At 40.7% G+C, this 496,077-nt stretch overlaps 8 protein-coding genes and 2 long non-coding RNA genes across 24 annotated transcripts; 5 read left to right on the forward strand and 5 right to left on the reverse strand.

Annotated features, from left to right (window-relative positions):
• The first annotated feature begins 19,618 nt into the window (after nucleotides 1–19,618).
• Nucleotides 19,619–37,560, forward strand: CIDEA (cell death inducing DFFA like effector a). Its single transcript, XM_038543907.1, has 5 exons — nucleotides 19,619–19,729; nucleotides 28,153–28,297; nucleotides 29,112–29,258; nucleotides 34,889–35,070; nucleotides 36,959–37,560. The coding sequence occupies exons 1-5, from the start codon at nucleotides 19,692–19,694 to the stop codon at nucleotides 37,104–37,106; spliced, it is 660 nt and encodes a 219-aa protein (XP_038399835.1). The 5' UTR covers nucleotides 19,619–19,691; the 3' UTR covers nucleotides 37,107–37,560.
• Nucleotides 37,561–63,082: 25,522 nt separating this feature from the next.
• TUBB6 (tubulin beta 6 class V) lies at nucleotides 63,083–80,987 on the forward strand. The gene is made up of 4 exons (XM_038543910.1): nucleotides 63,083–63,244; nucleotides 63,604–63,712; nucleotides 65,759–65,869; nucleotides 79,492–80,987. Exons 1-4 carry the CDS (start codon nucleotides 63,188–63,190, stop codon nucleotides 80,553–80,555), a joined length of 1,341 nt encoding a protein of 446 aa, XP_038399838.1. The 5' UTR covers nucleotides 63,083–63,187; the 3' UTR covers nucleotides 80,556–80,987.
• LOC111096834 lies at nucleotides 65,900–68,924 on the reverse strand. Of its 2 annotated transcripts, XR_005362714.1 has the most exons (3): nucleotides 68,468–68,924; nucleotides 67,990–68,090; nucleotides 65,900–65,938 (listed from the first exon to the last, which is right to left on the reverse strand). It is a non-coding gene; the product is annotated as an uncharacterized LOC111096834 (long non-coding RNA). The 2 variants fall into 2 exon arrangements; XR_005362713.1 differs by having other exon boundaries at nucleotides 67,990–68,924.
• Nucleotides 80,988–83,256: 2,269 nt separating the features above from the next.
• Nucleotides 83,257–121,778, reverse strand: AFG3L2 (AFG3 like matrix AAA peptidase subunit 2). 2 transcript variants are annotated; one of them, XM_038543908.1, is made up of 17 exons: nucleotides 121,552–121,778; nucleotides 116,316–116,415; nucleotides 115,857–115,934; nucleotides 113,018–113,124; nucleotides 112,730–112,882; nucleotides 110,381–110,455; nucleotides 106,816–106,940; nucleotides 105,064–105,337; nucleotides 103,691–103,828; nucleotides 101,138–101,291; nucleotides 98,613–98,720; nucleotides 98,387–98,512; nucleotides 96,329–96,439; nucleotides 93,011–93,126; nucleotides 89,691–89,891; nucleotides 87,586–87,780; nucleotides 83,257–84,082 (listed from the first exon to the last, which is right to left on the reverse strand). In XM_038543908.1, exons 1-17 carry the CDS (start codon nucleotides 121,666–121,668, stop codon nucleotides 83,840–83,842), a joined length of 2,421 nt encoding a protein of 806 aa, XP_038399836.1. In that variant the 5' UTR covers nucleotides 121,669–121,778; the 3' UTR covers nucleotides 83,257–83,839. The 2 variants fall into 2 exon arrangements, with proteins under 2 accessions (XP_038399836.1, XP_038399837.1); XM_038543909.1 differs by lacking the exon at nucleotides 121,552–121,778 and having other exon boundaries at nucleotides 113,018–113,126; nucleotides 115,858–115,934; nucleotides 116,316–116,417.
• Nucleotides 121,779–145,978: 24,200 nt separating this feature from the next.
• LOC100686563 (prefoldin subunit 1-like) lies at nucleotides 145,979–149,513 on the reverse strand. Its single transcript, XM_038541821.1, has 2 exons — nucleotides 149,475–149,513; nucleotides 145,979–146,407 (listed from the first exon to the last, which is right to left on the reverse strand). The coding sequence occupies exons 1-2, from the start codon at nucleotides 149,511–149,513 to the stop codon at nucleotides 146,039–146,041; spliced, it is 408 nt and encodes a 135-aa protein (XP_038397749.1). The 3' UTR covers nucleotides 145,979–146,038.
• An 8,757-nt stretch (nucleotides 149,514–158,270) lies between these two features.
• PRELID3A (PRELI domain containing 3A) lies at nucleotides 158,271–208,560 on the forward strand. 6 transcript variants are annotated; one of them, XM_038543921.1, is made up of 7 exons: nucleotides 158,271–158,392; nucleotides 166,855–167,023; nucleotides 168,303–168,392; nucleotides 169,395–169,465; nucleotides 169,563–169,665; nucleotides 171,084–171,171; nucleotides 185,166–185,241. In XM_038543921.1, exons 1-6 carry the CDS (start codon nucleotides 158,361–158,363, stop codon nucleotides 171,135–171,137), a joined length of 519 nt encoding a protein of 172 aa, XP_038399849.1. In that variant the 5' UTR covers nucleotides 158,271–158,360; the 3' UTR covers nucleotides 171,138–171,171; nucleotides 185,166–185,241. The 6 variants fall into 6 exon arrangements, with proteins under 6 accessions (XP_038399849.1, XP_038399848.1, XP_038399846.1 ...); XM_038543920.1 differs by lacking the exon at nucleotides 185,166–185,241 and adding an exon at nucleotides 172,294–176,158; XM_038543923.1 differs by lacking the exons at nucleotides 171,084–171,171; nucleotides 185,166–185,241 and adding exons at nucleotides 161,273–161,314; nucleotides 207,920–208,560 and having other exon boundaries at nucleotides 158,274–158,392.
• Nucleotides 195,050–399,585, reverse strand: SPIRE1 (spire type actin nucleation factor 1). 5 transcript variants are annotated; one of them, XM_038543913.1, is made up of 18 exons: nucleotides 399,469–399,585; nucleotides 367,651–367,685; nucleotides 317,650–317,883; nucleotides 295,051–295,176; nucleotides 267,445–267,522; nucleotides 263,018–263,182; nucleotides 241,678–241,764; nucleotides 240,885–241,014; nucleotides 229,175–229,216; nucleotides 221,610–221,782; nucleotides 218,637–218,727; nucleotides 208,443–208,585; nucleotides 205,985–206,158; nucleotides 201,760–201,897; nucleotides 201,110–201,180; nucleotides 200,505–200,580; nucleotides 200,272–200,408; nucleotides 195,050–198,468 (listed from the first exon to the last, which is right to left on the reverse strand). In XM_038543913.1, exons 1-18 carry the CDS (start codon nucleotides 399,497–399,499, stop codon nucleotides 198,210–198,212), a joined length of 2,190 nt encoding a protein of 729 aa, XP_038399841.1. In that variant the 5' UTR covers nucleotides 399,500–399,585; the 3' UTR covers nucleotides 195,050–198,209. The 5 variants fall into 5 exon arrangements, 4 of the variants coding, with proteins under 4 accessions (XP_038399841.1, XP_038399842.1, XP_038399839.1 ...); XM_038543914.1 differs by lacking the exon at nucleotides 229,175–229,216 and having other exon boundaries at nucleotides 200,505–200,532; XM_038543911.1 differs by lacking the exons at nucleotides 205,985–206,158; nucleotides 399,469–399,585 and adding an exon at nucleotides 396,149–396,443 and having other exon boundaries at nucleotides 200,505–200,532.
• On the forward strand, nucleotides 228,853–239,929 carry LOC119872621. Its single transcript, XR_005362716.1, has 3 exons — nucleotides 228,853–228,877; nucleotides 238,991–239,087; nucleotides 239,512–239,929. It is a non-coding gene; the product is annotated as an uncharacterized LOC119872621 (long non-coding RNA).
• Nucleotides 399,498–428,967, reverse strand: CEP76 (centrosomal protein 76). 3 transcript variants are annotated; one of them, XM_038543917.1, is made up of 13 exons: nucleotides 428,832–428,967; nucleotides 427,651–427,806; nucleotides 426,543–426,624; nucleotides 425,690–425,914; nucleotides 424,343–424,528; nucleotides 422,389–422,486; nucleotides 421,708–421,836; nucleotides 416,597–416,785; nucleotides 412,660–412,826; nucleotides 410,732–411,065; nucleotides 408,634–408,851; nucleotides 407,727–407,842; nucleotides 399,498–399,636 (listed from the first exon to the last, which is right to left on the reverse strand). In XM_038543917.1, the coding sequence occupies exons 1-13, from the start codon at nucleotides 428,892–428,894 to the stop codon at nucleotides 399,620–399,622; spliced, it is 1,980 nt and encodes a 659-aa protein (XP_038399845.1). In that variant the 5' UTR covers nucleotides 428,895–428,967; the 3' UTR covers nucleotides 399,498–399,619. The 3 variants fall into 3 exon arrangements, with proteins under 3 accessions (XP_038399845.1, XP_038399844.1, XP_038399843.1); XM_038543916.1 differs by having other exon boundaries at nucleotides 407,691–407,842; XM_038543915.1 differs by lacking the exon at nucleotides 399,498–399,636 and having other exon boundaries at nucleotides 407,389–407,842.
• Nucleotides 428,968–429,378: 411 nt separating this feature from the next.
• Nucleotides 429,379–448,852, forward strand: PSMG2 (proteasome assembly chaperone 2). 2 transcript variants are annotated; one of them, XM_038543924.1, is made up of 7 exons: nucleotides 429,379–429,541; nucleotides 433,806–433,977; nucleotides 437,581–437,639; nucleotides 440,400–440,518; nucleotides 441,424–441,597; nucleotides 447,564–447,684; nucleotides 448,536–448,852. In XM_038543924.1, the coding sequence occupies exons 1-7, from the start codon at nucleotides 429,485–429,487 to the stop codon at nucleotides 448,626–448,628; spliced, it is 795 nt and encodes a 264-aa protein (XP_038399852.1). In that variant the 5' UTR covers nucleotides 429,379–429,484; the 3' UTR covers nucleotides 448,629–448,852. The 2 variants fall into 2 exon arrangements, with proteins under 2 accessions (XP_038399852.1, XP_038399853.1); XM_038543925.1 differs by lacking the exon at nucleotides 429,379–429,541 and adding an exon at nucleotides 429,690–429,946.
• Nucleotides 448,853–496,077: the final 47,225 nt, after the last annotated feature.

A 496,077-nucleotide genomic window follows, 5' to 3' on the forward strand; every position in this document is an offset into this window, starting at 1 on the left:
GACGGACAGACTCCAGCTTCAACCTTGATGGGAAGCCTGCTGATGACTGATTTTAAACTGGTCATCGACAAAATGCCCTGTGATGTCCAGTGCTCCCAGGAAGAGACGGAATTGGGAAAATGTGAAATCTTTGGTTCCCAAACTGTTTACCTGTACAATACAGGTACCTCTCAATACAGCTTTGCATTGGGAGGAGTTTCAGAAAAAGAGAGAGCACCATTGACGGCAGAAAACTGACCCCCCAGAAAACTGACAGCCCCAGCCTCTCCAACAGATAAAAGGTGAAGGGAAGCCTGCCCAGAAGCCCAACCCAGCAGCCGTCGGGGGGGCCTGGGTTGGCGCTGCTGTCCATCCTGTACTCCTGGGATGTGATGGAACCAGTGACAAACCTCATCATATTTGCAAATCCCATGGTCTTTTTTGCATACCTCATAGTCACTCAACAGGATTATATGTACTCAACCGTTAAGACTAGGCCGTTTCTTCACTTCTTTTGTAGAAACCAAAGCAACGACATGCCGATGTGGTGCCATAAGCCGAGTGAAATGATCCTGCTAAGGCTACAGAATCCCTGAAACAGAGATCCCTGAAAAGGAACTCACTGACAAGAGTGAATCTTACATTTTTAAAAGTCATTGAATTTTTCCAGAATGTGCTGATTCTGTAACTTAGAAACTAGAGCTTTTTGAGTCCCACAGTGCCTTTGAATTTGAGTCTTTCAAATTTTTGTTGGTTAAAAAAAAAAAAATGCCTGGAAAAAAAAGTGTCGCCCATTAAGTATTTCAAGGACAGGGACCATGACTTTTATTTATTTATTTATTTATTTATTTATTTATTTATTTATTTATTTAGCTATTTAGCTATTTAGCTATTTAGCTATTTAGCTATTTATTTAGACATCTTTCCAGAATAAGAAAAACCTTAATTCAACTTCATTCAACATGCTGATAATCATCTATTGAACATATCCCAACAACACTACTGACTTGCTGTATAAGACTATAGGCTTCTCATACTCTCTGTGCCTCAGTTTCATTATCTGTAAAGTAGGTAATAACATCGCCTACTCATAGGGTGAGGAGGAAAGGAGATGTATCTGTATGGCTCTCAGCAGTGTTCCTGGCCAGATGGAGGACTCCTAGGAAATGTTTGTCATTATTTTTACATCTACCACAGTTAAGTTCTGAGCTAAGTGCTAAGTTACTCATAATAATTACTGATGATTACTGTCCTCCTGATTACTGTCCTCAAAACATTTACCATTTGAAGTAAAGATGTATACAAACAGGCATGTAAGATTATAAATGACTGATGCTATAAAAAAAGGTAAGAGAGCAAGGTGCTAGAGGACGGTGGAGAGGAGGAATGTATTATGTCGGAGAGGAAAGACACCAGAAGGTCTTATGGGAGGGATTACATCTCAGCTAGATCCGGAAAGATGAGTTAGAATTTAGATGGACAAAGAGAAGCTGTCTCAGCAGAAGAAATCGCATGAACAATGATGCTGAGACAGTGACAGTGCCCAGTATAACCGGAGGGTAGGAGACAGGAGTGGGGGCAGCAGGCAGGGAGGCCAGAGAAATGATCGCCGTCAGCAGCGAGCATCTGGTAAAGGCTCACTCAATGCCAGGCACCACAGACTGGAAGAAGATCACAGGGCCTGAGGAGCCTTGCTAAAGGCTGTGATTTGTCTTATAGACCATGCGGCACCCTCAAAGCTACCTGAGCAGGTCTCTATTTGCAGAAGGATGGAGCACACAGCAGGCTCTTGGTAGACACCTGTCAGATTAAATTAAACTGGATGGCAGGAGAGTATAAATGGTGACCAGTCCGATACAGGTATGAAGCTACACAATAAATTCTTAGTAATGACGTAGTCCAGATGTCCTTGGTACCTAGAAGGGCTCAGTAGGTACACATTTAAGACACATGCTTGCTTTAGAATCAAGGGAGACTATAAAGCCAAGTAGGGAAGCAGTTTCTACCCCAGGTCACTGCTCTACAAAGCTTAAACATAACAAGTATAGAATGTCTAATGTAGTGTCTTATTCCTGAGGCAGTGGGGAGGAGATTAACCCCTGCACTACGACAGAATGCAGTCGTTTGGGGGCCGTGGCCAGAAGGGATGTGCATTCCCCTTTCTGGTGGTAAGGATATGGGGAAATGGTATTTCCAGTGGAGGCCAAATTCCTAGCTTCCCAGACTGTAAGTGTACCTAGAGCCGGTCTTGCGCTCTCCGGCTGGCCTATAGGTCTTGTTCAGAAACACAAGAAGCTGTGCCTGTGTTGGGCCTGTGTGCAGGGCATGCAAAAATGACATGATTGCTACTCCAGATTCTGAAAAGCCCTAAGCGATCAGATTATGTTGGCCATAATCTTGTTCAAAACATTATAGAATATACAAGCTTGCACACCAACCTCAGGGCTTCCCCAGGGGCATCATCAATTCACCTATTGGCAGCAATGACTAGAGAAACTTTATGCAAAGCCTAGAATGTGAGAAGGAGGACTGGTGTGGGGCAAGAGAAAGGCTAGCAGATGGGCAAAAAAGCTAGTCATGTTGGCAGGACACTCTAGGTCCTGCAGTGCCTGGGAGAGTGGCGTGTCTACTGCCACCTGGTGGCTGGCAATAGCTACACACCTTCTCTGCAGGCTTTCTGGGGCATCTGGGGCAGGGGTGAGGGCCCAGCCAGGAGCCAAATGGGGCCAGGAGTTAGAGTTATTGTGTAAGAAAGTTAGAGCCACTATGCCTACAATCCAGAAGGTCTTGTCCCTGGGCGCATACAAAAGATGACCTTTGCTGTCTTTTGGCTTGAAATAACCTCCAACTGTCTTTCTACATTGCCCCCAGATACATTTTAGGCTTTGAGAAAAGCATGAGCTTTTGCTCACCCAGGGTCACTGTCGAGAGTCAACACGTGGTATGGGTGTCTTACTCTGTTACTGCACCAGCCTCTGATGAATTCCTGATCAGTGGAAAAGTCAGTGCAGAAAAGGGAGCAAAGGGTGACAATAAGATAGTCCATGCTACTCCAGTTTTACATTAAAAAAAAAAAACGCAATGCCACATTTTTATACTCATGTTTTTATAGCAGCATTATTCACAATAGCCAAGAGGTGGATGAAACCCAATTGTCTATTGGTGGATGAATAGATAATACAAAGTGTTATACATTCACACAATAGAATATTATTCAGCCTTAAAAAGGAAGGAAATTCTGCAATATGCTACAGCATGAATGAACCTTGAGGACATAAGCCAGTAAGAAAAAGACAAATACTGTGTGTTTCCACTTATCTGAGGTCCCTGAAGTAGTCAAATTTATAGAGACAAAGTAGAATGGTGGTTGTGGGGGCTGGGGGAGTGGTCGTGGGAGATTACTATTTAATGAATGTGGAGATTCAGTTCTCTGAGACGAAAAAGTTCTAGAGATCCGTTGCACAGCAGCATGGATATACTAAACACTACAGATCTGCACTCTTAGAAAGTGGTTAGGATGGTAAATTTTATATTATGTGGTTTTTTACCACAATTAAAAATATATTATAAAACAAGATAAAATCAGAAAGGGAAACAAACGGTAAGAGACTTTTTTTTTTAGATTTATTTTATTCATTCATGAGAGACTTTTTTTTTTTTTAGATTTATTTTATTCATTCATGAGAGAGGCAGAGACACAGGCAGAGGGAGAAACAGGCTTCCTGTGAGGAGCCTGATGCAGGACTCCAAACCAGGACCCCAGGATCACGACCTGAGCCAAAGGCAGAGACACTCAACCACTGAGCCACCCAGGTGCCCCAGAGGCTCTTAACTATAGGAAACAAACTGAGGGTCGCTGGAGGGGAGGTGGGTGGGAGGATGGGGTACCTGGATGACGGGCATGAAGCAGGGCACATGATGGAATGAGCACTGGGTATTATATGCAACTGATGAATCACTAAACTCTATATCTGAAACCAACGACACACTACATGTTAATTGAATTTAAATTAAAATTTTTAATTTTAAAAAATTTGATGCCTATTAGTCTTACTACTGTTCTCTCTTTTTTGCAGCATTATTATTTTTCTATTTTTGTATTTTGTATTGAAGTATCATTTACATACAATGAATCACACTGTTCTTATGTGTTCAGTTCAATGAGTTTTGATTACTCCAAACAAGATATAAATACTTCCATCACCCAGAAATTTCCTCATACCCCTCATGCTGTCAGCACTTACTGACTTCTTTCACTAGATACATATTTTTTTATTGAGGTTAAAGTTACATACCGAAGCCTGCACAGGGCTTAGGTGTACCATTTGTACTTTGACAGAGGTCTATACCCATGTAACCAATACCCTAATCAAGACCCAGATTTCATCGTGAGTCTACAGCCTTCCCACTGTTCCTTTCTAGTCTGTGACCTCCTCTACCCAAGACAACTGCTGTTCTCATTTCTCTCCCCACAGATCACTTCATCCATTCTGGGACTTCACACAAATGGAATCCTGCAAATACATGCTCTTTCCTGCCTGGCTCCTTTCACTCAACATAATGTTTTTTTTTTTTTTTTTTTTTTTTTCAACATAATGTTTTTAAGAGTCACCCATGTTGCTGAGTAAATCAATACTTGGTTTCTTTTTTCAAAGAGTAGTATTCTATTGCATAAGTGTACCAAAATGTGTTTATCCCATCCTGTTAGACAGTAGAGCTATTTCTAATATGGGGCCATTCTGAATAAGGATCCTGTACAAGTCTTTATGTGAACAAATGTTTTATTTCTCTAGGGCAAAATACCTGGGCCTAGGGGATTCACTGGGTAATAGGACAAATGTACATTTAATTCTATTTTTTTTAAAAACTGCTGAAATTTTTTTTAAAATTCTGGAAGAAAATTCCAGAGTGATGCCATTTTTCACTCTTACCAGTCTTCTTTTTATTGAAGTATGATTTACATACGGTAGAGCTCACCCTTTTTAATGTGCATCTCTGCAAAATTTGACAATGCATTCAGTTGTGTAACTACCACCACAACCAAGAGTTTCAACCAGTCCACCATTCCCCAGCCCCCACCCCTGGCAAATTCCCCGCTATACCTTTTGTAGTCATTTTTCCCTCAACTCCAGTTTCTGGGGTTGCTATATTTTTGCCCTTTCCAAAATGTCATATAAATGGAATTACACAGTCCATATTCTTTTGAATCTGGTTTCTTTCACTTAGCAAAATGAATTCTGGGCTCATGCATATTGTTGCACACAGCGGGGATACATTCTGCTTTACTGCCAAGCAGTAGTCCCTAGGTTTTTTTGTTTGTTCAAGATTTTACTTATTTATTCATGAGACACAGAGAGAGAGAGAGAGAGAGAGGCAGAGACACAAGCAGAGGAAGAAGCAGGTTCCACTCAGGGAGCCCGATGTGGGACTCGATCTGGGGTCTCCAGGAATCACACCCTGGACTGAAGGCAGCGCTAAACCGCTGAGCTACCCGGGCTGCCCTGAGTTATTTATTCTAGATAGAAAACCTTTATCAGATATGTGATTTGCAAATATTTTCTCCAAATCCATGGCTTGACTTTTCATTTTCCTCACAATCCCTTTTGAAGAGCAAACATTCTTAATTTTGATGAAATTCACCTTATCATTTTTTTTCTTTTATGGTTCATGACTTTGACATTGTAGCTAAGAAATCTCTCCCTAACCCAAGCTCAGAATATTTTTTCTATCTTATATTCTAGAAGTGTTATAGTTTTAGGTTGTACATTTAGATTTATGATCCAGGTTGAGTTAATTTTGTATATGGTACAATGTATGGATCAAAGTTAATTATTTTTAAAGACTTTATTTATTTATTCATGAGAGACACAGAGACATAGGCAGAGGGAGAAGCAGGGTCCCTGCAGGGAACCCAATACAGGGTTCGATCCCAGGACCCCGAGATCACGACCTGAGCCGAAGACAGACGCTCAACCACTTAGCCACTCAGGTACCCCTCAAAGTTCATTTTATCATATGGATATCCAACATTCCAGAATCATTTGTTGAAAGACTACCCTTTTTTCATGGACTTATCTTTACATTTGTTGAAATTCAGTTGACCATATATGTGTGGATCTATTTCTGAAGAATATATGTCTGTTCTGTTTTGATCAATGTTCCATTTTGATCAATGTGTATTTCTTTTCACCAGTATCACACTGTCTCAATGACTAGCTTATAGTAAGTCCTTAAGTCCGAGTGATTCTTTCAATTTTATTCTTCTTTTTCAAAATTATTTTGGCTCCTTTGACTTTCCATCTAAAGTTTAGAATCACCTTATTGATTTCTAAAAGAAAAAAATCCTGCTAGAATTTTGGTTAGGATTGCAATAAATCCATAGATCAGTTTGGAGAGAATTGGCATCTTATCAATATTGAACAATATTGTATTCACAAATAAGATATCTGTCTATCTGTCTGTCCCCATATATTTATATCTTCTCTGATTTCTTAGTTTGTGTTTTGTGAATTTCAGAATACAGGTCTTGAACATACTTTGTTAGATTTCTACTCAAGTATTTTACTGTTGTTTCATCTATTTTTTATTGTAGTAAAATATATATAATGTAAAATCTACCATTTTAACCATTTTTAAGTATGTGGTTCAGTGGCATTCATACATTCACCCTGCTGTGCATTCATCACCAGTAGCCATTTTCAGAACCTCATCATCCCAAACTGAAATTCTATATCCATCAAGTGTTAACTTCTCACACTTAATCATGATGGGCACTGAGTACTGTAGAAGATTGTTGAGTCACTATATGTACACTTGGAACTAACACTGTATGTTAACTATATTAGGATTGAAAATTAAAAATTAATTTAAAAATAAAAAGTCCCCCATGGGCACCCCAGTATCTCAATCGGTTAAGTGCCTGACTTGTCCTTGGCTCAGGTCATGATCTCATGGGTCCTGGGATTGAGCCCCATGTCCTGCTCTGCACTCAGGGAGTCTGCTTGAAATTCTCTTTCTCCTTCTCATTCTGCCCCTCCCCTCGCTTGTGTGCTTGCTCTTGCTCAAATAAATAAATCTTAAAAAAATAAAAAGCCCCCCAAAAGAATAACTTTTCATTCCTTCCCATTCCCTGACCCCCAGTTACCTCTATTCTACTTTCTGCCACTAAGAATGTGACTACCCTCAGTATTTCATACAAGCTGAATCACATAGTATTTGTCCATCTATGACTGGCTTATTTCATTTAGTGTAATGTTCTCAAGGTTATCCCATGTTGTAGAATGTGTTAGACTTCTTTCCTTTTGAAGGCTGAGTAATATTCCATGGTATGGGTATACCACATTTTACTTATCCAATCGTCCCTTGACAGATACTTGGGTGGCTTCCACTTTTTGACTATTGTGAATAAGACGGCTAGAAACATAAATGTACAGATAACTGTTTGAGTGTTTGAATTCCCGCTTTGGATTCTTTTGTGTTTATACACAGAAGTAAAGTTGCTGAATCATCCAGTAATTCTGTTTTTAATTTTTTGAGGAACCACCATACTGTTTTCCACAGCGCCTGTACCATTTTACATTCCCATCAACAATGCACACAGCTTCCAATTTCTCCACATACCAACACTTGTTTTCTGTTTTTCTGAAAGTTGCTATCCTACTAGGTATTAAGTGGTATCTTGTGGTTTTGATTTGCATTTCCCTAATGTTTAATCATGTTGAACATCTTTGCATGTGCTTTTTGGTCATTTATATATCTTCCTTGGGAAAATGCCTATTTATATTCTTTGACTATATTCTAAGTGAGTTATTTTTATTGTTGAGTTGTTAAGATTCTTTATATATTCTGGAAGTTAGACCTTTATCAGATATATGATTTATGAATATTTTCTGCTATTCTGTGGGTTGTCTTTTCACTTTTCTGTCAGTGTCCTTTGATGCATGAAAGTTTTAAATTTTCATGAAGTCCAGTGTAATTGTTTTGTTTTGTTTTGTTTTATAGATGCCCTTAATCAGCTTGTGGAAATTGCTTTCTATGTTCATTTTGCTAAGAGTTTTTTTTTTTATCATGAACGGGTATTGAATTTTGTCAAATGCTTTCTCTGCACCTACTGAGACCATTGTATGGTTTTTCTTCTTTAGTCTATTGATATGAATTATCCTGATTGATGTTCACTCACTGAAACCGCCTTGATCATTAATGACTAGTATCATTGAGCACCATTCATGCATTTACTAGCCATTTGTAGATCTTCGTGAAGTGACTGTTCAAGTCTCATGTCCAATTTTATTTGGATTGTTCATCTTTTTATTGTTAATTGGTAGGAGTTCTCTAAACATGCTGGTTAAAAGTCCTTTGTCAGATATATTTTTCCAAATATTTCCTCCAGTTTGTAGTTTGATTATCCAATTTCTGAAGATTATCGTTTGATAAGCAGAACATTTTAAAACTTAATGAAATGCAATTTATCAAATTTTTGTTTTATAGTTAGTGCTTTTTGTCATGTCCAAGAAATCTTTGTCTATCCTAAAGTTGCACGATTGTTTCCTATTGTTTTCTTCTAGAAGCTTTATGGTTCTGGCTCTTTTTTTTTTTTAAGATTTATTTATTTATTTATGACAGACAGAGAGAGAGAAAGAGAGGCAGAGACACAGGAAGAGGGACAAGCAGGCTCCATGCCGGGAGCCCAACACGGGACTCAATCCTGGGACTCCAGGATCGCACCCTGAGCTAAAGGCAGATGCTCAACTGCTGAGCCACCCAGGTGTCCCAAGCCTTATATTTTCTATGTAAATATCAAGCTGCCCTGGCCCCATTTGTTAAAAAAGGATTTTCCTTTTACCTATTAGACTGATTTACCATTCAGTCAGTCTTAGTTTTCTTCTTAGGATTTCTCCATAATTATGTCTTTATATTTACACAGAAACAACTGAAGAGCATTTGGAGCTAAATTTTAAAAAACACTGATCGGGGCAGCCCAGGTGGTTCAGCAGTTTAGCGCCGCCTTCAGCCCAGGGCCTTAGAGTCCTGGAATCAAGTCCCACGCCGGGTTCCCTGCATGGAGCCTGCTTCTCCCTCTGCCTGTGTCTCTGCCTCTCTCTCTGTGTCTCTCATGAATAAATAAATAAAATCTTTAAAAAAAAAATAAAAAAAACACTGATCAGGAAGCCTGGGTGGTTCTTGATTTCAGCTCAGGTCATGATCTCGACTCAGGTCATGACCTCAGGGTTGTGAGATGGAGCCCGTGTTGGGCTCTGCACTGGACATGGAGCCTGCTTGGGATTCTCTCTCTCTCCCTCTCCCTCTGCCCCTCCCCTGCTGTTGTGAGTGTGCTCGCTCGCTCTCTCTCTCTTTCAATTAAAAAAAAAAAAAACACTGATTGGTTAATATTTTGAATTGGTAATACACTTATGTGTTCTATGTTAAAATGTACAAAATTCAAAAGTTACAAAAGGTTATAGAATAAAAATTAAATTTCCTCTTCATCTCTCTCTTATCCCTAGAGCCATCCACTAAGGCAAATGCTATTAGTAGTTTTCTGAGCAACTTATAAAGATAGGCTCATGTAATTCAATACAAATTCTGACTGAGGCCTGTGAGTGTGTGAGTGTGTGTGTGTGTGCATATGTGTGTGTCACAGGTACAAAGTATGATTTGGATATTACAAATCGTTCCCAGCTCATTTTAAGGGAGTCACCTAAGACATTATAGTCCTAAGAATTTTTTACAGGCCTTATTTAATTCTCTTCTTCACACTTAGGTAGATAAAGAGAAACGTGGTATGACTGAGTTTTAAATTCATACAGAAGGAAAGGTGGCAAGCTTTTTCTCTTCTCTTTTCTTTTTTTCCTATTTTTGCCAATATTTCTTAGGACTATTCATCAGCTCCATATACCAAACGACTGTCCCAGATTGGAAATTTAATAGAAAAAAAAATGGAGGGGCTCAAGAAGACAATAATAATTAGGATACATTCATTAAAAAAACAAAGAAAAATTTGCATGTTGTATATAAATTGTGAATGCAACCTATAGACAACTTTTATTAATGGATTCCTGGGTTTTTTCCTCTCCCTTAAGCAATTACCATCTATTGGCATGATCCTTGGGATTCCACAATCACAAATTGGCTTCATTATAAGATGGAAATGTAGGAACTGCCTGTTTCTAGGCCAATCCTAGGCATTATATAACAATGAAATAGAGAAGATACAGAAGATTCTGCTCCAGCACAACTCCTTCTATTATTATTGATTATTATTATTGTTATTATTATTATTATTGAAGTGTAGCTGACATACAAGGTTATATTAGTCACATACAACACAGTGATTTGCCAGCTGTCTAAGCAGTGCTCACTATAAGCGGGGTCACCATCCATCACCACACCATGTTATTAGTCTTATTGACTAAATTCCCTAGGCTGTGCTTTTCACCTCCTTGATTGATTGATTTTAGCATTGGGAGTTCATGCATCTTGGTCCCCTTCACCTGTTTCAGCTCCCCACCCACCCCCAGCCACCTCCCCTTGGCAAACACCAGTTTGTCCTCTATACATAAAAGTCTGCTTGGTATTTTGTTTGTCACAATTTCTTTTGTATGAAAGCTTCCCTCTTTCTGAATACTTGGCTCTGGAATCAGACACCATTCATTTGATGAATGCGCTGACCAATTCATATGGTGATAGAGCTTGAAACACATGCTTTATTTATTGCTCTACTATAAATCCTCCTAAAGTGTCAAAACTGCACCATTTTCAACAAAGTCTTGTTCTGTCCCCAGGGCTGCAGTAAGGACTTGGCTCTCCTCACCTACAAAGGTAGAGTCTGTCCTGAGAACATTAACAATCCCATGAATGTGCTGAAGCCTTGAGTCCTCACAGCCAAGGTGCAACCTTCCTGGCAGGGGGTGCCCCAAGTCCTGGAGCACTTGGACATGCAGGAGCTGAAGCTGCCCCCCTCTCCAGGCCCAGAGATCTGTGTGCCATCCTTCCCCTGAGACACTGAACCACTCAAGGAAGAGGCCAGAGCAGGTATCCAGCCGGGGCCACCTCAATCAGACAAGGTCATAGAGGATCATTCCTGCAGAGCAGAAGTGGAGGTGGTGGGCTGCAAAGGGTGAGGCCTCAGTCCAGGGACCCACTGCAGGGAAGCAACAGGGCAACCCAGGGGTGTGGGTGCATCTCCTGAGCTGCACAGCCGTGACTGCATCCCCCTGGGGCACTGGTCTGCATGGGCTGCAGGGAGCTTATGGACTGATGGAGAAGAGAAAACATGTATAAAGGATGCCAGTGTTTGCCAGAGTAGATTCCCTGAAGTGGAATGAACAGATGAAGGGTAATGATCATTTTTCATGTCCATGATACACGTTCTTTTCTTTAAAGATTTTACTTACTTATTTGACAGGGAGAGAGCACACTCAAGCACAAGCAGGGGGAGCAGGAGAGGAAGAAGCAGGCTCCCCACTGAGCAGGGAGCTTGGACACGGGGCTAGATCCCAACATGGGGTTCGATCCCAGGACCCTGATATTACGACCTGAGCTGAAGGTAGACGCTTAACCCACTGAGCCACTCAGATGCCCATGATACATGTTCTTGAATTATTTTCCAAAGAGGTGGAACAGTTTCTACACTGACCAGCAGGAAGAGTATAAATTCCTATTTTACTGCTCTCTCACCACTCTTGGTTTTTAAAAAATCTTTAATTAAGGACAGGAGGCAGAAGATGACATCCAGTTACTTTTAAAATTTATATTCCTTTGATCATTAGTGAATTTGGACATTTTCTTTTTTTTTTTTTTTTTGGACATTTTCTTAAGCATATTCCTACAAGTCACTCTTTCCATTTTTAGAAACCATTCTTACATGTTTTGAAAAGGTAAGTGTTTTTTTTTTTTAAGATTTTATTTATTTATTCATGAGAGACACACACACAGAGAGGGGCAGAGACACAGGCAGAGGGAGAAGCAGGCTCCAAGCAGGTTGCCCAATGTGGGACCCAATCCCGGGTCTCCAAGATCGTGCCCTGAGCCAAAGGCAGACGCTCAACCGCTGAGCCACCCAGGTGTCCTGAAAAGGTAAGTTTTTTAATAAGTGTTGAAGGAAAGCATAAATGGCAGCTATTGAACTATTATTGTAATAATAACAGTTATAATAGAAGTGGGAAGAAGGACCGTCCAGGGAGGCCTAGCAGCCAGTTTAATGATCGGTGCAAGAAGGACAAGGACAGGGCCTGCAGAGGTGCCAATAACCTGTTAGGAATAAAAAAGTAGTAGCTACTCACATTTTAAAATGTGCATACCCAGGGGCACCTGGGTGGCTCAGTGGTTGAGCATCTGCCTTCAGCTCAGGTCATGACCCCGGGGTCCCAGGATCGAGTCCTACATCAGGCTCCGTGTATGGAGCCTGCTTCTCCCTCTGCTTGTGTCTCTGCCTCTGTGTGTGTGTCTCTCGGGAGTAAATAAATAAAATCTTTTAAAAAAATAAACTGTGCATACCCTGGGGAGTCTAGCTGGCTCAGTTGGTGGAACATGTGACTTTTGATCTCAGGCTCATGAGTTCAAGCCCAAGTTGGCCTCACTATAGCTATGGAATCTACTTTAAAAACATATATATGTGTACCCTAGGAGCCAACAATTCTATTTCTTGGTATTATACTCCCGAGAAACACCCATGCACACAGGATGCATTCATGAGAATGTTTAGCACAGCACTGTTTCTACTCACGAACCATTGACAACAACTCAAAATGGAGCAAGATGGGAAATGTTGAGAATAATATGTTATATCTGTGCTGTGAAATATTATGCAGCAGTTCAAAAGTCTGAGGTAGGTAGATGTATCTGAAGACAGGAAGAACTACATATTGGTGAATGAAAAAGCAAGTTGCAGAGCATTACCTATAATCCAACACCAATTATGTAAACAAATCACAGAGTAATACTTACTTGTATGTAGTTACATAGAAAAAAGGCATAAGGATTCAGGGCCAGGATTAATGACAGTGGTCTGAGATTTTTCCCTATCTATAATGTTTTAATAAAAACATCTCATAATGACAAGGTATTTGGGTATGATTTACAGGGTTAAAAATTTCATGAAAACCTTTTAAAAAGATCAGGACGCTGAAGAGTCCGGTGCTGGTTTCTCTAGACATGTTGTTGTTGATGTTGGCACAATCATTGCAAAAAGCAGAGTTCTGCTTTGCCCTTCTGCACAGTTGGGAAAGGCAAGGACCATTCACCCTGGAATTAGCCCCAAACACAGGCTTGTCTGGGCACTTTCTTTAGAGAGAAAAATTCAAATCAAAGTCAGCAGAAAAGAATATCACCTTTGTTCTGATATTTGGAAAGCAAAGAAACATCCATACCCTGTAATGAGAACAGCCAACACGGGTGTCGGGCAGGGTCTGGGGGCGGATGACCCCAGGTTGTCCCCAGCCCGGCACAGCCTGCTCACGCAGGGCCGGGGGGGCCAGGGGGATAAGCCGTTGCCCCCGGCTGAGCAGGCTTCACAGCCTGTGGTACGTGGGACCCCATAAAGTGGGTTGATCATATGAGACTTTCTGGAGAAAAGGTCTATAGCTTTCCTCAACTGTGTCTGGGATCTCGAGCCCCAAAAGGTTGAGAATCACTGTATTGGGGTGACATGGTGCCACAGGCAGGCAGTAACTCCACACTGAAGTTTCCGTGCAGGCAACACATGAAGCCAGGAGAACCTTAATACCCATTCCAGAATTTAGAGGCACTCTAGCTTTTAATTGCATCGGAGAAAGAGTTGTCTGGCCTGAGGGCTCCTCAGCCCACAGCAGTGGCCCTCCGGCCCAGCCTCACTTCTTGGGGTGCCTTGCTCAGGGCTCAGATCCCTGGCTCCGCCTCACCTCAGCCAGACCTCCGGTGGGCTGGGCAACTCTTCTTGGCCTCCCTTGCACCAAGTGGCCAAGTGGGAACACGTCCCACAGTGTGCCTGACATTCAGCCCTGGTTACGGTTCCTCTGGGATGGCATGGAGGCTGCTAGAATACTGAAGAAAGACCATGGCCTGGCTCTCTGACCCCCTCTTCCATACTGCGGGGCTCGGCAGCCCCTGGGGCTTGACAGTGTGAATTGACCATTGCCCCTCCTCACTACAAACACATCTGTCTGACCCCCCAGTCCCTCTTTCCTAATTGCGATTCCTGGTCTCCTTAGTTAAAGCATGAGAAAAAAAGACAGTGTAGTCGATCACAAGCAATGTTCCCCAATTTTGCAAAAATTCACCTCGAATATTTGTCACCTGATTCAGGGCCAAGGCATTGTTCTCTGCATTCATGACTTGGTTTCAGAGGCACCAGAACCCCAACGTGTGCTGGTGAAATGTAGATGCACCGGCCAGACCAAACAGACAAGCCCCAGGTCACACCTCCAGGCTTGTTCCTGAGACGTGGCTTTCCGTCAGAACCACACAGCTTTTTTCTAGACAACTCCCCCATTCTGTCAAGACTCAGCTCCTCTCTGAAATCTTCCCTGCTTTTCTAGAGGGGAACACGGATGCTTTCCTCCTTCCTCCCATGACACCCTGTGCTGTGATTATCTGTGGACATGTCTGCGCCCTCAGTTAGGGTGAGCTCCCAAAGGGAGGCCTGCCTCTGACTCATTTCTCAAGCCTCATTCCAATGAGAGAAACTGGAATACACCATGGAATTCTACTTGGTTATAATAAAAATGAGCAAACTACTAATTTATGCAACGATGTGAATGAATTTCACAGACAAACATGGAACAAATAAAGCCAAATATAAAAGAGAAGATCCTGCAGGATTCAGTTTATCTGAAGTTCAAGAGCATGCAAAACTGATCTGTGGTGATAGAAGCCAAAATAACGTTATAGCTATGGGCAGGGGGGTGTGGGAGATGGAGGGTAGGGGGTGGGTACTGCCAAGAAGGGGCAAGAGGAAGCCCACTGGGGTGTTGCAAATATTCTATATCTTGATGTGAGTGTCTTATAAACATACAAATTCTGAGTTGTACAACAAAGAACTATGCACTTTATCATATGCATATTTTCTGCAATACAATAGTTTTTAATTTTAAAATAAGGCAACCAGTACCTCCCATTAATGAAATGAATCAGAAGCCAAAGGGCAAGGCACCTCTAGTGCAACCTCAAGGGTCAGCATCCTGGAGCCCAAGGCGGGGTGAAAGGGAGCAGAGAATGGATTGGGGTGGGGGAATAACTAGTGATGCTCAGTAAATGTTTGCTGAGTGGATAGCAACCATTATACCCTAGTGTAAATAAATATATGGGATTTTTTTCTCTAATAGTAAAGCAATATGGAAATAGGAGAATACTGGGCACTTTGGCTACAGGAAATAATGGAGCAAATTGAAAGAAATTCTTTACCTTACCGGCATCTGCAGAAGATGCCCTGGTTATATGGTCAGCATAATTCGAGTTAGCCCATTTCCAGAGCTCAACTTCCTTATCAGTGCCATAATAAGACCTAACACTTCCTGGTGCTTGACAGCTGACAATGTATTTCAAAAGCTTATCTCATTTAACCCTCATTGCAACCCATTGAGAGTTGGTAAGGAATACAAATGGCCAGGGATTACTAGAAATAAAGTGAAGCTCATTTTTAGTATATGTGCTGCCGAAGCGAGCACTAAAGTGAAGCTCATAATAAAAGAAATGCAAAGAAAACTTACCCACTATCACAGAAACTGGAGGTTGCAAGAGCAGACTCAGTGTTCATTGTTTTATCCACTTTGTTATAAAAAACATAAAATTGGGGATCCCGGGTGGCTCAGTGGTTGAGCATCTGCCTTTGGCTCAGGGTGTGATCCTGGAGTCCCGGGATTGAGTCCCACATCGGGCTCCCTGCTTGGAGCCTGCCTCTCCCTCTGCCTGTGTCTCTGCCTCTCTCTGTGTCTCTCATGTATAAATAAATAAAATCTGAAAAAAAAATGGGTTAGATGCTTGCTCAAGGGTCTCTGAGAGCTTTAGGCATCTGTGTTCTCCATATTGTAGTCCCAATAAATGAGAAGCAGCTTCCATATCAGGTACTGACCCTTGGCTGGGAGCTGAGGTCCAGCTGTCCGTCACCTGCAAGGCGATGGCCTTGGTCACCCACACGATGAAGCACTGTGCCAGGCACTGTATCTACGCGGCCCTCCCCTTACAGGACGTGATTCCCCACCCACCTGAGAGAAGGAGCCCTGCACCTTGTTACGGATGAAGGTCTGTGGTCTGAGGGATATTAGGTGACCTGCCCATGGTCACACTGGAATGAGGTAAGGCTAGGAGCCCAGATTCCAGAGAAGACACTCAGTCAGGACTCTGAAAGGAAGAGGTGAAGCCCCACGTGGGAGAAAGTGTGAGACCAGGCTGCGTGGACTCCCAGATGGAGCTGCAGGGAGCCAGGGAGGTCAAGTGCTCACAGATGCTATAGGGACTCTGTCAACAAACTGTGAAGTCTGCACAAAACATCGGATTTCCAATCTCTCAGTTACCCTGGAACATAGTAGTTGCTAAATAAAGATGTATTAAATTATGTTGCATGAGAAAGGAGCTTATCTGCATGACAACCAGAGGTTGGAAATGTGCTAGAAAGGCACCTTCCCCCACAGCTGGCCCCTGCAGTTTCTCACCCGCTTTTGTCTCCACCGTCTCCTGGGCTTGGCTGCCACACGCTTAGGAGCAAAACATGCCTCTGCGCTCCCTTCCTTCTCCACACACCCTCCTGGGATGACCCCCCCACTCGTATGTATGGCACAGGTTCCGTCTTGGGAGCAGACAGGTAGCTGGCCAGCCTTGGCTCCCAGCCGGGACCTCTCCCGGAGGGCCATCGGAGTGTGGGCCATGGGCCCAGGGTCCCGGTGTCCTTCTCTGCCCAGGAGAGCCCATGGGCCAGGGGGTTTCAGCATAATGTCAATCTCAGCTACAACCTTGCTTCTCCACCTGTTTCTCCTCTCAGTGAGGGCCTCGCTGCCTCTCCAGCTATCCAAGCTAAAATCATCAGAGTCTCTCCAAGCTGCTTTTCTCTCTGTCCATCGCCGGGTCCTGCAAAAAGTTCCCTGCCCGCTCCACCTCCCTCCACCACCATCAGTGCCCTTGACATCTGTCAGGTGGATCACCTGCAGGCCATCTGGCCCTGTCTGGCTTCTGAGCCACCCCAGAGTGGCCTTCTCAAATCTACATCTGAATAGGTCACCCTGCTGGTTCCCCTCTGAGAGCAACAGACACTGTACGTTCAGAGCTGTGCAAATTCACTCCAGCTGGCCGCCCTGAGTGATCATTGGGCATTCTCCTCTGGAAGCCCCCACATACCCACCCAGGATGCCAGATACGCCAAGCAATGCAGGGTAGTGTCCCCGTGCTCCACTTGCTCTCTCACGCTCCAAGCCTCAACTCCAAGGAGCCTTCGTGGACACCCTTCGGGCAGAAGTCATCACTTGGTTCCCTTTGCAATTAGCATTTGCATGTTACTCCTAATATAGCACTTCATTCATCGGTGCCTTGGGATCCCAATGCATGTCTAGACCCTAGAAATAGGTAAGTTAATTGCACCTGTTGCCCTGATTGGCCACTGTGGGGTCAGGATCTCCTTCACTGTTCCAGAGCAGATCTAATACATTTGTATCTCAGCACAAGAAAAGTGCCTTACATGTAAGGTGGGAGTGTTTGGAAAGCTTGACTATGGACTGAGTATCAGGTGCTAGTAAGAGATCATTTTTATTTTGTTAGGAGTGCTAACGTCACTGTGGTAAGCGTGAGAAAGTCAGTGTTGCTTCAGAGATGCAAGCTGAAGAATTTTATGTGAAGGGGTCTGATAAAAATACAGATTAATAACAAGCAGTTATATCAAAATGCTAACAGCCCAGGCCCCAGGCGTAAGGGTATTCATATAATGTTCTGCTGTGTGTCTTTACATTTGAAATTTTTCACAATGAAAAGTTTCCTGAAAGGTGAATTGAGTTGACTTGCCTGGACCCCTTTCTCATCTATCAGACTGGGAATATTTCAGTCTGTGTGGGCTGCTATCACAACATACCACAGGAGGGATAGCTCAGAAACAACAGAAGTTTATTGCTTCCAATCCTGGAGGCTGGGGGCTTGAGATCAGGGTGAGAGCTCTCTACCTGGTTCATAGCCGGCACCTTCTTGCTGTGTCCTCCCCGGCAGAAGGGGGAATCTCTCTGGAGCCTCTTTCAAAAGGCACTAATCTCATTCATGAAGGCCTCATCCTCATGGCTGAAGCAGCTTCCTAAAGTCCCACCTTTTAAAATACCATCACATTGGGCATTAGGACTTCAATATATGAATTTGGGGTTGGGACACAAACTCTCAGTCCACAGCAAGGTATCAGTGGGAGGAGCCCTGTTGATCTCTGAAGGTACGACCAGCCCCCCATGGTGTGGAGCAGAAAACAGCTGTGCTCTGGGGCTGGGGAGTTCCCAGCAGGCCCTGTGGAGTCCAGGACTCTGGAAGGACATTGCTTTCAGCTTGAACACCCCTTCAAGCAAGTCAAATGAGGTTTGTTGACCCCAGGGACCCTAAAGGGGAAGAAATGTGTGTTGTTTCTGTGAGCTAAACTGAGGAATGAAGACAGAAGGAGACATGTTTTGGGTGACCAGGTCAATGTGCTAAAACCGAGATGAGTCAGGAGCAGGAAGGCACAGGTCAGGCCACAGCTCTTTGGAAACACCACTCACAATAGGACAGTCGGCAGTTACTAAGAATTTACGGAACCAGTCACCTGACTATGTGCAGGATAGTCTGCACTAGCAACTCTATATCCTAGAAAGTTTCTGCTTTTTAAAGGGCTGGAAGTAAGGGACTGATTCACTACCTAACCTACTCAAGGGACTTCTGCTTTGCTTGTGTAGGTAAGAGCTCCTTGGAACCCCTGGCAAGCCCCCTGCCCCCTTCTGAGGTGGAAAACAAGCCAGAGGTGCACCTTCTGGTATGGTGACGCTTGTAAGCAGGCCGTGAACAAAATCTGCCTCTGCCCTGGCTTGGTTTTTCTCCTGCCTTTCTTACTCTGAGAAAGTCTCTTACCTATAGCCAAAAAGCTAACAAAGTGCAACCGTTCCCTTACCCCTCCGTCCTGAGTCACTTCTCACTGCCCCAAATGCCCATGATACAGCCATGAAGCAACCTAACAGCAAGGCAGCCGAGGCTCCCGAAGCACCTGTAGGGCTATGCGTCCAGGTGTCCGCAGCAACCTTCTCACCTTGCCAACTGGCTTGCAGAGCCTGGGGCCGAATGGGGACGGCGGCGGAGCCCGGAGAGGGGGCTGCAGTCCTGGCGCCAACCCAGCGCGACCAGGGCGGGGGACACACCTCATCCTGCACCTCATCTCCCCCGCCCGGGCCTCTCCCCCCATGGCCTGGCTTTGAAAGCGACACATCTACCTTTTCACTGTCAGCACTGCGGAGGCTGGTGATGTCTCCAGTCACCCCGTCTCGGGGAAGCGCGAGGCAAACCTGGGCTCCCAGTGACCATGGGGGGCGGGGGACCCGCGGAGCTGCTGGGGGCCGAGAGTCGCGGGCACCATCCTCTGCAGCGGTCTGGTCTGCGAGGGCCGCTCCCCCAGGGGCCCCGGGCTGCCGAGTTCCCCGCTGGGTGCTGGGCGCTGGGCGCTGGGCGCTGGGCGGGCCGGCGGGGCGGGGCTGGCGGCGGGGCTTTAAGAGCGCGCGGGCGAGCCGGGCCGAGCCCGCGAGGGGGACCCAGCGATGGAGACCGCCCGGGACTACGCCGGAGCCCTCTTCAGGTGAGTGCGGCGCTGGCCCGGCTCGCGGCCACGCCTGCGCCCCCCGCCCCGCGCCCCGCGCCCCCCGCCCCGCGCCCCGCCAGCGCCGCAGCCTCCGCGCCCCTCGTGCCCCCAGCGCCCCGCGCCTCCTGCACCCGGCATCCCCGAGCGTCCTGCGCCCCGCGTCCCTGTGCCTGGCACCTCCGTGAGCCCCCTCGTCTCCCTCCATCCGGGGTCCGCCGGCACCCCTTGCGCACCCCGACCCGCGGCTCCCCGAGGCCCCGTCCCAGCCCACGCAGCCCCCGGTTACCTCTGGTGCCCACGCCTTGCGCAGCGGGGCCGACCCAGCCGCAGCCCGCCGCGGCCCCTTCCCTCCCCCGCTGGCCGCAGCGCCAGGTGTGGCGCCCCCGAGGCGCACGGGCATCCACGGAGCAGGTGGCAGTGGTGAGAGCGGGAGTGGCTGAATTTCTCGCTGCTGCTCCTGCGGCAGCAGGTGCAGATGAGGGCCTCGTGCTGGGAAAGGCGGGCGGCGCCTCCACGGGGCGCGGGCCAGGGCTTCCAGGGTCCTCGGGATCGACGGGAGCTGGGGCGCCGGGGGACACTCCGCGGCTTTGGCAGAGTCCAGGCTTACCCCTAAAGATGAGGGAGGCCTCTGGGCTCCACCGGGAGGGCGGACTGAGCCAAAAGCACCCCTTGGGCTCTGAACGCGCCCGACCCCTGCTTGATGAGCCCACCGAGGCTTCCCAGGGGGTGTTTTGGGGGAAAAGGCTCCCCGTCCTCACCGCATTCGAGAACGAGAACGCCACCCTGGGCCCGCAGAGGCCTGTGGAGTCCTCCTCCTTCCTGGGCTTTGCCACCCCCTGGGGGCTGAAGTCACCGCAGCACTTCCTGCCACCCCAACCCAGCTTCCACTCATCTTCCTATCCTGACATACCCAGGCCTGTCTTTGTTGATAAAATATCTCTTGGAAGTAACTTTTAAGTATAGATTTATGGAAGGGCCAGTGCTTCTTTGAAGATCTTCAGAATACTTCAAGAAGGATAGAGGAACCCTTGAGTTCTTTAAAATGCAAGTTTTCAGAGGTGACTAATCCCACTTTACCACAAGGCAGAGGGGCAAGGGAGGTGAAGGGAAGGGTGGCAGGGGAGAGTCACTTTACAAAACTACTGTGATCTGTAGGCAGCTGCCCTTGCTGTGTGCAGGACTCAGTACTTAGAAAAATAGCTTCCAATACGTGAAGGTCGTCTGACTGAACAGTACTGGCTTTCTCTTTAAAAACAAACAAAAACAGGGTGTTGGGGTGACTGGGTGAGGGGCACTTGACGGGAGGAGCACTGGGTGATATACTATATGTTGGCAAATTGAACTCCAATTAAAAAAACAAAAACAAAAAAACAAAACAAAACAAAACAAAAAAAACAGAAGTCAAGTGATAGGAACCAGGGAGGATGAGAAACTTGTTTCATGCATCTTCACTAACACATGTGAGCATGAAGGGAAAGCCTTGGGTTTCTTGCTTTTTTGGTTCCTCTCCTCCTCCCCTTATAATCCCGCTCCAGGGGACGACAACTGTTAACAGTCTGGAGTGCAATTCTCAAACATGCAAACACCCCCATTCTGCAACTTTTTGTGAGCCCTGGGGAGGTGGTGGGCTGAGCTTTAAGGACTGGTAAGGAGGCTCTCATCCTCCCTGAGACTGCCTGGAGCACCGAGGAGGGAGCAGAGCTTGCAGAATTAAGGCTGACCCTGCCCTTCCACCTGCCCCCGCCCCCAGGATACCAAAATCCAAAATGCATGCATGTGAGGTTTCCACCAGGTCAAGTGTGTGTGGAAGCGACTTGCTTGAAAAATGGTGGCAAATCAAAACCTAAGGAAATGTCTACTTGAAGCCACATTCCCTCTGAGCTTGGCAAACTGAAAGTGAGTGATCGTTGGTTGGGGACACTGTGCAGTTCTTTGAAAAAAAAAAAAAAAAAGAAGAAGAAAGAAAGGAATCTACCTGCTTCCCCACTGAACTGGAAGAAAAGCAGTCCAAACTACTCCTTGAAGGACAGCCCGTCTCTTCCCTGTCCTTCTTCAGAACCGCGTCCAGACTAACGACCCCTGTGAGCCACAGCGAGGTGACAGGTGACGGCCGTGTTTTCTGTCTCCTCGGTGTTCCTTAATTTAACCCAGATGACCCCAACGCTGTCTTTCATCAGTAGATAACTGCATTTTGCCAAAGAAATAAGTCAATTCACATTCACATCTTTTTTTAAAGTCAGCAGTTCTGAAGTCTTAAACTGGTCCTTGGTTTGTTAATGGCCTGTGATCCCTGCTCATGGTGAGAGCAGCCTGAGGTCTCTCAGCCGAGCTCTGGAGGTCAAGGATGTCCTCGCCAGTGCGTGTGGCCACAGACAAAGCTGCTCAGCCTGTGTCTGTCGGTGAGAGCATGCCCACCGACCTTGAAGTTGCTACAGAGCCGATAGACCTTACGCTGTGTGCAAACATCGCTGCTTTTTTTGCTATTTCGTACATCTTCCCTTTCCCTGACCAAGGAACTCTATGTCCTGTCAGCTGGCATCTCAGAACACATTTTGCCACCTACCACCTTCTTATTAGTGACATAAGCAACGGAGTGCATTTTCTACAAGTGAATCTCCCAGGTTATTGAGGCTTCCTCCTTCCAGGGCCTATTTTAATGATATACCATGGTCTATTTCAAAGTGTCCAAAGACTTCATGGTCCTACACTGAATCCTCTTGCTACATCAAGCATTTCGATAGGGTGGCCAAGGCCTAGATTGGAGCCGGCAGCAGTCCCTGTGGGGTAGTGGTGCCCCATGTGAGTAGCCCATAAGCCCATAACGAGGCTCTGGAGCTGCTGGGGAGCAGGAAACATCACTAAGGCCGACACTCCTCCAGCTGCTGCCATTGAGTTAGACCCTCACACTGTGCCTACCACTCACCCAGATCCAGCCAGGCCTGATGACTGCTTTTCAGTTCTATTTCTCTGCACTGCTGGGTTTGACATTATCACTTCCCTCCCTAATGTCCTTGTCATCACCAGGCTTTGGAGGTAGTGCTCAGTTGACTTGTCCTACCTGCTTCTGCACTTGCTTACTCTTGTGCGGTTCCTCCTTTCCACCTAACAAGAAAATGTGGGGCCACTCAGACACTGAAACATTCATTTCACTCCGGATCTTCCCTGGGCAGGCGCTTAGACGACCTTACAGAGCCACCTCATCATTGCTGACCCCAAAATGTTTCTCTGGGGAAGACTTTGTTCCCAGGCCTATCCGATTCCTCCTTATTCCACTTTTGGAATAAATATCAGTCCCTCAGATGGCATAAAAACTTGTTTGTTTGTTGTTTTTTTGTTTGTTTGTTTTTTAATGCCCTGTGGCAGCTAGCTTCATTTTCCTGGAGCAAAAAGCCATGTATGGCTTTATTTGCCACATGTTTATTAGTTGAGACTCCTCAGTTCCCTCTGGGAAAAATACAAAGATTTCTCTGTTTTCCTCACTTCTGGGAGATATGCCCCTTCCCAGTTTTTAAGAATGTTCTATGAAGCCTGACTTCTCTTTTTGTCTTGATTTCCCTGAAACAATCTGCTTCCTCGAACACCCTGTTTCCTGGTTTTTCTTTTCCTTTTAGTGAGCTGTTTCCTTCCTGCTTCATATGCTTGTCTGCACTTTCCCAGGGATTAGAGGGTGACTCATGTGTGATGGATCTAATCCAAAGCTTTTCAGAGCTCCTCTCTCAACTCTGACATATTAAAATATTGAGGGGAGACTGGCAACAGGTGTTAGGCATCATACTGATGGCCAGTGACATAAATCATCCTATTAAGAGGATCAGGAGTGAATTGGATCGATATTGTTTTGCTCATTAGCTAGCTAGTTAATCCTGCTGTTCCTTTAGTAAATACTCCTATAGTAATTGTTAAGTTGGCTTAGTGTATATAAAATTTCATTTAACCCCTTTTTATGTTATCCATAAAAGCCTCAATTTTATATAAAATAAAATCATCAAATCCCTTATCTTGTTCCTTAAGAGGAGTGGCAGGATTTAATTTTCATGTCTTCAAGGATTTTTTTAGTTGTGCTCCATAAGCCTGTTCTCCAACAATGATCCAGTTCCCAGTTAGGAAACGGAACGGGTACGGAGAACAATGGACTGTATATCCTTTTTTCTTGAGGATGGCTATCTTGAGGGCAGCATGGAGAGGGAGGACCAGAAGTGGCTGCCAGCACTTATCTTGTCCGAAGTTAAAGGACCATAAGGATTTTGTATAATCAACTATACGGGGTGACTGGAGCACTGGTGCTTACTAAGACGTGCTTGTTTGCATCCAATGAGGAGGTGTAAGACCACAACTAACTAGGTCAAAGCTGTTCGTGCCTACAAGGTGTGCCTTTGGCCTCTAGCACCTGGACCTGAGGTTCCAGGACATGAACTTTGTTCTCCCATTTCTCTGATCTTGTCCTAGCCAGTCTTTTACTTGGTGAATAAATTGCATGCCAACAGCAGGCTAGGTGCTATGGGGAAGTCAGAAAATGTACAGAGAGATCCTGGCCCCAGTGAGTACAGATTCTAGAAGGACTCATGGACAATGGCAATGAGTTCCTGCTTTGTGGGAAGAAGAGGGGCCCTTGCTGGTGAGGGTCCAGGGTGGCCTCATGCCATCAGCGGGTTTTCACCTTGTAGGGCAGACGTGGTGGTACAAAAATGGGAGCTGGATTCAGACCCCTATTCTAGCACTTGTTAACTCTGACCTTATTCGTTTCTTAACCTCCTGAGCCTCACTTTTCCTCATCTAGCAAGTCTGCTTTGTCAAGTTGGTAAGTAATGTGCTAATGTGCACAGTTGTCTGGCATTGGGTGGAGCTAGGATCTTTCTCTCCTCCTCAGAGGGACTTCGCCAGGGAGGAGGTTTCAGGTGCCACGAACAGGTTGCCAACAGAGCCTGCTCCTACATGTAAAGCAGAATATGGAAAGTCCTCCCTCCCCCGTCCACCAGATCCCCAGAGGTGGAACAGTGGGTGGGTTTTCTGCAGCGTCAGCTCAGCAGAACGTGGGCATCTTGTTCATTGGTTTGTGTAACCGAGGAACCTGGTGTAACTTCTTGCAATCAAGGCAAAAGTTCAGAGGCTGTCTGCCAGCCCCATACTGTGTTGGTTCAAGGCTTGGATTCCCTCGATGGGTCTCGGCTCAGTCCAATGGGGCGTCTGCATCCGAAGCCAGTGACCTGGTGCAGCCCCCTTGCCGTTGCCTCACCAGGAACACATAATGCGTGCACTCTGCTGGCAGAAGGGGAAGGGGCTGTCTTTTCCTTCCTAACCGACAGACCTTGAGAAACCATTTTGAGCCTCAGTTTTCCCATTCGAGAAATGGAGTGATGCTTTCCCTGTAAAGTTCCAATGATCATGAGTTAATATGTTAGGAGCTAGCACAAGCTGGCCAAGGTGAGTGTTCAGACGTGAGCAGGTGGGAGGCACTAATGTGAAGCTGGCTGAACACACTTTAGACCAGATCCATGCTAACAACCTGGGTCTGATTCCTAGGATGCCAGTTTGTAGCTGGGGCATAGGGACGCTCATTCTTATAGAAACCTTCCTGAAACTGGCCTCTCATGCTATGAGCATGAACTTAATCTGAAAATTTTTTTTAAGATTTTTTATTTATTTATGAGAGAGACACACACACATACATACACAGAGGCAGAGACACAGGCAGAGGGAGAAGCAGGCTCCCTGCAGGGAGCCTGATGTGGGACTTGATCCCGGGTCTCCAGGATCAGGCCCTGGGCTGACGGCGGCACTAAACCACTGAACCACCAGGCTGCCCTAAGCTGACAGTTTTTGAGAGCTGGTTTATTCCTATACTATCAGTTTTTCATATAGAAAACTACTTGGCAAATCATTAAATTTTCACTATGTCCATTTGTAGAGCTTCAAGTTAGACCACATACTATTTAAAACATATATGCCTAGTGCTAGTCTAGGCATTATGGGAGATAGAACAAAGAAGCCTTGTCCACAAGGAAATTCCAATCTGCTTGGGAAAATAAAACATAGACAAATAAATGACAATATATGCGTATGTATGTGTGTGTGTACAGATATGTATAAAATACTAAATCCAAGGTGATAGGCATTCCCAAAAAGTACAGAAGTCCAGCAGCCCAGGTAGCTCAGCTGTTTAGCGCCACCTTCAGTCCAGGGCGTGATCCTGGAGACTACATGGAGCCTGCTTCTTCCTCTGCCTCTGTCTCTCTTTCTGTCATAATAAATAAAAAAATAAATAAATAAATAAATAAATAAATGGAGACTACATGGAGCCTGCTTCTTCCTCTGCCTCTGTCTCTCTTTCTGTCATAATAAATAAAAAAATAAATAAATAAATAAATAAATAAATAAAAATAAATAAAATAAATAAATAAAATCTTTTTTAAAATTATTTTTAAAAAGTACAGAAGTCTCTAGAATGTTAGCCTTCATAGGGCAAATCTAGACAAGCTACTATAAGCATCAGTGATGTCCTCATTCTGTATCTTCGACAAGGTTGCCCTAAAAATAAAGCCCTTTGTTTCATTCTCCTGAATGTCACTGTACAATTATTTGTCCAAATTGTCAACAATTGTTTGAACACCTGAAATTGTTAGGCACCATTCAGGTGAAGGGAGAGTGCAGCTTGCTATTCCCGCAGGGGCTGGGGGATTAAATGAGGTCACATGTCATTTATCACAGCACCTGACACGAAGCAAGAGCCCCCTGAAATGCTGCTAACTTATGTTTATGTTCTTTTAAATAATTTCTATGTGGGTTAATTCCTAAATGTAAAACAGCCCCCAGTCCTAGATGCAAACTATATGTTCCTAGACTGGTCTCCAGAGAGACTGAAGCCCTGCCTAGTGCTACTGACAAGGTGCATCTGTTGCCACTCATGGAGTTATTTTTAAGTAACTTCTTGTATGTTTGTTTAAAAGCATATGGTAGTATGTCAAAGGTGGCTTTGCATTTCTTTAATTGCTATCAAAAGCCTCATATGTTCCCCAATATGTAAACTTGTGTTACTCTTTAGTGTGTGGCATCTAGATAACCTTTATGAAGCCAAGAAGAAAGAGGTACTTGGGTCATAATCCCAGCTCTGGCTCTTACCGTCTGTGGGGCAGCTCTCTGGCCTGATTTCCCTCATCTGTAAATTGAGAAAAACAGGACTATGTTACAGAGTTTCCTAAGGATGAAGTGAATTAATATTTACGAAACAAAATAAATGTTTGTTGGGGCTGCTGGCTGGCTCAGTCAGTGGAGCCTACAACTCTTGATCTTGGGGTTTTAGGTTCGAGTCCCTCAGTGGGCATAGAGGTTACTTAAAATTAAGATCTTTAAAAACAGGGCAGTCCTGGTGGTGCAGCGGTTTAGCGCCGCCTGCAGCCCGGGGTGTGATCCTGGAGACCCGGGATCGAGCCTGCTTCTCCCTCTGCCTGTGTCTCTGCCTCTCTCTCTCTCTCGCTCTCTCTAAATGAATAAATAAATAAATCTTAAAAAAAAAATCTTTAAAAACAAAAGTGTTAAATAACTACTAAAGGTGTAAGCTTCTCATTTATCCCATATATATAAAATGTTACATAAACAGTATTTGTGTGTGTGTGTGTGCGCGCGAGTGCATGTAGTATTTGCAAAGTAACTAAAATTTTATAATCAAGGATTAGAGATCCTTTTCCTCAGGAAAACTGTCTTGATTTAGTTTTGTTATTTAACTCCTCCATGTTTTTTAATACGTAAATTTTTGAATGAATTCTTTGTTAAATGTGGAACTTACTCCAGTGTCACGTGACATATGGCCCAGAGTTCTTTTCCTTCTTGTTGTTCCAACCACAATTATTATACTGTTCTGTTGTTTCTCATTTATTCTAAGTTAATTTTTAAAAATTAGTTTATTTCTCTAGTGACCAATATCTGGTTTTTCAATTCTTGGCTTAGTCTTGCTGTACAGTATGTAACTTTTGTGTGTGTGCATCTAATTCTCTAACTCTGCTTGGCCACTTCCTGGCCTCTGGAAATCTTTTTCTTTCTTTTTTCTTTTTTTCTTTTAAGATCTCAGCTGTAAAAGCCACGTTTGCAGAATAGAATTCTTATTTCTTATTTGAGTGTGATACCTTACCACTTGTTTCTCACGCAGTTACTATGAGGACTTTGAATGTTCTGGTAAAATAGGTGTGATAATGCTTGTGCTTTTTATTTATATATAGTACTTGTTTGTCTTTTGGGTACCAGGAGGTATATGTATATATACATATATATGTATATTTAAAATTTTCAGTAATCCCCAACTATGGATTTTTTCTTTCAGATGCAAATATTAAAATTGTCTTAATTTTGTGTACTTCCAATCTCTCTTCAAAGACTCTTTTTGAAGATAACATCCAAGATATCTTTTTACTTTTCTCCTCCATTTCCAGGCCCCTGACATTTATGGGATCACAGACCAAGAGAGTCCTACTAACTCCCCTCAAGCACTCGGCTCGCCCCTTCCGGGTCTCCAACCATGACAGAAGCAGCCGTCGAGGGGTGATGGCTGACAGTCTGAAGGAGCTTCTCAGCAAGGTGCCAGGAGCCACAGCACCTCCCCTACTGCCCGCGGGAGGGCCCCGAACCACACACAGGGCTTGGGGCTTGGGTACTAGGCCAGTCCAGAGATAAATGTCACTCTTGTGGCCTCAGAGAGTCAGAGGGGAGAAGAGAATGAAAGGGAACTTTATCGCATCTCTCCTTGAACCATGAAAGATTTAGCTGCAGAAGCAAAGGCCTTGAAAACTGTCATCAGCTGACAATGTAGCCTTTCTTCTTTAACAAGGGAGGATATGGGGAAGCAGCAGGCTTTGGAAATCTGTTTTCAGTTATAAAGCTCAGGGAAGAATAGTCTTGAATCTGAAACAGTGTCCTAGATCACCAAATAAGGAAGAATCACAGACTCTCTAGAGTCTGGAGTTGGGTTATGAATGCATAACCCAGACCAAGACACCCATGGAAATAAGAAATGAGCATCCAACATGCAGATCCCAAAGCAAGAGAGATGTTCAAATATGTGGCATGAGACTACGGCTCTTTAAATATCATATTGCTGCGTTATTCATTTTATTTGTCAAAATAAGTAATTTTAGAAACTGTAAATATTACCTGATGTCTTCATTTGTCTCATGCCACTGAAGCCTCTGAAGAAAATAAATCCATTAAAAATCTTAACTTCTCTTTTTCTAAGCAAAGGCTGAGTCATAGACACCTGTTAAGTAGATCTCTACTGTTAAAATTTTAGCAGCTTCAGACAGTACTTCTGAAGCCATAACTTAATCAGTAGCTTTGAGTGGTCAGAGCAGAGTGTCCTGCTTTGTTCTATGTCTCCGATGTGTTGCCCACCTAGACCCTGGAGGCCTTAGTTATCACCAGCGGACTGGTCACTCTGGTGTTGGAGGAAGATGGCACTGTGGTGGATACGGAAGATTTCTTTCAGACCTTAGGAGACAACACACATTTCATGATCTTGGAGGAAGGGCAGAAGTGGACACCGGTAAGCAAAAACACATATCCAAGCAGCTACGGGGTAGACTTTTTACCCACAAAAGAGCGTTTCCCACTTTGGTGTTGACTTGCCCTCTTTCTAGATACGTACTTTGTATTCACCTGATAACCGAATCTGCTACCCTCAACAGGTTGCTTAAAAGTATTTCTAGGTAATTAAGCATCTTAGTGAGCCTGGGCTATATGATTTACAGCAAATAGTTCTTTTCTTAGAACTTAAATTCAATTAATTCACATATAGTGTATTATTAGTTTCAGAGGTAGAGGTCAGTGGTTCATCTGTTGTATAACACCCAGTGCTCATCACATCACGTGCCTTCCTTGATGGCTATCCCCCAGTTACCCCATCCCTCCCCCCACCTCCTCTCCAGTGACCCTCAGTTTGTTTCCTATGATTAATGGTTTGTCTCCTTCACTGATTTGTCTTGTTTTACTTTCCCCTCCCTTCCCCTATGATCCTCTGTTTTGTTTCTTAAATTCTACATATGAATGAGATCACATAATTGTTTTTCCCTGACTTAGTTCGTTTAGCATAATACCATCCAGTTCTATCCATGTCTTTGCAAATGGCAAGAATTCTTTTTTCTTTTTTTTTTTCTTTCTTTTTTTTTTTTTTTATGGCTGAGAAGGATTCCATGGTATATATCCACTAAGATACATCTTCTTTATCATTCATCTGTTCATGGACATCTGGGCTCTTTCCACAGTTTGGCTATTGTGGGCACTGATGCTATAAACATTGAGGTGCAGGTATCCCTTCGGATCATTACATTTGTGTCTTTAGGGTAAGTAGGGTAGTTCTATTTTCAACTTTTTGAGGAACTTCCATACTTTTTTCTAGAATGGCTATACTAGCTTTGGAGAAAATAATTCTGAGGAACAGATTTAGGCCAGTAACTAGCTACAGATCCTGTTAAAGCACGCAGATATGACCTGGTGACCCTTCACTGTCTCTGTCCTGAGGAGGTCAGCAAGCTAACATAGCCAGTGATATTAAGTAGGGGTATCTGTATGACTGAAGAGTGATCTCAAAGGTACAGAGATTGAATAAAGGTTTCTATATCCAGGAAAACTATGGAGTATATATATCTTGGATCCCACCATAAAACACCTAAAAGCGTAAAGCAACACATTAAAACTGATTTTATATGCCTAACTGACCTTCAAGAAAGGAAATTCCTCAGAGGCCAAAACTTTATGGAAGCCAGAATCTGGAGAAGTAGATTACCTGTGAGCATCTCACCTGTGGCCATCCACTCACCTCAGTGACTAAGTGCCACAGTCTTGACAGGTGCTGGCAGGACAGGAGACAAAGTCTTGGGCTGATACAAGGTAAGGGGCCAGATTAGAGATGCCCACACAAAGCAGAGAATCCTAAAGGTGTCTCCTAAGAATCTGTGGCCACAAGCTGCTCTCATGACGTTTTCAGGACTTTTGATTCCAAAAACATCCAAGCTGAGAGTTTAGTTTCCAGAGCCCTGGAGAGGGAAGCATCAATGGAAAGAGTTTATTCACTGAGTTCTCTTTACTCAACTGGTCCCTCTGTGACCCTCCCATTGACCTGGTGTTGATTGTATCCCCATGTAACCAGTAGTTGATTGTATCCCCATGTAACCAGGCTCAGAATGAGCCTTGATCTAGGTGCCAAAGAGTTTCCATTCCTAAAGTTCCAACAAATATGAGTTCACAATCAAATCATAGGATGTAAGGACTTAAGGCACTGTATGTGAGATGAAGCAGAAATAATGAAGTCAGACCTCCAAAGACTTCAGATGTTGGAGTCATCAGATACAAAGTATAAAATAAGTGTATTTAAAATGTCCAAAGAAATCTAAAAGGTAATCAAAAGTAAAAAGGAACAGGAGGTAATCAGAAAGGACAAAGTAGACTTGAAAGAATCAAATAAAATTTCTGGAAATGAAAAATATAACAAAGTAAGTGGAGATAGACAGCACTTAAGATATGTCTCAAGAAGTTTCCATGATGTGTAGCACAAGATGGTAGAGGTAGAAACCATGAAGGAAGTTGGAGACCTGACTGAGAAGGTCTGATACATGTTGGACATCCTTAGGGTGTTGTGTTTTTTTTTTTTAACAGGAAAATGCATAAACCATTTTTACTGATAAATTCCACTCTATTAAGAATTTTGTTTGTCAAAAGATAACAAAAAGTATGTAAAACAATAAACCACAAGTGGGTAGAAGGTGTTTTCAACATAGTCCAACAAAGAATTAGTGTTTGTTAAATTTAGGAGTCTTGCAGAAATCAATTATGGAAACAATGGACAATCTGATTGAAAACTGGACAAAAAAAAAGGGACCGGTATCTGTGGAATGGACAATAAAACACAGGAAAAACTGTTCAACCTCATTGGTGATTAGGAAAACATAAGACCACAAGAAGATAATCTTTTATATCATTAGATTTGGTATTATTAGGCTTTTCCACTTCTTTCCATTTCTTTTTAAGATATGGAGCAGTGAACTCTTTTACACTCCCACCAGCAGCTGTTTAAAACTGTACCTCTATCCCATAGAACTGAAACACCACCATGACCTGGCAAGTCCTCTCCCAGGCATACACCCAGCGCACAGATACCCAGCCATGTGTTTCTTTGTAAATACACATGGATAAAGACACCAGTGTCTCTTTATTGAATGGGATGCTCTTGAGCTGTGAAGATGCATGGAGTATAGCTATCAGCATCTATATGAATAAATCTCATCAACTCTGTTGAGTGAAAATATCATATTAAGCCATATCCATTAAGCATGTGATCTTCAAACTTTTGACCTCGGAACCCTTTTATACTCTAAAAATTAATGATGACCCCAAATGGCTTTTGTTTATGTGGATTTCAATAGAACCTATAGATATCCATCAACCAGAGGTTCTGAACTGGGGAAAATCTTACCCCTTGAGAGGCATTTGGCAATGTCTAAAGACTTTTTGGTTGCCCAAACCAGGGTGGAAGGGGCAACCTAGGGCTGGACTACTTTTGTTTTGAGAAAGATCTTGTGGAAACAATAACAGCCTTGCAAAGATGCCCACATTGAAATCCCTGGATGTTTTGGGAGTGTTGCTTTACTTGGCGAATGGACCTACCAGGTGGTGGTTAAGTTAAGGATCTCGAGCTGGGGAGATGGTCCTGCATAATCCAGGGACCTGTGTCATCAGGGGTCCCTACAGCGAGACAGGAGAGTCAGAGTGAGGGCCAGAAGCAGGGTAAGAGGAGGGGAGTGGTGAGGAGCCAAGCAATGGGAGCGCCTGCAGAAGCTGGAGAGGGCGAGGGGGCCCCTGTCCTTCCTCGCAGCCTCCGGGAGAAAGCATCCCTGCTTGCTCACGGTGGACTGCCAACCTGTTAGGTCTTAGGTTCTGTTGCTTCAAGCCACTAAATTTGTGGTAGTTCGAAGAGCAACAGGAAACCAGCTCAGAAGGGAAGGGTAGTTTGTGTTTGGTTTTTATAACAGACACTGGGTTAGCGAGGGGAGACTGAGCCGGGGGGCAGGGCGCCTAGAGGCCATGGGTGTAATAATCCTTCAGGGTGGTGTGTTCAAGGGGGTGGTGGGCCGCCCAGCCCCTACCAGCCTGCCTGATGAGCGAGTGGGGGTGGGTGTCTTCTCTCGACTTAGGCCTTTCAACCAGCTTCCCTCCAGTGGAAATGGGCACCTCGACGCTGATGATAAGACCCTACCCACCTTGTAGGTGTGTCTATCTTTTGAAATCAGCGAGGCCAGCTGTGTTTACCGCCAGCGGGAAGGCCGCCCAGAAATAGCCGCCAGGGGTCGCCCGTCCTCAGCCTGAGCGCCTGGACGCCTGGGTGGGGGAGCCCAACCCTAGAGCCCCCTCCCACCTGGCAGCTAGGCCTTCATTTCTTCCTCCTTAGCCAGCAAGTCAGAGAAACGCATGTGACCAGCGGGTTAGCTTTGTGAGGGCTCGATTTTGACTTAAGACCAAAACTTCAGGAAGACATTTAGGGGGAATAAGGTACAAACTTCTACAGGTCAGAAAGGAGCATGAGGCAGTGAGAAAGAACAGTGGCTGGATTGATTACAGGTAAAACTCTTCTTTTTTGGCAGCCCAGGTGGCTCAGGGGTTTAGCGCTGCCTGCAGCCCAGGGCCTGATCCTGGAGACCTGGGATTGAGTCCTGTGTCGGGCTCCCTGCGGGGAGCCTGCTTCTCCCTCTGCCTGTGTCTCTGCCTCTCTCTCTCTCTCTCTCTCTCTCTCTCTCCTCTCTGTGTATTCTCATGAATAAATAAATAAAGTCTTGGGAAAAAAAAAAAAAAAAAACCTCTTCTTTTCACTCCAGGATCTTTTTTTTTTAAGATTTTATTTATTCATGAGAGACACAGAGCAAGAAGCAGAGACACAGGCAGAGGGAGAAGCAGGCTCCCTGCAGGGAGCCCAATGGGGGACTCGATCCCAGGACCCTGGGGTCACGCCCTGCATGGAAGGCAGATTCTCAACCACTGAGCCACCTAGGTGCCAAGTGTCCCACTCTTAATCTCAGCTCAGGTCTTGATCTCAGGGTAGTGAGTTCAAGTCTCCATTGGGCTCCACACTGGGTATTGAGCCTATTTTTTAAAAAAAATAATGTTTCCTAAACGGGGGACCGTTAATACCCCGTAAAGAGGCAGCAGGACCTCTTGTGCATTGAACAATGGGCCACCCCCAGAATCTCTTGTTGCGTATGTCAACATGTGTGGGAGGTAAGCAGGGTGGCTCCAGCAAGAAGGGTCTGGGTACTTTTAGGGGAATTTATGGTTTAACTTCACATATAGTCATTATTGTTATTGATGAATTTAACATTTCTAGCCTCAACTACTCTCAACCCCAGAGGTTCCTGAGACCGTAACACTGTTGGTTGTATACATTTGAATTCTGAATCTACAAGATCTGTGTGAGGAGCAAGCCCTAGGGAGACATTCGTACCTGGCACAGCTTCATTCCCTTGCTTTCGACAAAGCTTTCTGTGGGGAAGATGTTCTAGTGCTCCTTATAAACCTAAGGCTCGACAGAGGTCTCTGGCTTTCTCCTCTGACCTGAAGGCTCAGCTGATATTTCAGGAGGACCTACATGAGGACTATCCTGTGTCCCCAGGAGGTCTGCTTTTTGCCAGGGCAGTGACTAGAAAGCACAGGAAGCCCTGGGAGGTTTTCACCCTTGATGGTGAAGCTGTCTGCCTGGCAGCCTCTTGTGAAATGGAAATACTGCTGCCTGTTCCTCATTAAGCAGACTGTGCTACATTCATGAGATCGCCCATGTCAATCAAGTGACCACGGTGGCTCTGAGTGACTGGGCTGCGTGTGCTCCATACCGCGTGTCAGCAGCACAGCCATCCCGTGAATCCTGGATCCTACAACCCAGGCCCCAGAGCCAAACCGCACTCATCTCAAGTCACTAAACTGAAAGTAGCTTAGGGAAGAATACTTTAAGGGTTTGGACATGCACATTGGAGCATATTGATCTGCTAAAAATATCCCTCAGGCAATTAGCAGCTCTGTCACTAACAGATTTTAGGACAGCAAAGTCAAAACTAGCAAAAACCCAGAATGATAGAATTTGCACGTCCAAGCTGAAGATGCTCCTAAAGTCTCTCCCTCCCCTTATGATTCTAGGGTGCCAACTACACCCCAGCTCGCCAGCAACCAAAGAAGGCAGGAATAGCAAGAGTCACCTTCGACTTGTACAAGCTGACCCCCAAGGATGTCATTGGCTGCCTCAACGTGAAGGCCACCATGTATGAGATGTACTCGGTGTCCTACGACATCCGCTGTACTGGAGTCAAAGCCCTGCTGAGGTAACGGACTTCAGGGCTCAGCTGGGGTCTGGGAGCTGCACGTGGCCCTACCCGGGTGGCCCGTGCCCCGCCTGCTGCTCTGCATGGCCCAGCCCTGCCCTGCCGAGGCCCTGACCTGAGCGGCAGCTGCTGACGTTCACTAACTCGTGTTGTTCTGTAGTAGGTGTATGCCACAGACTTAAGTCAGAAAACAACGTCCTGAGCCAAAATATGGCTTTTTTTCTCCAAGGACCATCAAATACTGAATGGAAACAACTAACGCAAAAATATAGAGAAGAACTGAATTTCTTTTAAAAACTTAGGGCTGTACATTTGAAAGCCTTTATTCTAAGCAATGGCAGCTGGAGTCCCTGCGATTTGGGCCTGCCACATACTGTCACCTGCGGTGGGGGGGGGGGGGGGGGGGGGGGCAGGCTGGCAGCATGGCCTCCCAGGGCGCCTGTAGAACACAGACCCTAATCCATACCCCGGATCAATCTGAACACGTTCTGTACATTCCCCAGAAATGTTCTGTAGTTGTGACCAGGCTGGACAGCCCACCCCCAAGCCCTGGACCAAGGGGGCCACCTGCAGGCCCTCCCAGCCTTGCCTCTGAGCAGCCAGCTATGTGACCTTTAATGGGGCCGCTTAACCTCTCTGAGCCTCTTTAAATACCTAATTGCCGTGGAGGGAGGGATGGAGGGGGAGACACAGTGACAGGAGGCCTCTGAAGCTAGTCTGAAACGATTGATTGTGGCCCTGACAAAGCGCTGCTCCCCGCACAGCTCCTGCGGGTGGCCCCCCAACCCCTTGCTTCTCAGAGGGCGCTGGTCCCTTCTCTCCATGGCCCAATGAGCACCACTCTGGGCATCCTTGAGCCTAGTGTGGGGCAGGAAATGCTCTGGAAAAGAGACTGGCCTTTTCTGAGGGGGCTGCGGGCCTGGGGATAGAGTCGGCTCCCAGTGGCCTCTGTTTCCTGCTCAGACCCACCAGTTGCCAACTCATAGACAACTGTCCCTGTCCCCGTTTTGAAATCTGGACTCCTGGGAGAGCTTCCTCTTCTTGCTGAGATGGGAGAAAATAGCTTGATTGCTTGATTTTCTAAAGTGAGATAAGAACATTATGTATAATGAAGACAGTAAATCTCCCCCAAAATCCTGCCTCAGCAAAGTCTTTCTCGAGAGGCAGATTTGGCCCTCTTGTCCCTAATTCTTACCCTTTGAGATCTGATGGCACCACAAGCAGCCACACTGAAAGCATCACACCCAGGTGTCACCCGGGGCCAGGACCCCTTCCCACCCTGACCAGTGCCGCTGACCCCCAGGGCCTTTAAAACTGGAATGAAATCCTTTTGCTGTGGACTCCAGAGAGTAAGAATTCAAGTTAAAGCCACTTTTTTCATCTGAAATAACAGGAATGCCAGGCCTAGCCTGAGGGCTTAGATGCCAGGAACAGGCCACAGTTGGGATGTCCCAGCCACCCTAAGCAAACTGAGTCACAGGGTCACTCCTTCAGCCTGGCTTCTCCTTTCATGCCTGACTTGCCTGACTTTAATAACAAGCCCCACACACCCAAAGTGGCCAAAGTAAGCAAGCAGCCAAAGAGCAGGACACACCATGTGCTCTCAAGAGCATGGTGTGCCTACTTCATGCGTCCTAATTACTGAACAACAGGCCACGTTTGAAAGTGGCTCGAGGAAAGGTGGTCCCAGGCTCCTGGATCAGCATCTACACATCTGCCAGCCCTGGCAGGCTGGGGAGCGGGCCCTTAAAGCATCCAATGGGAGCAGTGCCTGCTGGGAGGGCGCGTTGAGGGGGGGGGGTGCTGCTGAGGAATTCGTGCACTGTCTGCCCCCAGGCTGGCCCAGAACTCCCAGCCCAACACTGCCTTTGTCTCCTCTCTGTTGCAGGAGCCTGCTGCGGCTGCTGTCCCACGCCGCCCAGGTGACTGGACAGTTGCTCATCTACACCAGCTCGTACATGCTCCGAGTGCTTGGTGACACGGAAGAGCAGGCTCCTCCCAAGTCCTGCTCCAGACGGGGGTTCACATGCAGATAGGCAAGCTGCAGGGGACCCCTCAGGCTCCTGACCCAAATGTTCCCTCTCAAATGATGATTTTGGAGATATTGCTGTCCTGAACCACATACACTTGTACACTGTGGGTCACTTGTGCTCAGGAGGGTCACCCAAGGGAAAGAAAAGGAATCAATGCACATGAAAGGGAGAGCTGCACAGCGGGATGCCCTGAAGGGGCCTCTGTGGGGGGAGGACTGAACAGCAGGTGTCTTTGGTGGCTTCTGAGCAACACAAACTCGCATGAGGCCATACAGCTCCTCACCTCCTGCAGTAAACTGACCATGAGAGCTACTTTTCACACAGGTAATGCTTCCTTGTGTCTCTTTCATGTTCCAAACAAACAAAACTTCTATATATAAGCAAAACTCAGGGGTGCTCTGCTGATGGATATAATCACTTTTAAGTCTCTGTTAAACTAATGAGCTGCCAAATGTTACTGTGTGGTTGTTTTTTTTTTTTTTTTTTTTTTTTATGTGAGTCCTGAATGACCCCAAAGGGATCCAAAGGGCTTAAGGACCTGAGGTTCTAGAAGTCTTCAACCAATATTTATAGCCTTTAAAACAAAACACATACCCCTGCCCCAAAACTGCTTGAAATTCAGGCCTGATGCATGGCGCTCGTTGCTAATGTGGCTCCGGTTATCAGCTGGGATCCGTGGTTGCGAGTGGCAGGTCACCCAGGCAGCTGTGACCAAGGAGTGGTGGCTGTAGCTGCAGGCACTGCTGGGTACAGGCGTCCAGTGAGGTAGCCAGGCATCTGTCTAGCTCTTGGTCCTGTTTTCCTCTGAGTTGGCGTCATCTTCCGGCTGGCCCTCCCCCATGAAGGTGAGATGCAGGCCCCCCTCCCCGGGAGCAGGAAGTCCTGGGGCTGCCTCCCGGGGGCCAGGGAGGGCGTGACTCGCAAGGCCACACTCCAGGTCCTGCAGATACAGAAGGATACACCCCAAACACCGAGATGGGATGGGGGCAATGTGGCCTAAAGGAAATGGGGGCGCTGCTGCTAGAATAAAGGTGAACACGGGCAGCCCCGGTTGGCCCAGCGGTTTAGAGCCGCCTTCAGCCCAGGGCATGATCCTGGAGACCCGGGATCGAGTCCCACGTCGGGCTCCCTGCATGGAGCCTGCTTCTCCCTCTGCCTGGGTCTCTGCCTCTCTCTCTCTCTCTCTCTCTCTCTCATGAATAAATGAATAAGATCTTAAAAAAAAAAAAAAAAAAGGTGACCACAATTTGCCTCCTAAGGTGCTGGAGAAGCATGTCCTGCTGCTCAGATCTGTGGTTTTCCTCCCCGGGAACGTTACCCTGCAGGCCCTCATCGTCTCCTGGTCTCTGCCGGGCGCGCCTCGGCCTCCCCGACCTGCAGGCACAGGCAGGCCCGGCGGGAGCGCCCTTTCCGGGCGGGAGCCGCGCAGCGGGCCTCAAAGCACAACCTCTGCTTTTAGCATCGAGACAAAACAGGCGTTTGGTAGCCCCTTCCCCCTTCTGTTTCTGTTTCTAGAATAGGAGCTGCTGCTGCAGAGGTGGTTCTACAGAGAAGGCTCGGCTGCGGTGCCTGGGCTGCCTCAAAGGCCTCCCTGCTAGAAGTTTCCTATATAAGGAGCTCTGCGGAACACGCTGCCTCGGCGGCTGGGGCCGGGCCGGGCCGGGCCGGGGCTGGGTGGGCCCGGCGCTCGGGGAGGAAGGACGGCCCCAGGGGCTGCTCCGTCTCTCCCAGGCCGGCTCCCCGCACCTCCGGGGGAGCGCGGCCGGCCCCTGCCTCTCCCTCCCTGAGCGCTTGCGTCACTTCCCGAGGATTCTGCGGTCCTGGAGACAGACTGCCCGGCTTCCAAAAAAGGAATTTTCCCTGATGTGCTGATCCTGTTGACTCAGCGGGCGCCCTCGCTCGCGCGTCCTCTTCCTCCTGGGGCACCCTGGTCTGTGGGGAGGTGGGGACTGAAGCAGAAGGACGGTGGACGGGCCGCCCCATCATCAGAAAGAGGGTTTGTTCCGCAAGCCTTCGTAGGGCTTGGGGGTTCCCTTGCCTTCATCCCGGCTGCTGCTTCACGGGCGCCCTGGGATGGCGCAGCCCCGCGGAGCTCTCGGGGAAGGCCCACCCGGCCTCCCGGCTCTGGAGCTCCAGGCCCACGGACAGGCCGGCAAAGGCTGATTTTGTGAAGATCAAAGGCTTCAGGCCCCTGCACGAGGCTTTGATAGAAGAGAACTAGCAGAATAAAGACCTGCTCCATGTCTGGGCAGGGTCCCAACAGGTGCAGCTCCCTCATGGCTCTGCTTAGAGTTAGGCGACCCGCATTCCAAATAGGACACTTCCTTGCTCTAATCTTAGTACCTCCACACCCCACATGGAGTCCGCTAGCTGGGAGACAGGTGTGATCCCCCCGGTTGGCAGGAAGGGCCACTGGCTGCTGGGCTGAGGTCCACCCAGGGTGCAGCCTGCAGAGAATCGGCTACAGGGCATGGGATGTCACCAATAACCAAGTCACTAGCTGAATCCGCTCCGGTGGCGTGTGTCCTTTCCCAGGGCTCGAGGTCTCTCCAAGTACTGTTGACTTACTGACTTCTAGAAGTACAATTCAGGAAACAAGAAATCATCCCTATGCACTCAGAGCTCATGACCTCTCATTCCTGGGTGCGTCCCGATGTTTACTAGTGAGCCCCTTTCTCAGTCACACATACACAGCTCCACTTCCCCACACATGCTGGCACCTCCTCCAGGGAAGCAGGTGAGCAGGGGACAGTGTGCAGGCCTGCTGCAGACTGAGATCGTTAGCACGAAATACTTCTGAAGCAGTCACCTCACCGCCCAACAGTCTCCAGTTCACTCCCTGCTGTGAAGAGACTTTGCTGTCACAAGACTCCTCCTTCATCTATCTCTGCAGTTAGGATTAGAGCAGGGTGGTCCAGGAATTCCATTCCACACAGACGTTCTTGGCACAGGTTTAAAAAGTGTTAACAGAGCACCTTCAGTCAGCCTGTCACTTTCCAATTCGCTACATTTCTATTCTTCCACCCAGGCCTCGGCCCCGAGTCAGTGACCCTGCTTGTAGGCTTTGTCACATGGGGATCTTAAAACAGGAATCCAGTTTCTTCCAAGGAAAGTTCTCTTTCTCCTCCTACACAGTGGAGGTGTGCATGGCCCCCCTTCAGAGCGGCTCCTCTCAGAGGGAGCCAGAGCCTGGCCCTGCCCCTGACCCTCCTCGGGAGGGACATGGGTGGCTTTCCCTCAGCACCCAGGCCTGGGAGAAGGTGGCCTTTCTCTGGAAGCTATGCATGGCATCTCATGGCCCAAGGACAAGCCATAGTGACTTGCCCCCAAACCTTGGGTTCCCGACTCCTCTGTGATAAATAAACCATATGTAAATAAAACTCTGGGGAGCATCCCTCTCCTTTCTCTTGTGGGACTCCTGTTCATTGCTCCAATTATCTTAGTTTCTACAAGAGAGTTGGAACCACCCTCACATGAATAATTGCAGACACCAGGCTTGTTCTGGGGGTCCTTATGTTTGTCACACCCCGAGAAAAGCCCAGCTCCCAGATGGCTCCTTCCCTGGCCTTAGAGACAGGACAAGGTAGAAACGTGCCTCAGACAGCCTCCCAGCTACACAGCTGGCCCCAAACTCTTAGAGCAGATTTGTTTTTATTTTTTTAAAGATTTTATGTATTTGAGAGCGAGAGAGAGAGAGAGAGAGCACAAGCAGGAGGGAGGGAGAGTCAGAGGGAGAGGGAGAAGCAGGCTCCCCCCACTGAGCAGGGAACCTGATGCAGGGTTCAATCCCAACACCCCAGGATCATGACCTGAGCTGAAGGCAGGTGCTTTACCCACAGAGCCACCGAGGCGCCCTTTAGAGCAGATTTATTTTATTTTATTTTTATTTTTTTAAGATTTTATTTATTTATTAATGAGAGGCACAGAGAAAGAGAGAGAGAGGCAGAGACACAGGCAGAGGGAGAAGCAGGCTCCATGCAGGGAGCCCGACGTGGGACTCCCGGATCCCGGGACTCCAGGATCACGCCCTGGGCTGAAGGTGGCGCTAAACCACTGAGCCACCCGGCTGCCCCTATTTTATTTTACTTTTAAGATTTTATTTATTTATTTATTCATGAGAGACACAGAGAGAGGCAGAGACACAGGCAGAAGGAGAAGCAGGCTCCCTGCGGGGAGCCCAATGGGGGACTCGATCCCAGAACCCCAGGATCACACCCTGGGCCAAGGGCCGGCATTCAACCACTGAGTCCCCAGGCATCCCTAGAGCAAGTTGAAAGCCCAGGACACAGGCAGCCCCAGTGGCCCAGTGGTTTAGCACTGCCTTCAGCCTGGGGTGTGATCCTGGGGACCCAGGATTGAGTCCTGCATCGGGCTCCCCGCAAGGAGCCTGCCTCTCCCTCTGTCTGTGTCTCTCATGAATAAATAAATAAAATCTTTTAAAAAAATAAAATAAAGCCCAGGACACAGATGAGTAGACAAGAGAGGAGCTCTTCCCCCTCCACTTTGTAGGGGTGGGGACATGAGACATACATAACATTTAGACAAGTGTGGCTTTTAAAATCTGTCAGTTCACTACTTTTTACTTGAAGCCTCTGTTCCACTGAGTGTCCGCGCCACCTCACTCCCCAGCTGTTCGTGCCCCGGCTCTGGGGGCTAATATGTCCGGGCAGCCTGCAGGGCTGGATCCCACCCAGGTGTCCCTCCAAGATGCCCACTGACTTTGGAACTCAGCCTATGAAGGTCATTCTGCACATTTCCTGCCCCACTTGCGCAGAGTCTCTGTGCCTCCACTGCTGGGAAACAAGGGAGCCCTGAGGACCCCCCACCATACAACAGTTGTGTGCCTGGCATGGACTATTGCAAGGTGTGCTGGCTTCCCGGCTCCTCCAGGAGAGGGAATATAGGTCCACGCACGTGTCAACTCCCTGGCCTCTGGCTCCAGGATCCAGGATCTGACCCTTCCTAAAAGCACTCCATCTTTTCTGAGTGAACCTAGCCCTCTATTTCTGTGCCCCACATAGCAAGCACAGGGTCATACTACAAACCTGGCCCCCTTCCTGGAGGGCTGCGGGGGCGGGGGTGTGCAGGAAGACTGCCTACGCGTTGAAATCACCACCCTGGTCATACATGCTGTGCCCCACATCCTCCTTGTCCACCTGGCCATGATTCATGGGAACTCAGTGAGGGGACAGTGGGAATAGGGTGACACTCCAGCCTGCCAACACCTGTCTCATAGGTGTATAGTTAGACCTCAAACATACAAACAACATAAAATCTGAGAGGATGTTGCTTCCACTCCTTCCTGTCCCACAGGAGGACAACCCCAAATAGCATTTTGCTTTAGAAAAGATGGCCTTTCTCCTCAAGGGATGAATCATGCCCAGATGAGGGCACTCGGGTCAGGAGCATGGCCCCTGAGGGCCAAGCTCTTGCCTCCACGTAAGTCATTGATGACACGGTGTCCTGGGTGTGTGCAGAGCCCTACCCACCCCACCCAGGACCTTTGTGCTCTGTCCTCATCCTTGGGTCACATCCCTCACAAAGGCAGTGTCTGGGGCCAGGGCAAGGAGGGGGCGTGCAGGTGGGGGGGACTCTTGGGGGTCTGAGCTACCAGTGCAGGAAGGATATCTCTAGGATCCTTCCCCGGGGGGCTTCTAAACCTCTGGGAGGGTAAGAAGATCTCCTGCCAGGCTCCTGGGTCCTGGGGCCCAGAGTGCCTCTGGCCATGCTGGAAACCTCAGTGAGGCCTTTGGAGTGTGTGCACTCATGCAGGCGTGTGAGTGCATGTGTGTGCTTGTGTATGTATACGTGTGCATGCCCTTTGCACGTGTGTGTGCACATGCTGTGTGCATGTGTGCACCTATGCTGTTAAGGGAGGGAAAGCCCAAAGAAAATCTGTTATTTTCATTAGAACATTATTTAAATATGTACAAACAAAATCAGATATGAACCCTTTATTCTGACTGCTTCTATACAACTTTTTTTTTCAGATTTGCATAACAAATACAAACCGGAAAAATAACACTAAATTCAAGTTAACAGCATTAATTTAATGTAGATGATGCTTGCTGAAGTTAAATGGCCGCTTGCAATGGGACTCTGACTCGCCCTATGAGAACCCTGGGTTTGCTCAGGTCACTGCAAAGCTTCCCTTCATACAGTGCTGTGCCACCATCTGCCAGCACCTGCTGTGGCATCTTCACATAGAAAGTGCTCAATAAATGTTTGTCGATTAATGGGATAAATAAATCAAGGAAGGAAGTCCCCTTCTACTCTTTTCTTAGGAGAATTATATTTTACACTACAACAATAAGCACAAAAATACACGGAAGACTGAAATGCACATATGATGCTTAACATGATCATCTAAATTAAAATACAATTAAAAAAATAAAAAATAAAAAAATAAAATAAAATGTAAAACTTCTCAGAATGAGACTTAGACTCCCACTCAGAAGCTTGGCTTTAGTGGAAACTGCCATGTGAGTTCCTCTCCCCTCCACCTAGCCCACCTCCATTCTGACTCAGGGCACAGCCTCCCTGAGCAATATCTTGATCCTATATAATGAGAAGGAAACATCCACTCACTCTGAGTCAGATCTCAGGCTGATTGCAAGGGTGGAACTTCTCAAAGAATGTGAAGATGTTTTTCTAAAGTAATGGGAGCTATTCAGTTGCAAATGACTCAGGTTTGTAAGTTCCCCTCCTGCTGGAGAGAGAACTTAAAAAGAAAGACAGAAACCAGTATCAAGTGCATTTTTTCCAATTCCCTTAAATTTTATTTTTCGGGTGAAAATAACAATCATTACAACAACAACAAAAAGTGACTTATTATTGATAGACACAAATCTTGATTCATTCAAGATAAAAATACTAAAAACATATATATCTCAGCATGGCAATTGTGTTATGTCAAAGCTCATAATTAAAAGAAAACATATAATTGTTGATAAGGAAAACCATTCACACTCTAAGCCATTTATAATAATGAAAACTTTAAAAATGTAATTAAAGGAAGCTGATAAAGCAAATGGAAGGCATTTAGAGGACACCAAAGTTCTTAGGGTTGTCTATTGTATGGTTAAAATAACAAACAGATTTAAAAATTAATTTAAAAAATTAATAATGATAAAAATGATAATGGTTATATTCCCCAAAAAACTCCCTACCTTCTACAGCTACAAACTGAAATATTTACAGACAAAGTAAATGATATCTGGGATATGCTTCAAGATACTTGGGGGTGGAGCAGAAAATAAATGAGAATATAGCTGAAACAAGGGTACTCAGGAACTGACCATTGTTGATATGTCCATGGGGTTCATTACACCATTTTCTCTTTATGTTTAACTTTTTCCATAAGAGTGTTTAAAAATCATGCATTTTCCGGGCACCTGGGTAGCTCAGTCAGTTAAACATCTGCCTTCCACTCAGGTCATGATCCCAGCCCCGCATCCAGCTCCCTACTTAGCAGGGAGCCTGCTTCTCTCTCTCCCTCTGCTCCATGCCTCGCACTCTTTCAATCTCTCTTTAATAAATAAATAAAATATTTTTGAAAAATCAAGCAGGGATGCCCGGGAGGCTCAGCGGTTGAGTGTTTCAGCCCAGGGCATGACCCCAGGGTCCTCTCTGCAAGGAGCCTGCTTCTCCCTCTGCCTGTGTCTCTGCCTCTCATGAATAAATAAATAAATAAAATCTTTTTAAAAACTAAAAAATTTTTAAAAATCAAGTATTTTCAGACAGAACTTCAAGAAAACATTTATATGGGTTATGTTCTTCCAGTGAAGTGTTTTCTTGACTTGGTTTTTATGAGATGGAGATACAACAATTTTGGTTAATGTTCCTATTTGTTCTAAAAGGTGTAATACACCTGACAAGCTGGGAAATAAAGTAAGAAGACTGGTCAGGCCTCAATGGTCATTCTGTGAAAACCACATCATGCTTTGTATATTCACAGTAATACAAAACTGGAATGAAAGTCCTTAAAATTTTGGAAAAGAAAAACACTAAAAAAAAAAAAAAAACACCTAAAAAAGACATTTGGAAACGATACATTATAGCCTAGGAAAAGCGCCAATATTCTTTTCCTTTCATTGTATCAGAAAGAAAATGTTCAGTTATTAAAAATGGCAGATTAATTCCATAAATTATAAAAGTGATCCTATATTTAAAATAAACTGAGCTTGAAGGAGAAGACACTCTCAAAATGGAGGTACAGGAAAAACCATTTGCAGATACACACAATGAAATGTCAACTCGAGGAGAAAACCATTTTTCCCATTGATGATGTCTAACCAATTACATTACAATGGACTTGTGGTTTGATGACAAAAGTGGAAAATCTAACAACGTTTTTCATTATTTCAAGTTATTGAATTATGTTCCATGGCTTGAAAATGAATAAAAATCAACAAGATGAAGCCACTTACTAAATAATGGCATTCTAATAAAGTGTTTTCACGGCTTGGTTAATGACGGAGACATTGTATAAACCCTTAGGCAGTATTAGCGAAGTCTAGAAGTCCTTTGAATGGAATTATGGTTAGTTTTGTAGAACTCATGAATACCAGGAGCAATACCATTGATGTGAAGAGCAGTTCCCCATACAAGTCACCCAATGTCTACCGACGTCATTCCCTGTGTCAGACCATGGCTCAGACAGTGGCATCATTTAGCTAGCAGCCACCAATTCATACAAGGAGATGAACATTTCCTAAAAATTGAAAGTGATTGAAAATTGCTAAAATGATTTGACAAATTATGCTACAAATTATATCACCTGACTGGGAGTTTTAGAATATATAGTTTTATTTAGCTAGGAATAAAATAAATCATTTTTATTTCTTTTTTGAGGGAGAGTGTGCATACACATGAGGTGAGGAGGGGCCAAGGGAGAGGATCTTAAGCAGACTCCCTGCTAAGCTTGGAGCCGAACTTGGGGCTCAGTCTCAGGACCCTGGGATCACGACCTGAGCAGCAATCAAGAGTCAGATGCTTCACTGATTGAGCCACTGAGGCTTCCCTCATTTTGTATTTTGTTTTTTATTTTATTGTTTGTTGTTTTTTTTTGAAGATCTTATTTATTTATTCATGAAAGACAGAGAGAGAGAGGCAGAGACACAGGCAGACGGACAAGCAGGCTCCCTGCGGGGAGCCCTATGTGGGACTTGATCCCAGGTCCTCAGGATCATGCCCTGAGCCAAGTACAGACGCTCAATGGCTGAGCCACCCAAATGTCCCTCTCATTTTGTATTCTGATTGATTAATTAAAGTTTTATGATTCTAGTTCTTGCCATATTTTAAAATCCCCCTGTGTTTAACAGACATAGATGTTGTCTTGAAGACTTCTACAATATGTAGGTGCTAGCTCCAAGTCCTGCTATTTTGCCAGCTGTAGTGACCTTGGGGGAGTTCAATGATATTGCTAAGATTTAACTTCTTCATCTGTAAAATGGGTATAATGTTATTTTTCCTTCCTAAAGCAATGTTATAAGATTGCATTAAGACAATAGGTGAAAAAAAAAAAAAAAAAAAAGACAACAGGTGTTGGGGCGCCTGGGTGGCTCAGCAGTTGAGTGTCTGCCTTCAGCCCAGGGCGTGATCCTAGAGTCCCGGGATTGAGTCCCACGTCGGGCTCCCCTCAGGGAGCCTGCTTCTCCCTCTGCCTGTGTCTCTGCCTCTCTCTCTCTGTCTGTCATGAATAAATTAATAAAATCTTAAAAAAAAAAAAGACAATGGGTGTTAAAAACAGGCACTCAAGCTCAGCAAGGAGTCTGCTTCTTTCTCTCCCTCTGCACCTAACCCCGCTCTTACTATCTGTCTCTCAAATAAATAAATAAAAAATTTAAAAACAACAGACACTCAGATTAACTCAATTTATCAACCATGAGAAACGATTTCCTCACTGTGGCTATCAAGGTAGACTCGTGTCTTAAGCTCCTGGGGAGACGAGGTATTTTCCTCGTGGGGTGTAAGGTCCTGCGGGGTGCTGGAGCCCCACGATGGCAGGTTTGGCCTTCAGTGTGCATGCCCGGCCTGCCCTGGGCGCTCTCAGGGTGGTCCAGAACCTGGCCAGGTGGCCTTCGGCAGGCCCAACATGAGGCGTGTGGCGCAGGACGGCCTCTGCCCCATAGCCTGGAGCCGCGTGCAAATGACCTGCAGCCCCAAGCAGACCTGCCAGCCAGCCAGTTGGCAGCTGGGCAAGAAAAGAAATGCCCGTTGTTCAAATCACTAGGTTTCAGCACGGTTGGTTGTACCAGGTCTTTCAGCAACAGCAAACGCGTCCCCTAAATGCCAGAGTCCAGGGCCTGCCTCTGCTGTCTTGGCTATGCAAGTCTGTGGTGGGCGCTCCTCCTCTCTGCAGAGCATCCCTCCTCCTCCTCCTCCTCCTCCTCCTCCTCCTCCTCTTCCTCCTCCTCCTCCTCCTTTTTCTTCTTCTTCTTCTTCTTCTTCTTCTTCTTCTTCTTCTTCTTCTTCTTAAGGTTTTATTTACTTATTCATGAGAGACACACAGAGAGAGAGAGAGAGAGAGAGAGGCAGAGACACAGGCAGAGGGAGAAGTAGGCTCCATGCAGGGAGCCTGATGCAGGACTTGATCCCGGGACCCCAAGATCAGGCCCTGGGCCCAAGGCGGCGCTAAACCACTGAGCCACTCAGGCATCTCTCCTTCTTCTTTTTTAATACTTTATTTATTTATTTATTTATTTATTTATTTATTTATTTGAGAGAGGGGGAGAGCATGAGCAGAAGAGGGGGAAGGCAGAGGGAGAAGCAGGCTCCCCTCTGAGCAGGGAGCCTGACCTGGGGGTTGATTCCAAGACGTGAGCCAAAGGCAGATGCTCAACCCACTGAGCCACCCAGGTGCCCCCTTTCCTGTTCCTCAGGTGAGACAAGCAAACCTTTCTTTGAGGAACAGCTGGTACTGGACCTTACAACGTCTGGACAGAACTGCCAAACACAAAACCTCCTTCGTGCCACACGGCCCAGGCTGGTCCAAGCAGCATCCATGGTCCCTGCCCCCCAGAAAGCCCAAGTAGCCTGCACAGAGACCACACCTGGTAGAAACAAGAAGAAGACTTCAGGGGCAGCTGCGTGGGGGCCCCATCTGCTCCCGGGCCATGCCCCTTCCATTCTCTGAGGCACCGCTTTAGACAGGGTTCAGGGCCTGCGGCCTACGAACACTGCCCTCCACACGCCCACGGGGCCCGAGGGGGCCTGCCCGGCCGGGTGGGCAGGAAGAGCAAGACAGGGAGTTCTGCTTCCAAACCAGCCCCCGCCCCGGCTCCTCACTGACCAACAGCCATTTGCTACCAGAGTCCTTGCAGGGAGGGGGCGGGGTGTGTGGCAAAAATCCAGTTCAATTTTCCAACCCCTCCTTCTAGAAGGAGGGCAGTTTTAGGGGCCACCAAGAAGGATTCTGACCCTTCTTGGGTCAGTCACGTTCAAATAACTCTAAATTTTTGAATGTTTTTATCATTATGAAATACTTCCATAGTTCAAAGATAGTTGTATTTGATTTTCATAACAATAAAGATACTTATTATCATGATTACCCTGCAGATGAGGAAGCCTAGGCTCTAGAATTTAGGGGTACCTGGGTGGCTCAGTTGGTTAAGTGGGTGCCATCTGCTCAGGTCGTGATCCCAGCGTCCTGGGATCGAGTCCTGCACTGGGCTGCCTGCTTCTCCATTTCCTGCTCACCCTGCTTGTGCTCTCTCTGTCAGATAAATAAATAAAATCTCAAAAAAAAAAAAAAACAAACAAACAACCTAGAATTTAAGTGCCTTCCTCAAAGTCCCACCAGTGCCCTCCCAGGGTTCCAGATGCCTCTATCCACCTCTTCCCGGCTATAGATGGAGAACAGGGAGCCTGGAATGGGGTTTGGCAGGTAGCAGGCATCGTAAATGCTTGGGAAGGAAACACCCTTCACATTGAGGAGAAAGATGTAACAGAAATCCAATATACTATCTTCAAAATATCAGACCCATTTATTTTCCCATTTCTTCCTGAAAAAGGCAAATTAAGCCTTTACTATAAATCTGACACAAACACACCCTTTTTTCTCTTCTCTTTTATTGGGAAAGAGGTACACTGTCAAGATTTGTTTAAGAAATGCTTCCACATGGAGGATGTGGAGAAAGGGGAACCCTCTTACACTGTTGGTGGGAATGTGAACTGGTGCAGCCACTCTGGAAAACTGTGTGGAGGTTCCTCAAGGACTTAAAAATAGACCTGCCCTATGACCCAGCAATGCACTGCTGGGGATTTACCCCAAAGATACAGATGCAGTGAAACGCCAGGATACCTGCACCCGATGTTTCTAGCAGCAATGTCCACAATAGCCAAACTGTGGAAGGAGCCTCGGTGTCCATCGAAAGATGAGTGGATAAAGAAGATGTGGTCTATGTATACAATGGAATATTCCTCAGCCATTAGAAATGACAAATACCCACCATCTGCTTTGATGTGGATGGAACTGGAGGGTATTATGCTGAGTGAAGTAAGTCAATCAAGTAAGTTAAGTAAGTAAGTTAAGTAAGTTAAGTCACCCACTTAACCAACTGAGCCACCCAGGTACCCCTAAATTCTAGAGCCTAGGCTTCCTCATCTGCAGGGTAATCATGATAATGAGTATCTTTATTGTTATGAAAATCAAATACAACTATCTTTGAACTATGGAAGTATTTCATAATGATAAAAACATTCAAAAATTTAGAGTTATTTGAACGTGACTGACAAACATTATATGTTCTCATTCATTTGGGGAATATAAATAATAGTGAAAGGGAATAGAAAGGAAGGGAGAAGAAATGGGTAGGAAATATCAGAAAAGGAGATAGAACATAAAGACTGCTAACTCTGGGAAATGAACTAGGGGTGGTGGAAGGGGAGGAGGGCGGGGGGTGGGAGTGAATGGGTGATGGGCACTGGGGGTTATTCTGTATGTTGGCAAATTGAACACCAATAAAAAATAAATTTATTATTAAAAAAATAAATTAAATAAATAAACAAACAAATAAATAAACTATAAAAAAGAAAGAAAGAAAAAAGAAATGCTTCCACATGAAGCTGGGTGCAGTATCTTATGTCTAACTTGCATATGTTTAAAATTTTCTGTATTGAAAGGGGGGTTTTATTGATTGCTTTTTTTTTTTTAATAAGATTTTATTTAATTGAAAGAGAGAGACGTAGAAGCAGGCTTCCCATTGAGCAGGGAACCAGATGCGAGGCTCGATCCCAGGACCCTGAGATCGCAGCCTGAGTCAAAGGCAGACACTTAACCGACTAAACCACCCCGGTGCCCCTTGTTGATTGATTCTTGATGCTTCCTCTGTCCCAAGGAGCTGTGAGTGAGACAAGCCCTTCCTCTAACTATAGGTCTGACGTTTGGGAGAAAAGCCCCACCTACCCCCGCGTTGCCGCAGGCTTAGCTCTCAGTCAGGGTGGGCTGCAGAGACACCTCAGGGTCTTATAACAACTGAGGCCCAAGGCTTTTCTTTGACTGCATCCCCTCTGCAGAGTGTTTTTGCTGTGCTCTCTCCTCTGATGGCTCTGAGGTCAGCAGGTGGCCCAAGCTTCTGCCCCACACGCTTGTGCTCCCCACCCGGCCCTGCCACCTGGGCCCTGGCACTGGCAGGAAAGAACTAGCCTTAGCTTGTTCTAGAAACAGAAAAGAAACAAAGGGCACCCTCACCCCAGGCTATGACATGACACGAAAAAGGCACTCTTTTTCCTCTTGATATCCTTGCACCACATTGCCAGCATCCCCAGAACAACAGTCGGGAGCAGGGCTGGGCATCCTCAGCTGTCTGGGCGTCACCCACCTGCTGTGGCATTCCTCGAGCCTGTTGCTGCCTGCCAGGCCTGCTCCAGAAGGCAGATGGCTGCATAAAAATAGTCAGGGAGCCCTTGAGGTGCCACTCCTCCAGCTGCTCTGTTGAGTGGAAGCCAGATGAGAGAGGGGACAAGGCCTGGCCTCTGTCTGGAGCAGAGGTCGGCTGCTCAGGGTGCATGTCTGGTGGGTGAACACAGGCTCTCGGCCAGCGAGGATGAAGAGGAAGAGCATGGCCAGGGGGAGAATTTCACCCCTCAAGGGAAGCCTTGTGTATCCCAGCTCTGCCTAGAATAAACACTGGGCAAAACAGTTGTTTCTGTTATATCAGTTTCCAATCAATTCTACTGAGGCTGAAACAGTTCTGTTGCATTAGCCAGTGTAGATACAGACAGCGGGTTTCTTGTTTAAGAAGCTGGGATCTAAAAAAAAAAAAAAAGAAAGAAAGAAAGAAAAGAGAAAAAAAAAAGAAGCTGGGATCTAGACAATGGGGAGTTACTAATCAGCAGGCTGAAAGTTTCAGTTGAGCAAAATGAGTAAGTTCTAGACATCTGAGGGACAACCTTGTATCTATAGTCAATAATGTTACAGTGTATGCTTTGCTCAGAGGGTAGATGTCACTGTAAGTGCTCCTACTAAAATACAATAAAATATCAAAGAAGAAAAGAAAATGCAGCAGCTAGAGTCCAAGAAGCCAGAGGCCAGGACAGGTTACTTGGCTTTGTCATCTGTAAAGGAGTGACCAAGACCCGCCTTGGGAAGGACAGTCCTTAAATGAGATGTGTTGCATAAAGCACCGTGCTCTCTGTCGGGAGCACTGTGGACACGGCACCAGATGGCTTATCTCTCCTGATCAAGTGAGGGAGCCGGATAGCATATATTTGGCGGTGAGTCACAGATACACTGTAGGACGGACAGACTAAGGAACTGGGAGGTGAGCCCGCAGGGTGGGTGGACAGCGATGCTTCCTGAATCACCAGGCCAGCTGAGAAGCGAGGGAGGGGCTGCCACAAAATTCCTGAGGACAGCTGAGACAGCTGGGAGCGGGAGGGCACCAGTCTGAAGTGAGCTGAACTCTCCAAATAGCTGTTTCTTATGATAGAGAAGGAACGAGAAGAACGTCACATTGCTTTGGTCTGGCACTTTCGGGTTTGCAGGCGTCTTCATGCAGTTACACCAGGTGCTCCTAGCCAGCCGGTAAGGTGGGAATACCCACCCCGCTGCAGAGCCCCGGAGCAGTGGCCGTAGGGCCTGTCCCCCCGGCGTCCCAGATGGCCCACCCCTGCAGGAGCACCCAGGGCCAGCCCATGGCTAGCAGAAAACTCAGTCCCTAACTAGCTCAGTGAGGGAGAACGAGGCGCAGAATTCAGGCATATAACTGGTTGATCATAATCAGCTGTAACCATTCTGACTCTGCTTTTAAATGCCATCTGAAGCTGTGGTCTATGTATACAGTGGAATATTCCTCAGCCATTAGAAACGACGAATACCCACCATCTGCTTCAAGGTGGATGGAACTGGAGGGTATGATGCTGAGTTAATCAAGTCAAATGGAGAAGGACAAACATATGGTCTCATTCATTTGGGGAATATAAAAAATAGTGAAAAGGAATAAAGGGGAAAGGAGAGAAAATGAGTGGGAAATATCAGTGAGGGTGACAAACCATGAGAGACTCCTAACTCTGGGAAACGAACAAGGAGTGGTGGAAAGGGAGGTGGGCGGGGGGATGGGGTGACTGGGTGACGGGCACTGAGGGGGGCACTTGACGGGATGAGCACTGGGTGATATGCTATATGTTGGCAAATTGAACTCCAATAAAAAAATTAAAAAATAAAATAAAAAATAAAAAATAAAATGCCATCTGAATTTATATTTAATTCTTTTTAAAAATTTTTATTTATTTATTCGTGAGAGACACAGGCAGAGGGAGAAGCAGGCTTCCTCCAGGGAGCCCAACGCAGGACTCGATCCCGGGACTCCAGGATCATGCCCCAGGCCGAAGGCAGATGCTAAACCCCTAAGCCACCCAGGGATCCCCTGAATTTATATTTAATTCTGAGAAAATTCTGGTGGACACCTCTTTGTTCAGGGAGGAAATACTAAATTTTTCCTCGTTTCCCATCATAATATTCTGGGTCCTCCCTTCAGAAAAGGAAAGTCCTCTGCGCAGATGACTTTTGCACATTTTCTTCCACTCCACTCTCGTCACTTACAATCACTTCCTGGGTGCAGGTGCATAATCAGCAGTATGCTAAGCACTGTGGACAGCATACAGGAAGTTAGTCTCTAGCCTGGGGAATTTACAATCTAGTCCAGAAGGTAAGACTTCTAAATGTGGGACACCTAGACGGTGTGATCATGGAGACATCCAGAGAGCGCATGACCATGAGGTTGGGGCAGACACACAGGGCGGCCTGGAAGTTCAATCCTGACATACCTGTGTGGCGATGTCATGTCCATCTGGAGTCTGGGACCAGAAAAAGAGCACATCAGAGTATTCTAACCTCGAGGTGGGGGTGATGCACAGTAACTTAATTTGATCCAAGGCACAGGGGTAAATAGCAAAAACTCAAACGGTCCCTTCTGTGGGGCTAGTTGTGAAAATGCAACAGGGCTCTATCTTTCCCAGCACCATTTGATTACGTAACAGCTCAGTTAGTGATAGGAAGGGCTGGAAAGAAGATGAACAGGTCCAAACACCCCGGACGTGTCCCAGGGCAGGGAGAGGCCAGCTGACACACCCCAGGAGGAGGTAAGAGATGCAGCCTGAGGGCCTCTGAAGAGGCACAGGCGAAGTCCCAAGGGTGGATGGAGCATATTGCCAGAGGTTCGAGCAGACGATACAGGTAGAAGCGCCACTGAGGGGAACAGGAAAAAGTAGGGGCTGCACAGGGAGAGGCTCCAGCTCCTCAGGAGGCTCCGGCTGCATAGAGAAACCTCAGAGGCTCAGGCTGGGGAACCCACAGCAGTGTCCAAGTCACAGGAAAATGAAGTTCCATAGCGGGAACAAGGGTCAGCGTTCAGGGCAGGGATAAACTGAATTAAATCTTTTTTCCAGGAATCAATAGACACAAGTTCAGGCCTATAAGATATTTATCACCAATAAGTGTATCCTGTATGCATACAAATGCTCACTGGATTCATCACACAAGAGAGGCTAAATACTCTGGTCAACCTCAGGAAGAGAAGGCACAGATCTCAGGAGGTCCCCAGGAAATCCCACCTCCTGAATTTGGTGCGAAGGTCAGCTCCTTGCCCTGAAGGTGGGAGGCATCATGCGGCCACCCACCCTCACTGTTGGGGCCTCCCAGCCTGTTGGGAGGCCCCGAATCTCATTAGAACGGGCCCTTTGGGGGATCCCTGGGTGGCGCAGCGGTTTGGCACCTGCCTTTGGCCCAGGGCGCGGTCCTGGAGACCCGGGATCGAATCCCACGTCGGGCTCCCGGTGCATGGAGCCTGCTTCTCTCTCTGCCTGTGTCTGCCTCTCTCTCTCTCTCTCTCTCTGTGTGACTATCGTAAATAAATAAAATTTAAAAATTAAAAAAAAAAAAAAAAGAACGGGCCCTTTGGGTCGATTATTATCGTGCTTTCCTGGGGTTAGGCATGGGGGATCTGCTCTGCCGGTGCAAGTCCTGTTGAAATTCTCCTTCCGTGATGTTGCCCCCATACCTGCCCTCTCTCACACACTGCTGGGCAGACTCATTCATTCACTTCCATCAGTTCCTTCCTTAATATTAACAAGGGAAAAAAATCTGCCAAGTCATTTAATAGTAAGAACGATGGCAACTATTTATTCCCAGAGCATTGCATTATTATAATTGTTGCTTCTTTTTTTATCTGCTGCGGAAGTTGCTAAAACTTCATGACAATCGTGGCTCAGTGTCTGAGATGCAGTAAACGCTCAACATTTGTCCATGAAAAGAGTGAATAAATCAATGAATCATCAACACTCAAAATAGTGTCCTACCTCAGAACCAGACAGGACACACATTGTGGCTCTGACCTTGGAGCTTTGGTCGCCCAGGCCCTGGCAGGGAGGGGGCCCAGCACAGGAGGGGAGAGCCCCGGGAGAGACAAGTGTGGCTGCACCCCCAGGGGCAGATCCACGTGTGGAAATACAGAGCCTGTTTGCTTTGTTTCCCCTTTTCCTTTTAAGCATGGAGGTCTGTCTGCCTGTCTGTCTCCTCCTTTTTGTTCTCTTCCTGCCCTCTCCTTTCTCTTCCCTGACCAAGAGAGAGAATTGAGCACTTACTATTATATCAACCAGGTAAATATTTGCTTGATTTTTTAAAAGATTGTTTTTCTTTATTTGACAGTGAGCAAGAGAGAGAGTGAGCAGAGGGGAGGAGCAGAGGGAGAGGAAGAAATAGGCTCCCCGCTGAGCAGGGAGCCCAATGATGATGATAATGATGATGATGATGACATGGGGCTCTATCTGGGACTGAGCCACCCAGGTGCCCCTATTTGTTTGATTTTAAATAAAACGTAAGTAAGTATTCTCTCTCTCTCTCTCTCACACACACACACACACACAACCTTCCCATCCACACAGTCACTTATGTCGATTTCTATTTTACTTAACATCATTTTGTATAGCCCTATGGCTGCAACAGAACGAACTTGTCTCCTGCAGTTCTTGGACTAAGCGATTCATGCATTTATACGGCACCTACTTGAAGACATACGTGCTGAGGGGCTGCTCTATGCCAGGTGCTAACCAAGACCCTTTACCCACCCAATACACAATCTGCCCAACAATCAGGTAAGGCTGGAGTTGTGGCCCCAATTTCCCCATGCGGCAGAGCTGAAATTAAACCTGCTCTGTCCAATCCCGAAGCTCCACGAGGCGCTGATCCCAGCCATCTCACTTTCTTTTTTTGGGGGAGGGGGGCTCATCTCACTTTCCTAGCGGGGGAGTTATACGCTCTACCATTCCAAAGGAGAGGCCTCCGCAGAAGCCACATGGAGACAGAGAACACTTTCACGTGGAACGTCAGGCATGGTCCTGGGAGTGGGGTGCAAGGAAAGCGGGCCTGCGGGGCATACAGAGTTGTAGTGGTGCAGCTTCCATCATCGCACTGGGGCCGACTCTGGGTAGAGCTGGTGGGAGTGTCCTTCCCTTCCTCAGGGACATGCTGGGTCCCCCAGGGGCCACCACCATCACCTCTCCAATCAGGGCAGAGCTCCATACCTTCATTCACACACATCAGACCTCAGGTCTCTTCCAGCTGCGCCCCTAACATCTTCCTTCTTTAAGGGAAAAGCACAGGCTCGTCACTCTCAAAGAATTCCAGGCATCCAGAGACCAGGAGAGGAGGTTTTGGGGGTTGGTGAGGATCTCCCTCTTCACAAATAGATTCTCATCCTTAGGTTGCAATGAGCTTCTTCCTGCACTGCTACTCTCTGCCTTTCTTCTGGAAAGAGGACTGACAACATGGATAAAAATCCTTTTAGTTAGGGGCACCTGGTGGCTCAGTGGTTGAGCATCTGCCTTTGGATCGAGTCCCACGTCGGGCTCCCTGCCTGGAGCCTGCTTCTCCCTCTGCCTGTGTCTCTGCCTCTCCCTCTGTGTGTCTCTCATGAATAAATAAATAAAATATTTTAAAAATATATCCCTTTAATCAGCATTTAATCCAGTAATTCCACTTTTAGGAACCAATCTCCTAAATTCAAAAATATTTCATGCACAAAGATATTTGTTGAAGCATTATTGACAGTAGTGGAAAATAGGAAACAACCCAGATAGCCAAACAGAAGGGATTAGAATACTCTATAAAATGTGTATTAAGGATGTTTTTTATGAAGCACCATAGAAATGCGAAGAAGTTACATTTACAAAGTTCAGTGTTTCAAAGCCCACAGACAACATGAACTTAATTAAGTTTAAGAAAACTAGTTGTAGGGATCCCTGGGTGGCGCAGCGGTTTGGCGCGTGCCTTTGGCCCGGGGCGCGATCCTGGAGACCCGGGATCGAATCCCACATCGGGCTCCCGGTGCATGGAGCCTGCTTCTCCCTCTGCCTGCGTCTCTCTCTCTCTCTCTCTCTCTCTCTCTGACCATCATAAATAAATAAAAATAATAAAAAAAAAAAAGAAAACTAGTTGTAGGATAAAACTGCCACAAAGGGTTGCTGGAGGAGAGGTGGGGCAAAGGATGGGTAGATGGGTGACAGGGATTAAGGAGGGCACTTGTGATGCACACCGGCTATTGTATGGTATGACGCATCACTAAATTCTATACCTGAAACTAATACTACACTATATGCTAACTAAAAAATAAACAAACAAACAAAAAAAAGACTGCCAGGAAATATGTCCAAATGTAAATTAATTCATTAATTGATGGTGTTTGGGGGGTTGGATTTTTGTCTTTTGTTTACTTTTCAGTCTTTTCCAACTTTTGTGAACATGGTCTATTACTACCTCACCCCTTTTTAAAATTGTGGTTTAAAAAAGTGCACAACATAAAATGTAGCATCCTAAATATTTTTAAGCACACAATTCAGTAGCATTCAGCATATTCACAGTGCTATGCAACAGATCTCCAGAATTTTCATCTTGCAAAACGCATCTAAGTTTTTACTGGGAAACTAATATAAAGATTATTTTTAAAATACAAACTGCCCAAGCCTAGCCCTGAACATTGTCCTGCTTCAGCTGGTTTTTAAAACCCGGAATGGAGTGCCTGGGTGGCTCAGTGGGTTAAGCATCTGCCTTGGGCTCAGGTCATGATCTCTGGATCCTGGGATCCAGCCCCCTGTAAGGCTCCTTGCTCAGCAGAGAATCTACTTCTCCCTCTCCTCCTGCTCCTGCTCTCTCTCTTGCTCATGTGCTGTCTCTCCCTCTCAAAGAAATAAATCAAATCTTAAAAAAAATAAAAATCGAAATCCTGGGATGAAGGTGCCTGTCCTTACTCCCCTGGGCCTCCAGCCTGTCACCTCCCCTGGGCAGGTGGGCATCAGGGCCTCTGCTGTCCCAGCACCTCCCTCCCCTCCTCCACAGCACCTGGGCTGATTGCTGTGGGCCTCAGCCCCCAAGCCCACGCACCCTGCAGCGGGTGTGCTCAAGGTAAGGGGCCAGGGTGAGGGAGAATGAGGGGGGAAGGACCTGGTCCTGGGGGTGCTGCTGGGGGAGCCCTGGATGTTTGGGCTCAAGGTCTTTGCATCTGGCCACTGGGCCCTCTCACATGGCTGAGAAGGAAGCGGAGACTTGGAGGCCACATCAGGGATCAGACCCCAGGGATCTGGCACCTCACATACAGCCTTCCTTCCAGAACAGAAGGAAGATGGCTACATTGTGCACAGTAGCAGAGGAAACAGTCAGGCCTGGAGCTGAGTCTGCGACTGGGACAATAGCAACACAGTTAGGTTGGGCTGGGTAAAGCCACTTGACCACAGCAAGTCCTGCTGCCACTGCCGTTCTTGCCTCGTTGCCACACAGCCTGGCAACAATTCCACACCATCTTAGATGGCAGGTCGTATTCGTCACTTCCTACGCTCAGTTCTGCACGTGCATGTTTATTCTTCACTGTGTACTTGATGGACATATGCTCACTACTTCCTAAGAAAGAGGTGAAATGGGACAACGGGGTCACATTTTAGAACAGCTGACTCGTGTTTGACTTATGGAGAGGAGAGGAGTTGATCAGTCACAGGACGTGAGAGCTGCAAGGGAATTTTAAGATCGTCTGGCCTTACTCACTCTGGTTGATGAGGAAACAGATTTCATCGAAACCTAGAACTTTGAGGATGCAGGTTAAGAGTCACAGTTAACTTTCCAACTCGTTCCCCATGTAGAACAGAACAGGCTGCAGGCAGGCCCACACCACCTGGTCTTCCTGTGGCCCTCCAGGGAATTAGCCATTCCATAAAAACAAAGATATTCTCTAAGCACACCTCCCAAACCGGTCTTGTCTAGCAAAGGTATATAAAAAAGGATCTTTATTTTTGTTCCCAACCCAAAACAAAAGGAGCTGGAGGGGCGGCATGGGTAGGTGTGTGCCATCACGTCACCCGACCATCACCACTGTCCATATGAATCCAATCACGGAAACTCTGAGCCGGATGGGATGGGGGCTGCATGTGAGAGCTGGGCCCAGCCTCCTCACTTCTTCGGCACATGTGCCTACCTTTCTTAGGTAGCGTAAGCAGCTTCCTGGCTCCCAAACCAACACGGCACCTGGCACACATAGCTGTTCGGTTGATGTTGGTGGGGTTGGATTACAGCCAGAGGAGCTGTGCCTCCAACTGCCCAGCCAACAGCGTAGGGGCACCCAGAGCTCTAGGTTGAATGGGGATTCACATCTTCCCTCTCTCTTCACACTGGACTCAGAATGGATGAGAGAGACAATGCTCTGTTTTCAAAAACCTCCAACCTTTGGAAGCCCTTCCCAGAGGTTCTCTTCCTCTCTTAGAGGGCCTGTTTCTCAGCCACATGGAACTAACTCTGTACTCAGCCATCCCGTCTCCATGCCCAATGAAGGCAGGACAGCTCAAGACCATACTCTTGGCAGCAGCTTTTTTTTTTTTTTTTTTTTTTTTTTTTATGATAGTCACACAGAGAGAGAGAGAGAGGCAGAGACATAGGCAGAGGGAGAAGCAGGCTCCATGCACCGGGAGCCCGACGTGGGATGCGATCCCGGGTCTCCAGGATCGCGCCCTGGGCCAAAGGCAGGCGCTAAACCGCTGCGCCACCCAGGGATCCCGGCAGCAGCTTTTTATCAACAAAAATTGAGACTGTGGCCAGGCCATTTGTGTCCTCTGTTCACTGGGCTACTTCATTCGTGGGTCCTTCCCTGCCACTGTCACTTCGTTTGAGAAGTTTACAAACCTATAGGAAAGTTGACAGGTAATACAATAATAAAATGAACACCTATCTAGAGGTACCTATTGCTAATGTGTTGCCACACACAGGAGGGTCCCTGCCCTTGGGCTGCACCCCTCCCTGCACCGCTGCTGGGATGTGCCCACTCAGGGCCCTCACCACTACTTCTGCAGCCAGGACGGGAGGATGCCCCCCATAAACATCACAGCCTGCTCCCAGCACACCCCCCGCCCCCTCCATGGTTGACAGTGATATTGACGTGCAGGAAGGGGTGGCCTATCCCGGCTGTAGAGGGGCTGGGGATACTGGGGTGTTCACAGGAGCACAGAAGAGCCTTCCTAGGGTGGGATGGTAGAGAGAAGGGGGAAAAGCCTTCCTAGGGTGGGATGGTGGAGAGAAGGGGGAAAGAGGAGGGCAAGTTGAGAGTTGGGGCTGGAGTCTGGAGCCAGCACTCCCCCGCTGCCACTCTTGATGCAAATCCGCAGGCAGTTTGAGAAGCCTACGTTGGAACCTGGCCTTCCAGACAGGAAAAGGCAGGAGGACAGAATGCTCACTTTAAAACTTTTGTAGGCTTGATTTACAATTTTAACATCTTTAGACACAGATGTCCTCTTCTCCAGCCCCAGCACTGGAAGGGCCTTAGCCAAGGGATCGGATCCTGTCCCCCACTTGTCAGCAAGGTGATGCCCGCTCTGAGCCTCTGTTTTCTCATCTGCAATAACATCTATCACAGACGGTTGTTGTGATGATTCTGTACGTTCTGTGGAAAAGCATGCAGCAATGAGCCTAAGTCACCTTAGTCACCCCCACCCTTGTGATGTGGATGGTAGGCTGGGGTGCTGGTCAACAAGGAGTGTCCATCAGAAACGCCAATAAATCAACTTTCCCCCCTTTGAATCCTGGTTATTGTGGTGTTCCTGAAGCCACTCTGACACCTATTTTCTGGTTCCATCAAATATCTCGGATTCAAATTCCCACCCAAGGACTAGCATTGAAAACGTGGCTATTTCAGCAAACCACCAAAGCTCCTGAAGTAGACACTTTTCTTTCAGCTGCTTAATGGCTTGATTCCACAGGGGCTGAGTGACCAGAGCTGAGCAAGGCTCTTTCAGGAACCTGAGGCCCTCTACTCCCCAGCTCCCTACACTAGGTTCAGTACCAGGAGATGAACATTTACTTGGAGTCAATAATTAAATTGAGCAATGGCCACAAGCAGCTGAAATAAGGGTGCTGGCTACTCAGAAGAGGACAGCCGGGTCATTTCAGGTTGAAAGTCTGACAGAGTGTGGGCAAGGCTGGGGCCCCTCACTTGCTTCCCTGGCATTGCAGAAGATGCGGGAGGGTACCAGGGCCAGGGACCCAGAGGTGAAAGAAACTAATCCTTAAAATCAGAAACATTTGGAAAACTCCAAAAGAAAAAAAAATGTTTCAAGTTCTCTACCTCTTTCCAACCACACGCTGGTGTGGGTTGTTAGGACTTTCCCAAAGTTTTCATACACCTAAAAAGAAACTGCTGGTGCAGATTACAGAGCATTAACGCTTCCATTTGGCCTGGGGGTGGCGGGTGCAGTCCAGGCTCTTCAGAGTCTCCCTACCTAAAGTGCTCACACAGGGAAACTCATGCAAAAGTTTCTGGTGGATGTACATTCCAACGGAAGGTGCCACAGAATCACAGCCCCTGGAATAATCCTTTCATTTTACACATGAATAAACTGAGAATTTGAGTGAACACAAAGCTAATTGGAAACAGAACCGGAATTGAAATCCGAGTCACCCTGACTCACCACCCAGTGGTCATTCCTTTCTACCACACAGCACGGCCTGGAAGAGGGACTGTTGCTCCCTCAGGGCCTAATTCATGCCCAGATGTAACCCTGATTACCCCTGGCACACTTTAAGTGTCTGCCGCATGAGTACATGAGTGAGTGAGCCCCGCCAGCTAGAAGTGTCCAGTAGGCCCAACGGGAGAGGGTGTGTGTTTGTGGGGGCGGGGGGGGGGGGGGGGGGGGAAGATGAGCATGCCCACAGAGAGGGCTGGCAGCAGGGGGGTCAGGCTGGTGGGGCAAGCAGAGGGGTGTGGGGAGAATGAGGGCATCTGAGCAGGGAGGCAGAGGGGCCAGCCCCTACAGTGAGGACCCTGCTACCTGTTGGAGGGTGTGAAGGGAACAGGTGCCCAGGAGGGGCTGGGAAATGGGAGGACTGGAGTTTAGAGAGAGGCCAGGGCTGCGCCGTGTTATAACAGAAACATGGGGCCATGCTTTGCCTAGGCACGGTGGTCTCCAAGTCCCGGAGGGGGCTTAGCTGGTTGTCAGGGAGTCGGCCTGTCTTTCCGCGGCCTGGAGGAGAGGCCTGTAGGTTAAACTCTCCTCCTCCGGCACTGCATTTGCCTAAAGAACCTCCACGCGGCCCGCCCGCTCCGAACAGCCCAGGGCAGCGCTTGGCCCAGCAGGTCCCCGCGCCCCGCACCCGCACCCGGAGCAGGGGAGCTGAGGGAACCGCAGGGGTGCAAATCCAGGCCTCTGCCTCCCCCGGGGCCAAAGAGCTTTTTCCTCGCGGACTCCCAGTGGAGAGGCAGGGGGTACGCGGGCGCGCGGATGTGTGTGTTCAGGGTCACATGCAGCCAGGTATTGCCTTTAACTGAACCCCACGACACGCGACTCAGAGTCGCCGGATGGGGAGGGTCCCCTATTCCCAGGGGAGAGGCGGCAAAGCAAGGACCTAAGAACGCCCAAGTTAAGGGGGGGACGAGTGTCAGAGTCACGCGAGACGCTCCACTTTTCTGCCCTAAAGCCCGTCTCCCCGCAGGGTGTGACCCCAGGGCGCGGGTCGGGAGCCAGCGGGGCCAGCCCGGGCGGGGGAGGCCAGCGGGGGCCCAGGAGGGCCGTGGGGGGCCGCAGCTCGGGGCGCCCCGGAACCCGGCCGACGGCCCGGGGAGAGCCCGCCTGTGCACCAGGGCTCCGCGGGGGAGGCTCAGCGCAGGGCGGCGGCGGCAGAGGGCCCGGGAGCGCCGGAGCGCGCCCTTCCCCGCCGCCGCCCCGCTTTCTGAGCCTCCACCCACTCACCCCGCCTCCGCCCCCAGCCCGCGGCAGGAGGCTCGGTCCCCGGCCTGGCCTCCCCGGCAGGGTCCGCGGGTCCCTCCCGGTCCGCCCTCCGGGGGCAGCGCCGCGTCGAAGACGCCCGGGGAGGATGGCCCAGGGGCCGGAGCCGAGGGGGCGGGGGCGGGGGTGCGGGCGGGGGCGGGAGGCCGGGGCGGGGGCGCGGCGGGCGGAGGGGGCGGTGCGGGGAGGGCGAGGCCCGCGGCCATTGGTCGGGGCCGGCGGGACGGGGGAGGGAGCGGGCGGAGGGTCGAGTCCCGGGGAGCGCGCCGGGGCCCGCAGTCGCCGCCCGGGTCCGAAGAGCCAGAGCCCCGAGCGCAGAGCCGGCGCCCGCCATGAGGGAGATCGTGCACATCCAGGCGGGCCAGTGCGGGAACCAGATCGGCACCAAGGTGGGCGGGCACCGGGCTCCCTGCGGGTGGGCAGCCGGCAGCCCGGGGCGTCGGGGCTCGCCCCTCGGTGCGCGCTCCCTGCGCGCGGGTCCTCCGAGCCCAGGCCGGCCCTGCGCGGCCCCGGAAGGCGCCCGAGGAGAGGCGCGGCCGCGGGGGTCCCCGGGCGCCATCCCCGATCCTCACCCGGGCTGGGAGCGGCCGCGGGGCGGGGGCGGGGGCGGGGGGGCGGGCGCGCCTGGAATTCGGCCGCCGAGCCCCGCGCACCCCGCCCCCCGGGCCAGCCCTGGCGGGAGTCGCGGCGAACGACGCCCCAGGCCCCGCGTTCTGACCTGCTGTCCCCCCGCCTCCCTCTTCCCAAGTTTTGGGAAGTGATCAGCGATGAACACGGTATCGACCCAGCCGGAGGCTACGTGGGCGACTCGGCGCTGCAGCTGGAGAGAATCAACGTCTACTACAATGAGTCATCCTGTGAGTAGCGCGGTCGGGACCCCGCCCTTCCCCGTCGGACCCCGCCGCCCCCCTCCAAAACCGTCGCCCCCCCCCCCGCCCTCAGATCCTGGCCGCCCCCCTCTGGGACCCTGGCCACCCCCGCCCGGACCTCGGCCACCGCCGCCAGGACCCCGGCCTCCCCCTCCGGGACCCCGGCCTCCCCCCTCCGGGACCCCGGCCTCCCCCTCCGGGACCCCGGCCTCCCCCGTCTTGGACCCCGGCCTCCCCCTCCGGAACCCCGGCCTCCCCCCTCCGGGACCCCGGCCTCCCCCCTCCGGGACCCCGGCCTCCCCCCTCCGGGACCCCGGCCTCCACCTCCGGGACCCCGGCCTCCCCCCTCTCGGACCCCGGCCTTCCCCCTCCGGGACCCCGGCCTCCCCCCTCCGGGACCCCGGCCGCCCCTCTCCCGGCCCGGCCTTCCTGCCGCGGGACCACGCCCACCCCCGGCCCGCCCCCGGCCGCCCCCGCCTGGACCTGGCCCTCTTCCTCTGCGACCCCGGCCTCCCCGCTCCGGGACCCGGGATTCCCGGGCCTTCGACCGACCCGAGGCTGGTGCTCAGGATGCCGCCCTCCCGCGAGGGCAGTTTGTCCTTGAAAAATGGTCCCGGGACACGGCAGGATGCCCGACTGACTCCTTCCTCACCTCCCCCGGGGCGGGAAATCCGCCGTCAGTTTGTTTCAAACAGTCGAATTTGGCCTATCACAGGGCCTGAACTCTTGAACTAGACAACCCGTTAGTGTTGTGAAATTACTTACTGGGTCACGCCTGACTTTTTGCTTTGCTTTGTTTCTCGGTTTAAAATGTATCTCTTAATGGGGTTGCTTGGCTAAAAATCTGAAAAGCGCCCCGTTAAATGATTTCTCTGATTTTTTTTTTTTTTTTACCAACCTCCAAAAACATGTTGTGCTCTCAGGAAGCTGAAACTACAGACAACTCTGGATAATTGGTGGAGTTCAGTAAAAATTCCGGGCTGTGGCTTATCCAAGTTTGGGAATAATATCACCACCGCCCTGGACATCTGTCCTGTTATTGTGGCTAGATGTATACATTATTTGTTAGAATTTTTATTATAAATGTGATAAGTGCCCTTCATAAAACAACCAAAAATTAAGACTCTCAAAGAACATCCAGAAAATGACAGATGCTACCTTTCCGCATACACAACACATGTCCCCAGAATTACTCTGGTTTTTGGAGTCACTTGCTGTTTGCTCGAAAGCTGTGAAGAGCAGGATACGGAAAGCACTGGGTTTTATTCGTTCAGCAGCTCTAAGAAAAGGTCTGGATCAGCAGGGCATAGAATATGAAATTTCTACGTAGCACTAAAGAAAATTTTAGTTATACATTTTGCCTCCTGTTAACCCTTAGGTCTTGCTTGTTTATGTCCTTTCTTCAGTCTGGGTGTGTGCGTAGCAGGAGTTGTAGGGGCAAATCCTATGTACAAGCTCATTAGCCATGGCCAGTAGGCATCAAAATGTGCTTGCTAGCAAAAAGGCTACACTACACTCATTTGTAAATGAAAGTGTGTCCCAGAACAGCCCATGGGATCATACCTATAACTAGGTGCTACGACGATAGCTTGGATTCACGTGTGTGCACGAAGGAGGTGCCCCAAAGTGCAAAGAATGTCAGAGCAACACGGCAATTTGCTGCAACAGATAGTTTATTTCCATGGGGCTGAAAAAGTACAGTTTCCAACAGGAAAGAGGTGTCAGGGTGAAGTGGAAAATACAGGAGGCAGGAAGTCAGGAGACCTGATTTCTCATCCTGCTTATCCCTGGAACTTCCCCTGCCCATTCACACTTGGGCTGGTTTCCTCGCTGGGGCAATTTAAGGTGGGGTTGTGTTCCCACAGGCTCCTCCCTGTGCTAAGGCTCTCTGATTCTTAGAAAGCCAGGTCTGTCTCTGAAAAAACTTTGCTTTGTACCATCCGGGAAGCTCCACTGGGGGGACTTGCTGTGCGGCAGTGCATCACTCTGGAAACCAGAAAGTGACCCTTGTGGGTGGGCTTTGTTCTCTTCCAGCTCAGAAATACGTGCCCAGGGCTGCCCTGGTGGACTTGGAGCCTGGGACCATGGACAGTGTGCGGTCTGGGCCTTTTGGGCAGCTTTTCCGGCCTGACAACTTCATCTTCGGTGGGTTCCATCTTTCCTGCTTTCTTTTTATTTTTTTTTTTTAAGCATCAAACTAATTTATGGGTGAGACTGAAAGACAAAGAAAAGCTTAGAATGGAAATCAGCAGCTCCCAGTGTCATTACATTACAATATTTTTAATTCTTAGCTTTTCTTTAGGAAAGCAATCTCTGTGTCTCCAAATGAAATGTTTATATTGATAGTTACTGATTTAACAAATATTTTAGACATGAACTTTTTTCTTCCCCTTATAAATGATCATAACATGATAATCATTTGTTTTGGTTCCTATTTTGCTCATCTTTTTTTTCTATTTATTCATGAGAAACACAGAGAGAGAGAGAGAGAGAGAGAGAGAGGCAGAGAAACAGGCAGAGGGAGAAGCAGGCTCCATGCAAGGAGCCTGATGTGGGACTCGATCCCCGGTCTCCAGGATCACACCTGGTCTGCAGGCGGCGCCAAACCACTATGCCACCGGGGCTGCCCCCTATTTTGCTCATCTTTTAACTGCAGTGTGTTTATACCTATATTTCTCTTTCATGACCTATAGACAGTTACTCTGCTTCCTTCTTAAAGGCTGGCACCATATGAATTTTTGTTAGAATTGGGCAATTCCTTCCCTCCCTTCTACACAAGACATGGTCAAGCACCTGTCCCTCTGCACACTCCCAAAGAAAATTATGTAACATTAAACGAAGTGGCACCATTAGTACTACAAGCTTCTGTCACCCTGTAGCCATGGTTTTTAGAGTCAATGTTACTTGAAAAAATACTTAAAGGAGAAAAATTCAAACTGTGCAAGAAAAGCTGAATCCTGAAAGATTTCATTGGTACACAAACTGATGACTCTGTAGCAGAATCTGGCAGTGACCTGTTATAAAGGTGACTCAGCAAGATGAACATTCACGAATCCTTTGGGTATCATCCCCTTCCCTGTCACTCTGACAACAACACAACCAGCAGGACAGGCAGAGCTTCTGATAAGAACTAGTTCAAAGATTGGGCTGTATTTGGCCCCAAGCAAAGACCCTTCTCTACCCTGCTGCCCACATGTGGCTGTTTAAAGATAATAAAAATTACATAGAATCAATTCACTTCCTCAGTTGCACTAGCTACATTTTGAGTGCTCAATAATTAAATGTGGCCAGCGGTAGGTACCTCATGGAACATGTGGGACAGTTCCTCCAGGCCTCAGTAGAGGTACTGTATGGAATGACAGGGATAAAGAGAGAAAGTGCAAAGGCACTACACAAACACATGGCCGTTCATAACCACTTCTACCCTAAGAGCCAAGATGAAACCTACAGGATGTGTGGCAGACGGGAAAGTGTTCCATCGACAATCATATTTTAATGTTGGAAACCACACATTCACTCATGTTCTTTCTGAAAAATTACCAGTGTAATTGAATAAGAACTGTGCCTAGAGAGAACAATACCACTTGGCAACAGAAGTACCTCAATCAACAACAAACACAGTTTTGGTGCCCATAAAAGGCAAAATGTCTTACAAGGAAATGAGAGACCCTTAAGGCTGATTCATGGCTTAAAGTTAATGGTGGTATAGAAATTACATTTATCAAAGATCTTTTTTTTTTTAAGATTGATTGATTGATTGATGATAGACATAAAGAGAGAGAGAGAGGCAGACACAGGCAGAGGGAGAAGCAGGCTCCATGCCGGGAACCCAACACGGGACTTGATCCCGGGACTCCAGGATCGCGCTCTGGGCCAAACCGCTAAGCCACCCAGGGATCCCCACATTTATCAAAGATCTACTTTCCAATCCCTTCCTCAGAAGGCACCAGATGGGGATGATTTCATGGAGGGTAACAGATAATCCTCTGCTACTTAAACCCTATGTATCTAGGGTATCTCCTACACAGTAAGTGCTTGATAAATATTAGCAACATCATAGGAATGCAAGGATGGTTCAACATTGAGAAGTCAGCTAATAGGTTAAGAGAGACAACATCTTCATAGGTGCCCAAAAATATTTGATAAAATTCAGGATAGGCCCCTGACTTGTAGAGGACAAAAACCTTTACATGCAAGCTGGAAGGAGAAAGATACTCCCTCTATTTAAGAATTATCTACCAAATCCATAGCAATGTCACACTCACCAGTGAAGCATTAGAAGTATTCCCAGCAAAGTCACAAATGAGAAAAAGATGTCTATTGTGTCTTCTTCTATTTTTCTATTGTATTCCATGTTTTGAAGTTTCTAGCCAGTGCACAAAGACCAGAGAAAGAAAAGAGATACAGATCATTTAAAGGAAAAGACAAAATTATTATTTGAAGGTGGAATGATTCTCTTGGATTTTCCAGATAGGCTATCCAATGAATAGTTATTGGCACTTTTTAAGACCTCAGTGAGGCAGCCAGACACAAGATAAAGACTCAGATGTTATTACTGTGGGGTGACCAGCTGTCCTGATCTGCCTGGAATTGGGGTTTTTCTCAGGACACTACCCTCTCAGTGCTGAAATTGGTAAACTCCCAGGCGCCCTGAGACAAACTGATCTCCTTAAAGGCAATAATCAGTTATAAAACATAATGGGAAAATATCCTATTCACAATAGCAGCAAAAGTTATAAATACCTAGGGACAAAATTTTCTAGTAACTGAGAATGAGGAGGAGTCATTAAAACAAGATGCTCATCTCCCAGCAGACTGGGTGGTACTTTAAAAACTAACTGCTAGTATTGGTGTGGTTGTTCGGGAGAGTAAGCTTTAAGCATTGTCAGAGAACAACTTAATGGATTCAGCAAATCAAGAATTTTGATTCAACAGTTTCTGTTCAAGGAATTTGTCCCGAAGAAATGCTGGCACATGCATTAGGGACATTGCGTATTGGTTTCTAGAAGAGCTGAACCTCTTTGCCGGCCTCTGCCCCCTTGCCCTTACCACCAGCTGGATGGGTCTCTGACAGTTCAGGGGACTGCTTTCTCAGCACCTGTGATAGAGACTCAACTGGGAGAACCTTAGTACCCGTATGCCCAAAAGGAAAAAAGGACAACTCCCCCCATCCTCCTTTTTTTTTTTTAAGATTATTTATTTATTTATTTATTTGAGAGAGAGAGAGAGAACATGCCTGTGAGAGCAGAAGCAGGGGAAGAGGCAGAGAAGGGGAGAAGCAGGCTCCCCGCTGAGCAGGCCCCCCCCCCCATATCAGGCTCCATCCCAGGACCCTGGGACCATGACCTGAGCTGAAGGCAGACACTCCACCGTCTGCCAGGTGCCCCCCAGGCACCCCCCTCTGCTTCCTGACACAGATCAGTGCCATCTTGAACTTTCTCTCACTGCGTGGGTATAGATCACTAGCAGCTATGGGGCTCTTGCGCTGGGTCACTGAGTTAGGGTACCCAATAAGAGAGCACTGAACAGGGAGAGGGGGACCTGGCAGCTGTTTTCAGCCTCTGGCGCCTCTGGTGCTACCAGTTTCCTTCTTGGGGCTCCTTCAGCCGCTAGTGTGAGGGATGAAGGGCCCCCACACATCCAGGCTCTGTAAGGATCCAAGTGAAGCGATAGCCTGTCTCGTCCACGTGCACAAAAGTCACTTCCACACAGAAATCTGCTTGGTCTCTTCCCTTGAAAGCTTAAGTGATTTTTGGTAAGAGTCTGAGAGGATTGCTAAGGTTTCTTGAATCTACCTCAGTCTCAGGAAACTCACAAAATTAATAGATTTCATCATTAAGCAAAGTATACAGTTGAGCCCTGAACAACACAGGGCTAAGTGGAGGGGTGCCAACCCCCTGCACAAACGTTTACTTCTAATTTTTGCCTCCCCCAAACCCAGCTACTAATAGCCTACTCTTACTGACAACATAAACAGTAGATCAACACCTAGTGTGAGGGTTACATGTGTGTATCCCATATTCTTACAATAAAGTCAGCTGGAGAAAAGAAGGTATTATTAAGAAAATCATAAGAAAGAGAAAATACATTTACGGAACTGTGATTATTTATCAAACAAATCTGCTTAAGCAGCCCCGTGCAATTTAAGCCCATGTGGTTCAAGGGTCAGCTGTACTTCTTGTTTGATACGCAGTACATGCTAGGAGATTCACAAGGACGAGGACGAGGAGGGGGGCATATACAGTGGAAACCTGGGCTGTCCCCCTCTGTCCATGCAGGGCCCTCCCAGAAAGCCGGCTCCTACGAGGTGGCCTTCTTGGGGCAGGTGCACATTAGAAGTGGATGCATGAGTTGTTGAGTTTGAATATATAAAAATATGGTAAAGCTTTATTTATGTAAAATGCCTGGCTTTCCTGCTCCTAGGTAGGACATAAGACAATGTAAAGACAGCCATAGACGTGGCCGTCTAAAACACCCAGTGAGCTGAGAGAGTTATTTCAGTTGCAGCTGTGAATTCATTTAAGCTCTGGGTTTCTGGCAACTAAATTCAAAAAAGGAAGCCCAGGACACAGTGGTCATCATCATAAAAAGGAGAGCCCACTTTGTTCTACATTATTTGTATTTATTTATCTTAATTTCTACTGTTTTTTTTTCAACAAAAGCTAATATAGAACTGCATTATTAAAAATTAAGAACTAGAGTAAAAAAATTTATTCTATATGACCATCATTGTATAATGGTCATTGGCATTGAGGTATAGTTTTACCTTTTCTTCCTGTTTGCTGATTTTCATTATTTGTAAACACTGTATCCCTTGGATCTTTTCCCCCACTGATATTATATTTAAGCCATGTTTCATGTTTCTAAAAGTTTAAGTTTTTAAAATCTCTGATTTTAATAGTTGCATAATGTGTAATTATTTATTTCATAATGGACAATAATCAGGGAGTGGTTTCTTACCAAGTTTTGCTCTAAGAAAGAAAAATCAGAATATAGGGGTGCCTGGTTGGCTCATTCGGCGGAGCATGAGACTTTTTTTTTTTTTTAAGATTTTATTTATTTATTCATGAGAGACAGAGAGAGAGGCAGAGACACAGGCAGAGGGAGAAGCAGGCTCCTCGCAGGGAGCCTGATGTGGGACTCGATCCCGGGTCTCCAGGGTCATGCCCTGGGCTGAAGGCAGTGCTAAACCGCTGAGCCACCTGGGCTGCCCAGCATGAGACTTGATCTCAGCGTGATGAGTTCAAGCCCTAGGCTGGGTGTAGAGCTTACTTAATTAAAAAAGAAAAAAGAAAGAATATAGTAATATGGAATCTAGATGTTTGCATCTTGGTTCATATAAACTGATCTGTGTTTCTAACTCTGTCAACAGAATAGATCCTCAAGAGTAAAATTACTAAGTTAGAGCCTGTGAACATATTTAAGCCCATTATACATTTTGCTTTAGTCTTTCAACTGGGTTAATGCCACCAGCAGTGTTTGAGAATGCAGCTTTTGCTCTGCTTTTGCCTGAAATTTAACTTTTAAAGAAACGTATCAACTGAGGGACTCTGAGCAATATAACTAACAATGCTTTAAGAAACACTTTACAGGAAATGGAAAAAGAACTTGGCAAGTCCGTATAAACTATATAAGTTGTCAATATAAGAAAAAAGAAACTTGTACTCCCATAAACAGGACTTACACATAGAGAAACCTAAAGACCCAATATTAAATACAAAATACAACTCAGTGAACCGTGTTCCCACAGGAAGGGGCTGTTAGCTGAAACACACACACAACCTTTTTTGCCTTTTTTTAAAAAAGATTTTATTTATTTACTCATGAGAGACAGAGAGAGGCAGAGACACAGGCAGAGGGAGAAGCAGGCTCCCTGCGGGGAGCGGGACTCGATCCCAGGACCCGGTGGTCACAACATGAGCTGGAGGCAGAGGCTCCACTACTGAGCCACCCGGGTGCTCCCCTTCTTAAGAAAAAGTAGAAAAGCATTATCTAATAGTACATTGTTTAAATTTAAGATATTCAAACTCATTCTTGTTACATTGGGCTTCATGGAACTTTGTTATGTTTTATTTCTTAAAATGGGTGGTAGGTGTGTAGATATTAAGCATGTTTCAAAGCCTTTCACATGCGGTTAAGTCAGTCACGAGAAGTGTCGGCATTGATGAGGTGATGGCTCTTGTTGGCGCTTTCTAGAAGAGGTTTCTGATAGGACCTTGGAGGCCATGTGCCTTCCCCGCCTTCCTTGTCTCTCATCCAGCCCATATGTCTGCTCAGGGTCAGGCGTCCCCTCAGCCATCACTCCTGTGAAGCCAAGACCTGTTAAGGTTTTAAAGAGGCTTTCTGAAACAAAAAAATATACATGGAACAAAAAGAGACTTCATGAAACTGGATCAAACTTCTGACGTACTAAGCTAGTTTCTCATGGCAGCAACTTCAGTGATGGTGGAAGTCTTCTTTGGTTGAATTTATTTGAACTAAAAACTGAGAGAGCCTAAGAAAGATCTTTCTCATCTTTCTAGCTGTCTGTAAGTGGGACAAAATAGTTGAAGAACAAATTCACATAGACCATTTAATTATCTAATCCACTCTCCTTGTAAACCTTCAAGAATGTTAGAAATGACATTGGCATTTAAACTGTCTCCAGGATTCTTTCTTGTATCTTTGCTTCTTTGTTAGAACATGCATCATTTTTTGATTCAGAATATTTTAAAATTTTAGCAGATTGTACTGATGTGAAATAGCTTTAAAGTAATTTTTCAAGCCAATAACTGGGGTGCTGGGCTGGCTCAGTAGGTAGAGTATGTGACTTTTGATCTCAGGGTCATGAGTTCAAGCCTGGTGTTGGGTGTGGAGCCTACTTGCAATAAAAAAAAAAAATTTAATGTAAAGCCAACAGGATTTTTATTTTTTATTTGTTTTTATTGAAGCTTGATTTGCCAACATATAGTGCAACACCCATTACTCATCCCATCAAGTGCCCCTTCTGTGCTCATCACCCAGTTACCTCAACCCCCTACCCTTCTCCCCTTCCTCAACCCTTTGTTCGTTTCCCAGAGTTAGGAGTCTCTCGTGGTTTGTCACCATCTCTATTTTTCCCATTCAGGTCCCCTCGTTTCCCTTATAATCCCTTTCACTGTTTCTTATATTCCTCATACAAGTGAAACTATATAATGTTTGTCCTCCAATTGACTTACCTCACTCTCTCCAGTGAAGTAATAATTATATACCCTCCAGTTCCATCCACGTTGAAGCAAATGGTAGGTATGCATCCTTTCTCATGGCTAATATTCCATTGTACATATAGACCACGTCTTCTTTATCCATTCCTCTTTCGATGGACACCGAGGCTCCTTCCACACAGTTTGGCTATTGTGGACATCGCTGCTAGAAACATCGGGGTGCAGGTGTCCCGGCGTTTCATTGCATCTGAATCTTTGGGGTAAATCCCCAACAGTGTAATTGCTGGGTCGTAGGGCAGGTCTATTTTTAACTCTTTGAGGAACCTCCACACAGTTTTCCAGAGTGGCTGCACCAGTTCACATCCCCACCAACAGTGCAGGAGGGTTCCCCTTTCTCCACATCCTCTCCAACAGTTGATGTTTCCTGTCTTGTTAATTTTCCCCATTCTCACTGGTGTGAGGTGATATCTCATTGTGGCTTTGATTTGTATTTCCCTGATGGCAAGTGATGCGGAGCATTTTCTCATGTGCTAGGCCAACATTATTTTTAATTAAGAACTGTAAATTGTTTGAATGGGCTTATTTTGTTAAAATAATAGCATGCTTGTTATAGGGAATGGAGAGGTATCCAGAATATATAAACAGAGTATATTGTTTGAGGAGACAGTTGTTTTTAAGTTATTCTCCATTTAATGAAAGAGGCAGCATTGTCTAGGAGATTGTCCATCCCCCAGTAGCTTCAGAGCTCACTGTTTCAGAGTTGGTCAATTACAGCGAACCAGTGTCATTCTATCACTAGGTGTGGTTTGAAGTGGTTTGGTTTTGTTTTTAGAGATTTTATTTATTCATGAGAGACAGAGAGAGAGAGAGAGAGAGTGGCAGAGACACAGGCTGAGGAAGAAGCAGGCTCCATGCAGGAAGCCCACTGTGGGACTTGATCCTGGGACTCTAGGATCATGCCTTGAGCCGAAGGCAGACGCTCAACCGCTGAGCCACCCAGGCATCCCTTGAAGTAGTTTTTAAAAAAACACTGACTTGAACTAATGTATAATTTTAAAAGTGAAAGTTATCTGTGCTTAAGTTTTGAACATGAATATACCTTAAAAACAACTTTTTTCTTAACAAATTGTTTGTTGTATTGCAGAGACAGTGGGAGTGAGTTTTACAGGAGAAAATGGGGCACCATGGGATCCCTGGGTGGTGCAGCGGTTTGGCACCTGCCTTTGGCCCAGGGCGCGATCCTGGAGACCCGGGATCGAATCCCACATTGGGCTCCCGGTGCATGGAGCCTGCTTCTCCCTCTGCCTGTGTCTCTGCCTCTCTCTCTCTCTGTGACTATCATAAATAAATAAAAATTTAAAAAAAAAAAAGAAAAAAAAAAAGAAAATGGGGCACCAGAAAGCCTCTTTCTGCACATGTAACTTTCCCTTCCAGATTTGGGGCTAGAGGGGGTCAGGGAGTACTTAATGGTCACCCAGTGTGAGCAAGAGGTAAGCCAGAGGGTGGCCTCTGAGAAAGCCCTGGGGACCTGTTGCAACCTGCCTGCCGAAGCTTGAGATTGCAGCCTTGTGTTCTTCGGGCCCGAGCCGCCGATTACTGTCACAACAGCTCATTACAGAACATGTTCAACTTATGACCCCCAAATATTTAACTGGGAACATCTGTTGCTATGAGACAGTGGCAAAATATTTTCAGAAGTCACTAGCTTCTTCCTTTTGTCGAGAGCAGAGGACATCTCATGGCTACTCATGCTGTAAATACTAAGGAAGCTGAGGCAGCCGTGTGAGCTGAAGGAAGAATCGAGCTCCTCGAGCTTCCCTTGCTGTGGCTGCAGGCCCGCCTGAAGCTCCCTACCTGTTGTCACTTGCTGTTTCCTGCTCCGTTTTAATGAAATCATCTCTTGACCTCTTTCTTTTTAAAAAAAAAAAAGATTTTATTTATTCATGGGAAACCCAGAGGCAGAGACACAGGCAGAGGGAGAAGCAGGCTCCGTGCAGGGAGCCCGACATGGGACTCAATCCCGGGACTCCAGGATCATGCCCTGGGCCGAAGGCGGCGCTAAACCACTGAGCCACCCGGGCCACCTCCTTAGCCTTTCTGACAATTGCCCTCGCCTACCTTCCTCTGGGAAGGTGTGCTCGTCCTGTCCCAGCTCCACGAGTGGGCTAGCCCTGCACCTTGTCCTCCTGGTGCACCTGGCCGGGCTGCAGCCTGCTGGATTGGTGGGGAGGTGTGGACAGGAGCCAGCGAGGGATAGGAGGGACAGTGGCCATCTGTGAGTCCTCAGGGCGGGACCAAAGAGACCCTCTGTTGGTCAGGGGGCACAGTCACCTCCTAGACCAGGAGATGGCCTCAGAGAAGGCTAAGGGGCCAGTGCCCTTGGGGTGGCTGCAAGCACGGAGGGGCTTGCTTCCTGCCCAGCCTGGGCCCTCGAGGAGCCCCGGGGCTGCCAGGCCCATCGACTAGGTGCCTCTGAGCAGGTGGGGCAAGGACAACCAGAGTGAGAGGTTGAGCTCCCTTGTGACGTAAGGCTAAGACCAAGGAGCAAGGGGCCAGCTGTGTCTTATTCCCATGAGCAGTCTGCCCTCCTGGACATGTCACTCTTTAATATTTAATATTTAAATGTGTTTAATGTTTTCATCATGAAGTTAAAACTGTTTGCACGTTTTCTTCAAATACACAAGTCTGTAGTATCAAAATGGAACCTCCTCACCCCTTATACAGATGACTGTGAGATTTGATTCCCTGGGGATACCTGGTGCTGTACATGGTGCCTGGCCTTTTCCTATGGACACATGCACTTGTGCGTATGTCCCCCCACCACCCCCCAACTAGCAGTTGACTTGGTTTTTCAGAAAATGGGATCATGCTACACATACCATTTTGCAGCTTCTTGAAAAGTTCATCAACATAACTGGGACACCCCCTGTGACAGTCAGTGCCTTGCTGCTGAGTGAGTGTCCTCATGTAGTAATGCCTCCATTTACTGAGATTTTTAAAACTTCCCTTAAAGGCATGTTTTCATATTTTAATTTTCTCTTGATTATCAAGAGACATGTTAATATGTAATGTTGTAACTTAACTATCCTCTTATCCCATCCTTCAGAGCCAACCACGATTATTAGTTTACTGTGTATTTCTCAAGTTTATTTCTTAAATGCGTTTTATTTTTTTTTTAAGATTTTATTTATTTATTCATGAGAGACACAGAGAGAGGGGCAGAGACACAGGCAGAGGGAGAAGCAGGCTCCACAGAGGGAGCCTGATGTGGGACTCGATCCTGGGACTCCGGGATCATGCCCTGAGCCAAAGGCAGACGCTCAACCACTGAGCCACCCAGGGGTCCCTCTTAAATGCATTTTAAATCTTTTAATAAAAGTTTAAAATATTCAGTTTGCTAGCTAGTAAAACATGTACTTGGCCCAGGACTCAAACGGAGCAAAAGGGTCTACAGTGAAAAGTTGGTCTCATTCCAACCCCAAGTTGGTGGCCGCCAAGACCCCCCCCCAGAGGTGGCATTGTGGGATTCCCGTGCTCATTCTGTGACACACATACGATCACAGCCAACAACATACACCATTTAGTATTTTGGGTCCCTCCCTTAGCAATATACTTTGAAAATCTTGCCATCCCAGTACTAGGGCTGATGGCTGCTCTTGTTCCTTTGATAGAAACAAGCATTGATTTAACCAGTCCTCTGTTGAAAGACATTTAGACTGTTTCCTTTTTTCTTCACTATTATTACAAACTTCTCCTCAGTCTCAGCACATATGGGTCTCAAAGGATACGTCACTTTCCACACGTGCCCATAGACCTGTCTCAGCAAATTTGTACAAGTAAGATTGCTGAGCCTAAGGGAACGGATTTTGATCTGCCAAGTTGTTCTCCACAGAGGCTAGTCCCTGCCGTGCACCCCCGCAGCCCCATGGATGGAGGGGCCTCCCCAGCCCCAGCCAGCGGTGTTCGCCAGCTTTCGGAGCTCTGTCGGTTTCACGGGAGAAATTGAATCTCCTTGTTTTGATGTGCATTTCTCTTGTAAGGAATGCATCAAATATTGAAGTTATTTGAATTTCCTTCCCTGTGGAGTGTTTATATCCTTTGCTCATTCTCCTAAAAGTTACTGTTTTCCTTACTGATTTGTAGGACTTCTTTAGATATTTAAGGAGGTTATCCCTTTGTATGTGATATGAGTTGCTAGGAGTCAATATATTTTATTTATTTATTTTTATTTATTTATTTTTATTTTTTTGTTTATGATAGTCACACACACACACACACACACACAGAGAGAGAGAGAGAGAGAGGCAGAGACACAGGCAGAGGGAGAAGCAGGCTCCATGCACCGGGAGCCCGATCCGGGATCGCGCCCTGGGGCAAAGGCAGGCGCCAAACCGCTGCGCCACCCAGGGATCCCTCAATATATTTTAAACTTACTGAGGAATCACAGGATTTTGGTTATTTTTCCTGTTTTACAGACTTCCACCTAACACCCACAGTGTTTAGCACGGATAAATGCTGTGGAAGACTCAAGCGACTTTGAGATAAGACCCATTCCTCCAAAGTAGGCCCCTGTAAGGCCACACCCACAGTCCATGGCAAAATGTGGGGGCCCAGCACCAGACCTCAGTCAGAGGGCCCCCATCCGCTTGTCTTCCCTGATGTAGCACTGGGCCACTCCCGGAAGGCAGCCTGATGGGGTCACTGCTCTCTGGCTCAGCTTCCCACTGGTGTGCCCGGTGGCAGGTATGGACCTGCCTGCCTAGAGCAGAGAAGCTGGGTTCTGGATGGTGATTGTGGGTTGTTGCCACCAGCTGGGTATAGACAAAAATCGAGTGAACATCTTTGGAATGAGTGGAGAGAGGTCCATACAGTATGATTGCAGCACTGTCCTAGCTCTGAGCAGAAGGACAAACCAGCCTGGCATCTCTGCTTCCTTTCATTTTTTTTTTTTTTTCCTTTCATTTTTTATATCCACTTGACACAGTCAGATCACCTGCTGGCTCCTGTGGTGCATCCTGGTCCTTTTGATTCAATACATAGGGAAAGTGTGTGATAGGGATGCTAACAAATTTATTTTTAAATTATTTGTACATTCTTTTTATTTTTAAAAAAATTTTAAAGGAATTTTTTAAAAAGGTTTTATTTGACAGAAGAAGAGAGTGCAAGCATAAGCAGGAGGAGTGGCAGGCAGAGGCAGAGGCAGAGGGAGAAACAGGCTCCCCACCAAGGAAGGAGCCCAATGTGGGGCTCGATCCATTGATCCTGGGATCATGACCTGAGCTGAAGACAGATGCTTAACCCACTGAGCCTCCCAGGGGCCCCTATACATTCTTTTTAAAACTAGATTTGATATACCCTATTTACTAAATAAACACAATGCCTTTTAATCATCTTCCTTCTTAAATAACTTATAATTTTGGCTATATAGTACATTGCCTTGATACCAGTTTAAAAAATGAGAAACAGCAGTGCCTTGTCTTTATAGTTTATTATTAAATAGAAATATTACCTCTCGCCATCAGAGGGGCAAAGCCAGGCATAGAGGTGGGGGAAGATGAAGGTTCATCATAAGCTTGAGGAGGTCAGCCCTGAGCATTGACCTGACTGCTTTTCATAATTTACCCTACACTGTGCTCTAGAATTTAGTTCTCAGTGTTTTGTTTTTTTTAATAATCCTTGAAATGTGTATTAACCTATTGATTTGGATTGAAAAACTCATGTTTTTCTGACGGAATGTAAGTTCAGTTCAGAGGACTTCTCTGATAATTAGGACTGCCTTTGCCAACTAGAGTATATGGCTTGTATTTTTTATAACCCGGATAAGCTGAGCTTCATCCTAAAAATTCTTTCCAGTAAAAATATATTCAAAACATTTAATTAAAAAATCGTATTGGCAAAAACATTTTTAAAAATCATATTGGCAAAGTTGCATTGGAATTAATATTTCCATTTCCCAACTCTTTCCAAGTATATTGGATTAAGAAAAGTGCCTTAAGGGGTCCCTGGGTGGCGCAGCGGTTTGGCGCCCGCCTTTGGCCCAGGGCGCGATCCTGGAGACCCGGGATCGAATCCCACGTCGGGCTCCCGGTGCATGGAGCCTGCTTCTCCCTCTGCCTGTGTCTCTGCCTCTGTGTGTGTGACTATCATAAATAAATAAAAATTTAAAAAAAAAAAAGTGCCTTAAGTAAAAGGCAACACTTGGGACGTCCGGGTGGCAAAACCTTTTGATTTCTCCCAGACCCAGAAGGGAAGAATGAGCCAACTGAGGTGGTTTCCGGTGCTGCCTTCCACGGAATTGAGTTTGGGGCTGAAAGATGTGTTTTTTTCCATCACCATCGTAAAAGTATAAACAACAGAGGGGCCTGGGTGGCTGGGCCGGTTAAGCGCCCGCCTTAGCTCAGGCCCGGATCCCGCAGGGTCCTGGGGTCGGGCTGCTCAGCGGGTGCTGCCGCGTGGCGAGCCTGCGTCTCCCCCTGCTTGTGGTCTCTCTTCCGCGTCGGATAAATAAGCGAAAGCATGAATAGCGGTGAGCTCCGCCCCCGGGGCCGACCCACCGAGGCCTCACTGTCGTGTGCTTTGTCGCAGGACAAACGGGCGCAGGCAACAACTGGGCCAAGGGCCACTACACGGAGGGCGCCGAGCTGGTGGACGCGGTGCTGGACGTGGTGCGGAAGGAGTGTGAGCACTGCGACTGCCTGCAGGGCTTCCAGCTGACGCACTCGCTGGGCGGCGGCACGGGCTCGGGCATGGGCACGCTGCTCATCAGCAAGATCCGCGAGGAGTACCCCGACCGCATCATGAACACCTTCAGCGTGATGCCGTCGCCCAAGGTGTCGGACACGGTGGTGGAGCCCTACAACGCCACGCTGTCGGTGCACCAGCTGGTGGAGAACACGGACGAGACCTACTGCATCGACAACGAGGCCCTGTACGACATCTGCTTCCGCACCCTGAAGCTGACCACGCCCACCTACGGCGACCTCAACCACCTGGTGTCGGCCACCATGAGCGGCGTCACCACGTCGCTGCGCTTCCCGGGCCAGCTCAACGCCGACCTGCGCAAGCTGGCCGTCAACATGGTGCCCTTCCCGCGCCTGCACTTCTTCATGCCGGGCTTCGCGCCGCTCACGGCCCGCGGCAGCCAGCAGTACCGCGCGCTCACGGTGCCCGAGCTCACGCAGCAGATGTTCGACGCCAAGAACATGATGGCCGCGTGCGACCCGCGCCACGGCCGCTACCTCACGGTGGCCGCCGTCTTCCGCGGCCCCATGTCCATGAAGGAGGTGGACGAGCAGATGCTGGCCATCCAGAACAAGAACAGCAGCTACTTCGTCGAGTGGATCCCCAACAACGTGAAGGTGGCCGTGTGCGACATCCCGCCGCGCGGCCTCAAGATGGCCGCCACCTTCATCGGCAACAGCACGGCCATCCAGGAGCTGTTCAAGCGCATCTCGGAGCAGTTCTCCGCCATGTTCCGGCGCAAGGCCTTCCTGCACTGGTTCACGGGCGAGGGCATGGACGAGATGGAGTTCACCGAGGCCGAGAGCAACATGAACGACCTGGTGTCCGAGTACCAGCAGTACCAGGACGCCACGGCCAACGACGGAGAAGAAGCCTTCGAAGACGACGAAGAGGAGATCAATGAGTAGAGGAGCGTCCCAGCCTCACAGACCACGACCACGGGCTCCACTCCGGAGCCTGTGACCCCGAGGGCCCCTGCAAGGCGCTCTGCTCCACACGCCTGGGTAGAGGCCCCTCACCAGCGCAACGAAACCGCACCGTCGGTCCTCCGGAAGGAAGGAAGTACATGGAAGATCGGCAGCCCTACCCAGTCGAAACCTCAGATGACACACTTCCTGCTGGAGGACCCCAGACGACAATTGGGCCATCAGGGAAGGGCCAAATGGATTGACCTCTCACCCTGTTAAGCGTTCAGCCTTGCTGAGAGTTAGCCAGGAGGTTAGAAACAGTGTTTTTCATCCTTTGTGATGGGATCTGAAGCTGTGCAGTGTTGCCTTACTTTGAAAATGCAATATAGAACTTTAAAACAACCTATTCATAATAAAACACTGAAACTCTTCCTTTGCCTCTTCCAGCTGTTTCCATGATAGATTTGTTTGCGTGCTTACGATGGTTCCTTGGGTACCTGTGTCTTCCTGGGGTGAACTGCCACTGCCACTCAGTGATTGAACTCAGAGGAAAGGCTTTCCTGGAACTGCAGGCCTTCAGGGTGGCACCAGAATTCTCCTGAGTATCAGAGTAGCGCACACACAGATAAAAGCCCCTCGTCCCCATTTTGCAGCCAGCGCGTAGACCTCCCACAGAATCTTTGATCCTGGGCTACTTAGTCCCAGCCTTCCCTAACAGCTGCGCTAAGCTTTGCCAGAGGAGCTACAGAAAAAAGCCTTTGCCAGAGGCTCCAGGCTTCCGGCCAAAGCAAGGGGGATGTGCAAGCTCCTGATGGGTAAGGGAGGACCTGGCAGGGCCAGCTCTGGGAGCTGTGTGCTCCGGCTCAGCACGGAGGTGGAGGGCTGTCTTCTATAAAACAGATCACTTTTCAGATTCTATTAACTTGCCACAACCTCTGTAAGAGGTCTTATAAAGTCAAACTCCACAGGACATGACCAGGCTAGTCCTACTAGTAATTAGCACACACGGCTGTTCACCAGTGTTGCTGGTTTATTTCTCCCTTCTGCTCCTTTGAAGTTAGCTGTGAACATGACTTTGGCCAAAAGAATGTCACTTCCAGGTGCCAAGTCTCTAAAGGCTAGTGCTTGATCTTCAACTCTGCCTCTCTCTGATGGTTTCCCCCATCTGGGTCCCAGTGACTGCACAGCCCCCTCTGACCTTTGTTGGACAAGGATTGAGAAAGAAATGACTGTCATTTGGAACCATTTCCATCTGGGGTCATCACACAGGGTAACCGAGCTCCCCCACCTGACAGAAGGCCTGAGCTCAGTGATTGGCCATGGCTTACACCAAGTAATTATCTATGCTGTGCTGAACCCCAAACTTGGGCAGACAGAAAGGGAATCATTAAACATGGCAGTGTGACTTGAACTGCGGTGAGCACAGGCTTTATTTCCACAGAAATCTTCGAGTGGATCCCCAACAATGGGGAACTACCCTTGGTGCAACTACAGTAAAAGTAAGTATCTTACCATCGTCATCCAACCTGGAAATATGCTAGGTTTGACTGACCTTGGAAGAGAGAAAGGACAAGTGCTGTGAGCACCCAGTGTGAGTCAGGCTCCGTGCAAGAGCCAACATGAACAATGTTCACCACAGTGCTGTGGGCTTCCGGGTGCAGACCAGGAAACCCGTGGATGGCTGTGGTGGCTATTCCAGGCCATTGCCTTCCCAGGACTCCACAAGCTTGAACTAGGAATGCAGGTGAGTTACCATCTGACCATCTCATGTACAGCTTGGTCCCTTTTGTTTTACTGCATCAAACCTGACCCGTGTTTGGCACCATCCACTTCATTCGACTACACAGGCCTCGCAGCCAAGGCCCATCAGAGCTCCGCACATGCTGGCACCTCTCCTTGCAGTGGTACAAGGAAGTAGTCTCTTCATTGTCTGTGTGGAGAACAGAACACTGAACACCCTGATGGCCAGGTGAATCATACAGCCTTCACACAATTCTTCACTGAACCACCTCCCACAGCATCCTGTGAGGAAGGGAGGCAGTAGATCTGTTACAGCTGTAGGTCACTGCACAGAGCAGTGGAGACTGCAGCAGAAACTGAGGAGGGCCCCGTGCCCGTCACACTGAGTTACCGGTGTCCTCACATGGTTCTGTAGTCCAGTGAGCTAGAGCTCAGCACCTCTGGGCCACCTGGAGGAGTGCTCCTGGGCCACAGCAGTCTCCCCATAACACCTCCCTCCCGGTCTATCCAGTACTGTCTGTTCCAGGGATGCCACCTGAATCTGTGTCTGAAGTCTGTGTTGTTCCCACAACATACTTAACTGTATCAACACACAAGGCAAGCTGAAATAACTGAGATCCATGTGATGGATTGAGACAGCCTGCCAGACCTGCCGTGGTCCCACAAGGTCTTCCAGACCCAGATGCTAGGACCACATCTTGTCACCACCAGCCTCGTGAGGATGTAAACTGATGCCATTGTCACAGATTCTTGTACTGACTTCCTATCAACGTTCTTTATATCCAGAGTTCATCATTCCAGAATGTACAATTCTAGAAGTTACCAAGCCTTTTGTGGGTGCTGGTAAGAACCAGCAGGACTGGCTTTTGAAGGATTCTTCTCTCCACAGTTAGAATACTTAATTCCTTTCCATAATGGTTTCTAAAAGAAAAGACCCCAAGCATAAAACTGCGACCCTTTGTTGAATTCAGAAGGAAAAAAGTACAGTACACTTTATTTTTGATGTAAAGAAGCCATATTTACATAATACATTCATATTTTTAGATATGTTATAGCTCTCCGTAGAAAACCATTCCATTAAAACAGCAACATGTGATCTGGATTCAATCTTTAAAGTATTAAGTCAAAATATTCTTATCAGGACTCCAATTTAATTTCACAGCTCATCCACAGAGGGGAAACTCTGAAGGGAAACAGGAATGAAGAGTGGGTGATGGAAAGAGAAAAATACACCTCTCCCACACTGGCAAGCCTCCACACATGGTCGATCCCCGACACACATCAGCTGGCACCACGGATAGTGGAGGGAGCAGTGCTGGGTGCCTTCTCCTTGCTCCCCAGCCACTGTCTGAGAGCCTGATGGGCTCGGGCACATATTCTCCTGGGCCTTCAGAAAGTCACCCTGCACCCAGGCTGTGACTTCAGAGGCTGAGGACTAAGGACTCCTCTTCCCACCATCTCAACCCGGTCAGCAGATGGTTATGATCAACTTTGCAGTGTCCTTATTCCTCTGAGAAAGCCAGAGTTGACCACAAAACCACAAACTAAAACGGTCTCCCATCTGGAATCTGGTTGGCCACTTTTTCATCCTGGGGCTCCTCTTTGTCCTTTTCCCGTTCTTTGTTCCAGTCCTTCAGGCCCTCTGGAAGTGAAGTATCCTCATCCAAGCTACCAGTGCCTTCTACAAATTCTTCATAGGTAGATTTTTCCACAAACGGTCTGGGGCCCAAAAGTTCAACCATATCATTCTTATCTAATACTTCTTTTTCTAATAACAGAAGAGCAACCTGGAACATGAACAATTCCCATTAAATGCAATTACTTAGCAAAAGTCTTTGCAAAGCTAATGATTTTTAAATTTATAGCTAACCCCATTCCAAAACAGGATTTAAGCCTACTGAGAAAGATATAGACAAGTCCCAGGATTTTAGAGTAAAATATACAAACTGTTGGAAAACCAAATGTCTACCAGTAAGGGCGGGGCTAACTACATTTCAATACATTGACACAATGAACAATTATGCACCTGTAGTGAAGAATCTGTTCTATAAACATCTTGGAGAGACATATTCAGTGAGAAAAGCAAGAAGCACATCCTGTATGGTATACTATATTTGCCTTTAAAAGGAGAGAAATATATATCTTTTTATGTGCTTATACAAAAAAGTTCTGGAAGGAAACGTGACAAAGTTATAAAAGTGGCTGCAATGCAAGTTGGGGGAAAGGGTAGAAATAGGGTAAGCAGAACATTTAAAAAGTTAGTTGGATAAAACAGACACACAAGGGCAGAGATACAAAAGGAAGCCAGGAAGGTTTATGTGAAAACATGTATCTTGAAGTTCTAGTCATTTCTATGCTTGAACCACAAATTTGACAGTATACATCTTAAGAGGACACCAGGAAAGGGACACCTGACCACCTATGTGTATGGAGGTGAGGGAGGGTGTCAGGGGAGCAGGAGCGTGGTTATTAGAGCATCAGACCATCACACAAAGACAGCAAAGCAGGGTAAAAGTATCAACTGACTTCACAAAATAAATTTATTAGTTCCTGAGGTAACTCCCTACTTAGAAATTTGACTTATCTGTACTTTAAACCAGATGGCATGTTTTTAAGAGATGCCAAATAATCAAGCAATTTTATTCTGTTTTATCAATTTTTAAAAGCCTTATTATGGAAAACTGCAAATATGCACAAAAGCAGAAAATGACTAACAAATCCCCATGTAGGCACTATTGACAGTCCTCAACTTAGAGTCATCTACTCCCTAGATTACTCTGAAGAAAATCTCAACTGTCATATTTTTATCCATATATATTTTTGTGTATATTTCTAAGAGAGAAGAACTTAAAAACGTAACCAGGTTTTCTTCTTAAACCACTATTACTTCTCAATTTGCCTATTTTACACAGTTGTGGGTAACCACTTACAGTGCAATAATGTATTTTATTTAACCCAATATACCAAATGCAGCATCATTTTTAAAAAAGATTTTATTTCTTTATTTTAGAGAGAGAGTGTGAGAAAGTGAAGGGAGGGGCAGAGGAAGAAGGAGAGAGAATGTGAAGGAGACCTCCCATGGAGCCCGATGTGGGGTTCAATCTCATGACCCTCAGAGATCATGACCTGAGCCAAAATCAAGAGATGGACACTAAACCGACTGAGCCATCCAGGTGTCCCCAAACATAGTATCATGTACTGTATACACGTACATTTTAGCATATAACGATATAAATAATATTGAGATATTCTACATTCTTTTTTTCATACATCTTTAAAACCCAGTGTGCTTAAGGCACCCTTCAATTAGGAGCAGCCACATGCAACAGCACAGGCTTGGTCTGAGGTTAACGGCAAGGACTCTGCAGACACTGGGCCCATACCCTGGTCTTGCTGCTTACCAACTGCATGACCTTAAGTAAAGGGACTTAACCCCTCCGTGTACTGGTTTCTTCTGTAAAATGGGAGGTAACATATCAAACTCCTGAGGCTGCAGGGAGTTGGACAGAAGTTCATGCATCTAGGCAGTGCCTGGTACACAGAAGACAATGGGTGAAGCTAGCCAGTTACCCTTATTCTCCTAAAGCTTAACCCTTACGTATTATCTTGTCCCCAGAGAGTAAACGGAGGCCCAGAATGGAGGACACTAGTCCTAGCAGCGAAGCCTCCAGCCACCTCTCCTCTTGATGGCTCTGTATCTCCTGGCTGACTCAACATTACTCCTCACAGATTTAATTTTCTCGAATGGGCCAGATAGTACTTCAGAAGTCTGCAGTATCTCAAGATCCTCACTCCACTGAACCAATTTCCCTTTCCCAAACATGCTTTTGTTACCACTAGCAGTATGTGCATTGTACATGCATAAGGACAGATAACTGTGTGAGACTCCCTGGACCTGTCTGGCATCTGTGGTGTGCACGTGGCATCCTCCTCTTGAATCTGCACATGCACACTGTGCTCCTGCAGCCAGGGTCCTGAGTGAGCTCCTCCACTGTCTTCCACAACTGGCTATGAGATGGACCACCAACAAATCTGATCTCCAACCTGGACCTCCTGTCCAAATTTCACTGCAAATGTCCAATGCCCATGTTCTCTTGGGTTCAAGAATGATTCCCTCCACCCCCAGCCCCCGCCATGTTTGCCACTAGGAGTCATCTCAAGGGCTTTCTTCTCGTTCAGTCTATGCATTTAACCAATAAATCTTGGTTTCTCAGATCTGCCTTTGCCCTACTTCCACTGCCAGCCCTAGCGCCGTGTCAGGAATGTGAGACCTGCAGCGGCCTCTGAGCAGTCTCTGCCACTCCCCTGGGCTGGCACACTGCTGCCATACTCCCCTTCAAATGAATGTCACCATTTCAACACTCTTGAGAAGGTCAATCTTATTTCTAAAACGATGTTTCTAAACTTTTTAGCTAGCTATTGAGAACCTGGGTACTGAAGGTCCCTCCACGCTGCCATCTGCTCCCCTCCTCTCCACGTTCACTGTAACTTGACTATCCTTCTACATAAAATCTAAGTTCTATCTTCTATACAAAGCCTTCCCCGACCACTCTGATCTTCCTTCCTCAGAGCTTCTGTGCATGCTTTGCAGTGTGCCGGACACCAGCTCACTCCACCTGCACTGGGGCACTTTTGTGAAGAGACAGCATGGATGCTTTTGGATTGCCTTACTGATGGAATGGTGTATCTTGGACTATTCTTTTATCTGTGTCAATCCCTCATAATTAAAGAGTTTACTGGATGCAAAAAATCCACTGAATTCAGAAGGAAACTCTCCCTTTGGAAGGTGCTATCATATGGAGAAAACATAGAGCATGTTTATTCGCAAAAAGCTCATAATTAAGCCAAAGGTAATTTTCACGTGCCAATTCCCAATCTAGTTGGGCTAGCTTTTATTTGCCCTTTCATCACTACCTGCTTATTCCAGAGGTAAAAAAAAAAAAAAAAATGGTAAATTACTGTCAGTCCACTGTGCTCCTTCCTGAGGAGTACAAGTAAAACACAGGGTAGGGAGGAGGGCTGACTCAATTGTGTATTTTGTGGTTATTAGCAGATTCAATTAATCCTGCACTCACATTGCTAAAAGCCACAAGAGCCGGGGCTGTGTCCTACTTTTGTTCACTACTGCACTCCTACCTCCTCACAGAGACAGAGCACACACAGAATCAGAAAGAAGAAAGGAATCCAAGAGTTAGCCAGTTACAGGGAGTGCTAAGGTCTACAAACCAACCCAAATAGTCAATCCGTCACTTTAACCATGTAGAGAATTACTGATACAACTAGCACCTACCTTCTCCACATCAGCTTTCTTCTCTGTGAGGAGAGCCACTGTTCTTTTATAAGCATCATTAATAAGTATTCGTACTTCATCATCTATCAGTCTGGCGGTGGCTTCACTGTAAGGCTTCTCTAAAACCATATCGCCCTGACGTGGGAGATCAAAGGAGATTTGCCCGACCTTTTCATTCATGCCAAACTGAACAATCTGAAAAAGAATATATGATTAGTGGTGGGCATCTGGTTTTGCGGACAGGCCGCCTTATAAAATGGCAGTAAGTCTTTGTAATGGCATTAACTCTGCATGCTTCGCTGTAATACTACTCTTTAACCAGGCAAAACGTACCTGGCAGCCTTGGCTTAGACAAGGTGCTCTGTATAGACAGGGGTGGCAATGGAGATAGTATTTTAAACTGGACTAGGGATACAAGACACGAAGCCCATAGACAACATCTGTGAGACCTGCAAGACACTTCTCCCTGCACGAGGGAAAGTAGAGAAGCAGGAAGGACCTGAGAGACCCAAGAGGATAAAACTCAAGCCTTCCAGGCTCTTCCTGAATAGGTCAGAGTGCCAATCTGAGAACAAGTGATCCTGGAAGGGAGTTTTGCCATTTTCCTGTTCCTGAACCCACAGCCTCTAGCCTGGACCTTATGAGCCCCCAATACTAATAAAGCCCCACATTCAGAAGTTTCTGGAAGTAAAATCCAAACTGACAAGAAAGGGCCCAGATGAAAGCGAGAAGCAGGAACAGAGCCAAGAGAACTCAGAAAGCCATGTTTTTAAAATCTTCCTGGAAACAACAGAAAAGGGAATTCTAAAGCTATAAAACTAAAAAAGCGGTCTTAACCTCCTCCCTCTTAAGAGGTCAGGAAAGCACATTTCGTGTAAAATGGGTAATAGAAAAATGTCTAAGAAGTGATTATAAGAAAAAAGTAAGGAACAGAATAACATCTTCCTAGCTGATGACAGTGCGATGGGAAGACATCTATAAAAAGATGGAGCCTGTAACCTACTACTTCAAAAAAGCTAAAGGAAATCAGGAAAATGACAGAAAAATAAAAGAACAATGTAAGAATAAAAAAACCTTAAGGAAAAAGTTACATATAAAAGAAAATGCTATTTTAAAAATGAACGTTAAGCTACAAAGAACCCAAGAGTATGCAACCACAACAAATAATGCCCTGAGAAACAGAAGGTAATTGTTAAAAAAAAAAAAAGAAAAAAAGTCATTTAAAAATTAAAAATTCAAAGACTTGAAAAAGTGACAGACCAGGAGAAGAGCTGACATAAGGGTAACAGGAGTTCCCAAAGAAAGTCATTTACATGAGGTGCCCAGACAGCAAAACTATACTGTTTGGGGATGTGTGCACCAGAGATACCCAAAATCTGTGCAGGACAGTAACCAGTCAGGAGAGTGGCTGGTCCAGCAGGGAGGGAGGGGATCAAGAAGGGATGCTCTTAGGGACCTGCCAGGGTACAGGCAGTGTTGCATCATGGGATCACACAGGCTTATGATGGAACTTTTAAATTCTGCATACATGCTTTACAGACTCTCAGTATTACAGGTATCCCTTGCCTTTTGAAAGTTTGTGCTACACCACTTTGCTTTTATGAAAGACCTACAGCAGTACCTGCTTTTTCTAAACACAAGACATTGAAAGAGGACCTTCTCTTCTATGAAAAAAAGGTGAAAAGAGCACTCAGCATTTATTCTGAAGTGAGCAGAGGCAGCACACAACCCAAGCAGTGACTGGCACTGCCAGGCTCCATTAGCAAGATGTGATCTAAGGTACAAGTCTACCACAGGTTATTTTTGGGAACTGGGAACATTCAAAAATTTTTCCATGTAAATGAACAGTACTTCTTTGCTTTGAGCCATTTCAACTTCCAAAAGGATTCACAGGAATGCTCTGTTTTCAGATAGTGGGAGAAATCTGTAAACTTTAAATACTATTCTACCAAGAAAAAAAAAAAAAAAAGATTTCTTTTAAGAATTCTTACCTGAAAAGCATAAGCCAGTTAAACACAACAGTACTCTTAGAGCCAACCACAAATATCCATTACTCGTGCAAATTGAGAAAGCAAGGAAGAAAAACACTCCATTTCTATACTTACTTGAGCATATGCACTTTGAGTTACTTTTCTCAAGTCATCTTGAGCGCCAGTTGTAATTCTTCCAAAGAAGATTTCTTCCGACACCCGGCCACCCAGAGTCATGCACATCCTGTCCAAGAGCTGCTCTTTGGTGTACAGGTATTGTTCTTTGGGTAAATACTGAGCATAACCTAGTCCTTTGCCTCGCGGGATGATGGAGACCTGCAAGTAGAAAACATACAAAACATTGAGGATTCCACCACCAAATGGTGAACCTAATGTTTACCTATACATAGATAAGCTCGCCGATGAAAAATAAGCACAACAGCTAGGCAACCCTCCAGCCTTGGCAAGAGGAGATCTAGCAGTAGTTGACTGTTCAGGGGGTATTTTCTCTTAGAATAACTTAGTATTTTCTTTTTTTTAACTTAGTATTTTCTTTTAGAATAACTTTACCTTAGGGTTCTAGAAAGTACTTCTTATCCTTTTATAAAACACAATTGAGATCATTCAGTCTTGATAAAAGGACAGCTGGTGAGTGAGGACTCCTGATCAAACATGGCCTAGATGCCATTCAACTTCACGAGCCCCAGCCACATCCTCCTTCACAGGACGAAGGGAAAGGCACACCTAGATGCTCAGGAGCCTTCATTTTCTTTCCTAGTGCTTTTTGCCACTGAATAAAGTCCTTAAAATTTTAAAAAATCAACTTTATTGAGGCACAGCTTATATTCAGTAAAAATACACCCATTTTTAATTGAACAATCCCGTGAGTTTTGACAAACACAACCTCCTACCACAAAGATAGAAAGAAAGTCTTTTCTTTGTCCTGCAAAGTTCTTTTGTATCCCTTTTCCGGTGAGTCTTATCTCCCCTCCTTTAACCTTCCAGCTCCAGGCAGCTAGACATACACTACCAGTCCCTATGGATTAGTCACAATTTCTGGAACTCCATATAAATGGAATCATATACTATGTACTTTGTGTCTGCTCTCTTAAGTCTTTCTGAGATTCACCCACACTGCTATATGTATTAATAGTTCGTTCATTTTTACTGGTGCATAGCATTCCATTGTATAAACATACCAAACATCCATTTCACTGTTGAGGGACATCAGGGTTGTCTCCAGTTTACTGCTATTATGAATCTAGCAGTGTAGACATGTTTTTATTTCTCTTGGGTGATTATATAGAAGTGAGATTGTTTGGTTGTATGGAAGCATTTGTTTACCTTTATAAGAAACTGCCACACTGTTTTTCAAAATGGTTACACTATTTCTCATTCCCAACAGCAAAGGATGAGAGCTCCACCTAGAGTGACATTTCACCAATACTTAGGACAGACTTTTTAACTTTAACCATTTCAATGGTTATGCTGTGGTATTTTATTGTGGTATAATTTGCACTTTCCTGATGACTAATGAAATTGAGTATCTTCATGTACTTAATATCCATTTGTATACCTTCAGATCTTTTGCCCATGATTTCACCGGGTTGTTTATTTTCGAGTTTTAAGAGTTTTTTATATATTCTAGATACAAGTCCTTTGTCATATATATACTGCAAGTTTTTTCAGACTATGTGGTTTGCCTTTGATTTCCTTGACAGTGTCTTTCAAAGACAAAAACATCTTCAATTTTGATGATATCCCATTTATCAACTTTTTCTTCTGTGGTTCATGTTTTTTGTGTACTAAAATATTTTATAGCCTACCGAAGGTTACAAAGATTTTGACCTATGTTTTCCTCTAAACATTTATTGTTTTAGCTTTTACAATCTATTTCAAATTAATTTTTTACATACAATTTGAGAGCCAGTGTTAGCTTTTCCCCCCAAATGAACACTGAGTTGCCAGATCTATTTGTTGCAAGACAATCCTCCTCACCCTGAATTATTTCGGCACCTCTGTTAAGAATCAATTAATCAATTACGTGTGAACGTCTACTTCTGGGCTCTATTCCATCCTATTGATCTGTTTAGTTCCTTTCACAATATTAGTCTTCATTACTGTAGCTATATACAAAGTCTTAAAATTGGGGGTATAACCCCCTTCAAACTTGTTTTGGCTATTCTAGTTGACCTGTATTTTCATACAAACTTTAGATCTGCTTATCAATTTCTACAAAAAAGTCTGCTATATTTACAACAGAGATTGTGCTGAAACTTCACGGAAATCTCGGTGATCATAACATTTCAGGGACAAGGCATATTTCTGTTTTTATTTAGGTCTTGTTTCATTCAGTATACAGATCCTACAAGTACTTCAAGATATGTATCCCTATATATTTTATGTTTTTGGATGCTGTTGTAAATAAAATTGAGTTTTTAAAATTTAATTTTCCAATTGTTTATTGCTAATTATACAGAAATACAACCGATCTTTGTATACTGATCCTGAATTCTGTAACCTTGCTTATTTCACTTATCGGTTCTAGTGGCTTCTCTGTAGATTATCTAGGGTGTTTGGTTGGGTATGTATATATGTATTATGTATGTATGTATATGTATATTTTTAAGTAAGCTCTACCCTAACATGGAACCTGAATTCATGACCCCAAGGTCAACAAGAGTGGTACACTCTACCAGTTGAGCCAACCAGGCACCCCTGTCTAGGATGTTTTATGTACACTTCAATGTTCTCTTCTCTGTGGTTCCCTTGCTTCAGGGGATTCCCCTCCACTGCCAGTGGTCCCCTGACACTGCAAGTCAGACTGATCCTTCCTGTTGTGTGTGCTGCACCAGTTTGGGGACCGCACCCAGTTGAAAAAGCAAAAATTTAACAATCTCACTTGCTGCACCCATCTTTCAGATTTCCCTTTGGTCTCTGCTTTCTTTCTTGCCAGGCTCTCTGGGGTCTCTCTGTGCAGGCATAGTGTAGTGGTCAGCCGGGAGCTGGGCAGCTTCTACTGGGACTTGGGTCTCACTCCTCTGTAGCCTTCTTACTTCCAGGATTCTGTTAAATTTCCAATGTCCTTCAAAATCCTAAATTCTCTCCTCTGCTGCTTCAATATGAGACCAGCTTTTCCACCACTGTGGCCGTGGAAAAAACCCTCAGGCAAGAAAGCCATGGACTCCCAATTCCAACCCACTTGTAGCAACTGCTTTTCAAAAGAAAATTCTCCTCCAGTATTCATCTGCTTTGGACAGTGGTCAGTCCCCTTAAATAGCAGTTTTCTTTCCAAACTTTGTAACTTCTCTGCATAAGCTCTTCATCTCACCATCATTACCAGACATCTCAGTCAATTTTATATACTTATCCTTCATGGGAATACAATTTTCTCCCTCAAATAATTGTTCATACGATCAGTTGGCCTACTCACTGTTTGACAGAAACTGCTTTACCTTCAAGAGTGGGTCTGCATGTTCCAGATACCACCCGGCAACTGCATGCCCTGCCTCATGGTATGCCACGGTCTTCTTCTCCTCGGGCTGCAGAACCTGGGTTTTTTTCTCTAACCCTGACAAAATAATAACAGAAAACCAAAACCACTGCCTCAGTGGCTCTGACATAAAAAGACAGTTATACAATCTACACACTACCTTATCTAAAATGTGACTTAGAGACTAAGCTGCCTATGATAATCCAGAAATTCCCAACCAAGGTCAGAGTAAAAGCAAAGAACCAACTCCAAAATACCCCAGCTACTTGCAAAATGTATTCACTACCCCTAGACCCACTTTTCCCCTAACTCACCCACTCTTTTAAGCCATATATCTTGTTTTGGGAACCAGAAATGCAAAATAAAATTTGGCACATAGGTCAATTTAAAACATAAAAGTCAGAGAAAGCAAAGAGGTCTGGAATGATCTCCTGTTTGACACAGGTACTTGGAATAATCAAGTGCTGGGTAAACAAAGAGGCAGTCTGGTACATAGACAACAGGCAGTCTATTCCTGATGGAAGGCAAATGAGAGGAAGAATGGAGCTAGCTAAAGATCTGAAAGTACCCAGTCAGCGAGTCAGCTAGGCCAATGCTGCAGCACCCGGCATACTAATCAACTGGCCCTGGGGGTTCCAAGAGCCAGCAGTGAGGCAGACATGAGAAAACTAATCCAACAGACCACCATGTGTGGGGCCTATGTGTTGACTACACAGCTGGGGGACCCCTCATTCAAGTACAAGTTTTCTGTAGCCCGGATCTAGGAGGATACTAAACCTCCTTCACATCTTTGTACCACAGAAACGAACTACAAAGTTTGTACTGATACAGATCATCACACTGTGACAAGTCATTAAGTTTTCAAGGTAAGGCATCTGAATTTCTCAAATGACACCATATTAATGAGCCTGAAAGATTAAAAAAGGAATGCTATGTTCCCAAAGACATAATCCAAGACAGTGATAACAGAGCTGCAAGGGCGGAGATTTAAGAAGGTGAATTATAGGGCAGCCCTGGTGGCTCAGCGGTTTAGCGCTGCCTTTGGCCCAGGGTGTGATCCTGGAGACCCAGGATCGAGTCCCACATCAGGCTCCCTGCATGGAGCCTGCATCTCCCTCTGCCTGTGTCTCTGCCTCTCTCTCTCTGTGTCTCTCATGAATAAATAAAATCTTAAAAAAAAAAAAAAAAAAAAAAAAAGAAGGTGAGTTACAAGCACAAATAAGCAGTTCTTGCTTATGTGAGACAACAAGGACCCTGCCCCCCTCCGCCGGTTTATCCCTGGAATTTTTCATTTTCCCAGTAAGCTTACTACAGAACAAGTGCTCCTGACTGGTTTCCAGTAGCTGAGCTGTGAGCAGGTAATTATGGACCTCAGGAGGGCCCCTACTGGCCCTGCTACTCTGACCTCTTTCACACTGAGAACTGACTCTTCCCCCACCTAAAGGGTACAGACACACAGCTTTCACCTCCCTCTACAGTGAATTGTTTTAACTCCACTTACAACTCTAAACTTAGATTTTTCTCCTTTCAGTAACAAATTTCTAGAATAAGTAGTCTCTTCATTCACTCAGTGGTTATTTATGTAGCCCCTAACCCAGGTTAAATACATCGTCATACTAGCCTCTAGATCCTCACTGAAATCTCCATTAATCTGGCTTTGTATTATCTACTCAACTGCAACTGTCATGTCAGAAGTCACCAAAAACAATCCCGTTGCCAAATCTAAAGTCATCCTCCTCCATCCATGTCCTATATCACTTGATTCTGCTGACAAGGGCTTTATAAACGTAACTTTGCCCTTGTCTCTCATCTCTTGCAACCTCCTGGGTTTCCTTTAGTGGCATCTATTTCTTGTCTTGCTGCTGCACCTTCTGGGCCTGTGGCACTCTGCTGGCTCACTCTTTTCCTCTCTGCTACCAAATGCAGGCAGTGTTTACTGTGTGGGCCCTTCCCTCTGAGCCCTCTCACCCACCTCCACACCATGGGAACCGGAGCCTGTGGCACCTTGCTGCTGCAGAGTTCCATGTGGACAGCCTGCCCCGCCTCAAATTCTGCACATCTTATCAGCCAAACCAGCTGCCTCTGGAAGCACCCCATTCTTCCCATGGTCTATAAGGCTGTCCTATTTTTGCCTATCACCACTGGAACTACTTATGCCAAAACCCAGTATCTCATATTAATGATTACAAGGTTCTCTGCCTTCAGATGCTTCCCTCTTCTTCAAAGTCAGATTCCTTTTATTAAAATATCACTGATTGGGCCACCTGGGTGGCTCAGTCGGTTAAGTGTTTGCCTTCGGCTCAGGTCATGATCCCAAATCCTGGCATCAAGCCTCACATCAGGCTCTCTCTGCTCAGTGGGGAGCCTGCTCCTCCCTCCCACTTGTACTAAGTAAACAAAATCTTTTTAAAAATAATAAAATATCACTGATTATCATGCTACTCAATAGCTCAGGAAAAATCCCACGTTACTTCAATACCAGCCACAGTACAACAGTTTAAAAAGCCCTAGAGCTTAACATTCAAGGCTTTCTAAAATTTAGACTTAAAAAACAATTATTTCTAGCTTTGCCTTACTTTCCAAAGGAAATTCGAGTCTGACTGGTTTACTTTCCCTCCCTAAGACATAGGGTGTAACCAAACCACCTTCTGTTCCTGCCACTCTAATACCAACCTCCTCTTTCAACTGAACCTGGTTTAAATCCTGCCTCTTCTGTAGAGCCCTGCCTGACTACAGAGTCCTTTCTTTCTTTGAATGCACAAGTTCTGAAATTACTTATTATCTTTTTATGGGTATTAAATTATAAAGTGCCTAGAAAGCAAGAAAAACATGTTATGTATATTCCCGACTGTGCTTGTGAGGTGAGCATTTCCGGGCTAAAGAGTTGTTACACCTGTTTATCCATCACCTATACTTAGCAAGACAGCACATTTAACTCAGGCAATACAATTTTTTGGAAACAGGAAGGTTGTGAGCATTTTCAAAACACTAGACTGGTATAATTCAGAGGAAGATATCTTGCAGCTTGCTGCCCATGCAAGTGAGGCATGGTGTGGGGTGCTGTCTCAGACTCACCCAAATCACTAGTATCCATCTCCACAAGACTGTGGGCAAGGGCAACAGGGGACTCGTAGCACTGAGGAAACACAGCAGGGGCATGGTAGCCCCAGGGCTGGGTGAATAGACTTCTCTGCTTCTAGATCTTGCCAAAACAGAGAAACCCATGGCTTAAAACTCATTTTATCAGCCTTCTCACTTCAGTTATGTTCAGTTTGCTTACCACCAATCACTCGCTCAATTGCTTGTTCAAAGTGTTTCTGGTTTATGGAATCTGAAAGGTGTCTTGCAGCAATGAGGGCCGCTTCATTACAGACATTAGCAACGTCAGCTCCTACAAAATGAATGTACAAAACAGCTTACTCACCAAATATACTCGAACTGATTAGTCACACATCATGGATGACACAGTCAGTTTAGTTTCTCAACTAGCAGTAGACTGAACAAGTGTCTAACATAATTTAGTTCAATTCATGATAACCCTAAGCTGTTCTAGCATTCAGTAATAACCTAGTACAATCCTTGCCCTTTGAATTAAGATGAAAGTATTAGTAGTAGGTAATTACGGGCAGCTACCTTTATAGGCAATGTGGCTCATATAACAGTGATCTAAGACAGTCTTTAAAAATGCCCATTAATTAACCTAGTTCTACAAGTTCTGCTGGGAGAGTGACTGATGTGGATATTAAGCAACACGCTGAACTATAATGAAAAACATAAGCATTAAAATAACTCAGGGCATTCAGTAAAATAACAAAAGTTAAATACACGAAGCTTGCCAAATGCTTTCCAGATCCCTAAGTCTCTTTAAATTCACTTTTCAGATAAAGTATATGGTAACTTAAATAAGCTATAAGACATGTATGTACTCAATAAACAAATACTGAAATGTTATGAATTCCAAAATCCAAAGATAACAAACAAGTAAAAAAGTTAGGACCCTGCGACATTTAAGAAGCCTAGCTTCTTCTGGTTAGAACCATACACTTACATATATAATCCTCTCAGACTTTCCAAATGTTGCTTTTTAAGAAAGACTTACATTTTACATTTAAAAACTCTTGGAAAAATAAAAATAAACACTCTTGGAGTAGGCACCTGCAAAGCTACTCAACATCACTAGTCATTAGAAAAATGCAAATCAAAAAGATGAAATACCACTAGGGTGGCCACAATAAAAAAGATAGGCAATAACAAGTGCTGACAAGAATGTGGAAAATTGGAACTCTTTTTGTGACAATGCATAATGGCATAGCCACTTTGGAAAACAGTTTGGTAGTTCCCCAAAAAGTGACTCAGTGGCACTACTCCTAGATATATAACCTGAGAAATAAAATGTACATTTCACACAAAAATCTACACATGGATGTTCATAGCAGCATTATCTCTAACAGCCAAAAGATGGAAACAACCCAAATGACAGGTAAAGAAAATGTGGTCTATCCACATAATAGAACATTATCCAGCCAGAAAAAGGAATGAAGTGTTGATACATTCTGCAACACGCTTGAACTCTGAAAACACTATGCTAAGTGAAAGAGGCCAGGCATAAAAAGATCACATTTTGTGTAATTCTTTCTATACGAAATGTCCAGAATAGGAAAATCTATAGAAACAGAAAGTAGGTGAGGGGTTGCCTACGGCTGTGGGTAGAGGGAGTGGCTACACTAATGGATTCTTCTGGGGTGATGAAAATTATCTAAAATTAGACTACAGCAGTTATAGCATAACCCTGTAAATACACTGAAAACCACTGAATCATATACTTTACAATTCACCAATGAATTTTATGGTATGTAAAATTATCTCATTAGAGTTGTTTAAAAAAAACTTAACAGGACACCTGGGTGATTCAGTTGGTTGAGCATCCATCTCTTGATTTCAGCTCAGGTCATGATCTCAGGGTCCTAGGAGCAAGCCCTGCATAGTGCTCCTTGCTCAGTGGGGAGCCTGCTTCTCTCTCTTTCTCAAATAAATAAATCTTAAAACAAAAACAAAACCCACATACAAGTAATCCAGAGGCAGCAGAAAGAGGCTGGAACATATAAGCTAGGTTCTAGAAGAATTAATAATTATTCTTGAAGCTAAGTGATGGGTGCGCAGAGGGGTTCATTATACTATTTTCTCAACTTCTACATAGGTTTGAAATTTCCCACAATAAAAAGGTAAAAATATACCCTGAAAAGGCCCCAGAGTGAGAGGTAAAAGTAAAATGGTACCTGGCAAATATCGATGACTTACAGGACTTCTTACACAGGAGAGCAGGTTCTGTTCCACTCACCTGAAAACCCTGGAGTTAAGGATGCAAGTTTTCTTGCCAGTTTCTCCTTTTCCAGGGCACTGTCCAGTTTCAATGGTCTGAGGTGAACTTTGAAAATAGAGGCTCTTCCTTTTATGTCCGGTGGTCCTTGAGAAATTATTTTTAAAGGGAAAAAAAAAAAATCATGGTGAAAAAGTTACATCTCTCCTCAAAAGAACTGGACTGAACCCAATGAAGATCATCTCACCAATAAAGATCTGCCTATCAAAGCGCCCTGGACGCATTAGTGCTGGATCTAGGATATCTGGTCGATTGGTGCCTGCCAAAATGACGACGTTTGTTGTTGTGTTAAAACCTAAAGAGATGATAACAAAAATGCAAGACTTAAAGCTTTAAGCATTATTTTTCTAAACAAATACCAAAGATTTTAGTTAAAAAAATTTTCAAAGATTTTATTATTTATCTGAGGAGGGGGTTGAGGGGAAGTGGGAAGGAGGAAGGGAGGGGGAGAGAGAGAGAGAGAAAGTATGTGTGTGAAAGGGAGCAAGAGTAGGGGGCAGAGAGAGAGAGAGGGAGATGCAGACTCTTCAATGTGCAGGGAGCCTGATCCCAGGACCTGAAGATCATGACCTGAGCCAAAGGCAGACAACTGACTACAACACCCAGGCATCCTCATCTTTTAAATGTTTTAAAATCAATGAGATTAGTGGCACCTGGGTGTCTCAGTTGGTTGAACGTCTGACTCCTAATTTCACCTCAGGTCATGATTTCAGGGTCATGGGATCGAGCCCTATGTCGGCCCCGTGTCAGTGGAGTCTGCTTGAAGATTCTCCACCTCTGCCCCTTCTCCAGCTTGAGCTTGTACACTCACTCTCTCAAATAAATAAATAAAATCTGTAAAACACACACACACAAAACCACATAAATAAAATCAATGCTATTAAATTTGCAAATTGTCTAACTAGCCTTCCTAGGTCACAGGACAACCCACTGAATATCTGAAGACAGGTATCAAACTCCACCTCCAACCTCTGCCAGGTTCAACTTGCTCGGTTCTATCGGCCACTTCTCAAATGTCAATGCCTTGACCCTCGCCCCAAAAGAGCTCTGGGATAAAACTTCAATGGATTGAGGAGCTGCTTCTTAGGGATAAATAAACAAAGTGGTTTCTTGAGATGGAATTTATTCCTGGTAAAGTTGCTGTGAAGACTATTGAAATTACCATAAAGTGGGACACCTGGCTGGCTCAGCTGGTGAAGCATGTGACTCCTGATACCGGGGTTAAGAGTTCAAGCCCCACACTGGGTGTAGAGATTAAAAATAAATTCTTTTAAAAAAATGGGAGAGGGGGTTTCTGGGGGCTCAGTTGGTTAAGCATCTGCCTTCAGCTCAGGTCATGACCCCAGGGTCCTGGGATCAAGCCCACATGGGGCTCTCTGCTCTGTAGGAAGTCTGCTTCTCCCGCTGCTCCTCCTCCTGCCCCACTGATGTTCTCTCTCTCAAATAAATGAAATCTTAAAAAACAATTGCAGTATTTAGAATATTATGTAAACTTAGTTGATAAAGCAGTGGCAGGGTTTGAGAGGACTGACTCCAATCTGGACAGAAGTTCTACTATGGGTAAAGTGCCATCACACAGCATTGTATGCTACAGAGAAATTGTGAAAGGGAAAGTCAATGTGGCAAACTTCGCTGTTGTCTTCTTTTAAAAAATTGCTACAGCCATCCAGCTTTCAGCAGCCCCCACCGTGATCAGTCAAGCAGTTGTCAACACTGAGGCCAGACCTTCCACAAGCAAGAAGATTAAAATCACTGAAAGTTCAGATGATGGCCAGTGTTTTCCAGCTATAAAGCATTTTTTGATTAAAGCACGTACATTTTTTTAGACACATACTGCACTTAGTAGACAGTGTAAACCTAACTTTTATATGCACTGGGAAGCCAAAACATCCATTTCATTTGCTTTATTATGATATTCACTTTATAGCAGTGGTCTAGAATCGAACCCATGAATATCTCTGAGGAGTGCCTGTATGATGCCCAGCTCCGTCATTTAAAGCTATTCAATACTCAGCACTGTACCACCCTCTCTGAGCACACAACGGCATCCACGCATCTTACAGCAGGAAGCATTCTTACATCCTACAAACTGGCTTTCCTAACAAAAGAAAAAAGCTGACTAATGTGGAACGATGGCTACTCTCTTAGTAGGAGTATTCAAACTCTGCCAAATTCACACTCAGTTATGCATGGTTTACCTGATGCTTGAGAATCATAAATGGCTTCAAGAATGAGACTATTGGTGCACCTGGGTGGCTCAGTCAGTTAAGCATCCAACTCTTGATTTCAGCTCAGGTCATGATCTCAGGGTTATGAGATGGAGCCCCATGGTGGGCTGTGGGCTCAGCTCAGAGTCTACTTGAGATTCTCTCTGCCCTTCCCCCTGCTCTCTCTCAAATAAACAAAATCTTTAAAAAAATAAAATAAACCAAAAAACGACTATAATTCTTTTGTGGATCATTTCACCAATTTTTCTCTTCTTCAATACAGGTACAAACACTACCTTAACACCAATATTAAGTTATGGCAGGTTGCAAGGTAAGAATATTTTGCTATTATCTGCACTGATACAGAAGAGCCTTTAAAAAAGGGCTGTTTTAGAGAATACTTTTTAAAAATTTGTACTCTTTATTAGCACAAGAATTCTCACTTTAGATATATGGAAAACAATTAGAAAGTATAGTTTAAAATACAAAAGACTTGAATATTCACCATCCATTTCCACAAGCAGCTGATTGAGTGTGTTTTCCTGCTCACTCTGCCCTCCGAAGTTGCCTCTTCCTCTCTTCCTTCCCACGGCATCTATTTCATCAATGAAGAGGATGCACGGGGCATTCTTCCGAGCAAGGGCAAATAAGTCTCGGACCTGGATAAAAATATAACCCCTAAAGTCACTTGATGAGTGATTATTATTTTCGTCCTACTAAAATAAGCATCACGCTTCCATCCAATAGGAAATCTTTTTGTTACATACTATACCATAAGGTACATATTTTAAAAGTTGTAGGAAGCAAAGAGGTGGCAAATGAAGTTGGTGGGAAACTGATTTAAAGTGAGCAAATGTTATTTCTATAATATTATAAGTTACTGTATATATCAAAGGCACTATCTGCTATTTTTATAGCAACTTAATACTATACATTTTTGCCCTACAAAAAGATAACACTGTAGAACTAGAAACTTTATATTCAGTTTAAAAGTTCAAACTATTCCAGGGTTTGCATTTCATGCCCAAGGCAGCTGTTAACAAGCAGAGACTAACAGATCTAGGCAGTACATATACACACAGCAAAGGCAGTGACCCACCATGTCCATATAGTGATCACTACGGAGAATAAGACAGATAGTGCCCTGCCACTACAGGAGCAGGTGTGAGGCCCCTACACTTACATTCTATCCTATTAAACATATCCCCTCAGGCCACTAGTTCAAGTAGATTGAAGGAGTGAACATCCCCACACTTCACTACCAGCCAAGAGTTCAGAGTCTCATCCTATCACCTGCCCCTTCTAAGAGATCCAGAAACAATCTCCTATGCCTCACATCCCTCTTTACTTGCCAAAGTCCAAGTCTCCTTGTCACCCTTTCCTGCCTAGAATTCCAGGTTTTCATTGCTATACTGCCCTGAACATATCCCCTAGGATAAATCACGTCCCTCTAGGGCCTCTCCCTCTGAACTCCAGATCTGTGATCAGCAGACAGTGTGGGCCCTCTCATGCTCTTTCCTAAATACCTACTTCACCCATTCGCCTGAACTCAAATTTGGCTGTCTCTGCAAAGCTCTCACCTGGAAAGAGTTTTTGTCTTTCCTTCCAGGCCAGTGGGAGTTGAAGCCTACTTCACATGCCATGACTATTGCCAAAATAATTCTGCTGGAAAACCTCTGCTCATGGAGGCTCTCATCATGGGGTGGACACATCATCCTCCTTGTTGCAGTACTCCCTGGGCCTAATTTCCCACTCTTCCACTCCACTCTGTACCCCGTAGGCATTATTTTCTTAGTAGTTCCTGGTTGATTAGTCCCTGACCCACCTATTTCAATCACCTTCTGTTCCATTCTGCCATGGCCAGCACTGCCAAGGTTTCCCTAAACAATGAGCTTCCCAGTCTACTCTGACCTCCTCCCATGGGTCTGGCCTGCTCATGTGCTCAAGCCTCTCTGACAGCAAGCTCCTCTTGGGTCTCCACCCCATTAGGCTCACTGCTTTACCATCATCCACAGCTCTTCTCCTGCCTTCAGTCACCCTCCATTGCTCCCACCTGTATTAGATTCCACACTCCAACAACATCAACACTTAACTCCCTCAGACTCTCCTAGCTACCTGACAAGACTCCTATGCATTCACCTACTCTATCATAGCTCATTTAATCTAAGATGCCATCAGTGTTAAGACTCATCATTAATACACTTGCTGTTGACAAAAAAAAAAAAAAAAAAATGCTGCCAATACATGACAACACCTAGTTACTGATTATACGTTGTATCCTAATGTTTGGAAAAGCAACTGTGATAGCAGTTTACACTCCGTGGTGTTTAAAAAAAAAAAAAAAAAAAAAAGAGTCAACATTTAATGAAATACTCAAGAGTTAAAAATTTAAGTGCTGCTTTAAAAATTAATCCATACTCACACTTCCTGATTTCAAAACTTACTACAAAGCAATAGTAATCAAGACTATAGTACTAGTAAAAAAGCAGATAGGATATCTATGGTCAAGAGTGCCAAAACCATTCAATGGAAAAACCATCTTTTTAACAAATGATGTTGGGAAAACTGGATACACACATGTAAAAGAGTGAAGATGGACCCTTACCTCATGCCAAAATGGATCACAAACCTATATGAAGGAGTTAAACTATAAAACTCTTAGAAGAAAACATAGGTGTAAATACTTATAACCTTGGATTTAGTGATATATTCTTAAATAGGATACCAAAGCCCAAGAAACGGCAAAAAAAAAAAAAAAAAAAAAAAAAAAAAAAAGATACATTGGTCTTTATCAAATTTGAATGCTTCTGGGCTTCACTATCCAGAAAGAGGAAAGGGAAGCCAGAGAAGGGGATACATTATTTGTAAATAATGTATCTGACTAGTGTTTAATACATAGAATTTACAAAGAACTCTTACAACTCAATGACAAAAGGACAATCCAATTAATAGACTGCACTGGTCTGGGCCAGGGCCATCTTTACCAACTCCATATTTGGGGGGAACCTCAAGGTGAGAAGGCAGGAGCTGTGCCATTATAACATAACAAAAGACTTACTCTAGCTGGACCCACACCAACAAACATCTCCAAAAACTCAGATCCACTAACGGTGATGAAAGGGACATTGGCTTCTCCAGCTGTGGCCTTAGCTAGCAGTGTCTTCCCGGTGCCTGGAGGACCAGTGAGAATGGCACCCTTCAGATATAAAAGGAAAAGTACCTTTAACTAGAATTTCAGAAAATTAAATTACATATCCATCAATAATTCTGAGATATAAATCTATTTATAAACTCTACTGATATTTACTAAATGTTCCTTAAACATTTGAACTATGGCAAAACACTCTTCTATTAGTAAGAAAAGTATTAGAGACTGTTTTTTATTTATATAATTCAAGGAGACACAAACACTACATTCCCAAATTATATTTTATTTACTGCCCTTTAAAATTTCACAAATGGAAGTAAAAATCTAATGACCAAATGTGACTACAGTTAAAAAGAGAAAATGTGCTTGCTCAAACACTATTAATTGTGGAGATGCTTAGGTATTTAGGTACTAAATAATGGCAAATTATCTAATATGACTTTTTATCCATTATGCAGGATATGGAAATCAAGGAAATGCTGATTTTCTTTATAAGGAATTCCTTTAAAGTAAACTTTATTAGTGGATTTTTTTTTAAAGATTTTATTCATTTATTCATGATAGAGAGAGAGAGAGAGAGAGAAAGAGAGAAAGAGACACAGGCAGAGGGAGAAGCAGGCTCCATGCAGGGAGCCCGACGTGGGAGTCGATCCCGGATCAGGCCCTGGGCTGAAGACAGCGCTAAACCGCTGAGTCACCCGGACTGCCCTATTAGTGGATTTTTAAAATAAGTAAGCATTCTGGATTAATTTACTTCATGATTGAGCCTGGCCCTGGGAGTACAAAGATCGGTAAGTCCAGTCCATTGCCAGCAATGGGCATGGGGCCCTGCGGGGCTGGGGAGGCTAGAATTAGTTTTGTGTCTCTTCTCCACCAAAACCTGTGCCATGAATCTAAGTGCCAGGGAGAGGCAGACAGTCTGCTCAAACTTGCTCAGAAAGGGATAACTGAGTGACAGGAGGAGGCAATATGCTCGTGTGCAAAGTTGCCAAGATGGGTTATCTAAATCAGACTGGAGGGAGAAGACAGGCAAATCAGGAAAGGCTTCTAAGGGAAAAGAACACAAATCTTTTTGGGAATATACACACTATGTGCAAGTAGAAAATTTCCCATAGGATAACTGATCTGAAAAAAAAAACAGTAAAACAGAGACTAATAAGACAGCTAGCTACTTTGTCATAAGTAATCAAACTTCATAAAATTATAACTTTAGAGATCAAGAAGTAATTCAAAAGATTTTGGGGTTAATAATTTGAAAATAATCTTGTGAAAGTTCACTTTACCTTTGGGATTTTTGCTCCTAGGTCTTGATATTGCTTTGGGTTTTTCAAGAAATTCACAAATTCCATTATTTCTAGCTTGGCCTCCTCGCAGCCAGCCACATCTTTGAACTTCACATCTATCTCATCCTTCAAGACCTTGGCAGTGGTTTCTCCAACACTGAAGAGTCCACCCATCCCCCGGCCTGTTCGGCCAATACCAGCAGGCCCTCTCCGTATGGTATACAGTAGGAAAGCGATGATGAGCACCGTGGGCAACATGCTCAGGAGAAATGAGCTAAAGGAAACCACACACAACAATGACATGTTTTTAAGTCTGTTAATCTTTGGCTTTTTAAATGTTTTACAAGATCTACTTTTTGGTAATTGCTTAGGATATAACTGTATAGATTCTTTATTTTTATAAAACCTGAATATTCTAATATTTTATCTGAGGAACAGACAGTATCAGTGTCTCTGAATCACTAATGAATCACTTGTGTAGACTGACTCCCAGGACAGCGATCACACTTAAAAGACTGACTCCCAGGACAGGGATCCTTCAAAACTTGTGCCAGTGCTCGCTTCGGCAGCACATATACAAAACTTGTGCCTGCTCTGAAGGACACTGCTCAGATAGGACTTAAAGCCTGGGGATACATTTTGCCTGACTTAATAATTTCAACACAACTCTGAGTATGGATACGTACTTATAATGCTTAATATAATGCAATTTAGCTGAACTTACCCTAAGTAATTTGGATCAAAACCTGTAGAAGGGTTAGCTCAAAAACAAAAACCAGGATCTACTAAGTTTTCATCTTTGACAGTATTTTAAATGCTCCTATAGCAGGCAGTAAGAACTGTGAAAATTTCACCTTTGGTTTATTTTTGGAGGGGAAAAAATATGTAATGACACTAAAAGTTTAAAGAATGGTGCAACAAAGATTTCCAGAATGTTTTAGCAGCAAAGTTAAATGATTATAGGACAGCCCCAGGGGTTGAGGGACATAGCATATGTGAAACAACCTTGATAGCTATCTGGATCTAAATTCTGAGGTACATTTTAGGTCTATACAAACTGAGATACAAAAAAGTCTAAAACAGAGTAACACTACCAGCTCAATTAGCACACTTAGCAATCTGTTTTTCTGCTATTTCACATATTCAGAAAATTTAAGATTTATTTCTACTTTTGCTCTTGAGCTGGTAATCCCATGGCCAAGGTATACCTCAATGTGCATGGTGTGACTGCAAGGAAATCTAACCCAGTATAGGTATGTGGATGAATACCCAAAGACAATATAATCCCCACAGAACTCAAAGACAAGTGACTCTTGAAATCAATAGGCCCTTCTTGAAAGACTCAGATTTGTAAGTGGTCCTATTAAAGACAAATAGCCCCTAAGAGAAGCAGCAAGTTCTGAAGAGAGGAAAAAGAGTTCCTTAAAATTCCTGGGAAACTCTGAAACACAAATGTAAATGATGGTTAAAAGATGGCAATGCCACTCTTTAACACAAAGGTGCTCTTTATGCTAGAATCCTACTGAACAATGTTCATACCTCAATCTATTGCTTAATCAAAGATAAATATAAACGTGTAGAAAATCAGTAATAAGCAAAAACCAGTAAATTGCCAATGATTTAAAATGTAAAATTTAAATTTAAAATGATTCTTGCTGAAACAAGAAAGACCTGTTTGAGAATGTCATATGTAACCTGCCACCTGGTGACAGAACAGTGAACCAGGCAGGGCACAGTGAACAGTCTTCTTACCCATCACTTTCAGCTATGTAGACAACAGGAACCCGATTCTCCCCTTCTATGCCCAATTCCTGCTGTAAGGTTTCCAGATTCCGCTCAAAGGTGTCCACACTGCCAATATTAAACCAGACGTATTGCTATAAAAACATAAAAACAAAAAGGAATCAAAGTTTAATTTACTGGAAGGTTCAGTTTTTAAAGAATTTCTCAGAAATACTGAAAATTTAGAAATTGGAAAAAAAAACAATAATAAAAGACTGGTTTAATGATGCAGTGATTAAGTTTCACTCAGTGAGAACACTTGAAAATCCTTACAAATAATCATTTAAGCTACATTCCTTAGTGGTTCTACAATTACAAACTCAAGGAAATGAAGAAGCTATTTAAAAAGACAATCCCTTTCCTTCTTCATTTCCCACATATTTCTCGGCTGCCTATTTCCAAACTAAAAACTAATGTGACACAGTAATAACAACTAAAGAATACTGAACATTAAATGTCAGGCATTGATCTTGGTCCTTTATATACACAAACTCAATCTTCAGAACCACCCTAAGAAGTAGGCACTATAGCCAGAAGTCATATTCAAAATCTGAACATTAGGAAGGCGCCCCCACCAACCAATGAGAAGAGAAGCATACTTTGCCGTGCCAGAGGTTACTCTTTAGTAACTCACCAAATCAGGTGAGGGAAGACCAGCTGAAGGGTTTGAGGCAATGGCTACTTACCCACCAGCACAGAAGTATTCCCCACATTGTGCTAGTTGTTTACTGCCTGAAGATCAGCCCTCCTACTGTCCCCATTTTACAAATGAGAAAACTATAGAAGTGACTTCACTTGCCCATGGTTATGCATCTAGTAAGAGGCTGGATCCAAACCCAAGCAGTCTGGCTCCTGAGCCAGTGACCCTAACTGACATGTCACACTGCCTCTCCTCTACAACCACAAACATATCATAACAACTCACATTTATGGAGTTTCTAATATACCAGAACCCATTCCAAGCACTCTGCTAGTTGTATTTTATAGCACAAAAAAACTCTGCTCCTTCTTTAACCTACAATCACTTTAAAAAGGTTTTTTATATCAAAACAATAAATCTATGATATAAAACTCAGACAAGGGATCCCTGGGTGGCGCAGTGGTTTGGCGCCTGCTTTTGGCCCAGGGCGCGATCCTGGAGACCTGGGATCGAATCCCATGTTGGGCTCCCGGTGCATGGAGCCTGCTTCTCCCTCTGCCTGTGTCTCTGCCTCTCTCTCTCTGTGTGACTATCATAAATAAATAAAAATTTAAATAAATAAATAAACAAACAAACAAACAAATAAATAAATAAATAAATAAAACTCAGACAATTCAAAAGTATACACAGAAGAGAGTAACATGCCATCACACATTCTTTTAACCAACCAGTGCTACGGAGTGGGGAATATCACTCTGGTATTTCTCTCCGAGTATCTAAAAACAAAAGTAAATTTTGCAATACATATATATATTTTTAAGTCTTATAAAATTATATAACAGTTCTTGCTAAGTTGTTCACTGTCAAAGCTACAAAATTCCTGTGGTTACAAGCCCCTGAACAAGTCAATAATTGGTTACCTACATGTAACTGAGCATTCCCTTACTTAGCACCTACTGTCAGGTGGACACTGGGCTGAACAGATGACTTACATCAGAGAACTGGAGCAGATAAAGGACCAGCAGCAGGAGATTTGGGGACAAGATCTAGATAAGAACCTCTGACGGTGGGTCCTAGCTCTCCAAATGATCTTACATATACTTTAGTTTGACAACCCCCACTGATGTTCATGCTCTCATATAGCACTAAACCTTAGAGAGTTATTGCTGTTCTGATCTTAGCAATAAACCCAGGATTAGGGGAGTTAGGCCATAGAGCTTAGTAAAGAGTAGAGTGATCTGAAGCAGAGTCTGTCACACTCCAAAGCCTATGCTTATACAGCACAGCAACCAACACTGCTCCTCCAGGAGCAGAACACTGAAAATCTTCTGTTTCTGAAAGCTCAAAATAAAGTTTTATTAAACAGGTAACATATGCCCTGTAGAAAACTAAGGAAATACACACATAAAGAAAATAACAAGCATCAATACCCAGGGACGAAACTATTAGCAATTTTTATGCCATTCCTTCAAGACTTCATAATATTCCCTTTTATCATCTTGAAATACATGCAAAATTATGAAATTGATATAAAACATTAACTGCAATATAAAAGAGAAACAAAAGGAAAGTACATTTTATACACACACACACACACACACACACATATATATACCAATACATAAATGTTTGTGCATGCCAATACTAGTCTAGGGAAGAACTACCGCTCCAGGGGCGAGATTAAAGCAAGAGAATTGAGGTGCCCCTAACATTAACCAGGTGCCTAACATTTATCGATTTCTAATTTTCTGCTCTATACACTATGTTTTGGAGAACATCCTCGTATAAACATCTTTAATTATTTCCCTAGGATACAGTCCTAGAAGCAACATGACTAAGTGTGTGAGTACTTTCAAAACTGCTAAAATGTACACTGTCAAATTGTTCTCTTGAAAGGGAGTGCCAATTTAATTCCCAGCACTAAACCTCTGAGGAATAGTTCTGAGAAGAAAAAAAAAAAAAAAGTAGCTTAGTTATTAATGAACATTTCACCATAAGGTAAGGGAGTGGGGAGGGGGGCAGAAATGAAGGCAGGAAAATAACTTAATCCTACAAGTGACTGAAATATCAGAGCCACACAGCTTTACAGATATTGCTCTATTTACCGATGTGCTTCAGACAGAGGGTGGTCACTATCAGTTTTACCTTTCCTTAAATGGTGCCCCATCCAGGCAGGATGACTAGGAAAACAGTTCAACAAAGCCATCTGGAAGGGAGGATGCAACCTAATAAAGAGGTCTGGCCCTGGGGGAGGACAGTAAGACAGCAGGACACCAAGGGACTCCCTGGGGCTGTGGACAGCCCCACAGACAGGGCCCAGGGAAGGCTGGGAATCCCATGGGAACTTCATTTGTCCCTTTGCTGAACTCCCCTACAATCCCTTCAACCAGTATGAAGTCTGGAATAGACTTCATACTGGTTGAAGAGAATATACAAATTATTTTTCAAATGGGAAAATAAATGTAAAGTAAAATAATCCAATATCATGTAACAGTTGGGAAAGATATGATCAGAATGCTTCTTAAACCAATTTAAAAGCTGTCTCAAAAACATAAGCAATTCAGATATAACAGTTTTTCCCCAACCAATTGTTTTCTCAGTCTTGAAAAATCATAGACAATACTGAAATACTGAAAACTGGGATTTCATGGTTTCCTAAAAGTACAAATGATTACCAAAACCAGACCAAAACAACTGACCCAGTCTTCATAACACAACCACATATACAGCATTCACATTCTCACCTATGTGGGTGAAATCTGCAAGTGCTGTGCGGCCTAATTCTGTACATCCAGTGCACAGAGCTACCGCAATGTGAGGAATGTTTGCTTTTCAACTCTGAATCTGAAAAGTTAATTTATAGCTAATCCACATCAATTAAAAAAAATCATTTACCCCATCAACGGGAGTTTTTCCTGGTGTGAAAGTCACTCGAACAAAACGCTTGTTGACGACTTCTAGTCTGTCTACCTGGAATTTAAAAAAGTTAAATATTCAAACATAAGTTTATAGAAAGGACTTGAGATATTCTTTTAAGTACATTAAAATTGCATATGGTATTTTAGACATACAAAGAAGAATGACAGCATAAGGAGGACCTATGCTCCCCACTCTGGTTGAAAAATACACATTGTTGAAGCCACCAGTCACATCCTCTTCCCAGAGGTAGCCATTCTCGGCATTAGGTGCTGACTGTCCCAAAGCATGTCCTGGTGCTTAACCCTAAACAGACACTCACTGTTGCCTGTTTTTTAGGCTTTAAAAATGGTCCTGCTTGGTATACATTCTCCTACAACTTTTTTACCTTCCTATTTGTGAGGTTTAACCTTGCTGACGTGTCAGTTCTGCATGGTTTTCACTCTATGAGCTCACCCCAAGTTATTGATCCATTCTCCTGTTAGCAGACATGTAGAATGTTTCAAATGTTCACTACCACTAACAATGCTGTTATGAACAGTCCTGCATATAACTTCTTGGGCACATCTTCAAATTTCTCTGGACATGTACCTGTAGATAGATTCAGTAAGGCTGGGTTGCAAGATATACTTAATTTACTAGACACTGAGAAACTACTTTCCAAAGCGGCTCTCCAATTCACATGCACAATATTCCTATTGGTCTATGTCCTCACTTGCTATTAGAAGACTTTAATTTTTGCCATTCTATGCATATAAAGTGACATAAATGTGTTTTTTTTCTATAACATCCTAACTATACAGGGTTCTTAAGAACACTTAAAAACCTCATCGCAAAGTTCTGAGTTGACTTGGAGCATGCAGCCTTTAGAAGAGGCTTGCTCCCTGCTGTCATGAAGTCTGCTCTGGCAGGAAGTCTGATGGAAGGTGAGGGAGCTCTGGGTTGGGGGCTATCTGTTCCTAAGGCCACCTGGAAAGGAGTGACTAAAGTACTCGACTCCCTGTAAAACTGCTCGGACAACAGTAGACTGATTTTAAAGAACCAGTGGGTCAAAAAGGAGATGCCTCTCTAGAGAATCTTCCCCAAAGCTCCTGTCATTACACTCGGAAGGACAAATACAGCCCCTTCCATACAGGGACAGGAGTTACTTCTTATAAAGCTGGCTTCCCACAACATCTGGGATTTATACATAAATATCTTGGCTTCTAAGAGAAACAATTGCCCCAAAAATCTGAGTAAATAATCATTTCCATTTTTTCCATCCTCATCTTACTGTATAACCTTTAAAAATAATTTTTGAGGGGCATCTGGCTGGTTCAGTCAATTAAGCCTCCAACTCTGGGTTTTGGCTCAAGTCATGATCTTGGGGTCCAGTGATTTACCCATGAATTGGGCTCTTGCTCTCGCTCAGTGCAGAGTCTGCTTGTCCCTCTCCCTCTGTTCCTCCCCGACTGCCCCCTCCCCTCTCAAATAAAACTTTAAAAAATAAATTTAAAAAAATTAAAAACAAATAAAATAACTTTTGATTCCTCATGCTATCAGTATTACGATCTTACCTTTATTTTATCTGTATAATTGATGAAAAGCCCAGTACTGAGAGGTTAAATAATTTCCCAATAGCGACACAGCAGCCCTAGCCCTCATTCTTTATCACTTCATTTCATCAACTCTAAGATGGACATTTTTCATATTTTAAGAAATCAGGGTACGTTTGACAACTGGTATTATTTTATAGTTTTGTTGGCAGCTTAGATTTTTCTCATAAATACATAAAATGTCTTACAGTCCACAGCATCTACAAGGTGCTGGAGTAGAGTCTCACTGGGTAAAGACCAGCTAGAAGTCACAAACGCTCCTGAGCAACCCTACCCGGGCCCCACTAAGAGCCCTTCTGCTCTTACTTTCAACACCTGGAGTCACTTATTTACCCAATTCCAAGTCCATGGGAGATTAAGAGCCCTGAAGGCATAAAGGAGCAAGGGAGAGGCTGGCACACTACAACGGGGGAAAGAGGTGACTGAGGAGCACACAGGAAAATGATAAAATGATGAAAGTAGATGGAGGACGACTCCATCTTTAGAGCAAATCAAAAGCTAGATTCTAGATGAAGTGAAAGAAAAGGATTTTGTGGTAAATGTGGGGACTGTTGAGCCAAAACAAACAGGGTGTTTAGTCGCAGTACTTTTTCCAGCACTTAAAAAATCAAGATGAAAATAGTAACTTTACAACGAAGCTGGGTAACTAGTTGACTGTTGTACTTTACCGGTCCAATCCATTGAATTTCACCTTTGGAACCACTATAAACCACCAATCCCCTAAAATACTTACTACTCCTTTGGAAAGATAGTTATTGACAAAGTCCTTCCACGTGATTTCTCTCCCAGAGCTCTTGAACAGGAAGTAAAACATGACTCCACCCCAAAATAGAGCAGTCCAGAGAAAGTACATCCTGAATTCCTTGTCATCCCATGGAAAGTCACCCTGGGCAAAGGAGACAGTCTCTGTCAAGAATGAAATGTCACCATTTGATCTATGGTATATTGGACACAATTTCCTCCCAACCTCTCCTGGGGCCACCCCAAACCCTCCAAATTAATATACAGTTTGGAATCAAACCTTCTGGAATCTGGACCACCAGTGAGAATCATCTTTCTTGCCACCTCGTTTTCCACTGCCACCAGTTCCTCCTCCAGAAGGGCTCGGGGTAGCAGCTGGCTTTGATTCTGTTCATAAACAGAGGGCACATACAGCAGCACAGCAGCATTTTATATCTCTCAACAAAGTTTTCATTAATATGGCTTAATAAAACACTACAAAAGTTCTCAAACTAATTTGTTAATCTTTTTTCATTAAGATATATCTAGAGCCAACTATTAACAGCTGGGACCTCTCTGTTGTATTATATGCTTAGAAATAAACGTAAGCCTTTTATTTCTAGGAATCAGGGATAGGAAACCCTTCAGCGTCCTTTGTCACAGGTACTCATCAACCAGCAATTCTGGAATCAGCCTACGTTATAGTGACTTGACAACACTCAGCATTCAAAATTTAGATGAGTTTGAAGGAAATACTGTTTCACTCTGCTATACCTCATATACATGTCTTTGATGTTATTATAAAATAAGAAGGCAGAGTTTCATCAGGCACAGCAATAAAAGTTAACTTTGTTATTTGATAGTTACATTGGGTCTTGTAATGAAATCCAATCCTGTACCTTATCTAGATTTAAACCAAGTATAAAAGTCATTGAGCACAGAATAGCTATACTCCAAGGAGACAGGAGCATCAATTTTGTTGTTATTGTGGTTTTAGAACGAGTTTTGACCTTGACTAGGGAATCAGAAGTATATTTAGGATTGGAATCCAGGTTTTTTTTCAAATTACTTTGACACCTTGAGATTTAACTTAGTATCTCTTTGTACTCTCATCAAGGAGGAACAATAACATGTGAATGATGCCATCTTCCCTATTTGAGAGAGAAGTTCCATTTAAAAAAAATCAAAACATACAAATCTAAAAAAAAGGGGGGGCTTCTTGTAAAATAGCGTATGGCAACTGATAAGTCTGAAAGGAGAGTAATACAGAGTTAGCATTCAAGGAGGCATGCCAGCACTTTACACACACCATCCTGCGATACTTGCTCAATACACCAATAACGTGGCAAGTATGCTACTTACACCCATTTTATAGGTAAAAAAGTGTAGCTTAAGAAACTTAGTAATAACTGGTTGCAGTGTTAAGTAACACTGAGTGAATGACAGAGCTGTGTTTGAGGTGAAGGTAAATGAATTCCTGAGTTCCCACTTGAAGGTAGAAAGTAGGTGCTCCCCTTTCCCACTCTCATGAAGTGAACACTGTTAACAGTTTCTTCTGTAAGCAAGGCATGATTTTGATAATCAACGACAGAAAAACAAAAACGAAAACAAAACACCTTACCCACATAAATTAGTTTCCAAGAATCTGAAATTAGTCACTGTTATGGGCTGAGTTATGTCCTCCACCAAATTCATGTGTTGGGAGTCCTAGCCCTCTGTGATCTTATTTGGAAATAGAATCTTTAGAGGAAAAATAATCAAGTTTGAAATGAGGTCATATGGGTGGATCCTAATCCAATATAATTGGCATTCTTATTTAAAAAAAAAGTAAATTTGGACACAGGAATGCACAAAGAGAAGGCAGCAAGGGAGAATAGTCACCTGTAAGCCAAGGAGGAATATCTGAAACAGATCCTTCCCTCGTGACCCTCAAAAGAAACCAACCCTGCCAACACACTGATCTGGGACCTCCAGCCTCCAGAACTGTGAGACATAACATTTGTGCTGATCATGACACCCAGTTGTGATGCTTTGTTACAGCAGCCTTGGGAAACTAATATGTCATTAACATCTCTCCCCCACCCTTTTCTATCCTCAAAGAATCACAAATCCTACTCTAACATCTTCAACTACTGTGAAGTGACCCCTCTGCTTTGCAGGATAGGAGGTTCCTGACATGTTTACCCTACCATGATGCACACAAGGAGCTTCTGCACCCGAGTTTGGTGAGGCAGGGTCTGAGAGAGGTAAGTCCTACCTGTCATGAAGCACAGGGCTGAGAAACTGTAAAGCGCATTTCTAACGTTGTTCAATAAGATTCCCTACTACTCTGGGACAAAGTAACACATACGGAAAAGGTACAAAACAGGCTATATTTAAAAATGGACCTTTCCTAATCTGTCCCCAAACCAAGATAAAAAGACAAGCTACCATACCTCTGGGAAACACTGCACAAATTGCCTATGACTCTGGCCAGGTCACTCTAGTGCCTCTCCTTTCTCTTATCCCCTGGCCTTGCTTTCACTCCCTGCATTTTTTGAGCATGTATTTGTCTCTCCAACTAGATTCAAGTGCATCTAAAAACAAAGGCTGTTTTATATTTTTCCCTTCATTTCCCTAAAAACAAAGATGAAATGTGCTAGGCATTGTGCTAAATGCTATCATATGTGTGAAGTGGGGACAGGAGACTCAGGACCTACCCACCACAGCTCCCCCAGCCACCAAGCTCTAAGACACCCTACCTGAAACTCAAGGTAAGACAGACTCTGAGGAACAATGTATTGAAAACAATTTGAAAACAAAAAAATATGTGCCACATAAATTGCATGTATTAGGTTTCTAAGATTTGTCTCAACGATTTAGATTATGTGTAAAACATATTTTCCAGTTAAATATGATGGATATTGACCAGTCAATACTCTAAGGTGAACTCAAATTAATTCAGTTTGAAAAAATTGACAAGAAAATATGAACAGAAAATAAAGGTGAAATGAAACACAGGGTCTGTGGAATTTTGCGTGCACTTGTAACCTTCCACTTCAGAACTGTCTCAAGAGAACACTTCGTTCAGTGAAAACCATCAGTAACAGCATATCCTAGAGGAAAGAAGTTAGTTCAAACATTATCTTTTTAAAAAGTACCTTTTTTTTCTCCTGTAACTTCTTTAGGTTGACTAGCTTTTTTCCCATTTTTTCCACTAGGAAAGTATTTTTCAAATCCTGTTAGAAAAAAAAAAAATACCCTCAAACTAAAATTCATTAGGTTTTATGTATGTATGGTCATTTTTAAAGCTGATACATCATTAAAATGCTTAAGCTAAAAGTACAGCATTTCTTGTGTAGGAATAACTCAACACCTAAATAACCAGAGGAGTTGAAGAAAAAAAGCCTCATTTGCATGCCAATTTCATTTCCTTCAACTGTTATAATTGAAGGGGACACATTTTCATCACTGCAATCAGATAGAAGGAGGTAGGAGGTGATTTACAGAAGACAGAAGAGTCAACCTGAAACAACAGCTATGCATCTATTTAGTAAGCACCTGCGCCTGTCACATCTTTAAGAATATAGAACATTATGATCATGCCTGAGTGTGTTTACCTTTTGGAGGTCGAGAACAGAATCTCTGATAAGCAGCAATTACATCTGTCAAAAGAGAATTTCTGCTGGTCGTTGCTTGAGTTGTAGCGTATCGATAAAGCTGCAACATGACACATACAGGCATAAAAGATTTACAAGGACTTGATACAGGCATATCAAGATAAAAGATTTAAAAGGACTTCTTTTCCTAATATGGCAAAGTGAATGAAATGTTTCTCCCTTCAGCAGGTGGTTACAGATTAGCAGAGGGTATGCCCGCCCCTCCCCCCAACCCTTTAAAAGGGAGAAGTAGGGTTGCCTGGGACTGTGCCACTCTATTTCAGCAACCAAACCAGGAGACATAAATTATGATCCAGAAAACAAGAATACTTCAAAATCATGCTTAAGTTAGAACTGTGGCCCAATTACTATTCTCTACCAACACATTCACATTGGCACTATTTACTCAATTTGTAGCATTCAAAAGACAAACTGACACAGAAAATCTGCTCCTTTTTGCTGTCTTGTGTGCAGGGTCCATGAAACTGCACAAGACTATTCACCTGAAATTGTAACAGTACTGCTTGTAAATATAACACTAAATTCATCTTAGTTCCACAATAAGGAAGACATGGTCTCACATTGCTGATAATCCTTACACTAGTAACATTTGCTAAAGGTATTAATATATTGCCATCCTGGTGAGAACTGGTTATACAAGTCCATTACAGATACATCTCTGCTTTAAATAATATGTTTTGGGGGATCCCTGGGTGGCTCAGCAGTTTGGCCCCCGCCTTTGGCCCAGGGCCCGATCCTGGAGTCCCGAGATCGAGTCCCGCATCAGGCTCCCAACATGGAGCCTGCTTCTCCCTCTCCCTGTGTCTCTGCCTCTCTCTCTTTCTCTCTCTCTCTCACTCTCATAAATAAATAAAAATAAAATCTTAAAAAATAAATAAATAAATAGATAAATAAATAAATAAATAAATAAATAAAATGTTTTGCTATATTTTTAAAATACAGTCTAGGTAAATCGCAATATAACATAAACTGAACAAGCTCCCTACTAAATTTTTAGGTTCACAATTAAAAGCAAGGTGCATTGGGGGAGATACATCCAAATTTGTAGATGAAAAAGGCCAAGTAATCCTATCTTTTGGCAAAGTGAAAATTCATCACCATTTTTGGGGAGAACAAACTTTTAAATACAGATGAGAACTTTTAAAGAGAAGTTCATCTGTATTAGTAACCACCAGCATTGTCTCTATGGTCTGATGAGGAAAATATAACATCACAAAACCACATGTGCTGGGTGACTATAATCAAAAAGACAATAATGGTGAGAATGTGGAATGTGCACAAAGGGGAGCCCTCATGCACTGTTGGTGGGAATGGGAATCAGTTCAGCCACTTTGAAAAAGTTCAGCATTCTCAAAATGTTAAAGGCAGAGTTACTACGTGATCCAGTCAATCTGCTCCCCCCTCCAAAAAAAATGGAAAACTGTCCACACAAAACCTTGTACATGAATGTTCATAGCAGCATTATTCACAAGAGCCAAAAAGTAGAAACAACCCAAATGTCTACCAAGTGACGGTGAAGACATAAATGTGGTATATGCAAACAATGGAATATTACTCAGTCATAAAAAAGAATTTAAGCACTGATAAATACTACCACATGAATAAACTTGAAATTTATGCCGTTAAAGGAACCAGATACAAATGGCCACACATTACATGATTTCACCCATATGAAATGTCCAAAATAGGCAAATCTATAAAGACTGTAGATTGATTAGTAGTTGCCTAGGGCTAAAGGACTGGTTGGGGAGTGACTCTAATTGGTGTTCACAGGGCTTCTTTCTGGGGTGATGAAATGTTCTGGAATTAGACAGTGGTGATGATTTGTAGAACCATGAGAATATTCCAAAAACCAGTACACTTTAAAATGATTAATTTTATGGGATGTGAATTAAAAAATTTCAACAAAAATACAAAGAATGAGCTGATTTAACTACAAGTTAATATATAACTCTACACAGCAAAATAGGACAGAAACACTGACATTGATCTTGTTTGACAGCAATGCTAGTCTGACAGAATTTGGAGCTTCTGTTGCATTAGGCCCTCCTTGACCCCTGGGAACACTTGGCCTATGAAATAACCACTAATAATAAATAAGAATGTATCATAAGGGAATGAAGCTTTCCAATACCAAATCCATTAAGAGTTTAGATTAAAATGACCTGTTAGTTAAGATGGATAAATCAAGTCACATAGGCCCACTGAACCATCTACTCCAGGTCATGCACTGCTAAGTGGTGGAGGTCAGGAGGTCAGCACCAAGCTCTACCTCTGAGAAACTCTGGAGTGTAAGGGAGAGTACGGAGGACATCTATTACAGGATAGTATAACACATCCAACAATACAAAACCTCTACGTATATGTAACAGAGGTAGCATAGAGAAGAGAGTTCAAGAGACCTAAGGGCGTTACAAGTCACATCTAGGCCTGGGATTTGAAGGATCTATAATCACCAGGCAGTGTCAGAACTTTTAATTTTGTTAAAGCTAGAAATCTGAATTTTTAAAACAATGATCTTTAACACATCTCGTATTAGGAACTTCAGTTACACATTTGTAATGGGAGAACCAACTAGTTCCCAGGGATGCCACCTTCAGGACTGAATGGATTAGTGTATGGAAAAGCACTGTTAAAATCCTATGATGATACCTACATTTAAATTATTATTTCCAATTTTTTTAAAGATTTGCAAAAGAGAGAGAGAGAGAGACAGAGAGGGAGAGAGAAAGAGAGAAAGCACGAGCACCAACAGAGGGCAGAGGAAGAGGGAGAAACAGACTCTGTTGAGTAGGGAGCCTGATGCAGGTCTTGATCTCAGGAACCCTGAGATCATGACCTGAGCCCAAGGCAGACGCTTAACTGACTGAGCCACCCAGGTGTCCCCCAGTTATTCTGAAAGCTATTTGAGAGTAAGGGTTGTTTACATCACTATATAAAGTAAGTCTTTATGTCACCATAAAGTACAAAGTCAGGCACAAGCTATGTACTCTATAAATATTTATTGACCAATAAACCTTCTATTTTCATAATTGTATTGACCTGGAATACTTCTAGCAATAATCCTGTAACTGCTTTTAATGCTGAGGTTATTTTCTCTAAGGGCACCATCAATAAAACTTTTCTCTGCTTATCTAATCCAAGCCCAATCAAAGGATAACATAAAAAATATCAACTTATAAAATTTAAGTTTAGAGAACCTCATTTTAGCAAGTTAGCTTTTATGTTTGACAGTATGAACATTTTTTAGATGCTTTTTCATCAGTCTTATTCTTCTGAGCGTAAAACATGAGAATGGACATGTCATATAAAAATCTTTTCCTTGGGATGTCCAGGTGGCTCAGCGGTTGAGCGTCTGCCTTTAGCCAGGGCGTGATCCTGGAGTCCTGGGATCGAGTCCCGCGTTGGGCTCCCTGCATGGAGCCTGCTTCTCCCTCTCTGTGTTTCTCATGAGTAAATAAATATAATCTTAAAAAAAAAAATCTTTTTCCCAGAAAAACCGTGAGAATTATACTCTGTGCCTGACCTTTAACGGCAGCACAGACCTAAAGGCAAATCTGTTCTTTCAGACTCTCTTGCAGGCAGCACAGTAATAATGCCCTAATGTCCCCAGACAGATCTTCAAAGCAACACCATGGAATGTGTCACAGATCCCCAATCAGGGATTCCCATCAGCACAGAGTGCTTCCTTATACCTCAGCATCAAAGCATCACAGTACAATAGTACCACTCAAAAGAGAAAGGGCTTTAAGATAAGATTCCTGACATAAAAACTGCAAACTCACAGGGCAGATAGATCTCTACCAGCTTATTACCTGAATCCAATATTCTCTAGGGTTTAAAGGAGAGGGCAAGAAGGTAAGATGGCAACATGGATTGCAATGCACAAAACGTTAGGCCTAGTGCAAGGCAGTTGAGTAAGAAGGGGATGAAGACATTCCAAGACTGGCAAGAAAGCTTTGAAAAAAATCTTGAATGGCAGGACTATTAATACCCCCTTTTGAGGACGCCTGGGTGGCTCAGTGGTTGAACATCTGCCTCCAGCTAAGGTCGTTATCCCGGGGTCCTGAGATGGAGTCCCACATCCGGCTTCCTGCAGGGAGCCTGCTTCTCCCTCTGCCTGTGTCTCTCATGAATAAGTAAATCTTTAAAAATAATAACAATACCCCTTTTAAGTGGAGAGGCTGAGATAATTTCCTCAGGGGCATCTTGTTAGTAAGTGACAGCTTCCCGTGAGGGACTCCAGGCCTTAACCACTATGCCCTTTTGCCCCATGCCTCTAAGTAAACCACCGCAAGGCTGGTCTCTAAAAAACCGGTAGAATGCAGGAGAGACTGTGTTGCTGAAACAGCTGATACCGACTACCCATTACATGAACCTTTACTTGACAGATTGTGGCCGCGGTTCCGTAAGAGCACACGATCATCACTCCAGGAAAGCGGACTAGCACAGCTCGCACGGTGCAGCCCTGCATATGGTTACCACCAAAAGAGCCTCCTCCTGAGGACAGGCTTTCTTATGCAACAAAACACAACATTCTCTAATCTGAGGAGGTGGTATCATTAATAGTCACAGTTCCTATGTATTACCTACTACATGCCAGACCCAGGATGCCAGCAACAGCCCCATTCAACAGATGAGAAACGGAAGCTCGGAGAACTGGAGTAGCTTACCCCCAAAACCTGTGCTTTTCGTTAAATCATGCTCACGCTGTGACCCTTAAAACACATGCACAACAGCTGCTATCTTCCAACACCGTGAAAGCAGGTGAAAGAAAGCAACTTATGCTGGAGATATGATGGAGTTCCTTAACGTCGTGAGGTCTCGGCTGCTCTATCTGTAAAATGGGTTCGCCCTGAATGAAGTCGGAGGACTGTCCCAGAGGATCTGTTTGAAGCTCCCTTACGCACGAGTATCCGGTTCTGCTTTCAGAAATCCAATCCCACAGCCAGGGTTTGACATGCACCGCGTGCTCACGGGGACCACGGGGTAAACCACCCAAGGCGCGGCGCACGCGGCCCATCACCGCGGGGAGCCGCCCTGGACGCCGGGACTGCCGCGAGCGCGCCCAGGGGCCGGTGACCTTGACGCCCTGCTCTCCCGGGCCGGAAGCAGGCCCAAGGGCCGGGTCGGGCCGGGTCGGGCCGGGCCGGGGGCGGAGGGCGCTGGGACTCACCGTCCGGAGGCAGGACCGCTCGCTGGGGCCCATGCGGACGCCAGCCAGGAGCAGCGGGGGCAGGCCGCGCTGCCAGCAGCCTCCCCGGCCCCACAGCCGCAGGCAGCGGTGCGCCATGGCCGCCGGCGCCACCCGCTCGGGCCCGGGCGCTGCGCAGGCGCGGCTCTGCGGCCGGCGGGCGGGCGGGCAGCGACGGGTAGCCCGGGACGGCGGGAGACAGCTCAGAGCAGACTCAGCAAACGGCGCGGCGGGCCCGCAGATCACAGGTGAGCCCACGTCCCGACGCGCGCGTCTCCTCCCGGCCCCGCCCCCCGGCGTGCTGACGTCAGCCGTAGAGCGGGCGCCCGGGTCGACGGCGGCTCCTCCGGCTCCGGAAGTCCGCGCTCCACGGGGCGGAGGCGGGGTCTGAGGAGGAGGAGCGTGGAAGCCGAGTGAGGGCGGTGGGCGAGGCAGACGGGGCGGGGCGTAGGGTGGGGGCGGGGCCTCGGGGGAGGGGCGCGAGCGTGCTGGGCGTGGCAGAGGTGGAGCGCGGGGCGGGGCGGGGCGGGGCTGAGACGCGGCGGAAAGGAAGGAGGGCGAGCGGGGGGCGGGGCTGGGAGCGGGACCTGCCGGGAGCTGCGGGGAGAGAGCGGCGGAGGCGGCCGGGGCACACGTGGACCTTGCCTGGTGGGCTCGAGGCCGTTTTCGGCGCTTTAGGCGTTCACACTCGGTGTGTCCCTCGCGAACTGTTTTGTGGGGCGCCTAGTCTGTGGCGGCATCGCCCCAGGCTGTGCAGATGCTAAAGCCCCCGCACCCAACGCAGCAATCCCACAGCGGTGCACTACGAGCAGGGGTGAGGGTGTGGAGCCTGTGTCCTCCAGCCTGGGCCCCTCGGGAGCCGCTTCAGAGAGAAATGATGCTCTGGTGAACGCAGTGCATCTGCACGCTGTGGAGCAGAGAGAGGACCTCAGAGCCGAGTTTTACATGTCAGGGTTCTATGAGCTCTGCCAGGAGTATGTATGATGTAAATGGTGGTTGATGTTAGAGATGGGGAGGAAAGGGAAAGGCAGGAGGTGACGCTGGAAGGGTGAAAGCTGAAAGGTGGCATCAGAAATTTATTCTTATATGCACATATGCAAGCGGGGAAAAAAATCTGGAAGAACAGACACTAAAATGGTAAGGAATTTCTCACCTGCCACAGTGGCAAAATCCAAAATATTGACAACTCACTCTGCAGGCAGGCATTCTCAGAAATAACTGGTGGCCACGCAGAGTGCTGAAAACCTATGGAAGGGTTTTGGCAATGTCTGCCTCAATGTCAAATGGATGTATTCTTTAACCCCGATACCGCATTTTTGGAAATGGGCTCTAAAGATGAGCCTGCACACATATAAAGTGCTGTGAGCACAAAATTAATAGTTATAGCAGTGCTTGTAGTCCTAATTATTATTGTCTTTCTCTGCCTTATTTCACTTACATAATACTAAGTCCATGCATGTTGTTGCAAATGGCGAAATTTCACTTTTTTTTAAATTTTTTTAAATTAATTAATTTATGATAGTCACAGAGAGAGAGAGAGAGAGGCAGAGACACAGGCAGAGGGAGAAGCAGGCTACATGCACCAGGAGCCTGACGTGGGATTCGATCCCAGGTCTCCAGGATCGCGCCCTGGGCCAAAGGCAGGCACTAAACTGCTGCACCACCCAGGGATCCCGAAATTTCACTTTTTTATACCTGAATAATATACCAGTGTGTGTATATAGATACACACACATGCATCTTTATCATGTATATATATACGAGATATATATATATATATACACACACACATCTTTATCCATTCATCTATCAATGGACACTTGAGTTGCTAACGTCTTAGCTATTATAAATAATGCTGCAATGAATATAAGTGTGCATATATCTCTTCCAATTGATGTTTTGCTTTCTTTGACTAATGCCTAGAGGTAGAATTGCTGGATCACATGGTATTTCCATTTTTAATCTTTGAGGAACTCCACACCATTTTCCACAGTGGCTGCACCAGTTTACATTCCCACTAACAGTGTGCAAGGATTCCTTTTTCTGCACATCGTCACCAACACATACTATTTTTTGTTTTTTTTGTTTTTGATAATAGCCAATCTGACAGGTATGAGATGATATCTCATTGAGGTTTTGATTTTCATTTCCCTGATAATTAGTGATTTTGAACATCTTTTCATGTACCTGTTGGCCATCTGTATGTCTTCTTTGAAGAAATGCCTATTCGAGTCTTCTGCCCATTTTTTAATCGTGTTATTTGGGTTTTTTTAAAATATTAGATTGGGTAACTTCCTCATATATTTTGGATATTAACTGCTAATCAGATGTATGACTTTCAAATATCTTCTCCCGTTTACTAGTTACCTTTTCATTTTGTTGATGGTTTCCTTCACTGTGCAAAAGCTTTTTAGTTTCATGTAATCCCATTTATTTATTTATTTTAGATTTTGTTGCCCTTTCGCCTAAGGTTACAGGTCCAAACAAATATTGCTAAGGTTGATGTCAAAGAGCTTACTGCCTATAATTTCTTCTAGGAGTTTTATGGTTTTAGGTCTTGTATTCGAGTCTTTAATACATTTTGAGTTTATTTTTGTACGTAGTATATAGTAATCCACTTTCATTCTTTTACATGTAGCTGTCCAGTTTTCCCACCACCATTTATTGAAGAGACTCTTTTCCCTTTCATATATTCTTGCCTCCTTTGTCATAGATTAATTGATGATACGGGTATGTTGTTTTTTTCTGGGCTCTATATTCTATTCCATTGATCTATGTCTGTTTTTGTGCCAGTACCAAGCTGTTTTGATTACCATAGTTTTGTAGTATAATTTGAAATCAGGAGGTGTGATACCTACACCTTTGTTCTTCTTTCTCAAGGTTGTTTTGGCTATTTGGGGTCTTCATGGTTCTATACAATTTTTAGAATTGGTTTTTCTCGGGCACCCCCGGTGGCGCAGCGGTTTAGCGCCGCCTGCAGCCCTGGGTCTGATCCTGGAGACCCAGGATCAAGTCCTGCGTTGGGCTCCCTGCATGGAGCCTGCTTCTCCCTCTCAGTCTCTCTCTCTCTCTCTGAATAAATAAATATTAAAAAATACTTATAAAAACAAAAAAAGAATTGGTTTTTCTCTGTTCAAAATGCTATTGGTATTCTGATGGGATTACATTGAATCTGTAGATTGCTTTGGGTAGTATGAACATTTTTTCTTTTTTTAAAAATGTTAATTTCAAAAATAAATAAATAAATAAATAAATAAATAAATAAATAAATAAATAAAAATGTTAATTTCGGTATAGTTAACATGCAGTGTTACATTAGTTTCAAGGGTACAATATCGTGCTTAAAACAATTCTATACGTCACCCAGTACTCATCATAGCAAGTGCACTCCTTAATCCCCATCACCTAGTTTGCCCATCCCCCCATGTAGTATGGACATTTAAATAACATCAATTCTTCCAACCCATGAGCATGGAATATCTTTCCATTTGTGTCATCTTTAATTTCTTTTTTCAATGTATTATAATTTTCAAAGTACAAGTATTTTGTTTCACTTCCTTGGTTAAATTTATTCCTAGGTATTTTACTATTTTGGTGCAATTTTAAATGAGATTTTTTTCTTAAATTTTCTTTTTTTTTTTAAATTTTTTATTTATTTATGATAGTCACACACACACACACACACACACACACACAGAGGCAGAGACACAGGCAGAGGGAGAAGCAGGCTCCATGCACCGGGAGCCCGACATGGGATTCGATCCTGGGTCTCCAGGATCGCGCCCTGGGCCAAAGGCAGGCGCCAAACCGCTGCGCCACCCAGGGATCCCGTTAAATTTTCTTTTTGATAGCTCATTAATAGTATGTTTAAATGCAACCAATTTCTTCCTGTTGTTTTTGTATCCTGAGCTTTACTGAAATCATTTATTAGTTCCAATAGTTGTGTGTGTGTGTGTGTGTGTGTGGCATCTTTAGGATTTTCTTTTTTTTAAGATTTTATTTATTTATTTGACACACACACACACACACACACACACACACAGAGAGAGAGAGAGAGAGAGAACAAGCAGGAGGAGTGGCAGGCAGAGGGAGAGGGAGAAGCATGCTTGATCCCAGGACCCTGGGATCATGACCTGAGCTGAAGGCAGATGCCTAACCAACTGAGCCACCCAGGAGCCCGTCTTCTCTATGTATACTATTATGTAATCTACAGATAGTGATAGTTTTACTTCTTCCCTTCCAGTTTTGATGCCTTCTATTTCATTTCGTTTCCTAATTCTTGTGGCTAAGACTTCCAATACTGTGTTGAGTAAAAGTGATGAGAGCAGGTATTCCTGTCTTGTTCCTCATCTTAGAGAAGAAGCTTTTTTAGCTTTTCCCCCATTGAATATAATGTTAGCTGTAGGTTTGTCATATATGGCCTTTATTATATTGAGATACATTTCTTCTTTGTTATATTGATATACCCACTTTGCTTCTCCCATACACATTATATTGAGGTACATTCTTTTATACCCCCTTATCACAAATGAATGTTTAATTTTATCAAATGCTGTTTTTCTCCATCTGTTGAGATTTATTTCCTTCATTTTTTTTAATGTAGTTTATCAAATTGATTGATTTGTAGATGTTGAACCATCCTTACATCCCTGGAATAAATCCTATTTGATCATGGTTTATGCTCCTTTTAATGTATTGTTGAATTCAGTGTGCTAGTATTTTGTTGAGGATTTTTGCACCTATGTTCATCAGGACTATCGGCCTGTAGTTCTCTTCTTTTGCATGGTGTCTTAGTATTTGGTATCAGGGTAATGCTGGCTTCATAAAGTGAGTTTGGAGTTCATAAAGTCTTCAATTTTTTGGAGTAATTTGAAAAGAACAACTACTAATGCTTTTCTTAATATTTAGCAGAATTCATCTGTGAAGCTTTCTGGTCCTGGACTTTTGTTTTTCAGGAGTTTTTAAATTACTGCTTTTATGTCATTACTTATAATTGTTATTACTATTCAGATTTTTAATTTCTTCATGATTCAGCCTTGGGAAATTGCATGTTTCTAGGAATTTACCATTTCTTCTTGATTGTCCAACTTGTTGGCATATAATTTTTCATCATAGCTTCTTATAATTCTTTGTGTTTCTGAGATATCCATTATAATTTCACCTCATTCATTTCTGATTTTATTTATTTTGTTCCTCTCTTTTTTTTCTTGATGAGTCTGGCTAGAGTATTATTGATTATATTTATCTTTTCAATGGATCAGGTTTTAGTTTCTTTGATCTTTTCTATTATTTTTTTTAAATCTCTATTTATTTCTGCTCTGATCTTTATTATTTCCTTCCTTCCACTAATTATAGGCTTTGTTTGTCTTTTTATAATTCCTTTAAGATGTAAGCCTAGAGGGACGCCTGGGTGGTTCAGCGGTTTAGCACCTGCCTTTGGCCCAGGGTGTGATCCTGGAGTCCTAGGATCGGGTCCCACATTGGGCTCCCTGCATGACACCTGCTTCTCCCTCTGCCTGTGTGTCTCTGCTTCTCTCTCTGTGTGTGTCTCTCATGAATAAATAAATAAAATCTTTTAAAAAATAAGATGGAAGCTTAGATTGTTTACTTGGGATTTTTTTCTTCTTTCTTGTGGTAGGTGTGTATCACTATAAACTTCTCTCTTAGAACTGTTTTTTGCTGCATCCCATAGATTTTAGAAAGTTGTGTTCCATTTTTATTTTCTCAAGGTATTTTCTGGTTTCCTCTCAACCCATTTGTTGTTTGGTAACATGTTATTTAGTATTCATGTGTTTGTGGTTTTTCCAGTTTTCTTCTCATAACTGACTTCTAGTTTCATACTGCTATAATGGGTAAAAAGATATTTGATATAGCACCAACTTTTTTAAATGAGAGAAACTTCTGCTCCCTTACAACAAGGAGCAATAGGGCCTGAAACAACTGGAAGGGAGGAAAGACAAAATACATGAAATACAATTTTTAAGACATTAGACCTCAGGCAATGAAAGACAGTAATTGCTGAGAGATAGGGGACAAACAAGGTGAGCCCTAGGATTACCCCACCCTATCATAGGAGACAGTCTCCAGGCAATGAAGTACAGAGTGAAAACCAGGCAGAGCCTAGTGGTTTTCCTGAGTTGAAGATATGGATCCAGGAACCTGGGAAGATCCATAATGCAGAGAAAAATGAGCAAAGAAAATTAACCCCAAAATGATACAAGTGATAGAATTAGTAGACAGGGACACATAACAGAGATATTATAACTATCTTCTCTTATAATTTTATGTCTCTTGCTGCATCTGCAAGAAACTAGAGGAAAGATTGAACATATTAAATAGATACTTGAAACTCAAAAATATAAAAATTAAATTGAACATCTAGGGATGAAAATTACAATGTCTGAGATGAAAAATACACTGAATGGGATTAATGGCAGATTATGTTGCAGAAGAAAAGATTAGTGAATTTAAAGACATAACAATAGGGGCACCTGGGTGGCTCAGTAGGTTAAGCATCTGTCTTTGGTTTGGGTCCTGGTCCCGGAGCCTGGGGATTGAGAACTGTGTTGGGCTCCCTGCTGAGCAGGGAGCCTGCTTCTTTCTCTGCTGCTCCCCCTGTTTGTGCTCTTTCTCTCTGTGAAATAAATAAATAAAATCTTTTTGGGGAAAAAAGGCATAACCATAGAAACTCTCCAATATAAAACGGAGAAGAAAAGAGACTGAACAACAAAAATTAACAAAACATCAGTAAATTGTGGAATTACTGATTTAATATGTATGTAATTAGAGTTCCCAAAGGAAAAGACAGAAAAGGAGGGACAGAAAAAAATATTTGAAAAAATAATGACCAGAAACTTTCTAGACCTTATGAAAACTGTAAACCCATAGATCTAAGAAACCCAATGAATCATGAGCACAAGAGACATGGAGAAAGCTACTGCAAGGCACAACATAATTGCTCAATACTAGCAACTTAAAAGATCTTAAAATCATCCATAGAAGGAAAATATAGGTATAGAGGAACAAAGGTAAGGTTGATAGCTTGCAGGGAATAATAAAAGCCAAAAGATATCAAAGAACAATATGTTTGAAGAACAGTATCTTTGAAGTATGTTTTTTTGATTGTCAACTGAAAATTCTTTATCCAGTTAAAATAGCTTTAGAAACAAAGGCAAATTAAGGACTTTTCCAGGCAAACAATAGCTGAAAGAATTCATCACAAGATCTACTGAAACAAATGATAAAAGAAGTCCTTTCCACAGAAGGAAAGGTGTTTCAGATGGAAATCTAGATCTACACAAAAGAATGAAGAGCACAGGAGAGGGTAAGTACATACTTAAATAAAAAGAGGGTTTTTTCTTATTATTTTAATATTTTTAAAAGATATTCTATTGTTAAAGTAAAAATAATAAGAATGTATTCTGGGTTGTATAACATATATAAATGACGGGCAGCCTGGGTGGCTCAGCGGTTTAGCGCCACCTTCAGCCCAGAGCGTGATCCTGGAGACCCGGGATGGAGTCCCACGTCAGGCTCCTTGTAAGGAGCCTGCTTCTCCCTCTGCCTGTGTCTCTGCCTCTCTCTCTCTCTCTCTCTTTCATTCTGTGTGTGTGTGTGTCTGTGTCTATGAATAAATAAATAAAAATCTTTAAAAAAACATACATAGATGTAAAATGTATGGTCACAAAAGCAGAATGGCCCAGAGGTGAAAAATGGGCATATAATGTTGCAATGTCTTTTTTTTGTTTTTAAGATTTTATTTATTTATTCATGAGAGGAAGAGAGAGAGAGAGAGAGGCAGAGACATAGGAAAAAGGAGAAGCAGGCTCCCTGCAATGAGCCCGATATGGGACTCAATCCCAGGACCCTGGGATCATGATCTGAGCTGAAGGAATACACTCAACCACTGAGCCACCCAGGCATCCCAATGTTCTAATACTATGTGCAGAGAGGTATATTATCATGATATTACATTGTGATAAGTTAAAGATGTATATTGTAAAACCTAAAATGACCACAAAAATAACATAACAAAGAGTTATAGCTAAAAAGTCAACAGAAGAGATAGAATAAAAGAATACTCAATCCAAAAGAAGGGGGAAGAAAGGCAAGAAAGAGAACAAAGAAGAGTTAAAACAAAGAGAAAGCAAATTGCAAGATGGGACATTTAAAGTCAATGATATGATGCCTGGGTGGCTCAATACTTGAGCATCTGCCTTCAGCTCAGGTTGTAATCCCAGGGTCCCAGGATCCCCGCAGAGAGCCTGCTTCTAATTCTGCCTATGCCTCTGCCTCTCTGTATCTCTCATGACTAAATAAATAAAATCTTTTTAAAAAATCAATCATATCAATAATCATATTAAGTGTAAATTGTACAGCCTAATTTAAAGGCAGAGATTTTCAGAATAGCTAAAAAAAAAAATTCAATCGTATCTGCATACAGAAAACCACTTTATTTATTTTTTAAGATTTTATTTATTTATTCATGAGAGACACAGAGAGGCAGAGACATAGGCAGAGGGATAAGCAGGCTCCCTGTGGGGAGTCTGATGCAAGACTCAATCCCAGGACTCCGGAATCACACCCTGAGCTGAAGGCAGACGCTCAACCACTGAGCCACCCAGGTGCCCCAAGAAACCCACCTTAAATATAAAGACAAATTGGGACACGTGGGTGGGTCAGCCGTTGAGCATCTGCTTTGGCATAGGGCATGATCCCAGAGTCCCTATATTTGGAGAAAGGAGATGATAAGGGTTAAACTAGTTCATAAGGGTGAAGCCCTAATTTAATAGGGCTGGTCCCCTTACAAGAAGAGGAAGAGACACCAAAATTTTCTTTTTCCATTATGTGAGGACACAGCAGGAAGGTGGGCATTTGCAAACCTAGAGAATTCTCATCAAGAATTTAATCTTACAGATCCTTAATCTTAGACTTTCCAGCCTCCTGAACATTGAGAAAATTAATTTATTTAAGCCACACAGTCTGTGGTATTTTTTTAAAGCAGCCCAATTTGACTAAAATCTGAATGCTGAAAGCTGCTCAAATTTGCTAAGAAACATTAAAGACCTAAATAAATGGAGATATATGGCATGTTCATGGATTGGGAAATTCATTATTGTTAAGATGTCAATTGTCTCCCAAATTAATCTGTATGTTCAATGTATACCCAATCAAAATCCCTGCAGGATTAGAAATTCCCTGGAGGATTAGAAATTGACAAACTGACTCTAAAATTAATTAGAAATGCAAAAAGCCTGAATTAAAACAACTTTGAAAGAGAGCAAAATTGGGAGACCAATACTATTTAACTTCAAGATTTATATTAAAGGTACGTAGTCAAGATGGTGGGTAGTGGTATTGATATAGACAAATAGATCTATAGGATGGAACAGAGTTCAGAAATACACCCACACATGCATGGTAAATTGATTTTCAATAAAGTAATAAAGCTAATTCATTAGAAAAAGAACAGACTTTTCAATAAATGGTCCTGGAAAATTTGGATATCCACATGCAAAATGAATGGCATTTGAATCATAATTCACAGCATAATGAAAACTTGACTCAAAATGAAGCATAAATCTAAAACCCCAAATTATAAAACTTCTAGCAGAAAAAAATACTTTTAAATCTTCATAATACTGGGACGCCTAGGTGGCTCAGCGGTTAGGCGTCTGCCTTCAGCTCAGGGCATGATCCTGCGGTCCCGGGGTTTGAGTTCCGCATTGGGCTCCCTGCATTAAGCCTGCTTCTCCCTCTGCCTCTGTCTCTACCTCTCTCTCTCTGTGTGTGTCTTTCATGAATAAATAAATGAAATCTTTTTAAAAATCTTCATGATGTTGAGTTAGGCAAAGATTTCTTGGATATAACATCAAAAATATGGTCTACAAAAGAAAATTTAATAAATTGATCTTCATCAAAATTGAGAACTTTGGATTTTTGAAAGAATGAACAGATCATTAAAAGAATGAGAAGACAAGGCATGTGCCAGGAGAAAATATTAGCAAATCACTTAATAGAAACCATTCCTTAGGAAGCCCAGACATTGGGGGTGCCATTGGTTCAGTTGTTTGAATGTCTGACTCTTGATATCAGTTCCAGTCTTAATCTCAGGGTTGTGAGTTTGGGCCCCACATTGGACTCCACACTGGGTGTGGAACCTACTTTTAAAAAAAGAAGAAGCAGCCCAGACATTGGACTTATGGCAAAGACTTTATTTATTCTTTCATTTATGTATGTATGTGAGAGAGAGAAAGAGAGAAGTGGGAAAGGAGGGGCACAAGGGAGAGGGAGAGAGAATCTCAAGCAGACTCTCCACTGAATGTGGAGCCTGATGCAGGGCTTGATCTCACAACACTAAGATCATGATCTGAGCTGAAATCAAGTGTAAGGCACCTAACCAACCAAGTCACCAAGCACCTGCTTTTTTTATTTATTTATTTAAATTTTAGTGAATATACAGTGCAATATTGGTTTCTGGAGTAGAATTCAGTGGTTTATCATTTATATACAACTCCCAGTGCTCATCACAAGTGCCCTGTTTAATACCCATCACCCTGCCCACCTCCCACTATCAACCCTCAGTATGTTATATATTGTTAAGAGTGTCTTGTGGGGGGCACTGAGGTGGCTCAGTCAATAAGCATCTGACTGCAGATTTTGGTTCAGGTCATGATCTCAGGGTCCTGGGATGGACCTCTGTGTTAGGCTCTGTGCTCAGCAGGGAGTCTGCTTGAGGATTCTCTCTCCTAGTGCCTCTGCTCTTCCCCTCAGCTTGTGCAAACACATACGTGCATGCGTGTGTGTGTGTGTGTGTGTGCTCTCTCTCTCCAATAAATAAATAAATCTTTTTGAAAAAGAGTCTCTTATGGTTGCTTCCCTCTCTCTTTTTTCCTTTTCCCCCCTTCCCATATGTTCATCTGTTTTGTTTCTTAAGTTTCATATATGAGTGAGATCATGTGGTATTTGCCTTTCTCTGACTGATTTATTCTGCTTAGCACAATATACTGTAACTCCATCCACATCATTGCAAATGTTAAGATTTTTTTTTTTTTTGATGACTGGGTAAAATTCCACTGCAAATACATATACCATATCTTTCTATCCATTCATCAGTTGATAGGCATTCAAGCTCTTTCTATAGTTTTGCTATTGTTTTTTTTTTTTTTTTTTTTTTTTTTAGTTTTGCTATTGTTGATAATGGTGTTGTCAACATTGAAATGCATGTACCCCTTTGAATCTGTTTTTGTATCCTTCAGTTAAATACCCAGTAGTGTAATTTGCTAGGTCATAGGGTATTTCTATAACTTTTTGAGGAAGCGCCATACTTTTCTGCAGAGTGGCTGCACCAGTTTGCATTCCTACCAAGAGTGCAGGAGGGTTTCCCCCTTCTCATCCTTGCCAACACCTTTGTTTCCCTTGTTAATCTTAGCCGTTCTGACAGGTGTGAGGTGTTATCTCATTGTGATTTTGATTTATAATTCCTTGATGATGAGTGGTGTTGAGAATCTTTTCATGTGTCTGTAGCCATCTGGATATCTTGTTTGGAAAAGTGTCTAGTCACATCTTCTGCTCATTTCTTAGCTGGATTATTTGGGGTTTTTTGGGTTTTGACTTTGATAAATTCTTTCTAGATTTTGGATATGTTACTTGCAAATATCTTCTCCCATTCTGTAGGCTGCCTTTTAGTTTTATTGTTTCCTTTGCTGTGCAGAAGTTTTTATCTTGATAAAGTCCCAATAGTTCGTTTTTGCTTTAGTTTCCCTCCAGTGTTATGTCTAGTAAGAAGTTGCTATGGCCTGAAGTCAAAGTGCTTTCTGCCTGATTCTCCTTTAGAATTTTGGTGGTTTCCTGTCTCACATTTAGGCCTTTCATTCATTTTGAATTTATTTTTGTGTATGCTGTAAGAAAGTGGTCCAGTTTCATTCTTCTGAATGTCGCTGTCCTGTTTTCCCAACACCATTTGTTGAGGAGACTGTCTTTTTTCCATTGAATATTCTTTCCTGCTTTGTTAAAAACTTGTTGACCATATAATTGTGGGTCCATTTCTTGGGTCTCTATTTTCTTCCATTGATCTATGTGTCTGTTTTTTTAAAGGTTTTATTTATATATTCATGAGACAGAGAGAGAGAGAGACAGAGACACAGGCAGAGGGAGAAGCAGGCTCCATGCAGGGAGCCCAATGCGGGACTCGATCCCGGGTCTTCAGGATCATGCCCTGGGCTGAAGGTGGCACTAAACTGCTGAGCCACCCAGGTTACCCTATGTGTCTGTTTTTGTGCCAGTACCATACTGTCTTGATGACCGTAGCTTTGTAAAATAGCTTGAAATCTGGAATCATGATGCTTCTAGTTTTGTTCTTCTTCAGAATTACTTTGGCTACTTAGGGTCTTTCAAGGTTCCATACAAATTTTAGGATTGTTTGTTCTAGCTCTGTGAAAAAATGCTGGTGCTGTTCTGATAGGGATTTCATTAAATGTGTAGATAGCTTTGAGTACTATAGACATTTTAACAATATTTGTTCTTCCAATCTGTGAGCATGGAATGCTTTTCCATTTCTTTGTGTAGTCTTCAATAAAATGATCTATGGTTTTCAGAGTATGGATCTTTTACCTCCTTATGTTTATTCCTAGGTATCTTAGTGTTTTTGGTGCCATTATATATGGGATCAATTCCTTGGTTTCCTTTTCTGCTGCTTCATTATTGATGTATAGAAATAGAACAGATTCTGCACATTGCTTTTATATCCTGCAACTTTGCTGAATTCATGTATTAGTTCTAGCATATTTTGGAGGAGTCTTCCAGGTTTTCTACACAGAGTATCATGTCATCTGAAAATAGTGAAGTTTGACTTCTTCCTTGTCAATTTGGATGCCTTTTATTTCTTTTTGCTGTCTGATTGCTAAAGCTAAGACTTCTAGAACTATGTTAAATAGTATGGTGACAGCTGATATCCTTGTTTTATTCCTGGTCATAGGGGAAGGGCTCTAAGTTTTTTCTCATTGAGGATGATATTAACTGTGGGTCTTTCATATATGGCCTTTATGATGTTGAGGTATATCCCATATATCTGTACTTTGTTGAGGGTTTTTTTTATCAAGAAAGAATGCTATATTTTGTCAAATACCTTTTCTGCATCTATTGACAGGATCATATGATTCTTATTCTTTCTTTAATTAATGTGGAGTGTCACATTGGTTGATTTATGAAGTTGAACAACTCCTACAGCCCAGGAATAAGTCTCACTTGATCATGGCAAATAATTATTTTAATGTACTGGTTGAGTTTGATTTGCTAGTATTTTCTTGAGAATTTTTGCATCCATGTTCATCAGGAATATTGGCCTGTAATTTTCCTTTTTAGTGAAGTCTTTATCTGGTTTTGGAATCAGAGTAATGCTGGCTTCATAGAATGATTTTTGAAATTTTCCTTCCATTTCTATTTTTTGGAACAGTTTGAGATAGAATAAGTTTAGCTCTTCTTTAAATGTCTGATAGAATTCCCTCTTAAGACCACCTTTGCTGCATCCCAAAAATTTTAGACTGTCATGTTTTCATTTTTGTTTGGTTCCATGTATCTTTTAAATTTCTTCTTTGATTTACTGGTTAACCCATTCATTCTTTAGTAGGATGGTCTGTAAGTGCATATATTTGAGATCTTTCCAATTTTTTTCTTGTGGTTGACTTCAAGTTTCATAGTGTTATGGTCTGAAAATATGCATGGTATAATCTCGACCTTTTTATATTTGTTAAGGGCTGACTTGTGACCCAGTATGTGTTCTATTCTGGAGAATGTTCCATGTGCACTTGAAAAGAATGTGTATTCTGCTCCTTAGGATGAAATGTTATAAATATCTATGAAGTCCAATCAATCAGTGTGTCATTCAAAGTCATTGTTTCCTTGTTGATTTTCTGCTTAGGTTATCTGTCCATTGCTGTAAGTGGAGTGTTAAAGTCCCCTACTATTATTACATTATTATCAATGAATTTATTTATGTTTATTATTAATTGATTTATATATTTGAGTGGGGCATAAATATTTACAACTAGCTAGATCTTCTTGATGGATAGACCCTTAATTATCTCACATTACAGTCTTTGTTTTAAAATCTAGTTTGTCTGATATAAGTATGGCTACTCTAGCTTTTTAAGATTTCTTTATTCATGGGAGACACAAAAAGAGAGAGAGGCAGAGACACAGGCAGAGGGAGAAGCAGGCTCCATGAAGGGAGCCTGATATGGGACTTGATCCCAGTGTCCCAGAACCATGCCCTGGGCTGAAGGCAGGCGCTAAACCACTGAGCCACCCAGGGATGCCCTACTCTAGCTTTCTTTTGACATCCATTAGCATGATAGATTGTTCTCCATCCTCTCGCTTTAAATCTGCAGATCTCTATAGGTCTCAAATCTCTTGTAGGCATCATAGAGATGGATCTTGTTTTTTAATCCATTCTGATACCCTATATATTTTGATTGAGCATTTAGTCTGCCTACATTCAGAGTAATTATTGAAAGATATGAATTTAGTGCCATTGTGTTAACTGTAGAGATGGTATTTCTGGTGGTGTTCTCTGGTATTTTCTAGTTTTTGTTGCTTTGGTCATTTTTTCTCCATGCAGAGAGTCCCCCTTAAAATTTCTTGTAGGGCTGGTTTAATGATCACAAACTCCTTAGTTTTTGTCCAAGAAACTCTTTGTCTCTTCTATTCTGAATGATAGCCTTGCTGGATAAAAACCTCTTGGCTGCATATTTTTTCCATTCAGCACATTGAATATCTCCTGCCATTTTCTTCTGGCCTTCCATGTTTCTGTGGACAGATCTGGTATGAACCTGATCTGTCTTCCATGTAGGTTAAGGACTTTTTTCTCTTGCTGATTTTAGGATTCTTTCCTTGTGTGTGGATCTTGTGAATTTGACTCTGATATGCCTTGTCGATGGTTGGCTTTTGTTGAATTTAATGGGAGTTCTCTGTGCTCCTTGGATTTTGATGTCTATGTCCTTCCCCAGATTAAAGAAGTTTTCAGCTATAATTTGTTTGAATAAACCCGCCCCTTTTTTGCTCTCTTCATCTTTTGGGACTCCTATGATACAAATGTTATTACATTTTAATAAGTTGCTGAATTCCCAAAGTCTACCATCATGGTCCATTACCTTCCTCCCCCTCTTCTTTCTATCTTTATTATTTTACATAATTTTATCTTCTATATCACTGATCCACTCCTCTGATTTGTCCACCCTCATTTTTATGGCCTCCATTTGGGATTACATCTCAGTTTATAGCATTTTTAATTTCTGCCTAACTAGACTTTAGTTCTTTTATCTCTGCAGCAACAGATTCTCTAGTGTCTTTTATGCTTTTTTTCTTTTTTTTTAATATTTTTTTAAAATTTTTATTTATTTATTTATGATAGTCACAGAGAGAGAGAGAGAGAGGCAGAGACATAGGCAGAGGGAGAAGCAGGCTCCATGCACCGGGAGCCCAATGTGGGATTCGATCCTGGGTCTCCAGGATCGCGCCCTGGGCCAAAGGCAGGCGCCAAACCGCTGCGCCACCCAGGGATCCCTTATGCTTTTTTTCAAGGCTAATTAGTAATCCTTATAATTGTTGTTTTAAATTCTAATTCAGACATCTTCCTTATAGCTGTATTGATTAAATCCCTGGACATGAGTTCTACTTCCTGTTCTTTCCTTTAGGGTGAATTTCTCCATCTCATCATTTTATCCAGAAAAGAAAAGAAGAAAAAAACCCCATAAAACAAGAAAAACAAGCAAAAACAACCCCCAAAACCTATCTATCTCCTGAGTACATTTTTGTCTCCTTGTTAAAAGAATCTAGATCCCAAAATTTAAAGAGAGAAAAAGAAAAAGAAAAAACTGAAAATAAACAAAAGCATATACAAAGTGTATATGTAAAGCTAAAAATTTTTTAAATAATAATAAATTTAAAAAGGAATTGAAAAAATAAGACAATAAATTTTTAAATAAAGAATAAAAGTATTCTCCTTTCAATGAGGATGGGCAGGATGAATATGGTGTGACTCACTCTCTAGCCTGGGAGTTGCAAGTTCACAGCCCCCACTCTTCAGTGAGCCCTCATAGAAAAGCAATCACCCCACTTGTGTCCCCAGCTTTCACCCGAATGCTGCATTCACCCAGCCTGTGTCAAAGCTTTTTTATCTCAGGTGTGAAAGTGAGTTTCAAAACTCCAAATTTTAGGGTTGCCCACTGCATGGATCCATGCATTCTTCCAGGGGAGGGTCTTGCTGCACTTCTGCAGTTTGCTGGCCAGTCTCAGGAAAGTGGTTGCATGACTGTGCAGCAGTTGGCAGTTCATGGCAAAATAGAGCTGAAAGCTGGCACCAAGACCCACTGCTCTCAGCCAGCTTCCCAGCTGCTCTGCCTGGAAACAGCACAGCAGGTTGATGCCACCAGTTCTTGCCACCCAGGGGATCCTCAGACCATGCTGTGACTCCTGAGATTCTGCCCCACTTTGCTAATAGGCACCTTTAAGCCAAGCATGTCCTCCATGGTAGCAGACTTCTAAAGTTGCAGATTTTGTGCTCCACTGCCTATAATACTTTGTGGTAACCTCCATAAGGAGGCTCCCTCCCCACTACCATATCCACAGCTATATCTTGGCCAAGTCAATTCTCTGAACCTCCTACCTTCCAAAAGGTGGTTACTTTTCTACTTTCAACTTTTGTTCTCTCAGACCTCAAATTGATTTCTTGGGTGTTCAGAATGATTTGATAATTATCTAGCTATGTTTGAGGGATGAGACAAGCTTAGGAGCCCCCTACTCTTCTGCCATCTTAACTCCTTTCCAGATAAAGACTTTAAATCAGCTGCCTTAAATACACTCAAAGAGCTAAAAGAAAGCGTGTACTAAGAACTGAAAAAATCAGGAAAACAATGTATGAACAAATGTGGTATGTCATTAAAGAGACAAATTATTAAAAGGAGCCATATAGAAATTATGGAGCTAGAAAGTACAATAACTGAAATAAAATTTTCACTGGGGCAGTTCAACATCACATTTGAGCAGGATGAAGACTTCGTGAACTTGAAGATGGGACAATTGAAATTCTGCAATCTGAAGACCCCAAAGGAAAAAAAAAATGGAGAAAAATGAATAGAGCCTAATGGACCTGTGGGACACCATAAAAGGATAAAATATGCATTATGGAAGTCATAGACAGAGAAAAGAAAAAGGTACAGAAAGAATATTAGGAGAAATAATGGCCCCAAAACTTTGAAATGTGGTGAAAGACATGAATCTACAAATCCAAGAAACTCAACATTCTCTACACTGAGATACATTATAATCTAATCATTGAAGACAAAGACAAAGAGATAATCTTGATGGCAACAAGGGCAACTCATCACATACAAGAGATCATCAAAGATAAACAGCCAATTTCTCATCAGAAACCATGGAGCCTAGAAGAAAAGGGGATGGTATATTTGAAGTACTGAAGGAACAAAAAAAGAAATGTCAACCAAGAATTCTGTATCTAGTAAAACTGTCCTTCAAAAAATGTAGGAGAAATTAGTCATTCAAGATAAATAAAAGCTCTGGGAGTTCATTTCCATTAGATCTATCCTACAAAAAAAAATGCTAAAGGAAATATTTTAAGTTAAAATGAAAGGGCACTAAACAGAAACTCAACTGTATGAAGAAATAAAGATGTAGGATATAGGTAAACACATAGATAAATATAAAAGCCAGTATCATTGTATTTTTGTCTTTTAACTCCATCTTTTATTTCCTACATGTTTTAAAAGACAAGTACATAAAATTCATTATAAATTTAGGTTATTGAACACACATTAAATAAAGGTGCAATTTATGATAACATAAAGAGGAGGAGGATGGTGCTGTAGAGCAGCAGTGTTTTTTGGGTTTGGGGTTTTTAAAAACTATTTATTTATTTATTTATTTATTTATTTATTTATTTATTTGAGAGAGAAAGAGAGACAGCAAGAGAGAGCAGGGGAGCCTGATGTGAGCCTTAATCCCAGGATCCTGAGATCATGACCTGAGCCAGAGCCAAGTGTTGGCTGCTTAATTGACCTAGCCACCCAGGCACCCCAAGCAGCAGTTTTTTGTGTTAATGAAAATACAAGATACCAAAACTTGGAAAGTAGTGAAGACATTGCTCAGAGAGAAATTTGTAGCTGTAAATGCCTATATTTTAAAAAGAAGAAAGATATCAAATCATCAACATAACTTTATACCTAAAGAACTGGAAAAAGAAGATCAAACTAAACCCAAGACTGGAAGAAAAATAAAGATTAGAAGAGAGATAAATAAAAAATAGAATAGAAAAACAGTAAAGAAACTCAATGAAACTGGGAGTTGGTTCTTTGAAAAGATCAAGAGAATTGATCCACCTTTAGCTAAACTGACAAAAAGGAGAGAAGGCTCAAATATCTAAAATTAGAAATGAAAGTGAGTCACTGCTATCAAACTCACACATAAAAATGATATAATAGTATGAGTAATTATATGCTGATAGCTAGATAACTTAGGAAAAATACCTAGAAACACAAAAATTACCAGAACTGATTCAAGAAAAAATAGAAAATTTGAACAAACCTATGCAAGTTAAGAGATTGAACCAGGAATAAAAAACCTTACAACAACAAAAGACCAGGATTAGATGGCTTTGCTGATGAATTCTACAAAACATTTAAAGAAGAATGAACCCTAACCCTTGACAAACTGTTCCAAAAATATAGGAGGAAGGAACACTTTTTAACTCATTCTATGAGGCCAGCATTACCCTGATACCAAAGACCGACATCAGAAGAAAAGGAAATTACAGACCAATATCCCTCATGAGTATTTATGTGCAAATTCTCAACAAAATACCAGGAAACCAAAGCCAATAACATATTTGAAAGATTATACATCATTACCAAGTGGTATTTATCTCAGAATGTGTTGGTTCAACATAAGAAAATCGATGTAACACATCACATTAAAATAATGGTAAAAATGATCATTTCTATTGATACAGGAAAGGCATTTGACAAAATCCAACACCATCTTATGATAGAAAATACTTAGAAAACAAGGAGTAAATGGGAACCTTCTCAGCATAGTAAAGGGCACTTGTGAAAAACCCACAGCCTGGGGCACCTGGGTGACTTAGTCTGTTAAACATCTCCCTTCAGCTCAGGTCATTGATCCTGGGGCCCTGGGATCAAGTCCCACATTGGGCTCCCTGCTCAGTGGGGAGTCTGCTTCTCCCGCTCTTCCTCACTGATGCTCTCTCTCACTATCTCTCTCTTTCCATCTCTCTCTCTCTCTATCTCAAATAAATAAATAAGATCTTAAAAAAAAAAAAAACACAGCTAACTTCATACTTCATGGTGAAAGACTAAAAACTTTCTAAGAACAAGACAAGGGTGCTTACTTTCACCACTACTATTCAACATTTTACTGGAAGTTCTGGCCAGATCAAATAGACAAGAAAAAGAAATAGTTAACATTCATATAGGAAAGGAAGAAGTAAAACTATCTGAATTCACAGATGACATAATTCTATTTTTAGAAAATAAGAATCCATAAAAGTCACTAGAAGCAATAAATAAATTCAGCAAAGTTGCTATGTACAAGATTAAAACACAAAAATCAATTGTGCTTCCTAGAAGTTGATTCTCAACTATAAAGAATAAACTGATGGTTACCAGAGGAGAGGTGGGTGGGGTCATGGGTGAAATAAGTGATAGGTATTAAAGAGGACACTTGTGATGAGCACAGGGTGTTGTATTGAAGTGTTTAATCACTATATTGTACACCTGAAACTAGTATTACACTGTATGTTAACTAACTATAATTTCATTTTAGCGCAAAAAATGGGGAAAAAATCACGCATTCTACATATTTGCAATGAACAATCCAAAAAGGAAATTGAGAAAGCAATTCCAGGGCAGCCCCGTGGCGCAGCGGTTTAGCGCCGCCTGCAGCCCAGGGTGTCATCCTGGAGACCCTGGATCAAGTCCCGCGTCGGGCTCTCTGCGTGGAGCCTGCTTCTCCCTCTGCCTGTGTCTCCGCCTCTCTCTCTCTCTCTCTTTCTCTGTGTGTGTGTCTCTATGAATAAATAAATTAAAAATCTTAAAAAAAATTAAAAAAAGAGAAAGCAATTCCATTCACAATAGCATCCAATAGAATAAAATATGTAGGAAGAGATTTAACCAAGGAGGTGAGAGACTAGCACACTGAAAGCTAAAAAACATCACTGAAAGAAACCCCCCCAAACTGGAAGGACATCTTAGGTTAATGGGATGAAAGCTTTAATATTATTTATTTTTTTAATATTATTTAAATGGAAATACTGCCCAAGGCAATCTGCAGATTCAGTGCAATTTGTATCATAATTCTAGAGGGGTTTTTTTTTTTTCAGAGAAAGAAAGACCAATCCTCAAAATTAATGGAATTGCAGGAGGCCCCAAATAGTCAAAACAATCATGAAAAGGAATAAAATTGTTGGACTCACACTCCTCACCTATATAACAATCAAAATGGTGTGGTATTTGCATAAGGATTGACACACGAGACAGAATTGAGAATCCAGAAATAAACTTATACATCTATGGCCAACTGATTTTGGCAAAGGTGCCAAGCCCATTCAATTAAAGAAAAAATAATCTCTTCAATAAATGGTGTTAGGACAACTAGATATCCACATGCAAAAGAATGAGTTTGAACCATACTTCACACCATCTACAAAAATTAACTCAAATGGATACTGACCTAAGTATAACAAGTAGAACCATAAAACTTTGAGAAGAAAACACAGAGGTAAATCTTTATAACTTTTGACTTGGAATGGATTCTTAGATATGATATCAAAAGCACAAGCAACGACAAAATAAGTTGAACTTTATCAACATTAAAAACTTTTGTATATCAAAGGTCATTCGTTATCAAGGAAGTGAAAGCATAACCTACAGAATGGTAGAAAAGATTTGTAAATCATATATCTGATGAGGGTTTAATATCCAGAATATATAACTAACTCTTACAATTCAGTAGCAAAAAGACACAACCCAACTTAAAAATGGGCAAAGGATTTGAATAGATACTCCTCAAAAGAAGATATACAAATGACCAATAAGCACATGAAAAGATGCTCAACATCACTAGTCATTGGGAAAATGCAAATTAAAACCACAAGGAAATACTACTTCACTTCTACTAGAATGGCTATAATAATTTTTTTTAAAGTGAGAATGTGGAGAAATAAGAACCCTCATTTATTGCTGATATGAGTGTAAAATGGTGCATTTGTTGTGGATAAGTTTGGCATTTGTTCCAAAAGCTAAACATAGGATTACCATTCAACCCAGCAGTTCCCTTCCTAGGTTTCTACCCAAAAGAATTGAAATAGGGATTCAAACATACTTGTACAGCAGTGTTAATTGAAGAATTATCACAACAGCCAAAAAGTGGAAATAACCCAAGCATTCATCAAGTGATGGATGGATAAACAAAGTATGGTAATGTACAGGTAATGGAATATTACTCAGCCTTAAAAAGTAACAGAATTCTGTCTGATATATGCCCCAACATGGATGAACTTTGAAAACATTATACTAAGTGAAGGAAGCCAAACACAAAAGACCATATAGTGTAAAAATCCATTTACATGAAATGTTCCAGATAGGCAAATCTATAAAAACGGAAGTAGATTAGTAGTTGCCGAAAGCTGATGGGAGGAGGGAAAGAGATTGGGAGGGTGACAACTAAAGGATATGTGTTTCTTTTTGGGATGATAAAAATGTCCTAAGATTGGTTGTGGTGATGGTTGTTCTACACCCTGCAAATTAACTGAGATCATTGATTGTGCACTTTCTTTTTTGCTGTTGTTTATACACTTTACATAGATGAGTATGTTATGTGAATTATATCTCATTAAAGCTTTTTATGGGCAAAAGATTTAAATAGACATGCCTCCAAAGAAGACAGTTGAATGGCCAATAAGCACAGTAAAAGATGCTCAACATTATTAGCCTTTGGGGAAAGTCAAATCAGAACCACAGTGAGATTAATTCACATTGTAGGATGATTGATTGAAAAGAGATAGTGGGTATTGATGAGAGGGTGGAGAAATCAGAACCCCAGTCTTGGCAGGATAGTAAAAGGATGAAATTGCTTTGGAAACGTCTGGCAGTCAGTGCCTCAAAAGGTTACATGTACAATTACCATATAGCCCAGCATGTCCACACTTACATGTATACCCAAGAGAAATGAAAACATATGCCCACACAGAAACTTTTACACAATTGTTCATAGTAATATTATTTATAATAGAAAAAAGTGAAAACAACCTAAATGTCTATCAACTGATGAGTGGATAAATAGCATATCTTCACAATGGATTATTATTCAGCCATAAAAAGGAATAAAGTACTGATTCATGGTCAAATCTTGAAAACATTATGTTTGGTGAAAAAAAAGCCTATTACAAAAGACCACAAATGTATGAATCCGTTTAGATAGAATATCCATTTAGATAGAATATCCATTGAGATAAAATAGGCAAATCCATAGCAATGTAAGGGGTGGATCAGGGACTGCTGGGGGCTGGGGCTGATCGATAGAGTACACATCCAAGAAACTAGTAAAAACACTTATTTACAGGTGGCAGGATGCCATGGATATTCTGAGACTTCTTTGTGTGTACTTTTTCATACTGTTGCTTGTTTTTGAGCCATAAAATTTCCAAATGAAATATAATAAAACTTAAAAACATGAAAGTACTATATTTTATATGTAACCTCAGTGCTGAGGTTACAAGTAATTTTAAAAAATAATTAATGCTTCTATTTCCCAAATATCCTATAATAAATACATATTTGTTTTATAACCAAGAACAAATAAAACTGAGAAATATAATAAGTTCAGGATAAAATTTCTTTCAATCAGTATATGAAGTCACAAAATGGAAGGTAAAAGTCTCAATCTCTTATTCTTACTGCTTAAAGCTAACTCTCTAAAAGTTCTTTTTCTGCGTGTATCTATTTTATATGTATTTACAAGCATCTAAAACGTATTTTTACATGAATAAAGTCATACTTTATGCACCTTACTTTTTTAACATGTATTTTTGTATGTTTATAACATATAGTGACACCCCATTCTTTAATCAGTTCCATTGTGGTAAACATAGAACTGGTTTTAACCAAGGGCTGTTTGGTTTTTTTTTTTTTTAAGTATCTTTTTTTTTTAATTTATTTTTTATTGGTGTTCAATTTACCAACATACAGAATAACCCCCAGTGCCCATCACCCAGTCACCCCCACCCCCCGCTCTCCTCCCCTTCCACCACCCCTAGTTCGTTTCCCAGAGTTAGGAGTCTTTACGTTCTGTCTCCCTTTCTGATATTTCCCACACATTTCTTCTCCCTTCCCTTATATTCCCTTTCACTATTATTTATATTCCCCAAATGAATGAGAACATATAATGTTTGTCCTTCTCCGACTGACTTACTTCACTCAGCCCAAGGGCTGTTTGTTTGTTTGTTTGTTTTTATTTTTATTTTTGGATGTGCTGCTGCTTTATTACTGCATTTTCTTGAAGAACATTTTCAATATGCCACCAAGGTTACTTAAATTCAGCTATCCCCCCCCCCCCCCCCCCCCCCCCCCCCCCCGGTCTTCCTTCTTATTTGCATGGAGGTTCAGAAGGTGAGGGATTTACTCAAAGGAACAGAAAGGGACAAAAGAATCAGCAAAGACTTAAATAAAGAGGTCAGGGAGGAGTTGAGATTGAAAGCCTCTATCTCTCTGGCCCTTGGTTCTCATCCTTCAGCTCAAGAAAGGCAGACTTCGTAGGGTGGCTGGGGGAACACGTGCCTTTTATTGGTCTAAGAAGCATAATTAGTTAATAGGCTTGGGCAGAACTCCCCTAGCTGTATGGCTCCCATCTTTTTGTTTTTTTAATAATAAATTTATTTTTTATTGGTGTTCAATTTGCCAACATACAGAATAACACCCAGTGATCATCCCGTCAAGTGCCCCCCTCAGTGCCCGCCACCCAGTCACCCCCACCCCCCGCCCTCCTCCCCTTCCACCACCCTTAGTTTGTTTCCCAGAGTTAGGAGTCTTCATGTTCTGTCTCCCTTTCTGATATTTCCTACCCATTTCTTCTCCCTTCCCCTCTATTCCCTTTCACTATTATTTATATTCCCCTAATGTATGGCTCCCATCTTACCTCTCCTGGGAGTTTGTGACTCACCCCCAAGGAAGAAGAGTGTTCTGGACAGGGGTGGCAGATAGAGCCAAGATAAAAAATACAGAACTGGGGTCCAAAGGGGTATCATGATGAAGTAGAAAACACAGGGTTATGAGATCATCCAAATAAAAAGTCCACCAGGGCAGAAGAGAAGTTTCTCCACATGGGCCCCCCACCTGCCCTTGCCAGGAATGGGAGGGGGCAGGAAGCTTTGGCTGGAGATTTCCTACTGTGCCCTTCGTGCCATCAGCATCTCCCGGATGTTGTCCTCAGCTTCCTTCACACTCCGCTCCAGGTAGGATTTTTTCTGTTCCAGTTCTTTAATTTTTTCTTCTGCTATTTTCTGTTTCTCTAACAGTTGATGGTGAATTACCTCCTTGGACTGAAGAATAAACATTCTTCCTACACCTTCATACATGTTAGTCTCATCTACCAAAGTCATAATCTCTGTATCTGTAAGATGTGCGTGCTTTTTCGTTCTGTTTAGCTGTTCAATCCGTATGTCTGCAAGCTTCACCTTCTGCTGAATGTCAATATCTTTGGCTTGAAGTTCTGTGAAGGCCTTGTTCAACTCCAGATCCACGGGAGCCACCGTCTTGGTTCACTCGGTGCACCTGTGCCACCAAGGGCTGTTTACACTGTTTCCAATTTATTTGTACATCAGACGCCAGAATGAACATTCTTATTGATGTATCTATATTCATATCTATATTTATATACCTATATGCCAGTATCTATTCAGAGGATGATTTCCTAGCAGAGAGATTGGTAAACACTTGTTTTTTGTTTTTAGGTTGAATATAGTTGTTTTTAAAATAGTTTTCTTTTTTTTAATTTAAATTCAATTTGCCACCCAGTGCTCATCCCATCAAGTGTCCTCCTTAGTGCCCATCACCCAGTCACTTCATCCCCCATCTCCTCCTCTACCCAAACTCTTTGTTTGTTTCCCAGAGTTAGGAGTCTCTCATGGTTTACCTCCCTAATTATTTGCCACTCAGTTCCCCTCCTTTCCTTTATAATCCCTTTCACTATTTCTTATATTCCACATATGAGTGAAACCATATGATTGTCCTTCTCTGATTGATTTACTTCACTCAGCCTAATACCCTCCAGTTCCATCCACGACGAAGCAAACACTTTTTAAAAAAATCATTTAGAATAGAACTTCAATAAAAAATATTTTAAAAGAAAATAAATAAATAAATAAATAAATAAATAAATAAATAAATAAATAAATAAATAAATAAATAATAAATCTTTTACAGATGTTTGGGACCAGGAACCAGAGACAGTTCATGCAGAGCTGTGCCGCCGTATTTCCCCACTAGGTGGCAGGAGAGGACTATCCATCTCTCAGACAAGCGTGCCTTGTGCATTTCAAAAACTTGGTAAAGGAACTTAGAGACATAATATTAATGTCTCCTAGATAATAATGAATAAAAGAAGGACATGACATCAATGCAAGTTGTAACAGTGCAAATTCCATGAATGACAACAGCAGAACATTTAGAATCTTTTTTATTTTTTATTTTTTTTTTTTAATTTTTATTTATTTATGATAGTCACAGAGAGAGAGAGAGAGAGGCAGAGACACAGGCAGAGGGAGAAGCAGGCTCCATGCACCGGGAGCCTGACGTGGGATTCGATCCCGGGTCTCCAGGATCGCGCCCTGGGCCAAAGGCAGGCGCTAAACCACTGCGCCACCCAGGGATCCCTAGAATCTTTTTTAATCACCATTTTACTTGGTAATGATGAAATTTTTTCCTTTTAAGTAGGTTCCATGCCCAAGATGAGGCTTGAACTCACAACCTCCAGATCAAGAGTCACATGTTCCACCAACTCAGCTAGTCAAGCGCCCCAATAATCAAATATTTTTCTGAAAGTGTTGGCCACAATACTGTACGCAAATCTAAAGCTCCTAGATTTTGCTCAGTCCTGTCTTCTTGTGAGAAAACTGATGATTGTTTTGGACACCGCCCCCTTAGTCATAAGCCATCGTTTGCAATGCCAGCAGGCATAATGGGAAGGGGGTTTGCAAGCTGGGTAGGAAATGGTATCTTCTGTTTCTAATGAAAAACTACATAGGCTGTGTGGGATAAAGTACCCAGAAGAAGAAATAAGGAGCAAAATTTAAGCTGTGTATTGGAGGGACTTACTTCAGAAATTATATGTAGGGGTTGAGAAGAGGAATTAATTATGTAATGGAAACATACGCCATAGAAAGTAAAAGGTCACGGAGATATGCTCTATTTTAGTAACGTGCCAGAGGATCTTGGCCGTGTTGAGGTTCAGGATAGTTCTGAATTTAGCTTGAGAACATATCTTTGGATTCCAAGGTATTATATATGTAGGATCTTAGAAGATCTAGATGCCAATGGACCTCTGCCATCTTGTTCTGACAGCACGACAGTGTGAAATCTCTGCAAATCCAGTCTTTACCTGTATTTGAGGATCAATTACACATCAGAGTCTAAAGAGCAGCAGGTGCTGTGTGGAACCATTTGCCCACTATACTGCAGACCTGAAACTAATGTAACACCGTATGTTAACTAATTGGAATCAAAGTAAAAGCTTTTTTAAAAATCATGACCTAGGGCAGCCCCGGTGGGTGGCTCAGCGGTTTAGTGGCGCCTTCGGCCTGGGGTGTGATCCTGGAGACCTGGAATCGAGTCCCCCATCGGGTTCCCTGCATGGGGCCTGCTTCTCCCTCTGCCTGTGTCTTTGCCTCTCTCTGTGCATGTGTGTGTCTGTCATGAATAAATAAATAAAATCTTTAAAAAAAAATCACAACCTAATTTTTGTTATAATCCTGGGATGAATGAAGCAATATCCATGGCAAATGGGCAAGAAACAGTTCTTTTTTTTTTTAAGATTTATTTATTTATTCATTCAGAGAGAGCGAAGAGAGAGGCAGAGACATAGGCAGAGGGAGAAGCAGGCCCCACGCAGGAAGCCCGATGTGGGACTCGATCCTGAGTCTCCAGGATCACACCCTGGGCTGCAGGCGGCGCTAAACCGCTGCGCCACCGAGGCTGGCAAGAAACGGTTCTAAAAGTTCTTTAAAACTTCTTACCTACTTGGAGGTTATTTTCTCTCTGAATTAAAAAAGCGTTTAAACTGGCACAGCAGTTTTCCAACTTATTTTTTTAGCATCAGACTCTTGTAAAAATGAAATTTTGACACAAGATCTCAATATATCGAATCCAAACTGATAAAACGAAAAGTAGGTCTAGCTGAAAGACTTTCAGAAAGAGGCCATCCGGCTTCCTGGAGCACTTGACTGCATGGCTCTGCCACTGGTTACTGCAGGTGGAGACACACCCGCCCTGTAGCCAGGCCACTCCCAGGTTCATGACTGCCCTGAAGTCATCCCTGACTCACTGAACAAGCAATTATCAAATGCTTACTGTTTGCCAGGTCCTGGACAGTCCTGGATATACAAAACTGAGTAAGGCTCGGGCCTCATCCTTGAAGAGCCCACAGTCGTGTGGAGGACTCCGTTCCCCACGTCAGGGACCCTTACCACTGCCTAGGCTGCTCATCAAAAAAATGCCTATTTCTGGGTTTCCCCTCAAGGTGCCAATTTAAAAGGTAAGAGGTGGAACCCAGAAATCTGCCGCCTTAATAAACATCAATCTGGTGGGAGAGGCAGAAACACAAACAAGGATGTCATCATCATAGAACAGTACACTGAGAGTCATGGTGGAAGCATGCAGGAGCAATCACAGGAGGGCCTGGGAGGGAGCAGCACCCAGAGGCAGTCAAACATAGCTTTAGAAGGGGGTGTGACATAGGCTGATGACACGAGTGATGTTTGGGCCTGGAGATGGCACCATTGTGTGCGGCTAGCTGAGCAGCAGTGAGACCAGGTAGGGGGCCAAGTAATGCAGAAGAGAGGTGGTGAAGGGCTGGGCTAGCTCAGCGGTGGCAGATGGTATCCAATACTAACCATGAGAATGGCTGACACTTGTTACTGCCCACCAGTCACTGTGCTAAAGGACTTTCCCTGTACTCTCATTAAATTCTCACAAATCCTACAGGGTAGCTACTGCTAGAATTCCCATTTCATAGATCATGACATGGATGTTTGGAGAGGTCAAGCAATTAGCAGAAAGGAAGGCAGGACTGTTCATCTGCAAACCTATGCCTTTAACTACAACGACTAAATTACATTGGCTTGGGGGACCTTGATGGCTCAGTGGTTGAGCGTCTGCCTTTGGCTCAAGCTGTGATCCTGGGGTCCTGGGATCAAGTCCCCCTCCCTCTGCCTGTGTCTCTGCCTCTCTCTATATGTCTCTCATGAATTAAAAAAAAAAAGTCTTTAAAAAATAAATCACATTGGCTCTTAGAGTATATAGAAGAATGAATGGATTAAAACAATCCGTAAGAGGTAAATTCAAAGGACTTGATGATTGGTTGGATGTAGGATGTAGGGGGTAAGGAGCTACTTTAGCTTGGGGTGCCTGGGTGATACCAGAACCCTGGACAGTGAATTCTGGAAAGGAATTTGCTTATGGTAGAAGATTCTTGGGCCATGATAAGTTTGAGGTATGGACCTAGGGAAAATCCCTTGGGTAACTGGATAGATGGGTGTGAGGCTTGGGATTGAAATGAGATCAAGATATAAGTTTGGGGGTTAGTAGAAACCATGAAACTGGGTGAGTTCACTCAGGGAGAAGGTGTAGAGTGAGAAAAACAGAAGAAGGCAGAGGAAGAAGAGGAATCTGCAAAGGAGACCAAGAAGGAATATGATGGAGCAATGAGATGTCATTGGAGCCAAGGTAGCAGAGATTCAAGGAGTCAGAGCTTAGTAGTTCAAGTGCACTAGAGAGGTCTAGGAGGAACAGGGCTGAACAATGTCCACTGGATCAGAGAATGTGATGGCTTCTGGTGACCCTAACGAGACCCTATGATCTCAGGAGCCCATGATAGCACATGGAATTTAAAAAGCAATAACAAAGCGGGAAGAGCAAATGTGGACACTTCTGAGGTGAGAAGTGGGGAGAAAAATTTCATAATACTTACAGGGGAGTGTAGTAGCTAAAGAGAAGTTTCAAGCTTCACACACACAGCTTTGGCATTTCTCACCATAAACTTCTAGGATGGCATGTGTACTTCATCCTTTCCCTGATTGCTTCTGTAACCATGCAAGTGACCCTGGTTTTCAAGCCAAAAAATATGGAAGAGGAATTTCAGCCAAAGATCAAGGTGAGGAATGACTTTTGCTCCCAAGTCCTCCATTCCTTGGAAATCTTTCTTTTATTCCCACAGCTGCTATGACAACAACCAATCCAGACTTGCGCTGCTACGGGAGGTTCGGTCAACAGCAGAATCTGTTGTCACCTTTGCCTAATGATTACTGGGGAAACAACCGTATCCTGTGCTTGGCTTAACCAACTAACACATGGCCAGTTGTTCTTTTCACTGGCACCTTTCGAGTTCTACAGAAACCATAAAACTAAAACAACAACAAAGAGCTGTTGGGTGGCACTGGATTAGACCTGAGCACACCCGCACACCTGCTGGAATCTGTCTTGGCTGCTGGGCAGAGCTCGCTACACCTCTGGCTAAGTGTTCAGGAACTGCCTAGGGGTGCAGTGAGTCTGCCCAGCAGCCTCTGAGCTAGCTCTATCTCTGCTCAAATAAATCTATGGAACAAGTACATTGTTTCATTTCACACTTGTTTTATTTTTTAAAAGATTTTATTTATTAATTTGAGAGAGAGAGCATGAGTGGTGGGGGATGCAGAGGGAGAGGGAGAAGTAGACTCCCTGCTGAGCAGGGAGACTCACACGGGGCTAGATCCTAGGCTCCTGAGATCATGACCTGAGCCGAATGCAGATACTTAACCGATTAAGCCACCCAGATGCCCCTCATTTTACATTTAATTAAAAATAACAAATCTTTGCCTATTTAAGTGGAGGGTGGTTAGTAATTGCTCCTCAGTTTTCTGCAAATCCCGAGCAAGGAAAAATCAACCCACCTGGTTTGTTTGGGATGAGTAGGTGAGTGAAAGAGCTCAGGTCCTGGGCTCCTCTAAGGATGCACAGACAGGTGCAGAGTCAAGGGGGAGATTTGAAGGGCTTTGTGGGGGGTGGGTTTCAAGTTGAAAGTTGGCTGTATTTATAATCCAGGGTGGATGTGGAGTGAAATGCTCCGTGTGTGGGAGAAATGGGTGCTACAGAAGAGATGACTTGTGGAGCAAGTGCCTAGGGGACAGGGGACCCAGAAGAAGAGCAGGGGTCACCTGAGACTGGAGGGTGGGAGGGGAGCTTGGCCTGGGTCTAGATAGTGATAAGAACCACTACATACTGGACACTTGGTATGTGTCTGGCAATGCCGGGCACTGACAGCCACGGGCCTGTTCAACCATTCTACGGTCAAAGAGACTGGGGCTCAGACAAGTTAATCAACTTGGTCAAGTTCATACAATTCGTAGGTGGTGATCCAGTGTTGAACCTGGGCAGTCTCCCTCTGGGGATGGCGCTGTTAACAACACAACACACTGTATGGCCCAACCTGTCTTAAGCAAAGGGTCTGAAGTTGAAAGAGATCACACCTCCTAGTTTAATTGTCTCCCTTTAGCAAGAAGTAAAGTCATTTGGCCAGAGTGAGGGCACAGGAACTGAAGGAGAGGCATGGAGACAGTGGTCAAGGTTGGGAATCACTTGGGGGATGATGCTATCCAAAGACAAGGAAAAGTATCCTTAGAAGGTCTGGATGCAACAGGGCACCTGTTGTTCCCTCTGCAGTTATTTGTAAGATTATGACTTCTCACAGTAGCACAGAGGTCTTTGGGCCCTGGCCAGAGATGGTAGATTGTAGTATCCATCCAACATGAAGAGGAGAGAACTGGGATCAGTTGTGTGTGAACTGTGGCCTAGGAGGAGTGGGGACAGCAGGAAGGTCAGGAGACACTGATGGAATGGGATGGAACAGAGTGTTCTGGAGATGAGAAAGACTGGAGGCTGTGGTCAGAGGGTGGGTGTATCAGCTGGGGGCTTTATGCTAGAATGTGAATTCAAGTGACATGAAGTAATGAGAATATTTATTATGGCATGGCTGTGAGTCCCTAGCTAAGGGCATTTCAGGCCAGCTGAGAAGGGGTTCAATACTGCCTTTATCCTATAAATTTCCATTCTTGTGCTGATTTCATCTTCCTGCTGGTAGCAAGGTGGTCAGACCAGTTCCAGGAGTAAAGCAACAGAAATGATATTTTCTGATCTTTGGAGCAAAGAACTTTCTCCCTGCAACCTCACAGCAGGCTCTCTCATGCTCAGTGACCAGCATTGGGTCACAAGCTGGCTCCTGAGCCAGTCTCAGACCCTCAGACCTCAGCCCAGCACTGAAGCAGGTGGGGTGGGATCTGCCTTCCCTGAGCACTTACTGATGTGAGAGAGGTGCCACCTAAATACAGTCATTGTCCCATTAGGAAGGCAGAGAGTCCCCCATAGTGAGATATTGGAGCTTGAGATGCTTAAGGTGAAATTCAAAACATAAGCAAGACCCAGGCAGCAGGCCTGGTGGGGAGTGGGTGGTTGAAGTCAAGTGGGGATGAAGGTATCTAAAGTTAGGAAGGCCCAGGACTCAGACGCTGGAGCTTCTGGATGGATGATCCACACAGGTACTGATAGTGCCAAGAATTAAGGCAATAGTGGTGCCTGGCTGGCTCAGTTGTTAGAGCCCACGACTCTTAATCTTGGGGTTGTGGGCTTGAGCCCCACATTGGTCATGGAGTCTACTTTAAAAAATAATAAAATTTGGAAAAAAAAAAAAAAGAATAAAGGCAATAGATGGCGAGGGTCAGGGAGTGGGGATGGAGAGAGGGACCCTGTAAGCCAAACTACCAACTCTTCAGTAAATGACAGGGATGAAGCACAAGAGAGAAGGAGGGTGGGTAATCCTTCCTTTCCTTCTCCTTTAAACCCAATTGATTATAAGGTCTTTAAGTGGGGTAGCCCCGGTGATGCAGCGGTTTAGCGCTGCCTGCAGCTCAGAGCCTGTCCTGGGGACCCTGGATCGAGTCCCACGTCAGGCTCTCTGCATGGAGCCTGCTTCTCCCTCTGCCTGTGTCTCTGCCTCTCTCTCTCTCTCTGTGTCTATGAGTAAATAAATAAAATCTTTAAAAAAAAAAAAAAAGGTCTTTAAGTGTTTCCAAGTCTTATCCCTACTGTGCCAGCCCAAGCACTCATTTCTCCTCTGTGCTAGCTAGGGCAGCAGCTTCTAGACCAGGCCTCTGGTCTACTTCTTACCACTTTCCACATTAGCCATCCCTTTGAATCATCTAGGGGAGCTTTTCAAGCTCTTGAGTCTAGACCACATGACAATTCAATTAAATAAAAGCCCCTGGGTGGGTTCCAGGCATTAGTATTTTTCAAGGCTCCTCTAATTCCTCCAACACACAGCCACGGTTGGGACCACCACTCAACCTTTCACGATGTGGCCCCTTATCATCTCCAAAGGCAGTTGGAGCAGATCCCTCCTATTCACTCAGCGGATCGAATGTGTTAAGCCCCTTTGTTCCAGGGACTGGGAATGGAAAAATGAAAAGCACATGGTTGCCTCTCCTCCAGACACCCACCTGGGGATATAAGCACACACACACTGCTGCAGTAGAGACTCGTGGGTGCTTCGGGGCAGGCAGGCTCCAGGGCGTCCAGGCAACTCTGAATACAGACCTGGGATAGGCAAGGCTCCTGGGGAAGATGTAATACAGCATCTTCATCTCCTTTTCACTAAGCACCACATAGCCAGCCAAGTGTACTTCCCTGATTTTGCTTGTATTTTGAACTGTTTTAGAGATCTCAAACTCTAAAATCTGTCAAAACTCCATGTCTTCAAAATAAAACCTAAACTTCTTGGAATGAAATATAAGGCCCTTTGTGATATGGCTCCTTGTCTACCTTTCTAGTTTCAACTCTTCCTGCTTCCCCCTGGGCCCTGCAATCCAGCCTCACAGGAGACTTACAGCCTCCTAAGAGCAGTGTACCCCCTCACACTTCTGAATTTTTGCATATACTTCTTTTTTAATCTGGAAGATGCTTCCAGAACAAGCATGGAGGAGCACATTCTGGCTGAAAGAAATAGTATGAGCGAGCATCTGATAATGACAAGGAGCACCTTGCCCAATCCCACTGGTGGATCAGGCCGGTGGATCACAGGCAGTTGGTCTCCATTGGTATCAGAGTCCCTGGGAGAACTTATTAAACCACAAATGCCTGCCCCCTTGCCCACCCTGCCCACTGCGTGGTGGGGCTGAGGGGGTGCCCAGGGTCTCCATCTCTAAGAGGCTCCTAGGGGATGCAGCTGCTGCTGCTCCTGGAGCAGATTTGGTGTACCAGCACAAAGGAAAGTGTGGTCTTTGACCAAAAGTGGAGGTATCAGGATAGGACTTCAAGCAGGGATATGACTTCCGTTTGTGGTTCAAAAAATATCGATTCATTGTGTACCTACTATGTTTCAGACTCTGGAAATACCAAGAATAAGGATAACCTAGTTCCTAGTCTCCAAAGGTTTTTATCCAGAAAACTACCGACGGTCCTAATACAGGGTGGTGAATCTCAGAGGGAGGTGTGTGGAGGCCGCACAGATGGGGTGACACCTGAGCCAGGCGTGGCTTCCTGAGAACCCACAGCTGTGTGGCAGACCTGAGGGTGGGGCATGGGCAAGTGGCTGTGCAGCTGTGTCGCAGGGTGCAGAGACAGAAGGTGGTCTTCGTTTCTTCTCCATTCTACTAGCTCCACCACCACACAGCAGGTCTCTGCACCAAGGCACTACCTGGTCAGGTCTTAGTTTCCTCACATGGTGCGAAGCAAACTCAGCAGCTCCTTACTCTCAAACCTGCAACAACCTACAGGGGCTGTCTCCACTATAGTGTGTTCTAACTCACTCAGCATCCAGTGCCATTCCTTAAGCCTCATGCTCCATTCGCATTTGTGGAAAATGCTGATTGTAAATGATGATGCTCTTTATTTTTATTTTTTAGATGTTTTTTTTTTTATTTATCTGAGAGAGAGTGAGAGAGCATGAACAGGGAGGAGAGGTAGAAGGAGAGGGAGAAGTAAACTCCCTGCTGAGCAGGGAGCCTGACTCTCCGTTATATCCCCAGGACTCTGGGATCATGACCTGAGCCGAAGGTAGACACTTAACCTACTGAGCCACCCAGGTGTCCTGATGATGCCTTTTAAAAACCAAAAGAGTAGTACCTAGCTTCCTAGTGCTGAGCACGTAGGACGTGTTCCACACCAGCCAGATCATAATTGTGGGCCATGGTAGCAGAGGTGTGAGGGGGAATCGTGCAAACCCCACCGTCCAGGCCTATATGGCTAGCTGAGGTCTGTCAGCAGCTTAGCCCTCGATAAGGAAAGGTCCTCCCACAGGAAAGGACACCCTCACACACACCCCTGCTTCAGCAGTTGCACCATGGGCCTTATCAGCCAGGTGGCTCTTCCATCTGCATTGCTCTGAGGACTCTCTGCCTAACCCCCTCTAGAAAGCACAGAGCCTGTCTTGCCTTTCAGGTTGCCAAGGCAAGGCCTGGGAATGGCCAGTGCTTGTTTTCAGCTCCATCCCTTAATGTGTGAACACCAAGAGAGCTTTTATACCTCCTTGAATCCCAGTTTGCTCATCTATAAAACAGCTATAGTAACACCAACTTTAAAAGATTACTATAAGGTTAAAGCCATAGGCAGTAAAGGTCAATGTGAGTAGATGGCAGAGCCATCTTCTGGCTGGTTCTGTGTGCTCTTTCCACTTCACTAGCTCATTGTACAAACAGGCTCTGGATGCCCACTCAGTGCCAGGTGCTGTGCTAAGTGCTGGGATTCAGTAGCAGGCTAGAGGTCCCCTGCCCTCAACCCCCATCTCATTCTGCACAGCTTTGTCTTCCTTACAAATCAAACACCTGGGGCAGCCTGGGTGGCTCAGCAGTTTAGCCCAGGGCCTGATCCTGGAGACCCCGGATCGAGTCCCATGTCAGGCTCCCGGTGCATGGAGCCTGCTTCTCCCTCTGCCTGTGTCTCTGCCTCTCTCTCTCTCTCTCTCTGTGTGTCTCTCATGAATAAATTAAAAAAAAAACAAAAAACAAAACAAGCACCTGCTTTTTTTTTATAAATGTATTTTTTATTGGTGTTCAATTTGCCAACATATAGAATAACACCCAGTGCTCATCCCATCAAGTGCCCCCTCAGTACCCGTCACCCAGTCACCCCCACCCCCCGCCCACCTCCCCTTCTACCACCCCTAGTTCGTTTCCCAGAGTTAGGAGCCTCTCATGTTCTGTCTCCCTTTCTGATATTTCCCACTCATTTTTTCTCCTTTCCTCTTTCCCTTTCACTGTTTTTTATATTCCCCAAATGAATGAGACCATATAATGTTTGTCCTTCTCCGATTGACTCATTTCACTCAGCATAATACCCTGCAGTTCCATCCACGTCGAAGCAAATGCACCTGCTTCTTTGTACCTGACTCTGGTTGTGGCAGTGTGGAAAAAAATCTGAATTTTCCCTGGTGCAAAAGGAAAAAAAAAACAAAAAACCTCTTTTTTTTTTTTTTTTTTAAAAACCTCTTCTTTCCCTTCTTGAAGAGCATTTACTCTAGAAAACTTGTACGTTCTTTGTCCTTTTAAGATGTGTGTGAATATTTTTGAAAAGCTTTGTAGGCCTTTTGCCAGTTTTAATCCAGCAACGTTTTTGCTCAAGGTCCTGGGAGCCCTGTCTTTGAAATGTTAGCTCAATTTCCGGGAGTACCTGGCTTTAAACCTACCTTCCATGGTAACGACATGAGATTTCTATTGCTCCTTTGGATAAAGATAATTAGCAAACAAAAGCAGCCACTGTAATTACCAGGAAAATTTAGGGTGCATTCTGTGTGACAAAAGCTGCTGTCGAGTCCTCTCACGTGAGAACATGGATGTCGGTGATTTCTTGCTGTCTTTGCAATCTCCGTAGGGGACCGCCTGTGATGCGCATCACATTCTGGTTTAATGCTGACTCAATACTAAAACTCTTTTCTGTCTCTTCCATTCCCTTGGAGAGTTTTTTGGGGGGCTGGCAGGAGATTTTTATTTTTCTTTATATTTCCCAACAGAAGAAAGCAGCCTGGCTGGAAAAAGCTTTGGGCGAATTTGGACAACCTGACCAATGAGAATGAGTCCCTCACCTCCCATCTCTGCATTTGCGCGCACCACCCTGCCGCAGCGAAGGAACCCCATCCGCGGCCACGGCCGAGGCCTGCATCACTATTTTTAGCCGCCACCACCCTCGTGGCCCAGGGACAGGCAGGCGGGCGGTGCCCGAGGGCGCCGGGCCCCGCCGAGCCCCGCCGAGCCCCGCCGAGCCCCGCCGAGCCCCGCCGAGCCCCGCCGGCCCCGGCCCCGCCCCCGCCGGCCCCGCCCCCGCCAGCCCCGGCCCCGCCCCCGCCGGCCCCGGCCCCGCCCCCGCCGGCCCCGGCCCCGCCCCCAGGCTCCGGCAGGGAGGCGCCGGGCGCGCAGAGTCGGGAGCGCGCAGCCGGGGTCGGGAGCCCGCGCCCGGTGCCGGCGGCCGGCGGCGATGAAGATCTGGAGCTCGGAGCACGTGTTCGGGTGAGGTCGGGCTGCGGGCCACGGTGGGGTCCGGACCCGCGCCTCCCCCCGCCCGCGAGCCGCGGGGGGCGGCCGCGGAGAGGCTGGACCCCAGACCCGGCCCTCGCCGAGCCCGCCCAGCCCCGCGCTGGCGCTCGCAGACCGCGGCCCGAGCATCCTCCCCAGAGGGGGGCTCTGACCTCCTGGGGCGCCGTCGGGCCGAGGACCGCCGAGCCGGGCGGCCCGTGTGAGGGAGGGGCTGCCAGGCACCGAGGCAGGGGTGCGACCGGGGAAGCGGGGGCGGGGGCGGGGGGGGTGGCGGGGGGGGCGGCCTTCCCGGGGCCGCGGAGGGCGAGGCGCGGGGAAGGACCTCGGCCAGCCGGGGGGTGGGGTACGGCGGGGGCCGGCGAGCGCCTCCGCGGCAGGGCGCCCCAGGGTGCACGGAGGCCCGGGGAGGGGGGAGCGGCGGGGGGCTCCCCGTCCCGCGCCCCGGAGCAGGCGGGATCGCGCGGGCACGCCGCGCACCTGGGGCAGGGCCGGGCATCGCAGGGAGAACCGAGGCCTGCAGAGCGGTCCTCCGCTGAGATCGTGCAGTGCAGCCGAACACAGACGGGGAGCTGTGCGCTGGGAGGAAGCCAGATGTGGACGAGGCTTGTGGGGGACTTTCACCCCGAATGCACTTGTGGGCGTGGAAGGCCTCCAAGCCAGCATGGAGAACAGAACTGTTTAAGAGTACCCTCGTGGCCTAAACGGTGTCTTCTCCTGACTCGCTTGATACGTGACACGATGAAATCATCCTTTAATATTTTTTTTTTTAAAGGAACAAAGATTTTTAAAGATTCCTTGGCCCCACTTAGAGAAGCATTTCGTTTTTGCAAAAGAAAATGCTGCATGAAATGGAATTGTCATCCTTTGGCCTATTTATGTAAAATTATTATAATAAAAATGTATCAAGTGGTTTAAAACCTCTGAAATTATTTTTAATGAGATCTTTAGACTTTATGGGATTCAATTTTAGTGTTGATTTTTGCACAGCCTGCAGCCTTTCTCAACTGGGATTCCTTGAGAGATCCAGTGAAAGCCCCAGTGAGAATGACTCCAGAGACTCTTTGCTCGATTTGGGACATAACTGGCACCATCAGGATGCAGAGGGGAGAGATTAAGTCATTGCAAACGGTGTGCCCAGGCAGTGGGGCTCAGTTTTCTCATTGAACACCTGAGAAGGACTGCCCTAGAAGTTCATGAAATTGAAATGTTGATTAACAAGCAGCACTATTGATAAAATTCACCCCCTTAAAGTGTACAATTCAATGATTCTTAGCCCATTTACAGAGTTGAACAACCATCACCATAGTTGTTTTAGAATGTTTCTGTCATCCTACAAAGACTCCTCATTCCCATTCACAGGTACCCACTACTCGATCCCAGCTCCAGGCAACCACTGATCTGCTATTTCTATAGCTTTGCCTTTTCCAGACATTTCTTATAAATGTCATCATACAGTATAGGGTCATTTGTGCCTGGCTTCTTTTACTTGGAACATATTTTTTTGAGGTTCCTGGTATGGTTGCATGTATCAGTCCTTTATTCCTTACCTCATTCATTTTGTGTCCCTGATACTCTCTACTGGTGCCTGGCACACGCATGCTCAGTGAGAGGCTGAGGAATCTCAAAGAAACCAGGTGCCCTTCCAGAATGAGGGAGGCTATCCACCCATAGAATTCCAAGCTGCTGTGGACTACGTGCTGATCCTCTGCTGGTGATTTTTGAGTTTAAAATTGGCAAATGTGGAATATGGAATGCAACTGGCTAAGGATGATGTTTGGTAGCCCCTGTGGCAGACAGGTGGCAAATGACAGGATACTTGTGATGGCAGACCATCATCTGTAGGACAGTACAAAATTGGAAGCCTGGGTTTCCAGCTAGGCTTATTAAGGAGTTTCCCTTTGCTTAGTCCCTTAAAATGACTGATTTCTTTTTCCTTTGGCGATTACAAACCTTTCTTCTTTCTTTTTCTTCTTTCTATACTTGTTTCCTTTTTATATATTTATTGCTGTCAGGTGAATTTTGATAGGAAGTTAATAAATTTACTCTTAAAAGGCAAGAAATAATCAAGCACAAAAAATGTGGTGTTTATCAGGTTTTCCTCTTGTGTCCACATTCTGAAGAAACCCCAGGGCCCAGGGGCACCTGGGTAGTGCAGTCAGCTAAGCTGATTTCAGCTCGGGTCGTGATCTCAGGATCATGAGATTAAGCCCCACATCTGGCTCTATGCTTAGTGCAGAGTCTGCTTGGAAGTCTCTCTCCTCCCTCTCATTCTCTCTCTCTCTCTCTCTCAAATAAATAAATAAATCTTAAAAAAAAGAAAGAAAGAAAGAAAGAAACAAACAAACAAACCCCAGGGCCTAGAGATGGGGAATAGTAGAGAGTAGCAGAGAACCATAACACACTTACGGAAATGGAGAGCCCTTTGGGAAAGCCATCAGAATCAGCATGTGTGTTACCTGGAAAGGGTTCGGTATAGTTTAAATAGTAATAAAAGACACAGGACTGAAATACAAACGTATAAAAAGGGGCATTAAAAATTAACATGTTTATAAATTTCATCCTCACAGCATTGACCGAGGTTTCATATAGGCCTAGAGCAGAATCTTTAGTAATAGCCAACACAAGTAGATTGCTGGCAGCATCAAGGTCATACACTCCTTGGACTCCAGCAGCTGCCAGGAAAGGTATCTAGTAGGCAGTAACCATCTCAGGGGAGTCCGGAGCTGTGGAGGGATGAGGCCCTACAGCAGGCTTGCTTTCCAGCCAGGAGCATGGAGAAGCACCCCCCCCCCCCACCTTTTCTCTTAAGTAAGAGAAATTGAACATTACAGTGCTGTTCCTTTCTCCCCACAGGCAGACAAGATTTTGAATTTGGTGGGTGTCAGCCTTCTGAAGGTCTGTGTTGCAAAGGTCTGTTTGACTACATTTATGTGTGTGTGTGCATGTTTATCCATAAGCAATACACAATGTCACTTGTCTTAAAATGGAAATCAGTGCATCACATGGCACAGATCTTTTGACCATTTCCCTTTCTTCATAACACTGTGTTTTTGAGGTGTGTGTGTGTCTCATAGCTGAGTGATATGCCATTGTATGAATATGTCACAATTTATCCTTTCTCTTATTTGAAGGGACATTACATTTTCCCCTTTATTCCATATCATACTGCAGTGACCACCCCTGTGTATATTTCCGGTCCATTTAATTAAGGGCCCACTTCGGCCAGCGATTCTCAAACTCTTCAGCCTCGGGACTTCTTTACACTCTTGGAAAATATTGGGTACCCCAGACAGTTTTTATGTGGGTGTTATCTACCAATACATACCATACTAGAACTTAAAATTGATGAATTCAAAAATATTTATCAATCCATTAAAATCAATAATGATAAACCCACTTCATTAATATGAGCAACATTTAAAAAATTTATTTATTTATTCATGAGAGACACAGAGAGAGAGACAAAGAGACAGGCAGAGGGCGAAGCAGGCTCCCTGCAGGGGAGTCTGATGCAGAACTTGATTCCAGGACCCTGGGATCACATCCTGAGCCAAAGGCAGACATTCAACCACTGAACCACCCAGGTGCCCCCAAACAACATTTTTATTAAAAAACACACCTGTATTGTCCAAAAGCACAAAAATTAGTAAGAAGAGTGTCACTGTTTTTTTTGTTGTTGTTGTTTGTTTGTTTGTTTTTGCTAATTTCTGGTATAATAGAAGATAGCTTGATACTCTGTCTGCTTCAGCACGCAGTGTTTTGTAGTGTGTTGTTTTGGTTCAAATAGGCGAATAAAACCCAGCCTCACACACTTTATGAATAAAACCCATGTGGTATTTTAATAGTCTTTTAAAGTGATTGTGGCTACTTTAATTTGCTACTACAACAAGACAAGCGGTAGTTTCTGAAGTCCGTCACCATGAAAATCTGAAACCATAATGACCAGAGTAATTGGCCTACCTTATCCATGAGTGGTCTTTCACTCATGTATGATTTTGTGACATCTTGCACCAGTCACTTGGAACATGTGGGTTCATCAAGTTTACAGTATAGGGCAGTCATCAGGCTCATGGCAGAGGATACAAGTTTTCTAAAATTCCGGTTTGCATTCAAAAGCTCAAATTTTATCTTTGGCTGCAAACATAGGCAGTTGTTCTTGAAGTGATAGGCTCAGTTTATTAATTTTTGAGAAAGTGTCTGCCAATACCTAAGTCTGAATAACCAGAGTCCACCCATCTGTCTTTTCATGTGGAGGAGGTGGGTGGGAAAAGCAGCCCCTGGCTGGGCCCCCCACCTGACAGCTGCCCAGCGCCTCCCCAGCCACTGACGAACTCTGAGTGTAGCTGGTCTGCCTCCTGCACAGCCTGTCCTCTTGCTCAGAACATTAATAGTGGGGTACTTAGAGGTCTAATGTAAAATCAATCATCTTACTATCTTAATATCATGATGGATATTTTTAGGAGATGTGTTATTTTCCTGCATGAACCACAGTGAGCACTGACCCCAGGTGTGGCTTGTGTGGCTTGGGTTCACAGTCTTAACTCATGGGGCGAGGCCAGCGGCTTTACCCTCTGCCACTTTTGGAGCATCCGGGTAAAGGTCAATTTGGTGAAAAAGGCAAATCATGTCTCAGTAGCCCTGAGACCAGCTTCAGCCTGGAAGACCTCTGAAAAGGGCCTGGAACTGCCGGGTGTGGCCTCCAGTTGCTTTGGGTAGGTGTAGGGGCGTGCTGTCTTGCTTGTGGCAGCCTTCATATATTTTTTTTTAAAAGCTTGTTATTATGGACATCTTAAAAATATGCAAAACTAGAGAGCTGAGAATAGCAAGTGCCCACTGCCATCTTCCTCGTTGGCAGTCACCCTCTCACAGCCTGGCCGGCTTCACGTGTCCCTACCCACTGCTCCTTCCTCTGGGGATATTTTAGGCAAATCCCAGGCATCCTATCATTTCCTTCCCCTTCATCTCTTTGACACCCTGGCTGTGCATAGTCAGATTCCATTCCCCAGTGTGCCAGGTGGACTGAGGGGACACCTTTCTGGCTGCCGGGCCAGGCGCTGCAGGGGTGATGTCTGGTGTTTCTGTAGCCACGCTGCGCTCCAGGGCTGCCACCTCTCGGGGACGGGTTCACACTCCACTGTGGTCACTCTGAGCCACAGCCACTGCCAGGACAGCTCCTCCAAGGATGAACTTCAGCTGATTTCTGGCCTGCCTAACCCTGATAACCTGCTCACACATCTGAAAAAGAGCTAGAGGTGTTTTTTGTTTGTTTTGTTGTTGTTGTTGTTGTTTTAAAGAGCTAGAGTTTTGACCTTGGAGGAACTCTGGGCAGCGACTGTGTGGAGGATGGGGAGGCCTGGGTGCTGCATTTGCCACTCTTTATTTGATTATATGTCCCCTCCCCCGCTCCAACCCTCCAAAACCTCTGTTTCCTACTCTGGAAAATGGAGATGCTAATTTCAGCTGGGTCCTCCTCCTGGTGGTACCTGCCAAGGCTCTGTAGCCTGGGATGGGCCTTCAGAATCCCAGCAGGAATAATAAGAATTACAGTCGCTACGATATCCTGATGGCTCACGTGTGTCAGGCACTCTTCTGAAGGAGTGAGAACAGGAAACATTTACTGGAGGCTGTTATGCCAGCACAGCTATAAATGCTTTCCACAGATTAACCCATTTAACCTTCAGGACAATGTATGGGATGGGGGCCGGGATGACCATCCCCCAACACAGACAGTGAAAGCTCAGAGAAGTTGAGGAACCTGCTCACAGTCACACAGCCAGGGAGTGCTTGGGCTGAATTTGAACCCCATGCTTGGAGTCACTTCAGTGCAGCTCTTCACAGAGGTGAGAACACAAGCCCTGACACCCAGGTGCCAGCCTTCTCAGTGTCTCTCGGGGCTTGGGTTGATTTACCACCCTCAGCTCAGCCTCCCCTTTTCTCCAACGCTTGATATTGCCAGACTTTGCTGTTTCTGCCAATCGAATGAACGTCAGGCTATCTCCTTTAACCGGGAAGTGTGTGATACCAACTTGCTGTACTTAATTAACTCTTGTAATTTAACAAAATGTTATTTCCTGCATCTGTTGATGTGTATATTAACTTGCTTGGTCCTCCTCCTATAATCAGTAGAATTATTTATTATGTGAGTGTTTTAAGCGGCTTGTATTTAGTTTAAATCATCAACTGGAAAGATGCAAGATTTCTTTTTTTTTTAAGATGCAAGATTTCCCCATAAAAGAAAGATTACTGTGCAGGATACGATTACTACAAATATGTCAACTTCTTGATAGTTTTAAGTAATTTTGGGAAGCAAAGGGTATTCTTAGTGATTTTTAAGGGAACAACTCTTAGGACCTTGGCTCTTAGTGATTTTTAAGGGAACAACTCTTAGGACCTTGGCTTGCAGTGCTCACCCAGTATTTCATAGAAAGCCCCCATCTGACTCAATCCCTTGCTGCCCACACGTGTCCAGGTTCTCCCTCCTTCCCTCACCTTGGATCGACCACGTCCCTAACAGCTCTTCCTCAGAGAAGAAGCTCGGCTCCCTGGGTCATCCACGGTGATCGGGTGTAAACCACGTCTCTGCTTCTTCATTGCTTTATGTTAAAGCTGGTGGATCCATTAATTCAGTGACATGACTCCATGGTTTGAAAATGCATTTCTTTGCCGAAAAGAGGATATTTCGGACTAGTTCTGATGATTTTTCGGACTAGTTCTGACGATTCAGAGGCCATGGAACATAATGGAAAGAACAGAGGGCAGAGGCTAGGGGACCCGGTTCTAGTGTAGGCCCTGCTGCAAACTTTATGACTCAGGACAGAGTTTTATGAGGATAAAGTAAATTAATGGTTGGTAACTGGTATTTTAAAGGGATGTCAAATATGGAACAGGAATTAATCTTAAGGAAAAATTTGATACGTTAAAGATCAGTGTACATAGATGTTTGCTACTGTCTTTATTTTACAGAGCAAAATTAGAAGCAATCTAAATAACCTACCATAGGGAACTGGTTACATACAAGTATCTATAGGATGACCTATTGTGTAGCTCTTTATAGTCAGATTTCTGAAAATAGATTCATGATATAGGAAGATGTTCATCAGTTAAATATAAAAAGCAGATGGTAAATCTGAGTATGGTTGGAGCATGATCCCAGTTTAGTTTTTGTAAGGCGTATGTGTGTGTGTGCAGACGCACACACATATGCTTGTTCTAGGTCTTGACTCTGAGCTGTTCTATACATGCCGTTTAAACTTGTCTGCGTACATCTGCAAAAACAATGGTGGTGTTGACATACTCATCTTCGCCCTGGGCTCAGATGCTTCCTGGGAGCGCACACAGCTCGAGGAAGGAGAAATTAGGGAAATAAGCACTTACTGGGGAGGCCCGCCCTGCATACCTGAAGGTAGCACCTCTGACTCCCTCTGGGCAGTTGCAGGGCTTGGAGCCTAAGCAAGCGCTGAAGGAGCACTGCCCCAGTAGTGGGGCACTGTGAATATGGCTCTCCCACAGCAGGAAACAAAACAGGGACAAACATGACCACTCCCCACTGCAGTGGCTTAGGGCCAGAGAAAAAGTGGTGGCAAGGGAAGCTTCAGGGAGAGCTGGGGTCCCCTTCGGAGATTCCCACAAGCTGGGCTCATCTTTGGATAGTGGATGGTGGGTGCTTTTGTATTTCATACTTTATTTTTCAGTATCTTGGATACTTTTTATGATCAGAAAAAATATGTTGGCCACTTCACACCATACACACATCACATGCGACTTAGAAATTGGGGACAAAGTACAATGGACCCTTGAATAATGTGCGGGGTCTGGGGTGCTGCCCCCCTACACAGCTGAAAATTGTGTGTAACTTTTAAGAAAAATCCCCTTTCAATAAAAGGCCCAACTACCCACACAAAAACCTGGGCATCATTCTTGAATCCTCCTATCTCCTTATTTTCAAGATTAATACATAATTTATCATCCAAATGGGATGCTTCTGAAAGTAAAAGGTGATGCTCTTCACATGTGCAATAAGACAAAACACAAAAACCGGAACCGTCCTGGGCAAACTGGAATGTACAGTCACTTTATCTATCTTTCTCTTACAATTCATTACAAAGTACTACTACTTCCTAAATATCTGTTATTGTTAAAGTATAGTTGACACACAGTGTTACATTAGTTTTAGGTGTAGCAGCAGTGGTTCAGTATCTCCATATGTTATGCCGTGTTCACTACAGGATCCAGGATCCAGGATCCGGATGCCTCAGGTAGATTAGTTTGAATATACCTTTAATTAAAAGCAGAAGGAAAAAGTTTTGATGAGAGCATTAACATCGATTTTCCTTTCAGTCTGTGAGCCACATCTCTGGCTCCCTGGTGCCACTCTGGCACACTTCACAAATGCAGGGATTGCCTGCTTATTCTGGGTGATGATATTTTTCCTCCAGCCACCCTTGGGACACCGTCATCAAAGCTGCCATGAGGAAGTACCCGAATCCAATGAACCCCTGTGTCGTGGGAGTGGACGTGCTGGAGCGCAGTGTGGACGGCCGGGGCCGGCTGCACAGCCACCGCCTCCTCAGCACTGAGTGGGGGCTGCCCGGCTTCGTGAAAGCGGTGAGCCTACAGCTGCTTGGCCTGTGGCACCCCCACCTGCCCGGGCCTACGGTGGCCCACTTACCCATACGCCCTGGCTACACCCGCATCATTCTGCTGCGCCCTCACCGCCGCTGCCCAGCCATCTGCAGGGGGTGACAGCCTTCCCCTAGGGCACCCACTCAGGACTGCAGGGACGCCTGCGACATGGCCAGTTTCTCCGTAAACTTCATTTGGTTTCCTGCCTGTGTGGTCCTGATGTCTCCCCACCCTCAGCCCCTGCCCCACCGGCACAGAACCCTGCCCTGCAGCACCTCCCTGTCCCATGTCCCCTGGGGCTGCCCTAGCAGATACCACAGACTCCAGGCTCCAATAGATGTTTGCTTCCTCATGGCTCTGGAAGCTGAAGGTCGAGAATCAAGGCCCTCCAGGCTGATTTCCCGAGGGCTGTAGGGAAGGGTCAGCCACCTCTGTCCTTGGCTGGCCGGGCCCCATCCTCCTGCTGCCTCTGCAGGTGGTGGTCCCTGGGCCTCACACAGCCCTGGGGTCCCCTTCCCGATGTCCTCATCTCTCCTCCATATAAGGACGTGTCTCAGACCAGCTGAGGGCCCACCCTCAGGACCCCCATTTAAACTGCATTACCCCTTGAAAGGCCCTGTTTCCAAGTACAGTCACATTCTGAGGGGCTGGAGCGCAGGACGTCAACAGACAAACTTTGAGGGACACATTCAGTTGATGACAAGTCTCTGAAGCAGAGCCATCAGCGAGGTCATGAAAGGTGTAAATCTGAGCACGACTTTCTCCTGCTCGTCTGGACCCCTGTTCTCTTCTCAACACACGGTCTAGGCCCTGACATGGCCTGACACCCCAGTGAGGCCGCCTTCTCCCTCTCTTGCCATGCTGGGCTCTCACTGTACCGGCCCAGGAGCCCATCTGCAGTTGACCCCTGGCTCCGCTGACCCCACTGACCCCTGCGTGCTGCCTCTTCCTCCAGCCCTGCCACCCGCAGGGGGCCTGCCCCCTCGCTGGTTTCTTTTTGCCGAGGTGTTGATTGCTGTGTCACACGGCCGGGCCGGCGCCTCTCCCTGAATGCATTCGCTGGAGGTGGCCCCCCTGCGGGGACAGAGACCCCCTGAGGAGCTGTGCGGGGAGGGGGGCAGGGGGCGGCTGGCTAGCTGCATCCCCACGTGCACCGCTTGTCGATCAAGGGCTTAATCAGTAAATGAAACGGCATTTTCTGTTTGATGCTACAGTGCCATTCTTGACATGTTACGATGACAGTTTTGCTTTGTTTTTTTAGATTTTGGGAACCAGTAGGACTTTGACATACATCAAAGAACATTCTGTGGTGGATCCAGTAGAAAAGAAAATGGAACTGTGTTCCACCAATGTAAGCAATGGCCTGAGTGAGAAGGGTGCTTGGTATTTCCTGGTGATGGTGGGGAATGTTTTCATTTCATTTTATTTCTAGCTCACCTTTGGTCTGAGTGATCTTTTATTTCTTTTTTTTTTTTTTTTTTAGTTTTTATTTATTTATGATAGTCACACAGAGAAAGAGAGAGAGGCAGAAACATAGGCAGAGAGAGAAGCAGGCTCCATGCACCGGGAGCCCGACGTGGGATTCGATCCCGGGTCTCCAGGATCGCTCCCTGGGCCAAAGGCAGGCGCTAAACCACTGCGCCACCTGGGGATCCCTGATCTTTTATTTCTAATAGAAAGGCTGAATTTATTCAGCAGTATGTTATTGTTTTATTCCAGTGAAATGTACAGAAAAATGCACATAATTGTCATAAAATGAACAAATGAACATACCTCTATAAACAGCAGACAGATCAGAGACAGAATATGACCATCCCTCAGGAGCCCCCCTTATGCTCCCTCCTGGGGGGCACTCCCATCTTGCCCCCAAAATAACCACTCTCCTGACTTGCAACTGCAGATGTGATTTTAGCAATAATTTTAAAAGCACATTTCCACTTCACTCCTCTCTGGAAAAAATTTATACTGGCTCACTGCATATTCAAAAAAATATGTTGGGGAAAATGCCTGGGCTAGAAACATGGTTTATTTTTATAAAATCATATTCTGTAAAAACACTTAGCAGCAGCTTTGTGCTCATTCACCTGGATGCCAACCCAGAAGTTTTACGCTTTTGTATGAGGGCTGATGGTCTGGCAGTTTGGAAGTGCCTCGAAGGCCAGGCCAGACAGAGGGGTGGGTGTGGAGAAGTGACGGTGATGGGAGGGGGCAGCCAGGACTAGGTTCCTCTGAGACCTGACGTGGTGCCCATTCTGGCTTCAGTGAGTGCGGATTCTGGGATGGAAGTGTCCAGGCAGGTGGTTCAGGAAGAAATGCCAGAGAAATAGAACCTAAAGCCATTTTTTGTTTTAAGATCACACTCACAAACGTGGTGTCGGTGAACGAGAGGCTGGTGTACACACCCCACCCGGAGGACCCTGGAATGTAAGCAGCTGCGCCCTGGGACTGTGGCGGTGACTTCCCGGGTCAGGGCCCCCCCGCATCGGGGGTCCTCAGCCCTTCGCCCCCTGCTCCTCCGCAGGACGGTGCTCACGCAAGAAGCCATCATCACCGTGAAGGGGATCAGCCTCGGCAGCTACCTGGAGAGTCTGATGGCCAGCACCATCTCCTCCAACGCCAAGAAGGTACGGCTGGGTCCCGGCCGTGTGCCGGGGGGGGCGGGGGTCCCGAAAGTCCTACCAAGGGCTGCAAGCTGGCGATGGCCCAGCACCTTCCACTGGCCGCCGGGGCGCGCCTTGAAGCTGCGACTGCACAGGCTCCAGGCTCGGTGCCGGGGCTGAGCCGAGGTGGCGACGTCAGGCGGGACGTCCAGCAGCCCTGCTTGCCCGCCGTCTGGCTCACGCGGCTGCGCTGAACCCCCTTTGCCCGGCCCCCTGGACGCAGCTGCCTGTGGCAGGATGGGGGGGGTCAGCTTCACGGAGGTGGCAGGAGGCAGGCTGGACCCCGGAGGCCGCCCTCCCCAGGCCCCTAGCTGGAGGGCAGCGCAAGCTGGTGGACACCGGGGGCTGGGGGCGGGGGAGGCCAGCCTCCTCTCCGGGAAGCTGCTGGAAAGGGCTGGGAGGAGTGGCAGTTGCCCTGCGTTCAAGGTCTCTGTCACCTGCTAGAGCAGGGCCTCTGTTACCTTAGCTTGCCTCACAGGCTGATGTCTCCTTGGCTGTCCCCCCACCACACCCCCGCCGGTATGTTTGGGTTGGAAGTAAGTCTTCCCCCTGGGGATCCATGGGACACCTCCCATGCTTGTCATCATTTAATGGGAAAAATACTTGTGGCCTCGGTACTGATAGAAGAGCCAGTCTGCCCTGTTTCTGAGGACAATCTACATCTGGGAAATGCTGGCAGGAGCTCAGCTCAGTTCAGAGAAGGCAGGGGAAGCAGGGTGCCTGGAGCCGCCTGCCTCGTGCCCACACAGCAGGCCTTTCTGGAAGGACAGGGAACCTTCCTTGCCTTTGTGTGTCCGTGGCCCGGCCTAGGGCAGGCACCCAAAATGTTCGCTGGAAAAATAAATGACGGGAGGAAGGGACCACTTGGTGAGGCAAAGCCACCTGAGACCTCTTGTGAGAAAAGTCAGGGGAAACTCAGTGAGGCCAAAGGAAAGTCTTCAATTTTGCTTTATGTCAGGGGTTGTTGTGCTGAAGGCCTGGCACAATCACTTCCTCCCCAGGGCGCTGCTACCCCTTGAGGGCAGTCCCCGCCAGCTGGGCAGAGGGGGCAGGGGAAGGGGAGCAGGCCGGTCTGGCATTTGGGTGGGCCGAGTCCCTGAGGAGCCTGTGAAGCTGCCCCTCGCCCTGCATGCAGGACATGACGGTGTCCGCACTGCCCACGCCGTGGCGAGAATTTTGGGCAGAATGCACACCCTCACCCAGATTTCTGAGCTCGAGAAGCTCCCCTCACAGGGAAGACCATTCCTGGACGGTTACTGCTGTGCCGCCCTTAAAACTGTGGTGCTGCGCTTGTACCGTTGAAAGTACAGGCTGTGGCCTGCTGTCTGCAGTGAGACGAGCAGAATTCTTACACCATGTTGAACTTTTCTGTGTTGTTCCAGGGGTGGGCGGCTATTGAGTGGATAATTGAAAATTCTGAGCGCGCCGTGAGCTAACGGGGTCTGCCCCTGGACCTAATGCTGAACAGTGGTAACTATAGTACTCTTTAACCCCGTAGAGAACTTAGCATCTTGCTAATAAGTATGTGCATGGTGTGCCGTGCTGGGTAGTTAAAGGTACAGCTGCATGCGTCTCCAGCCCTGGGCTCCTAAGTATCTTCTGGAATGGAAACAGCCATTTCCTCTTCATCCTCTTCCTAATTCATCTCCTTGTTTCATGGCAGGATTTATTTCCCAGGGAGACTTGGATATTTGTTACCTGGTCTCTAAGAGAGGCTGCGCAGCCCCCCCACCCCACCCCACCCCAAGCTGTTCTCAGTACCTGCTTGCTTTAACATTTCCTAGAATTAGCGCATCATCAGGAAAGAGGCTTTCACTAGCAGTGCTGGACAGCATGGAGGACCCGATCAGATGGGAGGATTTTTTTCAGTTTGAGCAGGATCTGAATATTTGCACGTGTTCTCCTAGAGAATGCCCTGTGCCCTTGCATCAGCGTTGTGGGGGCAGGGGTGGAAGTCCTGCTCCTCACAGGCTGGCACCCAGCCATGTGACCACCACTGGCTCTTCTCTTTTAGTGGCAGAAGCCATTTCTAGCGTCTTCTTGAACTTCACAAACATTCCTTGGTTTCCTAGGGCACCAGTGGCTGGACTATCAGAAAGGGGTTTGACAGTTAGTTGGCAGTCATCTTCATACCTCATAGGAAAGTCAGAGAGTTTCCTGCTTCCCTCTGTTTAGGGAATCCTTATATTCCTGCCTTGAAACCCTTACCCTGTTGACTTTCCATCCTGTACTGCTCTGGGCCCTGCTTCCTCCCATGGTTGGTCTGTCTGTCTGTCTGCAGCATGTGTGTACACACTCGGTGCCTCAGTCAGCAAATGGGAGCCATGTCGTTCAGGCTCCTTTAAGAACTTCCCACTGCAGCTTGAGTTTGCCAGAGACCTTCACCTTGAATCCAAAGTCATGATAGGATGCCGGGGCTCTCTTCCTCCATGGACGCACCACTAGGGTGACCACACATAGAGAGCCCGACCATCTGGTGAACACAGTGTGTGTGGGCAGTGTGGCGTGTGTGATGTGTCACTCTGAGCTGTGGACTCTGTCACCTTCTGTTTCCTCATAAACTGGAGCTAAACTGCCTCAATCTTTAATCAGATGCCTCACCCAAAAATCAAAGAAGAAAGAAAGAAAGAACAGAAGAAAAAAAGGAAGGAAGAAATAAGTGAACCTTGAATATGGTTCGCCCAGTCTGGGAGAGGTGTGGAATCTGCTGGAATCTGCCACTTGCCTGGTCACAGTGTCCACCGGGCTCTTCGGCGAGACCACTCAAGACAGGAGGCCCATCTGTTGCAGAGTGAGACCCAAAGAAGGGAAGAACCCCCCAGCAGGAGGAGGGCAAGGGCCGCAAAGCTGCCATTCTGCCGCTGCCCACTAGCCAGCCACCCCCGGGCCGTGTTGTCAGACTGCTGTGGGGCCTTGTCTGTCTTCCCCGGGGCAGCAGCTCCCAGCAATTTTCTGCTGACTCTTGGGATCTTACTAAACAAGTTTACTCTCTCCTGATGACTCCCCATTTCCTTCCCATGCCTCTTGGCCAACTGCCGGCACTGCCAGTCTCTTCACACGTATCTGGCCACTCTCTGTCACTTCAGATGCTGTCGCCATGCATCCTTCTTCCTGCGGTTAATGTGGGTCTGCACATGCTAGAATAGGGGCATTCACCCCCATGGTGACGTGTGTGGTGACAGCACTGTGAGCTGTCCCATCACACAGTTGGAACCGGCCAAGGGAGCAAAGTGCTCTGCCTTCAGGCTGTGGCTGGCTTGTCCTGGGCTCCTGGACCAGTGACCCCAGGGGCTGAATGAAGGCTTGTTACTTGTCACCATTCAGACCTGTCCCTGAGGAGGCTCATGCACGTGGAGCCATTGTGAGGAGGTGGTCACAAAATGCTTGTGAGCTTGAGCTGTCCTATTAGCTTCTTAAGGTACTTCCCAGTGGGGAGTTTTAACTTCCCCCTTTTCAGAAGTAGACTATAAAATCTTTCAGTATGCTTCAAAATCTAAAAACTTTAGAGAAGGCCTCCTCCTTAAACGATGAGTAGAACTGTGTCTACCATTTTTTAGATAATGCTTTTTGTTTGATAATAGTACTTCTAATCCAACATGAAATACTCATTTATATTTTTAACAGAATATTTTATGCTTAAGGGTGTATGAGAGGCTCAATTGGTTGAGCATCTGCCTTTGGCTCAGGTTGTAATCCCAGGGTCCTGGGATCGGGCTCCCTCCTCATCCGGGAGTCTGCCTCTCCCTCTCCCTGCTCACACACTCTCTCTCTCTCTCTCTGACAAATAAAATAATAAAAGTTTTTTTTAAAAAAAGAATATATTATAGCTCATGGTAAATCAGAGTTAAAGGATTTAAAATATTTAAATAATTTAAAATAACCTGCCCTTACTCCTTCTGCAAAGCACATTTCTACCCTTCTAAGGGGACGCTTGACACTTTTGGCAGTTTTTGGCTTTTACTGCTAGATTCCTAAGTAAGTATATCCTGCTATTTCTTCATTTGCCAATTTTAGACATTATCGATATATTATTTACCTGTTTGGTAAACTATTATTTTCTCTCTGTCATCTCTTCCTCTCCTCTCCCTTTCCCTCAAAATAGCTATATTATTGAAAGCACATTCAGAGTTTCCATAATTCTGAAAATACAAATACAGAGCTATTGCTTGTCACCAGGCCATAACTGCATTTTCTTTTTTATACAGCTGTATTATACCCTTTGGGGATAATAATTGTCTTATTATTTTCACCTATTTTATTTTATTTTTTAAAGGTCTCTGGCTGAGCCCTTGCACACCTCCACTCACTCTGCAGTACCTCATGATGTCATTTTCCATAGGTCAGTCTTTTGGGGTAACCCCTTCCCAGATTCCCAGGCACCGTCCTTTCTGGAAGTCAGGTTTTACTCTCTGACTGAGCAGCCATGTAGCTGTCATCCCCTTTTTTGAGCATTTCTGGGCATTTCCTTGACCCTCTTTCCTGGAGCCCTTTTTTTCCCTGCTTCCCTACTTCCTCTTTCTCTTTCCTGTCACAGGATGGAGAACATCTCATCATGGCTTCTAATACTTCGCACATCTGAAAATGTCACTTCTATTCTCATGGTTCATTCATAGCATACCTGGACATATAATTCTAAAACAAAATACTTCCCCTCAGAGTTTTGAAGGCATTGTTCTGTTGCATTCCACTCTGATTATTGATCCTCTGTATGTGACTTCTTTTTTCTCTCTGAAAACTTTTAGGATCGCTTTATCCTTGATGTGAAATTTCATGCACTTAAGCCTCATTTGAAGTGAACTTTAAAAATTCATTGTGTTGCACTGTGCATGTTAAATTCCTAATTTTGATATTGTATTATAATTATGCAAAATGTTATTGGAGGAAGTGGGTAAAGGGTAAATGGGACATTTCTGTAATATCTTTGCAGCTTCTTGTGAATCTATAATTTCAATATTAAAAGTTAAAAAAATATAAATAGTAACATCATGGAAAATGGTAGAGGTAGGTGTTCCCAGGATTGGTCTCTCCACTGAAATAACCAATAAGCTGGCAAAAAGTGACAGAATCAACTTTTGTAGGACTGTGAATTATAATAGAATACTTCAACCAAGAGAGCACTTAATGAATCTTGATTAATGCACTCTGAAGATTTTGGACTTGCCAGCCTCCATAATTATGTCAGCCAATTGCTTAAAATAATGTCTGTATATAGACACACATTCTATTGGTTCTGTTTCTCTGGAGAACCCTAATACATTATTTAAGCCAAATTTTTATCAATTCAAATTAGATTTTTCTGACTTTAAGACACTAATTATAATCACCAGGGTAATCAGTAAGAAAATAATGAAGACATATCCAGAAAAGAATCCAGGAATCAAAATGTACTCTAGAAAAAAAAAAATCAAACACAACAGATGAGAATGGAAAGAATTCAGGAACAGAAAATTATGAAACTCACAGAAAACAATGAACAATGTAAGAAGTTAGTGCTTCTTTAGCATTAATTACTTTAAAAGTAAATAGATTAAACTCACCAATTAAAGGACAGAGATTGGCAGAATGGATGAAAAAACATGATCCTCCTATATATGCTACCAGAGACTCACTTTAGATACAAAGACATAAACAAATGGCTGGAATGTGAAAGGACTGAAAAAGATATTCCATGGAAATAATAACCAAGAGAGCTGAAATGACCATACTAATCTCAGACAACATCTACTTTGGGTCACAAATGATTACAAGAAAACAAGGACATTATATATCAGTGAAAGGGTCAGTTCATCAAGAAGACAAAAGTTTTAACCATTTACACACCAAGCTCCAAAGCCCCCAAATATATAAAGCAAACAATAGCAGAACAAAGGGAGAAAGACAATTCTCCAATAATAGCTGGAGACTTCAATAATCAACTTTCAATAATGGATAAGACATCTAGACAGAAGATCAATAAGGAAATGGAGGACTTGAATACTAAAAAAAAAAACTTGACCTAACAGACATTCATATAATACTTCATCCAATAGCACAATACACATTTTTCTCAAGAGCCCATGGATTATTCTCTAGGACAAACCATATATTAGGCCAAACACCAAGTCTCAATAAATTTAAGAAGACTTAAATCATACAAAGTATCTTTTGTGATCCCAGTGAAGTGAAATTAGAAATCAGCAGTACAATAAGGTAAATAAAGAAATACGTGGAATTTTAAAACTATATTTCTAATAACTAGTGAATCAAAGAAGAAGTTACAAATGAAATTAAAACATTTTAAGATGAATGAAAATGAAAACACAACATATGAAAACTTACAGGATGCAGTGAGAGCAGTTATCAGAGGGAAATACACATTGCAAATACCTCCATTAAAAAAGAGGAAAGATCTCAAATCATTTTTTTTATAGGAGAGAAAATTTTATTTTTTATTTTTAAGATTTTATTTATTTATTCGTGAGAGACACAGAGAGACAGAGAGGCAGAGACACAGGCAGAGGGAGAAGCAGGCTCCATGCAGGGAGCCTGATGTGGGACTTGATCCCAGGACCCCAGGATCATGCCCTGAGCTGAAGGCAGATGCTCAACCTCTGAGCCACCCAGGCATACCAAGATCTCAAATCATTACCCTGACTTAAGGAGCTGGAAAATGAAGAACAAACTAAACCCATGGCTTCAAATGGAAAGAAATGATAAAGATTACAGAGGAGATAAACAGAGAATAGAAAAAGAGAATTATTGAAATCAAAAGTTGTTAGGTTGAAAAAAATCAACAAAGTTCACAAACTTTTAGACTGATCAAGAATAAAAAGGATTCAAAATAAAAATATCAGAAATAAAAGTGGGGCATTACTACACATCTTACAAAAAATAAAAGGATATAAGAGAATACTGTGAACAATTGTATACCAACAAATTAGATGACCTATATGTGACAAACTATTAGAACCACACAAATTACCAAAACTGATTTAAGAAGAAATAGGATCTCGACCGGCCTATGACAGTCAAAGATATTGAATCAGTAATTGAAAACCTTCCAACCAAAGCCTCTTAGGGGGCAGCACAGGAAGAGCACCCTCCAGTTTGGTGTGACTGCAACTCAGGCAGGTGGGCTGAGGGCAGGCATGCAGCCTAACTGGTCCACTAACAACAGAGCCCAAACCCTGCCCAGTGAGCCCACAGCAGGCAAAGAGAGCCATTGCAAATGACTGAACTGAAGGCAAATGTGTCTCAGGCACAATAGTAGGACACACACAGCCCCCACAGGAGACATCCCTGAAGTGCCTGGTTCTGGTGAACAGGAAGCATTGTGCTGCAGGACATCACAGGTCCTCTTCTTCATGAGGCCACTACTTTTAAGATCAAGAGATGTAGCTGGTTTTCCTACCCATAGAGACAAACGCAGTTAGACAAAATGAGGAGACAGAGGAATATGTCCCCAGTGCAAGAACACAAAATCACAGCACAAGAGCTAAAGATAAGCAGTATGCCTGATAAAGAATTGAAAAGGAATGATTATAAAAATTGTCACTGGACTTGAGAAAAGGGTAGTGGATCTCAGTGAGATCCTCAACAAGGAGATTGAAAATATAGGTATAACAAAAGAACCAACTAGAGATGAAGAACTCATTAACTGAAAGAAGAAATACACCAGAGGGAATGAATAGCAGATTAGAGGAGGCAGAAGAACAAATTAGTGACTTGGAAGACAGGGTAATGGAAAGCAACCAAGCTGAATAGCAAAAAGAAAAATGAAGAAGAAAAAGTGAGAATAGATTAAGGGAACTCAGTGACATCAAGTGTAATAACATTCACATTATAGGGATCCCATAAGGAAAACAGGGATCCCCCCCTTCTCAGGGGATAAATTTATTTGAAGAAATAATACCTGAAAATTTCCCTAATCTGGAGAAGGAAACAGACATCCAGATCCAAGAAGTGAAAGTACCCAAGACAATTGACCCAAGGAGGCCCACACCAAGACACCTAGTAATTAAAATGGTAAAAAGTAATGATTGGGATTCCTGGGTGGCTCAGCGGTTTAGTGCCTGCCTTTGGCCCAGGGCATGATCCTGGAGTCTCAGGATCGAGTCCCACACCGGGCTTCCTGCATGGAGCCTGCTTCTCCCTCTGCCTCTCTCTCTTTCTCTCTCTCTCGTGAATAAATAAATAAAATATTTTTTTTAAAGTAGTGATAAAGAATGTTAAAAGCAGCAAGAAAAAAAATACAGTTACACACAAAGGAAACCCCATAAGGCTATCAGCTGATTTTTTAGCAGAAACTTTGCAGGCCAGAAGGGAGTGGCATGATATATTCAAGTATAACCGTGAAACCAAGAACACTCTACCAAGCAAGGTTATCATTCAGAATAGAAGGCAATAAAGAGTTCCCAGACAAACAACAGAAGTTAAAAAGAATTCATCACTAAACCAGTCTTACAAGAAATGTTAAAGGGAATTCTTTGGGGGAAAAAGTCATAATTGGGAGTAGGAAAATTATGAAAGGAAAACACTTCACAAGTCAATGCAAACATGTAATAAAAGTAATAGATTAAGCACTTATAAAACTAGTATGGAGTTTAAAGCAGGAAAGCAATAAAATCAATAATATCTACAAAAATCAATCAAGGAGTTCACAAAAGGATATGAAATATGACATTGTATACATAAAATGTGAGATTGGGAAGTAAAAATTTAGTGCTTTTAGAACCGAAGTGATCATCAACTTAATAATATGCACTGCTGTATGAGTACAATGCAATAGATGAGCCTAATGGTAATCACACATCAAAAACCTACAGTAGATGCACAAAAAATAAAGAGAAAAGAATTCAAGCATAACCCTAAAGAAAGTCATCAAACCACAAGGGAAGAGAATAAGAAAAGAAAGGAACAGAGAAAAACCAAGAAAGCAACTGTAAAACAAATAACAAAATGGCAACAGGTCAATGGATAAAAAGCAAGACCCATCTATATGCTGCCTACACCAGACTCACTTCAGACCTAAAGACACATGTAAATGGAAAGTGAAGTGATAGAAAAACATTTAACCATGCAATGGAAGCAGAAAGAAGGCTGGAATAGCAATACTTATATTGTACAAAATAGACTATAAAATAAAGACTGTAACAAAATACAAAGAAGGACATAACATAATGATAAAGAGGACAGTCCAACAACAGGATAACAGTTGTAAATATGGGTCTAACATAGGAGCACCTAAATACATAAAGGAAGAAACTGTTAGTGATACAATAATAGTAGGGGACTTTATTTTTTTATTTTTATTTTTTTTAAAGATTCAGTCAGGGATCCCCGGGTGGCTCAGTGGTTTAGCACCTGCCTTCGGCCGGGGGCATGATCCTGGGGTCCTGGGATCAAGTCCCACATCGGGCTCCCTGCATGGAGCCTGCTTCTCCCTCTGCCTGTGTGTCTCTGCCTCTCTGTCTCTGTGTCTCTCATAAATAAATAAATAAAATATTTTTAAAAAATTAAAAAATAAATAGAGATTAAGTCAACTGAGGCATCAAAGAGGAAATAAAAAAGTACATGGAAACAAATGAAAATAACACAGTGGTCTGAAATCTTAGGGACACAGTAAAACTGCTCTAAAAGGGAATTAGATAGCAATGCAGGCTAACTCAAGAAACAAGGAAAAGCTCAAATAAACAACCTAACCTTACACCTAAAGGAGACAGAAAAAGAATAAACAAAGCCCAAAGCCAGTAGAAGTAGAAGGAAGGAAATAATAAAGGTTAAAGCAGAAGTAAATGAAGTAGAGACTAAAAATACAATAGAACCAATTGGTGAGACCAGAGCTGGTTCTTTGGAAAGATAAAACTGATAAACCTTTAGCCAGACTTATTAAGAAAAAAAAAAGAGAGAGGACCCCAATAAATAAAATCAGTAATGAAGGACAAAACAAAACAAATCTCCAACAACAACAAAAAAGATCAGGACCAGATGGCTTTATTGGTAAATTCTACCAAATATTGAAGGATTAACAATAAATAAATAAAATCTTTTAAAAAAGACAAAAAACATTTTACTAGAAGTTCTAGCCAGAGCAGTTATAGACAAGAAAATGAAGTATTAGGCATCCGAACTGGCAAGGAAGAAGTAAAACTACCTTCATTCACAGATGACATGATTCTATAGATAGAAAACCCAATGAAGAAAGAATCCACAAGAAAGCTAATTTGGAAAAACTACAGAGTACAAGATCACTATATAAAAATCAGTTGTTTCTTTACCCATGAGCAACCTGATAAGAAAATTAAGAAAACTACCTAATTTATAGTTGCATCCAAAAGAATAAAATACATAGAAATAAAAGAAGAAAGTGAAGGACTGGACACTGAAAATTATAAACATTGCAGAAAGAAATGAAAAAAGGGGTTGCCTAGGTGGCTCAGTCAATTGAGTATCTGATTATTGATTTTGACTCAGGTCAGGATCTCTGGGTCATGAGATTGAGTCCTATGTCGGGCTCTGCACACAGCAGGGAGTCCGCTTGGGATTCTGTCTCTTTCATTCTCTCCCACTGCACACACACACTCTCTCTAAAAATCAATCAATCAATCTATCTTCTAGAAAAAAAAATTGAAAAAAGACATAAATAAATGAAAAGACATCCCTCATTCATGGACTGGAAGACTAATAATTGTTAAGATGGCAACACTACCCATAATGTTCTAAAGAATCAAGGCAGTTCTTACAAAAACTACTATAGCTTTTTTTCCCTCCCAGAAATGGAAAAGCCCATCCTCAAATTTGTATGGAATTGTAAGGTATCCTGCATAGCCAAGATAATATTGAAATATAAGAACAAACTTGGAGTACTCATACTTCCCGATTTCAAAACTTCTTATAAAGCTACAGTACTCAAAACAATGTGAGACCAACATAAAGAGAGACAAATAGGCCAATGGACTCAAAGTGAGAGTCCAGAGGTAAACCTATGTATCTGTGGTCAATTAATATTCAACTAGGGTACCAAAGCAATTCAATGAAGATTAGTCTCTTCAACAAATGGTGCTGGGACAACTGGATATCTACATATAAGAGAATGAAGTTGGACCACTACCTTACACCATATACAAAAACTAACTCAAAATGGATCAAAGACCTGTGTACAAGAACAAAAACTATACAACTCTTAGAAGAAAACATAGGATATATATTCATGATCTTGGATTTGGCAATGGATTCCTAAATATGACAACAAAAGAGAAAGATAAATTTGGCTTCATCATAATTAAAAATTTTGTGCATTAAAGAACATTATCAAGAAAGCAGAAAGACAAGCTACAGAATGGAAGAAAAAAATGGCAAATCATGTATCTGGTAAGGGTCTATTATTCAGAATATATAAAATACCTCTTACAAGTCAACCACAAAAAGAAAACTCAATGTTAAAATGTGCAGGGACGCCTGGGTGGCACAGTTGGTTAAGGGTCATACCCTTGATTTCCACTCAGACTGTGATCTTGGGATCATGGGATTGAGCCCTGTGTCAGGATCCAAGCTCAGTGGGGAGTCCGTTTAAGATTCTCTTTCCCCCCTCTCCTGCCCCTCCCAATCAGGCATGAAAAATAAAAACTTTTTCTAAAAAATGGACAAAGAATCTGAATAGATATTTCTCCAAAGAAGACATACAAATGGCCAATAACTACAAGAAAAAAAATGCTCAACCTCATTATTCATTAGGAAATGCAAATGGAACCCACAGAAACCACTCCATAACCACTGGAATGGCTATAATAAACTAAGTGGAAAGTAAGCATTTGCAAAGATGTGGAGAACTTGGAACCTTTGTTCATATTGGTGTAAATGTAAAATGGCATAGCCACTCCACCCTTAGTTATATACCCAAAAGTATTGAAAACAAGTACACAGGGATGCCAGGGAGGTTCAGTCATTAAGCGTCTGTCTGCCTTCAGCTGAAGTCGTGATCCCAGGGACCCGGGATCAAGTCCTGCATCGGGATCCCTGCATGGGGCCTGCTCTCCCTCTGCCTGTGTCTCTGCCTTTCTCTGTGTCTCTCATGAATAAATAAATAAAATCTGGGCAGCCCTGGTGGCGCAGCGGTTTAGTGCCACCTGCAGCCCGGGGTGTGATCCTGGAGACTCCGGATCGAGTCACGCATCGGGCTCCCTGCATGGTGCCTGTTTCTCTCTCTGCCTGTGTCTCTGCCTCTCTCTCTCTAGCTGTGTCTCTATGAATAAATAAATAAAATCTTTATAAATAAATAAATAAATAAATAAATAAACAAATAAATAAATAAATTCTTAAAAAGAAAAAGAAAACCAGTACACAAATACTTGTACGTAAATGTTCTCAGTAGCACTACTTACAGTAGCCAAAAGGTAGAAACTCAAATGTCCTTCAGCTAATAAATGGATAAACAAAAGGTGGTCCATATATCCACTGGAATATTATTCGGCTATAAAAAGGAATGAAGTATTGATCCACACTACAACATGGATGAATCTCTAAAGCATTATGCAAAATAAAAGAACCCAGACACAAAAGGCCACACACTATGTAGTTCCATTTATACGCAGTCTTCCAATCCATAGACGAAAGCAGATAGGTTGTTGCCAGGACGGGGAGGGAGGAGAGGAAAGTACGGATGGGGGAAGAGTCTGCTTTATGTGTTTGAGATTTCCTCTTGGGGTGATGACAGTGTTTTGAAGTAGATGGAGGTGGTGGTTGCAAAACATTGTGAATAGACTAAATACCGTTGAATCGTACGCTTGACAATGGTTAACTTATGTGAATTTCATTTCATGAAAAAAGAGGAGCATAGAAGTATATAGCTGTAGACCGACACGTACATACGTGCATACCTGCATACGTAAAGCTTAGCTCAGGCCAGCAAGAAGACATCAAAAACAAAAGCAACAAAAAACAAAACCCACAACAACCCTCGACTCATCGGGTCGGGAACTGGGTGGTCCCTTTCGTTCTGATAATGATTTCTTCCATGATTTCCCCACTATTCTCCTTTCCTAGAAGTCCTCTAGGAAGCTGTCAGCTTCCTCAATCTAGGGATTGACCTCACAATTTTCTTATATTTTCTCATCTGTGTTCTACCTTTGGGGAGATTTCCGGGACTTTGTCGTTCAACAACTTCACTAATTTTTATTTTGGCAGATTGTATTTTTAATTTGCCAACCTTTGCTGTTCCCTGTGGCCTCCCATTCTTGCTTCACAGAGGTGGTGTCTTCCCTCCTGTGTCTGCAGAAGCAGACGCGAAGCAAGCGTCCTGTCGTCCTGTGGCATCTGGGTGTCTCCCCTGCGCCCCTTGGCGGGGAGGCCACGCAGATGTCCTTCGCCGTCAGGGACCGACCGAGCCCAAGCACGGGTGGCCCCGCGGCTCTGGGCTGGCAGCTGGGCTTCACTGAGGTGGCCCTGCGCCTTTTCTCTGAAGTGGTTCCGTTTCTCCCGACAAGACCCCTCAACCCCTGGGGGGCGGGGAGGGGTCTAGGAGCCGGGCAGTTAAACACCTTGCAGGCGGTCGCCTGCTGTCCTGCGTGTCCCCTCTCTCCGGATGGCCCCTGCGTGTCCCCTCTCTCCGGATGGCCGCTGCTGCCAGCCGATGCCTGGGCTTTGCGACTCCTGGCGGGGGCGGTGGGGACGCTGACTCCGCAGCTCCTGGATTTTGTTTCTCTCGGATTCCTGAGGGTTTTTCGGACAAAGGGCCAAAGGTTGTTGTCCCCACCATCTTCAAGTCAAAGTCAAAGTTCTGTTGGCTTTTTATAAATAACACTCTTTCAAAAAAGACATAAATGCAGTCCATTTTTATGGGAACAAAGAAACAACAACACAGGACTCTGCTGAAGAGTAAAAACCCCCCTTTAGAGGAAGAGTGCTTGGCCTCTGCCAGTTAACTCCTAATTTTTACCAAGGCTTCTAGAAGTGCTTTATGCAAATACAAGTTATTAATGTTTTTTCCTTTTCTTTCCTTCATTAAACACAGATGGAGCTATACTGTATATACTCCTTTATGCTTGTCTTTTTTCTGTTTTTAAGCTACATTTTCTTTAAAAGTTCCCTCTTGAGGTTTAGTTGTGTAGCACTGAGGTCTTACTTCCTGAAGGATTTGAGGGCTCCTTGCAGGTAAACCCTGGTGTGCAGAGGCCATGGGTGCAGGGCACGACACCTGTCACTGCTGCAAACTGTACTCTGGCCTCATGAGCGTGTATCAGCCTCCGACACTGGTGACAGCCTCTGTTCCCCTCCTAGGTTAACTCTGGTGCACTGAGGGTAACTAGGTAACCTCGCAGGGGTGATGGTCTGAGAATTGTCGTGTAAGGGGTTCTGTTCTAGAGGGGAACGAGGAAATCTGTGCTTTGGGAAACCACATTTTGAAGCAGGGATGGGAGTGTCAACAGGTCAGTTGTCTTGACTCGGATGCTGGATCGGGTGTGTGTAGGGAGCTCGGTATAGCTTCAGCCTGCATTCTTGGGGCGCCGTGTGTACATGGCACTTACTAGGTCCACGTCACATTTTGGGTGAGATGAAGTGTGGTCAAAATAAGCATATGCACCTGTTGGGTTCTGAATTCTACTCTGCTTTCAAAATTTATCAAAAAAAAAAAAAGATAAATTTTTAAAATGTTAAGAAAGTGGTAGTGATTATTTTCAGAATTTCTTTGGCATAAATAGTCGGGTTGGCGATGTTGTTTTGGGTCTGGGATGGATTCAGTATTTATTTGTGCGGCGGCTCCGTTTGGAATTCACCATCAGTGCAACAACCAGTGCCGAATGATAGCATCGCATGGCAGCTGGGGCGCGGAGCCGTGGGAAACTTTTTTTTTTTTTTTTAAGATTTTATTTATTTAATCATATGAGAGAGAGAGAGAGAGAGAGGCAGAGACACAGGCAGAGGGAGAAGCAGGCTCCATGCACCGGGAGCCCGATGTGGGATTCGATCCCGGGTCTCCAGGATCGTGCCCTGGGCCAAAGGCAGGCACCAAACCGCTGCGCCACCCAGGGATCCCCTGATATTCGGTCTTATGTTGCAGTCATTGGTGGTGATTGCAAGTTCTCAGCACTTTAAAACTCTGATCTCACCTTCCATCCATTGGTTTTTGTTTTTGTTTTTAAGATTTATTTATTTACCCCTGAGAGACACAGAGACACAGGCAGAGGGAGAAGCAGGCTCCGTGCACCCCGGGGTCACGCCCCGAGCCGAGGGCGGACGCCCCCCTGGCGGCCCTGAGTCACGGGGAAATTAAGCCTTGATTTCTAACTGGAGAAAATACTCAAAAGGTCAACTTTAGTCATACGTGCTGCGTCCCAGCTAACTCCCCGCGGGCGCTGCTGCTCGGTGGGGCCGCCGGCGCTCCGCGGGCCGGTTCTGGGCGCACAGAGGCGCCAGCGGGGTCGTCCTCTCCCGGGGCGGGGTGCAGGGCCGCGCGCCCCGGCACTCGCTCCGCGCTCTTCTCTCCGCAGGGGCGCGAGGCCTTGGAGTGGGTCATCGGCCGGCTCAACGCGGAGCTGGAGGGCCTGGCGACCCCCGCCCGCGCCGGAGCGTGAGCACCGCGGCGCCCAGACCCGGAGACCACCAGCGACTCGCAGGCGCAGCGGCAGGTGGCGGGCGTGCGCCCCGCGGCCCCATCCCTCCCCCACCACCCCCCCATCTTCCCCCGCCCCACCCCCCTCCCGCACCCCGGGATGGCGCCCCTCCCGCACGGGCTCTGTGGGAGCGAGCCCTCGAGATCAGCGCATCCCTAGTAGGGGGCCGTTTAGGAAGGGGACTCTGGGAAAGGCAGGGGATCGGCCACATGCTGGCCTACAGCTTACCTTCACCTTTTCTTTACTTTTTTTTTTTTTTTTTATGGAATGTTTTGTTAAACAAGAAGTTGAATCTCCGCTGTCCCTTCCCCAGAAGCCAGAATAGCAGAGTGTAAAAGGGAATGGCTGTGTCCCCAACCTTCAACTAGTAGTTCTCGTGGGTTTGCTGCGGTCACCGACCAAGGGTGTTGGGGTCTGGCCGGCTCCCCCCACCCCCCTCCCCCGGGCCTGGCACCTGTGGGCCTGTGCTCCGACCTGCCCGCCCTCTCTGGACCTCGGTGACACCCCACAAATATTACAGCCGCCCTGCATGCACACTTAATTTACTGACCAGATTTTATCTTCCACTGGAGTATCAGGAGAAACTATTTTGATCATGTCATATTACTTGCCTAAGGCTTTCATTTCCCAAAGTATTGAAATAAATCCAGAATCCTGCTGCCTTTCCTTAGTTTCCAGTGTTACATCCCTGTTACCGTTTACTGTGGCCCTTGAGTTTGGTAGGAATAAAGGTTGAATACACTAGCTACTGGTGTCAACTCTGTCAAAGCAGAAGTTACTGGGATGCTCTTTCCTCTGGGAAGTTGGGCCTTCTAGAGCTGTGGGAGCATGCTAGGCCATGCTTTGGTCTTTGTATTGGTTCCCACCTTCTGGTTAAGTAGCTCCTTCCAGAAGGTTCCTCTAGAAGCAGAGCCAGGTACTCTCTGGGAACAAGTTTTCCCTTTTTGTAGGAAAAGTGGTTGTACTAAATACTCTTTGCAGACTGTTCCACCCGTTTGGCATTAGAACCAACTATTCAGGCTGTATCTGATTTGAGCCTGTGGTTTTTTGGCTTTCCCAGATTCAGGACCGCTTGCCTCCAGCGTTTCTGTCCTCACCTCAAGGAAGGGGACGGTGCGCTTTGATACAGGGGTTGATTGCTGTGTGTCTCTGTTGGGAACTTCATCTTTCCCCCAGCAGATCCCGGCCTGGCGGAGCCTCAGTGAATGCCTGCTGTATTCAGAGCAGGTGTGCTCTGGGGCTGTCACACTTCAGGGTCCAGAGAAGCAGGAGAGTTACTTATTTGGGTGACTTGGGGGGCAGAGGAGCGTTGTCTCTGTGCTCCAGCCATCGGATTATAGGTGTGCAGGGGTAATGGTGTGCACAGCCTGTGAACTTGGAGCTTGAGGATCCCCCTTGCAAATTGCAGACTGATTTTCCCCTCAAAGGTGGGAAGGCGGGAGCTGATGGAAAGCGCCCCAGCAGCCTGTTGGCTCCCTGGGCCCCTGTGCCCTGCCATCAGCTGCTGGCACTGGGCCCGCCATGGGCCTTGGGCCGCAGAGTCTCGGGGTGGGGGGCCGGGCACCACTGTGTGGGGCTGGAATTGGGAGTACTGGGCTTCATTGATGGAACATACTTGGAATATCTGCTCAAGCATGTATTTTAACTTTTGTTTAAAAATTTTAAAAGATTTTTGACAGAAGACTGTGTGAGCGCAGCGCACAGTAGGTAGTGAGGCCGAGGGCAAAGCAGGCTCCCCGCTGAGCAGGGGGCCGCAGCGAGGCTCAGTCCCAAACCCAGGATCGTGACCCGAGCCGAAGGCCGGTGCTTTACCGACAGAGCCCGCCCCGCCCCAGCCACCACCCCCCCGACCCCTATTCTTTTTTTTTTTTTTTAATTTTTTTTTAAATTTTTATTTATTTATGATAGTCACAGAGGGAGAAAGAGAGAGAGGCAGAGACATAGGCAGAGGGAGAAGCAGGCTCCATGCACCGGAAGCCCGATGTGGGATTCGATCCCAGGTCTCCAGGATCGCGCCCTGGGCCAAAGGCAGGCGCCAAACCGCTGCGCCACCCAGGGATCCCCCCCGACCCCTATTCTAACTTTTATAATCACTGCTGAGAGTCAGCCCTGGTTGATGAAAGAGGCAAGCCTGAGACCCGAGGAGACTGCCGGCCGCTCAGCACGCTCCTGCCCGTCTTCAGCGGCCAGAGCGCAGCTTGGGGCGGGGGCGGCTAGAGCCTAGGAGCTGCGGCTGGTTCTGCACTTGTAAAGGGTTGTAAATCCCCGCGCCCCCCCAGAAGCGTAGGCGGGGAGACCCCAGGAGGCTTATTGTTTACGCCCGGCCCTTGAAGCCGACCCCTTTCTTGGGGAGTCCGTGACCTCTCTCAGTCAACATGAATAAAACTAAATTTGTTCCCTTTCACCAAACCGCCTTCTGTTCCCCCATTTCTAAGTAGCCCTACTTCCATTTCCCAAATTCAAAACCTGAGTTACATGAGACTTCCTCCTGCTGCTTTCTCTCTGTAGCCGGTTGGAAGACACACGTTCCCGCGAAAGGCCCCGGGTCAGTCGGCTGCCCTCCCATTTCCACGCCGCGGTCGGCCTCGGCGCCCCGCGCCCTCGACCTCGCAGGCCGGTGGTTAGAGGCACTGACTCGCGCCTGGCTCGTCGAGCCTCCCCTGCGCCGCGGCGACCCGCTCCGGGCCCCCTTCCCGTCCCGCCCCCGACCCGGTCCCCGTCCCCGCCTCCGTCCCGCTCCGGTCCCCGTCCCCATCCCCGCTCTGGCCCCCGTCCCCGCCCCCGTCCCCGATCCCGCTCCCGTCCTCGTCCCCGTCCCCGCCCCCGCCCCCGTCCCCGATCCGGCTCCCGTCCTCGTCCCCGTCCCCGCCCCCGCCCCCGTCCCCGCTCCGGCCCTCGTCCCCGTCCCCGGCCCTGTTCCCGCTCCAGTCCCCGTCCCCGCTCCGGCCTCCGTCCCAGCCCCCGTCCCCGTCCCCGCTCCCGTCCCCGCTGCGGTCCCGGTCCGGGTCCCGGTCCCGCCCCAGGAGCAGCCGCCGCGGGGCGGGCGTGGGGAGGCTCGGTCCTGGGAGCGGGGAAGCCTTGAGCGGACGCGGACGCAGCTGACACCCCGCGGGGGTGGTAGGCAGAGCGCTCCCGCTCAGGCTCCTCGTTTTCTGAACCACGGCAACTCGTGACATGGTGTTTGCTGTTTCAAGCCAGTGGCTTGGGGTAATGTTACGTAACGATAGGTAGCTAGTACTTCATATTAAAAAAAAAATTATTCATGAGAGACAGAGAGGGAGAGAGGGAGGCAGGGATACGGCCTCGATCCCAGGACCTGGGGATCATGATCATGACCCGAGTCAAAGGCAGATGCTCGGGTAGCCCCGGTGGCGCAGCGGTTTGGCGCCGTCTGCAGCCTGGGGTTTGATCCTGGGGACCGTGGATCGAGTCCCACGTCAGGCTCCCTGTGTGGAGCCTGCTTCTCCCTCTGCCTGTGCCTCTGCCCCTCTCTCTCTGTGTCTCTATGAATGGATAAATAAAGTCTTAAAAAAAAAAAAAGCAGACGCTTAACTAAGCCACCCAGGTGCCTACTAATAATTTGCTTTATATTGTTTGTACAATCATTTCTAAGTGGCCCCCTTTTCATCCTGTTCCACTTCTTGTCCGATTATTCAAGAATAATCTCATTATAACTACCCTGAATAAGAGTTTTTTTTTTTTTTTTTTTTTTTACTCCTTTTTGGAGAAAATCGAAACCAGACCTCAGCGATGGCCCAGATGACTTGGACTCAGGTGGGCATCAGATTGCACTGTAGGAAATACTCTCCCTCCTCCCTCCTCTGAAGCCATGGGAAAATAGACTTCTGTGAGGTGTCCTTGACTGATGCCATTCCTAGACATTTATGCTCCTTTGGGCTTTTTTTTTTTTTTTTAATCTGTTCACATAGCTGGCCAGTTTACAGTTCCTCAGGAGCCAAGATCAGATGTTCTGCTTTGCACACACATTTGTGGGCATTTGTAAGTGCTTTGGTGATGTGAGAACTGGATTCAGTCATCGCACCTAACACGAAACACAGCTGGAAACGTCTCAGGGCTGCGCAGCACAGCTTTGGAATTGGGGACACCTCAGGCTGGACGCTGGGCAAATGACAACCTCGTTATTCCTGTTTCTGGTCTCTAAGAGAGGATATTAATAGTGCCTACTTCAGAGTTGAGCATAAAGGGAGATAATGTGGCCGAGGGTGCTTAGCACGGTATCTGATATATAGGGTATGTGCTCAATAACTGGTAACTACTGAAAATCAAAAAATATTTTTAAAAATTATGTATTAATAGTACACAGCACAGATTATCATAATGCTTATCTCCATAGCTTTCCTTATTTTCTTTTATTGACCAAATTGTTTTGCTATGACAAAGTTGAAATACAGTTGACCCTTGAACAATGCAGGTGTTAGGGGAACTGATGTCTCCCCAGTCAAAAAACCCCATATAACTTCTGACTCCCCAAAACTTTACTAATAGCTTACTATTGATCAGAAGCCTTACCAAGCACATAGTCAATTAACACATATTTTGTATATGTAACCTATACTGTATTCTCACAATATAATAAGCTAAAGAAAATACTCAGAAAACGAGAAATATGCTGATGGTACTTTACTGTATTTACTAAGAAAAAAAACTAATCTGCATTGAGGACCCGCATAGCTCAAACCCATATTGTTCAAGGGGCAACTGTAGTTTACGATGTTTAAAGTATCAGTCCAGTGGCACATAAAGTTTAATTAAAATGTTATGATTACCAGTAAGAGTGAACTCCCATAATGTCCAAGAGGCAAGTGGTAAAAAGTTGCGTACAGACTCGGTACTGACAAATACGCCTTCTGCATATATGTCGTAGCTTCAGTTCTAGGTCTCCAAGATCTCTACACATCTGCACATCAGTATGTTAATGGGAAAAAGCTGGTCGGGGAGGCAGGCCTGTGCCCGCAACTCCACCCAGGAGCTCTGGGAGCAGGTCACCCAGAGAGAACGGTGCGGTGCGTGCCATTTATCAGGGTCAGGGAGGAGGCCCAGACGGCCCGCAGAGCTTCTGCAGCTCCAAGTCAACCATGTCAACGGCGTGAGCTACCGACGCAAGCTTCTCTATTCTAGTTAGCACCTCAGGACTGCGGTGGCTTACTGACCTCGAGGAACAGGGGCTGCACGTGGCTGTTACCTGTTAGAGAGCACAGATGAAAATCACAAATGTTTTGGAGACATCTTGCTGGTTCCATCTTTGTATTTCTCACTTCTCATTTCCATATTTACCTGCTCATTCCATCATTAATTCCCTCCACAGACATTTATTGAGCACCTGTTACATGCTAGAGACGGGATATGGCAATGAGGAAATCTTGTCTTCCTGGAACAATTCAGTAGCGTGTTAGGTGCTTGCTGAGTGCAATGGAATGAGAAATGGAGAAGGGAGGAGGGAGAAGGGAGGAAGGAGAAGGGAGGCAGGAGAATTAGGAGGCTACTTAAGGCAGCCGCTTGGGAAAGCAGGCACGTTCTGCAGAGCCACATGAGACAGAACCAGGGGGTAAACAATGGGAGTAAATTACATGAGGGCAGGACTTCCCAAGCATCAGAACTGTTCAAAGATAGAACTTTGCATAAATGTCTCCCTGGTCCTTGGACACATATCAAAAGAGTCCAGAGCTTGCCAGCGGCTGGAGTGAGGACTGAATGCCTTCTCGGATCACTTTGAGCTCTGAGAGTCACTAGCAGAGATATTTGGTGGAGAAGAGAGCCCGGCAGTGATGGGGTTTACAGCACTGAGGGGGCCAAAGAGACCAGCTTCTTGGCTGTGGGATCCCATTACTACACTGGGAGGTGGATATACTGGGGACTCCCTATAGCCGCTAACTGGTTCTTTGACCAAACTGGACAAGAGTTGCCTGTTTGCTTCCTTTTAATGCAATGAAGATAGTCTGTCACATGTAGTCGCCCCTACGGCTACCTGCTTCTCTTTACATGTCGGACAGGAATACACATCGCAGGGTGGGAGCAGACTTGCCAGGTCTGAGACGGTCTCCCCACTGCATAGATGGGGAGATGAACCATCAGTAACCGGATGTTCAAGTAAAACGCTGGGGGTTTTGTGTCTGTTTTTAATATAGATCAACTCATCTCTCTGAAAATTTTTAATGTTGGGAGATCTACTCAGGTGTCATTTGTTTTTAAACGAGGTATAGCTGACACACAAGGACTTAGATTCTTTACAACAATTAGTAAAGCTGAATTTTTGTCTTTGGCTCCCCAAGTTTCAAATAAATGCAGCATATTTTGCACTTTTTTTTTTAAGATTTTATTTATTTGTGACAGACACACAGAGAGAGGCAGGGACACAGGCAGAGGGAGACGCAGGCTCCACGCAGGGAGCCCGACATGGGACTCGATCCCAGTCTCCAGGATCATACCCTGGGTCAAAGGGGGCGCTAAACCTCCGAGCCACCGGGGTTGCCCTATTTTGCACTTTTTCTTGTGTTTCTGTAGTACACATAATCAGGTTTGTCACCAAAAGAAATATTGCCGGGGATCCCTGGGTGGCTCAGCAGTTTAGCGACTGCCTTCGGCTCAGGATGTGATCCTGGAGTCCTGAGATCGAGTCCCACATCGGGCTCCCAGGATGGAGCCTGCTTCTCCCTCTCTCTGTGTCTCTCATGAATAAGTAAATAAAATCTTAAAAAAACAAAAACAAATATTGCCTGAATATCAGTCACCTCACACTTCATTTTAATGAAAAGGTTGGCTTGGATACACAAAGATTTTCCTCAATATCTTGTTAGGCCTGGCTCAGGCTCTCCGGTACCTACTGGTAGGTACCTGTGTAGTACGGGCTGTTTGCTCCAGTGTGTTGAATGCCTCTTCCTGGTTAAAACAGACTTAGAGATCACCTCATCTGCTAACACCGTTGCTTTAAAATGGATGAAACTGAAATCCAGAAAGGTTAAGGGACCTTCCCAATGTCGAACAGCTGTTCTGTTGTCTGGAGCATAGGTCAGTTAGAGCCATTTCCAATACTGGAAACCAGGTGCTGCAGAAAGGTCAGCTTCCCTGATTACAGACTCCTTTCAGTCATCAGAATGAAAGCTCCCATCCTGGAAAACCCTTCTCGCTAGGGCTGGAGTGGAGGAAGGCCCAGTTCTTGTGCAGCTGTGTCTACCACGGGCTACGCGGGGGAAGATTTCAGGCGGTCACAGGAGTCGCTTGGGGGCGGGAGCGCCGAGCCAGTTACACTCACGGTGCCAGTCCAAGTCTACATTCTCTGAATCCGACTTCTGAAATGGCCTTGAGAGTGTGCTGGGAGGACTCCTGGCTTTTTACCTCAAGTCACGTTCCCTTCCTTGGTGGGCAAGCTGGAATCTTCTTAGGCTTCTGTTCACTTTGGGATGTCCGAGATCAAAATTTCTTCCCTTTAGAAATGGCAGGGATTCTGGTTCTGGTTTACACCTCGGGCTCCGTTCAGCAGTAGCTGCATCGTGCAGACTGACCTGTGCAGAGCCTGGCTTGTTCCTTCTCCCCCCACGTGCCTCCCTATGGCTTTCAAATCATGACTACTTAGGAACCGGACATTCAGGGTAGCTCTGCAGAAACCCTTTCATCTCTGGCATTTCCACTCCTTAACACCGCTGCTCCTGCAAGGAGTTGGGATGTGATGTCCCCTGCCGTGTTGCTCTAGGGAAAAGGGGCTGACAATTCTTCAGTCACGAGGGAACACCAAAGCAAAGAACGTATAGAAGGGCAACCCTTTAAAAGTGAGCAAGTTTGCCAAATGCAGGCCCTCCTTGCCAGCCACATCCAAGACAAGGGAGGTCCCTCCTTTTATCAAGCCACAGATGATGAGACTCATGAGTGTAGCTTGCGAGAGCATTCCCAGCGCAGGACCCAAGGCTCAGACCCTCTGGGCAGCAGAAGAGGTCTGAGCACTGAGTTGTATGTTTAAACATAAACATCCAGACAATTCTTCACTTCCAAAGCTGCAGGACAGAAAGGAACTTCTGATGCCCCACTTTTTAAAAGCCATGTCTTGCCAGTTCTGAAGCTCTCTTCCTTCCACTGCTTCAATGATTCTGAAATGGCTCGGGTTTTGCTGCCAGCATAATTGACTTTGCATAGTAGGACCTATTCTAAATACACAAATGACACATCACGTACATTTTAATGGAATGCACCAGAATAATGGTGCAAATTCAGTCTGCCAGGTAACTGCACCTGAACATTTAATTAGCCTGGGCAGAGTTTTATATTATGTAAGTTCTGAGCTCCTCAACTTTTTGGTTGGGTAAGGTTTCCAGACATGGACCTTTGGCTGACATGGGAGAAGGAGCATACTCTGTATGAACATTAGAATGAATTGGTGTGTACCTACACATTCTGCAAAGGGACAAGAACTGAAGTCTTTAAACACATCATATGTATAATCAAGCTCTTTTCTAAAAATAGATCTCTTTATGAAATGCTAGACTATGATGATTTACTACGTTCCTTCACTGAACCTGGGAAGGAGAAAGACATATAGTTAGAAGGGTTACCCAAAGCTTTTCTCTTTGTGGTATCCAAATTTTCTGTCTCTGGAGTCCAGGAGACACAAGGCAAGGACTCTTGACTTGGACTGAGCAAGTCACACTGGACACTGGAGTGTGAGCTGGACACACATCTGGTTATATATACCTCACAGAGAAGCTTCGGTGGAAGGAGATCCTCAAATATGCCTGACAAATAAGGGCACAGCTTGTGGAAATAAGATTCAAATTCAGTATCAGGTAATATCTATGGTATGTAAAGACCTTAAATGATGCTCTTTAGTTAACAGAAACATAAGAGCTTCCCTAAGCTCACTCTGGGTTGAATCTTTCTAGTTTTCTCCTCAAGCAATTTACATGCTACAATAGGAAATTTCCTAAGCATGGGGCATTTTAAGAATAGAGTAGAATGAGGAATTCTATTTAGAAAAAACACATAAAAGCTCTTGTCTCCATGCATGTGCCTTCTTATACAATGAAACATTATGTACTATTTACAGAATTTTAATTTCCTACACTGCTGAGGATAAAAAAAGAAGTCACAGCTTCTGGGTAACACAGAGTTATGGCTGTGGCTCCATTTCAAAGTGTTTTTTTATTATAAATGAAAAGTTTTCCTTTACTTTAAAAAGTTATTTCTTAAGAAGATTTTATTTATTTGGCAGAGTGCAGGCATGAGCGCACAAGCAGGGGTAGAAGCAGATTGGAGAGGGAGAAGCAGGCTCTCTCCTAAGCAGGGAGCCCGATGAGGGGCTTGATCCCAGAACCCTGGGATCATGACCTGAGCCAAAGGCAGACATGTAACAGACTGAACCACCTAGGGGCCCCTTTGCCTTTTTCTTAAAAAAAAAAAAAAAAAAAAAAAAATTATTTTAACGAGTGCGCAGGAGTGAGGGGAGGGACTAATGGAGAAGGAGGAAGAGAATCTCAAGCAGACTCCCCACTGAGCACAGAGCCCAATGAGGGGCTTGATCCTATGACCCTGAGATCATGACCTGAGCCAAAACCAAGAGTCGGACACTTAACTCACTGAGCCACCTAGCTGCCCCTTTTCAAAATGTTTCTAGTGTGGTCCTTGTCAGACTGTGTTTCTCAACCCAATCTTAACTTACTGATGACACAAGCATCTTGCCTTCCTAACCTAGGTGGTTTCTTACAACTAGTTACCAAAAGACATCACCATTTTACAACAGGAACTCAACACAGAAGTTACGATGGAAAGCCATTTTATTTTTCCCTAAATTTTAAAAGACTTGAATGGAAAACGTTTAGTACTGTCATGTCACCCTGAATGCCAGCAATACCCTGACTTTCATACACACAGGAAGCCAGGTCCAGTCAGTGTACACATTTCTCCATGGCCCTTCGAACAGTTTTGCATAAACAAAATTTTCTGCCGTTTTGCTTTAGCAAATAGCAACATAATTTAAAACTTTCATGTCTCCTATTTGACTCCTAAAATCCAATCCTGTATTTATTAATACAGTTAGAAAAATAAAAGCCTTAAAAATTCATGGTATGAGTGTCCAGTGCTAATCATATCATGTCTTCAAATGAAAGATCATTTTTAAAGCTTCTACATGACAAACTCCTGTTTTGAGAGGTTTAAGACTTGAAATCTAGTAAGACTGTTATGTCAATGTACATAGCAATTATTTCCATTTCACTTGTCCCTGAAGAGTTAATTCCCATTGTCTGCTGAATGAATGCCTTTCAAATATTAATAAATATATTACAGTATTTACAATTATTCTTATCTACTCTGACACTGGTAGAAAGTTAAGCCGTGGGGAAGGAATGATCTCCCAGCAGGGTGGGCTTGTGAGGTCTGGGACAAACGGAACAGGTGCTAGAGGATGTGCCAAAGGCTGCTCGGGTGTACACACAAGCTCTCAGACACATGTCCTTCCGATCAGCTAGCCAACGATTTGGTGATGTTGGATCAGGTGCAAATGCCAGAAACCAAGAAAAAAGGAATACTGTGAAGGTATGTTCTTTTAGTAGTTAAGACGAGAAAGAGGACTAAGGTAACACTAGGTTAACAGGGGTCAAACCATTCTGCACTAGCTGTTAGTGAATTTCTCTCTGGGAATTACTTAATTTAATTGAGGTACTGGGTTCATGTCATGGATATGGGAGAAACTGTCAAGAAATTGTTTTGGCAATAAAAAGTGATGCTAATTCAATTTCTACACTTTTAACTGTGTTATGTGTCGTCTTCTCATACTGCGAACTGTCTCATGTAGATGCACCAACCACTTGACAAACCTCATTAATGCCACTGAAGGATTCACATTCTAACACTCTGGGAAGAGTGATCATAATGCCCAAATCAGCCAAGAGCATCATAAACCTGAAGGAGTGAAGCAAAAACTGAGATGGGCTAGGTATCTGCCTTGTAAATGTGAATGAAATTCTCATTTCAGGGGCTTAGTTTCCTATGTCTTAGTAACAGCAGTAAACTCATCATTATTTTAAAAAGCACATTACTGTGTGTCATGTCTATATACATACACAAATACCATTGTTTCCCAGTAGTCATACAGAGGCCCAAACCTGGGGCCCTCAGAGGGTGTGGCTTCCACCGAACCATCAAGGGTATAGAGTCCAAATAATCCCTTGGAAAATTTTATAAATGAGATTCACCCAATAAAATGTTTAAACCTCTAATACAAGAGTCTTTACAGTAATTTAAACATTTGCAAAATCAGTAAGGTTCTTTGGTGGCCCACTTTTTACATGCAAATACAGAGGAACTGTTAACATGCATTATTTTAGTCAATTGGTAAAGTTTATTTCATAAGTAATTTTAAGCCATTTACTAAAGTGTACATTTCAATCCATTACAAACTACTACCAGAGCAGTTCTGAGGTATTACTGTTAATCTAACATAGAAATGCTACTATACTTTGATGTGGTATGAAATGTGACTGCCATGCCTTTAATGGTGCTGTTGCAGTGCTGACTACAGATGTGTCCTATAGCTTTTAGGAAATTATTGTGCATGTGCATTAACTGATTTTCTAAACATCCATGGCAATTTGATCGGTTGGTCATTTTTTTAATTAAAAAATTTATGTATTTATTTGTAATTTATTTTTTATTTAAATTCAATTTGCCAACAAAGCATACTAAAAATAAAGTACAGCTCCTAGTACGGGACAGACAGGCTGAGAAATTTCAGGTAAACAGTGCTACCTTCCAACCTACCTTCATCAAAAACCCACCTTACACACTCCAGTCATTTACAAGGAAAACTTGTGCAAAAAGCGTCCAAAAAGTCTATTAGCAGGTTAATTTTCTTGTAATTTTAAAAGAACTAGACAATGTTTTTTCCCTTAAAATTCATTTAGAAAAATAAATAAATTTCAGTTTGAGACCTCAGGTACCAAATTGTGGCTTAATTTAGTTGTGATGGCTAAGACTATAAAGTTATGAAAAATGTAGCTGAAGATGGATGAGCTCCAGCTCATTCCCTGTAGTGTGGCAGCTGGCACCCCAATGCTGTCACAATCGTTTTCAAAGTTAACCAAAATACACTCAACTTCTTGACAAACTTTTAGCCTTCCTTTGTCCTGAAACTCCCACAAAACTTTATTCTGAGACCTCTTTTACAAAACTACAAGTAACCATAATACATTCAAGATAGGGAATGAAGACCTGTCACCCACTCAGGAGACACTGATCCATTGCACCAGGGCAAACACAGCAGCTCAGAGGAAATGGTCACCCATTTGGGTGTACAGCTTATCCAGATGTTTTGCACTAGAACGCAGGAATGAAGTCCCTCCTGTAGTCTTTTTGTCTCCGAGCAACAATAATTTAAAATCAGTTTGATAGTATAAGCAAATCCTTCTGGGTTTTGTATCGTGACATGATACACAGCCGGTCCCTGACTCCAGGTGTCTGGTGTGTGGCAGGGCCCGGTCACTATGTACATTAGATAGGAACACTGTCAGGTGGAAGTGCCAATATGACTTACTGCTTAGAACTGTGCTAACATCGACAGCTTTGTGAGGCTGATTTCTCACATGAGAAGCTTTTTGCCTTAGTCAGGAAATTCTCTGAGGAACAGTAGGGAACTGAACTAAGGAAAAAGTCTCTGGCTTCCAAATCCACACACACACAAAAGCAAGTTTCAAACTATTGTTCTCTCTTGGTGCAAATGAGCAATTGGCTGACCTGTCACGTATCATCAATCGATATGAACACAGCATTCAGTCTGTGGAACAACGTGATGCAGCAAAAACCTGATCTAATGCGAATTCAAGCCTAGTAACTAAGACCACGGCAAGGAGAGCCAGCCCAGCTCAGTGTTCTCCTATACTAGTGCCGACTCTGAACACAAAGCAACTGAAAGGCACAGGCTCAGATTTCATTGATAGTCCTCTCTGAAGGGCAGTATTCCGAGGGGCCTGGTGAGGACATATAGAAAGACTGTGTTTTCCTTTTTAATCGGGCTCTTTTGTTGGCCAACACCAGGCTGCGCCGGCTTGAACTGATGATTTCCGAAATAAACTTTTTGCAGTCTACACACACCTCCATAGTACTCCAGTCCTCCATCAGCTCTTTGGGAAACTGTAGTTCTTCATCTGATTTGTCTACAGATTTAGATTTTGAGGAGAACCTGGAACAAAACAAGATGTTTAGAATATCCAGTAGTGTTACTTATAGTTCTACTGCAATACTAAGAAAATATGTGCAAAAAGTAAATTTGTTGCCAAGACATTATGGAATGAGCGAGTCACCTCATGTTCTTTCTTTTTTTTTTTTTATGATAGTCACAGAGAGAGAGAGAGAGAGAGAGAGAGAGAGAGGAGAGAGAGGCAGAGACACAGGCAGAGGGAGAAGCAGGCTCCATGCACCGGGAGCCTGACGTGGGATCCGATCCTGGGTCTCCAGGATCGCGCCCTGGGCCAAAGGCAGGCGCCAAACCGCTGCGCCACCCAGGGATCCCCCTCATGTTCTTTCAAGGGAAGAATTTCTAATTGGAAATAAAGCTCAAAATGTTTTTTAAAAAAGAAACCAGGGAACGTATTTTATTAAGAAAGAATAATACTGAAAACTCTTGGTATCACTTTTGGAAAAAGGGATAGAGTATTCATCTGAATACCATACATGATATATAGTGGACTTCAACAACTAAAAGCAATCAAAATGTTGCTAACGTCCTATCAGTAATTCAGAAGGGACTTCAAGTCCTTTTTTTCCAGTGACCCTGGGTCAGGGTTGGTGAACGTGAGTCAACTGTAGGCAGACTATAGTAAGCTGAAGTCAATTGGTCTTAATCTTGAAAAGTTATCTTCAGACCAGCTTCCTTAGCATTTTCGCATTTATCAAATATACCTTCCCCTCTCCAACGCTTCTACTTGGGTGACTAATTCTTTGGATTCAGAGAGCTGGAGTTAACTAGATCAACATAAAAATAAATGTTTTGGGTAATTTTTTGAAATAACTAGGAATCATCTATTCATGTACTCCTTCAATTAAACCAACAAGAACATAAGTTTAGAGTAAGTACAGAAAGGAACACCACCACGCCTTAGCTCGCAGGTGACGATCCCAAGTTGGAGGCCATCATGGAGGAACCAGCAGGGTCTCTGGGCAGAGTGGACAGCCCGGGTGGTGGTGGTGGTCGGGGGGCGGGCGGCAGCAGTCACCTGCTGGGGTCCTGGCTTCCCTGCCTCACTGCCCACAGCTGTGGTGTGCAGGAATCCCACCACCCAACACTCAAGCAGCAGTACCAGTGTCCCTCCTTGACAGGGGGCAGCTGGTGTATAAAACTCCATTTTTTGGCCCCGTGTGTGTGTGTGTGTGTGTGTGTGTGTGTGTGTGTGTGTGAGAGAGAGAGGCAAGCTGGCCTGAATCTCTTCTGTTCTTTCTTGAAGATCAATACTAACTTTACTCTGCATTAAATGCAAAGGGACTGATATTCAGGCAATTTTTTTTTTAAATTGCCATAAAGCTTTTGGCATAAAGCTTTATTTCTGTCCTATTTCCAAGAGGAAGATAAGCTAAAGTTATTGCAGACCATTGGAAAGCCGGAACTACACAATTTGCTTTCTAAAATTAAAGAAGGAAAGAAAGATTAGACTGTTACATGCAAGTTTTCAACTCCACTGAAAACAAGGTCAATTTTAAAGATGACTTTTAAAGGACCCATAAAAGTAATTATTTCTAAAGTAGAAAAGAAATGACGACATTCAAGTATGCTTCAAGTAACCAGCCATTACCCCTTGACAAGTTACCTCTGGGAAGTTTTGGAGACTTGCATGCAAGTCAAAACTACATTAAAACCAAGCACCCAGCCACACACAGCCACCGGGCCAACCCAAACCACCTGGAGTCAAAACCCCACCTCGTCAGCAGTCCTCAAAAGGAGAAATTTCTTTTACAGAGGATGCTCTGAGGTCCCAGGCCCTTTGCTCACCTGGCAATGCTCCGGAGTGGCCGATGGTGGCCAGTGGTGGGCTTTTCTGCCCTCATACAACTTTCCCCTCTTTGCAAGGCAGAAGGTCCCAATGAAAAGATGGGAAGAGTGGAGTATGGTTTGGAGGGCAGCCGCATCTATTATCCCAAATAAAACCAAGAATGAGCAGTACTGTTAAAGAGGTAGACTCCTTAAAATGAACATCAGTTATAATTTTACCAAGCTTAGCTTACCTTTTTGCAACACTGTGAACACACCGGCCTGTATACAAAATCAGAAGTGTTACTCAGCATGGTACCATAGATGTGACTGGAAAGTCAGAGAAGCCAGTGACTGAGTGGTTGTGAATTTCTATAATAAACTGCAAAAACTCTGGTTTTTCCACCAAATTGATACAACTGTGGATCACCAAGAAGACAACCCGTAAAACTTAACTCTTACAGTATTTCCTGTAAAAGGATCAACTTACATCTATCTGTCTGGGATTTTCTTATTTGTCTATCGAGGGATCATAAGACTAAGACAATCACATCTAATTTTTTTCTGTTTAAACAGAAAATATGGTTATTAGAATGATTTTAGTCATATAAAGGAAATACATGCAGAGAAACATTTTCCAGGTTTAATACCAAATAACTGCTCTGCTCTTTTGAAGAAATCAGTATTATTTAACCCACGAGCATGGCACAATGTGATAGTGGGCTAGGTAATCTCTAATGCTGTTCCTTGTATAGAAAAATTATTAAAGTATAAATGTAATTGGTATTTGACTACTGTCATCAATTACAAAAAAACAAAACAAAACAAAACAAAACAAAAAAACAAACAAAAACCTTACCTCTTACAGAACTGACAGGTATAAGACCAGGTGAAGAAGGAAAATCTTCTGGTTCGGCAACAAAAGCAGAGCTAGAAAGACAAATTGAAAGAGAGAAAAAAGCATTGCCAGTAGTTAATTCATAATTTATGTGTCTAAATATGCTTTACATTTATAGATTGGGGAAATTTAGCAGACAAAAGGAAAAAGAGAATTCAGAAACTCTGTTTTCAAGTTTGGCTCTGTGAGAATTATAATTTGGCTATTTATTTACTTATAATTAAACTTTTAAAAGGTAGCAATAGGTCATAGCTCTCAGAGGCTTAGCATCATGGAATCAATCTGAAGAAATTCTGAGACAGTCTCTTTCTCAGATACATATTCTTTACAAGCCTTTAAAATGCACACATGGTTTTATGCAGGCATGCCGTTATTTATTATGGTTGTTTTAAATCTTCCACAGTTTTTGATTTCTCAGGGAGAAACAAAAATACCTTTTTTTTTTTTTTGTAAGCAAGGCAGAACAGGAACTGTGTATTAGAGAATAAGCTTCTTATCTCTTAAAATCCCCTCTACCATCTGGCTGCCAGGAGACCACTCCCTCAGGAGACCAAGCCTGGCACTGACCATTCTTCTAACCCTACTTATCAATCAACTTGAAATAGCTCTACCTTTCCTTTTTTCAAGGCGGTGTAGACATCTTTATACTGTTGGTACTTTTCCAGTTCTGCCTTCACCAGGACCTGACGAATATGCATCACTTCCTCCACAGTAAGAGCTAGGCATTCCACTGGATAGCAAAATTCCTCCTGAAATTCAAAATTCCACATGAATAAGAAACTCCCACCCCCCCTTTTCTGGCACTGTGCAGTTTCCCTTCAGATCAGACACCTGGTTAGTAGCTTCAGAGAAGAAAGGAGGTTTCCCAATGAACTGTGGAACAGAGCTGGCTCACTCTGGGGACCACATAATTTCTAATTACACTAAGACAACAGATGGCAGAAAACTTCTGGGGACCTATAATGTCAAACATTATGGTTTACTGAAATTTCCAGGAAAGGAAAAGTTCCTCACATTTGGGTACATATTTGGCCTCAAGTTTCTATTCCGTTAAGCAGAGCCATGTATCTATGCATTGAAATCTTGAAGAAAATTTTCTTGTTCTAAACCAAATTGAAGTCTGTTTTCTCCTTATGATTTTACAAAGACATTATTACTTCCTATTGTATTGTATAGTATATGCAAATAAATAGCAAATCTGCGACACTGGTACTATTTAGAAAACTGGTCTGTGGTACCCAGAATAGCCAAAAGAAGGTGGTTAGTAATTTATACTGAGAAGCATTATTTAGTGGTAAGTTACATCAGCATATCATTAAAAAATCCTAATGGTACGAGTGGAACTGGACTATGTAACTACTGGTGCAGTTTACAGCCAAAAGGCAACCTCTACAGACTACCCCACAGTTCTCTAAGATTTCTGTTATTACTTTTAAATGACTGTTGAATGCACAGTCAGCACTGCAAAGACGTGGAGAAAATCTTAAGAATTTCACAATAAATATTTATGCTGGCTGTCTTATGTTAATGTTTTCCCTAAAAACAGCCAAGGAAGATGTTGATGTAACTGATCCCACTGAATAAAGAGCCTCACCCCCATTTGCTTCCCATTCGGCTCTGCGTTTGATTGGTGGATCTAATAGAAAGACAGAATGGTCTTGTGCATTCTCACCCTGCCAGGCTTCACAGGGGCCATTGTGGTGTAGGGACACTGAAACTTAATGTTCTCAGTACAAACACATTATAATTCACTCCCACACACACACAATAGCATTGCTAACAGGCATTCTGGAATCAAACAAGCCAAATGAGAAAGCACATGACTATGAATGCAGTCAGTTTATGGAGTTTTTAACATTCAGTTCTGTCTTTCAATCAGAAAAACAAAAACAAATCTAGGTTGCAAACTTGATAAACATTAGCATTTCAAAAAAAATAGTTTGAAGAACTGTTTCTTACTAACAATCAATACAAAATTATCTCTGTCCAGGCTGACTTAAAGAAGGTTAAATTTGCTTAAAAAAGTTTTGCAGAAAAATCCTGCAATTGAATTTTTAAGAGGAAGAGCATAGTCTCTTGGAGGGTGCGAAGGTATTCTGTTCAGGAAGATTATATCATTTGCTCTAAGATGTTTAAAATATTTAAAAAAAAATCACCATCACATAATTTTGTCTTTCAATGGGAAAAGCTTTCAAAGATAACTGGATTATATTGGCTTGTCCAGTATCTACTCTGGTTTACTCCACCCTGAGAAAATAGCCTAGTGTCAAGTGGGAACAATGCACTGCCTGTGTGAAGGTTAGGCCACTAAGATTGTGCATGAGATAAGCATTGTTGGCTGCACACATCTGAATGATAGTTTTCTCAGTTTTTGACATATTTCATAAGCAGCTTTCCTACGGTCTTTTTTATTCATTAGTGATGAGTGTGACTATGGTGCATTTTCTGACAGCTAACTATGTGACAAAACTGCTGAGCTGGAACAATCTAATGTATGAATCTAGCAACTAACCAGACACTGACTACCTGAGATTTGTTGCTGTGAAGGTGGGAAGATGTCAAAATAGTGCCAGTTTAATAATTAACTTTACAACTAAGATGCCTGGGCTGGTAAACGTTTGTTTCCGGTAGATGGGAATCCTTTTTATTTGCAGGGATATCCTAGCACACACAATAGACCTGACAGGTTCTACTTCCCTCTTCTCAGTCTTAAGTCACAAATGGACTTAGTCAAGCATACTTTCAACTTGCTGCTTTGAACCATATGCAAATCCAGGACTTCATAGGACATAATAAGAAATTGTATTGGTGTATGTGTGTATTCTTGTTCTTTTTTTTTACTTTCAAGCAAATTACTGTTGAGTAAAATAATTTCCATCGGGTCAAATGCTAATGTTTTAATTCTAGTGCTTTCCCAAGGACAACAAAACTTCAATGCAACATGAAAGAAAATAATAAATAGTTACTAGGATAGTTTTCATTATTTTTTCAATTGACCAAAGTACTAATTCAACATCCCCAAAGCCAAATTAAGCCTTAACTTCAACAGATATTGCTGAGATACTAATGCTCCAAAATGTGAGGAGCACTCAGTGCTTTTAACAGTGAGTGAGAGCTTTATACTGGGGTTGGTCACTTCTCCCGTTCCCTGAACTCTGTCAAAGCCACACATGGACTCTAAAATCCCTTGGCTTCCCTGTGCTTTAATCGGACTCCTAAATTTAGAAAAGGGAAGCTAAATCTGAAAGAGTTTTTAATAAAGATTACAATATGCTATAGAACAGATGAGCCTTTAGAACTTATTTTTTATGTATGTCACTTGGCATCAGTGAGTTTTTGTTCAAAATATTCTGGTTACATTTGCCCTCAGAGGGGTCAGAGTTAGGGAGCAGAGAAATTTCAGAGCATAATGTATACTCTGGTTACTGAGCCACAGAGAGAATGGGAATGTGCATATTTTATATAGTATTCTCAAGGAGCAAAGACTTTATATAAGTAGCAGGTATTTGAAAATTATCCAAAACCAGCATTATATCCTTGAGTTTTTAATAAACCCAAAGTAGATTTAAATTAAAACAGCACCTTTTAAGTTTAATTACTCTTCTCTTTTTTTCAAGTTTAACTTTTAAACTCAAAGTGAACTCTGCCTACATCAAGTTTAGCCTTAGTATACAGAGATCTCTGGGGAGGTTTGAAAATAAAAATGAAAATGCCCATAGATCTTCAGTAACAGCAGTAACAGTGACAAGACTTAAAATGCCATCCCTGCACCTGACCACATACTGGCCAAAGGGCCAGATCTAAAACGGGAGAAAGAATAGAGATCTATCCTCTATTTCATGACAAGTAAAGAAGAGAAAGGAATTTGATATACTTCATCACATTCAGACTCTTTTCCAAACCAAGATGCATAATAAAGAATAATAAAGAAACCAGCTGCTGGTTCATTTGTCAAGGATATGTTTCGTAAATAAAGGACCTAGGAAAGACAGAATGCTATAGGAGGTGGAACAGAGCAGCTGCAAACGCTAGTCTGCAAGGCATGCTACTCTGGGGGCAGGGGAAGCTTTCAATAAATAGGGCATAGTTCAAGAACTTCTTTATTTCACTGGGGTTTGGCAAGTATTGTATTTTCTTTAAAAACTATATTCTGTATGAGAATCTAAAAAAAATAATGAAATGCGTAATTATTTAAAATAACCACATCAATAAAAGAAAAGCTTAAAATTTCTACAGAGAAGTGAGTTGTCATAAAAACCACATAATACCCTGACCAACACAACACAGCTTTATGAAAGGTGCTGGGGAACAGAGACATTCTGAGCACAGGGTGGGCACCTGCTGTGGGGGGGGGGGGGGGGGGAGCACAGCCCCCTGGAGCTCATGGTGGGGTGTGTGAGAAACGGGGAGGGCTATGGTTCTATGGATGGCAGAGTTCCCATGGTTATGTGGGCTGGCAGGAGGCTGCTCTGACAGCCAAGGGAGGGAGTAAGCGCTGTCCTGATGGCGGGAAGACCCTGGGAGGACAGCACCCCATGGCTCTCAGGGAGTGCCTTGCACATGGAGAGGAGATGGCATTCCTCCTGGTATACAACTGGGTCACTCACAGGTCCCTCTAATCTGATGCTGCATTTTGAGTTTGTTGTCCTTTCAAGGTCATTTTCCTTTCAACTGAGATCATGGTGTAATCTATGCATCCTACAAAAGACTGGAATCAACGATCAGAAGCAAAGTGCCCATCTAAGCTGTTAATTGTTCAGAGCACAGGAGATGCGGTATCACTGTCAAAGAGATAGAGAGTAAAATAATTCCCAGAACCAGCAGAAAGAGGCCAACCTTTGAGGATTTCCACCTGCTGGTAAAAGCTCTCTCACATAGATAATACATAGCCCCTGCTACCCCAAACATGGCTGCTTCAAAAGGATGAGAGCTGAGCAGAGAAGCTGTTTGTATGGTAGAAAAAAGTGGTCGGAAAGGCGTCCTTGGCCAAACACTGGTTATCCTAGGAACCTGAACAATAGATAAGGGAAAAAGAAAATGGCAGGGGGAAAAGAAAAGGAGAAAATAATGCTGAACATGAGTGACCTACAAATAGTGGTTACACAGCATGAAAGAAAAACAAAATGAAACCAAACCACCACTGAGGACATTAATGGTTGATCCCACACGTGTGTGCCCACACCACTGTCTGTTCCCATACATATAAATCCGTAAACATCATGAAACCATACCTAGAGGATCTTGGAGTTCACACAGCAGAGACTTAAGATGTTGCTAACTTGGCTGTCCTGTGAGCAAATGCCCTTGTGCCTGTGAAGGCAGGGGTGAGGGGATGGGACATGCCACCAAGCAGTGCTTGTCCCCCAGCCCCTGGGGAAGGTACTGAAAGACAAGTTGCCTTTCATTTAGATGGGCAATCATCCTTAATCATTGGAACAAATGATGAAAAAAAATTACATTTCAACATTCTAAGGAAAGAGAGGGAGATACAATAAAAATAAAAAAATGAATACCAATGAAGACATTTCTGCCATTTTCAGTGGAGGGATTGTAAATACAAAAGGATTCCTTGTTTTCTTAAAGATAGCTAAAGTTTCAAATTAATTGTCATACCTTTAAAACAATACTTAACAGTCTAGAGGGTACTACCCCAAGATGAGTGTGGCTTTATGAATTTTCCAAGATAAGCTACTAGCAAGAATAGTCACTACTGTAACCTAGATGTTACCTTGTATCAGCTGGTGCCCTGGGCGCTCCCAGGGAACGTGGTTCCACATGGAACCTGAACATCAAGCAGTGCTTTCCCACTGCCTTTCATAGAGACTCTTCTCTGAGGTTGCAGATTGGTTTTATCTTGCTTTTCTCCACAAAAAATAACTCACAGCCTGACCCAGCACACACTAAGAGTTCCCCGTTGTCAGGATATATACCTCTGGGCCCACGATGTGGGCTGATAGTCTTTCTTCTATTACTTCTATGGTATTTCTGTTCTAGCTGGAACTTTTTCTTAGTAGCTGAAATTCCTTTTACCTGATCTGACAGTTCCTCCACATTGACAGTTTTTAAATTTAACATTAAAAATGGTGTCCTATGATCACAAGGCCAGGTGCAGAGCTGAATGATGATAAGCTGGCTTCTAAGAGAAAAGTTGGGTGAAGAGAAGAATCTCCTAATTACTGGGGACCTGTGGTCTCTTACACACTTTTAGGCTGTGGCAATAACTCTATTTTGCTAAAGCAGTAAGTTTTTCACATTAACAAAAGTCTTTGGATTTTGAACTTTGAACCTGTCTGGTTAGAATTGTTTTTCTACTGGTAAACCATTGGTAAAGCTATATTTACTCAATGTTTCAGTGATTATTTAGCAGTTAGAGAAATTCTACCAGGAACTGACATAAAATCATTGGTTCTTTAATTGAACTGTTTGGGAACAGAGATTAAATTTCAACACCATAAATCTCTGTTCAGACTTGGTATCTTCACAGTAACCACACTAAATTCCTCTACTTTGAGGGAGGGACATCTATAATTGCTTCATTTGAACCGTTGATGATTCAAGATAGCCTAAAAATATGAACGAAAATATGGAGTAAGCATATTCCAGGGCTTTTTATTCATGAATACCTGAGTAAACATTAGATATTAGTTTGCTGGTAGAATTACTGACTGAAGTCTTCATCTCCCCTTAAAATATCTGTGAAGTCAAGTGGGACTACAAAAGAATCTTTGCAGATGTCCTTTGGTTAGAGGATTTGTTACTTCTTCCTGGCAGGGTCTTACTGTCCTGGGAATCAAAAGCCACTACACCAACCTGGAAATCTTGGGAAAACAGCAAAACCGTCATCTAGTGCAAACAGCAGCTTTGGCTCCAAGATCATGAAATACACTTGAAAACAATGGACAATGGTTTGTAACGGATCAAAATTCTCCCCTCACACTTCTTCTGCCTTGATAAAATAGTGTGCAGTAGTCAGACTCTAACTTTTTGATAAGTTTTAATGATTTCTAAGTGGACTAATTCCCTTTGAAAAAAAGAAAGCATTCCTTTAATAAGAACACATATTTTCAACCACTGACAAATCTTCTGGAAAAAAAAGTACTTTAAAATGAATAAAGAATGGTCAAATGTCATTTTAAGTTACTGTGATAGCTGGTTTTCTTTAGATACTAAAAACAAAATAAAGCTATTTCAAGTTTGGAAGTTTTTTTTCTTCCTAATCATCGTCTCAAGAAAGCTAATGATAACACGTCTCTAACTGATCCTCAAGTCACTATCAAGGCTTCCAGCTACTTACAAGAGATCGGGAGCTCTGCTTGGACGGTGGCAGAAACTGTCTTACATTAGTGGGTGTTTCCTTTTCAATGGAATGTCGTCTCTGGGGTGGCTGTCGTCTCTCTGGCTGGGGTGTTGATGATATGGGCAAGAATTTTGGAGGCTCTACAGAAATGAAATTAACCAAACTGGAATGAACTTTCTTACAAAATAAAAATCTTAAGATTTTTCAATTTCTAACAGAAAACCCCTTGTCATTTGTGACAAACACAGCATTCAAAGATGAAATGTTTATTTCATTAGAGGCTTAATATTGGCGGTCCTTATGGGGATACTATGAGGATTGTTACAGAAAAATCTTTGCAAGATAAACTTTCCTACAGAAATGGAGAGGAAAAAAGAAAGAATATTTCATAATATTTATTCAAAGTCATACATAAAAACACAACTATCATCTCAGCTTTGTATATATACACACCCTCATGTTATATTCCACAGAATTTGGCAATTACAGCCTCAGGCATGTAAAATATGTGTGAAAATATGTATTCCGCGTGTCCAAAAAGACTTCCATGTCATACCAAAATTCTCAAGTGTACAGTCCTTTTATTTCTCCCTTTTAAAGATGAAATATAAAATTTTTTCCCTCCTGATGTTTATCAAAACATTATTCCTTAGGTTTAAATCAAGCTCTATTTAAATTTTGAAAAATAAATTCCAGTTTTGATGTTAATATTGTACCACTGCTCTCTTCTGCCTAGTAATATTTTGGGACAGGGTTTAAAAGGAGAATGTTTTAGGGTTTGAATGGTTCTGGATTCACACTGTGAAAACATAAGGAGAACATTAGAAATAAATTGTTGCTCACCAATTTTTTTTTTTTTTTTGGTACTTCTTCCTACTCTCTCTGCAAAGTAAGCCTGCTGCAATGTTGTGGATGAAGAAAGTGAAAGTCAATACAAAGTTAAAAGTCATCTATTTGGACTGTCTCACCAAGAGAAATCTAGTGAGAATAAAAATAATACAATTTCCACAACCAAGAAAGATACAGAAATCCATTATGTGATTTAATTGGATCTCTATTATATTTAATGGGCCTGGCCAAACACCAATTATAGATAGTAACCAAGGTCAGCTCCTAATATTCTTGATATAATCTGATTAAGTAAATCAAAACACTAAAGAACTTTAATCACTACAAATTCTGTGTGCATAAGAAATCAAGTCAATGTTCTATTAATATCTTAATATGTATTTTTCTCATAGAAAGTTTTTTTCCCATTGTAGTAAAACATACATAAAATATATTTAATGTCTTTATTTTTTTAAAGATTTATTTATTGTAGAGCAAGAAAGTGCACACAAGCGAGGGGAGGGGAAAAGGGAGAGAATCTTCAAGCAGACTCCCCACTGAGCACAGAGTCCAACACAGGGCTCAACCCCATAACTTAAACTACTGAGCCATGTGTAGATGCCCCTAGTGTCTTTATTTTTAACTATACAGTTTGGGGGTATTAGATATTTATATCGTTGTACAACCATTACCATCTTCCATTCCATAACTCTTCATATCTTGTAAAACTGAAACTCTGTAACCATTACAGTAATTTCCCATTCTCCCCTACCTATAGCCCCTAGTAACTACCATTCTACTTTCCGTCTCTATGACTTTGACTACTCTAAAAATCCCATGTAAATAGAGTCATAGGTTTTGTTTTTTTTTTAAGTTTTTGCCTTTTATGTGTAACTGTTGTTTTCCCTTAGCAAAATGTCCTAAAGGTTCGTCAGTGTTGTAGCCTATTGCAAAATTTCCCCGTTTTTAAGGCTAAGTAATATTCCACTGTATGGATATTTTATATTTTGCTTAGTCATTCATCCATTGATGGACACTTGGGGTTGCTTCTACATTTTAGCTATTATGAATACTGCTGCTATGAACATGGATGTGTAGCTCTTGGAAACTCTGATTTCAATTCTTTTTTTTTCTGCTTTCAATTCTTTTCCTTATATAATCCAGAATTAAAATTGCTGGATCACATGTAATTTTATTTTTAAATTTCTGAGGAGTTACACCATACTGTTTTCCACAGCGACCTGTATCATTTTACATTCCAAAAAGTGCACAGGGTTCCAATTTCTCCACGTTCTTGCCAATATTTGTTGTCTTCTAGTTTTTGTTTTGATTGTAGCCACTTTAAGGTGTGGGAGGTGGTATCTCACTGTTATTTTGATTTGCATTTCCCTAATGATTAATGATGCAGAGAACCTTTCCATGTGCTTGTTGGTCATTGGTATATCTTCCTTGGAGAAATGACCATTTGAGTCCTTTGCTCATTTTTTAATTAGGCCGTCTTTTCTGTTGTTGAGTTTCAGGATTTTCTCTACATATTCTGATATTAATCCTTTATTATATATGTAATTTGCAAATATTTTCTCCTCTTCTGTAGGTTGCCTTTTCAGTCTCTTGATAATATCTTTCAATGAATACAAGTTATTATATTCATAAACTCCAATTTGTTCACTTTTAAAAATCAGTGCCTTTGGTGTCATATCCAAGAAGTCATTCCCAAATCTAATGTCATGAAACTTTTGTCCTATGTTTTAAGAATTTTATTATTTTAGGTCTTACATTTAGGTCTTTAATCCATTTTGAGTTACTTTTTGTATATGGTGTTAGGTAGGAGTCTAATTTCGTTCTTTTTTTTTTTTTTTTTTTAATTCTTAAAATTAAAAAAAAAATTCCTTTAAAGATTTTTGCTTATTTGAGGAAGAGAGAGCAAGCAAGAGCAGTGGCGATGGGCAGAGGGAGAAGCGATTCCCTGCTGAGCAGAGGGTTGACTCAGGGTTCCATCTCAGGACCCTGAGATCCTGACCCAAGCTGAATGCAGATAGATGCTTAACTGACTGAGCCACCCAAGTGCCCTTAACTTCACTATTTTGCATGTGGATATCCAGTTTTCCCAGCATCATTTGTTTAAAGACTATTTGCCCATTGAATGGTCTTGGCACACTTGTCAAAAATCTTTTGACCATATAGGTAAGGTTTATTCTGAGCTCTCTATTCTATTCCATTCATTGAGATACATCTGTCTCTATGCTAATACCAGAGTATTTTGATTACTGTAGCTTCTAATAAGTTCTGAAATCAGGAAGCATGAATTCTCCAGTTCTATTCTTTTTCAATATTGTTTTGGCTACTTGGGTCCCCTGAGATTCCATATGTTTTTTTTTTTATAAATTTTTATTTATTATTTATGATAGTCACAGAGAGAGAGGCAGAGACACAGGCAGAGGGAGAAGCAGGCTCCATGCACTGGGAGCCTGACGTGGGATTCGATCCCGGGTCTCCAGGATCGCGCCCTGGGCCAAAGGCAGGCGCCAAACCGCTGCGCCACCCAGGGATCCCTCCATATGAATTTTAGAACGAATTGTCTTCTATTTCTGCAAAAATGTCATTGTTATTTTGATAGGGATTACATTGAATCTGTAGGTCACTTTGGGCAGCGTAAACATTTTAACAATATTAAGTCTTCCAATCCATGAATACAGGATGTATTTCCCTTTATTTATGTCTTAATTTCTTTCAGCAATGTTTTGTGGTTTTTAGTGAGCAAGACTTTCACTTCCTTGGTTAATTCCTAAGTATTTTATTCTTTTTGATACTATTATAAATGGAATTGCTTTTGTAATTTTCTTTTCTGATTGTGTATAGAAATGCAACTGATTTTTTTTGTGGTTTTATATTTTACTACTTTACTGAATTCATTTATTCTAAGAGGTTTTTGTTTTTGTTTTGTGTGTGTGTGTGTGTGTGTGTGTGTGGAATATTTCAGGGTTTCTTTACACATAAGATCCTATCATCAGAGATGATTTTCTCTCTCTTTTTTTTTTTTTTTTTTCGAGTCTGGCTGCCCCTTACTTCTTTTTCTTGCCAAATTGTTCTTACTAGCATTAGCAGTACTATATTGAAGAGAAATGAGGAAAGCAGGCATCCTTGCCTTGTTCCTGTTTCTTAGAGGAAATCCTTTCAGTGTTTACTCACCATGGAGTATGATGTTTGAGGAGGGTTTTTCAATATGGCTTTTATTATGTTGAGGTAGTTTCCTTCTATTCCTAGTTTGTGAAGTTTTTATCATGAAAGGTGTTCAATTTTGTGTTAAATGCTAATTTAGCATCAATTGAAATAATCCTGGGGTTGTTTTTCTTTACCCCATTTATGTGGCAAATTATACTAATCAATTTTTATATGTTGAACCATCCTTGAAGTCAGGAAAAAAATCCCACTTGGTCAGGATATACAATCCTTTAAATATACTGCTGCATTCTGATTGCTAGTATTTTGTTAAAGATCTTTTAAAAAATCAGTATTTGGGGCAGCCCGGTGGCTCAGCGGTTTAGTGCCGCCTTCAGCCCAGGGCCTGTTCCTGGAGTCCCGGGATTGAGTCCCACGTCGGGCTCCCTGCATGGAGCCTGCTTCTCCTCTGCCCGTGTCTCTGCCTCTCTCTCTGTCTCTCATGAATAAATAAATAAAATAAATATAAAAAATAATTAAAAAAAATAAAAGATCAGTATTTGTAAAGGGTATTGGTTTGTAGTTTTCTGTCCTAGTAGTGTCTTTGTCTTTTGTGTCAGGATATTGCTGGTCTCATAAAACAGGTTAGAAAGTATTCTCTCCTCTTCAATTTTTTTGGAAATGTCTGAGAAGGATTGGTAGTTGTTTTAAATGTTTGGAAGAATTTACCAGTAAGGCATCAGAGTCAGGCCTTTTCTTTGTAGAGAGAGTTTGGGCATACTAATTCAATATCCCTTCCACTGGGATGCCTAGGTGGCTCAGTGGTTGAGAGTCTGCCTTTGGCTCAGGGCGTGGTCCTGGAGTCCTGGGATCGAGTCCCACCATTGACCTCAGCATGGATCCTGCTTTTCCCTCTGCCTGTGTCTCTGCCTCTCTCTCTGCTCCTCTGTCTCTCATGAATAAATAAATCAAATCTTTAAAAGAAAACGACAATATCCTTACTAGCTATTGGTTTAGTCAGATTTTCTCTTGCTAGGTCCAGCATTTCTAGGAATTTGTCCATCTTACTAAGGTTATCCAATTTGATGGTAATTGTTCATGATACTCATAACTCTTTTTATTTCTTTTTTTTAAATATTTTTTAATTTATTTATGATAGTCCTATAGAGGCAGAGAGAGAGGCAGAGACATAGGCAGAGGGAGAAGCAGGCTCCATGCACCTGGAGCCTGACGTGGGATTCGATCCCGGGTCTCCAGGATTGCGCCCTGGGCCAAAGGCAGGCGCCAAACCGCTGCGCCACCCAGGGATCCCCTCTTTTTATTTCTATAGAATCAGCAGTAATGTTTCCCCCTTCATTTCTGATTTTAGTAATTTGAGTCTTTTTTCTTAGTCCATCTAGCCAAAAGGTTGGTTAATTATGTTGATATTTTTAGTTTCATTGATTTTCTCCATTGTTTCTCTTTGTTTTTCTCTGGTTTAATCTTTATTATTTCCTTCCTTCTGTTAATTTTGTGTTTAGTTTGTTCTTCTTTTTCTAGTTCCTTAATTTGTAAAGTTTCATTGTTGGTTCATTCATTCACTCCTTCCTTTCTTTTTAAAAATCAGAACATTTATTGTCCAACTAATCACTGAAATTTCTTGTTTTTAATGTTAAGAGTTTACAGTAACAAATTTCACCTTAGCACTATTTCCACTGTGTCCCATAGTTCTGGTACATTGTGTTTTCACTTTCATTCATTTTTAAGTATTTTCTAAACTCTCTGATGGTTTCTTTTTTGATCCACTAATTTTTAAAAAGTGTGTTAATTTCCACAGTTTTGTGAATTCTTTAGTTTTCCTTTTGTTATTGTTTTCTAATTTTGTCCTATCATGGCCAGGGAAGATACTCTGTATGATAAGTATCCTTTAAAATCTATTAAGACTTAAACTATAACATATGGTATATCCTTAAAAACATCCCACGTGCCCTGGAGAAATGTATTGTTGTTGCGGGGAGTGTTCTGTCTCTCTCAGATCTAGCTGGTTTATCATACTGTCCAAGTCCTCTATTTCCTTAACCTCTGCCTTGTTGTTCTTATCCATTATTGTGAGAAGGGTACTGAGGTCTCTATTATTGTAGAATTGCCTATTTCTCTTTCATTTCTGATAGTTTTTGCTTTATATATTTCGATGGTCTGTCATTAGGTGCATAAATGTTAATAATTGTTCTATCTTCTTACTACATTGAACCTTTTATTAACATTGTGTCCTTAATTTGTCTCTTGTAACCTTTTTTTTTTTTTTAACTTAAAATCTATTTTGCCTGATATGAGTATAGTTTCCCTAAGCTTTCTTTTGGTTATTATTTGCATGGAATATCTTTTCCATCCTTTCACTTTCAATCTGTTTGTGTTTTTTTTTTTTCTGTTTGTGGTTTTGAATCTCAAGGGAGTCTCTTCTAGCTAGCATACAGTCGGATCATGTGTTTTTATCCATCTTGCCAATCTCTAGCTTTTGATTAGAGAGTTTAATTAATTTACATTTAAAGTAATTACTGCTTAGGAGGGACTTTCTCATTGTGCTATTTGTTTTCTATATGCCTTATAAGAGCTTTTGTCCCTCATTTCCTTCATTCTTGTCTTTCAGGTTAAAAGATTTTTTTATAATGAGAAGTTTAAATTCCTTTCCCATTTCTTTTCATGCGTATCCTGTAGCTATTTTCTTGGTGGTTACCATGGAGACTACATTTAACATCCTAAAATTATACACTTTGATTTGGATTTATAGCAGCTTAATTTCAGTAATGCACAAAAACTGTCTCGCACAGCTCTGTCCCTTTTGGCTGTTGGTGTCACAAAATTACATTTTTATACACGGTCTTCCACAAAAAATGGATTAATAATTCTTTCAAATGTATTAGTCTCTCAAATTATGTAGCAAACAGAAAGTGCAGTTACAAACCATTGTTACACTACTATTAGCTTTTCTAATTGTCCATGTATTTTTACTGAGATCTTTATTTCTCTCATGGCTTTGATTTATTGTCTAGTGTCCTTTCATTTCCCCCTGTAGGACTACTGAGCATTTCTTACAGGGAAGGTCAAGTGGTTATAAACTCCCTCAGCTCTTGTTTATCTGGGAATGTTTAAATTTCTTCCTTCCTTTGGTAAATAGTTTTGCTGGATATAAGATTGTTGGTGGACTTTTTTTTTTTTAAGCACTTTGAATATACAGATTTCCTCCACTATCTGAGAGTAGAGCATTTCTGTGAAGCCTTCTGTAAGCTGAAATGGCATAAACCAAAGAAGCAATTGAAACACTTTGTAAAAGTGAAAATCTTCTTTGGATTTCGATGAATTAGCTAGAACAGGTATTAATGTTGGTCTTTCATAAAAAGTGAAGTGATGGAAAGCAAACTTTCAGATAGTGGGATGGAGAGCTGTATTGGGCCCAGTCTCCTGGCTTCCAAAGTTTCTGATGAGAAATATGCTGAAAATCTCCTTGAGGATCTCTTGTATGTGGGGACTCACTTCTCTCTTGTTGCTCGGTTTTTGGCTTTTGGGATTACAATGTGTCTCAGTGTGGGTCTCTTATAGTAGTTGAGCTGCCTGAATGTTTATATTCATGTCATTCCTCAATCTGGTAAGTCTCAGCCATTATTTCTGCCAGGAATCTTTCTGCCCTTCTTTCTCTCCTCTCCTTCAGGGACTCCCACAGAGCAAATGTCAGTCCACTTGTTGCTGTCCCACAGGTCTCTCAGTCTCTGCTTTTTTCCAATCGTTTTTCTTTCTGTTCCTCGGACCTGATACCCTCCACTGTCCTATCTCCAAGTTTGCTGATTCTTTCTTCTGCCTGCCCAAATCCACCTCTGAATATTCTAGTGAATATTCAATATTCATTTAAGTCACTGGAATTTTCGGCTCCAGAATTTTTGTTTCATTTTAGGTTTTCTAGCTCTTTATTGATCTTTTCATTTTGTTGGCATATTGTGTTCTTGACTTTCTCCACATCTTCTTTGATTTAGTTCTTTGAACATTTTTATAAAAGTATTTTATTTATTTATCTGACAGTGAGAACTAGCACAAGCCGGGAAGCAGCAGGCAGAGGGACAGGGAGAAGCAGGCTCTCCCCTAAGCAGGGAGCCTGACGTGGGGCTCCAGGACCCTGGGATCACGACCTGAGCCAAATCAACTGACTGAGTCACCCAGGCGACCCCTCATTGAGTATCTTAAGACAGTTTTTAAAAAGTCTGTTTGGCATATCCCCCTCTTTTTCTGGGACAGTTTCTGTTGATTTCTTTATTCTGAATGGGCCATACCTTCCTATTTCTTAGTATGCCTTATGTTTTTTTGTTGTTGTTGAACACTGGACATTTGAATCTAATAATGTGGTAACTCTGGAAATCAGATTCTATCCCTTTCCTGGGATCTGCTGTTTTTTTTTTTTTGTTATGGTTTTTGCTTATTGTCATCTTGATTGCTATAGGCTGTCAATATGCTGAGGATCACCGTGAGATGTAAACTTAGGATCTTCTCAGGTCTTTTATGAGCCATTCCCTGGGCATGCATAATTACTTTATAATTTCCCCTATTTATGTAGTTTCTGAATATCCTAGTTTTTAATATCTGGCTCCCAAAAGGGAGAAAGCTAAAAATGAAGGGAGTGTGGGGGAGAAGGAGGCTAGCCCTTATGATCCCCTGGAAGTCACTTTAGCATGCAGGGAGCTTGCAACAAAGCAACAATAATCATTGTCTGCCTCTTTGTCTACATGTTTGGAATCAGATGTAGCAATCAGTAACCAGAGGAGAGATGCCCAATATTTGGAGGACAGGGTCCTTTTTGCCCACCCTAGCTCCTGTAAGCTATGTGCAAGCTGCTTTAGGAACAGTACATTGCTGCCTGCCATGTGGCTGGGGGTGAGGCATGAGTAATTGCTATTGTACAATTTTTCATCTAAATCTTCCCCTGTGGGTGCCTAGGTCAGTTAAGCATCCGTCTTTGGCTCAGGTCATGATCCCAGGGTCCTGGGATGGAGGTCTACATGGGGCTCCCTGCTATGTGGGGAGTCTGCTTCTCCCTCTCCCTCTGCCCCTCCTCTCTGCTTGTTCTTTTTTTCTCTCAAATAAATAAAAATCTTTAAAAAAATAAAATAATCTTCCCCTCAAAGTTGCAAGCCTTCAGCAGACTCAGAGTTCCAAAGGACTTATGTCAAACTCTGCCAGTACAACTGTTGTCTAGGTGGGAGACAGATTTCTGATGCTTCCTACTCCACCATCTTCCCAGAATCCTCTCCTTTAATGTATAGTTTTTAAAGCTTTTATAATAATCTTATACATGAAAAAGATTATTAAAAACATTTAGAAATGGGGTGCCTGGTTGGTTCAGTTGGCTGGGCATCCAACTCCTGATTTCAGCTAAGGTTGCGATCTGGGGATTGTGGGATCAAGCCCTGCATCAGGCTCCATACTCGATGTGAGGTCTGCTTGAAATTCTTTCCCTCTGTCCCTCCCCTCACTTGCACTCTCTCTCTCTGATAAATAAATCTTTTTAAAAAAAGTATTTATAAATCACTTAACTTTAGATTCTGCATTCAGAACCTATGAAGAGTTATTTTTTTAAGGTTTTATTTATTTATTTGACAGCGAGAGCGATCAAGTGTGTGGGAGAGAACACAAGAAGGGGGGCAACAAGCAGAGGGAGAGGGAGAAGCAGGTTCCCCACTGAGCAAGGAGCCTGATGCGGGGCTCAATCTCAGGACCGTGCATCATGACCTGAGCTGAAGGCAGACACTCAACCAACAGAGCCACCCAGGCACCCCCTTAGGAAGAGTTATAAAGGCATTTTTAATATCTATATATGTATGTGGGTATGGATATGTATGGGAATGATAACAAGTATGATTATTTAGGGCTCCCAGCTTCAATTCAGACAAGTAGGTAAATTAATCTAAAAAATACATATAGACAATTGACTTACTCCTTACAACTAGTATCTGTAAACCCAAAGGTGATTGATCTAAGAACCTGAGGCCCAGTTATCAGTTTAGCCCTACTTTACCATATCACTTTAGGAATGTAACAATATTTTTGATCCTGACTAGTGAAATGTCAGGGTTAGTTCTTTCTACCCCCAACGATCACAAAGCGCTTTGGAATTCCCTATTCCAGGTTCAGTGTATTTTGGGCAGAATCTGTTGCTAGCTCTTTTGTACCAAAGATACTCACTCTTCCTTGTGGACACAGCCTCTGCTAAGGGATCTTCAAGGAAGGAGGGAGATACACTGCTGCTGCTGGTAGACTTGTGCAGAGTTTCTTCCTGAGAAAGGTATGGGCAGAGAAATAGAAGACTCCTAAGACATTAGTGCTCTCATGCTGATAACATTTTACTATTAAAGATTTATTTTAATGTGAGGCCCTGAATTATGTCAACAGTTCAAGGCAAACAACACAAACTAGGAGAGATCTAAGATTAGACTGATCTGGATTTGTGTCTTGCCTTTGTCCCTCATTAGAGGGACATGATACATAAAGTTTCTTGCCTCAGTTTCTTCATTTGGTATTTAATGCCATTTTTACACTGTGCTATTGGATTAGATGAGATAATACACTCAAAATGCTTAATACATTATGAGGCACACAGTAAATCGTAGTTAATATTATTATTAGGGGAATACTTAACACATTTATAAAAGTAGTAGATTGGTAGCTGCATGAAGGTGGATGCTATGTGTCATTCATTGTTGTTAGTAACAATTGTTAGTAAGTAATGAATAAATATTAATATTTATTGAATAAATGGATGAAAATAATTCAAAGAATGTCATATGAATCTAGAAAAATATCTACATTATGCAAAATAACATTTAAATTCCTATTACCAGTGAGACCAGACCTTCTTAATAATTTGTTTCAGATTATATCAAGATAAAGTACAATATTTATTCATGAAAAATTTACTACCTTCTATGTGATTGAGGATGTACATAAACTACATGACGATGTATTTCTATAATATCTACAGAAAACTGCTAAATATTTTTAAATGTGGAAGAAAGAAAATTAGATTAAAATATTCACCTATGATTACGTGAGACAAATAGTGAAAATTCCCTCTGATCTACTTAGTTAAGGTGACTTTAAGAATTAATTTTGCCATTCACAAAAAAGTGTCCTCACCCAAAACCTACTTCTGAAAGCACTGGTTTCAAACAAGCTACAATACAAAGGATCTGCTCAAAGAAAAGGAGATGAAAAAAGGCAATGTAAACCATACAGTTCAAACAAAGGAGGTCTGAACAGTGACCTACCTCCTCACTCTTGGTACATACCATGAAAAACAAATCAAGCAATGTAACCAAAGCCTCAACTCAAGACACAGTGTAGAGGTCACACAAATCTCCGGAAAAGCTAGCAGGCAACTAGAATGACCTCCTTCTGCTTATGGACGGTCAAAAGAAATAAAAGCTAAGAGTATTTCTTACGAAAAGAGAAAGGAGCCATACACAATACTCCCAAATGATTATGAGGTGAGGTGGGTGTCACCCTGATTTCAACAGCAGAAACCATGCCCCCACCTCACATAACTTAGCCCATCTTTCTCAGAAACACTTCTAAAGCCCAATTTTACAGAATTCTGAGCATGTCCTTACCTTCCACACCACTCCTCTTTACTGCTTTGACCTGCTCTCACTGTGAACAACTAAGAGCCCATCCTAGAGCACCCAGGTGAGTACAAGTCGGTCAGTAAGAAACAGAGAAGTGATGAGGACTCTGTCATGGTTCAAGGCCTTTTGGGATTTGTGCCTAGAAGTTATTGATGGTCCTCTGCCCCTGTATGTCCACCACAGGCAGCTGCACCTAATTTCTCACTACTTGAAAACTAATCTTCATTAGGATTAGGTGCTGGCCCAGAGGAATCACAAAGACCCTCAGAAAAGTGCCAGGAGATCTGGGAAGTCAGATTTCTTGAGAGAGAGAGAGAGAGAGAGAGAGGGAGGGAGGGAGGGGGAGGGGGAGGGGGAGGGGGAGGGAGAGGGAGAGGGAATGTGGGTGTAGATGCCTGTTTGGCTTGCCCTGTCATGTCCACTCCCTTGACCAAACACTTTCTCCTGGCTGGGGGATCCTGATGGGCTCTGATCTCTCAAACTACTGCCAGGCCTGCTTTCTGAAACTTGCTTGTTTGTACTGTCTGGTCCGGTTACTGGTCTCTGACACTCATTAGACGAGGCCTTTTCTAGTTCTACATCCTGACCAGTGACTCTTAACCAGGTTCTGGTTGGAACAAGGTCACTTCCAGAACTCCTTCTGCTCCTTCAGTGCTGCTTTGCTCCAAGGGTGGTACTGAAGGCTGCCAGAGTCATCAGAAATCAGTCTGGGTAATTAAAGAATAATTCCTTAATTCTAACTTGGATGAATGTGGAACGGATGAAGCCAGCAACCACGACAGCAAACAGAAGTTGAGAGGCTGGCTATGTGTGTGTATTATCTGTCTGGCAGGGCCTGGGAAGGAGGAGGCAAGAATATAATTTCATTTTACACAGGGGGAGATGTGACCTTACTGATGCTGAGGACAAAGGGATTGAGAGAAATTTGGGAAGCACCAGCATTCTAACTGTTCCTGGAAAACAGGGAGGATATCAACTCTTCCTCCAAAGGGCAGCAGGGAAAAGATGAAATCTGGAGAACCCTAGCAGAGTTTTCTTTTACAGACCGGTCCATTGATATTACTATCACAGAAAGAACAAGCTTCACTATGGGTAGGTATGTGTGTGAGAGAGAAAAATCCATGGAAATAGACTTTTCTTTTTCCGTCCCCCAAAACAAAGGGAAACATGTGGGAAGATATGTTTCCTTCCCCCAAAACAAAGGGATTTCCTTCCCCCAAAACAAAGGGAAACAAAGGGAAGATGTTTACATTTTTTTAAAGTTATATTAATACCACTATAATCTAAGATCATACAAATATTTCAAAATCTATTCTATAAACTATGGCCACTATACTGGTCTTTCATGAAAAACACAAAATCCATTGTTTCATTTCCTGCTAAACAAATGAATTTCAATCCCAACTTTATTGACTGAAAGATGGGAAGAGATTAAGCACCAACTTATGCAACATGATTAGTAAACTAGGTCAGAGAGGGCTTGCATTCTGAACATGGAGTCAAGATGTGTGTAACAGGCTCTCATGGGACTTACCTCGGAGTCAGAGCTGTCCAGTTCAGCCAGAGTTGGAGCTTTGAGGAGCTTCTTCCGCTGCACAGGCACCTGCTGTGCAGCACTCAATCCATTTTCTTTTGTTTGTGATGGGAAACCTCCATTCACCATTGAAGATTCCACAGTGTTCTTTGGAGATTCAGGAGTATTTACATCTGGTGAAAGACAGGAAAAAGCTTACCTTTTTCAAGCTAAGAAAGGTAATCAATCAGCAGGCCAAATACACTTTCCCAAGTACCTGGACTTGGTAGCACAAACCACAAACCAGGGGACATGGCATTTCCAGGTCACACAAATACAACACAGAGGCATCTATGTATAAAACATTGTTTGATATTAACTGTCAGATTAAAGAAAACCTTTAAATGAATCATAATAAATTTACATTTATACATCAGAATTTAGAGCTGGATGGAATCCTATAGATAACTGACTCTAACTTCTGAATCTTGCAGAGACCCAGAGAGGCTAGTTTTACTTCATAGTCTCCAAAAAGCTAGTGGTAAATGGACCAAAGTGCTGGTATACACAAAGCCATAACAGGCATATGGCTTTAAGACTTGAAAATGGTTTAATTTAAAAAACAAAATAGTGAATAGTCTATATTCATATAAACATGAACACAAAGAATCTGGGATACATTCTCTCTGATAAGGGTGACTTAGATTATTCAGAGGTCAAATCTGGGCGGGAAGGGAATACAACAGGTTAAAGAAATGTGGCAGCAGAGTATAGAGTACCCAATACAGGGCACAGAGTATGTAATATATGAGTACAGAGCATGGAGTATACAGTATAAAGTATGGACTACAGAGCACAGAGTAGTATAGAGAGTACCCAGTACAGACTACAAAATATAAAGGATATAGTATATAGTTCATAGTACAGAGTACATTTTTTTAAAGTTTAAGAGACTTTAGTTTGAATATGCCTATCGTTCATTAAATTTAATTTTTCATAGTGCATAGCTATGTACCAAAGTATACAGGGAAAAAATAAACATTAGAAATACCTAAGGATGGAAGTATACAGGCAAAGAAGACATTCAGTACATACCATGAACAGGCTTAGAAGCATCCTAGGACAGTATCCATTAGAAAAGAATGAAAATCATGCAAAAAAAAATCTATCCAAATCATGGAAGGCAAATGAAATCAGTATAGTTATAGTTATAGTTTCTTGTATGGGATAAAGTATACATGTTCTTTGGATTGAAAACTCAATACAAATAAATATGGCTTGGCTTCTATGTCCAAGCCAAAAATTATCTATAGAAGTAACAAGTGTAGATGCTGCATGTGACAATAAAATATTAAAGGCCCCAGTATATAGTATAGAGTATGTAGTATAGAGGAGAGTACAGAATATATAGTAGTACACAGTAGAGAATACATATAGAGTGTATATTGTATAGAATACAGAGTACAGATCCGAGCGCAGGGTACAGATCATAGAATGTATACAGTTTATGGTATGGAGTACAGAGTATATGCAGCATATAGTATATAGAGTATACAGAGCACAAAATATATAGTATAGAGTATAGGGCACAGAGTATATAGAGCAATGTACATACTACATATAAAGTACAGAGTACAGAGAATATAACATGAAGCATACAGTAGCGTATGGAGTAGAGTACAGAATATATAGTACAGAGTACAGACTAGAGAGTACAAAGCACAGAGTATAGAATACAGAGTAAGAGTATTGAGTACATAGTATAGAGGACAGGTAATATAATATAGAGTTCACAGCACAGACTATGAAGTACAGAGCATACATTATAGTAAGATGCAGATGATTTGGGTTCAAAGGCTAGCTCTGGTGGTAGTTGTCTGACCGTGAGCAAGTTACCTAGCCTCTTATTTCATCACCTGTAAAATGGGCCTAACAACAGACATGGGCTCCTTTTGAAGATTAAGTTAACAATTGCATATAAAATACTCAATACTGTGTGTAATAAAGGCAACACACAATAAATGTTGGCAATTATGAACACTGATTTTTATCTCCATTTGTAACTAACTTAAGGCTCAGGGTGACTTAGCCAGTCACACGGCTAGTGTGCGGAACAGCTGATACTTGATTCCTTGTTAGTAGTGACTCAAAAGACCAACTTTTTGCCCCTGTACTCTGTATTCACTCTTACAGTGTAAGTGGAACTAATTTTCCTCAGTATTTCAAATGATGTTTTAAACACAGACAACATGGAATTGCACATGGAATAGTCTGTGAAACTCCTGCAGTTGAAGGTAAAGGGCACACTAAGCTCCGTTAGGAGGGAAAGCACTATAACTGCAGTTACTGTAAAATATTATAGTTTCCTTCACAACATACAACTTTTATATCCTTGGAGCTTAAGAGGTGGATTTCCAAAAAACATTCAGTGAATAAACATGTTCTAGTCCCGCCTTCCTTAACATTATTAAAAGAATAATATAAATTATTACAAGTGATGTGTATATCTAGTTTCATATTTACAATTTTTGCTATTTTTAGAGATCAAGGTCAGAGCACATGCCCTTTTGAATGAGAAGAAAGAGTCTGAGTAAGCAAGGAAGGACGCAGGAAAGTAAGAAAAGGAAAATGGATCCGTCAATCATTTATTTATTTAACACAAACATTTTATAATTGAAAACCTGACAACACATGCACTAATTTTCTTATTTCCTTTCCAGATGTTAAGTAGCTCTAATAAAAAGAAATAACTGGAAGAGGGGCTGCGCTTGACGGGCAAAAGGGCAAAAACTGCAAGTTTTTACACAAATTTATATGTTAAAATCTTCAAATAAATCTTTCCTGAGAGGATGTAGAGAGCAGTAGACTGCCAGACTTCGGAGAGTAGTTTTAAAGTTTTCCAGAAAGCAAAGGAGGAAATGATTAGGCTAACTGAATAATTTCTATTCAAGAAAAAAGGTAGGGTTCAAATACAGTCTTGACGCATATTTTAAAAGACCTTATTCTATAGTTTATATTCTTTTATCCACTTCCTATAGAATGACTCACATAAGTTGTAGTAGTTAGGCTTTCCAGAGAAAGCATAAAGTTCAAATACACACATCTTTGTCCCCTCTCAGCTGCCCAGATTCCAATCCAGGTGCCCACACTGCAGGTACTGTGAGAAGAGAAACAGCTTTCTGAGGTGGGTCACATTTCCAATCCTCCAAATCAGAGCTTTCCTAAGGGTGAAACTACTAGTAGTGCATGGAGGAACACTGGAGGTTTTAACGGTTATATATTCATTTAATGCTTCAGAAAAATACATCAGATACATGGCTTTATGGATGTTTTTCCTTAAGAAATTTTTAAGAAGTCATTGATGGTAGATTAAAATAATTTAAATAATACTGGTGGTACTGAAAGCCTGGCAAAAATCATGAGGGTGGCATTTGACCTAAAGTTTAGGGAATATTGGCTGCCATGAGTTCATTTCATTCTCAGTGCAGAAGATCTGAGAAACTACCTAATAGGTCTCTAGTTGCGTGAACTGTATCTACTATGAGATCGATAATTGACCAAAACTACTGAAATAACCACCTTGTGCTGAATTCAAAGCTTTGAGATAAATGGAATTGATGAAAAAAAAAAACAAAAAACAAAACAACAACAAAAAAAAACCAAAAAAACAAAAAAACGTAACCAGTTTCAGGATATCCACATATAGACCTAAATACTGTGTGTGACTTTACCTTATACTATATATTTATAAAAGACCTAGTTGAACATATTTTTAAGAGAAATGTTTAAGTAATTTGATTACTTATAACTTTCTGTTCAAATAAAGAAATCCTTATTATTACTTCAATGTAACAAGTGAGAAAACCAGGGACTTGCATAAGACTTTGTACTTCTATATAAGACAGAAATTCCTGAGAAAAAACTGGTGATATTTATAAACAAGCAAAATATTCAACATGCTAGCTATGGCATTAGAAGTCACATACCTCAGGTATAGAATCTAAAATGCATAACCATGATATTAAATGCTTTATGTAATAACTTTATATGTGTTAAGAAACACCCAACTGTTGTCTTACTTGGGGGAAAAATGACTGTGATATAGATTATATATTTAGTGTTTGCATTGCAAAAATAAATTACACTTACCTTAATTAATGTTGAATGGATTAAGATTTTCCACTAAGTATTACTATTTTTAAGACATACCTAAGCAGCAGAATATACTTCATTATGTGTCATTCTATACTTAAGTTCAGAGCCATTAACTATACTATATATTTAAATATTTATTACTTAGTGTGTTAATTTCCCAACTTAGAGAAGAACTGTATCCTATTCTTTGTATTTGGTTAAAAGAATGGATTTTTTTCCCATTTATTATTTGAGACATTTAAATTGACTAGTCAAAATGCAACAATGAAAACACAGAAGTAGCTAGCACAAGAAATTGAGAATGAAGCACATGGAAATCATGAAGTGCAATGAAGTAGCAAATGATAAGCAGTTAAAAGCAAATAAAAAATTTGGCTACTCTTTTACATCATGGAGGGTAAGAGCTTTCTTCCCAAATCAGAAGCCACCATATAACCTATATGAACACAAAATACACACACACATATATATATATATATAAAATCCAAAGTAAAAAATATATATATATAGTGTGGGGGGGCATGCAAATTGTCCAGATCAGCCACCTGTGCTTAATTTACCTTAGCCAAGAATCAATGTGTTTAGATAGCCGCTACTCCATTATAGTTCAACAGATGGAAGCATCTCCAGAAAAGAGACAGTCTCTTTAATATATACTGCCAACTTTTGGAGAATATCAGTGACAAATATGTACCAAAACATTCCTGAGTTTATTTTCCAGACCATTTTTATAAGTTTTTTTTCTTTTTTACATTTACTCCACAAATGTAGGTAAAATAAAACTTTTCAAATGAGTAAAGAAAATAGAAAAAGTTCTTCAGTGGTCAGCCAAAAGTAGTAAGATTGTAAAATATTTATCTGAATTTTTTAAAAGCCCTAATAACAGTGATGCCTGAGACCTACGAATCTAAACACAAATTTAAAAACAGTAGGAAATTAGTTTAGCAATTGGAGGATGCTCAGTAAATATTCATAAAAAGAATAAGATACTAGAACTCTTTGGCTCTTTAAATATGAATTTGTATATAAGGTATGCCAACAATTCCAGAGCATATGAAATAAAACTCTGGAGGAAAATATTAATGTCAACAACTCATTTCATTTTACATTCGAAAAACAGTTCCTAGGGGTGCCTGGGTGGCTCAGTCAGTAAGCGACTGCCTTTAGCTCAGGTCATGATCTCAGGGTCCTGGGATTGAGCCCCACATCAGGCTCCCTGCTTGGCAGGGATTGAGCCTGCTTCTCCCTCTCTCTGCCTCTTCTCATGCTTGCACTCTCTCTCAAATAAATAAAATCTTTAAAAAACAACAAAAAAAAAAAACAGCTTCCAAAGTAAAAAATTCTAATTTGCAAAAATATTTTATTTGGATTAAGTTGGTTTTGAAAATTCACTCATATATTGGGATCCCTGGGTGGCTCAGTGGTTTAGCGCCTGCCTTTCACCCCAGGGCGCGATCCTGGAGCCCCAGGATCGAGTCCCATGTCGGGCTCTTGGCATGGAGCCTGCCTCTCTGTCTGTGTCTCTGCCTCTCTCTCTCTATGTCTATCATAAATAAATAAAATCTTTAAAAAAAAAAAAAAGAAAATTCACTCATATATAAAAACTCAATTTAAAAAGGGGTTGATTTCAGAAATCAAATTTAGTTAATGGTTGTTTCACTATTAATCCCTGTCTATTTAACAGCAAGTATCTAAACTTGTTCTATAAGCCCAGAACACATTAATTATACAGTTGACCCTTGAACAAGGCAAGAGAGACCTCCATTCCCAATCAAAAATCTGCAAATAACTTTTGTCTCCAAAAAACTTAACTGCTAATTAAGTCTACTGTTGACTGGGAAACTTACTGATAATATTAACAGTCAACGGACAAATATATATATATATATAAAGATTTTATTTATTTATTCATGAGAGACACAGAGAGAGAGAGAGACAGAGACAGAGAGAGACACAGACACAGGCAGAGGGAGATGCAGGTTCCATGCAGGGAACCCGACGTGGGACTCGATTCCGGGTCTCCAGGATCAGGCCCTGGGCTGAAGGCGGTGCTAAAACGCTGAGCCATCCTGGCTGCTCAACGGACATATATTTTGTATGTTATACTTATCATATATATGTGTGTGTGTGCATATATACTGTATTCTTAAAATAAAGCTAGAATAATATATTTTTTAAGATTTTATTTATTTATTAGAGACACACACACACAAAGACAGAGAGAGAGAATGAGACAGGCAGAGGGAGAAGCAGGCTCCATGCAGGGAGCCCGACTGGGACTTGATCCCAGGTCTCCAGGATCATGCCCTGGGCTGAAGGTGGCACTAAACCGCCAAGCCACCTGGGCTGCCCTAGAATAATATTTTTTTTAAAGAAAAAAAAATTTAAGAAAATCATAAGGAAGAGAAAATGTCCTTTGCACAGAGGACTAGGGAGCAAGGGTGATGGGTGTGTCGGCTCCTCCTATAGCACCATTCTGCTCTCTGGGCACATTCCTTGCTTCAGCTCAGCATCCTGTCCGCCAGCCCTGGGTGCAGACCCTAATCCTCCTGTCAGCATCAGGGGGCAACCTGCAACCCTGTTGTCTCTGGTCCCTAGAGGCTGCTGACAATCTCAGCAGGCCTCCTTGGGCCTTTGTGGGTTCCTGGAGGGCAGATTAGTTGTCTTCCATTTGGTCCTATGAAGACTGGGGTGGACAGTTATAAATAAATGACCTGTAGCTTTTGCTGTCAACTCTTAAATAAAAAAAAAAAAAAAATTCCTATTAGTGGATCTGAGCAGTTCAAACTCATGTTGTTTAGGGTCAGCTATATTCTACAACCAAAGCCATTATAACATAGCTGTATTTTTATACTCTCAAACAGCACTCAGAATCATTCATGACTAGCCTCTATCCAGAGGGAGCCCCAGGACACCAAACACAGCTCTTGCCTGACAACTAAGGAGCGGTGGTCCTCTGAAATAGCTGACAGCTCTGAGTCTAATTACTTAAATAACAGAATGCTTTAGAGAATAAGAAACATCAAAACTTTGTCTCTTGAAACTTCTTCTATTCTCTTAAAGCAAAGTTCTGTTTTAGATTTTGACATCACTACTTTAGAAGAGTGTGGATAACTCTAAAAGAAGAAGTGTGGGTAAGAGATAGTGAATGTAAGGATGGGCAGTCACATTTCATAACCACAGGGATGGCATAATGGTTCTTCTATAATCTCTCATAGGCAACAGATTTATTAGTGGAGTTTTAATTTTTTTAAGTGTATGGTTTTCAAATAAGCAGAACATTTTATCTTACTGACCACAGTTTAGAAGAAGCCTTTCAATTTTCTCCTTTAACATGTATGGACAAGCAGATGAATGAAATGCATTTCACAGAAACCACAAAACCCATGTCAGGTGTGAAAGCGTTTTTTTTTTGTTTTGTTTTGTTTTACCTGACAAGTCAAAACTGTAAGACATGCTAAGTGGCCGCATTGCTGAAAAAAGAAAACAAACAATAAAAAAATAATTCAGCTGTTAGGAATATACAGGGAGGACAAAAAAGGGAGGAAGCTTCAAGAAGACCTATAATGGCACATTTCAGATTTTATGGCAGAAGGCAGAGAATAAAAATCTGAAATACAACAAAACTATGAGTCTTAGTTTCAATTATATTACTAAGACTTGAAACGGAGTAACATTAAAAGAAAAAACATAATTTTTTAAACAACATGTTAAGAATGAAAGCATGAAAGATATAAAACATTTTAAAGAAACATAGTATAGGATTTTGGCTTAAATATAACATGATTTTAGGACACAAATTTTTTAAGTTAAACAATAAATGTGTTCTTAAATGACTTATTTCAGGATGAGAATCTGATGCTACTAAAATAGGTGAAACATTTTATATAAAGTCTCTTTCAGGAATTAGCATCACAATGCATCACTATGCTGCCCATTGCAGGCAGTGTAACCTAGCAGTTGAAGAGAGGCCCCAGGAGCCAGAATGTCTGAATTTGCATCTCAGCTCTGCCACTTAGTAGCACTGTGATTCTGGGAAAGTTACTTAACCTCTCTCTGCTTCAGTTATTTAATCTGTAAAATGGGAAAAATGGTACTTATCTCATGAGATTGTTAATGAAGATTGAATGATCCTACCAAAATAAGGTGCTTGCATATAGCAAACTGCTTCACACACAGTAAAAGCTCAAAAAATAGAATTTCTTAAGAATAAATTTATTTCCTGTTGAAATAATGTCTTAAAATTTTTATTATACATGCTAAAAATCATTGAATTGCATTTTATATGGGTGAATTTTATAGTAGATAAATTATGCCTCAATAAAGCTATTTTTTAAAAAAGCTTACTACAAAGATTTGATTAATTTGGGTATTCACGACAGTGAAGAATTAACTTTTTTCACTGCAGCTCAAAACTCTTAATAGTCAATCTATTCTATGACCTAGGCTCAGGGAGGACAGGCAACTCTATGGTCAGAAGAGGACAGACCTTGGATCTATAGTAGGGATGGAAGTACAGGCATAATGGGGAGAATGTCTCCCCCATTCATGTCTTCCAGGTATACTGCCTATAGAGTTCTAACACCTAAATTTAATAGAATGTTAAGTGTCTCTCAATGTTTGTGGCAGATGTTTTTATTTTTATTTTTTTGTGGCAGATGTTTTTAAAGGAATAATTTATACAAAGCAGGCTCCATGCAGGGAGCCCGATGCGGGACTCGATCCTGGGACCCCAGGACCACGCCCCGGGCCAAAGGCAGGCGCCAAACCGCTGAGCCACCCAGGGATCCCCTAAGATGTAACTTTTAAATAAACATTTTACTGTGTTTTAGTTATCGCAGAGAAAAGCAGGAATTTTATACTGAAATAAATAAAAATATTCAAACTGCTATATTTCAATATAAAATTCCTCCACTCACCATTCAAAGAACCCTACATTTCTTGTACACTTTTCTTTTTTTTTTAATTTTTATTTATTTATGATAGTCACACACACACAGAGAGAGAGGCAGAGACATAGGCAGAGGGAGAAGCAGGCTCCATGCACCGGGAGCCGATGTGGGATTCGATCCCGGGTCTCCAGAATCGCGCCCTGGGCCAAAGGCAGGTGCTAAACTGCTGCGCCACCCAGGGATCCCTCTTGTACACTTTTCTAGATGTCTCCTGAGGCAAGGGAAACAAGCAAAAACAAACTAATGGGACTACATCAAAATAAAAAGCTTTTGAACAGTGAAGGAAACCATCAACAAAACTAAAAGGCAACCCTACTCAATGGGAGAAGATATTTACAAATGATACAATTAAAAGGGGGTCAATATCCAAAATATATAAAGAACTTACATAGCTCAGTGCCCAAAACCCCAAATAATACAATTAAAAATGGGCAGAGGACATCAATAGACATTTTTCCAAAGAAGACATCCAGATGACCAAGAGCTATGTGAAAAGATGCTCAACATTACTCATTATTGGGGAAATACAAATCAAACTCACAATGAGATATCACCTCACACCTGTCAGAATGGCTAAAAACAAAAATATAAGAAACAGCAAGTGTTGGTGAGGACATGGAGAAAAAGGAACCCTTGTGCACTGGTGGTGGGAATGTATACTGTTGCAGCTACTGTGAAAAACTGTATGAAGTTTCCTCAGAAAGTTAAAAAAGAGAATTACGGTATGATCCAGTAATTCTATTACTGGGTATTTATCCAAAGAAAAGGAAAACAGTAATTCAACAAGATACATGTACCTCTATTTTATTGAAGCATTATTTACAATTGCCAAGAAATGGAAGAAGCTCAAGCATCCATTGATTGATGAATGGATAAAGAAGATGTGTGTGTATATATATATACACACATACACACAATGAAATATTGTTCAGCCATAAAAAAGAATGAAATCTTGCCATTTGCAACAACATGTATGGATCTAAATGATATGATGCTAAGTGAAATATGTCGGTTAGAGAAAGACAAGTACCATATGATTTCATTCATATCTGGAATTTAAGAAACTAAACAAATGAACAAAGGACAAAGAGACAAATAGGGACACCTAAGTGGCTCAGTGGTTGAATGTCTCCCTTTGGCTCAGGGCGTGATCCCAGAGTCCCAGGATTGAGTCCTGCATCAGGCTCCCCACAGAGAGCCTGCCTCTCTCTCTGCCTCTGTTCTCTGCCTCTCTCTCTCTCTGTCTCTCATGAATAAACAAAGAGAATAATAAGAAAAGAAATTAAAAAAAAAAAAAAAAGACTCTAATGGTTACCAGAGGACAGACAGGTAGGAATGGGTGAAATAGGGGAAGGGGATTAAGAGTACCTTTAACCCGATGAACACTGAGAAATGTATAAAACTGCTGAATCATTATACCTGAAATTAATATAGCACTGTATGTTAATTCTACTTGAATAAAAATAACCCACCTATTTAAAAAACGCCTAAATTTCTGTAAAAGGCATCTGAATCAGCAAATAAAAAGTCAAACTCTCACTCTTTGCACATGACGTGATACTCTATGTAGAAAGCCCAAAAAAGAGATGCCTGAGTGGCTCAGTGGTTGAGCATCTGCCTTCAGCTCAGGTCATGATCCTGGGGTCCTGGGATCGAGTCCCACATTGGGCTCCCTGCATGGAGCCTGCTTCTCCCTCTGCCTAGGTCTCTGCCTCTCTCTGTCTCTCATGAATAAATAAAATCTTAAAAAAAAAAAAGAAAACTATAAAACTCTGCTGATAGAAATTTAAAAAGACAGGGATGCCTGGGTGGCTCAGTGGTTGAGCATCTGCCTTTGGCTCAGGGTGTGATCCTGGGGTCCTGGAATCGAGTTCTGCACTGGGCTCCCCACACGGAGCCTGCTTCTCCCTTTGCCTAGGTCTCTGCCTCTCTCGCTCTCTGTGTCTCTCAAATAAATAAAATCTTTAAAAAAAAGAAAGAAAGAAAGCCCAAAGACTCCAGCCCCAAATTGCTAGAATCTTACAGGAATTCAGCCAACATGGTATGATATAAAAATCAATGCACAGAAATCAGTTGCATTTCTATACACTAATAATGAGACAGAAGAAAGAAAAATTAAGGATCCCATTTATAATTGCACCAAAACCATAAAGTACCTAAGAATAAACCTAACCAAAGAGGCAAAGGATCTGTACTCAGAACTATAGAACACTCATCCAAGAAAGTGAGGAAGACACAAAGAAATGGAAAAACATCCCATGTTCATGGGCTAGAAGAACAAATATTGTTAAAATGTCTATGCAACCTAGAGCAATCTATACATTCAATGCAATCCCTATCAAAATACCGTCAACTTTCTTCACAGAGCTGGAACAAAAAATCCTAAAATTTGTATGGAATGAGAAAAGACCCCCAATAGCCAAATGAAGGTTGAAAAAGAAAACCAAAGCTGGAGGCATCACAATTCCACACTTTGAGCTCTATTACAAAGCTGTGATCATCAAGACAGCCTGGTACTGGCACAAAAACAGACACATAGATCAATGGACCAGAATAGAGAACCCATAAATGGACTTTCAACTCTATGATTAACTAATCTTTGATGAGGCAGCAAATGATATCCAATAGAAAAAAGACAGTCTCTTTAACAAATGGTGTTGGGAAAATTGGACAGCCACATGTAGAATAATGAAACTGGACCATTTTCTTACACTATACACAAAAACAGACTCAAACTAGATGAAAGACCTAAATGTGAGACAGGAATCCATCCAAATCCTAAAGGAGAACACAAGCAGCAACCTCTGTAGCCTCGACTGCAGCAACTTCTTTCTAGATAGGTCTCCAAAGGCAAGGGAAACAAAGGCAAAAATGAACTACTGGGACTTCATCAAGATAAAAAGCTTTTGCACAGCAAAAGAAACAATCAACATAACCAAAAGACAACTGACAGAATGGGAGAAGATATTTGCAAATGACACATCAGGTAAAGGGCTAGTATCCAAGATCTATAAAGAACTTATCAAACTCAATATCCAACAAATAATCCAATCATGAAATGGGCAGAAGTCATGAGCAGACATTTCTCCAAAGACATACACATGGCCAACAGACACATGAGAAAATGTTCAACATCATTCGGCATCAGGAAAAGTACAAATCAAAACCACAATGAGATACTACCTTATATTGGTCAGAATGGCTAAAATTTAAGTCAGGAAATGACAGAGGTTGGTGAGGATGTGGAGAAAGGGGAATTCTCCTACACTGTTGGTGGGAATGCAAACTGGCGTAGCCACTCTGGAAAACAGGATGGAGGTTCCTCAAAAAGTTGAAACAGAGCTACTCTTCGACCCAGCAATTGCACTACTAGGTATTTACCCCAAAGACAAATGTAGTGATCCTAAGGGGGCACCTACACCCCAAAGTTTATGGCAGCAATGTCCACAGTAACCAAACTATGGAAAGAGCCCAGATGTCCATCAACAGATGAATAGATAAAGAAGATGTGGTGTACACACACACACATGTATATACACACACACACACACACAGGAATACTACTCAGCCATCAAAAAAACCCCAAATCTTGTCATTTGCAATGATGTGGATAGAGCTAGAGGGTATTTGCTTAGTGAAATAAGTCAATCATATGATCTCACTCATATGTGGAATCTAAGAAACAAAACAGAGGATCACGGGAAGAGAAGAAAAAACAGAACAAGACAAAACCAGGGGGAGACAAACCATAAGAGACTCTTTTTTTTTTTTAAGGTTTTATTCATCTGACACAGAGAGAGAGAGAGCGAGCGAGCGCGCACGCACAAGTATGCATGCACACAAGCAGAGGCAGTGGCAGAAGGAGCGGGAGAAGCAGGCCCCCTGTGGAACAGGGAGCCCAAACTGGGGCTTGATCCCAGGACCTTGGGATCATAACCTGAGCTGAAGGCAGGTGCTTAACCAGCTGAGCCACCCAGGTGTCTCCATAAGAGACTCTTAATCATAGGAAACAAATTGGGGGTTGTTGGGAGGAGGGGGTGGGGTAACTGGGGAATGAGCATTAAAGAGGGGACATGATATAATGAGCACTGGTTGTTACATAAGACTGAGGAATCACCAAACTCTACCTTTGAAACTAATAATACACTATATGTTAATAAAAAAATTCATAGCAGAAACTTGTAGTTCAATAATCAAGATATTTTGGATGCAGAAATTATGTATTTCAAACAGAAAAGGATTTCATAATTTAGGTGATATTTATTGAAGAAATAAATGTTCTACCTCAAAAAACGCTGACTACAAAAGTGCTATAAATTTAATTTTACTGCTTTTCTCAAGAAAATCTAAACATTTATTAATTATAGTTATTTTAAAGATTTCTATTAAGGAATATTACAATATTATAATATTCCTTAATAGAAGCAAATATCCGGTTTCTGTGGTCCATAATCTGATTATAGTATTTATACATTCATTAGTATGAGGTTTTCAAATAAATATCTGTGACTCATAAAAAAAACCCTGCATTTCTGAATTCAAATACCATTGAATCTAGATTTTCCTATTTATACACAGTAAATAAGATCCAACATATTCTCAAAGCATTTACCACCCTTCTCTAATATCTTCTCATTCTGTTTTTCCCTGATATGTGAATAATCTATCTTTTGAAATAAGACTATTGCAGCATTACAGAGGGCTGCTATTATTTCTTGGAAGATGAGGTTTGGATCTTTTCCAAGCTCTACGTATTACAAAAAGGAGAGAAATCAAGCATAATAGCAATTAAGAAATTTACAGAAAAGATGCCTTTTAAAGGCACAATTTATATTTAAAACCAAAAGTCTCAATTCAGTATGAGATGTTAGGAAACAGAAAATGATGGGACATGAACAAAGACTGGTGCTCAAGAATAGTATTTTCAGGCTTGACAGTAAAAAAAAAAAAAAAAAGACATTCTGTCAAAAAATAGGGAAATAAAACACAATTTAGCCATATTATCAGGATACAAGCGCCTTATGAGTCCTATTTAATGACATGGGAAGATGTTCACATGACATACAATGTTAAGTGAAGAGAACAGAGTATAGTTCTTTTTTATTTATTTATTTTTTTTTAAATTTTTATTTATTTATGATAGTCACACACACACACACAGAGAGAGGCAGAGACATAGGCAGAGGGAGAAGCAGGCTCCATGCACCGAGAGCCCGATGTGGGATTCGATCCCGGGTCTCCAGGATTGCGCCCTGGGCCAAAGGCAGGCGCTAAACCGCTGCGCCACCCAGGGATCCCTTTTTTTTCTTTTTAAACAGAGTATAGTTCTTATCTCCATACTGCACAAGTAGATTTACAGTAGATGCCTCTGGCTTTTGAAATTATGGGTAACATTTCTTTAAACATTTACACATGTCCCCAGTTTCTATAGTGGGATTCTACTCACAATTACATGGAGGGGAAAGGTTATAAAAATATTTAGGGAAACTTGTCCTAAGTGCATTCTGCCAACCTCATCCTAATCAAACTCCCCAAAGCAAAATTGTATAGTAAGAACCAATGTAGATCTGCAGAAATAACAAGCCCAAATACCTAACTTTCCAATAAGATACAAGATCAGTTTGAATGCAGAATTGTAGAAGACTCTCACTTTCTGTAACAGCTCGATCATGATTGTTGTGAATCACCAATTCATAAGGTTAAAATAAAAAATAGTAAGATATGCTCAAAACATAAAATTGGTATTATTTTTTTAAAGATTTATTTACTTGAGTATGAATGAGAAAGAGAGAATGTGCATACTAGCATGCAAGTGGGGTAAGGTGCAGAGGGAGAGAATATCCAAGTAGACTCTAATGCTGAATTTGGAGCCTGAGATGGGGATCAATCACAGAGGCCATGAGATCAAGACCTGAGCTGCAGTATGGTACTGGCACAAAAACAGACACATAGATCAATGGAACAGAATAGAGAACCCAGAAGTGGACCCTGAACTTTATGGTCAACTAATATTCGATAAAGGAGGAAGGACTATCCATTGGAAGAAAGACAGTCTCTTCAATAAATGGTGCTGGGAAAATTGGACATCCACATGCAGAAGAATGAAACTAGACCACTCTCTTACACCAGACACAAAGATAAACTCAAAATGGATGAAAGATCTAAATGTGAGACAAGATTCCATCAAAATCCTAGAGAAGAACACAGGCAACACCCTTTTTGAACTCGGCCACAGTAACTTCTTGCAAGATACATCCACGAAGGCAAAAGAAACAAAAGCAAAAATGAACTATTGGGACTTCATCAAGATAAGAAGCTTTTGCACAGCAAAGGATACAGTCAACAAAACTAAAAGACAACCTACAGAATGGGAGAAGATATTTGCAAATGACGTATCAGATACAGGGCTAGTTTCTAAGATCTATAAAGAACTTATTAAACTCAACACCAAAGAAACAAACAATCCAATCATGAAATGGGCAAAAGACATGAAGAGAAATCTCACAGAGGAAGACATAGACATGGCCAACATGCACATGAGAAAATGCTCTGCATCACTTGCCATCAGGGAAATACAAATCCAAACCACAATGAGATACCACCTCACACCAGTGAGAATGGGGAACATTAACAAGGCAGGAAACAACAAATGTTGGAGAGGATGAGGAGAAAAGGGAACCCTCCTGCACTGTTGGTGGGAATGTGAACTGGTGCAGCCACTCTGGAAAACTGTGTGGAGGTTCCTCAAAGAGTTAAAAATAGACCTGCCCTACGACCCAGCAATGTACTGCTGGGGATTTACCCCAAAGATACAGATGCAATGAAACGCCAGAACACCTGCACCCCGATGTTTATAGCAGCAATGGCCACAATAGCCAAACTGTGGAAGGAGCCTCGGTGTCCTTCGAAAGATGAATGGATAAAGACGTGGTTTATGTATACAATGGAATATTACTCAGCCATTAGAAATGACAAATACCCACCATTTGCTTCAACGTGGATGGAACTGGAGGGTATTATGCTGAGTGAAGTCAGTCAGTCGAAGGACAAACATTATATGTTCTCATTCATGTGGGGAATATAAATAATAGTGAAAGGGAATATAAGGGAAGGGAGAAGAAATGTGTGGGAAATATCAGAAAGGGAGACAGAATGTAAAGACTCCTAACTCTGGGAAACGAACTAGGGGTGGTAGAAGGGGAGGAGGGCGGGGGGTGGGAGTGAATGGGTGACGGGCACTGGGGGTTATTCTGTATGTTGGTAAATTGAACACCAATAAAAAAAAAAAAAAAAAAAACTGAGCCCCTGAATCAGCATTAGTTATTGAACTACATGTTTTGATGAGGGCTTCTATTGACATTTGTTGTGGTCTATTAAAAATTCCTTGTGGGGGATCCCTGGGTAGCGCAGCGGTTTAGTGCCTGCCTTTGGCCCAGGGCGCGATCCTGGAGACCCGGGATCGAATCCCACATCGGGCTCCCGGTGCATGGAGCCTGCTTCTCCCTTTGCCTGTGTCTCTGCGCCTCTCTCTCTCTCTCTCTCTCTCTCTCTCTCTCTGTGACTATCATAAATAAATAAAAATTAAAAAAAAAAAAAAAAAAGACCTGAGCTGAAACCAAGAGTTGGTTCCTTAACTGACTGAGCCACTGAGGGGCCCTTGATATTTAATTGTTCTAAAGTAGGTTTCCTGTTATTTAACATCTAACTTGTTTAAAATGAAAGAGAAGAACATATATGTGACAAAGGCTTGCAACGATCCTTCCAAGCAATCAAAGTGGCCCAACACTCACAGGGACTGCTAGTCTCTCCCTCAAATGACCTCGCCAATGTCTTGTGACTTGCTGTTAATGGTCTTGTAGTATGAACATGCATGACACTCCAGAGTCATTCTTTTGTAAGCATTCGTGGGCAGGCATTATGCCTTGTTCATCTCTATATCCCAGGAGATGGCATGGTTGTTTAATAGAAAGTAAAGGTTAAAAAAAAACTATTAGAAAAGTGAAGGAACTATATGTCAAATACCATCCATGTCGTACAAGCACATTATGCCTATATTGCTCCTTTCTCTAGTCTTTTTGGTACTTCCACTGAGGTTGACAATCCCTTAGCCTAATTACTCTGTGCTCCTGTAAATCATGAAGCTTGCTTTTCTCATGGTAATAGATTTGTTTTGCCTCATGGTTTTATTGAAATCTTTTCTATTATCCCCACTGTTTCTTCTCAAGGTATGCTAATTTAAAAGAAATCCAGTCTTAAGCTAGCTTCCCATAATACCATTTCCTTATTTTTCCACAGTGGTTCTTACTCTTTTGAGGCTGTGTACTGTTTTTGGAAACTAAGGAAAAATATGGATCCTCTCTCCAGAAAAATGCACATTCATACATTTTATGAAGTAAGCACATTTTTTTTTATATTTTGGGGACTCTCAGACTCTCGTCAGGCTTGTTCAAGGACTCTCAGAATAAGAACCCTTGGTGCACATGGCTTGGATGTTTTAGTTCATTATTATATAAATGCTCACATGGATTTGTCACTTAGCATGCTTTCAACATTTTTATTTTTTTAAAAAAGACTTGATTTATTTATCCATGAGACCCCAGAGAGAAGGCAGAGACATAGGCAGAGGGAGAAGCAGGCTCCTCGCAGGGAGCCCAATGTGGGACCCGGTCCCAGAACTCTGGGATCACACCCTGAGCCAAAGGCAGACTCCCAACTGCTGAGTCATCCAGGTGTCCCTCAACATTTTTAAAAGACAACACTTGCTGCCATAAAAATTGGACCCCTGTCCAGCACTGACTCAACTTTCTCTCTCTCAGTAGCTTTGTAACTGGAAGGTACATTCAATTATTTCAGCACCTATGGGTGCACTTCTACAACAATGAACAAGACAGATGTGGGTCCTGCTGGCACAGAGGTCACAAGGTAAAAGAAGGGTCAAGAGTCTAACAAAAGGATATCAACATGACATGACTCAAGATTTTGAGGCTAGAAGCAGAGACAGCAGTCAAAGCTGATGTGATAAGCTAGATAAGAGAAGATGTCAGGCTGGGTTAGGATGGTGTTGGGCTAAAAATGGGGAAAACTAGAAAGATCCAGAATAAGAAATATCAACAGGGCTTAGCTGTTAGGTGGGAATCTGAGATGATGGTGAAGTTCTGCCTTGAGCACACTGAGATGAGGAAACAGGAGAAGATGGTTTGGGAGAAAACAAATGGCTTCCCCTGTCCTGCTGTAGGCCCTAGCTAGCAGACAGCTGGGGGAATGGGTGTGAGCTCAGAGAGACAGGTGCACAGATGAGGGCTGAAGTAGCCAGAACAAAAATCACAGAGATCGGTGTGGTTGTTCAGAGAGACACAGTGAACCCAGGATAGAAATCTGAAAGACCACGCAGGGTCTAACAGAGGCAGGAAAAGAGATTAGAGGAGAAGACTAGGAGAGTGTGGTTCTTTTCCTGTTCAGATGCCACTACTGTCTATTTTCCTACAGGAAGTTTCTCTGAATTCTTTGGGCATCTTTAATCTTACAAATAAGAGGAAAGTTGTATAAACAAAAATGTTACAAACATTTTAAAATACGGTCTTGCTATAAATCAAAATCAATGTGTGTTTATAGTACACATAACATTAAATAAATATAAAGGAAGCTTGGGAATAAGTGATATCAGATAACAATCAATGCTTTCATCATATAATACTGTATCTTTAAATCCATAATTAAGACAACAGAAACGTGAAGTAAAATTATGTATCATATTTCTAAAACATAAGAGCTTTGTATATGTAATATAATTTATGAAGTATTTTGACCACAATCTTACTTAATTCTTATATAAAAGCCATAATTAAAATGTAGAGGAATTTTTCTCCTTCTGCCAATAAAGAAACCAACACTCAGAGAGGTAAAGGGACTCTCCTAAAACCACAGTCTAGAGAATGACAGAGCAATTCCTTCTAAGCCATGACACTCTCATGTGGTTCAGTATCGTATGGGCAAAGGACTTCCTATTCTGTGAATTTCATGCATAAACTTCAAGTAAGAGTGTGCGTGTATGTGGGAGAGAGAGAGAGAGACAAAGAGAGAGACAGAAAGGAACAAACACTGCTTTTACTTTTTCTCTGGGCTGGTTGTATAGAGACACTGCTTCAAGTGGCTGAGGCTGGACCAGCAGTGCAGTAAGCAGCTGACTCACCTAATCTGCTGCGTCTAATCTCCTCTGGTGAGACAGGCCGTAGCTTTCTTTCTGCTTTGATTTCTTCTAATATTCTTTCATGGAGGCTCCGTGGTCGTGGTGGAGTGGGTTTCAGTTTTCTGGCTGCAACCTTGGGGGGGAAATAAGGAATGGCTATAGACTTGAATAGTTGTCCTTAAATAATTCTTACTGAAGTCCATTTCTATGGTAAAGTATTATGAAATTGTATTTCACTGATTGTAACACCATTTGATAAATGACTATTTTAAGCAATAGGGAGATTATTGGATTTCATAGTAATTTAGTCATATGTGCTCAATTTTAAGGAGTCAGTTTTGCTAGCAATAAAATTATGTTCACAATATGCTACCATGGTAGATTATCAATTGAAATGTAAGCTATACCTTATCTATTATTATTTTTTTAAAAACATTTTTGAACAAGTATCACAAAACTTTTAGATTATTAAGTAATCTTTCTACAATTGAAGAAATAAAGGCTCAGGGAGGCTGATTAATTTGCTCAGAGACATGTGGCTACTAAGTAAACTGCATAACTCAGGTTGTTTGGAGTTAAAACATCCTAAGACAGTCTTGTATTGAATAATTTTAAGTATTCTTCTGTGACTAAAGAATACAACTTAGAGTTAGGCTTCATCATTCTGAGAATAAAAGCTTGGTGTAAAAACTACTTCGAGAGCTGAGTTCCAGAGACCATGTCTTAGAGGAGAGTACCTTGTTACGTGACCTCCAACCAAGGGGAACATTTATCTGGTGTAAATCAGATCACATACCGGCTTTAAAGGGGGTCTTGATCTGATGAAGTCCAGGATGATTTCGTGAGCACTTTTTTTTAACCGAGGGGGAATATCACCATTGACCTGAAAAGAGACAAAAAGTACAAAATTCATGTGACTACAGGAAAATCATTACAAGTTTCTGGGTACAGCTATTACTTCAAAATTACTGAAAGTGTGTCCTGGTTCTATCAAAGATGTGTTTCGAATTAATAAAATGGAGAGTAAATAGTTGAGTGATTCAGAGCACAAACAGCTATGTAGAATTGGAGAAAAACAGAAGTTCATAAAATCAATCATTAAGTTCTACCATTTAGGGAAATTATGTATTTCATTCACCTCTTTCTACAAAAAGTTTCTAAAATTATGAATGTGAATGGAATAAATAATACTATGCTTATTAATTACATTATAATTTACAAAGCCTTTTACTTCTTATTTTCATCCTTGTACAAAACCTAAGTAATAGAAAGGACTGGTGTCATGAGTCACATTCTGTAGATAAAACTCAGGCTCATGTCAAGGAGGGTGTCTGCTACATTCATACAATTAGTGAGTACAAGAGTTTTGGTAGAGCCCTCATCTGACTCTGACCCCTGCTCTAATGTACTCTCTTTTTATAGCAATGTGTTAAAAAAGAAATTTTTAAAAGCAATTTAAGAAAACCCCCCAAACCCACCAAAAATAACATTCTAAACCTACTCTAACCACCCCAGAAGGCACATTTTGTCACATTTATTTCCCAATTTTAATATGAAGAAAATAGAACCTGTTAGGCATTTTCTGTCATGTTCCTCACAAAGGATGGATAAAAAAGAAATGTTAACAAATTATAAACTTAATGACAAATTACCTAATACTTCTCAAAATCCAGGAAATTGGTATACTATTTTTATTAATGCACTGTCTGAAAAATCTTTCTCCTCCCTACCTTGGAGACCTAGTCTTCGATTACCCCATCATATTCTAATAGCTTTATAATACCGATTTTGTTGGAGAGAAAAAAAGATAATTTACTTATTCCTCTCACATCAACCGCTGATCTTTTTATTTTGATAGGTTAGATATGTTTCCTTATGCTTCACAACTTGTCATTGGAAATGTCACTTAAATTTTGGAATTACTTTAAATTTGGTAAAACTTTTTAAGTATTTTTTATAAGGATGTATTTCTTTATTTAAGAGAGAAAATGAGAGTGTACAAGGGGGATAAGGGGCAGAGGGAGAGGGAGAAGTAGAATCCCCACTGAGTGAGAAGCCCCATACAGGGCTTGATCCTAGGACCCTGGGATCATCACTTGAACCAAAGGCAGATACTTAACTGACTCAGTCACCCAGGTGCCCCTCAAGTATTTTTGTAAGACTATAAGATTTCAGGGCATGAACTGTTTTCTTGTGTAATCACCAACCTTAAATAGTATTTTAATTGTTCACAAGTCATTAATTGGTTCGTTATTCCTCACTGCAACTGTATGAGTTTTTATTTTTTTTTTGTCCGTGTTGCTATTTTGTGTCCTCTGAGATATAATGTTAAATACATATTTTTAAAAAGGGACCTGAAATACTGCTCCCAAGGCCAATCTGCTCCCCAAATGCAACCCCTCCATCTGTGCGCAGGGTGGGTGGCAAGCCTGCTGCGGCCTTCACAGCATCCACTCTCTCTCCTCCCTGGGCCACACCTCCCAGCACTGAATGAGGCCTGGATGGCCCATGGAAAGATTTAAGAGTAAAAGCTGCCTGAACTGCTAGTACTTGGTTTAAGGAGGGCATGTCCGCTAGCTATAGATCTGGAGGCCTAATGTGACATGACAACCTCCTATGGATTTCCTGCTATAAAAGATTTCTTTAAAACTCCTTATGGTGGTATGCCTAAGTGGCTCAGCGGTTAAAGCCTCTGCCTTCAGCTCAGGGCATGATCCTGGGGTCTAGGATCGAGTCCCACATCGGGCTCCCTGTGAGGAGCCTGCTTCTCCTCTACTTATGTCTCTGCCTCTCTGTGGCTCTCATGAATAAATAAATCTTTAAAACAAAACAACTCCTTATTGTTATGGAACAACTTAATCAGACTTTCCTATTACCTTCAGCTCTACTCCTAGAGATTTTTCCCTAGGCTTTTACTTTACTGTTTACTTTCATCACAACAGTAGTTTAGGGAGTTGGTTTAAGTAAGGCCAGGGTTGTAAATTCTGTTCCCCAAACCAGCACACATTACCTTCAGTTTCCACACTAGTCAGAAACCATATCCTGAATCCCAATTACAAAATGTGCATCAGTGCCCCTGAGGTAGGATGGATGTGAGTCAGTGAAAGTCCTTACCAGGAGGGGAAAAAAGTAACTTTGTGCTAATACCATTCTGCTGCTGGCTCAGTGAAATCATTCTCCTATAAATAAACACATATATATTTTTAAAGATTTTATTTATTTATTCATGAGAGACACAGAGAGAAAAAGAGAGGCAGAGACACAGGCAGAGGGAAAAGCAGGCTCCATGCAGGGAACCCGACGCAGGACTCGATCCCGGGTCTCCAGGATCACGTCCTGGGCTAAAGGCGGCACTAAACTGCTGAGCCACCCAGGTTGCCCACAGAACATATACTGAAACAAGCTCTCTGAGCTGCAATGATAAATGATTCCTAGCTGAACACAAATACTAGAGCCACAAGTAAATAAGACATTTATACAATCTGATCTTATTTCTGAGCCTCAATGCCTTAAATAACTTCTAAGTAAAAGATGTTGTTTCTACATCTTTTTATTTTTTAATTAAAAAAATTATTTATTTATTCCTGAGAGATACAGAGAGAGGGAGATACACAGACAGAGGGAGAAGTAAGCTTCCTGTGGGAAGCCCGATGCAGGACTCGATCCCAGGACCAGGATCACGCCCTGAGCCAAAGGCAGACACTCAACCGTTGAGCCATCCAAATGCCCCTACATCTTCATTTTTAAAAGGTGAGTCATTTGAAGCTTTCTGTTAGAATTAAAGCATTTTACTCATTTTGAAAAAATCAAACTGAAATGTTTTACACTTCTATAACTTAATATTCTGAGTAATATCCAGTATGGCTAAGCCACCAATTCCCAACACCAGCATAAACGTACCAGAACCAGTGGATTATTACAGTACAGTTATGTAGCTTAAACATGAGGATTAAATTAAAAACATTTCAGCATAGTGCTTCAGGTACAGATAGACCATGTTTGAAAACTCCTTGTGTTTACTCTTTATAAAAAACATTTGTTTTTAAAGAAATTAGCAAGTGTAATGCCGCAATGTAAGTGCTCTTAATGGGCTCAGAGTTGCTGGGAGTGAATTGCAGTATAATAGAAATCTGTATAAAAATTACTTTAAGTAGGGTGTTTTCTGATCAGTTACTATTGCTTACCATATTGTAAAAAGTTTTATGTATTAATCAGTTAATGTTATTTTGTTTGGGAGTTTTTTTTTTTTTGAGGGGTTGCCCATTAGTTGCTTCCCCCCCCCATTAATTGTTTTTTGCTGAAACTATAAATCCCAGCAACAAACTGCTGTGTACAAATAATGTAAAATTTCTTTACAGAGATGTATTCCCCATTTTTGTGGGGAAAAAGAAGCCAAGTTTACTTGCATTTGGTTTTTAAAAAAATATTAATAAATGAGTTGTATGCAAAAAAAGAATAAAAAATTTTAATGTCCAGTTTTTAAAGCTTAAATGAATAGTTGAATTTCCACTCTCATTTATCAGGTACATTTATATAAAATAAGGAACTAACCAAAATTTTAGCTGTTTAGACTGAAAACTTTCCACATGAACTTGCTCACACTGGCACTCCCATCTGCCCAGTCCCTTGCACAGGAGCTCAGTACACACTTAAGTGAACTGCATGGATTTGGCCAGAGGACATGAAAAGGAAAACAAGAGTGGCTACCATGAAGCAGAAACATCTATCCATTTGTCTTCACTTACTACCCACAACCTCCAAGTTCAAAAATGTATTATTTATACCTAAATAGACTAGATGCATCACTGAAAATTATCATAAAGAACATATTTATAAAATTACCTATCGTTCTGAAGCTCATGGAATTTTCAACAAACAAAAAGCTTAAATAACTTGAGCCTTGAAAAACGTTTTTTCTACTTTTGTCTTAAGCAAAGCAGAACCACTAATGATGACATAAGATCACAACTAAAGGGATTCCTGGGTGGTGCAGCGGTTTGGCGCCTGCCTTTGGCCCAGGGCGCGATCCTAGAGACCCGGGATCGAATCCCACATTGGCTCCAGGTGCATGGAGCCTGCTTCTCCCTCTGCCTGTGTCTCTGCCCCTCTCTCTCTCTCTCTGTGTGTGTGTGACTATCATAAATAAATAAAAATTAAAAACAAAAAAGATCACAACTAAAAATGTACAAAGTTATCATTCATGGATTAATATTGGGCCCAATCAGATTTCCTTTTCCCCCTCCTTCAGCCTTACTGAGGCTGAATTGACAAAGAAAAATTATGCATATTTAAAGTATACAGCATGATTATCTGATATGTGTACAGGCACTGTGAAATGTTTACCACAACCAAGCTAATTAACATATCCATCACCTCACACGGTTACTGGTTTGTGAAGAGAACATTTAAGCTGTATGCTCTTAGCATACTTCAAGGACATACTACAGCATTATTAACTATAGTCACCATGCTGAGTCCCCAGAACTCGTTCGTTTTCTACCTGAAACATGTGACCTTTGACCGACACTTAAGCAATATCTACTTCCCCTATCCCTGAACCCTTGTCAACCTACTGCCCTGCTCTCAGCTTCCATGAGTTTGACTTCTTATAATTCCACACATAAGCGAGATCATATACTATCTGTCTTGGTAGGCTCAGCTTACTTCACCTAGCATGAAGTCCTCCAGGTTCTTCTATGTTATTGCGAATGGCAGGATTTCCTTCTGTTTTATGACTAAATACTATTGCTGTAGATGTATATGCATTTTCTTTATCCACTCATCTGATGACGTTTAAGCTGCTTCCATAACGTGGCTATTGTGAATAATGCTGTAATACACATGGGCGTGCAGGATCTCTTGGAGATCCTGATTTCATTTCCTTGAGGTGTTGACCTAGTCTGTTTGCCTAAATATTTAGCCTCTCCTCCTTCATGTTTAGTTACAGTACTGAGGTGGAAAGCACACTGTGTATCCAGTCTCCATCTTATTGGACTTTATTTTATAACCAGGTTATTCAGCACAGTGTTTTTCTGTGCTCTAAGCTTCTTAGAAAACTAAGTAAAAATCTGTTTTCTACTGCTTCTTAAAATTTTATAGAAAACTGGTTGTCTCACTTTTCAAAACCAGTATCTTGCTATATGTATGTGTGTGTGTGTATATATATATACATATACATGATATATATATATATATATGCCCAAAATGCAACTGAGTTGATGGCAGAACTGAGATTCAAACATAGTTACCCTATTTCCAGAGTCACTGCTCTTAAGCACAATGTACACACCTGTCCTATTTAAAGAAATCTCTGCCTACCTCAAGGTCATAAAGATTTTCTCCTATGTTACCTTTCTGAAGTTTTATTGGTTTATGGTTGGAACAGGTCATTGAGAGGATGTGACGACTGGCTGGACTTGGACAACTGGAGGCTCCTTACCCCCCACACCCCATCCTTGGAGTATACATTCCATAACTCTTCCTGTACTACTATGAGCCACAGGCCACAGTTTTCTGTTTTGTTTGTTTGTTTTTCTGTCTATAATGTTCTGCTGTCAACTGGACATTTAAGAAAATATATTGTAAGAACTCTGGATTTTGATCTGTCCTCAGAGGGGATAAATATTGTTTATTTGTTAAATGGCTTCTTTACACTAATTCTGTTAAATCTATTTTCCCTGCCACATGTAGGTTCTAAAGTCTCTGTTCAGTATATATATATTTTTCTTTTTAAAATTCTTTTTATTTTTAAGCTCAGCTTCCTCAGAGTTGATCCTGGGTCAGCAAAGTACTTAGTGATCAGCCAATGATAGGCCAGAAGTAGTACATGAACACAGTGAGCTAGTAAGGCTCCCTCCCTCAGTCATGAGAGTTAAATGTCTGTCCAGTTTTTACTTTCTGGATTCACAAGACCTCTCTATTTGGCCAGGGACAAACAGCTCACCTCTCCAGTCTCTCCCAAGTGGGCCCACCATGAGCATAACCTTTGGGACTCCCAGGAGTAAGTGGGATCCTGGCCAATTTTGGCTCTTGTTTCCTGGGTTATTCTGTTCAATTTCTGCTTGGCCTCCGCCACTACTGAAGCCACATTTAGCCTCCTTAGCTCCCCCTGATTGTCACCAAACTCTCTACTGCTTTTGATAATGACTCTGGGTGTGGACTTTAACACCTACTGTTCCGAATAAAGCCACGTTCTATCCTGGTCAGCTGGGAAGAACTTCTACAATTGGAGCTGGCATCAAATGAGGTAGCACTGCCTAAAATGCCAGACTCCCCTGTTCTGAGATTCAGAATATTTTCCTGAATAGAGGCTTTTCAATGTGTTATACACCCTTTGTTTTGAAACTTTACCACTTTTATCGTAGCTTTTTAGGGTGAAGATTTGCTGAGCAACTCATTCGGGTGTTTGGGAAGTCATTCCTTCTGGTTTTAAATTTTATCAAATGCTTTTTCCTGTTATCTTTTAAGACGAAATTTTCTCCTTTATTCTATTAATGTCTTGAATTATATTCAGATTTCTCTTGTGTTAAAGCCACTTTTACATTTCAAATATCAATTCAGCCATATTACAATATAATATCCATTTTATATATTGCTGGAGTTCACATTGGAATCCAAATATACAGCAAGCTGGAACATACATGCTTCCTCTAATCCAGCCAGCCTCCATTTAGCACCAACAAATTCATGTCACAAGGAATAGAAGTTCAATGTACTGTTTTTAAAGATAACTCACAAATTCATATTTTATGTATAATTTTCTATTCTTTAATTCTGTGAACAAAACAAAATACATTTGTGTGTATGGGGTGGCTTGGGCAGTTCAGTTGATTGAGTGGCTGACTCTTGTTTTGGCTCAGGTTATGATCTCAGGGTCCTGGGATCAAGCCCAGCGTGAGGTTCCATGGTCAGCAAGGAGTCTACTTCAGGATTCTCTCCCCCTCTGCCCCTCCCTTTGCTCGCTTGCACTCTAAAATAAATAAATCTTGAAAAAAAAGAAAAACAAAAACCCAAAACCGCATTTGTGGGCTAGATTCATCTCTTGAACCATGAGTTCTCAGTATCTGCAATAAGGTCCCCCAAGTCCTTCTTTTCTGATTCTTGCAGGTTATTTATGTAGCTCATATATGCTGGACAAGGGCATGATGTTCATCATTTTCAATTCTGGGCCTCTTCTCCTCTTATCACTGTGAAGTTCCCTTGCTCACAGGCATGAGATTGATGACCTAGTCTGAGTCTAATATTTAGCCTCTCCTCTTTCCATGTTTCAGTAGTTACAGTACTGAAATGGAAAACATACTCTAGTCTTCACCTCATTCGGGCTTTACCTTATTCAGCAGTGTTCCTCTGTGCTCTGAGCTTCTTAGGAAACTAAGTAAAAATCCTTTTTCTCCTCCTTAAAATTTTATAGAAAACTGGTTGTCTCACTTTTAAAAATCAGTATCTGTATAAACTTAAATAATCAATGAACTTTTGGTTCTATGTAATCCTCTCAGATTCTTCATACTTACTGAGTTCAACAGTTATGCATGCATTATCAGGCTACTCTTTTTCATGTGTGTAAAAGAAGATTCAAGTTTTAACCAAGCAGTTTCATCTTTGGATGATGGTTTCCTTTGACAAAAAGCTAGATAAGTTTTTGGATTATAGTGGCTGTGAAGAACAAGATTTCATGATATTTATAGATAGACTCTGTCTCCTGAAAAAAGCCACTGGAGGATTCAATGTTTCTATGCTTAATGGCAAGAATCCTTTTATTTACTTGAAATGTTAAAATGTTTCTTTTAGCGAGTAGCTGTCAATTTGGGGGGCAAACATGCTTGCTCAAGTATAACATACATATGGTAAAGTGCATAAATCTTAATTATGTAAAAATAAGCATAACCTTATTTGAACCACTGTCCAGCTCAAGATACGGAACACTAGTGTCCTCCTAGTGGCTACCCCACTCCCACCTGTCATAAATACCATTCTGACTTTGATCACCACAGATAAGTTTTGCTAGCTTTGAATCTGGCCCAGGTCACTCATTTACATTTACCTGCCTCATACATTAAACCACCTGAGTTTGCTGCTATATCCCAAGTTGAAGCTTGGAAAAACCTGATTACATTCATAATACACTAGGAGGATGTCAAAAAGAACCACATGCAACATTCTCAAATTCATATAAAATACAACCAAGAAACTTATTTCATTAGACTTGAGAGGTCTGGTCAATAGGAACAAAAATCATTCCTTATATTTACAGTCAAGTCACATTTTTGTTACTCAACCTTTATCCCAAATCTTTAAACCTAAAAATTATTTTTAGTATCCATGAAAAGAACATAAAAATGTATAGTTTAAGATATTAAATCATACTAAAAATTACTTTTGTTGCTACCTACTACAGTTTTGGAAATGGGAAACATTCTTTAAAAGAAAAAAAAAAGATTTTATTTATTTATTTTAGAGAGACAGAAAGAATGTTATGTGCCTGGGGAAAAAGGCAGAGAGAGAGGCTCCACACTGAGCATGGAGCCTGACACAGGGCTCGATCCCATGACCCTGAGATCATGACCTCAGCCAAAATCAAGAGCTGGATGCTTAACCAAGTGAGCCACCCAGGCATTCTTGCAAAAACATTCTTATAAACCAATTATGTTTGTATATTAATATTTAAAGCAGTAGAAATCCAATTTATGTCATTTACTGATTAATAGTTACATAACATTAATAGAGTTTCATAAAACACGTGGCCTGCCACATATTCCCTGCACCACCAACAAACACACTTTAAAAAAAGGGTAAGACAGTTTTCTTCAGAAACATGGGAAGCTACACTTTTATCATTTAGGACTTCAAATATATATCCAATTTTTCACACCACAAGGTGGATAACAAGGGTTTTAGCAAATTGATCATATCTACCAAAGGCCTTAAAGACATGTATATTCACTGATCCAATAATTCCATGACTAGAATTTACACTAAGGAAATTAATACAACTTTTTATATAATACTAAAAATGGCAAATCTACATACTACTTCATATTTTTTTAGAATGGCTATTATCAAAAAGTCGAGACAACTGTTGTCAAGAACGTGGAGAAAAAGGAACACTTGTGTACTGTTGGTGGGAATATAAATTGGTGCAGACAGTATGAAAAACAGTATGGTAGGGTTCCTGAAAAATATTAAAAAGAGAAATATACAATTTAGCAATTCCATTTCTGGATACTCATTTGAAGGTAATGAAAACACTAACTTGAAAGGGTATCACTGCAGCTTTGTTTACAATAGCCAAGACATAGAAACAGCCTAAATGTCCACTGACAGATGAATGGATAAAGAAAATGTGGTGTGCTCATAAGAGCACACACACACAAGGGAATAGTAATGAGCTATTAAGAACAACACGGATGGACCTTCAGGGAATTATGCTAAGTGAAATAAGAGAAAGATAAATAGTACATGATCTCACTTATATGGATTTTTAAAAAACAAAACAAAACAAAACAAAACCCACTACAACCCCCAATCTCATAGATAGAGAGAATGGACTGGTAGGTAGTTGCCAGAGATGGAGGATGGGCAAAATGGATAAAGGAAGTCAAAAGTTACAAACTTCTGGTTACAAAAATAATTAGACATAGTGTAGAGCAAAGTGACTATAGTTAATAATACCATATTGTATATTTCAAAGGTGCTGAGTAAATCTGAAAAGTTGTCATCATAAGAAAAAAAGAACTGTAGCTACATATGGTGATGTATCTTAACTAGACATATTGTGATCATTTTGCAATATTTGCAGATATCAAATCATTATGACGCACATCTGGAACTAATATAATGTTATAATTCCATTACATCTCAGTAAAAAAAAAAACTGTAAATCCCAACACAGGAAATCAATTAAATAAATTTTGGTTTGTCTACTCAATAGGCTACTTTGAGTCATTAGAAATGATGTAGAATGGAAAAAAAATAAAAAAATAAAAAGACGTGAGTCAAGCAGATGACCTCTTAAAAAAAAAAAAGAAATGATGTAGAATGGAATATAATAAAAACTGTAAAAAACAATGAGAAGGCTTTTTATATGCTGATAAAATAATGATCACCAAGAATATGAACTGATAAAAAAAAGATATGTAACAGTGGGTAAAATACGGTAACACTGTGAACATATTTGCACAAATAGGAGAGATATGCACTGGAAAGATGTTTAAAACACTGATAAACACTGGTTGCCTCTAAAGAAGGTAAATGGGTGGCTGGAAAGGGAAGACTTTTCAGTGTACTTGCACCACAAATCCTTTTGAATTTAGCACCATGAAAATGTATTACATATTCCAAGTTAAATTATTAGAATATTTTAATGATGTAAAGAATTGTATTTTGTGATATGAAACAAAGTCTACAAACTGTTAAGCAGGGGGAGAAGAGTTCCAATAAAATATGTATACTTTAACCCCATTTTGTATTTATAAATTACACAATTTCACAGAAAATTCTTAGAAGCAAATTACTAAAAAATTGTAGAAGTGGTCTTAGAGTGGAGGAATTTTGTGATTTTTTTCCCTGTTATCCGTATTTTCTAATTTTTCTATAATGAGCATGTCTATCTTTAAAATAAAATAAAATAAGTTAGGGGGTCCTGGGTGGCTCAGTTGTCTGACTCTTGATTTCAGCTCAGGTCATGATCTCACAGTTGTGAGACTGAACCCTGAATTGGGATTCTTTCTCCCTCTCCCTCTGCCCCTCCCTCTGCTCGCACACACACATGCACTTTCTTTCTAAATAAGTATATAAATAAGTAAATAAACTAATACATACATACATAAAAAATTTAAAAACCAAAAAGTTAAAAAGAAACTTATAACAAAGTGGTGAGTGAAAATGGCAGAGCAGGGAACTCTGGTGCTATGTCCTCCACAAAAACAACTAATAAGATAGCAAAAACTGTTGAACTTTACGAAATTAGTTTAAAAAGGCATTAAATAAACAACTCAGAACAAGCTGCAATAGTAAGCTTCCCGAAGGTGAGGAGAATCTGATTTTGAGATGCCACATTACAGGTATTCAAAATCCAGATTTCAATAAAAAATTGATGGATGCAAAGTAACAAAAAATATGGCTTGTTCATAGAAAAAAAGAGGAAATTTATAAAAACTTCCTCGAAGAAGCACAGAATTGGACTTATTTGACAAAGTTTTTTTTTTTTTTTAAAGATCTTATTTATTTATTCATGAGAGAGACACAGAGAGAGAGATAGAGGCAGAGACATAGGCAGAGGGAGAAGCAGGCTCCATGCAGGGAGCCTGATGTGGGACTCAATCCCAGGACTCCAGGATCATGCCCTGGGCCAAAGGCAGATGCTTAACCACTGAGCCACCCAGGCGTCCCTTGACAAAAACTTTAAAGCAACTATCTTAAATATGCTCAAAGAGCATATTTAGAGGATAGAGGATATCAGTACAGTAACAAATTATAAAAACAAACCAAACAAATTCTGGAGCTAAAAGTACAATAAATGAAATTTTAAAACCCACTACATGGATTCAGCAGCAGATTTAAGCAGATTAACAGAATTAATCGACAAACCTGAACACATATTAACTGAGATTTTTCTGTCTGGGGAGAAGAAAAAAGAATAACAGAACCTGAGAGATCTATAGAATACCATCAATTGTACAAACATATAGGAGTCCTAGGGGGACAGAAAAGGACACATAAAATATGTGAAGAATTAATGGCTGAAAACTTCTGAAATTTGATAAACACGTGAATCTATTAATCTAAGAAACTGAATAAACTAAGCAAATAAAATAAGCAAAATAAACTCAAAAAGAGCCACAACAGGACATATTATAGATTAACTGTTAGAAGACAAAGACAATCTTGAAAGCAGTTAAGAAAGCAGTGATTGTCATATATAAGTGATCTTAATTAATATTAATGGGTGATTTCTCATCAGGAACCATGAAGGCCAAAAAGTAGTGGGATAACATTTAAAGAAATAAACGGGGAGAGATGCCTGGGTGGCTTAACAGGTGAGTGTTTGCCTTTGGCTCAGGGAGTGATCCTGGATTCCCGGATCAAGTCCCGCCATCAGGCTCATTGCATGGAGCCTGCTTCTCCTCCCTCTGTCTGTGTCTCTGCCTCTCTTCCTGTGTCTCTTGTGAATAAATAAAATCTTAAAAAAAAGGGGGGGGGAAGTGCTGTCAATCAAGAATTCTGTACCTAGCAAAACTATCCTCAAAAAATGAAGGTAAACAAGCACTGTAGGAGTTCACCACTGCCCTAAATGTTAAAGGAAGTCAATCAGGCTTAAAAAGACACTAGATAGTAACTCGAAGCTATTCAGTTACTTAAAAAAAGAAAGGTAAAGTTGGCTATATAAGTATAAAAATCAGTGTTCTGAACTTTCGATTGGCAACTACTTTTTCTCCAATACAATTTAAAAAACAAATATAAAACAATCATAAATCTAAGTTCACAGACACAAAATGTATAAATTAGACATAATGTGTGACAATACTAACATAAGGGGAGAAATGACTTTCAAAGGAGAAGAGTTATTATACATTATTAAAACTAAGGTGATGTTAGTTCAAATCTGATTGTTATAAAATAGGTAAGAAAAAAACTAAAAAATATTTTTAAAAAGGAAGAGAATAAAATCGTATATAGGAAAAAAATAATCACAAAAGAAGGCAGTAGTGAAAAAATTACATGACAAATAAGATTTAAAACATATAGAAAATAAGTATCAAAAGGCAGAAATAAGTTCTTCCTTGTCACTAGTTATGTTAAGCATTGAAGAAACTGACAGATAAAGAATACATGATCCAACTTTGTGCTTTCTACAAGAGACTCAAATTTGGTCAAAGGAGAGCTGGGCTGGCTGTATCAGGATCAGACAAAATAAGCTTTCAGATAAAAACTGTCATAAAAGACAAAGAAAGACATTATATATTAATAAAGGGTCAATAAATCAAGGAAATATGAGAATTATAAACACAAATATATGGAGCAAACATAGAATTAAAAATAGAAATAATTCTACAATAATAGTTGGAGACTTCAATAATGGATAGAATTAGAGAGATCAGTAAGGAAAAGAGAGAACTCAAACAACATATAATCCAACTAAAACCAACCCATATAAGAACATTATACCTAACAGTCTGCTTTTTCTTTTTTTTTTTTTTTGGTAACAGTCTGCTTTTTCTTAAACGCAAAAATAACATTCTCCATCTTAGACCTCAAAACAAGTCTCAACATATTTAAAAAGACTGAAGTCATACAAACCATCTTTTCTAATCTTTTCTTTCACTAGAAGATGAAAACATTCACAAATATGTGAAATTTAAAACACATACTTCCAATAACCAAAGAATAAATAAATTATGAGTGAAATAATAAAATACTTTGAAAGTAATGAAAATGAACACATAACATACAAAAATTTATGAAACGCAGTAAGAATAGTGCTCAGAGGAAAGTTCATAGTGGCAAAGAAAGATCTAGATTAGAGGTCCTATATTGAGAAGAAAGATCTCAATCAGTAACCTGACTCTGTATCTTAAGGGTCTAAAATACAAAACACCCAAGCTAAACTCATCACTTGCACATGGAAGGAAATGATAAAAATCAAAGAAGAAATAGAAAATAGAAAAATAGACAAAATTAACAAAGCCAAAAGTTGTTTCATAGAAAAGATCAACAAAATTGATAGACTGATCAAGAAAAAGGGAGGATTCAAAATACAAATATCAAAAGTGAAATCAAAGTAGGGACACTACCACAGACCTTACAGAAATACAAATCATTATAAGAGAATACTATGATAATTATACAGTAACAAGATAATCTAGGTGAGAGTGACATATGCCTAGAAGGATGCAAACTAACAAAACTGATTAAAAAGGAAGGAAGGAAAAAGTGATAGAGGGAAGGAGGAAGGAAAAGAGAAAGGAGAGGTATCTGGGTGGCTCAGTCAATTTAGCATCTGACTCTTGATTTCAAATTCAGTTCATGATTTTAGAGTCATGAGATTGTGCCTTGTGTTGGGCTTCCATGCTGGGCAGGGGGCCTGCTTAAGATTTTCTCTCTCTCCCTCTCCCTCTGCCCCTCACAGCTGCTCATGCTTTCTCAAAAGAGAGAGAGAGAGAGAGGGAGGAGAGAGAACAGAAAAGTAAAGAAAAGAAAAAGGAAAAAGAAAGGAAATCTAAATAGACTTATAACAGGTAAAAAGATTGAGTCAGCAATCAAAAATCTCCCAACAAAGAGGGGCCCAAGACCAGAGCCTTCACTGGTGAATTCTACTCAAACATATAAGAAAGAATTAACCTCAAAATCCTTCCCAAATTATTGCAAAAATTAGAAAAGGAGGTAACACTTCCTAATTTATTCTATGACACCAACATTACCCTGATACCAAGCCAGACATGAATATCACAACACTATGAATTAAATCCCTTCTGAATATGGATGCAACACTCCTAACCCAATAGTAATCTGACTCTAGGAATATACTAAAAGGATTATACATCATGACCAACTGGGATTTATCCCATAAATGCAAGGATGGAAATATACATCACATTATGGTAATACACCATAAATAAAATGGAATGAAACAAAAGAACCCATGATTATCTTAATTGATGCAGAAAAAGGATTTGACAAAATTCCCACACCCTTTCATGATAAGAACAAACTTGGAATAGAAAGAAACTTCCTCAGCATGATAAGTCATTTGTGAAAATCCATAGCTAATATACTTAATGATGAAAAACCGAATGCTTTCCCCTAACATGAGAAGGAAGACATGCCTGTTTTTGCTGATTCCATTCAACACTGAAATTTCTAGGCAGGATAATTAAAAGGCAATCAGACTGGGAGAAAAAAAAGGCACTCAGATTGGAAAGGAAGAAGTAAAAGTATATTTCTTCACAGATGAAGAGAGTGCTAATAAACTCAACAAAGTTGCAGGATATAGAAGCAACATACACAAATCAGTTGTATACGGAGATATATATATATACATATAGCGGTAAAGAAATGTGTATATATATATATATATACACACACACATTATATATGTGTGTGTATATATATATATAAAATAATGTATATGTATATATATTAGAAATGAATGATCCAGAAAAAATCAAGAAAACAATCTCATTCACAGTAACATCAAAAAGAAAAAACTACTTTGGAACAAATTTATCCAAAGAAATATAAGGCTTGTATACTGAAAACCATAAAACATTGCAAGTGAAGTAAGTTACAGAATGTACACACTTGATCTAATAAAAATAACATGGTAAAAAAAAAAACAAAAAAAGAAAACCATAAAACATTGCTGAAAGAAATAAATGAATGGAAAGACATCTATTTATGGATTAGGAGTTGTTAAGATGACAATCAAGGAGTTGTTAAGATGACAATAAAACCTAAAGTGATCTGGAGATTCAATAAAATCTATATAAAATTTTCAATGGTATTTTTTTGCACAACGTGAAAAACCTAAACGTCACATGGAATCTCAAGGAACCCTGAATTACCAAAACATTCTTAAGAAAGAAAAACAGGGACACCTGAGTGGCTCAGTAGTTGAGCGTCTACCTCCTGGAGGCCTGGGATCAAGTCCCACATCAGGCTCCCTGTGTGGAGCCTGCTTCTCCCTCTGCCTGTGTGTCTGCCAGTCTCTCTGAGTCTCTCTCATGAATAAATAAATAAAATATTTTTTAAAAATTAAAAAAGAAAAACAGGGCGCCTGGGTAGCTCAGTTGGTTGGGCATCTGCCTTCGGCTCAGGTCATGGTCCCACATCCTGGGATCAATCCCTATGTCGGGCCTTCCTGCTCAGCAGGGAGTCTGCTTCTCCCTCTCCCCACTGCTTATGCTCTCTCTCTTGCTATCTCTCTCAAATAAGTAAAAATCTTAAAAAAAAGAAAAAAGAAAAACGAAGCTGATAAACTCACTTTTAGATTTCAAAGCTTATCACAAAGCTACAATGATTAACTATTATATATGTATTATATTATAATCATTCCACAATGTGGGATGGGCATAGGATAGTCATAACAGATCAATGAAATAGAATTCAGAGTTGAGAAATAAACTCATACATTCAACTGATTTTTCACAAGAGTCCCAACACCAGTAAATGGGGGTAAGAATAGTTTCTTCAACAAAGGATGCTGGGACCAAGAAGTATCAAAATGCAAAAGAATTATATTTGACCTTTACCTCAGGTCACATAAAAAAATTATCCTAAAATAGATCAAAGAGCTAAATGTAAAGTAACTAAATGTAACTTCTAAAGTCTTAGAAGAAAACATAGGGGTAAATCCCTATTACCTAGATTTGGTAATCTATTTTTAGATTACTGAAAACCTGAGCAATGGAAAAAACAAGAACAGAAAAATTGGACTTGGCAAAATTAAAACCTTTATACTTCAAAGCACACTATTAGGAGAGTGAAAAGACAACCTACAGAATGGGAGAAAATATATGCAAATCATATATCCTTCTAGAGTATATAAAGAATTTTGATAACTTAACAAGAAAGACAACACAATTAAAAAATGGGCACAGGATTTGAATTGACTTCTCTCCAAAGAAGATATACAAATGACCCACAAGCACCTGAAAACACATATAACATCATTAATCATTATGGAAATGCAAATCAACACTGCAATGAGATTTCACCTTATACTCACTATGGCAGGTATGACTAAAAACAAAAACGGATTATAACAAGTGTTGACAAGAATGTGGAGAAATGGAAACTCTCATACACTGCTGGTGGAAACACAAAATGGTGCAAGTGGTGTAGAAAGCAGTTTGGTGGTTCCAAAACTTAGAATGATTATATGATCCTGCCATTTTGCTCTTAGGTATATACCCAAAAGAACTGAAAACAAGTACTCAAACAAAAACGTGTACATGATTGTTCATAGCAGCACTAGTCACAATAGTGAAAAGGTGGAAAGAACCCAAATATCTATCACGTAATGAATAGACAAAATATGATATATATATGTACATAACAGAATGCTACTCCACCATAAGAAAGAATAAAACACTCCTATATGCTAAAAATGGATGAACCTAGAAAACATTATGCTAAATGAAAGAAGCCAGCCACAAAAGGTAATGTATTGTAGGATTCCACTGATATGAAATACCCGGAACAGGTAAGTCCACTGAGACAGAAAGTAGAAAAGTGGTTGCTGAGGGCTTGGGGCAAAGGGAGGGGAGAGGTGGGGGAGAAGGGACTAGGAGTGATTACTTCATGGGTACAGCGTTTCCTTTGGATGATGAAATTATTTTGGAACTAGAAAGAGGTGGAGGTTGCACAACACTGTGGAGATATTAAATGCCACTGAACTGTATATACACTTTAAAATAGGTTATTTAGTGTGAATTTTACCTTAAAATGAATGAATGAAAGAAAAAAACAGACTCTTTAAAAGCCTTCCATTTACTACAGAAGAATATTTATGCTTGTAAATACCTTCCAACTGAGATGCAGTTCTTTGTCATCATGTCTATGTATAATCAATCACATACCATTATTTCCCAAATACATGAGACCTTAAGCCTCACACAATGTTATATGTTTTATAATATATTAAACCCAGCTGAGACGTGTTAGATCAGCATCTACAAAAGGAATCTATCCCATGTAATTCTTAGTATCAGACAAGTTTAACTACTATTTAGCACAATTATTTTTTCTGATGAAAAATAAAATGATTTAGCTATATTGTAGGTGACTGGTAAAAGACATTAGTTAGAAATGTTAGTAATTTACTAAGCAGAAGCAATATTTACTTATTTTAATCAGTAATATGAATTTCTGAATAATTCCTTCCAGATAAGGAGGAAAATCACCTGTGATTACTGTTAAGTGTTCCCATTCAGGATAAAGCTCAGATAAGTAGACTTTTTTGAAAAAGACAGCACTGCCAGGTATTAGCTACAGAAATTATCTTGCATTGTTAGTAAAAGTGAAAATGGTACAGTCCTTCTTGAGAAAAGTTTGGCGACATGTATTAAAATTTAAAATGTGGGATCCCTGGGCGGCGCAGCGGTTTGGCGCCTGCCTTTGGCCCAGGGCGCGATCCTGGAGACCCCGGATCGAGTCCCACGTTGGGCTCCCGGTGCATGGAGCCTGCTTCTCCCTCTGCCTGTGTCTCTGCCTCTCTCTCTCTCTCTATGTGACTATCATAAATAAATAAAATAAAAAAAAAATTAAAATTTAAAATGTGCGTACTCCTTGATCTATCCATCTCACCACAGAAACTTAAACCAAGGAGATAATTAGATGAGATATTCATAATACTGATTAAAATAATGAAAACTGGAAACAATCTAAATGTCTATTAATCGAGTCTTGGGTAAATTATTTACAGTGCACCAGGAAATACTGTGAAGTCATTTAAAAAGAAACCATCTATGTTCATTCTTCACAGGAATTACTGAGTGAAAAGGGCTCCCATTACAGAGAACTTTTGTTGTTTTCTTGTGTCAAATCCCAGTATTTCTTAGTCTTTGAAGACTGTTTTTTGGCATATAGCCTCTTACACTTAAGCTTTTCACACTTGTTAATGCTTGTCTGATTACTAGAGGCTCCCACCATACTGTGAAATTCCCGAGAATAAGGACTGTATTATGTCCTTTCTCCAGAGTTTAGAAGAGTGCCTGGCACAATAAATATTTATTAAAAAAAATAAAATTAAATTAGGGTGCCTGGGTGGCTAAAGTCAGTTAAGCATCTGCCTTTGACTCAGGTCATGATCTCATGGTCCTGGGATGCAGCCCAGCATCGGGCTCCCTGCTCAGCAGGGGGTCTGCTTCTCTCTCTCCCTCAACCTCTGCCCTTCCCCCCACCCTGCTTGTGCTCTCACTTCTCTCTCACTTTCTCTCTGTGAAGTAAATAAAATCTTTTAAAAATTTGTTAAGTTAGGGACGCGTGGTGGCTCAGCAGTTGAGCGTCTGCCTTCGGCCCAAGGCATGATCCTGGCATCCCAAGCCCGATCCTGCATCGGGCTCCCTGCATGGAGCCTGCCTCTCTCTCTGTGTCTCTCATGAATAAATAAAATAAAAATTAATACAAAAAATGGTATATATCGTTTAAATGCTTAAATGCACTTATAATCAAAGATATATAGATTTTAAAAATGAAAGAGGATTTTCTCCCAAATTTGTCAACCCAAAAGATACCCACTTTGGTCAAGGATAGGAAGAAATGGAAAAAACTATTATGTTGTAAATAGTAACCATCACAATATAACTAGAAGGTATTTTGGCCACATGTGTAGCATACAGCACAGATTCTGAGGTCAGACAAAATGAAAATGAAGATAGTCTTTGCCTTATAACTAGTTACCTGAACTGGGGAAGTTATGCAGCACTTCTAAACTTCAGTTTCCTCATTTGTAAAGGAAATCAGATTTACTGAGAAATAAACCAACATGATACTTAGCTGCAATATTAAAGCTTATTAAAATTAAATAATAAGACCTCAAAGAGCTACTTATATCTGTTTGATTTTTTTTTTAAGTTTATTTAAGTAATCTCTACATCCACTTGGGGCTCAAACCCCTGACCCTAAGATCAAGAGTCACATGCTCTTTGGACTGAGCCAGTCAGATGTCCCTACTTAAATCTATTTTAAAATTAAGTGATGTCTTTCACAAGAATCTTCCACATAAAATAACTGACTAAATTTTCTCCATAAGTTGGATATAATTCATTTATTCATCCCACAACTATTTGTTGGGCACAGTATTCAGCATCTGGCTGAATAAAAAATTGTGTCAGGTACATGGTCTAGTCACAGGGAATGACTAATGAAAAACTAAGTCCCTATAATGGTGAGAGAGAGATAAATCTGAAAATACATGACAAAGTGAACCACAGAAACACGCGGGCAGAGAGGCGAGGATTTCTCTAATGAGAGGACATGTGAACAGAGACCCGAAAAGTGATGAGGCTAGTTATGTAAGGGTAACAAAGGTGCAGCTGCAGGAGCTTGTGACAGCAACAGAGACCAGCATGGCTATCTCTTTATCTTTATCTCTTTTTCTTCCTGGAAATCAACCAGGAAGGGTGGTAGGTGAGGTCTGAAAGGTAACCTATATCAGGCTCTGTGTGGCTTTGCAGGCCAAGGTAAGGATGTGGAGTTTGTTCTGAGTATGACGGAGAACAGTGGAAGGTTCTGAGCAGGGCAATGACATCATCACATTTTTACCTTAAGAGGTTTACTCTGGCTATTTGGGGGTTAAATTGATTAAAAGGGACAAGAGTGAAATGAAAGCAGGAGGCCACTTAGAGTCCACCATCATAGTGTGAGTGAGAGACAGTGGCTTCATGGTGAGAAATAGTCACATTCAGGATACAGTTCAGATGTAGTGCTGTCAGGATTCCACTTCTAAGAACCTAACTCAAAGATTTCACTGTTGCTATTCAAAAAGGTTTAAAAGCAAGGATGCACAAAATAAGCTGCTCACAACTTGATACAAGTTGATTGGTATAAAAGAGGTAGTCATTTAGAAATGATGATTTTGAACACATAATGACATGGAAAAATGTTCATATACTATGTTACGTGAAAATAGCTGGTTATAAAACAAAATGTTCAATATTAATCCAGTTTGTCCCAATAAAATGTATAGAAAAAGATTGGGGGTGCCTGGGTGGGTCAGTTGGTCAAGCACCCAACTCTTGATTCCGGCTCAGGTCATGATTACAGGGTCATGAGATCAAGCCCTGTGTTGGGCTCTGTGCTCAGCGGGAAGTCTGCTTGAGATTCTCTCCCTCTGCCCCTCCCCCTGTTCGCTCTCTCTCCCCCCTACAATAAATAAATCTTAAAAAGAAAAAAGAAAAAAGAAAAAAGATCGAAGGTTATACACCAGCATGTTAGCAAAATATCTCTCTGGGTTGTGAAATTACCAATTTGTCACTTTTCTTCATTGAGCTTACTGTATTTTTCAAATTTTCTGTAATGACAATATATTACTTCTGTAGGAAGAAATGATCTAAAAATGTAATAATGAGAAGAACATTTCAACAAATATGATTACTGATGAATAGCCATTTGAGTCTATTAATAGTTTTATTACTTACCATTACTTTGCGCAAAGTGTATCTTTTGGATCGAATGTCATCCATCAGCATCTCATAAGGGGTGAGTTGATATTCGATGGGCAAAGGATTGTACTGCCGCTCTTGGACCTTCTTGAGTTTTACTCCATTCCGCAAATCCCTCATCACCTGTACCCAGAATCGAGCCTAAAAGAACCAGGGATGGGAGAGATGTCCATGAATAAGTTTGCTTATTTCCTCTAAATAGCTATAAAGAAAAAGAGCAAAACACTGAGTAAACCAAACAAAACCAATTTTTAAAATTAGTTTTTAGGATATTAAAAAGTCGGTAGAAAGCCATTAGAGAATCACAAGCTCTAGGTGCTGAGTCACCTGAGTGTAAACCCTAACTTACCCACTGTAGAAGGTTGCACCAATGGCCTGTTCTTCATGCCTCTTCTGTCTACATCCTGTTATGTGATTTTGCTCACTAAAGAGGGAGTATATGTCCTGTACCCTAACATTGGATTTGGCTATGCCATTTGCTTGGCCACTGAAATAGCAGTTGATATGATGTGACCAAATGCTGCAAAAGCAAATGCACAATGGGCTTGTCACTCATGCTTCTATTATTGCAATGAGAACCTCATGCCTAGATCAGTATGTTGCCCAGGAGAAGGATGAGACACACATAGACTGGAGTTACCACAACTGATCTGCATACTCATGAGCTAAATAAATGTACTGTTTTATGCAACTATGATTCTGTAGTAGTTGGTTATGCAGCATTATTGTGACCAGAGCTAATTAATATATCCACCTATTAGCTACTGGACATCCAGCAAGTTGCTTCACCTTTCTGAACCCTGGCTTCTTCATCAATAAAATAAAATAGTACTTCATAACTTGCTGAGATGGTCAGAGATGATACATAGTGTTCTGTACATGGAAAATGCTCAAAAATGACAATTTTTATGTTATTACTATCTTTGTATAAATTACTTAATAACCATTTTCTTATCAACAAATAATAGTAAGTTGCCTTGCTGGCCCCTCAAGAAAATAAGATATATATGAAGCACTTATAATAATATAAGACACATTAAATATGCATATTATTATTTAATCCTTTATTTTCCTACCTTTAAGCTAAAGTATCATAGTCTCTGCTTCCATGAAAAGTAAATTATTATAATAATTAACTGAAACACTGTAGTTTGTTAAAATAAGCAGCTCAAGTAGTTACTTAAATGTATTTACTAAAAACCAAGTGATAGGGGCATCTGGCTGGTTCAATCTGAAGAGCACTGGATTCTTGCCCAATTTGAGCCCCATGCTGGGTATAGAGATTACTGAAATAAAAATTTTTTAAAAAGCAACTGATGTATTTCCTAAGACTTATCTACATAAAATAATATGGATTAAATGTCTTAAAAATGTTTTCAAAAACAATTTGATTTTAAAAACATGTATGCCATTTCTTATTCCAAAAAGGATATGAATATGAATACAATACTGTGGTATAGCCCTTAGGATACTTTCTAAAATATTCCTATTTTATTTTTTAAATTTATTTTACTTTTTTTGTTTTCTTTTATAAACCCTTGTGTCGAGGGCTGACTTTCAATAGATAGCAGCGAGGGAGCTGCTCTGCTTGGTATGAAACCGGACCCAGAAGCAGGTCTCCTGCGAGTGGTTTAGCATCAGGCTCCCCAGGAACATGCGTTGGTGAGAGGCGAGGGGGCGGCCCCCTTCCCAGAGTAGCCCGTTTCCCGGGAGGAGGGGCTCTCCGCAGAGGACCCTGGTCCCCACCTGTGGCAGGGATGGCAGGTGACCAGCCATCCAAGGCTGAGGCCAACCGAGGCTCTGTGGTGCTGCCAAGTAGGTCCGCCTGGGCGGGATTCTGACTTAGAGGTGTTCAGTCATAATCTCACAGACGGTAGCTTCACCCCATTGGCTCCTCAGCCTAAAATATTCCTATTTTTAAACAGACTCTTGGATTCTGCCATTAAAGTTACTCTAATACAATATTCCTAAAACATTTAGATTACTCTTTTGAGAATGTTCTTGTCCCAAATTCTCTTATACTCATTCCTTTAAGATCCAGTTCAAATATCATCTCATCCTTTAAAATCCTGTCTCTTCTCTTGACCTCTCCAGGCTTTAAGAAAACCTGACATGTGAAACCTCGAATTCTCAAAAACAGATAAATTAGAGGGGCAGAGGGTGGGGAAGAAGTAGACCCCCTCCCCCTCCAGCAGGAAACCTGACACCCAGGCTACATCCCAGGAGTCTGGGATGATGACCTGAGCCGAAGGCAGACACTCAACTAAATGAGCGGTCCAGGTACCCCTCATTTCATTCTAATATTTCTAAATAATTCATTTTAAGGTTCTTACAAGAAACAGACTGGTGATCTAGGCAAATGGAACTCCCTTTGGAATTAGTGCATCTCTTGTCAGTAATCTTGCTAGTTTTTAAAAGAGGCTGCCTTAAGACAATAAATTAAATTTTTAGTTCAAGTTTTTATTAGCTGTTTGCTAAATTCGGACCACCTGGAGTTATTTATCTGGCTTCCATGTCAAAAAAAAACACATTTAAAAAAAAGATTTAAAAATCTTTTAGGCAAGATGAAATACACCTGGAAAAAGACTACCAGACTTCTATACAAAGGAAATTTCATAATTAATATTATTCTAAAATGACAGTACTCACTTATTAGATATTATAGGCTGTTTTTTAAATTTACTTTTAAATGTTCCAGATTTATATAATTCCAAATATCTCAGTAAAGATATCATCAATAATCATCAATAAATTAAGAATATTTACATTCATACATTAATATATGTAGATCCACACAATGGGAATGGACTACTACTAGTAATAAAAACATTAAACTATTCATACAGGCATTCATGTATGTGAATCGATGAACATTCATTCATCCATTCAACCTGGATGAAATCTCAAAAGAATTATGCTGAATGGAAGAAGTCAAGCAAAAAATAGTACATACTACAGGATTATATTCATATAAAATTTTAGAAAATACAAACTAATCTATAGTGAGAGAAAACAGATCATTGATTGCCTAGAAGCTGGGGAGAAAGGAAGCAGGAAAGAGGATTACAAATGGGTATGAGGAAACTTTGGAGGTGATGGATGGGCTCATTAATTTGATTATATGATGGTTTCATGGGTATGTATGTGTATATGTATATGCCAAAACTTATTGTGCTTTTTAAGTATGTGCAACTTGTTGTATGCTGATTATACTTTAATAAAGCTTTTAGAAAATAATTAAACAATTAAAATCTAATATGGTCAAAAACAACTTGTTTATGTCCCCCAAATCTATATCTACTCCTAGTCCCTCATTTAATGTCATTATTTAATCATTTTTCATTCTCAACCTGAAAAGTCAGAACACTGAAAGTGCCTTCCCACTGACACCTGAACACATCTCAATCTAATTTAATGACACTGACTCTCCTGTCCTCCATCCAGGCTGTCATGTTGACCCAACTCTAAGTCATATATGAGGGCAGGGACTCTTGGTTTCACTAGGTTCTAGAACCATGCCAGAAAACAGTGGCTAGTCAAAGTTTGTTGCATAAATATAATGCAATCATCTGTGCTCAAAGTCTGCCTTTTGTTTTGAGGTGAGAGATCTTGTATTATTCATTTTGTATCACCAGAACCTAATCCAGTAACTATTCATCAGATAAATGAATGTACTACATTATAATTTCATACCTTATTATGAATAGAGCTTCAACTTTGACTTACAAGAGTATGCTAAGGTATTAATATAATTAGAAAGGTCAATATTTTATTTTATCTTTTTAAAAGATTTTATTTATTTGACAGTGAGAGCAGCAGGCAGAGGGAGAGGTTCCTGCTGAGTGGGAAGCCCAATGTGGGGCTCAATCCCAGGACTCTGGGATCATGACCTGAGCCAAAGGCAGACAGATGCTTAACTGAATGAGCCATCCAGGTGCCTGAAAGATCAATACTTCTTTTAAAACACCAAAATTCTTAGAAGACATTGGGGGTAGTTTTATCTATTTAGTTTAGTAAAATGGGGAATACACATTTCCTGAAATGTTAAGACTCAGCATTCAAATTCATACAATATCAATACAGATTATAGCCCTTAATAGCAAGTATTTTTTAAAAAAATTACACCATGGGGTGCCTGGGTGGCTTGGTTGGTTTAGCATCGGACTGTTGGTTTCAGTGCAGGTTATGATCTCAGGGTCCTGAGACTGAGCCAGGCGTTGGGCTTCCCACTGAGCAAGAAGCCTGTTTCTCCATCTCTTTCCCTCTTCCCCTCCCCCCACTCACACTCTCTCTCCAAAATCAATAAATAGATCTTTAAAAAATAACAACAACAAAACCCCCCAAAACCACATTACACTATATCTTCAACATTAAATAGAACACAGAATGCCCAACTCTCTTACCCAGTCAGCATTTTTCAGCTCTTCCAGATCTGTGTTAGATTCATCAGTCTTTTCCATTTCTTGAATCTTCTTAAGATTCTACCAATTAAAATAAAAAGAAAACATTTAGGTAAAGACATTTCACTAAGTTACCTTTCAAATTAAAATTTCTAACAGATACCTTCAGACAAAGTACATTCAGAAGTGTTATTGAAGTAGATAGTACAGAATATATCCTCTGTAGATTTCAGTCATGGTAGACCAGAATAAATACACAACTACAGACGGGTGAACTGAGATTGCTAACTGTACTTTCTTTCTAGGTCTCGTGGCTAAACCTTTGTCACCATATTAACTTGAACCCCCCTAAACTATATTGATACTGCCCTCTTCCTCAACCCCCATATTCAATCCAGCCTTAAATCTCATAGCTATTACTTCCTCCATATAACCTAACCCCTCTTCCTCTTATATCCACTGCAGATCTCTTAATTCAAACACCTCTGAGGACAAAAACAATGACTTGAGGTATATATTATTCTGTTGACTAGAAGAGTGTTTTTTCCAGCTTCTTATAATTAAAATAGTGAAAGAAAAGAGATTTAAGGAGGGACACCTGGGTAGCTCAGTTGTTGAGCATCGGCCTTTGGCTCAGGGTGTGATCCTGGGCTTTGGGATCAAGTCCTGCATTGGGCTCCACGCAGGGAGCCTGCTTCTCCCTCATCCTATGTCTCTGCCCACCCCCCCTCTCTGTCTCACATGAATAAATAAAATCTTTAAAAGAGAGAGAGAGAGAGAGAGAGAGAGAGAGAGAGATTTAAGGAGGTGAACTGCCTCTGGGCACCTAGGGACTCTATGAGGCTATGACATCTATCAATAGCAGTGCTCTTTCCTCTCCAACCCCAAAAAAATCAAGAGCTGAGAATAAGTACCTCATCTCTTACTATTTCTTCCCACTCTGGCCTTAGGGCATTTGCACTAGGTGTTCCCTCTTGCCAGAATGCTTTACCCTACATATTCACATAACTAATTCTCACACATCCCCTTCTCATTTTTGCTCAAAATGTCACCTTCTCAATGGGATCTACCTTGACCATCCTATACAAATCCCAAGCTCCATACCCTGTCACTAGCAATTCCCCTAGTCTATGACTTTTTCCAAAAAGCATCCTACCTTCTAACAGTCTATATGATTTACTTTATATGTTTACTGGCTGCCTCTCATTGCTAGATTTTAAGCTTTATAAGGAAGTATTCTTGTGTATTTTGTTCACTAATGGGCTCCTCAAATCTCTAAAAATGCCTTGTATTTGGTAAATAAGACAATTAAGATATTTAAGCTAAGAACAGTCATTTTCTTTAAGATTTTATTTATTTATTCATGAGAGACAGAGAAGCAGAGAGAGAGAGAGAGAGAGAGAGAGGCAGAGACACAGGCAGAGGGAGAAGCAGGCTCCATGCAGGGAGGCTGACATGGGGCTCAATCCTGGGACTCCAGGATCAGGCCCTGGGCTGAAGGTGGCGCTAAACCACTGAACCACCCAGCCTACCCAAGAACAGTCAAATCTTAAATCTCAATAGCTCTTATCATGTCAACTTTAATAAGAAGCCCAATGAAAGGGAAAAATATTCAGAGAAAAATCTGAATTTTCTTCTCTAAATTCAGAATTCACTGGCAGGGTGAGTAGAAAACTCTTATCTATGCCACACAAAAAAATATGCTCTCCAGGGAAATAAATATGTAACTCAAGCTCACATTACATTTAAGTGTCTCATTCAATCAACAGATGATAAGATAAATAATAAGCAAATTAAAAGGGAAAATTAATCTGCCTAACACCACACAGAAGAAATGAAGTAACAGTAACACTAAACAGGTCAACAAGATTCAGTCTGCACCAAAATAAAATGGTTTGCAACCTTAATGCCTGAGATGATCGAGTGTGTCTACATGGGCCAACATTCTAACCTTTCGATCTGGAGCCATGAAAACAAAGAGCCCCATACTGCACTAAATTCTTTCTGTCCTATTCCCCCCATCACCTTAAGACTGACTCCTCAAAAAGTACTATATTGCTTACCAATGATCTATAAACCAAAAGATAATGAAAAAAGCAGAAAACATGATGCAGAAGCTCACTTTTACAAGCCTATATTGTTTTAAAATTTTATCAATGGTCTCTAGGTTATTCTAGGATCTAGACAACAGAAGGCAAGACAAACAGTATAGGGATAGTAGAAGATGGATGGTCTTTGGCAAGAGAAAATATTTATCTTTTTTTTCTTGATTCTTACTGTTACTACCAAAGTTCATTACAAGTCTCTTAGCTGTTTCTTCTGCTCCAGTTTCTTCTTCATTTGGTTAATCTTTTCACTTCTCTATGGTGGGTTCCTAGGCTCCCTGCTGTGGCCTTCAAACTGGGGTACCTGTACTTTTGGGGACCTCTAGTCAAACAGTACAGTGATATGCCAGGTAGCATTTACAATAACATATAAACATGACACATTTCCCTGGAGTGCATTTTACTCACAGATAATGTGATGGATGCTGTGGTAAGCTGTCCAGCTCTACAACATGCACACCTCCCCCCCGCCCCCGACCCTTCCACCGGCTGCTGGAGTTATGGGCTGACAAACGCTTATGGCTTAATCCTGCTCCAGGAGCTGCACTCAGTGTTCGGAGCAAAGAGCTACCCTGCCGCAGGTATGCTCCATCTCTGGGGTAGCCCATATCCAATCATGGGTCCATGTGGAAGTACACAGATCAGGCTTCCCTGCCTCCCTTGATACAACTCTGAAGGGCCATCTCAACTTCCAAGCTCCCTGTGGGATTGGCTGAGACCTGCTGTATCTGCATCATAGTTCAGCTTTTCCTTCACCCACCCTCACAATTGTTCCCCAGTGCAATTCCTAATAAAACCTCTTGAATTCAAATTTTGCCCCTCAGAATCCATTTCCTGGGGGAACTCAATCTACATATGGAATGTTTAAAATATTTTAACAGATACAGGTGTATAAAACAAAATTTATATGGATTTTAAAGACAAAATGCATGATTTCAAAAACATTTTTTTTAAAGATTTTATTTCTTTATTCATGATAGACACAGAGAGAGAGAGAGAGGCAGAGACACAGGCAGAGGGAGAAGCAGGCTCCATGCAGGGAGCCCGAGACGGGACTCGATCCTGGGACTCCAGGATCGTGCCCTGGACCAAAGGCAGGCACCAAACCGCTGAGCCACCCAGGGATCCCCTCAAAAACATTTTTGACTTGCACTAAACAGTATATCCCTCAGTGGGCATCTGTTTTGTCTAGAAACCTTTTCTCCCTTCCTTCTTTCCATTGAAGAAAGCAGCCCATACAGTTTGAGTAGAGCTAATAACCCCCTGCCCGGTACACCTCATCGCCAACTCACAAGGGTGAAGACATCCTCCATCAACGAGTGGGACCCATTTTCCTGACCACAGCAAATAGTTCTTAAACAGGTACATGACTGAATTTTCCTCCGAGGTATTTCTGTCCCAATTAAGAGAAAAGATTTTCTGCTGGAGTTACTGAACTGAGAGAATGTGAGGTGTAGGTTATAGACTGTCATCTTACCTGCTTTTTAGTAAAAGCCCATCCTAGGGAGAAAAAGAAAGCCCCAATTACAGATTTTGAGACACTAGATCAAGCTGTGCTTAAAGCTAGCCTACTCTTAGACTTCCCACTTATGTGAGCTAGTACATCTTCCCCCACTCTACCCAAGGTAATTTGAGTGGATTTCTGTTACTTGCAACTGAAAGAGTTATGATTTAGTATGTCCCCTTAATCCAGAAATATGAGTTCATGCATCTGTGTTTTAGGAGTATTCTGGTGGAGTAACATGAGAAGCATATGGTCCCTTTCCCACCCAACTTTAAATTTTACTGTTCTCCAACACATTCCTGACTAAACATAGTCCAGATGGTCTTACTGTTACACCTTTATGCATCTCTACCTTTACCTCTGGGCTCTAATAAAATCCCTAACTCACTGCTACTAAGAAAAACTATCCACTCTTTATAATACTAAAGATAGTTTAAATATATACTCCAAGAATTTGACGTTTGTCTGAATAGTAGCACAAATTGTAGTTCAGACACTTCCTAGTTGTGTGACTTTATACAAGTCATTTAACTGCTCTAATCTATTTAATCTACTGTCATGTTAAGTATTTAGTATTAGTTATTATAAGCCAATACATATTTTTGAGAATTTGATTGTGAACACTTTTACTCCATCAAAAAATATCTTATTCTTTTACCAAATGAAACCTTTCTCTAGTCTCTTCATGAAATCAAAGTCTTGACTCACCAATAAATCAAATAGTTGAGAATCTGTGAATACCATAATTGAACAAGCCTGCACAAATGTGCAACTAGAAATCTCAGATTTAGCAGAAAAAATGAGTTATTTGAAAGTAAATTACATATTTTTCTAGTTTTAGTGGCAAACTTCTGTCAATTACATTCTAGCTTCTAAATAGATTTTTTGTATGTAAAAATGTAATAACGATGCCAACTTGTGCTTGAAATATGGTGAGAACATTCTACATTACAACACACATGGCAATTAACTCTGCATTTCTGATATAACCATTCTCACACTAGCAATTAGAACTATCCCATGACAACACTTTCTGTTTCTGGCATCTTAAAAAATAAATAAAATCTACTCTGTGAATCACAAGTATATCAAATGCCCAAAGAGTAATTTTAATTCAATTGTGTACGTTCAACGTCAGCTCACACATAAATGCCCATCCTTGTAAATATATTCACGTATTAGAAAGATATGTTAATAAAAGCATTCCGATAATGACAGTTTTCCTCCATACTGTTAACCATTTAAAACTATCATTTATTGATATCCTCTATGTACTGAGTACACGTTTTCAGTTAGAAACTTTTAAATGTGTAAAAAGGAGTATGTTTTAATAATTCCTTAAACTTTTTCTTACTCAATATACGCTAATATACTTTCAAAGAAATTGCTAAATCCATTTCCCAAGTGACAAAATCACTTATACAAATGTTGCCTGTAAAAAAACAAAACAAAACAAAAAAAATGTTGCCTGTAATAAATAGAACATGTATGTCAGCTACAAAGATTAAGAGCCATGATGTCCTGAGATATTTTTACCACAGAGAAAAGCAAGAAAAGGAATTTTATCTTATTTACCAGCCCCAAATTAGTATTTTGAAAATTAGGGTATAAAAAACTCCCAGGGAATTATAACAGTTCTTCTGATAACTGAAAGTCTCCTATGTAGATTAAAGAGTTAATGGATAATTATTGAAGAATATGATTTATATTTTCATTAAGTTTTATGGCACTTTCTTAAAGATATAACATACTCTTCTCCCTAAGGGGTATGACAGGGAGAAGATAACTACAATAAATTGAGAGAAAGTCAGAATTTTATTTAATGAGAAAATGTAAAATGTTAAGATACTAAACTGTAAGTTGATAATTTTTGTAAGACTGAATTTCTGAAGAAATTAGAAGAACTACAGACAAAGTCATCAAAATGAAGGAAATTCATTTCCACATTCTAGGAAAAGAGTATCATTCCTATATTACAATATTTTTGCTAACATACACACACACATAGGCTGAGGGTTTAATGACCATCTGCTCCAAGTAGCTGTACCCATAGTGTCTCCCTAGATAATCACCCTTTCAGTTTTCATACTCATCAACTTATTTATTTTTAAAGAAATTCAGTGCATATTTAAAGAAATGCAGTGATAATCATAAAACAATCATTAAAATATCATAGATAATATCTGCAAATTATATCACAAAAAGTTATTTCTGTTAGTTAAGTGTCATGATCCCTGAAATTCAGCCCCACATCATAAGGGCACCCTGCTCAGCGGGGAGTCTGCTACCCCTCTCTTTGCCCCTCTCCCTGCTTGTGGCTCGCTTGCTCATTCTCTCACTCACTTTCTTTCAAATGAATAAATAAAATCTTCAAAAAACAATGACAACAACAACAACAACAACAAAGTCAGGAACACCTGGGTGGCTCAGTGGTTGAGTGTCTGCCTTTGGCTCAAGGCCTGATCCCAATTTCAGGGATTGAGTCCCACACATCGGGCTCCCTGCAGGGAGCCTGCTTTTCCCTCTGCCTATGTCTCTGCCTCCCTCTCTGTGTCTCTCATGAATAAATAAAAATCTTAAAAAAAAATCAGTAAGTAAAGACTGATACTCCATTAGAAAAATGGGCACAGGATACGAACTGGGCAACTGATAAATACAAATGTCTCTTAAGCATATGAAATGTATCTAATCTCATTCATTCGTAATAAGGAAAATGTAAACTAAAACTATGGAATACAAATTTTCACCTATCACTTAGAAAACATATTGTGTAGGAAAACAGACACTCTTACACAATGCTAAGGAGAGTACCAACTGGTAAAACTCTACTGAAGACAATTTCATACTTTTTTTTTTTAAAGATTTTATTTATTCATGACACACACACAGAGTGGGGGTGGGGAGAGAGGGAGACAGAGACAGGGAGAGAGAGAGAGAGAGAGAGGCAGAGACACAGGCAGAGGGAGAAGCAGGCTCCATGCACGGAGCCCGATGTGGGACTCGATCCCGGGTCTCCAGGATCACACCCCGGGCTGAAGGCAGCACCAAACCGCTGGGCCACCGGAGCTGCCCAATTTCATACTTTTTATAAAACTTTTAAATGCACACTTCCTTTGAACCAGCAATTAATTTTCCTACACATATGATTATACTCATGAAAAGTAGCTTTAAAACTATCTACTGCAACATTGTTTGTAATAGCAAAAGATTGGAAGTAATCTAGTAACTGTCAATAGGGGGTTCATTAAATCAATCACAGTATATTCACACAACATATTACAAAGACATAAAAGATATAAACACCATGTACTGATATAAAATGATCTCCATGATATATTATTAAATGAAAAAAGGAAAGTTCAGAACAGCATAAAAAAGAAAAAATATATTTTTGTTAGTTATGGATAAAATGTCTCCATAAGGACAAAGAAGAAATTAATTAAATTTGTTGTCTGTGGGATAGGGACTGTGTGGCTAGGAGATAGAAGCAGAAGGATATAATTTACTGTAACACTTTTGAATTTTGGGGCGTTTGAACCATGTGAATTTTGTTAAAATGAAGTTAATTAAATTGAAGAAGTTACAAGACAAGTAAAGATTCTTCTGCAACATTAGGCAGGGAGAGTAGTGACAAGAGCAAAGATATCTAGGGCAGAGAGGGTAATTTAGTTATTTCTGATGAGGTGAGTGCTTTGAAAATTTATTAACATTCACAAAATAATAAATCTATTGAAAAGAGACAGACATTGACAAAGGCCCTGAAAAGTTAATGATGAATGATCTAATTAAAATGAACAAATGGCAACCTTACAAACAGACATCTGGTGGTAATCCTTTCTTTCAAAACAGGGTATGTTCCCCACTTGGAAGAACATTCATCCATTTTAGCTGTAGAGGGGAATTTCCAGCTAACTTAAATGCTACCATTTTATTACTGGAGGTGTTGTGAGCAGGCATGAGGAGAATGAAAGGGGGGAATATGAGAAAGCTGATTAAAATATACTTCAATATGTGAATGAGACAAGTCTTGTGGCTTTATCTGAGTACAGTCAAGCAGAATATAGTCAGAAGTCACGTCACACACAGATACCTTAGTGTAACTGGTCATTGGCAATGGTATGACATAGGCGGATCTGGCTATTGGCTGATAAGAGGTGGTGGGTGGGAAATATTTAATTTGATTTTCTTCAACCAATTACAGATAATAAAATGCGGTTATTTGGTTTTCTAAAAAGATAAAAAATATTTAATAACAGTATAGTCAATTTCAAAAAAAAAATTGTTTTTCCCCTAACAAGATACTTTATACGTGTGTGTGCATGATATTCTACTTTAGGTAAAATATTTTGGTAATAGTCTTCTCTAAGATAAACTGAACTCAAAGATTTCACCATGAAATTCTGATTTCTTATACAGGACTAATGATAATAGGACACCTAATGAAGTATCACAGTAGTATTTGTTATGTAGCGTAGAAACATTCATATAATATTGTGAAGATTCATAATGAGCCATGCTCATTTCCAATTCATCTTCTTACCTCAGAATTCCAGTATTCCAATATTAGCAGCTAAAGATAAACTGGCTTCAATCTAGGCATGTAAAGATCATCCTCTCATCACAAGATTTTTATTAAATTTAGGGCAAGATTTAATCATTTGGAAGAATTTAAATGACAAGGTTTAAAATAAAGTCACATATAACTAAGGATAATTTAAACATTCAGAAAATCAAGACTCTGGCATGATGCTTTTTTTTTTTTTTTTTTTTAAGAATGAGGTCTTTCAGAACATGAGGAACTCCTAACTCTGGGAAACGAATTAGGGGTGGTAGAAAGGGAGGTGGGCGGAGGGTGGGGGTGACTGGGTGACGGGCACTGAGGGGGGGCACTTGATGGGATGAGCACTGGGTGTTATTCTATATGTTGGCAAATTGAACACCAATAAAAAATAAATAATAAAAAAGAATGAGGTCTTATTTACTTATTTAGACAGAAAAAAGGTGTGTGTGTGTGGGTGGGTGGGTGGGTGGGGCAGGCGTGGAGGGAGAGAGGGAATCTTAAGTAGGTTCCATGCCCAGCAGGGCTAAATCTCATCATCCTGAGATAATAACCTGAGCCAAAATCAAGTGTTAGCTGACTGAGCCACCTAGATGCCACTGTATTTTAATTTTTCTAAAAATTGTTATTTTTGAGTATACTTGACACACACTATTATATTAGTTTCAGATGTATCATTTAGTAATTTTACAAGTTTATGCATCATGCTGGGCCCACTACAAGTGTGGCTACCATATGTGCCATCACATCACTATCAAAACATCATTGACTGTATTCCTTATGTTGTGCCTTTTACTCTTGTGCCTTATTCATTTTATAACTGGAAGCCTGTGTCTCTTACAACCCTATACCCCTTTTTCTCAACCCCTCACCTTCTTCTCTCCCCTCTGGCAACCATCAGTCTGCTCTCTGTATAGATCCATTTATGTCGTTGCAAAAGGCAAGATCTCATCCTTTTTAATGGTTGCATAATACTCTACATCTTGGCTACTGTAAATAATACTCCAATAAACACAGAAGTGCATATATCTTTTTGAATTAGTGTTTCCATTTTCTTTCAGTAAATACCCAGCAGTGGAATGACTAGATCATCTGGTAATTCTATTTTTAGTTGTTTGAGGAACCTCTATACTGTTTTCCACAGTAGCCGCAACAGTTTGCATTCCCAACAGTGCATGAGAGTTCCTTTTATTCTACATCCTTGCCAACATGTGTTATTTCTTCTTTTTAATGTTAGCCATTCTGACAGGTGTGAGGTGGTATCTCATTGAGAGTTTGATTTGCATTTCCCTGATAAGTGATGCTGGGCTTTATATGTATATATGGCCAGGAGACAGCTTTGGAAAAATATCTATTCAGGTCCTCTGTCCAGTTTTTAATTGGATTAGGTTTTTTTTTTTTTTTTTTGAGGTATTGAGTTGTAAAAGTTCTTTATATTTTTTGGATATCAACCCTTTATTGGATACTTCATTTGCAAATCTCTTCTCCCATTCAGTAGCTGTACAAAAACTTTATTTTGATGTAGTCCCAACAGTTTATTTCTGCTTTTGTTTCCCTTTCCTTAGGAAACATATCTAGAAAAACACAGCTATAACTGATGTGAGAGAAATTACTGCCTATATGCTCCTCTCAGATTTTTATGGTTTCAAGTCACATATTTAGTTTTGTTGTTGTTGTTGTTGTTTTTTAGGTTGTATTTGTTTTAGAGTGGGGCAGAGGAAGAGGAAGATAGATAAGGAGACTCCTTGCTGAGCACAGAGCCCAATGCGGGGCTTGATCCCAGGACCCTGAGATCATGCCCTGAGCTGAAACTGGGAGTTGGGATGTTTAATTGAGTGACCCACCCAACTGCCCCTCATAATTAGTTCTTATGCATTTTGAGTTTATTTTTGTATATGGTGTTAGAAAGTGATCCAGTTTCATTCTTTTACATGTAGCCATCCAGTTTTCCCTACACCATTTGTTGAAGAGACTGTTTTCCCCATTGTGTACTCTTGTCTCCTTTGTCATAGATTGACCATATAATCATGGATTTATTTCTGGGCTCTCTATTCTGTTCCATTGAGCTATGTGTCTATTTTTGTACCAGTTACCAAACTGTTTTAATTACTACAGCTTTGTAGTACATCTTGAAATCTGGGATTGTGGTATCTCCAGCTTTGTTTTTCTCAGGATTGCTTTGGCTATTTGGGGTCTTTTGTGGATCGATACAAATTTAATATTATTTGTTCTAGTTTTGTGAAAAACACTGTGGGTATTTTGATAGGGATTGTACTGAATCTGTAGAATGTCCTGGGTTATATGGCTATCTTAACAATATTAATTCTTCCAATCCATGAGTATGGAATATCTTTCCATTTATTTGTGTTTTTAGTTTCTTTCATAAGTGTTTTATACTTTTGGCAGTATAGGTCTTTTACCTCTTTGGTTAAGTTTATTCCTTGGTATTCTGTTCTTTTTGGGGCAGTTGTAAATGGTGTTTTTTTTTTTTTTTAATTTCTGTTACTTCATTATTAATGTACAGAAATAATAACTATTTCTGGGTATTATGTATCTTGCTACTTTACTGAATTTCTTTTATTACTTCTAGTAGTTTTCAGATGGAGCATTCAGGGTTTTCTATGTATAGTATCATGATTTCAGCAAATAGTGAAGGTTTTACTTCTTCTTTACCAATATGGATGCTTATTTCCTTTTTTGTCATGGTTGTTGTAGCTATAAGGGCTTTTAGTACTATACTGAATAAAAGTGGCAAGAATAAACATTCTATGTTTATTTATATTCCTTCCTTTAAAGGAAAAGCTGTCAGTTTTTCACCATTAAGGATGATGTCAGCTGTGAATTTTTCATATATGGTCTTAGTTATGTTGAGGTATGTTCCCTGTAATCTCACTTTGTTTAGAGTTTTTAATCATGAATGGATGTTGACTCTTGTCAAATAATTTGTTCGCATCTATTGAGATGACCATATCATTTTTATCCCTAGTTTTGTTTATGTGGTGTATAATGTTGATTTGCAAATATTGAATCATCCTTGCATCCCTGGAATAACTCTTACCTGACTGCGGTGAATGATCTTTTTATGTATTGTATGTAGTTTGCTAATATTTTATTGAGGATCTATGTTCATCCTCAATAGATCTGCATCTATGTTCATCTATGTTCATCAGGAATATTGGCCTTAGTTTTCTTTTTTGTGGTGTCATTATCTGGCTTGCGGTTTAGGATAATGCTGGCCTTGTAGAATGTATAAGGAAATTTTCCTTCCTTTTCTATTCTTTGGCATGGTTTGAAGAGAATAGGTATTAACTCTTCTTTATGAATTGGTAGAATTCACCTGTGAATTCATTTGGTCCTCGACTTATTTGATAGTTTATTTGATTACTGACTCAATTGTGTTACTTAAAATTGACCAATTCATATTTTCTATTTCTTCCTGGTTCAGTTTGAAAGACTATGTTTCTTAGAATCTGCCGACGTCTTCTAGGTTGTCCAGTTTGTTGTCATGTAATTTTTCAGTCTTGTCTTATAAATCCTCGGTATTTCTGTGGCATCAGTTGTTATTTCTTCTCACTTCTGATTTTATTTATTTGGGCTCTTTCTCTTTTTTTTCATGATGAGACTGATTAAGAGTCTGCCAATTTTGTTTATTTTTTCAAAGAACCAGCTCGATTTCATTTATTTTCTTCTGTTGTTCTTTTGTGTCTCTATGTCACTTACTTCTGCTCTGATCTTTATTATTTCCTTTTTCTTCTACTCACCTTGGGCTTTGTTCTATTTCTAGTTCCTTTAGGTGTAAGGTTAGATTATTTATTCAAGCTTTTTCTTGTTTCATGAAGCAGGCCTCTATTCCTATTTATTTCCCTCTTTAAACTGCTTTTGCTGGGTCATCTGGGTGGCTCAGTGGTTGAACATCTGCTTTTGGCTCAGGTCGTGATCCCAGTGGTCCTGGGATCAAGTCCTGTATCAGGCTCCCTACAGAGAGCCTGCTTCCTCCTCTGCCTATGTCTCTGCCTCTATGTCTTTCATGAATAAATAAAATCTTTTAAAAAATGAAAAAATACAAATAAACTGCTTTTGCCATGTCCCAAAGATTTTGGACAGTTATGTTTTCATTTTCATTTGTCCCTATGTATTTTTTTATTTCTTCTTTTATTGCTTCATTGACCCACTGGTTGTTTAATATCATGCTGTTTAGTTTCCACATGTTTGTATTTTTCTAGTTCTTTTCCCCTTGTGATTTGTTTACAGTTTCATACCATTGTGGTTGGAAAAGACGCATGGTATGATTTCAATCTTCTTAAATTTATTGAGGCTCATGGGGCACTTGGGTGGCTCAGTCAGTTAAGCACCAACACTTGATTCGGCTCAGGTCATGATCTCAGGGTCCTGGGATCAAGCCCCATACTGGGCTCCACACTCAGTAAGCAGTGTCGTCTTGAGGATGCTCTCCCTCTGCTCTCTGCCTCTGACCTACTAATGTGCTCACGCTCATTCTCAAACAAATACATCTTTTAAAAAAAAAATTACTGAGGCTCATTTTGTGGCCTAATATGTGATCTATTCAGGAGAATATTCTCTGTGGGTTTGAAAAGAATGTGTATTCTGTTGTTTTTGAATGGAATGTTCTGACGGATTTGTTATGTCCATCTGGTCCATAGTTTCCCTACTGAATTTCTGTGTGGATTATGTATCCATTAATATAAGTGGAGTGGTAAAGTCCCCTACTACTATAGTATGACCATTAACTTCCCTCCTTATGTCTGTTAATGTTTGCTTTATGTATTTAGGTGTTCCAGTGTTAGGTGCATAGATATTTACAATTATTATAACCTCTTGTTGGATTGATCCCTTTATCATTATGTACGTATCCCTTTGTCTCATTATCATCTTTGTTTTAAAGCCTGCTTTGTCTGATGTAGGTATTGCTACCTTGGCTTTTTCCCTTCCATTTGCGTAGTGAGTGATTTTCCATCCCTTCACTTTCAGTCTGTACGTGTCTTTAGGTCTGAGGTGAGTCTCTTGTAAGCAGCACATAGATAGGCCTTGTTTTTTCATCTATTCTGCTGCCCTATGTCTTTTGATTGGAGCATTTAGGCCATTTACATTTAATTACTGATATATAAATATTTATTGTCATTTTAAAATAGTTTCCTAGTTGTTTTTTGTAGTTCTTCTTGTTCCTTTCTCCCTCTCTTTTGCTCTCTTTGTAACCGATGAGTTTCCATAGTGTTATGTTTGGTTTTCTTTCTCTTTATTTTTTGTGTATCTACCATAAGTTTTAGATTTATTGTTACCATGAAACTCATACACAACCACCTAAGGAAACAGTCGTCCACATTAATTTGATGATCATTTATGTTCAAACACATTCTTGAAAAAAAAAGAAAAACATCATTTTCCCCTTTCTCTTCCCTTCTTACTATCTTCTCCACATTTTCATATTTTACATCTTTTTATTCATAATTTTCTCATGTTCTAATTATGGCCATTTCCTTCACACTTCAAGAAGTTTAACATTTCTTGTAAGGCTGGTTTAGTGGTGATAAACTCTTTTATCTTCTGTTTCTTTGGGAAACTCTATGTCTCCTTCAAATTGAAATGATAACCTGACAGGATAGAGTACTCTTGGTTGTAGGACTCCCCTCTGGCCTGTAGTTTCTGTTGAAAAATCAGCTGATAGCTTTACTAGTTTTCCCTTGTAGGGAATTTTTTGTTTCTCTCTTGCTGCTTTTAATTTCTTTGATGTTTTAATTATTATGTGCTGTGGTGTGGACCTCCTTGGGTTGATCTTGTTTGGAACTCTCTGTGTTCTTAGACTTGGATGTCTAAGAAGCATAATGTTATTTTTATTTTTTTTAATTCTTTATTTAAATTTGATTTAGTTAACATATACTGTATGATTAGTTTCAGGAGCAGAATATCAATTTAGGCATAATACTACTTTTAAACAACTGTAGCTATTTTTATTGTCAGAGGAAATGAAATGTTTCATTCCCTAGGCTAAGTGCTCTTCTTAGGTGCTTCCACAGGGTCCCGCATTCACTCACACTCACCCTCATCACACTGCTGGAATGGCTGCTCCTATGTTGTCATCCCTATTTGAATGTACATTCTGTGAGGACAGAAATTATGTTTATCTTGTTCATTATTGTGTCCCCAATAAAAATGGAAGTAATAATGGTGCTTTATGCATGGCTCATTGTGATAACTACAGAAATTATAATGGACATATAAACCTTAGAACAGAATTTAACACAGAGTAATTATGAAATAATTATTAGCTATTAACTGTAGTGGCACCTATCACACAGGAGACACATTAAGTATCTGTTATTTGAATGAATGAATTTTGCCAACCGATCCTAGTTCTTAAATTGAGTGCTTCGTTGCTCACCAGCATTTGTAACAGCTAAGTATGGCTGCTATGTTCCCTCAAACTTTCACCAAACTGCCCAGTTCCCTCACTGCTTCTCTCCATGTTGAGGTTTACAGACACCTCTTTCACATCCTCCTCACCTCCTATCTCAAGATCCAACTTTGTAGTTTCTCATTTCTAAAATATTAAAAAGTAGCACTAATCCCAATTCTTGCCATTACAATAAGCAGTTTATTCATTATAATTTATTGTAACAGTAACAATGATTACAATGTACTATGATAAGTGATAGCAGCAAAAGCAGACCTCTCTATGAATGAATACAGAGAATAAAGAAATTAAATCAGAAAAACCATTTCAGAGTAGTGGACATTTGAGTTAGGTTGTAAGAATAAGTAAGCATTTTCTAAGTGAGAGAAGAGGGGGGAAAGGCAATTTAGGTAGATATAGAGCCCCTGAGTGCTCAGGGACTGGAGGAGAGACTGCATATAGAACAGTGAATGAAGAGCCCGGAGAGGTAAGATCAAGGCCTGATTGTGAATGGTCCCCTATGTCATGTCAAGGGTCTAAACTTTCTACCTACAAGAAGCCAACAAGATCTCTACACAGGAGAATAACCCTGGTAAGTAGATTATACACGAAAAGGGAAATAACATTAGGAGGCTTTGCCATGGCCCAGGGAAGAGATGCCAGGCCACAGTGTGAGGAAGGCACAAACCAGTAGAAGGGAGGCTCTGCATTCTGGAGACAAGTCTAGAGTGTTAGGGGACCAAGGACCAAGATTCAAAATAGATGGTATGAAAGAAGATCTACAGTAGCTGAACCATAGATTCTCTAATTCATGCAACACTGATCAAATATTTACAGAGGCCCTATTATACTGGGATACATCAGTGAATTAGAGAAAAAAGGTCTCTGCCCTTGCTGAGATAATTTTCCAGTTGGCAGACACCAATGAGTAAGGGAAGAGACCAGCAAGACAAGTGATACATGTGAGGCAGCAAATAAACAGGATAACTGGTTTTAAAGAAAAGGGCTGAGTGTGATAAATATATAAGGGTATTTAGAGGAGACCTCATTCAGCTTAGGCCTGAAGGATGCAAATTAAAAAACCATAATCAAAATGGTGAATGAAGACAGAATTTAGAAGAGGAGTTTAAGATGTCAATAAGAAACGAGTTAAGCACCAAACTTGAGAAGAGATCAAAGATCATTATAACTGGATAATCAGTAGTGACAATCCATACCTGTAGAGGCTGCCTCTGAAGAAATCCAAGATGGCTTAACTATAGACATCTTATCCACTAAAGATCAAAACATTTGGAATATTCTACTTTAGATCTCTGGTTGTTTATGTGTATGACATAAAAAAATGCAAGGGAATAGAAAATTTTCATCCCTGCGAGTACACAATCTCCTAGAAAATAGAAACTATGACTTTATTTTTAGTTTTTTGAAAGAGAGTACACATACATGAGAATGGGGGGAGGGGCAGGGAGGGAGAGAAAGAGAGGGGGAGAATCTTAAGCAGGCTCTATGCCCAGCAGAGCTCGGTATCACCACCCTGAGATCATGACCTGAGCCAAAATCGAAAGCTGGACAACTTAACCAACTGAGTCACCCAGGTACCCCCAGAAATTTAAACTTTAATGTTGGGCAGCCCCAGTGGTGCAGCGGTTTGGCGCAATCTGCAGCCCGGGGTGTGATCCTGGGGACCTGGGATCGAGTCCCGCATCAGGCTTCCTGCATGGAGCCTGCTTCTTCCTCTGCCTGTGTCTCTGCCTCTCTCTCTCTCCCTCTCCCTCTCTAAGTAAATAAATAAATCTTTAAAAAAAATAAAACTTTAATGTCTATTTTACATGCCTTCTAATATAAAGTTCTCATTGCAATAAGAACGTATAATGTTTCACAAATCTCAATTATTTTTATGGTACATTCATTTATGACTAATACTGTATAAGGAATTTCTTCTTTACTGGGAAGAAGTAAAATTTTTTTTACCATTAGTAAAATACAGAATTTTTAGTGGATACATCAATAGTAGTAATACCAGTATAACACTCAATATTGACATTGACCCTCCTCTGAAATCTGTAACACTCAATTGCTTTCCTATAGAATTCATCTCAAGTTTAATATATGATGTGAAATAGTATAAAATATATTACGAAATAGTATATAATAACTTCATAGTAAACTCTCCTGGACATACACTTAAAATGTTTATCTGTATACATTTAGCTTATACAATAAGACAGTTATAAAAATGAGAATGAGGGCAGCCCGGGTGGCTCAGCAGTTTAGCACCGCTTTCAGCCCAGAGCGTGACCCCGGGGTTCTGGGATCAAGTCCAACGTCGGGCTCCCTGCATGGGGCCTGCTTCTCCCTCTGCCTGTGTCTCCGCCCCCGCCCCCCTCTCTCTCTCTGTGTGTCTCTCATGAATAAATAAAATCTTTAAAAAAAATGAGAATGAATAAAAGATTTAGTACCATGAGCTGTACTTTCTGCATTATGAGTGGAGGAACCTCAGCATATCTAAATGTCCTCTCCTCCCTTTCTAAAGATAACTGGTCAGGGCAACCCAGGTGGCTCAGCTGTTTAGAGCCACCTTCAGCCCAGGGTGTGATCCTGGAGACCCGGGATCGAGTCCCACGTCGGGCTCCAGGCATGGAGCCTGCTTCTCCCTCTGCCTGTGTCTTTGCCTCTCTCTCTGTGTGTGTCTGTCATGAATAAATAAATAAAATCTTAAAATTTTTTTTTTAAAGATAACTGGCCAGAAATCTAGCAAAGGCTATGTGATTTAAGAAGTCACATGGATAATGAGTGAAAGGAAATGGTTCACCAATCATAAAGGGGCTTAAAACTTTTTTTTTCATTTATTTATTTGTAAGAAAGGGAGGGGGAGGACACAAGCTGGGGGGAGGAGCAGAGGGAGAGGCAGCCTACCCAGCTGAGCAGGGAGCCTAATGTGGGGCTTGATACCAGGACCACAACCTGAGCTGAATGGAGACACTTAAAAGTGAGCCAGCCAGGTGCCCCCATAAAGGGGCTTTTAAAAAATGGCATTTAATATAAATATTATAAATATAAATTTTAAAGTGAGGTATTTGCTTGGAAAAAAAAAAAAAAGATTCTTCCCTCAAAAGAAAATTCTTTTCACACAGTATACTTCTCTGATACATCCAGTTTTCCTTTTTCTACTACAGTAAATATAATTATACCTCTACTGTGAAACAATGTATTTACTATAGAATTGGGGTGTGGTGTCAAGCACACTACACTCTCAACAAAGAGGCAATGATGGTTTAGAGCTCGCTAGCAACATATTAGACTAAAATCAACTGCTGTTTAATTTTAAAATTATTTTATCTCTGTCTTGACATTTCTATGATGCTCTTGTCTCCTCCCATCTCACATCTTATTATGTCATACCTAAACTTAACATGATACCTTCACCTCCTCCCACACCTTTCCCATTTGTGTGCATGTGTGAGACATACAGACAGAAAAGACACACACGCAAACACACACACGTTCCCTCATGAACCTTCTCCCCCAGCTCCAAATTTTATTCTCTCTGGCTCCCACAAACTTCTTTCCAAACCCACTCAGAAGCCTGAAGTATACATCTACACTTTTCTTTCTTTTTTTTTTAAATTTATTTATGATAGTCACAGAGAGAGAAAGAGAGGCAGAGACATAGGCAGAGGGAGAAGCAGGCTCCATGCACCGGGAGCCCGACGTGGGATTCGATCCCAGGTCTCCAGGATCGCGCCCTGGGCCAAAGGCAGGCGCTAAACCGCTGCGCCACCCAGGGATCCCACATCTACACTTTTCTTTAGGAACTCTCTTCAACTTTGTTCCAACACAGTCTATGGTATGTATCTGTTCTCATGGGAAAATAGCAGTAACACATATTATAGCACCTTTACAGGAATGAAGACAGAAATGCTGGTGTTAGAGGTGCTAAGAGTTTACTTCTGTGTTACCCCCTAATCTCTCTAAGCCTCAGTTTGTCAAGCTGCAAAGAGTCACAGGATTATTCATGAGGATTAAATGGAGTAAGCAACAGAGGTCACTTTATAGCTGTAGGACTATAATACAGGAAACCAGTAGGGACTATAGTTTGAGGAACCGATAAATAATTTCCTTTAATAAAAACAACAGAGACTAATGATCAAATCTAGACAGCTATGGAGTAAAGGATGCTACCATTACTATAATTTCCTTTTTTTTTTTTTTTTCCAAAAAAACCCTTACATTTGAATCTGTCAACATAAATTGTCCACTCTCCAGAACACATGCTCACTAGCCACATTTGCTGGTTGGGTTTGGGTGGTGGTAAATTACTGGCAATAGGGCACAGGCTGTCTCTTCTTTCATACAACCTGATGCACTAAAAGGATTGCTTAGCCAATCCCTCCATCTATAATTACATACAAGGATATCAAATTGCTTACGAGACACAGTAATACGTACTTACTTTCAAGGATATCAAATTGCCTTTGAGACATAGTAACAGCAGGCCTATCCAAAACTTCTCTGTCATTCACAGAATAACCTTAATGGGTCTCATTCATCATTTAAGGACATCATCACATCACGAAAAGATTAGAATGAAAATGAATTTGCTTTCTAAATAAATAGATGATGAACATGTACAAGGCCCTCTGCTTTGTGAAGTAAGCCAGGACTAATAAATAGAATTACTATGTCACAGAACAACTAACACTTGGGAATAGATTGTGGATTTTACTTATATTTTAATAAACTGCCAATAGAGCATATAAGAAACTTAACATGAAGTACCTGTAGTCTATGAAATCAGGAACATTATCAGCAACTGAGCTCAAATGTTTTGATATTAAGATTTTACCCTAATTTTACACAAACACACACACAGATACAAGATAGTGTGAAATATAGATGATCAGATAATCAACTTGGTTTTTTTTTAAGATTTTATTTATTTATTCATGAGAGACACACAGAGGGAGAGGCAGAGACAGGCAGAGAGAGAAGCAGGCTCCATGCAGGGAGTCCTATGTAGGACTCAATCCTGGGACTCCAGGATCATACCGTGGGCCAAAAGGCACTCAACTGCTGAGCCACCCAGGCATCCCAGATAATCAACTTGTTAAATCAGAGATTATCACTCTGAAGATTCCACTTGATTTTTACTAACTCACAGGTACAGAAGAAATGTCAGATTCTTAAAATGCCTAGACATACCTCAGAGAGATTTTGGGTTTGCTTCTAGGCCACCGCAATAAAGCAATATCATGTGAATCACATGAATATTTTTGTTTTGTTTTCTTATAAAAGTTATGATTATACTATATTCCAGTTTATTAAGCATCCAATAGCACTATGTCTATTGAAACAATGTATATACCTAATTAAAAATTACTTTATTGCTAAAAGAATGCTAAACATCCTCTGAACTTTTGGAAAAGCATAATCTTTTTGCTGGTGGAGAGCCCTTCCCTCAATGTCAGTGGCTGCTAACTGATCAGAGTGGTGGCCGCTGAAGGTTGGGGTGGCTGTGGTAATTTCTTAAAATAAGACAACAGCGGAGCTTGCTGCATCAAGTGATTCTTCCTTTCACAATTTCTCTACAGTATGTGATGCTGTTTGATGGCATTTTACCCATAGAGAACTTCTTTCCAAATTGGAGTCAGTCCTCTCAAACCTCATCACTGCTCTATCAACTTAGTTTATGTAATATTCTAAATCCTTTGTTGTCACTTCAACAATACTCACAGCCTCTTCACCAGTAGTAGGTTCCATGACTAACAACCACTTTCTGATATTATAATAGCATTGTATGGGGACAGATGGTAGCTACACCTGTGGTAAGCAAAGCATAACACAGAGATATTGAATCACCTGAAACTAATTTAACATTGTATGCCAACTATCCTCAAATAAAACAATTTCTTAAAACCATTTCCTTTGCTCATCCATAAGCAGCAACTCCTTCCTCATCAAAGTTTTATTACAGTGAGATTACAGAAATTCAGTCTCATTTTCAGGGTTCCACTTGTAATTCTGGTTCTCTTGTTTTTCCCACCACATCTGTAGTTACTACCTCCACTGATGTTCTGAACCCCTCAAAGTCATCCACAAGGGTTGGAATCAACTTCTTCCAAACTCCGCTAATGTTAATGTTTTGATGTCTTCCCATGAATGCTTTTAATGGTATCTAGACTGGTGAATCCTTTCTAGAAGGTCTTCAATGGACTTTGTCCAGATCCATCATATGCATTACTATCTATTGTAGCTATAGCCTTACAAAATCTATTTCTCAATTAAGAAGACTTGAAAGTTAGAAATTATCCCTTGATCCATGACAAGCAGAATAGACGGTGTGTTAGCAGGCATGAAAACAACATTAATCTCATTGGACATCTCCATCACAGCTCTTTGTTTACTGCAGCAGCTACATTAGCACTTGCTGCTTCAACTTGTACTTTTATGTTATAGAGATAGCTTCTTTCCTTAAACCTCATGAACTAATCTCTGCTTGTTTCAAACTTGTCTTCTGCATCATCTTCCCCTCTCTCAACTTCAAAGAACTGAAAAGAGTTAGGGCCTGGCTTTGGATTAGGCTTTGGCTTAAGGGAATGTTGTGACTGGTTTGATCTATCCAGACCACTAAAACTCTCTTCATATTGGCATTTGCTTCCTTAATTCGTGTATCCACTGGAGTAGCATGCATTTCAATTTCCTTCAAGAACTTTCCCCTCTATATTCATAACATGGCTAACTGGTGCAGAAGGCCTACCTTTCAGCCTATCTCAGCTTTTGGTATGACTTCCCCATTAAGCCTAATCACTTCTAGCTTTTGATTTAAGGGAGACATGTGTGACTTTTGCTTTCACTTGAACACTTAGCGGCGTTTGAAGGGTTATTTACTGGCCTAATGTCAATATTGTGTGTCAGGGAACAGGGATGCCCAAGGAGAGGGAAAGAGATGGGAGCAGCCAGTCAGTGGAGCAGTCAGAGCACACATGTGTCAATTAAGTTCTGTCTTATTTGGGCAGTTTGTGGTGCCCCAAACCCACTACAATAACAACATTAAAGATCACTCATCACAGATCACCATAACAACTTGTCACCATAATGACAAGAATGAAAAAGTTTAAGATACTGCAAGAGTTACTAAATGTGACACAGAGACATGAACTGAGCAAATAATGTTGGAAAAATGTCACTGATAGACTTGCTTAATGCAGGGGTGCCACAAACCTTTTATTTATTTATTTTTTTAATAAAGACTTTATTTGAGAGCGAGAGAGTGCACAAGCAGGGAGAGGGAGACGCAGGATTCTGACTGAGGAGAGAGCCCTATGTGGGGCTCGACCTGGAATCATGACCTGAGCCTAAGGTAGATAATTAACAGATTGAGCCACCTAGGCACTCCCAAACCTTTAATTTCTTAAAAAAAAAAAAAAAAAATCACACAGTATCTGTGAAACACAATGAAGTATGACTGTGTAAAGTATTTTAAGATCTTTAGAAAAAAATACCAAATTAACAGAGTACTTTAGTACTTGTGTGAATTTAGTACTTTTAAGGAAAAGTTAAAATGACCACCATACGTACATGAATGAGTGAAAATATTCTTAATTTCAAGAAAGCAGCATATACTGCAGAAGGAAAAAAATCCATTTGGACCATGTTAAGACTACTTCTAAAACCTCAGTGTTGACATGCAATTTAGGTAACATAAAATCTGTAATTAAATGGCATAGAACATTCATATGTTCTTAAGTGTCGGGAATTCCACATATTTTATAGCTTGCCTCATCAAGACTCACTATTAAATGAATTTTCATGTGAAATCTAAAGAGTATCAAGAGCATTCAAAACCTTAACTATGTCCCCATAACAGTTCTCATTTTTACTAGAAATGTTTCGGTCAAAATGTTTCTAATAGTCACAAAGTCAAAACTGACTTATTTCAACCAGACAAAAACCTCTGAAGTTCTGGCAAAACACAGATATAATGTATAAAATCATTTTAGTTCAACAAGTATTTCTGGACTATTTCCTACGTACATGTACTACATTAAAAGTCATACTATAAATATGATTTAAAACAGTCATTTATCTCAAGAAGCATCTAGTCCAGCTGTGGAGGAAAAAAAGCACAAAGACGTAAGCAAGTAACTACCACAGAGTATGAGAAGTGCAAGACTGAAGGATGAATAAGATCCAGAGGAACTAGAGGATATAAAACTCTGTTGGCCTGGAGGGAGGTCATGAACATTTTACAGAGGAGGCAGTATGTGAGTTTGGTTTACCTGGATAAAAATAGGAGGTCACTAAGCAGACAATGGGAGAAGAGAATTCTCAGAAAGAAGAGGATGTCCAAGGGCCACAAACCTACAATAGCATGACATACTCAGAAACAAGAAATAATTTTGACTAGGCAGTGTAAAATGCAAAGAAGATAGCTTTGAAAAGGATAATAAAAACATAAGTAGGGGAAATACCATGAAGGGCCCTTTGTGCAACAGAATGGAGTTTCAATTTTACTCTAGAGTTGATGGGGATCCTTATTAATCAGGGGAGCAATATGGTTCATTCGAGTTGCCAGGTGTGTCGTGGTCAGGTAGAATGAGCCAAACTTGTAGTTCCTGCAAGAATGCAAATAAGAGGCCAAAAAGGATGTTCTGCTTTCTTTGTTCCATTTTTTCGTCACAGAAGGATACCCCACATGTAGGCAGGTGGGGGAAATCCTCTCACTGCTGAGGAGTAGTAAACAAAATGTTCCTGCCATTTTATAGACCTAGGGCTGGTGGGAGGGAAAAGAGGTACAGAAACAGAAAGCTCTGACTCAAAGGGGAGGAAAGCATGTCAGTCAAGGTTTTGGTGAAAGCGCTTGGACTAGGGATGCAGATGTGTGGATGAGCATGGCTGGCCCAGTGGGAATGGTGAGTGTCCTTGCCATCCCCTGCAGAAAACCAGGGTGCAGAACCCTGGCTGTACCAAGTCAAATGCAGGAGGGCAGCTTCCAATGGTGAGGGTTGCCAGGTCAAGCCTGAAAGATCACATATAGGTATGAACCTGGGCTAGACTCCTCCTCAGGTCAGATCTGTGATCTCCAAGAATCATTCATGGACAATGTGAAAAACGAAATTAAGGAAGAGGATTCACAGTGATGAGGGGACTGGTGGGAGCTAGTATAACAATCTAGGTTCAACATGTGACCTGAACTGGTAAAGTGACTGAACCTAGTCAACACGGGAAAGGAAGGGCTGATAAACTGGGAGAAAAATGGGGGAGTCAAAAGACTGGAAGATGAGCTCAGATAGCAGTGAGGGATAGAGCTTGATGGGCAGAGGTTACAGCCAGGAAGTGAAGAATTGGGGCCCAGGATTTCTAAGGTGGAATAATCACAGGTGGTCATGAGGCAGGTAAGCAAAGTAGTGAAATAGAGGAGAAGTCAAAGATACAGAGCTATAGCTTCTTTTTATCAAAGAACTCACACAAGATGGTGGCAGATGATAGTGACAGTGGATTTAAGAATAATGAAGTGGTTAGCATGAGCTTTCTGTACAAGAAGAACAGTTGTTTGGAAGCAGAAGAGAGAGAGAATATTATCAACTCACTGCAGTGCAGAGATATGAAGATATGCCAGAGAGAGCAGTTTCCTACAAGAAGGAAGCAGCAGGAAGTACTATTGTCAGGGAAAAGAGCATTCTGAGAAGACCCTCAGGGCACTGAGGAGTCCTCTCTAAAAATAGAGCAGTTTTCAGAGAGAAGAGTGAAAAGTAAGGAAACAGAGGAGGATATGAGAAAACAGGACAGAATCAGTATCTACAAAGAGCTAAATCTGGGGTGGTGCCAAAGCATGACATGATGAGATGGGGCTGAAACCATCTCAGAGGCCCCAGCCTCAGTCAGAGCCTGGCTAGTCTCTGCGGGCACTGCCACACAGCTCCCAGCCACTGTTGTTTTACTCTGCTTGTGAGATTTTTATTTAAATAAACTTCAATAACATTTAAATTTCTTTCTTAGAATGTGTTTGACAAAGTTCTCATCAAAGGCAAAAAAAATTTTTTCAGCTCACTGAAGTAGAGTAGAAAAAAATACTTGTTAACACAATTCTTTAAGCTTAGGCATGATTCCTGAGAATGTGTGTGTTGGAAGGACTTCAATGGTGCATTTAATTTACTTTACTAACCCCACAGGACTACACTTATTCCCTAAAAATAATGCTTGTTTCTCTGGAGAAGGCAGTCTCAAGCTTAACAAGCAGGGGAAGACAATTACAAGCTTAAAAAGTAATCTTTTCTACTATTTACTAAACCTTAATTGAGGATGTACTTTCAGATGTTTACTCTGAAGCATTTAATCAGATCTTATATCCTCTGGTTCTGTCCAAGAGGGAAAGCTAGTCTATGATGTATTTATAATTATTCTTCAAATAACACATAGCTCATCCTTTTCCATTCTTTGAATATTTTCCCCTAGGTCTAACTCTATAAAAATCCTAAAAAAAATAAACAGCTTTTCATTGGCCTGTAACAAAAAGACAGACTAAAAAAAAAAAAAAAAAAGACAGACTATGAGCAGTATCCAGGTTGAGACAGAGAAGGAATGCTTAGAGCTGTTATTCATACATATAAAATGGATTTATTTAAGGTGATTTATTAAGGGTGATCTGGATGACACATCTGTCACTTATTACCAGAGCTAGTCTTATTAGGCTAGTATAGGTTAGTATTTTCCTTCTGCCCTTACATAACCCATTGTATCCCTTCTCAAACTCTGGGTCATCATAAATTTTAAACTGGTGCTTCAGATAAACTTTGTACTTTAGTCATAAAAGAAATGATATCCATCACCTATCATGTACAGAGTTCTTACTGTGTGCTAGATGCTGTGCTGCTTTATATAGATCTCATGAATCTTCAAAACCATCTGTGTAATATACAATATGGTGATTCAACTTGTAAATAAATTAGAGTGATTCTCTTTGGATTCTACACATAACATTTTAACTCACAGACACTGATGAATAATAGTGAAAGAAAATAGCTAAAATGAGATGCTCAACTATATGAATATAAATTCCAATCACCTCCACTAAGTATTTATCCAAATCCACATTAAACAGTTAAATTATCAAATGTGTAGCCTCCTTCCTGAGTCCCTATCCCTTCCCAAAAAAGGTACTACATCTCTTAAAATCGGAAAAGACTGGCAGAAAGACAGTGAAAAGCAAGTCATATGGGAAATTGATTGTACTAATTCAGTAGCATTTTATTTCTCATTTGTAAGGAAGCTTTACAAAAATCTTTGTTTTATAAAGTGGATTCACACACTTTAAACACAATGTTAAAAAATAGGAACAAATTTAATTTTAAACAAAATCCATAAATGAAAGAAGAGGAATAACAATTGAAACCAAAGAAATACAAAGGATAAGAGAATATGATAAAAAAATTATACACCAACAAATTGGACAATCTAGAAAAAATAAATTCCTAGGAACATATAACCTCCCAAAACTGAATTAGGAAGACATTGACAATTTGAACAAATTATTAGCAATTAAACTAAGTTATTAAAAAAAACTTCCAACAAATAAAAGCCCAGGACCAGATAGCTTCATAGGTAAATTCTACCAAACCTGTAAAAAGTTAATATCTGTTCTTCTCAAATTATTCCAAAACATAGAGGTAAAGCTTCCAAATTCATCCTATGAGGCCAGAATTACCCTGATACCAAAACCAGATAAAGACACCACAAAAAAAAAGAGAACTATAGATCAGTATCTCTGATGAACACAGATGTAAAAATCCTCAAAATACTAGTAAACATAATCCAACAATACAGTAAGAGACTAATTCACCACGATCAAGTGGGATTTATTCCTGGGAAGCAAAAGTGGTTCAATATTCACAAATCAATCAACATGATACATCACATCAACAACAAAAAAAATGATAAAAACCATAGGGTCATTTTAATAGATGCAGAAAAAGCATCTAACAAAGCACAAGATCCATTCATGATAAAAACTTTCAACAAAGTAGGTTTAGAGGGAACATCTCAACACCATAAAACCTCCAATAGTCCAATTTAAAAATGGCCAAAAGACATGAATATACATTTCTCCAAAGACATCCAGATGGCCAACAGTCACATAAAAAGATAGTCATCATCACTCATCATCAGGAAAATGCAAATCAAACCCACAATAAGATATCCTCTAACACTTGTCAGAACGGCTAAAATCAAAAACAAAGAAACACGTGTTGGCAAGGATGTGGAGAGAAAGGAACCCCTGTACAGTATTGGTGGGAATGCAAAATGGTGCAGCCACTGTGGAAGACAGTATGGAGGTTCCTAAAAAAATTAAAAATAGAATTACCATATGATCTAGTAATTCCACTACTGGGTATAACACAAAGAATATGAAAACACCAACTCAAAAAGATATATGTACCCCTATGTCTACTGGAGCACTGTACAATAGCCAAATTATGGAAGTAGCCCAAGTGTCCATCAGCAGATGAATGGATAAAGATGATGTGGTATAGATAGATCTACAAGGGAGTATTACTCAGCTATACAAAAGAATGGGATCTTGCCATTTGCAACAACATGGATGGATCTAGAGGGCATAATGTCAAACTAAATAAGTCAGAGAAAGACAAATATGATTTGATTTCATTCTTATATGGAATTTAAGAAATGAAAGACAAAAAAAAAAAAAAACATACTCTTAACTACACAGAACAAACTGATGATTGCCAGAAGGGATGTGGGTGGGACAATTGGTGATAGAGGTGAAAGAGATTAACAGTACACTTAGGAGAGCACTAAATAATATACAGATTTCTTCAATCACTATATTGTATATATGTCAACTATACTGCAATTTAAAAAAATAGATTCAATTTTGCCTATTGATTCTTTCCTAAATAATTTTCAATGTTCACCATAAGGATGACAATAAATATTTTAAATATTATGATGGACAGTGTTGAAATTCAGGTTTATCTTTCACAATGCCAAGAAGTATGAAAGGAGTAGTACTCACCTCCTTTGCACTCTTAATCTTAGTCAGAAATGTATGCAGCTCCATTGTTTCTGCAAACAGTGCACGACATACTGCCTGATAATGATTTGGTGCCTCTGATTCAGTTGGAAGATGAGCAGCACATAACTACAGAAGTGGAAAATAAAATAATAATGCTCATTTATTATTTTGGGGTTTTGGTACCTTAAAAACAGACATACCTCATATATTCGTATTTTTGTATCAGATAGCAAGGCAATTCCCATCATCCAAAACCCAATGCATCACAAAACTATCAGTAAAATCTAAACAATTATATAGAAAAAGTGCTCCACTTACAAACACTCAACAGCACAGATGAACTTAGTAGAATTCATCAGTTTCTATTTGAAAATGATAGGGTTGCAAGTAGAAAAGGAGCTTACCATTTACTGAGTATTAATCATAACACAGGTGTTTTAATAGCTATCATTTATTTTTTTACCATGTCAGGCACTGTATTTGACATATCATATACACAGCATAGTAACACTCAGTCTTCAGTGTAACCCTGAATTATCTCCATTTTATAGCAAAGGAAAGTGAGGCTAAGAGGACTTATGGGGTCCACAGTCAGAAAGCTGCCATGAGGGAGAATTAAACACAGTCTTACAGGATTTTAAAGCCTAGGCTCAACCCAATATATGCTGAATTGTGTTAGGTGGTAAAAAGACTGCCAGAATGGCACGTGTCCCATTGGGAAGATGTTGCATCAGTAAATGGAAAGTGGAGCAAAGAGGGCAGGGGGCAGAGTAACTCCACTGGTGGTAGCTCCAGTCCTAATGTTCTTTAGTGTACATAGTCCATAATGCCCAAAACTACTGGTAGGTAGGAGATGCAATTCAGCATCATGCACAACAATTTAGGAAAAACAAACACCATTTAATTTATTCATTGGAAATACACCCTATCAAGAGTCTAATGTATGGGAATTAATTTACCTTTTTGTAAAGTAATAATTTATATAGTTATGTTTTAAGGTACTTCATTTGCTTTATGTTTTAAGGTACTTCATTTGCTTTAAAAAGCTGTTAAGTTCTCCCTTACTTCTTTACTATATTCGGTAAAATTGACATTAATACAATTACTGAAAATATACACTTTATTTTTTTTTTAAGATTTTATTTATTTGAGAGAGAATGAGAGAGAGCACAAGCATGGAGGAGGGGCAGAAGGAGAGGGAGAAGCAGACTCCCTGCTGAGCAGGAAGCCCCATGAGGGTGTCTAAAATCATGACCTGAGTTGAAGGCAGATGCTTAACCAACAGAGCCACCCAGGTGACCCCAAAATATATATTTTAATGATTTCTATCCATTGGAGAGTGAAAGATGTCTTTGTAGATTGTATTATCCTTCATAATGTGGCCTTTGTTTTCATTTGCAATTAATATCATATGCAATTTACTAGATTACTATCTTTAATAAAGCATATTCTTCTCAAGAAAAATATCTTGGGTTTCAGCAAGAAATTTTCTCTGAAGTACCCAAAACAAGGCTAAGAATTGATATATGAGAAAGCATAAAAAGCAAAAATTTCACAAGCTATATAATGGAATATGACTCAACCATAAAAAGAATGGAACCTTGCATTAGCAATGACATGAATGGAGCTACAGAGTATTATGCTAAGTAAAGTCGGTCAAAGAAAGATGCCATATGATTTCATTTATACATGGAATTTAACAAAACAAAAAGAGGAAAGGGGAAAAAAAAAAGAGAAGCAAACCAAGAAATAGACTTTTAACTATAGAGGATAAACTTATGAGAGGAGAGAGGGTGGGAGTAAGGGGTACACTTGTGGAAAGCAATGGGTGATGTATGGGAAGTACTGAATCACTATGTTGTACACCTGAAACTAACATATGTTAACTGGAATTAAAAAACTTAGTCCTTAGTCTCACAGAGTAACGATGAACAGAGAGTATATTTTTGCTCAATTATTTTTGTACACAGAAGACAGCTTCCAATATATAATTATCATTTCCAAGATCATGAAAACAACTACTAAGAGTTTCATCTTTCTCTAATGATCCCGTAATTTTAAATTCTAATTACATGATGTATAATATGGCAAAATACTTTTTTACTGTAATTACTGGTAAATTCATTTTACACAAGGATTTATGTGCATGCAAACCTCTGTTTTACACAACAGTTTCACAAAACAAAACTTACACATTGAAGTGATTTCACGATCAAGAGGAAAACATAGGGATAAACTTTCTTGTTCATGGATTTGGTAATGATTTTTTAGATAGGACACTAAAGCATAACCAACAAGCACAAAATGGATAAATTAGACTTCACTGAAGTTAAACGTTTTTACACATCAAAGGATACTTTCAAGAAAGTTAAAAGGCCCACATAATGGGGGAAAATACTTGCAAATCAGATATTTGATAAAGGTCTTTATATATTCAGAATATATAAAGAACTTTCTAAAAGATTATTTATTTTAGAGGGGGAGGGGTAGAAGGGGGCTACTCAAGCAGACTCCCCACTGAGCACAGAGCCTGACACTGGGCACCATCTCACAACCTTGAGATCATGACCTGGACCAAAACCAAGACACCACTATAAAGAACTTTTAATTGCAGCAAAAAGACAACCCAATTTAAAAATTGAGGAGACAGAACATGAGAGACTCCTAACTCTGGGAAACGAACCAGGGGTGGTGGAAGGAGAGGTGGGCAGGGTTGGGGGTGACTGGGTGACAGGCACTGAGAGGGGCACTTGATGGGATGAGTACTGGGTGTTATTCTATATGTTGGCAAATTGAACACCAATAAAAAATAAATTTATAAAAAAATAAAAAGTAATAAAAAATAAAAATTGACTTAAACAGACATATTTCCAGAGAAAATATACAACAGACCAAAAAGTACATAAAAAAGATGCTCAGCACCATTAGTCACTAGAGAAATGCAGGTCAAAACCACAATGAGATACCACTCAGACCCAGTAGGGTGGCTACAAGACCAAAAACCCAAAATGGAAAATAAATGTTTATGAGAATGTGGAGATAATGGAACCCTTGTGTGTTGCTGGTGGAAATGTAAAATGGTACAGCCACTATGAAAAACAGTTTGGTGGGACGCCTGGGTGGCTCAGCGGTGGAGCATCTGCCTTTGGCTCAGGGTGTGATCCTGGAGTCCTGGGATTGAGTACTGCATCGGGTTCCCTGCAGGGAGTCTGCTTCTCCCTCTGCCTGTGTCTCTCTGCTTCTCTCTGTGTCTCTCATGAATAAATAAATAAAATCTTTAAAAACAAAAACAAAAAACAGTTTGGTGATTTGTCAAAAAGTTACCATGTGATCCAGCAGTTCCATTCTTAGGTAGAATATAATTAACCTTGAACAACACAGGTTTGAACTGCTCAGGTACACTTACATGCAGATTTTTAAAATATAAATACAGTACTGCATTATATTTGCAAACGTATTTTCTCTTCCATAGGATTTTCCTAACTTTTTTTTTTTAAAGGCAATCCTTTTTTTTTTTTTTAATTTTTTATTTATTTATGATAGTCACAGAGAGAGAGAGAGAGAGGCAGAGACATAGGCAGAGGGAGAAGCAGGCTCCATGCACCGGGAGCCCGACGTGGGACTCGATCCCGGGTCTCCAGGATCGCACCCTGGGCCAAAGGCAGGCGCCAAACCGCTGCGCCATCCAGGGATCCCTTAACATTTTTTATAGTTTACTTTATTGGAACAGTATATAATATATAAACTATGTATTGTGTTTATGTTAAAGCTTCTGGTCAATAGCCAGCACTCTTAGCAGTTAAGATTTTGAGGAATCAAAAGCTGTATGCGAATTTTCAGCTGTGCTGGGGGTCAGTGTCCCTAACCTCTGCACTATTCAAGGGTCAACTGTTGATCAAAAAGAATAGAAAGCCAGTGTTCAAACAAAAGCTTGTATACGGATGTTCATACCAGCAACTCTCCATAGCAGCCAAAGGTGGAAACAATTTAAATGTTCTGAACTGGTATGTGGAAAAACAAATGTGGTATATACATAGAATGAAATCTTATTCATTGATAAGAAGGAATAAAGTACTGACACACACTATAACATGGATGAACCTTAACAACATTATACTAATAAGTAAAAGCAGCCAGATACAAAAGGTCATATATTGTATGATTCCACTTATATGAAATTCCCAGACTACACAAATCCACAAAGTCAGAAAGCTGATTAGTGTTTGCCAGGAGCTGAAAGACAAGGGATATAAGTGATGACTATGGGGTTTCCATTGGAGGTGAGAGAAAAGCTATGGAATTAGATAGTGGTGATGGTTAACAATATTGTGAATACACTTAATGCACCTAAATTGGACACTTTAAAATAATTTAAATGATAAGTTGTATGTGTATTTTACCACAATTTAAAATGTTTTAAAAGCTTAACAATGAAAAACAAAATTCCACAGTCTCCACTGAGACAGAGGGAGAAATAGTCCCATAGAGGAAAAATAAGTGGTTATTTCACTGTACATGAACTTTTTATTTTTGTTCTTTCTCCTAAATGCATCATTTAATTTAATCCTTACAAGAGTTCAATTTATAGATATGGAAGCAGATTTAGAACAGCTAAAATAATTTACCCAAATCACACAGCTAGGCAGCAGAATGGGAGTTGAATCCAAGCAGTCTACCTCTAGAAGCCAAGCTCTTATGAATGTATATCATATCACTCTTAACCTAGAATGAATGTGTATTACTTTTATATTAAAGAAAAACATGTTTTTAAAGTATATAAGCATACAGCATGGTATACAATAAAACTATCTTTTACAGTAACCAAAAAAGAGAACAATATGGGGGAAGGGGAACATAATTAGCAGGAGTAGGTTCTGTCCTATATCTATCAACATGAGGTTATATGACCTTACACAATCTGACTTTGCTAGGTTTCAGTTTATTTCAAGGGAGGACTTGGACTATGTTCTCTCTTACTTAATCTACTGGTCTGTTCTATGACTAATTTTTTAAGTCCAGCTTTAAATCCCACCTAAGGGCTAATGACTCCCCAACTCCTACTCTAGGCCACTCCTGATATCTGTTTATCAATCAGAAAAAGAGCTATTTTACTTTTCTTCTTTTTAAAAATATTTTATTTTTTTATTTGAGAGAGAGAGTGAGCATACATGAGAGAGTGCACAAGTGGGGAGTGGGAGGATAGAGGGAAAGGGAGAAGCAGACTCCCCACTGAGCAGGGAGCCCAACTCAGGGTTTGGTCCAAGGGTTTTGAAATTATGACCTGAGCAGAAGGCAGACACTTAACTGAGCCAATCATGTGCCCTATTTTACCCTTATTCTTGAAAGATATTTTCCTAGGCAAAGAATGTTAGGTTCTATTTTAAAACTTTGAAGATAGCATTCCATATGTCTTCCAGCTTCAACTGTTTCTATTGAGAAGTCATTGGCAGCCTAATTTTTCCTCTAAGATTTTAGATTTTCTATTTGTGATTTTCAGTTTATAAAGAAATTAAATTATTTTCATATTATTTTACTTGCTCTTGATTTGTAAAGCTTCTTGAGTTAGTGGCATAGTGTTTTCCACAGTTTTGGAAAATACTAATATGTATTTACTATGTCCGTTATTACCTCAGTATGTATTAATTTTTAGTATTCAAATACTTCTATCCTCCCTATTCCTTGCTCTCCCCCCTCCCTTTTTTAAAGGATTTTATTTATTTATTTGACACACACACACACACACACACACACACACACACACACAATACAAGCAGGGTGAGTGGCAGAAGAGAGGGAGACTCCGCACTGAGCAGGGAGCCCCATGTAGGACTCTATCCCAGGACCCTGGGATCCTGACCTAAGCCAAAGGCAGACACTTAACTGAGCCACCCAGAAGCCCCTTCCCTGCTCTCCTTTTAGGACTTTAATTAAATGTAATGCCTTTGTATCTGACCCTCTATTCTGTACTGTGTCTCTTTTTTTCACTCTGCGTATTTTCTACTGGCAATATTTCATTTCATTCTTTCTCTTCAAAGGTCTATTAAAACCATTCACTAAACTTTTATTTCAGTTACTTTATTTGTTGATTCCAAATTTCCATTTGGTTCTATTTATATATTTTCCAGTTTTCTGCTTAAGGTTTCAAACCTGACTCTTGGAATCCTGAACAAATATTAAGTCAATCTGACAACTCCATTATCTGGATTCCCTGTATAGAATCATTAATACTGTTGCTAGAACCCATATAAATGTTCTTAAGTTTTCATTAAACACATAGGACCTTGTTATATATTTTCAACAAAACTTGAAAATACTTGCAAATCTTGTCTAGATAGATGTGATTAGAAAAAAAAACAACCTACAATACTTTCTAACATTTTGAAGCATTTTAAGTTTGTCAAGGGACGCCTGGGTGGCTCAGCGGCTGAGCGTCTGCCTCTGGCTCAGGGCATGATCCTGGGGTCCGGGGATCAAGTCTCACATCGGGCTCCCTGCATGGAGCCTGCTTCTCCCTCTGCCTGTGTGTCTCTGCCTCTCTCTCTCTCTCTCTCTCTCTCTCTCTCTCTCTCTTTCTCATGCATAAATAAAATCTTTAAAAAAATAATTTTTTTTTGTCAAATAAGTTAGTAGTATCTGTATTTTTGAATACACCAACTAGGAGAAAAAAATTCTTTTTTTTTTTTTTTTTTAAAGTAGACTCCACACCCAGCAAGGAACTTGAACTCACAATCTGGAGATCAAGATCTGAGCTGAGCTCACTATTGGATGCTTAATTGACTGAGCCACCCAAGTGCCCTGAAAAAAAATTTTATTTGTATCATATCAAAGATGTATGCCAATAACTCAGAAATTCTATATATTATCCACTGACTTTTTTTTACCCTATTTAGTTATCAAAACACTACACAGAACATCAAGTTTTTCTTAAAACTTTGGCACAATTGAGAATAGAGTTTCTGCTTAAATTCTAAATTCCAAAGCATTTAGTAATCTATTACCCTTTGCTTAGAAACATGTAAATGCAAGGTTTGTAAGCTCTATCATCCCAGAAAAGAAAATGGCATAACCAAATGATATCTTCTGAGATCTTTAGAACTTATCACATTATAGTTCTTTGTTGATTATATTAGACTCCAGGATTTCCCCATATTTTATTGTCAACTGCTGAAATTCAAATGTTTTTAAAACTGTTCAGTGCACAAAGCTTAGCATTTTATTTGCAAAACCTAAGTAAAATATTATTTTAAACTATAACTAAAACATTTTGCCTAATGAATGTAATCATATATTTATCATAATAACTACACAAAGAAAATACTGCACAAAGAACATCTTCACTAAATTTAGCATCATATAGTTAGGATAAGTTATTAAATTTTTGCCTAAATCAGTAAAAACAATTTAGTATGTTCCCAGCAAATTTCAAAACTTAAAGAATACAACATTCTGAAGTATAAAGTATTGAAGTTTCTTTCTCGGTAGTCTAATAGGACTGATGAATATTGGTCGCCTAACTAACCTACGTTCACAGGGATCTTAATTCAGTAATGACAAGCTCAAACAAACATTTTGCCTTCCCTTGTATATCCTCCATTAAACCTAGGTCATATACATACATAAATGAAAATAATAGATTTATCCTGTATCAGTTATTTGTGTTTTTTTAGATTTATTTATTTATTTATTTATTTATTTATTTGAGAGAGAGAAAGAGAGAGAGAGAGAATTCGAGCAAGAGTGAGTGCAGGGAGGGACAGAGGGAGAGGGAGAAAGAAACTTTAGCAGACTCCTCTTTGAGCGTGGGGCCCAACTTGGTGCTCCATCTCAGAGCCTTGAGATCATGACCTGACCTGAAACCAAGAGTGGGTTGTTCACCAACTACACCACCCAGGGGCTCCTGTATCAGCTATTTGTAATACATGTACATTTTGAAAATGAAGAAAAACTCTGCACTGGGCTAATCTAGTTTGCTGTAATAAAATTAAATGCATAAAGCTTGTTTCTATTTGAAATCCTTTTCTACAGTACTATTCTTAAACTTTTTCCAGGAGTTTTCAAAATTGTATACAAATTTTGACATTACAAGGCAAACCAAAAAACCTGCTAGCTTTTTATAAGCAGGGCTTATTGCGTGTAAACTTATGCTTGTATTTGCAGAAACATGCATTTTGTTTTAAATTATGAATTAACACTGAAAGCATAGCTTATAATACTACTCACAGCCAATTCCATACTTAATTTACTAAAATTTTACAATCTTTTGTGTATTATATAAATGGTAAACAATAAAAGGAATGGAATTTCTAAAGCTAAATGATTCACCATGAATCACACACACCACCACTAATACACTACTTCAAATTACCAGTTTCGTTCATTCATTAAAGCAGAAGTTTTCCATATTGCTAAATAACTCACAGAATTATAACTTTAGAAAATATATAATAGTCTATCTAGATGATGCATCATTTCTTTGCCATTTATTTCATTTTAGAATAGTATAAATAATGGTGCAAAACATATCTTCAGTGTATCCATGTAACATTTTCTTCTTTTAAAAACTATCTCTTTGAATAGATTCTTGACTATGGAGAACAAACTGATGGTTACCAAAGAGGTGGGTGGGGAGATGGGTGAAAATAGGTGATGGAGATAAGGAGCGGACTTGTGATGAACAGCAGGTGTTGTATGGAAATGTTGAATCACTGTATTGTACACCTGAAACTAATATTACACTGTATGTTAAGTAAATGGAATTTAAATTAAAAACTTTAAAATAATCTTTTGGTACAGAGAACAGATAGGCAGTTGGCAGAGATAGGGGTGGGAGGAGGAGCCTGGGAAATATGGGTGAAGGAGGTCAAAAAGCACAAACTTACCATTATAAAATAACTAAGTCCTAAGGATGTAACACACAGCATAGTGATCACAGTTAGAATACAGTATTGTATATATGGAAGTTGCTGAGAGAGTAAATTTTAAAATTATCATATGAAAAAATATGTGTAACTATGTGTGGATGTATGGATGGATATTAACTAGACGTATCACAAAAACCATTGCACAATATATACATAAATCATTAAGCAGTATACCTAAAACTAACATAATATGTCAATTATATCTCAATTTAAAATTTCTTCTTCTTTTAACTGGCTGCTTGGAGATTAATTTCCACTTGGTGCAAGGCACACAGTTATAAGGTGCTAGGAAAAGCTTATGGCTTGGGTAGTGAAGAGTGGGGTTCTCTCAACTTCCTCTTTGGTGTTTTGCTCTTTTGATATAAAAAAGTCAAACTGCTTCTGCTTGCTGCAGCCTACCTAGTCTACAGGGAGGGAAGGGGAGGGGTTCTGATGAACCTAGTACCTTCTGAAGCCTGGCAGTAGCCACTGAGGATTGGAGCCCAGGGTTGGCTTTGCCAGACTGGCCACCAGGCTGCTTCCTCATGGCTTCCAGAACTCAGTCACAGGTCATTGTCCTGCTGGAGGCCTGGGAAGCTTCTGAGGGTTCTGGGGAACCCAACACTGTAGCCATGAATGAGAGTGTGGACTTCTTGATAAAGAAGTTTGTCCACCAGGGACTGCTTGGCCTTGGGGAGTTCTGGGTAGTGAGGGATGCCTTCCACAGGATACTCTGTACTTCTGCTGGAGCTGTTACTGGGTTGGATGTGGAACCCCAGCTGTGCTGGTAAGTCATGGGTGGCCATGAGTGAGAGCCGCTGGAGGGGATGGCTGCCATGCTGTTACTTGCGGACTGGTGGAAACCTTGGTGGCTACCCCTCCAGGGCCCTGGCATGTGATCACAGGTGGCAGGGATGGGGACACTAGGCCACAGAGCCCACGTGCATAGAACACTGAATGCCGCTCCATGACCCAAATGTGTGAAGGGTGCATATGCGTAGATGTGTTTGCTTGTATCGGGGCACTGCACTACCAAAAACTTACCTCTCTGAAATATTTCTAACATTAGTATTACTATCATCAATGATTATTCTGGATATTTTTACATATTTTAATTTTTTTTTAAGATTTTTTATTTATTTATTCATAGACACACAGAGAGAGAATGAGAGTCAGAGACACAGGCAGAGGTAGAAGCAGGCTCCATGCAGAGAGCCTGACATGGGACTAGATCCAGGGTCTCCAGGATCACGCCCTGGGCTGCAGGCAGCACTAAACCGCTGCGCCACCGGGGCTGCCCCATATTTTAATTTTTTATACGAAAAAACTTCAAAACAAAACTAGGTCAACAGTATATGAATCAGCATATACCCATCCCCTAACTTTAATGATCCATTCATGGCCAATCTTAATCTACCTTCCTCACCTGCTCAGCCCTACCCTCCAGGATAGCAAATCCCAAATATCTGTGTCTCATACATTCTTTGAAAAATAACTATAATAGTACCATCATATTAAAAATATGAGTAATTTCTGGGGTGCTTAGTTGGCTTAGTCAGGGGAACATGCAACTCTTGATCCCGGGGTTATAAGTTCCAGCCCCACCTTTGGTGTAGAGATTACTTAAAAATAAATTTTTAAAAGAGATTTATTTACTTATTTTAATGCGGGAGGGGCAGAGGGAGAGAGAAACCCAAGCATACTCCACACTTAGCAACAGGGCTCCATCTTACGACCCTGAGATCAGACCTGAGCCAAAACCAAGAATCCAACACTTAACTGAATACTCCACCCAGGTGCCCCAAAATCTTATAAAAATATATAAATAATTTCTAATATCATCAAGTATAACATAAGAGGTCAAACTTTCCTGATTACCTCAAATATGTACACACATTTTTACAATTTATTTCTCTTAATTGGAATCTATTTGGGTCCACTTACTGCAACTGGATGCTATGTGTCAAGTTTCTTTTAATCTAAGTTTTTCCTTTCTCTCTTTCCATATATCTTGAGTTTATTTACTATAGAAATTACATGATTTGTCCTACAGAGTTTCCCACAATCTGAATTTCACTGATTGCATCCATATGGCGTTATTTAAAATGCTTCTACGTCCTCTGGATTTCCCGTAAACTCTACTTGGATCTAGAGGCTTGATTAGAGAAGATTGTTGTTGTTTTTTTTTTTTTTGTCTGCTGATTTGGCAAGAACACTTCCTAAGTGGTGTTGCAAACTTCCATCAGCAGTACATAGTCTGCTGGTCTCTACTGATTCCACAATCATTACTGCTATTCTTTCTCTGGAATTAGAAATCACCATTTTGCAACTCCTATCATTCTATTTTCACATATTAGCTGGAATACTTTTATAAAAAGAAACTTTACAAAACTAAGGTGCTGGTTTGTATGGAAAAGATAGGATGAATATGCTTTCCATTTATTTGCCAATTCTTGAAATAAGTTGGTTCCCTAACAAGCCTCTAAAGGTGCCCAATGAGGGTCTTACTATCAAGTATGTGTTCACAGAAATCAGAATATTTGACGTGTTTTAATCCATCACAGCTGTTATTCTTCCTGATGATCAAATTCTTCCATCTTTGACAAATGGGAACCTCTTCGTGTTGGCTTCTGAGTCCTTTTTATACAATCTAGTAACCACGGATAGTCTGTTTTCTGGTATGACAAGTCGTTTCGGGCTATTTCAGACCTTGCCTTCGCAGATCCGGAATTAGCCATTTCTCTAAGGAATCCTGGGATTCTTTTAGTGGGGAGTGAGCCTTAGAGAACATAACCTGGTGGGAGCTGGGCTCATTGCTACTATATGGTTATTGCTCTGGAGGTCTTTCTATGTGGTTATGTCTCCAACAGGATAATAGCTATGTTCAATTTGCCTTGCATTCAGGGGGAATTTTATATATATAAATATATTTTTTTAATTTTATAATTGTGTGAAACATTTATATAATTTGTAATTAAATCTACATAATCAAGCAAAGTCATAAATGCTTAGCTTTAATCCCTGTCCCAGTTTTTGCTCTGTTCCTTTTCTCTATCTATAGCTAACTTCTTAAGTTTGGTTTATCTTTCCTCTTTTTAAAAAAATATAAACAACTGCCATTAAACATATTCTTATCCGTATCTTTTCTTAAACAAATGCAAGCGTACTATACATGCTTTTACAGACCTTCTCTTTTCACAAAAATATATCCCAAAGAGATCTTTCCTCAATACTTTTGGATACCTATATCCCTTCAGATACTCCACTAATTGGCTATACCACAGTTAATTCAACTATTCCTCTATTAACGAACATTTAGGATGTTCTTAGCCTTTTGTTATTATACATTTTTAACAGTTTCAGGCTTTTTAATATATTGCCAAATTATTTTATATAAGGACTATGAACATTTACAGTGCAGCTCTCAATTAAGTAAAAAAAAATTACCATTATTTCAGTTATCAAGAAATGAATTTTTCCCGTTCTTTTTAAAATTTAAATTCAGTTTGCCAACAGAACACCCAGTGCTCATCCGATCAAATGCCCTCCTTAGTGCTCTTCAACCAGTAACCCCATCCCCCCACACTCCTCCCATTCTTCAACCCTTTGTTTGTTTCCCAGAGTTAGGAGTCGTTTGTCTTCCTCTCTTAATTTGTCCCCACTCAGTTTCCCTCCTTTCCCTTATAGTCTCTCTCACTATTTCTTATATTCTGCATATGAGTAAAACCTTATGATGATTCTCCTTCTCCAAATGACTTATTTCATTCAGCATAATTCCCTCCAGTTCCATCCACGTCGAAGCAAATAATAGGTATTTGTCCTTTCTGAAGGCTAATATTCCATTGTATATGGAGACCACATCTTTATCCATTCATCTGTCGAAGGACATCAAGGCTACTTCCACGGTTTGGCTATTGTGGACATTGCTGCTGTGAACATTGGGGAGCAGGTATCCCAGCATTTCATTACATCTGTATCTATGGAATAAATACCCAGTAGTGCAATTGCTGGGTCACAGGGCAGTTCTAGTTTTAACTCTTTGAGGAACCTCCACACTGTTTTCCAGAGTGGCTGCACCAATTCACATTCCCACTAACAGTGCAAGAGGGTTTCCCTTTCTCCATATCCTCTCCAACATTTGTTGTTTCCTGTCTTGTTCATTTTCGCCATTCTCACTGGTGTGAGTGGTATCTCATCGTGGTTTTGATTTGTATTTCCCTGATGCCAAGAGATGTGGAGCATTTTCTCATGTTCTTGTTGGCCATGTGTAGATCTTCTTTGGAGAAATGTCTGTTTATATCTTCTGCCCATTTCATGACTGGATTGTTTGTTTCTTAAGTGTTGAGTTTGATAAGTTCTTTATAGGTCTTGGATACCAACCCTGTATCTGATAGGTCATTTGTGAATATCTTCTCCCAATCTGTAGGTTGTCTTTTAGTTTTGTTTCTTTTGCTGTGCAGAAGATTTGTATCTTGATTAAGTCCCAATAGTTGATTTTTGCTTTTGTTTCCTTTGCCTTCATAGATGTGTCTTGCAAGAAGCTGCTGTAGCCATGTTCAAAAAGGTTGTTGTCTGTGTTCTCCAATAGGATTTTGATGGAATCTTGTCTCAGATTTAGATATTTCATCCATTTTGAGTTTATTTTTGTGTCTGGTGTAAGAGAATGGTCCAGTTTCATTCTTCTGCACATGACTGTCCAATTTTCCCAGCACCATTTATTGAAAAGAGACTGTCCTTTTTCCAGTGGATAGTTTTCCTGCTTTGTCAAAGGTAAGTTGACCACAGAATTGAGGGTCCAATTCTGGGTTCTCTATTCTGTTTCACTGATCTATGTGTCAGTACCACACTGTTTTGATGATCATAGCTTTGTAGTACAGATTGAAGTCAGGCATTATGATGTCCCCATATCTGTTTTTCTTTTTAAAGATTTTATTTATTTATTCATGAAAGACACGGAGAAAGAGGCAGAGACATACAGGGAGGGAGAGGCAGGCTCCTCGCAGGGAGCCCGATGTGGGACTCGATCCCAGGATTGGGATCATGCCCTGAGCCGAAGGCAGATGCTCAACCATTGAGCCACCAGGCATCCCTGGTTTTCTTTTCTTTCCTTTTTTTTTTTTTTTTTTTGGTGGCAGCGGTGGGATGCGATGGTTTTCTTTTTCAACATTCCTATCGCTTTTGGGATCTTTTCTGGTTCCATACAAATCTTAAGATGATTTGTTCCAACTCTATGAAGAAAGTCCATGGTATTTTGACAGGGATTGCACTGAATGTGTAAGTTGCCCTGGGTAGCATAGACATTTTCAGTATATTTGTTCTTCCAATCCATGAGCATGGAATATTTTTCCATCTCTTGTGTCTTCCTCATTTCTTTCAGAAGTGTTCTGTAGCTTTTAGGGCATAGATCCTTTATCTCTTTGGTTAGGTTTATTCCTAGGTACCTTATGCTTTTGGGTGCAATTATAAATGGGATTCATTCCTTAATTTCTCTTTCTTCAGCCTCATTGTCAGTGTATAGAAATGCCACTGATTTCTGGGCACTGATTTTGTACCCTGCCACATTGCTGAATTGCTGTATGAGTTCTAGCAATCTTGGGGTGGAGTCTTTTGGGTTTTCTAGGTACAGTATCATGTCATCTGCAAAGAAGGAGAGTTTGACTTCTTTGCCAATTTGAATGTCTTTTATTTCTTTTTGTTGCCTGATTGCTGAGGCTAGGATTCTAGGACTATGTTGAATAGTAGTGGTGAGAGTGGACATCCCTGTCGTGTTCCTGATCTTAGGGGAAAGGCTCCCAGTGCTTCCCCATTGAGAATATTTGTTGTGAGCTTTTCATAGATGGCTTTTAAGATGCTGAGGAATGTTCCCTCTATCCCTACACTCTGAAGAGTTCTGATCAGGAATGGATGCTGTATTTTGTCAGATGCTTTTTCTGCATCTATTGAGAGGATCATATGGTTGTTGTTTTTTCTCTTGCTGATATGATCAATCACATTGATTGTTTTACGAGTGTTGAACCAGCCTTGTATCCCGGGGATAAATCCCACTTGGTCATGGTGAATAATCTTCTTAATGTACTGTTGGATCCTATTGGCTAGTATCATGGTGAGAATTTTTGGATCTGTGTTCATCAGGGATATTAGTCTATAGTTCTCCTTTTGGTGGAGTCTTTGTCTGATTTTGAAATCAAGGTAATGCTGGTCACAAAGAACAAGTTTGGAAGTATTCCGTCTCTTTCTATCCTTTGAAACAGCTTTAGTAAAATAGCTATTATTTCTTCTTCAAACATTTGATTGAATTCCCCTGGGAAGCCATCTATTCCCTGGACTTTCGTGTCTTGGGAGGTTTTTAATGACTGCTTTAATTTCCTTGCTGGTTACTGGCCTGTTCAGGTTTTCTACTTCTTCCTGTTCCAGTTTTGGTAATTTGTAGGTTTCCAGAAATGCATCCATTTCTTCCAGATTGCCTAATTTGTTGGCATAAAGCTGCTCATAAAACGTTTTTAAAACCGTTTGTATTGGGCAGCCCTGGTGGCTCAGTGGTTTAGCGCCACCTTTAGGCCTGGGGTGTGATCCTGGAGACCGAGGATCGAGTCCCACGTCGGGCTCCCGTGTGGAGCCTGCTTCTCTCTCCCTCTGCCTGTGTCTCTGCCTCTCTCTCTCTCTTTCTGTATCTGTCATGACTAAGTAAATAAAATCCTTCTTTTTTTTTTAATCATTTGTATTTTCTTGGTATTGGCTGTGATCTCTCCTCTTTCATTTGTGATTTTTTTTAATTTGAGTCTTTTCTCTTCTTTTTAATAAGACTGGAGCTAGGGGTTTATCTATCTTATTCTTTCAAAGCACCAGCTCCTGGTCTCATTGATCTGTTCTATAGTTCTTCTGGTCTCTATTTCATGGACTTCTGCTCGAATCTTTATGATCTCTCTTCTGCTTGGTTTAGGCTTTATTTGCTGTTCTTTCTCCATTCCTTTAGGTGCAAGGTTAGGTTGTATATTTGCATTTTTTCCAATTTTTTGAAGGAGGCTTGTATTGTGATGTATTTCCCTCGTAGGACCGCTTCTGCTGTATCCCAAAGATTTTGAACAGTTGTATTTTCATTAGTCTCCATGAATTGTTTTCATTCTTCTCTAATTTCCTGGTTGACCCATTCATTTTTTAGTAGGATGCTCTTTAGCCTCCAAGTGTTTGAGTTTCTTCCAAATTTCTTGTGAGTTCGTTCTAGTTTCAAAGCATTGTGGTCTGAAAATATGCAGGGGACAATCCTAAATTTTGGTATCAGTTGAGAACTGATTTGTGACCCAGTATGTGGTCTATTCTGGAGAAAGTTCCATGTGTACTTGAGAAGAATGTGTATTCAGGTGCGTTCGGATGGAATGTTCTGTATACATCTGTGAAATCCACCTGGTCCAGTGTATTATTCTAGGCCGTTGTTTTTTTGGTGATGCTCTGCTTAGAAGATCTTTTGCTGAAAGTGCCATAATAGAAGTCTCCGACTATTAATGTATTATTATCTATGTATCTCTCTATTTTGGCTATTAATTGATATATTTGGCTGCTCCCCTCATTAGGGACATAAATATTCATGATTGTTAAGTCTTCTGGTTGGATAGACCCTTTAAGTATGATATAGTGTCCCTCTTCATCTCTTACTATACAGTCTTTGGTATAAAATCTAATTTATCTGATATGAGGATTGATACTCCAGCTTTCCTTTGAGGACCATTTGAATGGTAAATGGTTCTCCACCCTTTCTTTTTCAGGCTGGAGGTGTCCTTAGGTCTCAAATGGGTCTCTTGTAGACAGCAAATGGGTCTCTTGTAGACAGCAAATGGATAGGTCTTCCTTTTTTATCCAGTCCAAGACCCTGCATCTTTTGATGGGATCATTTAGCCCATTCACATTCAGAGTAACTATTGAAAGGTATGAATTCAGTGTGTCATAATACCTATTCAGTCCCTGTTTTTGTGGATTGTTTCTTTGGGCTTCCTCTTTCTTTTATAGGGTTCCCCTTAATATATCTTGCAGAGCCGGTTTGGTGGTCACATATTCTTTCCGTTTCTGCCTGTCCTGGAAGCTCTTTATCTCTCCTTCTATTCTGAATGACAGCCTTGCTGGATAAAGTATTCTTGGCGGCATGTTCTTCTCATTTAGTACCCTGAATAGATCATGCCAGCCCTTTCTGGCCTGCCAGGTCTCTGTGGAGAGATCTGCTGTTAATCTGATATTTCTCCCCATATAAGAATCTCTTGTCTCAAGCTGCTTTTAGAGTTTTCTCTTTAAAATTTGCAAGCTTTACAATTATATGTTGGGCTGTTGATAGTTTTTTGTTGATTTTGGGTGGGTCCTCTCTTTCAGATCGGAATGCCTGTTTCCTTCCCAGATTAGGGAAATTCTCAGCTATGATTTGTTCAAATATACTTTGTGGTCCTCTCTCTCTCTACCTCTTCTAGAATCCCAATAAGACAAATATTATTCCTTCTCAAGCTATCATTTATTTCCTGAAGCCTTTCCTTGTGGGTTAATTGTTTTTCTCATTTCCTCAGCTTCCCTCCTTTCCATCAACTTGCCTTCTATGTCACTCACTCTCCTCCACCTCATTAACCCTAGGAGTTAGGGCATCCAGTTTAGACTACATCTCAGTTCAAGTATTTTTAATTTTGGCCTGGTTAGATCTCAGTTCTGCAGTAACAGAATCTATGGAGTCCTTTATGCTTTTTTCAGAGCCACCAGTAATTTTATAATTGTCCTCCTGAATTGTATCTCTGACATGCTACTTAAATCCATTTCTAGCAGGTCTGTGGCAGAGAGTATTACTTCTGGTTCCTTCTTTTGTGGTGGATTCTTCCTTCTAGTCATTTTGTCCAGTGCAGAATGGTCTTCCTTTGTTCTTCCAGCTGATTTTCTGGGGGAGGAGCCTGCTGCGCTGATTCTCAGATGTCTGTGCCTGGGCAGAGATGCTCTGCCCCTTGCTGGGTGGCCTGCCTCAGTGTGAGCTATTTGTCCTGTGAGGCCTTTATTCCCTAGAAGCCACACCTCTCCCAGGTGAAAGGGGAAAAGAAAACAATTAAAACAGTTGTGGCCAAATCTCCAGCCCCGGAGCTCCGCGTGTACTGAACTGCAGTCTCTCAGTGCACACTGGCCTAGATCCTCCTGGGGGCAGGCGTGGAGGCCCTGATCTGCACAAATTAAAGGTCACCCAGTGGCAGGAGAGTTCTCGCTGTCCTGTGTCCTCCCAGCGTCTACCTCTTCTGAAGGGAACTGAGCATAGCTGGCTTTGTCCGCTGGGGTTGCCCTCCAATCGAGGGCCCTGTGCTGCTAGACCCGCACTTCTGGGGTTGCCTACCCTGGAGGGAACAGAGGATGGCACATCTCCATCCATTACCCTGGCGTTTACCAGGGTAAAGAGAGCTCAGGTGCCAGCCCATGCACCTGGCCAGCTTCTCCAAAAAAAGTAACTTCTTGCTTGCAAAAGAGTTGTATATGGTACTGCTTTACATGCATTCCCCAATTATTAGGGGGACTGGATTATATAAGAACACCAGAATGAATCCACCAGGCTGAATTTGGTGCCTTTCTCTGTGCTCCCTTAGCATCTCATGTACATGTTTTGGACCACCACTTTGGTAGGTCCCGAATGTTCACGAGAGTGCTATATCTACAAGGACATCCTCCACATCACAGACATTGCAAATTTCTACTTACAACAATTTTCTTACAGATGGCTGTGAAGTATCTTCAAGAAGGAATGCCTATTGTTAATTTGCACAAACATAGTGCATGGGCTAGTATGTTCCTACACACCTAGTCTTTAATACCTCATAGGGGTGCACTTAACCCTAGTTATTCTCAGCAACATACTGCTGACAGAGCACTCAGCACAAAGAAGGCACACTAAATGCTTACTGAATACTTCAAAAGGTAAATAAGCATATAAATAAACTAAGAATTTTACATTCAGTTCAAATGAAGAACTCCATGTACTATTCTCATATTAATTTCAGTCATTTCTCAGGTACTTTTTCTAGATTCTATACCACTTTTTTTAACTTGCCCTTTCTATCCACCGTTTCAAGTCTTACTCTCCCATTATCCCTAATCCTGCTTCTTTGGTCTTCCATTCCTGCACACTTCACACTCCATCATCACCACTTTTCCCTTCACATCTACCAATCTCTCTCTTTTTTTAAAGATTTTATTTATTCATGAGAGACAGAGAGAGAGGCAGAGAAGCACACTCCATGCAGGGAGCTGGATGTGGGACTCGATCCCGGGACTTCAGGACCACGCCCCGGGCCGAAGGCAGACGCTCAACTGCTGAGCCACCTAGGGATCCCCAATCTCTTCTTTTTGACTCATGTTAATTGAATGTTTTCCAGAATGTATTTACAGATAAGAAAGTAATTTTTTTAAAAAAATATTTATTAATTAAGAGAAAGAGAGCAAGAGCATGCACACGGGGGGTAGGGGCAGAGGGAGAGAGAATCTTCAGCAGATTTTCCACTGAGTACACTGAACCCAATGCAGGAAGGTAGGGGGCTCAATCTCATGATCTGAGATTGTGATCTGAGCTGAAATCAAGAGTTGGACACTTAACCAACTGAGCCACCCAAGAGCACCAAGAACATACGTTTTATTTTATTTTTAAGTTTTATTTATTTATTTGTGAGAGACAAAGAGACAGAGAGACAGAGACACACAGAGAGAGAGAGGGGCAGAGACACAGGCAGAGGGAGAAGCAGGCTCCATGCCGGGAGCCCGACGTGGGACTCGATCGCAGGTCTCCAGGATCACGCCCTGGACTGAAGGTGGCGTTAAACCGCTGAGCCACCCAGGCTGCCCGAACATAAGTTTTAAAAATGAACTTTCCTTAATGCTTCTTGACATTATTAAACACTTGGTTATCTATGTTTCTCAAGAAATTCTTAAATTGAGAGGAAAATGTTTTAGGTATTATAGTCTTAATTTAAGGGAAGAACATGTTCTATCTCTGACATAAATTTGTGACTGCAATTCATTCTGATTTATATGCAGGGGCAAAAAGCCCTGAAATGAGTCATAAAACATATGTGTTTATGCTTTATTTGTTTATATTCTGTTTTTCTCCATTACAATTAAGAGCCATAAAGGTAGGGATCATTTGCATGTTGTTTGCTGCTATGTCCCTAATGCCCAGAAAAATGCCTGGCATATGGTAAGTGCTATTAAATTTTTATTCATGGCAAGGACTATACTAGATATTTGATATTGATTATATTATCTAATTTTACAAGAAAAAAATTCTATCAGGCAGATATTATTCTCACTTTATAAAAGGGTAAGGACCATAGGATTAAATAACCCAGGGCAACAACAGCTGGTATGAAGAAAATGGCATAATCAGGCCTACCAGAATGTAAGCCTCTGAATTTAACCACCAGGTACGCTTCTTCTCACTTTCTCAGTTCTATGAAGCTGGAGAAGTCACATATCTCTTTGAGCTTTAGTTCTTCTATGTGTAAAATGGGTATAAAAATGCCTTCCCAATCTACCTCAAAGTATTATCACAAGGCTCAGAGAACAACAAATGTGAAAGCACTTTTCAACTAATATCATGTTAAAACATAAATTAAAATATGTAGAATAAGAATGATTATGCAGGGTAAAGTTACATACTAAAGTGGTCTCATTCACTAAGAATTAAAAACAAGCTGTCTCCAAGTTACTAAATAGTCTATTATTTATATTATTCAAACATAGTTTCATATTTCTGCTTCAAACAAGGAAAAGGCAGCTCTATTCCTTCAGTTAATTCTTGTCTTCTATTCCAACAAAGAAAACAAGAAGTCGGTTTGCTAACTGAAGATTTCAACCCACTTATCAAACCACAGACTCCAAGTATCACTATATGGCTATGAATAATGGATAGTTTTATGATATGTAAACACCCTTTTAATTATTTATTTTTCATATTCTGATAGCAGTAAGATAGGTAGGCAGGAGGCCAAAGTAGCTCAAATTAAAAAATAATAAAATGAAATGAAAGTTACTGGTTCACATTGCTGAATGTCCCGAGAATTTTTGTTTTATAAATTAACATATTCAATGTTATTGAATAAGAACTCTAAGATCCCAATAAATCTCTAGCCCTTATCTTCTTAAATCTGCAGTATAAGAGAGCAATCCAGCTATGACATCTATCATTCTACTGGTCAAGTGGGTATTCTCCTCGATTTCACCGCTCCCAATATATTCTATACCAAAAAGCTTTTTAAAGGTGTTAGTAGTAGATTTATGTCTCAATGGAAAAATCTTTTACTCTTCACTTTTTATCATTATCATTGGTCTACAATGGAACAAGTAGGTCATTTATGAGTTACAAAAAGTTTTATCTGGCCTTTATATATTTCAAAATATAATTTAACATCTAGAAAATATAAAATGTATAAAATTTCAATTTGTACATATATAAGGATTTTGCCTGTGTGGCTACCGATTTAAAATGAAAAGCACTGCAAGTATTAAAAGAGCTAAAGAATACATCTGAATTTCATAAGCATCCTAACTATAGAGTCTTATTCCAGAGTTCCCAGGGAGATTTATCATTTAAGAAGGAACAAGAAGCAGGATATGCTGTAATACAGCTGAAAAGTACTGTCTTCAAGGTTCCTCTCTATTCCCATCTAATGCTTAAAAAAAAACTTGGAAAACAGGCGATAGATAACAATACTGCTTACAAAATCTAGTTAACATAATATACAGATGCTCTTTTAAAACTAAACTGACAAATCTTAATTTTGATCTCTGCGCATTTAGCATTGTAGAAATTATGTCCTTCAAGTACACAGGAAGTTTAACTAAGGAGAAAATTTCAATTCCAACTATAAACTTGTTTCATTACATATAAATGTCACCAAGTAAGTCAAGAAAACAAAATAAAACAATCAGCTGTGATACTTCAGATTCAGAATCTTAATATACATTAGTGGATCACAATTGCTATCTACTCTATAAAAAGGAAAATGCAGAAGTCAACTGAAGATACAATGTGCAGTTAAGTTGGTGTATTACATGTAATATTAATGAGTATATGATATCTGAAAGTAGTTTTTTGAGCTATAATTCAATCATAAAAGGCCATATTAGGACTATGAACAAATCACAAAACCAAGAGTATTTTAGTTCCTTATTCCTTTCACTAGTAGCTGAAAATCTATGAACTATTATCAAATGCTGTATTCCCATTCACTTCTTTTTTTCCGGTTTATAACTTATTTTTTCTCATATGCTTTTTTAAAAAGTTCTATTTAAATTCTAGTTAACATACAGTGTAATATTAGTTTTAGGTGTATAATTTAGTGATTCAACACTTCATACAACACCCAGTGCTCATCTCAACACGTACCCTTTTTTAAAAAAAGATTTTATTTATTTATTTATTCATGAAAGACACACACACAGAGAGAGAGAGAGAGAGAGGCAGAGAGACAGGCAGAGGAAGAAGCAGGGTCCATGCAGGATCACGCCCTGGGCCGAAGGCAGTGCTAAACCGCTGAGTCACCTGGGCTGCCCACACGTGCCCTTCTTAATTCCCATCACCTTTTACACCCCATCCCTCACCTACCTCCTCCTCAGGTAACCACCAGTTTTTCACTACAGTTACAAGTCTAAAGTGAAATAACAACTCTTAAAAAAACAAGTACTGTGTAAATTGCCCCTTTACCTTCATGACATCTCTGTATGATTGGATGGCTGAGACTTTTCTCTTTTCATCTTCTTCATCTTCCAGACCTTCATCGGCAGCCCCATAGCCTTCATCATTGCTCCCATCAGCTTCTACTGTATTGGCCATGTGATCAATTAGCTGCTCCAGTGGGGGGCTTAACTCCCTTTCTTCATTTTCCTTCAAACCATAGTCCAGTGCTTTATAAATAACAATTCCCAGAGATTCAATAACCTAGGGACAGTAAGGAAGGTTATTAATGGAGATAACAGCTTTACAGAACTAACTGTAAGGCATAAAATAGTTGATATGACATTTAAGCTAGGTTTGATCTATTCCATTTCAGAAACAGGTGACAAATTAGACTTGAGAAGATATTTAAAAGTCTTATCTACGCATTAAAAAAAGCAAATCCCAGATGGATATTTTGTGTGATTTCTTCAATCCAGGGTAAAACAATACACAAACTATTTTTGTTTAAGAAAACATTTGTTTATACATTTACAAAGTAAAACAATCAGCTGTGATACTTCAGATTCAGAATCTTAATATACATTAGTGGATCACAATTGCTATCTACTCTATAAAAAGGAAAATGCAGAAGTCAACTGAAGATACAATGTGCAGTTAAGTTGGTGTATTACATGTAATATTAATGAGTATATGATATCTGAAAGTGGTTTTTTGAGCTATAATTCAATCATAAAAGGCCATATTAGGACTATGAACAAATCACAAAACCAAGAGTATTTTAGTTCCTTATTCCTTTCACTAGTAGCTGAAAATCTATGAACTATTATCAAATGCTGTATTCCCATTCACTTATAAATTATTCTTATATTTATACTATACACTAAAACTAACACTATCCATTCACATAAAATACTAACCAGGTTGATTTTCCACATTTCCAAAAGATATTTCTGAGATAAGATAGAGCTCTCAAAGAACGTATTCTTTCAGCACTCTTACACCAGTGTTTATAAAGCCTGTTTCATAGAAATACTAGGGATCTGAGAGACTGAAAGCTCAAATATTAGTAGCAGTTAACTAAGCTTAAACAGAAACTAAAAAATCTATATACATCCATATACATATTGCTGAGTTCCAATTAATTATTATAACATATCTCTCATATGATGCAAACAAATGAAAGACTTTTTCAAACTCTGATTTCAATGTAGTCCACAAGTAGTCCACCCTACCCCCACACCTCCATCAATATTACTTCTCGAAATATGAACCTGATTTAGGAATATTGGGTAGACTCCATTGTCTAATAGCACCCTCACAAAAGCTCTAGACTTTTGCCAATATATGGAATTCTATTTTATTCCTCAGCAGAGCCTTTCTTTTCTTCTTAGAAAAAAAATCACATATAACCAACCCTTCTGTTTTATTTTGCAATTTTTTTTAAATTTTATTTATTTATGATAGTCACACACACAGAGAGAGAGAGAGAGAGAGAGAGAGAGAGAGAGAGAGAGAGAGGCAGAGAGGCAGAGACACAGGCAGAGGGAGAAGCAGGCTCCATGCACCGGGAGCCCGAAGTGGGATTCGATCCCGAGTCTCCAGGATCACGCCCTGGGCCAAAGGCAGGGGCCAAACCGCTGCACCACCCAGGGATCCCTATTTTGCAATGTTAATGGCTCATCTCACCTTAGCTATTTTGTGGGGAAGAACACAGGCAACAAAGCCAAATATTTAGGATTAAACGCTGACTTTTGGGGCACCTGAGTGATTCAGTTGTTTAAGTGTCTGCCTTCAGCTCAGGTCGTGATCCCTGGGGAGGCTGTTTCTCCCTCCCTCTTGGCACCTCCCTCCCGGCTCTCTTGCTATCTCTCTCTCTCAAATAAATAAATAAAGTCTTAAAAAAAAATAAATGCTGACTTTTACCAATAACCATTTAAGATTAAATCCCAACTTTTACCACTAACCATCTGACTTAGGGCAAATTTTTTATTTTAGTCTTGATTTCTCTTATCTGTAAAATGAGTATCAATGATTAGTGATTAGTTTATCCAGCTACCTCCCACTGCCTCCCACGAACAAACAGATCTATCCTTTTCTGTATCCCACTGGTAGCCATCATCAATGCTGTCTTTTTTTAAAAAGTTGTTTAGGTGGTATCAAAGAAAAGGAAAAGTCACAAGCTTTAAAGATGAGTTCCAAACACAATACAGTCATTGTCATCACATATACTTCACTCCTTAAAAACATTCAGGGCATTCACTCAATAAATCTCCACAAAATCTGAAATCTACCTATCAAGTGGAATAATATTTTCTCAGCAAAGTTTCAAAATGAATATAAGACTTAAACTAATTTAAATGTAAATTAATTCAATTTTTTTCCCCAAGATTTATTTATTTATTCATGAGAGACACACAGAGAGAGGCAGAGACATTGGCAGAGGGAGAAGCATGCTCCCAGCAGGGAACCTGATGCAGGGCTTGATCCGGGGATTCCGGGATCATGCCTGGAGCCTAAGGCAGACACTCAAAACACTGAGCCACCCAGGTGTCCCTGATCTCTGGTTTTTAAACAATACAGGTTTTTACTACTTTTCACTGAACATACAGAATATTTTCATTGGTTTGTATGGTCTGACGTGGAACTCTGATTCCTATTTTCAAAGTTGAAGGCAAACAATCGGGACACTGCATCAAAATAAAAGCTTTTGCACAATGAAGGAAACAACAAAACAAAAAAAAAATAAAAATAAATAAATAAATAAATAAATAAATAAAAATAAAAAATAAAAAAAAAACAAAAAAAACAAAAAGACAACCTATTTAGATACTAGATATTTGCAAATATATATATTGGATATATCCAATAAGGGGTTGAGCCTCAGACTTTTTTTTAAAGATTGTATTTATTTATTCATGAGGCACAGAGAAAGAAAGGGAGAGATATAGGCAGAGGGAGAAGCAGACTCCATGCAAGGAGCCCAATGAGGAACTTGATCCCGGTATGCCAGGATCACGCCATGAGCCGAAGGCAGACACCCAAACCCTGAGCCACCCAGGCATCCCCAATAAGGAGTTAATATTCAAAATATATAAATAACTTATACAACTCCACATCAAAAAAAGGGCAGAAGACCTGAATAAACATTTTTCCAAAGAAGACATACAGATGACCAACGGATACATGAAAAAAGTGCTCAGTATCACTAATCATCAGAGAAACGCAAATCAAACCCACAAGGAGGTATCACCTCACATCTGTCAGAATGGCTAAAATCAAAAAGACAAGAAATTATAAGTGTTGGCGAGGATATAGAGAAAAAGGAACTCTCATGCACTGTTGGTAGAGTGTAAATTGGTATACCCATTGTGGAGGCTCATCAAAAAATTAAAAATAGAATTACCATACAATCCAGTTATACCACTACTGCATAGTTACCCAAAGAAAATAAAAACACTAATTTGAAAGGATATATGTACCACTTTGTTTATTACAGAGTTATGTACAATAGCCAAGATATGGAAGCAACCTAAGAGTCCAAGGATAGAAAGGTGTGTGAGATATAGAGAGACAGACATCCATCCATATACACACACACACATGCATACACACACACACACATACACACACATATATAGCAGTCATAAAAAAGGATGACTTCTTGCCATTGCAACAACATGGATGGACCTAGAGGGTATTAATAAGCTAAGTGAAATAAATTAGACTGAGAAAGACAAATACGGTGTGAATGCACATATATGTGCACTCTAAAAAACAAAACAAATGAATACAGAGAACAAATTGGTGGTTGCCAGAGGAGAGAGGGATTGGGGGATAGACACAATGGGTGAAAGGGAATGGGGGGTAAAGTCTTCCAGTCATGGAGTGAATAAGTTATATAAAGGGCACAGCACAGGGGCATCTGGGGTGGGTCAGTCATATTTAAGCATCGGCCTCCCTGCTCAGGGGGAAGTCTGCTTCTCCCTATGCTTCTGGGCTCCTGCCCTCAACTTAAGCTCTCTGAAATAAATATTTTTTTTTAAAAAGGCAGAGCATAATGTATATACTTGTGGAATCACTATGCTGTACACCTGAAACTAATGTAACATTGTGTGCCAACTATACTCAAAAAAAAATTATAAAAGATGGCACATATAATTAACAATCACAAGTTTACTGTGAATTTGGCACTCATACACATCTCCTTAGCCTCCTTAATGTCTACTATCCTATAAAGTCTTCTGCTTCAGGACAGGGAAACATAGAACAGTGAATTCCATGGGCACTGGCCCATTGCTATACTTTTTCCTACTGAGTTCCCTGATCAGAAGTAATGCTCTGTGGAATGCCATGATGGTGAATAAGGCATTCTGTAAGTCCATGGATGGTAGTTTTGGCAGAAGTACTGCATGCAGTGAAGGCAAATCCATATCAAGGGTAAGTAACTCTTCTAGTAAGATCAAAATGCTGACCCTTCAATGATGAAAGCAGTCCAATATAATCAACCTGCCACTGGGTAACTAGCTGATCACCCAGGGAAACAGTGCCATATTGGGGATTTAGTGTTAGTCTCCGCTTGATGGTAGATTGGATCCTCAGCAATGGCTAAAGCTAAGTCAACTTTGGTGAATGGAAATCTATGTTGATAAGCCCCTGTATTTAAAATCTCCACCCATGCTGCTGTAGCCATGTTCCCAAGCTCACTGTGTGATGACAAGGTAGCTGGGAAAGGAGGCTGACTGGTGTCCAGAGACAAGGTCATCCCATTCACTTGAATATTAAAGTCCTTCTCCACTGAGGTCACTCCTTGGTGACCATTTACCTGAAACACAAATATCTTCACTCCCCCCCCCCCCAAAGAGAAGTCTATTCACATATCTCTCTTCCCCAGATTTCCTTGTCACCAATGTTCCAATCATTCTCTCCAAGCAAGTGCACAACCAGGTGTATTCTCCAAAGTTCTGCCCACTGGGAAGATTTCCCTTCAGCACTCTCCTTCAGGGACATCTCTGAAAGGTGCTACATGCTGCAGCTTGCCACTTTTAGATGGCACCTGCATATGCAGAACCATCTGTAAACAAGGCCCAAGTCTTCACTTCTGCCAACTGACTGTAGAACTCCCCACAAGGCAAATAGATATAGGTTAGGAAAGAGAAGGGAGTGACCAGAAGCGCATCTGGGCAGTGCTTTCAGGGTCTACTTACACCCAATCACATATATACCATTCTAAATGATGCAGTGCTGTTATACCGACCCAAATTCATGGCTTAAAGGGTCAGATAATACCCAGTTTATGATGGGCAACTCAGGTCACATGGTAATTTGGTGGCCTATGGTTAAGTGGACTACGGTTAAGTGTTCAGTCTGTACTATGGCCCAGAAGCAGGCCAAGAATTGTTTCTCAAAAGAATGGGAGGGCTTTGCTCCAAAATCCTAAAGGCCTGCACTGTGCTTTGCCTACTGGACCTGCCAAAAGCTCCAAACAGCATCTCTATCCACCGCCAATTCAAACACTATTGGATTTAATGGATCACATGGCCCAAGTGACAGAGCAGTTTGCATAGCAACCTGGACTTGTTGCAAAGCCTTCTTTTATTCTGGGTCCTACTCAAAACTATTAACTTTCTGGGTCATTCCGTATGGGCCAGAGTGATACAATATATTTGCAGGAATATGCTGCCTCCAAAATATAATGAAGCTACTAGTCACTGTGTCTTTTTCTTTCTTTTTTTTTTTTTTTTTTTTTTTTGGTGGTGGGAGTGGAAACTGATGTAAAAACTTATCCTTCACCTTAGAAAGGAGGTCTCCATATGAACCACACTACTGGACTGTAGAAATTACACTGAGGTGGAAGTCCCCTGAATTTTTGTCAGATTTATTTCCTACTTTCTAACACACAAATGTTTCATCAATAAGTTTAGAGTAGTTGCTATTTCTCACTCACTAGGTCCAACAGCATAATGTCATCAATGTAATGGATGACTGTGATATCTTATGGAAGAGAAAGGCAATCAAGAGCCCTGTGAACTAAATTATGACACAGGTCTGGAAAGTCGACACACCCCTGAGGTAGGACAGTGAAGGTGTACTGTTGGCCTTGCCAGGTAATAGCAAACTGCTTCTGGTGGTCTTACTGACAGGTATAGAGAAAAAGCATTTGTCAGATAACAGCTGCATACTAGGTATCAGGGGATGTCTTAACTGACTCAAGCAATGAAGCCACATCTGGTACAGCAGCTGCAATTGAAGCCAGAATCTGGTTAAGCTCATAGTAATATAATGTCATTCTCCATGATCAACGTCTTCTGCACAAGCCAAAGAAGCAGGCTGATTAGAAATGTGGGATCAACTTTCCTACTTCTTTCAAGTCCTTGATGGTGGCACTAGTCTCTGTAACCCCTCTAGAAATGTGCTATTGCTTTTGATGTACTACTGTCCTAGGTAGAGGCAGTTCTAGTAGCTTCTACTTGGTGTTCCCCACCAAAATAGCCTTTACCTCATTGGTCAGGGAATGAATGTGGGGATTCTGACAACTGCTGAGTATGCCTATTCCAATTATGTATTCCAGAATTGGAGAATAACTAGATTCGGGATGAGTTTATAAATGTACTGGCCTCTCTGTGAGATGGACCTGAACTACAATCCCACTGATCACCTGACCTCTGTAAGCTGGACCGCCATGATGTTTTGGGTCTGCTAGAATCAGTGTCAGTTCAAAGCCAACATCCAGTAGTTCCCAAATAATCTGATTAATTCCTTTCCCCAGTGCAGTGCATCCCCTTTGGGATGGCTGGAAGAAAAATTAACAATGTAAATTTTTGGCAGTGTAGAGGGGTCCTTCCTTCCTCAGCAGGAAGGACATGGACTCTCCTTCCTTAAAGGGGTTCTGAGTCTGTATATGGCTCAAGTCTGAGAACTGACAGGGGTGTCATGACTGTGTTTTTATAATTCAAGTTAGACTTTTGTTTACTTAACCTAGAACTCTTCTGATGATACACGTCAAGTAAGGATTTAGTGGGCTTTTTATCTATTTTCCATCTCCCTGCTCAGAGGAATCTCTCCCATAATGACTTGCTGACCCTGATTAACAGCTGCCAGCTGTTATATTACATTATAGTCTCTACCAACTATTCTTGAGGAAAACAATCATTTTTTTTCCTTCAAAATGGCCATGACATTCACTTGTATCTTTATGTGGTACATTTCACTTTTTAACTTGGATTATAGTTAATCATATACATACGTTAATTCCTCAAAAAGATTAAGCTCCTCGAAAGCAAAATCCTCTATGATTCACCTTTGTTTTTATGTTATTTTAGAAACAGCAAAGACTTAACAGTTAATGAATATATGAATGAAACTATAAATGTCTTCCATTCATACTTGTATTGTTGAATGCTGGATATGGAATTTATGGCCATAGGCAAAAATACCTGTTCTTCAATCCTTCTCATTCCAACAGACCACTATAGTGGTGATCCAGCCCTGAAGAGCCTCTGAAATTGTCTTGAAGGTCTCCTAGCTCAAGGATAAACTATGTCTGGTTTAAATATTCTAAATCTATTCACCTTTCCTAATTTAAAACTGAACCATAAAATAGTTCTATATTTAACCAAACCTTTTGGGAACACAACAAAACAAGGGTGGGCATTATTAGACTGACATGTACACCAGGTGACTCATTACCTCCATGGCCTGATGGAACTTCTAACCTTCCACTAAAACATAAACCTGGTTCTTCAGATAGTCTTGTGCTATGGAGTAGAACAATAATCAAAGCATAACTGCATCCAGACACACTAGCTTGCCTAGACATATACTTACTTATATTTATTTTAGAAATTCACTTGCCAAAACCTCTGGAAACGTTAAGAAAAACCCATTGGAAATAGCAGTGTCAGATCTAAAATATTCATCTGAACTACCAGGCTCCAGGCAGCTGAAAAATCATCGTTCATGTCCTGTCACATTGGCACCACACCCCCTGCCCCAGACACTTCCAGAGACTCTAACATTCAATAAAGAGAATAGGAATTACAGCATAAAACCTTAAAGTTAAATGGAATAAGTGAAGCACACCAGAAGGCTGTGGTTTTTAAGCCTAACCAGCTGATAAAGGGTGGAAAAAAGAAGGTATTCAATAAAACCACACATTTCAGAATTAAAGGTTACTACATCATGACCAATTACCTCCCAGTTAGTGATAAGTGGCCCCAAAGCCCCACAGCCTTGGGGTACAGAGACAACATGAATGAAACCGAGTGTTCTCTGGCATCCAGGCCCAGCCATGTCATCACTGAGGGTAGCCTCATGAGAACAGCACACCCACCAACACCAATGTTTCGTGTAAAGACTCAAGATTGATGTAAGCCCACTGAACCCACATGCAGTCTTCCCCTTGCCACACTAATTCACTTCATCTGGCCCCTCTTCACGTTGACTTGTACTTCCTAAAAATATTTGAGTCTGTCTGTCTCCTTTACTAGAATGTAAACTTCTTTAAGACAGGGATGAGTTATGATTCTTTCTGGTATTTGCTACAATACCTAGCATTTTGCTTTACACAGAGTATGTAATTTAAAATTTTTGCAAAACACAAATATAAAAGATTTAGTATGATTTCCTGCTGCAGTCTCTAAATACGAACTGCAGTCTCTAAACACGAACTGTGGCAGCCTCACATCTAGTAAAATCTACCCAAATAAAGCACTTTTTCCATTAGTGAATCTAGCTAATGTCCACTGTACACAGTTCCCTTCCCTTCACTCATCAATTCAGTTAACAAGTATTTATCAAGAGCAGTGTATATAGCAATGGAAATGGAACAATGAAAAAACACCTCTATGAGATCTCTGGCCTTCACAGAGATTTTCAGAGAAAACAGATAAATCAACAGATAAATCATACAAATAAATCATACAATTGTGCTAAACATTATAATAAAGAAGAGAGGGAGTTATAAGAGTGTATAATAGGGAGCCCTATTCTAGTTTGGAGATTTCGGAAGCCCTTGTTAAGGCTATAAATTTTAAATGGAGACCTGAAAGGCAAATAGAGCTAATCAGAAGAGGGAGTTAGAGTAGAATTCTAGAGAGGAAACAGTGAGTATAAAAGCCTGGAGGTCAAGAATAAAAAGGAATGATTGGGAAACAAAATCTTAATGACCAAAGGAAGGGCTAAGAAGAGTCTAAGAGATGGGGAGGGAGGCTTCACATGAGCTATCTGAAGGACCTGAATCTTCATCACATAAAAGCAAAGGCAAGGCACTGAAGTGATTTGGAGAATAGGATTATATGATCATATTTTATTTTTAAAGGATATCATGACACAGTAATCAAGACAATGTGGTATTGGCAAAAGAATACAAACAGATCAATGAAACAGAATAAGGCCTAGAAATAAGCTCACAAAAAATACAGTCAACTGAACTTTGACAAAGGAGCAAAGGCAATTCAATGGAGAGAGGACAGTCTTTTTTTCAAATGGTGCTGGAACTGTTGGACATCCACATGCAAAAATATAAATCTATATAGACCTTACAACTTTCCCAAAATTAACTCAAAAGGGATCATAAGCCTGAAAGTAAAGTGCACAATTACAAAACTAGAAGAAAACATAGGAGAAAAACCAGGTGATCTTGGGCTTGGCAATTTTAAAAATATAACACCAAAGCACAATCCATGAAAGAAAAAAAATCAATAAAATGAACTTCATTATAATTAAAAAGTTCTGCTCCATGAAAGGCACCGTTCAGAGAATGACACAAACCCCAAGCTGAGAGAAAATGTCTGCTAAACACATATCTGATAAAGGACTGGTATCCAAAATATACAAAGAACTCTTAAAATTCGATATAAAAATGAACCCAAGGAACAAATGATTAGAATAGACACCTCATCAAAGAAGATATATAGATAGCAAATAACATATGAAAAGATGCTCAACATTAGGGAATTGCAAGTTAAAACAATAATAAGATCCCACTACACACCTACTAGAATAAATTTCAAAACACTGACATCATCAAATGCTGGTGAGGATGTGGAACAACAGGAACTCTGATTGTTTGGTGAGAATGCAAAATGATTCAGCCACTCCAGAAGACATTTTGGCAGTTTCTCACACAACTGAGTATATTCTTACCATAAAACCAAGCAATTGTGTTCCTTGGTATTTATCCAAATAAGTTGAAAACTTATGTCCACACAAAACCTGCACACAAACTTTTACATTGACTTTATTGATAATTGCCAAAACTTGGAAACAAGCAAGATGTTCTTTAATAGGTGAATGGGTAAATAAATGGTGGTACATCCATACAATGGGATATTACTCACAGATAAAAAGAAATGAGCTCTCAAACTATGAAAAGATATGGAGGAACCTTAAAAGTATGTTGCTAAGTAAAAGAAACCAACCTGAAAAAGGTAAGGACTATATAATGCTATGATATTCTGGGGAAGGCAAAACTACAGAGAAAGTAAAAAGGTTGCCAGAGATTTGGGGAGCCAGGGAGGGGGCATATGTCATATAGGGGGGACTGACTAGAGGGAGTTTCTGGAGTGATAAAATGATTGGGGTGGTGGTTATAGGAGGGTACAAATCTGTTAAAACTCATTAAACTGGACACTTATAATATCTGCTTTTGTTATATTTAAGTTACACCACAAAGTCAATTTTTAAAAAGAGCTGAACCAAGTTATTTTCATTGTGAAGAGAATATAGGAACAGTGGTCATGAGATGGAATTTGTTCATTATGTGTGTGTGACCCTAGGTTGGTCACTTAATCTCCATGGACCTAAGCCTCTTCGAGAAAAACCAACTAAAGCCCTTTCCAATACTGACATCTACATAAATAAGAAACTGTAGAATTGGAATACCAAAAGAGAATACAAAGGCTATAAATATAGCCTTTTGCTTAATGGAAATGTCATGGTTGAAGAATTACAGAGGTTAACTGCCCTTTTTTTGTTAGGACATTCAATTTTGGAACTGGTTCCCAACTAAAAAAACAAAAATCTTAGACCCTAAGAACTTTTAGGAGAGGGGAAAAACCCATACACCCACATATGCAAAATTACAAGTACAATCAAATCTAACCAGCTAGGAGTAAGACAGGGATTTTCTACTATGGAGAAGGAAAAACTTTATTCATACACATATGGAATAGTTAATAAAACTTACTCTAAATTGACTGAAGCTATACATTCAATGAAACTGTTTAGACTTTAAAAGGAGTGAGATTCTGATATACGCTGCAACATGGATAAACCATAAAAACATGCTAAATAAACCAGACACACAAACACAAATATTGTGATTTCCACTTACATGGAGTATCTACAAAAGGTAAATTCCTAGAGAAAGAAAGTAGGTTAGAGGTCAGCAGGAAGCTGGGGAAGGGGGAATGGGAGCCATTACATAGTGAGTTCAGAGTTTCCACGTGGGCTGAGGAAAAAGGTCAAACAGTGGTGATGGCTGCACAACTTTGTGAATATAATGCCACTGATCTGTCCAGTTAAAATGGTTAAAATTTTTCACTGTGTGTAGTTTACCACAGTAAAGTCTGATTGGGGTTGCTCTGTGTCTTAGGAAGTGCTATGACTCAGCAACATTCAGAAAGCCCTGATTTCTCTTCTCTGTAGGGGTTACTGAGGTTTCCAGAAAGAAAGAAAGGGATCAACTTATAGAATTCCTTTAGAACCACAACTCTCCTTCACATTACCACTCTGTTCAGAGCCCTGAGCACAGGAGATAGCTTGCTTGAATTATCAAAGCTTTGAATCCACTTGTCACAAGCATTTGACAGAGCTGATCATGTTTTGTTTTGTTTTTTAATCTTTTCTGGATTCCACTTTGCTCTAATTTTCTTCCTGTTTGACTGATGACCTTGACAAGAGAAGCTCTGATGGAGTCTGTGGAAACATGACAAGAGGACATGGAGGTAGTGGTACAGGACAGAAATGTTTCTTCCTATTTCTGAAATAATACCCTTAATAGGTGTTTGGTACAGATGCAGGGAGGCAGACTGGATAGTGAGAGAATGTGGTAGTTCTATTCAGATTGCTTCTACTTTCTTGAGTGAAAAAAGCACAGGTGCAGCTGAGGGAGAAGTAGGTGTTGTAGGGATGAACAAAGAGGAAAGTTTGACAGTTTCCCCGCCATCAAGAATGTGGTCCATTTAAAAACCTAAATTGTACTATGTCCCTCTCTTGCTAAAACCCTTCAGTACTTTTTAGAAACATGAGTACACTACATTAAGGACTTCCCCATAACTCCTGGGCACATGTAGAAATGCTTTCTTCAGTCAGAGAGAAAGTTACACCTGGTTTAACAGGGTATGCACACCAACCCAGTCAAGCCCCTAGGACTAAGTGGCTAACAGTCCCACAGGGACTGTTACTGCTGCAGAAGTGACAGAGCTATCACAAATTTCCATTAACGATCGTGAGCTTTAATTTCGTTTCACACACAAATTCATTTTTAACTAGAACTGGACAATAAGCAATGAGGACAGTGTGAGTCCACAACTACACCACATGTGAGATGCTACAAATCTCTGTTGATTATGATATAAAAAAGGTGATGTAAGCAAAATCTGTAGTAATATTCATACAAACAAAATCTAGGCATCATGATTTTTATAGGAGAATAAGGCTTATTTACACTTATTTTCCAATAGCATGTACTTGACTGCTTCATTTATATTAAATAGGAAGTGAAGGTCTAGAAAACAGATCAAGCCTTTATTTCTTCAATTAAAAATCAGAATAAACCTATTTTTCATTATAACATGGTAACTTCCTAAGCAATTTACAATACTAGTTTTATTATAAACAAGATAAAATACACTACCGGCCCAAATGTTCATCACCCGATGAATAGAAAAACAAAAATGGGATATAGCCATACAGAAGAATATGATTCAGCCACTAAGAGGGATGAAGCACTGATACAGCCTACAACATGAATGAACCTTGAAAGCACTATACCAAATGAAAGAAGCCAGACACAAAGGGTAATATACTATATAGTTCTATTTATATGAAATGTCCAGAACTGACACATTACAAAGACAGAAAGTAGATTACTGGTTGCCAAGGGCCAGGGACATTGGGGGAAATGAGAAACAACTGCAAAGGGGTATAGGAATTCTTTCTGGAGTGAAATAAATATTCCAAAATTGATTGTGGTGACAATGCACAATTCTGAAGATAATAAAAACCACTTCAAATGGACAACTTATATGTTATGTGAACTGTATCTCAATAAAGCTATAAAAATATTAATGAATATTATATACAAATCTTTGTCTTCAAAAACAGCAATACTGTATGAGGGGGATTTAGTCAAATCTGGGTAAACTGACAGGAACATGCTAGTGTACTTTCCATGTGCCCTGAGGCAGACTAAAATTTAGTGAGCCACCAGAAGATCTGCAAACTCCTCTGTGCACACAAGGTCCCTTATGACCTGGGCCACACACCCCTCTAGCTTCATCCCCTAAAATCCTGCGTTCCAGATGTGCTCTAACAACCTTACAGTGATTCACGCCTCGGGGTCTTGTCAGCGCTTTTAGGTAGACCACGCTGCAACCTATATATCCTTCTCTTTACAGTCACTTAAATGTGGTATATGGGAGTATCTAAAAGACACTGTTGAACACTTAAAATTTTAACAGTCTCATGCATGCTGTCCAATAAAGGGATCAAGCCCTATTGTAACCTTAGGCTGACACAGTTTATATGAGAGTACTATATAGTTTTAAGGTATTAACACTGTTACTATCAGGATAGATCTGGGGACAACCAGCTGACTCAGTCTAAGTTTTAGCCCCACAATGGATGTAGAGATTACTTTAAAGAAAAAAAACTTTTAAAAAAGGGGACACCTGGGTGGCTCAGTTGGTTGAGCACCCGACTCTTGATTTCAGTGCAGGTCATCATCTCAGGGTTGTGCGATTAAGTCCCACAGTGGGACTCAGTGGGAAGTCTGCTTGAGATTCTCCCTCTCCCTCTTGCCCTGCCCCTCCCCCTACTCGTTCTCTCTCTAAAATAAATAAATGTTTTTTAAAAAAGAGTAGATCTGGAAAAGATAAGAGAGCAAGGAAAATGGAGAGTTTTCTGAAGGGAAAAACTTCATTTTTCTTATTTCCAGATGATTCTTCTATTTATCCTCTAGGATAAAGACTGTTTCATTAGGTCTCTCTCCTGTGCCTAGCATGATGTATTGCACATGGCAGGTAAACCATAAATGCCTGCTGAACTATGAATATTTCACTGGGTTTCCAAGCTAAGTAAGAAAGAAAGGGATTTGAGAATAACCCACAAGTGAGATCAGGAATCCCTGAGAATGGGAAACATGTCCCATGTCATCAAAAGAGCACAAAATAATCATGACATTTAAGTCAATGATCATTTCCACTGAAAGTTCTCAAACTACTTATTTAAAATATTATTACTATACTACTCTGAACTAAAGTAACTTTCATCTGAGTTGACTGGTAACCATTAATTAAGGTCCCATACTGTACAAAGTATAATTTCCATTTTGAAAACTGGAAAACCAAAGCACTGACGATAAATAACCAAGATTAAAAGGTGAAAATAAAAAAAAACTAAAAAAAACACACTTTTAAAAATTGTCCTGATCAAATCTGAGAATACCTTCCCCACTAATATTTTTCCTTAACTCTATCTACTGAATCAAAATTCATTATGAGAGACTAATGTTCTAAATGCTTAGTTTCAAATCCAGACAAGGAACTTGATGAACTACTTTTTCAATCATAGGTTTCATTAACAGTTGTCTGCAACCCTAAAAGGTTCACATTCCCATGAAGTTTGCTCCTTGAAGGTAAATTAACTTCCTAATGCACAGATGAATCAATGCAAATAAAACAGCATCATGAGTAAAATACAATAAACCAAAATCAAAATCAGGTCCTTGGTGTTCCAGTCAATTTTATATAACATAAACCACGATAAATGTTGACTAAGAGAATTAATACCGTAAAAATAGAAAAAAGGCTAAGATAAGATCTCTAGTCCAACCATTCATTCCATGTTTTAATCCTTTGGCTATATGTTTCCAATGACTGATTTTATTGATGTAAAGGCACAGAGGTATGTTCAGTTAAATGATCTCCTGTAGAGCACTTGAAACAGATACAGGGAAGCTTAAAAATTATTTGAGAAAAAAGAAATTTACACTGCTCTTTGGGGTTATCCAAACAGTGAGGACCAGGTATCCTCTAGCTCAACTTCATCGATAAATAAATAGATGGGGTGCCTGGGTGGCTCAGTCAGTTAAGCATATGACTCTTGATTTTGGCTCAGGTCATGATCTCAGGGTAGTGAGTTTAAGCCCCACACCAGACTCTACACAGGGCATGGAACCAGCTTATGATTCTCTCTCCCTCTCCCTTTGGCTCTCCCCCTCCTCCAAAAATAAAAAGTAAAAATAAAGTAAATAAGTAGATAAATTAGGAGCTGAAATTGTGGTAGGTTTCTTTGTTTTAGGGGAAACTGTGGCCGCACCTCAACTGAGCAGATAAACAGATTACCCAATGATCAATGTTTCTCTTCACAATTATTAATTGTATCAGGAGAGCCACAAGTTGTTTAAAAGTAGAAAAGCTGTCTCAAAGAGGAAAAGTCTCAGTTTAAATTTTTGCAAATCTTGCTGATAATCTACATTATCTGGGGGAATTTTTTGTTTGTTTCTTAATATATGTAGCTAGGCTCCACATCAGACCTATTAAATCAAAATCTCCAAAGTATGGGGCCAAGTATCAGTATATTTAAAAGCTACCTAGGTGATTCTTAAAATCACCTATCATTCTTTGATTCATTCGATTAAGTGTTCATTGAGCACCTATATACCAGGTACCACACCTGGGGGTGCAGTGGTGAGAAAAACAGGCATGATCTAGACTCTGCCCTCATGGAGGGGAGGGGATCAGATAGAATGAATAGCCAGGTGAGGACTGCAACTGGAGAATGCAGCTCCTAAGAAAGGGGTAGGGTTTTTTACTATTTCAGTTGAATACTTCCATGTAGAAAATAGCAGGATGGTACTGCCCTATGTGATTTTTCAAAAAGGCAAAAAAAGGGCGGGAGGCACGAGGACCTAAAACAAAACATGACTAATAGATAACATAAAATAAATAGAAATGAGTCCAAATATATCAGAAATTATAATAAATACCAACAGGTAAAGAATGCCTATTAAAAGACAGACTCTCAAATGAGATTAAGAAAAATAATCTAGCAACATGTTGTTTACCATAAATACACCTAAAACAACACAGAAAGCTTTAAAACAAAAGAATAGAAACATACATGTGGGAAAAATACAAGTCAGAAGAAAGCCAGAACAAAGCAAATAATGCTAATATCCAAAGAAACGAGAATTTAAGGAAAGCAGCATTTAAAAGACACACTTCAAAAAATTATGAATTTGCATGCACCAAACAATACAGCCTCAAAATTATACATCAAATATTTTAAAATCAGATTTCACTTTGTAATTAAGACAAAGTGAAAATAATAAATCCTTAGTCACAATAGGAAATTTTTACATATCTTCAGAAATTTATTAAAAGACAAAATTACGATGAATGAAATATGAGCAAGCCAAATGGAAAATATACACACACACATGCTGGTATGTGACATATGGAGTAATAAAACATTTCACCCTTCAAAGAACATGCTTAATTTTTAATTAGAAAAGGAAAACATAGAGAAACTAAACAACCAAGAAACTTCAAGAGAGGAACAGCAGAGAAATGAACAGCTAGGAACCATCATACAGATGGCTTTCAACAATGGCAGCAATTTAGATGTCATAGTAAAATATTCAGATAATTATGTCCTTTGCTGAAAGCTATTCATACCTTTCCCACATATACAAATAGAGGAAAGACCAAAAAAAATTTTTTAAACTTTATTTATTCATGAGAGACACAGAGAGAGAGGCAGAGATAATACAGGCAGAGGGAGAAGCAGGCTCCTCCAGGGGACCCCAATGTGGGACTTGATCCCAGGACTCTGGGACCACACCCTGAACTGAAAGCAGACCCTCAACCACTGAGCCACCCAAGCATTCCAGGAAAGACCAAAAAAATGTACTAAAACAACTCACCAAAAACATAAGAATCATTTTCACAAATCAGTTATTTTGCCACCATAATCCTAAAACATTAAACTATTATTCCCACAAATAATTTGGTTTGACTCATACCTATGTTCATACCTTTGCCTGTAAGGTTCACAAGAATCTTATGAAGTGGGTACAATTGTCCCCATTTTACAGATGAGCTACTAGGCACAGGTATGTAAGGCAACCTTCCCAAGATTATGCAACATATGAGTAATGGAGGCAAGATGTGAACCCAGGAAACTGAATTCAAAGACTGCCTCTTTAAGCCAACATGATATTACCTTTCCCCTTATGCACAAACATGACATTATATCCAGTTTTTCATTAAAATTTCTTAGAAATGGCAGCTAACATTTACTGAACATGTACTATATTTCAGTGACTGTGCCAAGTATTTAAAATGCATGGGTACCATTAAATTCTCAAAATAATTCTATCATTAGGTATTATTCTTACCCTACTTTCTTCTGATAAAGAAACTGAAGCACAGAGAGGTTAAGTAATTTGCTCCAAGTCATACAGCCTAAAAGTCACATGAATATGCAGAGACCCTAAAAAGTAGGCAGCACCTAAGTCTGTGGCAGTCATGGGAGAGGTCAGGATCATCACATATAAAATAAGACTCTGAGAGAGGATGTGTCCAAGTGGGAAAGAGTACTGGACTGGGCACAAGCAGACCTATATCTGGAATCCAATTCTCCCACATAGGAGCTGTGAGACTCTAAAGAAAAACATAATCTCTCTGGCTTCAGCTACCCAGTCTGTATTAAGACAATGCTACAGTGGTTCAATGTGATTCTGAACTCAATAAATTACTAAATATTTATCTTAGAACTGATAAGGCAGCCAAAGCAATTGAATAAAAATAAAGTTGGATCAACAGGCCTAAGAAAGTATTCTAATAGAACTCTCTCCCAGAGCAGTTCTCAATTTCTGATTCAAAGAGCACCTGCTTCATTAGGATGCCTTTTAAAAAGTCGAGAGCCCCAAGCCCTTTCTAGGGCTGCTGAATAAGAATTTACAAGGCAGGGTCTGGGACTCCACATTGTAACAAATCCTAAAGTGACCCTGTGCACTGCAATGGAAAAGAGCCACTCTAACATGCACTGGAATTGGTGTCTATGGACTTAGGGGGAATCCAGCTCTGTGTAAATGATCTACTTTCTCTCTTCTGCTTTTTGAAGTCAGGAATTCTTTAAATTGCTTCCTTTTTAAGAAAATTAACAGCTTTCTTAGAATATAATCACATACAATTCACCCATTTAACATGCACAATTTGGTGGTTTTTAATATATTCCCAGAGTTATGCAGCCATGACCACAATATTTTATTTTTTTAAAGATTTTTTACTTATTTATTTATTCATAGAGACACAGAGAAAGAGAGAGAGAAGAGGCAGAGACACAGGCAGAGGAAGAAGCATGCTCCATTGCAGGGAGCCTGACGTGGGACTCGATCCCGGGTCTCCAGGGTCACACCCTGGGCCGCAGGTGGCGCTAAACCGCTGCGCCACTGGGGCTGCCCTTTGACCACAATTTTAGAACATTTTCATCACCCCAAAAGAAACCCCATACCCATCAGTAGTCACTACATTTTCCCCCAATCCTAGCCTCTCCCTCTCTTCTAAACAACCATTAACCTACTTTCTGTCTCTATAGATTTATCTATTCTGGATGTTTCAAATAAATGGAGTTATACAAGAAGTGATCTTTTGTGACTGGCTTCTAGCACTTAGCACGCCTTATTACAGGTGGCATCCATGCTGTAGCATGTACTGGTACTTCATTTCTCTGTATTCCCAAATAATGTTACATAGTATGAATACAGCACATTTTTTCCATCTATTCATCAGTTGATGCATGTTTGTTTCAAAAATTGCCTAATTTTAACAGAGAAAATAGAAAATTAAGCTAAATATTTTCACATTAAGATTTTTCCAGGTAGAGGCATGTAGCTGGCTCAGTTGGAGAGGCATATGGCTCTCAGTCTTGGGTCATGGGTTCAAACCCCATGTTGGGTGTACAGATTAAAGAATAAATAAACTAAAAAAAAAAAAAATATTTTTCCAGGTAAATATATCAACATACTCAGCCTGTTCACTACAGTAAATCTTACTACAGTGTAAGAAATGTTATACTTCATTTAATAGCATACTTTCATGTATTATTTACTGATATCAAAACAAATAGGCGGGATCCCTGGGTGGCGCAGTGGTTTAGCGCCTGCCTTTGGCCCAGGGCGCGATCCTGGAGACCCGGGATCGAATCCCACGTCGGGCTCCTGGTGCATGGAGCCTGTTTCTCCCTCTGCCTATGTCTCTGCCTCTCTCTCTCTCTCTCTGTGACTATCATAAATAAATAAAAATTAAAAAAAAATAGGCTACCAAAACATGAATATAATCATCACATTTAACAACAGACACTTTTATTTCTAAAACAAATCCTGTTTCTTTCAAAACCAGTTGTTAAATCCTGACTCTGCCACCAGAGGTTATGGCTTCTGTACTGGAAAATCACCCACATCACTTTCCAATTCACAATTGCTCTCCTTGTTTCACTTTCCTTTTTTTTTTTTTTTTTTGGAACCTCCATGGACTTGCTCCAGTCTACTTCACAGACCTTATTTTTTTTTACTCCCTTTCTTACTTGTCTGGTGCTGACCTACTAATTGTCTTTATAGGCAAATCTGTCAGTTTGTAGAAGCACATCTATACAAAACTCTGGAAAACTACACTGATTTTCCTGAGTCTTTTTTTTTTTTTTTTTTAACTTCGGAGTTCTTTTATTAAGCTCTCAATTTAAAACTTAATCCCTGTTTCAATTTAAATTTCTTTTCCCAATTTTGATTGGATCAAACATTTCTTCTAATAATTGACAAGTTCCAAAGGCACAAACATCTTTCCCCCTGGACTCAGTATGGTCTGGGCCATATCTGCTTTGGTCACTGCTGTATTCTCAAAACCCAGCAGAGAGCATGGGTAGTTATTCATACGCTATTCATATTCTTGTTGAAAGACTGAATAAAGGAAAATACAGCTTAAAGTAGATTTTTATAGTAATAGTTAACATCTGTTGAACTTATTTATGTGTGCAAGGACTTATGCTAATAAACAATTTCATACATTATTTAATTCCCATCACAGTAGTATTAAATAGATATTGTGTATATTACCTTCTCTCAATTCTAGAAAAGAGACCGATATTAAGTAAAATGATTAGAGATTAAGTTAGCAATGGAGACAGAACTCAAATTCTGGTCTGCCTCAAAGGCCACGGACATAACCACTGAACAGCTCTATTCACAGAGTCAAAGGCCACAGAGGGAAAGCTGGAAACAGGAAGTTTAGAAGCAGGGACACCTGCGACCACAGCCCACACCACCAGAGTGGTAGGCCAAGGGAGGAGGTCCAAAGGCAGCCTAATCCTCTGAGAGTTCCAGCAGAGAAGGCAAGGATACTCTTTCTACAGCCTTTCTTCAAACAGGCTCATGGTGCAAAAGGCACCCAACCTTCCAGGATACATAAAATGTTTCCCTCAGCCACCCCCACCACCACACCCCCCACCACCCCCACCGCTACTAAAGTTGCTCTTATGTAAAACTTGTTAATTCTGAATAGTTCACAAATCATTATTTCTGAAGCAAAAAGCTTCTGTGCCAACCTGAAGAAAACAAACAAAGCACAACCTAAGAGGTCAAGGACAGCCACTAATAACCAACTGCCGGTTTCTTCTGGTTCTAATTCAGTCCCAGTCACCTCAATGCTCATTTTTATCTATGTCAAAACAGAGAAGCAGAGAACAAATTCTTTTAAGGATTAGATTACCTTTTTGCTACAAAGTAAGCAGTGCAATGCAACAATAGTATTGTTATCAAAATACTTTCCCATTGTCCTTTGCAATTTATCTTCATAAAAGCAAAACATATCGATAACACAGATTTACAATTTTTAAAGGCTTAAATACATAATAAATATAACTCTCAAGATTAGCTGGGCTATGAGAGTATGAGAATATTTTAATCTTGCCCACATAACAACTGAAATGCCATTCTAAAAGTTACCTCCTAATCTCTAAGGGGTTACATTCTGAAGTTCCATTTCAATGCAGTCTGACAACTGGAAATTAATTTTTTCTAGGTTCCAATTGCAGGTCACAATAGAATTTCAATTCTATTCAAATTTAAAATAGCGTAAAAGTGGGGGATCCCTGGGTGGCTCGGTGGTTTGGTGCCTGCCTTTGGCCCAGGGTGTGATCCTGGAGTCCCGGGATCGAGTCCCGCGTCGGGCTCCCTGCATGGAGCCTGCTTCTCCCTCCTCCTGTGTCTCTGCCTCTCTCTCTCTCTATCATAAATAAATAAATAAATCTTTAAAAAAAAATAGTGTAAAAGTGGTCTGAACCCTACGCTCACCCTGTAAACCTCTGAACCCCGAGCGGGAGTAGGACACACCAGTAAGGTGAAGGTTTAAAGCTAGATATAAAAAGTAGCAATGAGAAAAGGAGGAGCTGAGGACTCTGAAGGAAGCTATTCCCAACACAAGCAGGCAGGGGCAGGAAGGAGTGCCTTAGTCTCCTTGGCTAGACAAGGTAAAGGGGTACCCTTTCTTGAGTCAAAGACCTCTGATATGCATATGTTATTGCCTGTCATTTGTGAAATGGGCTATGTAACTCTAGTGATTTCATCTGCCTAAATATAAACTCACTGGAAAATATCTAGCTATCTAGCTAAAATAGTATCTGTAAACATATATAACCACTTAGTATCATCTTTAGAGATGGGAAAAAAGATTATAAGTTATTTGCCAAATATTACAAAGCCAGAGTGATGCAACAGCAAATCAGACAGACAGAAGTCCCTGTCCTGGAAGAGGGAGACAGACAATGAATAAGGTTATTAAGTAAATTACAATATATCAGAAGGTACTATGTACCATGTTGGAAAATGAAGTGTGAAGGGCTGAGGTGGTGGTGGTAGCAGTGTGCAAATTTTAAAACATTGCCAAGGTAGACCTTAAATCAGATGGTTTCATAGGAATAACTGGAAGGACATAAGAGGGCAGGTATATGAGTATCTGGGGATAGTGTTTGAGACAGAAGGGAAAACAGTGCAAAGGCCCTGAGGAGGGAGTGTGCCTAAAATGTTCTGTCAACAGTAAGGGGGCCAATGAGTCTGAAGAAAAGTGAGTAAGAGAGATAATATGAAATGAGAAGTACTGGAGCACCAGATCACATTAGGACTCTGACTTTACTCTAAAAGAGATGAGGAGCCACTAAAGGTTACAAGTGGAGAGGTAACAATGACATGGCTTATGACTAAAAACGAATGCCCCAGGTCTTGACTGAGAATAGATACTGGTGGGTAAGGATAGCAGTAAAGAGCTGGTGAGGCGTGAGCAGTTTCCAATTATATTTTGAAAGCTAAACCAAAAGCATTTGTTAATAGACTGATGGTTAACTATTAGAAATCAAGAATGACTCTGAGGTTTCTGTCTTGATTAGATATGGGAGACCTTAAGAACAGCAGTATGGGGGGAGGATGCATCAGGAATTCAGTTTTAGGCAGATTAAGTTTGAGATACCCATTAGATATCTCAGAGGCCAGCTAATTGGCAGGTGATTCCAGGGGAGCAGCACAGGTTGCAGATATCAAGTTGTGAGGCGTCAGCACAGAGATGATATTTAAAACAATGAGGACACATGAGCTCACTGTCCTAGATTCAAAAGCTTGAGTACAGAAAAGAATTCATCAGGATTTCCTTTTTCTGAGATAATGAAGAACTGCCAGGATTCTCAAGTCACTTACTGAAGATTGATATAAAGGGCTCTTTAAATGTATATTAACAATCTGTTAAATTAATATAATATTTTAAATAACCCCATTTTTCATTCATATATGTCTTCTTTCAAGAACAAGATTCTTTCTGATGTCTGATCATCAGAAAAATTAGAAGATTACTTTGAAAAGTGAGCTTACAGATCCTTTGATCCAATCACTGTGTTTCACAGAAAGGAAGATGAAGACGAAGAGAGGTTAAACTGCCTGCCTAAATCCACACAACTCATCAGTGGTAGACCACTATACTGGTCTGCACACTCCAAACCCAGCCTCCCTTCCACTCTACTACTATGGCTTTTTCTGATGGAGGAGTTCTAGCTGGTCTTTCTGCAGAACACTGGGCCCAGCCTGTGTCTACCTTCGCACACCTGGTCCTCAACCACTCTCACTTCAGCTGGAGGGGACTGCTAATGCAAGGAGAGAGGGCAAAGCAGCTGAAAAGGCTCCTCAAAAAAAAAAAAAAAGAAAAGAAAAGAAAAGAAAAGGCTCCTCAGGGGACTCCACCACAACCACTCTGACCCCCAAGTGTGTGTGCCATATCCTAGAGGGAATCAATGCTGTAAGGAGTTATCAATACCATTAAAGAAGAAAAAGAAAAGACAACTGTCACTTAAAAACAATATCTTACATTTTCTTTGTCTCTATTAGGTTCTCTGATCCCTGTCCAAAGATTTGTTGAATGGTTATTCTTCTTGTTACCTGACCAAAGCCCAATTATTAACTACACTCAAAAAAAGCTCAAGTCATTATCTTCATGTATAGTTTTAAATCAATTTAAACCATAATTTAAAAACTCTCGTAAGAGTTAATGACTAGGGACTGGGAAGGAGACTTTTAAAAAAATAGTTAATGATTATTACTTAATACAGGCTTAAAATATAAATAGAAAACATCATCAATTAACTGAAATTTACTTAGCAAGTTACCTACTTAGAAAATTTAAGACCACATAGACAATGAGAATTATCACTTTAACTATCAATAAGGACTAATATAGTATTTAAAATACAGACTGATTCATTTGATAATGCAAAATACTACAAATTAGTCAAAGTTTAACAATATGAAATAATATTTTTTCTTTTTTTTTAAATTCCAGAATAGTTAACATACAGTGTTATATTAGTTTCCGGTATACAATCAAGTGATTCAACAATAACAGGAAATAGTAGTTTTGAAAGTATTTTGCATATTATAATAAGCACTTTACAAATAAAAGATTTATTATGCTTACCTGATAAATCAAAAACATATGATTGTTAAAGATCACCACTTAATGAAACACACTGGAATGTGGGGCATGTTTCATGCATTCATCCATTCAAAACAATATTTACTAAGTTCCTGCTATATATCAAGCACTGCACTTAGGCCTGGAAAATACAAGAGAAAACAAGACACAATTCCTTTCCTGAAGGGGTTTATAGTCTACTGGGGGAGACACTTAAGAAAGCATGCAATTAGGGGATCTCTGGGTGGCTCAGCGATTGAGTCCCTGCCTTCAGCCCACGGTGTGATCCTGGAGTCCCGGAATCGAGTTCCACATTGGGCTCCCCGCATGGAGCTTTCTTCTCCCTCTGCCTATGTCTCTGTCTCTCTGTGTGTGTCTCTCATGAATAAATAAATAAAATCTTAAAAAAAAAAAAGCATCCAATTACAATACACCAGACTGAGTGCTTCTAGCAATAAGTACAAAATGCCACCTATGAAGCACACTGGAGGGGCAACTAACTAATCCAGTCCTAGAAAACTTCTAAGAAGGAATGGCTAAGCCTAGGTCTAAAAAATGTATATTAGCTAGACAAAGAGAAAAGTGTGTTATAAGCAGAAGGAATGACATGACAAATGTCTGGAACTTAAAAAGAAGATGAAGTTTTCAAAGCTTTAAAAGTGAATCATAATACCAAAGTAAAGAATGGGAGGACAAAAAAGATGAAGCCAGAGAAGTATGTATAACCAAACTCACTCTATTAAATGAATATAGATAGCCTAAATATGTATGAAGGATCAGTTAAATAAATTATAATAAAAATACTATTAATCCATAAAAAATGATGCTTAAAAATATTTGATAACATGGTAACTACTTATGGTAAACATTGAGTAATGTACAGAATCACCAAATCAGTATGTTGCCCACTTCAAACTAGCATAAAATTATACGTCAAGTATATTTCAATAATAATTTTTTAAATTAGGTTACAAACCAGTATGTTCACATGTAATATAATTCTTATGAAAAACATACATATCCATAGGGTAAAAATAAGACTGCAAAATGCCAACAGCTATTATTGTTGGGGAATGGGGTATGCAGGGGATTTTCCTTCTTTTTTTTATTTCCTAATGTTACCTCCTTTTTTGTAAAAGTTAGTATAAATAATCCAAAGTAGATAATAATCTTTCCAAAAGGCCAAGTGTTATTAAAAGAAAACTATACACATGACTCATTCTTCACAGGGTTTGGCAAATGGTAAAAACACCTAGAGTTGTATCTGTGCTTTTTAATCAATTATCTGACTAACCTTTATTGAGTGTCTGCTTTGTACCACATACAGAAATACGCATACAAAGATAAATAAGACACACTCCTTGCCCTGACAAGGCTCATAGTCAAGAGAAGTAAACACACATGCAAGCAGAAAAGTACAAGTGTGGGAAATGCTAATAGAGACATATGAGAAAGTCCCATGAAGTATTAAGGACAGAGATTTGCATGGAAATGTCAGAAATGTGTGACAAGAGTACCACTTTAGGTATCGTTGAAGCTGCTCTTTAATATGTATATATGTCTTACGTACTCCAGTGAGTCACAATTATCCCACATCAGCTTGACCTATTTGCCATAAGAAAAAAAAAGTGGGAGGGGTTGGAGGAGACACTGCACCAATTATACAAACTGAGCTCACAATGCAGGGTTGATGTACTAAACCTGCTCTACAAGGAACCAATTGCTGGAACTACACAATGACCTGCTGCGATATACTATCAGATAGTCCTTTCCCGTTCTTCAGCACTCTGGGTTGTCAAGGGCAGACATGCAGTCAGGTTTGACTGTATTTAACAGGGAGCTTTCAAGGAAAGCCACATAACTAGAAAAAGAGGAAGCCCTGTTAGCAATCTTGTAGAGAAAGAAAACATACAAGAAGGGCAAAATAAAAACCCAGAAAGAAAGCTAGAATCTGCTTTCTCCTTAAAAACTCATCACCAACCTTTGAAACAGTTGGTTTAACTTCCTACACTTATTTTTTACTTCTTCATTTCATAGACATTGCATGTTGCTTTTTAACCATACTACTTCCAACTTTTTTTTAAATACAGTGGGAACAATTAAATATAAAATATTAATCTGGCCATTCTCAGTATTTAAAGTTTTATTACATAGAAACTTAGGAAAAATTATTTTCCCTACAAAGTTAGCCCAGATAGCGTAAATCACATAAGCAACTGTCATTTGGGTTATCATGCATGTCAGATAATTCACTGTGAAATTTCATGAGAAAGAGAAATCCATGGCTCATATAAAATCCATATACTGTAACGACTAATGGCACTGGACCTAATTTCAAAACACTGTTTAGTTCACACATGGTTAATCTTGATTAAAATGATTGTGCAAATAACTCACAGATTATAGTTTGGAAACATGACTTTTGTCATTTACTTTCTAACAACACATTACATGCTCCTTAAGAAGATGAGTATAACTCTGAGAACCTAATGCCACAGTTGCAGCAATGCCCTGCCCTGCTCCTCCTGTAAGGATGAGAGACCCACTCAAAAGCCTGCTCCAATCATCGCCACTCCATTACTTTATTCTAGCCAATAACAGATCTTCCTTCTTTTCTTCCCTTACATCTTTATACTACCAGAGTATCCCATTTTCTTCATCTCTTACCTCAAAACCTCTATACACTATTTCATTTTTGCAACTTTCCTTTAGCCTGTCTGCCTGTCTCACACATACAGTTATTCTCAACCATTTGGCTTATTTACAACTCCCAAGTTGAAAGAGAGCCCACCCACTGCAGCCATGCCTCTGCCTGGGCCTGTGCACTGGAGCAAGCATGAAAGAGGGCTAAAGCTGACAGGCTTGAAATCCCAGGGAGCCAGCTATCACCCACAAACACAAAGAATCTGTGGTGGGAGAGCTGTGACTGGGTACTGCCATAAACCTGTGGATAGGCTTTGAAGACTTACACAAACAGGTAGGAACCAGAATGGCTTTCCTAGGCTGAACTGATGCCAAAACCTAAGGGGAAAATGTACTGTTATCTCTGTATCTCTGTGCCTGGCACTTCTGAACATTTGCCAAATGAATGGTTTCATCCTAGGGCCTCCAAAATAGTTTAACTGCCAAAGGAGTGTTTAGAAAGAAGAAAAGGAAATTATGCATAGTAATAATTTACTGAGAATTAAATAGTAATGACCTCAACAGCTGGATTCTCTTGCACTAAAAGTATTTAAAAAATAGAGTAGATATGGTCTCTATTATTATTATTATTTAGATCTGCCCACCTGCCTGAAACAGCTGCTTAATTTCCTTGCTCTACATTCTAGAGGGCATAATTAAATATGCAAGCTGGAGGAAGAAGAGTGGAATCAAATGGCACAGATGCCCACATGACTGCATAGTTCAATGTGTAGGCCCCTTCTCTGCCCCAAGCTCAGTGCCATTCACTCATATCCAGATGGGTCTGAACAACACTTGAGGGGAGATGTGGGTGAGGACTTAGCTGGGGCTGTGTTGGCCAGCAGTGCATGTGCAGAGGCAGCAGAGATTCCACATACTTTGGATTTTTACACAAGAAACTAGCTTGAGTCACCAAACTACAGGGTATATTATCTTTGACATTTAAAAGTTGTGAAATATACGGTATAAGAAAACAAAGTATCATCTAAATCATTTACTCCTAACATATTTTTCTTATATTCATTTGGTATAATTATGCCTCCCTAAATATATATATATATATATATTTTTTTAAATTAGAATGGGGGGGGCATCTGGGTGGCATAGATCGTGATCACAGGGTCATGAAATCAAGCCCCAAATCAGGCTCCACACCCAACATGGAGTCTGCGTGAGACTCTCTCTTCCTCTCCCTTTGACCCTCCCCACCTGCTATCTAAAATAAGTCTTTAAAAATATAAACAAGAATTTAACAATGTTTATAAGCTACCTCAAACCTAAAGTGCCTTTCAAATTATGTTGGAAGGAATAATTTCTTCTAGAATACCTCAAATTTTCAGTTCTTTATAAAAGCAGTATTGTGAATTCTGCTAAGGTATCCTTTAGAAAATATATAAAAGGTAAACTACATTTTAATGACCATGAAGAGGAAAAAAGTATACTTCTTTTACCACTTGCTTCCAAGGATGTATTTGTCCCATATATCTTTAATATAAATCACTGTTGGGGCACCTGGGATGGCTCAGTGGGTTAGGTGTCCAACTCTTGATCTCAGCTCAGCCACAATTTTACGGTTCTGAGAGAGAGCCCTGCATCAGGCTCTGTGCTTTGTGTGAAGCCTGGTTAAGATTCTCTCTATCCCTCTGTCCCTCACCTCCCACTCACTCTCTTTCTCTAAAACAAAACAAAACAAAACAAACCCCAGGAACATAATAAATCACTGTTCACTTGGGGTTTTCCCCCCTAAATAACAATGACACTTCATTGAGCCAAATTAGCAATTTAACAAAAGTTTAAATAGTACAGGCTTTTTTTAATTTTTTATTTTTTTCTAAAGATTTTATTTATTTATTCATGATAGACATAGAGAGAGAGAGAGGCAGAAACACAAGCAGAGAGAGAAGCAGGCTCCATGCAGGGAGCCCGACGCGGGACTCCATCCCAGGACTCCAGGATCACGCCCTGGGCCAAAGGCAGGCACTAAACCGCTGAGCCACCCAGGGATCCCAGTACAGGCTTTTTAAATGCAGTTATAGTATGTTATCAGTAAAATCTGTTTAAATAAAAAGTTTTAAATTATCATAATTTACTGTAAATTGATGCCAGTAAAGTAAGGTTAGTAGTTTATAATCGACAAGGCAATAACAAAAAAGGGGCATAAATTAACCTTAGTATATGCAAACATACAGTAGATAAACTTTCTATTTAAAATCAGTGAAGTAAAAAAAATAAATAAATAAAATAAAATCAGTGAAGTACAAGAATCATTAGTTAATGTCCTAGAAAACAAAATAATACCCTTCAAAAAAAATAATATCCTTCACACTGAACCATCTCCAAATTTTCAGGTAAAGACTTAAAAATATCTATTTTTAAAAAGTACTAGGAAAATAATCTAACAGATAAATTTATCTGACAATAGTCTGGAAAGGATTTCTCTCATGTTTAAGAGCAAAGATGAATCCATTTTTTAAAATTCTACAGGGCCAAAAATACAATATATAAATGTAAAAGGCCAAGGAACTGATTACAAAGATTGCTAACATATTCAACAGAACAGAGAAAAGATATACTAAATAATGAGCTCTTAACCAATATGAAGATGAATATCGCAAAGAAAAATAAGCAAAGGACATGAATAGACAACTCGCCAAAATAATACACATAATCAAAAATACAGTTTTTATTGTCATTAAAAGGTTCAACTGCACTAACAGATTAGTGTCATCTTTTGCCCATCCATTTGGAAAAATAGTTTTATTTATTTTTCAAAAGATTTTTTTTTTTTTTAAGAGAGAGAAAGAATGAGAGTGCTAGCAGGGGGAGGGAGAGAGAAAGAATCTCAGGTAGACTCCTCCTTCCTTAGCCAGAACCCAACATAGGTTAGGGCTCAATCTCATAACCCTGAGACCATGACCTGAGCCAAAATCAAGATTTGGATGTTTAACCAACTGAGCCACCCAGGCACCCCTGGAAAAAGATTTTTTAAATATTGACACTCCATATCACTGAATGTTCAGGAAAATGAACATTCTTTCCCATCACTGGTAAGATCATAAATTGGCACAATTGGTAGATAATTTGGAAATACGTCAAGTCTTAAAAAATGTGTATACCCTTTCATCTAGCTATTCCAATTCTCTGTATATTTCCTTAAGATAAATTCCTAATTTAAGATTTACTTTGTTTACCCAAGCATTACTTATAATATAAAAAAAAACTGGAATCCTAATCTTCTACTCCTAATTTACCAATCTTCTACTGGTAAATTATACAACTTAATGCCATATAATTACTGTATTACCAAATATTTAATGTCATGCAAAATATTCATAATGAATTAAGTGAAAAGATATGCACATAACCACATACCACTGGAATAATATACACTGTAATCTCATAGCCATTATCAGGTATTGGTCCAAGAACAGGCAAAAGTCACAATACTTAAGTCATTTAGAGACAAAGATTTGCTTGGAAGACTTCTGGGAGTGATGGTCTCCCTGAATGGATAAAATCTGGGTTGGGGCACCTAGGTGGCTCAGGCCGTTGAGCATGAGACTCTTGATTTGAGCTCAGGTCATGATCTCAGGGTTTTGAGTTCAAGCCCTGTATCTGGCTCAGTGAGGAGTCAGCTTTAGATTCTCTCCCCATCTAGTACTGCCCTGCCCCCTGTGTGTACACACACTCCCTTCTCTTTCTCATTCAAATAAATAAATGCTTAAAAAAGAAATCTGGGTAAAGGATATACAGGACTTTTTTTTTTAATTGGTGAGACTTTACTATATCCTTAACTTAAAATTATGTCAAAATGAAAACTTCCAAAAAACTTAAATTGACTTAGATAGCAAGGGTATTTATGGGCCCAATGAGAAGCATGCAGCCCTGACCCTTATGGGCAAGCATGGACAACTCAGGAAAAACCAGCTTTAGGATGATGCTCACTTTGTGGGCTGTTGACAGAATCTAGGTATTTCGTAAGATTGCTGAACTGCTACATAAAGTCCATCCTGAAGCCCACCCCTCCGGACTGACAGCTTTTGAGACAATAAATATCCTTGAAATTGAAGTCAGTTTAAGTTTTTTGGAAATTTTCATTTCAATACAATTTTAAACTTACAAAAAATTCTCAAAAATAGTCTTAAGATTTCCTGCACAGTTAATATTCTGCCCCATTTCCTTTATGTTCTCTCTCACATACACAAACATATTTTTTGAAACCGCCTGAGACTAAATTACATAGATCATACCCATCTCTCTCCAAATATTGTTTTCTAAAAATAAGGACATCTTATATGACCACCGTACAATTATCAAAGTCAGAAAATTTACACTGATACAATCTAATTCAGAGTCTATATTGAATTTCACCAACTGTCCCCAAAGTATGTCTGTCCTTTATAGCTGTTTTTCCTAACCCAGAGCCATCTACTGCATCTATTATCATGTCTCTTCGGTCTCCTTTAATCTAGAAAGTTCTTCAGCCTTTGTCTTCCATGACAATGACACTTTTGAAGAACATAGGCCAGGTTTTTGGTCTTCCTCATGTTTGCCAGGGTTCTACATACTTGGCAGGAATACCTTGGAAATGATACTGTGTCCTAACAGGACGCACATGATGTTTGTGTATACTAATAATGTTAATTTTGATCACCACAGCAGACAGACTCTGAGGTGCCCCATGATCCCCATCTCCTGCTGATGTTTATACCCTGTTGACCCCCTCCATTGAGTGTGGGAAGAACCTGCGACTTGCCTCTACAGCAAAAGTGACAAGGTATTTTATTAAGTACATGATTATATTACCTAAGATGTAGCTTCTGCCTTGCTGGAGCCCATTCTTCCTTGCTGGCTATGAAGAAGCAAGTGGCCATGCTGGAGAGGCAAGGAACTACACACAGCCTCTAAGAATTGAGGGCATCCTCCAGCCCTGGCCAGCACGAAAATCAGGCTATCAGTCCTACAACCACAAGGACCTAAATGCGGCCAACAAGCATATACGCAGGAAGTGGGCCTTCTGTAAGTGGAGCCCCCAGGTAACCCAGCCTTGGCTAATACCTGGGTTAGAGTCTTACTGGGCCCCAAGCAGAGGACCCAACATGCCGAAATTTCGGACTCACAGAAGCTATGATATAATAAATGAAACTGTTTTAAATAGCTAAATTTAGGGAGACCTGAGTAGCTCAGTCGGTTAAACAACTGATTCTTGATTTTGGCTCAGATCATGATCTCAAGGCGCTAAGATCAAGTCTCATGTTGGGCTCGCACTGGGCGTGGAGCCTGCCTAAGATTCTCTCTTTCCTTCTCCCTTTGCCCCTCCCTGCCATGCATGCTCTTTCCCTCCAAAATAAATAAATAAATCTTTTAAAAAAAATAAAAATAAAAAATGGCTAAATTTGTTATAATAATTTTTTGGATATTGTTGCAGAGTAAAAGAAAGTAAAGATAGTCACTTATGGAGGCTCTGCCAAATTTCTCCAGATATTGTTTCTCCATTTGAAATCAACATGTTAACTGATAGGGAGCTCCTCCGAACTATGTCAACAGCATCGTCCTCAGCAAATTTTCATTGGCTAGTTTTAATAACGAGGATTCTTGCCTAACTCAAATATTGCCAGGACATTTAGAAAATGATGATGTTCACCATCATTTCTTCTACATTTATTAGTTAGTAATCTAGTGCAAAGAACGTTCCCCTCTCTGCCATTCATTTATTATTTATGTCAAAAAACTCAGAATATTTTATACTGCAACAAAGTCTACCTGCTGTCAGTATTTATTCTTCTACTCAAATATTCCCAGATTTGACCAGTGGTAGCTTCTTCAAGCTAACTCCTGAGTCCTTATGACAAATCCCATAACTTTTTTTAAACCTGCCTTATTGAGGTATAATTCACTTAAAGTATACAATTCAGTGATTTTTAAAATTAAATTTACAAAATTGCAAAGCCATCAACACAATCAGATTTCCAAATGCCATTTTTTTTTTTTTTAACCAACTTCATGGCCGTTCTTCATTCCTCTTCCAACTCCCAACTTCAAGAAATCACTCATCTATTTTCTTTTTTTCTTTTTAAAGATTTTATTTATTTATTCATGAGAGACACAGAGAGAGAGGCAGAGGGAGAAGCAGGCTCCATGCAGGGAGCCCAATGCAGAACTCGATCCCCAGACCCAGGATTACGCCCTGAGCCAAAGACAGATGCTTAACTGCTGAGCCACCAGGCATCCCTCTATTTTGTTTCTATAGATTTCCTTTTCTAGAAATAAAATCACATAAGATGCAGTTTTTTGGGTCTGGATCTTGTTCACATAGTGAACTATTCTTAGTGAAAGTAAATTCTCAGTAAGGTAGTTCTGTGACTTCACTCTTAAGATTGTCATTCCATAAATACACTCCAAATAAATGGAAGATAAACTTTTTAAATGTTTTTGAGACACAGCCATGTTCAAAAGAGGAGTATGTCCATGGACCCAAAACAGAACAGAAAACACAACAATAAAGGTCTATAGATTTCTATGGTCTCCTGATTTCTGTACCCAGAAGCAGCCAGGAGTTAGGGACTCTGCACAGCTAGAGACCTGAAATCAGGAGAGGCTGGGGAAAATGTCTTGCCATGAAATAAGGTTGATGAAAATGTTGAGTGCCATGTAGCCTACAATTTGTATAAGTGGCATTGCCTGCTCAGAGACTGAATCTATGATATCTCAAATATCACTGTAGGATGAGCACTCTAAGTCACCAATATAAGGCAAAGAATATAAAAACACTCACTGCCCTAGTAATATATAAAGTCCTTCCATGGGACTCAGGAGTTCAAGAACTCATTGCCAGGGGCACCTGGGTGGCACAGTTAGTTGGGTGTCCTCGTGTTTTCACCTCAGGTCGTGTCCTCAGGGTCCTGAGATTAAGAACCCTGAGGTCCTTAATTGGGCTCTGTGCTCAGCACAGAGTCTGCTTGACATTCTCTCTCCCTGTTCCTCTGCCCCTCCCGCTTGTGCACTCTCTCCATCTAAAATAAATAAATCTTAAAAACAAACAAAACTACTTACATTGTAGGTAAACATTTTTATCATATTTGTGTGCCTTCTTTTTGAGGAAGATGCCAAACTTTTTATCAGATTTTCTCTTTTTTTGTTTGTTTTCCATCGTATTTTCAATGAGGCCTATGATCCCCACATAGTAAAGGACCATTGCTCTAATACATGTGTGAGTTAACACACTGTAAACCACATAATGGTCCCCAGAGTCTACAGCATGGTATATTTAGTTCTGCCATTTATTTCTTCAAATGTTTGACTGCCAGACAGTTTATGTACATTAGGAACAGAACAGAAACAGGTCTATGCTTATCTATCAGTGTGAAAGGGATGAGCCAGAGTCAAGCGTTTTCTGAACAAAGCCAGAGCAGATCACATTACTGCTCAAGTCTCTGATGGCTGCACCCCCACGTTCACAGCAGTACTGTTCACAGGGGCCAAGGGGAGGAAGTAACCCACATGACTGCCAACAGATGAATGGATAAAAAAAATATAGACACGTAACCAAGTACTATTCAATCTTAAAAAGGAAGGAAATTCTGACACATGGATGAATCTTGAGGTCGTCACGCCAAGCGGGACAAGCCAATCACAGAAAGATAACTATGATCTCACTTAGGTGTGGGACATAGTGTAGTCAAATTCATAAAGACAGAAAACAGAATGATGGATGCCAGGGGTTGGGGGAGGGGAAATGCGGAGTTGTTTAATGGGAACAGACTTTCAGTTTTGCAAGCTGAAAAGGTTCTAGAGATCCATTGCGAAAGAACAACTTAACAACTTAACACTACTGAGCTGTACACTGAAAACTGGTTAAGATGGTAAATTTTATGTTTATGGAGCGGGGAGGGGGACGAAGAGGGGTGTTTATGTATCTATCCAGGCTACTCTCCTGGTCTAGCTTGTTTCCAGGGCTGCTTGCCTTATTAAAACCAGTAAAAAATTTTTTCCTTTAATTACTTGATTTTTATAATTGACAATCTAATGTTCCCTTTTATTAGTACTATACACATAATTAAAACGCTGACTTACCCTCCCACCTGCTGAATAATGGAATAAAAGATAATTTTGTTAGGACATGCAACTTGCTTTTTACTTAGCTCAAGGTAAACAAATTTCAGAAAATATTTCCATTATCTCAGCAGTCATCTGATATAAGAACAGCACTGGATCTGACAGCTCCGCTACCACACTTTAACTGTGACTCATGAAGAGTAAACTTCCTAGTTTCTAATTGCCTGAGTAACTTGTGACAATCACAAGGTCCTGTTTCTTGAAAATGGATTATGCTAATTCAACAATATTCATGGAAAAGCTTTAAAAGCAATAGCAATTTATCTTTTAAGAATGGCCTGTAACAGCTAACTTTCCCTTACATCCTACGTTTCTTTCAAGTTGCCTTCAATAGATGCTTCCTGGCTCAACTTGATTTTACTTTTCTCTCCTGGCTGAAAACTGAGATCCCTAAATTAAATTTTATGGGAATCAGCTAACTATCACTCTTGAATTGTGGCCAGGCCCTTAAGGCAATGAGCCCGGCTCTGGCTCCCCCGGCCCCCATCTAGCTCAGTCATGGGACTGGACTTGGGTCTGGATGGAGGAATGGAACAGAGTGCTGCAGTCACTCATGACTACAAAAGCAAAATGTGTGTTTCCAGTTTTAGAGCTGTTCACCTCACAGCACCCTCTCCCACACAAATATGCCCATGATGTACCTTTGTTTTCTTATCACAAAAGCAAAACATACACATTAGAAATGTTAAAAAATATAAGCAATGTAAAAGAACATATATACATATGCCTCAGTGGCAATCACTGCTATCAGATTAATATATTTGTCCTCTGCATATTTTTTAAATAAATATTGGATCATTAGGTACCTGTTTTATAATTTGCTTTATACTATAATGGACCATTTCCCCAATTCTGTATTCCTCTCTTCTAGGCCTGTAGTTCACCCCTCCCCAACTCCTGAATCCCTTCCATCGTGCTCTCCAGAGCTAACAATACCCTGTATCTTCATTTTCTCTGAATGATCCGCTTCACCTTCTTGCTCTAACCTAAACATGAATCTTCCTAGAGGGCAATGTTGTTCCTGGCTGTTCTTTCTGTGATAATCCTCAAATCACTGGGACTAAAATTGGAGATGTCCTCCTTGCTCTCCCTGATGCTTCCTCACACATTCTCCCTTCCTCCCTAAAGCCTCTTACATCACCAGACCATATACATATACCTACTCTCCCTCCCTTTTGCTGCCATCTATAAAGCCCCCAGTTATTTCATCATAGCTTGATAATTTTATTTTTTTTAAGATTTTATTTATGAGAGAGAGAGAAGTAGAAGGGACAGAAAGAGAGGGAGAAGCAGACTCTCCACTAAACAGGGAGCCTGCTATGGGTCTTGGTCCCAGGACCCTGGAACCATGACCTGAGCCCAAGGTGGACACTTAATCAACTGAACCACCCAGGCACCCCCTAGCTCAACAATTTTAGCTGCTGGTTTCCTGTCATTCTCCCCTCTTAATTCTTGGTGATGTTAAATGACCCTCTCAATACCTCAGCCTCTTACTTCTGTGACCTCTCCTTTTATCTTTCTTCTGGAGGACATCAGGCATTCCTTGTCACAGCAATACCCCAGACCTCATTACCAGTTAACTGTGACTTTCCATTGCTTCAATTTCAGGGTACCTCTCTTTGATAACCTCCCTTAACTTTCTAGCTAGCTCCTTCTAGTATCTGACTCTAGTATCAACTCCACCAGAATCTACAATCCATTGATCCTATGTTCTTTTCACTCTCCCTCACCACTTACCCTCACATTTCAACTTCTTAAGCAGGTTAATTTCGGAGGTCCATAAACCTCTCTACCCCATGCCTACCTAGAATCTATGCAGTATCCTTGAGAATATGCATCTACTCCTTACTTTTACACAAGCCCCTCACTATGTTGTTATTTACTCCCCACTGAGCCTCACAGATTTTTTAAAGATGATTCAGGACTAAAACTTTTCTGATTCCTTCAAGTTTCCCATTTCTTAAACATTTCTATTCCTTCTTCTCCCTACTCTTTTTAACCAAGTGTGAGTAGGCCAAACTGAGAGAAGTGCTGAAGTAAAATACACACCAGATTTGAAAGACTTAAGTATCAAAAATATATGTTCATTAATAATTTTCATACTGATCACATGTTTCATACTGATCACATGTTGACATGATAATGTTTTAGATACACTGGGTTAGATAAAATATGTCATGGAAATTAATTGCAGCTGTTTCTTTTTCCTTTTTAATGTGACTGCTAGAAACATTTAAATTACATATATTCCACTGTATTTCTTTTTTTTTAATTCATTTTTTTAATTTATTTATGATAGTCACACAGAGAGAGAGAGAGAGAGAGAGGCAGAGACACAGGCAGAGGGAGAAGCAGGCTCCATGCACCGGGAGCCCGACCTGGGATTCGATCCCGGGTCTCCAGGATCCCGCCCTGGGCCAAAGGCAGGCGCTAAACCACTGCCCCACCCAGGGATCCCTATTCCACTGTATTTCTATTGGGTGGCACTGCTCTAAACAGTTCTGAACAGAATGGCTCCTTCATCCCTAAATTTCTATCCTTAGTTTTTGTTTAAATAACAGGAAGGTAAATAAATAAATAAATAAATAAATAAATAAATAAATAAATAAATAAATAACAGGAAGGTGGGAAAGAAGATGGAATACAACATGCAATTAAAAGCAGAAACTAAATAAAATCTCTGTAATGCTTTGAAATTATCACTTTGACCTTCATGTGAAATTAAAATTTTTAAGATGACATTTTCCAAGTATAATAATAAATTATACTTAATTGGTAATTGGCATCAAAACACAACATTATCACTTCACTATCTGTGAAAGTTTACCAGCCATACGTTTCTCACTGCCCTGTACTTCAATAAAATATTTACAGCTTTAACATTAACAGAACATAAATTAATTTTATCCACACCAAATGATTTCTGTGTTTAAGGAAAGAGTCTTGCTTTACTTGCTTCCTAAAATGTTAAAGGAGTGAAATAAAGCACCCTCTGCCTTTCATTTCGGGCCTTTAGAAGGAGTTCAGGAACAAATCATTTAAATACTGCTCCTTCTCAAAGGGATCTCCTTAGCAACCTTTTATAGCTGGTCATGGGTTGCAGAATTCTCTCCATCTCCCATTCTTAATCGAGCCTGTGTTCCTTCCAGAACAAAGAAATTTAAAACAGAAACATAACTAGCTCTTTGACTAGATATTTTAAGTAAGTTTCACAATCTCCTTCATTTCTTTGGCCAGCTCCTTCCCTCTAAGCATTCTGTTCTCCTCTTATCCCTTCACTGACCAAGGTAAAGTCAGGTCTGGTAACCATGGCCTCTGTAAAAACAGCAGCAGCCACCTCCAACGCTTCCTGGCAGTCCCTATTAAAGGTCATATCTACTGGCCTATACTATGAAACCCCAGGCCCATGTCACAAATACAGATTGTTGACCTGTTTTTAATTAATTTATTCAATCTTTCCTGTGTAAGCTACAGAGTAGTTACAAAATAGTATATTTGAAAATAATAAGAAAAGTATCAAATCATGCAAATGATGACTGTCTTGCTCCTTTTTACTACCTTGGTGGTATTAACCACCTAATTTTATTAACTATACAGAAGGAAAAAATAAAATCCCAAGTTTAATAAGGCAAAATTTATGTAAATAACATTTTAAGGAAATAGGAAGTGTTGCCTCTAGATTAAAGGGAGAGTATTTGTGTCCAAAACAATGCCAAATTAGAGCCAGTGCCCACAGTCTTTTGTTTTCTGCCCTATCAAAAAGGTATCACTTTCCCCTATGGACAGTGAAATATAAGGGCAGCCACAGGAAAAAAGGGAAGGAGCTCAACTCAGAGCAAAAAAAAAGAAAAAAAAAAAAAGAATTGAGACTCATATTCATATAATCAACACGATCAAAGCAAAATAGATGGGACGCCTGAGTGGCTCAGCAGTTGGGCGCCTTTGGCTCAGGGCATGATCCTGCAGTCCCGGATTGAGTCTTGCATCAGGTTCCCTGCAGGGAGCCTGCTTCTCCCTCTGCCTATGTCTCTGCCTCTCTCTGTGTCTCTCATGAATAAATAAAATCTTAAAAAAAAAAAAAAAGGCAAAATAGAGAGGCTGCACAGCATGGTCTTTTTAAGGCCATGTATCAGCTTCTCTCCCTTCCCCAGTATCCATGGAGAATTTTACTTTTGTCAGGCCAGTTTCTAAAATGTCACAGTACAGAACGGAGACTATCCAGAAGAAAGACATGAGATCAATGTCAGGAAAAAGAGGATAGGATCGGGGCAAGGAAAAGGACATCCCTCCGTGATTCAGGACTCTCTTTTGGAGTGGGGAATATAGGTACCAGCTGAAATGGAAAGAATACAGGGGAGAGTGAAGATGACAGACACGATGGGCTCCAGGAAAAGGGCTCCAGGATGGGTGAGGTGGTTTTGTGTGAGGGTAGATGTAAGGGGAGAGCTCCAAAAAAGCTATAAGGAATGAGGCAATTGAAAAAAATTTAAGGAAATTTTGAAAATTTTATTAAGTGTTGTTATAACTTTTAAAACGGATCCACTACAAGATCTTTTGAGAGATATTTTTTAAATATTTTTGACTGCTACAACTGTGTTCATTTGCTACTCTGTGTGGCTAGAGGGCAAGTATTTTAATTCAACAACTATGGGAAGAAGAAAGTAAAACTAGAAAGAATGTGGTTTGATCAAACAAGCTCAGGTTCTGATCTCTTCCTCAGTTATGTAAAACCATGTGGTACTTTTTACTAAAATTACTAATAAACCAACATTTTTTTTATTTTATAAAGGCAGTACTCAAGCAACATAAAAATTCTTAAGGACAGCACTGCATTCCCTACATCTAGCATGGAGTCTATAAATGGAAGTACTTGAAAAATGTCTGAATTAAGTATTTTACATTTTTACCCATAAATTTAACAATGTAAGAAGAAAACTTAAACTCAGAAAACTAAAAAGTCATTGAAAAAAACTGAGGAACTTCTAAGTAAATGGGAAGACATCCTATGTTCATGGATTGGAATGCTTAGCACTGTTAAAAGGCAATACTACCTAAAGGCATCTACAGATTCAATGCTATTCGTATCAGAATCCCACCTAGCTTCTCTGTAGAATTTACAAGCTGATCTAAAAGTCATACAGAAATACAAGGGACCGGGGATCCCTGGGTGGCTCAGCGGTTTAGCGCCTGCCTTTGGCCGAGGGCGCAATCCTGGAGTCCTGGGATCGAGTCCCACGTCGGGCTCCCGGCATGGAGCCTGCTTCTCCCTCCTCCTGTGTGTCTGCCTCTCTCTCTCTCTCTCTCTCTCTCTCTCTATCATGAACAAATAAATAAATAAATCTTTAAAAATAAAATAAGAAATACAAGGGACCCAGGAGAGCCAAAATAGTCTTGAAAAAGAACTAGTCTAGGAGACTCATACTTTTGGATTTCAAAATTTACTATGAAGAAATGGAAATTGATTAAGACAGCATGGCATTGGCATGACAGAACAGAACTGTGAGTCCAGAAATAAACCCAGAGATATATGGTCAACTGATATCTGACAAGGGTGCCAGGACTATTTAAGAGGAAAAAACAGTCTCTTTAAGAAATGGTCCTAGGACAACTGGATATCCATGAGCAAAAGAATGATGTTGGTCACTTATTTACTTCAGATCCTATGCAAAAATTCATTGAAGATGGATCAAAGACCAGCAAAGTATAAGAGCCAAGACTATAAAACTCTTAAGAGGAAAACACAAAGTAAATGTTCATGATCTCCATTTGGCAATAGATTCTTAAGATACCAAAACAACAAACAACAAAAGAAAAAATAGATACCTTAAACTTCATCAATATTAAAACTTTTGTGCTTAAAAGTATACTATCAAGAAAATGAAAAGAAAGCCCACAGAATAGGAGAAAATATTTACAAATCACATATCTGATAAGGGACTTCAATCTAGAATACATAAAGAATTATCACAACTATAGAAAGATAAACAACCCAATTTAAAAATAGGCAAAGATGAACAGAAAGATGCACAAATGGCCAATGAACACATGAAAACATGCTCAAAAGCATTAATAATCAAGGAAATGCAAATCAGAACCAAATGAGATAGATGCCATTTTATACCCACCAGGATAGCCAGAATCAAAAAGTCACATAACAGCAGGTATTGGTGAGGATGTGGAGAAATCAAAACCTTCAAACACTGCCAGGTAGGAATGTCAAATGATGGAGCTACTTTGGTAAACAGTTTGGCTGTTCCTCAAAAGTTAAAACACAGAATTACCAGTTGACCCAACAATTCTCCTCCTAGGCATATAACCAAGAGAAATCAAAACTCAGTCCACATAAAACCTTGTCAAAGAATGTTTATAGGAGCATTCTTCATAACAGCCAAGGTGGAAGTGACTCAAATGTCCATCAACTAATGAAAGGATACACAAAATACGGCATATCCTTATAGTTGGATATTCAGCAGTAAAAAGAAATGAAGTAGTGATACATGCTATTACATGGATGAACCTTGAAAACACTGTGCTAAAGTAAGTCAGGCACAAAAGACCACTTATTATATTATATAATCCACTTATATGGAATATCCAGAATAGGCAAATCTATAGAGATAGAAATTAAATTAGTTGTTCTTTGGGGTGGTGGTACTGAGGAATGCTGGATGATAGCTGAAGGTACTGGATGTCTTTCAGAGGTGACAAAAATGTTATAAAAGGGAGTGTGGTGATGGTTACATTAATTCTGTGAATATACCAAAAACATTAAATTACACACTTTAAATGGCTGACTTATATTCTGTGAATTACACCTTGATAAAGCTGTCACAAAAAATTAAGAAAGCATTATCATCAAAAAAAATTAGGGAATTATCAAAACACCAATTACCTATTTTTACTGATAGAGTTTTTTAAACTGTATTTTACAGTATCTGCCAAATGCAATAAAAATCTCTATCAAATTGAGGGATGACAAGAGACACTGTACAAAACAGTGAAGCTCGCTTAGCCTCTCTCTAGCTAAGTATCCATCTCACACTCCCCAGTCCCTCTAGATTATGCTGACTGGTCTCCACGACAACTACTAGCCATGAGTAGGCACCAGGTGAGCCATATGCTTACCTTAAACATGCTTATACTTAAATTTTGTAAGGTTTGTTCCCAAACCCATGCAATCAATAGCACTTATACGTACAATAACAATTTCATGAAATGATGCAATAAACTGATAAAATACATATATAACAATACTTCTTGAAAGAAGAATACAGGCAAACAGCAAATGAAGAATGCACATTGAAAAAAGAATGACCTTAGGAAACAGAAGAAAATTTCAGACAGAAAGGTTTCTTCTCTTGAAGAGAAACTGAATCTATGTCTTATCTTTAATATGACCTGTAAGACCCAGCACCACCTTGCCTTCCCTACATTTCCTACAACTCTCCCTCACATTTCTCTATGCTTCAGACATCCTGGTGTTCTGTCAGTTTCAAAAACCGTTTGATCTCTTAAGAGTCCTAACTGTGGCTAACCCAGGTGGCTCAGTGGTTTAGCACTACCTTCAGCCCAGGGTGTGATCCTGGGGACCAGGGACTGAGTCCCATGTCGGACTCCCTGCATGGGGCCTGCTTCTCCCTCTGCCTGTGTCTCTGCTTCTCTGTGTCTCATGAATAAATAAATAAATAAAAGTCCTAACTGTGACTTTCTTCTGCCTGGAAATATCCATTCATGTATCTAAACCTTCTCCCTCAGTCTGGCTAATTTCTTAAAGCCAAGTATCTTTTATGCAAAGACACATGTATCTCTGAGAGTAGCACACAACGGATGCTCAATGAGGAAGTCAACTTCGTTATGTAAATATGGGAAGAAATGTCTAAAAGAATAAACGGCCATTACCACTAGATGGTAGGATATAAAGTGTTACTTTCTTCTTAGTATCGTTCTGTGATGTTCTAATTTTTACAACAAATACATATCATTTCTGCAAAGATTAAAGGTACTTTGAACAAGTACCTAGGCCCTTCCCACTTTGATCCTTCAGCACTGTAGTGTCTGTGCTGAAAAATACTATTTTATTAAATATTTAAACTTTTAACTAAGGCAGATTGATATAGCTTCCTGATAAGGTGAATCATTAAGAAAACTTCCTACTCTATCATCAAAGTACATAGAGGTGCTTCAGATACCTGCAGGGTAAACTTTCTGCTCCTTCAAGAATACTATGTTTACTCCCAGATAATTTGGGTTATTCTAAAATCCTGTTATTGGTCCTTTAATATAGTAAAAACTATACAAAGGAGCACTACTTGTATAAATTCTGTATCCTCTGGTCAAAACATGTTGTATTTAAGACATCTATCACTAGAACACAGACATTTTGATAATAAATGTTATGAGAGAGAGGAGAAAGGAGGAAGGGAGAAAAGGGCAGGGAGAAGGAGAGAGGCAGGGAGCGAGAACTGAATCTCAAACCTAACAAGTAATAACATAATGTGCTGGTCTCTATCTGATGACACATGGTAATCTAAGGATATTATCTATTTATCACACCATTAATAAGTCACTACCAACCTCTACTAACACACTTAGAATCAGCAACTCAGAGGTAGACACAACTTACTCTGAGGACACAAACTAATTTCCAACCACTTAAAGTCAATCAAAAAGCCATGTAAATTCAGGTATGTTTGGGGTTTTTTTAATCCAAAAGCACAGGAAGCAAAAACAAAACAAAACAAAAAAAATCCTAAAACACACACACACACACACAAAACAAAAGCACAGGAAGCAGAATGTGAGCATCCTTCCCATTTCTTGGGCCTGCTGACCAAGGAGAAAAAGCTGTTGTTACCAGCAGTTAATGGAGCTTATTCTTCTAATCCTTTTATAGAACATACATCATTATTTTAACTTCTTGTCCTGCAATTCCATTTATAAAACCTTAAAGTAAGGCCTAAAATCAGAAAAGGCCTTCTGCTGAAAGAGCAGATCTGACAGTAATTGTCTTTTTGTTTCAGCTTTAAGATTTAGTTTGGTATTTAATACTAATTTCACAATCATTTAAATAGGCTCATTATGCAATTAAAATTATGCATAAATGCAAATATTTTCATAAAAATATTATAGCTGACCCTTGAATAAATGGGTTGGAACTGCATGGGTCCCTTTATACTGTATTTTTTTTATTTTTTTTTAATTTATTTATGATAGGCACACAGTGAGAGAGAGAGGCAGAGACACAGGCAGAGGGAGAAGCAGGCTCCATGCACCAGGAGCATGACGTGGGATTCGATCCCGGATCTCCAGGATCGTGCCCTGGGCCAAAGGCAGGCGCTAAACCACTGCGCCACCCAGGGATCCCTATACTGTATTTTTTCAATTAAATATAGTACAATACTATAAACGTATTTTCTCCTATGACTTTAACATTTTCTATTACTTTATTATAATAATAATAATAATATAGTATATAATACGTATAAAAGGTCTCTGTTAATTGACTGTTTATGGTATTGGTAAGGTTTCTGGCCAATAAACAGTAAGCTATCAGCAATTAACTTTCTGGGGAGTCAAAAGTTACACATGAATTTTCAACTAAGCCTCATGCTGTTCAAGAGTCAACTGTACATACTACTTCAAGTTACATTTTTGAGTTACTTTTAAAATCAACTAATGGCTATCAAATGTCAATTACAAAAGATCTTACCCAACTGCCACAGAGTGCATGAGCCAGAGGTGAAATCAAAGGGAAGTAGGCTGATTTAGCTAAACACAAAATGGGAATTTTTAAATACTATGTTAGAGCAGCAAACTCCCACATACTACCTTTGGCAGTTTATTTGGCTGCTCAGGAAACAAAAAAATTTCATATAGTCCTGTTTGTGGCAAAAACTGTAGATAATCAGAATGGAGTAAGTACAAGACACTAACTCTGATATATTTCTTGGCTCATTCTCAAGATCTTTGGGTTCCCCTACAAGGCAGACTAATTCTAGGTCTAGTTTCCCAGCAGTTTCAAATATATAGAACAACTCTTGAGTCATCCTGATTAAGTTAGAATCAGACTACTTCACAAATTACTATATACTATAGTACAGAACTCTATGTTCATCTAACCCGTGGAGGGCCCAGAGGGAGGGGCTTAGGGACTACAATCATTCCTTCGCCCACTCTACCATTGAGCAGGACAACAGTCCCCTGGCTACACAATGCCAGGAACTGTAGTCACAGGTAAGAGACACATACAGAATAATGAGACATCAGTCATTTCACTGCCCCACGTGGGGCACTAAACTAATTTTTAGCACTATGCAGATGCCTTACAATGCAGATAAACAAAGGCTGGATAAAGACAAACAAATGAAAGGTAAAGGGAAGTGGTTCTGCAACATGCTGGCTATATGGCCTTGGGCAAGTTACATAACCTCTCTATTCTTTTGCTTTCTAGAGTTTGTTTCTAAATTTGTTATGAGGATTAAATTAATGTTATATTCAGTATATGTAAAATCTATTCCTAAGATGTGAGGAAGAAAGTTTCCCTCATTAAAGATTATATTTTTCTGCTATGCTACAATTTTTATAAACAAGCTTTATCAAGATTAAAGTACTGACAAAAGTTAATTTAACTTTATATAATGCTTTATTCCACTTAAAACACAGCTCATCTACCACAGGAACAGGATTGTTCTAGTTATTCATTTAACCTTTCCTGCTAAAGGGAAAAGGCCTCAGTGCCTCATAATTAGTGGTGGTTAATAGAAAACAGGAACGTGATGAAATCTAAAAATTTACAACAATGAAAATGCTTCAATTAAAATACTTAAAAATTTAAATCCTTTATGTTGTGGCATTTTTAAGTGCTTTGCAACTTTCTTCAAATACAAAAGTGTAACAAAAATTATTTAAATAATGGCAGTAAGAAAAACTTGTAAAATGAGAGTAAAAAGCTCCCCTAAGCTCTGTGAAGCAGAACTGTCTCCTTGACGGACAAGTACCCACAGGTACAGGTCAGTCTTTTGAGAGTTTATAAATGACCAGATCAGCAGTAGACAGGGCCCAAAGGAGGGGTGAAGGGTAAGGGAGTGACCACCAAGAGGCACCCGTGGAGTTTGGGGAATGACAGAACTTGATTATGGAGACGGTTAGCACAACTGAGTATCTGTCAAAATTTGAAAGACTGTAATTGAAAAGGGTAAATTTTACTGTATGTAAATTATACTTTCAAAAAATGGAAGAGATGTAGGAAAAAATTAAATTGCCTATTAAAGTAAAAATTTTTGTCTTTTGAACCAAATTATATGAAAAATTTTCCTTAATGAGTTCAAATGCTAGAAACTACTGGTATAATTGAGTACATTAAAAAAATTTTCCAGGGACACCTGGGTGGCTCAGCAGTTGAATGTCTGTCTTCAGCTGAGGGCGTGGTCCCTGGTCCAGGGATTGAATCCCATGTCAGGCTCCCTGCATGGAGCCTGCTTCTCCCTCTGCCTAGGTCTCGGCTTCTCTGTGTCCCTCATAAATAAATAAAATAATAAATAAAATTAAAAACTAATAATACAATCTTCACACAAAAAAAATTTTCCAAACAGGGGCACCTGAGTAGGGTAGCTCAGTCAGTTGAGCATGGGACTCTTGGTTTGGGCTCAGGTCATGATCTCATAAGTCATGAAATGGAGCCCTGCATGGGGGACACTGCTCGACAGGGAGTCTGCTTGGGCATTCTCACCCTCTGCTCCTCCCCCGCCACTCCCACATGCTCATATGCTCTTTCTTTCTCTCTCAAATAAATCTTTAAAAAGATTTTTTTCCCAAACGGTGAGAAATAAGGTATAATATTTGATCTTTTAGAAACATTAAGCTATCTTGAGGTACCAGATCACATAAAAGTTGACTGAATGCCTAGGTATGGCCTCCCTTGCTTTCTCTAAACTCATAATTTTGTTTGGTTTTTCTGAATATAGGAAAAGTATTAAAAAGAGAATTAAAAGTAAAACTAGAAAATAATTCATAATATGATTTCTATGTACTACAGAAACCATTAAAATACACAGTTGAACAGTTAGTTATACGTCTTAATGAGGGTCCTGAAGGCCCAGAAAGATAAAGGGATTTTTGCTTTCCCTACCAGTCACCCTGAGGCTCCTAATGGTCTAGGCATCTTGCTTAAGAAGATGACTTTCTCCAACCCAGAAAACTATATACCTCCCAACTAAGAAGAGGCTACATTAATTAAGCCAGGCTTTATGCTAAACTCTGTGCATTCACAGCAATCTATCTTTCAGATAAAGAATCTTGAGGCCAAGAAGTGACGGAAGGGTAGAACTGGGGTCCAGGCCAAAGCACACACAGCCACCGCACCCTGGTATAGGCCTGCACCCTGGTATAGGCCTGCACCACAGCGTGGAGTAAACGACATGCTACTCCACCTGTTCCAGGGCCCTTCACAGTTCCACACATCTACAGATTGGGGTCTGCATCTCAGATTACGGTCTACGGACCCTTTTACATGCTAAAAATTATTGAGGAATCCAAGGAGCTTTTATGTGTGTGAGTCATAATCTATCAACATCTCTTGTATTAAAATTTTAAACTGAGAAATTTTTAAATCAAGTCACTTAAATCATTTAAAAATATTAAACACATTAATATAAGTAACACTTTTATGGGAAAAAAACACCCTCTATTTAAAAAAAAGAAACAAGAAGGGTGGTATTGTTTTACATTTTTTGGAAAACTCTTAAAAGTCATGCTTAATAAAAGCCAGCTAGATCTTGTATTTGCTTCTGAGGTCTGGTATTACATTCATAGTTACACAGTCATGTAGCCAAGGAAAATACCACTATACCCTCAAGAGAATGAAAGCAGAAGAGCAGATTACGTCTTAATATTACTTCAAAAACAGTCTGACCTTGAAAGGGTTTCAGGAATCCCCAAGAGCCTTACCACCACACTTGGAGAAATACCACTCTAGTCAAACCAGAGGAAGTCCTACATCTGATTTCAGCAGTTACCCACTCTCTAACTTGGATTCCAACTTTACTCTCTCTTGCTTCCCTAACTACCAACATCCCCCACCCCGCCAAATGTACCATCTTCCCTAAAAAACGAAACTTTCTACTTAAGCTGTCTCCTTTCTCTGAAGTCACCAAAATTCTTGAAAAAGTAGTTCCCACTTACTCTACACCTCTCCTTTTTATTATTTTAATTAACAAATACAGAGATGTTCTCATTTTTTAAAAAAGTCCAAACAATAGAGATAAATCACCATCCATAATTCCAGTCTCTTCACCAGAGGTAACTATAATCACTGTCACCCCCTAGAAAATACTCTGAACTGTTAACTAAGTAATAGGATTGAACTTTCTATATTCTTGTGATTTTCTCTCTTCAAATAGTTATTTTTAAAATATCCTGAAAGAGAGTTGTTGAGATTCCAATTCTTTTGGTTATCCAAGGTATAGGTCAAAGAATAAGGGCTACTAATTAGGAGATTACAGAGAGAAAATGAGTGGCATTCCTATACAAAGCGAGTACTAAACAAAATGCTACGACAATGCTGATTTTATCATACTACAACATAATAAGACAGAATAATGAGACATAGTCATCCTGATATACATATGTGTCTGGGTGTGTGTGTATAAAACAGTGTCTCCAGGGTTTGTATAACAGTTTCACATATACCTGCTCTTTAAAATTTCACATAACCCATGAGGTCAATAGGAATTATGATTAACATTTTATACATAAGAAAGCCAAAGTTGTAGGACAGCAGGAGAAAAAACAGCTCAAAATTACATAGCTAGAAAGATGCATATCAGAAACCAGACAGAAGTTATATTTTCTGACTCAAATCAAATCCCATTCCTTTATATTACATTGAACAGTACACCAAAAACTCTCACAATATAAAAATATTAAGTTCTACTTTAAAAATAATGAAGTTCTTTCTTATTTTTAGAGTTACTTTGGAAAAAAAATTATCTCTACTTCCAAAGTTGAAAATACAAAGTGGTAGAAGTTCTGAATGCAAAAAAGAAATTATTTTTGCTTCTTTATTACACAATACAATCCCTTAGGAAGCTTGCATTTTACTTAAAACAGTTGAAATTTACTAAAATCCACATCAACATGTAGACGCATTATGAAATTAGAAAAATAACTTCTTAAATCCTTTATTTAGGCATTGCCATCAACAAAGACCCAAGACTCCTAATGTAAAAATGATGCAACAGTATCTGAAAAGAACACCAGATGTACATACTTCATGGATGCTACCACTGCATCTCAGTGCTACCCTTGAAACTCCTGCAAGGAATGCAGAATCATGTGGAAATTCCTTAAGGTTCACTATCAGAATTTTGAACTAAATTATTAAAAAGTACTAAACCTATTTATACAAATAACAAAGCATTTAATTCATTATTGAACTTACTGAAATACTGTTTCCAAGCCCCTATTTTTTTTCCTACACCAAGGTAGCTCCAGAGGAGCTCAACACATCTAAATGATATATTTATTATGACACATTAGATTATGAAAAAAACTGAACTTGAACTATTTCTTATTAAGGGCTCTGAATCTTAGTATCTCAATTTCACACATAATAACATGAGAAAATTTTAAAGCCATGATTAAGCTAATCTTTTTAACACATGCTGGCATTTTAAAAATATGGGCAAGCGGGGTGGCCTGGCTGACTCATTCAGTGGGGCATGCAACTCTTAATCTCAAGGTTGGGAGTTTGAACCCCACACTGGGTGTGCAGATTACTTAAAAATAAAATCCTAAAAAAAAACCATACACACATACACATATATATATTGGGAAGATAACTGATTTTTTCACATTTTACTCTTCTTAAATGTAAAAGATGTATACCTGCTCTCAACACAACGTTTTCAGAAGACCAAAACCCATGAGATATAATTCAATACTTAAGTTAATCTAAAGAACTGTAAAGCTACTTTACTAATAAATATTTGAGTATTTCTCTTACCTCTGTTTCTGTACAATGTGAATATCCCAATTTACCTGTAATAAAAATACACAAAGTTACTTCCAAAGGATTTTAGCTTATCACTGATAAATACTTGAGCTACCTTGCCATAGATAGCTTCATTATATCTATGAAAATCTATGCAAATAGAAGGTGCCTCAATGGCTGATATTCTAGAAGGTCCTGCTTAGAGATTTGTTTATACAGGTCCATAAGAAAATAATAAGGAGGAAGATGGGAAGAATACACTCAACTGTAATAAGATTTAAAACACACATATTTTACTATGCATATATAAGTTAATGAAAGTAAAATAAAAATACTTTTATTAAAGTCTTACTTTTTAAAACATTAAAGGTATTTAAAAGGTACCTTTTAAAATACTCTAAAATACCTTCAAAAAATTTTAAGACTCTTGGGCTTTTTTCCAAATATATATTCCAGTTTAAAGGTACAGTGATCATTTCAATGAAAGTATAAATGCCTCAAACTAATATTTTCTTTAATATATAATGGTTGTTCTTTGGTAAGATTAGACAAAACCATATTATTAAAGAATAACTATAATTGAACAATATATGGTTGTTCCAACATCAATATTTTCTGCTCACTGAGACATAATTGCAAGGAACATATACAATTATATATTTCTGTCAATTTGGATGAATAAAACATATACTTTTAAAATAAAAACCAGCTATTTTAAAGATCACTTATTAATTAGTTTTAACAAAAAGAATAGGTTATGCATTTATATTGGGTACTAAAACATTTAATTTCCTCAGTCCACACTTCTCAAATTTCATTGTCCTCAGTTCAAACATACATTAACCTCTACCTCCTTCCAACAACACTCTTTCCCCCGAAGTGCTTCCTCTCTCCAGCCTCCGACTTCAATATCTAGCCCTAGCCCACAATGGTTGTTTCAGTAGCCTGTTTTTTCTTTAATGCTTAATGAGAATTTATACACCTTACAGTTTATGATGATACCACCAAAAAAAAAAAAAAAAAAAAAAAAGGTTTTTTATGTGCCTCCCAACTCTTAAAATGGAAAAACTGAAATCCACAATTTCTGATGACCTAATGATCCTAAGTACTGGCAGAAACTGAGACCAGAAAACAAGGGACCGTGGGTTCTGTGGATTAAAAATGATATGTGAGCAATAAATAAAAGTTAAAATTATATACGAGCAATAAATATAGAGATAAAATGAGTTTACTATATAATGGTTTTATATACTTTGGTTTGATGAATAACTACATATTATTTTTAAGTAAAACTATATATTACAGACTTATGTATCATATATATACTTTTTTAAGATTTTATTTATTTATTTTACAGAAAAAGAGAGGACAAGCAGGGGGAGCTGCAGGCAGACAGAGAATAAGAAGCAGATTACTCTCTGAGCAGGAAGCCTGATGTGGGGCTCCATTGAAGGACCCTGGGATTATTACCTGAGCCAAAGGCAACTCTTAACCAGGTGCCCCTACCATATATTTTATTTATATATACATATGACTGCTCAGAACATTAGTGCTTTGGGTAGAATAATTATCCTTGACCCCCAAAGAGAGGGTGATTAGCTTAACCTAGGAAAACTGTGAACACAGGTTTGAAGAAGGGCACAGACTACCTCTCAACAAACTTTTAGAGTATCTACTCTATAGAAAGGAAGGAGGGAAAGGAAGCAGGGAGGGAGGGAGGAGAAATACGGCGTTAACCCAACAGAGAGTAACTCTTGGAGAGTACATGGATGTATATATCTCCAGTATGACAGATTCTTAAGACAAAAAGAATTGCAAAGAAAGTGGCAGGTTTGTTGTTGGTAGTAGTAAAGCTCGGAAAAAAACAAATTTTCATTTGACAATTTTTGAGTTGAACCTGTTTTATATATATTGTAGCATTGAGCAACAAATATGCTGATGTTGCTGGGAATCATAAGCTGAGGGAGAAGGACCATACCAGCCTAACATGTTGGAAGGAGACAAAGAGCCCTATGGTGGTGAACCAGAATTAGGGGTATTAACAAATAAAAAAAAAAAAAAACATACTTCCTAGCTCTTCCTTCAAAAGAGGGAGAAGTAATAGCACCCCATTTTGCAAGAGCACACTCTCAAAGGAATCAGTACTCAGGGGACTGGCTGACTCCATGGATGGGACAAGGAAATTACAAGATAAGCTGGAACATCTTTTTGCACCAGAAAGTAATGAAGTACTTAAAGGATGACAGACTGATGTCAAAATGGCACAAGTCTTATGAAATAGATTTTTATGATGACCTACATTATAAAAATGAAAATGCTTTTCTATAAAGAGTACCAAAAATTTTTGTGGGAGTGCACCACCACTTTTGGTTATTCAGTTTGAGCTGGTGATTAAATCATGCAACTATGGAAATGTGGTTAAGTATGAAGTGCTTGACCACCTACACTACTCTGCCACCCAAATCCCTGCCCAGACTCTGACCCAGGAATCAAAAAATCCCAATTATATGACAGCAGAGCTTTAAGGAAACTTGGAAATGATCTTGCCCAATCCATTCATTTTACAGATGAGTAAGTCAAATTACTTGCGCAAAATGACAGGGCTAAGAGTAAACTCCAAGACTCCTGACCCTTGTCACGAGCATTGTTGTGGTTTTGTTATCCTGTCTTCCCATTCCCACTTACAGGGACCAGTGGGGTTCAGGAAGGGGACTAGAGATGTGCTATCGTAGCTACCTACCCATTATAATATTGTTTCTGGAGAAATGGGGAAATGTATTCCTTGATTTAGCAGTTGGAAACTGCCAGTAGAGCAATAAAGAAATTTTCATTTGACAATTTTTGAGTCCTTCTTCAAAGGTGAACCATCCCTGTTTTCCAGAACCAAACCTAAAGAATCCCTCTAAAACCTATAATCTTAGGACTTCATTTTCTACAGGTCAAGTAAACTACGCTGATGGTAGGCCTACCAAGGTTTCGTATTACTTTTTTAAGATATTATTTATTTATTCATGAGACACACAGAGGCAGAGACACAGGCAGAGGGAGAAGTAGGCTCCCAGCAGGGACTCAATCCCAGGACCCTGGGATCACAACCTGAGTTGAAGGCAGACAATCACTGAGCCAACTTTAGTTGCCCTGGAAAGGCAGTGGGTACAGAAGAGCAGGGGCAAGCCTTTAGAATTGGGACAGTCCCAGATTCAAATCTCACTTCCATACTTAACTGTGTTATATGATTTTAAAATACTTTCCAGAGTTTTCCACTTTCTCATCTACAAAAAAAGAAAATAATATCTACCTCATGAGGCTTATGTGAAAATTAAACGAAAAAAATGCTTTGAAGGGCTCTGCATGATGCCTATGGCAGAGGCTCAGCAAATGGTGGCTAAGCTTACCATTATTAACCCTGTGGAGAGACAAGAGTTGTAGATACACTAAAATAGAGTCCTAAGGAAAACTGGCATGGGAAAATATATTTACTAGGATTATAACCACGTAAAAGAGGTATCAATTTTGAAATTAAAAAGTAGCTAAATCATATGAAAAATTATCATAAAATTCAACTCATTTTTATACTCCATTAAGATGTTTAAAAGCCACCACCTTTTACTTTATACCTCTCTGCAGAACTTCCTAATACATCATACCTTCCCCCCAATTACTTATGTGACGGTGTCCAGGATGATGACACTCATTGGTCAAACAGCTGGAGCTCAGCAATGGCTCAGGTTGGGATGATGGGAAGTAAAGTTTCATCAGTTATTACTCAAAACTGAAAATAAGAAAGCCTGAAATGGCAATCTCTATAATCAACCCATAAATTAAAAGACTATAAAGTCTACAGAACTTGTGAACATACTACTTTACATAGCAAAGTGACTGCAACTGTGACTAAGTTAAGGCTTTAGAAATTAGGAGATTTTGGTACATTATCCAGGCACGGCCAATGTAATCATGAGTAGCTTTTTATGAGAGAGAGGCAGGAGAGTCCAAGAAGGAACTGTGATGATGGAAGCAAAGACTGGAACCATGTGAATGCAAGAACATAAGGCAAGGAATGCGGAAGTCTCTAGAAGCTAGAAGAGGCCGGGACCAGATTCTCCCCTGCAGCCTCCAGAAGGAATACAGCCCTGTAAATACCTCAATTTTAGCCCATAAGACCCATTTTCAGACTTCTAACCACCAGAACTAGCTAATAATTTTGTGTTGTTTTAAGCCACAACAGTAGTGATTTGTTACAGGATATGAAGACATGGTCCATGAAAAAGTCAAAGCAACATGACATGCTCTCACCATCCCAAATGCGACCCCCAAGCGACCATGTGTATGGTCTAATCCCCATGCAGAATGTCCCAGAGTAAGAACTTACCCACTAGCACAAGGTAGTAGGACACAGTGGTTAACAGCAAGGGTTGAATGTCAGACTCCCAAGGTTTGAATCCCAGGTAGGTTACTCGCTAAATTTAAGGCCTCTATGCTTCAGTCTCCCATTTGTAAGGCAGAGGCTAAGAAGATTACCTATCTCAGGGTGCCTGGGTGGTCCAGTCAGTTAAGCATCTGCCTTCAGCTCAGGTCATGACCCCAGCTTCAGGGGTCTTCGGATTAAGCCTTGTTGTCAGGGTCCCTGCTCAGAAGGGAGTCTGCTTCTTGCCCCTCTGCCCCTCCCCACCCTCGTGCTCTATCAAATAAATAAATAAATAACTTTAAAAAAGAAGAGTACCTCTCACAGGATTGTTGTGAGGATCTAAAGTGATAATCCAAGAAAACTACTCAGTTTACTGCCTGCCACAGAGTAAGCATTCAATATTAGCTCTATTACCATTTTAGTCTTTGAGCGTTCTCCCCAAAGAGAAAATAAGCCAAAAACTTGTCTTCCAAACTCAAAAAGCTCTAAGTCAATAGATCAGTTGGCCCCTTAAATACCTAGGTATCATTTAATAAGCCCTCACCCATGCCTTGGCCTGTAGATGCAAAGCCTGCCACCTAACCTCTGTAAGTTCTAGGGGGTCTCCTGTGTCTGCACAGTGTCATCTTGAGGAGAAGGCAGCTGACCTTTCATAATTTGTTAAACTTTTCTGAAGATATAGGACTCACAGGGAGGCATTTGAATCCTCACCCTTCCTGTTCTCCCCTCACACTCTCACCATCTCCCTCCTCCCTGTCTCCGCTAGAGTAACTTAGTGGTCACCTTTTACTGCCAGTGCACACCCTTGAGGGTCTTATCTTACTTCCTAAGTGCACCCTCCAAAACTGACAGCACTCTGAGAATGATTCTAGTTCTTAGAAAAATTATTAATTTTTCATCTCCCTACCCTGAATATCTCTGATTGAAACTTCATTTCTATTTTTACAAGATACCAACCTTAAAGGAAAAGCTATGAGCAGTGGAACTAATCCAAAAACCTCTGCCAGAGATGTATTAAAGGAAAAAGCATCCATCCAAACTACCCTATTTCTAGAAACAACATGCCATTCAAACCAATCCCCACAATGCTTTTAAACCCCAAGAAAAACTGTTAATGAAATATCTCATTAATACTTACAATTAATCAATACTTGCTCTATATAGAGCAAACATATACATGCTGGTGTAAAACCTTCATTTTTACAGCTGAGGAGTCTCAAGCTCTAGGGAATAAATTACTCACTGAAGGTCAAAGAACTGTGACCAGTTACCCAGGCTGCTTACCCACCCAGCTGTCCTACATTCTCCCCTAGCTCACTAAGAGAGAGACTCCTAGGAGGCAATGGATGCCCAAAAGTGAAGCACAGGATCAGCACTGGTGGGGAAAGTTTGGGAATATTAAAAAACTTTATTTTATTTTTTTATTTGAGAGACAGCAAGAGAGCATGAGCAGGGTGAGGACAGAGGGAGAAGCAGGCTCCCCACTGAGCAGGGAATCCAAGGCAGAGCTCAATCCTAGGACCCTGGGAGCATGACCCGAGTAGAAGGCAGACACTTAACAACTGAGCCACCCGGGTGCTCCTAAAAAACTTTCTAAGTATCACTTTGGTTTACTTGCCCACTGCTCATAACTAATAAAATGTGGGTAAAGAAAAAGATATGCTGTCTATGTGAGCTTTATGCCCTCTTAACAGGACAAAGAATTCCTGACTGATCAATATGAACAGTACATTTAATCACATTTTGTAGGATTTGGGCCATAATCTTATTATTTTAAAGAAATGTAGAAGCATAAAGATATCATGGTTTTTTGGAAGAGTTGGTGAAAAATTGATTCAATTTTTTTGAGGGGGGCAGTGGAGAGGGGGAGGGAGAATCCTAAGTAGGCTCCAAGCCCAGCAGCACAGAGCTCAATGCAGGGGCTCGATCGATCCCACAAGCTCAAGATCATGACCTGAGCCGAAATCAAGACTCAGACTCCTAACCAACTGAGCCACCCAGGCACCCCCCAAAATGTGGCTTATTATTGCCAGTCACTTTACTAGGGACTAGAATCTAGCCCTTAGACCTCATATCAGTGGCTAAAAGCAACTACCAGACTTCCCCAGCATAGACCAATTACTGGCTCTTAATTATAGCTACAGTTTGCCCTTTCTGGCTCTGCTTGCTCTTCAGAGGACAAGCGGATTTCTGCAAGTGGATTTTTTTGGGGCCTGGATGCTGCACAGAATACTCCTGATTTCCAGCCCTCCATGAGGGTAGGCCTCACCACCATTGTGGCCACCCCCAACCTAGGAGTAAGTCTGGCCCAGACCCCAAACTCTCCCAACCTATTCCATGGTACTAGAGGGGCCAATTTATAGCTGATCTTGTAGTGAAATCAAAGTTTTAAAATTATGTTTTCTTGGGGGTCCTGGCTGGCTCAGTCAGAGAAGCATGAGACTCTTGATCTTGGGATTAGGAGTCTGAGCCCCACGTGGGATGTAGAGATTACTTAAATAAAACTTTAAAAATATGTGTTTTCTTAATTACTAGTGTTATTTTTCTCTTTCTATTCAGCAACCTTAATTAACTAAACTTCTTATCATCTCACAGAATATCATTAAATATGAAGTATTTTCCACTAAAAAATAATTTCAGCATAACTTTTTAATGAAACTCAACTATTATATTTGTCTCTTTTATGTAATTTGGCAACATTCAAAACTTGTATAGCAAAAAGGTTTCATCTCTTGTGCCAATTCAAACTGAATGGTAGTGACAGTCTAGAATCCTATCTTCAAAAGAGCTGTGAGGGCAAATATGGGGTGAGAGGCACCCATGACCATTTAGCAATGTTCGTCATGGGAACAGAAGAGAGTGACAACACAGAAGCCACATTCCTGACACTCCTGTGTTAGAGGATGGGATGATGGAAATTGTGGTTCCTTTTGTAAACTGTGTGGATTTGGATTAAAATTTCTCCCTACTGATATTAATTCAAACATTAATTCCTTAAATTCCATGAGACCTCAAAAATACACTGAGATCACAGCACTCTATCACTTTATCCAAGAATAAGGAGAATTTGGAGGGGATCTTCTCCAATCCAAATCATAAAAAAAGGTCTACTATCAAGTGCCAATCCCAAAAATTTTTGTATTTCCTATCAAATGGCAGATTCTGGTTTTCATGCATTTCATAAGCACCACTGTGTTATTCTCCTTAGACTCTCCTCTCCCACTCTGGCACCTGATCACGTATGAGACCACCCTAGCCAACAGTACCACTGCCAGAGAGGTATCTCAGGTTCTTCTATCTCTAAATACAAGCTCCTTTACTTAGTGTCATAACTGCTGCCCACATTCACTTAGCCAAATGTTATGATAATAAGCATCAGACCTGAAAATTAAAACCACATCGTTTGCTGTCTCCTCTTATATCCATGTTACCATGTGACATTAAACAGTTGATCTGCAACCTTCTGGAAGAGCAAAGAAACTTAATAGGAATAAATATGACTCCACTGGAAAATTACTTTTTCCAGGCTGATTTAATTTCTAAGTATAAGTCATCATCTTCTCACCCTATGCTGCCTCTCCTGCCTTTGCAGCAGCCAGGCACACAGGTGGGAAGTCTGAGAGCCTTCTAAGATGCCTTCCTTTCTCACCCCCATATCAAAAACTAAAGGGCCATGTCCTCTACTATTTCCTAGATCATTTCCAATCTGACTCTTTCTCCCCATTTACTGCCTTCCTTCAAACCTCCATCACCTCCTATCTGAAGAGCCCTAACACTCCCAACTGGTTAAGCAACTTAAAGGCTACTAAGACCCAATGATAGTATGCCCACTGGTCTCTCTGCCCTTGTTTTTACTCAAGCAATCCATTTTCTACAAATCTCCCACAGTCATCTTTCCAAAAAGAGTAACCTGCTTACATCATTTTTCTGCTTAAAATCCTTATATGACTCTCCATTGCCTATACAGACTATAAATACAAACTCCACAGTGTGGCACACAAATGTTCTTCATAATCTGATCTCAGTCAACATACTTTTCTAGCCTGTCTCATTCTCCACCACGCCCTCACACATCCTATGCTCCAGGCACAGTGGACGCCCACTGCAAAGACGACAAACAGGTTCAACTTCACGTGCCAACTCCAAATAATTGGTAGTGGCTGCCTGAAGCTCAGCTGAGAACTCTGAAGCTGCTTATAAATTTAGCAGCAAAAATGCAATGACTGATTAAACAGTGTCTGCTTTTGGTATGGGGAAGTGGGCATTGGCACAAATGCCATTCTATCATCCATGTACTCCTGTTCTTTGAATAGTTCTTCCACATTTCTAAACCTTTGTACTTTCTGTTGCTTCTTTTTTTTTTTTTTTTTTTTTTTTTTTTTAAAGATTTTATTTATTTATTCATGATAGTCACAGAGAGAGAGAGAGAGGCTCAGAGACACAGGCAGAGGGAGAAGCAGGCTCCGTGCGCCGGGAGCCTGACGTGGGATTCGATCCCGGGTCTCCAGGATCGCGCCCTGGGCCAAAGGCAGGCGCCAAACCACTGCGCCACCCAGGGATCCCCTTTTTTTTTTTTTTTTTTTAAAGATTTTATTTTTTCTGTTGCTTCTATCTAAGTGTCCTCCTTTTATCCCACTACTCATCCTTCAAGGCCTCTCCAGAAAACTGGTTTCCTGTGACACCTGCCTCCTATTACACCAGCAATCAGTCACTCTCACCCTTGGGCTCACACAGGTTTCTGTGCATGTGTCTAGTATTTCAGATTGCTGTAACTATGCTGTAAGGGTTAGTTTATGCACCTGCGAGCTTCTTGAAGCTACAGGTGTACTTTATCCTTGTGTCTTCAAATCTAATACAGTGCACTTAGAAAGCACTCATGTACTGGTGAAATGAATAAATGAAACGGTGTAATGCCAGATTCCTCTAACATGATATTATCACTAAAATCCAGAAGGTATGGCCAAGCCTAGAACCAGACAACCTGTGATGACTGTTAGTGGCATTCTACTACTACTCAACACCTATATCTATATACATCTTTATCTCTCAAAAATACAAGATAGTAAAGGAGTATACTAGATAGAAATTTGGCTTCCAGTTATACTGGGCCATGAAGAAAATGGGAAATAGGAAGGAAAAAGAGACCCAAATCTTAAAAAAAAAAAAAAAAAAAAATGCATTAACACAAGTAGCATTAAAAGATCTGAGAGTCAGTTTTCAGAAGCTAAATATGGACCAGCAAATCTCACTATAACTGGGGATATAGCCTTTCCATATACATGACACTACTCAAATACTTATTAAATTTATACCAATGTCCCAGATTGGTCTTAATTTTCTAAAGTTTGTAAGGTGCATCAGGGAAATGCAAATCAAAACTACAAGGAGGTATTACCTTACACATGTCAGAATGCCTAAAGTCAACCACACAAGAAACAATAGGTGTTGGCGAGGATGTGGAGAAAAAGAAACAATTGTATACTGTTGGTAGGAATGCAAACTGGAGCAGCCACTGAGAAAAACAGTGTGGAGGTTCCCCAAAAAGTTAAAAATAGAGCTACCCTACCACTATAATCACACTACTGTTATTTACCAAAAAAATACAAAAACATTAATTCAAAGGGATACACACCCCTATGTTTTTAGCAGCACCATTTACAACAGCCAAGATATGGAAACAGCCCTGTGTCCATAAATTGATGAATGGATGAAGAGGAAGTAGGGTGTGTGTGTATACACATATACAGTGGAATACTACTCATCCATGAAAAGGACTGAAATCTAGCCATTTGCAATGACATGGATGGAGCTAGAGGGTATAATACTAAGCGAAATAACTCAGAGAAAGACATATAATTTCACTCATATTTGGAATTTAAGAAACAAAACAAACAAGCAAAGGGGGCAAAAAGAGAGACACACACAAAACAAACAGACTTAATTACAGAGAACAAATAGATGGTTACCAGAGGGGATATGGATGGGGGAATGAGTTAAATAGGAGATGAGTGTTGAGGAGTACACTTGTCCTGATGACCACCAGGTAATGTAGTGAACTGCTGAATCACTATATTTATACACCTGAAACTAGTATCACACTGTATGTTAACTGACCAGAATTAAAACAAAAACTTTAAAAATTTTTTAATGAAAAAATAAAGTTTGTGAGGTGCAATCATTTTGGAAAACTTTTGTCAGTCCCTCCTAACAGTGAAAACACCCATACATTATGAACTAGCAATTCCACTTTCAGGTGTATACTCAACATAAATGCTACACTTGTCCACCAAAAAACATGCTTAATAATGTTCACAATAGACTGGATACCCAAATGTAAGATCTAAAAAATCAAACATCCATGGATAAATTATGGCATATTCATACAAGGGAATAGCATACTAAAATGTGAATGAACTACGACTATACGCAACAATATCGATCAATCTCACAAAGTTCAGAGAAAAAGTTAGACATTAGGTAGTATAATACTATTTGATTCTATACACCTAAGTTCAAATATAGGCAAAACTTATGATGTTAGAAGTCATGAGAGTGGTGACCCTTGGGTGGCTGGTGACTGAGGGTTCACAGAACCTTGGGTGGCTGGTGACTGAGGGTTCACAGGCCTACTTGCTAATAATGTTCTGTTTCTTGATCTATATTCTGGTTACAAGACTGTATCCACATTGTGAAAATCCATCATTTACAATTTTTGCACTTTTCTATGGGTTACATCTTAATTAAAATTTGCTTTTAAAATGAGGATAAAATAGGGTTGTACCTGGGTGGCTCAGTTGGTTAAGTGTCTAACTCTTGATTTCAGCTCAGGTCATAATATGGAGCACCATATTATATTAGGCTCTGTGCTGGGCAAGGAGCCTGCTTAAAATTCTCTCTCCCTCCCCTGCTCAGCCCTCCCTCCTAACTCTCTCTCCCTCTAAAAATAAATAGACAAATAATTGAATAAGATAAAGACTAAATAGAGATATTTGCAGATAACAAAAATTGAGTGAATTTTTTTTTTATTTTATTTATTCATGAGAGGAACAGAGAGAGAGAGGCAGAAACACAGATAGAGGGAGAAGCAAGCTCCTTGCAGGGAGCCCAATGTGGGACTCGATCCCCAAACTCGGGGATCACACCCTGAGCCGAAGGCAGACACTCAACTGCTGAGCCACCCAGGCATTCCAAAACTTGAGTGAATTTTACAGTGGGAGACCTGCACTAAAGTAGATACTAAAGGAGTTTTCAGGCAGGAAGAAAATTATCCCAGAAGAAAGTATGATAATATAGGAAGAAACACAGAACATGGAAAGAGCAAATATGTGGAAAATTCTAAATGAATGTTAAATTGTACAAAAATATTGTCTTATAGTTAAAATCTATGATAAGCTACAAACTAAAACACATGTCAATAACCATTAAACAACAGAAGGAGATACATTAAATTAGAATGTTCTAAGATCTTTGCACTCTCTGGAGATTAAAACAGTCATTTATATAGACTTTAATAAAAATTCAACAATGTATATTGTAAAGTAACTACTAAAAATAGTAAAGAAATGTACAATAAGCAAGCTAATGAAGGAGAAAATTTTAGCACTTAAAAAAATTCTTAACTGAAAAAAAGGGAGAGAAAATGAATACAGCCTGGTGGGACAAATAGAAAGCAGATGGTAAGATGGTGTATTTTAAAATCCAAGCAATTATACTAAATGTAAACAGAATAAAAAATCCAATTTAAAATTAAGGATCATTATAATACACAAATAATCCAAACCATATCCTGCTTGTAAAACATACACCTTACATGTAAGAATACTAAAAATTTGAAAGTAAAATTATGGGAAGGAATATACTATGCAAAGATTAATTAGGGAATGCTATTAAAGAAAAAAAGGAAAACTAGTGTAACGTGTCAACTATAGTTCTATCACTATCACTAACCATAGTGATAAAAGGGTAAAGCCACCATGAAGATAATATAACCTTAAATGGGCATGCATCTAATAACATAGTCTCTCTATATAAATAAAAGCTGACAGAATAATGCATGAATCAAAGAAGAAATCACAAAGAAAATTAGAAAATCATTTGAATTCAATGATAATAAAACTGATATGTCAAAACTTCTATTCATCAAAACATACCATAAAAGGAAAGCTACAGAGTTAGAAAAAATATCTGTAATATACATAACTGGCAGATGGCTTGTATCCAGTATATAAAAATCAAAACATATAATAAGAAATTACCAAAAACTTAAAATAAATTGATTAGAGGTTATCAGGGTCTGGGGGAAGCTGAGAATGAGCAGTTAGTTATTGCTTAATGCGTACAGAGTTTCTGTTTGTGTGATGAAAAATCTTATAAACAATATAAATAATAGTGAAAGGGAATATAAGGGAAGGGAGAAGAAATGTGTGGGAAATATCAGAAAGGGAGACAGAACATAAAGACTCCTAACTCTGGGAAACGAACCAGGGGTGGTAGAAGGGGAGGAGGGTGGGGGGTGGGGGTGAATGGGTGACGGGCACTGAGGGGGGCACTTGACGGGATGAGCACTGGGTGTTATTCTGTATGTTAGCAAATTGAACACCAATAAAAAATAAATTTATTTTAAAAAAATCTTATAAACAGTGGTGATGGTTGTGTAACATTGTGAATGTAAATTAATGCCTTTAATTAAATGGTTAAAATAACATTTATGTTTTATATTTTTTACAAGGAAAAAAAAAAACTAGAGGTGAACCTGGGTGGCTCAGTGGTTGAGCATCTGTCTTTGGCTCTGATGCTCATGATCCCCCATGATCCTGGGGTCCTAAGATCCAGTCCCACATCAGGCTCCCTGCAGGGAGCCTGCTTCTCCCTTTGCCTGTGTCTCTACCTCTCTCTGTGTCTCTCTCATGAATAAGTAAACAAAATCTTTAAGAAAAAAGAATACTCGACAAATAAATAGTCAAAAGATCTAAAGAGGAATTTCACAAGAGATATCAATATGGCTAATAGACATATGAAAAGGCACTCAACATGATTAGCCATGTGTTAAATGCAACTCAAAGCCATTATAAAATATGTACCATAACATACCTGCCAAAATTAGTAAACTTTTCTTTTTTTAATGACATTCCCAAGAGGTACAGTGAATATGGTACAACAGACACATTGCTAACAAGGTAACCTGAAAAAACACTTTGGAAAACTACTTGGCAATATCGACTAAAACTTAACAGACACACGTGCAACAACCAGCAATTCTACTAGATATATACCTAACAGAAGCATACATATATTCAAGAGTATTTATAGTAGTATTATTTAAAATAGCTAAAACTCCAGACAATTCATATGACCATCCATAACAGCTGGGTAAATCAATTTTGGTATTTTCATACCAACTGAATACCATATAGCAATGAAAATAAACTAATGCTACATGCAGTATCAAGTAATTTGTCTCACAATGTTGAACAAAAAAAAAAGCCAGACACAAAAAACACGTAATGTAAGATTCTATAAAGTTCACAAACAAGCAAGACCTACCTATGGTGACAGAAACTAAGACAATAATTACATTTGGAAGACTTGTAGGCTACTTGTAACACTCCTTTATTTGCAGGTTGTTTACATGGTTGTGTTACTAATGATTTGTGCTCTTTTTCTCTATGTGTGAACTTCCAAAAAAAAAAAAAAAAAGGAAAAGTTGTGAAAAAATGGGAGAAAGTCCAAGAAAATAAGTTTTGAGAAGGAAATGTCAAAGGAAATTTTTTTTTAGAGAGAAGAAAAGTGGCCAAAGATTGAATTAATGCAACATACCAAAAAAAAAGTGTTTTAAGAGATTCTGACCAACATTTGATTACCAGGCTATCATCACTAAAACAAAGAAACCTACCAAACTCCCATACAACTTGATGAAATATACTTACACAATTAAAAGTACTACTGAACTCTTGCACAACTAGCTGAAATTTGCTTAAACTGCATAAAAATTTGATGTGACATTTTCTTAATGTGTTTTCTTTGTATGATGAGGGCAATACAAGTAGCAGAACAAAACGGTGTCATGGAATGTCTATCCTTCATACATTTAAAAATCAATAGAATGCCATTGAGATACTGACCTGAGAACAGCAAAGGCTGAACCAATAAGCTCATAAATTCAATGCATGAATAAACAAATCTTACCTTGTCTTGACCTTGTTATACCATCACTCAAAAGTAACTACACGGAAGTTAGAATTAGGGAAAATATTACAAGCTTTCCCAATTATTTTGCATTGCTGCATATAAATCAGTAATTTTCTGGTCCCTACAATATCCACGATCCCATGAAATACTTAGCCAAAACCAAAAACCATTTGCCCAATATTTTGTTTTCATCTCCTTTGTTTGGTTAAGACATTCTATGAGCATATCACAAGAGTATATTTTACCCCACACTGTCCTGCAAAGCAGTAACGAAAATGTATGTTTATAAAGTGGGGAACTATTTCAAATGTGGTTGATTGCCAACATTCTGCACTGTTCTCCTGCAGCTTCCATAAGTACTTACAAGAGGAAGGCCAATGATCACAAGATTTGTCTAAACCAGTTCTCAACCATCCACATACCTCAGTCAATCCATACTTGACCTTAAGCCACATTTCACTGACCTCTTCTCAGCTTCAGTATATCCAAACTGATATCCCAGTATAGGCTCCTCTGGCTTTAGTTCCCAGGTATCTCTCCCTTCTGATAAACGGTGTACACAGACTGTTCTCTCTTAACCTCTCTATTCAACTTGGCTCAATGGTATTCATTACTTAACTGTTGAAAGGATGAACAAATACACAGTGTGGCAAGCATGTCAACAAAAGCAAGATACCAGAGAGACACTTCATAAATCTAACAAAGAAGTCTGAACACCAAAAATAATTAAACCTTTTATTCCAATGCTTCTCCATATTAAAAACAAAACCACCACAGTATCAACAAGCATAAATGGTGCTCAACTCCTTAAAGCTGTGTCTGACTGTAAGGCTGGGGCAAAAAAATATATGTCATTAACCTTAGAGCATCTTGTAGTGTCAGAAAGTGATGATGTGCTCAAAAACACAAAAGGATGGTTACATGTCAAAGACACACAGGAATCAACCTGAAGGAGCTTCCAATGACCACAGCTGGAAGAATGTGAGCAACAAAATAACATGGTAATTAGGGCAACCATCTTTGGCCCCCTCCCTCTTTGGGAGCTTTGTACGGTCACTTTACTATCATCCAATTAACTTTGCATTGTCATCCATCATAAAAAATTTTTTTTAAATTAACATAGTAACGAATAACAAAATATAAAATATATACAATTCCAGAATGATATAAATAAGTAAATGGCAGGAGAAGGGACAAATCTTCCTTACAGAATAATTCCAAATAATATTAAGCAAATATTATAAAATTATATTAAAGCTAAGTATCAATTAAGTAGTAATAACAATATTAATTCTATAACAATAACCAAAAACCAGTTGCCCAATGGTATTTAGTTTTCATCTACTTTAACAAAAGAGCAGACAATTAATTAACAATACAATTAGTTCAATAACCATATTAATTAATCCCTCCAGGAGGAAGCCTCCTTCTCTAGAGCAGGCTGAATTTAGCGACTCCTTTCCAAAGAACAGAGTATAGAAAAAGGTAAACAGAGTAACTCTTTAGTGGAGAAAGCTGGCAAACTAAAGTGCATTATCACCAGTGGTACTGTGTGGATACAATGTGCCCCAATCCTATGTGATGAGAGGTGCCTCCCCCTGGGTGGTTATTCTTTTGCCCAAACACATATCCCCAGTCTAGTCAGGAAAACATCAGGCAAACCTAAATGGAAAGACAGTCTACAAAACCCCTGACCAGTACTCCTCAAGACTGTCAAGTCAGGAAACAAGGAAAGTGTAAGAAATCACAACAGACTAGAAGAGACTAAGGAGATGTGAGAACTAAATGCAATATTGTATTCTGGATGGGATTCTGAAACAGAAAAAAGGCATTAATGAAAAACAAAACAAAACAAAACAAAAAACCTAGAGAAATCCAAATTAAGCCTGGAGTTCAGTTAATAGTAATGTGCCAATGCTGGCTTCTTAGTTGTGACAAAAGTATAAGATGTTAACATAGGAGAACTGGATGAGGAGTACATAGGAATTCTCTGTGCTATCTCTGCAACTTTCCTGTAAATCTAAAATGATCTCAAAATAAAAATTTTTTCAAAATAACTATATTTGGCAATATAGTGGCAACTATATTTGCCACTATATTTGGCAACAGGCAATATTTTCTTCATAGTTTTAAACAAATATTTGGAAGAGAATAATTTCTTTTTTCTACTTAGCCAACAGGAAGCAAATGAAAAACATAAAATGGGTCCTATGACAGTGGGATGGGAACGGTTATCATTCTATAGAATTTATGATGCAGAAAAGGGATTTTGACCTTACGAGTGAAACAGGCAGAGCGTGACTCGTATCTCTTACCAACATACCACCTTTGGTAGATCAAAATTCTTGGTGAGACTAATGGGTTCCCGACAAAGTTCCAACTTACTTAAGTACCTGTATCTGTACATGACTAAACTCCTCTGTTTTCCTTTGTGTAGGGCAGAAAAACAGACACCACAATGCATTATTCCAAAATTTTTCCCAAAAATGTCTATGGCTACTCCCACACAACCCAAACACAACCAGAAGTATACTGGAGGGTAAACTGGAGTCAAAAGTGACAACAATCTTACTGATTATGGTGAAAATATCTTAATTTTGCAAATGACCATCTGTCCATATCATGTGCAGGGGCCTAGAAGAAGCCTGTGTAAAATGAGCTCACAGTTGAAGTTGCATTAGCTTCACAATGAACTTATCGCTGTTTTATTTTCTCTTTTAAAATGACTATATTCATCTTTACATCACTCATGGAAACGAACACTGTTTGGATGTGGCAGGAACTCAATGCTTTTTTTTAAGATTTATTTAGTTATTTATTATTCATTCATTCATTCATTTGAAGGGGGGGGAGCATGAGCCAGAAGGAGGGGTAGAAAAAAAGGGAGAAGCAGAGTCCTTGAGCAGGGAATGTAACAACACAAGGTTTGATCCCAGGACCCTGAGATGATGACCTGAGCTTAAGGAAGACCTTCAACATACTGAGCCACCTGGGCTTCCCTCCATGTTTTTAAAACTGAATTAGCTTAACATACTGAAAGATACTGTATAAATATCTTACCTATTACTGTACCTGATAAGACATTTCAGCAACCCCTAATACCATCATTCACTCCCAAACTCTACCCTGGACACATCCATATAAGTCTCAAATATTCCTTTCATTTAATGACCAGCATGTTAACACTTGAGAATTATACCAAGAATGGTGTGCCTGGGTGGCTCAGTGGGTTAAGCGACTACCTTTGGCTAAGGTCATGATCCTGGACTCCAGGATCTAGATCAAGCCCAGTATCAGGCTTTCTACTCAGTGGGGAGTCTGCTTCTCCCTCTGTCCCTCACCTTGCTTGTGCTCTCTAATAAATAAACAAAATCTTTTGTAAAAATTACACCAAGAACTAACAGGAATTAATGTTTTTAAACATGTTTTCACTATTTTAATCTTCTCCACAAGTATTTAGTCTCTCTTTAAAATCAAATACAATATTATTTCCAGACCATTTCTCCCACCAGCATGAAACTTGCTGAGAAGCTTGACTGATCATGTCCTCTTTTCAAATCCCAAACAAAGCCCAAATGTTCCCCATACCAAGGGATGCCTTTATTAGTACACACACAGTCTTTCATTGTTCCTCCCAGGAAAACCTATTTCCACTCTATTATTACTTTAAATCAAGATGTAACCGTAATTTTTAAAATGTTCTTTATACATCTAACATTAAAGATACATCTAAGATTTTGAAATCAGAATCTGAAATAAGTTATTTTTGTCAGATGGGTATTAAGACCTAAAAGGCTGCTGAGACCATGCAATGGTGCTAAGCTCTAATATTACTGTCATTGATAATTCTCTGTGGCATCCCAGGGAAAAAGTTCTTATCTTGCAAAGATCTGGAATCCCATCAATGGCAATTAATACACTACTTACTAAATAACGTGTATAATAAAATATGTTCTAAATGCCAGTAAGGCACAGTAGTGACAAAGAGTAGGCTGTATATGCAGAGCCTGAGTGTCTCTAACTTGTTAATTAAAGGTGTGAAAGCAAAAATTCTATCAATCTGTACATAAAAAAAAAACTTTATCAAACAGTAAGGTTTAGTGTAAGAACATAAACATTTAGAAAAATAAAAATGTAAAGTTAAGACACCTAAGAATCATAAGCCCTCTTGATTCTAACCAATGTTTCCTTCTGTCATCACAGAAATAGCTCATAAAATATGCTGCTTGTTTTAAGATCCTATTTCATAACGTAATCAGTTTTACTCTTAAGATACCCTCTAGAAATGTGTGGGAAATATCAGAAAGGGAGACAGAACATAAAGACTCCTAACTCTGGGAAACGAACTAGGGGTGGTGGAAGGGGAGGGCGGGAGGTGGGAGTGAATGGGTGACGGGCACTGAGGGGGGCACTTGATGGGATGAGCACTGGGTGTTATTCTGTATGTTGGCAAATCGAACACCAATAAAAAATAAATTTATTAAATAAATAAATAAATAAATAAATAAATAAATAAATCCCTCTAGAGAACTAATTTTTCCTTTTTCTTTATCTCCTTCAGTCCGACATCACACTACTCTCATGGCCATGTTAGTACAGGGCACCAGACTACATGTGAATGGTAAATAAAATTGCTTGTTCTTCATTGTCTTCTTCCCATATCGGTCTCATTTCCATGCCTCCCACATCTTCCATCATTTTCCTATTTCTCTTATAAGGTATTTCTAATTTTATTCAAAATGAATATAAACATTCTGGATGTATCAATACTGTTAAAAGTGAACAAGAACTAAAATCAATTACTATTACATTGAACCCCAAAACAAGTCAAGAAAACATGTGAGGTGTTATTTTTTTCTATGGGACTAAGACTAAGTGGAGCCATACCACTTGTTCATTCAACTCAACAGCAGAGGGAACAGTAGCCAGCTCAAAGATTCACTCACTCAAGGATTACAGCCAGGATCCAGTTCTCCGCACTGGACTGCATACCACCCATTATCTGCTAGACCAGTGGTTCTCAACAGGGAACGACTTTGCCCCCCAGGGGAAATTTGGCCATGTCCAGAAACTTTTTTGAGTGTCATGACTTGGAGGAGGAGATGGGTAGTTACTGGCAACCAGCGGGTAGAGACCAGGGATGCTGCTGAACACCCTTTACAGGCACAGGACAGCTCCATACTGAATTATTCAATCAAAAACGTCAATGGTGCCAAGACTGAGAAACCCTGTCCCAAACATTTGTGTCCCAATTCAGAATAAAAATACAGAATAGCAGGACCACAGGCAGTGCAAAAGGGCAGACTTAGGGGAGAAAGGAAACTAAAACTTATTATACTATCATACCAAGCCTTGCTTCAGTCATTTTACAAGCATCATCTCATTTAAACCTTCTTCAATGAGAAAGTGATCTATTCTCCTTTTACAGATAAGAAAGCCGGACTCGGGGTGATTGTTTATGCAGAGCTAAAGTGTCTAACTCATTAATTAAGGGAAGTTAAGGAACTTATTCACGGTTACTCAGCTAGGAAGGGGAGGAACAAGGACTCAAATTCAAACCAAATCTGTTTCTAAGCCTAGAGGTTAAAAGTCCTCAATTTGATTCAAATCAAAGTAAATTCAAACCAGTAAGAATTTAAGCAAGTCCTTTAACTTCCCTAAACCTCCATTTGGAAATAAGTGGATAAACATGTGAAAATATAAATGCTGTCGACTGCTAACAATATACAGTCATGTTATATGCCATACAATGAAAAAATACTTCTTAGAATTGAAGTGTCATGATTACCATTTTTCCTTAAAAACAGAATTTATACACATGTACAGTACTAAATTATTCAGCATTTTTATGAATCAAGACTAAGCATTCAGAAAACACTGTGCCTTCTAAGCCAAGCAACTACTCTTAAATCCTAGGAGGAAATAAACTAATGTAAGCAACATTTTAGTATGAACTTCATAAAGATTTTTAATCAATCAACACTAAAATGCTCAAGACTGCATCAACTTTCTCCACAACTAGTAGGAACAAGTTAGGAGAGACAGGGCTAGGTAGGGAAAGATAAAGGAAAGGCCCCAGAGTAAGGGGCCTACTCATCTCAAGAAAACGGAGATAAGACAGTAAAAAACAAAAAATAAACCTGTCTCCTTAGCTCCAAAATGTTAAGGAGCATCCCCCTTTAATGGCTACTAAGTAATCACAAACTCACAGACTACAAAGAAATAGGTCATCAAAGGTTGTTATCAATAGTCCCTGCTCAAACAGAAAGGGCACAAGAATCTCAAGGCCTTGGGCTACCTGACTAGGCTCACAGAAATCCTAGAGGTAGAGAAACTTATGGAGGAGATACTAACCAGAGAGAAGGGAATAACTTGTTTGGGCTCATATTTATAAGAACTTCTTGTTATTATGATAGTTACAAATCCACCAGGTTTGTTCTAAATATAAACATGATATTTACAAATCCACCCTGATATTAACAAGAAATTGACCAAATTTCCTGGTCAGTTTCCTATAAAAGGAAGATCCTAAAGGCCCTCAGTGGCAACCTTGTGGGGACCCCTCTAGCTTTATGCAAGCTTTCTCTGGGTCTCTGCTTAACAAACTTCTATCAGCTTTGCTCACTCTGTTGTCTGTCAGATTCATTCTTTGACTCTTGTGAGACAAGAACCAAGCTCTCCCATATAATTTTGGTGCCAAAACCCAGGACTACTATTCACTGAGGGGTGAGCAAAAGTAGAGGAATTGAGAGTAAAAGTTGTCTCTCCCAGGGATAACTCTTCCTATAACAGCAAAACCAGGCACCTGTCAGCCAGTTAAAGGTAAATAGTAGGGCTGGAGGTCTTAAGACTCAGGTGACAGGCTTCTGGAGAAAGGTTTGGTCAATCCCCTTTCCCCAAAGGAAGGGAATGTTGACCTAATCCTAGTTCCACTTTCTGTTTTCTGGCTTTCTGAATGGGCTTTTCCCCACCCCATGGGCTTTGCTTATTGTGGGGCCGTGCCTGCAAATGGGACCTCAGGTATTGGAACAGAAAGGCAGCAAGCGTGCGGTGAGGAAAATTTAACTGAAATTGGCTATGATCGGCAGGCTGATCAGGCACCAAGGGGCTGGAACGCAAGCGAATCTATATAACCAAACAACGAAGGTTCATGCAAGAGAGCGCAGAAGAATAATTGGTTATTTATAGGATTCCCTGCTAGCCTAAGGTTCATCCGGAGGGCACACATAAGGACTGGCAATCCAGCACTCTGAACCTCCCCTTCGGTTACCACTGGTGGCCTTGGGGTCTCCAAGACCCGTAAAAGGATGGAGGCTGGCCCTGGGGGTCACACCCCGGGGGGACCTCCTCCACAAGCCGCACATGCCTCCCACTGAGAGACCCTTGGTGTTTCCACTTACTTCCTCAGCCTTCTAAAAGGAACATCACCGTTTAAATTATTAACCTCGCTAAATTCTATGATTAGACCAGGTTTTATAGTCGTTGTCATGTCCCCCCCACCCCCCACCAGAAGATCCAGAGGCGGCAGTAGGATTAGGCGACAGGTAAGAATGGCTACTCCCGCTGGCCTGATCCCTCCTCATCCCAAGATGTTAGGCCGCTCTTTCACTTGGGAGGGTGAACCAAACCAAGGGACGCCTTGGTTTAGAGGAGAACAGAGATATTTGGATGCCTTCATAGTTAACCTCTCTTTAACACGTATGGAGTAAGAGATTCCTACCAGGATTTCAAGATGGGAAAAAAACTCATCCTCAGCAGAAATGCCTCTGGATTGCAATCTGAAAAACTGGGAAAAATTTGAACCACTGACGCTTCAAATGACAGGTATGGGGTAAGATCAAAAGATAAGAAACGAACTGTCCTCCGTGGGGACTTCTCTAGGTTGAGTACTGCACAATTGAGTACTTTCTCCTTGTAAACTTTTCTATTTTCCATGTGTTAAAACAGCAGGTTTTTCGAGTCAAGGTAAAATAAGATGTGACCTTCACAGCAAGGCATGGTCTCTTTAGTTTCCAAGGACTCCCCCTTGGGGTGCCCTTTAAAACACCGGAAACAATTTGGATTACAAAATTTAGGGAAGGACAGATTTCCTGTAGCACTGCATGGCCTCACTGGGATCTACAGTTAGATCTTCTGCAGAGAACAGGGCTCTAACATCAGGACCCCCACCTAAGGGCCTCTAGCAGAATGTGTTTACCTGAACGTGTTGACTTGTAAACCCCTCCTGACATGTTGGATAATTAATCTAAAAAGGCCTCCAAATAAACCCAGGTTGCTGAAGGAAACACAGGCCCTCCCTAGCAAAGAGGATGCTGACTCTCTCTCTTCCTCCCAATAGATACAGTCTACTCTAGCTGTACATGGGGAGCTTCTCCCTCATTCATTTCCCAGGTTAATGGTTATAATTGGAGCCAACTGTGGTTAGTTTACCTCAGGACGGATTTTAAGGAATGTTCCCAAGCAGCTGCTGAGAATATTCTCTGTTTAGGGAAAATTCTGTGTCTTCAGAGGCCTGACATGGACTGCCTCCTTCCACTCATTGGTGGAATAACATGGCATTTGCTTGTCTGTCCAAGTGGATGAGCTTTAGAACTGGGAATCCCTTTTTCTCAGCCTTCTGGCTGCACTTTGCTTCTTCTGTCTCCCTTCCCTCTGCTCCGGTTTCTGCACCACCTTGAGTGCTGCCTACATACACCACTCACTTCAGATTTCCCCTCCAGTGTGTCAGGTAAAAATTGAGAAATGGGGGGAGCAAAGTGACTTTTAAAAAGTGGACCCAGGGATCCCCGGGTGGCGCAGCAGTTTGGCGCCTGCCTTTGGCCCAGGGCGCGATCCTGGAGACCCGGGATCGAATCCCATGTCGGGCTCCCGGTGCATGGAGCCTGCCTCTCTCTCTCTCCCTCTCTCTGTGACTATCATAAATAAATAAAAATAAAATAAAAAAATAGAGTTTGTGATCACAACACAAGCTAAAAATTTTTTAAAAAATAAAAATAAAAAGTGGGCCCAGGTGAAACAATCAGTATTTAAACCTAAAGTGTGTTGGTTTTAGATGTGTAACTATTATTCTGTCGAGGTTTGCTAAAAGTCAAATAGGTTTGGGTTACCTGTTGCAATTTGTTAGCAAAAGGATGACTTAAAATGGTTTATCTTCTGTCTCAAAGTTTTAATAGGTAATTGTTAAGATAGCTTTCAAAGTTTTTGATAACCTACAACTTTAAAGTTTTGCTTGGATGGTAACTGAGACTGAATTCACTGGACATTTAGATCTTTTCCAAATAGGACATAACGCTAATGCATTAATTATTAAACATAGGTTTGTACCTTTGACAACTTATTGCAGAGAAACTAAGGATATTTGACTCTGTTGGTAAACATGCTTTGTGCTTAATAGATCCATAAATTTGCCATATAAAGAGTTTTGGTATAACAGTTCACAACTGGCTACTACTTTGTTTTCACTGGAGACTAAGATTTCTGCTAAATGTAATTAAGACAGAGGATAAGGAAAACTCTGTATGTAGAAAGGTTGGAAATATGTAAGAAAGATACAAGAATGGGATTGCATTTTGTTAAAGGTAAAAAAGGTAATTTTGTCCTAACTGAGGCAGGTTGGTTGAAAAGAAATGGCTTGGGACAAAATCTGCATGCAAAAGAACTTTGTAGGTTTGTGAAAGGAAGTCTTTGGAAAAGAATTCTAGATGTGGTCAGGACAGACTATGATTGAAAGGGATTTTAAAGGTACACAGGTATGAGGTTAAAAGTCTGCTTTCTCTCTGTTTGAAAATACAAGTTTTCCTGAATTGGTCTGCTCTGGATAAGACAATGTAAAACTGTTGTTTTCTCTTTGCCAACCCAGAAAAACCAGTTTCTATGTTTTGCCTTTATCAGGTCTTCTACATCCATAATCCTATTTAGGATGTGCTTTAAATTTTTCTAAGGTTTTAACAAACTTCCCAAGATTTAAATTATAAATGGGAGTCTTTTTGACTCATTAGGCCTTTTATTTGGTAAATTACTCTGAAAGTACTGTTCAGTAAATGATAAGCCTTAGGTTACATGTGGGTAAATGCTGTAACCATTCAAGAGATGATATGCAATTCCTAAAGTTTTAATATGTTTAAATATAAGGTCACCACATGGTATTTTGATCATTGAAAAGTTATTTGTCACAGAAATAACTGACCAGATTCCATTTCTAAGTTGTCATTTTAATTGTTCTTATTTTTGCAAGATAAATTTCATCTTCAAGGAGGTTCATATAAAGGATCTTTAGGACAAATCTAGGTTTTGATTTCTTTAAAATCAAAGCTGAAATGAGTAATAATTTCCAGAACTAAAATTGCATTCGAATTGAACAAGAATAGTAACAAGGGACTAAATAAACCAAAAGGATGATTAGAGTTTTGTGACTCCACGTTTGAACCACCACTACTAGTTCTGTTTGGTCTCCCAGGTTAAAACTTTCTCTTGGCGCTGGCGCCACGGGGGCAGCCGGAGAATCTCTCCGGTGCCCCCCCCCACCCCGCCCCATAAAAAAAAAGAAAAAAAAAAAGAAAAACTTTCTCTTAAGATATATGATTTATTAGAAATAGGATAAAGTATTCATTTGTAAACAAATTAAAGCATTAACTTTTCTATTTAAACCCTCTGAAATTCAAAAGGTGTTTCAGTAAGCATTCTTCCATGGCAATCATAGTTATTTGCTGCATAAGTTCAAGAAGAATCTGTTCTTATAACAGGACACCATTAAAAATATCGGTTATTTTACCAAGGCTTTGACTAGAATGTTATATTTGAGAGACCTGCATAGACTCGGATATGACCAAACAGCTTTAAGGAACTAAGGTTGACTTCATGAAACCTGGAGCAATAAAGCCACTTGGAAACACTGGCCTGATACCTTGCTTGCTTTGGGAGTTCCCAGCAGCCTCACCAGGTGAGTAAAGAATGTCACTTCCTGGCAGGTGCATGAACCTCAGGATACTTTGGGAACCTCATGAAGAGGAATATGCCCAAACCCACAGGTATTGCAGGCATGTCTGATGGCAAGTACTTGCCTTGGCTTCTGGCCTGGAGAGACTACTAAAAGTTCAATCTAGAATCCTTATATGTAAAGTTTTCCAGCAAAGCAGATGCTAAAAGATCTATATGATCAATCATTATTCTTGCTGAGCTTATGTAAATAATTAGGCCAAGTCTGTTAAAACTGGACTTGTTTTGCAGACAGGTCAGTCCTGATTTGGCTACCTCTGATTAAGAAATGAAGGTTATAGAGAGGAACTATGTTTCAATTACACATCTTTGCAGATGTTAAATTATAGCTCTGATCATCTTTAAATGAATATTGTTGCCTAAGCTAGACTACTTGAAGTAAACTTTAGAGCAATAGCTTTCCTATCTCTACACAATAGCTCAAGTATACACAATCTTTATGCTTTTTATTCTATGGGGATAATAACAGGACCTCATGGTTGTATGATTATTCAAATAACAAAAAAAATGGAATTCCCCAGCAATTGTATATACCACTAGTATTTTGACCAATTCTGTGTGGCTGGGATGACAAAATTGTTCCTTTAAAGCCAGAGCGTACTCCCACTGTATAGGGTCAACTACTGGCTTATGAAGATGATGGATGACCCCACTTTATGATTGGATTGGATGATGTACTTGGGGATGCCCTTATTTCTTGACCAGTCTTCTCCTACTTGCAAGTGATTCTTTGTAATTATAATACTGTTCAGGCTAGACCTCAAACCAAGAGGGCTTTTTGATGGTTTTATTCTTTAGTCATATTTATCCTAGAAGTCACCTCTACTAAGGTACAATTGCAAACAAAGGCTATAGCCGAGCATACAACAGCTCTTTTGGTAAAAAGAGCCTCAAAACTCACTACGGGACTTCCAGGATTTTAGACAGGACTGCAATATAAAATAAGCAAAACAGTACGCTTGCTCAGCAGGACTCTAAATACTTCCCAGGCATTGGATACACTCAATGAAGAATTAAGTCAGAGAGGGACTTTTCAAGAGCCACATCACTATTGACTGTCTACTACTGCTACACCATTTCTGGTGTGAGAAGCTTCCTCACATGTGTTGTTTAAACATTACAGTTAACTCCCACAAGGTGGCCCTATTAATTAATACGGAACATTTGTGATCCATTAAAACGATAAAGATATCCACTGATCTAGTCAACAAAATTGGTAACTGAAGGTTTTATATAAGGAATGTGATCATAATTTAGGGCCTAATATTTGTTTTATGTTTATTCTTTTGCATTAACTCCCACAAAGTTTGCTTTTTTCATAGTCTGATGGGTGTGGGGGCCATGCAGACCGAAATTTTACCACTCAACGAAAGCCTTACTATTCAGCTTCAACCTGCTTCTCCACAATACAGGCCCTCCCATACACAGAAAACATATAATTTAAGCAACTGTATTATGTAGAGCTTGCAATAAGCCTATTAATCAATGCAACTTTACACCTCCCATCCCCAACTAATGAAATTACATCTGCCAAAAGGATGGGCCATATTTTGCACTTTGTAATATGGCCTATTACACCATTCCTAAACAATTCTCGAAGTTCTGTACTAGGGGCAGGCTGGGATGGTTACTTTTCCCATTCCCAGCAGCCCCTTACTGAGAACTACCTCATCTACCCCATGTGGTTCTCATATCAGATGGGGAAACAGCCCTAGTCCTCTCCCTTGTGGCTCTCCCAGCACTAGGAAAAGTCTTAAACCATCAGATCCAACAAATTGTTTGCCTACTCAGAACTCTGAACGACAAGTCTCAAGTGTTAGATGGCCTAAATCAAGAACTAAGTGCAGTTAGGGCAGAACTTCTAAAGAACTGGGCCACTATTGATTACTACTTCAACATCACTTAAATTGTAAAGAGTTTTCACATGTGTACTGTTTTAATATAACTGACAATTCTCATAAGGTCTCACAATCAATAAATGACATTCAAGCTCAACTAGACAAAAATCAGTCTCTCCAGGATTATTTTACTGGTTTGGAAACTGGGGTCAACATTTCAGAGTTGCTGTTTTAGTCATAGAAATAACTTAGATTTTGTCTTTTTCTCTGGGTTTGCCGGGGCCTATGTCTCTTGATGCCTTCCAACATCTCCTGGGAGCCATATCTTGGACCTCGACTGACCCCTGAGAATGCCCTGCCTTTGTCCCACCACCACCACCACCACCACCACCACCACCACCACCACCACCACCACCACCACCACCACCGCAGGCCGCCCCTTTCTGCCTGAAGCAGCCAGAGGAGTCATCCCATCCTCCCATTCCCTAACGGCAGTTAGGGTTACTATTCCAGGAGGAGGAATGATGTAAAAAAAAAAAAAAAATACTATTAGCTGATTATTCATTCTGAAAGGTGTAATTTTCCTGATAGCAGAATTAACTACCCTTGACGAGATCTCACGTGAACCTTTCTCAGCACCTATCACATCCCAAGTAAATAGCCCTGGCATCTAAGTATGTAGACATTGCTTATCACGGAAAGGACCCAGCACACCCCATTTCCCAAACAAGACAAGAGCAGCTGTGCTTTGACAGTCCGTACAATCACCAGCACCCTGGGCAGGTCCGAGGCCCTACCGGAGGCGGGGGCGGCGGAGGCCGGACCCCCTCGCACCCCTCTTTGTGCCGCGGTCCTCCCCCCCCCCCCCCGCCCTGCTCCGACCTACGTGGGGCCCTGATGGCAAGGCGCCAGCACCACCCCCTGCCCCCGCCCGCCCCAGGCCCGCTCCTCCGGGTCTCCCTTAGGAGGCGGCGTTCGCGGGGGGGGGTGGGAGGGTAAGGCCCAAGGGCAGCCCGGAAAAAGGGGGCCGCGGGGCGGGAGGCGGGGCCCGGGGCGCTCCGGGGGGCGCAGGTCGTGGCCTTACCCGCCGAGGGGGGCGGCTCTCCCGCGCCGCCGGACGCCAGGGTCACGGCGCCGTCCCTCCAGACGCGGATCTGCGCGGCGGAGCGCAGGCGGCCCCGGGGCTGGCGGCGGCCGGCGTCCGCGGCGCGCAGGGAGGCGCAGCACTGGTAGCACACGGCCCACGCCTGCTCCTCGTTGATGGGCTGGTTGTAGAGCCGCAGGATGTCCTCCAGGCTCAGCGCGTCCGGGGGCCCCTCGCCGTCCGCCGGCTCCGCCCGGGGCCCCCCGCCGCCCGCCGGGCCCGCCGGCTGAGCCATCCCGCGGGTCGGCGCTGCGCACCGCCGCCGCGCCGGGTGCCGCCGTCTCCTCGGCTCGGGAGACTCGTCTGGGCGCGCCGCCGCCGCCTCCTCCCCGGAGCCGCCCCGCCCCGCCCGGCCGCGCGCGCCGCCGCCACGCCAGCCCGTAGCGACGCGAGGGCGTCCGCCGGCCCCGCCCCGCCCCGCCCCGCCCCGCCCCGCCCCGCGGCCGGGCAGCTGCGCGCTCGGTGCCGGTCCGCACGGTCCGGAGCTGCTGCGTGCGCCGCGCTGCCCGCCGCGCCGAGCCGGGGGCCGGGTCCCGCCGCGTCCGAGCAGGAGCTGGACGTCAGGCTGAAGCAGATCCCGACCAAGGCCTGGGAGCGGCTCGGCCCCGGCTCCGCGGTCCTGCGCATCTCGAGCTCCGCGCCGGTGCTCCCGGTGCACGGACTTCGCGCTGCCCCCGGCCTCGTCCCCCCGTCATCCTCCGGACCCTCCTCTGCTCTTTTGGGAGTAGCTGTCGCCACCAATATACTCTATAATTCGGGATCCCTGGGTGGCGCAGCGGTTTGGCGCCTGCCTTCGGCCCAGGGCGCGATCCTGGAGACCCGGGATCGAGTCCCGCGTCGGGCTCCCGGTGCATGGAGCCTGCTTCTCCCTCTGCCTCTCTCTTTCTCTCTCTCTCTCTCTGTGATGTGACTATCATAAATAAATAAAAATTTAAAAAAATGTTATAATTCACTGAGGAGTATTGTTTACTGAACAGGCCCTCACATCTTCATTGTAAACCCCGTGACCTTTTGTGGGTTTTGGTCAATTCCCAGATCAGGGCCTGGGATATAAACATGTAAACACTTTGTGGACCCTCGTTTCAGCGTCTTTCCGGATTCGTTTCGTAACGTTTGTACAGCTCCTCGCTAAGATAATGTCTCCTATGATCACACTCCTTCTAGTCCAGTTAACCCAGAATGTTCAGACGATTTGGAATTAATGTCACAGTGGCAACATGGAAATGAGGGCAATTAGCCATACAATGAAAGAAATACTGTACTCCCCAGAGCCTCGCTGAATTCATGAAGTCCTGCAACATAACACGATTCTTAGATAAAATAATCACTTAACGAGCTTAATTGGTAACTTTCCACTTTGAGGCTAGTCCTGTGTAAGAACCTGAGAGAGTTGAAAGCATCCACCAAGAAATTTATAGTAACTACCAATAAGACTTTTAAGGCAGTTTTGTGTGTGATATTAGATCTTAGACTCTTCACAATTGCATCTTGCAGTAAAAATTACAATGATCTATTATAAATGCTTAAGGTACTATAGTACATACAGCAGTAGGAGGGAGAAGAGAGAAAAGCAAGAGGATATTTTTAAACCAGTGAGGAGGGATCCCTGGGTGGTGCAGCGGGTTGGCGCCTGCCTTTGGCCCAGGGCGCGATCCTGGAGACCCGGGATGGAATCCCACGTCGGGCCCCTAGTGCATGAAGCCTGCTTCTCCCTCTGCCTGTGTCTCTGCCTCTCTCTCTCTCTCACTGTGTGCCTATCATAAATAAATAAAAATTTTTAAAAAAATAAACAAGGAATTGAAAGGGAAGAAAAATGTTTCTCCTTAGTCGCCTTATTATGACTTTACTACAAGAGATACAAAACATCCCCTTAACATCAATTACAGGTTCTAATCCCATGTAAAAATGCATTGTGTGCCACAGCCCTAAGAAGAAAGGCATAATTCCTTATATGATATAGATAGGATGGATAGATATGGATGGATAGATACATAAATCATCTTGATTGAAAAACTGGGAAAACATACTCAAAATATGCTATTTTAAAAGTTTAGATCCTAAAAAAAAATAAAAATAAAAAAAAATAAAAATAAAAATAAAAGTTTAGATCCTGTGTGGATTTTGAAAATACAGAGGGCTTTAAAACAATTTGAACTCCGAAGAACAGCTAACTGATCTACTTTTATGGACAACACCACCATCTCCTGGCCTTGCAGGATATTGCTGTCCTGTTGCACTTTGGCAGCTACAACCAAAATAAATCAATTACATTTTTGTCCTTACCTTTACTCCCCCACACAAAAGACAAGTTAAATGAATTAGTCAACTAATGAATCCATTAGCCAGTCACTTGCTACTACAGGGCAATAAATAAATCTCCAAGTAAATATAACAATGAAGGGAAGAAGGAAAGGAGTGGAAGTGAAGAAAAATTTAAAAATATACGTCAAATGTTATCATTAAAAGGTGTACTATTTAAAACAAATTCAGAACAGAGATTTTCTTCCTTCCCCAAATGGTGATTTTTAAACACATTTTAGGAAGAAAAACATTATGGCATTGAATCCCAGGAAGATTATATAAAATAGAAGGGTTTTTTCCCCCCCAGATACAAATTCATGACCGATATACTGTATTTAAAATAAGTGTCTTGCCTTTGCGAGCTCTAGGGAATTAAGTTGAGGCAATATTACAAGCACAATGCAGAAAAAATAAAAGATAAATCCTAAAAATCCTAGCCATTTTCTATTATAAACCTATTATATAACATAAACACTTGGTACATTTTTATACAAAGACAGTATGATTTTATATGATTTTCAGAACCCTTTGAAATTTTGATAAGCCCCATGGCCATCATCGTAAGACTGAAAGGTGACTGCTGACAACTCAAGACTATCAGAGGTCCATCTTTTCTCAGGACTCAAGCAGGACTGTTGAATAATGTGGCACCTTACCATTTTTTCATTTTCAATTCAAATTCAAGAATTTAAATGTCTTTTTTGCATGGTATATTTGTTCCAATTTCTGTCATTCATTTTATTTTTTTATTCTTGGCTTCACCGCTTAAAAAAAAATTGCTCTGTATACTTAAAATGTCTGAACAATGCAAGTCAACATGTAAATGTCTTTTACAAAGGGCTGTGAAATCTGTGAAAAACAGTGGCATGTGTTACTCTGAAAATGATTTTAGTTTTCATTGATTTTATTGTTGCATTTATTAAAAATGGAATCCTTGAAATTTTTTATCTTATATTTACTTATCATTTTTGCAGAATAAATGTACTTCATGCTTCATACTCTGGACATGCTGGCTGAGCTGCTCTGAGTCTTTCAGGGAGCACGGCCTTCAGGGAGCACAATCTGCCTGTGCAGCCCAAGCTTAATCCAGTCACTCCCAGACAATTGCTCCTAAGAGGCACATTCACCTAGAAAAGTGCACCAAAAAGGGAAAAATAGAACAGCATATTTTTTTCAGTGGCATAACCTAAATTTTCATTGCCCACAATTATAATACTTTATAATTTTAAAGTGATAATTTTATACTTTCAAAGTGCTTTCTTCAGTTATACAACTTGCAGGTCAGTTATTATTATCCCTGTCTTACAAATGACAAAATATAGGACTAGTAAATTAAAGTGGTGGGACTGGAATCCAGGCCTCCTGACCAGCTCAGCTCTTTCTGCTACTTATCTCTCTCTACATTTGCACAGAGCAAGAAAAACATCCTCACACTTCATTCCTCACTCCACCAAGCAGATGCTTTAAATTTGTACGTACCACTATGATCAACCAAATTTTTGGTATTTTAAATGTTTTGAATGAATGATGCGATGCCCCACCTCCCTCCATTGGTCCTTGTGAGTTCATTGGCATTCAGTTTCACCATAGCAGTAACTTCTCCATAGTGATTATCTTCAAAAGGATCTATAATAAGTCCATCCCCATCAAAGAATTGCAAATTATCACTCCCCTAAGGAGGCTAATTCCATCAATAATCCTAAATGCAATTTGAAACTTACGTCTTGTAATTTCAGTAATCAAACTGAATATTAACCCCAAATTTTTAAAATTAGTCATGAAAACTTGCAAGTGACCTCAGACATAGAACCAGAAGTATATACACCAGATAAGAACACAAAATTGGATTCTTCTGGTCTAAATTTGTATAAGAATTAACTTTTGTATCCAATGGCGAAAATATTAAGAAACATTTAGAAAATACCCATGAATGTCCTTTTACTAAGTGGTACCCTAAACTAGTATTTTCCACAACACATTCATTCTGTAGCATTTAACATATTCAAAAATTACCTATCCTACCTTAATGAGATCAAGTTACGAACTCACTGATAAAAACTGAGGAAAAGTAGAGGAATGAGGCAAAATATATGAACAGTGGCATATTAGTATTTTCATGAAGGATTCTGGAAAATACTAGTTCAAAGAATAGTCATGTGTCACTTGATTAATGTGTGATTCTCCTTTGAAACAATTCTTTTTAAACCAACAAAGAGAGATGGTCTTCTGATTCTCAATGTAAGTGGAATTATTAGCTTCAGTTAGTGAAGAAGATTCAATTTAGGAAAGACCTCACAGATATAAATTTGTGGCCAAGCCACTATTTTACACTTATAAAAATTGGAGTCTGCACAAGTTAAGTGACTTAACTCAAATTACTAACAGTTGACCAAAATAATTTAAATATACTTCCTTTAACGTAAACTTTCCAAATCCTGTTTTTTAGCCATATTACCTATCAAATTTCAAGTTAGGATAAGCAGTAGTTTATTTCTTAATTCCAATTGAAAATAAAAAACAATACAAGGCACAAAAATATCATTCTTTGATAGCAAAATTTTGATGTTTGACAATACTGCTTGAAAATGTAGAATTCTCAATAAAACTTTTAAGAAAATAGAATTTTAGATTGTATAAATTAAAGGGAATCCATTTTCAGACTGAAATCATACTTTGTTGATGAGACAAAGCTAGAATGTTTTTCCAAACCTCCATATTTAATTTTTGCTAAACTTTATACAAAAATGGATGGCCCTTTCTTGTTCAAAAGATTGTCTTTTTTTACCCAAATGTGAGTAGGAGTATGGAGCTGCTCTGGGCTCTAATATTCTACTGTGACTCTGTGAAAGGCTCATTTCTCTTCCAAGGTCAATACGTAACTAACAAAAAATATGGCTTACTTTAATTCAATTATATAAGCAATGAATTAAGCCTTGCTTTGGTAATTTTTGTGGAAGGGTATAAGTAGGGCTGTACTCATTATATTTTAGTAGTCCTTTTCCCTCAGGTTATTCCTTGAAGCTATTTTCTTAACCTGAATTCCTGTGTACAATTTTTTATTGTACTGATGTTGTAGGATTATAAATATTGGGCCGAATTTCCTCAGCTAAAGCAGAGCATTTAAAGCACATCCCGGGAATCCTGGATCACGCCCTGAGCCAAAGGCAGACATTCAACCACTGAACCACCCAGGATGGCTCAGTACTTGGGAAAAAAAAAACAAACAAAAACGCTTTAGTACCTCAAGGACACAAACATGAAAATGAAAACGACCCACAGAATGGAAGAATATATCTACAAATCATATATCTGATAGGGGACTTGCATTTAAAATACATAAAGAACTCTTAGAACTAAATAATAAAACACAACCCAATTTAAAAATGGGCAATGGATCCAAATAGACATTTCTTCAAGAAGATATACAGATGGCCAATAAGCACATGAAAGAATGCTCAATATCATCAGCCACCAGGGAAATGTAAATGAAAACCACAAGGAGATAATTTCATACCCAACTAGAATGACTAGAATCAGAAGAAAGTCAGATAACAAGGTATTGGCAAGATCGTGAAGAAATCAGAACCCTCAACCACTGCTAGTGGGATTAGAAAGTGATGCAGCTGCTTTGGAAATCTGTTGGCATTTCACTAAAATGTTGGTTATCATATGACCCAGCAATTCCTTTCTTAGATACACACACAAGAGAAATGAAGACACATGTCCACATAAAACCTCATATACATGAAGTTTATAGCAGCATTATTTTTACTAGCCAAAAAGTGAAAACAACCAAAATGTCTATTGACTGTCAAATGGATAAATAATATATCCGTACAATGGAATATTATTTGCCCATAAAAAAGGAATGGCATGATACATGCTACAACATGGATAAATCGTAAAGACATTAATTATGCTAAGTGAAAGAAGCCAGTCACAAAAGACCATATGTGATTCCATTTATATGAAAATCCAGAATAAGTAAATCTACATAGAAAGTAGATTAGTGGTTGTTTAGGGCTAGGGAACAAGGAGGGAGGGAATGGGGAGATGGGAAAGTAATAGCTAAAGGCTACAGGGGTTCTTTTTGAGGTGATGAAATGTTCTAATATTGATGGATGATAGTTGTATCCCCAAATATAGTATAAACCACTGAATTGTACACTTTGAAACAGTGAATTGTTACATGTAAGTGATCACTAAGTTCTATTCCTGAAACCAATACTACACTATATGTTAACTTGAAATTTTTTTAATTTTTATTCATGAGAGACACAGAGAGAGAGAGAGAGAGAGGCAGAGACACAGGCAGAGGGAGAAGCAGGCTCCATGGGAGGAGCCTGATGCCAGACTTGATTCCAGGACCCTGGGATCACGCCCTGAGCCAAAGGCAGATCTCAACCACTGAACCGCCCAGGTGCCCCTAACTTGAATTTAAATAAAAACTTGGAAGAAAAAAAATGGTTAATTGTATGGTAGGCAAATTATGTCAATAAAGCTGAATTAATGATAAAATCTATTTGCTTATATTCAAATCAAATAGATCATCTAACTTCTGACAATCATCTTCTAGTTTCATGGTCCCATTGCTCCCATTCCCATGGTGTACAAGGAAAAGATGTTGTAAAAATTCGGTAACAACTGACCAGTTACATCTAATTTGTAAATAAATTCAGAATTTCAGAATAATGCTCTCAAAATACAGACAATAGGACTAAAATATTTTCTAGGTGCATGTTAGTTGGGACTATCCCTGGATCTCAGTTTACTGAATCTCTCTTAGGTATACAAATAGTCGAATTCTACACCACCAAGAATCTTAAGCAGCTCACTGCCCCTCTAAGGGCCTCAGCTTCCCTAGGCCATCTTCCCTAAAAAGTAATTCTGGCCTCATGTCAGTGACTTGATACCCTAAATGTTAACCGTAATTTTTGATAGGTTATATTATGAGTACCATTAAAGACAGGTGCCTTCCATATTTCTATGTCTTGGGTACAACCACTAAAATGAAAATTTTCCATTCTATGTTGGATGGTTACTTGGTCATACCCAATAATGCCCACAGAGAGAAAAACTCACATTATACAGATATAGCAAAAGAGTAAACTCAAAGCCAGAACTTGATTTTAGAGCAGATCTGCTATTTGAGTTATATGTGTTTGGACAGGGAACTTCACTTCTCTATAGATCTCCATTTCATTACTATATATATTATGTGGACTAGAAGACCTAAGACTCCTTTCAAGTCCAAAATCCTGTAATTTTAGGCCATGAAATATTAAATCATGTATAAAAACAGCCTATATATAAAGACAATTAAAACTCTAGTTTCAGATACAAAACCAAAAAAAACAAAAATGAAAACAAAACTAGTTATCTTCAAAAGCACTAGGAAATATCTGCTTCGGAGTATTAATAGGAGTCTAAATTCAGTAGAATCAGAGACAAAATCTTTCCTAAGAATATATGTGAACTGGGACACCTGGGTGGGTCAGTCACTGATTTCGGCTCAGGTCATGATTTCAGAGTCCTGAGATCAAGCCCCACATTGGGCTCTGTGCTCAGCATGGAGTCTGCTTAAGGATTCTCTCTCCCTTTCCCTCTACCTCTCCTCCCCACACTGCTCACTCTCTCTAAAATAAATCTTTAAGAGAAAGAATATATTGTGAACTAATGACCAGCTAATAACCTCCTCTATTTCCCTCCTAATATCAATGACTACTTCAACACTGGTGTCATGTAGTTAATTCACAAACCAAATACAAGTCAAATGTAATTATGACTATGCCAACCAAATCTCAGAAGAAAACATTAAATAATTAATACCCAACATTTATATGCATTAGTGATTATAAGTCAACTTGTTTTTTATTTTTTAAAAAGATTTTATTTATTCATGAGAGACAGAAAGAGAGAGAGAGAGGGGCAGAGACACAGGCAGAGGGAGAAGCAGGCTCCATGCAGGGAGCCTGATGTGGGACTCTATCCCGGGTCTCCAGGATCAGGCCCTGGGCTGACGGCAGCACTAAACTGCTGAGCCACCCGGGCTGCCCTCAACTTGTGTTTTAAATGTAGAATATGCTATAAACAATTTAGGTTCTTCAAAATTAGATGGCTTCTAGTTTATATGTTTGTCTATTTTGTTTTTTATATTTTATATAAGCTTTGGCTAATCTCAAATTATTTCTTCACTATCAACAGAAACAACAGCTAGAAAGCAATGCTACTTTTTAATTGACTTAAAAGAGCACGTTTAAAATTAGATCATTAGATTATTTAATTCCTGTACTTATCTCTTTAAGTAGAAAGGACAAAATTGTTATCTAATAGTCAAAAACAATTAAAAACCTGACAACTGTAGTCTAACCTAAATTATGTTTTTTAGCACAGCATGAAATCAAAAGTGCTAAATCGGCAACTTGGAACTAATGCCTTCTGATGGTCAGTTATATAGCACAGAATACTACTTTAATAGCAAGTTTTTCAAATATAAAGCCTACTTTTCATTTGGTTCAAATCTTGTCTTTTTTCCACTTTTTAAAATTTTTTATTTATTTATGATAGTCACACACACAGACAGAGAGAGAGAGAGAGGCAGAGACACATGCAGAGGGAGAAGCAGGCTCCATGCACCGGGAGCCCGACGTGGGATTCGATCCCAGGTCTCCAGGATCACGCCCTGGGCCAAAGGCAGGCGCCAAACCGCTGTGCCACCCAGGGATCCCCCAAATCTTGTCTTTGTTAAGAAGTAGAAAAGTGGGTTTCAAATATGTATTTTCCAGAACTGCTAGGTTTCAGGTGTTTTTGCAGATCATATCAAAAAATGTACACCTCAATAGTAGAAAAAAGTTCCAAGGCATTTGGAGTGTTCACTTAGTTGGAACTAAATTTAGTAAGTTTTATTCAACAGGCTCATGCTTGAGTAATGAAGTTTCTAGGTTTCTGATAATCTTCTACTAAATAAATACACCTATATATTATATACACACACATATAAATGTATAGAGGACTGTATTAGTGTACATATTGTCAAAAAGAATAAAGACATATAAAAATTATTTTACATTTTTAATAGGAAAACAACTTTTATGACAGCTAAACAGACAATGCAAATTCAATTTTTAAAAAGAAACATTAGTAATAAGAATTCTAATGATAAAATCACTAAAAGAATCTTTTGAAATAAACCACCTTTACAGAAAATTATTCATGTTGGAGTCTATTAAAGTGCATAAATAGAAAATTTATTTTAGAATTTATACCAAAGATGCATTATGAATATACATGTGTTTTTCTGGTCCACCCAGCCTCAAAGATAACATAGCCTTAATCTTAACATGTCTGCCTTTAGTGCCCCATAAATAATTTGTTCCAAAAGCTGAAAATTATAAGCAATTTTCCCTATTGATACCTTATGAATAATTCTGGTAACAAAGTAAAAAAGTCTCAATTCTTATTTTGCTAATTCTCTAAAGGTATGTCAGTCTCACAAGAATATCTGATTACTGTTTTCAATGAAAATTGAAAGTAGAGGGATATTTTCAGATTTTTAAAAATAAGTTAAATCATAAATATTCATCATATGTAAAAATAAACAAAAGGTAAATTTTAGGGTATCTCTAGATTTTCATTTTTAAAAAAACATTAAATCATTTTATTTACAATTAAGTGATGAAAAGAGTAATTTGCATAGCCAACTGGTACACACTGTTGGCTTTTTTTGTTTTTTTTTAAGTTGGTTCCATGCCCAGCGTGGAGCTCAATGTGGGGATCAGACTCACAACTCTGAGATCAAGGAGATTAAGAGTCAGACACTTAACCAACTGAGCCATCCAAGTGCCCCTCTTTTTAGAGAAAGTGCTGCTTTTTTTTTTTTTTAAGATTTTATTTACTTATTCATGAGAGACACAGAGAGAGAGAGAGAGAGAGAGAGAGAGAGGCAGAGGGAGAAGCAGGCTCCATGCAGGGAGCCCAATGTGGGACTCTATCCTGGGACCCCCGGGGTCAGGCCCTGAGCCCAAGGCAGACATTCAACCACTGAACCACCCAGGCATCCCCCCACAGTGCTTTCTTAAAAAGACCAATAGATGAAGCAACTGAATCAAGATCTATGCACAGATGCTAAATGGGCAATCCAATCTATCAATTATGTCATGCAGCTTCTTACAAAAAGTCAAACTACTACTGCTTTTTTGATGCTCAGTTTTAAAACTAACTTCTAAAACTTGCTCAGTTTTAAAGCAAGTATCAGCATGGAGTCTCTCACATATGCTCATTTTTCAGGGGCCTCACATAATGATTCTCCAATTTAGAGTAATTGCATATACTCTGGTGTTTTTATCACAATGAAAAAAAAAAAAAGGAAAAAAGAAAAACAAATGTGATTTCATAAGATGGAATCCATAAAGAGGCCAGTAATGAATCCTCTGACTACCAAGAATCAGCAACAGACTGCCAATAATAATTACAGAAAACAGTATATCAGTGTCGTAACAAAAGGGTATGGTGAGCTTCTTCTAAAATACTCAGTTCATTTTTATATAATGAATCAAACTAATGTATTTATAAATTATTCATTTATCTTTATGTGAGATTTGTTTTATTAATATTTATGCTTTTCTGGTATCAGTTTTTCCTACTCTTGCATCAGAATCTTCCCATAAATCCCTGGAAAGTCACAAATATCCCTATGGCCAATGGGTAAGCCACAAAAGTGATAGTTCATCAAAATGTATTTTCACCTATTTAACAAATCTGTTGTGAGGTTAATTTCTAATTTATATAAAATAATCCCATTAATCATTAATCTATGAAAAATAATGATCATATTGATTTTTTTATGGCTCAAACCCTTAGACAAATAAACCTCTCTCTGATTACCTGTTAATGTAAAGAAAACTGAGTAAATTTTATTTTATTCATAAACTACTGAATACCTGTAAACAATGTACCATTTATTAAAATAGACACTTAATTTATACTAAATTCCACTCAGACTTTACAAGTTTTTTATCCTTAATTTTTAAATACACACATGATTTTTTTCAAACTATTATCAGGTATATACAAAAGTGAAATATGACATCCAAGCCAAAATGTGATTTTTAAAATAATGAACCTCTAAACAGCTATAATGTACAATGTGTAAAATTCCAATAAAACACAGGTAGATTCTTACAGAAATGTTAGTCCTATAATACCGAGCGATATTTACAAGCAAACATGATCCAAACAGCACATGCAGATTCGGGGTAAGTAAACACTCGGACACGAACTGCCAGTCGCACCTGGTCTCCACGGCAACAGATTATTTCTTCACAGAAAGGAGACCTACAAAAGAAAACTTATTTAATTAAGAAGTGAACACAGATTTTACTTTATCTCCAAATAAGTCCATTCCATATTTAAAATAATTTTTAAAAATCTAGTCTCTGCAGAACATGAGAGACTCCTTACTCTGGGAAACAAACAAGGGGTGGTAGAAAGGGAGGTGGGCAGGGGGTGGGGGGACTGGGTGATGGGCACTGAGGGGGGCACTTGATGGGATGAACACTGGGTGTTATTCTATATGTTGGCAAATTGAACACCAATTAAAAAAAAAAACAAAAACACACACACACACAAATCTAGTCTCTGTTACCAATAGCCCTATGATTTTGGTTTAGCTATTGAAATTACACAATATTTTCTCAGTCTATAAATTTAAAAAATTACACTAGATAAGATTAGAAATCCTCAGCTGAGATTGCACCAAAACCAACGGGAAAATTATTCCAACTACCTAGAGCCACATTTCAGACCTAATGAATCACAATCTGTGGCAAGGAAAATAAATCATTATAAAAGTTCACGTGATTCTAAAGTCATTCCTAAACGACCAGACTAACAGACTGCTAAAAGTCTAGGTTAATAGGGACACCTGGGTTGCTCAGTAGGGTGTGCGTCTCTCAACTTCAGTTCAGATCATGAGATCCACCCCCGCACTTGGGTCCATGCTTAGCACAGAGTCTGCTTATCCCCACTCTGCCCTCATCTCCTACTCTAGTTAATTAATTAATTTTAAAAAAATCTTTAAATTCCTAAGACAGTTAACATTTACAAATTCATAAATTCCACCTTACCGAAGACATGTAGCAAATGCGCGCCTTGCATTTCTATAGACAAAATGTATTGGGAACCCTTTAAATGTGTGACCATCAGGTACAGCCCTCCTTATGGCATCTTGAAATTCTTCATTGCCTGCAGATATACTTGTCGTACGCTCAAATTCATAAGAAGCCAAAGCTGGTGATAAGAGATAGGAAAGCTGGTCTTCCCAAACAGTAGTGAGCCCAAGATCCTACAGCAATCGAAAAATAAAAAGAAAAGGTGAAATATACTAGTATTTTAATAACCAATTATAAGTGTTGGTGATTTTAATACATTTAAAATATAAAAAATATTTTAATATAAAGCCCATCATAACTTTTTAAATTTTCTATTATGATAAGGACACGTACAAATAAAGGAACTACAGGTACCTGGTTTTACTTAGAAGTAAAAAAAAGAAAAAACTTTTAATACATTGATGTTAGTAAAGGCTCAAAAATCTGTACTTCCTTAATATTCACTAGAAAATACTACATGGAACAGTCCTACTATGGAAAACACAGTGCTGCTGAAATCTGAAATCACGTTTTATTTAAAGAGTAAGATTGAATCAGCTTAATTTAATTGTTCCAACACAAATTCAACTATAGTAGGAGAGAAAAGTCAACAAATGAATTACATGATAATACTAACTTTTATACCGTAAAGGGATATAAAGGTGAAAAGATATGCTTTAGGCCTTCAGGGAGCTTAAAACATGTTTCTATAGAATGTTGAAGGCATTTAAGATTTCACTTGTGGTATGAAATGAACTCCATATATCTATACACGTGATATTTTAAAAACATTGTTACAAAAAAAATTTTCTCAAAAATTCTAAATATTTTGATTATCATAATAGATCTCTGCCATTTCCTGATTTTGTATTCAAGGTTTTAGCTGGTTCCAAGTAACCCCAAAGGTCTATGTTCATCTATCTTTTTTTCTGTGGCGAAAAGTAAATCTCACTTACTGGCTTTCAGGCACCATTAACTTAATGATCAACACTAGCATCTAGCTCAGTTTTTTGTTTTCTTTTTCTACATAAATTCCTATTACAATAAAATACTGGTCTTATTTGTAAACAAGACCTAGGAAAACTAAAAGGCAGTATAGTATGAGTGATGGAGGGAAAGATGCAGTAATGAGGGGCTTTCATTCTCCGCAGTGTAAGTGAAGTAGGTCCTTGAACAACCTACTGCTGAGAACAAACTATAAGTGCCAGATTACTTTCCAAAATACACTTCTAAAAGCTTTGATGAGTTGGCAAGTGAGTAGAGCAGATTTTAGAAGCCAAACTAATAGTAATTGGAAGCCCAGAAAACATAGTTAATAAATCACTTTGCCTTTGATGCCCTCAAGGAACACAGTAAACAGGATTCACTGAAGGTGGAGAGTCTATTATGGAATGCCAAAAGATGAATTAGAAATAAGTCTTCTGAGATTCTAGTCCTTTGATGGTTATGTGTTGCACCCACTCCAATCATGTTTTCATTCATTCCCTGACTGGTTTCTTCCAATGAACAAAAATTCTTAAAATATACTAATCTTTTTATATCTTTTTATGTTTGTTATGTCTAATGCACAAAAGAAATCTAAATGGCTAATAAGAGGACTGATCTCATTAATAATCAGGGCAATGCAAATTAAAACTAGAATGAGAATATAATTTTACATCCAGCTAAATTCATGTGATAGGGCAAAATAAAACCAACCTGGAAAAAAATGATTATGAAAAAAATATAACCCAGTATTTTCAGTAGGAATAATATGAATTAAGTACTCCACAGAAAAATAAATCCAAAGAGTGGTATTCAGCAAAAGTCTGAACTAGTTTACCACTCTTCATTTCTAGAAGTAATAAATTCTAAAAATATTAGTGAGTTTGGAAACTTTTGGTCTCAGAACCTAACTCTCATGACTTTCAAAACTACAAGCTTAAAGGCAGGAACAAAATTTGTTTTGTTCAGGGCTAGAACAGTGACTGGTACTATCCTAGCTGCCCTCCTCCCCTTATTATTGTTAAATACATAAACAAATGAAAAAAAATGCATGAAACTACAAATATCAGTATATATCAGTATTAATTACCTTCCTGTGTTCTGACACTAGCAGTCTTAGCTGCATTTCTATTTCATTACTTGTTACTGAAGCATCAATTGTGGATGCACATAGAGGGGGAAAAGGAGGAAGGGATGTTGTAGCTCCTGGAGCGCACACAGATCTGATTGCTTCTTCACTCATGGGTTTCCATTTGGATTCATCATTCAAATCAAATACACAGATTTCTACTGAGTCAGAGGGCTGACAATTTCCCAAGAACATCTGATGATTGAAAACACAACCAATTGTTCGATATGGGTACAGAGGTTTGGGCTGTTCTGCAACTGGAGATTCATCAGGATTGGCAGGTTTGTGGATGTACCTAAAAAAAGTAAAGTATAATTTTATACAGTAAAAACTTAAAAATTAAGATGGTAACATTTATTAAGAAAGATATTTAGGGCTATAACTATTTCCCAGGACTAGAGTTTAATACTTGTTTTTTCTTATATTTCTACAATTTTATTACAGTAATTGTATGGCACATATGATATAAAAATCAACTTTATTCAACATGAGAATATATTCTATGTATAACCATTAAGATCAAAATCATTCATCTCAAATAGCACAATTAAAATACTTTAGCTATACATTAATAGGTACAACTAACAAAAATGATTATCAACCAGGGGAAAATTAAAAAACCTAAGAAGATGGCCCAGGGCTATGCCTTTAGAAACTCCATTTGTAGATCAGATAAAGGTGAAGTAAGAACAGCCAGATAAGAATAATATAAACTAAAAAAAAAAAAAAAAAAAAAGGAATAATGAAAACTGAAAGACAATGCTATGGTAGAAGCTAAGGAAAGAGATGGTTCCAGGAAAGAGGGAACACCGAACTCTTTCAAAATCTGATGGCAGTCCAAAGAGCTAAGAAAAGCATACAGTGAATTTACCAATGTGGAATTGGTGACATCAAATTTTCAAAAGAAATCATGATTTACAACCTCAATTTATTTTTAGGCTTGGGGAAAAACATTAGAAAAAGCATATGCCAATTACAAAATTTAAAATAAATTATTTTTTAACCAATATTATATTATATTAATATATTAATATTATTATATTATATTGGTAAAGAATATTTTAGGTGTACAAATTTTCTTCAAATTAAGAGCTGTTTTAATTGAAGTAATCTTTTGCTTGGTCATAAAAAGGCTCTAATAATGAAAATTATTAATTTGTGCGTTTGAGTACCATCTAATATAAACAAAGAATCCTTAATTTAAAACATTTACATCTTGGGATCCCTGGGTGGCTCAGCGGTTTACTGCCTGCCTTCGGCCCAGGGCGTGATCCTGGAGTTCTGGAATCAAGTCCCACATCAGGCTCCCTGTGAGGAGCCTGCTCCTCCCTCTGCCTATGTCTCTGCCTCTCTCTCTCATGAATGAATAAACAATCTTAAAAAAAAAATTTACATCTTTATTTTATTTTATTTATTAAAAAAATTTTTTTTAAATTTATTTATTTATGATAGTCACAGAGAGGCAGAGACACAGGCAGAGGGAGAAGTAGGCTCCACGCACCGGGAGCCCGATGTGAGACTCGATCCCGGGTCTCCAGGATCGCGCCCTGGGCCAAAGGCAGGAGCCAAACCGCTGCGCCACCCAGGGATCCCCATCTTTATTTTATTTTATTTTATTTATTTATTTTTTTTAAATTTGATTCACTTTTCACCGATTCTTTTTTTTTTTCATCTTTATTTATTTATGATAGTCACATAGAGAGAGAGAGAGAGAGGCAGAGACATAGGCAGAGGAAGAAGCAGGCCCCATGCACCGGGAGCCCGACATGGGATTCGATCCCGGGTCTCCAGGATCGCGCCCTGGGCCAAAGGCAGGCACTAAACCGCTGCACCACCCAGGGATCCCCCCCATCTTTATTTTAATATCCTTGTAAATATGACTGACAAACCTGTGTCCTGTTAAACTCTCCCAAAAAGTGATGGTTCCATCAGTTCCACAGGTCATAACCCACGCATGAGGTACTCCTTTTGCCTTAGTCCCAACACAGACAAAGGCTTCTAATCCATATCCAAGAAGAAGGCTGCACAGAAGGTTAGCATGATCTTCACAGTCACCCTAGAAAATGAATTATTTATTCCTTCACAATTTTCTCATTAAATGTTCAATACAAAATTATAACTAAAAAGCATTATTAATATTCCATTTTTTAAAAGATTTTTTGAAGTGATTTATAAACTCAATATGGGACTCAAACTCACAACTCTGAGACCGAGGGTCACATGCTCCATTGACTGAGACAGCTAGCCACTCCTAATTTTTTTTTTTAAGATTTTATTTATTCACTTGAGAGAGAATGAGTGAGAGAAACCAAGCACAGAGGGAGAGGGAGAAAGAAGCAGATCCCCACTGAACAGGGAGCCCGATATGGAGCTTGATCTCAGGACCCTGAGATTATGACCTGAGTGGAGGCAGATGCTTAACCGGCTAAGCCACCCAGGTACCCCTAAATTTCACTTTTAATCATTAGTCTAGTGTTAAGCTGAAACAATTAAGGAGAGGGGTAAGAATACACTAATTTTAGAAGAACCTAAATTAGTTTACAAAGTCAGTGCTCACAAATCTGATAATCATACTTGGAAAGCGGGCATTATTCTAAAGTTTATTTAAAAACTTAGAGGAAGAAAAGCAGCAGGATTTTAAAGATGAATAGCTAAAGAACATGAACAGACAAGATAACAAATGATACACCAAGAAATGCAAATACAGAGGAAAATACTCAAACTTAAAACAATCAGTTATGGTATCTATATGTGATCATTTTAAGGCATTAACATATTAGAAAAAAATGAGTGAAAGAACAGCAAAATGTCAACAATGGCTATAATTATGGGAGGTTTTCTATTACTTTCCCTTCTATTTTCTAAATTTTAACAACATTATGTTACTTTTACAACTTAAAAATATGAAAGCTACAAAAACAGAAAATATCTGATAATCTGTAAAAAAAATCAAAATATTAAACAGTAAGGCTACAATTATATAAAGGTATGTATTTAAGTGCAGGACTATAGGTAATATACAAAGGGTGATTTCGTATTAGTGGCTCTACACAGCTGCTTTTTGATCAACTATAATAGAACCAATACCATTTTAAAATCTCAGTATGGGCAGCCCGGGTGGCTCAGCGGTTTAGCGCTGCCTTCAGCCCAGGGTGTGATCCCGTAGACTCGAGATAGAGTCCCACATCGGGCTCCCTGCATGGAGCCCGCTTCTCCCTCTGCCTGTGTCTCTGCTTCTCTTTCTGTCTCTCATGAATGAATAAATAAAATATTAAAAAAACAAATAGGGCAGCCCCCGTGGCTCAGCAGTTTAGCACCTGCCTTCAGCCCAGGGCGTGATCCTGGAGACCCAGGATCGAGTCCCACGTCAGGCTCCCTCCATGGAGCCTGCTTCTGCCTCTGCCTGTGTCTTTGCCCCTCTCTCTCTCTCTCTCTCTGTGTCTGTCATGAATAAATAAATAAAATCTTAAAGAAAAAAAAACAAAAATAAATAAAATAAAAAACAAAATAGATAAAATCTCAATAGGACTTTCAAAAAATATAATATCCATTCTTTTAGATTCAGTAGTTTCTATAATAGTGAGATTTTATACTAAAAAATTTCAAAAGAAACATAATAGTACTCCCAATATTCATTGAAAAAAAATTCACTCACAAAGATATAAAAAAATTAGAAGCAAGCTACTGTAGCCAAAAGAAATAGTTACTACAATGGCAAAATAGTTATGTAGATTTTGTACACCAACTAAAGAAAACTTTACACTTATCCAACCATTAAGAAATGGAGATCATAGGGATCCCTGGGTGGCGCAGTGGTTTAGCGCCTGCCTTTGGCCCAGGGCGCGATCCTGGAGACCTGGGATCGAATCCCACGTCAGGCTCCCGGTGCATGGAGCCTGCTTCTCCCTCTGCCTGTGTCTCTGCCTCTCTCTCTCTCTCTCTGTGACTATCATAAATAAATAAAAATTAAAAAAAAAAAAATTAAAAAAAAAAAAAAAAAAAAAAAAAAAAAAAAGAAATGGAGATCATAAAAACTGTAGTTAACACATGGGAAAATGTTCATAGCATAATGTTCAATTATAAAGCAGCACACAAAATTTTATTTATACCTCAGTTATGGAAAAAAATGATATATACACAGAAGAAAAATACAAAAATATTTTTAAAAGGCGAAAAACTGGCAATAGAATTATGAGTGAAATTTCATCTTTACTATTATTGTAATGCTCTTGTTTGTGCAAAAATATCTTTTTTTAATAATTTCAAGCTTCTGGGGCACCTCAGTGGCTCAGTTGTTTAAGTATCTGCCTTTGGCTCAGATCATGATCCTGGTGTCCTGGGACTGAGCTGCACGTTGGGCTCCCTACTTAGTGGAGAGTCTGTCTCTCCTTCTCCCTCTGATCCTCCCCCGCTCGTGCTCTCACTTGCTCTCTTCCTCTCTGAATAATTTTTTTTTAATTAAGAAAAAATAATTTCAAGCTTCTAATTTAAGATGTTTTCCATTTAAACAAACTCAGGTAAACAAAATAATGAATCAAAGGGGCAATTATTTGCTTTATGAATGAATTATTTACAGTGATTTTTTAAATTTATTTGAGATAGAGCAGAGTGTGAGAGAGGGCACAAGCAGGGAGAAGGACAAAGGGAGAGGAAAAGGGAGAAGCAGGCTCCCCACTGAGCAGGGAGCCTGATGTAGGGCTTGATCCCAGGATCATGACCAGAGCCAAAGACGGATACCCAACCAACCGAGCCACCAGGCACCTCTTTATATAATAATTTTAAGTATGTATCATTCCTGCTATATTTGAAATAAAAAAAAGCTGAAATCCATACAATTTTTGAGAACCACAGCTTGAGAATAAATCAAAATAATTTTTTGATAATGTTTATTTTTTTTTCCTTTTTTGGGAAGCGGGGGAGAGAAGTAGAGAAGGACAGAGGGAGAGAGAAAAGAATCTTTTTTTTTTTGAGAGAAAAGAATCTTAAGCAGACTCCATGCTGAGTGTGGAGCTGGACTCCAGGCTCGATTCCACAACACTGAGATCATGACCTAGGCCAAAATCAAGAGTCAGATGCTTAACGGTCAGAGCCACTCAGTTGCCCGTTTTCGATTGTTTTTTTACATAAAAATCTTCCTAACAAATCAATCTAAGTGAGTTAAATAGGTTCTTCTACTGTATAAGCTTTGCTTTGTGAATAAAGACTCATACTACATATATAACCTCAGACCAAATAATATTATTTCAAAACAAATAATTTTTTTTCTATTTCAGCAGAACTGAAATGCTAAAGATAGTCTTATTGTTTTTATATTATCATTTTAGAACAGAGATTAAAAATATCAAATTATCTATAAAATTTATTGAAATCAATTTATTTAACATCAATAAATGTACACAAATTCTTAAATATATACTTACACTTGAAACTAAACAAAATACCATGCAATCTAAGATTTTCTTCCATATTCCTTTTGTACTGCTATTTTCCCTTTTAAAAAAATGTATCATCGAAGTAGCTTTTAGTACTAGAAAATAGTACTAGAAAGACCATGATTATCCCAGCATTGTCTCTAATTCAATTGAATTTACCTCTGTATCTTGATTTCTGACATTACAATACTTATCTCCACCTCACAAAAATCATATTATGCTAAGTAAGAAACTATACAAGAAAATAAAAACGCTTTTTATGTATTAAAAACACGAGATTGACTAGTTCAAACTGATCATTTATCCATTTTTCTAGGTTAATTATTTTCAAATATGATAAACTCACAATAACTATGATGTATTGCTGTTTAATTCTATTACAAGTGCAGAGTACCTTGTTTCTACAGAGAAAGGCCAGCAGAGTGCACCACTGTTCCTGTTTACCTCCTCCTCCAATAACAGGGGCTCTTTCATAACCAAGGACATTAACAAATCTCGCTGCTTGCCTTGGAGTATCCAGAAGCCTCCCAGCTCGAAGTGGTTTAATATAGGAACAAACTGGTCTGTTTATCCCATTTTCATCCTGAGGGAAGAGGGAAAAAATATTAACTGTAGGATAGATTATTCCCAATATTAACACCTTTTCTTAGAATATATTAATGTGGGATAAAATAATTCTGGATACCATTTATTGAATGCTTACCCTGCATCCAGCAGTGAAGTGCTACGCATACAATGTATCTTTTAATCCTCTTAATATCTCTTACTATTTTCATTGCATAAATGAAGAAATTGAAGCTGCAATATTATGCAACAGAGCCAGAATTCAAACCCTGAGCTATCTCCAAAACTTGTGACAGTTAAGGACCTGAACTACCATGATTCAGCAATGTCACTCTGAGATATCTGTAGCAACTGAAATCAGTATCTCAAAAAGACATCTATCTTCACATCCATGTTCACTGCAGCATCAGTCACAATAGTCAAAATATAGATAGAAACAAGTGAAATGTCCTTTAATGGATAAATAAGTGAAAAAATGTGGTATTACCCATACAACAGAATATTATTTAGCTATAAAAAAAGGAGATCCTGCCATTTGTGACAACATAGATGAATCTGAAGGGTATTATGCAAAGTGAAATAAGCCAGATAGAGAAAAACAAATCTTGTATGGTTTCCCTTACATGTGGAATCTTAAAAAAAAAAAAAAAAAAAAAAAAAGCTGATTTCATAGAAATAGAGAATAGAATGGTGATTGCCAAGGATTAGACAGAGGGAGGAACAGAGAGATATAGGCCAAAGGGTACAGATTTTCAGTTATAAGATTAAGTTCTGAGGATCTAATGGAAAACATGAGGAGTAATTAATACAGTAAACTTGAAAGCTGCTAAGAGCAGATCTTAAGTCTCCTCACCACATAGGAAAGAGGTAACTATGTAAATTGACGGATGTGTTTATTATCTTGATCTTGATAGGCATTCCACGATGTATATGTATAGCAAATATACATATATATTGTACACTTCAAATATATACAATTATATTTGTCAATTACTCCTCAATAACTTAGAAAAACAAAAGAACTCTTCTGAAAACAGAACAGGCAGGTGGGTAGGGGATGGAGAGGGGATCTAAGTCACAGTATCCTTTCATATTATCATAAAGAACTTAATACTGTATATCCAAACAGAATAACTCTTCTGATTTACTAATATAACAACAAATTATCAGAGCTCATTTTCAGTTTGTTTCCATTACACCTGGAGATCCACAGGAAACAAGGATTTGTTAACCAAGTCAACTGCAAGCAGAGTTCTGAAAACCATTTAAGGAAAACATTTTACATTTTTAAATATAAATATATGATGTATCCTAGCATTTAAGGTAACTACAGTGCATACAAAAGTCTCTGGTGATGGTCCACCACTGTGCGTTTAGAGTTAATATTACCAAAGCCTGCATATCCCTTAACTTCATGATTACTGAGATGACAAAATCAAAACACTATTTTCTATTCAAAATTCAAAGACAATTTAACACACTGTGTCATGGCAAGGCTCCTCAGAAACAAAGTCTAATAACTCAGCTAACAGAAAAACAACTGTTTTGATTATCAGAACTACTGATGTCTTTCTATACCACAAAAACATCACCTCTCTCCACTATAATCCCAAACCTTAGGAAGGAAAACAAAACAAAACAGCCCTTTTACATTTAATTATAGCAAGAAAGATAATAAATTTTTTGATGTAGAGCGAAGTATTATTATGATTTGACTTTTAACTATGGTTCTCAATTCTAAAAGGCACTGATATTTTTTTCCTTGTCTCTCCCACCCCACTGTTACCTCCATGGCTCAAACACATCCATGGTGATCTCTTTGTTACTCTCCATCTCCCCATGCAATCTTGGGAGTCAGAAATAGACAGAACAAAGGAATCAGCTAGAAAAAAAGCTCAAGTAGAATGAAGAATCAAAGACAATTAAGGAAACTAAGGAACAGAGGAAGACAAGAGATTTAAGCAAAGGGTGTTTCATGGCATTTATTTTATTTCTTTTAAAGATTTTATTTATTTATTTATGAGAGACACAGAGAGAGAGGCAGAGACACAGGCAGAGGGAGAAGTAGACTCCCTGCAGGGAGCCCGATGTGGGACTTGATCCCAGGATCCTGGGATCACAACCTAAGCAGACACTCAACCACTGAGCAACCCAGGTGCCCCCATAGCATTCATTTTAAAAACAGAAAACCATGATTCTAATTTTGGAGGGAAGTAGAAAACTGTTATTTGGATTTCTTTCATATTAACTCAATGTTATTACTGATCTAGTATAGTGTTGGAATATTAAGTCTTGAAATCACAATCTGAATATTAGAAGGATAACCTCAGTCTTCAAGTGATTTATAACACTTTTTTTATATTTTAAAAAAGATTTTATTTATTTATTCATGAGAGACACATACAGAGAGAGAGAAAGAGACAGAGACAGAGAGAGACCGAGACATAGGCAGAGGGAGAAGCAGGCTCCATGCAGGGAGCCTGATGTGGGACTCAATCCTGGGACTCCAGGATCACGCCCTGAGCCAAAGGCAGATGCTCAACTGCTGAACCACCCAGGCATCCCTATAACATTTTCTTAAATCTTAATGGTCAATTTCTATGACTTATTTTAAAATTTCTTGCACTAGAAAATTTAAGTTATCGTTAAGTAAATTACTATTGTACTACAGCAAAACAAGCAAGGGAGGAAAAATAAGTACAACAGATTATTATGTATAATACTATTGTACTACAGCAAAACAAGCAAGGGAGGAAACATAAGTCAACAGATTATTATGTATAACAACTTGGAGGATTCTACAGCTGTTACAATAAAGGTAATTAACTGAGTTCCTGAGTGGGCCATTTAGTCCTATTCTTACAACTTCACTATCAGAAAGGAAAGGAATGAGTACCTAAAAAGTGGATGCATTTACCCTAAGACAATCATCAAAAGTAGCATCTTAGAATACAAGATAGATCATTGTTTCATTACAGCAGTATTTCTCATATTATCCATAATACCTCAAATGAAATGTCTTGAAAATTTCAATATTTCAGCTTCTAAACCTGCACTGTCCCATTAAGAATGCCACTAACCCTGTGTAGCTATTTAAATTTTAATTAAAATTAAAATAAAATGTAAAATTCAGTTCTTTATTGCAACATTTTACACACTCAATAGGTCAATGGCTATCATACTGGACAGCACAGAGAACATTTCCCTCACTGCAGAGACAGTGTTGCTGTAAATTATTTTCTCTTATGCCTAGAAGCACTGGAAATTCATTTTCAGACCATGTATAATAATTTTTTGGTTTAAAATTTTTTGTGCATTTTTTTGTGCAGTTTTTGTGATAAGATTGACTGTCCTAAATAAATGCTATTGTTTCTTAACTTCATATCTAGTCAAATATAGAAAGAAGCAGCAAAGATACTTCTGGGGAACTGAAGTAAAATAAACATTTATTTACTCTCTGTATGTCCAGAGGTGGTCCAGTCAAACCAAAAATGCCCTAGTCAAAACTGCAACTCAATGGAGTCTCCATGACTGAGCTGCTATTTGATCTTAGGAAAAAATCTTCACTCTTCTATTCTTTATACTGTTTATTTTTTATAAAATAGTAGAAACTCCTGGCCAACTGACAATCTCATATGGTTACCATGAGACTAAGTGACCTTATGTAGTCAAATCTTCTTACAATGAATTCTAAGAGATGGAAACTTGTTTAAGTAGTATTTCCTTAAAAAAAAAAAAAAAAAAAGATTTTGCATAACTGCATATCTCCTCCTATTCCTCCTCCTCTTTCCTTTGTCATTTTTCTGGTCTACTTGCTCATCCACCCATTCTTCTCTAGTCCCAGATTCCTTACATAACCTCACCTCAGACTAAACACACAGCAGAGAGCCAGTTATATTTTGACTGGTTTCTCTTTGCCCCATCCTGGCATCAATGCTATCTTGTCTGCCCTGTTAAACAATGCATAGACAATGCTACTGAAAAGCAAGAAGCCATTTCCCACATTTCCATCCCTACTCAACTAGGCTCTCCCACTTCTAAGCTCCTCATCTACAAACTGACCTACTCTTAGTCCATCCTACTATGTAGGGTAAAACTAGATGAATGCACAGGATCTGAGAAAGATCAGTCAAAATAATACCACACTATAACTCTTATAAAAGCATCTACATAAGGCTAACTATATATAAAAAATTTGAATGATTCCTCAAAAGTTACAAAAAACATGGATCTGATCATATATTTTATTCTGATTTGATAATGAGAGAAAATAAGCTTAGGCTGTAGGAAAAATAGAAGCATATCTATATATAACTGAAATGCTGCAGTTAAATATTACTTGTCACAGGCTCAGAGATGGTGGCTATATAGAATTATTACATATAAGACTGTCTTTAAGAAAATAGCCCAACAAAATATATTTCTAAACATATGTGCCCATAGCCCCAATTCTGCACATCAAAGCTGAATTTACATTATCAACTGCAAAGTATTCTAGTATTTAATCATTTAGTACTAAATATCACACTCCCAACTTAAACAAAATGGGTTTTTATCTATTTTAAATCAAATATATTAAAAAAAAGGTTTAAAAAAATTGAAATGAGGGACACCTAGGTAGCTCAGCAGTTGAGCATCTGCCTTCACTCAGGACATGATCCCAGAGTCCCAGGATCCTGTTACGTATCAGGCTCCCCACGGGGATTCTGCTTCTCTCTCTGCCTGGTGTCTGCCTTTCTCATGAATAAACAAAATCTTTTTAAAAAAAATTGAAAATGAAAAGCAAAATAAAATATCGCGTTACATCACCTACTCAGCGAAAGAGAATATTACAAAATCATATTCAATTTTTACAAATAAACTTTCATTTGTCAGGAATACATTTTAACAATTCACCTTAAATGAAACTTATATATACAACAGTAAATATTAAACACAAACCTGTGCAAAAATCTTGACCAGCCGTGAGTTGTGTGAGGGTCGAATTTGCAAATATTCTCTCCACCACTGCTTTGCATATACAAGAAATAATCGCTCTTTCTCTGCAGTTTTCTGACGTTCCAAAGCAAGCTTGAAATTAAAAAATATATATATATTTTTCCTCCTTAAATACTATAAAATAATTAACAATTCTACATACTTCCCTCCATCTCTATCACCACCCTAACCGTAAGCCATCATCTCCATCATCTGTAACAGCTTCCTGACAGACTTCCCTGTGTCTATACTACCCCTCCCCTTATAATCTAGTTTCCATATAATGGTCAGTGATCTTTTTTTCTCCCAAGACAAATTTTTTTTTAAAGATCTTATTCATTTATTTCAGACAGAGTGAGAAACATCACAGAGGGAGAGGGAGAAGCAGACCCCTTGCCCAGGAGAGAGCCTGACGTGGGGCTCAATCACGGGACACTTAGACCATGAGCCGAGCCAAAGGCAGATGCTTAAACAACTGAGGCACCCCAAGATAAAATTTTTTTAATAATAAATTGTATTGTCATTCTCTTGCTTAAAACCAGTTAAGTGGTAATTTTCCAAAAAGAAATTACTTTCTAGGATCAATAGATAAATATACTACTATGAAAACAAATACACAAAGAAGAGAAATTCAGAATCATTTACCTGTGTGTTCACTACTTCCTGAGATAATGTCTGATTGAGTGGTGGGTACATCTCAAGTTTTATATTTAAAATACCAACAGAAACTTTTGATTCTGTGCCTATAAATATAAACAAATATTTAGAACTTCAGAGGTTTCCAGACTATGTATATTTAGTCAACCAAAGTCTAACCAAAATAATCTAAGAATTTTGGCTTTACCACTTACGTGAAATACAGATAATATTCAACATCTTTAATATTCATATTAAAAACAATTCAAATCAGTTTTTATTTTGCATAAAGACCTTGATCTAGTTGTAAGATTATCTATTTTTTGAGCTTGCTTATTACATTTTAAAGGGCTATTTGGATCTAAAGGATTTGGTATTCTTAATTTTTATCTTCATTAAACGTATACCAACCAGATTTACATTAAAAACAAAGTAAAGCAACTGTTAACATCTGGTTCTCAGGAAATATTTATACTTTGTCACATATAATAATTCCTTCCCATTTTTCGCATCACATCCATACCTGGATTTAAACAATTTGAAAACAAATACACTTTTTACAAGAACTATCTACTATTCCTCTGGTGAATCAGAATATACTTGTTTCTTGGTCACTACTATGATAATCATGTTAGGCCTATATTTGAAGACAAATAATGTGTATCTTTTGGAAATACATATATCCCACAAAAAACTTGTGCCCTTACTTTCTATTTAAGGAAAACCACATTCTGGGTATGACTTATCAAAATCTAAAGTACTAAAGCTATACCGTCCACCAACCAGGTTTGACTCTGTGACTTAGTTTCAATACCAAAGTAATTCCCTTATATGTTATGCATAAAATACTGGTAGGTTTTATTCTATTAGAAAATACATATCACACATCAGATAGTTCCCAAGAGTCCAAGGAAACAATGGTGAATAAAATAGGCACCATCTCTCTCCTCAAGGAGTATTATTCATAGATCCTGTCAATGAACAAGTCAGCACCTCTTTGAGTCCCATATTCCCACATGTAAAATGTTGGAAAAGTATCACCTCCATATTCTGTAAGAACCACTGCTGCAGGAAGGCACTGATACTAATGGGGGATGCACTGTACACTGGAGTGTGCTGGAGTAGAGTTTTTACATATGCATCTGTGTGAAGAATCCTACTGTTCTTTATAGCCTTATATGCAATCAAATAAATTTGAAGAAAAAAAATAAGCCCCTGAAAAAAAAATTTTTCCTTACAAGATCAGTTTGACTGTATAGTTCTATACCCTTTTTTTTTTAAGACTTTATTTATTTATTCGTGAGAGACACACACACACAGATTGAGAGAGAGAGAGGAGGCAGAGACACAGACAGAGGGAGAAGCAGGCTCCATGCAGGGAGCCCGACACGGGACTCGATCCCAGGTCTCCAGGATCAGGCCCTAGGCCGAAGGCAGTGCTAAACCACTTAGCCACCCAGGCTGCCCTAGTTCTTTACTAACATGCTTCACGGCATTTCCCAAGACCCCAATACTAGAGTCCAAATGTAATTTTGATGAAATTCTTTTTTTAAGTATTTTATTAAGTATTTATCTATTTGAGAGAGAGGACGCACACAAGCACAAGAGGAAAGGGGGGAGGGGAAGAGAGAGAGAGAGAGAGAGAGAATCTGTTTTTTTTTTTTTTTTCTATTTTTTTTGAGAGAAAGAAATCTTAAGCAGACTCCTCCACACTGAGCCCAGAGCCTGATGCAGAGCTTGGATCTCATGACCCTAAGACCATGACCCTAAGATCACGAACTGAGCCAAAATCAAGAGTGGAAATCTAGAGTCGGATACTTAAGTGACTGCACCATGCAGGCACTCCCTAATGAAAGTTTTTTTACATGTTTCCTGTTTGGTTTACAAAGGCATTCAGAAAACATAAAATGCATTTATAAACAAGCTATGGCTATAAAAAGGTAACAGTGATGAATCATCATACCTACACCCATAAGCTCCACAGTAAGACTGGTCACTCCATTTTCTGAGCCCAAAACTGATCGCCATTCGAGAAAATAGGATGCTACTAAAGTAGTCTCACCAAATATGTCTGTTTTGATTAGCACCATATGAACTGGATCACTTATTGATAACATTGTTGTTGAATCAGCCATTCTAGTTCCATCACCTGGCAACATAAACCAAATGCATCACATTACATATTCCATTAGACCAACATAGAAGAATACGTTTATTGCAAAGGATACTAATATACTTACATAAAACCAAATAAAATAATTTGGTAATGCCTCAGAAACCATGCAACAGATTACTTAATTTAAAAAGTACAATCCTGGGGCGCCTGGGGAGCTCTGTCAGCTAAGCGTCTGCCTTTGGCTCAGGTCATGATCTAAGGGTCCTGAGATGGATCCCCAGGTCACACCCCCTGCTCAGCAGGGAGTCTGCTTCTCCCTCTCCCCAACACTCTCTGCTTGTGCTCACTTGTGCTCTCTCAAATAAAATCTTTAAAAAAAAAAAATAAACAGCCTTATTAGGGTAACCTTTTTCACCAAGGGCAAAAAAATCTTTTCATACTGTATTAGCCATCTTAGCAATCTAAATTTCTAAAGGTGTAATTTTTTAGCTTTGCTAAGCAAACACATTATTAAGATTTCTATATTGAAATAACATAAAATACAGTTACAGAAATAATATAAGAATTATAGGAATCAGGTATATAATTTTAAAAAACTAGTTACAGACTCCCATCTTACCTTTATTTCTCAAAGTTACATAACATGATAAACCTAGCTATCCTTCATAAATGAGAAGAATTATGTCTTGTTCTTCACTAGATCCTCAGCACTTGCCTAGTACAGTATAACGCATCTAGCAGGCATTCATTGATTGGTTGATTGACTGATTTTGGGGAGGGGGGCGGAGAGGGAGAGGGAGAAAGAAATCTCAAGTAGACTCTGTGCTGAGCGCAGAGCCCGATGCAGGGCTCAAACCCACAACACTAAGATCATGCATGACCTGAGCCAAAATAAGGAGTCAGATACTTAACCGACTACAGCACCCAGGCAACCCCCTAACAGATATTTAAATGTTTACTACTTAAGAAGCAACCATTAAAACAGTAAAAATAAAAAATCTTAAGGAAAAATTATTTAGCAGAAAATAAAGCAAAAAGGTAGAAGTAATTTATGTAAAAAAGAGCAGTGGAGAAAATAAAAGCAAAGTAGGAAGATTCAATCATCATAAAACTCTCCTTCTAGCAAAAGTTATGTTACCATAAAACCTAACAAATATTTACTCAATTAAATGACAAGTTATTATTGCTCCTTACCTAAGCTTTCTCTGTGTACTTCAAGTAAAAAGCCATCATGAAAATCTGGTTCACAGGCACATGGAACAGGTTTAGAACGAAAACGTTGGTTTCGAAAATGTAAACATAGAGTAAAGGTTGAACAAACTTGTCCAGGTAAAGGCTCAGGTTCTTGTAGATGTTCCAAGAAAGCTTTTCCACCCAAAACCTGAAGGTAAAGATACCTCCGTGTTGGATCAATATTAGCTGTAAAGTGTAGCAATATATATGAGGAAACTGCCAAACAACTTAAGGAATGTGATCAAGACAATAGGAAATAATAACTTGACAGAAATAAAACCAAAGACTAAATTAAAAAAGTAACAAATTTACTGTATACCAGGACCATTTGAAACCAAGAAAGAAAACATACACAATAAGATATATTTTTATCGGAGTTTTTATATTCTGGGTACTTTCTCCCAGCTAGAAAAGAGTCAGAGCCAAGGCTTAAGAAACCTTTGCTCTTCAGGTGCTTATCTAATAACACGCCTTCACCGCCAAAGCCAAACCAAACAAATATAAACTCAGCAAGTGTACTTTTTAGGCAATTACCGTTAAAAAAGCAAAGCTGTACAATGTTTATAAAACATATTATTAAAACATGAGAAACAGGTAATTCTGTTTTTGCTTCCACTCTGTGATATACTAAAGCTTCTGACATACACAACTTGGTGCAAAACAGAATCTAAGTTTTTTGGATGATTAATTACAAAAATGGTAAGAATCTCATTCGAGAAGGAAAAAAATGGTTTTCATCAAATACCAAACACTACAGCACATCAATATGTAGTACGGTGCAAAACGAAATCAATGTTAAAAGAAATATACATACTTTTTTTTAACAACGTTGATTGTCTATCAGTAAAACAAACAGGTTGTTTTGGAGAGGAAGGTAGTTCTTGATCAACACTGTCCTAGAAAGGTGGGAAAAAAGATGAAAACAAATTAGAAAACAAAAATTATAGCTAAGCAAAGAAACATCAACAATGGGTGGGACTAAGAACTAAACAGAAGTATACAGGATAAAGCCCCCTCAAGGAAACTCTTATTTTCCCAGCATAATTAAAATAATGAAAAGAGTTGATGAACTGGTCACTCCTAAACTTTAATAAGGAAATAAACTGTCTTCAGTGTCCACAGAATGCTATTAACAAATCCTTAATACCTTAAACAAGGTTAAACTTTTTCTAAACCTAATATGACATTTGGCTTATGATTCTACCATGAACTGATTTTAATAAGGAAATGACATTCACACAGCAGAAGCTGTTACTGGGTCAATTTTCAAACAAATGGGTTTATAAACCTCAAAAACCAAAAAAGGAGGCTGTATTAAAATACTTATTCCCTGATGTATTATGCACTCCATCCAATTTTTACATTATACTACTCATGTATTATTAGGTCACAGTTTCTCATTATTGCCTCATTTTCAAAAGAAGGCCCACTTACTATTTTGTGCACGGAGGCTTATCATCTCACTACCGACCTATTTGTATAAAGAGATTTGAAGGTTCTTACACAATTATTTTCTTTAAAAATTTGATAATCTGTTAATCACAGAGAATGAAGTTCTAAAACAATGTATTTAAAAAATATGCCTAATCTAAAAAAAATTATAAAACACTACTTGCGAAAAAGAACTAGGTTATGGTGAACTAATTTCACTAAAATATGTATACTTACAGATACAGACCTAGGGAATAACAACAGAAAATTCTGTCACTGTAAAGAGAAATATGGTATGTAACTCCAATCTCATTGATACATAATCCCACTTGCTACATTCAAGGGTAGAGTGAACTTATAGTAAGGATATTACCAGACAAAAATGGCCTTTTAAAGTGATTTTACTAAAAACAGGCCCCAAATATGGACCCAATAAGCAGCATTATGCCCAGGAACATATTCTCAAAATTCTTCCCCACCAAACTACTCACAGTAACAAAATTAAGTTCTTTCATCACATCATCAATGATTCCCCGACGTCTAAGGGCTTTGATCAAATCTTCCGTTGATAACTGTTGTTGATCAGGTGCCAATTCTTCCCGTATTGTCTCTGCAAGGATTTCTCTTATTCTGCCATGGACATCCATCTATGTAGAAAACTTGCAATATAACTCACGTTTATAAAGCTGACAAACATTGCCAATTAGCTAATTTCTTTCTAAAGCACCCAAAGGAAAAAAAAAATAATGGGAGAGTACTAGGGGCACCCGGGGGGCTCAGCGGTTGAGCGTCTCCCTTCCGCTCAGGGCGTGACCCCAGGGTCCCGGGATCGGATCGAGTGCCACATCGGGCTCCCTGCAGCGGACCTGCTTCTCCCTCTGTGTGTCTCAGGAATCAATAAATATCTAAAAAACAATAATGGGAGAGTGGACAAAATTCAAGACGGCTTTTCAAGCTAATAGTAAGTGTAAAATTATCGCTAGAATTCAATGAGAATAAAGCTAAGACTTTTATTTCATCCTAAATTTCTCTTAGCACAAATTCTAGAAATAATCTCTACTGGCTATCTACTACCTTTGTTACCATTTCCCCACAAATAACATTCAACGAAAACAGGCCTATTGGGAGTGTAGTATACGCAAGAGAACACAGACCTGGACTAGGAGATCAGAGTATGAATTTCAACGTTGAGCTTATGAGACGTGACCCTGAGTTGATCCGTTTACCCTGCATGAGTCTGGAAAAGATTACTGCAGGCTCAGGTCAAAGATGCTTTACACTGAGCACGGGACCTGGCATACAGGTGCACAGCAAACGGCAGCTTTCAGGGCTTCAGCTCCCTGCGTTCGGGGCTCTCGCTGGGCTCCGAAGGGCCGCAAGCACTCTCCGTGCAGACCTTCAGGAACGTCCCCCTGGCTCAACTTCAAGACACGAGTTTCACCCTTAAAGTAACTCTCACTCCTACCCTCCGAACATACATCTGCTGCAGCCCAGCTGGTATTCGGCCTGGCACCCCGAAGCCGCGGGGTGAGCGCCTCCTCCTCAGCGCGGCTGAGGCTGCCCTTCGCCGAGGCTGGAGGCGGCCCGGGCTGCACACTCGGAGCCCCCCGCCCGCGCCGCCGTCGGCCTCGCCCGGGACGCCAGGCGGGCGGCGCCAGGGCCGGACCCTCACCTTGCTCAGCTGCTGGTGGATGAGCTGCTTCAGCTCGGAGGCCTTCTCCGGAGGCAGCGACATGCTGCGGCCGCCGCTCGCCGCGCTTCCCCCGCCTCGGGCGCGCCCGGCCGGCCCCGGGGTGCCAGTAGCCGCGGGGCGGAGCCGCCGACCGCTCGGCCTCGCGCAGCTCCCGGGGGGCGCGGCGCCGCGTCAGGGCCGCGGCTGGGCGGGAGCCGAGGCGGCGGCGGCGGCGGCGCTCAACCGTGGCTTTCAAACGGCGCGGACTGCCGGGGCGCGGGCTGCCCCCGTCCGTGCCTGACCACGTCCGCCTCCGCTCCCGGCCTGGGGACGCCCACCGCGCCAGCCCACGCTCCCCGCCGCCCTGCCCCGCGGGGGTCTCCGCCCGCACTGCCCGCCCCCATCTCCCCCGGCGCCCGGCCCTTCGCGCACCGCGGACCGGCGCGGAGCTGGACTGGCCCCGCAGGACCCCACGCCGAGCGGCGGCCCGGGCCCCGCCCCCGCCCCGTGGCCCCGCCCCCCGCCCCGTGGCCCCGCCCCCCGCGCTGGGGACCGCGCTGCCAGACCTGGCGCGGCGCTCGCGGGTCCGCCCCCGCCCCCGGCCTCCTGGGCCCGCGCTCGGCCTTGCCTGTCCTCCCGCCCTCTGTGCCACCATGTTTGTCCCCTGCGGAGACTCGGTCCCCGACCTCGCGGGCCACACCCTTCTCATGGTGAGTCCCCGTTCCGCGAGCTCCGGGGCGCCGGCCGTGGGGGGCGCCTGGGGGCCGCCGGCGCCGTGGGTGGGGCTAGTTCTCCGGTCCCGGGACGCGGGACGCCGCCGGCACCTGCGGGTTTCGGGTTTGCGGCCCGCGCGGAGGAGGGTGGTCGCCGGGGGCGGCGCTCTGGTTACTCGGCGGCCGCCGTCCCCGGGCGTCTCCGAGACTGGACTCTGGTCTTCGCTGTCACACGGAGCGTGTTTGCTGGTTTCGGGTAACGTGCGACGCAGGTCGTGCGGGCCATTTTCTTTTCATTGTATCCTCGAAAATCTTTTTTTAGCTAAAATCAGAGCCATTCTTAAGCTGGCGAGACTTTAAGTCATTCGTTATTTGGTCGTTAACCAAAAACCTACGCATAAGGTAATAAAAGCAATGTTGGCCAGTCACTAACTCCTGCTTGGTTTTGGGTTTTTTGTTGTTTTTTTTTTTTTTTTTTTTTTTTGAAGACTTCACCTGTTGATTCATGAGACACACACACAGGCAGAGGGAGAAGCAGGCTCCATGCAGGGAGCCCGACGCCGGACTCGATCCCGGGTCTCCAGGATCACGCCCTGGGCTGAAGGTGGCGCTAAACCGCTGGGCCACCTGGGCTGCCCTAGGACAGCACTTTGGAAAGGACACAGAAGAATCCTAGGACTTACTGGGAGGGGAAGGACGCAAAGACCTGTTAAAGCTTTAAATGTGGAATCTCGGGGCCTGGGGTGAAAAAAATCCTCAGATAAAGACACAGAGAAGGGGTTGGCGGTAGCCAGAGGCAGGTGAGGATGAGAGTTGCTTGAGTGAGATAGATGAAGGCAGTCAAAAGGTACAAACCTCCAGTTATAAAGAGGTCCTAAGGATGTCTCGTACGGTGCAGTGACTATAATACAAAGTATTGCATAGTATATTTGAAACATGCTGAGAGAGTAGATTTTTTGAAGATTTCATTCATTTATGAGAGAGCTAGAGAGCACAAGCAGGAGGAGGGTGGGGAAAGAGAGAGGGTGACGCAGACTCCCCGCTGAGCAGGGAGCTGTAGGCTGCCTCCATCCCAGGACTCTTGGATAATGACCTGAGCCTAAGGCAGAGGCTTCACTAACTGAGCCACCCAGGCACCCTAAGAGAAGAAATCTTAAAAGTTCTCATTATGAGAGTTATTTATGACTATGTGGTTGATTGATATTAAAGTAAGCTTATTGTGGTAATCATTTCACAGTATATACATAGATACATATGTATCAAATTATATAGCTAAGACTGATACAATATCATATGTCCCTTATATCTCAATTTTTTTTAAAGATTTTATTTATTTATTCATGAGAGACAGAGAGAGAGAGAGGCTGAGACACAGGCAGAGGGAGAAGCAGGCTCCATGCAGGGAGCCCAATGTGGGACTCGATCCCGGGACTCCAGGCTCACGCCCTGGGCCAAAGGCAGGCGCTAAACCACTGAGCCACCCAGGCATCCCATATCTCAAATTTTTAAATGATGGTAACACTTTTGGGCAATTCTTACCTTAATGATGCATGCAAGAAATATCAACGAGTTGCTAAAATTAGTCTGTGTTAATATACTGAAGGAGGACATTTTATATAATTTCAAAGTATCTCCCTGAAAAATATTTATTAATATTTTCTAATAAGATGGAAAGATATCCTTATAGGAGATAACTGGCAGAAGAAAAAGCAGAAAAAGATCCGTAGGGAAAAGTAATGTCCAAAAGATCATTGGTGGTAACCTTGACAGTTACCAATAGTTAGGGGTGAAGGGAGGGAAGCCATATTGGTGTGGTTTGAGTAAATGGAAGAAGAGATAGAGACATGTATATGTATATATTTGTTCATCAATTCAGAGATAAAGTTCTTATATTTTAGTGGACAACTGGGGAATTTTGGCTACGGAGAAACAAGGAGGTGGTAGCTAGGGGAGTATGTGGGATCAAGGGAGAGTACAGCAGAGTGAAGGAGCTAAAAAAAGGAAGGGTATTTTAAGGGTATTTTAGAAGGGAAGGTTATAGCATGTGTATATGCTGATGGGAAGAATCCAGTAGTGAGGAAAAGGTGGATGATGTAGGGAGGTGAGGGTCCAAATAAAGTAGCAAAATCCTTGAGAAGGGGAGAGAGAATTACAGGAGATAAGCACGAGATTAATAGATGAGATCAAGGAGAAGTGGACCACCCTGAAGGATCCAGAAAAATAAGGTGAAGGGGAGAAAAAAAGCAATTGCTAGAAGAATGCAAAGGAAGAGCTACATTAAAGAGATACTATGGAAATAGAATCAATGAAAATTGGACATATATGAGATACAGTTGTTAAGAGGAAAGGAAGAAGTTTCTAGGGTTAAGTATTAGATGAATAATTGTTGCTCTTTTCTAAAATACAAAACAGGACAAGTTTAGGCAGAAGTTTAGTTTTGTACATGTTGAATATGCATTGCCTGTGATATGACCATATGGAGATATCCATTAGGATCTGAAGTTCAGATAAATGTTTTGAGGTATAGGTAGAGATTTAGCAGTTGGACTCTTTGAAGTCATGGGGATAAATATGTGTGTGTGTGTTTAATGTGAAAAGAAGCAGACTCTAACCTTTAGGCACTAACAAAGCAAGTGGAAAGATGACCCAAGAGGCCTTTATACTTGTTTTCCAGTGCTTGCAGTGTTCTTTTCTTTGTATGTCTTTGGGTGACCAGTTAATTACAGACCTGAAAGACATAAGGAAGACCGCCACACAAAGTAATTCTTTTCTTGATCACCCTTTTTATTTTATTTTTATTAAAAAAAAAATTTTTTTTTAATTTATTCATGAGAGACAGAGAGAGAGAGAGGCAGAGACACAGGCAGAGGGAGAAGCAGGCTCCATGCAGGGAGACCCATGTGGGACCCGACCCTGGGACTCCAGGATCACGCCTTGGGCCGAAGGCAGGCACTAAACCACTGAGCCACCCAGGGATCCCTTGATCACCCTCTTTAAAATTGCAACCAGCCACATCCATATACACACTCTTAATTTTTCTCCATAGCGCTTAGCACTATATGCAGGCATACCTCGAAGATTTTGAGGGTTTGGTTCCAAACCACAGCAATAAAGTGAATATCACAATAAAGCAAGTCAGATGGATTTTTTGGTTTCCCAGTGTATGTGAAAGTTATGTTTATACTGTAATCTATTAAGTTTGCTATAGCATTATGTCTAAAAAGACAGTGTACGTACCTTAATTTTAAGATACTTTATTTTTTTTTAATATTTTACTTATTTATTCATGAGAGACACAGAGAGAGACAGAGGCAGAGACACAGGCAGAGGGAGAAGCAGGCTCCATGCAGGGAGCCTGATGTGGGACTCGATCCTGGGTCTCCAGGATCACGCCCTGGGCTGAAGGCAGCGCTAAACCTCTGAGCCACCCAGGCTGCCCCAAGATACTTTATTGATAAACAATACTGGCCATCATCTGAGCTTTCAGTGAGTCCTAATCACTGATTGCAGGTCAAATGATAACAAATATAATATTTATGAAAAAGTTGGAAATACTGAGAGATTTACCAAAATGTAACAGACACAAAGTGAGCAAATGCTATTAGAAAAATGGTGCTTAGGGATCCCTGGGTGGCGCAGCGGTTTGGCGCCTGCCTTTGGCCCAGGGCGCGATCCTGGAGACCCGGGATCGAATCCCACATCAGGCTCCCGGTGCATGGAGCCTGCTTCTCCCTCTGCCTGTGTCTCTGCCTCTCTCTCTCTCTCTCTCTCTGTGACTATCATAAATAAATAAAAAATTAAAAAAAAAAAAAAAAAAAGAAAGAAAAATGGTGCTTATAGACTTCCTTGAGGCAGGGTTGCCACAAACCTTCAATTTGTAAAACAAATAAACAAAAAATTATCTGTGAAGTGCAATAAAGTGAGGCATGCCTGTATTTTATTATATTAAACTACTCCCTCACCAGAATGGAAGCTCCACAAGGGAGGACCTTTTGTCAGTTTTTCTTACTGCATTCCTAGTGTCTAGAGCAATGATTGACATGTAGTAGGTGTTCAATAAGTGTTGAATCAGTAGTCTCAAAAGTAGAAGAAGCCCCTGCGGAGACCTCTGTTGCAACGAAGGAAAGAGTTTCTATCCAGCTAGGACGTACCTGAGTATAACCATTAAAAGTAGTCCTATGATTATTGTCTTCTGTCTAAACTTTTAAAAGTGCTGCTAATTTTGATGACTTAATGAGCATATTTTTTTTTATTATTTCAGCCTGCAGTATCTGTTGGAAATGTTGGCCAGCTTGCAATAGATTTGATTATTTCTACACTAAATATGCGTAAGATTGGTTACTTCTATACCGATTGTCTTGTGCCAATGGTTGGAAACAATCCATATGCAACTGCAGAAGAAAATTCAACAGAACTCTGTATAAACGCTGAAGGTAATTAAGACTTAAGTCTGTTTTATTTTGTTATAAGGAAGAATTTTAAATTAGAAATAGATTCTACAGATACTATTTTATAGCAGACACATACTTAGTGCCAGCTTTGTGCAGAATCATGTTGTCCGAGTCTCCTACATCCTGATTTTAGTTCTTAGCCTTTTCTAAATGGCAACTCCTATGATGACTGTACTTCTTTAACTAGAATTTGAGGTTTCCTTTTTTTTTTTTTTTTAATAAGGGTTCTTTTTTAATCCTCAGTTTTAATTTCTGGCAAGTATAAGCATCACTAATATAAGGGAAAGGAGTAAAGAGTTCTACTGGGTTCAGCCCTTTAGGTTTAACATGTCCTTACCTAAGCCTCATAGTCATCGTCTCATACTGTAGAATCTATGATAATATAATATCAATAAGGCCCAGAGAGATTGAGTTCCCTAATACTGTTAGTAGGTGTAGGCTTTTCCCATATCATAAATCTCCATATAATTCCTCATTGGACTATCAAGCTTGATTAATTGGGAAACATAATTGACATTGCACTGATCACTGTGTTTATAATTTGGTACTACTCCAAGCTAATAAGGGAAAGCTATTGATCATGAAGCATAGGAGTATCCACTTGCTTTGTTTGATGGCAAGCTGCTCCGTTGATTGTTCAATTTTCTGTTTACTTTTTTTTTTTTTTTTAAGATTTTATTTATTCATGAGAGACACAGAGAGAGAGAGAGAGAGAGAGAGAGGCAGAGACACAGGCAGAGGGAGAAGCAAGCTCCATGCAGGGAGCCTGATATGGGACTTGATCCCAGGACTCCAGGATCATGCCCCGCGCTGAAGGCAAGTGCTAAACTGCTGAGCCACCCAGGGATTCCCAATTTTCTGTTTACATTTTAAGGTGGAAGCCACCTTTAAGGAGTAGCATGGAAGACCATTGATGGGGCTAAAAGACAAATGAAGAAGCTTTTTTTGTTGTTGTTCATCTTATTAATGGCACCACTAGCTTGTAATAATGAAATAAACTTTTAAAAAATAGCCTTAATATTAAAATTCCTGCAGGAAAGATGGCTTTGTTAACACAAGACTGAATTTCAGTTATTGCATTAAAGGATAAAGGACTGTAAATGATAGAACTAGAATTTATATACTTTCCACTAATGATAACAACTATCATTTATTATTTCCTATGAGCTGAACACTGTGCATTTAAATGTATTCATTTAATCTTTGTAACTATTCAATGGGTAGTTTTATTGATGAGGAAACCATTGCAGAGAGAAGTTAATAATTGGTGTAACTAAGTTTCTGATCAAGGCTCTGACCCCTGTGATCTGCCTCTTAAGTACCACACCGCCCTGCTACTGCACTTTCACTCTAGTAGAAGACTACTACATTTTTCTTTGACACAAACTTGCAGCAAGTCAGTTGGGTATAGTCCTTTAATCCACTTTATTTTTAAAATGAGGTATTTTAAAATAAATTGTAGGGGTGCCTGGGTGGCTTAGTTAATTAAGCATCTGTCTTTGGCTCAGGTCGTGATCTCAGGGTCCTGGGATTGCACCCTGTATCAGGCTCTCTGCTTAGTGGGGAGCCTGCTTCTCCTTCTCCCTTTGCCCCTCCTCACCACTCATGTGTCTCTCTGTACTCTCTCTCAAAAAATAAATAAAATTTTAAAAAAACAAAAAAATAAATGGTAGACATTGTGACTTTCTACCTTCAAGTATGCATCTTTTTTTTTTAAGATTTTTTATTTATTTATTTTACAGAGACAGAGAGAGAGAGAGAGAGAGCACACAAGCAGGGGTAGTAGCAGAGGGAGAGGGAGAAGGAGGGTCCTGCTGAGCAGGGAGCCCGATATGGGGCCCAGTCCCAGGATCCCGAAATCATAATCTGAGCCAAAGGCAGATGCCTAACCGACTGAGCCACCCAGGTGCCCCCACGTATGCATCTTTTAGAAACATTTTCTTAAATAGCTAAATACCATCACATTTAACAAAATTATCAATTTCTTAATGTCTTTTACTCTACCGTATCATAATCAAATTGTTAGAGTTTCCCCAAAATGTTCTTTAAAGTTAGTCTAAACCAAGACCCACAGTAATCCATCTGATTATTGTGCCTCTGAAATTTCTTTAACTCTAGAACAGTCTCTTTTTCTGCCCTCTTTTTCGTGAAACTTGTTTATTGAGGAAAAAACTGAACCCATTGTCCTATAGAACATCTCACCTGCTGCATTTGTCTGATAATTTGCAGTGTCAGCTGGCTTCGTCTTCTAGTCTCTGTATTTTCTGTAATAGTACTTAGATCTAAAGGCTTGATTAGATGAAAGCTAAATATTTTCCACCAGAATATGTGAAAGAGGATGTTGCTTTCATATTGTATCATACCAGAAAAGCAATGGGAAGCAGGATCTTAATAACAAAAAAAGATTTGCATGATACACTGTGGAGAACATGAGTGTTGCCATTATAGGAGGCGGTGTATCTTATATTTTGCTCACTCCATATGGATACATCCTCTTCCTACTAGGACTATACAATTGCATTGGGTATATTTGTCAGAAATAGATTACAGGCCTGAGTGGCCCACATCTTAGTCCCTTCCCCCTAAATTTGTGCTCTTTTCCCTAATTCCTAAACATTCTGCTCTTGCCTTTGTTCTGAACATACCTGGTAGTCACTAGACTTGATGCTGGATACCCCCAATCACACCACACACAGGTCCAACAAGGTCCAACAAGACACTTACCAGAAGACTTGTAACTTGGGGACACCAGGGTTGCTCAGTGGTTGAGCACCTGCTTTTGGCCCAGGGCATGATCCTGGAGTCCCAGGATCGAGTCTCACATTGGGCTCCCTGCATGGAGCCTGCTTCTCTCTCTGTCTCTCTGTCTCTCTCTCTCTGTCTCTTATGAATAAATAAAATCTCTAAAATATATAAATTAACAAGACCTATAAGAAGAAAAATAATTTTTGGTATTTTCTTAACAGTTAACTTGTCAGGGGCGCTTGTGTGGTTCAATCTGTTAAATGTCCAGCTCTTGATTTCAGCTCAGGTCATGATCTCAGGTTGTGAGGTCGAACCCTGCATTGGGCTCCTCACTGGGCATGGAGCCTACTTAAGATTCTCTCTCCCTCTGCCCTCCACCTCTAAAAAGAAATAAAATAGGGATCCCTGGGTGGCGCAGCGGTTTGGCGCCTGCCTTTGGCCCAGGGCACGATCCTGGAGACCCGGGATCGAATCCCATGTCGGGCTCCCGGTGCATGGAGCCTGCTTCTCCCTCTGCCTGTGTCTCTGCCTCTCTCTCTCTATCATAAATAAATAAAAATAAAAATTAAAAAAAAAAGAAAGAAAATAAACTGTTAACTTATCAGAAATGAATCTGTTCCATAGAATAAAGCCCACAGGTGCATTTTAAGGTACTTCTAAAATGTTTAAATAAAACATTTAAATAAACTGAATGATATAGTTCATATGTTCTATATTTAATTATTGAAAATATTAGGTATAAAAGTTTTTACAATTCAGTTTAAGTTTTTATATTAGTAATTTCACTTGTATAACCATCATTTTAACTATTTTATTATTATTATTATTTTGTCTTTGTAGTATATTCATTGCCTTCAAAGAAGCTCGTGGCTCTTCAGTTAAGGTCCATTTTTATTAAGGTTAGTGTATTATATTTGTCTTTTTAAGTTGATCAAAAAAATCTTATAAAATTCAGAGCTGTTACTGTTATTTCATGATTATATTGAAAGGAATTGGGATTATATGATTATATTATATGATTAATTGATTAATATGATTATATTATAGCTTGGGTATTATATATTCCCATCAGGTAGCATTGGTGAAAACATTTTATCATAGGAATATTTTCTGTTTTTGTTACATTTGTATTACATTTCAACCAGTGGCATGTACATTTAAACCATGTATTTGTCAGAATAAATTCTGAAAATATCTTCTTTCCTCTTCTGCTGCTACCATGCTTTTTCAAACCCCTGCCTTCTCTCAATGCTCCTGATTCTGCTGTGGTTCCACCCACTCCTACAAACATTTAATAGTCTCTTTGCAAATAACACTACCAGTGATCCTTTAAACCTAAATCAAACCCTCTGGTGGCTTCCTGTTTTATTCCCAGTGAACTCACAGCCCTTACCTTGGCTTATCCTGGTTCTTCCTCTGTCCTGGTATGGTATCCACTAGCCACATGACACTCCTTAAGTTTGATTCATAAACTAAAAGTAAATAAAATTAAAAATCCACTTCCTCCTTTGTACTAGCCACATTTGAAGTTCTCCGTAGTGGCAGACAGCTGCCATCAAGGCACTTCGTCATCACAGAGCGCTCTCTTGGGCAGCTGCTCTACACCTAATCTAACTTAGAGCCATTCCTGTGTGCTCTGTGTTTTGCTCTTTCACTTGCCTGCTTCAGCCACACTGGCCTCCCTGTGTTGTTCCAACAGATTAAGCTCATTCCTGTCTCAGAGTCTTTACATTATTGTTTTTGCCTGGAATACTTTTCCCCTAGATACCTAAATGGCTTGCTTCCCTCAGTCCTTGCTTAAATGTTACTTGAAGAAAGGCCTTCTTGGCCACTCTTTCTATTGTATTATCCTGGGGTGGCTTTCTACGCAACTCATCACTACTTGGCATATCATATATGTGTTTATCATCTACCTCTAATATAAAGTAAGTTTTCTGAGAGAAGTAACAATGTGTCATTCATTCTTATATCCCCAACTTCTAGAAGAGTGCCTAGCATGTAGAGAAGCATTTGGTAAATATTGGTAAAGTGGATTCAGTACCATCTGTTCAGGAGGTCAGAAATATGTCGACATTCCATAGGCTCTCCCTCATGCCCCATCCTAGTTATTATATTATGTAATGGAATCTTATGATATATACTTATGTCTAGCTTCCTTTTCTCAGCATCTATTTGTGAGGTCCGTCCATGTTGTTCCAAGGAGAGGTAGTTCGTTCATTCTCACCTCTGTGGGATTCTCTTGTATAAATAAACCATAATTTATCCATTGTACTATTAAGGGAAACCATAATTTATCCATTGTACTATTAAGGGAATTTATCCATTGTACTATTAAGGGAACAAATACCCAAAATTTTGCAGGAGAATTGCTAATATTTTTACATTATGCCATGCATGTGGCTTTTTCTGTTCTCTTAATACCAGGGTGAGTGAGTTCAAGAATTAAGATAGACAAAAAAAAAAAAAAAACGAATTAAGATAAACATGTCTCAATGAAATTTTTGGTAAGGTAGAAATAGTGATTTCAAAATAGCAAACATTTATTGAACATGGATTCTTTGCACCAGTACTTTTATATATGTATAAGTATATGTATATAAAGTACTCTACGTTGTCAACAATCTGATGAAGTAGGTACTGATATTATCCTCATTTTACAAATGAGGAAAACTGAAACAGAGAGGTTAAACAATTTCTTGAGACATATGGTCTGTGGGAGGTAGAGCTAGCATTCCAGACCAGGCAGCTTGGTTTAGAGCCTGCCTCTCTTAGTCATACTATACCACCTTCCTTGTTTTAACAGTCTGTGAAGAGTTTCCATAAAGAGAGTTTTTCTTCCCCAAATTTCATAACCCACTTCTCAGATTAACCAGCTGTTAACATCTTGCCGTTCCTGCTTGATCTGCTCTATTTGCATTTGTTTACACACAATTTCCTTCTGCCAGACAACCCAAAAGCAGTCTACTGATGTAATGATATTTTACCCGTAAATACTTCAGCATGCATCTTTCAAGAATAAGGGCATTCTCCTTCACGACCGCCACATTAAGCAAATCAGCATTTAATGAATTATTCAGTAGTGTCATGACATTCAAATTTCCCCAGTTTTCCCTAAAATAGTCCTCAGTTCTGGATCCAGTCAAGTTTCACGCGTTACATTTGGCTGTAATATCTTTTTAGTTGATAACTGTTGAGATAGAAGTGGACTCCTCTTTCTGTTCTGCTCAATATTGACTCCTTTGAGAATGAAAGTCAGATGTTTGGCATCCTAGGTTCACCTAATTATTTCCCGGTCATCTTTCAGGTCAGAAATTTCTAGCAAGAACATCTCATAGATGTCCATTTGATAGTTTTTAAGTAATGGTAGATTACTTTAAGTAGAGAACTGGGAAATTTTGTCAGTCAAAATAGAAATTTTTTTGAAATCTGATTTCTCATTATTTATTTCTGAATTGTAAAGATACAATAAAAAACTCATTGCTCTTCATCCCTTAGCTTCATTTTAAGGATAGGAAGTGGATCTAAAAGTAATTAGAATTTTATATATATGGATTTTTTATCATCACAAAAGGTCAATAAAGTATTTTATAGAATACTCTTATTATATGCTAAGATCTAACTTTTAGACTTTCTTTTTATTCTTTCATTGATATACAAAGTATAAATCAAAGCCATTCTGTGAGAAACTGCTTTCCTGGGTGAAAAGTAGTAACTGTGCCAAAGTTATTGTTCTTTCAAGCAGCCATTCATATCACCGTAATGATCTACAACTTCGCAGGTATGTGTTTTTTACCTTTAAAAAATGTTATGATTTACACGGTAAATCATGTTATGATTTACACGGTATTATGGTATTATCTCTATTTAAAAAGCTAAAATAAGTTTTAAAAGCCATGTATATCTTTACCTACCCTTTCTGGAATTTAGAAAGAAATAAAAGAAAGTCAAGAGATTGGAGAGAGTGTGGTTAGGTAGTCCTATGTTTGGGGCACAAGGAAGTCTTTGGTGTAAAGATAGTGATGATTCTGGAACTGTGCTTTGATTCTTTGATATTGTGTATAGCAACATCACAGAGCTCAGCTGATGAAGAGAGAGAGGATACCTAAGATTCACTGGATGATAATTTTTTGGAAGACTGAATTCACATTTCTATTTATTTAGCCATCGCAGAAGTCCAATTGCCTTTAAGTATAACTCCCAGGCATGTCAGACTGAATTCCTAAACAGAAGGCAAGGCATCCAAGAATTAAAAATATAAACTATTTTCATCATCATTTGTGCACCTATAAAAAATCCTGATGAAAAAAACATTTAGCCAAGACTAACCTTTCAAAATTGGAGATAATTCTTAGTAATCTCACAGTAGGTATAACATGTCTAGCAATCTCACAAAAGGCCTCAGGGCCAGAAGGGCACATGGCTGTGGGAAATAGGTTATCTTCGTAACCTTGCCTTAGTTTAAGTCGGCCTGTGTCTCTATACTCTCTCCTAAGTATGTAAATAGCAAACCAGAGCAATATTTTTACGTTATTCTTCCATAGGCTGCTGAATCTTGTGCTTTGTTTTAGTAACAGAATACAGAAAGAACAAACATTTGCTTAAAAAAAAAAAAAAACTGATACTTGCCTTAATGTTCACATTTATTATGGGTTTTTAGAAAATTAACTATATGATTGTTTCTAGCACTCCCTTCAGATACCTACTTACACCCATTGTGCAAAAAAGTGTTCAAAATAGAATACAGAGCCTTAATTGGGAAGAAATGGAAAAAAGCCCATGCATTCCTGAAATAGATGATTCTGAGTTTTGTATTCGTATTCCTGGAGGAGGTATCACAAAAACACTCTATGATGAAGGGTGAGTTTGTTCATCTATTTGTTCATTTGTTCCTTATATAAAAATAAAAGTAAAAAAAATAAAAGTAAGGGGCACCTAGGTGGCTCAGTAGGTTAAGCATCTGCATTTGGCTGGAGTCATGATCTCTGAGTTCTGGGATTGAGCCCCATATTGGGCTTCTCAACAGGAAGTCTACTTTTTTTTCTCTCTCTCTCTCCCCCTCTGCCCCTACCTACCTCTCATTCTCTCTCTCTAATAAATAAAAATATTTTTAAAAAATTAAAAATAGAGGTTAAGAGGTGTACCTGGCTGGCTCAGTCAGAAAAGTATGAAATTCTTGATCTCAGGGTTATGAGTTCAAGCACCATGTTGGGCATGGAGCCTACTTTAATTTTAAAAAAAAAAAAAAAAAAAAAAAAGGTAAGTAGGAGAGTGTTAGATTCATATTACAACTTTGAGAATATATTTATAAAATACGTCCTGTATTCAGGGGAAAAACTGAAATTTATTTTTAGGAAAATTCATTCCTAAGAAAACATTTAATGCTTTGTAACATGTGGCATGTTAAGGATCCTAATACTTCCTCTATGCAACCTCTACAATCAATCTTATTTTTTTTAAATTGTGGTAAAATATGCAAAACATTAATGTACCCATTTTTAAGTGTACAGTTATGTGGCATTAATGAATTCATGGTGTTGTCTATCCATCACCAACTATTTTCATAACTTTGTTATTGTTCTAAACAGTCTGTACTTATTAAATAACTCCTATTTATTTCTGCAAAATGCATACTAATGTCCTAACCCTCATTTCTTATTTTAGTAATTTGAGTCTTTTTTTTTAAGATTTATATATTTATTCATGAAATAGAGAGGCAGAGACATAGGCAGAGAGAGAAGCAGGCTCCCCACAGGGAGCCCAATGTGGGACTCGATCCTCAGACCTGGGATCACGCCCTGAGCCAAAGGCAGACGCTCAACCGCTGAGCCACCCAGGCATCCCAAGTCTTTTTTTATTCTTAGTCAATTTTGTTGATCTTTTCAAATAACCAACTTTTAGTTTTATTGATTTTTCTCTATTGTTTTTCTCTTCTGTTTGATTTATCTCACCTTTAATCTTCATTATTTCCTGTTTTCTACTAACTCCAGATTTAGTTTGTCTTTATTTTGTAGTTCCTAAGATGTAAACTTAGGTTATTAATCTGTAAAATTTCTTCTGTTTTAAAATATGCATTTGCAGCTGTGACTTTCCCTCTTACACTGCTTTAGCTACATGTCTTAAGTTTAGCATGTTGTATTTTCATTTTTATTCACCCCTAATATTTTCTGATTTCCCTTGTGATTATCTTCTTTGACCCATTAGTTGTCTGAAATTGTGTTAATTTCCACATTTTTGTGAATTTTCCAGTTTTCCTTCCATTGTTGATTTCTAGTATCATTCTTTTGTGATTGAAAAAGACACTTTGTATGATTTTAACCTTTTTCATTTATCAGGGCTTCTTTGGTACCCTACCAAAGGTCTGTCCTCGAGAATGTTCCCTGTGCACTTGAGAAAAATATGTATTCTGCTTTTGTTGAGTGGAGTGTTCTGTATATATCTGTTAGGTCTAACTGGTGTAGAAGGTTGTGTAAGTCTTCTATTTTTTTTATTTTTCTCAATCTGTTTATTCCATCAGTTATTTGAATGCAGGCTATTGAAGTCTCCAGCTATTATTATAACACTGTGTCTAGTTCTCCCTTCAATTCTGTCAGTGTTTGCTTCATATATTTTGGGGCTCTTATCTTGTGAATACGTCTTTTTATTAGTTGCATCTTCTTGATGAAGTGGCCCTTTTATCGATATATAGTAGCTTTCTTAGTCTTTTATAACAGTATTTGACTTGAAGTCTATTTTCTCCAATATTTGTATTAGCCACCTTGCTCCCTTGGTTAGTATTTATATGGAATATCTTTTTCCATATTCTCACTTTCAAACTGTGTGTGTCCTTATATTCAAAGCAAGTCTCTTATAGACAGTATGTAGTTGGATCATGTTCCTTATTTGTAATTATTTTTGCCCCTGCTCCTTTCCAAAGTATTTAAGACTTCTTTAGTAGAAAGCATACAGGCATTTCACCTTGTTTTTCCAGTACACTTTGTTTTGTCTGTCTCTGGCCAGACTTGTGTACCATACCAGCCTTCTCTTTTTCCCTGAAACCTACGCTATTCCTATTAAAATTGTCATTTCTTTCCTTTTTTTTTTTTTCTAGTTTGTCACCTATTCGTGTTTTTGCTGCTTTTCCTAGAGGCTAGCTTATTCCTTGTAATATAAAACATCACTTCAGTTATTCTTTTACCACCGCCTGGAAGCCCCCAGCTGCCCCATCACACTCTGCCCACCCCTGCCCTGCATACTACCAGCCTTCAGTCCTCCTCTTGCTTCATTCAGGCCATGTCATTTGTAGCCTGGACCACCATAATGAAATACCGTCATCAGGTGGCTTCAGCAGCAGCCATGTATTTGCTCACAGTTCTGGAGGCTAGAAATCTGAGATCAGGGAGCAACATGGTTGGTTTCTGGTGAGACCTTTTCCTGGCTTGCAGATGGCTAGCTTCTGGCCATATCCTCACATGACAGAGAGACCTGTGTTTTCTTCTCTCCTTACAAGGCCCCAGTCCTGTCAGATTAGGGCCTCTGCTTTATGACATGGTTTAATCTTAATTACCTGCACAGATTCTATCCCCACATATGGTCGCATTGGGGTTTAAGGCTTCAATTTTGGAGGGGCATGCACAGGTTTTAACAGCTGCCCTTAAGAGCTTTTGATTGACTCCTCTACCACCTCCATTCTCTCTCTGCTCTGTCTTGAGTGTTGCTAGAATTAAAATTCAAAACCAATCACAGCATCCCCTGAGTAAAGTCCATCAGCACTTTCACTTGCTGTGTGCAGAATCTGGTTCATACTCTTAATGTGCCTTACAAGGCTCAGCAGGATTTCCTTGCCTGGCTCATTCCTTGATGCCTTGGACTCCAGCTAAACTACTGGCAGTCACAGTTTCCTAAAAACTGTCTCATTCTTCCTTCCCTTGTTCCATGTCCTTTTCTTCTCTTGTCTACCTTGCAAAAACCAACCCAGTTTCCAAGAGTCACCTCATAACAGCACTCCTTGTGTCCTCACTTACTTCTCCCTTCTGCACAAGTGATTTACTACTCTCTGTATCCTCACAGCTCTGCTCCTTCATACTGACTTCTTAGTTCTTTACAAATCAGTCTCTTGCTTTTGCTTGGATTTTGTTAGAGTAAGGATGGCAGACTTGCCATCTTGCCATCAGCAACTAGAAATTGGACAAAATGAATGAAACAACTTTTTCAGACATTAGATTGCCAAGAGCGCACAGTTGTGATGCCTAAGAGAAGGCACATAGGTCCTACAGTTGCCCCAGCATTCTGTCTGCAGATACTTTGTTGACTACAACACAGGGAGGGGAGGGAACCTGAGCAGAGTGGTCTTGCTGAGTTGAGAAGACAGACAGCATCACTGGAGAATGCTAGGACACCAGGAATGAACACAGCAGAGAACTAGAGAAGGAAGAGCCCTAGAGGGTCTTCCTGAGTCTTTGAATTCTGAGCCACACTTACATATTTTTTTGTTATATATATTTTGCCTTCGCATTATGAGAACAAATATATATTCTGATACATATACTTAGAAAAGATAATATTAATAGGTAGTGGCAGTGGTATGGCTGACCTGAAATTCTTTATACTTAATTGGAATAGAAGTACATTTATAATTTAATAATGGATGTATCTCATGTGCTAGATTTGAATGTCACAGAAGGTAATAAAATTAGCCATTTTCCACTTTCCGTTTTTACAGAGAGGACCAGAGAATGGCATTAAAACTGGTACACTACTCTTTATATTACAAACTAGTAGTAGAAGCACTGTAAATTCAAGATATACCCCTGCAATTTTTAACCTAGAGACTTGAAAATGAAGGCACAGCCAGGGAGGCTAGCCTCCTGTAGGCAGGAGATGTTTCTAAGGCTACCACAACATGAATGTGTAGAAACTAGAATCTTCTGAGTCATCATGACTCACAGTGCTACCATACAAAGCTTGAGAGCCCCTAAGATATTTGAGAATTACATAGTGAGATGATGTAATTAGTATTAACATCTTCCAATTTCATTGATTCATTCATTCATTCATTCACGGTGTGTGCAAGCAGGGGTACACCTGTTGTGCAAAAAAGTGGAGGAAGAGTGAGAGAGGAGCAGAAGATGAGGGAGAGAGAATCCCAAGCAGATTCCACCCTCAGCGTGGAGCTGGATGTGAAGCTCGATCTCACAACCCTGATATCATGACCTGAACTGAAATCAAGAGTTGGATACTTCCCCAACTGAGCCACCCAGGCACCCTGACCAGTTTCTGATATTTAGAGACTGAGGTGCTGTAGTAGGTTTCTCCTGACATCTGAGACTTCTAAACCTACCTCTCAGAGTCTCCACATCTGAAATCCCTGGCTTAGCAAGCCAGCACACCTGGATTTCTGTAGCTCTATCAGTCACATGCTCTCAAGTTTTGGCATTACAGTATTCTCCTAGTTCTTGGTTTTAGAGCATTAGAAGTCTTTTTTGCTTTTGTTGACAAATGGAAGCTTTTTGCATTTATTTATCTCTGTCTCATCACTAGCTTGAGGCATTTACAGCCTACAGTTAAGAGACTTTTGGAGTCAGAAAGACCTGGGTTCAAGTCCCACCCTTGCCACTTCATAGATACAGAACTTTTAGTATTTTAACTACATTTCAAATCCTTTAAACCTCAGTTACTTCGTCATAATAGCTAGCATGTATGTAGTATTGACCATGTTGGGCACTGTTTGTTTTTTTTGTTTGTTTGTTTGCTTTTAAAGATTTTATTTATTTATTCATGAGAGAGAGAGAGGGAGACAGAGACACAGGCAGAAGGAGAAGCAGGTTCCATGCAGGGAGCCCGAATGTGGGACTCGGTCCCAGGTCCCCAGGATCACGCCCTGGGCTGAAGGCGGCACCAAACCGCTGAGCTACCCGGGCTGCCCATTGGGCACTGTTTTAAAACACTTTGCCTCTACTGCCTCCTTTACAGTACACAGCAACCTGTGAGGTAAGTTCTCTTGTGTCCTCTTTTACAAATGAGACACACTGAAGCTCTGATTAAGTAACTTGCCCAACATGTCTGGTAAGTGGCAGAGCTAGAATTTGAATCCAGGCATTCTGTCCATTATTCCAAACTGATTCATTGATAAAATAGAGATAATTTTAACTTCCTCAAGAATTGTTGCTGGTATTGGGACGCCTGGGTTGCTCAGTGGTTAAGCGTCTACCTTCAGTTCAGGGTGTGATCCTGGAGTCCCAGGATCAAGTCCCACATCGGGCTCCCTGCATGGAGCCTGCTTCTCCCTCTGCCTGTGTCTCTGCCTCTCTCTGTGTGTCTCTCATGAATAAATAAAATTTAAAAAAATTGTTGCAGGTATTGAATTATAAAATATGTAGATAGTGCTTATAGCACATAATAAATCAGTCACTCAGTAGATCGAATCTGTAAGAAATAATAGTAAAATTTTTTCCTTTTATTTCAGTTCCACAGTTTTCCTTCACTGCTTTCGGTTATTAGTAACGATGTTATTTCCTTTCAGTCTCTTTGCTATAGTGCTTCCAAAAATCACTATCTTCTACAGCAGATTTGGAAATATATCAAAATATATATCAATGGGGATGGTTTTTCATGCAGCCTTGTGTGAGACACAAACTTGTATATGCCCGGAGTGAACATTACATGGCTTCTAGTCCTGTAATAGCATATATCTGGGGCAAAGAGGGCTAAATAAGTGATGTTATTATGTGGCATCTTCTCCTTGCCTAAAACCTGGCAGATTGTTTTAGCTATAAAAACAGACACAGATGGAATCAGCATCTTATATCAATAGCAGAATACTTAATTATTCTCTGTATTTGTTGTAGCTGTTCTAAAGAAATCCCAGTGGTGGTTCTGCTGAAATTTGTTTCAGAAGGAGACAATATCCCAGATGCATTAGGTCTTGTTGAGTATCTTAATGAATGGCTTCAGATAATCAAACCATGTGTAAGTTTTACACTTTAAGCCTCTAATTTCTCTGGTTATGTATGTATACACTTGTATTTTATATTCTATATAAGTGGACCAAATAAGTGAAAGTTTGTTAATATATAAAATGAAGTTTATGTAAAATTTAGCTTAATTAAATTTTTGAAAAGAAAAGGCATTTAACCAACAAGTTATCTATAGTTGTTTCATTAAGGCTGATTTTCCAGAAGGAAAACCTTAAGTACTTCATTGTATTGATTGTTCATGTTGCATTAATTATAGCAGACATTTCTTAGACGAATAAACAAATTTCTTTGCAATTTGGGACTTTTTTTCTTAAGGAAAGCAAAACCTCTTTATGTAATACTATAACTATTGAATATGTATTATAATTAAAATACTTTTCTGTATTACACCCAGGGAAATCAGTTAGCTTCTGGCATAATAGAAGTACCATAAAGATATGATAGGTATTGTCTTTTTAATTCATGCTTTTGCTAGGAACAAATTCATACAAATCATACAACACTGATATTATTATTATTATTATTATTATTATTATTATTATTATTATTATTATTTAACCCCTATTCCTTTCAAATATGGTTTTACTTGATGGACCTTTCTGGCATTTCTTTATGATTTGGAACCTAAGAAAATTTATCTTCAGTTAATGTAGAGACATAGAAATTTATTACTTTGTTTTTCCTTACAGTAAAACTCAGCTAAAAGTAGCTAAAAGTATCAAAACCAAAAAGAGCAAAAACTAACAAAAAATTAGAGAAGGGAGAGTCTTATGCCGCTTAAATGTTAAGAGAGGATTTGGTGGTAAAATTGAAGGATTAAAGTATTTTGTTCTTCATTTACAGTGTGATGACCCCACAGCATCTGCCTTGCAGTGGAAAATGCCGAGTTCGTGGAGATTACTCTTTGGCAGTGGTCTTCCCCCTGCACTTTTCTGATCTGTTTTCAGTTTTATATATTATGTCCCAAGACACTTACTACCAACACAACTGTTAAACAACTATATCAAAAGTTATATTATCTGAGAATGTATTAGGAAATAAATCTTTACTTTTCACAGAAAATCTCAGAAAATGGATTAAAAGTTGTTTTGCCATGCTTTTCACTATATACAACAAATGTAAATTTTGTACAATAAAATACTTCCTGATTTTGTCTGAAATGTGTCCTTTGTTTTGTTTTTTGTTTTTTAAACTCAGATTTCTGTTTTAGTTTCCTGTGCAGCTGTAATAAATTACCAAAAACTTAGTGGTTTAAAACAACACCAGGGATCCCTGAGTGGCGCAGCTGTTTAGCGCGCCTGCCTTTGGCCCAGGGCGCTGATCCTGGAGACCCGGGATCGAATCCCACATCGGGCTCCCAGTGCATGGAGCCTGCTTCTCCCTCTGCCTATGTCTCTGCCTCTCTCTCTCTCTCTCTGTGTGTGACTATCATAAATAAATAAAAATTAAAAAAAAAAAACTTTAAAACAACACCATTTATTATCCTGCAGTTTGGGAAGCCAGAAGTCCAAATATAACAGAAGAATATTTAATTCTCTGTATTTCTTGTAGCTGTTCTAAAGAAATCCCAGTAATGGTTCTGAAATTTTTTTCAGAAGGCGACAGTACCTAAGATGCATTAGGTCTTGTTGAGGATTTAAAGATTTATTTATTTGTTTTAGAGAGAGAGAGTGTTAGTTGGGGGAGGATATAGAAGAAGAAGGAAAGAGAATCCTCAAGCAGATTCCCTGCTGAGCACAGCCCGGTGCAGGGCTTGATCCCAGGACCCTGAGATAGTCACCGGAGTCAAAATTAAGAGCCAGCCACTTAGCCAGCTGAGGCACCCAGTGTTGAGTATTGTAATTAATGTCTGTAGATAATCCACTGGGCTAAGATCAAATCTTCAGAAACCAATACCAAGGAAATTGAAAACTATGACAAAGAATTGAAATTGTCTTAAGAAAGCACAATGATCTACAAGAGAGCAACAACTAAACGAAATCAGGACAAGAATGAATGAATAAAACGAGACAATTTCAGTGAAGAGAAACTATAAGAACAAAGCCGGATAGAATTGTGAAAAATGTATTAGGTTCAAGAGCAGATTTGGTCAACCTGAAGAAAAAATCAGCAATTCTGATCATTGAAATTTTTAAGTCAGAGGAATAAAAAGAAAAAAATAATGAAGGAAAACGGAGCAAGCCTAAGGGATCAATATATGCATTATGAGAGTCCTGGAAGGAGAAAGAGACAAAACTTATTTGAGGAAGTAATGACTGAAAATTTCCCTAATCTGGTGGAAGGAAATGGATATCCAAATTATGAGAAGCTCAAAGGACTCTAAATAGAATGAAACCAAACAGCCCCGCAAACAACTATAGTTTAAAAAAAAAAAAAAAAACTTGTCACATTCAAGTGAGCCCCCACAAGATAACGAATGGATATCTCAGCAGAAGCCATAGAGCCCAGAAGGGAGTGAGATACTATATTCAAAATGCTGAAACAAAAAACTGGTCAATCAAGATTACTATTCTTCAAAAGTATTCTTCACAAATGAAAAAGAGCTCGACTTTTCCAGATAAACAAAAGCTGAGGCAGTTCATCACCACTGGATGTGCCCTATAAGAAATGCTAGAGGGAGTCCTACCAGTTGAAAGAAGATGTTAGACATCAACATGAAAGCATACAAAATAGAAAACTCTGTAGTAAAAGTAAGTAGGCAAATGCAGAGTCCTTGTAATGGTGGTGTGTAAAGTACTTTTAGTTCTGGTATAGATTTTAGGAGACAAAAGCATTAAAAATTACTATAAAACTATGTTAATAGATTAATATATAAAGACATATCTTGTGAATCAAAAAGTGGGGGAGAAGGTGAAGAAATGTAAAAGAGTAGAGTTTTTGTGGAGCACCTGGGTTGCTCAGTCAGGTAAGTGCCAAATCCTTGGCTTTGGCTCACAGTCCTGTGATGGAGCCCATGGCAGGCTCTGTGCTGAGTGCAGAGTGTGCTTGAGATTCTTTTTCCCTTCCTTTTACTTCCCCCTCTGCTCCTCCCCTCATTCATGCTCTCTCTCAAACAAATACAATCTTTAAAAAATAGAGTTTTTGTATATGATTGAGATTAGGTTGTTACCAACATTAAAATAAATTGTTATAACTATAAGCTGTATTAGGTAAGTCCTGTAGTAACCTCAAAGAAAATGTTACTAAACCCAAGTGTAGCTGCGAATTGCCTAAAAGATCATCACTCCAGACAATGTTTGATAGGAAAGGAATTTGAGCTTTATTCAAGAGACCAGCAACCTGGGGAGAAGGCTGATTCTTGCCCAAAAGCCAACTCTGGTTTCTGCTTGGCCTTGGAGTTTTAAAGGGGTTGGGTAGTTAATGAGTAAAGAGAGTGCAGCAGCAGCATTTCTTGATTACATGCAGACTTGATGATGCCAGCCACAAACATTTCAGTACTCGTGGTTGTGCAAGGGGATGCAGTTCTTTGTTTTGTGTTGTATAGGAATTCTCTGTTCTTTCTGCAAAGATGGACAAAATCTATAGCTACCCAAAGGGAGGTCAGTAAAATCATTTGTGTAACCTAAAAGAAAGAAAAACATTTTGCTAAAAAAAAATTTGGTGGGCTAATCGGAAAGCTGAGGTGGCTTCAAACAGACTTACTGGCTTCTGTGGCCTGGGAAAGTTCTGGTCTTCACTCCTCAAGGCCAGTGGTCTGCAAATCTCAAAGAAAGTAAATTAGTTCTATTACAGATCAAGTGTCTTAAGTCAGCAAGTGAGGGGTATGTTAACTTGAAACAAGTTAACTCTTAAGACTGATGACTGGAGTGCTGTTACAGAAACACCTATAGAAGACACACAAAAGAAAATGAGAGGGAAAAAATCCAAGCATGTCAACACAAAAACAATGAAACAAAGTCAACAAAAAGAAAAGAGAGACAAGGAAAAGAAACAACAGAATGGCAATAGAGAGTGGTACAGATGTTCTGACTGTGCCTCCCACATTCTAACTCCTAAAGCCTTTAGCTAGACAAAAGAGAGAGAAGACTCAACTAAAATCAGAGATGAAAGAGAAATTACAACTGATGGCACAGAAATAAAATAGATTTTAAGAGACAGGAAAAATTATATGCCAACAAATTGGATAACCTAGAAGAAAAGGATAAATTCCTAGAAATACAATCTAGTAAGACTCAATCTGAAGCAATAGAAAATCCAAACAGACCTGTGACTAGTAAGGAGGTTAATAATCAATTACTAATCAATAATCAATTACCAATTCAGTCAAAAACTTCCCAACCAAGAAAAGCCCAGGACCAGATGGCTTCATTGGAGTATTTTACCAAATATTTAAAGAATTAACACCAATCCTTCTCAGACTCTTCCCAAAAATTGGAGAGCCTGGGTGGCCCAGTTGATTAGATGGCCAATTCTTGATTTTAGCTGAGGTTATGATCCCAGGGTCATGGGATCAGGCTGGCATTGGGCTCCACTCCTGGTGCAGACTTTGCCTCTCCCTCTCTCTCTGCTCCTCATATCTCTGTCTCTCTGTCTCTTTCTTCCCTCTCTCTCTCTCTTCCTCTGTCCCCCTCAAATAAATAAAATCTTAAAAAGAAAAAAAACTCCTCCCAAAAATTGAAGAGGAGGGAACACATCCTAACACATTTATGAGTCCAGCATTACTCTGATACCAAAATGAAAGCTACAACAAAATGCAGATCAATATCCCTGATGAATGTCAATGTAAAACTCTTCAACAAAAAACTAGTAAGCCAAACCGATAGCACTTTCAAAGGACTATACACCATAAACAAGTAAGATATATCCTTGGAATTCAAGAAGAATGCCAAAAAAGAAAAGTAATAAATGTAACATTAACGAAAGGGACAAAAATCACATGATCATCTTAATTGATATAGAAAAAGCACTTGACAAAATTTAACATTCTTTCGTGATAAAAACACTCAAGAAACTAGGAATAAAAGGAAAGTACCTAAACATAATAAAGGTCATATGTAACAAGCCCAGAGCTACCATCATACTCAATGGGGGAAAACTGAAAGATTGTCCTCTAAGGAATAAGACAAGGATGCCCATTCTTTACACTTACTCAACATTGTCCTCAAGTCTTAGCCAGAGCAATTGGGAGAGGATGGAAGGGTGGGAGGGAGGAAAAAAATATCCAAATTGGAAAGAAGGAAGTAAAAGTATTTGTTAGCAGATGGCATATTCTTACATGTAGGAAACCCAAAGATTCCACACAAAAACTGTTAGAGTTGCTAAATGGATTCAGCAAAGTTGCAGTTATAAAACTAACACTCAAAATATCAGCTGCATTTCTATACACTAACAATGGACAATCTGAAAAGGAAATTAAGAAAATCAATTCCATTTACATTAATATCAAAAAGAATAAAATATGAATAAACTTAATCAAAGAGGAAAAAGACTTTTTTCACTGAAAACTATGAAACAGCGATGCCTGGGGGGCTCTGTGGTTGAGTATCTGCCTTTGCCTCAAGGCGTGATCCCAGAGTTCTGGGATTGAGTCCCACATCCGGCTCCCCGCAGGGAGCCTGCTTCTCCCTCTGCCTGTGTCTCTGCCTCTCTCTCTCTGTGTCTCATGGATAAATAAATCAATAAAATATTTTTTAAAAAAGAAATTTAAAAGATGCATATGTAAATGGAAAGGCATCTTGTGTTCATGGGTTGAAAGATTTAATATTATCAAAGTGTCCATACTATCCAAACCAATCTTGAGATTCAATGCAATCCCTATCAAAATCCAAATAGGTTGGGAGGATGGGGGGAATTCCAAAATTAGTATCAAATCTCAGAGGAGGGATCCCTGGGTGGCGCAGCGGTTTGGCGCCTGCCTTTGGCCCAGGGCGCGATCCTGGAGACCCGGGATCGAATCCCACATCAGGCTCCCGGTGCATGGAGCCTGCTTCTCCCTCTGCCTATGTCTCTGTGCCCCTCTCTCTCTGTGACTATCATAAATAAATAAAAATTAAAAAAAAAAAAAAAAAAAAAACAAATCTCAGAGGACCTCAAATAGCCAAAACAATCTTTTAGAAAGAACAAAGTCACGATCCGACACTTCATGATTTCAAAGCATACTACAAAGCTACAATAATCAAAAGAGCATGGTACTGTCATAAAGGCAGACATATAGACCAACAGAGAGCCCAGAAATAAGCACATACATTTGTGACTAAATGATCTTCAATGAGGGCACCAGCACTACACAGTGGGGAAAGAATAGTCTTTTCAACAAATGGTGTTGGGAAAAATTATAGCCACATGCGAAAGAATAAGGATGGACTCTTACCTAGTACAATATAAAAAAAATTAACTCAAAATGGATTAAAGAAGTAAACCTAAGACCTGGAACTATAAAATTCCTAGAAAAAAATGTTGCAGAAAATGTTTAGGACATTGTAATTGGGAAACAATTTCTTGGGTATGACACAAAAGTCACAAGCAATAAAAGCAAAAATAGACAAATGTGACTTATAGCAAACTTAAAACTACTGTGCAACAAAAGAAACGAGTAAAAAGTCAATCTATGGGATAGGAGAAAAATATTTGCAAACTATATCAGATAAGAGGTTAATATCCAGAATTGCATAAAGAACTAATATAAATCAATATTCAAAAAACAAATAACTTAAAAAGGACCAAAGGACTTGTCATAGACATGTCTCCAAAGAAGATATACAAAGAGCTAACAAGCTTATGAAAAGATACTCAATGTCTCTAAAAATCAGGGAAATACGTATCAAAACCACAATGAGATACCACCTCTCATCCACTAGGATGGCCACAGTAAACACACACACACAAACACACACACACACACACACACACACACACATCAGAAAATAACAAGTTTTGGTGAGGATGTAGAGAAATTAGAATCCTTTTGCACTCTTGGTGGAATTCTAAAATGGTGTAGCCACTATGGAAAACAATATGGAAGTCCCTAAAAATATTAAAAATAGAACCACCATATGATTCTGCAATTTCACTTCTGGTATAGATCTTTAAAAATTAAAAACAGGATCTCGAAGAGATATATGCACACCCAGGTTCACTGCAGCATTATTCACAATATTGTGAATTTGTGAATAATTCACAAAATTTGGAAGCAACCTAAATGTCCATGGATGGAGGAATGGATAAAGAAAATGTGGACTACATATACAATGGAATATTATACAAACTTTATTTTTTTAAAGATTTGTTTATTTATGATAGACAGAGAGAGAGAGAGAGAGGCAGAGACACAGGAGGAGGGAGAAGCAGGCTCCATGCCAGGAGCCCGACGTGGGACTCGATCCCGGGACTCCAGGATCGCGCCCTGGACCAAAGGCAGGTGCCAAACCACTGAGCCACCCAGGGATCCTCCTATACAAACTTTAAAAAGAAGGGACTCCTGTCATACGCTACAACATGGATAACCCTGAGTACATTATGCTAAGTGAAATAGGTCAATCACAAAAAAGACAAATACTGCGTGGTTCCACTTATATGAAAGTATCTAAAGTAATCAAACTCATACACACAGAAAGTAGAATGGTGGTTGCCATGGATGGGGAAAGGGGCAATCAAGGATTTGTCATTCATTTGGGATAGAGTTTCATTCCCACTGGATGAAAAAGTTCTAGAAATCTGTTGTACAACCATGTGCATATAGTTAACAAGAATGTACTATCTACTTAGATATTAACAAGGTAAATTTGTATTGTGTGTTTTTTGCCACATTAAATAAAGTTTATAGGAGGAATAAAGTTTTTAGGGAAAATTAAAAATAATAATTACAAAAAAGATATAGAGTATAACAAATGTATATACACATCCAAATTTTTAAAGTAAAATACCAAGAATACCAGAAAAACAAAGGTGGAGAACCACAGAAGTTTTGCAAGTCTGATTAAAATGATTCTTTGGGGGGCACCACCTTTAGTCAATTAAGCATCTGCCTTTGGCTCGGATCATGATCCCAGGGTGTTGGGATCCAGTCCTCCTCCCCCTCAACCCTGGGGCTCCTTGCTCAGCGGGGATTCAGCTTCTCGCTCCCCCTCTGCCCCTCCCCATGGCTTGTGCACTCTGCTGTCTCAAATAAATAAAATCTTTTTTTAAATGCTTCTTTTTGGGGGCACCTGGATATCTCAGTTGGTTAAGTGCCTGACTCTTGATTTAAGCTCAGATCACAATCTCAGGGTCATGGGATCAAGCCCCATGTCAAGCTCTGCGCTGAGTGTGGAGCCTGCTTAAGATTCTCTCCTTCTCCCTCTGCCTCTGCCCCCCATAAGTCGCTCACTCTCTTGTTTCTCTCTCAAAAAAGCGGGGGGAGGGTCTTGGTTTTTTTTTTTTTTTTTTTTTTTTAACCTAAGGATTTCCCTTTCTAGTGTATTGATTTTATCTTTCTTTGACATCTCTGGTGATGAGTTTTTATGAGATCCCCTACAGAAATCGAGAGGCATAAGACAGTGGTGGAGATGTGCTACCAGACTTCAGGGGGACCGCCAGCCACCTGCACAATCTCCTTAGTCCCAGCGACAACCTGAAGCACCCTCCACTGCACACCACCTGCAAAATTCAGCCTGCAGGAACTCAGCTGGCTTGCTTCCACTCCTCCAGCTGACGGCCTGCCTTGGTGGGCTCTGTTTCTGCTTCACACTCCTCTCCGCTTCTGGTGACCCACACGTCGACCTCCCAAAAGGAGCAGCTCTGACTAGGTCCCTTCTGTCCAACCTGGCACAGGCCTGGAAGCCTCTCCCAGGCCTTTAGCCCCCGTGCCACCGCACAGGCCATCCATCGGCTGTGCAATGACTAGTGTGCAAATGGTGAGCCAGGGAGGCAGGCCTGTGAGGCCTCCCAGCCTTGTCAGGGTCATATCTAATGGGCAGTGCTCTGTGCTTATGCCAAAATTCACCATTATTCCTTTTTAGAAGGCAAATTAGAAGTCAAGTCCTAGAAGCTCAAAGCTATACCAAAAACCATGTGGTCGACTCTGAGTTCCCCCGCCCCCTTTTGGGAGTTATTTTCAGTTCCCTGTGGCAGGTGTAAAGATAAAAATCTGCGTGTGTTACAGGAACGGGGAGGAGATGACCTGAGAACAGGCTGCTTGGGCCAGCCCGAGTTGAGTGGAAGCAAGTGACAGAGGGGGAGGGGAGGGGGGGGCGCGGCCGCAGGGACGGAGCCGGGAAACCGCGCGGGGAGGTTAGTGCAGCTCCGCACCCACGTCCACGCTGCGCGGTACCCTCGCGGGCCAGCGCCTGACACCAAGGGTCTGCTCAGCAAACGTTCCCGCACGGAGTAAATGGTCGTACACGCGGGCTCTGTCTGGTAGAGGTCCCTGCGACCGCAAGGAGCAGACTCTGCGCCGCATTCTGGGGACACGCGTGCTCCTTTACCAGCGCGGGAAAGGGACCCGCAGCTCCTGCTCGGCTGGAGGGAGGGAGCTGGCAGCCAGGGAGCCTCGAGGCTGCTGCTCAGGGGAGCCCAGGCCCGGGCGAGCGTAGGGCAGAAGTACCTAACCTAGGCCTTTTCCTCCAGGCTCGAACCCAAGGACCCCTCTGTCCCCTGGCTGCCCGTGTGGCTCAGCTGAGGAACCTCAGGCGTCCCGTTTTCCGGTTCCAAATCGCAGCTGCACTTGACACAGTCAGACCTTTCATTCTCAAACGACCCAACTATTTCTGAAAAGTCTAAATTTGCTACTGATGCTACCAAATCTCCCAGACCTGGATACATTCTCAGAGGAGTTTGGAAGTTAAGAATGGATGTGTGGAGATGATGCTATTAGAAATGAATTGGGGGGTCCGGATGCGGGGGTGGGGGGCGGCTCAGGGCGTGGCCCTCGGGTCCCGGGATCGAGTCCCACGTGGGGCTCCCTGCATGGAGCCTGCCTCTCCCTCTGCCTGTGTCTCTGCCTCTCTCTCTCTCTGTATCTTTCAGAAATAAATAAATTTAAAAATCTTAAAAAGAAATGAATTGGGGTCCTAGAGGTGATCCCCACCCCATTCCTACTTTGGGGTCACTACTGGTCATGGAGCGACAGCCACAGGACTTGTGCCACTTTCCCTGCTCGCCCGGGAAGCCCAGCGGGCGATGCCTTCTCACCGGTGCCAGGGCCCCGGACCCGAGCGCAGCTCAGCGCAGACGCTCACGCGGCTCCACAGCACAGGAAACACCCCCTGGGGCCCCTCCAGCCCAGGAGGGAGTCTGTGCACGCGGCCAAACAGATGCCATATAAGGAGAGCTGAATTCAATCCCTCCTCCTCACACCAGGCTTATTAAAAATACATTTATTTCCGTTGTCCTGACTGTATAAATGAGAGAATAAAGCTCCTGGCTGTCCGATAGACGATAAAGAACGAGGTTAAAGAGGACACAAGCTGTTCCCTGGAGGTCACTGTCGCATAAAGCCTCAGTTTCTTAAACCTCTTGGATTCAGACAACCAGAATATCTACACTTCGCTTTTAGGAGAAAGATAGAACCAACAGCTACCAGAGATGCAGCGAAACAAAAACTGCCAGGGTCTGTGCTGGAGTTTGTATAGGAATGGCCCAGAGGCCAGACTTTCCACACCTGCTTCCTCCCCCCATGAAGAGAACTGAAGATTGCCCAGATGCCCTGTCCAGGGGAGCACTGCATGAAGACAGAATCTGGGCAGCCCGGGTGGCTCAGTGGTTGAGCATCTGCCTTCAGCCCAGGGCGTGATCCTGGAGACCCCAGGTCCAGTCCCATGTCGGGCTCCCTGCATGGAGCCTGCTTCTTTTCTTCCTCTGCCTGTGTCTCTGCCTCTCTCTCTCTCTCTCTGTCTCTCATGAATAAATAAATAAAGTCTTTAAAAAAAAAGAATCTCATTACAGTTGGTATAGTCTATTTAACGATTCAGGAATGCTTTTCAAAAACTCTTAAAAACTAGAGTAATCTCAGGGGTAAGCCTTAGGGATACAAACACTAACCAAAATAGCTTATTTATCAAATCGATCATCTATTTGGTCTTTTATTATAGTTACCCAATACCATTAATTTCCTCCTACTCTCCCCAAAAGAGAAAAGGGATGATCGGGGTTCTAAACTATGCAGTCTATCTCTTTAACTTTGTATTTATAGTCATAAAATTTACCATTTAAAATACATAGTTCAGTGTTTTCCCGTATATTCAAAAAGTTGTGTCGCCATCAATTTCACAACCTGTGGTAACCCCCTAGGAAACCCCTTACTCATGATTAATGAATTTTACAAGCAGTTAAAAAACATCTCTCCCCTTTCCCAACCTGTGGCAATGACTAGTCTACTTTCTGTTTCTATTCTGAACACTTCATATAAATGGAGTCATAGAATATGTGGCTGGTTTCTTTCATTTAGTGTAATGTTTTCAAGGTTCGTACATGTTTTACCATGTATTAGCACTTCATTCCTTTTTTTTTTTTTTTAAGATTTTATTGATTTATTTATTCATGAGGGACAGAGAGAGAGGGGCAGAGACACAGGCAGAGGGAGAAGCGGGCTCGGGGAGCCCGATGTAGGACTTGATCCCAGGACCCTAGGATCATGCCCTGAGCCAAAGGCAGACAGATGCTCAACCACTGAGCCACTCAGGTGCCCTGAACTTCATTTCTTTTTTATTGCCAAATAATATTCCATTTATGGATTATACCATGATTTCTTTGTCCATTCAATAGCTGATGGACATTTGAGCTGTTCTACATGTCAACTGTTACAAATAATGCTGTTATGAACACCTGTGTACAAAATCTTATACAGATGTATGCTTTCATGTGTTTTCTAGAAAAACAGAATTTATAGGATATAATGAATTGACTTACTATAAGGAATTGGTCATATAATTATGGAGGCTCTGAAAAGCCCCAGATCTGTAGTCTGCAGCTGGAATCTCAGGACAACCAAGGGTGTAAGTTCCAGTTCAAGTCGGGTCTGAAGGCAGGAGAAGACTAACATCCAGCTCCAAGACAGTCAAGCAAAGATAGTCAGTTCTCCCTTATTAATCTTTCTGTCCTATCAGGCCTTCAACTGACTGGATGAGGCCCATCCACATCATCCGGGAGGACAATCTGCTTTCCTCAGACTAACAATTTAAATGTTAATCTCGAGGCCCCTGGGTGGCTCAGTCTGTTAAGCTCGGTCATCATCCCAGGATCCCGGGATCGAGGTCCGCTCCCGTCATGAGGCCTGCTTCTCCTGCTCCCCTTGCTTATGCTCTTTCTCTCTGTCAAATAAATGAATAATATCTTTTTAAAAACGTTAATCTCATCCAAATACACCTCCACAGACACACCTGAATGATGTTTAACCTAATATATGGGCATCTCAGGGCCCAGTCGAATTGACACATAAAATTAATCCTTGCAGATAGACACCAAGCAGTGCCATTGCTGCATCATATGGTGACTCTTTTAACTTCTTTTAAAAAACTGCCAAAATGTTTTCCACAGTAGCTGCACCATTTAAGGTGATCTCCAGTGAAGGGTGAGGGTTCCAGTTTCTCCATATCCTTGCCAGAACCATCATAGTGGGTGTGAATTGGTACCTCACTGTGGTCTTGATTTGTATTTCCCTAATGACTGATAATGTTGAGCATCTTTGCATGTGCTTATTGGCCATTTGTATATCTTTGGAGAAATGTCTATTCAGATCCCGTGACCACTTTTAATTTGGGTATTTATCTTTATTAGTAAATTTAAAAATTCGACATAATAGACCTTTATCAGATATTTGATTTGCGAGTAATTTCTCCCATTCTATTTTACTTTCTTGGTAGAGTCTTTTGATATACTAAAATTTTTCATCTAAAATGAATCTTTAAATTGAGTGATGTAAGCTCCCTCTTCTCCCCTACAAAATCTTTTTTAAAGACTTTACTTTAGAGAGAGAGAGAAATGAGAGAGAGTGTGGGTGAGTAGAGGGAGGGGCAGAGAGAGAGGGAGAGAGTCCTCAAGCAGACTCCTTGCTGGTACAGAGCCTGAGCTGGGGTTCAATCCCAGGACCTTGAGATCATGACCTGAATGGAAACCAAGAGTCAGCTACTTAACCAACTGAGCCACCCAGGCACCCCTCCCCTATAGAATCTTGAGTCATACTCACATTGCTGTAATGAGTACATTGTTTTGATCTTTACACCATAAGAAAATAAGTCCCTGTGGATTCACAGAAATCTAGAGGCTTGGGTTTTTTCCATATCTTGGTACTGAAGTTTGAGGAACTTTAAATCAGCTTACAGGTCAAGGGTCCCAACTCTTATTTGGGTTAAACCACTATTAAGGACATTTTGTTTACTATTCTTTGTTGCAAATGTTGTTTACTACTTCTATTACAATTAACACACTAAGTTAGCAATATTTTGGGTAAAATAAACTTGTGTGGCCCAATTTGAGAAGTATATTTAGAGCACTATTCCTATGGCAGTGTTTTTAGTTCTAAACAATCACATGGTAGAAACACACAACCCACAAACAAATTGGGAACTACCTGCATATGATTCCATGACTTATTTCAGTCATACAACTTGGCATATTTGAGCATTAATTTTCATATCTTGCAATATGTATTTATTCTTAAGGAATAAACTGTTACTTAAACAACTGACAAAAGCAGAGATTGAATAAGTTGACAATAAGAGTTGAAACGAGATCTTCCCATTGAAAAACATTTTTATGTGCCTAATATCTATTAGGCATTTAAAACTTTTTATTGATAACAGAATATTTTCCTAATTATAAAATCAATGCCTGATTATAAAACCTTTAGAAAATACAAAAGAGCATAAAGAAGAAAATAGGTATCATCTATAATCCTTACAGCCAAAATAAAAAGCCATTGACTTTCTGGTGTAATTCTACCCAAATTTTTTCAGTATCTATCTATAAACATTTTAAAAACAAAATTGACATTATATCGCATATAGAATTTTGTATATATATATATTTAAAATTCTGTAATTGTATAAGTGATGAATACACATTCACCATAAAAAATTTAAAAGATAGGGCAGCCCAGGTGGCTCAGCGGTTTAGCGCAGCCTTCAGCCCAGGGCGTGATCCTGGAGTCCCAGGATCGAGTCCCACGTCAGGCTCCCTGCATGGAGCCTGCTTCTCCCTGTGTCTGTGCTTCTCTCTCTCTGTCTCTCATGAATAAATAAATAGAATCTTTTAAAAAAAATTTAAAGGATACACACATAAAATGCTTCCTCAGCTCATCCTTCCCACCATGTCCCCTCCTTCCTGGGGAGACCACCTTGCAAGTTTTTCCTGTATCCTCTCAGACTTTCCTGTGCATTCCCATTCTGCAGGAAGTCACTATGCCTAGCTTTCTATTAAAGCATCCAGTAGAGGGAACTGTTAGACTGTTTTCTCCTTTGAATGTAAGTTATAGCTCTTTTTGATTTACAAAAATCCAAGAGTCTTGGACGTCTTTTTACACAACGTAGAATGATATGTCAATTTATTAATATAGTATTTCTACTGACTAGTTTCTAACCTAAATAAAAATTTTAAATCTTATTTTCTTCCTTTAATTTTCTTGTTGGTTTGTCTGTTTTTGTTTCCTTTGACCTTGAAATTATGTGGTTTTTAAAGGATACTGCTCCCAGGTATATTTATGGGAGAAAAAGTCCTTTCTGTTTGGCAGAAATATTGGTTTCTTTTCTTCCTTTGAGAAGAAGATAAATCAGATACAATTTAAACAGAGATGGAGATGAAACTTTTATTTAATGTGGCAGTAATTCCATTTAAAATCCTAAATAGATTAGAATAATTGAATAGAGACTATTTATATTTAGATACTCTGAAAATGTTTTTTTCCAAGATGATAAATTCTGTGTATATATTTCAGTAATTCTTTATGTTAATGATATTTATATTTTTTATTTCACAGCAAGTCTCGAGAGAACCTAACAGAACTTGGAAGCATATTCCATCTATTGTGCTGATGCTGTGGGGGTTTGTTTTCACAGCTGTTGTCGATTTGCATATTAACTAAAATACCCTGAAAATGGTGGTTAGGCAATGAATGTCCTAGTTATGAGGACTTTCCAAACAACTGACTCTCCTTCAAATGCCAACACTTCTCATTTTTAGTCATTGGAAGGGAATGCTTTACTTATGGTTTACTCAGCTTTCTAAATAAAGGATATTGAACCTAAGTTTTGTTATTGTTGACTACAATGTACTCTTAATCCCTATGTAGCTGTTTCTGTGAATCTTGATTCATTTTTCTCTCTTAGCTAGCTAATAGTGCTGGTACACATCACACGCTTCATAAATATTTGATGAAAAAAGAATGATCTGCATGTCCTCCTACTGTCATTTTGCATGTGACTAACAGCCCCCCCATCTTAGTCGTTCATCCTGTGCCCCCCACATGATTCACCCCTACCTGTCCCTTCAGCTTGCACATCTAATCTGCTTGTACAGAAACAAAATAGGCAAGCCTAAGTCTTGAAATTGTAGTAAGCAGTGGAGCTGAGAATGAAAGCATCAGGAACTTGGCTTTGGAGCTTTCTGTCAGCCACTGCCCTCTCTAAAAGAGAACACTCTAAAACAGACTCATCCTTCTGAAGTAATCAGCTAAGACTGGAGTGTTTTGTGAAATCCATGGGTAACTTACCTACAAAAGTACAAGACTTATTCATAATAATGAAAACTTGAAAACAAATGAAACTGGAGACTGGTTAAATTTAAAGTTGGGGACATCTATAAGATAAATATCATATACCCTTTAAAAATGGTCTTAGACAATAGTTCACAGTGATCTGATATGAAGAACAAAGGCAAAAGAAATTTAGGGAAAAAAATTAAATCTCCTGAGAATTTACAGCCATTGACAAATCCCTGAGATAGGCAGAATGACTTTCCTCTAAGAACTCAACTGCCTCGATGTTGATCCTTTAGCTTAATATTAGCCTGCCCTCCAGGATCCTGTAAGTCTTCTTTAACATATAAAAATTCCTTTGGAAACTTCCTTTATCTCTACCTCCCCCCAAGATTTGTGTTAGCAATCATCCTCCCACCATATGGCTCATTGATAGACATCTGAAGGGTCCCCTGACTAGGGTTTTACTAAAATAGTAGTAAATTACCTTTTCCCAATAACAGCTAGGCCCTCAACGTCCTGGAAACCTTGATTCCAAATTCCATAGAGATTTTTGCTAACCTTATCCCCCTCCCAATTTAAAAGTATAGAATCAGTCACCTGTCACTACCCTAGTGTAGCTCTTTCTGCCCACAGGTCTTGGCTCTGTGCTTTAAAAAAAACATTGTATTTGCACCAAAGATACCCCAGGAATTCTTTCTTGACCCTTTGCTCCAAATCCCGACATTTTCACATCGTAATTTTACATCACATGGAGAAATCCATGGAAATCCGTTGGAAATGATGTATCTATGAAATGAGTATCTATTTTATCATTTATGCGGGACCCAGGAAATTTAACAAAAATCCCCCACCCCTGGACAAGCAGAGCAGGACTAACTCCATTTTGTGCTGCACCCGCCACCTCCTGTATGACCCCCACATGACCTGCTTATTGCTTAAGGCGCTGCCCCACCCTAGTCCAGCTGCTGGGCACACCCTAATCGGAAATCGGCTCAGTGATAGGCCAGCTCAAGTGGATACTATAGGGTAAGGTGTAATTCAATCGGCCACCTGCGTGTGGACCGATAGGACTGTGCAACTTTCTGCGTATCCCATTGGCCACTGGCCCCTATAAAGCTGCTACGCCTCTTAGCCTTGGGGTCCAAGTCCCTGCTCTGCTGCGTCGGGTGCACTTGGACCCAAGCTCTAGCTTGTAAATAAACCCTCGTGTGTTTGCATCGGTGTCAGCTCCTTGGTGGTTTCTCGGATTCACAATCTTGGGCACAACAATTTACCTTGAATTTTGATGAACCCATATGAATTTCTTTAACCACAAAAAGTTATGGAAGAATAATGACTTGAAAATATGTTCACTTAACCATATGGCTAAATAAATAAAACGGACTATAAAACACTTTTTATCATATAATCTCAATTTAGGGGGAGGAAAGATGTGTTCGCGCATAACAAAAAGATGGGGTCGCTATTTACCAAAATGTTAGCAGCAATTATTTATGGGTGATTTTTTATTTTCTTCTGTTTGTTTACCCACATACCCTAAATTTTCTAGAGGTAACATACTGTTCTTTTGAAATAAAGTAGAGAAATGTTGTCTCAATACTATGCCTGAGAGCACTTTAGAGCCTGGGCCATTGGGGGGCGTCCTCAACAGCAGGCACACGAGTCCAGCCTCCACTCACAAAGGAGCCAGGTTCCTAAAGGTAGCCCGTGGCTGAAATCAACTTGAGGTACTCATTGTTTCAATATTGTTCACTAAATAGCTAGAGTTACTTGTGCTTTCCATATTTCTTTTTTGAGTCGGGCTGTGTTATCCTCCTCATATCCAAAAGAAGGCAACATTTCTCCAAATTAATCTAAGGGAATTGATATTTCAGGAGAACAGAGCAAGCCAATTTCAATTAAAGTGTTAATAATTTAGGGGAAAAATTTGGAGTTAATGAAGTTGCCCAGGAAACAGGTTGTAATGTAATCATAAATTTACGTACCTTCTCGACAAACATTATATGTTCTCATTCATTTGGGGAATATAAATAATAGTGAAAGGGAATATAAGGGAAGGGAGAAGAAATGTGTGGGAAATATCAGAAAGGGAGACAGAACGTAAAGACTGCTAACTCTGGGAAACGAACTTGGGGTGGTAGAAGGGGAGGAGGGCGGGGGGTGGGAGTGAATGGGTGACGGGCACTGGGGGTTATTCTGTATGTTAGTAAATTGAACACCAATAAAAAATTTAAAAAAAAAATTTACGTACCTTCTCTCCAAGAAGAGAGTACAAGACCAGAGGCACAGCAAATAGAACATGCTTTGTGTGTTTCTACTTATGAATAAATCATTTCAGATCATTTGCATTGTGAATAGGGTTTAGAACAGTTGATATTTATCAATATATATTTTAAATGATAGAGATTTTTAAAAATTCAATATTTAATATCTTCACTCCCAAGGCTTAAAATTCCATCTACATGCTGCTGGTTCTCAAATTTATATTTCCAGCTCAGTTTCTCCCCTGGACTCTAGATGTAAATATCTAACTGCCTAGTCCGCATGCCAAATTCATGACATGTGGGAGATATCTTCACATCACTACATCTAAAACTCTAAAACCAAACTGCCACCTTCCTGGTCAAGCCTGTTCCTTACCATTCTTCCCTACCTCCAGGAACATCACTGACTTCTTCCAGTTGCTCAGGCAAAAAATTGAGTTCTCTTCGTGTCTTTTGCCTTTCACAAATGCACATCCTGTCAGCAATCCCCGTAGGCTCCTCTTTCACCGTCTGTAGAATTGACTGTAGCTCACCATCTCCTACTGTAAGTCACCATCATCTTTTTTTTTTTTTTTCACCATCATCTTTTATCAAAAGAACTGTCTCTTTGTCCCAACTCATGCATGTGTCCTCCAGTCTCCTCTTGGGATCCCCAAAGGCTAAACTCCAGTCAGAGTGGCCCCCCTGGGAGGGAGATAGGGCACAGAAGGATGGACAGTGGGTCTGAAGGCATTAATAGACACAGTAGGGTTCGTCGCTTCATACTGAAGAGGGTAACTTCATCCATTGAGTGTGATTTTCAACTTACAAAGTATTGTAGGGGAGGAAAAACAATTTTCCTTCTACCGTTCTAGGTTCCTGGCTGAAGAACACTCCTCCCAATAATAAAAGCTAGATTAACAAGACCAAAATAAACAATTTAAATTATATATGAACATATGTGCATACAAGAGTGTCACCTGTATACCATTTAGACAAAGAAACAATAAATTTGTTAAGAACTGACAAGACAAAGGGGTTTGAACTAGAGGTATTAATATGGTGAAGACAGGGGCCTCCGGGTGGCTCAGTGGTTGAGCGCTGTCTTTGGCTCAGGTTGTGATCCCAGGGTCCTGGGATCAAGCCCCACATTGGGCTCCCTGATCTGCAGGGAGCCTGCCTCTCCCTCTCCAGCTCCCCCTGCTTGTGCTCTGTCAAGTAAGTAAATAAAATCTTTAACAAAAACAATATGGTGAAGATGTCACAAATTTTGTTTATACAGTCTTCTTGGCCTGAAATTCTCTCTTTGGTGATAAGAATTCCTTCTACCCTCTTGCTACAGGAAGATTATCTTTCACATCAAAGATTTATCTTCTGCTTTCAGAGAGACAAGGGACGATCATAGTGTCCTTCTTGCACCAGCTTTTCCTCAAGCATGTTTAATTCAAAATAATCAATATGCCAAGGTGACATATGCCACATGCCAATATGTTGAAATGACATATTCTTTTTTTTTTTAAGATTTTATTTACTTATTCATGAGAGACACACGGAGAGAGAGGCAGAGACATAGGCAGAGGGAGAAGCAGTTTCCCTACAAGGAGCCCGATGCAGGGCTTGATCCCGGATCCTGGGATCAGGACCTGAGCCGAAGGCAGACTCTCAACCACTGAGCCACCCAGGCATCCCTGAAATGACATATGCTGAACTCCAACAGTATTAGTTGGCCAAACTCTTATTGCATTAGTTATTCATAAATAAATAGTACTATACATTTGAGGGATACAATATCATTTCCCACTTAAAATGTTCCTGGGCATACAGTAATATTACTAGACACACCTGAGGTATTTAAATGTACTGTAACACCAGGGAAAGGGGAGAAGTTGGTGGAGAGAAGTGGGCTCAGTACCCGGTGATGACCAGGGAATGAATGGAGTCAGCTCTCTTACAAATTCATACTGTGGTGGCAAAAGGACCTGCTAAGGAAGGAGTCACGGCTGGCATTCATGATGTCCACTGCCAGGGCTAGAGAACCAAGCATGTGTCCCACATGGGTGGCAATGAAGAGCAGCCTGTGCATCAGATTGTTCTTATTTAAAATAAGTGATGTGTGCTTTCGTGTGATCCTGTGTGTGCACACTTAAGATGATCCACTTCTAGTATTTAGGCATAGTTATTTCTTTTTTAAATTAAGTTTTTAATGTTAATTCCAGTTAGTTAACATACAGTGTTATATTAGTTTCACGTGTACGATGTAGTGATTCAGCACTTTCATACAGCACCTGGTGCTCATCATGACAGGTGCGCTCAGTTTGCATCACCTATTTTCAGGCACCCTCCCCACCCAGCTCCCCTCTGGTAACGATCAGTTTGTTCTCTATAGTTAAGAGTATGTTTCTTGGTTTGTTTCTCTCTTTCTCTTTTCTTTCCCTTCGCTTGTTTGTTTTCTTTCTTAAATTCTACATATGAGTGAAATCACCTGGTATTTGTCTTTCTCTGATTTATTTTTCTTAGCATTATACTTTCTAGCTCCATCTATGTCATTACATATAGCAAGCTTTCATTCATTTTTATGGCTGAGTAATATTCCATTGTATATCTATACCACATCTTTATCCATTCATCTACTGATGGACACTTGGACTGCTTCCATAACTTGGCTGTTGTAAATAATGCCCCAATAAACATAGGGGTGCATGTACCCTTTGAGTTAGTGTTTTTGTACTTTTGGGCTCAAAATCCAATAGTGTTATAGGGTAGTTCTATTTTTAACATTTTGAGAAACCCCTATAGTGCTTGCCACAGTGGCTACACAGTTTGGATCTCCTCCAACAGTGCATGAGTGTTCCCAGTTCTCCACAGCTTTGTCAATACTTGTTTCTTGTGTTTTTGAGTTCAACCATTCTGACAGGTGTGAGATGATATCTCATTGTAGTTTTGATTTGTAATTCCTTGATGATGAGTGGTGGTGAGCATCTTTTTTCATCTGTCTATTGGCCATCTGGATGGCTCCTTTAGAGATATGTCTGTTCATGTCTTCTGCCCGTATTTTTAATGTAGATTATTTGTTTTGGAGTGTTGAGTTGTATTGGTTCTTTCTATATTTTTGATACTAATGCTTTATTAGATATGTCATTTGCAAATATCTTCTCCTACTCTGTAGGTTGCCTTTAGTTTGGGTGATTGTTTCCTTTGCTGTGCAGAAGATTTTTATTTTGATGTAGTCCCAATAGCTTATTTTTGCTTTTATTCTCCTTGCCTCAAGAGACATAATAATGTTGCTACAGCTAATGTCAGAAAAATTACTACCTGTGTTCTGTTCTAGGATTTTTATGGCTTCAGGTCTCACATCTAGGTCTTTAATCCATTTTGATTTTATTCTTTGTGTATGGTGAAAGAAAGTGGTTCAGTTTCATTCTTTTGAATGTAGCTGACCAATTTTCCCAACGCCATTTGTTGAAGAAACTGTTTTTCCATTCTTTCCTTCCTCCTTTGTCAAAGATTAATTGACCATATAATCGTCGGTTTATTTCTGGGTTTTCTATTCTGTGTCCATTGATTTCTGTGTCTATTTTTATAGTACCATACTGTTTTGTTTACTACAGATTTCTAGTATAACTTGAAGTTTCTAGTAAAACTTTTTCTTTTTCAAGATTGCCTTGGCTATTTAGGGCCTTTTGTGGTTCTATATACATTTTGGAATTTTTGTTCCCCCCAAAATGCTGTTGGTATTTTGATAGGGCTGCATTAAATCTGTAGATTGCTTTGCGTAGTATAGACATTAAAAAAAATATTTGTTCTTCCAGCCCATGAGCATGACTTTCCATTTCTTTGTGTCTTCTTCAACTTCTTTCATCACTGTTTTATTGTTTTCAGAATACAGGTTTTTTTACCTCTTTGGTTAGGTTTATTCCTGGGTATTTTATTATTTTTGGTGCAATTATAAATGAGAAAGTTGTCTTAATTTCTTTCTGCTGCTTCAATTAGTGTATTGAAATGCAACAGATTTCTGTATGCTGATTTTTATGTCCTGACACTTCACTGAATTCATTTATCAGTTCTAGCAGTTTTTTTGTTTGAATCTCTAGGGTTCTCTCTCTATATAGTATCTTGTCATCTGCACAGTTTTACTTCTTTGCCACCTGGGAAGCCTTTTGCTTCTTTTTTGTTGTCTGATTGCTGTGGCTAGAACTTCCAGCCGTATGTTGAGTAAAAGTGGTGAGAGGGGACATCCTTGATTTGTTCCTGACCTTAGAGGAAACCCTCTCAGTTTTTCCCCATTGAGTGTGATGTTTGCTGTGGGTTTTATTATGTTATGTTCCCTATAAACCTACTTTGTTTAGGATTTTTATTATGATTGGGTATTGTACTTTGTCAAATGCCTTTTCTGCAACTATTAAAATGGTCATATGCAGGCAGCCCCGGTGGTGCAGCGGTTTAGTGCTGCCTGCAGCCCAGGGTGTGATCCTGGGGACCTGGGATAAAGTCCCATGTCTGGCTCCCTGTGTGGAGCCTGCTTCTCCCTCTGCCTGTGTCTCTGCTTCTCTTTCTCTCTCTGTGTCTCTATGAATAAATAAAATATTTTAATAAAATAAAATAAAATAGTCATATGCTTTTTATCCTTTTTCTTGTTGATGTGATGCATCATGTAGATTGATTTGTGAATATTGAACCACACTTGCTTCCTGGGAATAAATCCGACTTGATAGTGGTGAATGATTTTTTTTAATGTGTTGTTAGATTGACTTTGGTAATATTTTGTTGAGGATTTTTACATCTATGTTCATTAAAGATACTGGTCTGTAGTTCTCTTTTTCTGTGGTGTCTTTATCTGGTTTTGTTATCAGAGTAAGACTGGCCTCGTAAATGAATTTGGAAGTTTTGCTTCCTCTTCTATTTTTTGGAATTGACTCAGAAGACTAGGTATTAACTGGTCTTTAAGTGTTTGATAGAATTTACCTATGAAGACTCTGGTCCTGGACTTTTTGTTTGTTGAGAATTTTTTGATGACTGATTCAATTTCATTGTGGGCAATTGGTCTGTTCAAATATTCTATTTCTTCCTGTGTCTGTTTTGGTAGGTTATATGTTTCTAGGAATTTAGTATTTATGCATGTTTTAAGGCAATTTTATACAGTGCTGAATGACCAGTGTTCCCAACTAAATTCAATATGCTGAGTGACAATTCTTCATTGAATATTTATTTAGGGGAAGATAATTAGTGGCTCCTGAATTGAAGCCAACACTATGATCTCTTCCAACTCCTACTTCTTCCCACCCACAGCATGGTTTCCCACTTCCTTTCCAGTGTAAAATGATTCCTCCCAACATTGCTGTGACCAGCACTTTCCCAACCAAACCACTGTTTTGTCTGTCACAGTCTTTTTAAAAAAAAGTCAGGCATATGAGTTTCATAGACAGAAATTCACTATTTCTTTTCAATATCTGAGTTTTAGGTGTTTGACATTTTGAACATTTTTGGTCTTGAGACAAATCTAAAAATAGTAATTACTCAGTAAATATTTATTAAGCACCCACTGTGTGCCAGGCACCGTTCTAGGCACTGTAGGCCCTTGCCTTCTTGGGAAACTAACATTCTAGATCAGCAGTAAGTAAAAAGCATGGTAAAAATGTCCTCTGTATAATATGTTGAAAGGTGATGAGTACTATGAAAAAAGTAGATTAATCTGGGAGACAGTCACCACTGCCAGATGTCACTGTCTTGCTCAGAAAAATCTGATGCTTCCCTCAGTGTGCCACGTAAGCCTTTCTGTCTGCTCCCAGCCTACCTACCCTCCCACCTCATTTGGTACTGGGCCATCTATAAAAACTCAGGCTTGAGCCCTCAATGTCTCCCACCGTCCTCCCAGCTCCAAGCCATCGCTCAGACTGTCTCCTGACTCTTGGAATGTGTGTGGATGTGGCCTATGAAAAATGGCAGTCCATGCCCCAAAGTCTTTGGGACCACTGCAGCACACACCCTGAGCACATTGACCTCTGAACTTCCCGGTATTTGTTGTCTGTCCCTGGCATTCAGGCCCTTAATCAAATGCCTCCTTGAAACACTACTTAATGATTACTGAACCTTGTAAATGGATTATCTCCCTGTGCAGATTATTATTTCCTGAGGTGCAGGCATCATCCTTAGGATTTAACTCAACTGCTTTCTACATACATAATAGGTCCTCAGAAAAATTCCTGTAGTTAAATAAATGAAGGATACACTACCAAGTAGAGACATTTGTATATAGCTTCTAAGCTGATGGACCAGACCTCTTTCCCTGCTCTTGGAGGATGTAAACAAGGAAAGATGAGTGCTGATTTTGTCAATCTATCTCCCAAACACCAGGTTTTTAAAAAAAAATTTATTTATTTATTCATGAGAGACAGAGAGAGAGAGACAGAAAGAGAGAGAGAGACAGAGACACAGGCAGAGGGAGAAGCGGACTCCATGCAGGGAGCCCAACGCGGGACTCGATCCCAGGACTCCAAGATCATGCCCTGGGCCGAAGGAGACGCCAAACCGCTGAGCCAGCCAGGGATCCCCCCAAACACCAGTTTTTAATCTTTGCACAATTGTTTATTTAAAAAACTGATTTGAGATAAAACATGGTATTTTCAAGCCACTTATATTTTCTAAGATTACTCTCTGGAACCATTCTGTAAAGGATTTTTTGATTGCTTGCTTCTAAAATTCTAACCAATGTATGGCTTGCATGGTTGTTAAGTAATTAGAATCTCATTCATTCAAGTCCCTGTCATGGCTGTCAAACAAGTCTCGCTGAATTCAGTTTACCTTGCACAGCCATGCCCAGTGCCATAACAAGAAACTGAATGCTGTTATGACAATTCACATCTTGAGAAGCTCTTTTTCAAGAATCAGTAGACATCAACATCTTTGAGGACTTTTCTTCCAGGAATTGCTTTTCAGTGACTGTGCGTGCAAAGGATGGAGAGGAGAGATGACAAAAGGTGGCAGGTGTTTTGGCAAAGTCAGCAGCCTGCTTTGGGGAATCAAGGGGTTTGCACAAAGAAAACCTAGCCACAGCCATAGTTTTTATTGACAGCATCCTCTTGAAACTGCTCTGAGCTTGAATACACACAGCAAAAATAATTAAAGCACCAATCAATGAGTTGTTTTTATTTTTATTTTTTTTTTATTTATTAATGAGACATACAGAAAGAGAGAGGCAGAGACATAGGCAGAGGGAGAAGCAGGCTCCATGCACCGGGGGCCCGACGTGGGATTCGATCCCGGGTCTCCAGGATCGCGCCCTGGGCCAAAGGGCAGGCGCTAAACCGCTGCGCCACCCAGGGATCCCTCCCAGTTGTTTTTAAAAGGCTAAAAATAATCATGGAAGCCCCTGGAACAAAGAGTGTATGACAGAGAAGTATGATGGTTAGCTCAATACTCTAAGTACAGAAAACTTGGGGTTGTAGCAAATGATGTATGGAATCTTTGAGACTTTAGATAGCCTACAAAAAGGGCCATGCACAGTGAAATCCAGAAGAGACAGAGCTGTCCTTGGTGGCTTCTGTTTTCATATCTGATCTGTCAGCCTCCTTTTTCTCCTATCTTCTTCTAGATCTCAGGAAAATATGGGATATTAGCAGTGTTTGTAAAAACCGTATGCTTTTACATAAGGTTGTTGCTTGTTGCAGGAGAATTTGGAGATAATAGGACTTTGGGGCAAAACATGAGCCCTGAACTTGGGAGTTCAGGCAAAGTCCTCATGCTAATGGCATGAGTGCTTCCCTTGTCAGACTTCCCAAAGTTTGGGAGCACTGGAATTGGGCCTCCAGCCACAACAGATTCTTCTCACTGCCTGAACTCTTCCAAATGCTTCCTTCCAGCAGGGAGTTCCCAGTAACAGTAGAGTCTGATGGAACAAAGAATCAGAACCCATACTCCTGTATAGCTGTGTAGGAGAATGAGTCTAATGGGATTGACCAATTGCCAGTTAAGACAAATATTCAATGGGGGTTAGCCAACTATGTAACATCTTACACCTTAAAAAAGTGAAGCTCCATTACTCTGCCTGTCCTCTCACTTAAAAAAAAAAATGTGTTTGGGGCAACTCGGGTGGCTCAACGATTGGGCGTCTGCCTTCAGCTCAGGGTATGATCCTGGAGTCCCGGGATCGAGTCCCATTTCGGGCTCCCTGCATTGAGCCTGCTTCTCCCTCTGCCTGTGTCTCTGCCTCTCTCTCTCTCTCTAATAAATAAATAAAACCTTAAAAAAATGTATTTGGCCCCATGTTGGGGACCCAAGATGGAACTCTGTAAGAGGAACAGCTTGCCCAACTTTGCCTACCCACTTTGCACTCTAGAACAATAGGAAAATAGAGACCAGGTGCCAAATCCACAAGGAGGAATTCTTTAACTTGGGAGTGAGTACATTCAACAAGGACATTTGTTAAGAATGACCGACTCCAAATTCAAGAATGATATTGCATGTAGTTTCCTGTATTTTAACTTTGGAATGTGTGTGTGTGTGTGTGTGTGTGTGTGTGTGTGTGTGTGTGTAAAGTATACTACAGCATAGTATAGTGTAGTATATAAATATGACTCTCCAGTTGTGAATGACAGAGCCTCAAAATGGTTCAAACAGCATAAAAGCAACATTTTTTGGACTCAGTAATAGTGGAGAGAGGCCATTTTGCTTCAGGCATACTAATGCCTTCACCTGGGCTTGGTCCTTGTCCAATTTTTTTTTAAGGATTTTATTTATTTATTCATGAAAGACAGACAGAGAGAGAGAGAGAGAGAGAGGCAGAGACACAGGCAGAGGGAGGAGCAGGCTCCATGCAAGGAGCCCAACGTGGGACTCGATCCCAGGACCCCAGGATCACACCCCGAGCTGAAGGCAGGCACTGAACCACTGAGCCACCCAGGGATCCCCACCCCTGTCCATTTCTTTACTCTGTTTTCTGCTATCTTGAACCCGCTCGTAGAGCGTCTCCAGGGGGCATCCTAGTAACTTCCGGCTTACATCCTCCAGGACTCACATCCAGTGAACCTGCTTCTCTTCTCTAAGGGCCTACATAACCTGGGAATTCATGCCATACCCTGCACCAATGACCATAACTAGGATTGTCCATGTAGTGCACTTGAGTGATGGGAAGTGGTGGCAATCGACCCCACCAAAATGCATGCACAGAGCACGCAGGAGGAATATAGAGTCATACCAAGGGCACCTGGCTAGCACAACCTTTAGAGATGCAACTCTCGATCTTGGGGTTGTTTGAGCCCATGTTGGGTATAGACATTACTTAAAAAGAGTAAGATTCTTTTTTTTAAAAAAAGGGTCATACCAGAAAGGGGCGGTAAGGTGTTGAATTGGCAAAGATAGCGGGGCCACCACATAGTACAGCTAAGTGCCTCTAAGAGGGGTTCTAGATCCCTTCCCAGGATTTTCCCTTCTCCTGGATGAGGACATATGCAGCACTGGCCATCTGCTAACCTCAGAGGACCATGGCCTCAGGGTGAGTCACGGCTGTGGAAAGGGACACAGAACCAATCTAGGGCCCCATGTATTAAGACAGAGTTATGATTAACTTGGATCCTACCCTACATATAGATCCTTCTATAAGATAAACACAGTTCTCTTATTATTTAAGCAAGTTTGTGTCAAGTTTGTTGCTCACAATCAAGAACATCCTAACTCAGAATCAGAAATGTAAAAGACAAAGGCACATTAATTTTTAAAAAGTGATGTCTTTATTGTATTTCTGAACCTAATATTGAGCTGTGTCTCCTACATGACAGTCTATCATGGGATACTTTGCAAATTCTCCTGCGTGGCCTCAGTTCATTAATGGAAAATATTTAGAGCAATCTTATAGAGTGAAAACAACTTATGGATATCTGAAATGATTCAGTCAAAAGTTAAAAGCTATGTTAATACTTTTGCAATGGGGAGATCCGTTCACACCACCTTAAATGACTGATGTAGCATCAACTGTGACACAACCAGGTATGGTGTGCAGTAACTAGAATGCAATATGAAGTATACAGTATGACTCATGAAGACTTGTCAAAAGTATTTAGCTCGAATTCAACACTTTAGATCTAAATTCTAATATATGGGGACAGGGAAACAAGTTAAACACCACCATGAGGAAACAAATGAATCTAAAAGGCAGAACATTTTATAGGACAGTAGTTGTGTTAGTCAACTCAGGTACCATAATGGTATACTACAGACTGGAGGGCCTAAACTACACTTATTTTCTCCCAATTCTGGAGGCTGGAGCTCCAAGGTCAAAGTGCCAGCAGGGTGGGTTTCTGGTGAGGCCTCTCTTCTGACTCAAAGACAGTCACCTTCTTGCTATGTCCTCACATGGCCTTTCCTTGGTGTGTATAAGAGGAGAGAGAGAAAGGGGTTTCATGTCTCTTCCTCTTCTTCTAAGAACATCAGTCCTATCAAATCAGGGCCCTACCCTTATGAGTTCATTTAACCTTAATTACTCCCCGAAAAGCCCTCACTCCAGGCATAACTAAGGATTAGGGCATCAACATATGAGTTTTGGGAATTCAGTCCACTCAACATTCATTGTTCGATGTCTCCGACAAGTCAACAACATTAACAGAAAATATGACGGGGCTGATGAAAGGTACCTAGAAACATAATAGCCAAATGCAATGTGTGGTCCTTGACTGGATCCTTGTTTAAACAAACCAGTTATAAAAGATATTTTGGGGACAAAATGGAAGAAATTTTAATGTGGATGGGGTGTTACATGGCATTAAGGAATTCTTAATCTTGTTAGGTATTATACTGGTTGGTGTGGCTATGTAGGATGTTTTCTGCATTCTTTCAGAATTGTATAATGAAGCATTTAGGAGTACAAGTATGATATATGTAATGTATTTCACAATGCTTTACAAACATTGTAAATATATACAGACATAGCAAATATGGGAAAAGTAATTCCCATAAAATAATTTTTTGAAGTTTATTTTTTTGGTACTCTCTACACCCAGTGTAGGGCTTGAACTCACAACCCCAAGATCAAGTCATATGCTCTTCTGACTGAGCCAGCCAGGTGCCCCAGGGGAAAAATAATTTTTAAATCTAGTTGATGGGTATATATTTATACAGTTCTCTTTACTTTTCTCTGCACTTGAAATTTCTATAAGTTAAAAAAATACACACAATTCTTTTCAAAAAATTTTCCTATAAAATGCTACCATGTCATCTCTATATGAAATTCTGCTAAAATTATAAGGTATCGTCTATAAATTTATTAATACTTTTACAATTTAAAAAACAGACATTGTACATTTGTTTTCTGATGGCTTAAAACAACACAAATGCATCTCCTCACACCTCTGAGGGTAGAAGTCCAAAAGGTATGAGTGGGGTCATGCTCACTCAGAAGGCTCTAGAAGAGGATCTCCCCCTTCCTCTTCCAGCCTAGGGTGGTGGCTTGCAGTTCTTGGTGTTTTTCAGTGTATAGTATCATCACTCCAACCTCTGTCTCTATCATCACATGGCCCTCGCCTTATGTGTCTATGTCTTTTCTCTTTTTATAAGGACACCAGTCATACTGGACTACGGGCCCAGCTACTCCAATATGACTTCAGCTTCACTTAACTAATAACATCGGCAGTGACCCTGCTTCTTTTTTTAAGATTTTTTATTTATTCATAGAGACACAGCTAGAGAGAAAGGCAGAGACACAGGCAGAGGGAGAAGCAGGCACCATGCAGGGAGCCCGATGTGGGACTCGATCCTGGGTCTCCAGGATCACGCCCTGGGCTACAGGCCGCGCTAAACCACTGCACCACCGGGGCTGCCCAGTGACCCTGCTTCTAATTAAGGTTCTAGTAAGACCATGATTTTTTTTAAGAACATAATTTTTGATGGAAACTATTCCACCCAATACATATTACCTCAGGAGGTCTTGCACATCTTCCTGGACCTGTTTGGCCAGCTTGTCCCAGAAGGTCATTCCTGGCTATATTTAAAATTCCTGAAGGGCAAAGTTATCCCCAGAAGTACTGAAATAAGATGTCAACTCATGGCTTGATATATGACCAGAGATGCAGTTTCCAGGTTTGCGTCAGGGGTACCCTAAGAATAATCTCTGAATACACTTCTTTACCTCTTAATATCATATTATGTTTTAAAACAAGAAAGTTTAGAGATATCTATAGCTTTTAAATGCCAAGTATTTTGGTTTTAGAATTTATTTGCTTAGCTGCTTGGAAAGGAATTGACATCCTGTCATCCATGGAACCAGGTAAAGGAGAGCAGATTACACATTACACAAATATTGGTTTTAGGATTGGGAAAAATGTGTCCAATTGTGAAACTGAATATGAAATAGCTTGTTCTCAAATACACAAATGTCCTCTGTGAAATAAGACTGCCTGAGTCTATTCTTAAGTCGTGACAATTAGAAAATTCTTTCCCTGGATTTTGTATTTGTCACCAAGTTTCTCATTTATTTTATATCATATTTATAAGGTCCTGGAATTTTACTTAATGCAAAGGATTATCTCTGGTTCCATTTAAGCCAAAAAAGCTGAATGATAACATGAACACCCTAAGCAGAAGTGTATATAGTTATTAGCAAAAGTTCCTACCTCTCTTCACCTCACCCTCTTCAATGAGTTCCTCTCAATAGAAGAAACCACTGCTGACATTTTGAGGTCTTCCCTTGAAGACCTTTAACAGGAATATATAAAAACGACTTATATGTTTCTGTGTATGAGTGAATGTGTAAGTTGTTTATTTACATAAAAATTGAATTATATATCATATATATTTTAGGACAATTTGTTATTCTTCTTTACCAAGTAATATGTCACAAACAATGTTCCATATCAGTATATAGTATTTCATCATGCATACATAAAAGTTTATTTAACCCAAGGCTCTCTTTTTTTAAAGATCTTATTTATTTATAAGAGACACAGAGAGAGACACACACAGGCAGAGGGAGAAGCAGGCTCCATGCAGGGAGCCTGACGTGGGACTCGATCCAGGGACCCCTGGATCACACCCTGGGCTGAAGGCAGCGCTAAACCGCTGAGCCACCAGAGCTGCCCAATCCAAGGCTCTCTTGATGAACATTTAAGTTGTCTCCAATTTTGTAAAGCCTCATTTTAGCAGAGAGCTCTCAGCTGACAATATCCTTTCATTAGCAGTAGCTTTAGTTCAAACTCTTTAAAGGAATCTGGAGGGACTCAGATGGCTCAGCAGTTAAGTGTCTGCCTTTGGCTCAGGGCACGATCCCAGGGTCTGGGATGGAGTCTTGCATTGGGCTCCCTGTGGGAGCCTGCTTCTCCCTCTGCCTGTGTCCCTGCCTCTCTCTGTGTGTCTCTCATGAATAAATAAAATCTGAAAGAAAGAAGAAAGAAAGAAAGAAAGAAAGAAAAGAAAAAGAAAGAAAGGAATGAATTTGGAAAAATAAGATTGGAATGTAGCAATCATGATTTAGCTAAAGGAATATTTAAAACTTTTAGTAGTTTTCCTTCTTCAGTTTTATTATTGGCACTAAAATTAACAAAATATTAAAGAGGAAAAAGCAAAGGGGAGTTACGATTTCTGGCCCAGCAAGTAAGAAGCTTGAAGGTTGTCACTGTGTCCTAACAAGTAAAAAAGCCGAACAAACTGGAAAATTAACGACTCTTCCTAAATCTATCAGAGAAGTGGGGGTCATGGGGCAAACTTCTGCAGATAATGAGAATCGAAATTAGGCAGATAATGAGAATCACAAGTTATCAGAGCAGAATCCTATATATAATAACCCTTGGGGAAACCAGTGCCAGGATAGGAAAACATGAATTATCAGTGAAAAACTGTTGGAGGCTCATTGTGGACAAGTCTGAGAGTAAATATTTCAAGGACCCCCAGGCAGAGAGAGGGGAGGCGCACCTCTGTGAGCTTTATCTCCACACTTTGACCAGTTCACAGTGAATACTGGAGAAAAATACCCAGCTGGTTTTGACAGAGGAAGGGAAAAGTAATCATTTTGAAATTCACCGGATCATTCCCTTGTCGTTCTTCGTAACAAGGTCTGTTCTCAGAAGAAATTATTTGCTAGAGCCAAATATGGGATTTTATCAGAACCTAAACCACCTGGGAGAAGAGAAATATACAATTCCAGCCCACTCCAGCTATCCTGTTCCAGGTAAGTTGGTGGAGGTAGGGATGGGGAAAGAGAAGTACTTGGAAAGTTCATTAAAAGACTGAGACACAATCTTAAATCTATACAATGCTTTTACTCCCCACCACACCTTACTGCCACAATACTAAAGACCTATTGGGGGCATCTCGGGCGGCTCAGCAGTTTAGCGCCACCTTCAGCCCAGGGCTTTATCCTGGAGACCTGGGATCGAGACTCACATCGGGCTCCCTGCATGGAGCCTGCTTCTCCCTCTGCCTGTGTCTCTGCCTCTATCTCTCTCTTTCTGTGTGTGTCTCTTATGAATAAATAAATAAAATCTTAAAAAAAGACCTATTGGTAGCAGCTCCTTTTACTTAGTACACCATATATGGCCACAAAGAAAAGATTGAAAGGCATACCAAAGGCAAAAGACAATCTGAAAAGACAAAGCAAGCATTAGAAGCAGACATGGCAGGCAGGTTTGAGCTATCAACTAGGAATTTTAAATAACTATAATTAATATGGTAAGGACCCTAATAAAAAAAGTAGACTGCATCTAAGAAGAGATAGGCAATGTAAGTAAAGAGTTGGACATTCTAAGAAAGAAACAAAAAGAAATTCTAAAGATCAACAACACTGTAAGAGAAATGGAGAATGCTTTTGATGAGCTCATTAGTAGACTGGAAACAGATGAGGGAAGAATCTCTAGTCGAGAATATGTCAATGGAAACTTCCCAAACTGAAAAGCAAAGAGAAAAAATGACTGAAAAAACCCCTACAAAACAACAGAATACCCAATAATTGTGGGGCAGCTAAAAAATGTGCAACATAGGCATAATGGGAATACCAAAAAGAAAAAGAAATACATAAAGGAACAGAAAAGAGACTTAAGCAATAATAAATGAGAATTTCCTCCCAAATTAATGTTAGATATCAAACTACAGATCCAGGAATCTCAGAAAACACCAAGTATGATAAATGTCAAAACAAACAAAACAATGAAACCCCCTATTATACCTAGGCATATCATTTTCAAATGACAGAAAATCAAAGATAAGGAGAAATCCTTAAAGAATCCAGAGGAGGAAAAACACCTTGCTTATAAAGAAGCAAATACAAAAAATTACACATGATGTCTCCTTAGGAAGTACACAAGCAAGAAGAAGGTGGGATGAAATATTTAAAGTGTTGAGAGAAAAAAATCTGCCAATTAGAATTCTGTAACCTGTTAAAATTATCCTTCAAAAGTGAAGGGGAAAAGGACTCTAGGAAGATGGTGAAGTAGAAAGACCCAGGAATCTGTCTCCCTATATAGACAACAATTGCACTGGTAAAATTTGTCTGGTGTAACTATTTTAGAACTCTAGATCATATCTTTTTAAAGATTTTATTTATTTATTTGAGAGAGGGAGCACAAGTACAGGGAGGGGCAGAGGGAGAAGCAGACTCTCAGCTGATTAGGGAGCCTGATATGGGGCTCTATCCCAGGACTCTGAGATCATGACCTGAGAAAAAGGCAGACACTAAACCAACTGATCCACTCATGTACCTCTGGAACTCTAGACTGTATTGAAGGCTTGAAATTTCCACTGAAGACTTGAATGGTAATTTGAGTTTAATTTCAGTCAATTTCAGCTCTTAGTACAATAACAGATAATAAGCCCCAGCATGTAGCAAACATCTATGCACATGTTCCAGGAGCAGCTTACATACAAACTTTGGGAGCTATGATAGTTAAAAAATAAAAATAAAAACAAATAAAAAAAGAACCATCTCCTCCAAATATCAGTGCTCTGTGCTCTGATTTATGATTTTTTTTCTATCAGAGGTACACTCAAAGTAGTGGGAAAAATTATTGTTGCAAGCGAAACCCCAAGGATTTAATAGGCCAGTGGATTTCTTCCCTTTAATTTTATTCTTTTCTCCCTTTTGGGAGCCAGACATTAAACACTGGGGCAATCAGAAACAACTGCATATGTGGAGGGACTTGGAAAATCACTGTGAATGCCAAGAAAAAAGGTGCAGGTTCAGAAAAGATCTGAAAAGACACTAATTTACCCTTCAGACCTGATCCTTGGTATAGAAACAGCTGACAATAGTAGAAGAGAAGAAGAAGGAGACAGACATGGAAAAGGAGGAGAGAAAGAGGAGAAGGAAGAAGATGGAGCAGAGGAAGGAGAAAGAAAGAAAGAGGAGGAGAAAAAAATAATAAAAAATGAGGAGGAGGGGATCCCTGGGTGGCGCAGCAGTTTAGCGCCTGCCTTTGGCCCAGGGTGCGATCCTGGAGACCCGGGATCGAATCCCACGTCGGGCTCCCGGTGCATGGAGCCTGCTTCTCCCTCTGCCTGTGTCTCTGCCTCTCTCTCTCTCACTGTGTGCCTATCATAAATAAATTTTAAACAATTAAAAAAATTTTTTTTAAATGAGGAGGAGAGGGGGACGAGGGAGAATTGGAGGAGAAGGAAGAGGAAAGGGGAAGAAAATACAGGGGAAAGATTAAAATGAAAACCCTGGGGAAAGGGGGATAATATAATGTTCAGAATTATCATTATTAGACTCAAATATCTAGTGTTCCACAAAATAATAATAAGGCATACAGAGAAACAGAGACTATGGCCCATTTAAACAAACAAACAAATAGAAAGGCCTGATGGCACATATACTACACAAAGACTTAAAACAAGTATCTTAAAAGGACTAAATGGAAATAATCAATGAGGAAATAAAAAGTCTAGAAAAGAAACAAATAAAATAATTTCTGGAGCTGAAAAGTACAACAATCAAATTAAGAATGCACTGGAGGGATTCAAAGGCATATTTGAACAAGCAAAAGAAAGAATCAGAGACTTTGAAGATAGGACAATTAAAATTATGGTGTCTGAGTAATAGAAAGAAAAAAGATTGAAGAAAAGTGAATAGAGCTTAAAGGATCTGTGGGATGCCATCAAGTGGACCAACATACGCATTATGGGGGTCTCAGAAGAAGAGAGTAAAAGGCAGAGAATGTTTGAAGAAATAATTGTCAAAATTTTTCTTTTGTACTTTGAAGTTTGGCAAAACTGTCTCTCAACTTCATCTAAGGTGAAAGATAGTTTGTAATTCTCCTTTCTTTTTTGGTATGCTGATTGCCTCCTCAAATTTAGATGGGGCTAGCAATGTTAGTACTCACCTTTTTTTTTTTTTTTTTTTTTTTAATTTTTATTTATTTATGATAGTCACAGAGAGAGAGGCAGAGACACAGGCAGAGGGAGAAACAGGCTCCATGCACCGGGAGCCCGACGTGGGACTCGATCCCGGGTCTCCAGGATCACGCCCTGGGCCAAAGGCAGGCGCCAAACCGCTGCGCCACCCAGGGATCCCAGTACTCACCTTTTTAATATGGTACAAAATTGTATTAAATTACAAAAGAACAGAAGGTACTAGATCAGCTGCTCATTCTTCTTTCTGCTAGCACTGCACCCGAGAATGTGTGTTGGTCAAATGAATCACACATGTCCTTTTGTGTCCCCCAGCGCCATTCCTGTGCGGACAGCTGGTTAAATAGCATGTGGCTGCCCTTCTCTGTCATCTATGCTGTCTCTGAAGATTAGAAGAGATGTCTCCTTGGTTGCAGCCCATAAACCTCTAGCCCAATGTCACCAAACAAAACCAATATTTTGATATCACATCACCAAAACAATAAAAGATGACAGAAACTATTAGTGCATATAATAAGATATGGTCTCCAAATGCACAACTATAGATTGATAGTAATGAGAAAATATGATGAAAAAAAAAAAACACCAGGAAATGTTAAAAAAACAACCTCAGTGTTAATAATTCTGAGCCAAGGCATCAGAATAGATTTCTTTCTTTTTTAAAAAATATTTTATTTATTTATTTGAGAGAGAGAGAGAGAGAAAGAGAGCATGAGCAGGGGGGAGGGGGAGAGGGATAGGGAGAAGCAGACTCCCCACTGAGCAGGGAGCCCATGGCACTCGATCCCAAGACCCTGGGATCATGACCAGAGCCTAAGGCAGATGCTTAACCGACCGAGCCACCCAGGCACCCGATAATATATTTTCTTTAAAAAATCTGCTTTATATCCACAGTTTTCCTTTAAAATGCCTGTGTGTTCCCACAGCCTAAACCTGGCATTAAAAAAATTTCTCTGAAATGACTTTTCTGTGAAATGATGCTTTAACATTATAATAAGAGTTACCAGTTTTCCCTTTTGGTCATTGTCTTTAAACACTAACCAAGTCTTCTTAAAGGATCTGCCACCCTAGAACTTCTATGGTTTCAAATTTCTTAAACATGAGGCAGGGAGGAAGGGCCCCCCACACTTTCTCCAACAAGGAAAGCTGAGCTGAAGTTCCCAGTTATGCTTCACCGGCAACCTCACTGAACAGAAGGCATGCTCTCTGTTGGCACATGTTTAGGCTTTTTTTGGTATTACTTCCCATGCATTAGTTCACAGTTGGAATTTCCCTGATTGTAAAGGGTTTGAATCAGTCACAAAGCTGTAGCTTAAAATTCTTAATAAAATTTCCCAAATTTAATAGGAAAAAGTCAAACCCAGAATTACACCCACTGGCAAAATATTTTTGTTAGGAAGAATTTTTTATTGTAAAAGTAACACATGCTAGTTGCAAAGATTTCAAACAGAAAAGATGTGTAGAAACAAAAGGGATAAAGCCCCAATTCCATGTCATTCCCCAGGCTAACATTTTGGAATGATTCTTTCCAGCTGTGTATGTGAGCGAGCAAGAGCAATGTGATGCTCTTACTACACCCTGTATTACTTTTCTCTCTCTCTTTGATTTCTTTTCTTTTCTTTTCTTTTTTTTAAAGATTTTATTTATTTCTTCATGACAGAGGCAGAGGGAGAAGCAGGCTCCCTGCAGGGAACCTGACGTGGGACTTGATCTCAGGACCTGGGATCACACCCTGGGCCGGAGGCAGACGCTCAACCCCTGAGCCACCCAGGCGTCCCACTTAATCTTCTCTTTTGAATTCACAATATGTCATGGACATCTTCCATGTCATTTTTAGCAGATCTTTTGAAGTATTATTTAATGGTGTAGATGCTACTTTTTCTGTAATTCATGCTCATGGTAAAAAGAAAAAAAAATGTAAACAGTACAAAAGGCTGTTTTTCATCCCTACATTCCCAGGCTGCTAGTTCCCCCGCCCAGAAGCAACCATGCTATTCGGGTTTTTCTTCTTGGTGGATCCACCCGAAGACACTGTGCTACTGGTATGTAGGCATTCAGCGAAGATCCTCCTGGTGCCTCTGCAAGGTCCTTGGTACCTGTCTTCCCTTTAGTCAGACATATCCAATGCTTCAGAATCAGGAAGGATTGTCCCAAGAGGAATACAATAAGAGAGAGCCCATGTTTTATTCTGGGCTTAAAATCTAGGTTTCTGAAACCCACAGTGTTGTCATGAAAGTGAATTTTTTTTTGCTAATAATGGTTGGGCTTCTTTAAAAAAATAAAATTGAGTAATAACACAGATAGTGAGGCACTCAAAACTTAAGTTTACAGCTTGATTAAATTTTAAATTAACTTCTATGTAACTCCCTTCATAGTTAAGATATGAAACATTCCCAGACATCCAGGAAAGAGTCAGGCTTTTGGAAAAGAAATAGAGATTTTGAGTACCAAAAAATTGAGAACAAGAAGAGATTAAAGCATAGAGTTTATACATTAAAATGTCTTCCAAAAGAGATGACATGTTCTAGGAGAAAAACATTTGTCTCTCAGAAGACGTCCTGCACCCTGCTTTCCATTAAAGCCAAGAATGGGGTGTTATGGACTGAATTGTGTCTTCCCACACAAATTCACATGCTGAAGCCTTAACCTCCAATGTGACTGTTTTTGGAGACAGGGCCTTTAAGGAGGTGATTAAGGTTAGATGAGTTCACGAGAATGGGGCTCTATTCCAAGGGCTGGTGCCTTAACAAGAAGAGGGAGACTCCAGAGCGTTTGTGCTCTCTATGCGCAGTCACCAAGGAAAGGCCATGTGAGGACACAGGATGCAGGCAGAAGTCTGTGAGCCAGGAAGAGAGCTCTAGCCAGAAAGTGAATTTGCAGGCACCTTGATCATTGGCTTCTAGCCTCCAGAATTGTGAAAAAACGTCTGCTGTTCTAGCCACTGTCTGCTGTTTTGTAAAACCATGGACAAAGAACAACAGACTCCCCAGAGAGATGCTGGGGGGTCTGAGAGCAGAAGAGGCCTGGGCCCTCTTTTCAGGGTACAGCCCAAGGGGACTGCCAGCCTCCCAGATGTCCTGGTACCACAGGACATGGCAGCAGAGCAGAAGTAACAGGCGATGGTCCGAGACAGCCATCTAAGCCCCCCACCCCATGCTCAAGCCTCCTGGGATGACGAAAGAGGGCTGCAGGGGCCTCTGGGCCGGGCTCCAGCCAACCCAGCCCAGGCTGCACAAACCAGAGGACCTGGACCACGATCCCACTCTTCCTCACCTTCTGTGCGATGATGCCCCTGCAGACAGAAGGAGGGGCACAACCTTCGTTTCACATCTTTACCTGCCTCGACTGACCACATTTACCTGGAAAAGATGGCCTTAATTTTCTGCTTATCAAGCAGATAGAATACTCAAGGCAAGAATTAAGCTCAATTATAGGAAAATATTAACAGTTTTCTATACCCAAGCTGTGGTCTGTGAAATTTGTACTAACCACAAAAACCACTTATGTGGATGTGGTTACCCATGCACGTGCTCGCATGCGTGCGTGCGTGTCCACCTGTGTCTATCCCCACCTACTGATCTTCAGTTTCCCTAGCTTACAAGTCATTTAGAGTTGGGCTCTGGGAAATCCAGGGCAGGGAGTTAGTAAACCCATAGCGGTTGGTTAGTAGACCATTAAAAGCTGAAGTACTTCTTCCCCTGCAGATTGGAGGACCATCAGGGCAAAGACTAACAGGAAAGTCACTAAGACAAACTGCACTGCACACCAGAGCACTGTTGCTTCCCTCCGGAATCCTATTAGTTTAATTGAACGCAGCATGACTCGCAGATTCATAACACCAGCGTTAGCAGTTTGGGGAAGAGCTTGCCCAGGTACCGATACAATTGCTTACAGTAAGTACCATTGCCAGGAAGGATTCGGAGGAAGTTCTTTCCATTCTCTCTAGAGAGTGGTCCATTTCAGCAATTTCGTTGATCTGGTTACGGAAATCCGTTGTGATATCTAATCCTAATATACGAATAGTAGCAATGTGGTGGCTTTGGGACATGGCCAATTTTGCTGGCTGAACTCAATTTCCCAGAATTCACCTCCTTGTACATGTCTAGTTGAGGTGGCCGTAAGAGACGGACGTATGGAAGGGTAGGCATGAAGCAGTAGGCCTGTACACATTGTCACCTACCCGTGGGCTCACCTGTGAGTGTGGAAAAGCAGTGGGCTGCATTGTTCCACCTTCCCTGAGCCAAGACCTGGGTCAGGTATGGATGTCAGCTTTGTGACGAATCGTGTTAGCTTCTCCCGGAGGACACCTGTACCATTAGAAGCTGTCAGAGCTGTCACAGCTTGGAGTCCACCGTCATGGGTCCAGCTCATGCTTGTGGGTCCCAAATTGTCCTTCCTTCCCCACGTTATATCCCTTTACAACCACTGCCCAACCTGTGGATTTCAGGTTCTAGCTTCAGGTGCTATGACAATAGCCTTAAAGAGGCTCCTTAACTGGTTCCCACAGTTACATGAGGCCAAATTCCTTAATATATAGTTTCACATATACCCATACCTCCAAGTGGTTCTGCTTCTCTGATTGATTCCTGACTGATGGCAGAATTTGGTGCTGGAAGTGGAGTGGTTCCAGAGGAATGGAATCTTAAGGCTGAATTCTCTTAATTGATTCTGGGCTTTCTGAAATTGGTTGTCTGGTCTGATTAAAGATATTAATGACTCTGTTTCCAGTGGTAACAGGGACACTGACAGTCTGTCACATGCTCTGGCAAAACAGTTTACTCAAATTATCTTCTTTTTTTTTAATATTTTATTTATTTGTTCATGAGAGACACAGAGAGAAAGGCAGAGACACAGGCAGAGGGAGAAGCAGGCTCCCTGTGGGGAGCCCGATATGGGACTCGATCCCAGGACCCTGAGATCAGGACCTGAGCCAAAGGCAGAGGCTCAATCGCTGAGCCACCCAGGCATCCCTCAAATTATCTTCTATAGATACTTGTAATCAGATACCTAGAGAAGGCAAGGCTCTAGATGACCAAGCACTTGTGGCCACAGATGAGTTTAGTAAAAATAAAGACTACAATGGAACTAGTTGCTTGTTTCTAAGTGTGCTAGAGAACTTGAAAGAAAGAGAATGATAATCTCAAGGCTTTAAATTCCCAGTTCAAAGTCCACATAAGGGATCCGAACATTCCTGTGGCTGCCCAAAACAAAACCCTGATCTGTATACACAGAGAGGGCTAACATTTCTGAAAAGCACACCCCAAGTCTAACCTGAGTATGGCTGAATTACAAAGCAGATTGAATCGCCGCCCAGGGTCTCTTGTGGTACCATTAGGGCACTGCCTAGAAAGGAATGGGTTGCAGACAACTGGAATGGGGCCACATGGGCAGGTTCTAACGAAGCATGCCAAGAACAACATTTCCTAGAATCTTCCTCCCAGTATAGCTTCAGTTTGGAGGTTACCAAGGACAGGACTGTCCACACAATTTTGAATGTGGATGTGAGTACCCCAAACAAGCAAAGTAAGAATTACTCAGATACTTTTGTAACTTTAAAAAATTCAGTGGAAATCATTTCTTTTGATTCATATAACTTACAGTGATGCCTGGATCCTACAAGAATTAATTCATAAAAGACACTGGCACATCTTGATAATATGCATCAGTTACATTTTATGTTTACCATGTTTTACATCTGTTTAGTACCCTCCACTAAAATCTTGGCTAGAGTAGTGATATCCTTTAAGTTTTTCTTCTTAGAGAAAGTACAGGTCATAGAAAACTCAATGTAAAAACATGAATCCTTACATGAGGAAATGCTGCTTGTTCATTCTTCCAATTTTGCATTCTATAATTATTGCTTGTGTACCACAAAAGTGAAATATAAAGACACTTTCTCCTGTGCTACATGGACCCAGAAACATACAAAGTGATTTCCCCTCAAACCAAATATTTACCAGGCATTCAGCTTCCTGCTTGGATGTGAGCTCTTTTCTAGGGCAATGGATTTACTTATTCATTTAGTAAAGATTTATTTATCAGAGAGCAAGAGAGAGAGAGAGAGAGAGAACACAAGCTGGAGAGGCAGGGAGAGGGAGAGAGAATCTCAAGAGAATCTCAATCTCAAGAATTCTAGGCTGAGTGCGGAGCCAGACGCAGGGCTCCATGTCTCAACCCTGAGATCAGGACCCTGAGCTGAAACTAAGAGTTGGACACTTAACTCACTGTGCCATCCAGGCACGCTGGCAATGGACTTACTTTTAATGCCTACACTAGGTTGTGTGTGTGTGGCTAGACTCTATTTACACGGACTGGCAATATGCCCAACTGAAATATTGAGACTCCTTGCAACTTGGTGAATGCATGCAGCCAAATTCTGGCAAGTGAGGTCAGAGAGAGTAATGAATGCCAACTTCAGGGAAACCCGGTTAATGCGAGCTGATGGGGCCAGGAGGGCTACAGCTGGCTCTCCTGGAATGTGAATGTGATCACTGGAGCTCCAGCAGCTATCTGGGACCTTTAGCTAATATTGAGAATAAGAGCGATGTGTGGTAGAGAGGAAAAATAGATAGCTCGTGGATCCCCAAGTTGCCCAACCCGTCCTGAACTATGTATCTGAATTTGTATCCTGTGTACACCATCCTTTTTTCTAATCTATTAGTAGGGGCCACAATATTTCCTAACTGGTATACTCTGTGATTCTAAGGTATTTCCACTTTCTAGGTGAACTCACCACTGCATTAGGACAGTCCAAGTCCATTCTACTGTCACCTCCACAAACAGTCACTGGTTTCCTGGGGTGCAAAGGTTATGAGAACTTGGCCTCCTCGCAGGGAACAGCTAACATCTCCACCCGAAGGCTCAGGCTCGTTGTTCTGAGCAGCAGCACATCTAAACCAGACTCCCTTTCTCTTCACTTGGCAGCAGGGGCGTGCAGTTCCCCCTCACAACTCATTGTATTTCCTGCCACCATGCCTCTTTCAGCCAGAGTCGTTCCTCGACAGGCATGGTAAGCTGCTTCCAAGGATGGAAACGGCAGGACGGCTTGCCTGGGAGCTCCAGGGTGACGGTCAGCCAAGGCTAGGGAGCCTGCAGGGCGCCACGCCTCTCCTTACACCTGCTCCTCTCTCCTGAGCTCTAAGAGGTGCTGTGGCCTCTCTATTTCCACTTCTTTCCGTGCTTCCATTTGGTCTCTTCACAAGGTACTCATTTTTCCGGATCATACCAACATTACACATTCTTACTAATGAACACCAGTTATTTTTCCTTCTCCAGGACAATGAATTTCCTCTTTGCTCATCAATGATGAGCAATAACATTCTTCTGTTTCTGTAATAGTCTTCTAGTGTGTATGTCCACACTTAGTATCTTTTAAAATTTCTACCTCCCTGTAGAAGTCCATCTCTGCATTTTAAAGTTAGGTGACAGCTTAACCATAGAATTCACTTAATTTGAATAGATCAATATAGATTTTTAGAAAGTAGTAGAACCTCCTGACTGCAATACAATTTTTTTTTTAGGTTTTATTTATGTATTATTGAGAGACACAGAGAGAGAGAGAGAGGCAGAGACACAGGCAGAGGGAGAAGCAGGTTCCTTGCAGGGAGCCCAATGTGGGACTCGATCCTAGGACCCCGGGATCACGCCCTGAGATGAAGGCAGACTCTCAGTTGCTGAGCCACCAGGTGCCCCACAATAATCTTTTGTGAAGAGTGGAGTAGCCTCTCTTCCTCTGATTAAAAGCCCTGGACTCAAGCAAAGTTTCCATAAAAATGCAAAATATGCATCTCCCCTGGCCACCCCCAACACTTCTAGTGTGTTATCAACCTTCTGTATCTCAGTTGTTATGGATAATAAGCAATCGTGAAATATCAGTGGCTGAACACTACCACTGATTTCTCACTCTCCTTACACGTGTGCTGAAGGCTAGCAAGAAGGTCCATTTGTTATTACCACTTTTAGGGACTTAAGCCAGCAGACTCTGCCATTTTTAAACTAAACTTCAGTTGCCTGGGCAGAGAAAGTGCCAGATTTGTGTGTGGGCTTTCCCCACCTCATTGCTTCTCACGATTCCATCAGGCCTAGTCAGAGGCCCCATGCAGCTGCCGGGGTGGGGCTGGGAAACAGGGAACACAGAAGAGTCAACAGAGTATTTGGTAAGGAGTAAAAGCTCCTGCCGTAAGTCACACACACAACTGGACTGAAATCAGATTTAACACTTAAATCGAATCATTTTACAGTCATTTGGATAGAGAATTTTTAGTTTTCTACTTAGAAGCCATTATTTTCTAAGCATATTTTTATTCCTTGCTTTAATATCAATTTGTTAGATTGTTTTTTGCCTCATTTACTGTGCAAAATTTACAGAGCTCTAGCACAGATCTATCTAATCTTACCTATAAGAACAGCAAGGCTAATACACACAGAGGCCAATATAATTACTACTTAGAGGAATTCTGATTTCTTTCCCCCTCCTTGCAATTTGCCTCTACACCCCATGGCACATTTTCCACCTAAGACACGAAAAGTTACAGAATTTCTCAGTCCCATTTTCTCCTCCACACCTAAAATGGTAGTTATTCAACTTCTTGGAATGCCACTGCATGGCAGCCAGAGAGGGTGTCCCTGGGATCCCCGTTATTTCCACTGGTCAACTTTTGGGGAGAGCCTTAAGTATTCCTACAGCCTTGATTAGAAGCTGGGAATTGTGCATTGGGCTACCTTGCTGTTACCTCGACTTACACAATCTGAAGTACCTGGAACAGCAGGTGAATTTTGCTTTTGGTTTGCTCTTAGAGTCCCTCAACCACTCAGACGTCTCATGCCACATGCCATCTGGTCTCTACCTGGAAAAGAGTCCGCTCACTTCCCATGTCTTGGGTTTCCTATTACTCTGTCCAAAGTACAATTGTAGTGGTGGGGCTTTCACATCAATCTCTTTTTGACAGTAGCTGCAGCATTTCAGATGGGTTAAGAACTGCTGAGAAGAGATCCATCCGAAGACCCCTGATTATATTTATATTAAACCCGATTCAATTAAGATAACATCAAGAGTAAGGCGATCACACAGGGCACTGGCAGATAGAGCTTATTTTAGAGGAGCTTCCCTTAGACCCCAGAGACCTCAGGAGTTATGTGCCCATGAGTCTCAAAGACCACAGCGTAAGGTCTTACCAGATCTGAAAATTGATTCTTGGCTTGCCACTGCCCTTTCAAACTGGAGGCTTCCAAAAGAACACAGTAGCAACCTATGCACTTTCCTTTAATGTCTTCAAATACTGGCTTCTCCTTTTCTTGAGCCAAACTTCTTGTCAGGCCCTATGCTTATCCAAGGAGAGCAGCAGAGTGCCCCAATATCCTTGAGTAATTAACTGTTTCTGACTTCCCAAATCTGGAAAGCCCACTTCTCCACATCTAAGTAAGTACCTCTGTTCATCACAGTACTACATCACTAGTTTTATTTGCATATTTGCTTATTTACATGCTTATTGTTTAGCTCTCCTCGGCAAGACTAGCAGACTACAATCGTGTTCTCCCCCCTCAATGAATATACAAGGCCTAGTGCTTAGCACATAAATGTTCAATATCCATTCAACAAATTAATGAGCAAGGATTATTCCATTAATCCCAAATGGTCTGGTCTAGCTGCCCCTTAAGGTGCCCATTAAGGACAGGCAGTCACAACAAAAGCAAAAATAACCAAGTGGGACTACATCCAACTAAAAAGCTTCTGCACAAAGAAATCATCAACAAAGTGGGAAAAAATATTTTCAAACCATCTATTTGATAAAGGGTTAATATCCAAACTATACAACTCAATAGCTAGGGAATCCAAATAAAAAAAAAAATCCATTAAAAAATAGGCAAAGTACCTGAACATTTTTCCAAAGATATACAAATGGCCGACAGGTACATGAAAAAATGTTCAGTATCACCAGTCATTAAGGAAATACAAATTAAAACTACCATGATATCACCTCATGCCTGATAAAATAGCCATCATCAAAAAAATGATGGATATGGAGAGGAAACCCCTGTGCACTGTTTGTTGAAGTGTAAATTGGTGCACAGTGACTATGGGAAACAGTATGGAGGCTTCTCAAAAAATACTACTTGTCGTGAAACAATTCCATTTCTCGGAATATATCCAAAAATTTTTAAAAATGAACTCAAAAAGGTATCTGCACCCCCATGTTAATAGCAGCATTATTTACAATAGCCACAACATGGAAATAACCTACGTGTTCACTAATGGATGAATGGATAAGGGAGATGTGGTATGTGTGGTATAATATTCAATCACAAAAAACAACAAACAAAACAAAAACCCCACAATAAAACAGGAACTCCTACCATTTTTGGCATAGATGGACCTTGAAGGCATTATGCTAAGTGGAAGAAGAGAAACACAAATACTGTATAATCTCACTTAATATATGTATTAAGGTCTTCGGGATTTAAATTAAGGCAAGTTTTTCTAAGATGCCATTAGCTAATTTTGAGGGTAACACTGAGATCTGTATTTTAAATCACTTAGGAGGCTGTGCAGAGTGGATTGGTACAAAGAAGCACAGGAGGCAGGAGTCTACTGCCGTGCTCCTCATCTGTAATGAAAGTTTTAAGTAGGGTTAGCAGAACTTTGTAACCAACTGGATGTGGAGCCCAGTAGAGGAATTTAGAATGAATCGCAGGTTTATTTTTTTTTTAAAGCTTTTATTTATTCCTGAGAGACAAAGAGAGAGAGGCAGAGACACAGGCAGAGGGAGAAGCAGGCTCCGTGCAGGGAGCCCAATGTGGGACTCGATCCCGGAACACCAGGATCACGACCTGAGCCAAAGGCAGACGCTCAACTGCTGAGCTACCCAGGCGTCCCGTATCTCAGGTTTCTGATGAGTGCCACCAAATTAACTAGAAAAGACAGAAGGAAGAGGAGTTCAGGATGAGGGAGATAACACTCAATTTTGGAATGAAAGAAATTATGCGATTACCATTTACGGAATTGTGTATGTGGTTTATAACTCAGACCTAACACTAGGGCAGGAGTGGAGGAAGTTGCATTTAATCAGCACAGAGGAATTTTTTTTTTTTTTAGCACAGAGGAATTTGATAAAGACTTGGGCAAAGATGAGATCATTCAAGATAAGTGTGTTAAAATCAAAAGCCCAAAGATGGAGTTCTTAGGAACTCCAATATTCAACAGACAGAAGAGAAGCCATCAAAGTGAAAAGGCAACCTACTAAATGGGAGAAAGTATTTACAAACTGTGTACTCAATAAAAAATTAGTCTCCAAAATATATATAAGGAACTCCTACAACTCAATGGCAGAAAAACTCATAAACCAGTTTAAAAAGGCAAAGAATACACAGCCATCCAAAGACATATAAATGACCAACAGGTATATGAAAAAACGCTCTAATTAGGGAAATGTGCGCACACACAATCACCTTATACTGGCAAATGTTGAAGATGTGGAGAAGCTTTAACCCTTGTGCTCTGCTGGTGAGAATATAAAATGGTGCAGCTGCTATAAAGTATGGAGGTTCCCTCAAAAATTAAAAATACAACTACCAACATGACCCAGCAACCCTACTGTTGGGTATTTATCCAAAAGAATTAAAAATCAGGATTTTGAAGACGTATTAGCAGTCCCATGTTCACTGCAGTACTGTTCATTATAGTTAAGATGTGGAAACAACTTAAGAGTCCACTGACAGATGAATGGATATAGAAAATGTGGTCCTTGAACAACACAGGTTTGAACTGTGTTCAACTGCAACTTATTTGCAGATGTTTTTTCACTATGTTAGACACATTTTTTGGAGATTTGCAACAATTTGAAAACACAGATGAGCCATGTTGCTTAGATTTACCAAGTGTTAATGTTTCCAATACTGTATTATGAACATAACTGTAATACTATATGCCATAAAAATTTTGTGATTAATTTATGTAATGCTAGGCTACCTGGAAGCTACCATATTGTTTACAGTAGGCCACTGTGAAGCAATTGTATTGATTACATTAGGTTACCATAAGCCACCATATTGCTGCCTGTTATCAATGCATGAATCATTCTAAAGAAATCTGAATTTCTTTTCCACATTACCTTTTCATTTTTGATGTCTAGTGTTAGTGATATGTATCACATCTCCAGTATTTTGTATAATACTGATACAGGTACTGGCAGATAATTCATTTTATAAACAGAGAACATAAACTTATGGCATCAACATAGTACAGTACTTTAAAAGTATTTTCCTTGATTTTTTTGAACATTTTTTCTTTAGCCATCCAACTTTAAGAATATAGTATAGAATACATGTAACACATAAAATAGGTGTCAACTGTTTGTTATTGGTAAGCTTTCCAGTCAACAGTAGACTTTTGGGGGAGTCAAAAGTTACACACAAACTTTTGACTGCATGGGGGGGGTCAGTGTCCCTAACCCCTGTGTTGTTAAGGGTCAACTGTATACATACAATGGAATGCTATTCAGCCTTAAAAAAGGAGATTCTGTAATATGCAGAAACATGGATAAACCTTGAGAGCATTATGTGAAGGTAAAACAAGCTAGTCACAGAAAGCCAAATACTAAATAAATAAAAATAAATTTAAAAAAAGAGCCAAATATTGGGTGATTCTATTTACATATCTTAAATAGTCTAATTCATTGAATCAGAGTGGAATGGTGGCTGCCAATGGCTGGGGAGAGGAAGACAGGAAGAAATGGGAATTATATTCAACAAACTTAAAATTTCTGCTAAGCAAGATGAAAAAGCTCTAGAAATCTGCTATACAACACTGTAACTATAGTCAAGAATAATCTATTACACACTTAAAGATTTGTTGAGGGTAGATCTCATGTTAAGTGTCCTTACCATAATAAATCAAGAGTCAGAAAAACTGAGGCAAAGAAAGCTGAGAAAGGTCTTATTGAGTCAAAGGAGAAAGCTTCAAAGAGCTCCTTTGAAGTCAAGAAATCATGTTAAGGTAAAAACTGAAGAGTAAACTATCTCTGGCTGTAGTACGAGCTAAGATGACTATCCTGGGTCATTTCTGCAGTGATGCAGGAGAAAGTCAGACACTAGGTGGGTAAAAGGTAAATGGGAAATGGGAAATAGAAGCAGTTAGTTGAGTGTAGATGACCTTCAAGAACTTTCTTGACACAAAAGATTATCTTGCTGTATTACTTTGTGGTATAATGGACCTTACATG

This window comes from Canis lupus, chromosome 7 (genome assembly GCF_011100685.1).
Source record: "Canis lupus familiaris isolate Mischka breed German Shepherd chromosome 7, alternate assembly UU_Cfam_GSD_1.0, whole genome shotgun sequence".
Taxonomy (NCBI): domain Eukaryota; kingdom Metazoa; phylum Chordata; class Mammalia; order Carnivora; family Canidae; genus Canis; species Canis lupus.

Bases quoted from the DNA above. Each gene is read 5' to 3' on its own strand.
- LOC100686563 (XM_038541821.1), bottom strand. From the start codon at position 149,513: ATGACTCTCAGTGTACTGTTCTATGATGATGACATCCTT. The intron at 146,408-149,474 runs GTTTGTGTTTCT...GAGTGAACCAAG, and splicing joins TCTATGATGATGACATCCTT to ACGGTGGCTCCCGTGGATCT.
- PRELID3A (XM_038543918.1), top strand. From the start codon at position 158,361: ATGAAGATCTGGAGCTCGGAGCACGTGTTCGG. The intron at 158,393-166,854 runs GTGAGGTCGGGC...TTTTTCCTCCAG, and splicing joins AGCTCGGAGCACGTGTTCGG to CCACCCTTGGGACACCGTCA. The intron at 167,024-168,302 runs GTGAGCCTACAG...TTGTTTTTTTAG, and splicing joins TGCCCGGCTTCGTGAAAGCG to ATTTTGGGAACCAGTAGGAC.
- AFG3L2 (XM_038543908.1), bottom strand. From the start codon at position 121,668: ATGGCGCACCGCTGCCTGCGGCTGTGGGGCCGGGGAGGCTGCTGGCAG. The intron at 116,416-121,551 runs GTGAGTCCCAGC...GTCATGTTGCAG, and splicing joins AGCGGTCCTGCCTCCGGACG to CTTTATCGATACGCTACAAC. The intron at 98,721-101,137 runs GTGAATATTCAA...TCATCTCTTTAG, and splicing joins GCTGCTTGTGGAAATGGATG to GTTTTAACACAACAACAAAC.
- SPIRE1 (XM_038543911.1), bottom strand. From the start codon at position 396,443: ATGGCTCAGCCGGCGGGCCCGGCGGGCGGCGGGGGGCCCCGGGCGGAG. The intron at 218,728-221,609 runs GTAAGTCCCATG...TACCTTTCTCAG, and splicing joins TGGACAGCTCTGACTCCGAG to GAAGAAACTCTGCACAAGTC. The intron at 201,181-201,759 runs GTAGAGCTATTT...TTGTCTTTCTAG, and splicing joins CCGCCTTGAAAAAAGGAAAG to CTCTGCTTTTGTTGCCGAAC.
- TUBB6 (XM_038543910.1), top strand. From the start codon at position 63,188: ATGAGGGAGATCGTGCACATCCAGGCGGGCCAGTGCGGGAACCAGATC. The intron at 63,245-63,603 runs GTGGGCGGGCAC...CCTCTTCCCAAG, and splicing joins GGAACCAGATCGGCACCAAG to TTTTGGGAAGTGATCAGCGA. The intron at 63,713-65,758 runs GTGAGTAGCGCG...GTTCTCTTCCAG, and splicing joins CTACTACAATGAGTCATCCT to CTCAGAAATACGTGCCCAGG.
- PSMG2 (XM_038543924.1), top strand. From the start codon at position 429,485: ATGTTTGTCCCCTGCGGAGACTCGGTCCCCGACCTCGCGGGCCACACC. The intron at 437,640-440,399 runs GTTAGTGTATTA...TGATATACAAAG, and splicing joins TAAGGTCCATTTTTATTAAG to TATAAATCAAAGCCATTCTG. The intron at 447,685-448,535 runs GTAAGTTTTACA...CTTCATTTACAG, and splicing joins TTCAGATAATCAAACCATGT to TGTGATGACCCCACAGCATC.
- CIDEA (XM_038543907.1), top strand. From the start codon at position 19,692: ATGGAGACCGCCCGGGACTACGCCGGAGCCCTCTTCAG. The intron at 28,298-29,111 runs GTGCCAGGAGCC...TTGCCCACCTAG, and splicing joins TGAAGGAGCTTCTCAGCAAG to ACCCTGGAGGCCTTAGTTAT. The intron at 35,071-36,958 runs GTAACGGACTTC...TCTCTGTTGCAG, and splicing joins GGAGTCAAAGCCCTGCTGAG to GAGCCTGCTGCGGCTGCTGT.
- CEP76 (XM_038543916.1), bottom strand. From the start codon at position 428,894: ATGTCGCTGCCTCCGGAGAAGGCCTCCGAGCTGAAGCAGCTCATCCAC. The intron at 421,837-422,388 runs GTAAATGATTCT...TTTAATTTCAAG, and splicing joins AGGAAGTAGTGAACACACAG to CTTGCTTTGGAACGTCAGAA. The intron at 416,786-421,707 runs GTTTGTGTTTAA...CTCTTCCCTCAG, and splicing joins TGGTCAAGATTTTTGCACAG to GATGAAAATGGGATAAACAG.